The sequence below is a fragment of the Heloderma suspectum genome, chromosome 11 (assembly GCF_057233095.1).
Source record: "Heloderma suspectum isolate Gila_16-S chromosome 11, 16-S_ref, whole genome shotgun sequence".
Lineage (NCBI taxonomy): Eukaryota > Metazoa > Chordata > Lepidosauria > Squamata > Helodermatidae > Heloderma > Heloderma suspectum.
Window position 1 is genome coordinate 32,602,252 of NC_139468.1, and position 510,249 is coordinate 33,112,500.

Below are 510,249 nucleotides of genomic sequence, written 5' to 3' on the forward strand. Positions count from 1 at the left end.
CACATGCTACTTTTTATATGTACAGATGCACATTTTGAAAGAATAATTATTAAAGAAATAAAGATGCCGTACATCTCACCATAGTGTGGAAGACTGTGACCAGGTGACCTCTGTGCCTTGCTCAGTCTGTTGCTGGGCAGCTTCAAGGCCCAGCTCTCCCTTCTGATGGTGTCTCGTTTTGGACCTATGGTTCCTGCCAAGTGGGGTGTTGAACTGACAGTGCACTATATGCTATTTGACACTGTGCCTGTTCAACACCTGGCTCTTCACCATGTCTTCCAGTGGCAAACTCACGGCAGTTGGTTCTTTATCTTTCTACTGGACTTGCACTGGACAGCCCTTCAAACAGAGGACTGTCCTATGTAATAGAGGGCACATGGGCACCTGATAAGGCTTCTGAATTTAATTATCCAAGAAAACCACACACAACAAACCCAGCACTTCTGCTTGCTTTCTTCCTAACTGCAACGTGCACGGCTCATTTAGATATGCAGAACTGACGATGCAGAGAGTTAAGGGGTCTTTGACTGACGTAATAGGAACATCCATGCTTGAAAGAAAACCTCCCTCCCCCAGACGGATTTCAAAATCATGCTTTTAGCATGGTCTTGGATCCAGTGTTAAATTTGGGGCAAGCTCCGCTCATTTGCATCCGGCCTAGGAATCCTCTTATCACTGCTGCTTTGCATCAGGAAACTTTCTGCTGCATCACTGGCTAAAGCTTGTGGCCAGGTGACAACGTTCTTTTGCCAGCCCATCTTCACTTCACACATACCCAAGAACATCCCAGCCTGCAAATGCAGCTGACTGGGCTCCCCAACCTGGCCTACATGTGAAAGCCACAATGAGGACATGGTGCGTGAGCAGGGGCCTAGAGTGTGCTATCATATGCAATAATGGCGGACTCAGGTAGCTTAGTAGTAGTAGTAGTAGTAGTAGTGATTTCTATAAATTTCCATAGCCGAAGCTCTCTGGGCAGTTTACAGAAGTTAAAAACATTAAATGCAATACCAAAAGTTTAAAATCCATTTACATAAAAGCACACAGACAATATACCCAAACAACATATTCCTAAAAACAACTTTGAACTGTCAGTCATAACTAAGGACACATCCAGGACCGTTTAAAACTCATCATGTGCTGCCAAATGCCTGGGGAAAGAGATAGGTCTTAACCTGGTGCAGAAAAGATAATAATGTTGGTGCCAGGCAGACCTCATCAGGGAGCTTGTTCCACAGATGGGGAGCCACCACTGAGAAGGCCCTCTCCCTCATTGCTGCCTTCCAAGCTTTCCTTGGAGAAGGCACTTGGTGGAGGACCTTAGATGCTGAATATAGCTTAGTGAAGGTAGGTAGGAAGGTAGGAAGTAAAACTAGGAAGGTAAAACTACTGAGAAACAAGAGGGAGTTATCAGCACGCTTTTACCTTTACCTGCTAGGAAGGTAAAACTAGAGGGAGTTATCAGCACGCTTTTACCTTTACCTACTAGGAAGGTAAAACTACTGAGAAACAAGAGGGAGTTATCAGCACGCTCTTACCTTTACCTACTAGGAAGGTAAAACTACTGAGAAACAAGAGGGAGTTATCAGCACGCTCTTACCTTTACCTGCTAGGAAGGTAAAACTAGAGGGAGTTATCAGCACGCTTTTACCTTTACCTGCTAGGAAGGTAAAACTAGAGGGAGTTAGCACACTTTTACCTTTACCTACTAGGAAGGTAAAACTACTGAGAAACAAGAGGGAGTTATCAGCACGCTTTTACCTTTACCTGCTAGGAAGGTAAAACTAGAGGGAATTATCAGCACGCTTTTACCTTTACCTGCTAGGAAGGTAAAACTAGAGGGAGTTATCAGCATGCTTTTACCTTTACAAGAGGGAGTTATCAGCACACTTTTACCTTTACCTACTAGGAAGGTAAAACTACTGAGAAACAAGAGGGAGTTATCAGCACGCTTTTACCTTTACCTGCTAGGAAGGTAAAACTAGAGGGAGTTATCAGCACACTTTTACCTTTACCTACTAGGAAGGTAAAACTACTGAGAAACAAGAGGGAGTTATCAGCACGCTTTTACCTTTACCTGCTAGGAAGGTAAAACTAGAGGGAGTTATCAGCATGCTTTTACCTTACAAGAGGGAGTTATCAGCACACTTTTACCTTTACCTACTAGGAAGGTTAAACTACTGAGAAACAAGAGGGAGTTATCAGCAAGCTTGGGGGAAACCCAAGATTTGCAGAAGTAGGGGAAAAGATATTTAGGAAATCAGGCCCTGGGGTCAAATCCAGCTATCCAGAGTTCCCCTTTCCCCTGGCCCCACCCCCTCTCTCCCAGCCACCAATTGTTTGCTGGCTTCTCATTTTTTGTGCTGTTTTTTCTCCATTCTAAACACTTGAAATGCCTCTCCTAAGGCTTAGTTGCTTGCAGTAAGAGCTCTAAAATACAACTCCGTGGGAGTTTTGTAATCTTTGGCTCCACCTCTTTGCCTTTGGCACCGCCCATCACTGGGATGGGGCCCAAGAACTTCTCAAAAATTGAATTTGGCCCTTGGGCAGAAAGAGGTTCAACACCCCTGAGCTAAGGGGACCCCACACACACAACCCCCCCCAGCCCGATGAGGACCGAGCATGCTCAGCAGCCACAGAATACTTCCATGACAGTTGGGTGGGGGAAAGCAGAAGACAGGGTATGGAGGAAGGCAATGAAGTCTCTTGAAAGAGGGTACGGCTGGCACCCTGAACAAGAGCGCTCCACACTGCAGTGTTTTCTTGTAAGTCCCACTTGTAGTATAAGAGTACATTCCACCCATTCTCCACTTCCTGTGCCTAGAAATCCCTCTCAGAATGCCTATGTCTGGGGTCCCCAACACAGTGCCCACAGGCATCTCCACAAAGGGATTCTCAACGTGATGCCCGTGGGGACCTGCAAAATTAGTTATTCATTTATCCCATTTTTAATATATATATATACTTGGATTTGTATGGAATGCATACAACTTTCTAGCAATTATATGCGAGCTTCAACAAAAGCAGACCAGATATCCAAGTAGGTATCCATTTGAAGGTGGCATCTATATGCCAGCTGTTCAAATATCGAAATGTCCTCAATCCACTGCATTAAAGGAGGTGACTGCTTATCCTTCCAATGTTGCAATATCCATCCTTCAGCTGTCAAGAAGGTGCAGAGAATCCATTTACGCAGACCATTTGTTAATTTCCATGAAGCAGCTCAGTAATTTAAAAGAGCATGTACATCAGTGAATATCAAAGACTGTTCCGGTACAAAATTTATCTGTGTAATAACCTCCCCTCAAGAAGAAGCAAATAATGGACAGTGCCAGAACATATGTTTAAGCTGCATTGCACTGCCAGCTATTAGCTGAATTAGACAATGCCTTATTAAAGAGATGTTGTGGTATTCAATAGACATGACACAAGTTTTGCTGAATAAGATACAGCCTACAATCCACAGATGTGACAGGTAGATGTCAAAGCGGTGATCCGCTGATTAGACATTTTGTAGTGGTGCCCACAGCAGTTTCTCAAATTCGCAAATGTTCCCTCAGGTCCAAAAAGGATTCCATCACTTCCTTGAAATCCATCCCCCAAATCCCACCTTGTCCATGAAGCTGATAGCTTAACCTCTCAGTCCTTATCCCTAACCAAAACAAAGCCTAAGTATGCAGAATGGCAATTGCTCACAATTATCTGAAGTTACTCTTCCCCCACCCCATGTCGAAATTTAGATTGTAAGCTCCTTGAGGCAGGGATCTGTCCTTTTATGCTTACCGTCCTCCATTAACAGCAATTCTGTGAAATGATACAGGGACTGCTATGGCTCTAGATCAGGGGTGAGCAGACTTTAGGCTTGTGGGATCTACTCTTTTTTGTTTGTTTGTTTTCTACTAGAACCTAGAGGTCCTCCAACTAGAGATGAGAGCAAAATACTACCTGAGAACCAAGATGCAAAATGGTGACTCATGGGTGGTGCTAATTCCCTACTGCAGGGGGTGGGCAGAAAGCAGATCATGATTTCCTGGTAGCTCTCTGGGTGATTTGCAGTAGATAAGCAAGGATTTCTGACTCCGTTGTTTAACCAGAGCAACAACCATCACCGGTCTAATTATACTGCTGAAATGAAGAAAGCTTGGCAGGTAACCAGAAGTGGACTTTTGTGTAAAAGGTCTTTCAGTTCTGGGACTCAAATTGCTGGGCTCGGGATTCTTTAATTCTATGTCTTTTGCACCAGGCTCAGATCAGTGGATCTTGGGGTTCAAGGAAAAAAACAAAGTAGATGCAGTAAGCATCAGTGGAAGCTGGTGGCTCCGATGTTAGTGGAGCAGTGAATCCATTCCAGGTTTCATTTCGATGGCTTTAAAAGGGGTCTGGACAAATTCCTGGAGGAAAAGGCTATCAATGGCTAGTCCCAATGGCTAGGGATGGGGGAGAATTTCTCCCCGAAACTTCGGGGGGCCGAGCACCAACGCATTCGGTCCTCCGAAGGTTGTTCGGGGAGAAATTCTCCGCCCCCCCGCCCCCCCGGATGGGACTTACCTTTCACGAATGTCCCTCCCGGCAGCGGGTCCCGGCAGCGGTTCGGCAGGTCTTCGTCAGGGGCGGGGGCGGCAGCCGGTCTTTTGACTGGCTGCTGCCGCCGCCATTACAAGCAAAGTAAAAACAAAAACAAAAAACACCCCTGTGATAGGCTACGTAACGATTAACGTAGCCTATCACGGCTAGATTTGCAAAGTCAGCCGTGATAGGCTACATTAATCGTCACGTAGCCTATCACGGGTGACTTAAAAAAAAAAAAAAGCGCGTACAGCTAATGGCGGCCCCCATAGGGAGCCGCCATTCGCGTTCCTTATTTGGTCCCTGTAGTCTACGTAAAGATTTACGTAGACTACGGCGAAAATAAGGGCAACGCAAATAGCGTTTGGGACCAAACAAGGAACCTACAGGGACCAAATAAGGAACGCGAATGGCGGCTCCCTATGGAGGCCACCATTTGCGTACGCGCTTTTTTTTTCTTTTTTCAAAGTCACCCGTGATAGGCATTTTGCAGATCTAGCCGTGATAGGCTACATTAATCGTTATGTAGCCTATCACAGGGGCGTTTTTTTTTTTTTTTTTTTTGAAGTTCGCGGCCGGGGAGACGGGGCGCTTCTCCCCGGCCTGAATTTCGGCCGGGAGAGGCAGGAAGCCTCCCCCTCGGCCTGAACTTCGGGGGGAGCAGCGAAGCGCCTCCCCCCCACCGCGAAGCAAACTGCGAGACCAGGTAAGTGACTTTCGTGCACCCCTACCAATGGCTAGGTGCTACATAGAATCATAGGTAATCATAGAATAGTATGCTTATACATAAGCTAGATCAGCTAGCTAGATCAGCAAATGAGCTAGATCAGCCTCGGAAATCTTGCAAGTGAGCTCAAAATCTAGATCAGCCTTGGAAGTCTTGCAAGTGAGCTCAAAATCTAGATCAGCCTCAGAAATCTTGCAAGTGAGCTCAAAATCTAGATCAGCCTCGGAAATCTTGCAAGTGAGCTCAAAATCTAGATCAGCCTCAGAAATCTAGCCAGTGAGCCCAAAGGACATGGCTGTGTGTGTGTGTATGGTGTGCCACATCTGTGGAGTTCCCTTCCCTTCGAGATCCATCAGGCCTCTCACTTGAAGCGCCTTCAAAAAGAAATTGGAAATGTTATTTATTTTGGCAGACTTTTAACGTTTGGCTGATTAGAAATTGCTGCCTCGGCTCAGTTGTAGTTTCTTTGAAACATGACGTGCTTTTTCCATTGATGCTCTCTCTTGGTCTTTCACAGCGTTGTTTTTAAATGGCATTTTCACACAGTACGCAGTCGCCTTGTCAGGTCTTCGTAGCATTCCAAGCAGCCGTTGAGTCTGCTCAGGCATTCCATCCTGGTTCACACATGCATGTTGGCTCAAGGGCTGCATTATCAAGTGGGGACCTGCATGTGTGAATGGACCAATCACAGATGAACACCACCACACACTGAACTTCAATATCACCTCGGACTCGGGTGTCTTTCAAAGGCGTCTGCCACGTATTCAGGGGATTTCACACATTGCAGAGAGGTACAACCTCAGTGTCCCCCAATGAGATATCTATATGGTATTTAAGAAACTGGAAAACCTCCTTTCAATTTAAAAATATTTCCAAGGCAGCTTTCAGTTGCAAATAAAAATAAAAGCAGTGTTCTATACACCATGGTGGGGAACCTCAGGCCCAGGGCCAAATCTGACCCTCCAGAGCTCTCTCCTTCCTCTAACCCCACCTCCTTTTCCCCAGTCACCAATCATTGGGTAGTTTCCCGACTTTTGTGCAGTGTTTAACCCATTCTAGTCGAAATTAGAGCTGTGTGCCTCTTGAAATTCTCCACCTTACTTGTGGGCAGAGAAATTTGGGAGACAATTTCACTGAATTTCTCCAGGGGGAGGAGAAATTCTCTACAGTTTATCCTAGGTAGGGCTCCCCATTGACAGGGCTTGTAGCACAGCTTTCTTTTTTGGTAAGGAGTTTGGGGGGGTTTCGTGCTGCGGCTGCATCAACTGTCTAGGCAGGCTGACCCCCAGTTTGTCTCCACTGCAATGCAGGTGGGGGCAGTGTTGTGCCGGCTCCAGGGATGAGGTGGAGTCAGTGCTCTGCCAGAATCATAGAATCATAGAATAGTAGGGCTGGAAGGGGCCTACAAGGCCATCGAGTCCAACCCCCTGCTCAATGCAGGAATCCAAGTCAGAGCATCCCTGACAGGTGGCTGTCCAGCCTCGTCTTGAATGCCTCCAGTGTGGGAGAGCCCACCACCTCCCTGGGTCATTGGTTCCTTTGCCCTATTGCTCTAACAGTCAGGAAGTTCTTCCTGATGTTCAGCCGGAATCTGGCTTCCTGTCACTTGAGCCCATTATTCCGTGTCCTGCACTCTGGGCTGATTGAGAAGAGATGCTGGCCTTCCTCTCTGTGGCAACCTTTCGAGCCCTTGAAGAGCGCTATCATATCTCCCCTCAGTCTTCTCTTCTCCAGGCTAAACATGCCCAGTTCTTTCAGTCTCTCTTCATAGGGCTTTGTTTCCAGTCCCCTGATCATCTTTGTTGCCCTCCTCTGAACCCTCTCCAGTTTGTCTGCATCCTTCTTAAAATGTGGTGCCCAGAACTGGACACAATACTCCAAATCTGCCATCCAATCTCCTGGAAGTTTTCTCCCCCCATGAAAGAGGCTTCCCTTGCTCTGCCTCATTCAGGATGTTTTATCACTGATTTTTGTGCTGTTTTTGAGCCTACCTAATCACAGCTAGCCTCCCAAGCAGCCTGCATGTCCTGATCTGAAAACGCTCCATGGGAGGAATTGCCTCATGATGCCTTAAACTGGGCTTTAATTGAAGTGTAGGAAGCTGAGGATATTATTTACAGGTAGCCAAAGCGATGACTGTACAGTGAGAAACAGGACACTTCTGCTCACTCCTCAGCCACCTCCTAAGTAAGGTAAGCCCAAGAAACCCAACCCCAACCCAGGAGAATTTCTCCAAAATTTCTTCACCACTGAATTTCTTTTCGAAAGCAATTTCTCTTCTATGAAATAGAATGAGAATGGTAGAAGAAGAAGAAGAAGAAGAAGAAGAAGAAGAAGAAGAAGAAGAAGAAGAAGGTGGGAGACATTTTTGGCACAGCACTAGTTGAAATGTTTCTCCCAAGGCTTAGTTGCTGCCAGTAAGAGCTTGAAGCTGGGATGTTTCATATTTTGGGTCCCCACTTTTGCCTTCGGTAGTGCCCACTGCTAGAATGGGGCCCTCGAGAACTTCTCAGAAATTGAATTTGGGGCTGAAGGAGGTTCCCCACCTGTGCAATACACAGATGATCACAATAAAACAGTGGAAAAGGGTGAGGAACTCAGAACTGTTGGACATAGGAACATCCTTTTCCTGCTCCTTCCCCTTCCTCTTCCTTCTTCCTCCTTCTCTCTCTGCCTCTGCAGCAAGCATCATGCAGTCTCTCCAGAGAGGATGCAAGAAACCATATCTCATACCTTTGCTTACTCACACTCACACACCCAGCGTTAGGGGGTCCTTGTAGTTAAACAGAGTTAGCCTTCTCTGATTATGTGTATAAAAGCACTAATAAAGTAAGCTGATTTGAACTTCTTTTAAACTGGCTCTACCCTGCATTTATTGCCTCCAGTACGAAATGCTGTGTTGCTATGCTTTCTCTGTATAAAGCAACTCTGCTGTTAGTCACACTAGACTTTCGAACAAGAACCAATTGCAAAATCATAACCAATCATCATTAAAAGTATAGGCCAATTAATGATAATGATAATAATAATGTGGAGCATAAAGCTCAGCAAGTTTGGCACCAGGCAAATGTCTCTGGAGAGAGCATTCCACTGTTGAGGTGCTATCACCAAAAAGGCCTTGTTGTCGGTCACCACTCGCCCAACCTATGAAGCTGGGGCACCTGGAGAAGGGCTCCAGAAGATCTTAACTGCCCGGCATGTCCATCTGGGAGGAGGCAGTCCTTTCGATACCCACGTCTCAAGCCCTAAAGGGCTTTAAAGATTCAAACCAGCACCGCTAATTGGGCCTGAAAACAAAAACACAGGAAGCCAGTGGAGAGGTTTTGACATTGACAAGATGCAACCACGTGGCTGTCCTGGGTCGATCCCAGCTACGGTATTTCGCGCCAACACAGTACGCCTGTTTATTGTATTCAACGTATTTTTTACTCTGCTTTCAATTAAAACAAAACAAAACTCCAAGGTAGCTTCTAATAGAATGAACGTTAATACAGATATAATTTGCAAAATTACTCTCAACTGCAAAAAAAAAAAAAAATAAAGCAGTGAGTAACTGAGCTGTGCCAATCTATGTGCAAACCTGCACCGAGTTCCCCTCGTGGCCCATGGCTGTTAAGGATGCAGGCTTGTGAGTCATTGCTGACCTTGACACTTTCACTTTCCTTGGAATATTATACATTGTCCCTATTTAGCTTGCCTCCCACGTGTTCCTGTAAATCCCTTTGCATCCCTCTACAGGGAGACCCATGGACTCAATCTCATGCACTCCTCTAGACTCAGAGCCTTTGCTGAAATCGTGATGTGGCCACATCCTACCTGTGTTCCAGTGGTGCAATTTCCTTTCAAGCATGCAAAACGATCGAAGAATCAGCTCTTGCTTTCTTTGGGGGGAGTTTTTGCTAAGAACGCAGCGAGAGATTGGAATGCGTTGGCTGGACGAACTCCTGTTCCAGGAAGTGGATGATATCACCGCTTTATCTGTCTGGTTGGACTTGACTTCTGCTCTCCCCTCCTGGCAGATCCATCCGGAGAGATCCCCCTCTTCGCTCCACCAGTTCTTGCTGCAGCCAAGAGGATAAGGGAAGCTCGACAGAGCATCTGCAGTTTTTATTAGGCTTCGGAGAAGACGACTTGTGCAGTTTTACCTTTATGAGGCTTTGGAGGAGAACCGTTGCTGTTCCACCCTGCGATAAACCCTTGCTTCCCCACATCACTGTATCTCATGCCACACCCATGGTTTCACTTTTGGGCATGGTTTGTGGAAGCAGCTGCCTCCAGGAGACCTTGCTGATGGCTGTGTTTGCTGGTTTTATGCACCCCTTTTCGGCGAGGGGGGGGGGATATAGCTTTTTTTTTAGATTCACATCCCCACTTCCAGTTCTAACCATCACTGCACCAAAAAAAGAGAGGGGGCTGCTGATTGCCCCTCGCTGTCCTGCTTGGCTGGGTGAGCAGCAACAGCACTGCCATGGTCTTGCCCTTTCTGTCTCTCAGGGAAGCATCAATTGATTTGTTTCTTTAGGGCAGGGGTGCAGAACTTCAGCCCATGGGCCAAATCCTGCCCTCTGGGGTTTCCCAAGGAGCCACACCCCCTTTACACAGCCTGAGCCAGGAATTGGGCAGAACCCCCCCTGCCTGCACCCCTGAGCCCCACTCACTGAGTCCCTGCCCCCACTTGCCCCCTGCCCATGCTCAGCAAGCAGCCTGCACTCACCCCGGCGGCCTTGGCGATCTCTACAGCCACCATTTTCTGAAAAATAAAACGGCGAATGCAAAAATGCACGTATCTGCATATGCAAAATGAGCATCTCACGCATGTGCAAATATGCACATCAGAAAATGTGCATTTTCGCACATACTCAAATATGCGCATTTTTGAGATCGCCATTTTGTTTTTCAAAAAATCGCTACTGCGGAGCTTGACAAGGCCGCTGGGGTGAGTGCAGGCTGCTTGCCAAGCACGGGAGGGGCTTGAGTGTGGTCCAGGGACTGGTGAGCAGGGGCAAGGGCTGGGCGGGCGCCTGGAGAAGCCGGATGGGGGAGGTCGCACATGCCTAGCCTGAGCCCCTTTCCCCTGACTGCTGAGCCTTGGTTTCCCAGTGTTTGCATGGTCCCCTCTCCTTCTAAAAGGTTGAAATGCCTCTCCTAAGGCTGAGTTGCCGGCAGGAAGAGCTTTGAGCTTCAATATGCTGTTGGGGTTTGTTTGGGGGAGGGATTGGGGCCCTGTTCCCTTTTGCCTCTGGTCTCCCCCACCACTGGGATGTGGCTCCTGAGAGATTCTCTGAAACTGAATTGGCCGTTGGACTGCGAGAGGCTCGACACCCTTGCCGTAGAAGATTTGTATCCCACTTCTCGACAGCTTGCAATATGGACGACTTTGCAATGAAGACTTGCAAAGGCGCCTTCAAAAAGCAGAAGAGCACTGGCCCAGCTGGAGCAAGAGCGCAGTGCTTCTTCATCAGCCTCGCCTTTTCTCCTTGGATTCCTTCCTACAGGGATGGTGGCAGATGGCCTAGTGGTGGTGGTGGTGGTGGTGGTGGTAAAGGACGACAGCCTAGCTCAGGGGTGGGCAATTTGTGGCCCTCCATAAGCTGTTGGACTGGAACTCCCATCGGCTCTATCTAGCATAGCCAGTGGCCAGGGATGATGGGATCTGCAGTCCAATGACATCTGGAGGGCCACCAGTTGCCCACCTGTGGTCTAGCTGGAACAGCAGGAACTGGCACTTCCTGTTGTCTTTCCCTCCCTGCCTCCATCTCTCCACGCCTCTCTTTCTCCCTGCATCTCCGAAAGGAGCCTACCCCTTGTGCTTGGCTGAGCTCAGTCCCCATCACTACCCAGAGAGACAGGGCAGGCAGAGGCAGCTGCTCCTTGATGCATTCACTCATCTGCACCTCCTGCCTGCCTTGGAGCAGGATGCAGAGGAGGTAAGAACAAAGAGGGCTGAGGACAGGGGAGCAGCATTGCTGAGGATCTGGAACTGGCCGTGGAGCAACCACAACCAGTAAACCATTAAGCATGGGATGGACAGGTCTGTTACGCAGTTTTTGCATATACTCAACCCCTGCCCTCAAGTTCCATAATAACTGACACACCACTCTTGCCCACCAAGCCTATTTGCAGGGAGCAGCACTTGGATCCAAGTGACAGGTGCCTGGGACTGGAGAGCAGAAGAGAAGCACACGGTAGCTGCCAGGGGACTGAGAGACACTGGGAGGTGCACACCCCTCCTTCCCAGGAAGAATGTCAAGCCAAGGTGGAGATCAACCTGGCCCATCTCTCAGCCAGAGAAGGCGCAACTGCGGGGAGTTTGCTTTCCCCTCCCTGCCGGAAAGGACATTCGGATCCAACTGACGGCTGGTAGAAATAAACGGCAAAGAACACTCTGGCCCTGACATCAGCCACAGGACCCCCCCCCCCCCGCCAAATGCTATTCAAGCAGGAACACCAGCGAGGGAAGATCAGCCTGGCCTGAAGTGCATTCAAAGGCCAGCTCACAGCCAACCACCTTGTTCTGGCCTTGAAGAACTGATCTCCCTCCTCTTCCTTTTCCCTCTACTTCCAAACAACCCACGGTTCTACTTCCCTTCCTTAATCTTTCTTCCCTTCCCTTCCCTTCCGTTGTCTCTTGCTGCTCAGATGCCCCCAAACTCAGAGGCTTCCAGAATTCCTGTGCGCTGCCCTGATGAAGCTCCCAGGGTGGGAGCAACAGCAGAGGCGATCTTTACCTTCCAATCTTTGAGTTTTTGCTAGATGGGCTTTTTAGCTCGTCTAGCATGGGCGCTTCAGAGGGGGAGGGAAGGAGGCTGGGGGAGGTTCAGGATAGACCAGTGCAGTTCTCTCCATGCTGGCTGCAAGGGGGAGCGGGGTCAGATCCCCGACTCTTCCTTCGGAGTTCAGACTGCGGTCTCTGACCTCGGAAGCCATTTTTCAAGGCATCCTATAGTCCCTGGGACACTTGACTGGGGACCATAGGATTGCTCTCTCTGTTTGTAAGTCTGATGGCACAGTTCCTCTCTTTTTTTATTGAGGTGAGCTACTTTGGGAGACAATAATTGTCTGAAACGTGGGCTTAAAGTGCACTAAATCAATCCATCAATCAAATTTTAAAGTGTCCAAAATACTACAGAGGTATCTAGAGATAGACAATAATAGCTATTGTCGTCGTTATTATTATGTACTATGAGAAATGGATCTCATCTGTGTGGATAAACAACTGGGTCTTCTCTGAGGTGTACAAAATTGTGGAGGTGTACAAGATAATTTACGGTGTGGAGAACATGGATAGGGAGACCTTTTTCTCCCTCTCTCATGATACTAGAACCCGAAGTCATCCCATGAAGTTGATTTGTGGAAGACTCAGGACAGATAAAAGGAAGGACTCCTTCACACAGCACATAGTTAAACTATGGGCTTCACTATCACAAGATGTAGTGATGGCCACCAACTTGGATGGCTTTAAAGGGGGGTTGGACAAATTCCTGGAGGAGTCCGTCAATAGGCTTGATGGCTATGTGCTCCCTCCAGAACCAGAGGCAGTATGCCTATGTACATCGGTTGCTGGGGAACATGGGTGGGAGGGAGCTGTTGCGCTCATGCCCTGCTCATGGTTTCTTGGTCGACAGCTGGTTGTCCCCCATGTAAACAGAATGCTGGACTAGATGGACCCTTGGTCTGATCCAGCATGGCTCTTAGAATCATAGAATTGTAGGGTTGGAAGGGGCCTACGAGGCCATCGAGTCCAACTATCAGGGTTGGATCGGAGCCCAGAGAGCCCCAAAGCAGTTCTGATTCTGAGGAAGAGATAGAAACCACGGGAGAGGAACCTGCGCGCATTTCAGAGGAGCAGCCAGGGGGAGAGCCCCTCCTGGTACATATTCCTGAGAGTGATCGTGACCCTGGCAGGGAGAGGACAGAGCAACAGCAGTTTCTGGATGCTAGGCACCGGCGCACCCTCAAGCGCGAGATGGCGGGCGCTGAGAGACGGCGCTCAGCCCGTTCAGCACGACGGCAACAGCGGCGCCCCGATGCCCCATGGGAAAGGGGTGGACTCTGTCCTCCTAGCTCATAAGTACAGCGGTTTCCCGCCTTCCCTCCAAACGGAGATCAACTGATCCTAAGGTTAGAACCCCCAAGTAGGCAGCTCTCTTAAGTCTCACTCGTAGGATCAAGCAATTAGCATCTGTAAGCATCATTTTGTTGAATGGGAATAAAGCCTTGGAAAAGAGCCCTATTGTCTGCATGTTGATTCTGGCTACCTGAGGATCTCAGAAGGCAGGAGGGGCGACCTCCCAACAGCTTGATCTCCATTCCTTTTTCTTTTCCTCCTACTTCTTCTTAGGGATGGACGAAAGGGACTTACCTTGTCCTGCAGCTTGCTTCGCGGTGGGGGGGAGGTGCTTCGCTTCTCCCCCCGAAGTTCAGGCGAAGGGGGGGAGGCGCCCCGCCTCACCCAGCCAAAATTCAGGCCGGGGGAGAGGCGCCCCATCCCTTGCCGCCGAAATTCAGGCTGGGTAGGAGCGCCCCGTCTACCCGGCCGTGAAAAAAAAAGTAAAACAAAAACAAAAACACACACACCCGTGATAGGCTACGTAACGATTTACGTAGTCTATCACGGCTAGATTTCCAAAGTCAGCCGTGATAGGCTATGTAAATCGTCACGTAGCCTATCACGGGTGACTTTGAAAAAAAAAAAAAAAAGCGCGTACGCAAATGGCAGCGCCCATGGGGCGCCGCCATTTGCCTTCCTTAGTTTGGCACGTCTAGTCTACGTAAAGATTTATGTAGACTACGGCGAAAATAAGGGCAACGCAAATAGCGCTCCCTTATTTTCGCCGTAGTCTACGTAAATGTTTACGTAGACTAGACGTTCCAAAATAAGGAACGCAAATGGCGGCGCCCCATGGGCACTTCCATTTGCGTACGCATTTTTTTTTTTTTCAAAGTCACCCGTGATAGGCTACGTGACGATTTACGTAGCCTATCACGGCTGACTTTGGAAATCTAGCCGTGATAGGCTACGTAAATCGTTACGTAGCCTATCACGGGTGTGTGTGTGTTTTTTTTACTTTACTTTTTTTTTTGCAATGGCGGCAGCGGCAGCGGGTCAGGAGACCGGCCGCCGCCCCCGCCCCCGCCGAACCGCCACTGAACCGCCGCCGGGACCCGCCACCAAGAGGGACATTTGCCGAAGGTAAGTCCCATCCCGGGGGGGGGCGGGGGGCCGGTGGAGAATTTCCCCAACACTTTCGGGGGGCCGAGTGCCTCAGCGGTCGGCCTCCCGAAGATTCGTGGAGAAATTCTCCGCCATCCCTAATGCCATGGAGCAGGTTTTGACCACTCTGATGCAGGAGAACCAGGCACTGAGTGAGCAAGTCATGCAATTGGAGACTGCCGTTCAGGCCTTGCAGGCTGCTGCTCAGCCCATTCCGCCTCCCATTCCCCCCTGACCCAAGTGCCCGGTGGCCTTGCCAGAGAAGTTCTCGGGTGAGAAGGTGTCGTTTTCGCAGCTTCCATGCCCAGTCAGAGTTGTACATATGCCTACGACCTGAGGATTTCCTGACAGAACAGGTTCGTGTGGGCTTCATCATTAACCTACTTTCAGGCGTGGCAGCTAGATGGGCTTCGGGACTTCTTCTCACTAATGACCCCCTGCTCGGGGACTATCAAGGTTTCATGACAGCGATGGCCAGATTTTTCGGTGACCCCCTGCGCACGTAGACGGCTTCTCGGGAGATTCACCGCCTCAGGCAGGGCAAGGACTCAGTTTCCAGCTACGCGACAATTTTTCGCTTGCTGAGTGTTTGACTACACTCAGCAAAAGCTGAGTGTAGTCAAACGCGTACCCTGGATTTTAGGAAAGCTGATTTTAATAAACTCAGAACAATGATCAGTAAGGTCCCATGGCAAGCGACGCTAACGAGAAAAGGAGTCCAAGATGGGTGGGAGCTTTTAAAAAAGGAAATTCTCAAGGCACAATCACAAACAATTCCAACAAGAAGAAAAGGTGGAAGACAACAGAAGAAGCCAAGGTGGCTTCACAAAAAGCTTAGGGATGACCTGAAAACAAAAAAGGACACATATAGGAAGTGGAAAGAAGGCCAAGTAACAAAGGAAGAGTACAGGCAGGTAGCACAGAATTGCAGGGATGGCGTCAGGAAGGCTAAAGCTGAGAATGAGCTGAGGTTAGCAAGGGATGTTAAAAACAACAAAAAGGCTTTCTTCAGCTACGTGCATAGTAAAAGGCAGAGGAAAGAAATGGTGGTTCAGCTATTAAATAAGGATGGCAAAACAATAACAGATGACAAAGAAAAGGCAGAGGTGCTCAATTCCTACTTTGGCTCAGTCTTCTCCCAAAAGAGGGTCTATGACCCCCCTGGCAAAGGCGAAGTACAGGCTGAAGGGGCAGGATTGCAGCTTGAGATCGACAGGCATATGGTCAAGGAACACCTAATTACTTTGAATGAGTTCAAATCTCCAGGGCCAGATGAACTGCATCCTACAGTAATAAAGGAACTGGCAGAAGAACTCTCAGAACCGCTGTCTATTCTCTTTGAGGAATCATGGAGGATGGGGGAAGTGCCCGATGACTGGAGGAGGGCTAATGTTGTCCCTATCTTCAAAAAGGGTAAAAAGGAGGAACCTGGGAACTACAGACCAGTGAGTCTGACATCAATCCCAGGGAAAATTCTGGAGCAGATGATAAAGGGATCCATCTGGAAGCACCTTGACAACAATGCCGTGATTACTCGAAGCCAACATGGATTTGTCAAAAACAAGTCCTGCCAGACAAATCTGATCTCATTTTTTGATCAAGTCACCTCCCTTGTAGACCGTGGGAATGCTGTAGACATCATATACCTCGACTTCAGCAAAGCTTTCGACAAAGTGCCCCATGATATCCTGATGAGCAAACTTGCTCGAAGTGGGCTAGATGAAACAACGATCATGTGGATCCACAGTTGGCTACAGAATCGGACTCAAAGAGTGCTTATCAATGGGACCTTCTCAAGCTGGGGAGAGGTAACGAGTGGGGTACCGCAGGGCTCAGTCCTGGGCCCAGTGCTCTTCAACATTTTTATTAATGACTTGGAGGAGGAGGTGCAGGGAATGCTGATCAAATTTGCAGATGACACAAAATTGGGCAGGATAGCTAATACTTTGGAAGACAGAAACAAAATTCAAAGTGATCTGGATAGACTGGAGCGATGGGCAGAAAACAACAGAATGACATTGAATAGGGATAAATGCCAAGTTCTGCACCTAGGAGAAAGAAACCAAATGCACAGTTACAAGATGGGGGATACTTGGCTCAACCACACTGCAAGCAAGAAGGATCTTGGAATTGTTGTCGATCACAAGCTGAATATGAGCCAACAATGTGATGTGGCTGCAAAAAAGGCCAATGCTCTTTTGGGCTGCATTAATAGAAGCATAGTTTCCAAATCCTGGGAAGTACTAGTTCCCCTCTACTCAGCACTGGTTAGGCCTCATCTGGAGTACTGTGTCCAGTTCTGGGCACCACACTTTAAGAAGGATGCAGACAAATTGGAGAGGGTTCAGAGGAGGGCAACAAAGATGATCTGGGGACTGGAAACAAAGCCCTATGAAGAGAGACTGAAAGAACTGGGCATGTTTAGCCTGGAGAAGAGAAGACTGAGGGGAGATATGATAGCACTCTTCAAGTACTTGAAAGGTTGTCACAGAGAAGAAGGCCAGGATCTCTTCTTGATCATCCCAGAGTGCAGGACACGGAATAATGGGCTGAAGTTACAGGAAGCCAGATTCCAGCTGAACATCAGGAAAAACGTCCTGACTGTAAGAGCAATACGACAATGGAACCAATTACCCAGGGAGGTGGTGGGCTCTCCCACACTGGAGGCCTTCAAGATGAGGCTGGACAGCCATTTGTCAGGGATGCTCTGCCTTGGATTCCTGCATTGAGCAGGGGGTTGGACTCGATGGCCTTGTAGGTCCCTTCCAACCCTACTATTCTATGATTCTATGATGCAGGATCTACGGTGGAATGATGCCGCTCTGCTGGCCCAATTTTTGGATGGTTCGAACGAGATCTTGGATGAGTTGGCACACGTGCCCCTCCCGCCTAATCTGGCGCAGCTCATCCAATCCTGTTTACAGATCGACAGTCGTCTGGAGGAGCTCCAGTGGCCGAGATTTCCCTCCTCTCGTCCCCCCCGCAGCTGCTGGCGCCCCTACCCCCCCTGCAACGGGGGCGGAGGAAACCCCGATGCAACTGGGAGCCGCCCGAGCTGCACTGTCGCCAGAGGAGTTGGACAGGCGGCGCGCTCAGCATTGTTGTTTTCGCTGCGGAAAGCAGGGGCGCTTTGCCAGGTCCTGTCACTCCAGACCGACCGCCCCTCTTCTTCCTCCTCCTCGCCCCCTAGCCTGACTAGACCACCCTCCAAGCCTGTTGGGGGTCTCCAGTGCGGGGGCCTGCTCCGCGCCCGGGGGGCGCCTTCCTCGAACCCCCCCACCCTCCCATCTGCTCCTTCCTGTCCTCCTGGGGGGGGGGAGGTCCTGGCGCTGGTGGACTCTGGGGCTACTACCTGTTTCATGGATTTTATTTATTTATTTATTTATTTATTTATTTCTATGCCGCCCAATAGCCGAAGCTCTCTGGGTTCACAAAAATTAAATCCAAACAACACACAATAAAACAATTTAAAATATACAGAACATTAAAACCACAATATAACAATACAACCACAATAAAACTTAGCAGCAGTTAAGATGAAGATCTTGCTCGGCAGCGCAACATTCCTGCTTTACCCCTCCCTCCCCCATTGAGGGTGGAGACCATCGACGGGCGTCCCCTCTCTTCGGGAGTGGTTACTCAGATTACAGCTCCAGTCACTCTGTGTTCCCAGGGCCACGTTGAGCAGGTTCAATTTCACCTGGCCAGGGTTCCTCAATACCCTATCGTGCTGGGCGTCTCCTGGCTCTCTAAGCACAATCCTCAGATTTTTTGAGAGCTTTGTCAAGTGCAGTTCTCTTCTCCTTACTGCTTGCAGCATTGCTTCCCAGACAGGGCAGCGGCCCCGGCCCAGGCCTTAACCCTTTCCACCCCCTCCCCTTCTCCCCCAAGCGTTTTTTCTGTTCCAGTTGTTCTCCCAGAGAAGTATGCGGAGTTCTGGGATGTTTTCGACAAGAAGGAGGCCAACCAGCTTCCCCCACCCCACCGCTCCTTTGACTGTGCCATTAACCTGATCCCGGGTGCCACCATCCCGGCGGGCCGGCTGTATTCCATTAGAGCCAGAACTTCAAGCTCTGCGGGAGTTTCTGGACACCAACCTCCGCCGGGGGTTCATTCGCCCCTCCACCTCCCCCACCTGCACCCTGAAGATGTTTGTTTGCAAGAAGACGGGACAGCTCAGGCCGGTGCCCTCAACTCAGTCTCTATCCCTGACAAATACCCCCTTCCCCTGATCCCTGAGATGCTTGAGCGGCTGGGGTGAGCCAAGATTTTCACCAAATTGGACCTGTGTGGCACCTACAACCTGATTCGTATCTGGGAGAGGGATGAGTGGAACACCTGTTTCAGAACCCGGTATGGGGCGTACGAATACTTGGTGATGCCTTTTGGACTCACCTGCGCCTCCCCCCCCCATTTTTGCAATTTATGAATGCCATCTTCAGGGACTATTTGGACACTTTCCTCATTGTTTATTTGGATGATTTACTTGTATTTTCTGCTGACCCCCACAACGCCATGTCACAGCCGTTTTGCAGCGCCTCCGTGAAAAATGTCTCTTTGTCAAGCTGGAGAAATGTGCGTTTGACTTGACATCCTTGGACTTTCCCAGCTACGTTATTTCAGCTGACAGCATCAAGATGGATCCTGCAAAGGTCCAGGCCGTCCTTTCCTGGCAGGCTTCATCCACAAAGGACTTGCAGTGTTTCCTGGGCTTTGCCAACTTCAACAGGAAGTTTCTCCCTGACTATGCTAGACTGACATCTCCTCTCACGGACCTCCTTAAGGGCAAGAAATCTCCTTTTCGTTGGACTGCCTCTGCCCACCAGTCTTTTGAGGAGCTTAAGAGGCTTTTTAGTTCTGAGCAAATCCTTTTTCACCCTGACCCGAGGAGGCCTTTTGTAGTGTAAACTGATGCGTCTGACTTTGTGGTAGGGGCTGTGCTTTTCCAGCCAGGTCAGGCAGCGGGGGAGTTGCAACCCTGCGCCTACCACTCCAGGAAGTTAAGCATGTCCGAGCAGAATTATACCATCTGGGAGAAGGAGCTGTTAGCGATTAAGTCAGCCTTGGAGACGTGGCATCATCTTCTGGAGGGGGCGCAACACCCTGTCGAAGTCAGAACTGATCATCGCAACTTGAACACCTCCAAACAGCCCGCACCTTAAATCAGCGGCAGATTAGGTGGTCTTTGTTTTTTTCCTGATTCAATCTGAAGATCCGCCATGTGAAGCCGCCGACAACCAGCAGGCTGACGCCCTCTCTCATAAGCCGGACCTCCAGTCAGGGGGTGAGGAGACTCCCTCCCCCACTCTGATTCTCCCCCCCAAAAAAGAAGTCTGGTGGTGGCGGTGGTGCCTCGCTCTTGAGAGGAGCTCCTTCGCACGGAACAAGCTCAGGATTCTTTTGTCTGCAAGAAGGTGGAGGGTTTGGGGCTAGCCTCTGCCCCCCCCCCGCTCGACCCCCTTTTCCCTTCAAGGTGGGTTGCTTTACCATTCTGGTCGGGTGTATGTGCCTTCTAAAGTCCTCGACGAAAAAGACCTCCGTCAGTGCCACAATTCCCCCACCGCTGGGCATTTTGGCTTTGCCAAGACCCTACATGGGGTGATGCGGGATTTTTGGTGGCCCTGAGTGTGTCGGGACGTCAAGACCTATGTCGCTTCCTGCATGACCTGTCATTGGGCAAAAGCCCCCGCGGGCTTACTTCACCTCCTGCCTACCCTCTCGGGCCCTTGGAAGTTGCTTTCCCACGACTTCATCATCGACTTGCCTTGCTTGCAAGCGAAGACTACCATTCTGGTGGTGGTGGATTTGTTTTCTAAGATGGCTCACTTCATCCCGTGAGCTGGTTTACCCACGGCCAGGGAGACGGCAGAGCTCTTTTTGGCGCATGTTTTCCGTCTCCATGGATGGCTGGAGGGGCTCATTTTGGATAGGGGATCCCAGTTCACAGCCCATTTCTGGAAGGAGCTACTGGGGCTACTCAATGTGTCACTACGCCTTTCCTCTGCCCACCACCCCCAGACGGATGGTCAGACCGAACACACCAATGCAACTCTAGAGCAATACTTACGCTGTTATGTAAACTACCAACAAGATGACTGGTTTTCCCTGCTGCCTTTGGCAGAATTTGCTTATAACAATGCCCGCCATGCATCTACCCGCCAGACTCCCTTTTTTGCCAGTTTTGGGTACCATCCCAAGGCCTTCCCTTGCTCGCTTGGGTCATCCTTGGTGCCCGCAGTCCGTGAGTTTTTAGAGGAGCTGCGCTCGGTGCAGCACCTTTTACAGAACTCCATAGACCAAGCGAAAGCGGCATACAAAGACACTGCAGACCGGTGTCACCAGCCGGGTCCATCCCTGCAGCTGGGGGACTGGGTTTGGTTGTTCACCCGCTACCTCCCCTCTCTCTCTCCCGTGAAAAAGCTCGAGCCACGGCGCACAGGCCCTTTCCAGATTACAGCCCAGAATAACCCTGTCACTTTTCGCCTGGCTCTTCCCCCCTCCATGAAAGTGCATCCTCTTTTTCATTGCTCCTTTCCCCCCTGGTCTCTGGCGACCCCCATCGCTCAGTCTGCTCCCCCCCGCCCCCGGGCTGGGTGGGGGAGGAGTTTGAAGTCTCTGAGATCCTGGACTCGTGCCTTTCCCGCGGGCGCCTGCAATATTTAGTGGACTGGAAAGACTATGGGCCAGACGAACGTTCCTGGGAATCCGCTGGCAATCTGCATGCCCCTTTGCTGTTGCAACGCTTCCACCAATGATACCCCCACAAGCCTGGGGCTCCGGGGGGGGCACGAGGGGGGGGCCTCATGGGAGTGGGGTGATGTCAGGGTTGGATCGGAGCCCAGAGAGCCCCAAAACAGTTCTGATTCTGAGGAACAGTTAGAAACTGCGGAAGAGGAACCCACCCGCTGTTCAGAGGCCCCTCCCGGTACACATTCCTGAGAGTGATAGTGACCCTGGTAGGGAGAGGGAGGCAAAAAAGCAGTTTCTGGACGCTAGGCGCTGGCGCAGCGTCAAGCGGGAGATGGCGGATGCTGAGAGGAGGCGCTCAGCCCGCTTGGCGCGACAGCAACAGCGACGCCCCGAAGCCCCACGGGAAAGGGGTGGACTCACTCCTCCTAGCTCATAAGTACAGTGGTTTCCCGCCTTCCCCTCCAAACGGAGATCAACTGATTCCTAAGGTTAGAACCCCTGAGTAGGCAACTCTCTTAGGTCTCACTCGTAGGATTAAGCAATTAGCATCTGTAAATGTCATTAGGTTGAATGGCAATAAAGCCTTGGAAAAGAGCCCTATCATCTGCGTGTTAATTCTGGCTACCTGAGGATTTCAGAAGGCAGCAGGGGCAACCTCCTGACACCAACCCCCTGCTCAATGCAGGAATCTAAGTCAGAGCATCCCTGACAGATGGCTGTCCAGCCTCATCTTGAATGCCTCCAGTCTTCTTATGTTCTATTGTAAAAAGCAAACCACCACCACCAGGCAACCAACAACAAACCTTACCAACTCTTTAACAGTGCTGCCGCAACAGCTGTTAGGCATTCATGCCAGTGGGCATTCACTGGCAAATTCCACTGTTTGACTGGATGCACAAGAGAGAGATGGTCAACCGCATTATCATGTAACTTTTCTCTACCACCTGGTTTGATTTGGACAACACTGACAGCTCTACACAAAATTCCCAAACTGTAGATCATGAGACAGCTACTAAGTGTGCACGACGAGAAATAGATTACCTAGGAACATAAAATGCTGCCTTATATTGACCAGGTTTGCTCAACACACAGGGGGTGGCTTGTTAACCACCCCAACCCACATGTGCCAGTCAGTCACGTGCTGCCCGATTTCACTACTTGCTCTTGCTGGGCACAGCCTGTTGTGACAACTGAACCCAGCGAGACTGGATGGATAAGGTGGTTAATGAACCATCCAGCTATCCTAGAACAGGCCATGGGTTCTGGGTGGTTTGTGAACCACCCCAGCCACTCACCCTCGCCATGTTCGGATGTCACAACAACTGTGCCCGGCAAGGGTAATTAGGTAAATGAGGTGGCATGCAACTGGCACGCACAGGCATGGTTGACAAGCCACCGTGTCTTATTAACCACCCTCGTGTTGTGCGAACTAGGCCACTGAGTCAGAACTTTGGTCCATCTAGCCCAGTATTATTGACACTGACTGGCAGCAGCTCTCCAAGGTTTCAGGCAGGATTCTTCCCTAGCCCTACCTAGAAAAGCTGGGGATCAAACCTGGCCCCGTCTGCATGCAAAGCATGTGCTCTGCAATTGAGCTATGGACCCTCTTGGGAACTTAAAAGTGTTGAACCGGAGAAGGATCTCCCAGCCATGTCTCTGCATGATTTGCCACTCTGGCATTGCTTCCTTTCAATCAGCTTCCACTGTTCAGGGTGGTGGGGGGTTGGGGGGTGGACTCTGCATTCAGCATGATTGGATCACTAAATCATTCCGAACACAGAAATATAGTAAAAGTACCTACTTCTGAAGGAGGTTGCCTGTTGCATCTGCACACGAGTCACTGCTCTGCTGGGCATGGGTTAATATGCTGCAGCTCTTAAACGGTGTGTATTTGGATCACTTGATCACTCCTGATGCAGAGTCACAGCAGAATATTAACAAGGGTGGCCACTTATGCATCACCCCCAAAAAGAGGACAAAAGAGGACACCAGTCTGCATAACATTTGCATATGCTAATGTATATGTATAAATGAAAATTTAGAAATAATTATAGTTTAAATAGAAATGCAATACATCCCACCATAGTGAAGATGAAGACTAAGGGCGCAATCCTATCTAGATACGTGGCCGCCTCCGAACTCAGAGGCGACCGCCTATCCAAAGCAGAGCAGAAGCATGGGGGGATCATTCCCTTCGTGCCTCTCGTGCCCTGCTTTTTCTGCTAGACAGCCGATTTCGTGGGGGGAGGGGGGAGCGGGAGAGGAGGCTGCACATAGGATGTGTCATACACGCAGTTCCGCTCTCCCCGCCCCAGAGCGCCCCCAGCCACGTCCCTTTTCAGCTGCTCCATGCTCCTCCGAGGCAGTGAGGACATGGGGGGAGGTCAGTTTTCTGGGATGGCACGGGCTCCAAGGTCGGTTCCCAGAAAACAGCATATCCTATGGCCATCCAGCCGCTGTCTAGAGGCCATAGGACTGCTCCCTAAGAAAATCTTTGCAGCTGTAAAAGTAAAGCATACCCTACATAAAAGTATAAGCATGAGGTGACCTAAATGCTTCCTTTCGTCTTTGAGCGTCTGCTTGGTATGCAATATATCACCTGACATCATCAAGGAAAAGGTGGCGTGCAACGCATTTTTTTTCTGGAATTCCATCTTTTGTGAACCAACTGTTTTGCCTTTCACAGCCAAGAGTAACATTCTGAGTCAGATGAAATGACGTTGTGTACTCTGACTTTCAATGGGCTGCCCGGTCAGGGAGGAGGAAGCTCTGCTGAACACACCAACGTGGCTCTCAAAGGCGTCAACGTGATTTCATACATTCGTTATGCAGGTCTGCTGTTTGATCTTCAAACACATTGTTCTCTCAGAAAGCAAGAACAAGACCAAGCTGAATGTTTGGGGTTTTCAATTTAATTAAAAGTTACATGTCGGAAAGGGTAGAAAGTTTTTGTCACATTGACGGCTACATTTTCTGATAAGTCTGCTTTTGTTTTGTAACACTTTGGCACCAAACTTTCTCCCATAAATGTGCCTACCTGCTTCCTGTTGCTGGATCCTCACATCTACGACCGGGTGTGCAGCTAGATAAAATTAGACCCTGGACTTAATGGTCTTATGGGGGTGCTTTCGATAGCTACGTGTATTACTTCTGGTGTGAAGTGTGCAACTGCATTTGTCTTCTCCCCAACCCCCACTTGCTGCTTCTGCACTTCTGATATGTTCATGCAGGGGAGGGCAGCCTGGCTGGGAGACGGGAGAGGCCACAGAGGGGACCCAAACCTCGGGCTGGATTGGGTAACCCCGCAGGCCAGATTAGATCTGTGGGAGGAAACTTGCCCTCTGCGGTGTTAAAGAGGGGGGAGAAAAAATGTTTGCCAACCCTGATTTTAAAAGAAATATTTTGAGCATGTGCAGTGTCACATTCTGAACTCACTTAAATGGTAGCAACCATCTTGACAACAGGAATAAAATGGTGTTTACTGCCCTGATACTAAACACATTTACCTGGTAATAAGCACCATTTTGTTGTAGAAAAGGATAATATATATGTAAAGTAAAAAATCACAGCATAACCATCTGTCACCATGTACATGCCCAGCTGGCCACCTCATGACTATCAAAGGCTTTTAAAAAGAAGAAAGGATGCTATGGTGAGTAGCATCAGTCGAAGCAGAGCTCGCCATGTCCATGCTGGATCTTGACACTGGATCTGTTTGCTGCTGCCCCCGTGATCTGCCCCCTTCTGGGTGGTCATCCTGGGCTGCAGGACCCTGGATTTCGGCCCCACATTCCAGCTCTAGGTGCACCACAGTCTAAGACTTGGGTGTGGAATGCTTCCCTTGGTTGGTCTGGGACTGCACAGCACGGCACAGAACAGGGGATCAGGGCTGCCTGTTTCCACAGCTCCATTTACTTGTTTGGATGTGTGGGAGTGGGGACTGAACCTGCCCCCCTCCCCTCTTAAAAAACAAGCCCCAAACAAAAGCACAGGCGTTCCAACCTAGAGATGCAGCATGTATCCTCTGATTTTCAAATCTGGGGTGCAAATTGCATATTTGCAGCAGTGAATAAGCATCCTGAATGTAGCGGCAAGTTTCCAAACAATTATTGTAGAGCCAGGATGAAGAAAAAGCAAAACGCAGTGCTCCATGATGCGATTTAGCCAATTTCTCAGAATGGGAAAGGAGATGCAGAAGTGTGATACAATGTAACTTAGTAAGCTGGTCAGCATCAAATGGTGAACAATGAAGAACAATAGTCCAGCACAATAAGCAATAGTAATCCAATCAATTTGAATGGGGAATAAGAACTGGAGCTGTTGTACATTAGCTACAATGCAAAATCCCAAAGCTTAAGGCTAGCTTTTAATCTAGTAACCTGCTACTTTTATGGATGTTCTTGAGGAATTTTTAGTTCTGCTGTGTCTTGCTGTTTTTTACTACTGATATTTTACTAACAGACTTTTAATTATCCATTATTTTTATTGTAAGCTGTTTCTTTTTCAAATAGAAATAGTAGAATGAAATAGCAAAGAAACTAAACCAACAAGCAAAATCATCATTTCGTAAATCTGACCCTCATGAAAATTACACATCCACTTTGGCACATAAAAGTGACCCAAGCGTGCAATCTCAGTTCTTTGGCAAGCTGAATATTTTCATAGAAATAATTGGGAGAGCTTTCACACGTCCCTGTTCAGTGCCTTGCCTGCACATATCTGTGAACAGAGAGCAAATATGTTTCAGTATGGAAAAGAGAGCACCTTGTGGAGATAAATGAAGCTAGCAGCACTCAGCAAAATGACTGACACTTCTAACTTTCCAAAATTGTTTTGGTTTCACTGGCACTCTTAAAAATTTATCTTTTCAGTCTTTTGATTTGGAGCTTGGAAAACCCTCTGCCTTCCCTTCCACCCCTTTTCTTTTCCTGGTAACAGGCCTTCTTTAAAAGCGCAGTCGTAACTTCATCCGGGGAAGACAATGAGGCCAAAATGTCACTTAGCCCAATCACAAACCCTTCTTTATCACACTTCCTCCACAAAGGTTGCCCCAGAATTTGGTAGACTAAACAGAAAGGATGCGTAATAGCGAAAACAAAAGGGTGAGAACAGACAGGGCATTGAGACTGGATGACACTTAAAGTGAACAGGCTGCCAACAAGGAGAGTGGGGAGGCTAAATTAAATCTATCTAGCGACTGCAGAGAAGGAGGCATAATGCTTCTCATAGAAGCGCTCCAGATTCTCCAGCAATCATTTGGTTCCAACAATTTAGGGCTGTCTAAATGACAGCTCATGACTTTCCATCACTCTCGAGAGCAGCCTTTTCCAACCTGGTGCCTTCTGGGACTGCAACTCCCATCATCCTTAGCCAGCATAACCAATGGTGAGGGATGGTGAGCATTGCAGTGCTTGGTCCAGAAGCTGCAGCTGGTACGGAACGTGGCAGCCTGGGTGCTGAGCGCAGTGCCGGGCCGTGCATGTATCACACTCGTGTTAAAGCAACTGCACTGGGTACCCATTAGCTACTAAGCCAAGTACACAGTGTTGGTCTTGGCATGGCCCTGGGTAGCTTGGGATCAGGTTACCTGGCAGATCGCCTTCCTCGACACAGACCTGAGCAAACATTAAGGTCATTGCAGAGCCAGTGTGGTGTAGTGGTGAGAGTGTTGGACTGGGAGCCGCGGGTTCTAGTCCCCACTTGGCCCTGGAAGCTCACTGGGTGACCTTGGGCCAGTCACACACTCTCAGTCCAACCTACCTCACAGGGTTGTTGTTGTGAGGATAAAATGGAGAGGAGGAGGAGGATTAGGTACACCACCTTGGGTTCCTTGTAAGAGGGAAAAAAGGTGGGATAGAAATGCAATAACAAATAAAAATAAATAAATAACATAAATCACAGGAGGTCTTGCTGGTTGTACCACAACCAGCAGATTTACATCACCTAGAGTATTTGTATATAGGCAGGTTATAAATTGAATAAATAATAAATAATAATAATCTTGCAGCAATCAGGAAGCAGGTCTTCTCTGTGGTGGCACCCAATTTATGGAATGCAATTTATGCATTCGCAGGCGCCAACTGTAGCATGTTTTAGACGCCAACTAAAGATCCATTTCTTTACCTAGGCCTTTCCTGAGTGAGTGTGCTGCTCAGTCTGTCTGTCTGTCATTCTGCATTGTAGAGGTTTTCATTGGTTTAAATGTTTTTATTGTCTTATACAACTCTTCTGGCAATTTGAATGTATCTTGATAGTATTCTAATGCGTATTATCATGTCTTTTGTGAACCACTCAGAGATATTTTTAAATATGTCCACCAGGATATAAATCGATTTAATAAATAAAATTTTTTAGGATGCAATCCTATGGCCGCTAGTCAGCGGCTAGACAGCCATAAGTCGGTTCCCGGGAACTGACCTTGGAGCCTGTGCTCTGAGATTGGTTCCCTGAGAACCGACCTCTACCCCCTCCTGTGCTGCCTCGTAGGCAGCGCGGAACGGCCCCGCGCTTGGAAGAGAAGCGCAAAGGGGCAAGAACAGGGCGTTCCTGGGGGTGTCTCAGGGCGGGCAGAAGTGCCATTCCGATGCTTCCTATGCATTGTCTGGCATCTGCTACCCCCCACTCTGACTTCCTGTGGCTAGACAACTGAAATCGGCTGTCTAGCCGCGAATGCAGGGTGGTTGAAGCGCGGAGGGGACAATCCTTTCCACACTTCTCCTGCCCTGCATTGGATAGGCGGTCACCTCTGAGTTCACAGGCAGCCACCTATCCTGATAGGATTGTGCCCTTACAGTCTTCTATTTGAAAGCATCGTCTAATTGAAGGACTTTTGACTCCAAGTCTAGTTTAAGATAAAGGAGAACCATAAGAAAGGAGAGAACAGGGGCCTTTAAATTGCACCTCAACACTCAGCAGACTGAACAGGTAGTGTCAGGAGCGCCCTGGCAGCCTCTTTCAGTAGACTCCAATAGCCAACTCAAGACACAGACAAAAGGATTCTTTTCAAAGCTTTAATCCTTTTACAACTTAATGACTCTTTCAGATGCTAATCACCAGCGACTAAAGCAAGGAACAGCAGGGTGGCCTTTGCACCGAGTAGTCAGTTCATCCCCGTTTGAAAGAGAGTCACTTGAAGACCCAGAACTTATGGGCTAGGGAGAGATCCTCCCTCTTTCCCTTGGGTCCATGGGAGGCGGCTGTTGCTTGCGCGCCAAATGGGCGCTATGCCTTCTTTCCGCACCCTTCATCGCTCGTCGCTCTCTGCGTCTGCGTCGAGCATCTAGCAAGCCTCGTTCCCACACTTTCTCACTACTAGGATCACTATCTATCTCAGGAATGCCGGCAGGAGGAATCTCTGTCAGCTGCTGTGCCTGTGAGGGATGAGCTGGCTCTTCTCCCACGGATTGCTGTTCCTCCTCAGAATCAGAACTGCTCTGGGGCTCTATGGGCTCAGTTTCCACCCTGACAGGTAGGCCCACAGGTCACCTGGTCACAGCCTTCCCCACTATAGTGATATATATTGTATTTCTATTTAAATTAGAGCATTTATAAATGTACATCTTTACACAGCGATTAGCACATGAAAATCTGTGTCCCTCTTTGTCCTCTTTTTGGTGATACGTTTTCTCATTTTGGGGTGATGCGTAAGTGGAGAAGAGAAGACTGAGGGGAGATATGATAGCGTTCTTCAAGAAAGTTTGTCACAGAGAAGAAGGCCAGGATCTCTTCTCAATCATCCCAGAGTGCAGGACACGGAATAATGGGCTCAAGTTACAGGAAGCCAGATTCCGGCTGAACACCAGGAAAAACTTCCTGACTGTTAGAGCAATATGACAATGGAACCAATGACCTAGGGAAGCAGTGGGCTCTCCCACACTGGAAGCATTCAAGACAAGGCTGGACAGCCATCTGTCAGGGATGCTCTGACTTGGATTCCTGCATTGAGCAGGGGGTTGGACTCGATGGCCTTGCAGGCCCCTTCCAACCCTGCTCTTCTATGATTCTATTCTATGATCTATCAGGAACATAGTCAGAAGAGGGCTTAAATTTCCTGTTACTCCAGATGCATGGAGGAAACATTCTTAACCCTGCAGACTGCTGATGCGTAACCATTAACTTTCTCCTATAGAACTGAATAATTGCTATTCACTTCATTGGGGAAAGTACAGCGCTGAATATAGGGATGCTGCTGCAGTGAGGGCTAACCTGCTCCCCGCTCCTGTCACCAGATGGTTCACCCCCTGCACCACAAGAAGGATCCTATGGAAGGTGGGGGTGGCAAAATGTCTTGGGAAGAACACACAATGATTTATTACAGGCCCCAAGTGTCTTTTCCAGCCTCCCCCCACATCCACACCCACGCAACGTATCAGAGGGCATTTTGTAAGCTGTCTTATCAACGGGAAATTCCAAGCAGTCATCAGTCGGAAGAAGAGTAATTAAATGAAGAAATGTAGCACATCGCTTCTGGCCGTGGTAGCTGCCTCACACTTTACAAGGCAACTGCAGTTACCATGGCTGCGCTGCGCGTTTCCGATCACAAAACATGCAGAGCCTGGACAACAGGTGCACATCCTTAATCCCCTTTGCAATTGCAGCTGGGAGCCACAGCCAATCGCGTCTATCGCTCACACTATGTGCTTCCTGCAGAAACACTGGCGCTAGACAAGGAGAACATGATTGCTGGACGAACGTACGGATCCACCCTGAGACCTGTTTAAGCTAGCTTGCAGGTGTTACAGTTAAGTTGGCAGTAAGGAAGACACTGTTCATGTTCTTTGAATTCAGTTGTATTTCCCTCCCCCCCCCCGTTGTGATACCTGAAAGACTAACACAGTACAGTGGGATTATGGGAGTTGTAGTCCAACACATCTGGAGAGCACCAAGTTGGGGAACGCTGAACTAACAGGTTGATTAGGGCATCAGCTCTTGCAGAATAGAGCCCACTTCGTGGATCTGAAAAAATGCTATTTATGGTGGGCACATTTGGGAATTTGAGAAACTGCCCGGGGCACCACCACAAAATGGCTCCCACAGAGGATGTGGCTAGTTACATAATGGCTGAAGAGGTGTGTGTGGGGTGGGGGGGAGAAATCCCGAGTCTAAAGGCTGGGAGAGGGAGAAGGAAATAGCAAGGCAAAGGAGTAAAGGTGAGAGAAAGAGCAAAGCTAGAAGCTAGAAAGGGACAGAAAGACTACCCAAACATTTTCCAAGGTTTCTATCTAAAAAATATTCTTTTGAAGGGGGCAGGGAGTGGATAGCTTTGTGGGTGCCATTGGAGGTCCCTGTGGGTGCTGTACTGAAGACCCCTGCACTATATATACATTTTTCTCCCTCTTTCATAACACTAGAACCCATCCCATGAAGCTGATTGATGGGAGCTTCAGGACTCAGGAGAGATAAAAGGTCTTCTTCACAAGGCACACAGTTAAACTATGGAATCCACTATCGCAAGATGAAGTGAAGGTCACCACTTTGGATGGCTTTAAAAGGGGGTTAGACAAATTCATGGAGAAGGCTATCAATAGCTACTAGTCCTGATGCCTCTATGCTACCTCCAGTCTCAGAGGCAGTATGCCTATGTACACCAGTTGATGGGGAACATGGGCAGGAGGGTGCTGTTGCACTCCTGTCCTGCTTGTGGGTTTCCCGTGGGCTGGTTGACCACTGTGTGAACAGAATGATGGACTAGATGGACCTTGGTCTGATCCAGGACGGCTTTTCTTATGTTCTTAATACACACATGTACAAGCAGCCCGATGAGGCCTAATGTCCATGAAATACAAGAGGTCTGTGACATTTCTCAAAAATCTCTTTCAGTTTCATGGCTTTTGGGGGCCAAATATCTAGATTTTTTCCCTCATGGTATCCATATACCAGCTGAGGATAACACTTCACGCAGCTGACAAAGTGAGCTCTAGTCTACAAAAGCTTATGCTGCAGTAAGTTATCTGTTAGCCCAGGGATGGGCAACTTGTAGCCCTCCAGATATTTTGCCCTACCACTCTCAGCAACCCTAGCCAGTGGTGAGGAATCATGGCAGTAGTAGGCCAACACAAGTTGCCCACCTCTGTGTTAGCCTTTAAGGTGCCACAAGTCTGTTGTCTTTGCTAAATCAGGCTAACACTACTGGATTTAGTTTTAGGGGTCTATTTACATCAGGGATGAGGAATGCGTTGCCCTCCAGATGTTGTGGGACTACAACTCTCATCATCCCTCACCACTGGCTATGCTGGTGGGACCTGCCATCCAAGAACATCTGGACAGCCACACATCCCTGAGTTACTCACTCTTTCTTTGGGCTGGGTTGGCCCATGATTCAAAATGAATAAAAACTGGGAGATCTAGCCCACAGGAATTACATTCAGCATCTCTAACTAAAGCGTCAGACTGAGCCAAAACCATCTGATTTGCGATTTCTTTTTGAAACACGGCTCCTGGTGATCACCCAACTGCTCAGCCCCGATAGAAACGGGAGGCTGGCAGAGAATGAGGAAGCTGCTTTATTCAAAACAAGGCAGCGGGCATAAAATTACACAGGCCATTCATGTCTCATTGTTCTCTCTCTCTGTTTGTTAAGAGCATGCCAGCATACCGAGAGCGTCTCATCTCACAAGGCGGATACCGAAGGATTGGGAAAATGGCATGAGGAAACCCCCTGCCAGGATCAACTCAAGGCCGGTTCTTGCTCAACATAGACGTCTGTGAGGATTCCTGATTTGCACAAGCTGTCCCCGACTCACGAACAAGGTGATGGTGGTAAAATAGCCACTTACTCACTGCAAACTCCCACCTCCCGTAAGAGGCCAAAAGAGGACACTGCTCGGCATAACATTTGTATATGAGAATGTATATATAGAGAGATATAGATATAAACTTAGGAATAACTCATTTTCACAGAAATACCTTTCCCCATAACGGGAAAACTATGACCAGGTGAGTCATGTGCCTTTGCAGTCTCCTGGCCAGGTGCTGCCTGTTGACAGGCAAACTCAAGGCCTCCGCTCTCCTTTCGTATGGTTCATCACCGTTAAACCAGACTTGGACTGGAAAACCATTAATTAATTCATCCAGTGAATTTATTCATTTATAGCATTTACACCCCACCCTTTAGCCCAAACATCTCCCACAGTGGCTTACAAAGATAAGCAGCATGACAGGCCCTGCACTCAGGCTTACAGTCTCAATTAAGACATGGCAGACAAGGGAATAAGGCAGAGGTACAAAACCTCAGGGCCTCCTCAGGGCCTCCTCAGGGCCACATCAGGCTCAGCTGGGGTTCTCAGAGGTGGCCACACCCCTTCTGCTGGCACCACCTTTCCACCCCATCCACCAATTGTCTGGTGGTTTCCTAGCTTTTGTGCAGTTTTTGCCCCATGCTAAAAGGTTGAAATGCCTCTCTGAAGACTTTGTGATTGGCAGTCAGAGCTTTAAGCTAAAATACGCTGGGGTGATTTTGGGGGGGGAGTGTAGTTTTTTGGGGGGTGTAGTTTTTTTTGGCCCCACCCCTTTTGCCCTCAGCCACACCCACCACTGGAATGCAGCCCCCAAGAGCTTCTCCAAAATGGAATTCAACACCTCTGGAATAAGGGATATACATAGTTATAAATTAAAAATTGGGCAGAAAGCCTATTGGAAGAGATGGTGACAGTTGACTTCCTCTCCCTCTCCTGCTCACAGAGCAGTTGCTGGAATAGCTTCTGCAAGGGGAGGAATGGCCCAGTCCCTACTTCATGAAGCAGTAGAAGATGGAGAAAGCCCCTTATGTGTCGCTTCCCACTAGGGATGTAGGGATTTTGTAAAATTCGTTCTGCATTTTGTAGATTGTCAGGTGCCTTTCATTCCATTCATCTGCTCATTGACAGAAACCATTTTTTCCAGTTTCCCAAATTCACTCAAATTTGCATTTGTATGAATTTGCACTCGCGAAAATGCACAAATCCTCCTAAATGCACAAATCCCCCTCCCCACATCATGCTTTAGTCTATGGGGGAAGTGCACATTTTCAGCCAGTGTTTTTTTTTTATTTTACATATTTTTCTCTGACTAAATTTGGGTAAAATTCTGGAAAGTAAAAAGAAAACAAAAAAACAGTCCGCAAGTCTGTGGAATCCGTGAAACTCAGGAAAAGCCACTCCATTGCAGAATCTGTAGGTCAAATTCATAGAAATATGAACTCATTTGATTCCATTGCAGATTTCTCCAACATCCCTACTTCCCACAACAGCCCCGTCTTAAAGCAACTTACAGAAAAAGACGAATATGCACAATCAATATAACAAGGAAGACAAAAAACAGAAGATGCCTTCAAAGATAGTGCTGCCCTCTGCATGGGACACATGGTGACCCCAGGAGCTGCTGGCGGTGCAAGATTACACAAATCAAGCCCACTGATGCCAGGACCACATGTGAGTGCTTCACCCACAGAACGTCTTATACACACAGCGGGGAGAGGTGTACTCACATGCCCTGCTCTGCTACAGAATGATTCTTGAACAAGTACGCGATCCAGCTCTGCATTTGACACAGTGTCACGCACATTTCTTTAGAGCAGTTTATTTTTACAAATATTAGGAGTCAGGGCTAGATGTAATTCATGATAAGCACTTCGGAATATTATATGACAAGAAAATCTGGACGCTGTACCCTTTAGTAAGTTATACAAATTGAGAAAATGTTGCTTATTTTTGCTTAATTTGTTTTGACCGTCTTAATGGGAAAATGTTTGAAGGGCTTAATCTAACTGGAGCGTAGAACTGGAAAAATAGGAGTGCTGGGAAGCGGGTCCCCACAGAATTTCAGGGCTTGGGACCCAGTGGAAAGCCTGCTCCCATACCAACTTGCTTGCGGGCCGAGATCATCTGCTAAGGCCCTGGCCTGTGTCAAGGGCTTCTTGGAGGCCTCTCTCCCATCACCGGCTGCCTATTCCTTTTATAACTGGAGATGCCAAAGATTGAACCTGTCAAGGGCTCCTTGGCGGCCTCTTTCAGTCTAATTCAGTAGCCAAGTCCAGACACAGACAAAGGGATTCTTTTCAAAGCTTTATTCCTCTTTTACAGCTTAACAACTCTACTGTTAGCAACTAGCTATGAGCAGCAGAGTATCTATGCCCTAAGTTGGAACAGTTGGTCCCCGTTTGAAGGAGAATCACTGGCAGACCCTGAACTTATGGGCTAGGGAGAGTCCCTCCCCTTTCCCCTTGGATCCTCTGGGTGAAACCGTTGTTTGCGCGCCAACCGGGCACTATGCCTCCTTTCCGCGCCCTCTATTTGGTGCCGCTCCCTGAGTCGGCATCGCGCATCCAGCAAGTCTGCTTCCTGCGCTCTGTCACTCCCAGGACTGCTATCTAAGCTAGGAATGCCGGTGGGAGGAATCTCTGTCAGCTGTTGGCCCTGGGAAAGATGAGCACGCTCCTCTCCCAGGAGCGGCTCCTCTTCCTCAGAATCAGAACTACTCTGGGATTCTATGGGCTCAGTGTCCACCCTGACAGCCTGGATGACTTTGCCATTAGAGGCTATGTAGGTGGCAACCCAAGAGACGGCACCTTCTGCTGTGGTACCCTGTTTGTGGAACTCTCCCCCCGCCCAGGTAAGCTCAGCAGACACCTTTTTCGTCATCATTTTGGCACCAGGTTAAGACTTTTCAGATCACCCTGGATTCTTTAAATACGAGAGCTGATTTGAATCAAACTTTGTTGTGTGCTTTTTCCTCATGGCATTGTTGATTTGATTGAAAACCAACTGATATAGGGCAGTATCATTAAAAAAATTATAATAATCTCTCAGGAAAGAGACAGGGAGTCATGCAAAGATGACCTCTGCTCCATCTGGAATGTCCCCTTCCTTCCCCCATCAGGCCTCCTGCCATCAATTGTCCTGTGGGACGATCCTTATGAGTTGTTTTTTTATATTGTTTAATAATGATCTTGATTAATGTATTGGTGTTTTACTTGCAAGCTGCCTTGGTAGGATTTTATCCTGGAAAGCAGGATATAAATAATTGTAATAAATTAAGTCATGGACAGGCCCTGTCCCCTTGCAGTAGCCTGTAAAGGGTTTTTGAAGATTTTCTTTGTGCACTTCACTCAAGGATCAAGCCCGGCATTTAGGATGCGAGGTGTTGAGCCACATGAGTCGCCTTTCAAGCATCCCCTTTAATTAGGCAAGGATAAAGGGGTTTTAAACAATGTCACCACAGATTCATTCTCCACATTAACCTCTGTCATAAAGCAGAACAGGGCAATCAGTAAGAAATGAAGTAGGAGTTTGGTTTTAAGTTCATTTGTTACACTCACTGCTTCTGAACAAAGTCATCCTTGTGGCCCCTAAACCACCAAAAAGAACAAAAGTCAAGGTCACAATAGCAATGTATCAGGGAGGTAGCAATGTATCAGGGAGGGAGGGAGACCAAAATGTACTGTGATCGCCACTGAAGTTACTGGACATGCATACAGAAGACCACCAACCCTTTTACACTGAACTCCCCACCACTCTCCAGAAACAGACCTATTGATATCCATCCTATAACTACTCAGAAGTCTCACTGAGTTCAGTTGGGCTTACTCACTACTTACAATTGGGCATGTGTGTATAGGATTACAGCCTAAGGTGCTGTAGAAGCGATTAAATAGTTAATACAGATATCCGCTTTGACACAGCTCAAGTATTTTTGTTGTTCAAGTACCTGAAGTGTAGAGTCGTAGGAACCCTTGGTCCTGATTTCATAAGAGCCAACACAAAAGAAGAATCCCTATTTCATCTTTATAAACTTGCTCCATTTGACATTGTGTATCCTGGTCTTCTCTTCCAAGGGTTTGCTCAGGCTCTCCATGCCCTTCCCCCATCCTATATATATTCCTTCCCATGACCTTCACCTTCTCTGGCTCTCAGTTGCTAGAACTCCCTCCCAAATGAGGACCAAACCCCTTTAAAACACCCATATTCTTCATAAGACTTTATCTTAATCCCACAGTCATCATCCCTAAATTGAAACAAGCCAAATACACGTATGTGTATCTCTGCTCAAATTTAGCCCTTCATATTCTTTCTTCCTGTTATCTCCCTCATTGTCAAAATTAAGATCATAAGCTCCTCAAGGCAGGAACCTACCTGTTTGACTTGTGAAACTTGTTTTTGTAAAGTGTATTGATGGTGCTGGTTTTGACCTAGAAATCTCTAAAAAGGCTAGGCTAGAAGTTTGCTTCCTCCATGATGCCCCATTGAAAGCTCTCAAGATTTGCCATTCACCCATGTAGAACCTCATTGTGCAGTGTCCCTTCAAACTGGAGAAGCCTTTGCTACAGGCAATGGGGCTATTCAGACAACACGCTAACCCACAGACAGTGGTTGAGTGTGGGTTGTTGTTGAACTGTGGGTTTGTTGAACTGTGGCTTGGAGTGTTGTCTGAATGTCCACAGGGTGGCTTGTTAACCATGCATTGTGGCTTAACTGCCCTGAACAACCCAACAACAAACCATGGGTTCTCAAGGTGGCTTGTTTGAGAAAATAAGCCACACTGCATGGTTAACAAGTCACCCTGCGGAGGTTCAGACAACACACTAATCCATGTTCAACAAACAACTCACGGTTCAACAAACAACCGATACTCCACCACTGAGTGTGGCTGGCGTGTTGTCTGAACAGCCCCATTAAGTTATCATAGCAAAACTAGGAAAGGATGTTACTTTCTGCTGCTATGAATACCCAATGTGGTATATGCACGTGTGATTTTCATAGGAATGGCAGAGATTGTTGTTCTAGCATTTCATGGACTTTTGGGCCCACGGTTTACAATTTTATCTCCTGTACCCATGTATGTATCTGCCAACTGAGGATTGTTGTTGTTGTTGTTCAGTCGTGTCCGACTCTTCGTGACCCCATGGACCATAGCACACCAGGCCTTCCTGTCCTGCGCTCTCTCCCGGAGCGTGCTCAAGTTCATATTCATTGCATCCGTGATGCTATCTAGCCATCTCATCCTCTGCCGTCCCCTTCTTCTTTTGCCTTCAGTCTTTCCCAGCATCAGGGTCTTTTCCAGGGAGTTTTCTCTTCGCATTAGGTGGCCAAAATATTGGAGCTTCAGCTTCATTATCTGTCCTTCCAATGAGCACTCAGGGTTGATTTCCTTTAGGATGGACTGATTTGACCTCCTTGCAGTCCAGGGCACTCGTAAGAGTCTTCTCCAGCACCACAGTTCGAAAGCATCAATTCTTCGGCGCTCAGCCTTCCTTATAGTCCAGCTCTCACAGCCATACATTACTACTGGGAAAACCATAGCTTTGATTAGACGGACCTTTGTCGGCAAGGTGATGTCTCTGCTTCTTACTATGCTGTCTAGGTTTGCCATAGCTTTCCTCCCAAGGAGCAAGCGTCTTTTAATTTCATGGCTACAGTCACCGTCTGCGGTGATCTTGGAGCCCAAGAAAGTAAAATCTGTCACTGCTTCCATTTCTTCCCCTTCTATATGCCAGGAAGTGATGGGGCCAGATGCCATGATCTTAGTTTTTTTAATGTTGAGTTTCAAACCAGCTTTTAAACTCTCCTCTTTCACCCTCAACAAGAGGCTCTTTAGATCCTCTTCGCTTTCTGCCATTAGGGTGGTATCGTCTGCATATCGGAGGTTATTGATAATTCTCCCAGCAATCTTAATTCCGACCTCTGATTCATCCAACCTGGCGTTTCTCACGATGTACTCTGCATATAAATTAAATAAGCAGGGTGACAATATGCAGCCTTGTCGTACTCCTTTCCCAATTTTGAACCAATCGGTTGTTCCATGTCTGGTTCTTACTGTTGCTTCTTGACCCTCGTACAGGTTTCTCAGGAGACAGGTAAGGTGGTCTGGTACTCCCATCACTTTCAGAATTTGCCACAGTTTGTTGTGATCCACACAATCAAAGGCTTTAGCGTAGTCAATGAAGCAGAAATAAACGTTTTTCTGGAATTCTCTTGCTTTCTCCATGATGCAGCGAATGTTGGCGATTTGATCTCTAGTTCCTCTGCCTCTTCTAAACCCAGCTTGTACTTCCGGTAGTTCTTGGTTCGCATACTGCTGAAGCCTAGCTTGTAGGATTTTGAGCATCACCTTGCTGGCATGTGAAATGAGCGCAATTGTGCGGTAGTTTGAACACTCTTTGGCGTTGCCCTTCTTTGGAATTGGAATGTAAACTGACCTTTTCCAGTCTTGTGGCCACTGTTGAGTGTTCCAGATTTGTTGGCATATTGAATGCAGCACTTTAACAGCATCATCTTTTAGGATTTTAAATAGCTCGGCTGGAATACTGTCATCTCTGCTAGCGTTGTTGTTACTAATGCTTCCTAAGGCCCACTTGACTTCACTCTCTAGGATGTCCGGCTCAAGTTCAGTGACCGCACTATCATGGCTATCAGGGACATTCAGATCTTTCCTGTATAGTTCTTCTGTGTATTCTTGCCACCTCTTCTTAATCTCATCTGCTTCTGTTAGGTCCCTGCCTTCTTTGTCCTTTATCATGCCCGTCTTTGCACAAAACGTTCCCTTGAGATCTCCAATTTTCTTGAAGAGATCTCTAGTCTTTCCCATTCTGTTGTTTTCCTCGATTTCTTTGCATTGTTCATTTAAGAAGGCGTTCTTGTCTCTCCTTGCTATTCTCTGGAACTCTGCATTCAGTTGGGTATATCTTCCCAGACACAGGCTCTACCAGAGGCTTATGCCATAATAAGTGTATTAGTGGCACAAGAATCCTTGTTGTTTTTGCTGTAAACACAACTACACCTTTAAAATGTGTGGATGCTTTAGAAATACAGTACATCAAAGCAAGCAAAGAAGCAACAACAAAAAGAATCCATGCACCCAAACCCAGTTATGATGTGCTGGAAGAATCCATCTGGCAGATAAAATGGGTCATCTTTCACAAGACATCACTTGATTAGTAATGCTCCTGATATGAATTGGCTTTTAATGGTCAGCCATTATACCCAGACAGAACCTAGACGATAGCAGTCATTAAACTGTGTTTCACTGACTCAAGATCAAGCAAGTGAAAAGCTGAGTCACAAAGTTAAAACATCTCTGTAGAACCAGATAAATATCCTCATTGTGTTGTACTGTATACAGACTATTATCTCTCTCTCTTTTTTTTTTTCCTTTTTGGCTTGCTACAAGGATGTTTTGCATAGCAAGCATATTCACCAAACCACTCTCAACAGAAGAGTATAATGTTCTTGCAGCTTGGACTAAAAACCAGTTCTGCCCCCTAAATCCATTTCTGATTTGAAACAGAACAATTTGTGGCATCGAATTCAAATTTAGTCTTTGGAGATGACTAAATTTGAAGATGGCTCCAAATTTTATATGTAGAATGTGATATGGCGCATTTCAAGTATCCAAGTTGCTTTCGAATGTATCTGGGGTCCCAATCCTGCCCCCTCAGAATACCATGCCCCTGTCCCCATTGCTCGGTGGTTTCCTAGTTTTTGCACATTTTCTCCCATTCTAAAAGGTTGAAATGGCTCTCCTGGCAATAAGAGCTTTAAGCTAAAATATGGTGGGGTTTGGGTCCCTGTCCCAGCCCATCACTGGAATGTGGTCCCCAAGAACATCTCTGAAATTTAATTCAGAACTCAGGCTGAAGGAGGTATGACATCCCTGATATATACTATCTCATTAATTCTTATAGCAATCCAGTAAGGCAGGCTAGAACTACCCCATATTGCAGAGGGGGGGGAAGGCAGTTGAAGGACTGCCTAAAAGCTCCCAAGCAAATTTGTGGAGGTGAGATATGAACCAGAGACTTCCAGAGGGTCATACTCCCAGCAACTTGAATACATCAACTCTTATTTGATGGAACCGCATTTGCGGGAAAGTGGTATGACAAAACATGGCATGGAACTCTTCTAGAAACTGGGGGAAGTGTTTTGTCTGCTTCCCATCCATTTTAGCTACAAGCCTGAATTCTGAGCTCAACGTTTATTTAATTTGTACCCCACCTTTCTACCAAAAAACAGCACTCAGTGTTGGATATCGAACGTTTTTAAATGTGAAGTTAACATGTTTTTCATAAAAGCCTTTTCTTGTGAAACTGGCAGGCACTGTGAGTTAGAAGACAAAGGCAAACAGATCAATAGCAAATAATAGTGGAAGTCTTGGTTGATGTAGCCTGTAAGCAAGCCTTGCTACTGCGAAACAAGGCTCACTAAAATAGGAGTAAGTAGACAGTTCTTGTAAAGGAGGGATGTAAACAGAGACGTCCCTGTAGGATCTGTATTGGGACTGGTTTTTTTTAACTTGTTCATAAACCATCTGGAGTTAGGGATAAGTGGTGCAATGGCCAAGTTTGCCAATGACACCAAATTATTTAAGGTGATCAGAACAAAAGGGACAGCAAAGAGGTCGAAAAGGACCTCTCTAAACTGAAGTAATGGGTATTAAAATGGCAAATGCATTCCATGAAAGCAAATGTAAAGTGATGCATATAGGGGGAAAACGTTCTAATTTCACATGCACAACGATGGTTAATCATCGCCAGCTCTGATCCCAAGAAATATCTTGGGGTTATGGCAAATAGTTCGATGAAAAAGGCCAGTGCATGGCTGCTGTGAAAAAGGCAGTCTCCATGTTGGGGATCATTAGAACAGGAATCAAAAATAAAACTGCCAATATTATGTCTTTATACAAATCCATGGTACCACCACATTTGGAATATTCTGTACAGTTCTGGTCACTGCACCTCAAAAAGAATATTGTACAGCTCAAAAAGGTGCAGAAAAGGGCAACCAAAATGATCAAGGAACAGGAGCACCCTATGCGGAAAGGTTACAATGTTGGGGGCTTTTTTATTTAGAAAAGAGACAAGTTAAGGGGGGGGTTGATAGAGGTGTGTCAAATGATGCATGGTGTGGAGAAACTAGATACAAAGAGATCACAAGCTGAATATGAGCCAACAATGTGATGTGGCTGCAAAAAAGGAAAATGCTATTTTGGGCTGCATTAACAGAAGTATAGCTTCTAAATCACGTGAAGTACTAGTTCCCCTCTACTCAGCACTGGTTAGGCCTCATCTGGAGTACTGTGTCCAGTTCTGGGCACCACATCTTAAGAAGGATGCAGACAAACTAGAGAGGGTTCAGAGGAGGGCAATGGAGATGATCAGGGGACTGGAAACAAAGCCCAGTGAGGAGAGACTGAAAGAACTGGGCATATTTAGCCTTGAGAAGACTGAGGGGAGATATGATGGCGCTCTTCAAGTACTTGAAAGGTTGTCACAGAGAAGAAGGCCAGGATCTCTTCTCGATCATCCCAGAGTGCAGGACACAGAATAATGGGCTCAAGTTACAGGAAGCCAGATTCCGGCTAAACATCCGGAAAAATGTCCTGACTATTACAGCAATGCGACAATGGAACCAATGACCTAGGTAGGTCGTGGGCTCTCTCCCACACTGGAGGCATTCAAGACGAGGCTGGACAGCCATCTGTCACGTTTTGATTCCTGCACTGAGCAGGGAGTTGGACTCGATGGTCTTATAGGCCCCTTCCAACCCTACTATTCTATGATTCAAAGTTTTACTCCCTCTCTTAATACTAGAGCCCAGGGTCATCCAGTGAAGCTAAATGGTGGGAGTCAGGACAGACAAAAGGTAGTACTTCTTTACACAGTGCATGACTCTACAATTCGGCCTCTGGTTTCCTGCATCTATTAACTACTGTACTTGAAGGCAGTAGAAAATTTTAAAGAGGGAGGAAAAGGTCCTAGAACATCAGCAGCCACTTTGTGGTTTTGAAAAGCCAACCAAGACTCAGCACTATGTTTCCCCTGGGCAATAAGGCCACTTACTGGCCATCAAATAATGCTGATCAGGCCTGCAATCTTTGGTGCCGGTGTAATGGTGCCAACCTTTGCCTTGCTGTGCGAGTGGCTGTTGCTTTAAAGCAGGGATGTCCAGGTTCTGTATTTGAGGGGTAAAATGAGCCCCAGGTCATAAGGAACATAGGACGATGCCTTATATCAGTCCATCTAGCTAAATATTGTCTATACTGACTGGCAGTGGCTCTCCAGGGTTTTAGACAGGGGTCTTTCCCAGCCCTAACTAGAAATTGAACCTGGGACTTTCTGTGTGCAAAGCATGCGCTCTACCCCTGAGCTCAGGACTGAGCTACATTTTGCCACACAAGTTGGCCCCTCCTCAAGTGCTCATCTTCCACCTGATGCAGAACTCGTGCTTTCTCCCCGCTTTGGCTTCCGGGACATAAAAATCGCTCTAGCTCTGGAGGGGAGCAAAATGTACAGCATCCAGGCAAATGGATTCCCAAAACAGTTTCATATCCCCAAAGAGTTGGTAGCATTTGTCATCAGCCTTTGGTCTTTGGATGCCTCTAGAGCCAAAGCAGCCTTTAGGTAACTGCCAAGGCTGATGCCTAAGGGCAAAACCGTTTGGGGAAGTACAACTATATTTTGGGAACAGCGTTTTGGAACCCAGAGAATAATGGTGAGAGTTTTATTTACTCAGTTACAAAATGATGGAAGAGCAAGAGGGTCTGAGAAGTTCGGGCAGCAGAAACATGCCACCATAGCATGGGCTAAGGTGCTGGGAATGGATGTTGGTGGTGGGTTAGGAAGTTAATGTTTTTTAAGTGTAGTGAATGACTTTTGGCATACCTGATGGCCAAAAAGAAGATTATAAATAAATACATAAAGAATGTGGCAGCCAGACTGTTACCTGGAGCTGGTTATTGTGAGTATATTATTCCCTCACTGCAACAACTTTACTGGGCCCAATTCAAAGTGATGATTATGACCTTAAAAGTCCTAAACCACCAGAGACCAGCAAATGAAGGACAACTTTGTCCTATACAAGCCTGACTGAATCTTAAAATCTTGTGGACTGGCCTTCGTCTGTGCCCTGCCAACAAGGAAGGGGGCCTATACATGGCCTTTAGAACACTTTCCCTAGAGAAGCTCATTTTGCCAACTTGTTGATTTTTCGTCACCCAACTGGTTTGCACGTAACACCAATACATGGGTTTAACAACCCATGAATTGGCAGGGCCATGCGGGAGTGAGCATATGGCCTCCCACCCGCTCACCACTTCTGCTTTGTATCAGCTTGCCAAAACAATCTAGGAACACTGCTCTGTTCCTGGGTTGTTAGTCGTGGCATCTGAACCGGGCACTCTGGATTGTTGAGGATAAAGCACCCAGCAAACCATGGGTTTAAACTCTGGGTTGTTTAATCCTCAACAACTGCTGGATTCAGACATCATTACTAACAACTCAGGGCCCATGGGTTATTGTTATACGTGAACTGGGCCAGTGCGTTAAAGCCTTCCTCTTCAGACAGGCCTTTGGCCTGTAAGGTTGTTGACTCTAGTTGATTTTTAGTCACTCCTACGTTTGTTTTGAGTGTTTTTAGCTGCCACCATCTTTTAATATTGAATTGTTGTTAGGTTTCTATGATTAATCATACTACTGTTAGTTACCTTGGGTCCCTCTGGTGGAAAAGCAGGATAAAAATACTTATATGAATAAATGAAATTAATACAATTAATGCCATAGAAGCAGTGAAGCATTTCTGTGGATTCCTTCTTATTATAAGCATTGTAAGAGCACGTACATTCAGGCAGGGCTGGGACATCACATACAAACCCTAGAGAGATGCAACAGGTACTGAACACCTTTCCTGCACAGCATTTTTCTTAGAAGTGATTAAAATATCACAGGGGTGGGCAGGACAAGCGTTAGTGCTGAGTTCAGTCACTAGGATGCCAGTTGGCCATCCCTGACTTTAAGCAACACAGGATCCTCAGCTGCTGGACAACTTTCTTTGTGAGGGGAAAACATCCAGAATATAAGGATTAGCCAAGCTGTGCACCTAACAGCTTAATGAAACAATGCAGGAAGGCACTTCCGCCTCATTAGAAAGCCCGCTGCCACAAAAGCAAGTCCCATTTGTTCATAACAAAAGCCAAACACATTTATGAAAGGAATCTGCTCTCCAATGGATAAATATCTTGTCAACAGCTTGTAGGGCCATCATTTCTGTAAACAGTAACATCTATCATTTGTCTGCTGACAAATGAACGAACACAGGAAATGAGATACATAAACTAGAGCATAATTTATGGTGAGATGTTGGGTGAATGGCTTTAGGCTTACAAATCCACCCAAACTATTAGGAGGCCACCAGGAACTGCAAAAACACTGCCATGAAAAGAACCAGAAAAGGGTTTCATTCGGACAGCTCACTTCTGCAGAATCCCTGTGTCCCTCCATCTGCCAACTAAAAAAAGTTTTGCTTTATTTTCCAGTTGGATACTGTCCCAAGATATTTAGTGCATGCTTTTCATTCTAGAAAACTCTGGATCATCAATATGGCAATTTCAACTTCTCAGGTCTAGATTTTAATAACTAAATCTAGTGTATTGGCTAAGATGCTGGTTCTCAAGCTTTTTTTCATGGACCTCTTGATAACTGCTAAGTGACTTAGCAGAGCACTGAAAAAAAATTTGTTTTACAATTCAAAGCACATACAGAACTCTTATTCCACTAACTGTAGTCTTGTCTTAGTAATGCAATTGATGTGCCTGCTTTTGTGAGCAAAGTTCTGTGAAATCAGGTGCAATGTTCGTCAGCATTCACCTCAGGTCAGGTTTGGCATCTATACTGCTTCTGTATTTGACATGAGGGCAGCAAGCAATGAAAATCCAGTCATGCACAGGTACGTCCCCTTGTGTAAATGCCCTGGATCTCCGTCAAACAATTAAATGTAGGGCTAAGTACAGATATTCTTGACTGTTCTGCAACCTTTCCACAGTCCACCTAAATGGAGCTCATGGACTACAGTTTGAGAAACTCCAGGCTAGGAGACTAAACAGAACCAGGAAATTCAAATCTTAGCTCAACCATGAGATCACTAAGCAGCTTTCGGCAAACCCACTGTGCTTCAGTCTCAATCCCTCTTCTGCCATACGAGGATAGTTTTCACATACTTTAAAGCAGGGGTGCAAAAAGTGCATCCTGCAGGCCACAAGTGGCCCCCAAGCCCTGTCTAGCAGCCCCCAGCATCTGCTGCCACCAAAAGAAAAATGTGGAAAAATGCTCTAGGAATGGGCTCAATGGTTCCTGCCATAGATGCCTCATTCCTAGAGTGTCCTAGGAAGCTGTTCTCAAAGGTTCTGCCTGCTTCCTAGGACATTCTGACCTTAAAATGGTGGCTTGAGGGATTACTAAAATAGTCAACCAACAAAGCAGCTTGAAGTATGATATATTTTACACAGTTTCCCCCTACCCTCCCAAAACATGTTCAGCTGGTGAACACTTTCCTTTTTTTTTTTTTAGGTACCACGTAAAAGCTGGTTTTGTTTGTTCAAGCCTTTAACAGAATATAATTGCACTGCTTATGACAGGGATAATGTTCTGTAGCTGATTTTAATTGTCTTGTCTAGCATTTTATTTTATTATTAGGTTGTTTTAATTTGCTGTAAGATGCTTTGGAGCTCCTAGAACTGAAACGGCAGGGCATATATCTTTAAAACAAAAAATATGCTAAGTATTATTATTAAATCCTCTACATTCTCCTGTTAACTACATTCTCCTGATAACTAAGAATTAACTTGGCATCAGGGACCAACAACATAACCCTGGGAAGAGAGGTGTGAATGGAATCCATGGAACCACCAATTAGGAGCTCTTAAGGGTATTTAGAGTATGCATGGAAAGAACCCACAAGACCATACCTTTAAAAAGTCAACAAAGATGGAGCAGTTAACTGCAGATCCAAGAGCAACATGGAGAACTAGCTCAGAAGGAAGCCGCCACCGGCTCTGCTGAGCAACCAGCTCCCTTTGGCTCTTCTTCGATTGCCTAGCAGCAGCTTTTCCATCAGACTGCAGATTTTTATTTTTGAAAAAAGAGATGAAGCATATTTAAAAGAATTTGGTAAATTATTTTAATTCAAAATGACCCAACGCAAAACCTTACATTACAAAAGGAAGAACAAAATATGTTACGATATTGCTAACACACAAAGAGCTGTGTGGAAGATAGAATAGCGGGCAAAATGGTGTGTCATCCTTCCCACAGTGAGATTTGCAACATCAACTGACCTTATCAAGTTAGACTTAGATTTCCAATTTCCTTAGTCTACCTTCCACCAAAAACATTACAAGTAGGTGATGAATCCATAGTGAAGGTATCCATCTCAAGCCCTACTGAAATGAATGGAGCTTGCCACAGCACAAGAACCACTAATTTGCTTCATGGGAGTTTTTGTAGGCAAAGTTCGTGGCGGACTGTATTCTCAATCATTTGACCCTGGTGCAAATGAAATGCTAGCACCCTGGAAAACATGATGTGCGAATTGGGACCTAGTCTAGGGAAGTTGGGTTCCCTTCCTCTCTCCCTTCTCCTATTGGGCAGAATTTTTTCCTCCCTTCTGTTAGTAGCTTTAATCATGGTTTAGCATTATACCTGTACTACTGCTAACTGTGGTTAATGCTAAACCAAGATTTCCCTTAACCAGGAATCGAAATGGTTTGTTAATCCTGGTTAACATTGCTGTAGATGTAAAAGTAAGACCGTGTTAAGGCAGGGGGGAAGGAAAACTCATGCTGTGAAAAGGTAGGAAGTATATATTCTTATGGCTGGCTCCTTATTTACAAGCCACCATTTGCAGGGAGACAGAATTACTCCCACACTGGGTCTTATTCCTCTTTGTCCATACAAAGTACCAAATACCAACAAATACGGAATACTGTGTCTTCATGCTGTCCCAAGGATGGCAAAGTTGTTCTTAGCATGAGTAATGAATTAAGCAAGAACAAAAAACAATCCAAACAGAAGCCTTTGGAATTAACAAATATGGTCTCTAATATTGTAAATAGATTAGAAATATGGTAATTAAATAATCTAAAAAAACGCACACTCTGCTGTACATTTATAAACAGAAATATTTACACACTCTGGTTTTGTTTTCAATAGAATGAGGTTTGTGGTTTGCTAATGATCATCATCTTGTCTGTTTCTTTGGTGCATTTGCCAATTTGTGTATGTTTTTCTTTTTAACTTAAAAATATTCAAGAAGTGGTAACAGGGCTGGGATAGATGCTCTTATCTTTCTGGATTAAACCCAAACATTTAATGGAAAATTCCCATCATTTTCTAGCTGTAAAACTAAAATACATCAACATCATTCCCTTCCAATTCTCAGTCCAATAAAGAAGTTATGTTTGCTCAAATAGATGAAAATCTACCACTCTGCTTCATCCTGTTGTACCTGCGTGGAGGTATGCACACAGTACTTTCTGCCCATTGGCCCAATTCAGCGTAATACATAGGCTATGGAATTCCCTCAACGTTACAAAAGAAAAGAGGACAGACTACCCAGTTACATAAAAACTCAAGTGCTTAATTTTCTACAGAACTGGGACTCAAAGTTTCCCCCTTCCCCCATTACCTTAAACTTGGCAATATAGCTTTACTGAAAGGAAGGCTCTCAAAGCGGGTCCAGGGAATTTCAGTTTTATGACCCAATCTGTACTTCATAAAAATGTGTTGATTAAAAATATGGGGAAAACGCAAAAACAAACCTCAAACAAATAAATAAATGGAATTATACATTTCATTAAATAGCACTTTTGTTATCAGCAAGACATTTATATTTTTTTTAAGTCACAGCAGCAAGACAGAATAAAATTCACCTTACAATGGATCCCTGAACCAGTAGACACAACTAGGCTGTTAAGAATGCACTATCACGTCTTCTTTTAACAACGTCAACCAAACTGATTCAGGCCTGCAACTCTATTGTGTCAACTCACCACACTTAAGGACGACTAGCTTCCTCTGGTTTGGGGGCCTTAGATATCAAATAACCTAAAAATCAGAAAAGATTGACCACTGGGGGGCTTTTAACATTTCCTTGAAGATCAAAACTTAATAGTAGCCTTTTAGTTCTGTATCACTAGAAAATAGGGACCTTGTTCTCCATAGATTGCAAAACCCTTGCATTCACTATAGCAACCACATGAAGCACACTTGGCTTGGCTGTGGCTGCAGTTAATGGGGAAAAAATTAACTAGTTGGCCATTCAATTACTATTTTTCAGCAAACATCATACTTTTCTCTGGCTACTACTTAAGTAGAATGGATGCTTGATAAGGGGAAAAAGCCACTAGTCTGTTACCTTATGCTGAGCCATCAATCTGTTGCTTGCATAAAACCAAGGGCTAACAGAGCAAAAAGCCACTCTTGGCTACCACAGTTCCTTGTAAGCCTTTATAGCCACAGGAGTGATGTTTATGAAAATGGGTACTACTACTGCTGTTCTCATGAATTATCAATTAAGAAGCAGAACTGATCTCAAATTACCTGCCTCCTGTCTGCCCTTCAAGAAAGTAGGGGAGGGGCTGTGCTTGAAAACTGGCAACAGTTAAGTGAGAGAGAACAGTATTCCCCTAACATAATCTGTGTTAAATCTGAGATAGAATCAAAAAGCTCCAGGTCTCAAAATCAGAGCAGAACTTGAAAAAGCTACTGAAATATAAGGATGACAACTGCCAGAAACCAGTTTTTGTGATTACCTCAACTCCTATCAAAGAACAGGCTTATCTACAATACCCATAGCAGTCAATGTGATAAATATACCCATGTACCAGTTTCAAGCTAAAAAGCATAAACTGGGTTTTTGCAAGATTTATGCTCAGATGACTATTTCTTTGCTAGTGAGAAAGTCTTATTAGAGTGGGGTCATAATTCTCAGAGACCAAAAGGGGCCAGCACCAATGCTAATTTTGTTATGGGTATGACCAATAATTTATGCTTCAACATAGCTATGGAAGTGAATTGTACACACAGGGTTCACATTCAGATCTGTGAATTCTAGATGACAGTTTTACTCAGATCTCCCTGTAGGCAAGAGGTGTGTGTGCACATGCATGTGCGTGTTCAATTCACATTTGCAGGTATTTTGAGACGCGAGCGATTTTCATATGGTCCATATAGCAAGGTTGAAGCTTGGATCAACCCAAGGTCCTGCTTAATATCAAGCAAGCTGAAAACACAAGAGGAGAGCAAATTATGGAGCTCCTTTTAAAAAGATTAAAAACAAATTGCGAACTCAGAATCTGGTCTTAACAGCACATATTGGCCTCTTGCATGGGAAAAAAGTAAAAAGTGAGCCACAACAGTTCAAATTAGATGTCTTTGAAATTTGGGAGGGGATAACAAAAACAATAAAGCAGCAATTCCAATAGTAACAAACATCACGTTGAGGCCAGAGTAGGAATGTGTGAAAGTCACATGAGTGATGAAGAAAATATAAATTGAAAAAATTATTGTACGTGAAGCACTATATGAAAAACAGGATGTATTTGCTTTGAAATTAGATTTGTTTTTTGTTAATGCTTTTATAGAATTTTTTTTTTCCACAGAGACCACAGAGGCATCTGAGCAGTGTAAAACTTAATTACAAACAGCAATCCATGTACTGGCATCAAAGGAAGGACAAGACATATGGACATCTGAACTACAATAATTATGTTAAAGATCGAACTTGCACTTAAAAAAATAATAATGAAGGTGGCAATGTTTCCAAAGAGTTGCCATGTTTATAGTAAACTCTGAACACCCTAGTTACAAGCCTGAGCCATGATTCTGAGAAAAACTCCATACGGGCAGAAAATTGTGTCCATATGGAATTCAATCAATTGTCAGGACTCCTTATGGGGCATAAGTAGCTGCCCATATTGGTCCTTTGTACGGGAGCAGTGCTAGTGGGTTTAATTCACCAAGCGCTGTTGCTATGCAACCTCTTCATTTCAGAGGGATCTGCCTAGGGTTCTCCACGAATAGAGGAACACAACAGCAGCACCTGGTGGAGTTCTCCCTTGGGTCTCCCGCCTTTATTTTGCTTAGCATTCACTCAGCCATCTCACAGTATTACACATGCTACATGGGGGTGGGGGAAAGGTTCCTTTGAACAAGTGATGTTCCTTCTTCATTCAAATGCTGCAAGTTTAAGTTTTTTAAAATGATGCTTAAAAAACAAAACAAAAACATCCCCTGCAAAAAATTAAACCCAAACCCACAAGTGTAAAGTTGTATAGAAAGCTTGGATTTTGTAAACTTGGACCAAGAAATCAAAAAATTAAGACCTTCTAGCATTTGGTATAAAACACCCCCCCCCCACCGCCCCCACCCAAAGGAATTGTATACCTGCCTTCTGACTTCTCGGAAAAAAGAAAAAATCAGAAATTGCATAGGATATACGTTGTGCAAGGTGACCAGCCTTTGAAAGGTATCTGGAATATAAACTAATCTTGCTTATTGTCCAACTCTTTTGTAAAATGTCAGATGTCATCAAATTTGTGTTTTAAGTAGTCTTTCATGACCTTGGCAATCGGTAGTTCATCAAGTAGTTTGAGGTTTTGAAGGCCTATACACTGGCGGATTTTAATTCGGCATAGATCTTGCAAGTTCCGGGGCTGTCCTAAAAAGGAGACAAAAGAATTAACATATCATTAAAAAGGTCATGAGCAAAAAAGAAGAGAGAGGTGAAACAGACAAGCAGAAGCCCTCTTCCCCTGCACTATGAAATGGAACAAGTAATTGTTTGGACCTAATGGGAAAAATGTTACTTTTCAATCAAGCTGTCTTAAATCAGACTATTAGCAGCAGGTCCCAGGCAGATATTTTACAGCCCTGCAACCTGACAGTCTTTTAAGTGGGGATGGCAAGGAGTGAACCTGGGACCTTTTGCATGCAAACTATGTGCTCTACCACTGAACGTCTGTGCAAAATGTCAAAAAGCAAGTTTAAACTAACCGCACGGTGAGATGAGAGAAGTCAAAGTAGAATTACCAACTCAACCTTAACTATAAACATTTGTTTTTTAGCAGTAATGTATGATAGGATATCCCCTTCATGGATCACTGCCTTGTTGTGGCGAAGGGGCTTGCGTAACTCAGTGAAGCCATAAGCTATGCCGTGCAGGGCCACCCAAGACGGACAGGTCATGGCAGAGAGTTCTGACAAAATGTGGTCCACTGGAGAAGGAAATGGCAACCCACTCCAGTATTCTTGCCAAGAAAACCCCATGGAACGTATCACAAGGCTAAAAGAGATGACGCCGGAAGATGAGCCCCTCAGGTCGGAAGGTGTCCAATATACTACTGGGGAAGAGCAGAGGGTATTTCCAAGTAGCGCCAGAAAGAGTGAAGCGGCTGGGCCAAAGCCGAAAGGACACTCAGCTGTGGATGTGTCTGGTGGTGAAAAGAAAATCCGATGCTGTAAAGAACAATATTGTTTAGGAACCTGGAATGTCAGATCAATGAATCAAGGTAAGCTGGAGGTGGTCAAACATGAGATGGCAAGATTGAACATCGACAGCTTGGGAATCAGCGAACTCAAATGGACAGGCATGGGCGAATTTAATTCAGGTGACCATCATATCTACTATTGTGGGCAAGAATCCCTTAGAAGAAATGGAGTAGCACTCATCGTCAACAAAAGGGTGGGAAAAGCAGTACTGGGGTACAATCTTAAAAATGATAGAATGATCTCAGTACGAATCCAAGGCAAACCATTCAACATCACAGTAATTCAAGTCTATGCCCCAACCACTGAGGCCGAAGAAGCTGAGGTTGATCGGTTCTATGAAGACCTACAACACCTTCTAGAACTAACACCAAAAAAAGATGTCCTCTTCATCATAGGGGATTGGAATGCTAAAGTAGGAAGTCAAGAAATCACCGGGATAACAGGCAGGCATGGCCTTGGTGTACAAAATGAAGCAGGACAAAAGCTAATAGAGTTTTGCCAAGAGAACATGCTGATCATAGCAAACACTCTTTTCCAACAGCACAAGAGGCGACTCTACACATGGACGTCACCAGATGGTCAATATCGAAATCAGATTGATTATGTCCTTTGCAACCAAAGATGGAGAAGCTCCATACAGTCAGTAAAAACAAGACCTGGAGCTGACTGTGGCTCAGATCATGAGCTGCTTGTTGCAAAATTTCGGCTGAAACTGAAGAACGTAGGGAAAGCCACTAAACCATTCAGGTATGACCTCAATCATATCCCTGATGAATATACAGTGGAGGTGAGGAATAGATTTCAGGGATTAGACCTGATAGACAGAGTGCCTGAGGAACTATGGACGGAGGTCCGTAACATTGTTCAGGAGGCAGCAACGAAATCCATCCCAAAGAAAAAGAAATGCAAGAAAGCAAAGTGGCTGTCTGATGAGGCTTTACAAGTAGCTGATGAAAGAAGGGAAGCGAAAAGCAAGGGAGAAAGGGGAAGATATACCCAACTGAATGCAGAGTTCCAGAGAATAGCAAGGAGAGACAAGAAGGCCTTCTTAAATGAACAATGCAAAGAAATCGAGGAAAACAACAGAATGGGAAAGACTAGAGATCTCTTCAAGAAAATTGGAGATCTCAAGGGAACGTTTTGTGCAAAGACGGGCATGATAAAGGACAAAGAAGGCAGGGACCTAACAGAAGCAGATGAGATTAAGAAGAGGTGGCAAGAATACACAGAAGAACTATACAGGAAAGATCTGAATGTCCCTGATAGCCATGATAGTGCAGTCACTGAACTTGAGCCGGACATCCTAGAGAGTGAAGTCAAGTGGGCCTTAGGAAGCATTAGTAACAACAACGCTAGCGGAGATGACAGTATTCCAGCCGAGCTATTTAAAATCCTAAAAGATGATGCTGTTAAAGTGCTGCATTCAATATGCCAACAAATCTGGAACACTCAACAGTGGCCACAAGACTGGAAAAGGTCAGTTTACATTCCAATTCCAAAGAAGGGCAACGCCAAAGAGTGTTCAAACTACCGCACAATTGCGCTCATTTCACATGCCAGCAAGGTGATGCTCAAAATCCTACAAGCTAGGCTTCAGCAGTATGCGAACCGAGAACTACCGGAAGTACAAGCTGGGTTTAGAAGAGGCAGAGGAACTAGAGATCAAATCGCCAACATTCGCTGCATCATGGAGAAAGCAAGAGAATTCCAGAAAAACGTTTATTTCTGCTTCATTGACTACGCTAAAGCCTTTGATTGTGTGGATCACAACAAACTGTGGCAAATTCTGAAAGTGATGGGAGTACCAGACCACCTTACCTGTCTCCTGAGAAACCTGTACGAGGGTCAAGAAGCAACAGTAAGAACCAGACATGGAACAACCGATTGGTTCAAAATTGGGAAAGGAGTACGACAAGGCTGCATATTGTCACCCTGCTTATTTAACTTATATGCAGAGTACATCATGAGAAATGCCGGGTTGGATGAATCAGAGGTCGGAACTAAGATTGCTGGGAGAATTATCAACAACCTCCGATATGCAGACGATACCACCCTAATGGCAGAAAGCGAAGAGGATCTAAAGAGCCTCTTGTTGAGGGTGAAAGAGGAGAGTTTAAAAGCTGGTTTGAAACTCAACATTAAAAAAACTAAGATCATGGCATCTGGCCCCATCACTTCCTGGCATATAGAAGGGGAAGAAATGGAAGCAGTGACAGATTTTACTTTCTTGGGCTCCAAGATCACCGCAGACGGTGACTGTAGCCATGAAATTAAAAGACGCTTGCTCCTTGGGAGGAAAGCTATGGCAAACCTAGACAGCATAGTAAGAAGCAGAGACATCACCTTGCCGACAAAGGTCCGTCTAATCAAAGCTATGGTTTTCCCAGTAGTAATGTATGGCTGTGAGAGCTGGACTATAAGGAAGGCTGAGCGCCGAAGAATTGATGCTTTCGAACTGTGGTGCTGGAGAAGACTCTTACGAGTCCCCTGGACTGCAAGGAGGTCAAATCAGTCCATCCTAAAGGAAATCAACCCTGAGTGCTCATTGGAAGGACAGATAATGAAGCTGAAGCTCCAATATTTTGACCACCTAATGCGAAGAGAAAACTCCCTGGAAAAGACCCTGATGCTGGGAAAGACTGAAGGCAAAAGAAGAAGGGGACGGCAGAGGATGAGATGGCTAGATAGCATCACGGATGCAATGAATATGAACTTGAGCACGCTCCGGGAGAGAGCGCAGGACAGGAAGGCCTGGCGTGCTATGGTCCATGGGGTCACGAAGAGTCGGACACGACTGAACAACAACAACAATGATAGGATATATACTTTACAGGGTATGCCCAAAACTTGGTGCACATTGGCTTTCATATGTGAAGCCTGATTCCCAGGTATATTTTATGAATGTTCAAAAACAGCTGTACATTATCTCATTTTTTGGACATACACCAGTGAATGCTGTCAACCACAATTTAGGTCACTTTCAATAGAGTGCCCTTGCAGTTTTCAGACATTCACAACATTTGCCTGAGATTGTCATGCCAGCATTTACAAAAGATCATCAAAAGATGAATATTCACTGTAATCTATAGAAAACACACAGCCTCCATATCTGCAACAGAACACAACGAAAACTCTTTTAAGAAAATGGAAAGATGGATGGGAAGTCAATCCACACTTAAGACCGAATCCCTCAAGAGCTGATTATTAAGCTTCTTGACATTTTCCCCTGATAAGCTGAAGAGCATTTCCTGGGAATGTGCTAATAATGGGCATTTCCAGTGTTAAGCACTAGTTGCCACAACCATTGGCTCTTGGTGTCTAGAACACTTACTCATTCTTGGTTGCATCTGAATGAAAAAGGGAGGGGGGAAGGATTATAGACCAACACCAGTGAACCTCCATTTGGCACATGTAAAATGTTATTAGTCATCTGGCAAAAACGAGGCAAGTAAAGAAGGTGATGAGTTAAGCTCTGCCTAATGATTATTAAGAGATAGTAAGTGTAGAGTCTTTGCCAAATTTGGAAAGATCTTTGGGTTTGCATTGAAACGGAGATTAGGCAAAACAATTAAAAGGCTTCCAAAGGCAGCATCTTGCTCCCAGAAATATCATGGTATCAAAACAAATTCCATTTGTCATTCTCTGCCTGCTTTTAATGGTGGCTCATTTTTGAAACATCAGATGTAAGGAAGGCTTTCATTAGTAAGTTTTATTCCACGATTAAAAAGTATTAACCAGAAGGTTTTCAGTTGTTTTGGTATAGCCAATGGTTAAAAAGCCTACTGTCAACTTAAACTAATTTAAACAAAAATATAGAAACATATCCAAACGACATATGCTCAGTGATAGCAATGTTACTTCAAAGTTGTTCTTAGTTTTGTACGCCGCCTAGAGTGGCCGGGTAGCCGGCCAGATGGGCGGTTAATAAATCTAATAAATAAAGTGATAGAATATAGGAGATTCTGAGTCAAGTGCCCTAAAGAGCACAGCAGCTGTCAGGTAAGCCAGCAACATTTTCTGGGATAGCAGGTGTGAAGCAGGGCACAACAAGATCTATTTCTTGTGTGGACCACCTGCAGAGACTCACTTTCAAGTACTGCGCTATTTAAGAATTATGTATGGCCGAAGACCACACAACAGGCATGCACCATGGGTGCTGTATAAGGACAATGCTGAAGGGCTCAGCCTTCTAGCCTTGCCACTCGATGAAGACAGCAGCAAGGCCAGGGTATTACAAAAGTTTGGAACTTTAAACAATATTACTTGGCAGTTATTTAGAAGTGTATTTTGAAAAAATTAATTGGAATTTATTGGGCAATTGATTTGTTTGCTGGTTTTGTGACTTAATTTCTCAACAGATAAGGAATTTATTGGAATATCAATGTTCTTTTTATATGGAATTGTAAAATATGAATTATAGTAAATACAGAGTAGTGCCATATAGTATTTAGAGGAGGGAGTTTGTTTACAAATTGTATAAGATTTACTGTAGAACTATGAGCATTTTCTCTTTGTTTTCTAGAATTTACTTGGAATATGGGAGATGCACAATATTTATTTAATTAATTTCTATACTGCCCAATAGCCGAAGCTTTTTGGACAGTTCACAAAAATTTAAAATTAAAAAATTAAATATATATGAGATGTTATTAAAAATAACATGAATACCATTTAAGGAAGAATGAAATAAAAACAAACTAACTTTTGATATTGATTCTATGTTTGAGCTGCACGCAATGGGGAGAATAACTTGAAAATCTATAGTTGAGGTTGTCCTTAATGTATGGGGGAGTGCTTGATTATATGTTGTTTAGATACTTTTGAGGATATGGCTCCCTAAAAACGCAGTAAAAATAATCAGGTGAGGATGAGACCTCCCAAGTTGTCTCCCAGTGGACACAGTTAAAAATATTTTTACAAAGGAATTCAGACTACTAGAAGACTGACAACAAAAAAAGATAAATTGGAAGGATGTGGTAAGAAATGAGAAGAGCTAGACAAAAAAGTTAGGTAAACAGCTTTAATGACTAAAGCAGAAATGTGTTAAAATAACTTTTGAGAGCTTGATAAATTGGATAGCTGGGTTCAAAAAGGGAATGATTTTGAGAGATTAACTGCTGATGGTGAGCGGTACATGGAGGATGCACCTGACTCCTGCCAGCCACATTTCACAGCACTAGCCAAGTCGGTTTGCATGCCACTTGCTGTTCCCAATGGGAAAACAAGCGGCACGCAAACCCAAGGAGGGTTTGCTCCGCCCAGGCCTTCCTCAGCCAGCGAAGTCCAGCCAGCTTGGCTTTACCTGCCCCACACTGACCTAATGGGGGAAGATGGATTGCAGAAGAAGCAGTTGTGGCCGAGGTGCCAGGTGGATTGTCCACCTGGCACCTAAGCTGTGACAGCTTCGCTGTTCATGGGGCTTCCCTGACTGAGAAAGCCTGTACACAGCAAAGCCTGGATGCTGACCAGGATCCTCCATCCAGTGCTTCAGAAAATGTCAGGTGGGCAGAGCCACCAGACATCATATGGCACATGGGATCATTTGACCACCCACCCCAAAGTAGTTCTGAATCTTGCCTTAGAGGTTTTTTATAATTATTAAAATTATTTATTATTAAATTTATTAATCACCCATCTGGCTGGTCACCCAGCCACTCTGGGCGATGTACAACGTACAATAAAACAGTTTAAAACAATAAAATTCTACAATAAAAACATTTTCTAAAATACCCTAACCCACCCCAAATGCCTGCCTGAACAACCACGTTTGTAATGCACGACGGAAGCTCATTAAAGAGAGGGCATGGCGGAGTTCCCTAGGGAGGGAGTTCCACAGAATGGGGGCCACCACAGAAAAGGCCCTCTCCCTCATCCCCACCAGTCTAGCTGTCCTGGCTGATGGGACAGAGAGAAGGCCATCCGAAGCTGATCTTGTTAAGCAGCCTGTCTGGTGCTGCTGGAGGCGTTCCTTAAGATAGGCTGGGCCGGAACCATATAGGGTTTTAAAGGTCAAAACCAACACCTTGAATTTGGCCCAGAAAACAATTGGTAACCAGTTCAGTTTTAAGAAATAATTGTTTTTAATAAATTTAAAAAAAACATTAATTTTGTGACTGAAAATTTTGGAATGGGGAACAAAGATAGTAGCCTTTCCCAAAGTAAGTAAAGATACTTCTATGACATCTTATAAACCAACATCCTTGATTAATTAGGAATTTGAGATATAGACAATCGTGTTAGCAGAAAGACTTAATAGAGTAATAAGAATACATACTGACAAACATCACTTTGGTTTTGTTAGAGGAAAAGCACTTAAGTAGAATTAAAAAATTAATGTGATTGATAATGTTAAGAATTCTGGGGAGACAGGAACATTGCTGTGACTAGACACTGAAAAACGGTTTTGTGATAAGTTCAAATGTCCCTAATGTACAAAGTGTGCTTAAAGAGTTTAATTTTGGTCCATTTCTTATCAATGAATAGATGTAATCTATACTATACTATATTATACTTACTGCAAGAGTTTCTACATTTCCTTTCAGATTTTAATCTTTCAAAGGGCATGAGACAAGGTTGTCCCTTTGTCTCCCTTACTATTTGTGCTTTCATGGAACCGCTGGCAAAAGCATTTAGGAAACACAAACATGTTCAGTTAAAAACAAAAGATTCAAAAGTCCTGTAGTATGCAGACAATATACTTATCTTAAAATCCTCAAAGAAATCAATAATATTTAGTGTCAAAATATTGAAAGATTTTACAAATGTTTCTTGGTTGGATCAAGATTTAGGCACGTGCAACTGGGCTGACAGAAGTTGACTTCTACTGCAATTAAGTATCTTGGTATTTGGATGTCTGGAAATGTGGAGATTATACAGATTAACCTCCAGAAATTATATGATATGGAAATGAAAGCTCTTAAACTGGTGATCTATGTTAAATTTAATATGAATGTGATGGAAGTCTACAGTTAAAATGATTAATATTCCTTCTACAATTTAGATATTAAGATTCCTTTGACAATGGAAAAAACTAGATTAAGGACATGACAAGTATTTGCACTGGTTTTATTGGGGTGGGGATGGGGGAAGAAGCAGGAGTGTATTGGCTCCATTACAAAATCCTTGGAAAGGTCCGTTTACCAGATTTCTTGATGTATTATGATGCGTGCAGGATTGCTAATACATGGGAATAGTTGGATTTGGGCTGGATTAGAAGAGTAACAGCAACTTGGAGGTTATCCAGCTTTACAAGACATTTTACGGTACTACACCAATGAAGATCTTATTATACCCACACCTGTGATGTGTGCAATGTATGCAATACAGGTGAGAGACAGGGTTAAACTTAGACTGGTACTATCTCCATATATGTGTAATGAAAATATAATGAATAAATGAATTAGAAAGAGATATTAATAGATATGACTTAATGGGAGGCCCATGATTTGTATGTACAGAATTCTTTCTTTAAAATACTATGTTGTTCTATTCTTTGAATCAGTACTTACTCATATTCCCAAAAGGTATAATTTCTTTTTTCCAATTTAGAAATTCTATTATTGCTTTAATTAGAAAACATGGTTTGATCGTCGACTTGGAGAAATTGTGTGTATCTGTTAAAAGGGGTTATTTGGTAAAATACATATTCAGTTTCAGTTTAGTAGATCCTTGACATATCAGCTGATATGAGATGAAGAATTCGGTATAGTAATCTAAGGTTGTTGAGAGGATGAAGGGGAAGGGACAAACTATGCACATGATTAAAATCTCCTTGAACATGAATGGGATAAAAATGCAACACTGAGATACAGTGGATTACTGTTTCTAGACATGATATTAGACAAATATACTGGAGAACACATTGGCTTCATAACTTCTTTAGGCATGCACTGGGACCATAATACACACCTGCACAGCTACCCTTACACTAAAGAGGCTTATGTCAATATGAATTTGTGCTAAAAAATGACCCTGCAAGGCAGCCCTCAGCCTGCATATTCTCTCATCATGGATGATAAAACCAAGTAATTCCAGAATACAGAAATCAGCGGTGCTGTTTTCTTAATGGCTGTTTGCCATTAAGTTTGATTTTGAAAAGGTTTTGCAGTTTTAAGAAAAATAAAATGTGGGAGTTACAAGCATAAGATTTATTCACCTTTAGAAGCAAGTTCCCATACTTCGCCTTGACATAAATGCTCCCATAGTAATCATTTTTTAAAATCATGAATAGCAGCCAGCTTTCTACCTTTCAACATTTTTCTGCTTGTGGGCAAGAACAGTGGGAGTAGAAATTCCAGAAACTTAAGAGACACATTTACAGAAATCCTAGTTAGAGGATCTCTTTTAATCACCAATTTCTCATGCTTCATTAACCAAATCTGGCCATCTTCCAGAAAATATAAGCAGATTTCTAGGACTGTAGAGTATTTGTAACAAATATATGAAATCAGGGTTTTCCAGTATATTCAATCTGATATAAGAATAGACATGTTGTCATATTTTGAAGTATCAATTTGGAGCACAATTCTATGCATGTTTAGACAGAAAAAGATACTGTAACTCCCAGCATTCCCCAGCCACCATGGCTGACTGGGGCATACTGGGACTTTTGTAGGACGTTTTCTGTCTAAATATGCATTGGATTGCGCCCGTAATCATTTATGAAGCATGCACAGCAGCGAAAACAGTTTTAACAATCTCAGTGGCAAAAAACTCTCTTTTAAGTTAGGAGGTAAAGCACAAGATTAACAGGGTAGCCCAGTGCGACAGATCTTAAAAGCAGTCTACATGTCAGCCATTCATATGGGCAAAGCATTTGAAAAATCCTGCCAGATTTAGATGCACAGCACCTTCTAAATTATCCTTATAACACCATGCAAATAAAAGTCTACAAAAGTTACTAGCCCACAATTATGTGTAGAAGCATACCTATCTAAAGAATTTACTACCCAAATCCCACATTCCCAATAGACGTTTGTAAAGTTTTTTATTCTGATTGCCTAATTGAAAGTTTTGTTTTCTATATGTGACCAGATGAGGAGCTATGTGCAAGCCTAACAGCTAGATTTTAAAAAACAATTCTCACATCAGGGTGGAGAGGATGGGTGAACAGCAGTGCTACTCTGAAAACACACTCCCACAACAGGGGCATGGGGTACTTTTGCTCCTTTCAGCCTAAAACCTATACCACATAGCATTTTATTTAAAATATTTTAAGCTGCTTTTTCCAAAGGCTCAAATACAGCAAACAAAACTGAAGCACAACAAACCCCAAGCCCCAAAAGACATATTTCAAAGGAAAATAGAAACAGGCTAGGATTCAAGGACAAACTTTAAGTTTGCCCAAGGTCTTCAGAATACCCAGTGGGATTTTTTCCTCTGAAAAGTAGAGCTAAGCCATATCATAAACTACTTTTCTCTCATTCCAAAAGTGGTTTGCCATGCAGTTTGTGAAACACAAGCCCAAATTTTCTTTGGGCATGCAGAACTCACTGTGAAGTTCTTTGGATCCCAGCAAGTTTCAATTCACACAAGCAATGTTTAAAAATCTCTCCATAAAAAAAAATCAATGAAAAAATCACTAAAATAAAAAGTGTGTAGAAACCCAAAAGTAAGGATTTGCTCACCTCTAAAGATAAGGCACTCCAAAAGCTGGGGACAACAGTAATTAAGGCCCTGATTCCAATAGTCACTGTCCTAATTCCATGAAACTTTGGAATATTGAGCAGGGCCAACTGGCATTCAAATGTATTATATAGGGAGAGATGGTCCATTTACCAGCAGCATCACAACCTTGAATCATTCAAACATTTTAGACAGCACAAAACCACTTCTATAAATCAGCTACAGTCTCACTACAGGATAATGGTGTTAAGTAACCTGCAAAGTTAGGCCAGGAGCACACAATCTGTTTTTTGTCTGTGGTAAATAGCATGAAAACCCATCATTGTCAAAAGGTAAACTGGTCTAAAATTGAGATACGGGGATGAATCACAGTACCCAAACCAAAACAATTATGTACTTTTCATTATACTGGTATTTTCCCATCTCCAGTTTTCCTTTAGTTGATTATTGTTTGGTAAAATCGTCATCATTTTAGTTAGACAAAAGTGACCATGTTAAAAAGAAAATTTTTAATTACCCTACTTGCCAGGACAATCTGCCTCTTGCAACCATTTCAGATTTTTGTGGCTTATAATATAACAGATCTCTGTACAAGAAAATGCTCTCTCTCCCAGGCTAGTTACCTTAAATGGGACAAAGCTAGTGTTTTTCCTTCCATTTAAAATACATACCAAAGCCTGGTTTAAAATGATAGCTTGACATCAGAAACAATGAGATCTGCTTTCCAGTATAACATTTGTTATACAAATGAAAATTAGAAAGATAATTTTCCATCATTATAACATTTCTCAAGAGTGGTTATTTGCATGTCCACTAAGGTTCAACATTTCCACTAGAGGCAAAAAGTGTGTTGAAACTTTAAAAAAATCTGCAACACAATATAAACATTCCACATAGTTGAAGAAAAAAACAGGCTTTTCCTCTCTCCCCATTTTCTTTCTTATGTTTATTGTCTTTTAGAACATAAACCTATGGGCAGGGCCTGTTTTACCTGGATTGTGTTGGAACTCTAGTTGAAAATTTTAAAAAGTGGATTTTAGGATAACAATGCACTACATCTGAGTTTGCTTCCTTCTGTGTTAATGACTGAAAACAATAAAATGTTGCTTTCAAATATATATATGAAATTCTAGTACAGTAAAATAACCTAGATCTACTTTAAAAACATATATAAAAATAACTCCAAGTAATTCTTTAAGAAGATGCTCACATGTACCTACAAAGGAGAATGCCACCATACTTGGGTTCTGGCCTCAACAAATGTGTGTCCCGCTAGGGAACAGCTGAAATGGTATCTGGTATATCTCAGGAGTTAGCTTGGGTTTTTTCCTTTGCTTTGTTTTAAAGGAAGGTCAATTGATCTACAAACATTATTTAGATTGTCCATGTGATCATTGCAGAGTGGGGAAGGAGGTAAAAGAGGATGAAGAGGGGCAATTCACACCCCTACCCAATACATCGTTGCCTTGTAGCAAGTATAAACACAATGAATTATTGCATCTCCCCTACTTTTTTAAATGCTCCTAAAGAAGCCCACAAAATACCCCAAGAACCATTTAAAAAGCCTCAGGCACACACATGCAGGGTTCACATAAATGGCCAGCCATTTACATTTATGTTAAAATCAGCTCTTGCAAGAGCAAAAGAGTTAGTACCATTCCCTCTTCCATACTTCTGATGACCTGAAAAGGCAGCTATCCAACACTAGCTCGTTAAAGAGCTACTGTTGCATGTGCATAACATTTACAATTGCATACAGATTGATACTGTTGCTGCCTTACACACGTTACTCATGGAGCCCTACCAAAGCTCTTGTGATGCTCTTCTGATCCTCCCCCCGCCCCGACTTCTTTTTTTTAAATTCCAGCACGGCTGTGAAGGGCAATTCCAGCCAGGCTCCAGTTGCCCCACTATCTTAATTTCCCCCAAACGCTTCTGGGGCCGTATGGGATCCCACATAGCCCCACTTAAGATGGTGGGGCTGCTGGAGTTTAGGCTGTGCTTTGCAGCGCTCCCAGGAACCCTTCAAAAACATTTTTAAAAACAAAAAAAAGAAACAACTTCCCTCCAACACCTGGTAACTACCGGCGGGGGGAGGTAGAGAGGAGCTGTGGAGAAACTGGGGGCAGGGAGAATGGTGCAGAAGGTAGTGGGGGTGGGGTGGGCAGAAGATAGGAACTGGGGTTGAAAAGGCAGATGGGAGCTGTGAGGAGGGATGTTTGCATAGTGCATGTGTGTGATGGATGAATGGGATGCGTGTGTGAGTGAGTGAGTGAGTGAGTGAGAGACAGACAGAATGGATTCGGGGGGTGTCTGCATGTGCAAGGGTGCCTATGTATGAATGGCTGATGGCCCCTGAAGAGAAAGTGCATACATGTTTATTCTCAGACCATCATCAGTTTTCTTTCTGTGAAATGGGTATTTCATTGTGCTATATGGGGTCAAATAAGTGGTTTGGCTTTTAGGATTTAGACCCAACCTCTGCCTTGTACTCAGTTTCATGGGCTAGTTACTTGCTCTTTGTGACTAGCCACATGCGCCATCAGAGCAATTTTGTGGTGGTGCCTTTGACAGTTTCACAAATTTCAAAATGGGTCTAAAAAGGTTGGGGACCTCTGCCTTACATTGGAAGACATCCTAACCCCAGTATCAGCAACCTGTAAAGTTAATAGTGAGACTCAACTCAAAATTTCTGAAATGAATTTTCCCCCCAAATCTATTTTCTTTAAAAAAAAAAAAAAGTTATTATTTCACTTTATAATTCAAACTCAACTCAAGTCCAGCTCAGTCCTGTTCTCTACATGTTCACAATGCTCAAACCTGCTACAATCTACAAATATATAGTGGTATACTTACAACAGAATTATTTAAAACAGCAGGACTTCAGCAAACGTTCTAGTTTAGTTCCACTGACAAATAGTATACCTGATATTTCACTTTTATTATTGTATTGGAATGCCCAAAGGCGGCCAAATTTTACCTCCTTAAAACAGAGCACTTGGGGAGGGGGGCTTGAGTAAAGGATTGTCAGTGGATAAACACACAAGACATTACAGTGATATCAAAGAACCTACCTGAACAAAAAGCCCAGTTATGTTCTTGAGGCAAACATGCATGCTTTGAAAATGTGCTTGGAATATGATAGCCAGGGACTTTGCTTTGCCTAACAGTCACCCACGTAAGATACTACATAACACTTTGAAAGCTTAGCCTCCTATTTTCCATGCCTAAGAGGAGCTGGGGTGTCACTTCTCCAAAGGCGTCTGATCCATCTCCAACATACATAAAAGCCCACCCCCTTTCTCATAAAAAGTTATTTATTTTAAAATTGGGCTTTGAATATCAGCTAACAAGGGAACATTGGTACTGTATGGAGTCTACAATATTCATAGATTCCATGACACTACCTTCATAAAAAAACACTATTATAGATCTATAACTAGAGGCTGACCAACACAATCATCCAAAACCCAAATTGCAAAGCAAAGCAAGTTTACAGGCAGAATTGACTGAAGCAAGGGATTTTAAAATTTCACATTAAGTTACAGAATATTTTCCCACACATGGGAAAGATGCTGAGGATACAGTTTCCTTACGGCTGCAGGTAAATCTAGCAATTGACCACGGAATTACATTTCATGAAGGTCTCCATTTCAAAGGGTTCAAACTGTGCAGCAGTGGAAGCCATAGCAAGGTTTTTTAAAAAAACCAAACACACTTTTTCCTATTTTAGCAAAGAAAACTTAGCTTTCTTTCAGCTGTAGGTGTTTAAAGAAAGGATCTAAAGTGTTGTTAATATTATTTTAAATCCACAAATCTTTTTCAATTATTTAACAAAGGTAGTACTGTAACAGATACAATGCAGCGTAACAGTCTCCTTCTGCAAGGTAGTGGCTCATTTTGTACCCCGTCCAACAGAGTCCTCTCTGGTTATGCTCATTAAGGTAATTATTCAAGCATCCAACTTTAAAACTGGCCCCACTCAATCACTGGAAGCTGATGAGGGCAGGAATTTGCATTTTGCTTAGATAACTATGGGACATATCCAACTGTGCCATTCCGTTAGCGCAAATGATGTTGCACTAGCAGAAACTAGGTTCCCAACTATGTACAAGAGGAGAATCCAACTAAAGTTATGTTTGTGCAAATGAAGTTGCAAAAGCAGTTGCAAAAGCAGTTGCACATTCCACTTGCACAATCTATTGTGCAACCTGTTGCACAACCTCTTTTGCAACCCGTTCCACATTCCGCTTTACACAACTGGTTGTGCAAGCTTAATGGGCAATCACCTGCACAACTGAAAGATTCAGCGGAGCTCCGCTAGCACTATTTGAGTTTGCAGAATGACACCATTGGATACTGCCCTATGTATGCCAATAATGCTACATAATACATTTCATAACTACAAGTAAACGTTTTGGCATCATAAATAGTTAGTGCCACATGCCCAACCTGTCAAAGCTAACCCACAAAGGAATGGGCAAAGGAGCTCAGAAACATCAGCCATCATACAACATCAAACACAGTGCTACTGTTATGACTGTTGATTACAAGACCACCTTTTCATATCAGGGTTTGGTTTGTACAGAGATTAAAGAGGCATCTTTCATGTTGAGAGTTTTTACTTTCAACGTGAAAGTAGGAGTGCTACTACGAGCCACTCCCTTAACAAAAATTGTAATATGAGAAGTAGTTAGCACCTTGGCTTCTCACAACCCTGACATGAGTCTGCCAGAAAGCTGGAAAGCTGGGAGTGGTTCAATACACTTAGTAATGGGCACGTCCTGCATTGCATTTTTGTCAGGCAAGTGATTAATGGAGAACCCCCTCTGCATTGTTAAATTAGTTGGCAAAAGTACAAACTTGTCAAATGGGAAGGAACACTGCAGGGGCTATTGGACTGTGTCTTAGAAATAAGGCCTAAATAATCACAGAAGGCAGAATAACATAATCTTATCAGCAAAAAACCACCAACCAAAAAAACCCCTTAATAATCACTCCCATATTTATAAGGTGGGTACATTGCATGTGAATGCACTGGGCATCAAAAAGAGGAAGGGAAGAGTGAATTTTGGGGCAGGAGGAGAGAAGACTGTAAGGCTGCCCACTCACTGTTCGAGGATTCTGAGGAACATGCAGTGGTAGTTGAAGGCAATGCATGGGTACAAAGAAAGGAAGTATGGCTGGGGGCGGGGGGTGTTATGCCAAGCAGAATGAGCGCAAAGTAAGCCTCAATAAAACTCAAGAGAGAAGGGGTGACTGAACAGCATACAACCAAAGCAAACGTTCAGCTTAGCCATCTCCAGAAATCTTGGTCTGTGAAAGTGTGGTATTACATTTTGATGATTAAGAAAAGATATACGATAAAATCAGGAGTCTGCATGACAACATCTCTGAACATGCGTGCGGGGGTGGGGTGGGGATAAATGATGTTGGCCATTATGTGAACATAGAAGGGAAAGGAAATTAAGAAAACCAGCAAAGCCAAAACAGAAATGCAATGTAGAATATATGAAAGACAGTGAAAAGAACAATGTACAACACAGAATGAAGCAAAGGTGACTGGAAAGTATTAGAAATGAGACACTGATAGTAACAGTGCTACTAAGAATAAATAAAACATCTTACTTTGTGCTGAAAATAATTATTGATCTACAGTGGTGAAATGCAATCATAAATAATTTACTCTAAAGTCACTTCCATTGACTAATAGCACAAAATTCAATTTAGGTATGTTTAGGATTGCAGCCTAAATACTCAAAAATCTGAACATATGCAAATGTAGGCATCAGAAAATCTGCTTCAAATTTATTTTTTAAGGTTTGGGAGTGCAAAAATATGCACTCCCCCTCCTCAAAATACAACACACAGAGAATTGTGCTGAATAGGGATCAGTAAGCCTTGGGGCTGGCGGAAGCCACGTAGGAAGAAAAATCTGCAGGGAAAGGGGTTGAAGAGGATTCCAGTGATTGGACAGAAAGTATGAAGCATACAAGTTTGTTATTTATCACAGAGAAACTAAGTGAAACAGTTCAGAGAGGGGGGAAAGAAATATGAAAAACAACACATTCCCTCCCCAACCTCAAGGTTGTAATTTTTTTTTTTAAAGAATAGTATTACTTTGCCTGTTCAATGAAATAAAAAACCCAGAAAATGCTTCATACTTTTAAGTAAAAATATAATGAATTGCTTCTAAAAACAAGAGAGAACAGAAAAGAAATCAGGGAAAGGATAAGATAGGAAATGCAAACAAAATAGAAAGATGGCAGAGTAAAACAGCAGATAAGTAATTCGCGTACATTTAAGATGCTAAAAACTTTTACATTCCAACATCGATCAGTCTATAAAAAGAGAAATGGGTAAAAACAGCAGAGGGATGGAGAGAAAAAGGATGGAGGGGCATTGCCCCACCCCCAAAGATCTTTCCCCTTATTTTAGGAAACTCTTTGATGAGCTTCCACCAGGTTTTAAAAACCTGGTTGTTCAGGCAGGCATTTGGGGTGGTTAGGGTTTTTTAGAGCAGTATTTATTTTTTTTTTGTTCAGTTGAGTATGTAAATTTGTTATTAGTACTGTACGCCTCCTAGAGTGGCCGGGTAGCTGGCCAGATGGATGGCTAATAAATCAATCAAACAAATATTAGGGCAGTGCATATTATAATCCCTAGCAAGAAGGCAGAGAAGTACTTTGGGTAAGACATTTTAAATTATACGTTCCTAGTATTTTCAAGAAAAAGAACATTTACAAAATGGAGACTGCACTTCTGAAAGGAATGATGTAGAAAGTGGGATCAAGAAAAGTCTAAAGGAAATGGAAAAATTAAACCAGAGAGATGTGTGCTACAGAATGCAGTTTATGCCAAATATCCACACTGAAGGTATGTTATTTGTGTTTATAAACAAATGGAGGAATACATGAACACATACCATAAAAACAATACTGATATTTCTCAAAATGAATTTGAATACATACAAATTACAACTACTGTTCTTAAAGGTTTGAAAATTTAAATAGAAATTAAGATAAAATGACAGGAAATTTTATATGGAGGTAGGCCTGGCGTGCTATGGTCCATGGGGTCACGAAGAGTCGGACACGACTGAACAACAACAACAGTACCTTAGGGTGCAATCCTATGCATGTTTGGACAGAAAAATGTCCTACAACTCCCAACATTCCCTTGGAACTGTATGGAAGCTATGCTGTGAGACGTAGGACTTTTTCCAGTCTAAACATGGATAGGATTGCGCCTTTACTGTCTAAAAAGAAATTAGTTTTCAGAAGTTACTGAAACATTTAATACACAAATGGCTCAGAATGAGTTGTTTCATTGTGAGGAATCAGAAGAAAATGTAGTTTTCATTTTAAAATAAAATCTATTTAAGACATGGGATCTTAAAAGTAAACACAAAACCTGAAGTGTACCAAGATATTTTTTTTCATGAGACCCCATTTACCCTCTGCATTTTTTTACTGTAGGAAACCATGAAAAAGGCCATTTGATTTTCTCACAGCTATCTCAGCCAGCATTGCCCATCATTAAACACCAGTTCAAATACACTAATTGTAAGACAGAAAAATAATGGGCAAGATACTGACACTCAATTCAGATATAGCACCAAATCGTGGTTTAACATTACATGAATGAGATGTGGCTCCCCTACTCCCCATCCCTTACTTCTCTTTCATGGCAAACCATAGCTTGTCCAATTCAGATGTAACAGCAAACTATGGTTTGCTGTGGAAGAGGAAGTCAGGGAATGTTCCATCTTATTTAAAGTATACATGAAACTACTGGGAGAGGTCGTTTGAGTTTCAGGGTTCAGCATCACCAGTATGCACATGACACCCAATTCCCTCTCCTTTCCATCTAAATTCGAAGAAGCTTTTAAAGTTAAATCAGTGTCTAATGTTGGTAACGGACTGGATGAAGGCAAACAAACTGAAGCTTAATCCAGACAAGACCAAGGTGCTTCTTGCTTGTCAAAAAGCAAAAAGCAAAAAGAAAGAGAAAGAAAAGCAAATCAGGGAATACGGGGGTTCAGCCTGTCTTGGATGGGGGTTATACTCTCCGTTAAGACTCTGGTTAGCTGTTTGAGTGTACTCCTGGATTCAGCCCTGAACATGGATGCCCAGGTTTCACTGCTGCCCAGGAATGTGTCTGCATAGCTAAGGAGATGTTAAATCTGGCCACGGAAATGCATGCCTTGGTTACATCCTGTTTCGAGTACTGGAACATGCTCTACATGGGACTGCTTTTGAAAAGTGTTCAGAAACTTCAGATGACCCAATTACCTCAACCAGACTACTGACTGGGAGCCATTATAAGGAGCAGTTTACACCCTTGTTACAACAGCATCACTGGCTACCAGTCCGTTTCCAGATGCAATTCAAAGTGATGGTTATGACTTATACAGCCCTACATGACTTGGGAACAGACTATTTTAAAGACTGCATTCGCCCATGAGTTTGCTTGGACTCCCTCTGTTCCACCATCAGACACATTTGGTGGGAATGCAAGGAGAGGGCTTCCTCAGGGGCTGTTTCCAAACTCTGGAACTCCCTGCCAAGAGAGGCCAGGTTAGCTCCATCTTGTTGTCTGCCAGCAAAGACATTTTTATTCAGACAGGTGTTTGTTTTTTAAGCTTTTCACTGAAGTAGATCCTAATTGGTGGGTGCTGTTTATAATAAATTATGCAATATTCAAAAATATTTTTGAAACTTTCTCAAAGGCAGTATATAAATCTAATTAATAAATAATTTCTTTTTTAGTGATGTGTTTAACTGATTTGCTTTTATGTTTGAATTATAATTTTGTATTTTACCTTATAATTTAAAGGTAATAGCCACCTTGGGTGCTATTTGTAGTGGAAAGGCGAGATATAAACTAAATAAATAAGATGTGCGGGAGAGCACACAAGCTCATTCATATCATACTAAATCATAGTTTAGTGAACTGATAATTTGGATGCCTATGTCATGATCCCTCCAGCCTATTCACAAATTCATTCACAAACTATCCCAGTTCTCTCCAATACTCCCAAACAAATCTAGGAAAACCTACTCTGGGAGTTTAGGTTTTCTTTTGTTTTCTACAGTTACAGCTTCTGTAGCCATACCCACATCTCAGCAATATCTGCAGAGATGGGAAGGGAGCTTGCTGCTTACCAGAAGAGGTACTATGGCTTATTACATTATTTTTACAACAAGCCCCATCTATGGAGATGGCATCATGCAGTGTGTGCAGGATCACAGACTGATTATTATAGTATGGCCTTGTCACAATCTGCTTGATTCTGTGTATCTCACATTTTACCTTACTACTTTTCCTCCAGTCAGATCAATGTCAACATCACATCATAAGCAGAAACAAAGAAGAAACAGGAGTATGTATCAGATAGCAGGCAAAGGAATTGTTTTGATGAAATTTACACCAAATAATATTGTTGAATAATAAGTGGCGTCACAGGAGGATTACAAATTGCTTAGTTTTGCCATTTTAGAAGTAATATACTGGTGTTTGTATCACTGCGAGATCTAAAGAGTGACAGAAAACAACCAGGCTCATCCTGTAGCCATGATGGATAAATAATGAAGACTTTCATCTCTAGTCTGGGTGCTGACAGGAAAAATGAAAAATAGTTTACCAATGTATTGTTCAGTTTTAAAATATGTTCTTTGTACTTCTTTTGCAAATGAGAGAAAGGTCCTGAAAGGTTAAATTTAAGAAAAGTAAGAAACTCAATGGACGGGGACAAAGACATGCCCTTCTGCAAACACGAGGACTCCTTCTGTTTGCAGAAGGGAGTGTGATCCAGTGGAACAGGAAGGGAAAGCAAATTACACAGATTCCGACTGCAGCCCCCTGTGCCCCTAGAAAAGCTGCTCCAGAGGGAGGGGGGACCTTCTGGAAGAGCACTGGAGGTGGTGTTCAGGGAAAGGTGGAATTGGTGAAAATTACCTCCCCTCCTCCATTCTCTGACAGTGTCCTATGAGCTGAACTACTCATGGGAAGTCTGGATTGCACCCAACATTCTATCAATGCCCCCAAAAGACCACTGGAAGATTTTGATTAAAGATTTCCAGTATACATACTTGTTACTTCTTGTAGGAAATCCAAACAAGGTCGGCTACTTCCAGAAATACTTATTGAAACCGCCAGCGGAGTCTGTCCTTCATAGTTCCTTGTATTAGTGTCTGCACCATAGTTGTACAGCATCTGTGCACAGAGTACATCATCCCTAAGAGCAGACAAGTGCAATGGCGTCTGTCCATCTTCTAAGCGCCCCAAGTTTGTATCTGCTCCTCTCTGAAGGAACATTCGGCAATAAGAATGATTGCTTTTGATCACAGCATAGCGTAACAGGAAGCCATTTTGAATGTCAATGTTGGCATTGTGATCGAGGAGTATTTTGACACAGCTGGACCTTTCGCGGATAATGGCCAGCTGAAGTGGTGTAGTACCTTTGTCGCTGAGTGGATCAACCTCAGCCTTGAACTCAAGCAGAAGTCGGACAAACGAGTCTCTGCCATAATGAGCTGCCACATGCAGCGGAGTCCAACCGTCATTGCTCTTTGCATTAATGATATCAACGCGGTAGTCCGACTCCAACATGAGGCGCGCAATCCGGGCTCGGCCATGCATGGCTGCATAATGTAGAGCAGTGAAGCCTCCAATCAAGTCTTTCACTGTGGGATCGGCTAAGGGTTAAAAAAAGGAGTACAAAGAGTTAACTATCATTAAGAGAACACAAAATAGCAGGTTAAAATAGAACAATTTTTCCATACATTGATAAAATCCCCAGAAGGGTATTCTATAAAATGCTCTTATCCAGAAACCTTCCATTTGACAAATTCACTGGTCACTTAATAATACTTAGCTTTTTTATAATGTCATAGATTGTGCATTTTATTTACTTAAAATATTACATAAGAACTGGGAAGTTGGGGGAAGCAATAGCCTTTTTCCTTGTCCACTTTCAGTAGTTGAAAATAAGCTAGATTTTACTTAAGGGATCGCCATCTTCAGCTGATCCAAATAATTCCATATCACAGGCACACCAGTGGTTGTGTATATGTGGCTGTTTTGCATCGCTCTAATTAAGCAGAGCCCTTAGACTGAATGTTGCTTTATAAGCTCAGAGGATTTAAGGTGTGGTTTGTCAGAATGATGGCAAAAGCTGTTGAATTTTTTTAAAAAGCATAAGTGCAGGTGTGGCTCTGGATCATGGACTTATTTTAAAATACAGAACAACAAAATCTAATACATTTGACAGAAATTATGGCTGATTACCCTTTCTTTTGAACTGACTGGACAGTATCATATACTGTTAAAACATTTCTGATATCTCTTGTAAAGTTTCAATGCAATAATGAATTGTTACTTTACTATGCAATGCAAATAAGTTGTTAAAAAAATTAAAAGCAAACATATATTTTTATCTTGATACCAGTACTGTTTTAGGACATTTTCTCACAATGCATAATTTATTGCGAGGAGAAGTCTTACATGTCTTGTATGAATCATTATGTACAAAAGTTTCAAAATGAAAATCAGAACCGAAATGCCATCTACAGGCAACAATTTGTTAACCGCCTAGACAGCTTTGGCTATTGGGCAATATAAAAATGTAATAAATAAATTCAAATTAAAAGTGGATGAATTTGGTTTGTAACAGATGGATTTATTAACTGATGCTTTGAACTCCAGTAGCTAGATATGCTTTCAAGTCAACTCATCCTGTGACTATATTGTGGCTGAAAAGGAAATAAACTCCAATATTCAATACACACAGATTGGAAAACCTCACTGTGTGAGCAATCTCAATCATGCACCCTAAATCCAACTGCTCAAGGTGGATCCAACTACCTACCCCACTCCCTTCAGTTCTAAAATTTCATGCTTTTTTCAGTGTTTTGTTTTCCCTTATGCTTCTTTGTCTTAAAGAGAAGCATGTGTAGCAACATCTGCAGGCCCAAAATGCGGATGTATTGTGGTCTGGCAAGATGAGCTTGTTTTGGGGGGTGTAATACTGTATAAGGTAAAGCAAGTCCTCTGTGGTCTGCAGCATTTCCAAAGCATGTAAGCTATATGTTATTTCAGATCATCTCGATAAAAACTGTTTTCTATAAAATGGAAACAATCTGGGTTTGCCATTTCACAAAATGTTAAGATTTTGCAAGAATGTAAACATCCAATTATGAAGGAAAGAAAAAAGATATGGCAAAATTATCAATTTAAAAAAAAAAAATGATAGTAGATTTCTCTCCTTTGGAAATCTAGATTCATAAATAGTTTAAAAAACAGCCACTAGATGTATAGATTTAGTAACCTTCCAACATACCTCTCACACAATTCTCTTTCCATCAGTAAATTTGCTCATACAAAACTGACATGGTGACTGCCACCCACTCCTAAACATTCCTGGTAGGAAATTTAGAAATCACTGAAATAAGGAAGCCAATGAGTCTAGAAAACCAAGTGGGCAAACTACAAATATTGAGATTAAGTCAAGCTAAAAATGACATGTGGAGAAGCCTGAAGGAAATTAGAAGAAACCTAATTTCTTGGAGAGAGAAAAAATCAACATTAAAAAAATGGCATCATCACCCAAAAAGCACACCAAATATACAATTACCACCCATCAAGTAGGAAAACTTTACAATTATGAACGTGCAACTCATTGTTGGTTTTAGACCATGTGCAACATGTGTTGTTTTCTATAACAATGTATTATTATTATAATAAAAATTTGAATAAAAACATTTAAAAATACTGATATTAAAAATGACTGAGGTGCTTTCCCCAATGTGTGGCAGGCCGGATGTCTATGCTACAGATCCAGACCAAACTATAATCTTGCATTCTTCCTGCAGTGTCCTATGTGTCCATAAAGTTCAGTTCCAGTATAGCCTTTGTAATGGTTGTCTTTCTGTGAAGCTCCCAAAATAGATCTTATTGCTTTACCTGGTCACCTAACAGGGCTACAACATTTTAGGGCAAGACTATCAAGATAAGTAGCCTGCTCTGTTATAATCTAGTGCATGAATTAAAACTAAGTAATTCTCAAACCAGTGAGTCTTAGTTCTTAAACAAAACAAAAACTGCTTCCTCTAATGAGTAATTCCAGAAAGTTCATAAGTATGCAGTTACCACTGGAAGGCGCAGAAGCAACCAATCTCTTTAAATTCTAGCAAATCACATAAATAGCACCTTAAATCAAACACATGCTGATGGACAGCATCATAACTAGTATCACTACAGTGATTCTGTTTAGGATTCTGGGTCTTCACTAGACTGATTTTCAACTTGCATAAAGCCTTTCAAGGACTGCCTACATTAGAGCTGAATGAATATTTGTAAAATTATTAAGATGTAATATTTTAGAATGTAAACTGCTCAGAGGTATTATATCAAGAGGTATACAAATATTATAAATAAATAAAAATCTGAAACTGATGAATTTTCCGATTTTGGCAATTTAAAAATTAGTAGTGAAATTCAACTATGCATCTTGGATGTGAACATAGATATACACATAGAATCGGAATGCTTAGGAAGGTGGGCATCTGTTGAATGAACCCTGCCGAAAGGAAATCTCGTAAATTGTTAGCTGCCAAGTACTTAACAACATTTTATGTTATCAATACTATAAGGTAAAAAGCACCCCACTACATGTCAAGTATCCAATAATATGTATTATTACTACTGCGTGCCAACTATCAAAATACTATTATAGATATCAGTGCTTTTAAAACTATCTTCTGGGGTACCTTACCAGGGTTGCTCAGTGAGAAGAACAGCTTGCCCACCATTACTGATCTTCCTCTGCGACGTGCAGCCACAGTGGAATCTGCGCATGATGAGGCTTAACATTGTTACGTGTGAACTAAATGTCACCTTAAAACCTGCCCCAGAGCTCTTGTACAGTACAGAGGATTCTGACACAGAAATCAAAGTAATCCCTGAAGGTAGAAAGCCTGAAAACCACTTCACCATACTACTGCATTCTCAGCTATCGCCAAGTGCCAAGTACTATCGTGTGCCAACTATCATATATCAAGTACCAACTGCCCAGTATCAAATATTGAAATTAAGTATCATTGGGTGTTAAAGATGGCAAATATTCAGGCACAATTTGAAGAATATTTGCACATGCAGAGAACAGCTGGCGAATATTCGACATCAGAATTCACAAAGGAGAATTTTGGGGAGCAAATTTGTTGCAGCTCTAGATCTGCTCTGCAAGCACTATGCTGCCATCTTCTGGCTAAATACAACACAGGATACATTTTTAAAAAATGCTTATTCACTATTGGATCTTGAAGAATAATGTTACTAATACCACCATGCAGTACAAGGTTCCCTTATTGAAACACAAGCCAAAACTCTGAATACCTGCCAACTCTTCATGCACCTTGATAGTGAATAAGCTTTATTCAAGGTAGGGACAAGGCAATTTCCGTATTCTTCAGGACCACGTTATTTTACCGACAGGCTAGACATATATTTCGCTGCACAAACTGACCCTCTTGTTAAAATGCCCAGTTCCATAATCAAGTTAACTCCTTCTAGCAGTAAGGGCTTCATATTTATGGAGCACATACACTCAAGTTTAATTGGGGCACTCATACAAAATTCAAGGAAGAGATGGAGTATTAAACCACGGATTCTCTGTTTCTTGCTACTTGAAAATGCCATTGTTTTTCTTTTGAACATAGCCACAGGCCAAGCAAGGGGTATCTGCTCCAGTGGAGCACTGTGAAATTATCATTAAGGACTCTAGAAGTGTTGAGTGGCTAGCAGTGAGTACATATGAGGTATGCTACATTTTGTCAGAGTTTGTCAGAAACGTGGTTCACTTGGACCCATTTGTTCTATTAGCTCTCACCCCAGTGCTGATTTCCCCATTAAGAGACCACTTGAGAATTTCCCTCAAAGTTTCTATCTTTTGAGATTCTGATCTGGCATCTTGACCCCAGTTTACTGATTTTACATGCCAGTACATTGGGTCCAATTCACTTTAGACAACACTGTAAGATGAAGAACATTCTCCTGTGTGTTAAGGGTTCAAATAGGAGACACACAAAAATGTCTGCTGCCCAGTCCCCCACAGTAAGGAGTTCTAGAACCAGCCATTTAACCTTTTCTTTGTTTGATTTGTATGTTATTCAAACACTTAACCGAAGAATGCCACCCCGTGGTGGATTTTGCAACTGCATAGCTTGTCTGCTCAGGTTATTGATTTTTGTTGCTCCCTGTTAAGATATACCCAGTTCCCCAGATCATTTTGTGGCGCCAAATGCAAAGACAGACATTGCCATAAAAATGACAAAAGAATTCAAAGAGAAAGTCTGAAGGATAAAAGTCTTTAATGCTTGGTCAATCATAAATTCTCTTTTGTGTCCACCAACCTCCATGTTCGAGGAATACACGAACGCATCTTTCTTTTCCTCTTGCTGCTGAGAAGTGGAGCAAGGTCCAGCCATTGGCGTCTCGACCATTTGGAGAATAACCCTGCTCTAGCATCTTGCGCACAGTGTGAACATCCCCAGCAGCCACCGCAGCCTGAATCTGCAACTCTTCCTGTAGCTCAGGGTTCCTCCGGCAGTGGTGATGTAACATCCTCGCAGAATCTGCCTCCTAAAGCAGGGTCATGAGGTCTCACTGGTCACCTTAAAGGCACATACAAAGAGCACATGCAAATCAGAGGGAGGGAGGAGGGAAAGGAACACCATCCCCTGGTCAAGAACTGAAGCGGTGGGACAGGATACCAAAAGCTGCACAAGTGACCAATACATCAGGGTTTTCCATACCCCACTGCACCCCCAAAAAGCCATTTCTCCTCTGGAGCAGCCACAACATAACATGAAAGGCTTCTTGGATCCCAACCATGACTTCTTAAAGTAAAATATACGTCAGCTGAGACACTTACAAAATACAGAATTTAAAGTGGCATCATATTTGCTGTTATCTTCTATTCTGGATAAGGCTCAAGGCAGGCAGATTATGGCACAGTGGGAGCAAGGCCATATCGTACCAACACTAGAACATTTCAAATAGTTGTCTCTAAGTTTTATTCCATTATAAAACTTGAGTTTTGAATCAAACAAAAGAGTGAAACAGAAATATGCCACATTTTAAGAATTCAAAGCTCAAGTCAAATGCCTAGCAGATATGCTTTTTTAAGCAGAAAGTTGTGTAGAGAAAAAAGATGAGGGAAGTGGTCCGTAGTAAAATACCCACACAGACTCAATTATCCTATGCAAAATGGCAGACTGAGTAATCTAACAAAGATCTTTATCTTACTTCCCATGTATAAGTGATCAAAAGTATTTGTAATGTAATGCAACACTATCTACATGCTACTTGCAAACAGTGAGATTAGCCACATCGATTTACAGAAAGAAACTATTCAACCAAATTGTCTCATGGTTCCCATATGATTTGTTATTTGCAATGCATGCGTTTGAATTATATAAATGTAGTACCAGATTTTCTTCTCCTGCCTTGCAAATGTATGTAAAGAGGGAGGAATGTGGAGGCTGGTTCCTTCCATTTCAATCCAACAAGTGGTAGAGAAACTTAAATTCTGCAAAAAGTATCTATGCCACAAAGATTGCAAGCATCATAAGGATTTTAAAAAATTGGAGGTTCCAGAAAGGCCTATATGTACATACACAGAAAACCATAACTGAAATTAAAATGGCTTTGCAAGTTCAAGGCTCTGTTTGAATGTCCATATTTGGAATAGTAATAGCTAGAGTGGGCTGCTAGTAAGATTCAGCATTTAAATATTGAATACTAATATCTAAAACAGTTTTCATTATTTCATTAAAGCTATTTTTGTGGATGGCTAACTAGGACGTGTGTTTTGTCATGTAAATGGAGACAGAAGAAAAGGTGAGCAATGAAAATGCACATTTCTTGTGATTTGCCTCAAACACTGGGACATTTCCTCTGATCAATGTCTCTGGAGGAGCAGTGGAGGGATAGGTCCTCATGTACTGCAGTGCCCTCCACTGTTACAACCCTGATTAAGAGGCAGACATTTTCCATGAATAATACAGGATAAAGCATTTAATTTTTAAAAAAGTTACCTTATAGGTAGAGGTTACTTTTTGTTTCCCATCTTCACTATACATAACTTTGTTTGCAGGTATAACACATCAAGCAAATTGCTTCTCCTTGAAATGAAGAATGCAGTCTTGTTAGATCAAAGCAAACAAAATACAAGAAAAATAGTTCATCCATTCTCAAATGTCACATAGATTGCAAGCATCATAATGCCCAAAATGGATGGAATCATGGAGGCAGTTCTATCAAAGGTATTTATTTTAGTCATTTAAGTTGCTGGAAAAGCAAGCTCAAGGAAGAGTGCTGGGTAGTCAAAGAGAAGAAGAGAAAAGAAACACCGAGAGATTTGCATCTCATCTTTTTTTCTAGTAGGCACCTAGATGTACAAGCACCAAACCCCCAAATATTTCCTTTGTCTGCAAAGGAGAGAGCAGCTGAATAATGGCCCTTGCACTATGGTCTACAGAAACACATACACAACTTATCCCAAAAGTTATATGGGAAAGAAATATTCTCCCTCTTGAAAATCTGTAATATACGTAAAACAAGTAAATAAAAACAATGCAATGGGAACGTCACTGTTGAGTTCTAAATAGAAGGCCTGTACATCCAGATGGCCTTATTTGTGCGCTGGTCACAGGATCAGAGACCCAGTTCCCTCATCGGGATAATAATTGATGAGCTGTGTAGGAAACCTATGTATGTATCTGGCCATTTAACAGAGCTCCCAACAGCACTGCTGTCTTTCTTTGCATTATTTCCTCCTTGAAGGCACACTCCTTCTATGATACTTGTAGGGAATTAGTCAACCAACTGTGGAGATTTTTTATAGCAGTTTAGTGTGGTTGACACTTATTCAGAACAAGAATATTTTACTGTCTCAATATTCTGCATATGAATTACTTTGTTTTACCCACCCCTGCATAGGAGGTATTTGATTAAAACAGGGAATGTCTATTGCTTCTAGACGTCAGTTTTTGCAAATGAAATACAACAATCTTCTACTGTGTTTATAATTTCTGCACACAGAATGCTCCCCTGGTCATCCTTCACCACATCTTTGCTCTCTGCATTTCCTCACAGATCTTTCTGCCAGAACTGTCAGTGTACTGGTGCTGGGCCAGCACTGAAGATAGTTCTAACACACAGGAAACTCCTTTGTACCAAGTCAGACCACTGGTGCATCTAACTCAGTATTGTGTAACTGGCAACAGGTCTCTAGAGTTTCCCAATACTACCTGGAGATACTAAGGATTGTCCCCCAGACTTTCAGCATACAAAGCATATATTTTACTGAGCTACAACCTTCCTGACTGCTCATTGGAAGGACAGATACTGAAGCTCAAATATTTTGGCCACCTAATGCGAAGAGAAAACTCACTGGAAAAGACCCTGATGCTGGGAAAGACTGAAGGCAAAAGAAGAAGGGGACGGCAGAGGATGAGATGGCTAGATAGCATCACCGATGCAATGAATATGAACTTGAGCACGCTCCGGGAGAGAGCGGAGGACAGGAAGGCCTGGCGTGCTATGGTCCATGGGGTCACGAAGAGTCAGACACGACTGAATGACTGAACAACACAACCTTCCTAAAGGTTTTGCTGCCATTTGCACAACTATGCTCCTGTTTCACCTTATTCACATAAGGCACAGAATTAGACTGGCAATTAGGATACAGCCTACCAAGAAACACTGAGATGCTATGTTATGCCGGGGAGGGGGGGGATCAATATTTTTGTGTTCTTTTGTGGGCAAAAACAGGCCTCACAATATGAAGTTACAATGTTAGGAAAAATCAAAACAAACCAAGGCCTATTTCTAGTTATTAAAAGGCCTTAGAGCCTTTACTTATAAATGCAAGATTACTGCATCCTCCATCCTAGACAAAAAGCATTTTTCAGAAACAATCTTCAGATTCCTCCCCTAGCAATTTCAGCTAAAAACAGGATGGGAAGTGAAAAATAGTAAAACACTGAGCTTAGCGTTGCTATGCAATACTGAATGGCAGTTATGCCATTACATTCATGAAGTGGCTGCATTTCAACAATGAACAAAATGTTAGCGAACAGGATTTGACTTGGGTCTGGGAAAAAGGTATTCAATACTGCCTCGCTGACATTTCATTCCTGATGGTCCTGTAGAAGTCACTCTCTTTCAACCTCAATTAGCCAACTGTAAAATGAGGATAAATGCTGCATATCAGTGGAGCATTAAAAGGGTGAATGAGTTAAGGATTTTAAAGTACTATGGATGTTATTGGTATGCATACAAATTAAGATTTCTGTTCTAATTTAGTTTGTTAATCCCAGAGATGTGCAAAAGATCTGGGTGCCCTGTGACCTATTTTCTGCAAGAGAACACTTCTGCCCTGCTTCATAAGCTACTTTGAAATCTGGGGAAATCCTACAGCACGAGTGCCGCCCTTTTAACATTAATAAGCAGGGCCTTTGGAGTGTGGCATAATGTCCCAATTTAACTATCTGAACTTGGTGCTATTTGTATGCAAAGTGTCATCTTTAGTTTTAAAAGCATAACATTTGACAAAAATATTGAAATTTGAACAAGTACAAACATTTATCTAAAAGTCATAAAGATTTCACAGAAGTATTGCAACACAAATAGTGCAGCACTCAATTAAAACATAAATATTGACAGTAAAATTAAAAAGTATCAAGTTTTTAACGCAAGACTAATTTCAACCGAACTAAGAGTAACACTAAAGCCAATATAATCATGTTGTGAATCTTTTGCCAGTGAGATATTTTCAAATTCCTGCAACACCAAAGAGCCCCCTGAAACCATGCTGAGCCTCACTGAACAAAAAAAAATCTGACTCTTTCACTATGACAGCATCAACACAGCCTAATACACATCCAAAACATTTATGATTGCAAACACACATCACAGTGGAAATTACATTTTCAGAGATCCACACACAGTGGCCCAGTTCAAACAGACATATCTCAGCTTAATAAGCAAAAATATGCTGAGCTCTGAGCCTGTCCTCATGCACCCTTTTTTCTCAGTACACTGTGGTTAATCCAGGAAGTCTTCAATAAACTAGTTTCCTGTTGGGTCATATCCTGGAAACTTTGATCACCAGAATAAGAAGCCAGGATCTCAAACCAATGTCAAACCATGGTTTAGGATTCTAGTTTGTTCCAACCCACAGTAACCACAGTTTCCTGGTTCAGACATAATAGGAAATTGGTTAAGTGAAGACCTCCTGGGTTAATTGTGGTGCTCTGAAAAAGTAAATTAAGATATGTACAAGCTTTGTGTCTGCCCCATCCTTGTACTGTCCTTTTCCTCCAAGCCAAGATGTGTACATCCTAACTGAGCTGCTATAAATAGCACACAGAAATTGATGCTCAAAAATTACAGATTTATCTAGAAGTTAATACAATCCTTACCCAGGTCTCAATCCTATGCACACTTACTTGGAGTGAATCTCACTGAATTCAGCAGAGTTTACTTCCAAGTAAACATGTATAAGATTGGGCTGCAAAAACTGCTTCTTGAGCACAGACATATGTAAAATTTATGCTAGCTAATCCAAGAAGGTCATCCAAATTCTCTAGTGCAACCTGCCAATATGAAAAGAGAAAACATCATCCCACTTGCACTCCCAAGGGCTATCATAATGGAAGCTATGCAAGACATCAACCAACAGCTACAGTCCATCATAAGCAAGCCCCAGAATCTGGGTAACAAAGCTCACAAACCAGTGTGACAGCATAAAAAATATGATTGCAGATTTTCACCTGGATGTTGGGTTCTTTCATTACATCTTCGTCTCTTGACTTTTGTTTTGCATTCAAAATTTGCAAATTTCTTCTGCAGAGGCATGAGCCTGGAATGACAAACAGAAGAACGAGGTTTGCAGTTGGTACAAGTTGATTTCTTTACAACTCACTTGATTTATTACATTTTGTCCCACCCTTCCATCGAGGAGCTCAGGGCAGCTTACATGTTTTTTCCCCAGTTTATCCAGACAAGAACCCTGTGAGGAAGGTTAGGCTGAGATGGGGTGGCTGGCCCAAGGTCACCCATAAAATTCCATGAACCCAGTTCTCCTCACATCTAGTCTGGCACCCTTAACAGCGATGTCATCCTGGCCAACTAACAGCACCAAAGCCCACAATAGTGTGTTGCAATTGTGTAGGGGAGAAGTAGGCAACTTGTGGCCCTCCAGATGTTTTGGCCTACAATTCTCATCAGCCCTAGCCAGCATAGCCAATGGTGAAGGCTGACGGGAGCTGTAGGCTAAAACATCTGGAGTACCACAAGTTTCCCACCCCTGGTGTAGAGCATTAATCCTGCATGATTAAAAGGCAGGGAAAGCCATGATTCTCAGCCTTCTGGATTTAAGACTCATGTGTCAAGCTTGCTACTCCATTGGCTTCTATAGTTCTATTATAAGAAAATGTTACACACCCCTTTTCAGACAACTGGGTAATCAGAGGAAGAACAAGAAATGGAAGGTGCAGATCAGGAAATACCTCTTACCTGTGAAATAGCTAGGCAGTAGAAGACTTTCCCAGGATGCAATACTATTTTCACTTACATGGAAGTAAGCTCCATTGAACTCAATGGTACTTACTTCTAAGTAACTATCAATGGATGGTTCTGCAATTTGGGCTTTAGGAGCATGTCAGAAGTGTCAAACGAGACAGCTAAAATATGCGTGTCATGTTTGAGAGATGTTAAACTACAACATGTTGTGCTTGTACTACAGGAGCTTTTGAGCCACTTTTCACATTACAAGGGACCAGAAACAGAGGACAAACAAGTAACTTCATACATCACATAGAAGGGTGAAAAGAGTATGCAAAAGTTACTTACGCATTTACTCACTACCTTCTCATAAACTTTATTTATTATATTTAGATCCCACCTTTCTGTCAAAAAACAGTGCTTAATTAATAAAATACAATTAAAAACAAAATCTTAATTAAAACATAACATAAAAACAAAAAATTAAAAACACAATTAAAAACACACAATAAAACAAACAAACAGCACTCAACCAATTTAAAAACCCTTCAGCAACAAACCAGCTTATATGCCAAAGGCCTGCCTGAATAAAAACATATTTGCCTTGCCATCAGAAGGACCACAGAGAGGGAGCCAACCTAGCCTCACTTGGCAGGGAGTTCCAGAGCCTGGGTGCAGCCACTGAAAGGGCCCACTCTCGCATCCCCACCAAACGTGCCTCTCACGGCAGCACGGTCGAGTGAAGGGCCTCCCCCAAAGATCTTATAATCCTGGCAGGCTTGTACAATATATCCCCAACTCTGAGGTTTTTATGAAATGTAACAAACCTGAATCAGTCTTCACACATAAATTCTATAAATTCTTATATCTGAAATTGGCAAACAAGTCACAAAACAATGAATCTGGACTTCTTTTACCTTCTTTTTCTGTTACATTTCAAACTCAGTATCTGAAACCGGTCAAGCTAGATATTTATTCAAAAATTAAAGCACTCTCTTTGGAATCTAACAGTTCATAGGCCATATAAAAGGACTGGAGGTGGTATGAGATCTGCCAGCTGGCTGTATGCTGTGTTCCACAGACCCGTGAAACTCCTGGCAATGAAAAGGACTGGCTAAGATGGCTTGACACACCAATTTCCAATTCTGATTTTGGGAACTCCCAGTGTCCTAATGGATGCTGTTAAAACCATAAAAAGAGATAGGAAAAGAGGTGATCTACTAGTATACTTAAGTCCAAGTCTCTGGAGACCTAAGTAGAAAACAATTATGCTTAAAATTAAGATGAAGACTGAGTAGACCAAACTCTAGAAGAAAGTCTAGCATCTTAAAGCAGTGTTTCTCAGAGTTTTTGAACTTCAGCTCACATTCTGAATTTACTCTACTATGTGCCCCTCCCACAATAATCTGTTCTATAGGTAAGCGTGCAGAGATTTCTCATGCATATGTCACATCCTTTTGCATGCAAGGATCTGTGGATTGCACTTCTAATCAGACACTGACCTTAACAAGAGAAATAAGAGAGGACACTTCCTCAACACACATATCCCAAGAACTATCTTTACAACAAAACAGCATTGAGTAATTGGTACTCACACATTCAAAAGTTTAAAAATCTCATGTTCTTTTCATTCCATATCTAAGGAAATCTGAAAATGCTGGTAAATTCTTACAAAGAACAAACCAAAATGAAATTCTCACTCATTCACATCAGCCAAACTCAACAGGTTCAGCTATTCCCAGCCTGGAGAGGACCATGTTGTCCCTGCCTGCCATATAGCTGTTAGATAAAGATTTTGAGCCTGTCAGAAAAAGAGGTGGCAACCCCAATTCGGCACCACAAACGTGGCTGAATACACAGGAATTCAAACCCAGAATTTAAAGAACAGTCAAAAGCCCTAGGTCGCGTGTACAAATCTGTCAGTTTTGGTTTCTCCCACATTTCCTTTTTTTTTTTTTTTAAGTCTCAGGTTCTTTCGATCCCATTTATGAAGAAATTTGCAAATTTTGATAAGTTGTTATAAAAAAAATGAAATTCTCACCGATCCCTACTGGGGATAGTAACCTCCCCCCGCCCTACTAAAACCAATGTAAACCAGTGAGGATGCTTTTCCAGGGGGCATTTAACCTGCACAAGTCTTGGTGGGTAGGAGAAAAAAAAATTCTACCTCCTTCAAGGTACTATCACTTCCTGGAGCACCTCTAGACTCCTTCCAGGTATCCTGCACCCCTCCCCCAAAGCAGCCTACCCCCACAACTTCAGAATCACAACTTTAAAGACTAGCTGAGAGTTGTAGGAGTTTTTCCTGTCTAAAACATCCATAGGACTGCACCCTTAGTATGACCTTTCACTCCTTGTGAGATAGGGAATCTTTCACATGGAAGTTCATTGCTGTCATACTGACCTTTTTATACTGAATTATTTTTAAGTAAGTTTCTATGACCTCCTATGTGAGTGGAACATGTTTATTTAAAGGGTCAGGTCCAGAAGATTAGAAGAGTTTACCTCTTCCTCCCTCTGTTGTCCTCCACACATTCAAATTTAGATTATAAGCTCCTTGGAGAATAGACCCATCTTCTCACATCACTCTGTAAACTGCCATGCATTTGGGTGTGGGTATATAAATAACAGACAAAAGTCACAGTGGTTTACTCAACCTCTAAATATATGGGGGCCTTGAAAACTGCCAGAAAAAAATGGGAGGGAGGACCAGAAAAACATTTAAAAAAACATTTTTCCTAGAGATTTTTGGAAAAGTTCAGTTTATATACCACTTACTAGATCTAAAAAACATATCTAAGTGGTTTATAAAATAAAGAATTAAAATACATCAGGCTTGGATAAACAGATGGGTCTTCAACAGGCACACCAATATACCAGGGGGAGGGTATTCTGTAAGGTGGGCTCCGCCACAGAGAAAGCCACCTTCCAGGTGACAATCTGCAGGTTGTGGTACAATCAGCAAGGCCTCCTCCAATGATTTTAGCAATTACACAGGTCTTTGTCAAAGACAAAGGTGACCCGCCAGGTAACCAGGTCCCAAGTTCTTCAGGACTTTATATACCAGGAGCAAGACCTTGAATTTGGTTCAGTTACTAACAGGTAGCTAGTGAAGTTGCTTCAATACCAGTGTAATATGTGCTGCTCAGCCACAGTGCCTCAATCAGCATACATGCCACCACATTCTGCACCAGTTGCAGCTTCCAGACGAAGCACAAGGGTAGCCCAGCATAAGGTGCATGACAGTAATCTAAATGCGAGGTTACCAATATATGGACTACAGCAGCCAGACTATCCCTGTCCATGAAAGGGCGCAGGCAATATACTAACTGAAGCTGGTAATAGGCACTGCTCACCACAGAAGTCAGTTGGGCTTCTAATGACAATGATGAAACTAGGAGCGCTCCCAGGATATTTACCTGTTCTTTCTGAAGGCGTGCAACCCCATCTATTGTATCCAACACTCAAATCTAAGGGATGAAATAAGCAATGTCTGAGGGGAATAGAGCATCTGGGATGATATACACCATCCTTCCCCAGCCTGGTGCCTCCAGATGATTTTGACTTCAACTCCCATCAGCCTCAGCCAGAATAGCCAATACTTGGGTATGCTGGGAGTTGGAGTGTACCAGGTTGGGGAAGGCTGCTAACACAGGGAGCAGCATGATATGGGCAGAAAAGACTGAAATTTGAGAGTTCCACAATGCTCAGATACTAAACTCTCCAGCTGAGACTACAGGTAAAGAGAAGTAATAATCACTTTAGAAGATGCAAGATAAAAATATGATGCACAGAAGAGAAAAATATAATGGTTATCTGGACAGGGGCTTTTGAGGAGGTGGAAAGAACTTAAGAGCAGAGCATACAGTAGAAGGTGGGTATCCTTTCATGCCTACGGTAGAACATAATAGAATGGATCAGGAAAACTCAGTCCCTAGTGGGACAATGGGACAGCGGTACATTTACAGCTACACACATTGTCCCTTTTCAGTTAGACACCCATTGCCATAGTATCTTCGGGTTGTTTTTTGCTGGAACTCTTGAACTTAATAATGAGAACAAACGGGGGCGGGGGCTGCTCAAGTGAGAACTCCCCCTTTGTAACCCTCACAGACTCCCATCTAAGAATGGGTTTCCCTCACTACCCACTCTAGGGACAAGTGCTGTGAAAGGATACACATCCTCTCTAAACGAGGAGAAAGCGGAGGCAGTGAACTTCATCTTCCTGCTTCTCTGTACTGCAGAATCAACCCCACTAGCATTCTTCGGAGTTAATCAGGGAAGGCCTCCCCATTCTAACTCATAGATTTCTCTTCATCTAAAAATAATAAAAAGTGATCCTTACTTTTAACTTCCTTCTTCCCAGGTATAGGGTTGAACAATAAGGCAGTGGGTCATCCTAACCCCCTCCCCTCAAAATTGAGCCTTTGGAGGTGGTTCAATATAATTTCCCTTTCTATCTCCTCATTTTCCTCCTTCTCAAGATGAGTCACCCTCACTTTTTGCTTTCTTCCTCTTCAGGAGAGGGAGATACCTTTCCTTCTCCCTCTTTCCCAAAAGGCTTAACTGTAAGTCTCCCCTCCCTCAGCCCAAGCATTTGGGACACACACACAAAATAAGCTTCCCCATTCCTCACCACATAATCTTTCCCTTCTCCCAGATCAAATCACCCTCACCTTTGCAGGGGGAAGGGAAGTTAACAGTAAGGAAGAGGCTCGCCTTGACTTACCTGCACCTTTTCCCCAGCTTCTTGAGTACTGAAGGGGGGGATGTCTCAATAGCACTCTACTCACACCATTAATCCATCCCATCACCTTCCCAATTCCCCACGGTGCATCACACCCTTCCCCGTCTCTCCATCATTTTCTCCCCTGCCTTTTTAAAAAAGCAAGCCATCTCTGTCTGCCCCCTCCTCAAGCACTACAAATAAGTAGCCGCACTTCATACCTGCCCCTCTCCGCCACCCCCCCCAACCCCATATTAAGGAAAACAAACAAACCTGCCACTGCAGTCCTAACCACACTAACTAGAGAGTAAACTCAACAGAACTTACTTCACACACACACATAAATACTCCGGATGAGGACTAAATTGCTCTTGCTTTGGGGTGAGGTGGAGGGAGGGGAGAAGGGTAAGAAGTGCTTATTGCTTGTATAAGACCTTGGAAGTTAAGTTATTTAGGGCACAATCCTGTGCATGTTTAGACAGAAAAAAAAAGTCCTACAACTCCCAGCGTTCCCCAGCCAGCTTTGCTGGCTGGGGAACGCTGGGAGTTGTAGGACTTTTTCTTTCTTTCTATATAAACATGCACAGGATCGCGCCCTTACGCTAGTAAGAAAACAGGTACTTAGCATAAAGTACCCAGGCAAAAATCAGAGCAGCAAAAGGCTAATGAATTATGGATGTCGATAAATAAGAAGTACCTCCCCCCGCCCCACACACACACACACACATACATTCCGTAAGCACTGGAAAAACTGAGATACCACTGACAAGATAAGGAAACGGGGGGAAGCAGCCCCCCCCCGCCCACAAGCCCTTCCCTTCCCGCGCCCCCCCGCGAGCGTAACGGGGGGCCGGGCGACCCCAGCCGCCTCTGCCCGAGGAGACCCTCCCCGCTGAGGCTCGCCCGGCGGCCGCAGCGTCCTCCCGCCCCGCTTTTCCACACTGCTATTGGGGGAGGGGGCGGCTAAGCCCCTCCCCCCTCGCCGGCCGTTACCTGTCCGTCTTTCCGTCTCTCTCTCTCCCCTCAGGGCCCGGCCCAGGCGCCGCGCCTCATCCGCTTCCCCCGCGGCTGCCGAGGCGAGGTGGAAAGGGCGGGGCCGCGGGGCGGGGGCCGCGGGCACGGCGGGGCGGGCGAGGAGGGGAGGCTGCCGAGGGGGGCGAGTGGACGGGAGACACTTTGCACCGACTGCCTGCCTGCCTGAAGAGGAGCCACCTCCTCTCCTCACTCCGGGGTCACCGGGCAGGGGCTGACCCCGACGCCCAGCCAATCGGCGGCCGCGCTCGGCTCCCCTCCGCCTCGCGCCGCGGCCCGCCGCCTCTCCCGATTGGGCGGCGTGAAGGTTCCGAAAGCCCCGCCCACCCGCAAGCTTGGTGTCTCCTCCTCTTCGTGTGTGTGTCTGTCTCTCTCTCTCTCGCCCACCCCCGCCCCTCTCTCGCCCAAGGGGAGACGGTGCCGCTGCCGTCCCTATAGGCACTTCCGGTGTTAAATCGGTAACTTTCGGCTTCTTTGCCAAAGCCCGGCGTAAGGGAAAGGGGCTTTCGACCAGAGAGGCGTTGCGGATAGAGCGGCATGGAGCAGAGGGGCCAATCGCGGCTTTCCGTTGTATAACGGACGTCCAGAATGCGGGGTTATTCTGCCCTTTTATATATATATGTATTATATATATGTATGTATGTATGTAATATGTAGAATATATATATGTAATATGTATAATATATATATATATATATATACACAATATGTAGAATATATATATGTATAATACATGCATAATATATATATGTATAATACATGCATAATATATATATGTATAATACATGCATAATATATATATGTATAATACATGCATAATATATATATATATGTATAATACATGCATAATATATATATATGTATAATACATGCATAATATATATATGTATAATACATGCATATATATATATATGTATAATATAAGCATAATATATGTAATCTGTATAATATATATATATATATATATATATGTAATATGTATAATAAATATATATAATATGTATAATATATGGACTTGAGCACACTCCGGGAGAGAGCGCAGGACAGGAAGGCCTGGCGTGCTATGGTCCATGGGGTCACGAAGAGTCGGATACGACTGAACGACTGAACAACAACAACAACAACAAATAATATATATATATATATATAATTTGTATTATATATATATATTATATGTATAATATATATATGTATAATACATGCATAATATATATATGTAATATGTATAATATATATTAATATATAATGTATGTAATATATATATATATATGTGTGTGTGTATATAATATGTGTATGTATGTATACATATATATATATATATATATATGTATATATGGTCCCCAGCGGAAGTTGAGGCTGCGTGTGCGTGCCACTCTGAACTTTTTAGTCTCTCTACGGCCCACATGTCTCCTAAAGAGAAGGGGCGGGGCGTTTCCTGCGTCAGGTGCTGCCGCAAAGCTTGAGCTGGGGCTTTGCGACGGAGGTGGGCGGGGCTCCGCTCGGCTCTCGGAGGTGGGGCGCGCGCGCTCTTCGGATGGCGAGGCCTAGAAGCTGGGGCCGGTTGCCTAGCAACGCTCGGGGTTCGTGGCGCTGATGCTGTTGGCGGGAAGTGTGTGGGGCTGGGGCTGGGGCTGGGGCTGGGGCTGGGGCTGGGGCGGGCGCGTCGAGGCTCAGGCCGGGTCAAGTCCGGCCGCAGAGTGCCGTGGTAGAGTCCTGAAGGGGCAGAATGGACTGCACCGCTGTAGTCTCCGGGTAAAGCCCTCATAAGCCCCACTTGGAGCAGACCTACTGAAATGAATGGGATGTAACTTAGACATGAATAGCGTGAGCCCCATCCATTTCCGTGGGTCTCCTTTAAGTAGGTGTTGCGTTAGAGTTTGCCCTTCAAGCGTAGGGATCGCACTTTTTGGAATAGTTCCATACACCCTGGAAATACACACGCACACCGTGCAAATCACGCAGAGAGGTGTAGCTCTTCCTGTGCTAATTTTCTTCTTGCGGGGATTTCTTCAATGTAGGGCAGCATGCAAGAACGTGAGCCTCCCTGACATGCAGGTCGAACTGGTACAGTCCGCACTAGTCCCTCAAGACTCCGCCATCTCTTTCTGTGGCATGGATACGTAAGGCTCCAAGGGAGGAGGAGTGAGAGGAGATGGGTGAAATAGGTAGAGATTCCAAGTTGACAGGTGTTAACATTGGGGGGGCGAGTATGTGAGAGCGGGACTGATGACCAGGTGCGAAAGAGACCAGGGTTGTTGTGCCTTTCAATGTGTATTTCTTTCTAGAGTTCAAAATGCTTTCCATTACAACAGCCTGCTCCAGTGCTGGCTCCGGGTTTTTGAGGGCCCATGGAAAAGACTGTCAATAGGCCCCCTCCTTCATTGGGGTAAGGGAAAGGACTCTCCAGCTGCATGTATGTGAAGTGGTTCTTGCAGAGGAGGAAATTGTCCCCTCCCCACCACTAACAAAGCTTTGGCAGTGCCAGCTCCATATTTTTGAGGGCCCTTGGGCAAGACACCCTCAACGGGTCCCCTCCCTCAGTGATTTTACCTTCTCACTGCCATTGTCACTAGCTGCTGCTCCTCCTCCTCGCTGTTGCTACTGCTTCCCTGACAGGCAGAGACAGCCAGTGAGCAAGTAGGCCATGGCATCTACTGCTCCTCCTCCCCCCCGCCTCCATTGTCCGGGCCAGAGCAAGAGACAGGTTGCAGTGGTGAGGAGGAGGAGCAAGTCCAGGGAGCCCTTGTTGGTGGGTTTCTGCTGGGCTGTGGGCTCTCAGCAGAAGCCCAACCATGCCTACCCTTGACTCTGGCCCCGGTCTCCTTCCAGGCATAATGATAATTTGCCAAAGAACACCCAACATATCCTTATTTCTTTTTATAGTTTGAAAAGGAGGTGAGTTTTTGACAACATGGCTTCAGAAGTTGTTTATTTTCTTTTGCAAAGTAATTTAGTTCCTTGCCAAAATGTTGCATGGACCTAGGACCAGATTTAGGCTGCAATCCTATGCACACTTACATGGGAGTATGCCTTATATTGAACTCAGAGGAGCTTGCTTTGGAGAAGACATGCATAGGATTACACTCTTAGGCCGCAATCTTGTACAATCACATGCACACTTAGCTAGGAGCCCCTGGGACTTGCATCTGAGAAGATATGCATAGGACAGCACTGTTGTGCTGTCAAAAGTGAAGCTTTGTATTAATTTCCAGTCAAATAACTCATCTGATTTGTTTGGACTTTTCAGAGCTCATGTTACAAATCTTATGCACGGTTATCTTTTATTCTAGATACACCGAGGGAAAACTCCATATAACGTGAATGCATAAAGAAATATTGAAGGTATCAAATTTGCCCACAATGGGGTCTCTTTTTCTACACCTTCAGCAGATGTATGATGACATGCTGGTAGATGCCCCATTAGCAAAAGATGGTCATGGCTGTGCAGCTGTCCTAAATTTTCCTGTTTCTTTGCAACACTTGTCGGCAAAAAACAGCAAATCTTGTGCAAGATGCCTGTATCCTACTCTTGACGCTCAGAACTCTTCTGCTCTAGACTCGATAGCATTCGAGATAGATAATAAATTTCCTGATACTTCGGAAAAGGTGAGCCATTCAAAATGCCAGGTACGGGAAACTATGCTGCTTCAGTTAACTTTGATCAAGATGATGCTTGCCAAAGTGAAATCCCAAGTGGTGACAGTTGGAATAAAACAGAACTATCTTGAGATCATTAGAATTCTCTTGAAAGAAGGCAACATTGACTCAAAATTAGTGAGTATTGTAAGTGAATTTTTTTTCAAAGCTTTATTGTTAAGGCATCTCTTACCTACAATTTCCCCCCTTTTTCTACTTCTTGCAGATTCATCTGTTATGTAGTTCTGATAAACAGCTCTCTCACATGGCTTCCAAAAGTTTGGTCTCCCTCGTGCACTTTCAGTTAATGGAAGAGGTGAGTCGCAAGCTGCGTTCCTACTTGAGCAAATATACCTGCTTTGTGCTGCAGGTTTTTTAAGTAGGTATGTAATTGATTCACTATAGTTGATTACTCAGTTAAATCTGCTAACATGATCAGTCAGAAGATCTTAAAAGTTTGATTTTTTTTAAGTAAGTACATACAACCCTACAGATGGCAGGTACATCTTAGAGGCATTTCTCCTTTTGTTTCACACCTGAGGGAATACCTGTTAAGAGATGGTGCCTGCTGTGGTGAATGCATGCATCATTTAAAAACCAAGGGAGAATGATTTTTTTTTCTTCAGAACTATTGTTTTATGCACATTTAATTGATTGATCTGCTAAGTTTTCATTAATTGGGGAACAGGCCTATTTTTGAGGCAACTTGCCCTAGAAATGAATACTTCATCTCCATGTTGGCACCTAGATCGACCCAAGGAGGACCGTCTGCAATCTGCAGTCTGCAATGCAATCTCCTTGCATTTAGGCAGGTGGTTACTGCCTTTCTGTTCCAGTATGGTTTTAATTTATGATGCTGCTTTGCTGTACTGATGCTGCTCTTTATGGTATGATGCTTTTTTGTTATTTTAGTGCTACCTTTGATGTTTGTGTGTGTTTGATTAGCTAGTGTAAGCCAGTTTGAATATAATACATAGAAAACTTTGATACAATGTCAGGAAATAAATAATTCTGGTTGTTACTATTTTCTGGTTGTAGGATTTTCTTAAAAGCATTCCAGCGAGCCCAGCCTCGCAAATAAGACTCTCGAACCTTCAAAATGGTGGCAGGGAAATTTGCTCACAGTTGCTTGTCGTTACATGCAAACCAGGTTGATGTTATGTGTGTGTAACTTGTTATTGTTTGTGGCATATTGATGACATGAAAGGGGGAGAAATTCATTCTCTCTCTCTCCCCTTTCCACTTCACAAATGTTTTCTTGCCTGGTCCCCTGGAGGCAATTCTTACTTGCAAGAGGCAACTAGACAAGTGGCTCTTTATAAGCCTACGGTAATTTAATTAATGCAAGCAACAGGTAGGGTGGATTATGTTGATTAAAAGATTTTAATTTGCCTTTTGGAATGCACCACTCTCAACAGTTAAAACTGTTCCTGGACTATACCATTTCAGACTGTTGGTGGGGGAGTTTATGATTGAACGCTCCCTGTCTACTCTGCAAAAAGAAAAGCTGCAAATGGAAAACTATTTCCCAGGAAAACAGTTTCTCTGGCCTGTTAGCTTTCTATACGTAAGGAGTGGGAGAGGGTTATGGGTATGGATGTGCGAACCCACTCCCATCTGAGTTCTCTGGGCACCTGCCCAGCCCCTGCTCACCGGTCCCTGGACCTCGCTCAAGCCCCTCCTGCGCTCGACAAGCAGCCCACATTTATCATAGTGGCCTCTATGGTCGCCATTTTTAAAAAAATAAAATGGTGATTGCAAAAACGCACATGCGCAAAATGTGCATCTTCGCATATGCAAATATGTCCATGTGCAAAAATGCACATTTTGTGCACATGCAAATATGTGCATTTTGCAATCATGGTTTTATTTTTCAAAAAATGGCGACCACGGAGCTCGACAAGGCCGTCGGGGTGAGTGCAGGCCGCTCACCAAGTGTGGGCAGGGGGCAAGCGGGGGCAGGGGCTCTGCAGGTGGAGCGGTTCCGCTGGACTCCCAGATGGAATCAGGCTCTAGCGCCATCCCTAGTTATGGGTGATTAGTGCTGACAGTGTTGATTCTCTGGTGGTTGCACAGATAGCCCCAATCAAGCACTGCCATTGTGTATGCATGCCTGGTTTCTGATGCAAATTCTTTCCCATGTGCAGTAACATTTTGCATGCTCAAGATCTCATCCAGAGGGTGATCTGCTTATAGCAGCCTGTTCCCATGTGCACCGGGCCCCATTAGGTTCCTTTCGATAGCCAGTTCCTCAGTGCAGTACCAGAATAATCAGACAGAGGGCTTCATAACACAATTGAAACTGCATTTCGGTCGGTTATCCTATCTTCTGAATATTTAACAAGCTGATCAAGGCATGTGTGTATGGGACATGAGTGTATGTAATATTTCATGAGCCACTCTCCAAATCTGAGACCTCCAGCTCAAACCTCAATAGCTGCCAGTGATGGCTTCTCACCAGAATCTGTGTTGTCTTTCCATATTTCTAATTACAGCTGTGCTCTTCCAGAACAACAGAACTATTCCCCTTTGCTTCAGTCATCAAGAATTACTTTGAAAACCCTATATTTATAGCAGTCTAGTTATGGGGGGTTAGTGCTTTGTGAGATTATTTCAGCTCTAGAGGGTCCATCAGATAGAAAAATTAAAAGATGCTTTGACATGCAATTTTCAACCCCATTTCAGGTGCAGTATGTATTGAGAAATTCTGCTCTGTGGGTTCTGAATTTATAAGGGAATTGTAAGGTCATTTGTGTGCTCCCAAATGCTCAGGTGCAGGAGGAAGTGTAAGTCAATGTTGGTTGAGAGTGAGGAAGCCGTTGGACAGAGAACCCTCTCCCACAGTGCTTAGAAACCTCAGTGTATATTGTTATCTATATATTTTTAAGCTTTCTGGCTTTGCTAAAGCCTCATTCTCAGGAGGGAAACCTGTGCTATGTCACTTCAGGCTGCAGGTGAGAGTTTATGATCAAATGACCCTCAAAACAAAAAGAATTCCCTGAGCATAGAAAACAGACATGTCAGGGAGATGGCTAGGCTATGTATTTATTTATATAAGCTGCTTCTAGACTGTTTGACCTTCCAGGGTTTCCAAGTAGTTTACAGAAAAGCACATACAATACTATACAACTGAGTCTTTCTCCCTGACATTTATTATCCCTGTGCAGGGATTATGTTTTTCTGAATGGAGGGACAGTTAATCTCATGGTGCCTCACCTGCAGTCCAAAATGGTACAGTCCAGAAACAGGTTTACCACCTTGGTGAGATCTAAATTACCTACTATTCAAGTAAAACAATAGGGCTGAGGGAAGGAGCCCTAAGAGTGAAAGTGTAGGTGAAGTATATAGATCCCTAGTCAGAGCTTGCTTTGGCCAGATGGCCTTTTTGAGAGTGGGCAAGCTGGTGGGGAAGCGTATCCTTCCCAGTGCTTGGAAGTTCTATGCCCAGAGCTTCTGCCTCTTCCATCCTTTGCCTTCACTTCAGGGAGCCGTATTTGGACCAGGAGGTTCAATCATAACATAGGTAAACGCTCTCTCCTTTTGTTTTTCCAGAGTTCACTGAATAGCGCCTGGCTTGGTTTTTATTTAGAGGCTTTGTTGGGATTTCCCAGTAGCAGCTGGATAGCAGAATGCCTGTGGATGCTTACATACATGATAAGAGAGATTCTGAAAGATGAAGGCTTGTGCAAAGGAGGTACTGTTTGAATTGGGATTAAGTTGTAAATTACCAGTAGGGGGCAGACGACAGTATGTATCAGAACAGTTTATGTGCCCGGAAATATTGACATCTTACCTGAATTGGAAAAATAAATATTGGAAAGTACAGCATGTTCATGAAGGAAACTGGGGGTATTTGTCTCTATGCCAAAACTCTTTTATTTACCAGATTAGCTAAACTGTGCCTGGGTGGTACTCCAACACTGCTTGATACTGGTGATGCTGTTGTTACAGGTAACCTGAAGAAACTTCTAACTCCACTCGACAGTGTACTTGAAGGCTTTTGCAAGTGCATCATGACTTATTATTCTGATATTTCCCAAGATGTTCCAATATCTGCAAAAGCCACAAGTGACTTGAGTGGTTTTCTAGACCTCCTTGAAATACTTGTGGCCTCCAGAATTCAAGCACCCCTAAACTTTACCTGCCAAAGAACTGTGTTTTTGAATGCTTCTTGGGTCTTGAGTCTTGCCACCTCGCCTGTTCATGAATTAATCAAGAAGAAATCTATCATGCTTCTTAAAAAATGCATTCTTCACAAAGCTGGCGAAGACCTAATAGAGGGAAAGGTGCCTCCTTCCTCCCACCAGGACCCTCATTTCGACAAAGACAGATTAGTGCTTGCTGGTGCTGTTCTGCAGTTTGTGAATTCTGGGTGGTTGAATAGATTGTCTGTTAGTGAAAAGGCCAGCCACTTTGGAGGCAATCATGTTATGCCTGAAGTGGATATCTGTAGCAGTCCTGATCAAGTCACCCTGAGAGCCTTAAGCTTACTTCTGCTTAAAGCGTTAGAGATTAAGATCCAGGATTCTGCCTCTGAAGTTGAAGCCCAAGGTAATTTTTTTTAAGTTACTTAAAGCTCTTATCAGCAACTAGTTTCATAAGAGGGGTACCTTGAGAAGTCGGGTGGGGAGGGAGATGGACTAATCTCTCTGACTTTTCCCCACAGGTTGCCATTTCTTGCTCTGTGTCTTCTTGTCTCTGGACTGACATTTTAGGGGAGAGGGCAATTATACTTTGGGGGGTGTGGGGGAGACCCGTGATCTATTAAATAAAATCTGCATATTACAAATCTACCTCCTGTAATTGGTGAACTCCACAGACCCACAGTTCTAGCAGCATGCTACAGAGGGGCTGTCGCTACTTGTCAGTTGCAAGAGATATTGGGAGTAACTTTCTAGAAAGACATTGCCTGTCAGGCTCTCAAAATACACAAAGGCTTCTTTAGTACATATCTTCCAGGAGCTTTTGTCCCATGACTTGAGCTGCAAGCTTTAATCAGTAGATCAGTCAATTAAAACTTTAGTTGATTAACGAGGGTTAATTTTAATTGGTGAGGACAGAGCGAAGGGCACACTTCTTCTACTTTCTGACATTATTTTGATTCTTATACACATATTGCTATAATAATGAAAAGGAAAGTATTAAAGGTGGCCTTTTCTTCTCACGATATGTGATAGATTTTGTATATGAAGTAGTAAGGTTACTAAAAGGCGTGTCTTGGAAATGTATGCAGATTTAGGTTTTCCAATTACTGGAGAGGTAAATTGCTTCTGCTTAAGGATTCAAATTCTGAAAACATTTCTGCCATAGCTCTGGGGTGCATGAGGCACAGCAGCTACAGTGCAGGTGGGGTGAGAGGGTAATATGTAAAATGAACTGATGTAGCAATTAATACTAGAACAAAGCCTCTCTAGAGAATTCACCTTTTCTGAATAGTATAATTTATGGCATGATTTGGCAAGTCTCCCCTTACTAATTAAGAAGCTCCACCCATGGAGATCCTGCTGCATAGACAATAAAAGACTGGGCTCAGCTAAAGTTGAAGTGTTTTATGGGGGGCAGAGCATCATAGAACCAGTTTTGCACATCCTGGAAAACCTACATCTTAGGCTTTCAATCTGTCACGTGAGCAAGCAGCCTATTCCAGTCACTCAGTTTTAAACTGGGTTCATCTTTTCCTCAATAAAGCATCAAGTTGCATTTTCCTGTATCTCTGACCCTCACTTATCTCATACTGCCTTTAGCCTGTCATCCTATTATAATCACCAGGGATAGTGATAAGTTGTGTTCTTGGCACTAAATATAACTGATGAATCCAAATAATACAGTAGGGGAAACTGCCATTGTATGAAGCAGTCCCCACCCCCTTTCCATTCGAATTCCTTGTTACCAGCCTGTTTGAACCAAGAGGAGGCTAAAAGTCGTCATCGTCGTCCCCCCCAGCCTGCCCTACATTCAAACTGTTGTAGTGACTATTAGTGGAGTGGGAGGCACAAAGGGAGAAAGTAGCATGCACAAAGTGGGGCTGTTTGCGTGACACAACATTTATTTAACCCATGGTGAGGCTGTGGCATGCGGGGTGCATGTGGCCACCATTTTGAATATGGAGCCCCTGCCCGAGGCGTTGTTGTGTCATGCAAACCCAGCAAGTGTGGGTTATGTGAAGGTTGTTTAACTCTCGCATAACCCACGCTCACAATGTTCACATGACACAGCAACCCCCAAGTGGGGGTTGCATATGCAGCCTGGTGCCCATGGGCATTGCGGCTTGTCATGAGTTACGCAGGTTGTCATCTGAACCCAGTCAGTATGTAGAGGGCAAAGTGGTTATGTTTTTGTCAATTTCTCCCCACTTCTTTGGCCAACCATGGCAAGTTTAGTTGAGGTCTGAAATACTTTTTTAGCCTTTAGCTGGGCACTGGCAAACAAGGTGTCAACAGGCAATCCTTGATATGCTGGATTTGATCCCTAAGCTGCTGGTTACCTGCTATTGCTAGTTTTTTTTGAGGAAATTTCCCTGCATAACGCACAAATCTATGGAGCTTTCCCCTTTACATTCCTTTTAAAATGTTTATTACAGCAGGTAGTGATAAAACAATCATTCTGTTCCATTTGCAAAATGCATGTTTGGGGCCCTTACATTTTTTTCAGTGCTGCCCAAAAGTGAATAACATCAAAATGATTTTGGATTTTAAGAGTATTTTTCTTTTCTTTTTCTTTAGCTCATTTGGAGAGTGTTATGTGTCAACTGCTGACATACTTAAAAAACTATCTGAGGTCTTCTCCCTGTATTTGTCCATTTGAACATCCTTGCATGTGGCTTTCTGTGCTGTTCATAGAACAAGATGATGACATGTTGGAAGCTGCGAAAGCATTACTAACAATTCATTTGAAGTTTGAGAGGTTAGTGTCCATTTTCCCTGAGCTTGTCAGGTTGTATTTCCTAAAAACCATTGGTCATCACAAACATGAGGGAAATGAAAAGTGATTTTATACACAATTCAGGCAAAAGGGTACAACTTGAAATAAACTTGGTATTTCATTGTATTGCAGATTATTCTCAGCCAAATATATGCCTAATTCTTTTAACCCCTAGGGCAAACCTAGGAAAGTTATATGCTAAATACTTAACCCTATTAGATTTCATATAAATAGTTTTTCATGGTTGTTCTGGATAGGATGTTGTCAAAACTTTCCATTAGAAGTTGTTAGAATAGGAATATAAAGAGCAATCAGTACATCATGTATTATATCCTCTACATCTTCCATGCCACAGATATATAAGCAATTCACAAGGACCTTAGCATATCTCCCCTCTAAATATGCTGAAGGCATTGTTTAAAATTGCAAAGAAGTAAAAGCTTTCATCAGAGCATTAGCAGAAAGCTCAAAAAAATAAATTGGTGTCCCATGATTTCTCCTAATAAACAGAGAGAACTGCATATCCTGAATGTGAGACTTCAGGTTCAATCCTATGCATGTTTAGAAAGAAAGAAAAAATCCTACAACTCCTAGCATTCCCCGGCCAGCCATAGCTGACTGGGGAATGCTGAGAATTATAGGACTTTTTTCTGTCTAAACATGCACAGGATTGCACCCTTAATTACTCTGAAATCCAGTTCTTCAACCTTGTTTTAAATTCGTTGCCTTTACCGATGAGAGGGTAGCAGCTTCAAAGACATTTGCATCTAACCCATAGTTTGAAATGAGGGCAAGCAAATTTGCACGAACTTTAATGTTTTATATGGTTATATGGTAAAGTGAGGCACGTTAGGGCAAAAAATCTCAACTTCAAATATAAGCTGATGGGATCTGAGCTAGTGGTGACTGACCAAGAAAAAGATCTTGGGGTTGTGTTGGATAGCTCAATGAAAATATTGACCCAGTGTGCAGCTGCTGTGAAAAAGGCAAATCCCATATTAGGCACAATTAGGAAAGGAATTGAGAATGAAACTGCCAATATCATACTGCCTTTATACAAATCTATGATGTGACTACATTTGCAATACTGTGTACAGTTCTGGTTACCACACTAAAAAAAGATATTGTAGAGTTGGAGAAAGTGCAGAAAAGGGCAACTAGGGGCTGGAGGAACTCCCTGATGAGTAAAGGTTACATAATCTGGGATCGTTTAACTTAGAAAAAAGCGTGAGTAAGGGGAGACATGACAGAGGTATACAAAATTATGCATGATGTGGAGAAAGTGGATAGGGACACATTTTTCTCCCGCTCTCATACCAGTAGAGTCTGGGGTCATCCCATGAAACTTATTGGTGGGAGATTCAGGACAGATAAAAGGAAGGACTTCTTCACGCAGTGGATAGTTAAAACTATGGAATTTGCTACCACAAGACATAGTGATGGCTACCAATTTGGATGGTTTTAAAAGGGGGTTAGACAAATTCCTGGAAGAGAAGGCTATCGATGGTTCTGAGTCCTAATGGCTATATACTACCTCCAGCATCAGAGGCAGTATGCCTGTATACTCCAGTTACTAGGAACATGGCCAGGAGGGTGCTGTTGCACTCATCTCCTGCGTGTGGGTTTACCATGGGCAGCTGGTTGGCCACAGTGTGAACAGAATGCTGGACTAGATGGACCCTTAGTCTGATCCAGCATGGCTCTTTTTATGTTCTTGTGGTTTATTTTCTCCTGCTTTGTGGGAAGGCTTTGGGGTGTCTTGCATAGAATACAGGGAGCTGTCATATCCTGAATCCTGCTACCAAAGGTCCTTTAACTGGAGATTGCACTTGGAATTTTGAGCATTCAGAGCACATGCACATTCTTTCCATTTGCCTTATATGTCAGATGCACCAGAAAAACATTATGCTTCCTTCATCCATTTTTTATATGAGCATTTATATATTTATACTTTCCAGCTTAATGTCAGCCCCCCCGCCCCCCCAGCGGCTCACAAACACAACAAAGCAATAACAATTAGTGTCAAAACTAATGAAACTTAATAAAAAAAATTGGGCTTGATCTGAGGGCAGATGATGCAGCCACCTTGCTGAAGCAAAACAGGTCTGAGTCCAGGGACGTCGGAGAAATCCACAATGGAATCAAATGAGTTCAGATTTCTCTGAATCTGACCCACGGATTCCCCAGTGAACCAGCTTTTCCTGAGTCGCAAAGATTCCAAGGACTTGCGGACCAGTTTTTTTGTTTGCTTTTTTACTTCTCGGAATTTTACACAAATATAGTTCTAGAAAAATATGTAAAATTTTTAAAAAACACCTGCTGAAAATGCATATTTTCCCCCATAGCCTGAAGCATGAAAGTGTGCATTTGAAGAGATTTGTGCATTTTTGCAAGTGCAAATTTGCGCAAATGTGAATTTGCACATATTTCAGAAACTGGGAAAAATCTGATTCTGTCAATGAGCAGACAACAGAACAAAAGGCACCTGACAATCTGTGAAACGCAGACAGAACGGATTTTACAAAATTCATACATCCATATTTGGGTCTAGTCAATTTTTGAATGGGAGACCACTTGAGAACCCTATGTGTACACCATCTTGGATTCCATGATAGAAGAAAGATACAAGCATATCAAATAAATATACAAAATGCTGGACAGTATAGACAGCAGTATCGGACAGTATAGAAAGCATGTCTAAACAGGCCCATCTTGATGAGGACAGGATAGTGGAGAAAGTGAAACAAGCTTCCTCAGGGATGGAATTCCAAAACCTAGGCCTCCCAAGAAGGCCCTGTCCTGTAAACTCACCAAGAATTCCTCCAACAGCAAAGCTGCCTCAGAAGATCTTAATAGGTGGACAGAGGCATGCAGGAGCAGACAGTCCTTTTGATATCCTGGACCCAGGCCACATAGGGCTTTAAAGGTAACAACCAGCAACATGAATTGGGCTTGGAAACACACCGGGAGGTCATGCATGCTCTAACAATAGAGTCGCATCCTCCAAACAACGAGCGCCCATCAACAGACTTGCAGCAGCATTCTGAACCTTCAGTGATTTCTAAACAGGATTCAAAGTCAGCCTTATGTTTAATGCCTAGTAGAACAGCACACTCTATATACAGCGCCCCCATGAAACAACTTTTGCCCCATGAAACCAAACACAAATGGTCAACCATGGATGGTGACCCACCAGGGACTTGATTAAAGCCTCCTGGCTTTGCTCCCTGGGTAGAATTCCCAAACTAGGGCAGCTGTCAAGTACATGATAGGCAAGCATATATGGTCAAAGGGCTGCGTTCAGTTTAGTAGATCATGGGTTTTGGAGGCCTGATGTATACTGCCAGCTTAGTGTACAGTAGCTTAATCTGACTGAAACACAGCACAGTTAGGATGCTTGTGACACCTTAGGTGAAATAGCTCTTGATAAAAATAGTATTTTGTTTTGCAAGCCTTTTGAGGGTGTGAGTCTTCTCAATTAAGAAATGTCACCTGCTTGTAGTGCTGGTTGTTTGGCTTGCCAAGTAGCAGGGCGAAGCATTCTTGCAAACTGTTGAGGCGTTTGGTTACATTGTTCATGCAGTCTGAACTGGAGAGTGCCTTATCTTGGAAAAACAAAGCACTAAGTAGGGGTGTATGAAATCAGTTGGACTTCAGCAAGGGTAATTTTCTCTGGATTGTTCCCACGGAATACAAAAACTGATTGCTCCATCTCCTCCATCTGGGGAAGCTCTGGGAGCAAAACTTGCAGAGAGTGTTTGGAATTAGACTTGCCAGATAAGTGGAGGAAACTTTACCCTGACAGTGTTCATAAAGTTTGTGACACCTGAGATGGTTTCAATGGCTGATATTTCAGAGCTCTTAATTTCTGAATCAGTAACCTTTGTTTCTATGAACACAGTTCCTTGGCCATATCCTTTTTGGACCAGTTGTGAGTATGTCGGCTTAATAAACTATGAAGCTGAGAACACACATCAGGCTTGTGCATGCTCCCCACACTTGTGGGGCGGTTGGGGGGGCACTCAGATGACACCACCCTCACACACATGCATTGAAAGAATGCATCAGACCATGCAGGCTGACCCCCCTCCTGCTGACATGACTTGGCCATGCCCCCTATACATTTAGCCAGTGTGTGAAGAAGCTCAACGCACATAGTGCTCCTCCATGTAAGGTGGGGGGGGGGAACCCTGGACCAATCACGTGGAGGGGCTTTATACACATACATCCTCTTCACACATTGGTTGAGCATGTGGATGGGGGAGAGTCGTCATTGTCAAGCACATTGATAGCAGGGGGTAAAGATAACCCATGCGGGCCTGCAAATCTCCCCCCCCACACACACACACACATTCTGTGCATGTGTGAGAGTGTGATCTGAACCACCTAATGGCTTTGGTGCTCAATTGTGTTTGTTTAAACTACAGTTTTCTGTTGCATCCAAACTGAGAAACTGTGACTTGATCTCGGCCTACTAACCAGGATCTGATCCTGGTTTCATATCCTGGACAGTATGCCAAGATTATACCATGGTTTCCTGATTCAGATGTAAAGGGAAACTGGTTTAAATGAATAGAAGTGGTAAAGCTGGCATGCAAGGGGAGAGAGGGCATGAATGGAGCTCGCAGACAAATGCTTGCCCTCCATGTAATAACACATGGGTTATTTTGGTGAGATCCTTGCTTGTGAATTGTCCCTTTATCTCAGTCCTAGTCTACACATTCTGGAAAATGAGGTGGGACTGAGGTAGGTCCCCCTATCACAGTAGAGATTAGCCAAGCTAGAACCTCTTCCCCTAATGTGTTAGGCTTGGGGGGTTGTGAAGGGTTTTTTTATATATATATTTGTACAGGTGTGGCATTCAGACTGTGGGAGGCAAAGCATTTTTAAAGAGATACAGATCATTCTACCATCTTGGGATTCTCATTCTCACTTCGTTCTTTTGCATGAATAGACCAGACCTCAGATTATTCCCAGTCATTGTTTAGTTTCCGGAATTCTGGATTTTACTAGCTTCTGCATAGCTGAAAATCATAATCAATAATATTAATAACATTTATATAAATAAGATTTTAAAGGCAACTAACACAACCAAAACCCACAATAGAATATATGCATACAAGGACAAAAGGTTCTTAAAAGTTTATGACATGTTTCATACATAGTCACTTTCTGGAAAGGGCATAGAAGTGCATCAATAGCCTTAATTACCTGAGCTCTTCTTATCTAGCTTTCAGCTGTCTGTGGCCTGAAATATAGCTCTCGATCATACTAGCAAATGAAACAGTAACTCTTGTCATGGACGCAAGTCCTAATGTTAGTGCCGTTGTTGCTGTGCAGACTAGCCTGTTATAAAGCATTACATAAAACCATTAGATAACCAAACCAACATTTACAAATATAAATAGTATTCCTAAAACTATGGTGCGTTTTGGGCCAATTTGAATAATCAGGTGAGGGTATGATCCTATGGTCCATTCTAGGGCATCCCAGGAGCCATAGGATACCGTACACCTCCCCCTTCATCGGTAGACAGGGAGGTCCACTTGCACAGAAGGAGATCTTCCCTTGACCAGGAGCAGAAAGCTTCAATGACTTGGCTGCTTTGCTGTCTCTCTGGCAGTAAGGGCACAACAGAGGCATTCTGGGTGTATGACAAGGGCAGATCATGAGAGGCTTTAGATCCTCTGGTTCCAAGCCCCTGCCCCCCATTCCCTGGATATGCCCCTGGAATATTGGGAGGTGTAACAGAACTACACCAACCCTGGAGCAAACATTGTTTCCCCTTCCATTGGAACCAGTATGATGTTTTTTCTTTATAATTACTGCTTTTATTTATGCATGCTAATTTAAAACACATGCAGTTAATCAGCTTTCTTTAATCAGGCGACAGCCCTACTTTTAAGAATTTCATATTTTGGTACCTGATTTTTTAGGAGCTGACATTTGAAAACTTTGCCTAAGTATTTCATGACATTCAGGTCTTTTATGTATGCTGCTTTCACATTCAGATTTCTTGAATATTCAAATTATTTAAAAGTTCTTCTTGTATTTAAAACATAAGCATTGCTTTGCTGGATGAGGCCAAGGGTTCGTCTAGGCCAGAATTTTATCTCCAACAGTGTCTACCCCTCAGACCTTTTGGGAAGTTCACATGCAGAGCATGAAGAGGATGGTCTCTCCCTGTTTGTTGCTGCCATCAGGAATTAGAGGTTTACTGGCTCTGACCTTGAACTTTCCATGGATCTGTTACGACTAACAGATTAAACAACAGTTTGCAGTTAGAGATTAAACCACAGTTTTCTGACTCAGATTTAATGTGAAACTGGTTTAACTAACCCTGGATATATGGATATATTGAATTATGGCAAGCAGGACAAGAGAGTGCATGAACACAGCATTCATGGTAATAAACTATGCTTTATTAGACCAGGTTCATAGTATGTCGGAATTTGGCTATAGTCGTTGATGGAACATGAATAAAATTATCACGGATTCAAAAGCTATCCACTACTTACTCTGTGTGCAACTGTTAACTTTCTAGGTTTTGGCGTGAAGTTGGCTTTACTTTGTGCCATTCAGATGATGGGACCCGAGACACTTTAACGCATCGGACTGGCTGCAATCCTCATTGTATCTTTTTGTTTCTCCTAAGAAGTATCGCATTTGATACCACAGTTCTTCTTGATTTCTTGATTTCATCTGAAACCTGTTTCCTGGAGTATTTTGTAAGATACTTAAAACTTCTAGTAGAAGACTGGCACCATTTTGTCAGAATTTCTAAATGTTTCAGGCCTGCATCCAGCAGAGATTGCAGCTTTTCTGTGGAGTTGTCCTGCCGAGAAAAAAGTGCCTACCAGTCAGACTTGAATTTGCAGAGTGCCTTATATGAGCCACAATCCTGTAATGTGGTGCTTTTGACCCATTCTCAGAACATTTCTTCACCATGGCAAGTTGACAATCTATCTATAAAATCCAACAGGTCCAACATTTTGCAAGAGTTTGATAACATGTCTTCACTGGGTTCCCTTCAAAGGCTGGTTGATTATGAAAGCTCAGAAGATTCTGAGGTAGAATGGGTAGGGGAGGAGTGCTTGACGGACATGCAACAGACATCTTTACCTAATCAAACCTGTACAGATGAAACCGTCCTTATGGATGTGGCTTGCCAAACAGAAACCTCAGAGCAAAACACGTTGCCTCTGGATCTGAATACTTCATCACGCTCTTGCTGCAAGATATCTCCAGATAACCCTGGATCAGCAGCAGGAATGCTTCAGAAATCCATGGAGTGTTTCCTACAACTGCAAGAATCAATTTCAAGGCTACATGGAAGAAACCTCTTTCCATACAACCCGGGGGCACTCCTGAAGCTCTTGACTCGAGTTCACACAATTAGTAAAGAGCACAGATCTGCTTCAAAGCAGTCAAAGCATGTCAGTAATGACATGCAGTACTCATCCCCCAATCCATCTCCACCCACTTGTTAGCATTTGAAAGACTGTTTCCAGAAGTTTTAAGTTGTACTGAAAACTATGGTCAGAAGCAAGTTCTTTGGGATTTGACGGTATATTGCATAAAAGCTGGTCCAACTGGCTTCAAGAGACTTCTTACAACTACAGATCTGTAGATGTGTTTAAATGGAAAGAGTTTGCCCAAAGAATACAGTTTTGCTTGTGATATGTATAGCTAGGGCCTTCTGGGATGATTTTTTGGTTTTCTTAAACTAAAAACCTGAATTTTATTCTTGGCTGTTTTGCTGCTTTTAAAAAAGAAAGATCAGGGTAGATACATGCTCCAGGACTGGAGAGGAGAAATACAGTCTCTAAAGAAATTGGGAGAAATCGTTACTAAAGTTTTAATTGAGAATGGTTTATGCAATGGGAAGGCATGGATGAAGGAGCTGATGACTAAAGTTATTTGTGACTGCCACTTTTTCAAAAGGTCTGTAGCATGGGAGCATTCAGCCCCTCACATAGCTTGTGGCCCCAGCAAGCCAAACATGCATGGTTGATGCACTATGACCTTCCAGGGGATCAGTTAACTTCTTTTTGCACTAGGAAGGCCACAGACAGTGTCATGCACTGGGAAAGCCACAAGACATGGCTAGGGGGCTGTGTTGTGCTTGGTTGGTCACAAGTATCATTACACAGGCCTGCATATTTCATTATTTGTTTACCCAGCCTGTTTAATGCTTAGTACAGGGGTCCCCAACCTTTTTGGGTTGGTGGGCTCATTTGGAATTTTGGGAGAGTGTTGAGAGGCTGCCATGGGGCTCTTGCCCATTCACAAAATGGCTCCCATGGTATGTGAGGCCAGTCACAAAACATCCATTTCCCGGAAGGCTAAAAGAAAAGTAACTTGCCCAAGAACCTAAGTACAAGGCAGGAGTGGGGTCTGAGCTCCAAAATACAAAGCCGCTCCTTTGAAACCAGTTTTCTGCCACAATGCTTATTTCACAGAAGACAAACCGATGAGGCTCAGAGACAAGTAATTTGGCCAAGAATACCTTGTGAGGCCCCAAGGCATCCTTAGAAATAAAGATGGCTCAGGAGGCTGGCGTGTTACCTTTGCAGCATGTTAGCCTCCCAGTCTTTAAAAAAAAAAAAATCTAAAAAACTAATGTGAAAAACAAGAAGGGCAAATCAAGAGAGGTGTTTACAAGCACCTCACTGGAGACCTCAAGCTTGGAACAGCACACTTCACGTGTATGGGGTCTGCAGAAACAGTGGCCCACAAAGCCACGTGCAGCCCATCTGTCATGGATGGTGGCCTGCCAGGGGCTTGGTTGTGCTTCCTGCAGGGAGATTGTCAAGCACTTTGCAAAAAATGCTCAACTAGTGGGTTGCATTCAGCTCTGTGGGTCACAAGCTCGTTGGGCCTGTACTGCTCTAAATTAGTAAAAATGCAAATACAAAATAAAACTTCTAAAGCTCACAAAATGGTACAAGCATACGGTAGTGAAGTTGGATGGGGGTACAAACTGCGTTGATCATAAGTGATATCAGAATAAGCACTCATGATGCCCATGAAACTACATTCCGTGCCATACTTGCATGTCATTATTTATTTATTTACAATATTTACATACTGCTCCACATCAGAAGATTTTGGAGAATTGAACAACAAAGATAAAAGAATAGAACATGAGGTTAAAACAGTTAAAACATTTTTTTTTAAAGGACAAATTCCAATAAGGTCAAATTTAATAAACCGTGGCTGATCACGCAAGGAAGGCCTCTTGAAATAACGTCTTCAGGTGGTGCCAGAAGCAACACAACTTTGGCACCTGCCTGACCTCCAAAGGCAGGGAGTTCCACAGAAAGGGGGCCACCACACTGAAGGCTCTTTTCCTGGTGAACTCTAGCTGGGCTGTGGGTCCATGTGGAACCACCAGGAACATGCCCTCTGATGACCTCAGTGTAGGGATGTACGAAAGGCACTTACCTTTCGCAGATTATGTTGATGGGGGGGGGGGAGGTGCTCCGTTCCTCCCCCCCCCCGGAATCCTGGCTGGCCGGCCGTGCTCCACAGGGATTCTGCGGAGCCGCTGGCCGGCTCCACCAGCAGCCGGACATCCGGCCGCTGGCTAGCAGGGACACAAATGGCGGCGGCCGTAGCCACCGCCGTTTGCGTCCCTGCAGTCGGCTGTGATAGGCTACGTAAACATTTACGTAGCCTATCACGTTTTTTTTAAAAACAGCCGTGACAGGCTACGTAAATCTTTACATAGCCTATCACGTTTTGTTTTGTTTTTTAACTGGAAATGGCGGTGGCGGCCAGTCAGAAGACCGGCCGCCGCTGCCGCCAGGAAGATCCGCCCCAGGTAAGTCTCGTCCCAGTGGGGGGGGCGGGGGGGGGCAGACCGTTCCACCACAGATTTCGGGGGGCCAAATGTGCTGGCATTTGGCCTCCCCGAGATCTGTGGCGGAATTCTCTGACATCCCTACCTCAGTGACTGGGTAGGTTGGTAAAGAAGAAAGTGCTCTCCCAGGTATCCTGGTCCCAACTTGTTTAGGGCTTTGTACGCTAGTACTAATACCTTAAACCTGGCCTGGTAGCAAATAGGCAGGCAGTGCAGTTCCCTCAGCAGTTCCATAATACATATGGAAGGCGGAGAACTGCATGTTCCATGGAGCAAGATATTGTGGCTTGGTTCTTAAGAGAATGCTTCCCTGCTGAAGTGCTTCCTGGAGAGAAGATATTGGAGGTGGGGTATTCCTGCCCAACAAACCATCATGGTGCCTTTATTGCTGATTTGAAGGTGTATTGCCACTTTGCACAACAATTATTTTCTTTTGCAACATAATTGTAATCCTCCCAGCCCCCCTCTGCAAGCTGCCTGTAAGGCAGGATAGGCAGCCTGATGCCTTCTAGATGGGTTGGACCTGGTGAAAAGGAACAAGTGTTTATGATATATTTTTTACACTTCAACCCCAGTAATTATAGTATTGTTATCTTTAACGTCTTTTTTTGGCACCAGTTGTGCAACCCAACTGCCTTGTTTATGCATAAAATGTGACTTTTAGATAGTCAGAATTGAGCAATGCTTTTCTCATATCAGTGATGTAAGCAGGGAGTGTGCGGGCCATAACTCCACATGTATATCTTGTTTTTCAAGTGAGTTAGTGCTGAAGGTGCCTTCCGAGTTTGAGATGACAGGATGTTTAATCCCAGTAGATGAGGACTGTTGCTGTTCTCAAAGAGACGCAAATTGATATTGTTGCAAGAGAGGCAAATTGATATTGTTGCAAGTATTTGCAATATGCAGGGAGAACAGTCCTATGGTCCCTGGAGAGTGTCCCAGGGACCTTAGGATTCTTTGGAGTTTCCCTTTCCAAGGCTGTAGACACTGGTACTCCCTCAGAAGGGGGGCTCTGGAATCCGATCTCTCCCCCACCCCTTGTAGCTACCGTGGAAAGAAACATGCCTGCGCTATGAGGTCGCAAAAGCAGCCTCAGAGAGGCCTGAATGGGGGCGTTCTGGGGGGAGGGAAGGAGAGGAGAGGCCAGATTGTGAGGATTCCTATGGCCTCTGTAGCTGTTAAGAGACAAAATTGCCATGGGAATTTTGCCCATCTTCACTTTATGTATAAGATCTATGGTTTGTTGCACATTATCTGACAAATGCCTGCGTGGGATGAATCCTGTTTGTTGTGGACGAATATATTGCGTGGGATGAATACTTTTTGTTGTGGATGACTATATTGACTAATTAATGCATTCAGCCTTAGAGAACCACAGTAAAAACACAGTAAGGCATTCAGCCTTAGAGAACCACAAAGAACCACAGTAAAAATCTTTGAATCCTGATTAATTAAAGATATAGGTCTATAAAATGTTAAAGCAGCTGGAACCTTGTCTGGCTTTGGTATGTCTATGATGCTTGCATCACACATGTACTTGTAGTTATTCCTCCTATCATAACATGACTGAACAGATCTGTAAGAGGTGTAAGCAACTGACTTGGGAAAGATTTATACAACTCTGCTTGAAACCTATCAAGACCAGGAGATCTGCATATTTTAAGGTTTTTAATAACTTGGTCTACTTCTTATTCTGAGATTAACCTTTCCAAAGCTGCCCTATGCACTGATGTAATTTTTGGAATAGGCTAAGAATCCAGGAAGTCCTTTATTTGGTTGAGATGTGGCTGTTGCAGTGCGTATTAAGTTCTGATAATATTCTGAGAATGCAGAACAGATCTCATCTTTCTTAGTAAGGGTGTTCAATGAGGTCCTGATGGCCAGCATTTCTCTTTTAGTTTGAACACCTCTCATTTTCCATGCCAGATTGCTCTGCTTGTTACCCCTCTCAAAGTATGCCTGTTAAGTATACAGAAGTGCTTTCTAGATGTGATGGGTTTCCAATAAATCCAATTTGTGTCACACTGCTGTCAATTTTGCATATATTTTATTTGAACTGGTTCTCTTATGCTTTTGTTCCAAGCCTTGCAATTCAGCTTAAACTTCTGAGTACATATGAACCCTCATTTGTTTCATTCGCGAGGCAGCTGATAAGAACCACCCTCTAGCCACAGCCTTAAATACACCCCAAACTACCAGTGGAGATGTTTCAGGATGAGAATTCTCAGAAAGGTATTGGGGAATTTCTTTACTCAACAGATCTATTAAAAATTGATTCTGAAGGAGCAGCGTATTCAGTCTCCATGTGCAAGTATGATCTACTGGGTGTGGAGAGTGCAAGGTTGCTGAGATCTGTGCATAGTCAAAAGGTAATTGTACTAATATGGGCATCTTGGAGTTCCTTGCCAATTCATGAGACAGGCAGATCATATCTATGTGAAGGTAAGACTTTTTACATTGGAGTAGAATGTATAATCTCTTGCACTGGAATAAACTGTGCCATGAATCCACTAGGCCCACATAAGCTATAAGATCTCATATTCTAATGTGTGAATGAGTGCCCAGTGATGTTCTGTCTTTAGCATTATCTAGGACAGCATTAAAGTCACCACCAAGTATTAGATCTCCCCCTCCAAATGCAGCCAATTTGAGAAATACTCTCTTGAAGAACTGGGTTTGACCTATATTGGGAGCATAAAGGGTAGTGACAGTGTACTTTTGGGAATGCAATAAGCCCTTAAGAAAAACAAAGCACCCCTCATCATCCAATAGAAATTTTTGAAGTTGAAAATGAAGTGAGGCTGCAAGTATTATAGCCGCTCCTCATTTCTTTGATGTTCCCGAGGAAATAAATGGATCTTAAAACGAAGGATTCTTAAGACGTTTGGCCGCCATGTTTAGCTTGTGAATCTCTTGCAACATCAGAATTTTTGTGATTTCATGAAGCGATGCTCTGTGTCTTAGGGTATCTGGAGACAAGTCTTGATACACCTGAATTATGTTATCTTCATATTTAAGCACTTGTTTTCATAATCAGAGCTATCACATTATCGGTTTGGTAACTCGTTGACATGGCCTATTGATAATTGAATTACATTACAAAGCTAATTTATTGTCTCATCTCTTATGCCAGTGAAGCCTGGGTGAAAGTGGTTTGAGGAAAGCATAGTCTATACATTTCTACCATAGAAAGAATTTGATTTCTGGCTGAGGCTTTCTTTACACGGAGCTTTTATCCTGCAATTGAGATTGCTCCTTCACGGATGTTTGCGGGCTCTTTACATGACGCTGTGACGCTCCAAGGCATCTCCTGCACTAAATGCCATTTGTTCCATTTTTAAATAGATTGCAGATAAGGAGCTATCAAACAACCCTGTTGTGTGCCACTTGAATTCCCTCCATGAAAAGAGGAAAAGCGGCAAGAGGAGGAGTGAGATCAATTAAAGATAATGGAAGACTCAGATACGGGGAGAAGGAGGGGGAAAGGAAGCGGGTGAAAAGGGGAGTCATTGTGATCCTGCATTTAAAATGGAAGCAGAAAGCCCTGTTTTAAATGCAGGATTTTAGGCTGGTGTAGAGATGCCCTTAATTAGCCTAACTTTCTACTTTTTCCATGTGCATCCTGTATGGGATGGGCTGAGAGACTGTGGGATGCTGAGCAAGGCTTGATGTGGGGTGCGGGTGGCTGGAACTGGAGACATCTAACACCGGGCAAGAGATACTGAGTTTCAGGGAGACAGATCCAGAGAACAGGGAATGGTCAGTTTCTGTAGTACCTGTGAATGATCCCCGGCAAGGCAGATGTTGCTCTGATAGTGGTCTAAGCTTCAGTGAGAACTGCAATACCACCACAGCATTTGGATAGTGCATGGAGAGCCAACTTCCATATCCTCAGGGATCACTCTATTCTTCAGATATTTGTCTGGGGCTAGTAGTCCCTGCCCCATCCCCATGGATGAGACTCTAGAATAAGTTTCACATCTTGAGGCCTGTGACTTATCACCCTTTCCCCACCTGTGATTCTTATAACATCACCACTCCTCACCAAGTACTGATTCTAGCTCCAGAATTTCAGTACCTCTATATTCTCTCAACCTCTTCTTTGAGGTAATACTTTAGAGCAAGTACATGCGAAAGGAATACATGAACTATAACCTAAGCAACCACTTTATTTATTTATTTATTACATTTATATCCTGCCTTCCCCCCCCCCTTGCAAAGAAACCAAGGTGGCTTACATCCTCCTCCTCTTCTCCATTTTATCCTCATAACAACAACCCTGTGAGGTACACTGGGCTGAAGGCTGTGACTGGCCCAAAGTCACCCAGTGAGCTTCCATGGCCAAGCAGGGACTAGAACCCGGATCTCCCAGTCCAACACTATTAGGACACAGCCACCACCCTCCTCCTCAAGAGGAGAGAACCTTCGATTTCTCTCTGTGTGTGTGTAGATTCATAGACTTTGGCTAATTTCTTTCCTAGTTATGCTTAACCCAATTCTGGTAACAAACAAGACCAAGTAGGGCATGGTTTGGAAGAACAAATCAAACATAAAACTTTATTTATGAAGTATAAGATGTTTCAATGCAGTTTGAGTATGTGGTAAAATTCTTCAAGTTTTTATTAATTCCTTACCTACTCTACTGTTTCTAATAATAAGACCTCAAAGCAATAAATATACCTCCCTCCATCTCCCAGGGGAATCTAACCACCCCCAAAGCTAGAGCCCAGTGCTCTAATCCTACCCCTGAGAAAACCAGTCCCCATCTCCCCCTCGAAAGAAAACTAGGTGCCTCTTATTCCTTCTCTCTCCCAGCTGAAAAAGCAACAACCAGCCACTGAAATCTGAACATTCTAACTCCCACCTACTTCCCATAGCCTTAAAGAGAAAGGATTAGAATACATCCATCATGCAAACTTTCAAATATGCAATGAAACAACAAAACAAAATACCATTTGGTCACAAGGCCCTATTCTGAATTACATGCTTTTTTGTGCATATGTACCTCGGTCAGTCTCTGGACATCCTTCCTTGCTACTGACAGTGTTTCGGGGAGAAATCCTCTGAACCCGCCCCCCGCACCCCCCCCCCGGGACGGGACTTACCTTCGCCGAATGTCCCTCCCGGCGGCGGGTCCGGCCAGCGGTTCGGCGGGTGTTCGAGTGGGGCGGGAGCGGCAGCCAGTCTTTCTACCAGCTGCCGCCGCCGCCATTGCAATAAAAGAAAAAGAAAACAAACGCCCCCTGATAGGCTACGTGACGATTTACGTAGCCTATCACGGCTGACTTTGCAAATCTAGCCGTGATAGGCTACGTTAATCGTCACGTAGCCTATCAGGGGGCGTTTTGTTTTTTTAAACTTTTGCGTTCGCGGCCGGGCAAGGCGGGAAGCCTCCTCCCTGGCCTGAATTTCGGCCGGGGCGAGGCGGGAAGCCTCCCCCCCCCGGCCTGAACTTCGCGGGGGGATCGGCGAAGCGCCTCCCCCCCACCGCGAACGTCCTTCGACAACAGGTAAGGGACTTTCGTCCACCCCTAGGTTTCCCCACAGAGTCAATTTAGCATGAGAAAATGGATCAAAATTTAATTGTTGTGACATTATATGCTACATGTCTCTAACAGCTGTAACCGTGGGAGGAACCCTATCCTTTTTAATGTGCTGAGAACCTAATGCCATCCATTTAGAAAGAGGATGAAGACAAGAAGATTCCAAAGGTGACCAAGGTGGAAAATCTGATCTAAGTGGAAAAGCCCAAAATTTAGTACAGGTCAATGAATAAGCCCAATGATATAAAGCAATATCTAGAAAGCCAAACTCACCTGCTTTAATTGGAAGTTGCATCCTCTTCAACGATATTCGTGGCGGGGATACACACACCCATTTACAAAACAAACAGTTGCATTTTTGAAACTATTTCCCAAGTATAAATAAAGGAATCCCACATATAACATAAACAATCTGAGTTAATGTATTCATCCTGAGTGTATTTACTTACCCCAGAAACTCTGCTTTTAAAGATGCCTGTCTATCTATATTCTGTGAGATCTCATTAATGAACTTATTCAAATTGAGCTTGATTATTCGAGATACGTCTCTGGGAATAAGTATTCCAAATAGACATCTGGGCACCATTGAAATTGCCAGTTAGCTAATATACTAATTATTTATTTTATTTTATTTATTACATTTATATCCCACCTTTTTTCCATTGTGGGACTCAAGATGGCTACATGTGGTTCCCAGGTGGTCTCACCTCCAAGCACTAGCCAGTTCCAGACCTGTTTAGCTTCCGCAAGGTGGCTGCCTCATATGCCTTCAGACCATGTCTTGGGACTAATTATAATTAGAATTAGTACTATAATTGGCTAATATAGTATCTCCATCAATTTTATTTATTTATTTATTATTAATTTATTAATCGCCCATCTGGCTGGTCACCCAGCCACTCTGGGCGATGTACAGCATATAATAAAACAGTTTAAAACAATAAAATTCTACAATAAAAACGTTTTCTAAAATAACCCTAACCCACCCCCAAATGCCTGCCTGAACAACCACGTTTTTAATGCATGGCGGAAGCTCATTAAAGAGAGGGCATGGCGGAGCTCCCTAGGGAGGGAGTTCCACAGATTGGGGGCCACCACAGAAAAGGCCCTCTCCCTCATCCCCACCAGTCTAGCTGTCCTGGCTGATGAGACAGAGAGAAGGCCATCCGAGGCTGATCTTGTTAAGCGGCCTGTCTGGTGCTGCTGGAGGCGCTCCTTAAGATAGGCTGGGCCGGAACCATATAGGGTTTTAAAGGTCAAAACCAACACCTTGAATTTGGCCTGGAAAACAACTGGTAACCAGTGCAACTCCTTCAGCACTGGAGTGATGTGATCTCGCTGACGGCTCCCTGTAATCAGGCGAGCCGCTGCGTTCTTTACCAGCTGCAGCTTCCGAACCATCTTCAAGGGTAACCCCACGAAGAGCGCATTACAGTAGTCTAAATGAGAGGAGACCAGGGCATGTACTACCGATGGGAGCAGATGGTCGGGAAGGAAGGGGCGCAGCCACCGTATCAGATGGAGTTGATACAGCACTGTCCGGCTCACAGCTGACACCTGAGCCTCCATGGACAGCTGGGAGTCCAAAATGATCCCCAGGCTGCGGATCTGGTCTTTCAAGGTTAGCTGTACCCCATTCAACACCAGGTCAACATCCCCCAGCCTCCTCTTGTCTCCCACCAAAAGTACCTCAGTCTTGTCAGGTTCAGCTTCAGCTTATTCCTCCCCATCCAGCCACTCACCGTCTCCAGACATTTGGACAGGATTCTACGGCCAACCTTGGTGAAGATTTGAACAAGAGATAGAGCTGCGTGTCATCCACATATTGATGACTCACACCCCAAACCTCCTGATGATAGCCCCCAGCGACTTCACATAGATGTTAAATAGCATCGGGGAGAGGATGGAACCCTGTGGCACCCCACAAGTGAGTGGCCACGGGTCCAAAACCTCCTCTCCCAGTGTTACCCTCTGGTACCTGCCGGAGAGGAAGGACTGGAACCACTGCAATACGGTGTCCCCAATGCCCAACCCCTCCAGGCAGTCCAGGAGGATACCATGGTCAACAGTATCAAAAGCTGCTGAGAGGTCAAGGAGAAATTCAGATTTTGACCAGTTAACTGAATATCCAGACAAGTTGCCAAAAGTATTAATCAACCAGGCACTAGGGTGGGTGGTAGAATAACAGAACATCCTGTCTCAGGCATGCAGTACCAAATGGGTACACTCGAAACTAGCTGTCTGTTGAACAGGTTAGGGAAATACAAGAATTTCATTTTGATTCCATTTGGAGCAGAACACAGAAAGGGAGGTGAAGTCATGATGGACCACAGTAACCCACCTACCAGACTTTTGCTGCTGCCTATGTAACATTGAGAGGTACGGGATGGCATTTCCTGGACCCTAATGCCTGTGATAACTTGCTAATCCTTGGATTGAGTAGGCACCCCACAACTAGAATTGCAATTAATTATTTATTCCATTTTAAAAACATAAAGCTTACATTAGAATTGCTTATAATGCAATCCTATAAATGTCTATTCAGAAGCAAGTCCCAGTGAGTTCAACAGGGCTTACATCCTGGTAAGAGGGTACAGAGTTGCAGGTTTTAGAGCAGAATCATATACAGGTTTACTCAGAAGTAAATCCCACTGATTTCAATGAGACTTACCCCAAGTAAGTGTGCATAGGATTGCAGCTTAAGTCTTCAAAGTCTGATATTTTCCCTATAGCTCTTATATGGAAAAGCACCCTTTAATGAAGGGTGTGATCCTGTACACACTTACCTGGGGGCAAGTCTCATTGAACACAGTGGGACTTCTGAGTTGACACTGATAGAATTGTGCTGTAAGGTCTTTGACAGATTCTCATGATCACTGTTAAAAGATTACAAGTAGAGGCCTTAATATGTTTGTATTCTATTCAGATTTCCTTTTATATTATTTTTTAAAGAGACAAAAGTATACTTTTTAACAACAAAAAACTGTTTTAAATAAATAAGGCCTGTTTTCAAATTTAGAAATTTTACTTTTAAAAAATAATGTTTATCCATCCTGCTCCCATGTCTCTGTAACAGGGAATGAAATATATATATAGATATAGATACACACACACACACACAGTATGTATGTGTATGTGTGTGTGTGTGTGTGTGTGTGTGTATCTATATATCTATATATCTTTTAAGAATCAATGGTAGGATTTGTTTATTAAGGCTACAATCTTATAAACACTTACCTCAGGGTAAGCCTCATTGAACTCAATGGGGCTTACTTCTGAGTTGTCATACATAGGATTGCCCTGTACATCAAATGTAATCTTCCCATCAATATTTCAGAAAGGTGCTTAATTTGAGGCTTTGGTACTGGCAGATATAACTGGCTAAAAGGCAGGTGATTAACTTACAATTATGGACTCTTGCTTTTCAACAGGTATTCTATTGAATTAACTTTCACTGCAGCTGAACATTAGTCTGTTTCATGTACTAAACAAACACAAAATATTTTCAGCATTAAACCTATTTCAATACTGCTACTTGGTGTGCTTCGTGTTTTTCCTCAAAGAGCAACCGGAGGCCTGAAAGACTGGCTTGCTGGTGGACCCAGAGGATGGTTGCTTAATCTTATCCTGAGATTAAACAATGTTTGTATAACATGGGATTCAAGAAGAGTCTTATGCATGCCCTGTTGAAACTAATTGAAGTTGTATAAAAACAGTGCTTGATGGATTCTTCCATTCAAGGCTAACTCCTGCTTCATTTAAAATTTGACATGCAGGAATTAGGTGTCTCCAACACTTTGCTTTATTTCATTCCAAGATACACAACAACCTTAAAGTCCCTCCATTCATGTAAATTCCTTGTAAGAGCTATATTTATTTGGTAGATGCACAATAGTGAGTGGGTAATGAAAGAGAATATCGCGACTGGTTGCTAATGCTGTTGATCTTGATACATAGACTGAGGCTTTCTTCACACAGAGCTTTTATCCTGTGATTGAGATGGCTCCTTTATAGAAGTTTGTGGGCTCTTTACATGATGTCTTGACCCTCCAGGGCGTCTCCTGCACTAAGTGCCCTTTGTTCCGTTTTTAAATAGATCGCAGATAATGAGCTATCAAATTACCCACCCCCTTGTGTTCCGCTTGAGTTCCCTCCGTGAAAAGAGGAAGAGGAGCAAGATCAGTGAAAGATAATGGAAGACTCAGATATGGGGAGAAGGAAAGGGAGGGGGCAAAGGAAGCGGGTGAAAAAGGGAGTCGTGATCCTGCATTTAAAACGGAAGCAGAAAACCCCTTTTTAAATGCAGGATTTTAGCCTGGTGTAGGGATGCCCTGAGTCTGGCACCTTATTCCAGAGGTGTGTGACAGTGTAGTTTAGTGTTTAGAGTGCTGGACTGGGATTTGGGAGATCTGAGTTCTAGTCCTCACTCTGCCATGAAGCTCACTAGATGACCGTGTATTCCTCCTATTGTAATTGGAATTGTTTTTAATACTGCATTTAGATGTGATTTTAATATTTATATGTAAACCACTTAAGGATTTTACTTTATTTAGCAGTATATAAATATCACAAATAAATATTATGGTACGGGCTATCATGGATCAGCAGGTAATGTATCCCATGCCATATTCCAGAAGCAAAGTGTCACCAAGGAATTGTAAGTTTACAAAATTCCTGGTATTAACACACATAATTTTAAGAGAGAAGACTGACCTGAAGTTACCCGAGCAGAGCCAGCCGGGGAGAATTTCGAGGGGAGGGACGGAGTGCCTCCCCCCCACCACGAATGTCACCCTTTGAAAAGGTAAGTTACTTTTGCACATCCCTAACCAGCCCTCACTAGCCCAAAGCCCTCAAGTCACTGAAAGCCTGTGGCTAGGGCAGGTACATTAGCCAAGTGGCAGGATAAGAAGGGACTGGCTCAGGTAACTTCAGTTGGAGACAAGTCAGAAAAACCGGAGTGGTAAGGAAGCGAGGGTTTTGTCTCCTACTTTACGGCCTTACTTCCTGAAATGGTTTCCATCTTTCCATTTATTGTGTTCATTGTGTTGTAATATCTGATACCAGAGCCAATTGACAAGATCCAGTTGATGTGCTCAGACTGTGGATGAAACAGCTCCCTGTGGAGAATTTGGCATGTACTGAATAAATGCTTGATAAATTATTGTTTTGCTATATCCGTACTTACAGCTTCATCCATATTTGCTGAGCCGCAACCAAAACTGGGGTTTGGTGATGGGCCTGGCAAATGTGAGTTGATTTTTGAACTAGATGTGAAGGGAAGCAATCATGTTCCTGGAGGTGGAGGTATATAGAACAACTGCAAATGATAATTTCTGCTTTTGTTGCTGTAGTCCACACTTCCCATTAATAATGGGTTGAAAATATTTGACCAACAGGACTGTTCAAATCCCCAAGATTGATTGGTGCTTAGTTGCAAAGGGTTCTATCCATTGTTATTCTAAGTCCCATTCATTTCAGTGGGTCTACTCTAAGTGGGACTAACATTGGGTACAATTCAAAATGTGTTATCCACAAAAGACAACTAATAACAAGTTTATTATAGCTGTAGGCTTGTACAAACTCTCTTGCCTACTCATTTATTTTAGATGCATAGCCCACCCTACTCCGAAGGCTCAAGGTGGGTAACAAAAGCAAGAACAAAAACCTAGCAGAACAGAATAACATTGAATAAAGTTCAATGAAACTATCCCACTCTTTCCCAATGTAACCTGACAGTTGGCTCAAACAAGTACATCTTACAGTGTTTCCGAAGGAGGTTGAGCGGGCTGGACTTTAGCAAGTCTGTAATGGGGAAGTTTCCATCATCGCGGGGGTGGGGGGTGGGGCGGCCCAATGAGAACCACGCTTAAATCCCAAATTAGAGCTACAACACTGTATGTTACATTGTTTCTTTCTAGGTTTTTTTTGTACAGGAAGTGAAAGCAAAGGGAGAGGGGGGAACTCACACTGTTCTTTCCTCAGCACACTTTAGTGGAGCTTCCGCCTCCAAAAAGTTAGCAACCATAGATGCTTGATAATGAGTTTGAGGCCAATGATAGTTAGACTGATCAGGATGACATAGGTTGCTTTGCAGAGCCTGAGAACCTGGGATGCTTCACATGTTACACACCTTTGTTATATACCTATTAACTGCAATATGCGATGGGCATACGTGCCTTAAATTAAAAACAACGCACTTCACATGCACCATAGAAACATGTCCCACAAAACTGTGGCTCCTTTAGGGAATTACTCCGGTTAAAGTGGAGTTTCTTACAAACTTTACCATCTTACGCCTGACTTAATATGGCAAAGAAACTCCACTTTAACCTGAAGAAACTCCTCCAACCATCGCTGTATTTACCTCCCAGATTAAAGTAGCGTAACACATTGAATCTTTCTCGTTTTACGATGTTGGAACAAGTAGCAATGAAGACTGTCAGGATTATTCACCAAAGTTGTATCCCAAGGATTTGCACAACACGAGAATTGCCCTTAGACAAAAATCCTGAATTGCAAGTTTCATGGGTGGGTCTCTGAGGAATTTGGAAGGATGTACCGATGGGGCGTGCACTGCTCAGAAAGTAGAAAGTAGCTGGCACGTGGGATCTTTCTTCGCTAGCAGTTGTAACATCTTCTTTGGGGTGGAACATCCAGGTAGGATCTTTGTCTCTCTCTTTTTTCTCATTCCTTAGCTTTGTAATTTGAGTTGTTAAGTATACAGTAGTTGAAAGTGGTTTTTAAGGAATTCAGACCATTCTTCTAACTGTTCTATGCTGTGAGTCACATTCACTGAAGAAGTTAATGAGCGTATGTATGCCGAAAAACCAAACAAACCTTAACTACTGTTGAATGACAGATGTATTCTCTGACCTGAAGTGCTTTAATAACATCAAAAGGCGTATATCAAGATAATTCCTTTCTCCTCCCTGTTATCTCTTGGGTCACTGCTGAAATGTTTTAATGCAGCAGTTAGAGGGATCTTTAAAAAAAATGTTGAGTTTTAACAGTGGGCAGATCTATATTCTTGGGGAAAAGAAAAGACCCTAAGACTTGGATAGAATGCTCAAGAGTACATTAAAGCTTTTAGATGGATAAAGTACATAGAAGACTGCACAGAGGCTAAGCTATAACCCTTCTCCCAGAAATCTATGTCCCAGGGCACAGTCTGAAGGCACATGAGGCAGCTTGCTGAAGCGAAGCAAGTTTGGGTCTGGCCAGTGCTTGGAGGGGAGACCACTTGAGAACCACATGTAGCCACCTTGAGTTCCATGATGGAAGAAAGGTGGGGTATAAATAAATAAATTTCTAAATGCAGGGAATTTTTTTGTATGGAGGAACCATTGGGTACCACTTGCAGTCTGAAGTGGTACAGCCCAGACACAGCTTAGTGAGAACTAGGCCTTAGATGAAGGATAGCCCAGTTAATTTCAACAGAACGGACTTCCAAGTGAGCGTGCTGAGGAACACAGTACTTAATTAGCAGCCGGAGTATGCATTACTGCTGTAACTCTTATAATGGGTTATCATGTGGATGGCTGCCCTTATGTGGAGACTCTCCAGACCCCTACCACTAGAAGCAGCATGGATCAGGGCAGTGTCAGCTCCAGATTTTGAAGAGACCCTGAGTGCGATGCCCTCGGCGGGGGTGGGAGTTGCTTCCTGAATGTCAGTCCTTGCTGCTGTCATCGCCACCTCGTCGCTTCCCTCTGTGACCCAATCTGCCCCACTGTCCAGAAGGAGAGGGCAACGGAAGAGGAGGCTACTATTACTTCCTTCTCCTTGCTCTTGTTTGAACATATGTTTGAACAGAAGAAGGCAGGTGGGCAGGCAGCAACAGCAAGAAGAAGGAGCAGGGCCAGGAGGCTCTGGAAGTCAGAAATGGGCCCCTGCTTGTGGCATGGGCCCTGGCAGGTGCCTGACAAAGCCAACCCTTGGAACAAGGACCCCATGTGGTGGCACCCATCCAGGCATTAAGGCGTCCTAGTCATTAAAGCTCGGGAGAGTTGTGCACAGCTCACCAAGCAGTTCACTGTATGGGGTGATATCCCTTTGGAGGATGTAACATTTACATCAGCTCCAAGCAGAAGTGTGCTGTTCTTTTAAAAGGGAGAGTGCATTTAATGTCAATATTACATTAAAATTGTTTCATCCAGAGCTATAGAACAGGTATTTTTGCCTGAATAAGGTAGCAGAACTGGGGTTTTCCTAGTTTCTGACTGCAGCTTCATAATACAGAGGAGCTCCTAAAGTGGAGAATTCCATCATAGCCTTTCTCCCAGTTCCACTCACCCACCTGTAATATCTGTTGTCCAAACAGGTTTTGTCACGTACTTGCCTACGTATCTGTGCATACTGTTACAAGTATGGGTCTGCCAAGTTTCCCATCCAAAGCCTTTTACCTGTCATCTGCTCCTGGGCATACAGACATGCATTTTTATTTCTATTACTCCCTACCCCACCTCCAATCAGAAATAGTGCTCTTTCCCCTGTTCTTTGGCATCCAACCTGCTAAAGCTTCATTTCAACTCGCGCCTTCATTTCTAGTGCCATTTCTCCATCTGTAGGAAACAAAAATAAAAAATAACCACACCTATGAAGAGAGGTTACAACATCTGGGGCTGTTCTGTTGAGAGAAAATGCGAGTGGGGGAGACATGACAGAGGTGTACCCAGAAGTGGGCCTTCTCCGTGAAGGCACCCAATGCATGGAATGCCCTCCACCCTGGTATTCAGAAGGCACACACTGTGGTATGTTTTAGGCATTGGTTAATAACCCATCTCTTTAGCCAAGCCTTCCCCCAAATGATTGTGTTGCCCAGTTAATTTATTAATTATTGTGCTTTTAGCTTTGGTTTTAAAATATTTTAAGCATTTGAACTGATGAGTTTTTGTATTTATTATGATGTATTTTAATCTGATTCTGTAAACCACTTAGAGATATCTTTAGATATTGTAAGTGCTATATATGTTGTTAATGCTGTTGTTTTTATCATTATTTCTGAGCCAGGTATGATTGTTCAAAAGATTCTGAGAGCATATCTGCACTACAAACATACGTAGTTTTATATGTTTTAGTTTATATCAGCTTAACTGTCATGACTCCCTTCTCCAAACTACAGTTCCCAGAATTCTTTGGTGAGGGTGTTCAGCCTTCACTGTTAGAAATCCCTAACCACCTCAGTGAACAACAGTTCCTAGGGCAAAAGAAATGACACTTAACTGCAGAGTTAGAAGTGCTGATTTATGTTCTTTCTGTCATGTTATACTTTGCTATGTTAATGCTTATTTTCAAGACCCTCCATTTCAGTGGTCCTCAGGAACTTCTCCACTTAGCAGCTGTGTGTAAGCCAGGGCTTTTCTGCATGAGGCTTTTAACCCGCCACTTTACTGTAGGCTTCTGCTTCTAGATTCTTTGTGAGATTAAGACCTTTACACATTTTTTTTCCAGGGTGTTACCTTTCTCTGCCTTTCTATATGTTCCCTTACATAACCACTAGGTGGCACTGTGGTATAGTGGAATTGCACAAATACCTGAGGGTTTCATGCCACCATTCACAGAAATACCAGACTTTCCTGGTTAGAAAAAAAACATAACGGTTGCCAAGCATGGGAGAGGCCTTGGACATCATGTAAAGCACCCACAGACTACCATGAGTGAGGAATCGTGAGCACACAGTAAATGCCTCATGTAGAAAGGCTCCCACACTCTGTCTATGGGGAGTTCTGAAACATCACCTCCCCGGAGAAAGGTAGACAGACCTGGAAGTGCTCTTAGGCAAGCTGACCACCTTGATTGTTTATATTTGCTTATCGTACCTCTTGTTTAGTGCCTAACTGCACTTACTCCAGCCCCACCAAGCCCTAAGGAAAATCGGCTCCTAAAAAGAGATAAGAGAAGCAGAAATAAGTAACAGATGAAGAAAAGGGGCTAGTGGGTCCTGCTTCCCTTTGTGTTTGCCTATGAGTCCCTCTCACTCTCTCTGTCTCAGGGTGGGGTGGAGGCTTCAGAATTCTCAACATTAGAGCCTGTCTTTTCATATGAGGAGTATAACATGTAGGTAGACTTAAAATAAGCTTGCTTATTTGGAGGTAGGGTCTTTTGAACATGGTGAGACTTATTTCTGAGTAAGCTTATGTACAGGATCAGTCCTGTAACTTGCTGTAAGTCCTGCAAGTCATCCTTTGATTATCTCCCCTCACCCACGCAGCAGGGCTGGAAGCATTCCCCTTGTTGTGAACATTTCCTGCTTGATCTATTAGTAGAAAAGTAGAAATATACAAGAGAAGGAAACTCAGGAGCGAAGTTCCAACTAAATTCCCTGAATAATCAGACTGGTGTACATTTGTTTAGGGTATCCTAGACTACTGCTTTCCCTATCGATGCAAGATGCTGGTTTAAGCCAAAATCCCAACTAAATTCCCTGAATAATCAGACTGGTGTACATTTGTTTAGGGTATCCTAGACTACTGTTGTCCCTATCGATGCAAGATGCTGGTTTAAGCCAAAATCCCAACTAAATTCCCTGAATAATTGGACTGGTGTACATTTGTTTAGGGTATCCTAGACTACTGTTGTCCCTGTTGATGCAAGATGCTGGTTTAAGCCAAAATCCCAACTAAATTCCCTGAATAATCGGACTGGTGTACATTTGTTTAGGGTATCCTAGACCACTGTTGTCCCTATCGATGCAAGATGCTGGTTTAAGCCTTTAATTGTGTACATTAGGGGTGCAGAACCAAATCTGGCTTTCTGTGGGTCCTTAGAAGGCCTCTACCCTGCAAGTCTATGGGCAAAGGGCAGAAGAGAAATTGAAATAAATTAATCTGGTCACCATGAGAAAGACTTATACATGCGTATATTTTTTTCCAAAGCCATCTACGGAGCCTAGCTTTTTGTTGAATGGCCACTAAATGACTAGGGGTGCACTCCTACGTACCCTCCACTTGCAGTGAGAAGAATAGGATATAGTAAGATTTATTTCTAAGTATACAAGCATCAGATTGTACTTTAAGCCTGCAGTCCTGTACACACTTGCGGGGGAGCAAACTCCACTGGACATGGTAGGACGTGCTTCTGAGTAAACATGCATAGGATTGTGCTGTTAGGTTATAACAGTCAATCAAAGACATACTGTGGTCACAAAACAGCATCAGTAGAACTAAAGCCATATCTTAAAACAGAACCGTTTATAATAGTAAGAATATAAGAACAGCCTTACTGAATCAGCCCCTCTAGCCATGGACCTGTAGATAATTGCAAGCAAGGCATGAACATTGATGGCCTTTCCCTGTTTGTTTTCAGCAGCAGTATGCAGAGGTATACTGCTTCTGGACATGGCGATACAAGCTATTATAGCTGTTAGTAATGTCATAATGTATTGCTTCTAAGACATCAGAAGATGCGGATGTTCTGATAGACCTAGGATGCAATCCTATGCATGTTTAGACAGAAAAAGTCCTACAACTGGCTGGGGAATGCTGGGAGTTGCAGGACTTTTTCTGTCTAAACATGCATAGGATTGCACCCTAAGTACTCTTTGGTCAGGAGTATGCTACCTGTGATGTATATTTACCGATCAAAGCAGAGCTCTCACACCCAACACATTTTTTGTTTGCAGATGATGTACTTTCAAAAGCCTTGATAGTATAGCTGCAGGAGCATCTGTATAGTTACAGTTGGCTTTCAGCATTCTGTCATTATAAAGCCTGAGAAGTTTATTTAGTGGGGGGGGGGGAAGAGACGACTCTTCCTACCAGTATGAAATTTGACAGACAGTATTTACCTGGCAAAATGCCGAAGAAGTCTGATGTACAATGGCTGAGTTGTAGCAGCATATACATTTTCCATTGGAGAATAAGCATCCTGTATTTGCAACCAGTTTTGTACCCACCCCAAATCATATGTATCTCAATTTATATTCTCCTGTTTTTGCAGCTTAGGTTATGCCAGAAATTCAAGGATATTGCAAAGGCATTCCTTTCTGCAGGTTTGGTGAAAATCTGTTGTGTTTTCCTAAAACTAAGAGGTTTCAGAGTTCCCATTTTAACCAGCCATTAGGCAAGGAAAGCTGCACATGTCTGCTTGGTGGATTGAAACTTTCCTCCATCAGCCCCAGCCAACATGGTCAGGGATGCTGGGACTTGTAGTCCAAAACAACTCCAGCATGGAGTCTGGATGGCTCTGTATGCTTAATGCACTTTGAGAAGCATTGAAATAGAATAGATAATGAAGATAATAACAATACGATAGGGATGATCATAATAAAAATGCCCTATCTTACAGGGTGGATGGTAAAGATTACAGAGTTCATATATGTGAAGTGTTTTCACTATCTATAAATATTAAGTATAGGAGAGCCACAGTGAAGTTCAATTTTAACTACCACCACCCATCTCCGTTAGAGGTCAGGTAATTCTATGATTGTCTTTTTCAAGGCATTCTAGTAATAAACGCACACACACACACACGCACACACCCTGGCCAAGTGGTAACCATGTGGATCTTCAAAGTGAGCAGTGATTTATTATGGGCGCATTTCATCATATACATTTTAACCTCTGAGAAATATATATCTGTAAAAGTTAAGGTGTTTAAACATTCACTTGTGCAACAAAAAAGAAAGAACATTTAAGTTAAAGTATCTGCCTTAAATTCCACCCCTCCATTTGCCCTGATCACAAAATAAATTCAGCATTATTTCACCACTGTTGTAACCAGCTTACGTTAATGATGACTCAATAGCAATGCTAATTTCATGGATGCCTGATGGAAAATTTCCTTGTGAATAAGAAACGGAAAAGAAGACTCCCTTTTGAGCACTTTACTTGACCGACTGTTGTGTAACTTTCACACCTGTCAACAAGATGTGACACTCAGGCTGAGCTAGATGTTGCACACACCATAGGGATGTCACTGGAAACTGTGTCACTATGGGATTACTTACTCCATGACGTGACAACACTGGGATGTGAGTTCTCTCGGGTGGCTGCTCACACGTCACCGAAAGAGGTCACAGATTTGCATCCAGTTTGCATCCTGTGTTAGAAATAATTACTATAAGTTAAATAAAAATTCAACACATCTGAGGAAAATGGGGAAGATTGTAACAGGTGGTTTGTGTTGCCTACTCAGCCTGCTGTCCAGGTGCTACCAGCTGATGGGTAACTTCAAGGCTCCTGTTCTCTCCCTTCTAATCATTCTTTATCTTTAAACCAGACCTGGGCAGGACATTTCTTCATATACTGCAGGGCTGGGGAACATGTGGCTCTCAAGATGCTGTTGGACTGCAACTCCTATCAGCCCTAGCCAGCATAGCCAGTGGTGACGAGAGATGATGGAAGCTGCAGTCCAGCAAGATCTGGAGGGCTGCATGTTCCTCATTCCTGACATGGAGGAAGTCTTCAAAGAGAGGACTGCCCTCTTTAAAGAAGGACACATGGCCATCTTAGTTTCCACACCCCACCCCACCCCATCTTTGGATGCTGCTGTTGGGTGTGTGGAAACCAGCACTATGACAAGATGCATATGGTAAGTGTTCTTAATTAATGGGGAAGAGGGAAATAACTCAGGGGTACCATTTTGGGTGGCATCAACCTAGCAATATACAGGCGATGTGATGTACATGGTACAGTATTCCAAATACTAAACAAACGGCCACCAGTAATGTACCCAGTTTATAATTTTATTTATATATTTATATGTATATATATTTAAAAAATTCAAATTCAATTTTTTAGAATTTTATAGCTTTACATTTTACACGCACACACACACACACACAGAGTTTTAAGTGTGAAACATTTCAAGTATGGATTGTTTATTAATGCAGCTTGATTGGCTGTTGAATACAAGTGTTAATCCATGTTCCCTCCTTGAGGTTTGTCCTGTTCCTGATTGGTTCTAGCTCAGTTTATAAGTGGTATTGCAGCATACTCTTATTTGTGACTGAAGCTGGTGTTTTATACCAAAATGTTTTTCATTTTCACACACACACACACACACACACACACCCCATATAGGTTTTTTTTTTTAAAAAATGGAAGCTATAAAATCATAGTGCTTGTTACATATAGCTTGGCCCTTAGTGGTAGTGTTGGCGTGGGTTCCATCTTTATGGTGGCAAAGTGTTCATTAACAATTAAGTCTGATTTTGATTTTGAGCCAGTGTACTGTAGTGGTGAGAGTGTTGGACTGGGAGCCGGGAGATCCGGGCTCTAGTCCCCACTCGGCCATGGAAGCTCACTGGGTGACATTGGGCCAGTCACAGCCTTTCAGCCCAACCTACCTCACAGGATTGTTGTTGTGAGGATAAAACAGAGAGGAGGAGGATAATGTAAGCTGCCTTGGGTTCCTTGCAAGAGGGAAAAAAGGCGGGATATAAATGCAATAAATAAATAAATAATAAATTTTGGACCACCCATACATTACTAAGGGCTTGAGGAAGGTACTGAAAACTGTGTAATATTTAAGTGAGAAAATCCTGACAATTTAACAAAGAAATGAAAGGAATGTTGCATGCTTCATGTGCTAGCAGTTTGCTCGCTTGCTTGTTATTTTATGATATTTATATGCCTCCTTATAGCAAAACATTCGCAGGGTGACTGATTGTAAAAACAACAAAGGCAATTAAAATGTAAAAGGCCTTAGAACATCAAATCCCAATCATTTTAATCTAATATGTCTGGGAGAAGAAAAATGCTGCCAAAAGCGAACAGTGTGGGCAGCAGACAAACCTTGGGTATGATATATTCCATGAACAGGATGCCAAAACTAAAAAGGCCTGCCTCTCGTAGCCACCTACCTAACTTAATTCAGCAGGGCACCTGCAGTAAGACATCCAAAGACAACCCAAGGATCTGGGTGGGTACATATGGGAGGAGGTGTTCCTTTATATCAGCAGGCCACACTTATGCAAGCACATGTTCATCTCACACACCTCTCACTCTTACACATGCCACTCGCTCGCACAAATCCAACTCCTCCCAAGGGGTTTTCAGAGGCCTGGCTCTGTCTTAACAGATTAACCAACACTCCTCCCAGAAACCTAATTTCTCAAACCACTCAGCCATCCAGGAATCCTGGCCTCTAGCCCTTCTTCCTTTAAGCTGCTCCCTTGCTAAAGAGTCCTGACATCCCACACTGGAACATTGGGGAGGGGGGGAGGGAAGAGAGGAAAAGCTCTCTAGGAACAGGCCCTGCCATGGAAGCTCCATTCCTAGAGCATCCTAGGAAACAGACAGGACTCTTCAAGCATTTCTTTCTGGGAGGCTCCAGGGAGGCTCTAGCAACAAGACTTCTATGGCAGGAACCATAGAGCCTGTTTCTAGAGATTTTTCCTCCCCCCCCCCCCCGGGTCAGCTTTTGTCTGGGAGGCTGCCAGACAAGGTTTAGGGGCCTGCCTGTGGCCCATGACCTGCACGTTTCACACCCCCACTTTGGATACGCTGGCCATAAGCTATTTAGGGTTTGAAAAGGTCCACGCAGGCACTTGGGATCAGAAATGGACTTTTAAAAAAAGATCTAGGAGCAATCCAGGACATTACAGGCTAATTAGCGTAAAGTCTGTTCCAGTCAAATTGCTGGAACACATTATGTAAAGATAAATATCAAGCATATAGAAGGACAAGTCTTGCTGAAGAAGAATCAATATGACTTCTGCAAAGGTGCACCCTGTCTCACTAACCTTTTAGAGTTCTTTGAGAGCGTCACCAAGCATATTGTTAGATATTGTATACCTGGACTTTTAGAAGGCTTTTGGCAACATTCTCACCAAAGACTGCTGAGCAAACTTAGCCGTTACGGGATAAGGTCCTACTGTGGATAAGTAGCTGGTTAAACAACAAGAGCCGTTGTTCAACTGGTTAAACAAGAAGCAGAGAGTAGAAATACCAGTTGCTGGGGAACTGTTTAAGCATTTTTGTGTTGCCTTTCATCCTTTTTGGATTTCAGGGCAGTGTGAAATAAATCATCTGAACACAAATATGTAAGTTGCCCTGAGAACAATTTGATATTGGGCAACTAATAAATTGAACCGAGAGAGAGTTACAGTAATAATATCCATACAAATTGACTCCCAGTCCCAGCAGACTAAAATGCCTGGGTAAGCAAACCAGCGTACTCCCAAACTTGGGAGTGCTGTAATTACATTCAGGTGGGGTGAGGAGGCTAGCCAAGTGTTCATCCCAACATGGCTTCTCACAGCCATGTTACCACTGGGTGACTCTTGGGAGCAGCACGGCAAAAGTACAAATCAAAAGATCCATTTAAAAAAAAATCAGTACTGATTAGGTCAGGGACAGGGAACCTGGAGGCTTCTAAATGTTGCTGGACTACAACTCCTGTCCGTGCATGACTGATAGTCAGAGATGGCATGGCGTGAGTTGTAATCCAAGAACATCTAGGTTCCCCACTTCTGTGTTAATAATAGTAGAGAACTGCAATGACAGAACTGCATGGCAATAGGTTCTCATGACCAATTATGTCACTGTACAGTCAGAACCGTGCATCTTACAAAAGAGATGAAGAGGAGCGCTAAGGTGATCCACGCCTCTGTAGATTCTGTTACTCTTCTGTTCCCTGTCCCCCCACCACACACACCACAAGGCACCCTAATCTACCTCATAGGTTGTTATAAGGATAAAAGGAGAGGGAGAATCATGAACACTTTTCTGAGCTCCACGGAGGAAGGATGATGGGATAGAAATGTAATAGACAACACACATATATACTGCAAAAACAAGAAAGAGATGCATATGATGAAAGAGACAGTGGGAAGAATCCAACGGGGCGCTTTCTGATTTCACCAACTCTGTTTCACAAGTGGTGGGTTCCTTTGCGCAAGCAGGACCCAACGCCTGCACAGCACAGATTTAGGACTTCCCAGAGGAAGCCCTGAAACGAGCGGAAACCCTCATTTCTCTATTGGGACGAGTTGGTGGAGGTCCATTGTGCGAGCTCTGCTGATCTGCCCCATTGCAGAAACGAGCATTTTCACTTGTTTCCAGTTGCTCCCCAAGAAGCAGTAAACCTTTGTTCCACAAGCAGTGGGTGCTGCTTGCAGACAGGAATTGGCAGGGTACAAGACAATCAGTGGGGGCGTAAGCTTCCCGTTGGATTCTTCCCAATGTTCTCGAAAGCTTATGCTAGAATACATAAATGTGTTAGTCTTTAAGGTGCCGCAAGACTCTTTGTTGTTTCTGCTGCAACAGACTAAGGGCATCTCTATACCAGCCTAAAATCCTGCATTTAAAACCGGGCTTTCTGTTTCCGTTTTAAATGCAGGATCACAACAACTCCCTTTTTCACATGCTTCCTTTCCCCCCTCCTTCTCCCCATATCTGAGTCTTCCATTCTCTTCCATTGATCTCACTTCTCTTCTTATTTATTTATGTATTCATTCATTGAATGAATATGAATATGAATGAATATTCATTCATTCATTCCATTTCTATACTGCCCAATAGCCAAAGCTCTCTGGGCGGTTCACAAAAATCAAAACCAAACAGCACACAATATTTAAAATATATAGAACATTAAAACCACAATGCTTTTCCTCTTTTCACGGAGGGAGCTCAAGTGGAACACAAGGGGGTAATTTGACAGCTCATTATCTGCGATCTATTTAAAAACGGAATAAAGGGCATTTAGTGCGGGAGGCACCCTGGAGGGTCACGGCGTCATGTAAAGACCCCTCAAACTTCCATGAAGGAGCAATCTCAGTCGCAGGATAAAAGCTCCATGTGAAGAAAGCCTAACACAGCTGCCCCTCTGGAAAGATATAATACGGGCATTATTGTAATGGTCCTTTGTAATGGTAGACATATGCGATGCCCATTGTAACGGTAAACATACCTCAGAACCTTTCATTAGAAGCAGTTCCAGTCACATTGGAGCACTTCACCAAGGCATGGAACCCAGGTGAAGGGATGATGCTATGTAGAGAGGGCTTGGCTCAATACTCTCTGGTCCCCATTGAGGACGATAAGGCAAAGAAAATATTCAAGATGCTGTTGGCAAATGGGGTGAGGCATCTTGCCTCAGGCCATGGGTGGCCCAGCCTCCACACACATCTTGCTGCCACAATGACTGGCATTTTGTTAGTTTCCAGTGTGCTCACAGATTTAACTACATTACACCCCCAAGGCCTCCTTTCCATATTGTGTTCTCACTTATGTCAGACCTACTTTTGTTTTCCGTGTGCATTTGCTATTACTGTTTTTCAGTTCAGTCACATACAACTGCGAGTGGCGTGCTCTAAGCCTTTAAACTTAAAACCTTAATGGCCTGTTTTAGAGGCCTCCTTCATTATCATGGCGTCTGCCAGCTGTGAATGACAGTCTTTACAAAATTCACATTATAAAGTTCTTCCTGCTCTGTTTTATAGGTTAGCAGTTAAAAAATTTGCTCTAGGCTGCAAGTTGCGGGTACAAAGCCTTTTTTCATTAAACAACTGTGATTTTTTAAAAGAAGTATCGATACATTGTATTCACTCTTACACACGTCATTCAGTGTGTTTTCATTATTACTTCTTAGAACTTTTTTTTTTTTAATGGTGCAGTGGTGTAATCTTGAAATGTAGGTTATTGTATCTGGCTGGAAGGCAAGGTTCTCCTTTGCTGGGTCTGCTCACACAAGCACTGTGAACAGTCTTGTGTTGATGCCCTGCTGTTTCTAGCATGTGCTGAAATGGCAATTTGTGTGCTGTGAAAATGAGAAGCAAACCTCAAATAATCATAATCAGTTATACGCCCAATGTATTCCAACCACGAAGTTCCTCAGGAGCAAAAGAATGATGTTCTTGGAAGTAAAGCCTCATTATCTCCTTTGTGGTCTTGCTGCTGCTCTTTTATTTAATAGAAAGTATCTCTATCTCGCTTTTCTATTAAAATAACCAAAGCAGTTTACAGCAACTTTAGTGTAAAACAGCATGTGTGCTCTATGTGCTGTGCACAGGATTTGGATCTTGGCTTCAAACGGATGAATTAAATATGCAAATTGTTCCTGACAGAATGGGAGCAAAGCAGAAGTGTGACCCATTCACACAATTATCCCAATTTAGAGATTCCTCGTGTGCACATGAAAGTGAAAATATTTCATAAAGACACACGGTCATACAGTCAGGGTGCCGGTCCCACATTGCAGTGACCCTGAGGAAGCATGCGCTGTAATTTAAAAACAGTTGCAAGCTGCTCTGTTTATTCTACATGTGCATGCATAGCAGAGGAAATACAGCTGAAATTGGCAAAGTTTTACTCTTCCTGAACAAATCCTAAAAAAAACCCCAAACCCAGAATTTTAATGTTGTGGGAGGATCATTAAAATCCTCTAATATTTGATAAACGTGATTGACAAAGGACTTACTTTTCCCCAAAGTTTTTTGTTGTTCCCACACTTCGGGCAGGCATTGAATGAGCTTTTCCCATGGTCAGCTCTGCAAGGAACCAGTGTCGTACAGCCCCATAGAAGGAGTTGCCTTGGGAGAGGGCACAGTCCATCGGCCTGATCTGTTTGTTTATTATTTTTATTAATGTATTTATTTAAAGTATTTTTATCCCACTCCTCAGCCAAAAAGGTCCCCAAAATGGCTTTCATATAAAATAAGATAGTCCCTGCCGGCAAGCTTACGATTTAAAAAGACACAACACACAAGGGAAAAGAGATGGGAAGAGGGGGGAAATTAAGACTTTCATCAGCAGGACTGCTGGGGTGGCTTTCTCTCCCCCTCTCATCTTCCTCCTCTTTTTGTTGAGAAGGAAATTCTGTTGTAACCTGCTCTGGGTTCCTGAGATAAAGGAGTGAGGGTCTCAAATAAGCAATGACTGCTTCCCGCACTACAAAATTCCTGCATGGAAAGCATGCTTTGCCATGTGGGCACTGGTGCTAAAACTGGATGCACGCTTCTCTCAACACTCAAGAGGATGCATATTTTTTTTTTTTCCCCTGGTCAGCTCCCTGAAAAACGGGCAAGTATCTTCCTTGCTATTACGGGGTAGTCTGGTTAATATGGCTGTCTGGCATCCAACCTCCTTTAGCCAGGGTTCAGGGATGCATGCCATGCTTTCTGGGCAATGGAGACATTCCAGAAGTCCCCTGTGGTTAACTGCTGCTATCCAGGCAGCACCTCAGCATCAAGATGCATCCTTCATCTGGTATGGCCCAATGAATTGTCCTTGAAGTGGACCAATAGAAGTATACTTCGGTGGATTAGTTTATTTCTATTGACATGCATTGTAGAGGATCTTTTTCATATTTAGATGTGGCAAAGTGGGGCAGGCTTATTTTGGTTCAATCCAGACTAAGCTAGTTGGACTGGGTTCCCACCGATTGGGATGGGAACTCTACCTTCTGGCCTCCAGCTGTCTTGGACCAAGACATCTGGCATTCTAGTCCAACCTATCTGGAGCGCAACAGGTTGGGAAAGGCTTGGTTACCGCAACAGGTTCTATGTGAGGCTGCTGCCCCTGAAAACCACTTGGAAATTTCCACTAGCGCAGGATACTTCTGCTAGAATTCTGCACTCTGGGGCAAAGTGGTGGGATTATGTGACCCCCCTCTATTGTGTCAGCTTCACTGGCTGCCAGTTCATTTCCAAATGCAATTCAAGGTGGGAAAAGTGCAGAAAAGGACAACTAAAATTATGAAGGGGCTGGAGCATCTCCCCTATGAGAGACGGTTACAACAGCTGGAATGGTTTAGCCTGGAAAAAAAGGAGGGTAGGGATACTGGTGTACAACATTATGCATGGCATCGAGAATGTGGTTCGGAGATGTTTTTCTCCCTCTCTCAAAATACTAGAACCCAATGGGGTCATCCCATGTTGCTGATTGGTGGGAGGTTCAAGACAGGTAAAAGGAAGGACTTCTTCACACAGCGCATAGTTAAACTGTGGAATTTGCTACCACATGATGCAGTGATGGCCACCAATTTGGATGGCTTTAAAAAGAGGTTGGACTAATTCCCGGAGGAAAAGGCTATCAATGGCTATTAGTCTTGACAGCTACATGCTTCCTCCAGTACCAGAGACAGTGAGCCTATGTGCACCAGATGCTGAGGCACATGGGCGGGAGGGTGCTGTTGCACTCATGTCCTACTTGGGGGTCCCTGGTCGACAGCTGGTAGGCCGCTGTGTGAACAGAATGCTGGACTAGATGGACCCTTGGTCTGATCCAGCAGGGCTCTTCTTATGTTCTTAAGGTGATGATTATTTCCTTTGAAGCCCTATATAGCTTGGGAGTTGGGACCTAGCCATTTGAAGGGCTGTCTCTTTCCATGTGGCCACATACAGTACCAAGAAAGCCTTCTCACATGTTACTACCAACTGTGCCTCTGAAGGCAATGGCATGCATAAATCAGTGGCTGCACCCTTCTTACTTGTGCCATTGCTTTCAGAGGCACAGTTGGTGGCAACGCGTGGGAAGGCTTTCTTGGCTCTGTGTGTGGAACTCCTGGCCCCAAGAAATTAGGCCATCTTCCTCCATTGGAGGTTCTGCAGCAGAATTCCTTTCATGTGGCACCGCTATACCAGTGTTCTTTCAAAGCACAACTGTTGCTCTGGGGGCACACCCTAATGAATAGAGTTTGTAACACAATCGAGTGCCACGCACAAATGCATACTGTTCTAATTGCAGGAGAAGTTGGAAAGGTCACATGTGTTCTATCGTTTTTGTTAGTAGCATGAGCGCATAACACAAGCTTCAGTATAGTGCTGCAATTGTGGGAGAAATGGGAGGGCAGCCATTTCAGTTTTTCTTTTCCTCTTTTTCTTTTCTTCAGTCTGCTGACTGTATGTGCGCCACTGATGCTACACAGCGATGGAGGTTCACAAATAAATGGTGTGGTCATTCTCAGCTGGGCACCTCCGTGCACTTGCAATCAAAAATAGCCACACACATATTTATTTATTTCATTTCTATGCCGCCCAATAGCTGAAGCTCTTGGGGGCGGTTCACAAACACACACACACACACACACACACACACACACACCATGGAGGAGCAGGAGAAAGAAATGGTGTGCGGGGGGTGGGGAGAAGAAGGGGGGACGTTGTGGTGCTGTTTTTGCTGTGTGTTTTTCTGGCTGCAAATCCCATAAAAATCAGGGTGGGGAAAGAACAGGGAATGAAAGGAGCAGGAGAAATGCATGGGGTGGAGGAGGGGAAGAAGAGGTGGAAAGAACAGAACAGGTTCTACAGTTTTGAAGCTGCTCCTGCTGGTAAGAGTTAAAACGCCACTAGGTTGGAACACACATGACTTTGCAATGCGTGGAAACTGCAAGCCCCAGAAAAAAGTCATAAAAGTGCTTTGGGAAAGAACGGAATATTGTGTGAAAATAGAGTCAGCACAACAATTCGGGCAGTGCGCTGTGGATCCCATGCATGAGCCAGACGTTCGGTACTGGGAGAAAATACTTGTACAGATTAGCCCTATATTTATGTTCCACCAGCAACTGAAGACATTTCTCTCTTTTATTATTAACACTTTATTAGACCCCTCCCCTTTTCCAATACAATAAAAACAGTAAACCCTCTCCCCTCTACTGCTTCCCTGCCCCCATCTCCCCCCCCCACTTTAGGTTTTATCCTCCCTTCTTCCTGTCATCTTGTATTTAAAGAGTAAATGCATCATGTCTGTCAGTAAAACCATTAAGCTAAAATTTGATAAAGGTATGGTTGCATAAAACATTTTTTAATAAATTGACAGTTATGCAGAATAAATAAATAAATACATAAATAAATAAATAGGGTTGTGTCAAGCATGTCTCTTTGCTGGCCTGCACTGGTTTTGCAGTGAATCACATTAGACTGCATATAATTCAAGAAAACTTCCCCATATTAATTGTAATTTATTTTCTTTTAGTAATTTGATGTAATTACTGCCCCTTTTCATGGGCAGTTAGATCCCAAATCCAAATGTGTATATTGGAGGTTTCATTTGCTTTCCAGTGTTGTAGAATAATACACTTAGCTGTTAGCGTGGCCTTACTAAACCCTGCATTATACCCCTCTGGCAAGTCCCTTTTGCCTGGAATGTATCCCACCAAGGCATGGGCATCTTTTCTGTTGAGTGACATTTCCAGGCCCATGTTGATCTTGCTTGTGGGAATGGGACCTCAAGCCAGAAAGGCATCTCAGTTTGGGCCACTCTGTAACACAGGCAGTAGATTACCTGCTGACCGTTGCATCTCAAAAACTTACCATCCTTTGATATGCTCAGGTTTTTGAATTGTTCTGTGTCCAATGCAATATTTGAATTGTTCTGGTGTCGAATATAATATTTCTGTATTTCTCTTTAAAGATGTATTTCACCCTGTTGTTGCTTAATTTTATTTACTGATTGCTGCGTTCGTGGTTTTTTTTTCTGTTTTTGTCTTTGCTGCTGCTTTTAGCTTGTTGTAAATGTGTTTTAGGGCACAATCCTATGCATGTTTAGACAGAAAAAAATCCTACAACTCCCAGGATTCCCCTGCCATCCATGCTGGCGAGGGAATGCTGGGAGTTGTAGGACTTCTTTCTGTTTAAACATGCATAGGATTGCACCCTTAATGATTGGTATGCTTTTTATATTTTGTAAGCTGATTTGAGCAACTGTTTTAGGGGAGGGGAAAAGAATAGTATTAGCAGTTGCTTAAGTCAATGGGACTTAATTTATGACTAACTTCTCCCATAGATTTCGAAGGGACCTAAATTCATTTAGGTTTATCTGGATTACAGCTGTGCACAAATGGCCTCTCAAAATTCTCCAGCCTATCTGTGGACAGAGAAATTGGGGAACAATTTCACTGAAATTTGCCTAGAGGAGGAGAAATTCTCAAACAGTTTCTCACAGATAGGGCCCACTATTGGCAGGGGTTGTAGCACAGCTTCTTTCTTTTTTCCTCAGGGTTGGTTTATTGCACTGCTTCTGTAGGTGGCAACAGCATCAACTGCGTTGAGACTTCCACTCTTCTGAGGCAGAATTTTGAATTGCTTTTGGTGGTATTTTTGAGCTTACCTAATCACTGTGAGGGGGCCGAGGGGACTGTGTGTGTTTTGTCTCTCTATCACACGTCTTTCCATTGCTCTGCAGCCTCCCAGGCCCCCTGCACTTCCTGAACTGAAAAAGCCCCATGGGAGGAATTGCCTCAAGACGTCTTCCTCATGAGGGCTTTAACTGAAGTGCGGGAAGCTGGGGAGGCTACAGGCTGCCACAGAGATTACTGTACAATGCCAAATAGGTCACTCATATGCACTCCTCAGCCACCTCGCAAATAAGGTAAGCACAAGAACCCTGAACCCAGCCCATGAGAATTTCTCTGAAATTTTTCCTCCTTTGAATTTCTTTTCGGAAGCCATTTCTTTTCTATCCAATGGAATGAGAATGGTAGAAAAAAATTGTGGGAGACATTTTCTGCACAGCATGAGTCTGGATCCAACCCAATGTGTAGTTTTTATTCATTGATACGTATGACTCATTTGCCTCTTCTCTTTTCTCTCAAGCCCCCCAGAATGGAACGCCTACTAAAAGATTTGAACGGATGGTTTTGGTCAGAGAACCACTGGATCCCCAGTAATTGTTCATGGGCAAACTTCGAAGATCGTAATGGATATGTCTTTCCAAAACCACAGCAGTTACTAGTCACAATTCCATATGGCTTTGTGTTGTTGGTTGTCAGGTTCTTTATTGAAAGGTGAGGCATCCCCCCCCCCCAAAAAAAAGCATTTCCAGGAAGACAAGGAAGATAGAAAGATTATTTTGCTTTGCCTGCACATACAGTGAGAGTATCAGTGTTATAAAGCTGAGTAGTTCCATCAGAAATTGTTCACACTGGTTTTGTATCCTCTGAGGTGTATTACTGCTTTCCAGCCCAATAGATTTTTGCAGCCTTGTGTTGCGAAACTTATCTTTTAGACCACTTCAACTAGCGGGTTAGGAGTAGGGATGTTGGAGAAACCACCTTCCCTTATATATACCCAGGTGACTTTTAAGATTGTCAGAGGAGGCCTTGCCCGTCATTCTGAAATTAACGGAATGTTGCCATGCAGCATCCTGATACTGAGCCTTCTTGGTGGTGGCACCCACCCTTTGGAAAAACCTCTCTCATGCAGTTTGGGTGGCAGAAAATGTGGTGTCTTTCAATCCTGAAAGATCCTATCCTGAAAACCTACTTGTTCACCCAGGCTTTCCCTAGGCTGTAAGTAAATTAATCATGCTGCTCTGCCTTACTGCTCCTTATACTGCTTTTATTATAATTGGAATTGTTCATAATGTTGTGTTTTTAATATTGTATTTTAAATGTGATTTTAATATTTATATGTGAACTGCGTAGGGATTTTATTATATTTGTTGTTGTTGTTGTTCAGTCGTTAAGCCGTGTTCAACTCTTCGTGACCCCATGGACCATAGCACGCCAGGCCTTCCTGACCTCCGCTCTCTCCCGGAGTGTGCTCAAATTCATATTCATTGCATCGGTGATGCTATCTAGCCAGCTCATCCTCTGCTGTCCCCTTCTCCTTTTGCCTTCAGTCTTTCCAGCATCAGGGTCTTTTCCAGGGAGTTTTCTCTTCGCATTAGGTGGCCAAAATATTTGAGCTTCAGCTTCAGTATCTGTCCTTCCAATGAGCAGTCAGGGTTGATTTCCTTTAGGATTGACTGATTTGACCTCCTTGCAGGCCAGGGGACTCGTAAGAGTCTTCCCCAGCACCACAGTTCGAAGGCATCAATTCTTCGGCACTCAGCCTTCCTTATAGTCCAGCTCTCACAGCCATATGTTGCTACTGGGAAAACCATAGCTTTGATTATACGAATCTTTGTCGGCAAGGTGATGTCTCTGCTTCTTACTATGCTGTCTAGGTTTGCCATAGATTTCCTCCCAAGGAGCAAGCGTCTTTTAATTTCATGGCTACAGTCACCGTCTGCAGTGATCTTGGAGCCCAAGAAAATAAAATCTGTCACTGCTTCCATTTCTTCCCCTTCCATATGCCAGGAAGTGATGGGGCCAGATGCCATGATTTTAGTTTTTTTAATGTTGAGTTTCAAACCAGCTTTTGCACTCTCCACTTTCACCCTCAACAAGAGGCTCTTTAGATCCTCTTTGCTTTCTGCCATTAGGGTGGTATCGTCTGCGTATCTGAGGTTGTTGATAATTCTCCCAGCAATCTTAATTCCGACCTGTGATTCATCCAACCTGGCGTTTCTCACGATGTACTCTGCATATAAATTAAATAAGCAGGGCGACAATATACAGCCTTGTCGTACTCCTTTCCCAATTTTGAACCAATCGGTTGTTCCATGTCCGGTTCTTACTGTTGCTTCTTGACCCTCGTACAGGTTTCTCAGGAGACAGGTAAAGTGGTCTGGTACTCCCATCTCTTTAAGAATTTGCCACAGTTTGTTGTGATCCACACAATCAAAGGCTTTAGCGTAGTCAATGAAGCAGAAATAGACATTTTTCTGGAATTCTCTTGCTTTCTCCATAATCCAGCGAATGTTGGCGATTTGATCTCTAGTTCCTCTGCCTCTTCGGAACCCAGCTTGTACTTCCGGTAGTTCTCGGTTCACATACTGCAGAAGCCTAGCTTGTAGGATTTTGAGCATAACCTTGCTGGCATGTGAAATGAGCACAATTATACGGTAGTGAGAACACTCTTTGGCATTGCCCTTCTTTGGAACTGGAATGTAAACTGGCCTTTTCCAGTCTTGTGGCCACTGCTGAGTGTTCCAAATTTGTTGGCATATTGAGTGCAGCACTTTAACAGCATCATCTTTTACGATGTTAAATAGCTCCGCTGGAATACTGTTATCTCTGCTAGCTTTGTTGTTAGTAACGCTTCCTAAGGCCCACTTGACTTCACTCTCTAGGATGCCTGGCTCAAGTTTAGGGACCGTACTATCATGGCTATCAGGGACATTAAGATCCTTCCTGTATAGTTCTTCTGTGTATTCTTTCCACCTCTTCTTAATCTCATCTGCTTCTGTTAGGTCCCTGCCTTCTTTGTCCTTTGTCATGCCCGTCTTTGCACAAAACGTTCCCTTGAGATCTCCAATTTTCTTGAAAAGATCTCTAGTCTTTCCCATTCTGTTGTTTTCCTCAATTTCTTTGCATTGTTCATTTAAGAAGTCCTTCTTGTCTCTCCTTGCTATTCTCTGGAACTCTGCATTCAGTTGGGTATATCTTCCCCTTTCTCCTTTGCTTTTCGCTTCCCTTCTTTCGTGAGCTACTTGTAAAGCCTCATCAGACAGCCACTTGGCTTTCTTGCATTTCTTTTTCTTTGGGATGGATTTCGTTGCTGCCTCCTGAACAATGTTACGGACCTCCGTCCATAGTTCCTCAGGCACTGTGTGTATCAGGTCTAATCCCTGAAAACTATTCCTCACCTCCACTGTATATTCATAAGGGATATGATTTAGGTCATACCTGAACGGTTTAGTGGTTTTCCCTGTGTTCTTCAATTTAAACCGAAATTTTGCAAGAAGCAGCTCATGATCTGAGCCACAGTCAGCTCCAGGTCTTGTTTTTACTGACTGTATGGAGCTTCTCCCATCTTTGGCTGCAAAGTACATAATCAATCTGATTTCGATATTGACCATCTGGTGATGTCCATGTGTAGAGTCGCCTCTTGTGCTGTTGGAAAAGAGTGTTTGCTATGATCAGTGTGTTCTCTTGGCAAAACTCTATTAGCCTTTGTCTTGCTTCATTTTGTACACCAAGGCCATGCTTGCCTGTTATCCCGGTGACTTCTTGACTTCCTGCTTTGGTATTCCAATCCCCTATGATGAAAAGGACATTTTTTTTGGTGTTAGTTCTAGAAGGTGTTGTAGGTCTTCATAGAACCGATCAACCTCAGCTTCTTCGGCCTCAGTGGTTGGGGCATAGACTTGAATTACTGTGATGTTGAATGGTTTGCCTTGGATTCGTACGGAGATCATTCTATCGTTTTTGAGATTGTACCCCAGTACTGCTTTTCCCACCCTTTTATTGACTATGAGTGCTACTCCATTTCTTCTAAGGGATTCTTGCCCACAGTAGTAGATACGATGGTCACCTGAATTAAATTCGCCCATGCTTGTCCATTTTAGTTCGCTGATTCCCAAGATGTCGATGCTCAATCTTGCCATTCCATGTTTGACCTTGATTCATTGATCTGACATTCCAGGTTCCTAAACAATATTGTTCTTTACAGCATCGGACTTTCTTTTCACCACCAGACACATCCACAGCTGAGTGTCCTTTCGGCTTTGGCCCAGCCGCTTCACTCTTTGTGGCGCTACTTGGAAATACCCTCTGCTCTTCCCCAGTAGTATATTGGACACCTTCCGACCTGAGGGGCTCATCTTCCGGCGTCATATCTTTTAGCCTTGTGATACGTTCCATGGGGTTTTCTTGGCAAGAATACTGGAGTGGGTTGCCATTTCCTTCTCCAGTGGATCACATTTTGTCAGAACTCTCCACCATGACCTGTCCATCTTGGGTGGCCCTGCACGGCATAGCTTATGGCTTCACTGAGTTACACAAGCCCCTTCACCACAACAAGGCAGTGATCCATGAAGGGGTTATTATATTTAGTGGTATATAAATATCACAAATACATAAAATAAAATAAATCAATTTGGGGGGGGTGGAGCTCAACGAGCTTCCCTTGGCTCGCCCCCTGGACTTCGTTCAGTGTTCCCCGAACTGGTCCAACTCAATCTGCATTGAGTTGAGCCACTTCCTGAATTTTCCGTATTTTTTAATTTGTGCAAATAGAGATTTGTGCACATTGTAGCTGCAATTTGCATAATTTGCACACATTTCAGTCACAACTTGCACACATTATGCAAATTGTGCCTACAGTTTGCACAAACTTCTATTAAAAGTAAAAAAAGAAAAGTGGAAAAAGTTCCCAAAGTTCAGTAAAAACCTGTGGCTTGGCCCGCAAATTCGAACCAAATCAGGTGGGCCGCGGGAGTCCATCAAGCCCCCAAAGGGCCAGATTTCAAAGTTACAGATGTGGGCCAACTGAAGGTGGGTCATAATAGAGGCACAACCACCATTTTCTTTTCCTAATGATATTTTTAAGCGAAGGGAAAGAGAGGGCCAAGTAGAAAAACGGGCATGGAGAGAGAGCGAGATAGAATAGAAGATTAATATTAAAAGTGGATCTGATGTAGCAGGTTCAGATTAAAGGTGGGCACCATGTCTGAAAAGACTGAAGGCTAATTTTTTAGAATTTTTTAGAATTGAATGGAGTATGATCTGTGTTTAAAGTATGGTTTAATATACTAGTTGTCAGGAAATGGATTGTCCTTCCCTTTCGCAATCAGCACCACAAAGAGACAAAGCTTCAAGCTAACACGACTTTGTTTTGCTAGAGACTAGCCCTTCTACAAATGCAGATTCAGGAAGCTCTCAGACTGCCCCAGGCCCTAAACAACTAATCTACAATCTCTAATCAGGAAAGACGAACCGGAGGGTAGTGAAGTTGCTGACAGTTTGCCCATGAACCTCATAGCCAAACTTGCTTTGCAGTGATGCCCCTCCCTTAGGGTGGCTCCCTCCTATGTTGGCTTCTAAGAGCCGCTACCCCTGGTCTGAGCCATGCCCCTAACTTTTCCCGCTTTGCTTTGCGATGCACCCTAGCGTCTCTTGAGTCATGCTCCCCTTCCGCTTCTTCCTCCTCCTCCTTGGAAACTTGAGTTCTCACTGTGGAGGGAGGGGGCAGCGACTCAGCCTGGGCCATCTGTTTGTCAAGGTGTATTGCCCCTGCAGTAGGCTTCAAACTCTTAATTTAGAGGTGCCAAGATAGTGATAAATCGGATCCAGGTTTACTTACAAGGAGTACTTTATTGAGTACAATCAGCACACAGGCATACCCAATGGTTGGATCAGACAGCTTCTCTGATCCAGAGCCATGGGGTACAATGGGTTTTATACCATACATGTCAGCAGTGAGGCAGCATGACAGCAGCAAGCATTAATTAGCGTTCATTCCCAGCATAGGCTAACTGTGCTTGGTCAGAAGGGAACTTTCCCAGCACAGACACCTACAGCTTTAAGGCAAACAAGCCTCACTTCCCAGGCACATCTTGATAAGACACTCCAGCTTGTTAGTATGGAATGTGCTGAGGCTGCTCTATTGACCTTTGACTCATCCTGGTAAATCAAGAGGCCTTTTAGAGAAAACAGCAGCCAACTGACCAAAGTCAGAGAGCATTATGGATCATCTCAGCCCCTTTAAAACTACTAATAGCTTGGTTCAGGCCTGGGGCCTTACACAAGGCCTTCAGAGGAATGAGGAATCTCTGTCAGCGTCTTGGGGCTCTAGGGAAGTTCTGTCCCGCAGGCTCTGATCTAGCTGTTCCAACACTGATTCAGAATTGGAGCTGTCAGACATCTCAAGGGGCTTGGACTCATTCCTGACACTAGTCAGGGTAGAGCTCCAGATGCAATTTTCACCTTTAAGGAATAGCTTCAGTGCACAAAGAATATCAGACCAGTTCCCAGTGTTCCATCATGATCTAGTGCAGCCTTCCTCAACCTGGTGTCCTCCAGATGAGTTGGACTGAAACTCCCATAATTCCCAGCCCACATGGGAATGGCCACCAGGTTAGGGAAGGCTGATCTAGTGTCATGGAACCCAGGGGGCAGGGATATGCAGATAAAGGGTTGAGCTTTATCAGCAGGGGCTGGGTGAGTTCTCAGTGGGTCCCTATGGGGCAAAGTAAATGGGTTGCAATCTGGGACACAGCAAACCTGACTCTTGGTACAGATATTAGGATCATCAGAGTCTGGGAGCCATTATATCCAGATATATCCTCTATTCCAACAGTGTTCAGAAGTGTAACACGTCCCACCCCCCGCCCCCCACTATAGGAGAGTGGATACTCTTTCATATTCAAGTGTTGCCATAGACACCATTTTATTTGTTGATGTTATCACAGGGAGAAAAACCTACCCACTGCCTCAACAATGCATGGCCCAATTTACACCAAGTCTAATCAAACGTATTGAAAATATGGAGTCTCACCTTTTGTGTCTTTCCAGATGTATTGCTATTCCTCTAGCAGACGCTTTGGGCATAAAGAGTATGAGGCGTATCAAGCCCCAGCCAAATCCCACACTGGAGAGATTTTTCAAGGCGCACACAGAAAAGCCATCACCAGTGAGTACTTCTAAGAAATAGACTTCTTTGGGAGATGCCCATTTCCAAAGCCACATTCTGTGTCTCTTTCTTTGTCCCCTTGCTCTGCAAAACTTATATATCCCCCTTGCTAGCCCAGTACTGATCTTTCCAAGTGGCTCTCATTAAAATTACAATCTGGGCTTATTATATTTTTATCCCACCCACCCCCCAATATTCAATTAATAACTAAAATCCAATTCAATGTACCATTAAAATACTATACAAATATGGTAAAACAAACCAACACAAAAATGGAAAAGGATATGTCCACATAGCCAGTTCCAGCAAAACATCCCTAGCAGTGCCAGTGTAAGCCTTTCTGAAGAGGAAGCTCAAAATGGTGGGTGCTTCCAGCGAGTCTTTTGTAGCACCATCGCTATGCCTCATTCATGGCATTTTAAAGGAGGGTCCAGACTTGCCTGAGTAACTCTCCCCCTGCCTTGCCACCATTTCTTCCATCTTTTTTCTTACTGTGGAAAACTTTGTTAAGGCAGATGTGAAAGTTTGAGGCCTACATAGGTAAAGAGCGGGGGGAAAGGTCAAGCTTAAAGGCCTGGGTTTTTCTGTTGGGAGGGGTGAGTTTCATTTTCCCAGTTAAGTTTCAGTTTCATTTCCCTAGTTAAGTCTCATTTCTTCCAGTTTGAAGCAGTACTTTCAGTTTTAAGGGAGGAGGGTATAAAAAGCAAGTGAGAAAGCCAGTAAGAGTCAGAGTCGGGGATATCATAGCCTGAAGAGGAAGCAGGAAGAAGCAGCCTGGAGAAGTCGAAGAACAGCTTGGGTAAAGGAACTTGCATTTTGCAACTTTCATTTTCCCTTAATGCCTTTTGTATCACTCAGATCTATTGTGTAAATACTTTTAGTTGTGATTTGCTTGCTTTAATTTACTAGTAAATTGTTGTGGTTATACCCTGTGTCTAGAGCGTCAGTCACCTAGGTGACATGGAAGTCACCAGCCTCCACTGTTTGGGTGGTTCTCTCACCAGCAGCCTGGCTCCCACAATGTGAGGAGCTTCTGCTTTGTCCCAGAGGCTTTGGAGCTGGGAGAGGGAATTACAGCTACCTGTGACCCACATCTTCCTGCTTGTTCACTTTCTCTCTCACTTGCATATCCTACGCCCTTGAGGAAGGGCTGGTTACCCATCTAAATACAATTCTCAATACAAGGACTCTAACAATTTATACAAATGTTAAACAATTATATCAAAAGGAGTGTGGGGGTGAGGGAAGCAAAACCTTGTCTACTCCCTGCTTTGACTCCTCCATCTCTGGTTTCTTCAGAGACTTTCCCCCCCAGCCTGACTCGAGTCTGTGGAGACAGGCTGCTGGTGAGAAAAGTGCCCAAAGCAACAGAGTGCAGACTGGCAAGGCAGATGGGAGAAAAATTCAGCTTCCCCTGATCTTAATAGAACTTTTCAACAGAAATACAACGAAACTCGGAACAACAAAAAATGAGATATGAACTTAAATCCAGTAGCTCAGTGATAAGTCCATACCATGAAGTATGGGAGAATGGACAGCTGGTGGGCCACTGTGTGAGCAGAATGCTGGACTAGATGGATTCTTGGTCTGATCCAGCATGGCTCCAGAATTAACTCTAAGCATAAACAAGTACTGCTGACTCAAGGAAATTTTCTCACTTCAGGTGAAGTAAAATTTTGCCCCTTCCTTCCTGTAACCTGGACAACACAACAGCCAGAACATTGTGGGTGGAATGGAGTTATCTGCACTCCAGGTCTTTTCAGCCTACATGAAGTTTCAGTGGGCTTTAGCTCTCTGCTGAGACAACATCCACCTATAGTTTTCCTAGTTGGAGAGAGCATCAGTCAGTAGGGCTCACTTGGAGCTCTCCAAGGGTCCATTTTCTTCTGGCCTTTGCATAAGAGGGTTTCTGTTTTGACTTTTCCTGCAGTGACTTGACTTTATCTTCCTTGTCTGGACTTGAACTGACTCCACCAGATGCTACTGACTTCCTCTGTGAGCCTCAAGTATCTGCAGAACCTGACAACCTCATTTCTTTCCTACATCCTCAGATTTCTCCATTGGATCATGAGGATACATTTAGATAAAACCTCCATTAATTAAATGAAGAAGTTAACTAATATTTAACTGTGATGCCTCATTCCCCAGCTTTTTAAAAATCCAGAATGCCAGTTGGCCACATTTGGAAATGGAGGGCTTGGAAAACAGACAGAAATTGAAATATTGTCATGATCAAATCACACCATCCAGTGAACCATAGAGAATCTTTCTTTTCTTTCCTTTTCCTTTTTTTTTGGATTGTGCGTGAATTTAGCCGTGCTGCACTCCTAAGCTTTTGCTACTACAACAAAATGAAGTACTGTGCAACAGAAGAGTGGTGGAGCTGAAGCAACACACCCTTTAGCATATAATAATTTCTTCTCAGTATCATTCATCACACCCTCTTGCTCAAAATGAATTAATTCAGCATTAGGTAATCGTTCGTATCAAAACTTCATCATCCCTCGGCATACCGTTGCCTGATTCTGTACTTACTATTGCTAAAGTCTACCTGGGATTAGAAGTTACATTCCTGTATGATTAAATATGTTGGGAAACGTTGATCCATTGACTCTGCGTGTTTGTCATAACCTCAGGGTCAGGCTCCCCATTTGCGGGCGATAAGGCAATAGACTTTGAAGAGGTGGCAGAGTGGGGGAGGGAATTATCCCCAGATGTTCCCACTTATGCAGAAGCTCAAGCACATGAGGAACTCATCTTGGCATCACCTCCCCAGACAGAGGAGATCACACTGCATTCCTTGGGATCTGAGGACTCCAGCCTGAAAACCAAAGCAGAACTGCAGGCTCCTCAACACCATCACAGTCAACAGCTGCTAAACACACTCAGCCCCTTTCCATACAAGAGACTTCTCTTAGCTGAGCCAGAGATTCCCATTTAGGTCAGCTTTCTGCAACCTGGCACCCTCCTGATGTGTTGGACTGCAACTCCCATAATTCCCAGCAAGCATGGTCAATGACTACTAGTCCTGATGGCCATATGCTACTTCCAGTATGAGAGGCAGTATGTACACCAGTTGCTGGGGATCTTGGGCAGGAGGGTGCTGTGGCACTCATGTCCTGCTTGTGGGTTTCCTATGGGCAGCTGGTTGGCCACTGTGTGAACAGGATGCAGGACTAGATGGACCCTTGGTCTGATCCAGCAGGGCTCTTCTTATGTTCTTAGGTACTTCTACAGGGCACCAGGTTGAGGAAGGCTGACCTAGATTGAGCTGCAGCCTTATTTAAGTTGCAGTCTAGGGCCATCTACTGCTGAAGCAACATTGGAGTCCGCTTGTATGTCTTCTGCCTGAGTGCTGTTTGGAGCTGTCCAAGGTGCTGCCTTAATCTAGGGTTCTCTGCTGCTGAAGCAACATGGGAGCCTGCTTGTGTGTGTCTCCTGCTTGAGTGCTACTTGGAGCTGTCCAGGGTGCTGCCTTGGCCCTGACCTCTTGCCTTGAACCAGGACTTCTGCTGCAACCTATTTTTCCAAACTAAAACTTTCCCTTTAGGGGGCAAGCACCACATAGCTGGACCTGCATTGGAGTGATGGGAGAGAGTGGACAAAATTGGCTGGCAGGATAGTAAGCAGAGGAGTGTGTGTGTATGTGTGTGTGGCAGTGGTGGTGCACTTCTACGAAAAGCACGTGTCCTGTATTTTTCAGCCAACCCTGTAAAGAAGGGTGCCCTCTGGCTCTCAGCCATAGTAATCAAAATGTGTATGCACCAATTAATCAACGGAAGCTTCAGCTGATCAGCGTACAGATGGATGTACCAATTAAAGCCATTCAACCAGGGAGATTTGTTTCTGATCGACCCATTCACATGAGGAATGATTACAGAGGATTGGAAACAAAGAAGGAAATGAAGAAAGAAACCCGTCAAGCCACATTTTGTGGGATCAATGTCAGTTAATGCGGCCTGATGTGGACGAATCATTCCCCGTCACATTTTCAAACATATTTCTGAAATAATGAGGGCAAGAAGCCTGCTGTTTAATAATAACAAAGAGCCTTGTGGCATCTTAAAGGCATCGGATGAAGTAGACTGTAGACCACAAAAGCTTATGAGCATAATAAATGTGTTAGCCACTGAGGTGCCACAGGACTCTTTATTGTTTTTGCTAACTGGCTATCCCTCTTGAAAACACTGAGTAGTTTTCAGAAACAAACTACACCAGGGATCATAGCATCATAGAATCATAGAATAGTAGGGTTGGAAGGGGCCTATGAGACCATAGAGTCCAACCCTCTGCTCAATGCAGGAGTCCAAGTCAAAGCTGCCCTGGCAGATGGCTGTCCAGCTTCATCTTGAATGCCTCCAGTATGGGAGAACCCACCACCTCCCTAGGTAATTGGTTCCACTGTTGTGTTGCTCTAATAGTCAGGAGGTTTTTCCTGACGTTCAGCCAGAATCTGGCTTCCCATAACTTGAGCCCATAATTCTGTCTCCTGCATTCTGGGATGATGGAGAAGAGATCCTGGCCTTCCTCACTGTGACAGCCTTTCAAGTACTTGAACAGCACTATCCTATCTCCCCTCAGTCTTGTATTCTCAAGGCTAAGCATGCCTAGTTCTTTCAGTCTCTCCTCATAGGGCTTTGTTTCCAGTCTCCTGATCATCTTTGTTGCCCTCCTCTGAACCCTCTCCAGCTTGTCTGCATCCTTCTTAAAGTGCGGTGCCCAGAACTGGACACAGTACTCTAGATGAGGCCTAACCAGTGCTGAGTAGAGGGGAACTAGTACTTCCCGGGATTTGGAAACTATGCTTCTATTAATGCAGCCCAAAATAGCATTTGCCATTTTTGCAGCCACATCATATTGTTGGCTGATATTCAGCTTGTGATCTACAACAATTCCAAGATCCTTCTCGCGTGTAGTGTTGTTGAGCCATGTATCCCCCACCTTGTAACTGTGCATTTGGTTTTTTTTTCCTAGGTGCAGAACTTGGCATTTATCCCTATTAAATGTCATTATGTTATTATTTTCTGCCCAGTGCTCCAGTCTATCAAAATCACTTTGAATTTGTTTCTGTCTTCCAAGTATTAGCTATCCTGCCTGATTTTGTGTCATCTGTAAATTTGATCAGCATTCCCTGCACCTCCTCCTCCAAGTCATTAATAAAAATGTTGAAGAGCACTGGGCCCAGGATTGAGCCCTGCGATACCCCACTCATCACCTCTCCCCAGTTTGAGAAGATCCCATTGATAAGCCCTCTTTGAGCCCAATCCTGTAGCCAACTGTGGATCCACCTTATTGTTGTTTCATCTAGCCCACTTTGAGCTAGTTTGCTCATCAGGATATCATGGGGCACTTTGTCAAAAGCTTTGCTGAAGTTGAGGTATATTATGTCCACAGCATTCCCATAGTCCACAAGGGAGGTTATCTGATCAAAAAAATGAGATCAGATTCGTCTGGCAGGATTTGTTCTTGACAAGTCCATGTTGGCTTCGAGTCATACTGCATTGTTTTCAAGGTGCTTACAAGAATTTTCCCAGGGATTGATGTCAGACTGACTGGTCTGTAATTCCCAGGTTCCTCCTTTTTGCCCTTTTTGAAGATAAGGACAACATTAGCCCTCCTCCAATCATCTGGCACTTCCCCCATCCTCCATGATTTCTCAAAGATAATAGACAGTGGTTCTGAGAGTTCTTCTGCCAGTTGCTTTATTACTCTAGGATGCAGTTCATGTGGTCCTGGAGAGCTGAACTTATTCAAAGTAATTAAGTGTTCCTTGACCATATGCCTATCGATCCCAAGCTGCAATCCTGCTCCTTCAGCCTGTACTTGGCCTTTGCCAGGGTCATAGACCCTCTTTTGGGAGAAGACTGAGCCAAAGTAGGAACTGAGCACTTCTGCCTTTTCTTTGTCATCTGTTATCATTTTGCCATCCTTATTTAATAGCTGAACCACCATTTCTTTCCTCTGTTTTTTACTATGCACATATCTGAAGAAAGCCTTTTCGTTGCTTTTAACATCCCTCGCTAACCTCAGCTCGTTCTCACCTTAGTCTTCCTGACACCATCCCTGCAATTCTGTGCTACTTGCCTGTACTCTTCCTTTGTAGCTTGTCCTTCCTTCCACTTCCTATATGCGTCCTTCTTTGTTTTCAGGTCATCTCTAAGCTTTTTGTGAAGCCACCTTGGCTTCTTCTGTTGTCTTCCACCTTTTCTTGTTGGAATTGTTTGTAATTGTGCCTTTAGAATTTCCTTTTTAAAAAACTCCCACCCATCTTGGACTCCTATGTTGATGGCATATAGGGAGTGTAGCCACACCCATTGAAATGAAGGGCATGGTCATGTCTCCTGACATCATCCGATCCCTGAAGGCGGGGGGATCATTCACCCACCCCACCCCAAACATGTTCCCTACCCCTGAACTACTGTTTTAGTTTCCTAGTGGAAAAAGCCATAGCCTTAAAATGGAGATGACTGTTTCTTTATTCTTTACTCTGCCACTAACCAGGGTAAAAGTTGTTACATTTTTTTGCCTCCCAAACTGCACGGGGGAGAGTTTTCCAGAGGGTGGCCTTCTCTGTAGCGGCACCTGCCCTCTGGAAAACCCTCCCCCATGCAGTTCTGGAGGCAGAAAATGTAATGTCTTTTAAATGCCTCCTGAAATTGCACATTTTCACACAGGCTTTCCCTGGGCCGTGACCACTGCTGGATTTTATCTTGGTTTTACCTGGTATTTTTAAACTTTTACAAGTTTTATATTATGTTTTGTCAAGTTGTATTTTATGGTTTTATTTGTGAGCTGCCCAGAAAGCCTCAGCTACTGGGCAATATAACAATGTTATAAAACAAATAAATATAACCTGTGTGTCACTGACTTGCCCCATCTTTCTTCCTCCCCTCTTTTTACAGGCTGAGATACATGGATTAGCCAGAAAGTGTAATTGGACTGTGCACCTGGTGGAAAAATGGTTCAGGCGACGACGAAATATAGAAATCCCAACTTTACATAAGAAATTCCAAGAAGCTTGGTAAGAAGCAGCAGCAACGCCATCTGTTTTGGGGTCTTCGTTTTTGTTTTTTTATTTTAATCCTCCTTGTAGAAAACTAGCATGTCAGAGAAGGTTAGGCTACAACCGTTCTCCCTGACATCTACTTTTCTCTGTGGAGAATTGTTTGTTGCATGGAAGAAAATTTCATTTTAGCACACACACACATCCCCCACCTGCAACCTGAAATGGTATGTCCCAATTAGGGATGGAGGAGAGATTTGTTCAGTTCACATTTTACTGTGAACTTACCTATTTTCGTATTTCAAACCACGATGTGAAACTGGGAACTCAAGCGCTCCCCGCCATAAATGTCTTATGGGGTCCCCCTTGAGATGGCCATGTGTATTAGACAACTACTGTTTCTCTTCTCCACTCACCTGCCCACCCACCATTCCATGTTTTACAACTGCTTCTACATCCCTATTATGTTAAAACAGCAACGAAACAGCCTACCAGCCTTGATTAAAATATATATACTCCGAGCATGTCCAATTTCGCATGTTAAGCTCACTTAAATTGTACAACTATCATGGCTACAGGAATAAAATGGAGTTCGCTTCTGTTCCTTTCATCACCTTCTGCTCTCCGAGTGGTTTTGGGGGGGGGGGGCACCTGAGCTACAGGGTCCCGAGGTAGCACCATTGGCTGCACATGAATAAACAAGTCAGTATGGAGGCACCATTTTTCTTCATTCTGATTATTAGCAATATGAACTCCCTAACCCTCTGCTCCACCCAGTCCCACACCCCAAACTTCCCATTGTGAGTGTCAGGATTGATTCTGAGCACAGGGAGATAGTTAGCAGCTCAGATTCAGAAGAGGAATAGCCAGAACCGGGGGAAGCCTTTTCCCAAGCCAGTTCAGATATGGGTAGGCGTGCTTCTCAGGTTACTATCAGATGGCAGGGCCTGAAGCCCCCCCCCTTGCCCCCCTCTGTGAGAAGCCGGGACGAGGAGGAGGAGGAGGAGAGTGGGGGTTGTGACCTAAGAGATGCTAGACTATGGTGCAGAGCTAAGAGGGAAACGTCAGGGGCAGAGCTCAGACGGTTGACCTGGTTAGTGATGCGTGAGAGGCGATGTAGGGAAGCATCACTGGAAGGGCGGGACATCCCTCCCTTAGTTAGTCTAGCCAGCACCTCTCTTCAAACTGCAGGCAACGTCAGTGTTGGAATTGTTTGTAATTGTGCCTTTAGAATTTCCTTTTTAAAAAACTCCCACCCATCTTGGACTCCTATGTTGATGGCATATAGGGAGTGTAGCCACACCCATTGAAATGAAGGGCATGGTCATGTCTCCTGACATCATCCGATCCCTGAAGGCAGGGGGATCATTCACCCACCCCACCCCAAACATGTTCCCTACCCCTGAACTACTGTTTTAGTTTCCTAGTGGAAAAAGCCATAGCCTTAAAATGGAGATGACTGTTTCTTTATTCTTTACTCTGCCACTAACCAGGGTAAAAGTTACATTTTTTTGCCTCCCAAACTGCACGGGGGAGAGTTTTCCAGAGGGTGGCCTTCTCTGTAGCGGCACCTGCCCTCTGGAAAACCCTCCCCCATGCAGTTCTGGAGGCAGAAAATATAATGTCTTTTAAATGCCTCCTGAAATTGCACATTTTCACACAGGCAACGAAACAGTCTACCAGCCTTGATTAAAATATATATACTCCGAGCATGTCCAATTTCGCATGTTAAGCTCACTTAAATTGTACAACTATCATGGCTACAGGAATAAAATGGAGTTTGCTTCTGTTCCTCTCATCACCTTCTGCTCTCCAAGTGGTCTTGGGGGGGGGGGCACCTGAGCTACAGGATCCCGAGGTAGCACCATTGGCTGCACATGAATAAACAAGTCAGTATGGAGGCACCATTTTTCTTCATTCTGATTATTAGCAATATGAACTCCCTAACCCTCTGCTCCACCCAGTCCCACACCCCAAACTTCCCATTGTGAGTGTCAGGATTGATTCTGAGCGCAGGGAGATAGTTAGCAGCTCAGATTCAGAAGAGGAACAGCCAGAACCGGGGGAAGCCTTTTCCCAAGCCAGTTCAGATATGGGTAGGTGTGCTTCTCAGGTTACTATCAGATGGCAGGGCCTGAAGCCCCCCCCCTTGCCCCCCTCTGTGAGAAGCTGGGATGAGGAGGAGGAGGAGGAGGAGAGTGGAGGTTGTGACCTAAGAGATGCTAGACTATGGTGCAGAGCTAAGAGGGAAACGTCAGGGGCAGAGCTCAGACGGTTGACCTGGTTAGTGATGCGTGAGAGGCGATGTAGGGAAGCATCACTGGAAGGGCGGGACATCCCTCCCTTAGTTAGTCTAGCCAGCGCCTCTCTTCAAACTGCAGGCAACGTCAGTGTTCCCATTTGAATCCCCTGAAGGCATCCCTTTGTAGCCTGAGAGTCTTCGAGGATTTGCAGCTGTAATGAAACTGTCAATAATTAAAGGGCTGAGACTGAAGCCTCTCTATTTGTGTGTGTGCGTATATCAGGAAAGAGCGGGCCCAAGAGAAACGTGACAGTAAGTGTTCATGATATCATTTTAATCCCACAGTGGCAGGGTGATGGTAATTTAAACCTCACCTTGTTGGTCTTTTGAAGATTATTACAGGCTCTAACTTGCAGATGATGCTGGGTGCCATTTTGTTTCCCATCTCATCGGTTTAGTTTCCTTCTGAGCTCTCAGAATAGCTACGCTCGAGTGAGCTCTTGGTTTTAAAAGCTGAACCTTACAATTCCTTGGAAGTAAGTTCTATTGAATAAAGTGAAACTGAGTTTCAGGTAAATATGCACAGTCAGTCTGCGCATGTATGCATAGCCCAGTAAGAGCTGGTGGTTGTGATTTCAGTGGGGCTGTGAATCCATTTTGGGTTTTAATCAGAACCAGCTGGAACTCTAAAGAATCTATCCAAGGTGCTGAACTTATTTGGGGGATAGGGTTCAGCACCTTGGATGGCTCCTTTAGAGTTCTGGCTGGTTCTGACTGAATCCCAGAATGGATTCACAAGCTTGCTGAAATCAGAGCCCCCAGCCCCCACTGGCATTGCCTTCTCTTCTCTGAAGCTGGCTACGGTGTATGCAGCCCAGTCTGCAATCTTCTAATCATGGTTATAAGATCAGGAGCATCCCACAGGCTCCTTCCTCCTTCCTTCTCATATGCAAATTTCCTAGCCTCTTTCATTTTTGGAGCTAACTAAAATTAGCATCATATCAGCCCCGGAGTTTGCACTAACCATGGTTAGCTCAAAACCTTAGTTTTCAATCAGGATTAGAAGTGCGATTGCAAACTTGTTTGAGCTAACCATGGTTAACAGAAACACTGAAAATGCAAGGAAGTGGGGGGTCCTACTCCCCTAACTATAATTAGGAGACTGGATTACAGTATGTTTGCACTAGATGCCTCTGTGTGTATGTGTGTGTGAAGGAACTCTTTGTTCTTATATCAGTTTGTTTTTGCAGTTGGCAATTGATATTCAATTGATATTCGATTGATATTTGATTGATTTTCTTTTTGCAGTTGGCGATTCATATTCTACTTTATATCATTTACTGCTGGAATAGTATTTCTCTATGATGTAAGTTAAACAGGATGTTAGTCAAACATTAATAAAGCCTTCGGCAAAATGGAGGCCTAATCCTGCACTCCCTAATCTAAAAGCTTTTTCATCAAGGCTTGCCACATGCTCTGAATTTGGTTTTTGTTTTTGTTTGCAAAATAAGAGGTTTTGCAACCAACTTCCTAAATTTGTTGAGCAGCCATATAGTCATTATTACTCCCAACTGGGTCGTCATTTTTCCTGGGATTTTTGTGTTTCCGGGTTAAGAGGAGGGGCCAGGACTGGAGAATAACAATACAGAGAAATGTACATATTGTGACGTAGCTTTAAAAAAAACTGACATAGGAACTTGGGGCCAAACTAGGCATTACACACACGATCTGTGTACAGAATCCCCCATGGTACCCATACATTTTGCACCATGGGGAAAATAGGAGCTCCGTGGGGAAGTTTTAACTTCCCCATGGAGGAAAATGGCATGAGAGTAAAGGGGTTCAAACCTTGGTGCCATGGTTCCATTAGCGGGGACCTATTCACTTTTGAAGTCCGAAACAGCTTGGGACCAGGCTGCACAAAAGGTCGCCTCCTCCCACATATACCTGCCCAGAGATCATCTTCTGAGGCCCTCCTCTAGATGCCGCCACCAAATGAGCTGTGGTAGGTGGCTACGGCAGAGAGGGCCTTTTCAGTGGTGGCACTCCACTTGTGGACTCTCAAAAGAGGCTTGAGGTCCTTTTGGTGCCCACTTTGCAGCCATTTTAGGCATTAGGTGTAGACTGCTTTATTTTCTCAGGCTTTTCAACCTTAAACCTTTTTGGCGTCCAATCCTATGCATGTTTAGACAGAAAAATGGTATCCTACAACTCTGAGCATTCCCCAGCCAGCATGGGTATTCTTGTAGTGCCAAGATCTATGACATTTTGGTGCTGCTAAGAGTTTTGTTGTGCTAATTTTATTTCTGATGCTGGTTTTATGCTGTATTAGATTTTATGCCGAATTAGTTTTTATGGATGGATGATCTTGTTTTGTATTTATCTGTTTTAAATTTTACTGGAAACTTTCCAGAGAACTTATGTTATTGGGCTGCATAGGAATATTGTGAATATATCAATCACAACAAGAGGGCCTGTGGCTGCTATTAACATGGGTTTTTTTTTAATGGAAGATCCTGTTTATGGATCACTCACTTCACATCCAGTGTGTCCTCAGTAGACTTCTTGACAGTGCATGCCTATAGATGTCTACTCAGATGTAAGCCACATTGTGTTCAATGGGGCCTTCGCCCAGGTAAGCTGGTATAGGCTTGCAGCCTTAATTTATCAGCTAACAAATGCATCTCTTTTAATAATATTTGGCATCTATGTGTCGCTTTAAAGTAGCCTTCCCCAACCTGATGCCCTCCAGATGTTTTGGACGACAACTCCCAGCATTCCTGACCAATGGCTGTGCTGGCTGGGGGTGATAGGAGCTGAAATCCAAAACATCTGGAGGGCATCAGGTTGGAGAAAGCTGCTTCAGAGCTTTGCATATGATTGTTTCAATAATCCGTAAAAAATCCTCTAAGGTTACTTTCCCTATATTGCAGATGGGGGCGTGTTGAGGGCAAGAGAGAGAGTGACTTTCAAAGGTCACTTAGGGTGCAGTCCTACGCGTGTTTAGACAGAAAAAAGTCTAAACATGCTGGCTGGGGAATGCTGGGAGCTGTAGCATTTTTTTCTATCTAAAAATGCATAGGATTGTGCCCTAGGTCTGTCAGAACATCTGCATCTTTTGATGTCCCATGCTGGCTGGGGAATGCTGGGAGTTGTAGGACTTTTTCCTGTCTACACATACATAGGATTGTGCCCTTAGTGAATTTGTGGAAGATGTGAGATTTGCACCAGCTCAGTCATGTAGCCACTATGCTTCAGTAGGCTTGGAATGTGGAAAATGTCAGTTCCCTGTCCAATTCTGTGTTCCTTTCAGAAACCCTGGTTTCATGACATCTGGTACGTGTGGGTAGACTATCCGTTCCAAGTGAGTGTTGCTGCTGCAGATTCTGGAGTTCTCATTGTCTCATTATTTCCTCTTTGTGAAGAAGTATCCATACCACCCTCTTGCATGGGGCCCGAGTAGTTTCCTTGCCCATATTCAGTGTCACAGGTCCAGTGGACAAAATGAGCGAGTGGTGGTGGGAGATAGTTCTGCACATGGCAGGAAGGAGCATGACCACAGGCTGCTGTGGGAATGTTCCTTCTAAGAAGTATTGTTTCAAAATGATCTCCAAAGCCCCAACTGCCAAATTTAATTCCCATTTTAGCATTAGAAGCCCTATTGGCTCTGACAGTTCAGTTCCATAGCTCTGAAGTGACATTTAGACAAAACCAGTGAGTAGATGGGGAGGAACCAAGGCCCAGTGGTAGAGCACATGTTTTGCAGAAGGTCCCAGGTTCTGTCAGGGTGGACACTGAGCCCATAGAATCCCAGAGTAGTTCTGATTCTGAGGCAGAGCAGCCGCTCCTGGGAGAGGAGCGTGTTCATCCTTCCCAGGGCTAACAGCTGGCAGAGATTCCTCCCACCAGCATTCCTGGCATAGATAGCAGTCCCGGGAGTGAGAGAGCGCGGGAAGAAGACTTGCAGGACGCGTGACGCCGATGCAGGGAGTGGCGCCAAATGGAGGGTGTGGAAAGGAGGCGTAGTGCCTGGTTGGCGCGCAAACAACAGTTGCGCCCAGAGGATCCAAGGGAAAAGGGGAGGGACTCTCCCTAGCCCATAAGTTCAGGGTCTGCCAGTGATTCTCCTTCAAACGGGGACCAACTGTTCCAACTTAGGGCATAGATACTCTGCTGCTCATAGCTAGTTGCTAACAGTAGAGTTGTTAAGTTGTAAAAGAGGAATAAAGCTTTGAAAAGAATCCCTTTGTCTGTGTCTGGACTTGGCTACTGAATTAGACTGAAAGAGGCCGCCAAGGAGCCCTTGACAGGTTCAATCTTTGGCATCTCCAGTTATAAAAGGAATAGGCAGCCAGTGATGGGAAAAAACCTCTGCTGGAGACCCCGAAGAGACACTGCCAGTCAGAGTAGAGATGGGCAGAAGGGAGGGCTGTCAGAGAAATCTGCAATGGATTCAAGTGAGTTTTGATTTCTATGAATCCAACCTGCAGATCCAGCAGCGGTCAGACCAGCTTTTTCCAAATCACACGGATTCCATGTACTTGTGGACCGGCTTTTCCCTTCGGGGAGGGGAGATTTGTGCATTAGCACTAATGTGCATTAGTGCATGTGCACATTAGTGCTAATGCACACTTGCAGTAATGCTAATTGGTGAAGCCACATTAGTGCTACTTCGCATCAACTAATGTGAATTAGTGCATTTGCACAAATGTGCATTAGTGCTAATTTACAGTAGCGCAAGTAGAATGAGATTCTGGTTAAAAAAGTCAGTTTCCATCAATGAGCAGATGACAGAGCGAAAGACACCTGACAATCCGCAAAGCACAGATGGAACATATCTAACAAAATCTTTACATTCCTGGCAAAAAGTCGATCTGGATCTATTGGTAGATCTTTGACTGATTTTTAGTAGATCAGCAAGGATTTCCAACTCCCAGTTGTTTAACAATAGGAGCAACAAAATTACCAGCACCCAGCCTGAGATTATACTGCTGAAATGAAGAACGGTCCCAGTAACCAGGAAAATATTTAAATAAAAAATAAACAAGGCTAGAGAGTTTAAACCAAAAGCTTATATAAAAAGTGGGGTTTGAGGAAGGATTTAAAAGAAGAGAGGTTCTGTCACACACACCGTATAGGGGTAATGGTCTCCTATTTCATAATGGTTATCCCCAGTGACTTACTTCTTTCTTGCCTACTCCCTGCCACTGCCTTTTTGATATCCTTTTGTTATTCACTGCCATAGTCCCAGCACCAATATAAACACCTTTGTCACCGCCCCAGAACATGCTGTTGTCATATTGATCAGAGAAGTAATGGGCTTCTTTCTCTCTGCAGCCATTGCTAACATCCCAGTATTGGTACTACATGCTCCAGATGAGTTTCTATTGGTCGCTGCTGTTTACCCTTGGAATCGACACCAAAAGGAAGGCATGTCCTGCTGACAATTCATAATTTATATTTCACTGATCTTTCACGATTTGCTACCTTTTGCTGGGAGAAAATGTTGCATTGCACACAGCACATAGTTGAACTATGGAATTCAATACCACGAGATGTAGTGATGGCCACCAATTTGGATGGCTTTAAAAGGAGATTAGACAAATTCATGGAGGAGAGGGCTACTGATGGCTACTAGGCTTGATGGCTATGTGCTACCTCCAGTACCAGAGGCAGTATGCCTGTGTTCATCAGTTGCTGTTGCACTCATGTCCTGCTTGTAGGTCTCCTGTAGACAGCTGGTTGACCACTGTGTGAACAGAATGCTGGACTGGGTGGAGCCTTGGTCTGATCCAGGCTTTCTTCACATGGAGCTTTTATCGTGCGATTGAGATTGCTCCTTCACAGAAGTTTGCGGGCTCTTTACGTGATGCCATGAACTTCCAAGGTGTCTCCTGCACTAAATGCCCTTTGTTCCATTTTTAAATAGATCGCAGATAACGAGCTATCAAATTACCCCATTGAGTTCTTCTTCAGTTTCCTCCATGAAAAGAGGAAAAGCGGCAAGAAGAGGAGTGAGATCACTGAAAGATAATGGAAGACTCTGATACAGGGAGAAGGAGAGGGAAAGGGGAGGGGGAGGGGGAAAAGGAAGCACATGAAAAATGGAAGCAGAAAGCCCTTTTTTAAATGCAGGATTTTAGGCTGGTGTAGACATGCCCTTGGAGGATAAGTCTATCAAGAGCTTAGAGATGTGATAGAGATGTACAAAATTATGCATCATGAGAATGTGGAGACATTTTTCTACCTCTCTCATACTAGTAGAATATGGGGTCATCCCATGAAGCTGAGTGGTGGGAGATTCAGGACAGATAAAAAGAGGGACTTCACAGTGCGTAGTTAAACTGTGGAATTTCCTACCACAAGTTGTTGTGTTGGCCACCAGTTTGGATGGCTTTAAAAGGGGTTAGACAAATTCCTGGAGGAGAAAGTATCAATGGGTACTCACCCTGATGGCTCTATGCTACCTCCAGTATCAGAGGCAGTATGCCTATATACATCAGTTGCTGGGGAATATGGGCGGTGGGGTGCTGTTGCACTCATGTCCTGCTTGTGGGTCTCCTGTAGACAGCTGGTTGACCACTGTGTGAACAGAATGCTGGACTAGGTGGAGCCTTGGGCTGATCCAGCAGGGCTCTTCTTATGCTCTTATCTTTCCACTTATAACTAGTTCAAGTTTAGTACTAGAAAGGTAGGATCTCCATGTCAGTGGAGGCTGGTGGCTCCAATGTCAGTGGGGCTGAGTATGTGCTCTGAACGGATTCACCGCCCCACTGACATCAGAGCCACCAGCTTCCACTGCTCCATATACACCCGCTTTCCCGGTGCCTTCCAGATGTGTTGGACTGCAATTCCCATCATTCCTAGCCAGCACGGCTACTGGGAACAATGCTGTTTTTTCCCAGAGCTGTTGCAAATTGATTTGGCAGCGGCCCACCCATGGGACTTCCGAGCCTGTCCATTGGATCACAGCATCTGGGCAGCACGCTAGTGCAGAAGCGTCGCGCCAGGAGGGAGCAAAATCTTTTAGTCCTAGTTACTAACTGCGAATTGCAAGTGGAAGCTTTATGCATGTGGAAACATGCAAGTTTTTTAGGAAAGACACTCTCACATAGCCCAGATGGACTAGGTAAGTGCTACTGAGCAAATTTGCACAGTTGTATCATTATGAAGAAAGGCCCCTCAACTTCCAACAGCAACCTACAGCTGGTGACTGGAAGTGAATGTTTTTGGACTGCACCAATGTGCTTTCTTATTGACCTGAACCATTGCCATGTGCGCTGGCCACAGAAAGGCCATGTTAGGAATGTGCTACAATGTGACACCATTCTTTTTCAGCATGCTACTAATACAGTCAGGGCCAGACATATTGGAACAAGGATAACTGTTTTGGCAGTTGGCCTCTGTACACCACCACATTGAAGTTGAAAGGAAACACACCCAGATGGGAGCGAAGTCAGGACTTTCAGCTCTAATTCAAGGGGGTTGACAAAAGCGGGGCACTAACCATTCAGGAAGTACAGCCAGTGGCATACACCCTCCCCATCGTTGGTGGCTCATAAGCAATGGAACGAATGGCTGACAAGCAGCTGCATGGCCAAGTGTGGCCTGTTTCCTGGGTACCCCATGACCAATCAAGCAGATAAAAGGCCTGGAGGTGGTTCTGAGTGTTACATTTGCATTTGGTAGCTGTTCACTGGAACTCCCAACATGAGGTCCAAAGAGCTGGCCATCAGAGTGAAGGAGGCCATCATTAGGCTGAGGAAACAACATAAACCCATCAGAGAGGTAGCAAAAACAGTGGGAGTGGCCAATACAACAGTCTGGAACATCCTGAAAAAGAAGGAATCAACTGGCAAGCTCAGCAACAGCAAAAGGCCTGGAAGACCATGGAAGACAACTAAGTGGATGACCGCAGAATTCTGCTGATGGTGAAGAGGAACCCTTTCACAACATCTAGCCAGGTCAAGAACACTCTTGCGGAGGTAGGCATGTCATTGTCAACATCTACAGTCAAGAGATGGCTTTATGAATGGAAATACAGAGGCTTCACGGCAAGGTGCAAACCACTGGTAACGCTCAAGAACAGAAAGGCCAGATTAGCCTTTGCCAGCAAACACCTAAAAAAGCCTGCCCAGTTCTGGAATAAGATCCTTTGGACTGATGGAACCAAGATGAACTTGTACCAGAATGATGGGAAGAGAAAAGTATGGAGAAGGAAAGGAATAGCTCATCCAAAGCATACCACATCATCTGTCACACATGGTGGAGGCAGTGTTATGGCATGGGCATGTATGGCCACCAATGGAACTGGGTCACTGGTGTTTATTGATGACCTGACTGCTGATAAAAACAGCAGGATGAATTCTGAAGTGTATAGGGCTATACTTTCTGCTCAGATTCAGTCGAATGCTGCCAAACTGATAGGACGCCACTTCATGTTGCAGATGACCCAAAACATACAGCAAAAGCTACCCAAGAGTTTCTCAATGCAAAGAAGTGGGATGTTCTTCAATGGCCAAGTCAGTCACCTGATCTCAACTCAATAGAGCATGCTTTTCACTTACTGAAGACAAGACTGAAGGCAGAAAGACCCACAAACAAGCAGCAGCTGAAGGCAGCTGCAGTAAAGGCCTGGCAAAGTATCTCGAGGGAGGACACCCAGCATGTGGTCATGTCCATGGGTTCCAGACTTCAGGCAGTCATTGACTGCAAAGGATTTTCATCCAGGTATTAAAGGCGATCCTTAAGTTTGAAATGATGTTGGTTTGTTCCATTACTTATGAGCCACCAATGATGGGTGTGTGTGTATGCCACTGGCTGTCCTTCCTGAATGGTTAGTGCCCTGCTTTTGTCACACCCCTTGAATTACAGCTGGAAGTCCTGACTTCGCTCCCATCTGGTTGTTTCCTTTCAACTTCAATGTGGTGGTGTACAGAGGCCAACTGCCAAAACAGTTATCCTTGTTCTGATATTTCTGGCCCTGACTGTAGGTCCTATAATTATGTAGCTTGGCCAATATTGGCCAATAGGGGGCGGGCTTCCTTTCATTCATACGGCCAATGCCCTCATGGAGCGCATTGTCTTCAATGCGTCCACCCCGGCTTTCTTGAGTTTAGATGTAGCCATCTTTTTAAGAAGAGAGTTTGATGATTGATTCCTCCCCTTCCACCCTGCAGGACTTTACAGCCCATGTGGTTCACCACTTAGCAGCACTTTGCTTGATGTTCACCTCCTGGAGTGCCAATTACGTCCGCCTGGGAACATTGGTCATAGTCATCCATGATGCTGCAGATTTTTGGCTGGAGGTAAAAGTTGTTGGGGTTTTCGTGCTCATGTTTGTTGACATGATTGTCTTGGGCTTGTTTGTTTGTTTTAATCGTTCAGATATCTGGAGTGGCTGTACATACGGACCCTGCTCAACAGAGATCTGACTAAGGCCTCGCACAGAGTCCATACAGTGGAAGTGGGGAGTGGCAGGCCTAGGAAAAACCTGCAGGGTGATGCGTTTGGGTCTTGCAGCCTTTACATGTGTGCTCTCCCACCCTTGCCCATATGTGATTGGCTTGCGATTGCAGCAGTGTGGAGAGGGCAGTCACTCCATCATCAATCCCTCTGTATTGGCACGGAGCGTGGGCTATCGGAAATGCAGGGGGCTGGTGGTGTGAGTCCCTGCAGGATGGGACTGGAGCTCTGTGGGATATGCTGTAGCAGTAGACTAGGAAGGGAGGCAAGCAATAGGACTGGGGAATAGTTCAGAAAGCTGGAAAGAAGCTACACCAGCCTTCCCCCAAGCCATTGCCTTCCTGTTATGTTGGACTGCAACTCCCATCATTCTCAGCCAGTGAGGCCAACAGCTAAAATGGGCAATGGCAAAGTAAGCCGCATCCAGCAACCACATGCTCTCTGCAGATATGATGTGTCAACCTTTGAGAATTTTTTTTTTTTTAAATTGCTGTCTGTCCCATGGAACCTCCTTGAGTCTGCAAACCAAGCCAAATAATTTGCACAATGACTTCAGATTGAACATGTGATTCCTCTCTTCTGGGATACAGTACACTCTGTAAATGGGACATGACATTGATTCTCTCTTGAACAAATCACATTTCTTCACAATCATATTTTCTTCTTTTAAAAATATAAATATCAACTACATATCTTCTTTTGAAAATAATTCAAATTAGCAAGAACAAAGAATAAGGGCAGACGTTTTCCCCAAATTTATCATTCCCAAATGCACCAAGAACACTCCATCTCTCAATAAACCTAGAGCTTTTCTACACGAGGCATTTATTGTTCACCCATCATTCCATACTCACAATTGTTTATGGGTTCTTTAGATGATGTCATGATCCTCCAGTTTCACTTCTGTTTTTAAACAGCACTTTTTAAGATTTTTTTTTTAGATAAAGGAAAATGTGGTATAATTTGCGAAAGTGAAAAAAATGCTTTTTCCATTTGTGTATTTGCACTATTCCACTGTAACACAGTGCCACCTACAGGTTATGTAGTGGAAAAGCAAGAAAGGAAACACTCCTTCTGTAGCACTCAGATCTCAATTCTGTGATGAAACCGAAAGTAAATAAAAAGGATTAACAGCTTTAACCCTTTAATGTAAAAAAAAAAAAAAGTTCCTATTGTCAAACATTTCATCATGTCTTGAACCAGCTTAGGAAGGGCTGACTTTGAGAGCCATACAGACCAGGCCAGCATCTGACTCTTGGCCAGACAAAGGCCCAGGTAGGATTTATAGCCAGGGCAGGCCAAGACAAAACAATGGGCAGCTTGAATTGCTGGAGCCATGTTAGAACCTGAGAGGATAGTGCAATTGTCTGGCTCTAAAAGGGCATTAGACAAACTCATGGAGGAGAAGACTACCAATGGGTACTTGTTCTGATGGCTCTGTGCTACCTCCAGTAGCAGAGGCAGGGAGCCTATGTGCATCAGATGCTGGGGAACATGGGCGGGAGGGTGCTGTTGCACTCATGTTTTGCTTGTGGGTTTCCCATGAGCAATTGTTTGGCCACTGTGTGAACAGGATGCTGGACTAGGTGGAGCCTTGGTCTGATCCAGCTTCAGGGCTCTCCTGATGTTCTGCTCTGGGCTATTGCTTCTCATGGTTGCTGCTTTTTTCTTTTTCTTTTTTTGCACCCATTCCCCTCTCCCTGTGGCTGCTGCTTAGGGCAGTCATCGAGGGTGGGCATGGATGGGCACCTGCCGAGGGCCCACACCCCAACAGGGGCCCACTGACAAGAGTCGCTCCTCCTCTTCACCACTGCAAACTGCTTGTTCAGCTGCATCTTGCTCTGGCCCGGACAACGGTGGTGGTGAGGAGGAGGAGCAGGAGATGCCTCCGCCTGCTGGCTCCCTGGCTCTCTGCCTGTCAAGCAAGCAAGAGGTAGCAATGATGAGAAAGAGGAGGAGGAGCAAAAGCAGCGGGTGTCAGTGGTGGTGCGAAGGCAGGCTCATCGAGGGAGGGGCCCCACTGAGGATGTCGTGGCCAAGGGCCCCTAAAAACCCGGAGCTGCCAGCGGTACTGCTTTTTCCGTCTTCCTGAATTAGTCACACAGGTGATCCCGTTGAATCACAGTTGGCACCGTGAACAGGATGATTCACACAGCTATGTAGGTCGTCCAATTTGGCTGCATGATAACAACATCACTGAGGATAACTGAAAGCATGGAGGTTTTAAATGAAAGCACAGGTGATGCATTCTTGGTTAGGCTGTATGACTTTGAACAGCACGTGTGGCATCTCCTGCTCCCTGCCCTGTATAAAAATAAACGCTATTCCTGGCACATATGAAAATGGTCATTTCACCCGGAAGGTTTTTTGTAGCCTTCTCCTGGGCTTTCTTCACACAGAGCTTGTATCCTGTGATTGAGATGGCTCCTTCACAGAAGTTCGCAGGCTCTTTACATGACGCCATGTCCCTCCAGGGCACCTCCTGCACTAAATGCCCTTTGTTCCATTTTTAAATACATCACAGATAATGAGCTATCACATTACCCTGTTGTGTTCCGCCTGAGTTCCCTCCGTGAAAAGAGGAAAAGTGGAAAGAGGAGGAGTGATCAACAAAAGAGAATGGAAGACTCAGATACGGGGAGAAGGAGGGGGAAAGGGGAGGGGGAAAGGAAGTGGGTGAAAAAGAGAGTTGTTGTGAAGCAGAAAGCCCCTTTTTAAATGCAGGATTTTAGGCTGGTGTAGACATGCCCTTGGAGGATAAGTCTATCAAGACCTTAGAGACGTGATAGAGGTGTACAAAATTATGCATCGTGAGAATGTGGAGACATTTTTCTGCCTCTCTCATCCTAGTAGAACATAGGGATGTCAGAGAATTCCGCCACGGATCTCGGTGAGGCCGAATACCAGCGCATTCGGCCCCCCGAACTCCGTGGCAGAATGGCCTGCCACCCCCCACCCCCCCACGGATCCCTCCCGGGACGAGACTCACCTGGGGCGGATCTTCCGGGCGGCAGCGGCTGCGGCGGCGGCCAGTCTTCCGACCGGCTGCCGCCGCCGCCATTTCCAGGCTTCCTTGTGTTAAAAAAAAACAAAACAAAACAGACATGATAGGCTCTGTAAAGATTTACGTAGCCTATCATGGCTAGGTTTAAAAAAAAAAAAAGATGTGATAGGCTACGTAAATGTTTACGTAGCCTATCATGGCTGGGTGGGTAAAAATAAACAAAAAAACCTGCGTACGCAAATGGCGCCGGTTATGGCCGCCGCCATTTGCATTCCTTCTTTTTACCGTCTTAATCTATGTAAATATTTACATAGACTATGACGGCGAAAATAAAGGGGAACACAAATACCGTAGTGGGCGCTATTTGCGTCCCCTTTTGATTCACCGTTTTAGCCTATGTAAAGATTTACGTAGGCTAAAACGGTGAATCAAAAAGGGACGCAAATAGCGCCCGCCACGCTATTTGCATTCCCCTTTATTTTCGCCGTCATAGTCTACGTAAATATTTACGTAGATTAAGACGGGCAAAAAGAAGGAACGCAAATGGCGGTGGCTGTAGCCGCCTCCATTTGCATACACGGTTTTGTTTGTTTTTTTACCCAGAGCCCTCCGTGGCCGGAAATCCGGCTGCGGATGGCTCTGGCCTGGCCGGGCTGGGCCTGGCCGGCTGCTCCGCAGAGCTGCCACAGAGCGCAGCCGGCCGTTCGAGGATTCCGGGGGGAGGAACGGAGAGCCTCCCCCCCCGGCCAGGATTCCAGGGGGAGGGACGGAACGCCTCCCCCCCACCATCAACATAATCCACGAAAGGTAAGTCACTTTCGTACATCCCTAGTAGAACATGGGGTCATCCCACGAAGCTGAGTGGTGGGAGATTCAGGACAGATAAAAAGAAGGACTTTGCACGGTGCGTAGTTAAACTGTGGAATTTACTACCACAAGATGTTGTGATGGACACCAATTTGGATGGCCTTAAAAGGGGGTTAGACAAATTCCTGGAGGAGAAGGTATCAATGAGTACTCGCCCTGATGGCTCTATGCTACCTCCAGTATCAGAGGCAGTATGCCTATGTACACCAGTTGCTGGGGAACATGGGTGGGAGGGTGCTGTTGCACTCATGTCCTGCTTGTGGGTTTCCCATGGGCAGCTGGTTGGCCACTGTGTGAACAGAATGCTGGACTAGAGGGACCCTGGGTCTGATCCAGCAGGGCTCTTCCGATGTTCTTATGAGATGCTGGGGATCAAACCTGGGACCTTCTGCAAGCAAAGCAAGTACTCTGCCACTGAGCTCTGTTCTGATGCTTCCTAATATATTTGCTTGACATTTCAGGCTGCGAAGATATTCAACTACGCTCAGTGGGAGAAGACATGCAATGTCTTCTTTGTCCTCTTCGCAATCGCCTTCTTTATCACACGGATTGTTCTCTTCCCCTGCTGGTAAATTGCATTATTTTATTTATTTATTTGTACCCCACCTTTCTACCAAATTATAGCATTCAAGGTGGCTTCAAAGCACAATTAAAAGTGATTAAAATGATTAAAACAATAGAAGAAGACATTAAAATACAATAAAAACATAACAGTTACAGAATTAAGAAAATAAAGAACAAAAAACAGGACCCAACCCAACAGATCCACTTATAGACCAAAGGCCTTCTTGAATAAAGTGGTCTTTGCCTGCTGGCGGAGGGTCAACAGAGAGGGAGCGAGCCTAGCCTCCCTCAGGAGGGAGTTCCACAGCCTGGGAGCAGCCACCGAAAAGGCCTTCTCAGGGTTCGCCTCCAAACATGTCTCTCAAGGTAGCAGTCTCGAAAAAAGAGCCTCTCCAGAAGAATGGGCCAACCATTCATGCGGTTTGACTCACTTTACTTTGAACATGCTGAAGTGGAATATATTATTATTATTATTATTATTCCCAATCTATTGGCATTGTTCAAGGGTGAGTACCGATTGTTATGTAGCCAAAACAGCACCGCCCTATGAAGAGGAGGAAGGTCTCTCTGTGTTTGAAGTGTTCCTGAGGTATCAAGATGTAGCAAAAGAAGCTGGAGCAATCTTGATATCTGCACTTGAAAATCACAATAACTGAAAAATTTGGCAAGTTCCAGAGAGGTAACCATATTAGGCTGTTGGCCGCATTAACTGAAACTGATCCCACAAAATGTGGCTAGATGGGCTTCCTTCTTTGCTTCCTTCCTTGTTCCTGATCCTCTTTAATCATTCCCCACCCTGTCACATTTTCAAACATATTTCTAAAATAATGAGGGCGAGAAGCCTGCTGTTTAATAATAAGAGTCTTGTTGCACTTTAAAGGGGTAGGATGAAGTTGACTGTAGAGCACAAATGCTTATGGCCAAAATAAATGTGTTAGCCATTGAGGTGCCACAAGGCTCTTTACTGTTTTTGCTACACCAGACTAACATGGCTGCCCCTCTGGAAATCGTTTTAATAATGAGAGCATGGAGCGCAAGTGTGCCTTTGGTTCTACCTGGGTTTTTTGGTGGGCGGGGGGAGGGTAGTAAAGCTTCCCTGGTTGCACTTGATTTGATCTCTTATTTGCATCTGAGCTCTGTCAGCATTCGATTTGTGACTGTTCTTAATTCTTGCTTTTTAGCTTTTGACCGTTTTTTTTTAAAAAACTGGATTTGATTCTTTTGTTTTGTAATTTTGTTTTTAGTTGCTGTATGCCACCTTGGGTCCCTTAAAGGTGGCATTAAAGTAAAATATAATAGCAACAACAAATAAAGGTATACATTGATTAGAAATTCAGCAGGAGTGTTTCTCACTTTGTCACAATACATTTGGTGTTTCAGGATTCTACGAGCCACACTATATTATCCTAAATATTATTCCGATATACTTATCTCAGCATATTTCATGTTCAACGGGCAGCTATTGATCCTGCAAGGTCTACATATCTACTGGGGCTACTATGTTTTCAACATTCTGAGGAAATTCATTTTCATAAAGGTAAGGAAAGTCATGCTTCAGCCAAAATATCAGGGACAATTTTGACCGAAGTCTATTTCTTTATGATATTATCTCATTCATTTCCTCTTTTAGCACAATCAGCTACATGGCCCTTTTACAGAGATAAGAGAGCCAGCGATGCAGGTCTCTGCCCTAAGCAGCTTACAGTGGGGCTGTTCACACAGCATGCTAACCAACACTCAGTGGTTGAGTGTGGGTTGTTGTTGAACCAATTAATTGAAGCAGCAGATAATATGCTGTCAGTCAAGAATGTTACAGATGAATTTAAGAACAGATTAACACCTTAATGGAATGTAGCTCTAAAATGGCTAGTAAGCATGAGAGCTAAGAATGGAATCTTCACATTCAGAGGAGAGAGGTATGCCTCTCTGATTACTTGAAGATGGCTATAAACAAGAGATGACGGTCATCACCTGGTTGGAGATTTGGAATTGACAGTCCAGTACATAAGCCACCAAAGTCAATAGTATTTGGACTGAAGTTAATTTAGTCCTGGTAAAGCCAGCAGGGCTGTATTGCCTTGGAGGGAGCAATCCTATGTGGAGAGGTGTGCGCCTCCAAATTTGGATTCGCGTGTTGTCTGAATCCAGGACATTTATCTGCAGGGTGGCTTGTTAACCACCCTGAACTATCCAAAAACAAAGCATGGGTTCTCAAGGTGGCTTGTTTGAGAAAAATAAGCCACACTGCATGGATAACAAGCCACCTTGTGGAAAATGTCCTGGGTTCAGACAACATACGAATCCACAGTTTAACAGACAACCCACGGTTCAACAACAACCCACACTCAACCATGGAGTGTGGGTTAGTGTGTCGTGTGAACGGCCCCACTATAAATTTAGACAGTGCAGGAGGCAAGAACAAGGGATGGAAAAGACAAAAGGAATGAATGGAAGGGATGAATGTGCTGCAGAGAGCTGTGCAGTGCATCGAGAACCACAGAGTTGGAAGGGGCCATGTAGGCCTTTGAGTCAACCTTCCTGCTCATTGCAGGAATCGAGTTTAAAGCATCCCTGACAGATGGCTGTCCAGTTTCTGCCTGGATACCTCCAGTGACGGAGAGCCCACCACCTCCCTTGGCAGTTGGTTCCATTGTCTAACCATTAGGACATTCTTCCTGATGTTCAAAATCTGCCTTCCTGTAATTTAAGCCTGTTATTTTGTGTCCTATGCTCCTGGATGATAGAGAATAGGTTGCGGCCCTCTTCTGTGTGACATCCCTTTGGGTACTTGTACCCCCATCCCTCGGTCTTGATTTCTCAAGGCTAAACATACCAGTTTCTTCAACCTTTCCTCGAAGGACTTCGCTTCTCATCCCCTGATCATCTTTGTTGCCCCTTCTCTAAACTCGTTCCAATTTATCTGAATCCTTCTTCAAGCGTGGTGTCTAGAACTGGGCACAATATGCGAGGTGAGGTCTGACCAGCGCAGAATAGAGTGGAACTATTACTTCCCTTGATTCCGAAACTATGCTTCTATTGATGAAACCTAAAATTGCATTTGCCTTTTTTGCAGCCACATCACACTGCTAGCTCATATTCAGCTTGTGATCAACTACAAATCCAAGATCCTTTTCACACGTACTATTGCCAAGCTATCTCTGTGTATTTAATGAATAGGGACACCTTGGGCACACAAAGGCATCCGGGGGGGCGGAGGGTGGATTCTGCCAGTGCAGGTCAAGCCAGCCAGTGGAATGGGTGGAGGATAAGTTTTGTTCATGCTACAACAGTGCCTGCAAATGTGATGCTTTCCTTTTCCTCATAGAAACAACAACCACTCCCTTGGATGGGAGAAAATAAAGGGTTGCACTTAGGAACACCAACAGGGGAGGCCTAAAATCTAGTGACCCCACCCATTGCAAATCAAGCCTGATCGTATCTGCATAGCCTGACCTCTTTGCATGGATCACACCATCCTGGGTTTTGTTTCTTGGTCACCCAAGGGGGTGATGGAATCTTAAGAACTAGTTTTTAAAATATAGGTAGATGGGGGTATACGTACACATACATACACACGCACACACACGCGCGCACACACACACACTTTGGAAATGGAGCATTTGACTGGCAATTATTTATATAGTGGCGGCGGCTGCCGCCATGCTCGGGCTGCTCGTTTGCGGTCTGGGATGACTTCAGCTGGCTCTCGTTCTCCATCTGTTTTGCATAGTGGTGGCAAACTTGGCCGAGAAAGCCGCTTTGCGTCTCCAAAGCTCTAAAGCTGGTGTCAAAAGGAACCTGTTTGACAGGCTGTGTCATGAAAGAGTAGCTGTTTATTGAAGACCTCAGCAATACACTAGATAGTTATATGCAATTCTCTCCCTCTCCCTGCTCTGCCCCTCCCTTCCTCCCCTCTTCGAAACATCTGTTGCTGTTTAGTAGAACACAAATTAGCAAGATTTGGGGGATCTCTACACCTCAAGTTTATTGCGCATTCATGGTTGCTCACTCACTGAATTGTGTGGGTACATTACATGACATCATTGTTGTCCAGTCATTATTCCACTATTTCCTCCCACTATCCCGTGTTTTCCTCGAACTGAAAAAATGGGGTATTTTTCCACATGTGCGCAAATGGAGTGCCATGTCCTCCCAATGTATTTCTCCCCTAGCGTGAATGAAGCGCTGAGTGTGGTTGTTGGGGGCGTGGTCATGATGTCGAAGGTGGTGATGAAGGTCTGATGGGCGTTCAGCCTTCCCGCTCCTGTGCCATTTTGGCTCCTTGCCATTTTCAGCCTGCCTGTTCAAAACAGAGCAGCAGAACAGCAGAATGGCAGAGCGGCAGAGGGGGGAGCAGTAGAGGGGCTGAGTGGCAGGGACTGGCCAAAAGCATGGAAAAGGGAGGCGGGGCCCAGGGAGATCGGGGAGGGGCTGTCCGCGTGTCAGTCCCCATCCACCAGTAATGTGCAAGGGGAGGGAAAGGGGCAGGGAGCAAGTATTGCCAAACCTGGAGTGCATGTAATGACTCTTCACAGAAACAATGCTATGGGAACGGCCATCTACTGAGAAGGAAGCACATGTAAAGGGAATCAGTTGTGGCAGCGGAAAGCCCCATTTTAAATGTAGGATTTTAGGCTGGTGTAGAAATCCCCTTTGTGTCTGTGCCCAAGACAAAAGGAATTCGCTCTGAAAATATGTTACGTTTAATCCCTTGCAAGACAGAAAGCAAGAAGAAGAAGCAACTGCTAGAGCAATTAAGTCAATTTCAAATTGTAATCTCAAGGCAGAGCTTAGATGCTGTAGGAGGCGTCTGATTGTTGCCGAAAAGCTTGCATTTCTGCAACAGGCACCTGCATGACAGAATCCCGGCTCTGCTTTATGGGCTGCTGCTTATGTGTAGCATGATGACATCACATCATGGATTTTGTAGTACTTGGCAAAACAGCATGGGGAAGAGGCTTTGCATGCAAAAGGCCCCAGGTTCAATCCCTGGCATCTCCACATAGGACTAGAAAAGCTCTTGTCCGAAACCCTAAAGAGGACTTCGGAGGCTGCCAGTCAGTGTTGACAGTACTGAGCTAGATGAACCAATGGTCCGACTTGGTATAAAGCAGCTTCCTATGTACTGGAGGAGAGAAGAGGATAAGATGCCGGGATGCTCTTTTCCATGGTTGGCACACCTGCTCCATAGCCTCTCTTTCTTGGCTTAAATATCAGTTCCACAAGAAGTAATACTTTTATGGCTTTAAAAGAACTATATATCTGCAAAAGGCCAGCTCACAAGTTGAACTTCAGGGTTGGATTTGAACCTACAAGGCTGAACTTTTAATGCAGGGATGGGCAATTTATAGGTGAAAACATCTGGAGGGCCACAATTCCCACCAGCCTTAGCCAGCATAGGTAATGGTGAGGGAAGTTGGGAGTTCTAGCCAAAATATCTAGAGGGCCACAAAATTGCCCACCCCTGTTTTAACCAGTTGTTTGAATTCATGTTTTTGAAGAGGAGTTTTTGTTTGCTTTGCAATGCTTTCCAGGTTGGTCCAGGGAATTGTAATGCAGATCTTCCTTCCTTCCTTCCTTCCTTCCTTCCTTCCTTCCTTCCTTCCTTCCGGTTTTGGCTGCCTTCATGTTGTCTAAGGATTTCCGTTGCTAAGAAACACATTTTGTTTCTGTAATATGACTCAGTTCTGTGGTTGCACTGCTCTCTTGATTCAGCACCACTGTCTCATGTCTAAACATAGGGTGGATATTTTAGGGAAGTAGCTTAAAACGAATGGAAAAGTGAGGATTTGAAAAGATGTACTGACAGAAAATATCTTGCCAGAGGGAATCCATTGAGATTAGACGTTTCATTTCCAGAGCTGAATGAACAAGTAAAGTGTTATGCATCTGTACTCCAAGTCAGATTAAGGCAGAAAACTTCAAGGATACTGTTTTTGTAAAGATGTACAAAATGCCCATAGCCAGAAAAAGAAAAAGCTTGGCTCAAAATAACAACTGTGGGACTGACACCTCTTCCCCATTTATAATCAGCAGAATTTCTTTTGGAAGATGGCATCACTTTGTAATGAGGCCAGGGATGAGAAGCAAGGGTACAGATGCTGAATATATGGGTCCTAAACTCTGAATCCAGTATAAGTTGAGTCCAGACCCTTCTGAAGTCTCAGCCAACTTGAAATGGGTTTGTTTAGTCCCCTGACCCTCTGTGAGCCTTCCCAACTACTTCACTCACCTACCTGTCCAAAGTGGGGAGGGGGAGCAAAGAAGACTCATTTACATGCACTCACAAACATGTGCAGCAGCATCCATTGGCACCTAGGAAGCATAGGGAATGAAGTTTCCCATGTCCCCTGGCTTCAGTAGATGGTGCAGCTACCTATCCCAGGCTCATATCTTTGGTGGATATGTGGAAATCTCCTATGACCAAAAGCCCTGGGGTCCTCAACACCACCTCTGAGACCACCTTAGCTAGGCTGTGCTGGGACAATGTTAGGTGGTGGAGTGCATGGCGTGCTAACACAATCCCAACCCTGTCTCAAGACAGTAACACTAGGTCAGACACTTGAAACTGGTAGAGTGCTGGATGAGGTATCTGGGCTGATGTAACATGGAAGTTGTAAAATGTCCATTAGGATGTCTCCACCTCTTCCTTCACCCAGATATCTTTGCTTCCTATTTTTGCCTGGCTTGTAAAACCTATAGGGCTCAGTCAGCAGTTTATTCTGAGCCAATTAACAATGATTCATTCTGAGCCAAGCAATTAGCTTGGTGCCGCTTCAACACTTCAAGTTGGCTCTTTGGCCAAGAGGTGTTTTCTTCTATTGTAATACTGCTTTGAATCATTAAAGCATTCCTAACACACAGTGAGAAAGTTTGCAAAGAGATTATAATGCAAAACTGAAAGTCCCACAGCATCCAGTTAATTGCATTAATTTATTGCTGTTGGTTCTGACTGTCACTTCTGCCTATGCTTCCACTTCCTTTGACTCAATATTTTGTTCCCTACTTTTTCCTCGACAGTACATCCAGGGCACTGCTGCATGACACTTAATCCATTTTTGGACTTGTTTCAGACACATTATTGTAATGGCTTCCAACTAAAGGAATGTGGGAACTTGCCATCTCTTTTGAAGAAGCCTCAGCACCCTCGCAGGAGTACGATTCCCAGAGTTCCTTGCAGGGAGGCTGTGGCTGTTAAAATGATGTCAGGATGGTTTAAATTCGTAGCATAGACCAGTGATGGCTAGAAAGTAGATCACTAGGTGTTTTGGATGGCAACTCCCAGCATTCCTCACACCATTGGCCATGCTGGCAGCAGCTTATGGGAGTTGAAGTCCAAAACATCTGGAGATCTACCTTTGGCACATCCCAACTGTATACAGGTGAGCCTCGTAATAATTTTCCATCCACAAGGATTTTCTGGTGTGCTTGCTGCAATGCTCTACCAGTATCAGGCCAGGCCAAGGGATGCATTACTTTTCTCTCAAAATGGGTAAATCCCAAAGTAGCGCATACAAGAATGTTAGGCATAGTTGTGCTTGATAGGTGGGTATAACGAGCACATCTGCTTGATCTTTCTGCACATCCCTGAGAGTGTTGGCCCCAGAAAGGAATGATTCATAGGGATGTCAGAGAATTCCGCCCGAATTTTAAATGGGATTGAATTCTGACAAATCTGGTTTGTGGCATAGGCCCATCTAGTCCAGTATTATTTACTCTGGCTGATGGTGGCTTTCCCAGATCTAAGCCAGGGATTGAGAATCTCAGGGCCAGGAGCTGAATCTAGCCCTCTGGACTTCCCCAGATGGCCACGTCCCTTCCCCCCACCTGCCAATCATTTGGTAGTTTCCCCACTTTTGTGCAATTCCTCCACCACCACCCCCGTTGTAAAAGGTTGAAATGCTTCTCCTAAGGCTGAGCAAGTGGCATTAAGAGCGTCGAGTGAAAATATGCTGGTATTATCAGCCCTGCTCCGTCTGCCTTTGGCCCTGCCCACCACTGAAACGGGCACACCCCGAGAGCTTCTCCAAGATGGAATCTGGCCTTCAGGCCAAAAGAGGTTCTGCAGCCCGACTCTGAGCTGAGGGTGTTTCTCAGCCCTGTTGTTTGAGCTCCTTAAAAAAAACACAAAAAACTACCGAAGATGCCAGGGTCCTTCTTCATGCAAAGCTTGGGCTGTGCTCATGACCAATGGGCCTTTTCTCCAAACTTTTTAAAAATATAATAAAATAGGGTCTAATTCTTCATGTTCTGCTTTTGGAACCAGGTTTGCCACCACAACCACGAGGACCGCAGTCTGTTTTTCAGGGGTGGGTGGGTGGGAATGGAAGTCTTCTCTTGCGGTCTTCTCTTGGTTTGCGCAAACAATGCAGGGAGCAGGGGGAAGCCCGGCTCCATCCCTGCTTTAAACAACCCGTTGTCATGGCCATTATTGGCCTCTTTTCCTGTCGTACGGTTTTTGCACCAGTGAAGGAAGAGGGGGTTGTAGAAAAGCTCTGAGAACGTGGTAACAATGGTGCCTTATTAAAGCATTGCTCTCCAAATAGCTGAAGTATTCATGCTGTCAAGGGCTTGAACTCCCATCGTGATAGAAGAGTTCTCTTTCTACGTTTGTGGCATTTCTGCACTGTCTCAATCACCAAAGTGAGAAGCAGCAGCCGGGGAGTACCATGTCTGATTGGTTGATTGATTGCATTTATATCCCACCCTTTTTCTTCTTGCAAGAAACCCAAGGCAGCTTACATTATCCTCCTCCTCTCCATTTTCACAACAACAACTCTGTGAGGTAGGTTGGGCTGAGATGACCCGTTTCACCTGGCATCTTCTTGGCTACTGTTCCCATGTTGGTTGTCAGTCATTCTATAGCTGATTACACTTTCCAGGTGCTCAGGATTCCTATCCCAGCTTGGGCTAAAAGAGACAATGATAAGGTAAGCTGCATCCATCATCTGCATGGTCTCCGCAGACGGGGTGTGTTGACCTTTAAGAGGGGTTTGTTTGTTTGTTTGTTTGTTTTTGCCCGCTGTCCTGTGGAATCTAGCTGAATCTGCAAATCAAGCCAAATTATTTGCAAAATGGCGACTTCAAAATTGAACTCTTGATTCCTCTCCTCTGGGGTATGGTTCATTCTGTAAATGGGAAATGCCATTGATTCTCTTGAGCTCTGTACAAATCACATTTCTTCACCATCACCTTTTCTTCTAAGCCTCTTGTCCCAGTGGATGGACACCACCCCACCAGCCTCTCTAATGGCACACACTTGTCTGTTCTGGCCAGCACCGTGGTTAAATTTGCCATCTCAGCTTTGACCAAGGGGAGTTGGCTTACTCCAGAAGTGTGTGAAAGGGGCTAATTTTCCCCACTGGGACAGTTGATTGACTAGAGTTCTCCTTTCTCCCTCTACTGATTTGGGGCAGGACCGTTACTGCATGGTGGTCCGAGAGATCCTTCACATTACTTCTGCCATATAGAGCGCTCTTTTGTGAGCCAGGTTTGTTTGGCTCAAGTTTTCATTTTTAAAAATGGTGTGGCCTTACCAAGAGGAAGACCAGTGTTCTATCTTCATCGTACCAAGCCAGATCGCTGCACGTGGACCATTCTTTCTTCAAATGTGGCAAGTTCTGGCTCAGTTTAATAGCAGAGAAAGTCATGAATGTTTCCATTGTTCAATGTTCCACGACATCAACGGAGAGAAAGTGGGTGGTCGTCAACACCATCTTTACCAAGAACTGCCGGGTTTGAGTACTTTATAAAAATCTGATTATACTCTGAAGTATCAGCACACTTGTGCAGGCGAAGGGCGCACTTTCCTCTTCTTTTAACATGGCTGTATTTTAACTTTGTGGAGCATGGCTCCACAGTGCCATTCACTTTTTCCAAATGCTTCATTCATTCATTCATTCATTCATTCATTCATTCATTCATTCACATATGTGTTACCAATTCCCCTGAGACATTTCTGTTCCAGACCTAAAGAGCTGTAGCCTTTCCAGCCTCCTTCTGCTAAGAACCTCAGAGCCCTGCTGGATCAGACCAAGGATCCATCTGCCCGGCATCCTGTTTCCAGCAATGGTCAGCCAGATTCCTCCAGGAAGCCCACAAGGAAGCTAAAGAGCTGTGGAGTCTTCAATGTGGTGCCTGTAGGCACCAATATGCCCATCAGATACCTCTCCTGGAGCCCATCAGCTTCCCTACCCCTCCTGATTTTAATTTTATTTCTTAACATTTTTTTAATTATTAAATTTTAACCAGGAGGCTGGCATGCTGCCAAGTGCTACCCTCCAGCACCATCTTAATTTGGCTTCAAAAGAGTGGTTTTGTGTTTTGGAGTTCAGAGCCCCACCTCTGCCTTGTTCTTAGGTCCTTGGACAAATTACTTTCCTTTTGGTGTCACCAGTTTCCTTTCTGGGAAATGAGTGTTTTGTGACTGGTCATGGCCACCATAGCAGCCATTTTATGAATGGGCAAGCCTGCCCCCCTGTGGCAACCATTTTGTGACAGCACCCACAACACACTCAACATTCCAAACGTGCCTACCGAACCAAAAAGGTTGGGGACCCTGTTGGCCTTTGTGAATTTGTCCAGTTCCCCCTTTAAAGCCATCTAAGCCACTGGTCATCATCAATTCTTGTAGTAGTGAATTCCATTACTTTACTTGGGCATATAGATGATACCCATCTGCCTAATTTTAGTTGCCCTTCTCCAGAGTTTTTGCCCTCTCCATTCTCCACACACACACACACACACACACACACACACAATTCTGCTATTTGAGGGCCAGTATATACAGTTAATGGGGGGGGGGCTGTTTCCTCATATGTGAATGTTCCCACAAGAAAAAAACCCTCCCTATGTGTACCTATATAGCATGTCACGGGGAAGCTAGGCCGGAGAAACAAGTTTTTTGGGCCAGTGGGCACATATGAAATTTTGAGAGTGGGGGGGGGAAGGCTCTTGCAGAATGGCTGTGATGGGTAGGGTGCTTTCCCATTCATGAAATGGCTGCCATGGACGGCATGGCCTGTCACTGAACACCCATTTCACAGAAGGCAAAGTGGTCAGAGAAGAATACAAATGCACAGGCAAGATATCCACTCACGCACACAAAGAGAAACCCAGGCAAAGCATGTGCACGTGCATACAGAGAGAAAACCAAGGCAAAACATAACACTTTGCTTTGTTGCATGCCTGCCTCCCAGTTTAAAATTGTTTTTAAAAATCTTACAAAATAAAATTTAAAAAATCAGGAGGGACAGAGAGCCTGGAGGGCACCAAGGGAGGTGTCTGTGGGCACGTTGATGCCCACAGGCACCATGCTGGGGATCCCAGAGCTAGGCTGACACTTTCTCCCTGACATGCTAGTTTTCTTTGTGCAAGGAATTCCTGCAGCACTCCCACCTGTAGCCTGAAAAGGTACAGACCAGGATAAGCCTTACTACTTATACTTCTGGTGGTATGAATTGATCCTGATTCTGGAGAGACCAGATGGCACTCAGCATTCGTGTTGGCACCAACTCATCATTTTTATGCATGTATTTATTCATTTACAGGATTTTCTGATAAGATTCCCAAGCAGAGAAGAATCAAAAGAAAGAAAAAGAATTTTAAAAAAGAATTAAAATATTTAAAATCATATTATGCCCAAAAACCATAGCTGGTCAGTCAGGAACTGCTTGTTTAAATGAAAATCTCTTCAGCAGGCACTAAAAACAAAACTACGTTGGTGCCAGCCTGACATCAACAGGCAAAGAGTTCCACAGAGAGGGAGCCAATACACTGAAGGCTCGACTCTGAGTGGACTCCAACTGGACCAAAATTCCATGCAGAACCACCAGGAGTACCTCATCGGATCACCTCAGCGACTGGGCAGGCTGGCAAGAGATACCATAATACGATATCTTGTAACTTTCCCCTGCTCTGTCCTCTGATGCAAATGTCCTCCACTCCACTACATGAACTCTTAGAAAAAGGTGCCCAAGGAAGTCAGTTCCCAAGCTAGTCCTGGAACGATCTTAAACTGGCTGCAACTATTCTTGCAAAAGGATGACATTTTGACGCCCCTTTGCCACTCTTATTCCATCCAACTTCCGAGTGACTTTGTTAATTTGGGGGATGATGCTGTTTTCTCTTGGCCCACCAAGGATTCCAGCAGATTGGACATTTATATGTGGAGAAGAGCTTTCCTCCTTTTCCTTGACTTTCTTTTCAGGCAAAAACCTTGGCTTTTGTACAATGTCCCAGCTCTGGAATGTGTTTCGTGGATTGGCCGTGGTTAGAGCCAAAGTCAGGATCTGATGCAGTAGTTAGGAGTGTAAAGTGTTATTATGGCAGGGGCAGAAATCTTACTGGAACATGACGTTCCCCACCAATGAGTTCACTTCAGATTATGGAAGGCAAAAAGCTAAACACTATGCTTTCCTATGGGCTCACAAACCTGTCATTTAAGAAAGTTAAACAGGATATCTGGTGAAAGGGGATGTCCCAAAAATACTGCAAGAAAGTAGATGAGGTGAAGCGTTCCTCACTCTTCCTTTACACAGTCAGGCACCACATTCCTAAAAGCTTGGCTGACAGTTCATTCTGAAATTAACATTTATCACTAACGCATTATGCAGTGGCATGTGCTGATCATTCCTGTGGCAAGGGCAACACCACTTTCAATGAATTTAGTCTTCAGTCTTCTTTGCAGTTTGCATTTGCTTGGTGATGAACATTACTTCTCCTAGAATACTCGTGAAAAATCATCAGCGGAAGATGTATTGACTTCTACAGGTTTCTCTTAAGGACATCAGGGTGAAATCCTATCCATCTCTAGACAGAAAAAAAAGTCCTACAGTTCCCAGCATTCCCCAGCCAGCCACACAGACTGGGGGATGCTGGGAGTTGTAGGACTTTTTTTTTTTCTGTCGAAACATGCATAGGAACGTACCCTAGGAGTGTTTGGCTGAAAAACGTCCTAGAACTCCCAGCATTCCTCAGCCAGCATGGCTGGTTGGGGAATGCTGGGAATTGTAGGGCTTTTTCCCGTATAAACATGCATAGGATTGCGCCCTTATGGATATCTGTAGCAACTATATGCAGTAGTAAGGAATTTGGGATTGCCTTGTGGGTGCAAAGGATCACTGAGGGATGAGTTCATCTTCTACGCAGAGGACATCCCCCGTGATTTGGTCAGAAAATGTTGCTCAGGAAATCCACATTGACCAGAGTGTCAGATTCGGGGGTTTGACTGCTGCATGTACCTGTTTTGAAAAGCAAAAAGAGCAGTAATTTCCCCTTTCTGCCTTATCGACAGGGACATGCATGCCGCCTTAATTTCTAATGTGGACCTTTGGTTCGCAAGTGGTTCTCCCTTGGCACAAGCGAGAAGCCCAAGAACCCACCTCTCTTTGGGGGGGGGGTTTCAAGCTCACTGCACCGTTCTTTGAATCTTGGCTTTTGCCCAGAAGTGGTGACACTCCAGTATTTTATACAGCACAATCAGTGTGCATGGCTCTATATCAGGGGTGCAGAAGCTCAGACCCAGGGGCTAAACCCAGCCCACCTGGGGCCTCAATCTGGCCTTCCAGAGTTTCCCAGATGGCCATGTCCCCACCAAATGGCCACGCCCCCTGCCACCCCCTGCCACCCCTACCAATTCCCCAGATGGCCATGCCCCCTACCCCTGTCCCCATCCCCTTTTCCCCGACCACCAATCGTTTGGTGTTTTCCCAGGTTTTGTGTAGATTTTCCACCATTCTGAAAGGTTGAAATGTCTCTGCTAAGGCTGACTTCTTGGCAGTAAGAACTTTAAGCTACCATATACTGGTAGCTTGGCCCCACCCCTTTTGCTTGGCCCTGCCTACTTTTCTTTCGGCCCCACTCATCAATGGAATGTAGCCCCCAAAAGCTTCTCTGAAAAGGAATTCAGCCCTTGTGCTGAAAGGCTCCACACCCCTGCTCTATACAGAATAGGAGATAAGACTTATCATCCCCAAGGAAGTTACGATTGATACTGGGAAGCCAAGGGAGGGGGAATGTGTCCCCATATTTGCATAGATGTTCATCTTAATTAGAATTCCCTGTTCCCTCTGAGCTTAGCTGCAATCTTCTCAGTAGCTAGGGGGAACTGGATTTTCCCAGCAATACTATTTTGTTCCCCGTTGTCATGCCAAGTCTTTGGGAGTCACTTGGTCTTGACTGGGCAACTGAGGCCAATTCGCTTTACAAAAGACCACCAGCTCCTGTTGGAGATGAAGGCCAGATCTACACCTCGTGTCATAGCGATATGATCCCAGCATGGTGACGTTATATCCCTCTTGTGCATTTATACCTCCTAGCACACACGATGACATCAGTTGCGGTATTTTGGATAATACAGGATAAAAAGTGGGAAATAATTCTAGAAAAGTGGAATGTGGAATGTTCCCCAACAGTTATCAGTGCACTTTGATACTGATAAAAAGCGACAGTGTCGATCTACTGAAGACTGGTAGAGCTGATTTGTTGATGCAAATGGACACAATTTTGGCCTCTGCTTGGGGGCATGGCTATGGGGACTGTCATGATGAATGCCTGCACGTCAAAATTTACTGCTACACCACTGAAGGTAAGAATATAGAGGGAGGATGGTTTCAGATCCAAAATCATTCATGGAAAAGCAAGTACTCTCTAGCTCTTCTTTGGACTCCAGGCAACTTGTTTCTCCTAATGGTTCCTCCAAGGGCCAAATCTAAATGGCCCTTCTCTGCAGATGGGCAACGATGGCATAAAAAAATGGCTGAGTGCAGATCATATGGGCAAAGCAGGCAAGTCTCTTCCAAACCGACCTGTCCTCCCCGCCCTGAAGTGACAAACCTGCTAGGCTATTACAAGTGCCCAGACCAGCCTTCCCCAATCTTGTGCTTGACAGATGCTGGGGATGATGTGAGTTGTAGTCCATCCCGTCTGGATGACACCAGATTGGGGAAGGCTGATCCAGACAATTTGCAATTACAACACTCAGTGAAATACACCAGACCTAACAGTCTGTTTTTCAACTAAGCAAGCATTCGTAATGCGAACAAAAGTCTCATAACAGGGAACCCTTTAGCTCAACTCTAAGCTTTGTCTTAGGGTCAACAAAGACATTTCAAAACAGCACCAAAATGCTTATTATATTGTCCTTTGTTTCATTGCCAGCAGTGGATTTATAATTGGACTCACTCGGTAAGCCATGGGACATTATGACTCATGCACTACCGCCTGGGCTGTTGACATTCTCCCAAAGCCACATACCCTGGAGTAGTGAGTGAATTTCAATAAACACAACCAGCAGAATTTATGGAAACAGTGGAGTACAGGATTAATAGCAAACCATGTATTTCTTCAGGATAGTCATGGCCATTATATCTCCACTGGGTTAAGCTGTGCAGTAATGAACTTGGTTATTTGTTTGATCTTAGTTATTTGTTTGATCTTGTTGCTTTGTTGGACCCAGGAAAATGAGAGACATATAGATGACTGGTAACTTTTTTTTTTATTGGGCAACTTGATTTGCTAAGAAAGTACAAGCTTGCAAAGGTCTACACTTCAGGCAGAAAACAGAAACGATAGTTAGGGCATAATCCTGTGCACGTTTAGACAGAAAAAAGCCCTGTAACTCCCAGCATTTGGGAATGCTGGAAGTTGTAGGATGTTTTTCTGTCTAAACACGCATTGCACTTTTAATTGCACCTTTACATTGCACCTTTAATTCCATTAACTAGCCCTTTTTTGTTCATACAGTTAATGCTAGGGTCTCCAAAATGGTGCCCATGGACACCATTCGGCAACCACCAGGCTCCCTGCCCCTCCCAACTTTGTTTTTATTTCTTAAGATTTTTTAAAAATGAACTGGGAGGTTGCCATGCTGCAGAGCAAAGTCCTGCCCTCCAGCACCATTTTTATTTGGGTTCAAAAGAGTGGTTTTGTGTTTGGAACTCAGACCCCCATCTCTGAAGTTCTTGGCCAAGTTACTTTCCTTTTAGTCACATCAGTTTCCCTTTTGGGAAATGAGTGTTTTGTGACTGGCCATACCCACCATGGTAGTAATTATGTGAGAGCACCCACAACACTCAAAATTTCAAATCTGCTCACGAGCTCAAAAGGGTTGGGGACCCCTGGGTTAATTTATGTATTTATTTGATTTGATTTGTACCCTACCTTTCCACAAAAAATGGCACTCAAGGTGGCTAACATATGATTGAAACAAGGCTAGTTAACAGATGTCCGCTGGGGGAAAAATGAACCCCAGTCTGTTCATCTCTCAAGATCTGCTCACAATCAAAGGATTGTCCTTTACATTCCTTGTGGAGGCTTTTGTTGTAAGATATAATTTATTAGAAAAATCACCTCTCCCATAGATTTGCATTAACTTTTTTTGATTGGCTGACAATTCTTTGAAGGCTGTGATTTTTGAGCTGATTAACAACTAGCATCTCTGTGTTTGTGGTATATCCCAATGCTTTCTCACTTGAAAAAGCCAAGGGTTACTAAAGTATGAAGCCCTTTTACTTAAGGGACAAGTTTCCTAAACATTCGTGTTCTGTTCATTGTGGAAATTCTTCCTAATTTAGTATAGAGAAGACTTCCAATGATAAAAGTGTGCCGAAAAGACAAACATACAGAAATTTCTATTAGAAAATTGATAGTTGCATATCAGCTGAGTGAAACCAATTGAGTGGCAGATGGAAGAGTTAAACAAAGGGGAAAAATTATAAAAATGTAAAGTTCTCACCTCACTAACAATTGGATCCCTTTTACACTTCGTAGCATTTGTCTAGCTCCCCATAAACTTTGAAACCATTTACTCATTGACCAGGATTGAAAAGATGTCATCCAGAAAGAATACAACACGTTTGCTTCCTCCACCTTCTTTGCCCAGTTTCCTATAGCAGAGCCTGTCAAAACTAAGAAACTGAAAGAGAGGAACTGATGGCTTTGCCCTCTTTGAACTGATTATTCTGCTGTGACCCTAATTAATGGGGTTGAAGGGGAAGTCAAAGCTGAAAGACTTTCTTCAAACTCGGAAAGTTCTTTCTGCCACCCCCTTCTCTCTCTCTCTCTCTCTCTCTCTGTCTTCCTCCCCCTCTTTCTGCCACCCCTTCTCTCTCTCTCTCTCTCTCTCTCTCTTCCTCCCCCTCTTTCTGCCACTCCTTTCTCTCTTTCTGCCAGCCTCTTTTCTTTCCCTTTCTCTCTGCCACCTCCTTCTCTCTCTGCCACTCTCCCCTCTTTCTGCCACCCCTTCTCTCTCTCTCTCTCTCTCTCTCTGCCACCTCCTTCTCTCTCTGCCACTCCCCCCTCTTTCTGCAACCCCTTATCTCTCTCTCTCTTTCTCTGCCACTCCTCTCTTTCTCTTTCTGCCACCCCTTCTCTTTCTCTCTCTCTCTGCCACCCCTTTTCTCTCTCTCTCTCTCTCTCTCTCTTTCTGCCACTGCCTTCTCTCTCTCTCTCTCTCTCTCTGCCACCTCCTTCTCTCTGTGCCACTCCCCACTCTTTCTGCCACCCGTTCTCTCTCTCTCTGCCACTCCTTTCTCTCTCTCTTTCTGCCACCCCTTCTCTCTCTCTGTCTCTCTCTGCCACCCCTTTTCTCTCTCTCTCTTTTTGCCACCCTTTCTGTCTCTCTTTCTGCCACTGTCTTCTCTCTCTTTCTGCCACTGCCTTGTCTCCCTCCCTCCCTCCCTGGGCAGTGGACTACCTGGAGATGGACAGATTGCTGCTGTCAGAGATCGGAGCAGATTGCTTACAGTAGGTTTCTGAAAGTAGACTAAGGTGTCCCTAGGGCAAGAGTGCACTGCCTTTTTGGCCCTGCAGGCCACATTGGGCTTTCACAGAGGACCTGTGGGCTGCATCTGTGTGCATGTGTGCACACCACACATTTGCTGGGACAGGAGAGAGGCTGCTTCAGGGTTGCCAGGGAGAGGAGGAGGCAAAAGCTTCCACTTCCCAGTGCCCCAGCAGGCAATACTACTGTCATGCCACCCTTAGCTTCCTCCTCCGTCCCAGGGACCCCAGTCAGTGTCCAAAGAGAGAGAAGACCACAGGTTGTGCAACCCAGGGGCACAGATTCTTTACCCCTGGTGCATAGGATTGCAGTCTTAATTCCTAGATTTCAGTTTATGGACTGCTTCTACCATCCCAGGATCTGCAGAGTTTTGCCAAAAGCAATCCCACACCATTCCTGTTTCCAGGAGTTCAGCATACTATACTTCATGGGTTCACCTTCTTTTCCCTGATACTGTAGATACAGAAGCAGAGGCAAGGTGCAAGTGTGACCTAAGTTGTCTTACATCAAAAAAAAGCTAGGAATGATGGTTGCAATTATCACATGATAGTCTGGGTCATCATATGGCAGCTATGTCCATCATTGGTGCTAATATTAATTAAAAGGGCAGGTTGTCTAACCACGAAACAAACAGATTATTAATGGGTCAACTCAAGTTCATCTTCAAGGCCGGTCCACACAGTTTTTTTAAAGCATGTTGAGTGCTTCAGTGGAATTGCATACATCGAATTATGCATCTAACCATTCAACAGGGCTTCAGATTGTAACACAACACAGTCTAGTTTGAACCAGGGTGTTGTTGTTTTTAATGTTTTGAGTCACAATCTGGTCAGATTTCACATAATTCTCAAGAACGGATTCAGCAATCCTCTTTTTAAAAACTTGCATAGACTTGAAAACTGGCTGAGATACCCTTCCTTGTGGCCCTCATCTTCAGCTTCCACCACACAAAAGCAACAGCCTCCACAGGTTCAATTAAGAAAGTCACATTAATATTGGAAGTCCTAGATAATACATTGATGGGGACAAGAATGCATGTACTCATAAACACATCCTCGTGTCCTTCCCTTGATCAAAAGCAATTCCAGCATGTGCTGCCCTGAGATTGGAAGGCAAGCCAAGTTTCCATCAAGCCCCTCTCCTTCCTCTGTGCTCAGCACGTATTTTCTTTTTGATTTGCAGCGGGTTTTCTCCCTGTACGTTCCTGGTGGTCATCATCATGAACTCCCAGAAAATGCCGTTGCCTTTGTTAAGTGCAAAGTGGAACTCTACTCAGGAAGTACCAGTGGGCGATTTGAACAAAATGATACCTCATCAATTGTCTGTGTGGGGAAGGTTGCTTTTCCTTCCTTCTATCTGATGATCTGCCAAGTTTATCATACAGTATTTACAGTACGGTTTGTTTGGCTATCCTTCTGTGCATTGCTCTGGAAAAGACAAAAGAGAGAACCCCAGGAAGTTTATGTTGTGTGGTCAAGCTGGTAGAGTTTATGCTTGAATTTTCCTTTCTAACCTTACTCTGTTTTCATGGAAACTTAATATACAAATGGCGGGGGCGGGGGCGGGGGGGGGAATGCAAGTTTGCAATCAGACTAGCTACTATCGTAGTTGTCTTTTATTTGTATGTATACATTATTTGTATGTATACATTATTTGTATGTATACCATTAGTGCTAATGGTGGCGACAGATGTGAGAGCCCAGCAAATGATGCTCTGTGCTTATTTGGTAGAGCAGGGACAATGTAGATGCCAAAGTAAGATTCTTCCCAGAAGGCTGAAGTGCAATGCACATTTCTGTGTGAGGAAGCTTTAGTGAACTTACTTTTTGTTACATATGAAGAGGGTTATGCTGTTGATCTCTGATGTTGGGTGGGATAGATAGGTAATAGATAGATGATAGGTAGATACTGAAATGTCATGAATATTTTCTGCTGCAAGAGCTTAGTGGATGGATTTTTTGTTGTTGTTCAGTCGTTCAGTCGTGCCCGACTCTTCGTGACCCCATGGACCACAGCACGCCAGGCCTTCCTGTCCTGCGCTCTCTCCTGGAGCGTGCTCAAATTCATATTCATTGCATCGGTGATGCTATCTAGCCATCTCATCCTCTGCCGTCCCCTTCTCCTTTTGCCTTCAGTCTTTCCCAGCATCAGGGTCTTTTCCAGAGAGTTTTCTCTTCGCATTAGGTGACCAAAATATTGGAGCTTCAGCTTCAGTATTTGTCCTTACAATGAGCACTCAGGGTTGATTTCCATTAGGATTGACTGATTGGACCTCCTTGCAGTCCAGGGGACTCGTAAAAGTCTTCTCCAGCACCACAGTTCGAAAGCATCAATTCTTCGGCGCTCAGCCTTCCTTATAGTCCAGCTCTCACAGCCATACATTACTACTGGGAAAACCATAGCTTTGATTCGACGGACCTTTGTCGGCAAGGTGATGTCTCTGCTTCTTACTAAGCTGTCTAGGTTTGCCATAGCTTTCCTCCCAAGGAGCAAGCGTCTTTTAATTTCATGGCTACAGTCACCATCTGCGGTGATCTTGGAGCCCAAGAAAATAAAATCTGTCACAGCTTCCATTTCTTCCCCTTCTATATGCCAGGAAGTGATGGGGCCAGATGCCATGATCTTAGTTTTTTTAATGTTGAGTTTCAAACCAGCTTTTGCACTCTCCTCTTTCACCCTCAACAAGAGGCTCTTTAGATCCTCTTTGCTTTATGCCATTAGGGTGGTATCGTCTGCATATCAGAGGTTGTTGATAATTCTCCTGGCAATCTTAATTCCGACCTGTGATTCATCCAACATGGTGTTTCTCATGATGTACTCTGCTTAAATAAGCAGGGTGACAATATGCAGCCTTGTCGTACTCCTTTCCCAATTTTGAACCAATCGGTTGTTCCATGTCCAGTTCTTACTGTTGCTTCTTGACCCTCATACAGGTTTCTTAGGAGACAGGTAAGGTGGTCTGGTACTCCCATCTCTTTAAGAATTTGCCAGAGTTTGTTGTGATCCACACAATCAAAGGCTTTAGCGTAGTCAATGAAGCAGAAATAGACGCTTTTCTGGAATTCTCTTGCTTTCTCCATGATCCAGCGAAAGTGGGCGACTTGATCTCTAGTTCCTCTGCCTCTTCGAAACCCAGCTTGTACTTCCAGTAGTTCTTGGTTCGCATACTGCTGAAGCCTAGCTTGTAGGATTTTGAGCATCACCTTGCTGGCATGTGAAATGAGCACAATTGTGCAGTAGTTTGAACACTCTTTGGCGTTGCCCTTCTTTGGAATTGGAATGTAAACTGACCTTTTCCAGTCTTGTGGCCACTGTTGAGTGTTCCAAATTTGTTGGCATATTGAGTGCAGCACTTTAACAGCATCATCTTTTAGGATTTTAAATAGCTCCACTGGAATACTGTCATCTGCGCTAGCTTTGTTGTTACTAATGCCTCCTAAGGCCCACTTGACTTCACTCTCGAGGATGTCCGGCCCAAGTTCAGTGACCGCACTATCATGGCTATCAGGGACATTAAGATCCTTCCTGTATAGTTCTTCTGTGTATTCTTGCCACCTCTTCTTAATCTCATCTGCTTGTGTTAGGTCCCTGCCTTCTTTGTCCTTTGTCATGCCCGTCTTTGCACAAAACGTTCCCTTGAGATCTCCAATTTTCTTGAAGAGATCTCTAGTCTTTCCCATTCTGTTGTTTTCCTCGATTTCTTTGCATTGTTCATTTAAGAAGGCCTTCTTGTCTCTCCTTGCTATTCTCTGGAACTCTGCATTCAGTTGGATATATCTTCCCCTTTCTCCCTTGCTTTTCGCTTCCCTTCTTTCCTCAGCTACTTGTAAAGCCTCATCAGACAGCCACTTGGCTTTCTTGCATTTCTTTTTCTTTGGGATGGATTGAGTTGCTGCCTCCTGAACAATGTTACGGACCTCCATCCATAGTTCCTCAGGCACTCTGTCTATCAGGTCTAATCCCTTAAATCTATTCCTCATCTCCACTGTATATTCATAAGGGATATGATTTAGGTCATACCTGAATGGTTTAGTGGTTTTCCCTACGTTCTTCAACTTCAGCCGAAATTTTGCAAGAAGCAGCTCATGATCTGAGCCACAGTCAGCTCCAGGTCTTGTTTTCACTGTCTGTATAGAGCTTCTCCATCTTTGGCTGCAAAGGACATAATCAATCTGATTTCGATATTGACCATCTGGTGATGTCCATGTGTAGAGTCGTCTCTTGTGCTGTTGGAAAAGAGTGTTTGCTATGATCAGCGTGTTCTCTTGGCAAAACTCTATTAGCTTTTGTCCTGCTTCATTTTGTACACCAAGGCCATGCCTGCCTGTTATCCCGGTGATTTCTTGACTTCCTACTTTAGCATTCCAATCCCCTATGATGAAGAGGACATCTTTTTTTTGGTGTTAGTTCTAGAAGGTGTTGTAGGTCTTCATAGAACCGATCAACCTCAGCTTCTTCGGCCTCAGTGGTTGGGGCATAGACTTGAATTACTGTGATGTTGAATGGTTTGCCTTGGATTTGTACTGAGATCATTCTATCGTTTTTAAGATTGTACCCCGGTACTGCTTTTCCCACCCTTTTGTTGACTATGAGTGCTACTCCATTTCTTCTAAGGGATTCTTGCCCACAGTAGTAGATACGATGGTCACCTGAATTAAATTCGCCCATGCCTGTCCATTTTAGTTCGCTGATTCCCAAGATGTCGATGTTCAATCTTGCCATCTCATGTTTGACCACCTCCAGCTTACCTTGATTCATTGATCTGACATTCCAGGTTCGTAAACAATTTTGTTCTTTACAGCATCGGATTTTCTTTTCACCACCAGACACATCCACAGCTGAGTGTCCTTTCGGCTTTGTCCCAGTATTTCTTGGCAAGAATACTGGAGCGGGTTGCCATTTCTTTCTCCAGTGGACCACATTTTGTCAGAACTCTCTGCCATGACCTGTCCATCTTGGGTGGCCCTGCATGGCATAGGTTATGGCTTCACTGAGTTACGCAAGCCCCTTCACCACAACAAGGTAGTGATCCATGAAGGATCATGAAGCTTTTACTTCATGTTTATGGCGCAATGAAAGATTTGCGCAGCCACTTTTCATATACTTGGAGGTATTTTTTCTCTAAATCATATTTGGGGCCTTTATGAATGGGATTTTATTTAACTAACTAACTAACTAACTAACTACTCAGATTTATATGCTGCTTTCCACAGAGGTATCAAAGTGGTGAACATGAAATGCAACAGCATCAGAACAGTAATAACATACGACAATAAAGCAGCACAATGCAAAATTAATCAGCAGTAAAACTGTATACTCTGCTGTGTGCTATAAACCATAGCTGGCTGAGTCACACTTCAGGGAAAGCCTGTGTGAAGAGCTGAGTTTTAAGAAGATGTCTAAACGTCAATACGGTGGGGTCTGTCTAACGACAATTCATAAAGCATTCCGGAACGTGGGTGTTGCAACACTAAATACTCTCCTCAAGTGCTCCTGAGGCAAACCTCTGGAGCATAGGGCAGCCTCAGAAGTTCTCGCTCTGATAATTGGAGAGATCAGACTGGGACATAAAGGATGAGACGTCCCTAAGGTAATGTGGTCCCAAGTTGTTTAGGGCTTTATATGTTCACCACAACACCTTAAACTTGGTCTGGTAGTTTATTGGCAGCCAGTGCAGTTCTTTTAGCAAGGGTGTAATTTGCTATCGGAAAGAGGTGCCAGTTAGAAGCCTTGCCACTGCATTCTGCGCCAGCTGCAGCTTTTGGACCAAGCCCGAGGGTAACTCCTTTTAGAGCACATTACAATAATCCAGGTTACCAATGCCTGTGTCACGATGGCTAAGCGATCAGGGATGGCTGTAGTTGGTGGACTAGCCAAAGCTGGTAAAAGGCACTCTTGGCCACTGAGGCCACCTGAGCCTCAAGTGACAAATATGAATCCAGGAGTACCACCAAACTGCACACCTGTTCCACTGGGGGAGCCGAACCCCATTCAGAACTGGAGGCATCAAGACGAAGCTGGACAGCCATCTGTCAGGGATGCTTTGACTTGGATTCCTGCAAGGGGTTGGCCTCGATGGTCTTATAGGCCCCTTTCAACCCTACTATTTTATGATTCTATGACTTTGAAGCCATTGCTTTCCCTTGTAATGCATGGCTTGGGTTCTTTTTTGACTGTCTGGATTATTCTACTAAACTGGATAATCTACTGGATATAATCTATAATCTACTCCACAAACTCCTTCTCAAGCAGCCTCTGGCTTCCTTAAATACCTGGTTGGGCAGGGACAGAAGCAAGCTCAACCTTAGGGTCCAGTTGGTGCAGCTGGTCCTCTTCCCCACAAACCCTTTCCCAAGCATATAATCTACTCAGTAAACTATAGTCCAGTAGATTATCCAGGCTGGTAGAATAATCCAGGTAGTTAAAGAAGAATGGATTGTTCTACCTTGTTCTTAAGTATCTCTGATGCACTGTGCCCAGCAGCATAAATTGGAATGATGTGGATTAACGTGTATATGAAGTTACTAATGTGAGAATTCTGATGTAAGTAGAGAATTGGCTAGACTATTTCCTGGTTCATTAGAGCATTTGATTGTATCACAAAGTGCTTGTCTACCATCCAGCTACAGCATCTCTTTCAGCAGTCAAGAATCTCCTGTTTTGCATCCCTTTGAAACATCACCCCATTTCCTTTCCACTGATCTGTTTTGCTGTTACCACAAGGCAGCATGTTGGCTTCTGTTAACACTAGCTAATCTTTTTTCCTAGGATGTCAGTGTGAAAGACGACAGAAGTGATGAGGAAGAGGAAGATTCCTTCAGCGACGTTGAAGACAAGTGCATGAGAAATGGAAGCAAGAACGGCTGTGGATGGAGCAAGCCTCTCCTGAAGAGCTATCATTAGTGTGTAGTCAGCAAGATCTGCCTGTCACTCGCGGCTCCCGTAACTCTGCCTACAGTAGAGAGCTTAGCATCAGCATCTTCACTGGAGTCCATGACTGATTTTATTGCCAGTCACTAGAACTGGAAGAGAGCCCAGTTTTTAGAAGGAGCTAAAATAATTTGCTTAATTCAACAAAATATGTTTAATGGCCCACTTTTTAATTTTCTGTATAGGGGCATATGGCAAACATGACCTTTTCAACTCTTTGAAGGCTCAAGGAGCACCAGACCATCTTGAAACATCATAGTTTCAAACTGAGTTGCTCAGACATTTAGAATTTGATAAGAGCTTAAAACAGCATGGTGAAGTCTCTAATAATGTTTTAACCAGATTTGAGAAGTGTGGAGTTAGTACAGATTCCATCAAGGAGCCAAACAGTTTTATGCAAGGGGAAATCCATACTACTGGAATGCCTACCATAAAACATTAACCATCCTTGTTGGACTTCAAGCTTTTATCAGTGGGCTACTTATCTGAGAATTGGCTCTCATTCCCTCTTGGGAGAGACATGACCTTAGGGCAGTGTAAACAAGAATCTACCAAGGTTCGCCATCCCATTCTCCTGTAGAATGACAAGCCTGCTAGTCTGTTACTTTATGGTAGCAGTATACAACTGTGTGGACTAGAGGTAACATTTTGGTAGACTGGATAGAGCCCCATGGACCTTTTGATGCCTAGGGATGTCAGAGAATTCCGCCATGGACTCCAGTGAGGCCGGATTCTTTAGAATTCTTTAATTCTTTAGAATTCTAAATTAAATTAAAATTTAATTTAATTTATTAAATTAAAGAATTTAATTTATTAAATTAAAGAATTTAATTCTTTAGAATTCTGCGCCCCGGAATCCATGACGGAACGGCCTCCCCCCACCGCCACCCCGTGGAATCCCCCCAGGACGGAGCGTACCTGGCGGCGGCTCCGGCAGCTCCAGCGGATGCAGTGGCTTCGGCTCTGGCTGGTCTCCTGGCCGCTGCCAGGCTGCTGTGGCCGCAAATGGCTGCCTTTCTTCTATATAGGCTACATAAATACTTACGTAGCCTATCACGGCAAAGAGCAGGGGTGCAAATGGCGGCCACTACGCCATTTGTGCCCCTGCTCTTTGCCGTAATAGGCTACGTAAGTATTTACGTAGCCTATCACGGCTTGGCAGCCACGCAAATGGTGGCCGGCATAGTGGCCGCCATTTGTGGCCGCAGCAGCCTGGCAGTGGCCAGAATTTTGGCTGTGGCCAGCCCCGGCCAGTGGCTCCGCAGAGTCACCATGGAGCGGAGCTGGCCGGGGAGGATTCTGGGGGGAGGGACGGAGCGCCTCCCCACCACCGCCGATGCCCCAGAACGGAGCAAAGTAAGCATTTCGTACATCCCTATTGATGCCTTCCTCTGGAATAAGAGGTTGCCAACCATGTCATAGCTAACAGGGCCCTGGGTCCCAGATCCTTGGGGATGGAATAGTGATTGGCTCAGCAACAGCCAACTCCTTCAGAAGAAGTGATGCCATTGAGCAAGCACTGTCCATGAAATTTTGGAGGGATGGACATTTTTAGGTTTGTCTAGAGCTCTGGGAAACCCGGAACTGCCCTTGCTTGTTGGCTCATGAAAGTCGCTACAACAGCAACGCTGACATGGCATCAGTGACGGTTTAATGCGTCTTTTTGTTTAGAAAGTGGAACTTTCTGCAAACATCAGGGCCAAGTCAGAGGCAGCAGTTAAAGGGGAGCCAGGGAATCAGAGGCGAAGGACCAAGCTAGGGGTCAGAGCCAAAGAACACAGTGCAACACACCAAAGCCCAGGAAGACCTTGACGCTCAGGCCACATTCCACCCCAAACAGGAAGGTGTTTGTGTCGAGGAGGGCCCAGCAGATGGGCCCATCTGGAAACTGTGAATAATTCACTGCCATAGAAGATGTTCCAAATGGCAGCTCCAGTCCACCGCCACCTGGGACGGCTGCATACAGAGCTGAGGGCTCACAGTTCAATAGCTAGGCATGCCCACTCTTTGGAACAAGCCACATCCCTCCTATCTCTTGCAATAAGAGAAAATGAGTAGGGATGTCACAGGGATCCATCGGGGGGCGGGGTGGAGCTCACCAAGCTTTCATCAGCTCAGCCCCCTGGAATTTGGCTTGCGTCCCCACGAGCTGGCCCAACTCGATCTGTAGCAAATCCAGCCAGCTCGTAGATTTTCCGGGCTTTTTTTCATAAATAGAAAGTTTCACATATTGCAGGCACAAATTGCAGCTGCAATATTGCAAAATTGCAGCTGCAAAATTCCTTAATTTACACAAATTGCGGCCGGAATTTGTGCAAATTGCGCAAATTGCAGCTGCAGTTTGCTCAACTTTCCATTTATGAAAAAAAGCAACATTCCCAATGTGGGGGAAGACTGCAGCTCAGCTCAGCTCATGAATGCAAGCTAAGCTGGCAGGAAGTTGTGAACAGTGGACATCCCTAAAAATGACTAAGATCCTTCTTGAGCTTGTGCTGATACCCAGTGATAATGAACCCATTGGTCAAGGGCATGGAATCTCTTTCAGCCCAAGGGGTGAATTCCATTTCAGAGGACCTCTTGGAGGTGGAGGCTAAAGGCAAAGAGGCAGGGCCCCAAATACCAGCATATTTTAGCTTGGAGGCTCTCACTGCTATCAGCTAAGCTGCCGGAGGGGCATTTCCACCTTTTAGAATGGCGAAAAAACTGCACATGGTGGAACTCACCAAGCTTTCATCAGCTTAGCCCCCTGGAATTTGGCTCGCATCCCCACGAGCTGGCCCAACTTGATTTGTATCAAGTCCAGCCAGCTCATGGATTTTCCAGGCTTTTCTTTCGTAAATAGAAAGTTTCACATAATGCAGGCACAAATTGCAGCTGCAAATTGCAGTTGCAATTTACTTAATTTACGCAAATTGAGGCCAGAATTTGTGCAAATTGCAGCTGCAGTTTGCTCAACTTTCTATTTACGAAAAAAACCCGCAAAGTTCCCAGTGAAACCAGTGGCCAGTGCAAAGGGGGTTGGGGCCAGGAGAAGGGAGCATGGTCATCTGGGGAAACCCTGAGGGGTACCACTTGTGGGCTGAGGTTCATCATTCTTGCTGTAGATAGTTCATTCTGGAGAGCCTTGGTGGATTGTGGACTGCATTGCCTCTTTCTCAGGTCACGGGGGAATTACATGCAATTGTCAGATAAACAGATGAAATAATTGTCAGCTAAGAAGCTCACTGATGAAGCCCAACGGTAAATTTAAGTTTCTTGTCGCTTTTCCAGTGTTTTGTAGTAATTGTCCTTTGGAGCCTCCCTCTTTCCCCTAGCTATCCCCTATCCTCTAAGGAAATCAAGGAGCAACTCTGGAATCCATGGGTGCCTGAGTTCCAGGTTTGCCTATAGAATTCCTGCTAGCATATCTTTCCATTGTCCAGAAAGGCAGGGGCATGTTTAACTTCTCCCCCTGTAAAAGTTCACTGGAGGGGGGGGGGATCTTTTTCTACCCATCTCCTGCCCACATCTCTCCTATTGTCTGGGCTGGGCTGATGGGCCAAATTTGATCTGCATGCCAGCGATTTCCCAAAGGCCATCACCTAGGGATACTTCAGATCATTAGAGTAACACAAGGTAGCTGGCAACAGCCTGCCTGAGCAGGAGCTAAATTCAGATACATTGGAGCTAGCAAGACAGGACTTACGGCAGCCCAAGCTGTTTTCTCACTTCCTGGTGGGAATTAGGGGGATGACTGGCCCTCCAGAAGTTATTGGACTGCAACTCCCATCAGCCCCAGACACAATGGCCAATGGTGAGGCACGATGGGAGTTGTAGGCCAACGACATCTGGAAGCCTGGGCAATATCCATCCCTGCCTTACTAACTCCCTTCTCAGAATTGCCTTTCTTCCTCGAACTTTCACCCCCTCTGCTCAAAAGAGTTTTTTTTTTAATCCTTTGCCAATCAGAAACAATGATGCTCAGGTCAGAGAGGTCTCCTCTAAAGAGGTTCCACAGGTGTATTTCTCCCCTGCCCCACCTCCACCTAGGGATGCCGGAGAACTTCAAGACGGACTAAAATGAGCTTGGATTTCTAAGAATTCGACCTGCAGAATCCGCTGTGGAGCGACCTCCTCAGGCTGCGCGGAGTCCATGGACTTCTGGAATTTTTTTTTACTTTCCTGAAATTTTACGCATATTTATTCATAGGAAAATAGGCACGTTTCCCCTGAGGAAAAGTTGAATGGAATGTGTATGTGTGGGGGGGACAATATGCTAAATGTAACGTACGATAGCAAATTATGTAAATTCTTACGAAACCTCTTAGGTAAGTATTTGCGCATTTTTCCGCATGACGAAAAAAATCTGCATTGGTCTGTGAGTGGAGGATGGAACAAAAGGCGCCTGACAATCCGTGCAGCCCCAGACGGAGCAGATGTCACACAGTCCATACATTGTACTGCTTGCGTGGCAGATAGATGGGTCAGCAGCAAGACTAACGTGCCTGGGACTGTACTGGTGCCATTATACACACAACTGTTGTCAAACCTCACTTCTCTGGGATCCTTGTATTCTGAATCCCACTTTGTATGGGTCTTATACCTCTAAATAAATATATGCCTGATTTATATTCTTTTTGTATTCTGGACAATTTTGTTAGAAATAATTCCATAGTTGCACAATAGCCAAATGTTGTTTGGGATGGACATGGCGAGGAATACTGTATATTCAGACTGTGTGTATGTGTTAAGATGCCCAGTATGCTGCTTCTTTGCTATGTTTAGGCAAAGATCCAGGGCTGCTATTATTGCTGGTGGCTACCTAGGACAGTGGCTACCTAGGACAGCAGACAGAAGGGACTTTCCCCTCCCAGCAGTGACTTGCCCCTCCCAGCAGTGACTTGGCCCATGTGTATAGCTGCTGTATGCCCATGAAGAAAAGGCAGAGATGAAAGGGCCAGGACACAGCTTAAGAGCTCCAGTTTCAACAGCAGCAGGTACGTGAGGAGCCTAGGTGAATCTGAGAGCAGGTGAACAGCAGCCCTCATGAGGATGTAGAGCAGGGTTGGGCCACTTGTAGCCCTCTAAATGTTTTTGCCTACAACTCCCATGATCCCTCACCATTGGCTATGCTAGTTAGGGTTGCCTGACCTAGGGCAAGTGGAAGAGATGGGTGGACCAGAGATAGAGGGCGGCCGCCTTGGGCTGATGTAGACATGGGTGGGTGTGAAAGAGGGTCCCACCAGGGCCTGACAAAACCATTTTTCCAAATCCGGGAGTGGTGAGCAGAACAGGGAGGCCAAATAAATCCAGGATCCAGTATAGGTGTGGGAAGAAAGCACAATTGTTATTATTTATTTACAGAGCAAGAAGATCTGCATTTAGGCCATTATACTTATTTCTAGTAAAGAAACCAGTTTTTCAATAACCATATTTAAAACTTGTACACATCATCTAATCTTCTCAGTGTTAATCAATTTAATTATAATGGTAATATCCCATTTTATCTGATGCCCCTTTTCATCTTCAGAATAATTGTAACAGCATGAGTTACAATTCAAGAAGTTATGAATTCAAGTTGCACCAGGCTTTTCCAGTACTGTCAACTGCAGGATCAAGCAAAGGCTGTTTCTACATGAGGCTTTTCACCCACACCTTTACTGATGCTTCTGCTTCCAGATTCTTTGCAGGATTAAGATCAGATCCTCTACATGTGTTTTTTCCCCAGAGTTTTTCTTTCTCTGCATTTCTATATGTTCTATTAGTCAACCACTAGGTGGCACTGTGGTATAGCAGAATTGCACAACTACGTCTACACAAGGGTTCTATTCAGAAAAATACCAAATACCAGACTCCTCATTAGGGAAAAACAAACAAACATGAAAATGGTTGCAAAGCACAGGGCAGGCTCTGGAGGATGACAACATCATGCAAAGGTCCCACAAGCTACCATGAGTGAAGAATCACGAGAGCACAATAAAATCCCTGTGTAAAAAGCTCACAATTTCCAAATACACTGCATTCTAACGTCAAGTACTTTTTCTTTCCAACATTTCTCTGTTCATAGGTTTCATAGGTATTATCGTTTGCCACTATTTATGAAAAAAATAAATCACAGGATCTTCTGTTACTGCTTGCACTGTGACATAACAAAGGAAGCAAGCTTTGGGGTTTAATGGTGTAGCAAGCTGGTTTAACCATAGGGATGAGGTCGCTGCAGTGGGTCAGTGCTTCCAACACCTTGAAGCCTCCAGAAACAGCACGTGGTCCCTCTAATGAACTTCGACCCTACAAAATAAAGAACCAAATCTTGCCCTGCAGGCCAGTTAATGACCTGAGGCAGAGAATTCACAGAGCTATCATCTTGTGTCCGTATGTATATATATATATATATGCATGTGCTCGAAACCAAAATAAATACGTGGGTTTTGGCTGCAGGCACATTGCAAACTGTGAAGAAGGGCGCGGGAAAGAACCCTGCATTTCGCTGATTTTGAAAGAGAAACATTGTCTCCACAGGCACTGCTGCACAGTTCCTTCAGCTGCAGATGCTCAGCACACTTGATGATCCACTGTCAGAATTTTTTAAAAACCATACAGAGGAGTGTAGGAACAGAAAACCACCATGGATGCATGAACCAATGGAAACCCAATCTGCATGAAAAAGCCACAGGGGGTGACCAGCTGTGACTGTAAGTTTATCCTAGGATTTTAGAATAGCCTTCATTCTGACCAGAATTTAGGGATGTCAGAGAATTCCGCCACGGATCTCAGTGAGGCAGAATGCCAGTGCATTCGGCCCCCCAAAATCCGTGGTGGAACGAAGCCCCCCTCCACCCCCCCTGCAAAATGGGCCCGAAACGGAGTACCTACCTGCTGCCGTCTGCGCTGACTTGAGAATGGCGGCCACTGTAGTGCTGACTTGCGAATATTTACGTAACCTATCACAGCAAAAAAAAAAGGGGGAACGCAAATGGCAGCCGCCATAGCCACCGCCATTTGCTTTCCCTGTTTTGTTTTGGGGTTTTTTTGCCGTGATAGGCTATGTAAATATTTAGGTAGCCTATCACGGCAAAATACAGGGACGCAAATGGCAGCGGCTACGGCAGCCGCCATTTGCGTCCCTGCAGGCTGCCCAGTGGCCGGATGTCTGGCTGCGGGTGGCCCCGGCTGGTGACTCTGTGGAATCGCCACAGAGCGGAGCCGGCCAGAGAGAATTTCAGGGGGAGGGATGGCGCGCCTCCCCCCCACCGCGAATGTCGCCCTTCGAAAAGGTAAGTGACTTTTGTACATCCCTACCAGAATTAAGGCACTTAATTCAGTGCGCTCATGCACTGAAAAAGTATGGAAATTGTTCATTAAGAGGCCCACCTTAACTTCCACATGATATAAAAGTTAAATATGTTGTACAGTCTCAGATAAGCCAGGTGAAGTGGGACGTTCTGCTAATACACCAGACTGTGCCTCGATCTTTCAACCCCATCTTTGTCTTCCTCAATTCAAACCATGGCTTCTATTCAATACCAGTGACCAATACTTTTACACTTCTACAGTGGCCAGATCTGCACCTTGTGTCATATCATTACGATCCCATCATGCTAACACTATATCCCTCTTGCACATTTATACCTCGTAGGACACACAATGACATTTGTTGCAGTAATTTGGATAATGTGGAATAAAAAGCAGGACATAACACTACAATAGCGGTATATCAAATGTGTAATGTGCCCCGACAGTTATCAGTGCACTTCAATACCGCTATAACATGGTAGTGTAGACCTAGCCCTTAGCTATGTAACACAAGCCTTCCCAGTAGAACAAAAATGAGGAGGGGGACGGGGGAGACACACCATTCAAAACTTCTGATTTGGATTGCAGGGATGAGACTGGGGTGGGGGTGGGGATTTGGCCAGGACACCTGCAAAGAGTGGTGGTGGTGGAATAAACCTACCGACCTTTCTGCTTTCCACCCGGTCACCTAAGCCAATCTAGATTTTAAGCAGCAGAGAGGAAGTGAAGACCTCAACATTAATCCCTTGTCAAAGAATGAGATTCCCAGTCAAAGTGGTGGGGAGATCAAAGGCACCTAATCTCCCTCCTTGATGACCATAAAGGGCTCCAGTAGGGTTCTGAGAGCTGATTGAACTAACAGTCCCCCTTGGCAGGCGGTTGCGGGCTTATTAGAAAGTAAAGCCAAACAAACCAGCCTGAGCTTCGACGTATGATTTCTTTCCTCCTCCACCCCCACCCGATCCTTCCACCCATAAGATCGTAACAGGCCGCGTTAGGTCCTATGTTCAGCTGCTCTTGACGTGTGGCAGGGGGGCGGCAGTGAGAGGAAGCTGGAATCCTCCATGCTTTCTGTGACTTTTTGTGGCCCATTAGTTGTTTGCAGGGTTTTCTCCCTTTTTCCTCCGTGTTCATTCATTTCGAACTCAAAAGGCATCCCACAGAATAACAGGGCTCAAACTCAGCAAGGTCAGCTTTGATGTCCAGGAGGCATATTTCATTGGGAATGTGCCAGTGTTTTTAGGGGCTGATGGATTAAACTCACCTCACCTTCTGGGTCATTATTTCAGAAGGAATGGTGAGTAGGGGTGTCACAGGAGTCCAAGAACAGGGTAAAGTCTGATGGACTCCCCCCCACACTTGGCCTCCTGGACCCCTCTTGCTGAGCTGCTGTGCCTACCAGACCCACCGGCTGAGCCACCACATGATCCATGAGTGCCTAGCAGTCTCCCATTCCCTTAGTAGGCTGCCATTTTGTGAAAAAATTAGGGATGTACGAAAGTCACTTACCTTTCCATGGATTATGTTGAGGGGGGGAGGCGTTCCATCCCTCCCCCCGGAATCCTCGATGGGGGGGAGGCGATCCGTTCCTCCCCCCCGGAATCCTCCACGGCCGGCTATGCTCCATGGCAGCTCCACAGAGCAGCTGGCCAGGCCCAGCCAGGCCAGAGCCATCCGCAGCCGGATTTCTGGCCACGGAGGGTTCTGGGTGGGGGAAAAAAACACCCGTGTATGCAAATGGCGGTGGCTATGGCCGCCGCCATTTGCGTTCCTTCTTTTTGCCCATCTTAATCTACGTAAATATTTACGTAGACTATGACGGCAAAAATAAAGGGGAACGCAAATAGCGTAGTGGGCACTATTTGCGTCCCTTTTTGATTCACTGTTTTAGCCTACATAAATATTTACGTAGGCTAAAACGGCAAATCAAAAAGGGATGCAAATAGCGCCCGCTACGCTATTTGCGTTCCACTTTATTTTCGCCGTCATAGTCTACGTAAATATTTACGTAGACTAAGATGGCCAAAAATAAGGAACGCAAATGGCGGCGGCTGTAGCCGCCTTTTTTTTTTTTAAACCCAGCCATGATAGGCTACGTAAATCTTTACGTAGCCTATCACGTGGTATTTTTGTTTTTGTTTTAGACAAGACTGCAAATGGCGGTGGCGGTAACCAGTCAGAAGACCAGCTGCTGCCGCCGCCGAAGCCACCGCCGGAGCCACCGCCGCCCGGAAGATCCGCCCCAGGTAAGTCTCGTCCTGGGGGGGATCCGCAGGGTGGTTGGGGGATGGCAGGCCGTTCCACCACGGAGTTCGGGGGGGCCGAATGCACTGGCATTCGGCCTCACCGAGATCCGTGGTGGAATTCTCTGCCATCTCTAGAAAAAATGGCTCCAGTTTTTCTGTAAATGTAATGTTATGTAAATGGCGGCCATAAAGGGGCCATTTATGCCTGTAATGTTGTCTGAATGGCCCCTCTATGGAAAAGCCCGAGCCACCATTTTGTGAAAAAATGCTGGCTTGCTGAGGGAATGGGCGGCTGCTGGGCGCTTGCCAGGTGCCCGTGGCCTGTGCAGTGCCAGCGCAAAGCAGGGCCAGCTGGCGGGGGTTCAGTGGGTGGGCAGGGGTGCAGAAGGAGGTGAGTCTGTCCATCCTTAATGGTGAGGAACACAGTGTTATGACTCTGTGCACATTTTGTCTTGGGCCGGGAGCCCTCCGTAATTGAGGGCCTTTATTATCAGTCATTGCTTAGATTTGCAAAGCCCATTTGTAAAGCCCCGCTGTACCTAGATGGGAAGGGCAGAGGAGGAAGCATCTACTGCTAGTAAAAACCTCCTAGCCTTGCAGGAAAATAGTGGAGGATTTGAATACCCCACCAAGACCCTCGATTGGATGGCCATGTTTCCTACTTTACAGAGGACAGCCATCTATTGAAAGAGCTGTCAGAGAACAGTCCTCTGTTTGAAGGCATTCCCTGTTTGAAAGGCTGTCCAGTTTAAAGACCCCTTTAAAGACAAAGAAGCAGTTGCATAATCTGAAAAAAATACCTCTTCTTATATGAGCCTGCCCAACCCTAACTAGCATAGCCAGCTAAAATCCAGCTTCCTCTTTAAATGGTAACTCTGTCTGCATTACTAAAAAGGTAGCTGAATTATTTTTATCCTCAGGACAAATTCGGAAGAAGTCCCTTTCGGCTCCTCGGAAAACAGTTTTGTATCCTTATTATGTATTTTCTCCTCTTGGTGTAAACCTTTATTGGTCTGTGACAACAGAAAACTATCCTTCCCCTTCATACATTACACTTTGAAATTAACGTTCCAGCACCACAGAAATGAATGTCCACATTGCAATTTGTTCCAACCTTTTCCGGGAACCAGTGTTGCAGAATGTTACCCTTCCGCTGGGCTCGGCCAGAGAACAGACACCGACTTTTTGCTTGAGCGGAGGTTTATTACCAGAACAACAAGAGGTGATTCAGTCAAGATTTGTGAACGTGGCCCCCCGGGAATGAACCCAGAATGATAGGTGATTTGGGTATTTATGCAAACAAGTAAACAAGTCACATGACGTCAGCTTTGGTCAGTATTTGGTGCAGCGCTGGGTCAAAGGGCTACAAACTCCCTTCAGAGGAAGTTTTCCGGTTTCCAGAGACAAGGGCCCTGGTAGGCATTGTGACTCATGCGCAGTACATTAATCAGCCACCGTCCTCCAGCACTAATGCAATCACTATGTCCTATGTGACTCTTGGCACCTCCGCAACATGTTCCCATGCTAACAATGCAAATGTTATTTTTCCACTTCACCAGCAAGTCCAATCTTTGGCTGCCAAGTTCAAATCAGTATGTGCAATTTTTCCTCCCACCTCCACCTCCCTTATTAGACTGCATCACCTCTGCCTTTTGTTTCCTCTCTCATGCTATCTTCTCCATCTTCACCTTCACCTACCCGTTTCTCAATATGATCCTACTCTGAACTTTTCCTTAAGCCACTTCCTGTCTGGGCTCCATGACTGCAGCTTCCTTACCTCCTAGGAATTCTTTCCAATCCTCTGCCTACCCCACAGAGTTCCTCCTGCCCCTCAAGCCAATGTGAATTGTCAATCCCAGCCAAGCCAACAACAGTTTCTTCCCTCACAGATACTGGACTGCTGAGATTGTCAGCTTTGTTCCCTGAACACTTAGAACAGGGAGGGGGAGACCTTTTTATCATCAAGGACCACATTCCCAGGCCTCGGGGTAATCTGTTTCAGGCTACGTATCAATGATGGATGGGGACAGAGCCAAAAGTGGGTGGGGTCATCTCTCTTTCTGACACTCCTCCTTCTCTCTCTTTGATGTCCCCTTCTCTTTTTCTCCTTCCTCCAGGGCTTTTGAAATTAGTCAGAGGGCCGCGTGAGATTAGGCTGAGGGCTGGGTATAACCATAGGCTTGTATGCCCACCCTTAATTTCGACGTCCTGTCTGTGAACACTGTGTCATCACAGAAGCTCAGCCAATCAGTATAAGAGGCTGCACTGCTAATATTAGGGATGTACGAAAATCACTTACCTTTCGCGGATTATGCTGATGGTGGGGGGGGGAGGCACTCCGTCCCTCCCCCCGGAATCCTGGATGGGGGGGAGGCGCTCCATTCCTCCCCCCTGGAATCCTGGCCGTGTGCTCCGCAGGGATTCTGCGGAGCCGCCAGCTGGCTCCGCCAGCAGCCGGACATCCGGCTGCTGGCTAGCAGGGATGCAAATGGCAGCGGCTGTAGCCGCCGCCGTTTGCGTCCCTGCAGTCAGCCGTGATAGGCTATGTAAATGTTTACGTAGCCTATGACAGCTGACTTTTTTTAAAAAACAAAAACACGCGCTTACGCAAATGGCGGTGGCGGTGGCCGCTGCCATTTGCGTACACGCGTTGTTGTTTTTTTTAAAAAAAGTCAGCCGTCATAGGCTACGTAAACATTTACGTAGCCTATCACGGTTTTTTTAAAAAACCTAGCCGTGATAGGCTACGTAAATCTTTACGTAGCCTATCACGGGGTTGTTGTTGTTTTTTAACTGGAAATGGCGGCGGCGGCAGCCGGTCGGAAGACCAGCCGCCGCAGCAGCTGCCATCGAACCGCCACCGAACCGCCGCCGGAGCCGCCGCCGCCAGAAGATCCACCCAAGGTAAGTCTCGTCCTGGTGGGGGCGGGCCGTTCCGCCACCGATTTCGGGGGGCCGATTGCGCTGGCATTCGGCCTCCCCGAGATCTGTGGCGGAATTTTCGTACATCCCTAGCTAATATAGATTGTGCTTTTGGTACCTGGCTGTATGGGAATTTTAGCTGTGTTCAGAATATCTCATATGAATTACACTTGTTAAATCACCCATCCTTAGTAACTGTTTTGGTATTGCTAAAAAGGACCACCAGGTGGTGGTACAATTACACTTCTCTGCATAGGGGGAAGGTCCTGAACATACTGAAGACTGTATAGAAGAAAGAAAGTCTCCTTTACTTCATAGCAAATAAAATAACAAGCGGGGGGGGGGGACACGTGGAGGGAATTTACCACGTGATCCTGAACACCCTGAAGCCCTTTCCTAGAGGAGTAACAGCACATAGACTGTATTTGATTGTATATCATACGATCACCACAGCTTCTGGATTTCTCTTTTAGACGTACTGTGATCCAGATAAGCACGCACATATTTACAAAGATGACAAATTATGCAAACTCATCTAAGAGGTGCAATGTTCTTATTTTATATGGTTTTCCTCGATTTTGCACAGCTTATTTTGAACCAAAGAATGTGAGATTTTGCGGAATTATGATCGTGGGGGACAGAAGGGTGTTGCCAACCAATGAGCAGGGCGGTGTGTGTGTGTGTGGAAGAGAGATACAAGTTAACATATAGCATTTAAACAGTGTTGACATGCAAATGGGTGAGTGGAGACCAGGAGGGTCAAACAGACTTTGCCAGGCACAAAAATGCCAACTTCACTGGAGAATTGTATAAACTCCCCTGTGGGCTTTCAAACTTACTTGTATATCCATAAGGACTAGAAACTACCTAGGTGAAATAAAATAAGAACTGTAATGCTCAGGTCTTCAACATTTGCAGCAGCTCCCCAAATCCAGGGGAGGCTGGTAGCTCTGAAGTCAATGGGGCGGTGAATCTGCTCTGGGTTTCAGTCAGAACCAGTCAGAATTCTAAAGGAGCTATCTGAGGTGCTTTGCACCTTGGATAGCTCCTTAAGAGTTCTGATTGAAACCTGGAGCAGATTCACTGCCCCACTGACATTGGAGCCACCAGCCTCCACTGCCCAAATCTCCTTAGATTCCTGTGCATGCAGAAGATTATAGAATAGAACTGATTATAGGACTGATTATAGGACTGATTATAGGACTGATTATAGGACTGATTCTTCCATTATAATGGGCAAATCTGTCATGACTGCTTTATAGGTAGATATTAGCAGCACTCCGTGTACAGTTGATTATACTTTGAGTTAATTTTTTAAAATTTTATTATATTTTTATCCACCCAATAACCAATGTTCTCTAATTGGAGCATTAGCGATTCTTCCATTTTATTTAATTAATGATTCAGACTGGCCCTTAAAGGCATGGGTAGTAGAAGAGCTACTGAAATGTGGATATAATTTTTTTTTTTAAATGACTGTATACTAATAAACCTTAAGGATGCCAAGCACATTTTTGTAAAAAAGAACAAAAATAATCATAGCAGAGAATGTAAAAAATTTAGATAGATAGATAGATAGATAGATAGATAGATAGATAGATAGATAGACAGACAGACAGACAGACAGACAGACAGACGCTCAGTCTTTTCTGGAATACCCCAATGCTCACTCCAGTTAACCATGGCACCAATTTCTGGCATGGCATTCTAAGTTCTGGCTAAACATTTCCTCCTTGTCGTCAACAAATGTAACCGCAGTCACTCATCTAACGTCAGACGGAAAAGGGAATCATTGACTGTAAACACTTCTTTAATCTCACACTTAATAACTGTTCTGCATCCCACAGCTGAATTACATCTCTGTGTAGACAGTCAGGAACTCAAATGCTTTGATGTCAAAAAGAGACGAGACCATTCCTTGTTTATGCACACATACAAGCAGACGAAAGATACCTGCCTACTAGGTAGACCAGATGCTGGTCTCAGAGCATGACATGTTTCTGAAAGGAATTTAAAAAACACAACCTGATACAGAGGTTGATGTTCATTTCAGGGTGGAGAGCACGCTTTTTGTATCATATGAAAAGGTGATGTGTGGTTTTCTGCTATAGGTACATGGATTGGTGTTTGAATCTAGGGATACGACGCCTGTGTAATCTTGTTGGGTACTTAGATGTAGCATTCACACAAACTTCTGATCAGGCATTCTAGGCAAAGAAGGTCAAAACAGACACCCATGAAGTAAGAAATCGAGTCATAACTATGTTGCTGTGTTTTTAACAAAGATGAACCAGGTAACATTGGAAGACATCTGTGATGCTGAAGTATTGGTTAATGGGAAACATTGGGTTACCCAGTTTGTTTGGGATTATTATTATTATTATTGAAAAACACAGACTGGCCCCCAACGACAACAACAACAACAACAGTATTAATGCAACTGTGAGGCTGAGGGCCAGTCTTTTTCAAAGCCATTTTGGTGCCTGGTTGAAATGACCAGAATATCCAAAATGGATTTGTGTCTTGCCCCACTGCCTCCATGGAATTTGGTGGGGCAGAGCAAGAAAAGCCCAGTCCATGCTGGGGTAGGCACAGGAAATGTGGAGGCCTCTAGACCCCATCGCACACCTGATGGTGTTGTCCGATGCACACACTCCCTGCAGCCTTCTCCCACTTTTCACTATTTACTAGAAGTGAGGATGTGTCAGAAGAGCCCCAATTTGTTCTGGGATAATCAAAGGGCACATTCACATGACCACCTGATCAGTTATTTACTCCTATGCATGTGTGGTGTATTGACTGGGCACAGGGCCAGAGTCAAGGGTAAGCATGGTTGGGCACCTGCCGAGGGCCCACAACCCAACAGGGGCCCACTAACAAGAGCGCCCTGGAGTTCCTCCTCCTCTTCTCTATTGAAACCTGCTTGTTTCCCTGCCTCTCGCTCGGGCCCAGACGACATTGGTGGAGAGAAGGAGGAGCAGCAGATGCCACGGCCTGCTGGCTCCCTGGCTCTCTGCCTGCCAAGCAAGCAAGGGGTCACAAGGAGGAGGAAGAGGAGGAGGAGCAAGAGCGGCTGGTGACCATGGCAGTGGGAAGGTGGGCTCACTGAAGGAGGAGGCCCATGAAGGGTGTGTTGCTCCCCAAAACCTGGAGCCAGCACCGGCATCATGGGAATATTCAGGGTGATTGTTCTAGGCCAAACCCACAGTTTTATCACCATTAAAAGCTAAGGCAAACATAGCTGGTTAGAGAACAAAATGGTTTGGTTAGTGAAAGTTGAGGCCCATGAAGTTGTACACTCCCTATATGTCTGGTGTCCTGAATATCATACTGGGAAACCAAAGCTACACAGCTAAACAATTGGCTGTTCTGTTCAAATCAATACATGAAACTGAGCATCTCTGCCCTTTTCCACAAGACTCTTTCCACTTCACCTACTCTTCCCTGGGGTCATTGTTTCTCAGTCCATTGCACACTTCCTTCAGTCCTCATGTCTCTGCCTCCTTGCCCTTTTGTTTTCTGAGCTCCTGGGATCCCTTTCTAAGCTTCCGCTCCTTACTGCTGTTCCTTTGGTCTGTGTGAGATTTTAATCTCAGTCGAACTGACAACTTTCTCTTCCCTCACAGAAAGCGGACAGCAACTCAACCAGTCAGTTTCGGAAGCTTTACTGTCATAAGTACACTACAAATATAGGGCCGATCTACACTTACAGGTTTTTTCGCTTCCAATGAGGTTTCACCACCCGTCTTTCACACTATGCAGTACCCGCCTTGAATTGGAACCAGAATTTCCTGCTTCCGTGCTCCCACTTTCAATACCCTGATATCCCAATATTTCCCCTTAATGTGCTCTGATTTTCTGCCTTCACTACCATATCTGGTCGTAGTCCCTTCCCCTGCCTGTCCATATATAGCAGTGTTTGTATTTCCCTCCTGTCCATAGCTCTTGATGGCCCCATGTCATCTTCCAGCTACGTTGGCATAGGTTCCTCAGCACTCCCCATTTCTTCAGCAACCAGCAAAGGGCTGGATGTGCACACGCTTGTCTGATCTCAGAAGCTGAGCAGGGTCAGCCCCGGTCAGTAGTTGAATGGGCGACTGCCTGGGAATCAGGCTTCCTGCATTGAGCAGGGGGTTGTCCTATCCCTTCAAATGAGGCTAGGTTTTACCCCCTCCTATCCCGTGCTTTGGATTTGTTTTTTTTTAATTAAGGCATTATCTTCGAAGAATCGTGGCTTCTCCGTGATTTTTTTTTCTAATTCAGGCATGATCTTCGAAGATTTGAAAATTTGACCTGGGGAGGGGGTTGTCCTATCCTTTCAAATGAGACTAAGTTTTACCCCCTCCTATCCTCCACTTCAGAGGTTTTTTTTAAAAAATTAAGGCGTTATCTTCGAAGAATCGTGGCTTCTCCGCCATTTTTTCCCCTCCTAATTCAGGCATGATCTTCGAAGATTTGAAAATTTGAAGATTTGAAGCTTCAAATCATCAGATTTTCAAATCTTCGAAGATCATGCCTGAACTAGAAAAAAAAAATCACGGAGAAGCCACGATTCTTCGAAGATAACGCCTTAATTAAAAAAAAAACTGAAGCGGGGGATAGGAGGGGGTAAAACTTAGTCTCATTTGAAGGGATAGGACAACCCCCTGCTCAGTGCAGGAAGCCTGATTCCCAGGCGGTCGCCCATCCAACTACTGATCGGGGCCGACCCTGCTCAGCTTCCGAGATCAGACAAGCGCGTGCACATTCAGCCCTTTGCTTGTTGCTGAGGAAACATTGAGAGCTAAGGAAGCTATGCAATCAGTAGCCGGAAGATGACATGGGGCCGTCGAGAGCTGTGAGCATGGTGGGCGTGGAATCAGCAGAAACAGGAAGAGTTTCTGATCCTCCAATGAGAGCTTCTGTCTTTAAGAGCAGGAAAACAGCACAGCGCTCGAGTGTGAACCGAGCTTGCGCATTCGATGAAGCACCGCAACAGGGAAAATGGGTGAGTGTGGATAATCACATTTTAATGCGAGAGCGTCTAACCCGACAGGACACCGAATTCATTGCGATGGTGGGTGCAATATAGATCGGCCCAAAGTTATCCCCTTGAAAGGAAGCCAAAGATGCTATCTGGAAGAGGGGAAGGGATGTAGAGAAAATGTACTTTGATTCGCATCCAAGTTAACCCTTAGTTTCCAGGCCAACGGCCAAAAGGCTTCTTCTTGCAAAGATGTCTCTAACATATGTCTGGTGTCTCTGAAGGCTTATTAACTTTGCAATAATGGTTGCAAAACTTGGCTTCTCTAGTGAGTATTTAAAATGGCAAAAAAAGAGAAAATAATTAAAAATGGCACATGGAGCAGAGGAAGCGCTTGTTTCCTATAAAGTAGCTTGCAGTAATCAAGTGGCAAAAAAAAAGGCACACAGATGAGGCTCAAGGCTGGTAACTGAGGCCTTGGCACTCATTGCAAGAGTGAGAAAATGCCTTTAATGTTGTACCTGGATGTCTATGGTGCAAGAAGAGCCCTACAATTAGGTTGAAAAGGTCCACGTCCAGAGGTGGGTAGAAGGTAGATCTGGATCTCCTGGTAGATTGTGAGGTGATTTGCAGTAGATCAGCAAGGATTTCCGACTCCCAATGGTTGAGCAATAAATTGACTCCCGAACCTTCTCCCCGCTCTAAGTTATGCTGCTGAAATGAAGAATGCTTGGGGGTAATTGGGAGTGGATTTTTGTTTGGAAGGCCTGTGACCTTCTCTGTTTAGTTCTGGTGCCCCATAGAAAATCCTGGGGGTCAGAATCCTTTAATTCTAAGTGTACGTCTTTTGCATCAGGCTAGGGATGTCAGAGAATTCCGCCTTGGATCTCAGTGAGGCCGAATGCCAGTGCATTCGGCCCCCTGAAATCCATGGTGGAACGAAGCCCCCTGCCCCCCCACCCCGCGAAAGGCGCGCGAAATGGAGCACTTACCTGCTGCCGTTCGCGCTGCTTTGCAAATGGTGTCTGCGTCTGCCATTAGCCGCGTCTTGGCTAACGCAAGGACGCCATTTGCGTCCCTGCAGAGGCCGTGATAGGCTACATAAGTATTTACATAGCCTATCACGGCAAAAAAAAAAAAAGGGGGAACGCAAATGGCGGCAGCTACGGCGGCCACCATTTGCATTCCCTTTTTTTTTTTTTGCCGTGATAGGCTACGTAAATATTTACGTAGCCTATCATGGCAAAATACAGGGATGCAAATGGTGGCAGCTACGGCGGCAGCCATTTGCGTCCCTGTGCAGGCTGCCCAGCGGCCGGATGTCTGGCTGCGGGCAGTCCTGGCCGGTGGCTCTGCGGAGTCATCGCAGAGCGGAGCTGGCCAGGGAGAATTTTGGGGGGAGGGACGGAGCGCCTCCCCCCCACCGTGAATGTCACCCTTCGAAAAGGTAAGTGACTTTCGTACATCAGGCTCCCGTTGGTGGACCAGGTGGTTTGGGAGAGAAGCAGATCCCACGTGTCTGAGGTCTGTCCACCGTGGACCTAGGTAACCAGGAGAATAGCACAAAGCTCTTCCAGGCAAGAAACACTTACTAGGACATCCAGGTGTGAGAATTCTGCACAGAGGGAAAGATTCTGTCGGGTTCCCTGGTCAATGACATGGCTGGATCCAGAGCCGATCCAGTGCCTCTAAAGCTTGGGATCATGGAGGTCAATCCCATGCTGGCATCTGATTGAGAAGTCAAGTAAGCCTATGCAGTCGATGGGGATTACTCTCAAGCCTGCACAGGCCTGGAGCTTTACTGGGCGGCCTTAGGAATATTCTACTAGTTCCCCCACCCTGGAGCTGTGTGAATTGAATTCTGCAATCCTATTACAGGGAGGGAGATTGCTGTTTTTAGAAAGCAATTGAAGGGGGCATACTTTGCCTACAGTTGTGGGGCGCTAAGGGGCTTGTGGATTTCATTAAGGGCCCTCCTACCTTTCCCTCCATCATCTGAGTGATGAATAACCCTCCATGGACATAGCAAGTTGTGTTTCTTAATAAACGTGTGTAGGATCAGGCTGTAAACCTCCGATTCTAATGCATATGTCCCTGGAAGTAAATCCCATTTGATTCAATAAGGGTTACTTCAACTGGGCATTGCATAGGATCAGGATGCAATGTACACTTTGAAAGGAAGAGTGGAATGTCCAAATAAGTAACAAATAAATGAATTATTATTACTACTATTATTACTATTATTAACACTTAGCATCTTTTATAAACTGCCTTGTCTTTAACAACAGCATGAAAAAACAGAAATTGAACAGTTAATGCTCCTGGCTGGAGAAAAATGACACCGAGAGTGTTTCACTTGCTAAATTTGTATGTCAAGCTGATGTTAGAAGTAGCGCAATGCCAAAAATTTCTCCCATACTTTTTTTGATGATTCTCATTCAATTTGATAGAAAAGAAATTGCTTTCGAAAAGAAATTCAAAGGAGGAGAAATTCTGGAGAAATTCTCATGGGCTGGGCTCAGGGTTCTTGTGCTTACCTTACTTAGGAGGTGGCCAAAGAGTGCGCACAAGCCTCCTGTCATTGCACAATCGCCTCTGTGGCAGCCTGTAGCCTCCTCAGCTTCCCACACTTCAATTAAAGCCTAGGGGAAGACATCATAAAATCATTCCTCCCGTAGGGCTTTTTCAGATCAGGAAGCGCAGGCAGCCTGGGAGGCTGCAGAGCAATTGGGAGATGTGTAATAGGAAGAAAATACACACACACACACACACACACACACACTGCAGCGATTAGGCAAGCTCAAAAACACCACCAAAATAAATTATAAAATGCCCTGAGAATGATGCAGAAAAGTGGAAGCCTCAACACTTGTAATGGCAGCAGGAAAAACTAAAACCCTTGGGGGGAAAAGAAAAAAAGCTGTGCTGCAACCCTGCCCATTGTGAGTCCTGTCTATGAGAAACATCTGGAGAATTTCTCCTCCCCTTGGAGAAATTTGGTGAAGTTGTCCCCCCAATTTCTCTGCCCCCAAATACGCCGGAGAATTTTGAGATGCCATTTGCGCACAGCTCTAGTTAGAAGCCCAGAAGCAGGGAAAACATGCTCAGCCCTAGCAGGAGACGCTAAGCAGGGCTCCGCATATCCCCCCTCCACGCCTGCAGCAAGCAGGGCTGTCACCTTTTCTTCCTAACATGGCATCAGTGCCTTCAACCAGAACTCAGTGGCAGAGCACTTGCTTTGTGTCCACAAGTTCTCGGGTTCGATCCCCACATCTCCGGGTAGGGCTGAGAGAGTCCCCTGTCTGAAAACCTGGAGGACCGCTGCTGCCAGTCAACGTAGAGTCTACACTGTCATCAGTGCTAAGCTAGATGGACCAATGATCCTAGTCGGTACATGGCAACTTCATGTGTGCCTACTGCAGAACAGGTCGAAGTTCCACAGGGAAAGCTCGGTCTCTTCTATCACCACTTCTCCACACCACAGAAAGCTGTGCAGATTTAATTTCAGCCTGCTACGCCACCTGCTAAAAGATACAGGAGTTACGTCAGGAAGAAGAGAAGAAGGGGGGGGGGAAGAGGTGGCAGCCTTAAGCAAGTTTCACTTGCAGACCACGCCATCTAATCCCCCAACCTCAGCTTCTTTCTCCGGGGAATCTTCGTCATCCCCCCCCCCCCAATGGCTTCACTTCCCCTGCTTTTGAAACGGAACTTCGACCACTCTGGTGATCAGAAGCAGAGGACGAGAGCGGGGCTGCTGTGTCTTCATCCGTTGTGTACAGGAGGGGATTTTTCGCAATTTTGCATTGCCCCAGAAGCAGTGGAGGCTGGTGGCTCCGATTTCGGTGGGGCTGTGAATCCATTCTGGGTTTCAGTCAGAACCAGCCAGAATTCTAAAGGAGCTATCCAAGGTGCTAAAACTATTTGGGGGATAGGGTCCAACACCCTGGATAGTTCCCTTAGAGTTCTGGCTGGTTCTGACAGAAAGCCAGAAAGGATTTACAGCCCCACCGGAATTGGAGCCCTCAGCCTCAGTGTAGTGGAGTCAGGACTTGCAGAGACAGAGCACCAGCACTTCTTCATTAGCAGGGACTCTGATGTCATCTGCCACCCCCCTCAGACTTCCCTGTTCCCTCTGAGCTTAGCTGCTATCCTCACAGTAGCTGGGGATGGGTGTAGGGGTTGAATGATCTCAGCAACAATAGATATAAAAGTAGTTGGGAGTGATTCCTGTGGTAACGCAAAGCATTTGGGGGTGGCATGGTTTTGAATAGGGACGTGTGAACCCACCCCTGTCTGGGTGCTCTGGGAGCCCGCCCAACCCCTGCCCTGGCTCACTGGTCCCTGGACCGTGCTCGAGCCCCTCCCACGCTCGGCGAGCAGCCCGCACTCACCCAGCAGCCTTGTTGAGCTCCACTATCACCAATTTTTGAAAAATAAAATGGCAATTGCAAAATGCGCGTATGTGCGTGTGCACAAAATGCGCATTTTTTCACATATGCACATCTGCGCATGTGCAAAATGCAAATTTTTGCGCATGCACAAATATGAAGACCCAGTAGCTGTATGAAAGAAGACCTGCTCATGATAGAGATGAACACTGCTAGAACTGGTTTGATGGTATGGATCATCACAGCTGCCAGCATTTTGGGACTCTCCTTGGGGGCACTGCAATGCGGACTGTCATGAAAAGCACCTGCATTTCAAGACTGACCACTACACAACTGCTCTGTCCTGTGTGACAAAGCTGCACAGGGCCGGCCCAACCATTAGGCAGAGTGAAGCAGTTGCCTCCGGCAGCAGATGCTGGGAGGTGGCAGCATGGTGTTAGAAGAGAGGGCTGTATGCCAAGCAGCCTGCCCAGTGCCCCCTAAGCTAGCTAGCTTGACTTCAGGTGCAGTGGAGGAGACTTTCTACAAGAGGCTTTTATTGTGTGCCCACAATTGCTCACTCATGGTAGTTTGTGGGTCTGTTACACAACAGTGTCATCCTCCAGGGCTTCTCCTATGCTTTGCAACTATTATTGCAGTTGTTGTTTTTTTTCCAGAGGAGGAAAGTCTGGTATTATTTAAAAAGGGCGGGATGAGAGTTTCATGTAATTGTGCAATTCAGCTATACCACAGTGCCATCTAGTGGTTGCATAATGAAACATATAGAAAGACAGAGAAAGAAAAAACCCAGAAAAAAGCACGTGTGAAGGAGCTGATCCCGCAAAGCATCCAGAAGCAGAAGCCTCGGCAAAGCTGTGGGATAAAAGCCTCATGTAGAAATGCCTGAGGGTTGTGTTCCATGGCCAGTACTGAAGAAACAGTGCAGTTGGCTGATGTACATGGAATGGGAGATGGTGCCGTCTTGTTCTTCGCCTCAGACAGCAGAATGTCTTGGACCAGCCTTGAAGCTGTACAGCTGACCACATTCCCTACAGTCTACCATTCAAAAATGAACAACAGGACGCCTGTCCCGTGGGGCTGTTGAACCCCCATAGACATCCCTCACCTCCTCGTGGAGGTAGGGATGGCGGAGAATTCCGCCACGGACTCCAATGAGGCTGGATTCTAAAGAATCCGCCCCCCCCCCCCGAGTCCGTGGCAGAATGGAAGGCTTCCCCCGCCTCCATGCGGAATCCTCTTCAGCTGGATCCTCCAGCTCTGGATTGCCAGCGATACGGCCACCATGCCATGTGTTAATGCAAAGCACGGATGTAAATGGCGTCCGGGACGCCATTTGCGGCTGTAAAGGCCTTAGTTTAAGGTAAATGCAGCCATTTGCGGCTGCATTTACCTTAAACTAAGGCCGGCCGCAGTCAGTAGTCCCCTTAGCCAGCGACGCGGCATGGCGGCCTTATCGCTGGCACGTCAGAGCCGGCCGGCAGCTCCGTGGAATCACTGCGGAGCCGGCTGAAGAGGATTCCGGAGGGAGGAACGGATCGCCTCCCCCCCCCCCCGTGGACCCCCCCCTCCCCAGACTGGCAGGTAGGGGATTCGTACGTCCCTACATCGAGGCAGACATGCAGATATTAAGCAGGTGGGTTCCTTGGCATGGAGAGTGTCCACCTTATAGACAGAAATGCAGGAAGTCAAATCAAAGGCTCATTAGTGGAGGCTGGTGGCTCCAATGTCAGTGGGGCAATGAATCCGCTCAGGGTTTCCATCAGAACCAGTCAGAACTCTAAAGGAGCTATCCAAGGTGTGGAGCCACCGGTGCGGAGCTCCTTTAGAGTTATGACTGAAACTCGGAGCAGATTCGCCACCCCACGGACTTCAGAGCCACCAGCCTCTACTGGTCCTAGACATCGAAAGCATGCAGTACTGCAGGGCAAACTTTATTTTATTACTACATTTATACCCCACTTTTTCCCCCCTCTTGCAAGGAACCCAAGGCAGCTTACGTGGTCCCCCTCCTCTCCATCTTATCCTCACAACAACCCTGTGAGGTAGGCTAGGCTGAGAGTCAGTGAGTAGCCCACAGTCACCCAGTGAGCTTCATGGCCGAGCGGGGGCTAGAACCCAGGTCTCTGGGCTCCCAGTCCAACACTCTGACCACCACACCACCCTGGCTCTCAAACTTTGCCCATCGCTTGATCCCCATGCCAATGAAACCTTCACCTGCGGAAGGTCTGCAGGTCAAGCAGGTTGCTTAAAGCCAACCCAGCCCGGGGAAGGGGGGGGACGGGGGGGGCTCCCTCGCCCCCTCCCTCCCACCTGAACCCACCAGGTTCCACCAGCAGCCAGCATCTGTCTCTCTAGCGCCACCTGGTGCCCGCACTCTCCCTTTCGCCCGCAACCCACGTGTACCGCTTCTCATTTTACAACCTCGCTATTTACCCGAGTGTGTTAATTCCGACGACCAATCAGCGGGCAGGAGGCGTAGCTCTGCGAGGTTAAGCTCCAATCAGCACCTGCGGTTGAAGAAGGGAGGAGATGCTCTTCCCCCCCCCCTCTTCTCTCCCCCGTTTCTTTCCTCCCTTTCTGTAAACCACGTTGAGTTTGTCTGTAGCGCTAATTAATTTTTCCAAGGTCTGGGAGGGCTTCTCTGCAAGTCGGGATCCTGTTGCTGCCGCTGCCGCTGCCGCTACCGCTACCATCGACGGCTCTTCGCCCTCCTCCTCCTCTCCTCCTCCTCCCTCTCCTCCCTCTCCTCCTCTTCTTCTTCTCCTCCTTGCATTGCACAGCCCAGTTGCTGGGGCCCCTCGACTGCAATAAAATGTTTGACGGCTCCTTCCTGTCTCTTATATCGCCCATTCTGTTACTGCTGCTGCTGCTTTGCGGACCGGGCATCAATACAGGTAGGGCGGCTCTCGGTTTCCCCTCCCCCCGATCTCCAGCCTTTTCGCCACATTGGAGTGGATTTGACATTTAGGGGGAACTGCAGAACTGACAGACTACAAAATTGCATTTAAAAACACGCCCACCCAACAACCCCGAGGAAAAAGAAAAGAAAAACAGGACATCAGAATTTCTGGAGAGCTTCCTTGCACGCACCTCTCTCTTTTCCCTGTTAACAAGATGCAAGAGTTTGCAAAGCCAAATTGCATGTTGCTTCCTTCTCTCTCCTCCACCTCCTCCTTCTGCTCCCCCACCTTCTCTTGTATGGCCAGGATCCCAGTTTTTCTTATCCAAAAAGGATGTATCTGTTTCCAGACTTGTATATTCTTCATTCCAGGCTGGTCATGTTGTAAAGTTACAGGACAAAAGCTGTTTGCGTTAACTCTGCAACCACCACCAGCAGCAGCACCCCGCCTCCTGTACCCTTCTTTTTATGGCAATGATGGGTTTGGTGAAATGTGATGCTTGGGGAAATCTGCTCTTCCTCCCTCTGGCCCTGTGTGTATAGATGTGCATAATATAACATATTTTCTCCAACCATGCAAGAAACTCTAGCATTGTGTTCAGATCTTTCCATCTTTGCTGCACAACTTCTGGCTTTCCAAAAAGACTAGGAAAAAGTGGTGGTAACGGAGAGCCGGAGGGAAAAAGAATTTCTCTTCTCTGCATCTGCAGCCTGCTCAAAACTTCCAGGGTATTTGAGCTCACTTAGGGGGCTAGCATGGGGAAACAGGAGCAGGTAGTGTGCAGTTTGGCTTTGCAAACACCGGGGCCTCACAACTTGGGAATGACTCTCATTATTCTTAAAAAAAACAACACCAAAAACTGTTAATTCGGCAATGCTCTGGATGGAAGTGTGGGATTTGTGATCAGCTTGTGAAAGATAAGTCTGTCTGCTCATCAGGATAGCTAAGTCGAACCTCCATGTTCGATGACAGCATACCTCCTGAGTGCCAAGAGGCTGAAGTCAAAATAACAGGGTAGGGCTGTTCCCTTCGAACCTTGCTGGTGAGTGCCCAGAGGCACCTGGCTGGACAAACGCTGCTGGGCAAAATGGCCTTTCACCTGAACAAGAAAAGCACCTGAACGGGGGCGCGCGGGGGGGGGTCAATCCTGAGATCTTCATACATTCAATTGCTTTCCTAGGCTTTGCAAATCAACACATCGAGACTGAATGAGCGTCCCAAATTACAGCCGGATGTGTACAGACTGTTGGCCTTAAGAATATAAGATCCAGCCCTGCTGTTTCAGGCCAAGGTCCTCCTAGTTGAGCACCCTGCTTCCAGCGGTGGTCAGCCACGTGCCTCTCAGGAAGTTCGCAAACAACTGAGGCATAGAGCAGCTGTCCCTTCCTGTTTTCCTGGTACTCAGCTCCTGTTCTGCCTGAGCAGACTTTAGCTGTTCCACATTCGGGACTGAGCACCATGCCAACGGGGTCCTTAGTGATCTGGAATACTTCTGTCCTGATCTGTGGGGAGCCGTGAGGCCCCAATCGACACTAAAGACCAGGACTTAAAATACAGAATGTCTTATGAAGTAAATGGCATCAACGTACATACCAGCGATTGGTACTCAGAGGTTGTCTTTGTACAAGTGGGTGGGTGGATAGGGCTGAGATGGCTGGAGGATGCTGGGAATTGTAGTCCAATGTATCTGGGTGGCACCACGTTGGGGAACGCTGCCCTAACCTAATGTAACAGTAAGGGGGGAACATAGCTCAGTGTTGGAGCACATGCTTTGCACGCAAAAGGTCCCAGGTTCAAAATCCGGCATCCGCACCAGCTTAAGGAAAGGGAGATAGTGTAACCGGTGATGGGGAGGAGCATCTACCTGAGACCCAGGAATACAGAAAGCTGCTGATCTCCAGTTCTGCATTGCTTTGTTTAGTTAGGCTGTCTATCCCAGAGCCACCCAGGTTATGAGTCTTTCTACGCGAGGCTTTTATTGTGCGCTCATGATTGCTCACTCACGGTAGTTTTCAGGTCCTTTACATGACATCGTCATCCTCCAGGGCCTCTCCCATGCTTTCAAACCATTATCACTTTTTTTTTTCTAACAAGGAAAGTCTGGTAGTATTAGAAATGGTGGAATGAGAGTCTTGTGTAGTTGTGCAATTTTGCTGTAGTCTAGCGCCATCTAGTGGTTGTATAATGAAATGTATAGAAAGGCAGAGAAAGAAAAACCCTGGAAAAAAGCACATGTAAAGGAACTGAGCTTAATCTTGCAAAGAATCTGGAAGCAGAAACCTCAGTCAAGGTGCGGGATAAAAGCCTCGTGTAGAAATGTCCTTTGTCCCCAGGTGGGCTCTCTCTATGACCAGCTGCCTGACTCCCCCACTCCCTGTCCCCAAGGCCCTCCTTTGGTCAGTTACTTTCTCCAGTCAACCAGAGGCTTTAAGGCCCACAGGCCAAGTGCCTTACTCTACCCACCTCCAACCTGTCGATCTCCAGGAGTTTTGGACTACAACTCGCACGATTCCTGACCATTGACCATGCTGGCTGGGTCTGATGGGAGTTGACATTCAAAACACCGGGAGTGCCCCTGATTGGGGGAGGTTGCCTTAGGCGGCACTCCAATACCCACATACCTGGAAGTACACCCCAGTGAGGCTTACTTCTGAGTAGACCTGTGTAAGATTGCACTGTCTGAGTCTCTGTTAACTGGCTGAGGGAATTTTCCAGCCAGAACAGCCTCACTAAGTACATTGAAACCCTCCTTAGGAACATTGGAAGCTGCCTTATATGCAGAGGGCATTTCTACATGAGGCTTTTATCCTGCACCTTTACCGAGGCTTCTGCTTCCAGATTCTTTGCGGGATTAAAATCGGCTCCTTTACATGTTTTTTTTTTCCCCTGGGGTCTTTCTTTCTCTGCCTTTCTATAGATTTCATTACACACCCACTAGATGGTGCTGCGGTATAGTGGAATTGCTCAAATACACAAGTATCTTTTCCCACCATTTCTAAATAATACCACATTTTCCTCAATCTAAAAAGAGCTGGGGAAATGGTTGCAAAGAGCTGGACAGGCTCTGCAGGATGACGATGTCATGTAAAGCACCTGCAAACTACCATGAGTGAGCAATCACAAGCGCACAATAATGTGCGCTCATGTAGAAAGGCTCCCAGTCGGACCCTTGGTCCATCTAGCCCAGTGTTGTCAGCTCTGACTGGCAGTGGCTCTCCAGGGTTTCAGGCAGGATTCTTTCCTTGCCCTATCTGGAGAAGCCAGGGATCCAACCTGGGCCCTCCTGCATGCAAAGCAGATGTTCAACCTCTGAGCTACCATCCTCTCATCTGGGCTGTATGTGATCCAAAGAACCCTGGGTCCCAGGTGGGCACATTCTTGATCTCCAGCAGGAGAATGAGCAGGAGAGGGTTGGAGAAGACATCCAACTCATATGGCCGTCAGGAACTCCACAGGAAAGGGCTGGATTCTCTGTCACTGGGCTGGAGGCCCTGCTGCGCTGCTCAAACCACAGGGGGCTCAGGCAGGGTTTTTTTCCCAGCCACCTTAGCTGCAGATGCTGAGGATCGAACTGGGGACCTTCCACATGCAAAGCAGAGCCTCTGCCACTGAGCCACAGCCTCTCCCTGAGGCAACGCTGCAGTCAAAGTAGACAATTCTGAACTGGATGGACAAATACTTGGGCTTGCTATGTTTCTCCCTGTGGGCCTTTGAACATGTGCAGAGTGCTTTTCCTGGCTGCTGCGTAACCGCTGTTGGCCCCCACATATCTAGCATCAGGGAAAAGGGTGTCAGGTAGGAAGGGTGTGACTTGTGAGCAGATTTGGATCCCACACCTCTTGTTTTAGTAATTGCACGGAGTCGGCCCTGTAGCGCAAAAGGAGCTGCTCTAATTCTGGGAGAGGCTGTGGAGGCTGGAGGCTGCCATATCAGTGGGGCAGTGAATCTGCTCCGGGTTTCAGTCAGAAACCAGTCAGAACTCTTAAGGAGCTCTCCAAGGTACAGAAGCACTTTGGATAGCTCCTTTGCAGTTCTGACTGAAACCCAAAGCGGATTCACCGCCCCACTGACCGCAGCGCCACCAGCCTCCGTTGGATAAAGTAGCACCTCTACATCAAGCCGATAAAAGGAGCCCCCTTTTGAAAGTTACCGGAGCGGATTCTTGTCTTGTATTTGCATCCGCTGACTACAGAACTCTGCCTTCTGTGGATGTACCAAAGGTGCGCTGTGGTTACATATTGCTGGAGTGAGTTCACTCTGCATGTTTTCAGGGGCGCCCCCTCCTTACACACTCTAGTCCTGAGCACTGGCACCGAAACTAGGTTCTGGGGCTTGGTTCAAATTAAGATTTGAATATTAACAAGGTGGAGCAGTCAGGGAGGGGCCATAGCCCAGTTGTAAAGCCCATGGTTTGCATGCAGAAGGTCCCGGGTTCAATCCCCAGCATCTCCAGCTAAGGGGGCTAGAAAAGGATCCTGCCTGAAACCCTGGCGAGCTGCTTCCAGTCATTGTTGACAATGGATGGACCAGTGGTCTGAGTCAGTGGATCTGTTCTCACGATCACAGAAGGGGCAATAAACCACCGTGGCTTATTTCTCCCAGCGAGCAAGCCGGTTGGATTTGCATAATTACCCTCGCCACCATGGCTTGCCATGTTGAGCGAACCTGGTGAGGGTAGCTTGTTGCCATGGTTAACAATCCGCCCCAGAAACGTGGCATTGTGTTAACCATGGCAACAAGCCAGCCTCATCAGGTTCACATGACGTGGCAAGCCGTGCTGGCGAGGGTAATTATGCAAATCCGACGGCTCGTGCGCTGGGGGAAATAAGCCACTGTGGTTTATTGCCCCCTCCGCGATCGTACAAACCCAGTCAGTGACTGGGTTTGCACAACACACCAACACACCCTCATTGGTTGAGCGTTGGTTGTCTGTTGAATGTGGGTTAGCATGTTGTCTCAACCCAGGACATTTTCCGCAGGCTGGCTTGTTAACCATGCAGTGTGGCTTGTTAACCGCCCTGAACAGCCCAACAACAAACCATGGAGTCTCAAGGTGGCTTGAGAAAAAAAAGCCACCCTGCAGGGTTAACAAGACACTCTGCAGAAAATGGCCTGGGTTCAGACAATACGCTAACCCCCGGTTCAACAACAACAAAAACCCAGTTCAGCAAACAACCCCTGGTTCAACCACAATCCACACTCAGCCGCTGAGCGTTGGTTAGCGTGTTGTGCAAATGCAGTCAGTATAAGGCAGCTTCTTATGTTCCTAAGTTTCGGTTGTTTGTTTAATCTAGGGAGCTGGGATATCGAGATGGTATTGCTGATCTCCCCCTTTCTTTTCTCTGTCTGGTTCCCCTTTGCAGCCAGTGCAGAGCTGGCCGTGGTGATCCCGGAGCAGGTGCCCTTTGACCGGATCCGTTTCCTGCAGGGCAAAGGGAGCGGCACCGAGGAAGGCCGGAGGCGGCGCTCTGCACTTCTGCCGCCAGAAGCGGTCTCTGCAGCCGACGCAGAGGCACTGGTCATCCGCCTTCCTGCAGGCGTTGGCCCTGATCCAGGCTCCGACATCTACTTGGACCTTCACCGGAATGTGCAGTTTTTGGCACCGGGTTTCTCCGTGGAGGAGATCGGCAAGGACCAGAGCAGCCGTCGAGTGGACCTGGGTCGGCTCTGCTTCTACACGGGCCACGTGCTGAACCACAGCCTCGACTCCTTTGCTGCGCTGAGCGCCTGCGGCGGGCTGGTACTTGTCTGCTCTTCTTGGGAGCGGGGTGGGCGGGATGTGGGCGGGTTGTGTTTAGGGCAGATGGAGGTGCAGCCTGAGGAAGAGCACAGCTGGTTGGAGCAGGGCCTTAAGGGAGCCAAGGGTTGGGAATCATTCATTCGTTCACTCATTATTACATTTGTAGCCTGGCTTCTTTCCCCCCCTTGCGAGGAACTCAGACCAGCTTACATGGTCGTCCTCCTCCTCTCTGTTCTGTCCTCACAACAACCCAGTGAGGTAGGGTAGCCTGACAATCAGTGACTGGCTTAAAGTCACCCAGCGGCCTTCATGGCCAAGTGGGGCTAGAACCCGAGTCTTCCCAGTCCAACGCTCTTACCACTGCACCGCACTGGATCTTGGTGTGAGAACACGTGGAGGAATGGGAATCCTCTCACTGCCTGGAAAGCGGAGAGCCCACGGAGGAACAGGTGCAAACCTGTGTCAGTTTTATGCCAGTGCAAGTGAGATGTGCAACAAAAAGTTGCGGTGTGGAGCACTCCTGTTCAGGATGCCAGCCAAGCCCTTTTTCGGGGTTCTCCATTCCATCCCCCCCCCCCCGAGTTTTCTGTTTCTCGACCTTCAGCGGTCAGCCAGTTCTTATGGGCTGCTTTCCCCGCCCCCTCCCCCCCTCCCCTCACTCCTTAGGACTTCTGGAAACGTTAGGATTCCTCTGAGCCTGTTGATACCTCTTTCTTGAAGATGGTGGCATTTTAGCTACATGAGGGTCCATACTTGGAGAATGACTTTGCCATTCAGGATACAGGATAATTCCCAAGGTTTCTCTTCTCCACACCCCAGGGAGTTGTAGTTCAGTGAGTGTGCTGAGAAGTCAAGGTTAGCGGATTCTCTTAGCGGAACGCTCTTCCCGCAGCTACAGTCCCTAGGGCTTCCTGGAGACAAGGGATGACTATTTAAAGCAGCCTTTAAAGCAGTCTAGATATGGGAAATGTTAGAATACAGGGTGGGGACAAGGAGATTCAGGGCGTGGTTTTCAAAATGTCTATGCTCTATGAGGCTCTGTCCGTATTTATTTATTTATTATATTTATATACTGCCTTTTTTTCCTTGTGCAAGGAAGCCAAGGCAGCTTACACGGCCCTCCTCCATTTTATCCTCACAACACCCCTGTGAGGTAGGTTAGGCTGAGAGTCAGTGACTGGCCCAAAGTCACCCAGTGAGCTTCATGCCAGAGTGGGAACTAGAACCCAGGTCTCCCTGGTCGCACTCTAACCACTACACCATATTGGCTCTCGTATAGATGTGTCTGCTGTCAAAACCATGTATATTGCAGAAGATACTGGGATTCATTCTTCTAGGGTGTGTTCTTGGTTCGTTCTGGTGTTGGCAAGGTCTTTTGGGTCTCACCATCCCTCTCCTGAATGGAGTGTGCACCCTAGAGGGCCCCCTACCCTTCCACTGCTGGCAAGATGGCAGACAAGTTGCATTTCACCCAGCTCGTGTGCCGTCACGGAACTTATTGCTGAGGAATCCCCGGTAAGCTTCTGAGGAACACCAGGGTCCTCCTCAGATACGTCTGGAAAACCACCGGTGTAAGAGGCAGTAGTCTATACAGTAGACTTAAAACTCTCCAGTGCACGGGAGCCCTGGTCTCCTTTGCCTCTTGTAGACTTGAAACTCTCCAGCGCCTCTGCATCGTGTCACCCTGCTCGTCCATAGTGAGGGACCCCGCTCTGCTTTGCACCCCTTCCTTCCACTGGTCTTGTTGCAATGTAGGTCTAACCTGTTTACTATGTTTGTTGTGAGTCCATGGGAAAGCTGATGTAACTGAAATTCCCCCTGCCTCCCCGCTTACCGCAGACTCCGTACCCACCCCTCAGGATAGGAGCAGAGGGGAATTTAGTTAGGGAAGCTGTGGTGTAGACAGTCCTTAAGGAAGGGAGGGGTACACGCTGTGCCTCAGGTGAGCACCTGCATGCAGGTAATGGAATCCCAGCAGTGCACCCTGCGTGATTGATGTTAGAAGCCGAGCCGAATACCACCAAAGGTTTCTCGGAGTTGGAAATGGATCGTGCTGCTTCCCCTTCTGGAACGCTGACAGCCGCAAAGCACGTTTTGTTAATCTCATTCATGAATTGCTGAGCTCTGAAAGCTGCCTCTTCTAGGCCCGCTGAAAAGTGAGTATCAACAGCCAGAGAGAAAGAACTCTCATCTGAAGAAACAAAACAAAAGAGGACTTTGTTGGCAGTGACAACATTTATTGCTTGAGACATGATGATGGCGGAGCAGGGAGTAACACTCTGCTGGCGATAACAGTGGGAAAAGTTAGATGGGCTTAGCTGATTTCTTCTAATCATCATCATCATTGTTATTATTAATTATGGCTACAATATTTTGGGAGGGGTGGCAGGCGGTTGGCTTGTGGATTTCATTTTGGGCCCCTCCAACTTTCCTCTCTTAATGCAAGCACTGATCTCACTCCTCCTAAGAAAGCCATAGGACTAGACAGCATGGGTTGAAGGAAGGCAATAATAGCAATAATAATAATAAAAATAATAACAACAACAACAATAATATTTCATAGAATCATGGAATAGTAGGGTTGGAAGGGGCCTACAAGGCCATCGAGTCCAACCCCCAATTTTCACCCATTGTTTTATAAACATGAGATTCTTCTGTTACTCTGTGTGGATTTTAGGCATAATTGCCAAAGGACTCCATCAGAGATCATAAGAACTGGTGTAGCGCACGAACAAAAAGTGTAAGCAGGCTGGACCAAGCTGGCGGACCGGATGACGTCAGGGGGGGACCCCCCGAAGCCTTGCCACCTCTTGTGACGTAATCCGGCCCCATCCACGTTTTTCTTTTCTCGGTGCAGAGAGACGCACGGAGCTCCGCAGTCTGGAGGTTGTCCCCCCACCTGCTCTGGGGTCTCGGGCAGAGGTCTCCCCCAGCACTGCTTCCTGTGGTCGTGTTAACTGCCGATGCCAGGGGCATGCAAAGCATATGCCCTACCACTGAATGGTCACCCCTACTTACTTTCCCCTCCAGAAAACTGGAGAGGGAATGGGTATTTCCTAATCCCTGCAAAGACACTGGTGCTTGCTCTGTCCTTGTTCTCTGACTTTGAAATAGCGCTGCTGTGATTGCTTGGCGGTCCTCTATCTCCTAAGAGTCGCTGTAATTTTAATGTGAATCCCATCTGTGGGAGAACAAAACCAAGGGTTGTTTGTGAACAGCAAGTTACATTTATGACATCTGTATGCTATACAGAAGTAAAATACCATGGACTACGCAGTGAACTAACCACAATAGATAGGAACACAGACCTATCATTGGCCTCTCTCTAGCCTCGCTGCTGGCAGAGAGCAGATTGCGGGAGGAACTACATATCCTGCAAAAGCACTACCAGACGCATGAGATGGGGGAGCAGAGAACATGATCTTCTAACTATGCCCAGCTGCTGGCGCTGGGGAAGACCAGTCCAGATGTTCGACAGGGAGCATTAAGTACTGTTGCCTGAATAATAGGGGAACCAGGAAGTACTGAGGCACCAGAAATTGAGGCGCATTCCAGTAGCCATGTTATGACCTAGGGCTGCCATTATGGGCTTTTTTTTCTGGACCAATTGTTTGCATGTAAAAATGTGCTGAGAAAAAGCATTGCTTTTTGTGAACGTGCTTTTGCACCATCAAAACCCTCTTTCGGCAATGGTTTTATTTGGGGGGCGAGGGGGGAGGTTGTTTCAAAAGTGGTGGCCTATTCAGTGATCACTGACCTTACTTTGAATGGACTTAGTTTGCTTCAGTGATGTCATCATGCAGATACGCCTAATTGGCTATGTAGCATTGTGATGTCATCTAGTTCACTATGTAATTGTCCACCACTGGCTGAGATCACTCAATGGGACTAAGAAGCTGATACAGTATTGAGAAGGAAAAGAGTGCAGCCAACCAATGAGGCTATGTTCTGTGAACATGTGGGCAGGAGCAGGGGCTGGAGGGATCTCTGTCCCTCTCCCTCTTTGCCAAAAACACTACTTCTGACCTGAAAGTTGAAATGGGAAAAAATCAGTGGCGTTGCTAGATGCTTAAAAGATTCAGGGCCCAGTCTTTCCATTGACATCAGTGGAAGGGTCTTTATCTCAGCTGAATTGACATGCAGAAGGGGAATTCGGGGGGCCACCGTGCACAAGAAAGGGAAAGTTAGCCTCTCCTTGCCCAACTATGATCGCCCCCGGAACACGCCCCCCCGCCTTACCACCACCAGAAGAATTATGCCAAAGCCTGCATCTTTTCCTAGACATTTAATGGTTGTAGAGCTACAGGACAGGTGTTCCATGCAGCATACTTGTGCAACTAAACCCTATACTTGCATCTTACACTCATGATAGCCCTTCAACAAAGGCATTTCTTACAGCTGAGTTAGTGATGCAGTAACACCATCTGCTGACAGTGGAGAGAAACACCCGCCCAATGTACTGCAATGCATTAGGGGGTAGTACAGTTAATTCTAATTCATTGAGAAGGAGCTCACAGAGACTGGTTCTCTTCTGATTTCCTAGAGCAGCTTTGAACAATTTGCTGTCTCCTTCTTGGTTTTGCATTCCCAATAGGGATGGCGGAGAATTCCGCCACGGATTTCAGTGAGGCCGAATGCACTGGCATTCGGCCCCCCGAAATCCGTGGCGGAACGGCCCCCCACCCCCCCATGGAATCCCCCCAGAATGAAATTTGCCTGGGGCTCCGGCGGCGGTTGGTCTTTCGACCGTAGCCGCCGCCATTTGCGTACGCGGTTGTTGTTTTTTTCCCGGAAGGCTGCCCAGCGGCCGGATTTCCGGCTGCGGGCAGCCCCGGCCGGTGGAGCGGAGCTGGCCGGGTCAGGATTTTGGCGGGAGGTGCGGAGCGCCTCCCCCCACCGCAAATCGCCCCGTCAAAGAGGTAAGTGAGTTTCATACATCCCTAATTCCCAATCGGGAAGCAGAAAGAGGAGGTTCATGGAGGCCATGGTGGGCTGTATTTTGGCTTGCTGTGTCACAGCTGTTCAGGTCTGCCATATGAAGTACCTGTCTGGGCTCGTCTGATCAAACACCATCCAAAAATACCTCATTCAGACAGGTCTCTGTAATATTCCCTAGAACGCCTCCCTGTGTCACAGATTGAGAGAAAAGAGGACTTGAGATTTCCTAGCAAATGCGAAACATAAGGCATTCCTCATTTTAAATTTATTTTTGTACCTTTGATGCCAGTTCTGCCCCAAAATGCATTGTGGTACATTGAGGGGATGCTGAAACTGCCACCGGCCGCCCGCCATGACATATATTTGCCCCTCCCAAAATGGCTGCCACTCTTTCAGCAGTAGCATCTATATGACTTTTTCATACCAGATTTACAGATCTTCTGCTAAATTATTAAAACCAATCTCTTAAAGGAAAAGGAACAGTGGAAGGATCAAGGGGTTGCTCACCATCTTAGAAGCTGGAAGAAAGAAAAGACGACATGGGGTGGAGAAGGCAGGATTTTTAAAAACGTCACCAGGAGTGTTTCTGCTCTGTGCTGTGGAGAAACAGCCTGGACAGTCGGGTTATTGAGAGAAGCGTGAGGGAGTTCTGAAATTGCCCCGCAGTATTGGGCACTGTGGGGTTCATTCTGTTTTAAACTATAATTATTTATTCCATGTTTATCCTGCCCCATTCTTCAAGGAGCTCAGACTAGTATATGTGGTTCTTCCATATATTTTATCCTCACAACAACCCTGTGAGGTAGGTTAGGCAGAGAGAGAGAGAGAGAGAGAGAGAGAATGAGTGAATGAATGATTGGCCCAAGGCTTTACCCAGTAAGCTTCATGGCTGAGTGGCGATTTGAGCCTGAACCTTTCTGGCTATAGTCCAGCATTCCAACCACTGGTTGGCAACTGGAGGATTCAGGCTCTTTTCTCGGAAACTACAGGGGTAAAACTTCTAATCAGCTGATCAGAAGGAACCAATCACCTCCTCCTTCCACCTATATAAGCTTTCGTGCCTGCAGCTCTTCAGTCTAAGACTAGGGGTGGACGAAAGTCACTTACCTTTTCTCGCAGCTTGTTCGCGGTGGGGGGGAGCGCTTCGCTGCTCCCCCCGCGAAGTTCAGGCCGGGGGGGGGGAGGCTTCCTGCCTCGCCCGGCCGAAATTCAGGCCGGGGAGGAGGCTTGCCGCCTCGCCCGGCCGCGAACACGAAAGTAAAAAAAAAACACGTCCCCTGATAGGCTACGTGACGATTCACGTAGCCTATCATGGCTAGATCTGCAAAGTCAGCCGTGATAGGCTACGTGAATCGTCACGTAGCCTATCACGGGTGACTTAAAAAAAAAAAAAGCACGTACGCGAATGGCGGCCCCCATAGGGAGACGCCATTCGCGTTCCTTATTTAGTTGCTGTAGTCTACGTAAATGTTTACGTAGACTACGGCGAAAATAAGGGCAACGCAAATAGCGTTGCCCTTATTTTCGCCGTAGTCTACGTAAACATTTACGTAGACTACAGCGACCAAATAAGGAACGGGAATGGTGGCTCCCTATGGGGGCCGCCATTATCCGTACACACTTTTTTTTTTTAAAGTCACCCGTGATAGGCTACGTGACGATTCACGTAGCCTATCACGGCTGACTTTGCAGATCTAGCCATGATAGGCTACGTGAATCGTCACGTAGCCTATCAGGGGACTTTTTTTTTTTTCTTTTATTGCAATGGCGGCGGCGGCAGCCGGTCGAAAGACCGGCTGCCGCTCCCGCCCTGCTCGAACACCCGACGAACCGCCAGCCAGACCCGCCACCGGGAGGGACATTCAGGGAAGGTAAGTCCCGTCCCGGGGGGGGTGCGGGGTGTGGGGGGGTGCGGAGGATTTCTCCCCGAAACTTGTTCGGGGGGCCGAACACGTTGGCGCTCGGCCCCCCGAAGTTTCGGGGAGAAATTCTCCGCCATCCCTATCTAAGACAACCTTCTCCAACCTGGTACCTTCCAGATGGTTTGGACTACAGGTCCCAGGATTCCTGACCATTGGCCGAAATCTGGAGAGGGGAAGGTTGGCATAAGAGATCGCCTGGGAAGCTGTTTCCGTCTCTTCAGGGCCTGGCAGGTTGGATTCCCCCAACTCACTACCCCATTCTGGCCAGATGCTTCTGCTTCCTCTCTGTTGCCCTCCTTGGCCCTGCTGTGGTGGATCCTGCAAGCCCACAGCTCTGAGCACCTGATAGGCAGCTACTGAGAATATGCCTCCTTGGCATAGCTTTGTTTTATAGACTTTAAGGCACTCCCATCACTCTGCTTGCGGCAGATTTGCAGAATCAGGAGGTTGCCTGAGGCGAACCCCTCTCTCTCAGCCTCAGCGCCCCACTTGCAATATGATGGTAATACTGACCTACCTTGCAAGGTTGTCATATGGATTACGGCAGATATTGTATGCAAAGTTCTTTAGACTGCTTAAAGTGTGCCAAGGATTTTATTTTTTGTGGCAAACCAGTGTCCCCAAAGATAGTGTTATTCTTCAGCAACTTCCAAATTTGAGATTGGGCCTGGAACAGATGGGTGCTTCTATTGCTGGAGTATCAAAGCATCCTAGAATGTAAATTAGAGAGCAGAGAGACCAATCGGATCTACAAAGAGTATCCCCAGCAGTAAAATTTAGAAATCCTTGTTGTTTCTTCCTGAAAAGTCGAATGAAATAGAAATGAGAGACGGGCTCTTAATTTTTGTCTGTGCAGATCAGTTATGTCACTGAGACTGCCCTGTAAGTGAAGACAAAGACTGGCGTGTTGTATGTGGGGGGCCTGTGTAATTTATAACACATATGTAATGTAGATTGTAAATCACGTGAATGCAGTCAGCTGTTCCACATCCCAGCATTCATATGTACGTGCGGAGAACTTATTTGGGTGGCTGCCTGGCTGGTATAGAACTCTGTAAAAAAAAAACACCAAAAAACCCTGTCTTGAAATTTCTGGCTTTGCTCTCTGTCTCTGCCCATCTGGTGGGTTTGCATAAGTTGTACAGGGGAAAAAAGAGGGTGGGAGGAATGGACCCCTGTTGAAACGTTGATATGTGCCTCAATGTGTATCAAAGGCCCACCAAAGCCCCCAAGCGTGACAGTGGTTCGAGCAGGAGTAGCAGGGCCAGCATCAAGGGTCGGCCTGTTTGGGCACCTGCCAAGGGCCCACACCTCAGCAGGGGCCCAACTGCTGAAAGGCCAAAGTTGTTCCTCCTCCTCACCATTGCAACCTCCTTGTTCACGGCCTCTCACTCGGGCCCAGACGACAGAAGTGGGAGAAGGAGGAGGAGGAGGAGATTGCTCGCTGGTCTACTTGGCCACTCACTCTCCGCCTGTCAATCGAGCCAGTGGTAGCAATGATAAGGGAGGCGAGGAGGAGCAAAAGCAGCTGGTGACAATGGCAGTGAGAAGGGAGACTCTCTAAGGGAGGGGGCATTGGGGGTGTCTGTCAAGGGCTCCTTGGAGGCCTCTGTCAGTCAAATCCAGTAGCCAAGTCCAGACACAGACAAAGGGATTCTTTTCAAAGCTTTATTCCTCTTTTACAACTTAACAACTCTACTGTTAGCAACTAGCTATTGAGCAGCAGAGTACCTATGCCCTAAGTTGGAACAGTTGGTCCCTGTTTGAAGGAGAATCACTGGCAGACCCTGAACTTAAGGGCTAGGGAGAGTCCCTCCCCTTTTCCCTTGGATCCTCTGGGCGCAACCGTTGTTTGCATGCCAACCGGGCACTACGCCTCCTTTCCGCACCCTCCATTTGGCACCGCTCTCTGCGTCAGCGTCGTGCGTCCAGCAAGTCTGCTTCCCGCGCTCTGTCACTCCCAGGACTGCTATCTAAGCTAGGAATGCTGGTGGGAGGGGTCTCTGTCAGCTGTTGGCCCTGGGGAAGATGAGTGCGCTCCTCTCCCAGGAGTGGCTCCTCTTCCTCAGAATCAGAACTACTCTGGGATTCTATGGGCTCAGTGTCCACCCTGACAGTGTCTTGCCCAAGGACCCTCAGAAACCTGGTGCCGGCGTGAAAAATTAGACAACCTGCTGCTCTCTGAATGTTTTGAACTACAGCTCCCATGATCTCTGAGCATGGGCCATGCCGGTTGAGGCTTATAGGAGTTGTAGACCAAAATATCTGGGAGGCACCAGGTTGCCTATCACTGGGCTAAAGTGTGTTTATTTTGTTACATTTATATCCCTCCTTTTCCTCCAAGGAGCCCAAGGTGGCGCAGATGAGCCTCCTCTCCATTTTACCCTTGCAACAACCCTGTTAGGTAGGATTGTTAGGCTGGGATTCAGCGACTGGGCCAAAGTGAGTTTCATGGCCATGTGGGGACTTGAACCCCGGTCTCCCCAGCCCCACACTCTAACTAGTACACCACACTGGCTCTCAACCATCTGTTATGTTTGGATTAGTCCAGCAAGAGTCAAAATGTTTAATCATGTTGTTGCTCAGTCGTTCAGTCGTGCCCGACTCTTCGTGACCCCATGGACCACAGCACGCCAGGCCTTCCTGTCCTGCGCTCTCTCCCGGAGCGTGCTCAAGTTCATATTCATTGCATCGGTGATGCTATCCAGCCATCTCATCCTCTGCCGTCCCCTTCTCCTTTTGCCTTCAGTCTTTCCCAGCATCAGGGTCTTTTCCAGGGAGTTTCCTCTTCGCATTAGGTGGCCAAAATATTGGAGCTTCAGCTTCAGCATCTGTCCTTCCAATGAGCAGTCAGGGTTGATTTCCTTTAGGATGGACTGATTTGACCTCCTTGCAGTCCAGGGGACTCGTAAGAGTCTTCTCCAGCACCGCAGTTCGAAGGCATCACCTCTAATGGGTGGGATTTTGTTTTCCTGGCTGCTGGAGTGATATAATTCTCTTGGTAGATGAAATCCAAAGTGATTTTAAGGACATTTTCTGTTGTGGTGAACAGGTTGGATATATCCAGATTGGATTGGAACAGGTGCAAATCCAGCCAGTGAACACTTCTGAGACCTCGTTCAGTGGGAAGGAGCACTTCATCAGGCGCAAACGGTCCGCCGGATCGGCCCGTCCTTCCAAGTCGGAGGAGATCCCAGTTGAACGCTGCAGAGTGGTAGCAGGTGGGTACGTGGGAATCGGGGTGTGGACAAGTGGCCTCCTTGGGCCAACAGTGGTCGCAGCGATTGGAGTTGGCTTTGGCTACTATGGTATTATAGACAGAGTATTCACATTGCATTATTTGTTTACAGAATTTTTAACATGCTCTTCAGCCATAAAAAGGCTCCCAGAGTGGCTTACAAAGATTAATAATGAGACAGCTGCTGCCCTCAGGCTTACAATCTAAAAGACACGACACAAAAGGAAAAGGGATTTGAGGGAGGAGGAAAAAGCAAAACTCAGGCACCAGTTCCTAGTTTCAAAGTCTGTACAGGTGTTCTTTCAGGCACAGAAGGGTGAAAAGAAACTCCCTGCAGCTGTTCCTTCTCTGGCCGATGTATGGGGCTAGGTTACCCTCCCACTTGCTGTGATGTTCTTCCCCATGGCCCTTGGTTCTCCGGCCGATGAATAAGGCCAGAGTTTGCAGTCCTGGGAAGTGTCATAGAATCATAGAAGAGCAGGGTTGGAAGGGGCCTACAAGGCCATCGAGTCCAACCCCCTGCTCAATGCAGGAATCCAAGTCAGAGCATCAGCAATGTCAGCAATGTGCTCCTTCTGGCAGGGAGGGTGAAGCGACCTGCCTCGCATTTTGGCCTGCCAAGCAAGGGGAATGCAGTTTACTCCTTTCACGTCCCAAACCTAAGCAGATTTATGTCAGATGTCCCTGGCCTGAGCGCTGGCAAGGTCCAGCCCACCAAGGGCTGGAGAGGTGACAGGCAGACACCTGGAGCAGAGGAGGCAGCAGGCAAGGAAACAAGTCTGGAAGTGCAGAGGTGTAGCCAAGTTGCCCAAACGGAGGGAATGCTGCAGTCATTGGAGCCATATAGTGGGCAGTGACGTGGGATTGGCTGTCCAAGATCACCTGATATCCAGGACCAAGGGGATTCTGGTCTGTCATGCGTATATCCTGACACAAACTCCCTGCTCTGATGCAGGAAGAAGGGGAGTGATGCCTGACCTGTAGGGTTCCAGGTTTTTGTGCCTCACAGTGTATTCTGAAGAGGGTAGGAAGTGATGGGATTATTTAGTAATGATGCCTCTTGTAAGAAAGGCAATTAGCAGAGAGAGAGAAAAAACAAAAAGGAAAACCAGAATGAGCGTTTACCAGTCCCACATGCGCGCAGGCAATCTTAGCACAATAAAGGGGATCGCCACACCTTTCTTCAATGAAGGAAAGAAAAACAGCTTTACTCACAAATCTTCTTGCATATACAATGCAGGTACAGCATAGCATTTCAAAAGGGTCTTTTCAGTCCATTTTGTGTCCCGTTACACAGGCAGGAAGAAGAGAGCAAACACATGTATTCCCAGCAATGGTGGAAGCCAGAGAGAGGGGGGGGGGAAAGGAAGGGGAGGCGCAAAATGAAGACATCACAGGAAATAATACTGTAGGTTATAAAGATCCTAAGGCTAGTTGTGATCTAAATTAGAGCTGTGCTCAGATGGCCTCTCAAAATTCTCCAGAGTATTTGTGGGTGGAGAAATTGGGGGGACAATTTCACCAAATTTCTCCAAGGGGAGAAGAAATTCTCTAACCGTTTCTCACAGATAGGGCTCGCTGTTGGCAGGGGTTGTAGCACAGCTTCTTTCTTTTTTCCTCAGGGTTTTTGGTTTTTTCTGCTGCCACTGCAAGTGTAGAAGTTTCCACTTTTCCGCATCATTCTCAGGGCATTTTATAATTTATTTTGGTGGTGTTTTTGAGCTTGCCTAATCGCTGCAGTGTGTGTGTGTGTGTGTGTGTGTATTTTCTTCCTATTACACATCTCCCAATTGCTCTGCAGCCTCCCAGGCTGCCTGCGCTTCCTGATCTGAAAAAGCCGTATGGGAGGAATGATTTTATGATGTCTTCCCCTGGGCTTTAATTGAAGTGTGGGAAGCTGTGGAGGCTACGGGGTGCCACAGAGGTGACTGTGCAATGAAAGGCCGCTTGTGCGCACTCCTTGGCCACCTCCTAAGTAAGGTAAGCACAAGAACCCTGAGCCCAGCCCATGAGAATTTCTCTGGATTTTCTCCTCCTTTGAATTTCTTTTCGAAAGCAATTTCTTTTCTATCAAATTGAATGAGAATGGTCGAAAAAAATATGGGAGAAACTTTTGGGACAGCGCTAGTCTAAATTCCCATGAACTAACTACAACCCTGCCCTCTTCCAGTAGCTTTAGGGGTGTACGAAACCCCACTTACCTGGCTCCGCTGGGGTCCGCAGGTGGGGGGAGGTGATCCGTTCCTCCTCCCAGAATCCTTGATGGGGGGGGAGGCGATCCGTTCCTCCCCCCACCCGGAATCCTGCCTGGCCAGCTCCGCTCCGCGGCCAGTCCGCAGAGCCGCCGGCTGGGCCAACCCACAGTGGGGCCTCTACCTGCTGCCGGGCTGCTGCGGACGCAAATGGCGTCCTGCATAGGGGGCGCCATTTGCGTCCCTGCTTTAGCCATGATAGGCTACGTAAATATATACATAGCCTATCACGGGCTAGCGTAGGGACACAAATGGCGGCCGCTACGACAGCCGCCATTTGCAGCCTCAGCAGCCCGGCAGCAGCCAGAGCCACCACCACTTCATTCACTGCTGGAGCCACCGCCACTGCCGCCGCTGCATCCACCACCAGATAGATCCGTCCTGGGGGGATTCCGTGGGGTGGCAGGGGGGAGGGAGGCCATTCCACCACGGACCCCGGGGGATTCTTTAGAATCCAGCCTCACTGGAGTCCGTGGCGGAATTCTCCACCATCCCTAAGCAGCTTGCAATGTTCCCAACAGAAAGAAGCTGCTTTCTACCTGGTCAGGACTGGTTATTTGTCCATCTACCCAGTACTGTGTCTTCTGGCTGGCATTGGTCTCTAGAACATCAAGTGAAGGTCTGTCTCAACACCTGCTTTTTTAACTGAAGTTGCCAGGGACCGAACCTGGGACTTCTTACCTGCAAAGCCTGTGTGCTACTAGGGAGCGCTGTTCCATGCCTCAAAGTCCTGCCAATTTCAGTACAGTTTCCTTCTGAGCAAGTAAATTCATTTGCAGCCATCTGAACAATGGGTGCCAGGCAACCGCTGCAGAAGTGCTAGACAGAGCTGTGCCCCTGGTTCCACCCACACTAAATAGGTATTACTTAATGGGTACCAACTCCGTAGTTACTGAGAGAAAAGAGAAGGGTCTCTCCAAACCGGGAGAATGGGCATCAAAATGGCAAATGTGGTTTAATAAAAGCATCCGTAAAGTGATTCACATTGGGGCAAAAAAAAAAAAAAATCCCAACTTCAAATACTCACTAATAGGATCTGAGCAAGTGGTGACTGACCAAGAAAGAGATCTTGGGGTTATGGTGGACAGCTTGATGAAAATGTCAACCCAATGTGCAGCTGCTGTGAAGAAGGCAAATCCCATGTTAGGCATAATCGGAAAAGGAAACAAAAATAAAACTGCCAATATCATACTGCCCTTATGCAAATCTATGGTGTAACCATACTTGGAATACCGTCTGGTCACTGCACCTCAAAAAGGATATTGTAGAGTTGGGAAAAGTGCAGGAAAGGGCAACTAAAATAGTCAAGAGGCTGGAGCAACTCCCCTGTGAGGAAAGGTTACAATGTCTGGGATTGTTCAGCTTAGAAAAAAAGACAAGTAAGGGGAGACAAAAATAGAGGTGTACAAAGTAATCCATGGTGTGGAGAAAGTGGATTGGAAGACATTTTTCTCCCTCTCTTATAATACTAGAACCCAATGGGATCATCTCATGAAGCTGATTGGTGGGAGATTCAGGACAGATCAAAGGAAGGACTTCTTTGCACAGCCCATAGTTAAACTATGCAACCCAGTACTGCAAGTTGTAGTGATGGCCACCAATTTGGATAGCTTTAAAAGGGAATTGGACAAATCCATGGAGGTTAAGGCTATCGATGGCTACTAGTCTTGATGGCTATATATTCTATCCAGTTTGGGAAGCAGTATATACACCAGTTGCTGGGGAACGTGGATGGGAGGGTGCTATTGCATTCATGTCCTACTTGTGGGTTTCCCACATGCAGCTGGTTGGCCACTGGGCGAACAGAATGCTGGACTAGATGGATCTTGCTCTGATCCAGCATGCTCTTATTTTCTTAAGAAGTGTGGTTCAAAAACTGGAGCAAGACATCTGAGGAATGTTGAGGCAAGCAAACACATCAATGGGACTAAACACATCTCTTGGGGAGGTTCCACTCACCCCTTCCTGAGACCCACAGAAGAACATGAATGCAGATTTATCCATCTTGCTGAGTTTAGGGGCGCCATTTGCCTCTCGCCATCACGGCGGGCAGATCCTGTTGGCAATCCAAGGCTGGTGAAGAAACTCTGCACCAGCCTTCCCAAACATGCTTCTCTCCAGATGTCTTGGACTTCTGCTCCCATCAGCCCTAGCTAGCATGGCCAGTGATCAGGAATGCTGGGAGTTGTAGTCCAAAACATTTGGTGGGCAGCACTTCGGAGGAAGGCTGCTCTACACTGAGAGTAAACATCATCAAGGCCCAAAAGTAGAATTGCCATCCAGTCTGTCTGAAAGAGAAATTTCAGGGTGAAATTGGGAAGTTCCTACTTTGGACAAACAACTGAAGGATGATGAATGATGAACAACATTTCGGTGGGGTTGGATGTTCCAGACATCTCTATCACAGACATTGAACGGGTGCAACAGTTGCCATATCCCCTTATTAAGTACTTCTTAGCCAGCCTAGTGAGCCTGGAGATCGCTCATGAATTGCCTTTACCTAATGTGTTAAATGACAAAAAAAAATGGGGGGGGGGAATCATGATTGCTTTTTCTTCCCTTTGCTTCATGTGAAGTCGTGGCTTCTAATCAGGGTTGGCCCGAGACATTGTGCTGCTAAGGCAGAGCAGGAACCCCGTACCCACCCAAGTCAAGGCACATAGTATCCAAAATCCCATAAGCACCTCTCCCTATCCCTGGCAGTAGAAACACAAAGTAAATAACTTTCAATTTGCTGTGCTTTTATGACACCCAAAATCTGCTGTCTGAGGCGACTGACTCACTCTGCCTCGTGGTAGGGCCAGCCCTGCTTCTAATAGGCTTAAGGCGCAATTCTATGTGTGTTTAGAAAGAAAAAAGTCCTAAAACTCCCACTGGCTGGGGAAGGCTGGGAGTTTTAGGACTTTTCTTCTGTTTAAAGATGCATAGGGTTGCACTTTTGGGGCACACTCCTATGCATGTTTAGACAGAAAAAAAGTCCTACAATTCCCAGCATTCCCCAGCCAGCATGGGAGTTGAAGGACTTTTCTCTGTCTAAACATGCATGGGATTACACCCTTAGGGCGCAATCCTATGGGGATAGGCAGCTGCCTCCGAACTCGGAGGTGACCACCTATCCAATGTAGGGCAGGGGAAGCACGGAGGGGATCGTTCCCTCCATGCTTCTCCTGCCCTGCATTTGCGGATAGACAGCTGATTTCGGCTATCTAGCTGCAGGAAGATGGAGAGGGGAGGAGGCTGCTGGACAACACATAGGATGTGTCGTACCGGTATTTCCACCTTCCCCACCCCAGAATGCCCCCCTGGAATGCCCTGTTTTGGCTGCTCTGTGCTCTTCTTCGGAGCACGGCGTTGTTCCACACTGCGTGCGAGGCAGTGTGGAAGGTGGGGCGGGAGGTTGGTTCTCCAGGAACTGACCTTGGAGCATAGGCTCCGAGGTTGGTTTCTGGAAAACCACATATCCTATGGCTGTCTAGCGGCCATAGGATTGCTCCCTCTGTGTGTTAATGACCTGACTCCTTTTTTGTTTGGATTAGCTTTTTTTTGTTCAAAATAGGGATGGACGAAAGTCCCTTACCTGATCCCGACGCTTGCTTTGCGGCGGGGGGGAGGCGCTCTGTCCCTCCCCCCGAAATTCTGGCCGGGGAGGGAGGCGCCCCGTCCCTCCCCACTGAAATTCTGGCCGGGGGAAGGCACCCCATCCCTCCCCGCCGAAATTCTGGCCGGGGCGGAGGCGCCCCGTCCCTCCAGCCACGAAACCTCGTCTCCTGCTGGGACGCAAATGGCGGCGGCCGTAGCCGTTGCTATTTGCGTCCCTTTAGTCAGCCGTGATAGGCTATGTAAATGTTTACGTAGCCTATCACGGCTGACTTAAAAAAAAAAAAAGCGCGTACGCAAATGGCGGCGCCCATGGGCGCCACCATTTGCGTTCCTTATTTTGGCACGTGTAGTCTACGTAAACATTTATGTAGACTATGGCGAAAATAAGGGCAACACTATTTGCGTTGCCCTTATTTTCGCCATAGTCTACGTAAAGATTTGCGTAGACTACAGCGACCGAATAAGGAACGCGAATGGCGGCTCCCTATGGGGGCCGCCATTTGCGTACGCGCTTTTGTTTTTTTTTTTTAAGTCACCCGTGATAGGCTACGTGACGATTAACGTAGCCTATCACGGCTGACTTTGCAGATCTAGCCATGATAGGCTACGTAAATCGTCACGTAGCCTATCACGGGGGCGTTGTTTTTTTTTTTACTTTTTATTTCGCGACCGGGCGAGGCGAGGCGCCTCCTCCCCGGCCTGAATTTCGGCCGGGTGAGGCGAGGCGCCTCCCCCCCGGCCTGAATTTTGGCCGGGCGAGGCGAGGCGCCTCCCCCCCTCGGCCTGAATTTCGGGGGGAGAAGCGAAGCGCCTCCCCCCCACCGCGAAGCAAGCTGCGAGACGAGGTAAGTGACTTTCGAGCACTCCTACGGGTGTGCTTTTACCATTGCTTTTACTATGCGGACCTTTGTTGTCAGTATGATGTCTCTGCTCTTCACTATTTTATCAAGATTTGTCATTGCTGTCCTCCCAAGAAGTAAATGTCTTCTGATTTCCTGGCTGCAGTCAGCGTCTGCAGTAATCTTTGCGCCTAGAAAGACAAAGTCTGTCACTGCCTCCACGTTTTCTCCCTCTATTTGCCAGTTATCAATCAAGCTGGTTGCCATAATCTTGGTTTTTTTGAGGTTTAACTGCAACCCAGCTTTTGCACTTTCTTCTTTCACCTTCGTCATGAGGTTCCTCAGCTCCTCCTCACTTTCAGCCATCAAAGTGGTATCATCTGCATCTCTGAGATTGTTAATGTTTCTTCCAGCGATTTTAACTCCAGCCTTGGCTTCATCAAGCCCAGCACGTCGCATGATGTGTTCTGCATACAGGTTGAATAGGTATACAACCCTGCCATACTCCTTTCCCAATCTTAAACCAGTCCGTTGATCCATGGTCTGTTCTTACCGTTGCTACTTGGTCGTTATACAGATTCCTCAGGAGGCAGACAAGATGACTTGGTATCCCCATCCCACCAAGAACTTGCCACAATTTGTTATGATCCACGCAGTCAAAGGCTTTAGAATAGTCAATAAAACAGAAATAGATGTTTTTCTGAAACTCCCTGGCTTTCTCCATTATCCAGCGAATATTGGCAATTTGGTCTCTAGTTCCTCTGCCTTTTCTAAACCCAGCTTGTACATCTGGCAATTCTTGTTCCATGAATTGCTGAAGCCTACCTTGCAAGATCTTGAGCATTACTTTACTGGCATGTGAAATAAGTGCCACTGTTCGATAGTTTGAACATTCTTTGGTGCTTCCCTTTTTTGGTATGGGGATATAAGTTGATTTTTTCCAGTCTGTTGGCCATTCTTGTGTTTTCCAAATTTGCTGGCATATGGCATGCATCACCTTGACAGCATCATCTTGCAAGATTTTAAACAGTTCAGCTGGGATACCGTCATCTCCTGCTGCCCTGTTATTAGCAATGCTTCTTAAGGCCCATTCAACCTCACTCTTCAGGATGTCTGGCTCTAGCTCACTGACCACACTGTCAGATCTATCCCTGATATTATTATCCTTCCTGTACAGATCTTCCATATATTCTTGCCACCTTTTCTTGATCTCTTCTGCTTCTGTTAGGTCCTTGCCATCTTTGTTTTGGATCATACCCATTTTTGCCTGGAATTTACCTCCAGTGTTTCTAATTTTCTGGAAGAGGTCTCTTGTCCTTCCTATTCTATTATCTTCTTCCGCTTCTGCACATGGCTTGTTTAAAGATAATTCCTTATCTCTTCTGGCTAACCTCTGGAATCTTGCATTTAATTGGGCATATCCCCCCCTATCACTGTTGCCTTTTGCTTTCCTTCTTTCTTGGGCTGCTTCCAGTGTCTCAGCAGACAGCCATCTTGCTTTCTTGGTTTTCTTTTTCTTTGGGACGTTTTTTGTTGCCGCCTCCTGAACAATGTTGCGAACTTCTGTCCATAGTTCTTCCGGGACCCTATCTACTAAATCTAGTCCCTTAAATCTATTCTTCACCTCCACTGCATATTCATTAGGAATACTAGTGAGCTCATATCTAACTGATCTGTGGATCTTCCCTATTCTCTTTAGTCTGATTCTAAATTGTGCAATAAGAAGTTCGTGATCTGAACTACAATCAGCTCCAGGTCTTGTTTTTACCAACTGCATAGATGTCCGCCACCTTTGGCTACAAAGGATGTAGTCAATCTGATTTTGGTGTCGACTGTCTGGTGAAGTCCGTGTATAAAGTCATCTCTTAGGTTGTTGGAAGAGAGTGTTTGTTATGCACAGTGAGTTGTCTTTAGGGGTGGACGAAAGTCACTTACCTGTCCTCGAAGCTTTTCGCGGTGGGGGGGAGGCACTTCGCTGCTCCCCCCGCGAAGTTCAGGCCGGGGGGGGAGGCTTCCCGCCTCGCCCGGCCGAAATTCAGGCCGGGGGGGGAGGCTTCCCGCCTTGCCCGGCCGAAATTCAGGCCGGGGAGGAGGCGCCTCGCCTCGCCCGGCCGCGAACTCAAAAGTTTTAAAAAAAACAAAACACGCCCCCGTGATAGGCTACGTGACGATTAACGTAGCCTATCACGGCTAGATCTGCAAAGTCAGCCGTGATAGGCTACGTTAATCGTCACGTAGCCTATCACGGGTGACTTTAAAAAAAAAAAGCGCGTACGCAAATGGCGGCCCCCATAGGAAGCCGCCATTTGCGTTCCTTATTTGGTCGCTGTAGTCTACGTAAATCTTTACGTAGACTACAGCGACCAAATAAGGAATGGGAATGGCGGCTCCTTATGGGGGCCACCATTATCCGTACGTGCTTTTTTTTTTTTTTTTAAAGTCACCCGTGATAGGCTACGTGACGATTTACGTAGCCTATCACGGCTGACTTTGCAAATCTAGCCATGATAGGCTACGTTAATCATCACGTAGCCTATCACGGGGGCGTTTTTTTTTTCTTTTTTTGGAATGGCGGCGGCGGCAGCCGGTCAAAAGACCGGCTGCCGCTCCCGCCCCGGACGAACACCCGCCGAACCACCGGCCGGACCCGCCGCCAGGAGGGACATTCGCCAAAGGTAAGTCCCGTCCCGGGGGGGTGCGGGGGGCAGGGGGGCGGAGAATTTCTCCCCGAAACTTGTTCGGGGAGCCGAACACGTTGGCGCTCGGCCCCCCGAAGTTTCGGGGAGAAATTCTCCGCCATCCCTAGTTGTCTTGGCAAAATTCTATCAGCCTATGGCCTGCTTCATTTTTTTCTCCCAGACCATGCTTGCCTGTAATTCCAGGTGTCGTTTGACTACCCACCTTAGCATTCCAGTCTCCTGTAATGAAAATAACATCTTTTTTTGGCATACTATCCAGTAGGTGCTGCAGATCCTCATAGAACTGATCTACTTCTGCTTCTTCAGCATCTGTGGTTGTGGCATATATTTGGATCACTGTGATGTTAAATGGCTTACCCTGAATTCGAATTGAGATCATTCTGTCATTTTTTGGATTGTATCCAAGCACTGCTTTAGCCACTTTATTATTAATTATGAAGGCTACTCCATTTCTTCTGTGGTCCTCTTGTCCACAGTAGTAGATCTGGTGGTCATTTGATGTGAAGTGGCCCATTCCAGTCCATTTCAGTTCACTGACACCCAAAATGTCTATATTTAATCTTGACATCTCCCCAATAACCACATCCAATTTGCCCTGGCTCATAGATCTTACATTCCAGGTTCCTATGGTGTGTTGATCTTTAGAACATTGGATTCGTCATTCACCACCAGCACCATCAGCTGCTAGCCGTCCTTTCGGCTTTGAGCTAGCTGAGTCATCACATCTGGGGCTAGTTGAACTTATCCTCTGTTCTTCCCCAGTAGCATTTTGACCATCTTCCGACCTGGGAGGAAAACTAGGGAAACCTCAAATATGGTGGGGTGGGGAAGCCTCCAGGTGCACAGAAATATATCGATTGACCCCAAGGGATTTTGAATATCTTCTTCTGGAGAACTCTTAGCCACAACCAAAGTGACCCTTTGGCCTCCAACTCTGCTAGGGGTGTAGTTTATAGTGTTGAAACTTTGGGGTACGAACCGTAGTCATGTGTGCATGTATATGGGGTGGGAGGGAGAGCTATGAATTGACTGCACATTTCTGGACAACAGAAATTATTAAACTCTTGCAATCTTTTAATGGACAGAGAAGCCCTTAAATTATTTTATTTTATTTATTATAATAGTTATATCCCACCTCTTTTCCTCTTGCAAGGAACCCAAGGCAGCTTACATGATCCTCTTCCTCTCCATTTTATCCTCACAACAACCCTGAGAGGTAGGATAGGCTGAGAGACAGTGACTGGCCCAAAGTCTCTCAGTGAGCTTCATGGCTTAGTGGGGATTAGAACCCGGGTCTCCCGAGTCTCAGTCCAACACTCTAACCACTACATCACACTGAGTGCACTTTAACCACTACACCCTACTGGCTCTTATAACATGCAAAGTGGCCCTGGCATAATCCGATTTACTTTTTCAGATATACACTAATTGGTCATGTGACAAGTGCCCTTCCCATAGTTTATGAAACACGTTCTCTGTGTTAAGTTAAATGTTTGGGGTATCTCCGTTTCTTGTTGTTGGAGCCAATGATGAAAAACAAGGTATGCCTTCTTAAACTGGCTGAAAATGTGATGGTTTTTCTTTTCTGGGAAATGTGATGTTCCTTTCTTGATCAGTTTTCCAAAGGTCTCATGTGGTGGTTTAAACTCCTATTACATCTAGAAAGGCCTTGATATAAAATACAGCTCAAGAGCGCAAAACGAGCAGATTGTCTTCCGAGGAAAGATGATTGTTTATTGCTTATGACACCAAGCTCATAAATTACTCCAAAATGTGTAACTGCCTTAAATTTGGCTCGACTGAACTGCATTCTTCATTTCAAGCCTAGAGTCATACTCCACAGAGATAGGAATGTATTACAATGAAGCAATCTATTTTTTCAAAACTGGATTTAACACACCCTTCCCCCCTACATATGCAAATATAAATGCAATCAATGTCTATCTGTCCTAGGGAACCTTGTGCTTTTGGGGGGGAAGTTTATAACAGGGTCCTCTTTGGAACAGGCTTCTTTGGACGTTTACAACAGGCCATCATAGAATCATAGAACTGTAGGGTTGGAAGGGGCCTGTAAGACCATCGCGTCCAACCCCCTGCTCAGTGCAGGAATCCAAGTCAGAGCGTCCCTGACAGATGGCTGTCCAGCCTCGTCTTGAACACCTCCAGTGTGGGAGAGCCCACCACCTCCCTAGGGAATTGGTTCCATTGTCGTATTGCTCTAACAGTCAGGACATTTTTCCTGATGTCCAGCCGGAATCTGGCTTCCTGTCACTTGAGCCCATTATTCCATGTTCTGCACTCTGGGATGATCGAGAAGAGATCCTGGCCTTCCTCTCTGTGACAGCCTTTCAAGTACTTGAAGAGTACTTGAAAGTCAAATATATGGTTTAATTTAATCCAAAGATGATTTTTTAAAGAGCTGCTGTTTTCCAGCTAGATCTTTAGTTCTTCCCTTTCTCTCTTTTGCAGCTGCTGCTGGTAAAAAGCCTTCCATAGATTTTACAGAATTGAGCCAGCCCTAAAAACTATACAGGCCGTAGAATCATAGAATAGTAGGGTTGCGAGGGGCCTATAAGACCATCGAGTCCAACCCCCTGCTTAATGCAGGAATCCAAGTCAAAGCATCCCTGACAGGTGGCTGTCCAGCCTCGTCTTGAATGCCTCCACTGTGGGAGAGCTCAGCACCTCCCTAGGTAATCAGAGCATCAGCAGAGGAGTAGCAAAGGCCGTGGAAGCTTCCATGCCTGCAATAGGGAGGCTGCGAGGACAGAGCTCCTTCTCTGCGCACAGACTGCTTTCCCTACGGATAGAGAGCTGCTGTGTCCTCTGGCCCCAAGGACAACAGCATTGCACCCGTAATCAGCTGGGGTAACCAAGCAAATTGATATTTGCATGCCTGGTTTAACAGTTCTGTAGATGATTCTGTAGTAATTAAAATGGTTGAGGAATTGATTATAAACTGTACAAAGGACTTTTACAGGGCCATCCTATGGGCGTCCAGGGAGCCGACATCAGCGTGCTCCAAAATCCTGTGCTCTGCCGGCAGATGCCCAGCAGAGCAGGAGGAGTAAGGGAAGACATGGTTGCCTCTCCATTCTCCCTTCTGATGATATTCCACTGGATGCTCCTTTGAGTGCATCTAGTGGAGTTGCAGGAACAATAGCTGGGAGGCTTTAGGATCCAGTGGATCCTTGGCACCTTCCTGCTGTAATGACAGAGTTTATACTTTAGTGACACTCCTTTAGTATTAAGGAGTTGGTAATTTGAGGACTTACCCCAGAGTCCTATGACCTAGGCAGTTCCAGAGGCCTAAAGGCTGTTGTACAAGAGTTCCTTAAATGCTCCTTAAAATAAAGTTATATTTTGAGTAATTCCTCATTACTCTTGCCTGTTATGGACCCAGAAACATTATACCCACCACACACCCCTTCCTCCTCATTTGCATCCTCACCTGAGGTCAGAGCTGCAATATCAGGCGAGGAAGCCGCTGTGGCGCTTTCTGTGGCAGCTGTGAAAGGCTTGGGGTGGGATCCCCATTTGGGTTTTCCCTACTGAGTTCGTAGCAGTGTCTACAGCAGGGATCCCCAACGTGGTGCCCACGGACACCATGGCAGCCATGGACATCTCCAAAGGCACCCATGAATGGTTCCTCAACATGGTGCCCATGGGCCCGTGAAACAATAATAATTTTTGTTGTGTTTCCATTTTTTCCCATTTTTTAATATGCATTCATGGATTTGTATGAAATACACGGGTTTCAACAAAAGTGGACCAAGTATCCAAATAAGCATCCATCTGAAGGTGGCATCTATATGCCACCCGTTCAAATATTGAAATATCCTCAATCCATTGCATTATTGGAGGTGACTGTTTATCCTTCCAATGTTGTGATATCAAACTTTTAGCTGTCAAAAGGGTGCAGAGAATCCATTTACGTTGACCATTTGTTAATTTCCATGAAGCAGGTAAATAATTTAAAAGAGTGTGTATATCAGTGAATATTAAAAACTGTTCCAGTACAAAATTTGTGTAATAACCTCCTCCTCAAAAGAAGCAACAACTAGACATTGCCAAAATATATGTTTAAAAGAAACATTTGCTGTATTGCACTACCAGCAATTAGGCAAATTAGACAATCCCTTATTAAAGAGACATCGTGGTGTCCAGTTGACACAAAACAAAAGTTTTTTGCTGAATAAGATACAGCCTGAGTACCAAAGACATGACAGGTGGACACTGAAGTGGTGATCCACTGATTAGGCCTTTTGTGGTGATGCCCACAGCATGGACTCAAATTCCCAAATGTGCCTATGGATGGGTCAAAAACCGGTTGGGGACTCCTGGTCTACAGGCTCAGAGGGGGAACTCCACCATATCGTATGGTCCCTTGGATGCTCTCCCAGGTACCATAGGACTGCTGTCTTAATATATAAGCCTGTAAGTCCATTTCCACAGGAATGCCATGTTCTGAAACCAGAAAACCAGGATTTAAAATTCCCAATTTTAAAAGAAGTTTTAGTATTTACTTGGGTTTTTACCTGAGGGCCAGGTATACATATTCAGGTATCCACTGCGGGCCATTTCTCCCATGAGTTATAAATTCTAACTACATGTTATTCTAGCTTTAGATTTTTCTCCTCTGTATCTTTAACGCTCGTCACTCCACCCTGTTATTTTTTGTGTGTGTACGTTTAGCTTGGCTTGAAAACCCCATTGTTATAGCCAAAGACTGCGCATGCTAAAAATAGTGAGCAATGTAATGAAACTTCTATTATCCCATATTAGGAAGTATCTGTTGAAATATTAACGAGTGCGTTTTTTGATGGCAGCCTGTGTTAGATAAATTGTGAACTCAAAAAGTTATAGGCTGCGGAACCGTCAACCATCCCGTATGTCCACCTGACGTTTCTTTACCCTATGCTACTTCATTTTAAATCTAATAAAAAGGCAGGTAGCTTAAAAAACAACAACCCTCCATCCTCCCCAAATCCCATTTGGTCTTTTATTATGGGACACTCTGAATATTATAATTTAGGGATGAACAATATTTTGTATTATTTGGGCCATTCTACAGAGAGCGGCCCAGCAGGGGCTAAACATGTAATTTGCCAAACAACACAAGTCCTGTGGGGGCAACTAGAAGAAAAAGTGTGGTGTAGTGGTTAGAGTGCCGGCTCACATACCCACTTGGCATGATGGTCACTGGATGACCTTAGACAAGTCACCATCTCTCAGCCTAACCTACTTCACGAGGTTGTTATGAAGATAAAATTGGAGGGGGAGGAAAAGCCAATCCAGGAGATGCCTGGCATGACTCATATTTCTACCAAGAACTTTTTAGGTAGTCTTGGACAACACACCCTCAAGAAGCCCCCTCCCACAGTGAGTCTCCCTTCTCACCACCGTCATCACCAGCTGTTCTTGCTCCTCATCCTCTTTCTCATCATCGCTACCACTTGCTTGCTTGACTGGCAGAGAGAGCCAGGGAGCAAGGAGGCCGTGGCATCCACTCCTCCTCCTTCTCACCACCCCTGTTGTCTAGTCCAGAGCGAGAGGCAGGTGAACACGCAGGTTGCAATGGAGAAGAGGAGGAGCAACACGCAGGGGCTTTGTCATTGGGTCCCTGCTGAGGTGTGGGCCTTTGGCAGGTGCCCAACCATGCCTACCCTTCATGCCGGCCCTGGTTGTAGGCAGCCTGCCCCGTGAGAGGCACATGAACAAGCAGTTGCAATGGGGAAGAGGAGGAGCAGCTCCAGGCAGCTCTTGTCAATGGGCCCCTACTGAGGTGTGGGCCCTCAGCAGGTGCCTGGCCATGCCTACCCTTGGTGCTGGCCCTGCATCCTCATCGTGGAGTTCTGACAAGTTCCATAGCGGCAGTCATCTCTTTCTCCACACCCGTCTCTGAGTTGCGTGTGTGGTGTAGGTAGGTAGATTTGGCAACTCAGGTCACCAGTTATTCACCCCTACCGTAGCCCTTCCGATTGCTAGATGTGCTTAAGCGATGTGATAGCATGTCCTGATTCATCCCCAGTGGAGACGCCCCCTCCCCTCTCTCTCCACGGTGGAAGGATGCTGAACTTGCAGGACCGACGGGCGCGTAATATGACGGCTTGGCTGTGTAAACTGGAAGCTCCTTACTCAGCAAATCTGCTGGGTAGTCCAAGGTATTTGCTTATGTTACTAGAGATGACACTGGAGACTGCTTGCTAGAATGCACCGGGGGCAACATGGCGAAATCTGGCCATCCCCAGAAGCTGCAGCTGGGTTTCTTCCAGGTAGTGGAGGCAGGTAGGGGCTCAGCTGTCAGTGGGGCGGGGAATCCGCTCTGGGTTTCAGTCAGAACCAGGCAGAACCCTAAAGGAGCTATCCAAGGTGCTGAACTCTCACCCCTGAAAATAGGTTCAGCACCTTGGATAGGTCTTTTAGAGTTCTGACTGAAACCCGAGGCAGATTCACCGCTCCACTGACATTGCAGCCACCAGACTCCACTGCTTTCAGGATTGCCTGCTGCTGGCAGAATGAGGAAGCAGCAATATATATGTGACAGGAGAGGAGGAGGAAGCAGAGAGGCTACTTTTTATGCCCCTGCGCTAACAAGTGCCTTACATATCATCACCAGTGGAGTTAATTGCTTTTTTAAAAAAAAAATGAAATGGGCCCAGGTTACTATGTTCTAGGATGTGTTTCTGGTTGGCTAACACCCCTTACCTCCAGTCTGCATAGGGCAGGGTGCAGAACATAAGGCCCCGGAGGCCAAATCCAGCCCTCTGGAGTTCTCCACATGGCCATGCCCCTTCCCCTTTCCCCACCCTCTTCCCCCAACTACCAATCGTTTAGTTGTTTCTTGGCTTCTCTGTGGTTTTTTCCCCATTCTAAAGAGTTGAAATGCCTCTCCTAGGGCTTAGTGACTGGCAGTAACTGCTGGTCATTTGGGTCTTTTGGTCCTGCCCCTTTTTGCCTTTGGTGGCCCCCAAGAGCTTCTTCAAAATGGAATTTGGCCCATGACCGGAATGAGGTTCAACGCACCTGGCAAAAGGAAAGGCCTGTGGCTCACCAATGCGAGACGTGTTGCATACGTAAGGTTATAGGTTCAGTCCCTGGTATTTTCCCACTCTCCGCCCATTGCAACATTTGAAGAGCCCCCTTCTTCACACAGCACATAGTGAAACTATGGAACTCGCTACCACAGGATGGCCACCCATTTGGATGGCTTTAAAAGGGGGTTGGACAAATTCCTGGAGGAAAAGGCTATCAATGGCTACTAGGCTTGATGGCTATGTGCTACCTCCAGTACCAGAGGCAGTGAGCCTGTGTACACCGGTTGCTGGGGAACATGAGTGGGAGGGTGCTGTTATGCTCATATCCTGCTTGTGGGTTCCTAGTCGATAGCTGGTTGGCCACTGTGTGAGCAGAATGTGGACTAGATGGACCCTTGGTCTGATTCCACAGGGCTGTTCTTATGTTCTTATTTCACTACTTATGTCCCCATCAGTGTGAGCTCCATGGTTGGCCCTCCTGCTTGCATTTTATTGCCTTCCTGCTAACCCATAACAGCTGAGCTGTGCAGCATAGGACATCAGCTGGTTCAACAGGAGCCTGTGCTGTGTTGTTCACTTAATCCTTTCTTTAAGGCTGTTGCTTTTTGTAGTCTGGGGTTCCTTTGACTCACGGAGGAGTACCACTGCAAGGTTCCTAAATCAGATACAGCAGAAGAATAAGGAGATGGGCTGCTGTGGTCTTTGCCTGCTTCAGAGGTGTAGGCTTTCAGAACCCTCCAATAGGTTTGCTGTGTTGCAAGACTGCCTTCAACAATCTCTAATGACCGTGGTCCAGGCCTGTACAATATAAAGCCTGCTGGCTGGCTGATTTCAGCCCTACTGGAGGAATTCCAAGTACCTATTGTTTGTGGCCCTTTCCCATCTCTTCGTAAGAATATCTGAGGCCCATCAAAGTACATCAAAAGTAAGGTGGGGTCAGAGACTGCCTGTGTCACTACATCAAAAATATTCCCGTGCCAGCTCCAGGCTTTTGAGGGCCCTTGGCCAAGACACTCCGGATGGGCCCCCTCTCAGTGAGCTTGCCTTATTACCACCATTGTGTCCTGCTCTAGACCGAGTCTTGGCTCTTTGCAAGCAAATACAGGGAACAATGCAATAGAAGTCGAGTTGGCACGCAAACGGGCAAGCGCACAGGTTTCAGTCCAGAGAGGTTTAGGCGAAGGCAAGAGCGGTCAAAATCCAGGCAGAGGGCAGAACACAGGCCGGCTGGCCATGGGGATCAGGCAGCAGCAGGAGTAGTCAAGGTAACAAGCAAGAGGTCAGGAAACAGAGCATCAGTCACAGGGCACGGCTCAGGAGGCAAGGGGCATGGCAGAAGCTGGATGGATCAAGTCTTTCCGGGCTGGGTTTCCAGGGAAGGCTTTTAAGCCCAAAGGTAGCTGCACCCCGCCGAGAGCTCAGCTGCACCAATCAGAGCTCCCTTTCCAGAGCCTTACTCATAAGGAGTCCCTTTCTCCTGAGAAATCCTTTTCTGGAGGCGAGCACGCCTTCACACAGGAGCCCGGCTAGCCTGTCGCTCGAAGCGCCGACGCTCCCAGGGATCAGGGGTTGCTCGGCCCCTGCCTCAGAGGCAGAGTCCCTTTCTCTTGACAGAGGTGGCCCTCCACCCACCTCCCCCAAGGGCTCAGGCTCCTGTGGGTCTGGTGGCAGTCCCTGGTCTGGGGTACCCTGGGCTTCTGGGGCCTCTTGCTCTTGGGGGTTGGACTCGATGGCCTTGTAGGCCCCTTCCAACCCTACTGTTCTATGATTCCTCCCCTGAGGAGGACTCCTCCAGCCGGGGCATCATCACCAGCCAGCAATTTCTTCTCCTCCTCTTTCTCCTCCTTACTACCCTTTCCTTGACAGGCAGAGAGCCAGTGAGTAAGTAGGCCATGGCATATAATCCTCCTCCTCCTCACCACCACCATTGTCTGGGCCAGAACAAGAAGCAGGTGAACAAGCAAGTTGTGATGGTGACGAGGAGGAGCAATTCCAGGGAGGCTCTTGTCAGTGGGCCCCTGTAGGGCTGTGGTGCCTCATCAGATGCCCAGCCATGCCTACCCTTGACGCCAGCCCTCACAGTTGCTCTTTCTCTCTCGTGATTCACAGGGCACGAAGGAGCTGGAATTGCTCTTTCCTAGCCTGTTGCAGCCAGCCATGCCGCGCAACCCTTCTCCCTCGCTGAGCCGGTTCACACGATCACGGCAACCCACCGTGGCTTATAAGCCACAGTGGGCTATGGTGATCGTGTGAACCGGGTCACTGTGGGTTCACTTACAATGGGATTATTTTGTATAGATGCCTTCTGTTAGAAAGGCACTTAGCAGAGAAAAAACAAAACAAAAGGGAGAACAGAATGAGCGTTTACCAGTTCCACCTATACACAAGGCTAAAAAGGAGGCCACGCCCTTCTTCTGTGAAGGAAAGAAAAAAGCTTCACTCACATTATAATCTTGAATATAATATGCAGGTACAGCATACAGTTTCAAAGGAGAGTTTGTTAGTCCATTTTGTGTTCCATTACACAGGCAGGACTGAGAGAGCAAATACATGTGCTCCAAGCGGTGGTGGAGGTCAGGGGGAGGGGAGGAGGAAGGGGAGGAGCAAAAGGAAGAAATCGCAGGAAACCACACTGTAGGCTATAGAGATCCTAGGGCTAGCTGTGGCTTAAATTCCTATGAACTAACTGCAGCACTGCCCCCTTCCAGTAACTTGCATACGAGGTTGCAATATTCTAAACAACTTCTCGGTCTCTGCCACCTACCCCACCCCCTTTTTTTTGGTAATGGGGCAGACTAATGAATAAATTCAATCAGCAAAAAACCTGCCGGTTTAACAAACCAGACGATAAGGCTATCTCACATTGGTCCAAACTCCACAAAGCCAAGAAATTGGAAGCTAAGGCTGATGCCTTATCTGACGTGCCCCGGAATCAGTCATGATGTTGTGCGATGTCACAGATTGTGCTTGCTTGCAACTTCCCCTCCATGCACCCACACTTTTCCTGGGTCTTTCAGTCCCAAATCCAGATTGAGAGCAAAGATGCTCCATGTTGTCCTGGTCCTGTATTGCCTTATGAAGCATATTATGCCCCCAATAATAAGCGTGTCTGCCCCCCTCAGGTCTCATTTGGCCCAAAGATAATACAGCATTTTTGCAGAGGAGGGACAAAGGTGAGAGTGAGGGACCTCAGGCGACTAGTGAGCTTGTAACCAAACTGACAATTGAACCAGCTCCAGGTGCCACTGCTGAGGCCACTTGGGGGCTTTTCCTGGGCTGTGAGGGCCTCTGCTCTCCCTCCATAGTCAAGCAGTGATGCTGCGCACCAGGCACAGCTGGGGGCCTTTTTGTAGCGCAGGCTGGTGGCTCTGATTTCAGTGGGGCCATGAATCCATTCTGGGTATTAGTCAGAACCAGCCAGAACTCTAAAGGAGCTATCCAAGGTGCTGAACCTAATTTGCGGATAGGGTTTAGCACCTTAGATAGCTCCTTTAGAGTTCTGGCCGGTTCTGACTAAAACCCAGAATGGATTCATGGCCCCACTGAAATTAGAGCCACCAGCCTCTGCTGCCTTTTTGGTCATCTCCTCTCCTCCGCATTCCCTTCCACGTCGTCCAAGCGGGGCCTTCATCAGTCAGTCACCACACAGGCTCCAAACTCCTAAAAGTCTCACTTGGTCCTTGGATTGGGATGGATCTTTTCTCATCACTGAGAGAATGCTCTGATCCACATTGCGCTCTCTGTCTCTCGCCTGTGCATTCCATTTTCCCTCCATCTCCAGTGCCTGCACAGTGTACCACCTTAGCTAGTTAACCACATTGCCCTTTGACTCTCGGGCTCCTCCCTCACCACAGCTAATTGCCTGATTGCTCCTGCGTTCTCCTCTCCCCGCCCCACCTTACAGCTGATGGACGGTAGGTCTCCTGACTCCCCACCCCCGAAGCTTTCTCCAGTAGCCCAGAGCACAGCAGCCCGCCTGCCACTAAAGCAAGCAAGGCAAGCTGGAGAGGCCCTGCTGCGAGAAAGAAAGAATGAGAGAGGCAGAGGGAGCCGCTCAGCCACCATTGGCCCTCAGGCCTTGCAGTGAAGAACACTGTGCTAAACTCAGCTGTGACTCTTAGGGAGCAATCCTGTGGCCGCTAGACAGCAGCTAGATGGCCATAGGATATGTTGTATTCCAGGAACCGACTTCCCCCCACTTCTGCGCTGCCTTGGAGGCAGCACGGAACAGCCCCATCCCCTGTGCTCGCAAAAGCTTTGGCTATTGGGCGGTATAGAAATGAAATAAATAAATAAATAAATAAATAAATAATAAAAAAAGAGTGCGGAGCGGCCAAAGGGGGGCATGTTTGGGGGGCGTTCCAGAGCGGGGACGGCAGAAATGCCTGTATGACACATCCATACAGCTGTCATACAGCAGCCTCCTTCTCCCCCCCCCCCCCGCCCCCGCGGCTAGACAGCCAAAATCGGCTGTCTATCAGAAAATGCAGGGCGGCTGAAGTGCGGAGGGAACGATCCCCTCCGTGCTTCTCCTGCCCTGCATTGGATAGGTGGTCGCCTCCGAGTTCGGAGGCGGCCGCCTATCTGAATAGGATTGCACCCTTAGGAATGGTTTTGGCTGAAAATCCAAGCCAACACCGGTGGGGTGAGCCAGAACGCTTACCGGAACCTCTCCTCCACTCCCTGCCCCACTTTGTCCGGTACTGGACCCCCTGTGATTTGCACCACGGTAGTTTCATAGTACTATATGAGCAGGTGCAAAGTAATTGCTACTAGCTCTGGGCAATGTGTGAACTCAGATCCTTGAAAGGGCAGCTACACAGACCAGCTGCTTAGCAATGAAGACACTAGAGCTCTGAGCCCCCAGCACCACCACCCCCTTGGAGCCCAGTGCACTGGGATTATTATTTCTCTCCCTCCTTGACCCCCCCACTAGCTTCCTTTTCTAACAGATGTGAGGAAACAAAGGTAAAGCCTTGAGTTTCCAGGCTTTCTTCTTTCTTTTACTTTGGCGTTTTCAAGTAAAGGCTCAGATTATAATTTGTTTTTACTTGTGTCCAGCTCTACTTAACTGCAGTTATTTTGGGTTATGAGGCAGGGATGACCATCCTCCCTTTTCCTTTTTTTAATAAAGGAAAAGAAAGTAGAAGGTTTTAGCCATGGAGAATAGGGCTGGAGGGAGAGGGAGGGAGGGAGGAGAAGACAAGTGCTTGAAGGAATGTTTTGAAACATTCCACAGAACTCGCTTCACACTTGCATCATCTGGTGAGGAACAAGTGGGCACTGGATGCGAAGGCGTTCCAAGTGCCAGCTGTCATGGTTCCCAACTCCCAGCATGCTGCTGTTCCAGTCAACATCAAGTTTGCTTCAGGTGGTTGCCAGCCGGTAACCTTTCCCCACCTCGTAATGAAAATCTTTGGACAGCCAGCTTCCTTGACAGCTCTGTGCTTCCCTCAGGCTGGCTGCTGCGAAATATTTTGTAGTTACTAGGTCAGCCTAGATTGTGAGTGTTGTTGAGATGATGCAAGCAGTGGAGAGGTGTACCTGTGAACATCTCATGCCAATGTGTATCTCCTTACCATACGTGTGAATCTTCAGCCTCTCTTGGACAGCCTGTTCTGCTACTGAGGCAGGAAGCCATCTTGCTGGTTGCTAGGGGAGAGAAGAGGCAGGGCTGTCAGGTTATCTGTTTGGAATCCTGATTCCAGAACCTCAAAAATCCTTCTTTTTGCCCAGGACCATTATATGGCAGAGCAGAAGAGATTCCAGATGCATCTTCATCCTGTATCCCTCAGATTGGACAATAACAGTGAGACACTATTTTCCAGCCAATTTGCACATCCTTACTTAAGACTTGCTGGACCCAAGAGCTCCAGTTATAGCCCCCACCAGCCCCTGTGCCTTTTGCTCCTGAGGCAGGGGCCACGTTTTGGCCCCATACCTTCCCCCATAGCCCCCTTGCCTGGATCTCTCCACCATGTCTCTCTGTGCTTGACTAGGAGGGCAGTCTGGTCTCCAGCTCTGCATTGCTTTTTATTTTATTTTATTTTACTTTGGCTGTTTATCCAGATCCCCCATGTTCAGTAGGGCGGGGGAGGCATAGAAGAGCTGGCTGCCCCCATACCTTCTGTAACAGCCCCCGCTCCCGGACCAAACTACACATTACAGTAATTGCACAGCGTGCAGCTGTGCTTCATAGTTTTATTTACTCTTTTGTAAGCATGCACAGCCCCAATTTGGACCACCATGCTCAGGAAGGGGAGGTTTAAACCTTCCAAGCCCATTTCCCCCCCCACAAATTCCACTCCCCCCCCTTCGTGGGGGAGTTTAAATAAAGGAAGAAAAGCCTCCACTTGTCTTTTTTACCACCACCTCCGCCTACCCCTCAAGGTGTGTGTGCATGAAATTTCAGGGGCAAACAGGTGGTGGGTAGGTTAATTCTCCCCTCCCAGAGTGCAGTGGTCCTGATCTGACCCCACCCCAATAATTCAAGCACTGCTGGACACAATGGGAACTGCTGAGCAATCTTGCATTTTCATATATTGAAGTACAAGAGAGCAAACTCTTTCAGAAACTTAATTCTCGGGGCTGCATGAAAAGTCTTGCACGTCTAGCAATGCTGAAGAGAAGTCAAAAGTGCTGCTGCTGTTCATACCTACTAGACACGATGCTCTCTTGAACAATTTCCGGTAGATCCTATAATGTTTAGCCAACCCTAGCCATCTATTCCCCTCAATTCTTGGCCCCCATCCCTTGAAACTAGCAAAATTGATTGCCAAGAACGGAAATGCATCAATACCCATCTTCTAAAGTGTTGAGGCCAACCCAAGTTTCCCTAAGGGGTAACCAGACTGGCCTTGTTTGAATTCTTACAAAATTTTGTAGAAATAAATTTACTTAGATTACCTGTATAAATCATTAGAACTTTTGCCAGTCCTTTATAGTAGCTGTAGGAACCAGGAGTGGTTAAAAAGAAAGGAATATCTCCTTTCTGAAGACTAAAGAATTTGAACAGAGCAAATTTTTCCTCTTTGTTCAGGCATAAGTTGTAACACACACCCCCCCAGCTGTGTCTTGTAGTCTTGGGGGGTCAAGGGACATCCAGTGCCGTATTTGTCAAAACCTTTCTTCTGACTATGGAGAAGAGACCAAGGGCACAATCCTATGGATGATTAGACAGGGAAAAAGTCCCACAACTCCCAGCATGCTCCATGCTGGCTGGGGAATGCTGGGAGTTGTAGGACTTTTTTCTGTCTAAACATCCATAGGATTGCGCCTTAAATTTAATGTGTTATGGTGAAAAATTATAAAGAAAAACTCCAAGAAACCTATGGATTCCACCTATATCTTGGTTTGTAAGATAGAGGGAGAAATATAAATATGTTAAATGTACTACTCTCTGTCACGAAGTAGATTTAAATCCAACGTCTTTCTATTTAATCATTCATTCATTCATTCATTCCTGCTGTTGTTTTGTTTAATCTTGCTTTGCAAAAGTAGTAAAATCTTTTTTTTAAACCTAGAAATATTTTAAATAATAATAAAAAATTAAATAAACATACCCCGCCTTGGACACTGGCATTTCTCTGTTATATTTTCAGACCCTCCTGCATACTTACACGTTGCCAAAAAAGAGGACACAAGAGGAGCCCGATTTGCATGATATTTGCATCCACTAATGTATATGTGAATTTATTATTATTATCATTATCATCATCATCATTTATATACTGCCCTGTAGCCGAAGCTGTCTGGGCGGTTTACAAAAGTTAAAACTTTAAAATACGGTATACAAAGTTTAAAAACCATTTACATAAGAGCACAGAACAATATATACGGTCAACATATTTCTAAAAACAAGTTTGAACTAAACCAAAAATCCAACAATAAAACAACACAGCTCAAAACAGCACAGCTTAGAAAACAGTGTACAAAAGTCAGCGAAAGGAACAAGAGTCCTCAAAAGGGACGGCCTGCCGGAATAACAGCGTCTTTGATTCCTGCTTAAAGACCTTCAGCGAGGTCAGCGGGCGCATTTCAACCGGCAGGTCATTCCACAATGGAGGGGTGACAAAGGAAAAGGTCCTCTTGCACATGGCTGCCGATCTCGCATGAGGCAGCCGCAGCAGAGAGCCCTCAGAGGACTGGGTGGACTGGGACGTAGGGGAGAAACCATGTAAGGCTTTAAAGGTAAGAACCAGCACTTTATATTTTGCTCAGAAACAAATTGGCAGCCAGTGCAAAGATTCCAAAAATTTCTAAATTCTAAATTTAAAAGTTTAGAAATAATTATAATCCAGATAGAAATACAGTACATCTCACCATAGTGGGGGAGACTACCAGGTGACTTCTGCTGTCCAGGTGCCACCGTTGGTGGGCAACTTCGAGGCCGCCCCCTGCTCTCCCTCCTGTCAGGTAGAGCACTCCTATGGAAGTTGGGTGTGGGGAGAGTTCATGGCTGAGGAACCACCACTTCCTAAGGGCTTGTGCCGGCCAGAGCAGAAGGGGGTGGGGGCTTTTTTCCTTCCTTCCTTCCTTCCTTCCTTCCTTCCTTCCTTCCCCCCTTCCTTCCTTCCCCCCTTCCTTCCTTCCTCACCCCAAGGTGAGGACAAAGAAAAAAAACTTTTGTCCTCACCTTCCTTCTTCTTTCCCCTCACTATTAGTTTCAGTGGGAGAGAAAATAACTATGCTAGCTCCAGGGGTGACCTTTTTTCCCCATTTGGAGAATGTGTTCGGGGAATGGGAGGGATCTAAGAATGGGAATGGGATCCGATGTGTTGGAATGGGAGGGATCCAATGGAATGGAATGGAATCCAGTCTGTTGGAATGGAATAGGATCCGATGGGATGGGATGGGATCCAATGTGTTCGAATGGGAGGGATCCAATGTGTTGGGGGAATGGGAGGGATCCACCAGATCCAAGACTAGCCCCAGTCTGTCCCCAACATCCACCTTTTCTGCCTCTGTTGCCGTTGAAGCAGCAACCTGAGGTGAAGGATAAGATGGCAGTCCCTCTCATTCTGTGTAGAGAAGCTGACCAAGTTGATTCTTACTTCCACGCTGGTGACGGAAGCATCCTCCCAATGTACCTTAGGGCAGCAGGCTAGATTAGATGGTGAAGGGTAGGCCATGTGGAACACCTAGCTCTGTCCTCCTCGCCACTTCTCACCACCAGCCCCAGCATCCATTGCCTGAGGCAGCCCTCTCACTCTGCCTAATGGTAGGGCCGGCCCTGGGACATTGTAGAAGCCTGGCCTTGATTGTGCCTTAGAAGCTCAGACACCTCATGTTTTTCCTAAGAACAGTCTGAGTCTGCAATCTTTCAATTTATTAGTAATACTTTTCCCATCCAAACCACGATCAGACCTGGATTCTGCAAACCTGAGTGTGAGGCAGAGGGGGAAGTGAGGCCGCAAGCAAGAGCAAGTCTGAACAGGAAGGTCTTATAAAGGTTAGGGAGCATCACCTGATCTGCTGTGGCCTATGGGATGCAAGGGTTTTCTTGTCTGGATCTATGGTGACAGGAAAGCGTGCGTGTGATCAGTCAAAACCAGAGCCTGTAGTCTAGGGGTAGGCAACTATGGGAGGTCTGGGGGCCATTTTTGCTGCCTGGACTCTCCCCCCATGGGTTGCACCCTTCCTGTGGGTGCAGGAAAATAAACAAACAAACAAACAAACATTTTTTAATGGCATCCACAGCGGCTACAGAGTGTCCAAGGGTCAAAATTACCTTATTTTCAAGCTAAATAAATGGCAGAGCCAGTGTGGTATAATGGCTAGATTGTTGGACTGGGAGTTGGGAGACCCGGGTTCTAGTCCTCACTCAGCCATGAAGCTCACTGGGCGACTTTAGGCCAGTCACAGACTCTCAGCCCAACCTACCTCACAGGGTTGTTGTTGTGAGGATAAAATGGTGAGGATGAAGATTATGTATGCCGCCTTGGGTTCGTTAAGGAGGGGGGAAAGGCGGGATATAATTGTAATAAATAAATAATAAATAAATAAATTTGACTCTTTTGAAGCTCCATAGTGGTTACAGAGTGCTAAAAGGGTCAAATGTAGCTTGCAAGCAAGCTCATTTAACCCTTTTGGCACTCCATAGCCACTGCAGATGCCTTTTTTTCTTTTTAATTTCCCTGATTTCGCAGGATAGTGGTGGTGGTGGGGGGCTGCATGTGGCCCACGGGTCATGAATTACACCCATGCTTGCTGTAGTCTGTCTTGAGCTGCTGACCAGAAGGATATTTGGTGGGAATCCAGCAAGTGTGTCACTACCCAGCTGTGTCCAAAGGAGTGAACTGCAGAGAGACCAGCTTAAAAAAAACACCCTCATGCACTTGATAGGCCGAAGCAAGTTGAATGATACTCAATAATCCCAATAAAATCTTACAGGTTTGGCTGACTGGAAAATTGCCTTGGACAAACTGGATCTGACAATGATTTATGTGGGGAAACGTTTGCTAATAAGTTGTGATGGAACTGGATTGCAAGCCGTTTGTGGATAGAATCCCTCCAACTTTATAGAAAATTGCTGATACCAACCCTAAGCCTTTGGGAATGGGGTGGGCTGAATGTATGGCTTAATAATAATCTATATCCTGTCTTCGAACACAGACACACAGATCGTGCAGATGGATGGGGGGTTTGCCCAGGCAAGCCCAGTGGGATTTTAGCCACCGTTGCATAAATTGCTATTATTCATTATTATCTCAAAATTAAGACTATCTTCTTATTTTTTGTGCATATATGGCTGATCTTTATCTCAGTAGGGTATTTCCATCACGTGTATTATTTCTCTTTGTTCCTGGGTTTGTTTGTTTGTTTGTTTGTAGTTTTCTTTTTCTGGAGGAAAGTGTGGGTGGGGGCTTCCATTTCTCATCTGTTGTTTCAGTTTAGAAAGGGGGTGGGGAGAAGAAAGCAATACAGAGTGATGATAGTTGGTGCCTCAGGCAGAAAGGCAGTGTAGCAGAACGGCTGCCAGACAACTTGACAGAGAACGGGCTGGACGTGAATAAATGCACATACTGGCGAGATGGAATGGAATGGATGTATGAATGAGCAAAGGGATAAGTATCAATTTCAGGAGGCTGTGGCTGTGTTTTAATTGCATTTTAATACATGGATTTATGATTGTTTTAATCAAGTTTTATTTATGATTGTAAGCTGCTTTGAGTGCCACTTTTCTTGGTAGAAAGGTAAAAAAGTACAAACCAAATGAATCAAATCAATACAAATGAATACAAATCAAATCAATCAATATAATCACATACTTTACAAAAACGAGTATACTTTACTGGGGCCCAGAGACCTAGGGGACCCGGGCCACTCTGCAACCCTGTTACCATGAGGAGGAAAAAAAAACCTGAAGCTAAGATTACACCCGGGGGTATTTATGGAAACTTACTCCCCTGTCTCTATGTTCCTACTGTCCAGATCTTGTGAGATTTGCTGGAGCCAATTAGAAGCAGTGTTCGAGCAGAACAAGCAAGGTGGCTGCTTATGAATGGTCAAAAAAGAGGAAATGCATCAACCCCACCCCCAGAGGACATACATTTGCATAAAATTTGCATATCCTAATTTATATGTATAGATGCAAATTTAGAAATTACTTATCATTTAAATAGAAATACAGCGCATCTCACCATAGTGTGGAAGATGGTGACCAGGTGAGCTGTGTGCCTGCCTGCTCAGTCTGCTGTCCAGGTGCTAACGGCTGATGGGCAACAGTTCTTATGGTTCTGTCTCTTCAAACTGGAATGGGACAGGACAGCCCTTCAAACAGAAGACAGTCTTCTGGCAGCCCTTCAAATAGAGGACTGTCTTTTGTAAAAGAGGACGCATGGCCACTGTTGTATAGGTGGAAGGCATGACTGCAGTATCAGCAGGCCTCAAACACAACTGTCCTTTATTTATCGCACACAGAAGTGACCACGTAGCAGAAGCTCCAGCCACTGTTGCTACTCCCAGCTCTACAGGAGCTGCCAAGGTTCGAAACAATAACTAGGCCACAGTACCCTCCCCGCCCCTCCCCCCCGGGTACATAACAGCCACCCTAAATTCTGAACGGTGAACAGTTGCTGGCCCAGGGCCTTCTCTAGAATGGAGAGGGTGTGCTTGTGCAGTTAAACTAGGAGTTGACATGCTCTCTCAGGAACTACTAGTCCCAGAGTTCGTTGTGCATAGGCAGGAGAGAGGGGCAGCAGGTGAAGAGGACAAAGCACCATAATAATTAGATCCAATACTGGGGAGCACACCCAATATTGCCATCTTTAGGACATGGTAGAAAAACCCCAGCATGGGCCATGATTGAGAACATATGCAAATTTCATTTTTGCTTGCAAAGCATGAGCGTGCTGTGCTTGTTGCCGCGAATGCAAGCACAAGCAGGTGTCCGGCAAAAATATTCACGAATTGTGGAACATGTGCTCTTGTTCATCTCATTCCCATTCTCAGTTTGACTTGTGCAAATCCCCCCAGTAGACTGAATCAGCCCCACTTTGGTCTATGGAAGGAATTCATGCAAATTAGCAGAGATTTGCGCAAATTTCAGGAGATTTGCGCAAATCTCCCGTTCAATTGCTGTTCGATTTCCGCAAGTGTCCCGTTTGTGCAAAGTGAGCATTGAATCACGCATGAGACGAGCAGCACGATGATGTTTGGAAAAACCTAGCAATCTCGAACATCGCTCGTTCACCCATCCCTAGCCATGATGTACTTTCAGGAATGTGAAAATTATACTTTCAGAATTAAAATGCAAATATTTCTTTCATGATTCATGAGATTTTATGTATGGGCGGGGATTGTGGTATGTGTGAGGCAGGGGGCCCATGTTACAACTTTGTACTGGCCCCTCCAAAACTATGCTTAGATCCTGATAGTATGAGCGAAGACTGCCATATCATTTAAAAGAGACTTATTCAAGAGAAATGGACAGCTTGTTTCGAGGCAAAGAATGCTTTGCTAGTCTGGTTAGGAAGGGGAAATTCAGGCCATCTTATGTAAGAGAACTAGTAAACAGGCTGTGGAAAAACAGGGATCATCACAGTATAAACTCTGCAAATCAAGATCTGGAAACTGCAGAAGGTTTATTTCCGAAGCTTACACTCTGGGGATTTTTAACTTTTGTGCAGCTAAACATAAACTGCCTGTTTTGCAAAGTGAGACACTATGACATTGACGATTTGTCCTCTTGGTCCAGAAAAATTAAATCTCAGGGACTAATGAAAACCAACTGAAGAATCACATTGCATGCAGGACTTACTCTGAGCCAGGTTTAGCACCTGAACCAGTTTTTAATTATGGGGTGAAGTCCTATCAAGTGCAATTCAATGCATTTTATTGCTGCCTTTTCCTACTGAAAGAATTCCAAACTCTTAAAAAGAAGATTTAGAAAATATCACATGTCCATAGATGGGGCAAACCATCATTTGCCCCATCTATGGACATGTCATATTTTCTAAATTCATTTGTCCAGATACATACACATGAATGTAAAGTATATACGTATGTATGTATGTATGTACGTATTTGATTTATATCCCACCTTTCCATCAAAAAATGGCCCTCATGTCCAAGATTAAAACAAAAAAATTAAAACAATAATAAAAATAAATTAAAAACACAATTAAAAACATAACCATAAAATAAATAAACAGTATCAACCATTTAAAACCCTCTCCAGAAATGACCAGCTGACATGCCAAAGGACTGCCAGAATAAAAACATCTTTGCAACAGAGAGGGAGCCAACCTAGCAGGGAGTTCCAGAGCTGGGAGCATCCAACAAGAAGGCCCTCTCTCATGTCCCCACCAAAGAGGCCTCTGAAGGTGGCAGGACTGACAAAAGGCCTTCCTTGGAAGATCTTAAAACCCAAGCAGGCTTGTATGAGAGAATATGGTCTTTCAGATATCCTAGTCATATAGAGCTTTAAAGGTCATAACCCGACCTTTGAATTGTGCCCAGAAACAGACAGGTAGCCAGTGAAGCTGTTATAACATGGGAGTCACATGCTCCCTGTAACTAGCCCCAGTCAACAGTCTGGCTACAGCATTCTGGACCAGCTGGAGTTATATGTATATCTATGTGGCCTAATTCTTATTGAGGCGGTTAACATGTGTTTGGACTGTACCACTTCAGACTACAGGTGGAGATTCACATGACTGAATGCTCCTTCACACAAAATCATTCCCTGCACATAGAAAGCCAGCATGTTAGATTAAGAATACTAGCCTTGCCTTCTCCCTGCCGTGTCACTTTCATCTGTGGAACGGATTGGTTTTTGCGGAGGAGCGTTCAGTCACATGAGCCCCTGCCTGCAGTCTGAAGTGGTAGAGTCCACTTCAGTGGTAGGCCTATGCCAATATTATAAAACAGCATTGGTGCTTTATTATAGAACCCCTGGCCAGCAAATAGTTTTCCTGATGGGACGCTTGGTTTTGTATCAGCCCCTTTCTCCATGAGAAAGAAATTCCGGTATTTCTAAGAACACTTTATTCATTATTTCCAGCTCCATTTACAGCCATAACTCAGCACTCTTTTTCTTCCACTGTGCTTCCTTTTTTCCTCTCCTTTCTGGGTCCTACCAAGGACAAACGTCTCTGAAATCAAACGAATATTTAACAGGATACAACAGGTGGTGGGCCAGCTCCTATGCATCCTGAAGTGGGCTACCAGCAAGTTCTGTTGCCGCTTTTCCCACACCTCAGAAGATTCCTTCCCTAAGCTATATTGGGAAGATTTAACAAACTTTCTCAACAGAATAGTTGTGGGGGCAGGGAGAGATGCTGTTGCTGTTATTGCTGCTGTTGCTGGTTTTATTGTAGGTTTTATTGTTGTTTTTATTGCTATTTTATTGTGTCTGTGGTTTTATCGTTTTAATATTTTAACTGTTCTTATGTGTTTTATTGCTGTGAGCCACCTTGGGAGGGCTTCTGCCCTAAAAGGCAGCCAAGAATTTTAAAAAAATAAAATAAAAAACACTCTGTCTGATCTCCAGTTTGGAAACCACAAGGGCCTGAGATACATGGTTGGAAGCAGTGCCAATGCTGTGGCAGCATCTATGTGACTAGCCCTCAGTAAAGTCCATGGTTATGCAGAGTGATCTAGGTTACCACTGGGGAGACCTACCTACTTCCGCTAAAGTAGGTGTGGGAAACCTCAGGCCCAGGGGCCAAAGCCAGCCCTCCGGGGTTCTCCAGATGTGGACCCCATCTCCTTTCCCCAACGACCAATCATTTGGTGGTTTACAGCTTTTGTGTAGTCCCCCCCAGCCCATTCTAAAAGGTTGAAATGCCTCCCCTAAGGCATAGTTTTTGGCTGTAAGAGCTTTAAGCTACAGTATTCTGGTATCTTTTGTGGTTTTGGCCCCACCCTTTTTGCCTCTGGTCCTGCCCATCACTGCAGTGCGGCCCCCAAGAGCTTCTCTGATACTGAATTCAGCCTGAGGGTCGAAGGAGGTCCCCCACTCCTGAGCTCAAGGATCAAAGGGAAAAATGATAGTGCTGCTGGAAGGAGCTTTTGAACATGTTCTTTGCTTTCTAGAAAAGAAGAGGCCAAAAAAGACAAAGCTTACCAATGACTGGAGAGAACGAAGGAACGCTATTCGGCTCACAAATGAATACACCGTGGAAACGCTCGTGGTGGCGGATGCTGATATGGTCCAGTACCATGGGGCTGATGCGGCCCAAAGATTCATCCTCACTGTGATGAACATGGTAGGTGCTCACTTTGTTCCCAGAGTTGTGTCTGGATTCAAAACTAGCCTGATGTTGATGTTTGTCTTTTGCCTGTGAGGCCAACCTCTGTCTTCATTTTGATGTGTAATGGTGGAAGGATTTTTAAGAGCTTCCAACTTTCTCAGGCTGCAGCTTAAACTAGCATATGCCACAGGACCCTTTCTACACTGCAGGCAGTAGTTCCGCGAGAGCTCAGTCCTCCAGGGGAGCAGTCGAGTTCGGATTGACAGAATGGAGCTCTTGAAATACAGAGTACATCCTTGAGCTAACAATCCCACTGTGGTCCTAACAGGATGCAGTTATTAAGATGTTCTCCTATACTTGTCTAACCAAAACCCACTCCGACCAATTCATTTCTGTGCTCTTTCGCACGATACAGTTCTTTTTCAAAGAGATTAATCTTGATTTCCCCTGGGTCAGCCTTGTCTAACCCAGTGCCCTCCAGAAGTGCTGGACTACAATGCCAGCTTCAATGCTAGGAGTTGTACTGGGTTGTACCTTGGGTTAACTCTGGGTTGTTTAACACCCGAACAACCCAGAGTTTCCGGGTTTGGATTTCATGATAACAACCCAGGAATGGGGTTGTTAATTGAAAGCAGAAGTGACAGGCATGTAGGAGACAGTACACTTGTTCATTTGCTGCTGCTGGGCCCCAACAAGCCATGGTTTAAGAAATCCATGGGTTGTCATTATGTGCGAACTGAGCCAGTGTCTTCTCCTTCAGCTACCATGGCAGGATGAACAGCTGCCTCTAAAAGAAACCAGAATGTTAACTTTGGCACATGTGCCAGGATTTAAGCACATTGCTGTTGGGGAGGGGGTAGGATTTATTAATTTAGCTCCTTGCTGTAAGGCATTACATTTACTGTCAAACCGCAAAGTAAGACTTAAAATGGCTTATTAGCACACACATTGTCTTTATAGTTGTTTTAAAGTTGGGATCTGCTTAAAGCAATTTAATATCTGTTTGTCAAGAGAGAAAGCCAGCATTACAAAATATGGTAATATTTTTGCAGCTGCTGAATGAGGATATGCATTTTTTTAAAAGATGCAACTCAAAATAAAATAAAATCCCTTTCAAACAGCACAGATTGGATGATGGAGCCCCAAAGCCAAATCTCTGCTTTTAATGTATTTGTCAAGCTTTGATCCTGTGCCCTACATTATGAATGTATTATTGCATTTCTTAAATTATGCTCCAGAAGATCTTTTATGGAGAACTGTGGGTGTTTGTGCAAGACTTAGGGGTCAAGTGGGGATGGTGAGTGTTAGCTATGAAAGAATCAGGAGTTCTAAGGAATGTGATCTATATGTTTTGGAAGAATTAGATGGTGTTTCCCTCCTGGGACTGTACTACTTCAGCATGAAGACAGAGATTATAATTATTGTAAACATGCCTTGTCTCTGAAAAACAAACATGTGGGGAGGAGAGCTTTAATTTAGCTTTCTCCCTGACTTGCTAATTTTCTATATGTAGGGAGTGTTCTTTTTGCTTTTTAACATAGGTTAGCATTCCGGCTGAAATCCTACATTCATTTATCTTAATGGGTCTTACATGTAATTGGACTTACTCTTGAGTAGATATGCATAGGATTGCACTATCGAGTAGCGCTTCATCTGTATTATGAAGTGGCGCAGTCCCAGGAAGACTGTACCATATGATTTTTGGCTGTACCAAATGCATTGCTTGGCTTTGAATTGCCTGCCTGTGGGTCTTGGTAGAGCTCGGGATGTCTGTTCTGTGAGTCATGATTTTGGAAAGAGAAAATTGGGGGTTGGGGAGACGTCCTATCTTGTGCAGTCTGAGGCATTTGAAGGTGTTCTCCTGTAAAATTTGTAGGCAACCGTTGCAGGCCAGTCGAGGACAGAAATATGGGATAAGAATTACTGACTTTGCAAAGGGTAATGAGGAACAGAGTGATTGCTTTACAAAACAAACAAAAGGAAGGGTATCCTTCATTCAAACCTGATAGACAGGGGCACTTGAGAGGTAGGTGTGGGAAAAGACATTCTCAAATTATATTTGTTTGTTTGTTGTTTGATTTATATCCTGCCCCTCCCCACAAAGAGCCCAGGGCAGTGAACAACCTTTATAAAACACACCACACCGCATAAACAACATTAAAATCATGATGCTAAAATCACACATATATAATAAAAACACAATAAAACCATACAATATAATAAAACACAAAACCATCAACACCGTCAATCCAGCTTTGTAAATAATTGGTAAGAGCTCATCCACTTTCCAGTCCCCCTGCTCACCTGTCTTGTCTCCTGGAATGGCGTCAAGGGTAGGCATGGTTGGGCACCTGCCAATGGTCCACATCTTAGCAGGGGCCCACTGACAAGAGCCCCCCCCCAGTGAAGAGCTCCTCCTCTTCATCATTGCAGCCTACTTGTTTACTTGCCACTTGCTCAGGCCCAGACAATGGTGGTGGTGAGAAGGAGGAGCAGTAGATGCCATGGCCTACATGCTCACCGGCTCTCTGCCTGTCAAGCAAGCAAGTGGTCACAATGATGAGAAAGAGGATAAAGAGCAAGGGCAGCTGGTGACAATGGTAACAAAAATGTAGACTCAAAAATGTAGACTCAAATGTCTTGCCCTCAAAGACTTGGAGCTGGCACAGCAACACCAGACAGGCCGCTTAACAAGATCAGCCTCAGATGACCTTCCCTCTGTCCCATCAGCCAGGACAGCTAGACTGGTGAGGATGAGGGAGAGGGCCTTCTCTGTGGTGGCCCCCACTCTGTGGAACTCCCTCCCAAGGGCACTCAGCCATGCCCCCTCTTTAATGAGCTTCCGCCATGCATTAAAAACATGGTTGTTCAGGCAGGCATTTGCAGTGGGTTAGGGTATTTTTAGAAAGATGATGTTTTTAATGTAGAATTTTATTGTTTTAAACTGTTCTATTGTTGTACATTGCCCAGAGTGGCTGGGTGACCACCCAGATGGGAGATTAATAAATTTAATAAATAAATGAAAAATAAATAAATTTTGTCCTCTCACTCCCCTATTTTCTTTCTGACTGACTGCAACCCACCACTGCGGTCATTCACTCCTATTCCCTGCTCCCTATCACCCCATCTAGAAAGAATTCTGCAAGGCTATAGCAGCTCCTTCTCCTTTCCCTCTGAAGCTGGGAGCGGCTCTGGGGGCAATTTCCCTGGTCTGAGGAAAAATGCTACACTCAAAAGATCATAACAAAATAATCCTGGCTGGTTGTCCTGGCTTGAAAGGTTTGAGAGAGGCAGCAGGGAGAATCAGCCTATGACATTTTGCTGCCTGAGACAGGATAGCAAATGCTCTCCCAAGTCCCCGAAGTCAGGTTCAGAGTATCCAAGGGTGGGCAAGTTATTTTGACATCTGAGGCAGAAAATCCCACAAGTGCTTCTCCCTGGGATTAAAAATACAATCGTAAATCAAGTAACTAACAACTCGTTGGCCTTTCCCGTTTAACCCCTTGGTCTGTTGTCTCTTCACTGTCTAAATTAGATTGTAAACTCCTTGGGGCAGGGTTGTGCCTTTTTTGCTTACATTAATCTGTCATGCCCCATGGGCATTGATGATACATAAAATGATACATGCGTAAAAAATAAATGAACACATGAAAATAATGGATACATTATCATCATCATGATCCCATATCATATTATTTTAGCTGTCTAGGAATACAGGATTATTCGTGGTGGACAATGTTCAAAATCTTTATCCATCGTAGTTGTTGTTGTTCAGTCGTTAAGTTGTGTCCAACTCTTCGTGACCCCATGGACCATAGCATGCCAGGCCTTCCTGTCCTGCGCTCTCTCCCAGAGTGCGCTCAAGTTCATATTCATTGCATCGGTGATGCTATCTAGCCATCTCATCCTCTGCCGTCCCCTTCTCCTCTTGCCTTCAATCTTTCCCAGAATCAGGGTCTTTTCCAGTGAGACTCCATTGTAGACCAACCTATAAATGCTAGCCTGGATGTACACTGGATATGCAAGAAAAGGGACTGAATCTCTCTCAGATTTCCAAATGGTGCCCTCAGGAATAAAAATCCAACCCCCAAAATGGAGAACGGTGTATTTGAAAGAAAATTGCAATTATTTTCCCATATGATTTTGCCTCTCAGAAGCACCTGCAAGTGTAAAGACTGGGCTTAACAGGGTGATTCAGAATCCAAAAGGAAACTGCAAAGGGAAACCTAGGGATGTGCGAATTAGCAAAACTTGAGCTTGCTGAACTTCTCCAAATTCCATCTTGAAGCTCATATTGTGAGCTTTGTTTTTTTTTACTTTTTGCATGCAAATCCATCTGTATTTTTTGCATGCATTTGCAAATGCATGTATTTGCATGCAAATCCATCTGTACATTTGTATTTTTCCAAATGTATTGTACACATCAATTGTGCATATCTTTGAAAGCTACACATTCGTCTCCCATGGATTAAAGCGTATTTGTGCGGATTTTTCAAAAGTCTGCATTTTTTATGCACTTTTTTCAAATGTTCACAAGCTCTCAAACACATTGGGGGAGGTGTCTATGAATCACATTGCAAGCTCAGAAACGTACAGATTTTGACTGCAGATTGTGTCCGAATCCGTATTCGGTCCGAAAGGTAAATCCTGATCAAAAACGAACTGCAACAAATTTCTCATGCATCCCTAGGGAAACCAAACTTTATTCCAAAAGGTTAATATATAAAATTCCTTTTTAATAACATTCAAGAGATCACTGATTTCAGGTTACGGCTTGCTGCTTGAGGAGGCTTTTAAATTAATCACGTGGTTTAGCAACAGCTGCAGCAGAACTAAGAACATACATTTACAGTTACTTGTCAGCCTGTGGTCTTTCCTGAAATAGAGACAAGTCCATTTCAAAACCAAGAAGAACATATACATCTGTTTTAAAAAGTAATTATTTAGGTCAACCGAACATCAGATTATAGAGGAGAAATTCTTTTTAACATCACTGTTCCATGGTTTCGGGTAGCTGAACCTCCTGTTTCTGCAAAGGCATAGGGATTGTAAAGCCACTCTTAAATTCAAGATCGGATCTTCTATTCGGTCCCTTTCAACAGTTAAAGACGATTGAAATTTCATATGACTGAGTATTACTAATTACTAGTTGGGTTGTTGTCTTGCAAACTAAGATTCTCGGTCACTGTTTGGGGAAAATCAGGGTTTTGCTTCTGGTTGCTCGAACAAGTTACAAGCTACAGAGCAGGAATCTCAAGAGCTGAGTAGTTCCATGTAGGATTGTCCACTCTTGATTTCAAAAGCATTGGCTCTCTGAGTAGGGCTAAAGTGAATGCAGTCTGGATAGTACAAGGTGCTGAGCAATCTGACAACTTGGAAGTGGAACCAAGGCAGAAGCTGTCTTATACTGAGTTAGACCATCTAGCCCAGTATTGTCAACACTGACTGGCAGCATCTCTCCAGGGTTTCAGGCAGGTTTTTTTCCACCCCTACCTGGAGTTGCCAGGGATTGAACCAGGGACCCTCTGCATGCCTAGGAGGTGCTCTGTCACTGAGCTACGGGCTATGGGCATTTCTGTAGTCTAATGGCCTTTCATACTACCCAACAGAACAACTTTTTACTAGGCAGACCAGTAAAATCCTGGCTGCTTGGCAAACTTCCATGCAATCATCCTTTTAACCTCATCGTCCCAGGGCACGAACGCACATGATGCAGGAACTTTGTTGAAGTTCCTTGGCAAGTCTGGGTCTGCTCAGTGCAGGGCCAGCGCAAGACCTCCTTCCCAGTGGGGGCTGGTGGCTCCAGTGAAAGTGGTGCGGTGAATCTGCTCTAGGTTTCAGTCAGAACTCTAAAGGAGCTTCTTCAGAGTTCTGGCTGGTTTTGACTGAAACCCAGAGTGGATTCACTGCCCCCACTGACACTGGAGCCACCGGCCTCCACTGCTCCTGCCACCTGAGGTCTTGTCTCTCCTCACTCCCAGCCACGATGATGGCAGTAGAATGCACCCACCCCCTCCTCCTCCTCCTGTCCACCCCTTCTGCCCTTCCCCACTGCCACTACCTGTCAGGATTGCTCCTGTTGCCTTCTGAATCCTCCAATAGCCAGAATCAACACTCAGACAAAAGGGCTGCTTTCCAAGGCTTTAATCCCATTCAACCTAATGAAGCTTACAGATGCTAATTGCCTGAGACTCAGAGGAAATACAAAGGAACAGCCTACCAGGGGTTTCTAAGAGTTAGGACGTCAGTTGGTCTCTGTTTGGGGAAAAGCGGGGCAAGTCTCTGAACTTAAGGAGTAGGAGGGGAAGGTCTCCCCCTCTCTCATGGGGCCTCGGGGTGCAGCTGTTGACATTGAGCCCATCAGGTTGAGTGACTGAGCTCGGCTCCCGCAACCTCTCACTTGTGCCTACACCTGTGCCTTGCGTCTAAAAGCTCAAGTTGTCCCTCCTTTTCCATGCCAGGGTCACTGTTGCTCCCACAAATGTGAGTGGGGGGGGGCTCCCCCTCCAGTTGCGCCTCTGAAACCTGAGAGAGTTCCTCTCCCATGGATTGTGTCTCCTCAGAATCAGAGCTGCTTTGGGACTCTATGGGCTCAGAGCCAACCCTGACACTACCCTCTCTTCCCTCTACCCCCTGGCCACAACATCGTGACAGCAGCCCAGCCCTGCACTCCTCCTACCTTTCCTGGTACATAGTTCCAGTTCTCTACCCTTCAGGATCTGCTGCTTGAGATGGGGGTTTCACCCTATGTCATGGAAGGGCCAGCCCTGGCTCAGTGCCTAAATGGGGGGGGGGGCTTTGGAACTAGATGTATGCTGGTTTCAGTTGCCTCGTTGAAAGGCAGGATAGAAATGTGATAAACAATATCCCTACATGGAATGTATTGCAACACTTGTGATGACATGATCGTAAGCAAGAAAGCTTGACTTACTCCCTACTTCTGGAATTTATTCAGACCTTTCCTCAGTTAACCCTGGACAAAATAGTTCAAAATGGTTTAAAAGATAAGTGGTTGTCCCAGCTTCTTAACAGCAGGGCAGAGGATGCGGCATTACCACTGTAAATAATTTCACAGCTATTTCAGAAGCAGTCTGTGATTTTGTAAGGGGCAGGGCAAGATCTCCTGTTCCATCGGTGCATGGCAATCGCAAAGCTTCACTCCTTGAGTGCATACAAATGTTTGTGTGCATCTCAAATAGCTGATCCCAGTTCAGATGTCTCTGAGTCCAGCCTGACATGTGGTAAGAAGTCCTGCTCTTACTTTGTGAATACAAGACACCGTGGTTAGGTAATGAGGCACTGGAGGAATTGCTTTGTTTGTCTGGGCCAGGTCAAGCCATACAGTTTCGCGTGTGGCTTCCTGCTTCCCCAAGCAATAGGAAATTCCATGAGCAGATTCTGCAGCTGTTTCTTTGTGAGGAGAGACTTATATCATAAGGAATCTCTGTTTGCGAACATATATTTTGAGCATGGTGAAGCAAGCCAGCATCCAGAGAGACAGTGGTAGTCTTGACAGGAGCATCAGTCCCCCAGAAGCAAACCGTATGTCCTTGGAGTCACTTCCTCCTTCTTTCTAGCCAGCTGCAAAACATAGACTGCTGCCCTCATTGCTGGCTACATTCCAGATGCCGAACTGTTTCTCTCCAGTCTCCACACCAGCAGGTGCGGTGTATCTAGTAACTGGTAGCCATTGCCTAACAAAAGCCATCAACACTCATATATTCTTCTAGACATCAATGCCTGATAAAGAAATATCTTCAGAGATTAGCTGCCTCTGAGATGGCTCAACTTCTGTATCCTCAGGAGCTGCTCTCTTCTCCTAACAGTTGTTCAGGAGTCAAAAATTTATTTTGCTCCCCAAAGCTAGCTATTAGGCATCTATGCTCATGGGGGGGGGGGATCTTCTAGCCATCCAAAGCCATTGAGCAACCATTAGTAGCTAGCTCTATAAACATCGCTGTCCACTTGCATGCAACGAAGTTATGGAAAACATGAGCGTCATTTGACGCCATGCGATAACATTTGCATTATACTGTTTGTGCTTTGAATTTACATATAACTTGCAAAGAGCCAGCTCTTACACCCCTGAGTCACCTTTGTTGTTGGGAAAGAGCATTGACCCAAACATACAGAAGAACTTGAAGCTTTAAAAAACATTTCTTCCTCATCCACCTTTAAAAAAAAGATACAGCCTGGTGCAAGTCAGCTGTGCAACCAAGGAATGAGAAAGACAATTCTGGGCTGTATTAAATATTTGTAACTATCTAGGCTGGAATGCACAATCTGGAGATAAACTAGTTTCCTGCGGTGCTTTTGTGCTTCCTAACATAAGATTTGTGCCATTCTATACTTGGTCATATTTCTATTCTGTTATATAGCACACGAATAACACAAGGAAATTGCTTTTCCATTCTATTTCCTGAAGTCCAAAATACGCCATTATTTCGTTTCGCTCTCTCACAGCAGTGATGTTCTCAATGTCCTCTGACCTGGATAAGCCACAGTCTTTTATATTATCTCAGTGAGTCTAAAACTGTACTTTGACTTCAGTGTTCCCTTTGATTATAAGTTCCCAACCATCCATTTTCTCCAGAAGATGGATATTTTCCTTTAGCAGCCTTTTTAATGTCTGGGTTTTTTAAACCATAGATTTTATTTTAAGTCCTTAGAGACTGTCTTTAAAAATATCTTTTTGCTAAAGTTTAGAAGGATCTGCTCAAGGATATGAGCAAGGCTGAATTCAAAGTGCTGTTATTAACCTACAAACCCCTAAACAGCTTCGGGCCCGGTCACCTGAAGATCATTTCCTTCCATATAAATCTGCCCAGACCCTAAGATCACCCTTAGAGGCCCTTCTCTGGGGAGGCCTGCTGAATGAGGTGAGGCAGGCTAACAAGGAAGACGGCCTTTTCAGTGATGTCGTCCCATTTGTGGAATGCCCTCCCCAGACAGGTTCACCGGGCATCTACATTGTGGTTTTTTCAACACCAGATGAATGCTATTTTATTTTCCCAGAGTTTTTAGTCTGAAGCAATTGAAGGATACTGGGAAGTTCTGGGTTCAAATCTCACCTTAGCCATGAATTTACTAGGTGACCTTAGGCAAGTCACACCTAGGGATGTCTGTTGCTGGGAAATCTGGTTCTTTTTTGGGTTGACAGATTTCCACAGTGTGTATGACTTGATTTGTATTTGTGAACTGAGCTGCAGGCTTTCCACCAAACTCTGGGAACTTGTTTTGAACATTTCTCCCACAGGTTCCACAAGTTATGCAAATTTCTGAGCAATTTGCACAAATTTGACCGTAATTTGGCTGCATTTCACACAGATTGCTCAGAAATTTGCACAAATTGCAGAACCTGCAGGGGGGGAGATTGTGCAAAATCCGCAAACTGACCCGACTCTCTGCAGACCAAGTTGGGCGCTGCAGCAGGAACCAGAACAAATTCCAAGGGGCTGAACCTAGGAAAACCCATGGAATTCCACCCCCAAAATGGATTTCCCTGACATCCCTAATCACACTTCTACCCTATTTGTAACAATATCAACCTACTTTACAAGGCTGTTGTCACCGTTACTGAGATAATGTGCAACTACTTGAAAAATACTATATAAATGATCAAATATTGTTGACAGTGTTTCTTACCTTGTATTTGTGACTAGTGGTTCAGTATATTTGTTGAATACTATGCAGGGAGGGAAAGAAGAAGCTGTGTGCACGCGCATGTGTGTGTTTAATCGCAAGTTCTCTTTTTACTTAACATTCAGTGGTATGGTATTCTGAGCTTATTGTCTGTTACTGCCTTCGTTCAGGTGTACAACATGTTTCAGCACCAGAGTCTTGGAGTTAAAGTCAACATTCGAGTGACTAAGCTTGTCCTGCTTCGAAGACGTCCTGTAAGTTGCCCACAAGCTTTGACTCAACTGTGGTTTTGGTGGTGATGGCTTTATTTTGCTCAGAACAACTGATTGAAATAGCTACTTAATGCATGGGTTAGATAAAACAGGAGCGGACAGACTGCAGAGTCCCAGAGTCCAGTTGGTGCCGATGCTGCTTGTGCATGGGTATTGTCTTTGCTGAAGGATTTTCCAGAAAGTGTGTGTGGCCGGGGGGGGGAATCAGCATATGGGGTAGTGGCGGCCCTCCTAAAATTGAGCTTAGTCCACATGTGGGGTGAAATTAATGTCCTGCCTCAACTACAGTAGCCCACATCCTCATATTGTGACCTCACCCCAGTGGAGGTGGGTGGCTCCGATTTTGGTGCAGCTGTGGATCCATTCTGGGTTCTAGTCAGAACCAGCCAGAACTCTAAAGCTGCTATCCAAGGTATTGAACCTATGTTGGGGACAGGGCTCAGGACCTTGGATAGCTCCTTTAGAGTTCTGTCTGGTTCTGATTAAAACCCCGAATGGATTCACAGCCCCACTGAAATTGGAGCCATCAGCCTTCACCACCTCATGCCTGGACCAAACTTGCCCCACCCGCTTAATAGACTTGCCTTCCTGTCATGCCTAGGATAGCCAATGCTGACCCCCCCCCCCCCGGAACAGCCTGGAAGAATCTTGTGCGCACGGGTTCAAGCTTGGAGGAATCTATCCCTGGGCAGGGGCGGAGCCATAAGGGAATATGGGTGGACCCTTACAGAATCTAATTGGGCCATGGGTGGAGCTTGGCAGAGTGTGATTGTACTGGCTTTCCAGATCCCAGTCCAGGTTATTTGACAGAACATGGCTTCGTTGGTTGGGCTGGTAAAATAGACAGGTTGGCAACCCAATCCCTTTCTTCTCTGCACAAGGGAAGACACATCCCATGCGCCACAGCAGCAGAATTTCTTTCTTCTGCAAAGGGTTCCTCTAGGCAGCCACATTGGCCAAAGCCAGGCCTGGCAGAGCTAGTTTTTCCATTCAAGGTGTAAAAGCATGCTGGTTCGACATGAAAGATCCTTGGTTCATATTCTATTGATAGCCCGAGGTGTGCTCCATTTCCTGCAGATTTCCAACCTGGGTTGATCCCACCTCTGTCTCTCTTCAATTCCTGTTTGTTTCCTGAAGGCCAAGCTATCCATTGGTCACCACGGAGAGAGGTCTTTGGAGAGTTTTTGCCACTGGCAAAATGAAGAGTTTGGTGGCGCAAAGTACCTTGGAAATAATCAGGTCCCTGGAGCACGAGACGACACGCCTGCAGTGGATGCTGCTGTCTTTGTCACCAGGTAGTGAACTTATTCCGACTTATCATCTGTCAGCTCTTTTCCCCTGTTACTTTCTCTGGGTAGCACCACCAGCTGTACGTTTCTGGTCTCCCGCCACCCTCCTCCCCCAATGTGGAATTTAAAGCACACCTTTTTTATGAGGAGAGGGATGCTGCAAAGGCACTTTTATCCATTCTCCCTCCCCACCCCGGGCTGATTTTTCAAATCAAGATTCACCTGAGATGCTTAAAGCAGTTGGAGCCAGTCACTTGGGGGAAGCTGTTGGGGCACTCACCGCATTAAATGGATTGGGAGAGGTTTATAGTAGAAATAATTCAAGGGGAGCTCCAGTTTCCACTGGTTTGGATAATAGACTTGAAGATTAGCTCGTTTTGTGAGAGAATTGGGCATTGTACCAATGCTGGGCTTCAGCAAAACCACATCCACCCTGCAAAATAAGCCGGCACTGTGTTGCCACAGCCCTTCCCTTCCTGTATATCCTTTTTTTCCCTGTCCTGTTTGAACTTTCCTCTGTATAGGGAAGGACAATGCGTTGGCTGGAAGACCTCCTGGCTTGGCTCTTTTGGTTCCTATGGCACCAAAATCAGTGGTTTTGGCTGTGTGTGTGTTTTTTTCTCCGTAAATACTGTTCAAAGTCCGTGTGTGGGTCCCTGGATGCTCCCCAGACTGTACAGATGGACCAGTGGCAGAGGATGCGGAAGCAACAGTGTGTTTAGCTCGGAACGGTTAAGCCAAGAAAAAGCAGGAGCTGAGTTTTCAACAGCTGCAGTGTTTTTGTTTTGTTTTGTTTTTGGTTTTTTTGTAACCAGCTCTTTAGGGTGAACCTTTAAAAAAGAACTGCTCTGGATTTCCTCATGGTGGGTTGTGTTTAGGCAAAGGAAGAGGCAAGCACGGTTCACCTCTAGGAAGTTCATGGTTTCCCATGGCTTTCTGCTTACACAGGCTGTTGCAGGAGTTAGAGAATACCAGTGCAATTAAGGGTGCAATCCTATCCATGTTTAGATGGAAAAAAGTCCTACAGCTTCCAGCATTCCCCAGTCAGTCAACTTTTTCCCATCTAAACATGCATAGCATTACACCCAAAGATTATTTTCTGGGATGCTGCTTTCCTTTTGACAAGATCTACCAGGTTTGTGGACGGACCAAGGGAGGGTTTTCATAGGGGTGTGCAGACACTCCCCTGAGCAACTTTATTAGTCTTGCGCTCATGTTGTTGTGCTCAAGTCCTGCTTGTTGATTTCCTGTGGCCAGCTGCTTGGCCACTGTGTGAACAGAATGCTGGAACAGGTGGACTCTTCTTATGTTCTTCTTTTGGTTTCCTTAAAATCCCACTGATTTTTTCCCCATGCAAGACCTGTGGCTGAGCTGAGATCCCAACCTCACTGGCACCTTTGCTGGACCATTCGTCCCCTTGCGAAGGTTGTGGAGGGGGAGTATATTGAGGCCTGGGGGTGTATGTGTGAAAATCATAGGACTTTGGGGTGGGTGGCTTACTCATTAGTCAACAAGGTGTTTTCTTTCTTTAAATGGCAAAAAAGGAAGAACCAAATTCACTCAAAATTTCATTTCTGGTGAAACGTGGTGGCAATTCTTATCAGTTTTGACCACTGCATGGAATTTTGCCACTAGCCCCAGTCTCTCCACAAGATGACCAATGCTATGGTGAGACACTACCCACTCAGAAAACAGGCTGATTGACAACTCACATTCATACTTCTGTGGGTCCCCTCTGAGAAATTTTACTTGTGCTATCATAGCACTTCTTGCTTTCCTCTAAATTCCCTACATAGTTATCTCAAGCAGAAACCTCTGGATTTCTGCTTGAGATCTCACGGTGCATGAAATGTGGGGCAATACTAATGAATTGCCCCACATTATTGAGGGTATGTGTGTGTGTTTTGACATTGGAGTGAGTGTTGGGGTCTGGCCATTAGAAATGCTTTTGATTAACAGACCAAATCCAGATGTTCGCATTCAAGAATGAGGTGGTAGAGCTCTGAAATGATAGGATGGACAGAACCACTTTAGAATATACTCATGCAGATGTGGGATTGTATTTTTAATGCTCTCCGAAAGCAACAAAAAATACCTTGTATGTAGAAAGCTAGCACGCTGGGGAGAAAGATTTAGGATAGTCCTGTACAGGGTAGGCATGGTTGGACTCCTGCCGAGGGCCTACATGCCATCAGGGGGCCCACTGACAAGAGCCCCCTGGAGTTGCCCCTCCTCTTCTCCATTGCAACCTGCTGGTTCACCTGCCTCTTGCTCTGGCCCAGACAAGGGTGGTGGTGAGAAGGAGAAGCAGCATATGCCTCTGCCTGCTGGCTCCCTGTCTCTTTGCTGTCAAGCAAGCAGGCGGTAGTGATGATGAGAAAGAGGAGGAGGAGCAAAAGCAGCTGGTGACAATGGCAGTGAGAAAGTAGACTCAGGGCACAATCTTGTGCATGTTTAGACAGAAAAACATCTGGCTAGTGAATGCTGGGAGTTGTAGGCCTTTTTTTCTGCCTAACTATGCATAGGATTGCACTCTTACTGAGTGAAGGGCCCACCAGGGGTGTCTTGGCCAAGGGCCCTCAAACACCTGGAGCCAGCCCTGATCCTGTAGTTCAGAAGTGAGTAGACTTCAGGTTTTAGGATCTATTTTGTTTTTACTAGACCCCCAAGAGCCACAACTGGCAGACTGGTGCAAAAGGGATACACTTGGAATTAAAGGATTGTGAGCACAGGATTTTGTTTTGATTATCGAACTGAGTTTATTTTATTTATTTATTCATTCATTTATTTATTTTACTTACAGCATTTATATACCACTCCACATCTAAACAGATTCTGGAACAGTGAACAATAAAAGATAAAAAGATAAAAGACATACAACACCATATTAAAATGTATTGTTTTTTTAGAACTGAGTACCAATAAAAACCGTGGCTGTCAGTCAGAGAAGGCTTCCTGGAAAGAAGCTGTTTTCAGGAGGCACAGGAACAACACAGTGTTTGTGCCTGCCTGACCTCCAGAGGCAGGGACTTCCACAGAAAGGGGGCCACCACGCTGAAGGCTCTTCTCCAGGTGGACTCCAATCGGGCCGTAGGTCCATGTGGAACCACCAGGAGCATGCCCTCTGATGCCCTCAGTGACTGTGCAGGTTGATAGGGGAGAAGGCGTTCTCACAGGTATCCTGGTCCCAAGTTGTTTAGGGGTTGTTTACTTGTTTAGGAGTTCACAATCCTTGTACACAAATAATCCACTTGGTTATCTGCCTGTGCCCCCCCGCCATAAATGTTGTTCATTTCAGCAGGTGGGGGGAGTCATTTTATTGTTGCTATTGTTAAACAATTGAGAGTCAGAAATCCTTGCCAATTTTTCTGCACATTACCCTGAGATATTCTAGTAGAGTCTGTTTTGCCTTTTGCTCAACCTAGCAGGAGTTTACTGCAACTAGCTTTCTACATGCAGGGAGATTTGCATGAGTTTAGACCAGAATTCTGTCACTTCAGTCAACCACCATATTCTGTGTATGTAAAGGATGGTTTTCAGATGCCAGCATTTTCTTCTTATGTTTCCCTCTCCACTGCCATTTTAAGAGCTCCCAGATGGACCCTTGGCGTTGAGGGATGAGATGATTTCGCACTCTTGGCAATCAATCAAAGATGGCTAATTGTGCTCCAATCTCTGACATCTTGGAGCGGCAGCATTGCAGGGGCGGGGGGTTGGGGGTGGTCCAGGGAATTGCTTGGAACCACCAGCCCCCTTGTCATCATTGTGGTACCTCCAGAGCGCAAGAGGCAGAAAAGCTGTGTTTTTATTTGCTAAGCTAGCGAGCCCCTTAGGGGAAGAGGCTTTTCCAACCATGGCCTCCCGCCACTTACTCAAAGTTCACAATAAAAGCATCTGTTTGATTTACCAGTTTATATAACATAATAAATCCTTAAATAAACTTCTGTCGAGCTGGCTCTGGGAACTCCTGTGAGGGTGCTCGTGCCAGCTGGGTCAAGAGCTGAATGTCATCAGCTGCCTTGTGGAAAGGCTTGTATTTCAAGCATTGAGACACGATAAAGCAGCCCTGGATTCCTTTGGTTCACTGGTAGGGGCTTAGAGTTTGTCTTGCTTCTGCCTGAATTAAATCCTGTTTGATGGCTGTCCTGAAAGAGAAGCTTGGAGATGATTGAGCTTTTGGAGGGGGGTGGGGGAAATGGAAGAAATGAACAGACAGGGTTCACTTAGTAATTTTTAGTTATTGTGCATTGAAGACAGACATAACATTTTTGGAGCAGGAGGGGCAGATTTGGAAATGCGTTCACCGTGTTTTAATGTGTACTCTTTTCCTCTCCATGATCAAGCTCTGAAAAAAAAAATAGTGCTCAAAGATGAAGGAAAAATGGATAGCAAATGCACACACTGCAGTTATTAAATAAGCAGGAACAAGGTGGGTAGGCCGCCTAGAGCCCAGGTGGCCAACCCACAGCCCTCTGAGTCCTTGGCTGTGGCCTGCTACAGACGCCTAAACAATGGTGCAGTGGAATCTGGGCTCACAGGGATGCAGTGCTGGCGCTTCTTTATTAACAGGGATGCTGATGTCATCTGCTACCCACCTCAGAATTCCTTGTTCCCTTTCAGCTTAGCTTCAGTCCTCTCAGCAGCTGTGGGGTGGAGTAGGGGATGGATTTTCCCAACAACTATGTATTGTTGTGAGCTATCCGTGTTGTAACGCAAAGTATTTTGAAGTTGCCTGGTCTTGAATGGGCAATCAAGACCCAATAGCTTTATAAAAGACCTGCTCCTGGTGGAGATAAAAACTGCTAGAATTGGTTTGTTGATTTGGATCAATACAGCTGCCTGCCGTTTTGGACTTTCCTTGGGGATGTGACTGTGGGGAGACTGTCGTGATGAGCGCCTGCACTTCAAAATTTACTACTGAGCCCAAGCCCCCACATTCCCCTCACAAGCCACTGCTCAGCTGTTCTGTGGGCAGAGGGGGGAGTGGGATTGTGATGTGGGGGAGGCACATGGGAAGGGTGATTCCCACATGCTTCCTCCCCATCACAATCCCACATCCCCCCAGTGGGATTATTTGGTAATGATGCCTCCTGTTAGAAAGGCAATTAGATGTCAGGGTGGATACTGAGCCCATAGAGCCCCAGAGTAGTTCTGATTCTGAGGAGGACCAACCACCCGCGGGAGAGGAGCTCGCTCATCTCTCACAGGCACAGCGGCAGGGAGAGATTCCTCCTGCCTGCATTCCTGAGAGAGATAGTGACCCTGGCAGTGAGAGAGATCTTGCTGGACGCTCGGGAGCAGTGCCTGATGGAGGGCGCCGAGAGGCAGCGCTCTGCCCGCTTGGCGCTAAAACAACGGTCACGTCCCGAGGATCCCTGGGTAAGAGGGAGGACCTCTCTATAGCCTGTAAGTTCAGAGTTTTCCCACTCTTCCCCTTCCAACAGGGACCAACTGCCTTACCCAGAGCTTAGGCTACTCTGCTAACTACCCCAGTGCATTTCCTTGCTTAGTCGCTGGTGATTAGCATCTGAAAGAGTCATTAAGTTGTAAAGGAATAAAGCCTTGGAAGGAATCCCTTTCGTCTGTGTCGTGAGTTGGCTATTGTAGGGGACTTAAAGAGGCAGCTAGGGCGCTCCTGACATTAGCAGAGAGAGAAAATGGCAAAACAGAATGAGCGTTTACCAGTCCCACATGCACACAAAGCTATCTTAGAAGAAAAGGAGGCTACACCCTTCTTTAGTGGAGAAAAGGTAAAATGGTTTTACTCACAGATGTTCTATTATACAGGCAGAGAGCAAACACAAGTGTTTGCAATGGAGGAAGTCAGAGAGAGAGAGAAAGAGAGAGAGAGAGAGAGAGAGAGAAGGAAGGGGAGGAGCAAAAGGAAGAAATCACAGGAAACCACTTCGTAGGCTATAGAGATCCAGAGGCTAGCTGCGGTCAAAATTCCCATGGACTAACTAACTGCAGCACTGCCCCCAAATTAGGGATGGCGGAGAATTTCTCCCCGAAACTTCGGGGGGCTGAGCGCCAACGTGTTCGGCTCCCCGAACAAGTTTCGGGGAGAAATTCTCCGCACCCCCCCGCACCCCCCCCCCCGGGACGGGACTTACCTTTCCCGAATGTCCCTCCCGGCGGCGGGTCCAGCCGGCGGTTCGGCGGGTGTTCATCCGGGGTGGGAGCGGCAGCCGGTCTTTTGACCGGCTGCCGCCACCACCATTCCAATCAAAGAAAAAAAAACAAAAACGCCCCCGTGATAGGCTACGTGACGATTCACGTAGCCTATCACGGCTAGATTTGCAAAGTCAGCCGTGATAGGCTACGTTAATTGTCACGTAGCCTATCACGGGTGACTTTAAAAAAAAAAAAAAGCGTGTACGGATAATGGCGGCCCCCATAGGGAGCCGCCATTCACGTTCCTTATTTGGTCCCTGTAGTCTATGTAAAGATTTACGTAGACTACGGCGAAAATAAGGGGAACGCTATGTAAATCTTTACGTAGACTACAGGGACCAAATAAGGAACGCGAATGGCGGCTCCCTATGGGGGCCACCATTTGCGTACGCGCTTTTTTTTTAAGTCACCCGTGATAGGCTACGTGACAATTAACGTAGCCTATCACGGCTGACTTTGCAGATCTAGCCGTGATAGGCTACGTTAATCGTCACATAGCTTTTCACGGGGGCGTTTATTTTTTTTAAAAAAAACTTTTGAGTTCGCGGCCGGGCGAGGCGAGGCGCCTCCTCCCTGGCCTGAATTTTGGCCAGGCGAGGCGGGAAGCCTCCCCCCCGGCCTGAATTTCGGCCAGGCGAGGCGGGAAGCTTCCCCCCCGGCCTGAACTTCGTGGGGGGAGCAGCGAAGCGCCTCCCCCCCACCGCGAAAAACTTCGAGGACAGGTAAGTGAGTTTCGTCCACCCCTACCCCAAATCTCCTGGGTTACTCATATTTAGAATTTTTCAGTTTGAAAAAAACAAAATAACTCTCACTCCTGGATGGGCTCACGGCATAAAGGTTATGAAAAGTGGAGAATGATAAACTCACTGAAAAAAGCAAGAGCAGTATGCTAAAGGGTCCTACCTATGTCTCCAGAGGTGCTGACTCCGAGTTGTTAATAATCACATTGGAATCTTGTCCTTCCTCAAGGAAGTTAGGAGAGCAAATGAAGGCTTTTCCTATATCCACACAACAACCCTGTGAGGGAGGTTGAGAGACTGTGGTTGAGTACATCACACTGGCTCTCTGGAAATGAGATCTCATCCAAAGGCTTTGCATTCTCTTCCTGTTGATAATCATGTCCAAAAACTAAATATCTCTTGGTGCCCATGGCTGCTATCCCTCCGTCTAGCTCTACATGATGGATATGAAACATGGCAAAGAAAAGGTCACGTCCCCTTTCTCCTACGCTTGCCTGCTTGCGGGAGATAAACAAAAGTGAACACACGAGTACATATATACATTTGCAGGACCAAATCCCATCGTTCTATGATTTGTCCAAGCTGGTTTTATAAAATGCTAAGGCAATGTATGTTAAGCATTCATAGAGTGTTTTTCCTAATTATTATGATTATTTATTACTTTTAGGACAGATTTTTGTGTCCACAAAGATGAGCCCTGTGACACTGTGGGTAAGTAAACCATTCCATTTACATTGCCCTTGTTCTCTGTAAAGGTTTTTTCCTGAAACTGTCACTAACTCCAGCAAACATAAAACATTATGTAATATACGCAAATGTTAATGTGTCTATTCTCATTTTTTCCTGCACAACTGGCTGGACCACTCAACTAAGTCTTTCGTCCCCTCTCTGCATTGGTTTGATTGGCTGTCATTAGCCCTATTTGAGCGTACAGCCTCAACACGTGAGGGCACAAAGTGTATACAGGGCCCAGTCCTGACTTCCCTGTGTGTGCTGCCCCTGCTACACATTCAGCCTGAAGGTCTGAAAATGCTTAGAAACCTGAAAACCTTCCCACAACTGAGAACCCTGCAGGGAGTTCTAAGCACATCCAGCTGTATCTGTCTTCATACTAATCTGCTCATGGACATTTCACTTGGAGCCTGCAAGGCTGTCTGCCTCTCTTGATTTTTATTTTATTTCCTAAGATTTTTTTTTTTAACTAGGAGACTTTTTTAACTAGGAGACTGGCATGCTTCAAAATGAAGAGCTGCTGTCCAGCACCATCTTTATTTGGTTTCAAAGGAGTGTTTTTGAGCTCAGAGCCCACCTCTGCCTTGCACTTATATTCTTGGGCAAATTACTTTTCTTTGAGTCTCACCAGTTTGCCTTACTGGAAATGAGTGTTTGGCGACCAGCCATGCCCACCATGGTAGGCTTTTTTATGAATGGCATGCCATCCCCACCCCATGGCAGCCATTTTGTGAGAGTCCCCACGACACTCTCTCAGAATTCCCGCTGACCCAATAAGGTTGGGGACACCTGCTTCAGACCATGCTGAATGAATGGAGGTTGGGAGTGGCAGGGATCGGCATGTACAGGGAAGTTGAGTGTGTGGTGGACACCCCACCCCTTACATATTTCGTACCTTCACATTTGCAGGCTGAATGCCTGAATAAGGCTATTGTGACACTGCACAGCCCCTAAGACCCTGGGTGACTGGAGAGGTACGGAGTTATATTGTTAAGGCAGCTGGTATTCTGGGTTAACTCTTCCTACCTTGAAAAACTGAGCATTGTAAATAAACAGTAAATGTCGTAAGACTGATGCTTATAAGAAACAAAACAGAATTCTTTAAAGAGAATTATAAAGTAATTGATTGGAGAGGAGAAGTAGGGGAGGGGGGCATATTTAAGATTATCATGTCCCTACTACATCCAAGCCTGAACATAGTAAACATAGCCTGAATGTTGAAGAACTAAACATGCTCCCTGAATCAGTTTCTTCTTTACCACTTCCACAAACCATTACATGCCAAAATGCCCTTCCATGATCCATCCAAAGTTGAGTAACTCCAGCCTTGATTATTTCAGTGGAGAAACGTTATGTGTGTACTTAACTCTTCTATTTAAATCAATGGGACTTTGGCTGGATCATGCTGTTCGGGTAAATCTACATTACAAATGTACATCCATCTTTTACCAGTTTGGATACCAACTAGGGATGTCAGAGAGTTTCGCCACGAATCTCGGGGAGGCCGAATGCCAGTGCATTTGGCCCCCCGAAATTGGTGGCGAAACGGTCTGCCCCCCCGGGACGGGACTTACCTTGAGCGAATCCCCCTGGCGGTGGCAGCGGCGGTGTGGCGGTGGCGGCGGTGCGGCGGCCGGTCTTCCGACCGGCTGCCACCACCGCCATTTCCAGTAAAAAAAACACAACAACAACAAAACGTGATAGGCTACATAAAGATTTACATAGCCTATCACGGCTAGATTTTTAAGAAATACCGTGATAGGTTACGTAAATGTTTACATAGCCTATCATGGCTGAGTAAAAAAAAAACCCCAAAAAACGCGTGTACGCAAATGGCGGCTCCCATGGGCGCCGCAATTTGCGTTCCTTATTTTGGCATGTCTAGTCTATGTAAACATTTACGTAGACTACAGCAAAAATAAGGGGAACGCAAATAGCGTAGCGTCTACGCTATTTACGTTCCCCTTATTTTCGCCGTAGTCTATGTAAATGTTTACGTAGACTAGACGTGCCAAAATAAGGAATGCAAATGGCGGTGCCCATGGACGCCGCCATTTGCGTACGCGCGGTTGTTTTTTTTTTACTCAGCCGTGATAGGCTACGTAAACATTTACGTAGCCTATCACAGCTGACTGCAGGGATGCAAACGGTGGCGGCTATGGCCGCCGCCATTTGCAGCCCAGCCGGCCAGGATTCGGGGGTGGAGGGACGGAGCGCCTCCCCCCCCGGCCAGAATTTCGAGGGGGAGGGATGGAGCGCCTCCCCCCCACTGTGAATCAAATTTCGTTACAGGTAAGTGACTTTCGTACATCCCTAATACCAACCATAGCTTCCCTCAAGGAATGCCGAGAATTCTGTTAAACATCTATTGCCTCCTTCACAGAATTGTACTTCCCAGGATTTTGTGGGGAAAGGAAATGATAATGGTTCAACTAGTTTGTGTGTAAGGTAGAGGTGCTCTTTGTATAGTTTTTCCATCATTCCTGCTCATCCCAATACACCTGCAAACATGGGAAATAGGTTATATGAACAGCCCAAACTTGTTTACAGGCTAAGGAAAGTTAATTAACCTATATCTACTTGGGTTAATTTTCACCTTTTGCGCAATGTTTGTTGTTTGGGGAATTTTAATTGACTGTATTTATTCTTGGTAGCAAGCTACCTTGGGGACTCAAAGGTGGGGTTGAAATGTTTTTTATAAATATAATGTAATAGTTGAGTACTTCCACATAGCAGGAGCCCTTATAAACATGCGTATGTGTGTCTGCAGAGTTAATCTGATGCCAGTTTTGGCAAAGCAGGGATTTTTCCAGCCTGTCTAATTTTCCCTTCTTATCTCTACCTCCTGTCCTGGTTAACATTACAATCTTAAGCAAGTTTACTTTGAAGTAAGTCTCACTGAATTGAGAATTAGCCTTTCAAATACTAGGCTGGTGTTTGCACATTTTCAGCACAGTCAGATTTCTCAAACTGAGGCTATAATTATAAGCATATCTACTTGGGAGTAAATGCCTAAGTAGGACTTATTTCTGAGTGAATATACTTTCCTGGGAAAGAGAATTGTGTCTGTTGAATTTCAGTTCGTGGGTCTTTGCAGCTGCTTTGCAACGTTTGGGTGACCTAACGGCGCACTTTTGTAAAAGGTGTTGCATTCATAGCAACCCAGTCATCTTTAGCAGCCTTCCCCCAACCTGGCTGGGGATGATGGGAATTGTAGTCCAACGCACCTGGAGGTACCAGGTTGGTTAAAGTCTGATCTATAGGAATTGTTCTCATAGCACAGCATGGCATTGGCATGTTCACTAATATGTTTTCAGCACCCAGAATTAGGCATGTATGGATTTTATTAAATCCATTCCATCTGTGTTTCACGGATTGTCCGGCATCTTTCATTCTGTAATCCACTCGTTGACGGAATTGGATTTTTTGTATGAGAATGTTATTCGTTTGCAAACACACATTTGCGCTAATGCGCACTTGTACAAGTGTGCCCACGTGCCGTTCCCCCCCAGCCAGAGTAAAACGCTGGACTGAGCGACTCAGAAAAAAACAGGTTACTTGGAATCCGCAGGTCAGATTTGTGGAACTGCAAACTCATCTGAATCCATTGCGGATTTCTCTGACATCCCTACCCAAAATAGCCCTATGCAGGCATTTGTCTGCTCATCTGTAGGGCAAAACTCTGGAGAGGGATGTTCCTGTGCATGTAAGCAAAGGTCTGTAAAGGGCTCTGTAAGCACATTCAGCTGAATGCGCTTAGAGAGCCCTTTATAGACCTTAGTGCTCAGTGCATGAAGGTCTAACTGGTAGCTGGCTGCACAGGAATATTGGGGCTTACATGCACGCCCACATCCCCTCCACGCTTTTGCCCTACTTGCAAACAGGTGAATGCCTGCATAGGGCTTCTGTGTCTCCTGTATTATGTGGACCAGTGCATAAGGAGAGTACTGTGCAAAGTACTGTGCTGCTCTCAGTGGGGAGTAGGGATGTCGGCGAAATCTGAAACAGAACCAAATGAGTTTGGATTTTTATGAATCTGACCCGTGGATTCCCCAGTGGACCAGCTTTTCCCCAGCTGGGTGGATTCTGTTGACTTGTGGACTGTTTTTCTAACTTTCCGGAATTTTGCACAAATTTAGTAAAAGAAAAACATGTAAAAAAAAATTTTTAATGGCTGAAAATGCACATTTCCCCCATAGGCTAAAGAGTGAAAATGTGCATTTGGCGGGGATTTGCATATTTTGGGGGAGGGATGTGCATTTTCACAAGCCCAAATTTGCACGAAAGTGAATTTGTGGAAGTGTGAATTTGCACAAATTTGGAAACTAAAAAAAATCCGATTCCATCTAGCGGAAGGCAGAATGAAAGGTCCCTGACACGCTGTGAAATGACAGAACAGAGTTTACACAATCCATACATCCCTTCAAGGGAGCAGAAGTGCTAAAGAGCCTTTTGCCTGTATCTCTGTTCACATAGAGTTGATGATCATTCAATCCTTGCTCAATGGAAAATATGACCCCTGTTAAAATTAGTTTGTCATAATTTATTATTATTGTAGCTGGAATGTGGAGGATAATCGGAGGAGATAGAGGACATGACATAGTTACATGAGACATACATTCTCCATGTTCATTGTTAATCAGATTTACACTGAATCTTCACTCTTTTCATGGAGGCTAATGTCTCACAACACCTTTATTGTCTCCAAGTCCAATGGAAATCATATTTCAATGGAGGAAGCATTTTAAGCTGTGTACATGGGACCAGATGTGGCTACATAACAGCACACGGCCAGGCAATCTGTGCAAAATAAACCTGACGGAAGACACACGCTACCCCTTAGGAAGTGCTGTCTCTGTTCATAACTCTTCCAGCCCATTTTATTTTTTTAAAAGCCTAACTTGTGATGGATCTTCTACTGTTGTTATCTCTATGTACAATCTGGTTGATGAAAACAGAAGGGGAGGAATCATGAGTGATCCTTTTTTCCTGCATGGTGACATAACTAGAAAATTCTGCCTGGAAATCTGCCCCCAACTTTCTAATTTGTTAACATTGCCTTTGTTAGGCACCTAAGGCATGCTAGGAGAGGCAATACAAAACACATCTGGAGATCAATGTGGAAGACTAGATTCATTGCGTTAGGAGGCAGCTTTTGAACTATAATTCAGCAAGCAAGTGCCTAATCTGAGAGGGGGCGTGGGAGGGGGCGTGGGAGGGGGCGTGGGAGGGGGCATGGTAGAGCACGCACTTTGCATGCAGAAGGTCCCAGGTTCAACTGACTGCTTCTCCAGTAGGGCTAGGAAAAAATCCCGCCTGAAACTCTGGAGAGCTGCTGCTAGTCAGCATCAATAATACTGGGCTAGTGGGAAAAATCCATTTGGGGGGTGGAGTTTGATGGGTTTTCCTAGGTTTGCCCCTCCAGACTTCATTCCAGTTCCTGCTGTGGTGCCTGACTTGATCTGCAGTGAGTCGGGTCAGTTCCTGGTTTTTCCAGTCATTTTGCGCATGTTTTCCCTGCAGGTTCTAGAATTGGTGCAAATTTCTGAGCAATTTGCACAAATTTCTGAGCAATTTGCGCGAGTTACGGCCAAATTTGTGCAAATTTGGCCATAATTTGTGCAAATTGCTCAGAAATGTGCACACAAAGTGCAGAATCTGTGGGAAAAAATGTACAAAGAAAAGGTCCCAGGGCTCAGGGAAAAGAAAAGCCCATGGCTTGGCTCCAAACACAAATTGAGTCATACACACTGCAGAACTCTGTCAAGTCAAAAAAGAACTGGATTTCCCAGTGACGGACATCCCTAAGATGGACCAACGGAATGCCAGCACATTCGGCCCCCCGAAATTGGTGGAGAAACGGTCTGCCCCCCGCCCCCCCCAGGACGAGACTTACCTTTGGTGAATGTCCCTGGTGGTAGCGGCTCCGGCGGTGGCGCAGCAGCGGCCAGTTGTCCGACCGGCTGCCGCCGCCGCCATTTCCAAGTAAAACAAAAAACAAAAAAAACACAAACGTGATAGGCTACGTAAAGATTTACGTAGCCTATCACGGCTAGATTTAAAAAAAAAACACCATGATAGGCTACGTAAATGTTTACGTAGCCTATCAAGGCTAACTTTAAAAAAAAAAAAAAGCGCGTACGCAAATGGCGGCGCCCATGGGCTCCGCCATTTGCATTCCTTATTTTGGCACATGTAGTCTACGTAAACCTTTACGTATACCCATGGGCGCCACCATTTGCGTACGCGTTTCCCCCCCCCCAAAGTCAGCCGCGATAGGCTATGTAAACATTTACGTAGCCTATCACGGCTAACTGCAGGAACGCAAATGGCGGCGGCTACAGCCGCCACCATTTGCATCCTGGCAGGAGACGAGATTCGCAGCCGGAGGGACGGGGCGCCTCCCCCTCGGCCAGAATTTCGGTGGGGAGGAACGGGGCGCCTCCCCCCTGCCAGAATTTCGGGGGGAGGGACGGAGCGCCTCCCCCCCACCGCAAAGCAAGCTTTGGGCTCAGGTAAATGACTTTCGTCCATCCCATCCAACAGTCTGACTCAGTATAAGGCAGCTTCCTCTGTTCTTCTAATCTGTCCATTTAGTAGAGCTGGATCTGGATAGACCAGAATCTTGATGCCCGTGTTGCTTCTGAATGGTACTTGCTACAGAAATAAATCCTACAATCCAGTTTTGTGTGTAAATTGAAAATTGCATACTTTTTATGTAAGCCTACTTGAGTTACGTTGTTTATTCCAATAACAAAGAATGTGGGCTTGAACTGAACTTTTTGAAAACTCTTTGAAGCACATCCATTCGTTATTGCCTGCAGTTTTATGTTTGCTACTGTAAACAGGATTGTTAAGGAGTGTAGCCAAGTAGTTCAGAGAATTGGGGAGTTCCCACCCAGATCAGAAGACACCCCAGCCATGACATAGGTAAGTGGCCCTCGGCAAGCCATGGTCTCTCTATCTCAGCCCCCTTACCCTGTAATATGAGGTACTGCCCTACTGTGCACTGTTGCAAGGAATACTGGGAAAGTGTATGTGAAGTGTTTTGAGCATTCTGAAGAACTATATGCATGGTACAATTATTAAAGAGGGTTACTCAGTTTACATTTTTTCAATTCATTAGCAAATGCTGTTTTGCTGGGGTTTAAGACACACACACACACACACACACCAGATAGGTCTGAAAGCAAAGTCATGACATATTCAGTGAAGGCTGGTGGCTCCGATTTCAGTGGAGCTGTGCATCCATTCTGGGTTTCAGTCAGAACCAGCCAGAACTCTAAAGGAGCTATCCAATGTGCTGAACCTATTTGAGGGATAGGGTTTAGCACCTTAGATAGCTCCTTTAGAGTTCTGGCTGGTTCTGACTGAAACCCAGAATGGATGCACAGCCCCACTGAAATTGGAGCCCCCAGCCTGCACTGGGTATATTATGTGTGTTGGGAGAAAGGGCCACTTCTTTGTTATCTGTCAGGGTTACTGTAAGTTGACTGGAGACTGTGCGTAAAAAGCTGACCTCTGAGTATATTCACCCAGCCTCATGAGAATTGGACACAGACCTGAAGAACGAATTGTGCGCTTTCTCTGGTCAATGTGCATAGTGTCCAAGATATATTTGGAGAATGTGCATGCATTTACAGCTTAAGTAGTGAATGTTGAACATTGCCTACATAGTATGCATAGTCTCCAGGTGATGTCAGAGAATTTCAAGGAAATTCGAGGAAATCCAAGGAATTTCATACACTGCCCAGTCAATATGGAAAATAAAATCTAAAAAGCCACAATTCAGTCTTGGAGCCTTGAAAACGCTACAGTGACTGGAGATGCAAACTCAGGGGAGAAGAGGATCGCTGGCCATCACCTCCCATTGAAGAGACTTCATAAGATTTGAGCAAGGGTATTTTTTGCCTTCTTCGACCTGTGTTTGTTTCTGAGTTGATTTCTGAGTGGCACTGAGTGGCCAGCTTCCAATCCTACTTGCAGTGAATGGAGAAATAAACTAAAGGCAGAAGAGGGCAAGACTAATGAACCTTCCCCCCCCCCCCGGCATGTATGTACACACTTGAAAGAGCCCTGTTTGAGCTGTTGTTTTTCCATAACCCCAGAGCTCAGTGTTATTTTCCATCTGTGGCTGTTTAGTACCAAACTGTAGAATTATATTGTGCTACTGTTATGTTTTTCAGATTAATCTGAGCAATTACTAGTTTTATATGCCCATTCTCAGACACTAGACGATCCTCATGAACTGGAGATGGACAAAATTTACTGTTGAGACAGTCCTTTTAATTCACGAATTAATTCCTTTCCTCTGACACCACATGGAGACTGTGTATGTATTCCCCAGGCAAGGTACAAAATTACCTACTTATGCTACGCAGATTATCTCATACCTTTTGGGGACGATGATGCATATTGCCAGGCAGTATAAAACATTCCCTGCTTTTCTGTCTATCTCGCACATTCCCCAGTATGAGAGGCTATGCATATTGACCAGAGACTATGCATGATGTGCCCAATTCCCTCTTCAGAATGCTGCTATGGGCACATTTCTCATGATATCTGGTGAATATGCAGAGCGAGCAGCGTTTCTGCACATTCTTCATTCAGCATTTATTAACCCAGACATACCTATTGATCCAGATTCTGCACAAACCAACATACCTTCTTGGAAATGTTGCTTGCTAGAGAAAAACGGCACCAGGCGGCTTGCATTTGTATTTTGGCAGGGCGTCCTTGCTGGAATGGACTGCTTGGGGAATGGAATTCAGCTGCCAAGGTAGCTTTGAAGGTTACATAATGACTGAACTGAGCTCAAAAATGGGGGAAAATATGTAGGTATGTATTTGTGGGATGAGACTGTGCCGGCCACTCCAAGAAGCAGAACAACCACATATGTATTGAAAACAGTCTGCTGGCTCTTAACATACTTGCTCAATTGGTTACCTGGCCCTAAAAGACAGCTGGATTCTTTCTTTCATTCTTTTTACTAAAGGGAGATTTAAGGGGAAAGACAGGCCTGCACGCAAATGTTTAGCAACAATATTCTAGGCAGCCTAAATGCAAAGGACTTGCTTTTATCCAGTTCGGCGTTTGCTGTTGACAGAAGCTAGTTAAACAGTCTGCCGGCTGCAGCCGTCAGCCTTTGGCCATATCTCTCATGTTGTGACTTGAATACGTTCTCCTGCTTCCTGCTGAAATCGCTGTTCCAGCCACGCTGCCTTTAAGCAAGCCAAACAGGGAGAGTTCAGCGTCTAGCTCTTCTGTATCCTGTAGAACAAGACTCTATCTATCTATCTATCTATCTATCTATCTATCTATCTATCTATCTATCTACCTATCTACCTATCTATCTATCCATCTATCCATCTATCCATCTATCCATCCATCCTGCATTTTTGTCCTGCTTTGGGGGCAATTGTCTCCCATAGTGGCTCTCATCAATAAAAACACACACACACACACACATACACACAGAGACAGAGACCCCACCATCAGGCTTACAAACTAAAAAACAAAAGCACACAAGGGAAGGAGAGCGGCGAGAAAAGGTAGAGGAAAGGAGACAAGTTTGTCAAGGCCAGGACGAAGTGGTGAAGCTGGCTTTATTATCCAATTCAGGCCAGGCTGAATTTGCCTTGCTGGTGTTCTTTCATTGAAAAGCAATGGGTGCCTCTTTTTCCTTTGGCTGGTGGTTCCCCTCACTTCTTCAGTGGACAACAAGGCAGTTGGAGGAACTGAGTATTCTTTTTTGGCAGGGAATGGGGAAGCAAATTCCCTGCAGTTGCTCCTTCTCTGGCTGATGGATTTATTCATTTCATTCATGCATTAGATTTGTATGCCGCACAACTGGAAAATGCCCGTGGGGTGGTTTACAATCATAAAGCCAAGCAACAATAAAATAGAAATCAATCAATCAATAAAACAATACACGTTTCAAAATAATAATTAAGCATTAAAAACATTTTTTAAAATATTAAAATAGTGAGCAGCCAGCAGTTAAAATAATAAAGCAACAGATTAATGAGGAAGGCCTTAACTTGGTGTCTAAATGCATACAGTAAAGATGTCAGGCAGATCTTCCTGGGAAGGGCATTCCATAGATGGGGGCCACCACAGAGAAGGCTCTTCCCCTGGTGGCCATCTGTTGCACCATTGTGGGTGGCAACACTCAGAGAAGACCCTCCGAAGGCGATCTAAGCAATTGGGCAGGAACATATGGAGAAGACTGGTCCTAAGCTGTTTAGGGCTTCAAATGTCAACATCAACACATTGTTGGTTGCCCAGGTTGGTCTCTTCTTTGCCTTGATGTTATTCCTGGGACGTAGGGGGTGCAGCCTTTCCAGTGGCCTTAGGTCTCCTGACTGATAGCAGAAGCCAGAGTTGATGAGGCTTGCCATAGCTTCTTTGTCTATTTACATTTATATTATTTTATTTACTGCATTTATTTGTTGTTATTTATTTTACTGTATTTATTGCATTTTTGTCCCATTTTTGTCTCCCAGAGCAGCTCACATCAATAAAAAAGAGAGGGACAGAGAGAAAGACCAGCCCTGCCATCAGACTTATAAACTAAACAGACAAGACACACAAGGGAAAGGGAGTGGAGGGAAAAAGGAATCTAGTTTCATTTTGCAGGCCACTTTGCATGTAAAACTTGGTGGGTTTCAGGGCAATCTCCGCATGGCATCATGCTAAGATTGGGCATTCATCCTTTCTCTGTTCTCTTCCCCAGCGTTGGTCTCTGCTGCTTTAAGGCTTTCCTGTGAAAAGGGTTATATTACAGAGGCCATGGAGGAAGAGCTTCTTTCACGATTGATACTGTGTTAATCTGGGGTAAATCTCTTCTCTTTCACTTTAGCATCAAGAGAAGAGATTCAGAACTCCAGATTAACATAGATACCTTGGGTTTTGATGCAAGTGTCATTAACCACCTATGTTCGCCTGCCTTAGGAGTTGGTCCCAGGCATGGTCTGAAGGCACATGAGACAGCTACCTTGCTGAAGCTAAGCAGGTCTGGGTCTGGACAGTGCTTGGAGGGGAGACCAGCTGGGAACCATATGTAGCCACCTTGAGTTCCATGATGGAAGAAAGGTGGGATATAAATGAAATGAATGAATGAATAGATTGGCTGCCTCTCCTTTGCTGGAGGTATTTAGGCAGATGCTGGGCAGGGACAAACATCTGTCAGGGATGATGTGGTTGCCTCCTCCATTACAGATCCTGCATTCAGCAGGGGTTTAGACTAGAATGACCTCCAAGTCCCTTCCAATTCTATGATGCAGGCACAATGCTCCCAATCTCTAACTATGGTTTGGGATTATAATGCTCTCCCAGAATGTGAATTCCTCCACTCCTCTTCCATTTTACCCATGCTGATGAATTATGTCTATACCAACATTAACCATGGTTACTGCTAACCAAGTTCCCTCTTAACCAGGGTGTGCAATCAGCTTAAAGCCTTGGTCATATTAGAAGCCCTGGTTATCAATAGCAGCAGTTCAGCCCTAGTTTTAATCTATGTCATGTATGTTTCATATCCTGCCCTGGGAGCCAGTGTCCCATGCCAGCTGTAATTAAAGATGTCCTCCATTTCCACCTAGCTATTCAAAACTGCCCTAAGGTATTTTTTTTCCATGGATGTATATTTATACAGTAAATCTAATACTAATCTTCTCTTAGAGAGGTAGTTGAGGAGATTTTGGCTTTTCCCCACCCTGGGATATATGTTCACTTTGGTAGAATCTTTGAAATAAACATTTTTAGCCATTATGAGGCTCTCCCAATGAGTGTTGGCTTGAAGAACATTGTCTATACAGAAAGCAATGTAATTCCAACTCCATCATAACTTAAAGCAAACCCTTTGCGTATCTCAGAAAGCAGGCAATCATATATGCAGTTGAACTGGCTGAAGGCACAAACCTAACTGATGTCCAGCTCAGGACTTTGAGCCAAACAAATGTCAACAAAGACTTTTGGAATCCTTCCTTGCTACTGGGTGTGCGAAGCATGAAGTCTGTTTGGAGGCAGATGTGGACAGAACAGCTTAAGCATGTTAGAACTGGAGGCGGGATGTTCCATGGAGAGAATAGCAACTCCTGGAGTTTATCACTTTTGGATGTTGCCAAAGCTTTAAAAAGAGAGGTCCACTGAGAACTGGAATATAATGCAGGAAAAATCTAGCAGAATTAAAAGATTGCTTGGGTAACCTAAGGTCTGGTAAACACTTCTTGGAGACCTTGAGCCTGAAGAGCACTTGCAGGGCCAAGACATAAATAATTCCCTTTTGATGGTTAGCATTTTAAAGTTTCAGGCCTAAGAACATAGAAAGAGCTGTGCTGGGTCAGACCAAAGGTCTATCCAACATGCAGTTCCCACAGTGGCCAACCAGATACCTATGGGAAGCCCACAAGCAGGTTATGAGCACAATAGCAGCCTCCCACTCATGATTCTCAGCAAGTAGGTACTCAGAGGCATATGTCTCTGATACTGGATGTAATATATAGCTATTATGATAGCCTTTTCCTCCATGAATTTGTCTCATCCCATTTTAAAGCCATCCAAGTTGTTGGCCATCACTATGTCTTGTGGTAGTGAATTCCATAGTTTAACTATGCGCTGTGTGAAGAAGTCCTTCCTTTTGTCTGTCCTGAATCTCCCACTATCAATCAATCAATGTTATTACGGTCATAGACCAGCAAGAATCTCCCACTATTTACCTTTATGGGATGACCCCAGGTTCTAGTATTATGAGAAAGGGAGAAAAACTTCTCCCTATCCACTTTCTCCACACCATGCATAATGTTATATTCTTCTATCTATACTCCTTACTTGTCTTTTTTTTCCTAAGCTAATAAGCCCCAAACCTTTCCTCACAGGGGAGTTGCTCTAACCCCTTTTCTGCATCTAAAATGATTCTATGCACATTTACTTGTAAGTGAAGCCCATTGAGTATAGAGGGATTTACTTCTCTGTGAACATCCATAGAATAAGGCTGCACAGCTGCAGTCCTCACACTTACCCCAAACCAGTGGGACCGCTAGACCATGCCCAAGGTGAGAGACATGCCACATGGATGGGGGTCCAGTTCTGGCATAGGCAGACTAAGATGAAAAGGACCAGATGCAGATGATATGATCCAAGAAAGGCTGATGGTCAGGTTTTGGATCAGGCAGAGAAGAAATAGGGGAAGGCAGAGCAAGATGAGGTGAGCCTGTACACCAGTTTCTCCCAAGGATGAGTTACTCAGACTTAGAATTGCTCATACAGATGACAGACTTTATAGGACTAGATGTGTTCTGATTCACTTGTAGAGCCAACTGATAGTATCCAGGCTGGTACTGAAGCCTAGATGTAAGGATGGGGTGAAATGCATTTGGCTCACATTTGAATACGAATTGACCTAATTAACATTTCCAGAACAAATACATTTACCAGAATGCAAGTACCTTTTGGTTTTCACACTTCTCTGAATTTTGCAATGCAGTTCTCTGATGAAAAAGTGCATAGAAAAGTGTGTACAGTGTGGGAAAATCCATACAAAAATGCATGCAAATTTTCATGCAGATTTGTTAAACATTTGCAAACTGATGAGGAAACAGGGCAGAATAAACGTGTGCTTGAAAAAATGAGAATGTTATATAAAGCAAAATGGACAGATTCATCCATCCAGACCTAAAGGGCACCACTGAACCACACTGCTTATTATGCCTGGTTTGCTGTAGGGATGTATGAGAATTTCATTTCTGTTCGTTCAAGATCAGAACTTGGCCTGTTTGGAGCCACAGTCAGCTCCAGGTCTTGTTTTGACTGACTGTATGGAGCTTCTCCATCTTTGGCTGCAAAGGACATAATCAATCTGATTTCGATATTGACCATCTGGTGATGTCCATGTGTAGAGTCGCCTCTTGTGCTGTTGGAAAAGAGTGTTTGCTATGATCAGCATTCCCAAACATGGACACAAGTGCATTTTGAGGTGAAGCTCATGCACTCCCGAATTTACAATCCTCATTTACAAAATGCATACTTTAGACAAAAATGCACACTTAAAAATGTGAGTTTGGATTTCCATGCCTTAGTTAAAGGGGGAAAAGTATTCAGTTGGGTTTGCACTTTTAAAAACTGCACACCCAAATGCATACCTTTTCCATTTGAATGGCAGGGTGGGGAGGAGAAGCTCACAATTGGGAACAGAAACGAGGCGGTGGAATTCAAAGAACCTCTACAAGTATTGGCCTCATTGATTCTTCCAGCCCTAGTTTGCTGAGGAACCAGAACACTGGTGGCACCACAGGTAAGGTACCAGACTGGCTGCTGAAGGCTCTAGTTTGAAACACACACACACACACACACATACACAAACATCGCAGTGTAAATACACATAGGATTGTGCTGCATAGCTTGAATCCTATGCACACATCTGGAAACAAGCACCATTAAATAGAGTGGGATGTACCTCTAAGTGAACAAGTATAGGATCATGGATAAATTAGCTTATACATATATTTTGAAAATCATATACATAGCAGAAGATGGGATTTATTAAACTACATAGAAAACGAACACTCTTGCCTAGTAGTCTGCATTTTCCAGATGTTGATAAGTAAAATAGAGTACACTCCAGTGTTAAACATTAAAAACTCATCACCTTTGCTGTTGGGGAAATACAAATGCCAGTAATCACAACGTCACGTTACATCTGTATTCAGATGCCTCTTGAGTATGGGCCTTTTGCCCCTTTCTTAGGGTATCTCCAGGATCCTTTCCAGATGTGTTCATCTGCCAAATACAGAATATCGGACTTTGACTGGCACTCAGCTTCTTCTGACTGTGTTCTTGGAGTTTAGTTTTTGTTTGTTTTTCTGCAAACAACCCATAAAACAGTGTGAACCAGTACTAAAATTGTAGACACAGGACTTTTCTCTCCCATGTCATTTCAGCATTCAGTGACAACCTTTTTGCATTTGCATAGTCTGGAATTAGGTCGAGTGTTTGTACTTTTATTCTGTGGTCAGCCGGTTGAAAGTGTTGACTTTGTACAGCTATATTGCTGGCGTCATAGAGCTCTGAGCAGTTACTTTGTTCTGATGTGCCTGCTTTGGGACTCCCCATGCCTTTAGCAAGTGTGTGTGTGTGTGTGTGTGTGTGTGTCTACCTCAATCACTTTTTAGGGCATGGCCTTCACAAGGTGGTTTGCAAATAATAAAATATAGTCAAATGCATGATAGCAAACCAAAAATGTAAGCAGTTTCAAACAATATAAGCTTAGAACTTTGGAATCCATGGGGAAATGTACAACTGGTCTTAATAATGCAGCTCATTAACCCCTTTGTGGATGCCACAGGAGTGGTAATTTAATGAAATATTAAGTTCCAGTTACTTGTGTGAAAACAATGTTGGAATTGTTGCATTTATTTCTTACTGTGGCAATAGAGTGTGATGGTGCTGAAGTCTCTTCCAAGATGATCCATCAGTTGTGTTTTTACTTGGCTTCAGGCTTTAGTTGACTGATTGTTAGTGGCTGATTTTATTTTGCAAAAGCACATTCTAATCAGCAGAGCTGTGAGTTAAGGGCACGTCTGCGTATATTTGAGTCTGTTTTGGTCTCGGCGTGTTACTGTAATAGGGAATGCAGATCTCACCATGATTTGGACAGGTGTAAAGCGATTGTGACAGCTGGAACAATTGGATCAAGAGTCATATACATTCAGCATAATTTTGTGCATGTGTGTGTACGTACTCCTCGGAGCTGTTTATGTTGCTTTTAATCCTGAGGATTTGTTGGGAAATGTTAGGCATTCAATCAGATGGCATTCCATGCGCAAGTCCCCAGCAGTGGGGACGGTTAAGCAAAACTTAAAATTGTTGCTATTTAAACTAGGGTTGTGGCAAATGTTCTCCAGTTTTGATATTCAGGTTGAAAGCAGCACACTCTCTCCAGTACTGAAAAGAGTATTTGTTTTGCCAAACATCGCATTGTTTCGCTGTTAATGTGACCCGTTTGTTTCCCAGCCGCTGTTCCTTTTGTCACCTCTTCCTTTTTGTTGTCTTCACAGTCCTTCGCTTTACTCACACTGCTCTTTTAATCTAACTGTGGCGACCCACATTATTTTGGGGGGTGACATCGTGATGCTATTGTCACGCTCCCTCTGGAGTACCACGGAGGAGCTGCCTATGCCGGGGGATCTTGATGCAGATCAGAGGGACCTTGGGCCCTCAGGAAGACAGCTGTTGACCCTTCTCCTCAAGACAGTTACCCCTCCACACACACTTGGAGGCTGTCAGGGTGGAAACTGAGCTGATAGAACCCCAGAGCAGTTCTGATTCTGAGGAGGATCAGCAATCCGTGGGAGAGGAGCCAGCTCATCCCTCACAGGCACAGCAGCTGGCAGAGATTCCTCCTGCTGGCATTCCTGAGAGAGATAGTGACCCTGGCAGTGAGAGAGTGCTGGAGGGGGGCTTGCTGGACACTCGGCACAAACGCAGGGAGAGGCGACAAATGGAGGGCGCAGAAAGGAGGCACTCCACTCGTTTGGCGCTCAAACAACAGTCACGTCCCGAGGACACAAGGGAAAGAGGGAGAATCTCTCCCTAGCCTATAAGTTCAGGGTCTTCCCATGGTTCCCCTTCAAACGGGGACCAACTGCCTTACCTGGAGCTTAGGCTACTCTGCTGTCTTTCCCCAGTGCTGTTCCTTGCTTAGTCGCTAGTGATTAGTATCTGAAAGAGTCATAAAGTAATAACGGAATAAAGCCTCGGAAAGAATCCTCGTCGTCTGTGTCCTGAGTTGGCAATTGGAGGGGACTGCAAGAGGCCACTAGGGCGCTCCTGACAGATGCAGATGCTGAGCACCCACCTAGATCCAGGGAGCATAGGCACCTGAAGGTTCAGGCTTGGCCAGCTGCCAGATGCAGAAGTGCCCACCTGAGGGATAAGGACTCCTCATGAGTAAAGGTATACTTGTGAGCAAGGCTTTGCTCAAGACTAGACCATTCCTCAGATAACACTGATGGCTAGCAGCCACACTCTGGGTGGGGCTCTGCAGGCTCAGGCTTAAAAGCCTTCAGTTCGAGGCACAGAGTGCTGGAACAAGGTCTGTGCACTAGTCTACAGTCTCCTGACTTGTATTTTCCTAGCTCCCTGTGTTTAGATTGCCTACTGACCTTGCGAAAATCACATGGGGCACCACAGCCATTGGATTAAAAGGCAGAGTTGGCACACTGGGCCGAGGACCATCTTTGATTTATTTGATTTGTGCCCCACCTTTCTACCAAGAAAAATGGCACCCAAGGCGGCTATGAGGGCAAAGAGGAGGGGGAAACGAACTCGACACATGTTAGCCTCATGAAGGGCTGATGTGTGAATAAAGTAGCGAGAGACCACACTGCTGGCCCCACCCTCAATGTAAGGCAGGCATGCCCAGCACTGTGCACTCAGCGTTGGGCTGAAGGGGGAGCCTGCCGAAATTGCCCCCCTCAGTCAGTTAGGAGCTCTGTGTAATTGGGGCTCCCGATCGAATGGAGGAATTTATACGAGTACAGCTGGCTCCTCCTTCAGACTGGCTGGGGGTGGCAATATGGGGGGGGGCTTTTTAAAAATACAGATCTTATTTATTTATTTGATTGATTGATTTGTGCCCAACTTTTCTACCAAAAATGGCACTCAAGGTGGCTTACAATCACTAATAAAAGGAACAGAAAGGAAATACATTAAAACACAATTAAAAACACATTTGCCTGTAGATGTTTTCTTTCTCTTATAGTTGTAACTTATATTTTGATTTCCTTTTACTGTGCTACACTATTTTTTGTAAGTGCCTTGAGCAGTTTTCTTTTTAATGGAAAGGCCAATAAATGCATCTTAATAAATAAGTGTAAATGTGCTTGTAACAAGTGTAGAAAAATGGGAGGTCCTTTTCAACACAAAAGAGAATATGAAATAGGGTAAGTAATTTAAGCGTTAGGTTAGATGGCAAGTATATTCACCAGTCTGTTTTTGATGTAGAGGTTTGAAATGGAGAATTGTGGAGGTTCAAAACCCCAGTGCAAGATACTGATTTCTAGGGTGGCCAGGTGTCCTCTTTTACAGAGGATAGTCCTGTATTTGAGGGGCTGTCTTACCTAGTTCTGGTTTAAAGGTAACAGAACCATAAGGACTATTAACAGCTGAACAGCAGATCAAACAGGCACGTACATGTAGGTCACCTGGTAACAGTCTACTGCAGTATAGTAAGATGTACTGCATTTCTGCTTAAATCATAATAATTGTTTTTAAATTTTCATCTGTACATATAAATTAGCATATGCCAATTTCATACAAACCTCTGTCCTCCTTTTTTCAGTGATGCATTTCCTCTTTTTTTGGCAATTCCTATGTGTCTACCCTAATTTGTACCAGGGTTCTGCACCTGATCTACAACAGGATGCGTTGACAATTCCATTGGCTGCACTTGGAACCCCTTAAGCTTCCTCAGAAAGGCTCTTATGAGTGCGGAGTTCGAAATTGCCTCGTTCCTTTTGTTTTTTTTCTGCACAAGCAATCATGCAACACATCGGGGGAAGGAAAAAACCACAACTAGGCCCCCAAACCCCACAACCCTTAAATGAAGCTCTAAAACCAGTGTGGTGTAGTGGCTAGAGTGTTAGGACTGGGAGCCGGGAGATCCGGGTTCTAGTCCCCACTCAGCCATGGAAGCTCACTGGGTGACTTTGGGCCAGTCACAGACTCTCAGCCCAACCTACCTCACAGGGTTGTTGTTGCGAGGATAAAATGGAGAGGAGGAGGATCATTTAAGCTGCCTTGGGTTCCTTGCAAGAGGGGAAAAGGTGGGATATAAATGCAATAAATAAATAAATCTGCTTTCCCCAACATCGTGCCCTCCAGATGTGTTGGACTGCAACTCCCATAATTCCCAGCCAGTGTGGCCAATGGTCCAACACATCTGGAAGGTGCCAGGATGGGCAAGGTCTAAAGGACCCGTTGGAGTCTGTGTGAATGAAGGGGGGAAAAGTGTTACCGCATAGAATGTTGACATGACAGTGATTTTTCTTTGGCAGTAATTGCACGCAGCACCTCAGTGAATGCGACGGAAGCTTCACTTCTTGTGTGGGGGTGGTGAGGGGGAGTGTATGTCTGAATTTAGATGAAACGCTTCAGGGCCCGAATGTGCTCAGGCTTGCTTCTAGGAAGCTTGGTGGCTCCTGTGTTTTCTAAATATTAGCAGTCCTGTTCCTACATTTCCCTCCCCAAATCTCTAGTTTCTTCTAGTGTCGGAATTGTATTTTTCAGAGGGTTTAATAACTTGGTTTTGTTTGTTTTAAAAGACATCTCCACCTCGTTCTCTAAAGCAGAAAGGATGTGTGAACAAAAGATGGGCACGGTTCTGTGAATTTTCACAAAATAAAATTCCACATCCTCAACCAGTAGCTTTTCGAACATTCTACGTTGAGGGCATCGCTACCACAAGATGTAGTGATGGCCACCGATTTGGATGGCTTTAAAAGGAGATTGGACAAATTCCTGCAGGGGAAGGCTATCAATGGCTACTTGTCCTGGTGGCTATACGCTACCTCCAGTAACAGATGCAGTATGCCTATGTACACCAGTTGCTGGGGAACATGGGCAGATAGGTGCTGTTTCACTCACATCTTGCTTGTGGGTTTCCCATGAGCAGCTGGTTGGCCACTGTGTGAACAGAATGCTGCACTACTAGATTGACCTTGGCCTGATCCTGCATGGCTCGTCTTATGTTCTTATATTCTTAATCTTTCCCATTGTAATATATTATTTTATTTATTTATTTGGACAGTTTTAGACCTTGCCTTTCTATGAAAACTCAAGGCAGCGAACAAATTTTTTAAAAATATAAATTGCAACCAAAATTTGAAAACAATCCTAACAATTAAAAAAAGTTACAGTAAAAACAGCATAGTAAAATATCATCAAATAAACAGCAGCATAGAAACCATATCAACCAACAATAGACTACAAACGTATATTCGAAGGCTCTAAGTAAAAAATGCCCATTGAAATGGAATGGTCTTAAGAGCCTGTTTTAGCTATCGGCATTGTGGAGGGGTAGATGAACCCTCCTTTGGGAGAGGTCCAACAGTTAAGGCACCACAACTGAAAATGCCCACGCTCTTGTCCCCACCAACTGTACTTCTGTTGGTGAAGAGATGTGGAGCCCCCCCCCCGCAATGGACCGTAGACCTCAAGCAGGTTCATGCAACGATGAGATGATTTGCAAGAATGCAAGTGGTTATACCATGCCTACTTGGCAGAGATGGAGCCATATGCATTGTAAAGGATTGTGGGGTGTATTCTTTGGTGCACACACTGACGACAGAGGTCAGTGGCCAGGCCTCTTGTCTAGGGATGTTAAAGAATTCCGCCACGGATCCCAGAGGGGACGAATTCCAGTGAACAGAGCAACCTGCCCCACCACCCCGCGAAAGCCCCACGAAATGGAGCCTACCTGGCTGCGGCTCCGACTGCGGCTTCAGCTCCAGTGGTGGTGGCGGCAGCTCCGGCTGCTGCTGGGCTGCTGCAGACACAAATGGCGTCCTGAGTAGGGGACGCCATTTGCATCCCTATGGTAGCCCGTGATAGGTTACATAAATATTTACGTAGCCTATGACGGCTAAAGCAGGGACGCAAATGTATCCCCTACATAGGGGAAGCCATTTGCGTTCCCGTTTTAGCCGTCATAGGCTATGTAAATATTTAGGTAGCCTATCACGGATAAAATGGGAATGCAAATGGCATAGGGGACGCCATTTGTGTCCCTGCTTTAGGCGTGATAGGCTACGTAAATATTTACATAGCCTATCATGGGCTACCATAGGGACGCAAATGGCGTCCCCTACTCAGGACGCAATTTGCGTCCGCAGCAGTCCGGCAGCGGCTGGAGGCCCCGCTGTGGGTTGATCCGGCTGGCGGCTCCGCGGCCTGGCCACAGAGCAGAGCCGGCCGGGCAGGATTCCAGGGGGGAGGAACAGATCTCCTCCCCCCCATCGAGGATTTTGGGGGGAGGGACGGAGCGCCTCCCCCCCACCACGGATGTCCCTGGACAAAACCAGGTAAGTGTTTCATACATCCCTACTCTTGTCCCTTAGTGTTGCCTGCCTCAACTGAGAATTGGCCCTAGAACACATCCAGCAAATGTGGGAGTTTTGGAACATGGTGGCTGATTACTGTCAAGAATTGCTTCGTGTTAGACCACTGGAAGATAGGGATGGGGAGAATTCCACCACGGACTCCAGTGAGGCCGGATTCTTTAGAATCTGGCTCCCCGGAGTCCGTGGCAGAACGGAGAATTACCCCCCGCCGCCCCGTGAAGTCCCCGCGGACCGGATCCTACCTGCCTCCGGTGGTCCGGATCCAGCCACTGCTGGCCGCTGCTCCGATGTGCAGCCGTGAATGGCGTCCTGCGTAGAGGATGCCAGTTGCGTCGCTGCTTTAGCCGTGATAGGCTATGTAAATATTTACGTAGCCTATCACGGCTAGAGCAGCGACGCAAATGGCATCCCCTATGCAGGACGCCATTTGCATCCACAGCAGCCTGACTGTGGATCGGCCTGGCCGGTGGCTCCGCGGACATGCCGTGGAGTGGAGCCGGCTGGGGAGGATTCCGGGGGGAAGGTCCCCTACGTCCTGTGTAGGGGACACCATTTGCGTCGCTGCTGTAGCCGTGATAGCGTCCTCTATGCAGGACATCATTTGCGTCCGCAGCAGCCCGGCCGGGGAGAATTCCGGCGAGCTGCGGAGTGGAGCTGGCCAGGGAGAATTCCAGGGGGGAGGAACGGATCGCCTCCCACCCGTCAAGGATTCCGGGGGGAGGAACAGATTGCCTCCCCCCCCACGGACCCCAGCGGAGCAAGGTAGGTGGGGTTTCGTACACCCCTACTGGAAACTCCTGAAGCAAGGCTGCTTCATCTTTTTGAACCCAGTGATCCTGGGTTCCTGCATAAAGACCTTCTTGAGCAATTGTATACAGTTGTGAAGTTACGTATAGCATAGAACTGGAAGTCCCCAAAAGCAACCAACTAAAGAGCACTGGATCAATACAATTTGGGAGACTATCAGTATGTATAAACTTACTCAGCAAGTGGAGCAAGCAAGGAAGCCTAACTTGAAGAATGATATTATGGCACCATGGTTTCCATTCATTTCCTGTGCTGAGGCACTTCAAACATTTGATAAAGGTCCAGCGAAGTACAGTTGCTGTATTTTTCCTGATTAATACGCATAAACACACAAAATGACATACACTTGCGCACGCTCCTTTTATATGTTGTAGAACTTATTTTTTACTTTCATTTGATACTGAGCTCCTACTGCATTTTATTGCAGATGTTCCATAAGCATATATGTTATAGACTAAGATTTATAATTAGGGAATTCCTTTGTTTCCTCACTGATTTGGATTTATTATTAGAATCATAGAATAGTAGGGTTGGAAGGGCCATACAAGGCCATCGAGTCCAACCCCTTGCTCAGTGCAGGAATCCAAGTCAGAGCGTCCCTGACAGATGGCTGTCCAGCCTCATCTTGAATGCCTCCAGTGTGGGAGAGCCCACCACCTCCCCAGGTAATTGGTTCCATTGTCGTATTGCTCTAACAGTCAGGAAGTTTCTCCTGATGTTCAGCCGGAATCTGGCTTCCTGTCACTTGAGCCCATTATTCCGTGTCCTACACTCTGGGATGATCGAGAAGAGATCCTGGCCTTCCTCTCTATGACAGCTTTTCATGTACTTGAAGAGTGCTATCCTATCTCCCCTCAGTCTTCTCAAGGCTAAAAATGACTAGTTCTTTCAGTCTCTCTTCATAGGGCTTTGTTTCCAGTCCCCTGACCATCTTTGTTGCCTTCCTCTGAACCCTCTCCAGTTTGTCTGCATCTTTCTTGAAGTGCGGTGCCCAGAACTGGACACAGTACTCCAGATGAGGCCTAACCAGTGCTGAGTAGAGGAGAACTAGTACTTCCTGGGATTTGGAAGCTATGCTTCTATTAATGCAGCCCAAAAGAGCATTTGCCTTTTTTGCAGCCACATCACACTGTTGGCTCATATTCAGCTTGTGATCTACATAGGGATGTCAGAGAATTCCGCCCGGATCTCGGTGAGGCCGAATGCCAGTGCATTCGCCCCCCCCGAAATCCGTGGCAGAACAAAGCCACCTGCCCCCCCCCCTGCGAAATGGGCCCGGAATGGAGCACCTACCTGTGGCTGCCATTCGCTTCTTTCATATAGCCGTGATAGGCTACGTAAATACTTACGCAGCCTATCACGGCAAAAAAAAAGGGAATGCACATGGCGGTGGCTACGGCAGCCGCCATTTGCGTTCCCTTTTTTTTTGTTTTTTGCTGTAATAGGCTACAGAAATATTTATGTAACCTATCAGGGCAAAAAAAGGGGGGGAATGCAAATGGCGGCCGCCGTAGCCACTGCCATTTGCGTTTACTGATTTTTTTGGGGGGTTGCCATGATAGGCTACGTAAATATTTACATAGCCTATCACGGCAAAATACAGGGGCGCAAATGGCGGTGGCTATGGCAGCGGCCATTTGCATCCCTGCAGGCTGCCCAGCGGCCAGATGTCCAGCTGCGGGCGGCCGCGGGCGGCGGCTCCGTGGAATCTCAGCAGAGCGGAGCCAGCCGGAGAGAATTTCAGGGGGAGGGACAAAGCGCCTCCCCCCCACCGTGAATGTCACCATGAATGTCACCCTCCCCCCCACCATGAATGTCACCCTTCGAAAAGGACTTTCGTACATCCCTAGATCTACAACAATTCCAAGATCCTTCTCGCTTGTAGTGTTGTTGAGGCAAGTATCCCCCATCTTGTAACTGTGCATTTTGTTTCTTTTTCCTAGGTGCAGAACTTGGCATTGATCCCTATTAAGTTTAATTCTGTTGTTTTCTGCCCAGTGCTCCAGTCTATCAAGATCACTTTGAATTTTGTTTCTGTCTTCCAGAGTATTAGCTATCCCGCCCAATTTTGTGTCATCTGCAAATTTTAGCAGCATTCCCATTATGTACGTTCTTTTTATTGCCTTTATTTTGTTAACCTTATTTCAAAATAAAATAAAATTTCATGGAAGGAAGGGTGGTAGTGCTGGACAGTCTGTCTTTAGGGGAGGTTGATCCACACTATGGATCTCATTGAAGAATCCTTGACATGTTTCTAAGGAAACCTGGGAAATGCCGTTTGGAAAGCATTCTTCCATACCAAGGAACTGCAGATTCTCCGATCAGTGTGCATCGCTCAAAATGATGATATGTGCACAACTTATGTTACCTTGAGGGAATATAGCTGTTATGTCCTACAGGAACTGGGACAATGTCATTGGGGCAGTGGAAGTAGAAATAAATAGCAATTCAGGAGCTACTGGGGATGGTGTGGTTGAAAGATGGACCAAACATTTTGAGACGGTTGAGAAAATTGCTTGTGTCCTTTTCAGTACATAGCTATTGGGTTTTCTGATTGTTCTGACTAGCACCAGGATGTTATACCCCCCTTTTTTTAATGCTTTGTGGCCATCAACCATGTTAAGCCATAGGAAGCGAGGAGAGACAGCTGCTTTAGTGCCTCAGTGCTCCGTCTAGCCCTAGGAAATGAAGTTTCTTACATTTGTTGATACTCCCAATCAATATGTTAATGTACCAGAAGGAGAACCATGGTGTGCGCTCTCACTCCCTCTCTTTCTCTCCAGCCTTGGAAATATTTCAAGGACCCCATAGGCAAGTAGATTAGTGCCCCCAGTATATCTCTATCTTAGCCCGAAATAATCAATGAGCAGAGTCAGTATGTCTCTGGATACCAATCGCTTGTGACAAGCAACAGTGGGAGAACATTCCCATCACTAGGGATGTACGAAAGTCACTTACCTTTCGCGGATTACGTTGAGGGGCGCTCCGTCCCTCCCCCTGGAATCCTGGACGGGGGGCGAGGCGCTCCGTTCCTCCCCCCCCGGAATCCTGGCCGGCCGGCCGTGGATAGCAGGGACGCAAATGGCGGCAGCCGTAGCCGCCACCGTTTGCATCCCTGCAGTCAGCCGTGATAGGCTACGTAAATGTTTACATAGCCTATCATGTCTGACTTAAAAAAAAAACAACAACGCGCGTACGCAAACCGCCGCCACCGCCACCGCCACCAGGAAGATCCACCCCAGCTAAGTCTCGTCCCGGGGGGGGCGGGGGGGCAGACCGTTCCACCACCGATTTCGGGAGGCCGAATGCGCTGGCATTCGGCCTCCCCAAGATCCGTGGCGGAATTCTCTGACATCCCTACCCATCACACTGTGCTGGTGAGCTGGCAAATGTTGAGAGCAAAATGCCAGACTAGGTAGATCTTCATATGATCCAGCAAGGCAATTCCTGTGATATTATAACTGAAAGGAGCAGTTAGAGGTGCTACTAAAACCTTTAAACATCTCTTATTCCAGGCATCAGTCACCAGACCTGTAATAATGTCAGTGTAACCATAACATATCGGACTGTTCAACCCAACCAGGGTTTTCCCAACCCTTCTGGGAAAAATGGATCAGACATGCTTTGCAAATAGAAGACAAGCTGGCTTGTGACACAATACAACTCATTTGTCTCTAAAGCCTATTAAGATTGTTGAGTTGCAGATTCACAAGATAAGGAAGCTAACATTGCTCTCCTACTCATTCTTATGTGGGCTCAACACTGGAGCCAAAATGTAGTTTAGAGCTTTTATTAACATCGTTGTTTTTGTACCGCCGTTTCTTTTTAAAAGCTGTCAAATGTATTTTTACTGACTCATATTAGGAACTTTTTGAAAGGGAGTGTTAGCAAGGTTGAGGCCTTAGCCAGCCGTTTCTTTCCAGATCAGATAGGGCTGCAGAGATATGTCAGCGCTCAGCGTAAAATAAAATTAAAATCCCCATGCATCCAGCAACCTCCCTTCCCACTCACCAAGAACTGATAATTGAGATTATTGGCATGCAGGAGTGTCAACTGACCACTTGAGGAGGTGAAGCCAGATGAACAGCCGGCCCTGGGAGCTAAGCGGCAAGGTGTCTAAATTGGGAACCATCCCTAACCCATGCACAGCAGCATCAGTTCAGAGTTCAGGCCTTCTGAATCATTCCACTGAGACAGTCCAACTTGGCCTTGACCCAACTAGTACAGAAACTAGTCATGTTTTGCCAACATGGTGTCTCAATGCGTGCAGCCTTTCTAAAAATAACGCACTGCCTCTGAGAGGTGCACAGCTCCTCCATTTTACTTAGAACTGTAGGATTCTAAAACTACATGGGAAGTCGATGAATGCCTGTTTAAGTTGAAGCATTCCTGAACATCACTGCAGTTTATTCTGGGCATTTATTTATTCATTCATTCATTTCATTTCTATGCTGCTCAATAGCTGAAGCTCTCTGGGCAGTTCACAAAAACGGCATGTCCAAACTACAGGTTTAAACTGGCTTAGTATTTGTTCTCTCTTCCTGGGAAATTGAGTACTGTAGTTCCGTGAGGGGACTATAGGAATCTCAAACAGAGAGTTCTCAGCACCCCTACAATTCCAAGGATTCTTTGTTAGGGGAGCCAGGACAGCAGTGGAAATTGCAGCTTGTGCAAAAAGTGGTGGCCAGTGGAGACCAGAAAGTCTGAGCATAGAACATCATTTCTGGCCTGATTGCATTGGCTGCCTATACATTTCCAAGCCTGGTTCGAGGTGCCGGTTTTGACCTATAAAACTTTACACAGCTCAGGACTTCAATATCAGATGGAGTGCCTCTCCCGGTATGAACATATTTCTACATTACAATCAACATCTGAGGCCCTCCTCTTAGTGACTCCTCTGAGGGTGTTTTGGAGGATGACAACAAGGGAGAGGGCCTTTTCAGTAGTGGCCCCTGATTATGGAATGCTCTCCCCAATGAGGTCTGCCTGGTGCCAACATTGTCATCTTTTTGGCACTGAGTTAAGACTTCCCTCTACTTCCAGACATTGACAACACATGATAGGGCTTCTCAATTTAGCTGTTTTATCAGGTCCTAGGGATGTACGAAGCGGATGTGATTCGCGGGGGGGGGGGAAGGCACTCTGTCCCTCCCCCCGGAATCCTCAACGGGGGGGAGGCGATCCAGTCCTCCGCGGAGCAGCCGGCCAGGACCATCCGCAGCCGGATTTCCGGCTGCGGACGGGCTGGTGCGGACGCAAATGGCGGCCGCCGTAGCGGCCGCCATTTGCATCCAGCCAGGCTGCCATGATAGGCTACATAAGAATTTACGTAACCTATCATGGCTAACACCCCCCACCAAAAACCAGCGTACGCAAATGGCGGCAGCTACGGCGGCCACCATTTGCATTCCCTATTTTTCGCCGTTCTAGCCTACGTAAACATGTACGTAGGCTATTACGGCAAAAGAAAGGGGAACACAAATAGCGTAGTGGACGCTATTTGCGTTCCTTTTTTTTTGCCGTAATAGCCTACATAAATATTTACATAGGCTAGAACGGCAAAAAATAGGGAATGCAAATGGTGGCTGCTGTAGCCACCCCATTTGCGTATGCTGGTTTTGTTTTTTCGGGGGGGGGGGGTTAGCAGTGATAGGCTACGTAAAGTCTTACATAGCCTATCACAGCTGCAAGGACGGCAATGGCGGCTGCAGCAGCCCGGCCACAGCCGGCCAGGAGACCAGCCGCTGGAGCCGCCGCCGGAGCTGCTGTCGCCGCTGCCGGAACCGCTGCCGGAACCGCCGCCGCTGCGAATCCGCTGCATCCGCCCCAGGTAAGTTCCGTCCTGGGGGATTCCGTGGGGAGGGGCGGGGGGGCAGGAGGCTGTTCCGCCATGGATTCCGGGGGGCCAGATTCTAAAGAATCCGACCTCATTGGAATCCGTGGCGGAATTCTCTGCCATCCCTATCAGGTCCTGGTATATTATTCTTAACTGTTCTTCGCTGTTTTAAATTGTTTAAAAATTTTCTGTGTTTTAATCCTTGTTGTTAAGATGCCTTGAGTCTTTTTTCTGAGAAAGGTGGCTAATAAATTTAGATGATTATCATGATCATCATCATCTGTTAAACTAGTATATAGCTAGTATGTATTTGTAGTGTAGACAGGACCCATCTCTTCCCGTTTTTCCCTCCCTATTACTATTTCTTGTTTTCCATTACATTTTTAATTGGCAAGGAGCTATTCAATCTCAGAGTTTCATCCTCTTAACAACCTAGTGAGGTTGGTTACAAATAGGGAATTAAGGCTGAGAGTGACTTGCCAAAGGCTGCACACAGAGGCTCTGGCTAAAAAACATGAAGACTTACACCCAGGTCTCTCAAATAGTTACCCTGCTGGACAATACCAGGCCTCTCCCATTCCTTCTCACAATGAGGGAATACGGATGATCATTATTTAACAAGTATTAACTTACCCTGGCAGTCATACAACCATGTGGAGAGCCAGTTGTCTGTAACATCCTTTCATGTGAGGGACATTTCACCACAGATCTGTACCCAATGAGAAATTTGAGGAAGCAGAGATGTGGGAATATTCTCTGTACGTGAGGCTTTACATGTACCTCCATTTTATCCCCACAACAACCCTGTGGAATAGTTTAGGTGTGAGAGATGGTGACTTGCTCAATGCTCCCCTCCCAAGAGACTCCATGATGGAATATCTATATTTGTCAGCCAGTGATATTTACTGCTTTTAGCCAAATGCCTTTGCAAGAGTAGATATATGATACCATGTCTCTCCTGTCCAACATTTTGTACATTGTTCACCACAGTAATTCAGGTCTGTTAGCATTTCTGTAGACATTGGCCTGTTTCGCACCTCATAACACCCAATGATTTGTTAAACCGTGGGTTGTTGACAATAAAGTGGGAGTGAGCATGCGTGCTGGCTAGGCCTGTCTGTCGCTGGGAAATCCAGTCCTTTTTGGACTCGATGAAGTTCGGCGGTGTGCCCGGCTTGGTTTTCATTTGTGGGCCGACCTGTGGATTTCCTCAAAGTCCAGGAACTTTTCTGTATTTTTTGTGTGTCGAGCCAAATAGAGATTTGTGCAAATGGTGGCTGAAAAATTGCACAAATTTGCGTAATTTGTGGCTGTACTTTGTGCAATTTGCACAAATTGCAAAAGGTTGCCCAAAAGTCAGACATAAGCTGTGCAAATTAAAAAACACGGAAAATCCACTAACGAGCCCAGCTTGCTGCAGACTGAGTTGGGCTCTGCAGTGGAAAATGGACCAAAGTCTGGGGGGCTGAACCAGTGAAGTTCCACTCTCATTGAGCTCCGCTCTCCTCTGACATCCCTAGTGCTGGCTCCTGGAAGCTGAGCTAAACAACCCAGGGATGCTACATCTTTGGGTTGTTTAGCATGACATCCAATCTGGAATTGTAGGTAGGGATGTCCATTGTTTCAAAATCCAGCCCTGTGGGGGACCGGTGGATTTGCGAGCCAAGCTGCATGGTTTTCCCGAAATCTGGGAGTGCTTTTTTTGTTTTTGTTTTCTCTTGTAAATAGAAAGTTGCACAGTATGGTGTAGTGGCTAGAGTGCTGGACTGGGAGTCAGGAGATCCAGGTTCTAGTCCCCACTCGGCCATGGAAGCTCACTGGGTGACTTTGGGCCAGTCACAGACTCTCAGCCCAACCTACCTCACAGGGCTGTTGTTGTGAGGATAAAATGGAGAGGAGAAGGATGATGTACACAGCCTTGGATATCTTACGGAGGAAAAAGGTGGGATATGTAATTAATTAATTAATTAATTAATTGCAGCCTCAATTTGCATGATTTGCATGATTTAATTTTTGTGAACCACCCAGAGAGCTTTGGCTATTGGGCGGTACAGAAATGAAATAAATAAATAAATAAATAAATAAATAAAATTGTGCGATTTCCTGCTGTAATTAGCTTACTTTGAGCAAATTGCAGCCTAATATGCATAACTAAAAGAAATTACAGCCAGAATTTGTGCAAATTATGGCTGCAATTTGCACGACTTTCTATCTACAAGAAAAACAAACTGGAAAATCCGTGTGCTGGCCCGACTCGATGCAGATTGAGTTGTGCCAGTTCACAGGGAAGCAAGCCTGGGTCCAGGGGAGCAAGCTGATGAAAGCTTGGTGAACTCCAACTCCTGGATGGATTCCTCCAACATCCCTAATTGTAGGTTGTTAGGGGAGGAAAAAACCAGACTTGTAACCCAAGAACAAACCATGGGTTATAAGTCTGGCTTGCCTTCCCCCAACAACCTCCTGTTCCATGTTCGGACATCACAGTACACAACCCAAGGAGAGAGGAGCTAGCAGCAAGCACACTGACATGCTCCTGTTCATTCACCGCTACCCATGGTTTGTTTAAACCTTGGGTAACAGTGATATGCGAACCAGGTCATAGTATGGCCTTAAGGTTGGAAGTTTTTCTCTCAGATTTATTGCCATATCTGCCTATACATTAGATGTTGTGGGCTTTGACACACCTATGATCCTTAGTAGTGAATTCTATGATACTCTTTTTGTTCGGAAATCCTACTTTAAGTCTCCCCTTTGACCCCTTCATCCTCCCCCACTCCTATTCCTGTCTCTGTTTTCCTTGACCCCATTCAAAATACTTTATTGATACAGATGGCAAATTAGCTGGGAAAGCTGAGGAAGTCTCTGAGCAAATCTTACAGTGTCAATTGAAAAACTCACTTTGGAACCCTGAGCAGTTGCAGAGTGGCAGCTCTTGTGATTTTTAAGCGGCGGGTGGTTTTTCTGTCCTCCAAAGAGTTGCAGCACTTAGGTGCCATTTCTGCTCCATTCCAACATAACGTGATGTATTAACTTCCTTGGAGAGAGTGGTGTTCACTGGTGGATTTCAGAAACCTGAATTTTACAACAGGACCTTCTAACAGTTTTTATATGGGTTTTATTACAAATGGTGACATTTTAGTTTTGTTTTGAAGTGTCCCAATGCTTGGAGATATATGAATCCACATGATTTATTTCCAAATAAGTCATTGCAAGGAGGACTAGGGGTGGACGAAAGTCACTTACCTTTTCTCGCAGCTTGTTCACGGTGGGGGGGAGCGCTTCGCTGCTCCCCCCGCGAAGTTCAGGCCGGGGGGGAGGCTTCCCGCCTCGCCCGGCCGCGAACGCGAAAGTTAAAAAAAAAAAAAAAACTTCCCCTGATAGGCTACGTGACGATTCATGTAGCCTATCACGGCTAGATCTGCAAAGTCAGCCGTGATAGGCTACGTGAATCGTCACGTAGCCTATCACGGGTGACTTTAAAAAAAAAAAAAGCGCGTACGCAAATGGCGGCCCCCATAGGGAGCCGCCATTCGCGTTCCTTATTTAGTTGCTGTAGTCTACGTAAATGTTTACGTAGACTACGGCGAAAATAAGGGCAACGCAAATAGCGTTGCCCTTATTTTCGCCGTAGTCTACGTAAACATTTACGTAGACTACAGTGACCAAATAAGGAACGGGAATGGCAGCTCCCTATGGGGGCCGCCATTATCCGTACACACTTTTTTTTTTTAAGTCACCTGTGATAGGCTACGTGACGATTCACGTAGCCTATCACGGCTGACTTTGCAAATCTAGCCGTGATAGGCTACGTGAATCGTCACGTAGCCTATCAGGGGACTTTTTTGTTGTTGTTGTTTTATTGCAATGGCGGCGGCGGCAGCCGGTCAAAAGACCGGCTGCCGCTCCCGCCCCACTCGAACACCCAACGAACCGCCAGCCGGACCCCCTGCCGGGAGGGACATTCAGGGAAGGTAAGTCCCGTCCTGGGGGGGGGTGCGGGGGGTGGGGGGGGTGCGGAGGATTTCTCCCCGAAACTTGTTTGGGGGGCCGAACACGTTGGCGCTCGGCCCCCCGAAGTTTCGGGGAGAAATTCTCCGCCATCCCTAAGGAGGACAACATTCATAAACCGTATTGAACTTTGTCCACGTTTTGGTAATGATCAGTAGTTTGGAATACAGAAGCTCAGGGTTAATCTTACCCAGGCAGGGAATGAGGCCAGTGTGCTGACAACCAAACAAAACAAATAAGAATTGCCTTGCTGGATCAGTCCAAATGCCCATATAATCCAGCATTCTGTTTCCAAAACTGGTCAACTAGATGTTGAGCATGCACAAGCAAGGTACGAGGAAGATAGCCAACCCTTGTTCTTTGTCTGTAGTATCTGGTACTCAAAGGTACACTGCCTCTGAACATGGAGGTTCCATTTAGATGTCACGGCAAATGATCACTGGTAGAGCTATCCTCCATAACTTTGTCTAATCCTTGGGCATTATCCATTATGACATTGCACTAGCGGAGTCTAGGTTCTGAACTATGCGCAAGAGAAGAATCCCACTAACGTTATGCTTGTGCAAGCATGTTTGCTCAAGAGGTTGTGCATTATGCTTGTGAAGCCCATTGTGCAACCTGTTCTGCATTATGTTGCACATAACTCTTGTGCAACCTGTTGTGCATGACTCTTGTGCAGCCTGTTGCGCATGACTCTAGTGCAACCCCTTGTGCATTACTCTTGTGCAAACCCTTGTGCAAGCAGTTACGCAAGGATAATGTGCAACCACTTACACAATGGAAAGATTCAGCGGAGCTCCGCTAGCGCTATTTGAGTTTGCAGAATGACACCATTGGATACTGCCCCTTTTGTTTAAAGCCATCCAAACTGGTGGACCTTCCCACACCATGTAACAGTGACTTCTAGAAGTAAACTAAGTTTTGTGCAAAGACATACTTTCTTTTGTCTGCTCACTCTGTCCATAAGCACACATTGAAATAATGGGAAAAGTAATTACCACCCTGCTCCTGTGTATGCAAGAGTGGTTAAAGTGTGTTCATGGGTAAGTAATTTGAACTGTGACCTCAGTTTTCCGTGTCGTTATTAGCATCTTGGCTCTGGCTGATCAAATCCTCAAAATGTAGCTTGATTCAAAACTAAAATGTTATGCAGGGAACTGTGTTTTCATTCCCACTTAAATTCTATGCAGCAGAAGCAGCAGCCTTCAGCTACCATTCTCCCCAGGGATGTATGAGGGTGAGATTGTTTTGGAATGTGGACATCAGCACATCAAAGCTGAGTAAACATTAAGATGATGCTCAACTTCCTGTGCTTTGGCTAATCCCATAATTGAAGGGCCACCGCATCATGCCAGATTCGTGGCGTTTATTAACTTGCTGCGAGGTCTGGAGAGGGAATGGGAGGGATCGTTTTAATGGGATAATGAACGCCCTGTTGTACAAAGAGCAGATGTCAAAATGGATGAGGCGTTTTCTGCTTATCTTTCTTTCGCTTTGCCTTTGTCCTGTATTATGTCCTTGGGAAGCTGGCTTGCTGAGGTTAAGCCCATTCACATGCACGCAGGCTTCCTTTAAAACATGATGGAAGGGGGCTTGCTTTATTTATTTATTTTATTTATTTATTTCATTTCTATACCGCCCAATAGCTGAAGCTCTCTTGCTTCCACCCTCTTTCTGTTAACTTGCATCCAACCACATCTGCATGACTGGGAAATCACAGGTTCAGCACAGCACGAGGAAGGGTTGAGCGCCTCTTAAATCGGAAGTGGAGTGGAACAGGATGACCTTGTGTCAGTACTGCTCCCGATACCCTGTATACGCTGACACGATGACCCCATGGATGTGCTGATACAAGGATCAGCCTCCAGTATCAGAGGCAGTACGCCTATGTACACCATTTGCTGGAGATTATGGGAGGGAGGATGCTGCTCATGTCTTCCTTTTGGGCTTTCCGCAGGCAGCCGGTTGGCCGCTGTGTGAACAGAATGCTGAACTAGATGGACCCCTGGCCTGATCCAGCATGGTTCTTCTTATGTTCTTAAGGATCCCACTAGTGATGTTGCCAAAATCACTAGATCCTACACCATGTCCTTGTCCCACGTAGACCTCTCTGGTCTCTACTTTCTGAGGGGGAGGCCTTGCTCACTGTACCACAGCCTATTGATGTTCATTTGGCCATAGTGCAGAGCAGAGACTTCTCTGTTGTGGCACCCACCATGTGGAATGATCCCCTAGCGTGGAGTGTTTCCATTGACAACTTAGGACACATTTGTTTGCCCAGGCATTTCCTGCCTGCTAGCATTGCCAGCTACCCCTGCTTATTTTAACGAGATGTTAATGTTTCATCACTGGTTTAATTGTATTTTATCACGGTTTTCATCTTATGAACCTCTGTGGGATTTTTTTTTTAAAAAAGTGGTATAGAAATTATCTGAAAAAGATACATAAATAATACAACTTCTAGGATACAGGTAGAGTTGGTCACAGCGAACAGTAGAAACTGGAGGCTAGTTCACACATGCATAGGGATGGCGGAGAGTTCCGCCATGGATCTCAGTGAGGCCGAATGCCAGTTCATTCAGCCCCCCGAAATCCGTGGTGGAACGAAGCCCCCCTGCCCCACCACCCCGCGAAAGGCGTGTGAAACAGAGCACCTACCTGGTGCCATCCGCGCTGCTTTGCGAATGGCAGCCGCGTCTGCGGCCACCATTCGCTTCACGGTTTTTCCCATGACAGGCTGTGTAAATACTTACGTAGCCTATCACGGCTAATGCAGGGATGCCATTTGCATCCCTGCAGAGGCCATGATAGGCTAGATAAATATTTACATAGCCTATCACAGTGAAAAAGGGAACGCAAATGGTGGCCGCTATTTGCGTCGCTGCGCAGCCCAGCAGCGGAGCGGAGCCAGCCAGCGAGGATTTTGGGGGAAGGGACGGAACGCCTCCCCCCCACCGCGGATGTCACGAAATGAAACAGGTAAGTCATTCCGTACATCCCTACACATGCATGTTCATTACTGACATGACCCAGACTTGGACCCTCTGCTATTAGAGAAGGGATCTAATAATACATAGGGTGGGAAATACTGAGTTTGTTTATTACATTTCTATATTGCCAAATAGCTGAAACCCTCTGGGCAGTTCACAAAAATTAAACTACACAATACAGCATAAAATACAATATAAAATTTAAAAGTTTAAAACTACAGTATAAAAGTAAAACCAGAATAAAACCTAGCAGCAATGCAGGGATTTCAAATACAGCAACTGATTTAAAACAACAGAGCTAAAAGACTAAAATGCCTCTGAAAATAAAAAGGCATCAGAAAGATCACAATGTAGGTGCCAGATGAACCTCTCTGGGAAGCTCATTCCAAAACCAGGGTGCCACACCAGAAAAGGCCCTCTTCTTGGTAGCCAGCTGCCTCACTTCCTTTTGCAGGGGCTCCTGGAGAAGGACCATTGAAGATGTTCTTAGGGTCTGGGCAGGTACATATGGAAGGAGACAATCCTTCAGGTAACCTTCAAGTTTAGGAACCATCCCAGAAGAAAGAGAGGGCCTGTTCAGATGGCATGCTAAGCCACCATAGTTCGCATTTTTGAGCAAACCACAGTGGCTCAGTGTGTGATGTGTGGGGTCAATATCCCAACCATGATGGCTAGGAAACCACCCCAGCTAACCATCCCTCTGCAGTGGGGTTAAGGGGGCCCAGCGTGGCTTACCATGTCATGTGGTGCAATCTCCATTGTTAAAAAATGGCTGCTCTGCACAAAAATGCAGCGACCATAGACATGGCAGCCTAGAGCATCCGCCATGTCTGCTGATGTTCTAAGCAGTGCAGCCAGACTCTATCATGGCCATCGCATAGTGACGAATAGAGTGGCGGCGTGTACTATTTCCCAGGGTGACGGCCGCTGGGATAACCTGTGGCACCAGTGGGAAGAGATGATGCGGTAACAACGGAGCAGGGATGGGTAAGTAAACCATGGCACGCCATGCAGCTCCCAGTTGTGTGACCAGTGCATGCATCGTGGTTAGCCTAACCCTCCTCGCTCCGTAGTTACCTTAACCCCCCTTCCCCTTTTGCATGTGAATCGGGCAACTGTTCCAGCTGAAGCAACTGTTCCACCAGAGACCCCAGAAGGGAAGATCCAGGGACCGGAGGAGGCTTTCTAGCCTCACTGAAGCAGGTTTGACCTTTTAACCAGAACCTACAGTAAGATCTCCATGGCCCTAACCGCTTGTAGCCTGTCTTGTGCTGCCTGCAGACAAACAGCATCTAGTGCTACTCATCGAAAGCTACTGTGCAGCTATTTTGTTTTTTCCTCCTTAACAGACATTTTGAAGAAATCTGGGTCTCCCTGGTCAAAGTCGGGTGCATTATCCAGTATACCACATGGTCTTTCAGTGAAATGTTTTACATACAAACGCTAAGTACTACTGCCATTCTGTGCAAGTACATTCAGATGTGTGTGAGCTATATCCACCCACCTCCTCCCTCTTCTTAACTGCTTCACTGGTCTTGGTAGGAGAGGGATGTTCAGAAAGGTGAGAGGAAATGGAAGGGAGAGAGCTCCCACTCCTGCATGCTACGACTTCCTGGGAACAGCAGTAAGGAAAAGGAACTCTCAATACACAGTTAAGGGTTACTGAGACCGCAGCCATTCCTCGCCTTCTGCTCTCCTCTTCTGTTTGACAGATCCAAGCTCTAAATGGCAAGCTGGAGCATGCAGCAGGTAACAAACACCACTTGGTAGGAATCCCACTACCAGCTATGCAAAATGCTAGACTGTGGTGGTAGAAACTGGTAGCAAAACCTGTTGACCACTCACCTGGTTAGGCATTCCAAAAATTATGTTAGATCCTGGTTTGCATTTGAAAAGGTTCCCCTTATGACCTCGACCCCCTGAGCAACTCTTTAAGGACCTCTTGCCTCCTTAAGAGTCCCACCTTCCTTCTTTTAATGTTTTCATGGGGGTTAGGCTGTAGATGTGGGGTGACTGACACTCTAGACACAGGGTTTAACCATACCAGTGTACTAGTCAACTTAAAGCAATGAAATTTCAACTGAAGGTATTTACACAATAGAGCTGAGTGATACAAAAGGCCTTAAAAGAAAATAAAAGTTGCAAAACGCAAGTTCCTTTACCTAGCTGTCCTTAGACTTTTCTAGGCTGCTTCTTCCAGCTCACTTTTCAGACTCTGCTCTCACGTCAGTCTCTGGCTGTCTCTCTGACTCTCTCTTGCTCTGGTTGCAGCCTGGTCTTTCTGTCCCTTACTGCCTCTCTCCCTCTCTTTATATAACCTCCTCCCTCCATACCGAAAGTACTGCTTCAAACCTGAAGAAATAAAACTTAAGTGGAGAAATGAAACTGACACCTAACCGGAGAAATGAAACTACTCTTCTCTGGGTTACCCCCTCCCAACAGAAAACTCCAGGCCTCTAAGCCTGACCTGTTTCCCCCATTGCTTCTGTAGACCTCAAACCTACAGCATGGCTTTCTTTGTTTTGTACTGCAGTACCCTAAATTGTAACTACTAAGAAGGCAAAGCTTCTGGATGTTCTAATTGCAAATTAATTGATTAATAAGAGTATTTTTATCCTGCTCCTCAGCCAAAAAAGGTCCCAGAAACTTACAAACAATCAGTAAAAGAAGGCAGTCCCTGTCTTACGATCTAAACAGATGACACAAGAAAAAGGGAATAGGGCGGGAAGAGGAAAGTCTCTTCTCCAGCTTCAAAAGATTTGCCACACCTTGGGAATGCCTCTTCTGTGCTTGTCTCATGTCACAATTTGGTGAATCTGGCACAGAGAAGGGCATGTGGCATCCAAGCATTTCTTTGCAGGCAGAACAGGTGTGAGAGTTGGAGAACTGGGCACCGTCAACACTGTAAAAACATTCCGTCAATGCAGAACCTTCTCCCCATTTTTCAACCTTGTAATAGAAGCTCGGTCGTGTATGTAGTTTAGAGTTTGCAATGCTTTTATTTGTTTCCAGTGTGGTTTTCATTAACAATAGTGACAAAGACAATTGTTGCTAAGGACACCAGTTTCCTTGCATGGATGTGAAATCATAATACAAACCAGAAAGAAACTGGAATCTTAACGTCTAAGTAAAGCTAGGCCAAACTGATCTGTGTCAGCAGATGTTATCCCTCTTGCTCTTGCCGAGGATGGATTCTGTGAACAGGGTTTCAATTTATGGAGCCAAATAACACTCCACGAAAATTCCAGACTTGTGAAGAAGCATAGAGCCAGTTCACATGGGTTTATGAGCAAGCTTCTCCATGGCCAGAAGCCTCTGGGTGACTGTTGTGGCTTTCTACTCGAGCATCTGCAAAAGTGCCTATGTTAGAGCCTCCTTCTGGCCTTCTCTCTAGACAATCCACCCTTCACTTGCTTGCCTTTCAGCAGCACTTGGCTACTTCTTGCAGTAGCGGACAGGACTGAAGAAGTTTCAGCGAAACTGAAGTTGCTGTGACTTCCTTGTCCCTGTCTGCTGCGACAAAAAGCCAGATACTACTGCCAGGAGACGAGTAAATGGTCAAGTAGCAGCAGTGAGAGAGGGGATTGAAATGGAACTTTCTGTGGTTAACGGTTGGGAAGGATACTTGCTACAGTCACCTGGAGTCTCTTTCACAGAATCCAGTGTGCACTGGCCCATGGAGATCTTGAATAAGAACCTTGTCCGTGACCGAATTTTCTAAGGTTGCACAAATTCGTAAATCATATGCTGGCCCAGTTTATGACTTCTCTACCTATTTGTGTCTCTCACTGCCCACCCACCCCCCTCCCTCCTCTGATGAATTAGAACCCTCCTTGCCAAATTAAAAACAGCAGCAGTTAATGCCTCCTGAATTAGCTTGCTAACAGAGCTGATTACACATTTCTTACCTGTCAACGAGAGCTCCTACTTATGCTGTTAGAGGATTAATTGAGGGGAAACAGCATTAGCATTTACATCCTTCAGCTTTTGATAGATCACCTCTGCAATTAGGTAATGTCCTTATGGGTTGGCTGAGCTGCTTTGTGAAATTGAAAATTGCTCCTTCTAGAGACCTTGCTAGCAGAGTCCCTATTAGCTGGCAGCAGATCCAGCAGCTGCAGACTGTTTACATGCAACAACTGGGATAAACCCAGTTTTTTAATAGTTGCATGCAGTTTTTCAGCTGAAGTCTAGATAGCATCATACATTCAAACCCAGGCTCAGAAGTTACACATTGCAGTTACGCAATCCCCCTGAGGGAATAATTTTTAGAGGAACCTTGCCAATACTTGAATATACAGCACTGATGTTACTTTGGCTGGGCATCTGATGCTCCTGTGTCGAGGTTGTTTTTAACATTAAAGTATGCTGTCTTTGGGGATGAATGAATTGTCTCATCCATAAGGCAAGAACTCAAACAAGTTTCTCCCGTTAAATAAATTAAAATAGTTGGGGCTTTCCCGTATAGTAACCCTTATACAACGGTGGCCGTATTTGGAACTGATCAAGCACCAAAGGGCTCAGCAACTCCAGCTTCTCCCACTGATTCACTCCCATACAAAGCTGATTAAAAATATGGTCCTAGTTAACTTACTCATGTAGACATGGGGGGGGGCGGCGGGGGGGGGGGCATTGCTTAGCCCAAATGTATGAGCTGATTAATTGGAGTCATTTATTCAGCTCCATTTAAAAGTGGATTTCAACGGCATAAGACCTCACCAAACCACAAAGAGGCTGGATCAGATGTTAGCCTTACTTGCCAAGTGCGTGGTTCCATGAGTTTTGGAAAGCCCACAATCCTCCAAGTGTCCGAACATGGAAGAGTCAAACTAGATATGGCATTAAACATGTCACTATCTCTCTTTTATTTGACCTTGTCTTTTTAAGTAGCAGCCTGTAGATCACTGATGATACGTTTGAGTAGTTTTAGCTGGGGACTGTACATGCTGACAAGGAGAGTTCAATTCTTTTCTCTTCTGGGTCTATCCTATAGTAGACTAATATCCTTGGGGGGTTTCACTTCATTGGGAGGGTACTATGGTCTAAGAAATGCCTGATTTAAATCCTTGAGTTGTGAGACTGTTTGATTAGTCTGAACAGATACTGCTGTACTGTAGGGCTTGGCTATAGGCAGTGGATTCTGTGCTGTGTTCTGGTGGGAGTTGGAAGCATGTAAGCATATTTAGCGGTCACTGGATTTCTGATAGGAGGTGGTGCCTATATGTCCATTATGTAGTTGTACAATAGTGTCTAAAATGTAAATCTGTTGCATGGACTGATCTAAGTTCAGGCTGATGGTGGGGTGAAAGTTACTGCAGTCCTTGTGGAACTGCACCAGGGAAGAGTCTAGTGATGAATAGCCAAGGAGGGAGGTTAGCAACCATGAAAGCCCATATTGGAGCTATGGGGTGACCGTCCTCCCCCATCATTATCCAACCCTGGTCCTGGAGCCCTGAGTATGCCTTCTTCCAACACTATGTTCAATAGTCCAACACTATTTTCTAACAGCTACCATATGATTCCCCTCCTCACACTCTGAAGAGGTCTGCAGGGATTTTTCTGTAGGGATTGGAGGAAAAAATGGGGCCAAAGCAACAACTGATCGAGTAACAAAAGCAGCAAACAGAATAGAAGAAGGTGAACATGCTCATAATTAGTGCTTTTTCCAGAAAATATTTCAACTCCCCCATCTGTAACAGCAACTACATTTGACTCAAAATCAAAATGAGAGAACATTTGGATCGCCTGTTGAGGGATACTTTGCTATAATGATGGGATGACTGAATCTATACTTATGTGCGTCTTTTGATTCAGCCAATATATTTTAAGATGATGTCCTCTCAACAAATATATCATCCAGCTGACAGGAACTGTTCTTTTCCATGTGGAAGCTCTGCTGTTTACTTTTTCCCTCCGAAAGCTGTCAAGAAACACTTGATAGTGCAGTGAATTAACTATACCAGATCTACCTATAAAAGCTCTCATGTAAGCTTGAATTTCTACACCAGCCCTTTAATCACTGGCAATTCACTCATCCCCTTTTAGCACATAACAGTATGAAAGCCAAACCTTTCCCACTGTGGATTTGCAAAACAGCCTTCCTATGTTAATTAAAGTTGCCACATAGAGGCCTCTGCATTGTATTTGGTTGCTAATTAAGAGTTAGTTGATTGCCAAAAGCTAGAGGATTTTCTACCAAATTGCATCTTCCAAAAAAAGAGAGTAAAACATCTGCCACTGCCCCCCACACACACCTCCCTTTTTACCTTGCCAATTAAAATGGGCTCAGAATTGCTTCTTTATTATGAAGTTATCCAAAAGACTCTGAAGCCTGAACCACTAAAACAAAAGGACACTGCTATGCTGTGTGTTGGCTCGTTCCATTCTGGTGCGGCATGGCTTTCATTACAGGACAAGGCTGATCTAGGATCCAGCATGGTGTGTTAGGCAACTGGTGTAGCTGGGTTTAGACTATGGGTGGAGAACCCACTGAATTCACCCGAGAATTCTGTCTGTTTTTACCTGGCTGGGAATCAGTGGAAGCTGGTGGCTCCAGTGTCAGTGGGGCGGTGAATCCTCTCTGGGTTTCAGTCAGAACCAGTCAGAACTCTAAAGGAGCAATCCCGCCCCACTGACATTGGAGCTACCAGCCTCCACTGCTGGGAATGATGGGGGGTTTCAGTCCAAAATGTCTGGAGGCCACCAGGTTGGGGAAGGTTGCATTAGATGAATATGTGGAAGACAAATTTACCAACTGCATTGGTATGGTCAATATGACCCAAGAAAAGTAAGGATGATCAAGAATGCAAAATATAATTTCATTTCTGCTTCTGCTATGCATCTAAACATACAGGCACCACATTTTGTATAAACAGCCATGAACATTGAAAGTTGTCCCCAGTAAAGTGTGCTCGCTCGCTCTCTCTCTCAACCGAGTTGCCTCCCCTCCTATTTCTTCCTGCAAATTAAAATCCACATTTTGTCAAAACTCATAAAAATGAACACTGGATGCATTCCAAACCCAATCAAAATGGTCTCCGTCTTTTATGTCCTGATAAACAAAGATATTGCCTGCTTTGAAAAACTAAGAACGGGAAGGGCGAAGTGAATGGCCCTTCTATTGTGCAGCTGAATCCATTGTCTCACTGTAATTCTTAAAGGCAACTGAACCCCAGGCTGCCTCTGTGTGGGAGCAACATTTCTTGCAAGTAATTAGATCCCTTGTCTGTTAGTTAGGAAAAATCTAAGCTTGAAATAATTAGAACACTGTTATTGAGGGACTGTGGGCTTTACTTGTTCCCCTTAAGAATTAAATAAGGTCCTAATTAAAGCAGAAATTCAGCCTTCAGCCATTAGTCTGGTGCATGTTTTGTATGGGATGTCCATACATGCCTCAAGAAATGTTGACCTAGCATTTTGAAAGAGGTTGTTCTTTTGACAGAGGGTCACCTAGGAAACCTTTTGAAGTAAGCACCCAAAAGAGGCAATGAAAGTAGAGGGCAGAAGAGAAGCTTCCTTTTCAAAAATTGGAATTGATGGAAGAGACCATGTCATCATGTACTTGATTGGCCTTCCCCAATCTGGTGCCCTCCAGATGTGGTAGATTGCAGCTCCCATAATCCTCGTGGCCATGCTGGCTGGGAATGATGGGGGTTGCAGTCAAATACATCTGGAGGGCACCAGGTTGGGGAGGGCCAATCAAGATGAATATGTGGAAGATAGGTTCACCAACTAGGGATGCTGGATAAATTCGAGATGAACCAAAATGAGCTCAGATTTCTAAGAATCTGACCTGCAGAATTTGCTGCAGAACAACCCCCTCAGGCCGTGCGGATTCTGTGGGCTTTCGGATGATTTTTTTACTTTCCCGAAATTTACGCATATAAATTCGTAGGAAAATAATATGTAAGTTTCTGCTGAGGAAACATTGAATGGAATGGGGGAGAATACACTAAATAAATGTTACGTACTAGTGTAAATTATGTAAATACTTATGTAAATACTTACGTAATTATTTACGTATTTTTCTGCATGAGGAAAAAAAATCGCATCCATCTCTGAGCGGACGACAGAACAAAAGGTGCCTGACAATCCGCAAAACACAAGACAGAGCGGATTTTACATAGTCTGTACATCCCTATTACCAACTGCCATGATATGGCCAATACCAAAAGCTGATATGCAACCCCCAGGTGCGAGGGATAATCAACACAAGGTAACTAGTGTAGTCTTTCTGGACATCCATCAGAAATTGGATTGGCCACTGTTGGACAACAGAATAGCAGGCTATTGTCAGTTATATGGACAGTCTGTGTCTAATGTAGGCCTATGTGCAGTTTGATCAGCTGTCCATATGTTGAAACAGTGTTTTGGGTGCCTGTACAAAATATGGACACAGGTGAGAATGTCAAAACATTATTGGTGATGGATCTTCCTTACCTTACCTTGCAGCAATTGCAGCCTGTGAAGGTTTGAGGCCTACAGAAGCAAGGAAAAGAAAAGGGTCAGGCCTAGAGGCCTGGAGTTTTGTTGGGAGGGGGGAATCCCTGGTTTCATTTCCCTGGTTAAGTTTCAGTTTCATTTTCCCAGTTAAGTTTTATTTCTTCAGGTTTGAACCTGTACTTTTAGTTTTGAGGGAGGAGGGTATATAAAAAGAGTGATAGAGCCAGCAAGTGCAGAGTCAGGGAGGCCAGAGCCTGAAGAGGGAGGAGGAAGAAGCAGCCTGGAAAAGTCTTAAGTGCAGCTAGGGTAAAGGAACTTGTGTTTTGCAACTTTTGTTTTCTTTTAATGACTTTTGTATCACTCAGCTCTGTTGTGTAAATACCTTTAGGGTGCAATCCTATGCGCCCTAAAGAAAAACCCATAGGATTTTTCATTTTCTGGGAACTGAGCTTGCAGCCTATGCTCCGAGGTCAGTTCCCAGAAAATGAACTCCCCTCCCCCTCTCTGCTGCTTCATAGGTGGTGTGGCTTGTCCCCAACTCCACACTCGTAAGGGCAGTGCAGAGCGGCTGAAAAGGGGGCATTCCTGGGGGCGGGGAGGGGAGGGGATGTTATGACGCTTCCTATGCGTGGTCCGGCCTCCCCTCCCCCAGCTCTGACCCGCTCTGGCTAGACAGCCGAAATCGGCCATCTAGCCAGAAATGCAGGGCAGCTGGAGCGCGGAGGAGAAGATCCAAGTTTGGAGGCAGCCGACTATCCCCATAGGATTGTGCCCTTAGTTGTTATTTGCTTGCTTGGATTCACTATAAACTGTTGTGGTTAAAATCCCCAGTGTCTGGAGTGTCAGTCATCCCATGTCTACAGCCCAAATCCCACGTTATTGGGAAGAGGAAGTTTAAAAGAAGGTAGATGGGACTCTTAAGGAGCCAGGAGATCCTTAAGGACTTGCTCAGGGGGTCCAGGTCATAAGGGGAACCCTGACACAGCCTTTAAGAATGTTTCAGTGGAGGCAATATCACATCTAGTACCCAAGTTAGACTGCACCTGAACACACAAGTTCCATTCCTGGCATGGATAATAACTGCTGAGAAGCCTATCCTTTGTGAATTTACTTCTTTTTAAAAAGCCACTTAGGACACAATCCTCTGTGTGTATAGACAGAAAAAAAGTCCCCAGCATGGCTGGCTGGGGAATGCTGGGTGCTGTAGGACTTTTTTTCTGTCTAAACAGGCATAGGATTGCACCCTTAGTCTAGTAAGCATCACAATGTCCTGTGGCAATGGATTTAATAGGTTACTGATACATTGGGCCAAGAAGGTACATCCTTTTTGTTTCCCTTGAACCTGCCACCGATCAATCTGTTTGAATAATTCTCAAGTCCTACCTTTCTTCAAATAATATCTCTCTGTTTACTGTTTTGATGCTTGCTCATGATTTTATAAACCTCTGTTTTTCACGTGCTTGTTTGGCATTGAACTCAGGTGCACAAGATCCTTAGAGCAATCTGTAAGCAAATTGTTCAGTATTCTCCCTTAATGACACCTTAAGCACCTTTAGTGGTTCTGACAAACTGCTTCAAAGTGTTTTTGAAAGGTATGAGCTGTTTTTGCCAGCAATTATGAAAAAAAACTTGTTATCATTTGCAGGAATTGCCTATCTTGGGGGTATCTGCAGTGCGAAGAGGAAGTGTGTTCTTGCAGAAGACAATGGGTTAAACCTGGCATTTACTATTGCACATGAACTGGGACACAAGTAAGAACTCACCATTATATTTTCAATATTGTTGTAGGGTACTGTAACTAGCACTGGAACTTGTTCATAATTGTTACAGATTTTGCCTGTTGCTGCAGTTAACATTCCGAGTAGCATTTTGTCTAAAGCGATCTTTGACATGATAAAAGTGAAATTCCAGTGAAACGTTAGTGAAATTTCAAACAAAACCACAGGTATTGATAAAGTCAGCAATATCCCCAAGGGTGTTCAGCACATCCCTAGTTTGTCTGTCTCTGGATTTCACCGAAGTTAAATTTGAGGTCATTTTGAGGGTTCCTCTCTAGGTGAAATGCGCAAGGGATTTTGGGAGAAGCCAAAAACCTTGCTGTACCATCAGCAACATTTCTTAAGGATGTTTTGTGCATCCCTAATGAACAGTTTGTCAATAAATAGCAGAGATCAGTTAGTTATTTGTTGGTTTGTTTATTTTTATTTCTATACCGCCTAATAGCTGAAGCTCTCTGGGCAGCTCACAAAATTAAAACCAAAAGCACAGAATAAGACAATATGAAAGCATTAAAACCACAATATAACAATACAGCCAAAATAAAACCTAGCAGCAATGCAGAGATTTAAAATTTTTAAATGCTAATCTTTTCTGTATCATTCCAATTTTAGTATATGTGTCACCGAAGTGATCAGTTCTGTATGGATGGAGTGTGTTTTAACCCGAAGGCAGTATTATGTGCCCATAAAAACTTCAGTCACTCCTTTAAGTATCCACAATTTGTATTTGGGGAAAAAACCTTGCTTCTGGAGGCAGCAAACAATTTGTTGTTGTTCAGTCGTTAAGTTGTGTCCGACTCTTCATGACCCCATGGACCATAGCATGCCAGGCCTTCCTGTCCCCCGCTCTCTCCCGGAGTGTGCTCAAGTCCATATTCATTGCATCGGTGATGCTATCTAGCCATCTCATCCTTTGCCGTCCCCTTCTCCTTTTGCCTTCAATCTTTCCCAGCATCAGGGTCTTTTCCAGTGGCTTTTCTCTTTGCATCAGGTGGCCAAAATATTTGAGCTTCAGCTTCAGTATCTGTCCTTCCAATGAGCACTCAGGGTTGATTTCTTTTAGGATTGACTGATGTGACCTCCTTGCAGTCCAGGGGGCTCGTAAGAGTCTTCTCCAGCACCACAGTTTGAAGGCATCAATTCTTCGGCGCTCAGCCTTCCTTATAGTCCAGCTCTCACAGCCATATGTTGCTACTGGGAAAACCATAGCTTTGATTATACGAATCTTTGTTGGCAAGGTGATGTCTCAGCTTCTTACTATGCTGTCTAGGTTTGCCATAGCTTTCCTCCCAAGGAGCAAGCGTCTTTTAATGTCATGGCTACAGTCACCGTCTGCGGTGATCTTGGAGCCCAAGAAAATAAAATCTGTCACAGCTTCCATTTCTTCCCCTTCCATATGCCAGGAAGTGATGGGGCCAGATGCCATGATCTTCATTTTTTTAATGTTGAGTTTCAAACCAGCTTTTGCACTCTCCACTTTCACCCTCAACAAGAGGCTCTTTAGATCCTCTTTGCTTTCTGCCATTAGGGTGGTATCGTCTGCGTATCTGAGGTTGTTGATAATTCTCCCGGGAATCTTAATTCCGACCTGTGATTCATCCAACCTGGCGTTTCTCACGATGTACTCTGCACATAAATAAGCAGGGCGACAATATACAGCCTTGTCATACTGCTTTCCCAATGTTGAACCAATTGGTTGTTCCATGTCTGGTTCTTACTGTTGCTTCTTGTCCCTCGTACAGGTTTCTCAGGAGACAGGTAAGGTGGTCTGGTACTCCCATCTCTTTAAGAATTTGCCAGAGTTTGTTGTGATCCACACAATCAAAGGCTTTAGTGTAGTCAATAAAGCAGAAATAGATGTTTTTCTGGAATTCTCTTGCTTTCTCCATGATCCAGTGAATGTTGGCGATTTGATCTCTAGTTCCTCTGCCTCTTCGAAACCCAGCTTGTACTTCCGGTAGTTCTTGGTTCACATGCTGCTGAAGCCTAGCTTGTAGGATTTTGAGCATAGCCTTGCTGGCATGTGAAATGAGTGCAATTGTACGGTAGTTTGAACACTCTTTGGCGTTGCCCTTCTTTGGAATTGGAATGTAAACTGACCTTTTCCAGTCTTGTGGCCACTGCTGAGTGTTCCAAATGTGTTGGCATATTGAGTGCAGCACTTTAACATCTTTTAGGATTTTAAATAGCTCAGCTGGAATACTGTCAACTCTGCTAGCTTTGTTGTTAGTAATGCTTCCTAAGGCCCACTTGATTTCACTCTCTAGGATGTCCGGCTCAAGTTCAGTAACCGCACTATCATGGCTATCAGGGACATTAAGATCTTTCCTGTATAGTTCTTCGGGGTATTCTTTTCACCTCTTCTTAATCTCATCTGCTTGTGTTAGGTCCCTGCCTTCTTTGTCCTTTATCATGCCCGTCTTTGCACAAAACGTTCCCTTGAGACCTCCGATTTTCTTGAAAAGATCTCTAGTCTTTCCCATTCTATTGTTTTCCTTGATGTCTTTGCATTGTTCCCGATAGTAAATTTAGTTTTAAAAAAACAATTACCCCCCAAACAAATAACAACACAATATCTTTTTGAAATGTAGAAATCTAAAAATGCTGAGGACAAAGCTAAAATGGCTATTAGAAATTGGCAATTTGTTTCGCAACCCTGCATTTAATAATTTAAGAGAGCAATCCTATGGTCAGTGTCCCAGGGCAATAGGATTGCTCAGAAAAACCCTTCTGAGGTCAGAGACAATGCACCAACCTCAGAAGGGGGTCGGAAACCTGACCCTCCCCACCCCCTCATAGCCAGCATGGAAAGAACCATGCCAACTACTCTCCAAGGCTGGAAAAGCGACATGGGAGAAGGAGAAAAGGGGGTGTTCTGGTGGGTAAAGAGGAGAGGAGATATCCTGAGCCTTTTCCAGCCTCCTTCCCACCCCCTCCAAAGTGTCCTTGCTAGACAGGCTGAAAAACCTGTCTAGCAAAAATTGCCAAGGACATTGGACAGGGAGACAAAGATCACCTCTGCTGCTCCTCCCGCCCTGCTAGCTTCAGCCCGGCAGGGCACAGGAATCTTGAAAGCCAGTTCAGAGGCTGCCATGCAGGAAGAGAGTGGTCCATAGGATTGCGCCCTAAAATAATTTAAAATATGCAAGGAAATACTTGTGATTCAACTCAACTGTGGTTGCAGTCAGTGGTTTGATATCGTGTTCGTGTTTGCCATAGGGACATGGTGATGCGATGGGCTGTCCTTGATCTGCCAACTGAAAAGGCGGCAATGCTGGTCATACAGAATGCATCACTTTTGTGTTTGTGGGCATACTTACTAGGGATGGACGAAAGAGACTTACCTTGTCCCGCAGCTTGCTTCGCGGTGGGGGGGAGGCGCTTCGCTTCTCCCCCCGAAGTTCAGGCGAGGGGGGGGAGGCGCCCTGCCTCGCCCAGCCAAAATTCAGGCCAGTGGGGAGGCGCCCCATCCCTCGCTGGTGAAATTCAGGCCGGGTAGGAGCACCCCGTCTACCTGGCTGCGAAAAAAAAAGTAAAAAATACACACACACCCGTGATAGGCTACGTAACTATTTACATAGCCTATCACGGCTAGATTTCCAAAGTCAGCCATGACAGGCTATGTAAATCATCACGTAGCCTATCACGGGTGCTTTGAAAAAAAAAAGCGCGTACGCAAATGGCGGCTCCCATGGGGACCGCCATTTGCATTCCTTATTTTGGCACGTCTAGTCTACGTAAATCTTTACATAGACTAGACGTGCCAAAATAAGGAACGCAAATGGCGGTCCCCATGGGAGCCGCCATTTGCGTACGCGCTTTTTCCCCTTTTTTTTTCAAAGTCACCCATGATAGGCTACGTGACGATTTACGTAGCCTATCACGGCTGACTTTGGAAATCTAGCTGTGATAGGCTACGTAAATCGTTATGTAGCCTATCACGGGTGTGTGGTTTTTTTTTTCACTTTACTTTTTTTTTTTGCAATGGCGGTGGCGGCAGCCGGTCGGGAGACCGGCCGCCGCCCCCACCCCCGACGAAACGCCACCGAAACGCCGCCGGGACCCGCCACCGAGAGGGACATTTGCCAAAGGTAAGTCCCATCCCGGGGGGGGGGCGGCGGAGAATTTCCCCAACACTTTCGGGGGGTCGAATGCGTCAGCGCTCAGCCTCCCGAAGATTCGTGGAGAAATTCTCTGCCAACCCTAGTACTTACCCAGTGGTGGAGGCAGAACTGCAATGGACTAGGGAGGTATGCAGAGGTTTGGCTCCTGGCCCATTACAGTGCCTTTGGGTGAGCATGCTCACAAGTGAGCACAAGGGGAATGCCAGCAGGTTCAGCACCAGTATGGCCACCACGGGGCCCAAGTAGCAGCAGAGCTAGGGGAAGGCAGGCAAAGCAGCAGCCTTCTGGGCCCTGCTAGGGCATGTGGTCCTTGGCAAATGCCCCAGTATGCCAGGTACTGATGCTGGCGTTGGACAAAAGGGTGGCTAACAAAACAGCACAGAGAGGGAAGCAGTTGAAGAGGTCTTCATAGCAAGGGTCTTCATAGATAGGTCTTCATAGCAAGGGTCTTCATCGGTCTTCATAGCAAGGGTCTTCATAGATAGGTCTTCATAGCAAGGGTCTTCATAGGTCTTCATAGCAAGGGTCTTCATAGATAGGTCTTCATAGCAAGGGTCTTCATAGATAGGTCTTCATAGCAAGGGTCTTCATAGATAGGTCTTCATAGCAAGGGTCTTCATAGATAGGTCTTCATAGCAAGGGTCTTCATAGGTCTTCATAGCAAGGGTCTTCATAGGTCTTCATAGCAAGGGTCTTCATAGATAGGTCTTCATAGCAAGGGTCTTCATAGATAGGTCTTCATAGCAAGGGTCTTCATAGGTCTTCATAGCAAGGGTCTTCATAGATAGGTCTTCATAGCAAGGGTCTTCATAGGTCTTCATAGCAAGGGTCTTCATAGATAGGTCCTCATAGCAAGGGTCTTCATAGGTCTTCATAGCAAGGGTCTTCACAGCAAGAGGTCTTCAAAGCAAGCGATTGGTAAGCAAAGGTAGGTACAACTACATGGATTCCAACCCTGTGTATGTCTACTCAGAAGCAAGTCTCTCTGTGTTCAATGAGGCTTGCTCTCAAGTAACTGCGCATATAATTGCAGCCTTTGGCTAGGGACAAAGACTGATGTACCTAAGATAATAGACTCAGAGAAGAAGTGGTTCTGGAAGAGATATTTTCCCATTCCTTCCTCCTAGCCCGATTTTCCATGAATCTTCTTTGGAAACTGTATGCCTTATTTTTGAACCCCAGCTACAGGTCATCAAAAAGAGGCCATGAATGGAAGTTCTGCTTTGAACTTGTAGTAAACCATCCTACAAAGACAAAAATAAAATAAAAGGATTTTTAAAAAAATGCAACTTGATGAAATCACATTTTTATACTTTTTTCAAAGACATTCTTGGCCACAAATCTGCATCACCTTTTACTATTTGCATGGCCATTGTGATACATTACCTTTTAGCAACAAGAACTTGCTTTTTAAAGTGAATCCTATAAATCTGTTACTATTTTTGAGACTGGCCATGCATGCCCCATAGTGCTCGGTACAAGAGACATACGTGGCTTTCCTGTTTCTTGACGGAGTGCTTGGGGGCATGCACAGGAAATATTTCACCTCCCACCAAAACCTGACAAGATGAAAACGAATGTCCTGTTCCCTTTCCCTTGAAACTGAAAGGCAGCTGAGCCAGACTGGGAATGGTTTCAAAAGAAGTGAATGATGGGAAGCCTTGCTTTTATTTGAACCATATGCCAGGCTGTTATATCAATTCTCAGCCTTAACAACACACTAATCTGTGGGTTGCAGGGTGAGGAAACCATTGTTCCATGTTGAAAAGATGTTACGCTTTCTCAGTAGTTCCCAGCTTCTGAGGCCTTATCTACATTACAACTATACCAGGTTAACTGTCATGGCTTCCCCTAAATAATTCTGAGAATGGAAGTTTGGTGAAAATGATGCAAATTCTATGTTAGAGATTGTTAGCCCCACACACACACATCACTGAACCACAGGACAGGAGCTTTGTGGGAAGGTTGTTTGTTTGGTTTTTTTGTTTTTACGGATTAGGCCCAGAGAAAGCCTAATCCGTGATTATGCAGCAGAGAAAGGAGGAGATGGACTCACTTCGGGAGGGGCCCACTGAGGGCATCATGCCCCAGGGCCCCCCAAAACCTAGGGCCAGCACTGTAGGTGTGTGCAAGCAGAGATAACATTCTGTGGCTTTGGTGTAGGGATGTAGAAGAATGTCATGATTGCTCGCAAAACATACAAGGATGCCCCCATTCGAAGCTCTGAATGCAAGCACGAGCACATGTCCACTGAAAATATTCACAAATTGTTGAACACGTGCTCGTGTTCATCTCATTCCTGATTCCTAATTCGATTTGTGCCGATTTCCTAACTTGTGCAAATTTCCTCAGTATACTGAATCAGCTCCACTTTAGTCCATGGAGGAAATTTGTGCAAATTTGGGGGGATTTGTGCAGATTTCCTGTTCAATCACTGCTCAGTTTGCATAAGTTTCCCATTCACTTGCATCATCTGTTTTCTTATGCAGCTTTTATGTTCACAGATCCTTTGATAGCTCTTGTCATCATTCCCACGTATACTTTTTTACAAGGGCATATGATAGCATATATAACTCCTTTGGCATTACAGTTAAAAAAGCCTTGATATAAATACTGTGTATTATCTATAGGATTACCAAACCCCTGAGCTCTATAGCAATTAGTTCATACACTGCAATGGCAATAGGAAAAGTTGCCTTTTACTTCTTCCCCTAAAAGGGTTCTGTCAGCCAGTTTGGGCTTAGGTCTGCAAGCACTGTGCACCAATATATTTCTAAGGTTCTGCTTTTGTTCATATGCAAAACATGGGACCATCCAGGTATATCTTTCAAAAGGAGCCTAGCCACGTTGGAGGCAGTGTGTGCGGTCTCTGATGTGGTTGAACCCCATGCCAACAGAGAGCCAAAATGGCAGTGTTGGCTCTTGATTATTGGTTCTTAACTTTGAGCATCTGTTATGGGAGAGCCATTGCTACCAGAGGACGTAGTGATGGCCACCAATTTTGATGGCTCAAAAATAGGGTTAATGGAGGAGAAGGAGGAGAAGGAGGAGAAGGAGGAGAAGGCTAATGGAGGAGAAGGCTATCCATGGGTTAATGGAGGAGAAGGCTATCCATGGCTACTAGTCCTTATGGATATATGCTACCTCCCAGTATCAGAGGCTATATGCACCATTTGCTGGGGAACACGAGTGGGAGGGTGCAGTTGCATTCTTGTCCTACGTGGGGGCTTCCCACAGGCAGCTGGTTACTGTGTGAACAGAATGCTGGACTAGATGGACCCATAGTCTGATCCAGCAGGGCAATTCTTATGTAATGACGACCAAACCTGTTTATGTCTGTCATATGGATATGGCCAGAGAATCAAAGGGTTATTTATTTATTTATTTATTTATTTATATTTAAAACATTTGTATCCCGCCCTATATCATTAAGATCTCAGGACAGCATACAGATAAAATAAATTTAAGCAGTATAAAGCAATAAATAATTTAAACAGCTAAAAGCATATCAAACCATTAAACAAGCTAATACCAATTAAAAAATCTGAAACAATAAAACTGTTAAAACAGTGTGCAACTTCAGAGACTTCATTTAGCCCTCAGGGGCTTTGGTGAAAAGGCATGTTTTAACTTGGCACCAAAACGAGACCAACATCTGCGCCAATCTGCATCAAGGGAGGACATTCCACAACCAGGGTGCCACAGCAGAGAAGGCCCTCTCCCATGTCCCACCATAGTGTATCCCTCACACTGGTGGGATGCAGAGGGGGGGGGCCCTCCAACAGATCTCAGTCCTTAGGCAGGCATATATAGGGGAAGGCGTTCCCTCAAATATCGCGGTCCCGAGCCACTTAGGGCTTTAAACGACATCCCCAGCACCTTGAATTCCGACCAGAAGCATATTGGCAGTCAGTGCAATTCCTTTAAATCTGGCATTACATGATCTTTATGAGATGTTCCAGTCAACAGTCTAGCTGCTGCATTATGCACTAGCTGCAACTTCCAAATCATATGGTGCTGTGCATGTAGTAAGTCTGGCAACAAGGGTGCATCTTCTCTCCAAAACCAACTCTGGGTTCTTCAGGTTGTATCCAATGGCCCTAGTTAGAATAGACCCATTCCAATGAATGGGAGTTAAGTTAGACTAACATTGGATACAACCTACTGGATACAACCCTTTGCCAGATCCCATATTTGAGCTTCTGACAAAATCTCCTGGTAGAGTTTCCTGGTGTGTGTTAAAAGGGCAAGACATATTGCTCTTTGATACAAGGAAAAACAAGTGATGTCTGTTCAGATCAAAGTTCCAGTTTTGCCATTTACAAACAACTTTGGGTGTTATGTAGTGGAAAAAGTGAATGAGCTTACTAATTGATGTGCCACATTCTGAAATCGTCCACTCTTGTTGCTTGGATTTACTGCAAAAACCTTGCTTTATGACAGCGGCTTTATAGAAATTTTCAGGCAGAGTTTATTCTAATGAATGAATCCATTAGAGAGTGGATTAGTGTACACATGAAACATCTTTTCATGTAGTGTAATGAAAGGATCTTTTTTTAGTTTTAATTTCTGTTCTTAAAAAAACAACACCCAAACAATAACAACCCTATGGCAGTTGGATTTTTGTAGGGCCATATATTTTGTAATGTATGATATCAGTCTTCGTTTATCCAGGTAACAGGAGGGTCATTGCCCATTCTTTCTGCAATGGAGAGTGCTAGAGAAACTTAAGAAATGGCTTTGTTATTTTGAACCAAGGTACAATATCCATTGTGTTTCCCAACACTGACCAGCCTGATGCCTCTGGAAAGGGGATAAGCAGGGCTTCAAGATGATGGCTATCTCCTGTTGTCTCCCCATTCCAACCCCCAGCGCCTGGTAGACTGCCTCTGATCACAGAGGCTCCATTTAGCTGAGTTAGTTAATACTTAAATAACTCATTAATTAATCTAATCAGTATCTAATCTAATTAGTTAGATACTGAATTTAGAAGGCCAGGCTTTTTAGATTATTAGATGCACTTGAATACGGTTTTGGGCAAGTCATCTTTGTACAGAGACATATAACAAAAATGTTACAGAAAGTTTTTATTAGTCAAAAGAGAGAAGGCAAAAGCCTGTTCAGCTTCTAGGGACCCCTTTCTTTGCACAGGTCTACGCACAAAGTTCTTTATGGAGAACTTGAACCAGGAACATCATGGTCTGAAGCAGTAGTGGGCAAACTCCCCCCCGCCTCTTTGGAGGCTGCATTCCCTTGGAGGTAATTTTGTGGGGGCCAAATGCCAGCAGTGGGTGGGACTAGAACCACCCTGTCTCTCTCTCTTTCCCTTAAGTTCATCACTACCCCACACCGCTTCTCTCTCAAGAGAGAAAGAGAAAGAAACAGTGAAGGATAGTGCTGATCAGTGACAGAGACTGGCATGGAAATGTATGGGAAAGAACATGCAAGGACGTAACCTATTTAAGGGAGTGCACAGGCCCAGAGGCCCAGAGTCCTCTTCAGGCACAGAAGAGGGCACCACAGAGACATATGTGGCATCTGCCCTTGCAATTGGCCAGCAGTATGAAGCCTTTGGATTGGCGAGGGTTAGTGTTCAGTGCTAGGAGCCTGTCCTTCTGTCCTCCTGCCAGTTGCACTGGATCCAGGCTCCAGCACACGTCCTTAGCTCCCATCAGGGATGATTTGATTTAGGGCATACACATTCCTAGCTTGGCTCCTCCTGGCTCAGCCACTTTTTGAACACATCAAATTGGACAGACTATTCTGGCATCTCTTTCTTACCTTCCTCCTTTCCATCAGCATGTTATCAAGAATGAATGACTTCCTAGTCCTGGGGTGTTCAGCAGATGTGGCCTGTGGTGCCCCCCCCTTTTTTTTAGTTTGCCATTTCTAGCACAGGATCTTTACTTGTCGAGCAGAAGGTTTTGATGAGAGTTGGGGATTTGTGTCTGAAGACCTTTGTCATGGAGACGTCTATAAGGGAGCAAAGAGAGATGTCGGAACAGAACTGCAAGCTTGGGAGAAACTTGTCTCCAGCAGTTACAAGGCCTGTACCAAATTACATCCCACAACACAACCTGGATGTGCAAGCTGGAGAGGATAGAACGTGGGCATTCAAGCTCGTTTGCTCAATTCCCAGGGCAGGAAGTTTGAAAATAGCAGTTATCCAGATGTGTGAAGTACAGAGATTTGCCTGTAATACATATTAAAAACTGAAATACTTCACAAGGGACCCCTGGAACAGCCCAGAATAAAGGGGAGGGAGATTCCGGTATCCCGGCCACAACAAACAACAAACTGGCTGGAGGCCATCTCTTTTCTTTAGGTTTCATGGTTGCTGGCTTTGCTCAGTGCTGTACAGGCTATGTTGCAGACATGAAGCCAAATAATGAAGCAGGCCAGAGAGAGGATTTCTGGAATGTCATAATGACGACTTAGGGATGTTGGTTAAAAAAAAAAAAAAAACCCTCATGTTTTCCCCAGAGGTCTGTTATGGATTTTTGTTTGCACTTGCAGATGGTCATCCTTGCGTTAAAAACAAAAATAAAAATCCCCTTCTCATAGATGCAACTCTGGTCACTGCACCCACAAAAAAATATATTGTAGAGTTGGAGATGGTGTAGAAAATGATCAAGGGGCTGGAGCAACTTCCCTATGAGGAAAGGTTACAGTGTCTGGGACTGTTTAGCTGAGGGGAAAGGTGAATAAAGGGGGACATGTTAGAGGTGTACAAAGTTATGCATGGTGAGGAGAAAGTGGATAGGGAGACATTTTTCACCCTCTCTCATAATATTAGAACATGGGATCATCCCATGACGCTGAGTGGTGGGAGATTCAGGAAGGACGTCTTCACACAGCGCATAGTTGAACTATGGAATTTGCTACCACAAGACATAGTGATAGCTTTAAAAGGAAATTAGACCAGTTCATGGAGGAGAAGGCTGTCAATGGCTTCTAGTCATGTTGGCTATATATTACCTACACTATTGGAGACAGTAGGCCTATATATACCAGTTGCTGGGGAATATGAACGGGAAGGTGCTATTGTACTTATGTTCTACTTGTGTGCTTCCTACAGGCAGCTGGTTGGCCACTGTAGGAACAGAATGCTGGACAAGATGGACCCTCAGTCTGATCCAGCACAACTCTTCTTATGTTCTTAACTCCCTTTCTTTATTGTGATGGCCAATCACACACATATACTCACGAGACATTTTTCATAGTCTCAGAGATGGCCCAGAATACTTTGTCCCATGGCACTACTACTGGGACAGACAATCCTTGTGGCAGTAAAAAAAATATAATAATTGATCTTTTGTTGACCTTTAAGAGCACCCCACAACCTGACCCATGGAGGGGGTACCTCACCCTCCCTAGTGGAAAAGGCCAGTCCTGGCTAGTCTTGGAATTGTTGTAGATCACAAGCTGAATATGAGCCAACAATGTGATGTGACTGCAAAAAAGGCAAATGCTATTTGGGGCTGCACTAATGGAAGCATAGCTTCCAAATCACGTGAAGTACTAGTTCCCCTCTACTCAGCACAGGTTAGGCCTCATCTGGAGTACTGTGTTCAATTCTGGGCACCACACTTTAAGAAGGATGCAGACAAACTGGAGAGGGTTCGGAGGAGGGCAACAAAGATGATCAGGGGACTGGAAACAAAGCCCTATGAAGAGAGACTGAAAGAACTGGGCATGTTTAGCCTTGAGAAGAGAAGACTGAGGGGAGACATGATAACACTCTTCAAGTCCTTGAAAGGTTGTCACAGAGAGGAAGGCCAGGATCTCTTCTCGATCATCCCAGAGTGCAGGACACGGAATAATGGGCTCAAGTTACAGGAAGCCAGATCCCGGCTGAACATCAGGAAAAATTTCCTGACTGTTAGAGCAACATGAGAATGTAACCAATTAGCTAGGGAGGTGGTGGGCTCTCCCACGCCAGAGGCATTCAAGACGAAGCTGGACAGCCACCTGTCATTCGAATTCGACAACGAATTCGCATTATTAAATTTGACAACCTAAGAATGCATGAAACACTCCCCCCACCCTGCATCCCAATGGGAAATGCATTAGCTTTATCAAAACTCTTGCTAGTTTCCTTCAAATTTCCCTTGATATTTTGCCAGAGGAGGAATCTTAAATTTCATCTCAAATTGCACTTTAGTCTTTGTCCCATGGCACTATTTTCTAGGTGGAACGAAGTTTTCTGTTCCAAGGCTCGAAGCTATCAAGACTCTTTTTTCTTTTGGACCCTCCCTTCTTTGTGTAGGGTGTCTCATCCTATGGATGACCCTTCTTTGCAGGCAGCCCTGGCCCTGCAGGGCCAGCCCTACCATAATTAATTAGAGAGCTGGTGTGGTGTAGTGGCAAGAGTGTTGGACTAGGAGCCGGGAGACTGGGTTCTAGAGTGTTGGACTAGGAGCTGGGAGACTGGGTTCTAGGATGTTGGACTAGGAGCCGGGAGACTGGGTTCTAGAGTGTTGGACTAGGAGCCGGGAGACTGGGTTCTAGGATGTTGGACTAGGAGCCGGGAGACTGGGTTCTAGAGTGTTGGACTAGGAGCCGGGAGATTGGGTTCTAGTCCCCACTCAGCCATGAAGCTCACTGGATGACTTTGGGCCAGTCACAGATTCTCAGCCCAACCTACCTCACAGGGTTGTTGCTGTGAGGGTAAATTGGAGAGGAGGGTAATATAAGCTGCCTTGGGTTCCTTAAGGAGGAAAAAAGGTGGGATACAAATGTAATAATCAAACAACAGCAATTAATTAATTAATTAATTACGTTCTATACTGCTCAACAGCCCAAGCTCTCTGCCATTAGGCAGAGTGAGGCAGCTGTGTGTGTAAGCATGTTGTATGTTGGGGAACAGGGAATGGCAGAAATGTGCTGGGGGACAGAGCTGTGTGTGCCTCACAACTTGCTCTCTGCCCCCTAAGCTAGCCAGCTGCCCTTAGGTGCAGTGGAAGACATTGTCCCATCACAATTATTGAATTAAAATGGAACTTCCAGATCAGTTGGTTTTGTATGTGAATGAGTTCCAGCAGGATGCCATCTTGTCCTGTGTCTCGGGCAGCAAAATGTCTTGGGTCGGTGCTGTGGCCCAGTTTGGACATAATGATAAACCAGGGTTCCCCTGGAACTCTGGCTTATTGTGCCAGTCACTCCCACTCGGTTCCTTCTTCAAGCAGGAGTGGCTAAACAAACCACAGGCCTCCTTTCCATGGTCTGTTTATTTGCTGGGTGCAAACCAGGAACTCTGTCTGGACAAGCCAGAGTCATAAGCCATGGTTTGTTCTTGCCTTAATCTGGGAATCAGAAAGAAGTGGGGGTGTATTAATCCTTTAGGGCAGCAACAAGGCATCTGGTTAGTTCTCTGAGCAGAGCATATCCCTCTTTTCTTGGCCCCATGGTCACATCTCTCTGTGCTTAAACTCGATTCTGCGGGAAGGAAGCCTGGCGAAGTTCCATTCCAAAGGAGCTTACCAAGGTGCTTGTTTTGGCATTTTAGCTATATTAGAAGCCCTCCCTACACACCCCGGGAGCAGGAATGGTGGAAAGATCCTGAGCTGATCTCGCTCACTGAGTAATGTGGGAGGTGTTTTCCTCTACAGAAGTGCAACTGGGATAGATATTTCTGATGCTCCTGTTATGAGCATTGAGCAACGAATGTGTAGACTATCCCAACATGTCAATTTATAGATAAATGTTAGTCTTTATGTGAGATGGGGAGTCGTGTTTGGAGGGAACAAACCCATGCCATTCGGAATTTTCTGTTCTGTGGGGAAACCAGGGGCCAAACCCTGCCTCCTAGGGCCCAGTCTGGCCTTCCAGATCTCCCCAGATGGCCATGCCCTCTTCCCTAGTTCCGCTCCCTCTCCTCCGACCACCAATCATTTGGTAATTTCCTGGCTTTGGTGCAGTTTTCCCCCCCATTCTCAGAGGATGAGATGCCTCTCCTAAAGCTTAGTTGCGGGCAGTAAGACATGTAAGCTGAAATATGCTGCTTCTTGGCCACACCCCCTTTGCCTTTGGCCCTACCCACCTTGCCTTTGGCTCCGCCCACCACTAGAATGTGGCACCTGAGAGCTTTTCCTAAATTGAATTGGGCCCTTGGGCTGAAAGAAGTTCCCTGCCCCTGGCATATACATTGGAATTACGTATGATGGACCACTCACATGCAAACTCATCATGCCAGTGTCAGCAAATTAATTAATTAATTAATTAATTTTACAATATTTATATATCGCTCCACATCAAAGATTTCAGAGCAGTGAACAACAAGATAAAAGAATAAAACCCCATAATTAAAACAATTTAAACATTTTAAAAGAACAGATTCTGAATTTAATAAACTGCAGCTGGTCATTCCGGGAAGGCCTCTTGAAATAGCAACGTCTTCAGGAGGTGCTGAAAACAACACAACGTTGGCGCCTGCCTGACCTCGAAGGGCAGGGAGTTCCACAGGAAGGGGGCCACCACGCTGAAGGCTCTTTTCCTGGTGGACCCCAACCGGGCCACGGTTCCATGTGAAACCACCAGGAGTAAGCCCTCTGATTACCTCAGTGACTGGGCAGGTTGGTCAGGAGGAGGCACTCTCAGGTATCCTGATCCCAAGTTGTTTAGGGCCTTGTACACTAGTACTAAAACCTTAAACTTGGCCCGGTAGTGAATAGGCAGCCAGTGCAGGTCCCTCAGCAAAGGAGTTACATGCTGAAAACGGGCAGCTCCTGACCACAGCTAAGCTGCTGCATTCTGCACTAGCTCCAGCTTCCGGACCAGCCTCAAGGGCAGCCCCACACAGAGCGTGTTGCAGTAATCCAGTCTTGAGGTTACTAATGCCTGTACCACTGTGGCCAAGCTATCCCGTGGAAATGGGAAAGGGGGCATCAGATTGGCCATTAGAGATGTCTGTTCTTCAATTGTGTACTTAAGCAAGGGTCATTTCCTGGCAACAGTACATTCCCTTAAAATGATGAGGTAACTTGACGTCTATCCACTGCACCTCACTACCCATCTTTGGGAAGTCTCTTTAGTACCCCACCTCCATTCTCCTGCTACTCTGATTTTTCTGGCGTTGCTGTTGTACATCGAGGGTGGAATGTTTTTTGTTCTTTTAATTATTCATTATTTTACCCATAGATAATTGAAAGCACATGATTTTCAGAGCTCATTTGTACTCTTTGCTCAGCTTGACAACAGTCAAAATGAAAATATTTGGTTCTTTTTTTACAATGGAGCTTCATACCTCAGGGCGGTGTTAGCAAAACCCATAGATAGAATCATTCTGGTGATGGGAGCAAGGATGGGCTTAATGTAAGATTGCCACCTGGAAGCTTTGCACCATCATCTATCTGTTTTCTAAATATTTATTTAGACTATTATCTGACTTGTTCTTAATGAGTCAGTTCTGAATTTTCATACTGTGCATTTCTTTATTTGATAAAGATCTTGTGAATGGATGAACAGGTTTCCAGATAACTGACTCAATGTTCCCTTGTTGAACTGGGGGGGGGGGGGTCACCACAAGCAATTTACTCTGAGCTGGCTACATTTGGAGGCCATTAGAGATACATGACATTGTGGCCATCCCACAGCCACCCCTCAGCTTATCGTGGAAAACCCAGATTTCCTGCGACTGCTTATAATCTGATAATTTTCCTCTGTGGTATAGGTTGCTGTGTGCCCCAACCCCCGCATTGACCTCGGGTATGCTAGCCCTGCCCAGGGGTGTGCCTTTCACCATGACCCCCGCCAAGGGGTGTTTCCTGTACCGGTGTTTCCCAGCACAAACCAATTAGTGTCTACTCAGAAGTAACTCCCATTGTGATCAGTGAATGCACACTTCAGAATTTACAGAGATCCCCTTCAATCGAAATAGCACATTTTAAAGCACTAATTTCCTAAAGGCTGTAAAGCACGATCTCAGTGCTGCGATTCTCCATTGTTTGGTTTATTGCCATTCAAAAGTAACTACTTCACACCTTCAACCCCGCGCTGCATCAGGTTAGAAAGGGGGCTGGTTTCCCATCCCTTTGTTTCCCGTCCCTGTCTTTCCTAGCACAAACATATGTGTGTCTACTCAGAAGTAACTCCCGTTGTGGTCATTGAGGCTTGTTCCAGAAATGCGCACTCCTGAAGTTACTGAGATGACCATAAATCAAAATAACGCATTTAGGAGCCTTAATGTCAAAGTTTCAAAGCTTCGACTGATCACAACAGGGCAGGGAGAACACTGTGTTCCTTTAATGATCGTTGCTTGAAGGAAGGAAGGAAGGAAGGAAGGAAGGAAGGAAGGAAGCCTGGGGCAGGGGGAGAAGGAGATTGTTCGCAGCTTCAACAGCTTCAAGGCAAGGAGAACACTGTGTTCCTGTAATGATTGTTGCTTTAAGGAAATACTTAATGTGGAGGGGGGGAGGGGGAGAGAGAAAGAGAGCAAGAAGGGGAGTGATTTATGTCAAAACACAGGAGGAAACCTCCCAGGATTTTATCGAAGGAGAAGGTGGGGACAGCCTGGATGGGAGGAAGCCTCTCTTATCGGTTGAGCATCCCCCGCTAGTCAGATGATGTTCACTCCAACCCCCCCACCCCCACCTCACCTGGAAGTATGTACTGTGAAATGACTTATACTGGTGCGGTGCACTCGCTTGTGGAGCCCTGCACAGACCAAAGCGGACCAAAGCTGATCCCTTGAAAACATCTGGGTAATCCTCCATTCACTTCTCCTTCCATTGTCATGGAGAACACATACACCCTGGTCTTCTGAATGGATAAACAAGGCATCCGGGCAACACATCCTGGTTAGAGTTGTCACCTTCCCTTCAATTTCATGGCAGTCCCAGCTCAGGCAAAACCTCAAGGTGGTTTTTGAGGGAAGCAAATAGAGCTGATGTGTCCAATGCAGGAATTCTGACTTGGGATTCCTGCACTGAGCAGGGGGTTGGACTCGATGGCCTCGTAGGTCCCTTCCAACCCTACTATTCTATGATTCTATGATGTAAGACAAGCAAACTTTCTCATGATTCCACACATCTGTCCCTGGGAAAACATTAATGCAGTTGCCCTGGGACTGGAGAGCAGAAGGGAGACACGCTCTGGCTTCTCCTACTGTCCAGGAGACCAAGGGCTCTTGGGAGGCTGTACCCCCTGCCTCCCAGCAGAGCCAGCCCAAGGCATTTTTCTGCCTGAGGTGAAGAACAAGATGGTGCCCCTCCCATTCCAAGTACAAAAAGCCGACTGGACTGCCAGTTGAATCTTTCTTCAATGCTGGCAATGGGGCGGGCTCCTCCACCACACCTGAAGGCAGCAGGATTGCTTAGGGGCACAGGGCAGGCCACTCCACGCACAGCACTCTCCTCCAATAGCTTGCTGTCACCTCCCAGCTTCTGCCACCTGAGGCAACTGCCTCACTCTGCATAACAGTAGGGCCTGCTCTCCCAGCAAAAGCATGGTGGCAAGGGGGAGACCAGGCTGGCTGCATCCATCAGTTAGTGAAGGAGCAGCAGCTCCAAGGCTTGGTTCCCCCTCCCTCTCCATTCCCTTGGTTCCCCCTCCCTCTCCATTCCCTTGGTTCCCCCTCCCTCTCCATTCCCTTGGTTCCCCCTCCCTCTCCATTCCCTTGGTTCCCCCTCCCTCTCCATTCCCTTGGTTCCCCCTCCCTCTCCATTCCCTTGGTTCCCCCTCCCTCTCCATTCCCTTGGTTCCCCCTCCCTCTCCATTCCCTTGGTTCCCCCTCCCTCTCCATTCCCTTGGTTCCCCCTCCCTCTCCATTCCCTTGGTTCCCCCTCCCTCTCCATTCCCTTGGTTCCCCCTCCCTCTCCATTCCCTTGGTTCCCCCTCCCTCTCCATTCCCTTGGTTCCCCCTCCCTCTCCATTCCCTTGGTTCCCCCTCCCTCTCCATTCCCTTGGTTCCTCCTCCCTCTCCATTCCCTTGGTTCCCCCTCCCTCTCCATTCCCTTGGTTCCCCCTCCCTCTCCATTCCCTTGGTTCCCCCTCCCTCTCCATTCCCTTGGTTCCTCCTCCCTCTCCATTCCCTTGGTTCCCCCTCCCTCTCCATTCCCTTGGTTCCCCCTCCTCTCCATTCTCTTTTCCTTTTGTATCAAGTCATTAGAACCAGGAGAACCTACTAAGCCCCTGGGACTGCAGAAGATCCCAGTGTGGATACTTAATTAAACAGAACAAATATATCCATGAGATATATTATCTTTCTCAAACCGGGAAGGCTTCTTTACAGTGGGCACAATGCAGATCTAATATGCCTTGTATCTCTAGCACACCCACTCGGCGAAGGTTGCACAGCAAGCATTCTTTCACTCCTTGGGTTTGCGTCATTGGGCAAAGGAGATTACTGCCAACAAAGGCCATGATGGATTGAATCAGAATCATCCTGGCACAGAACAACAGCAACCTTTGCCAGCTCATTATGGGCTGGCTATTTAATGTGTCTTTGGCTTACTCAGCAGAATGAGCCCAAGTGGGGGCAGAGAGCTGAGCCACAATGCTGTTGATTAAACTAAGATTATTTTGGCTGGGTTTCTCCAAATGTCTCAGCAGTGTTAGCATTTTCCATGAAGTTCCAGTGTGTTGAAATAAAACTCTGCAAGATGCTTATAAACAATGCCGCTTTTCTGGCACTGGGACAGGCTATCATTTCACTGGGAATGTTGGACAAAAGCTTAAGGAAACCATTGAGGGGGGAGGGGAGACTCAGGGAAACATGTTCCTCTGGGATCTAGAAGACACCACAGGAGAGACTCTCTTTTCCACCTGCAACTGGGTAAGATGCTAGGGGTCAGCAGTTGCTGTAAACAGCAGCAAAAAGGAAGACAGATCTCTACAAGGATGCAATGCAGAGTCCTACACAACTCCCATCCATGGTCCATTTTCTATCTCCTGCCTGCCAACACTAGCGAACATTTGCCATAGAAGGCAATAATTAAGGGCGTATCCAAATAGTGGACTTGAAGGACAGATGTGCTCCTAACAGCGATACAATCTTAGTGTAAGTGAGCAACCACATTTATTCTGGGACTGTATGGATGCCAGGCACACATCTGCCCTCCAAATCCACTATTTGGACACACCCTTCGTAATTGCCTTCTGTGGCAAAGGGTTGCAAGTGCTGGCAGACAGAAAATGGAAAATGGAGAATGTTTGGGGTCCAAAGAGCTGTGCAAATAGGCCCATGTACCTGAGGATGCTTTGGACTTGTGTTTCTTGAACAGCAACACGGCAAACTGCTTTTAGCATGAAGGGTACTTTTAGAAACAGTTTGTGATATGGCACATTGGTTTGCTGTTTAAAGGGAAATGAAGTCAAAAATTCCACTGGGTATGGCCAAGCTGTTGGGTGTGCCTAAAGTAGCCCTTAGCTTATTCTTCTTTTCCCCGCCCCCGCCCCCTTTTTGTGCTTACAGAGCACATATCTATGCAGGATATGTAAACTACAGGAATGAAAATGCATGCATTGATTGAAAAACATATGATGTACCCTGAAAAGCTGGCCTCACTTAGAAGATATGCGGGTCTTCGTTCCTTTGCAACTTAATGCCCTCTGAAACGTATCTGTTTTTGAAGATAAGGTGGCTTCCACCTCTACCCCACCCACCTCCATCATAATTTATCTTTTATTTTATTAGACTATTTTTATTTTATTTTATTTTATTTATTTACAATATTTATATGCCACTCCACATCAGAAGATTTCAGAGCGGTCAACAACAAGATAAAAGAATAAAACACCCAGTTAAAAGAGTTAAAACGTTTTTTAAAAAGACAAATCCCAAGAAGGTGGAATTTAATAAACCATGGCTGGTCACGCAAGGAAGGCCTCTCAAAATAACATATTGAGGAGGCACTAGAAGGAACACAATGTTGGCACCTGCCTGACCTCTAAAGGCAGGGAATTCCACAGGAAGGGGGCCACCACACTGAAGGCTCTTTTCCTGGTGGACTCCAACTGGGCCATGGGTCCACCAGGAGCAAGTCCTCTGATGACCTCAGTGACCAGGCAGGTCGGTAAGGGAGAAGGCGCTCTCTCAGGTATCCTGGTCCCAAGTTGTTTAGGGCTTTGTATGCTAGTACTAATACCTTAAACCTGGCCTGATAGCAAATAGGCAGCCAGTGCAGTTCCCTCAGCAGAGGAGTTACACACTGAAAAGGAGCAGCTCCCCAAAACAGCTGCTGCATTCTGCACTAGCTCCAGTTTCCGGGCAGCCCCACATTGAGCGCATTGCAGTAATCCAGTCTTGAGGTTACGAATGCCTGTACCACCATGGTGAAGCTATCCCTGTCCAGGAGAGGCCATAACTGGCAAACCAGCCAAAGCTGGTAAAAGGCACTCCAAGCTGCCATGACCACTTGGGCCTCCAGCGACAATGATGGATCTAGGAGTACCCCCAGACTATGAATCTGATCTTTTTATTATTACTACTACTACTACTACTACTATTATTATTATTATTATTAAAAAGAAAAGAAAAACAAAACACAACAACAACAGAAACAGAAACAGAAACACAACAACAATACACATGCAGTGAAATATCTCTTAAGATTGTAAAATATCTACCTTTGGCTCCCCTTACACAACAAATGCTTATTATTATTCTCTAGTTCTTGTCTTAGTTGTATATCATACACTGAGTTCACAGACATTATCTCCTTTCTCCTAATTTTAACAACAACAACAAAAAGAGAATCAACCATCTCAAAGTTCAAAATCCACATACATAGATATCATTTTTCTCTATTTCTTGTACAAATTCTATAAAAGGTTTCCAATCTAACATAAATCTAGTTGTTGACCCTTCTTTAATTATAATAGACAGTTTTGCCCTCTCTGCCGGCTCCATCATTTTCATGATCCACTCGCTCACAGTTGGTATTGTTTCATTCTTCCACTTTTGTGCGACCTTGCAGCCATTGTACTACGAACCTGATCTTTCAGAGGGAGTGCAACCCCATCCAGAACAGGCAATGCGCCTATCTCCTGGACCTGGGAACCACTCACCCACAGGGCTTCCATCTTGCCAGGATTCAGCTTCAGTTTATTGGCCCTCATCCAGCCCATTACTGAGTCCAGTCACTGCTTCAGGACTTGCACAGCCTTTCCTGATTCAGATATCACAGGGACATAGAGATGCGTGTCATCAGCATACTGATGGCATTTAGCTCCAAATCCCCTAATGACCGTTCCCAGTGGCTTCATATAGATGTTAAACAACATTGGGGACAAGCTGGTACCCTGCGGGACCCCATAGCTCAATTGCCAAGGGGCCGAGGAAAAGTCGCCCAATGCTGCTGTCTGAAGTCGGCCCCATGAGTAGGACTGGAACCACTGTAGCACAGTGCCCATACCCACCCCACAGAGTCGATCCAGGAGGATACCGTGGTCAATGGTATCAATTCAAAAGGCAATGAGAGATGGAGCAGAATTAACAGGGTTGAACTCCACCTGTCCCTCTCTCGATAAAGGTCGACCAAGGCTCATTCAGTCCCGTAACCAGGACGAAACCCAGATTGAAATGGGTCTAGATAATCAGCATCCTCCAAGAGAGCCTGCAGTTGCTCTGCCACAACCCTCTAAAATACCTTCCCTAGAAAAGGGAATTCGAATAATTTGAATTCATTAACGGTGGAGTTTATAGGCAAACAGACATCCCTATGCACCCCCCCAATTCCACTTTAGAATTTGTTTGTAGTTTCTTTGATACCAGGCCATTGTCTGCAAAAATAAATTCCCTGTCGTCTTCTCCCTGTGGAGAAACCAGAGGAGACAGTGCGCCATACTTCCAAAATAGTTTCTGGAGCAGCCAAGTCCAATGATTTTGGGATTATGAACTATCTTTCCCAGCTGCTCCAATCTGAGTAATAGTGAAGAAATGGACATTAGAGGAGCTGCCAAAAGGAATGTGGACTTCCTCACTTCAGGAGAAAGTAGAAAGACCAATGATGGTCAAGCAAAAGTGGTTGATTGATTGACTGATTGATTTCATTTCAATACCATCCAATAGCCGAAGCTCTCTGGGCAGTTCGCAAAAATTAAAACCAAAAAGCACACAGTAAAACAATATAAAATATAAAAACATTAAAACCACAATATAACAATACAACCAGAATAAAACCAGCGTAAAACCTTGCAGCAATGCAGAGATTTAAAATGCAGATTTTAAACAGCAAAGCTAGAAGTCTAGAAAGCTAAAAGTCATGGTTGGGACATGAACGCAACTGAAATTTCACACACTGTGGTTTTAGACTTCTTTATTCCTTCATTTCATTTCTAGATTGCCCAATAGCCAAAACTCTTTGGGTGGTTCACAAAAATTAAAACCCCAAATACCACATGATAAAAAGATAATATAAAATCTTTAGCATACGTGTTTTTTGAAACAAGCTAAAACAGCTAAAAACAATAAACAACAAAATAATAGGACAAATGACATTAACGCTCCCCCCCCCATCATATGTCATCAAATGTCTTAACCTGGAGGTGAAAAGAAGATGATGTTGGTGTCAAGTGGACCGCATTGGGGAGAGCATTCCATAATCGAGGGGGCCACCCTAAGAAAGCTCTCTCCCTTTTTGCTGTCCTCCGAAACTCCCTCGAAGGAGGCACTTAGAGGAGAGCAGCCTCAGATGTTGATCGTAGTGTACCAGTAGGTTCTTGAGTTGAAAGATCTTATTTTCAGTGAATGGGCACGCAATATGCATGTTTCGATAACATCGGAGCTTGGCAGATGGCACCTGTTGAGGAAGCACTTCAATGACAAAATATCCATGCTGCATGTTTACAGGCAGCAAAGACAGCTTTATAAAATAGCGTGTGGCTGACTTCCTTGAGTCTTGCTATGCAAAATGTGTCAAAATCACCAGTCTGACTCTTCATGATGTATTGGGAGATGTTGATGATCAACAGCAAAGCTCTGTCAATGCTTCAGAATATATAAAATGGTTTTCCTCATCCATGACCAGTGCAGGGCTGGCCCTGGGCAGAGTGAAGCAACTGCCTCAGGTGGCAGATGTGTGTGTGTGTGGGGGGGGAACAGAAGTGGTGGTGGCATCCCATTGGCCATTCCTCCTCAGCTCTCCCCAGCCAGTCCCTGGTCTTGGAGGACAAAGCTGTGTGTCTTGCACCCCCTAAACTAGCTAGCTGCCTTTGCTGGTATTGAAGCAAGATTTAACTGCAACTCTTGTCGGCTTCTGTACATGGAATGAAAGGGAGGGCATCTTCTTCTTTGCCTCAAGCAGCACAATATTAGGGGCCGGCCAGTGCCATCATCTGGCAAGACTGGGCAGCTGCCGGAGCCCAAAGATGGGAGAAGGGCCCACCAAGCAGAGTCTTAGAACAGGTACTAAGCCCTGATCCTAAAAACACCTGGCCATAGCTATTCATGATGTAGTAAATTCCAGATTGGACTTGGGGATGGATGGATGCCCCCGTCCAGGTGCCTGTCGAGCCACTGCCCCCTTGCATGCACTCCCCATAAAGACCCCATCTAAATGGCCCGTCGATGCCTGCAATATTGCGTAGATGAGGCCTTTATGGCTGTGATGTGCGCAGTATTAAATTTATGAAAGTTCCTGAGTTGCCTTTTTTTTTTTTTTGCAAAATGGCGGCCATGGGAAAGATGGGTGCTTGTGAATGTCTCAGGATAGGTGAGGGCGGCTCGGCGAGCGTGGGGGGGTGTGAGCAGTTGTAGCAGCTCAGTGGGCGCAGCCTGGCAGTATGAGAGGGGGGGGAGTCCGATGGACTCCCTAACTGAGCCAAGTGCCCACGCCATCCTTAATTGGACTACTGTCATGCCATCTATTTGGGGCTGCCCTTGAAAAGTGTCCAGAAACTTCAACTGGTTCCAGACGCTACTTTCCAACACAGACTGGCCAGATAGCACATTAGTCCAGCATTATTTCATCTGAATCCATTCATTTCTAGGCTCAATTCAAAGCGCTGCTGCTTTCCTTTAAAGTCCTTCGGGATACCTGAAGGACAGCCTCTTCCGGTACACACCTCCAGCACACTCAGACAGCCGTCCTCCATGCTCAGTAGATGGGAACAAGAGATGTGGTGCTCCCGATACAGAAAGTTCTCCTTTGCGAGGATTATCTCCGGCCAAATCACAGTTTAGGTTCTGTCGTACGGTGAAAGCATGGCTTTCTTTCTAAGAGGCATGGTGAATGGCTCTGTGGCTGATTTTCTCTGCTGCTGTTGAAGGGTTTGGTTTTCTGTGATCTGCGTCGTGTTGCAGTCTCTTTTATCAGCTTTAGTATATTTTCCGATGTTGTGTACTTGTTTTTGGTTTGATGGCTGTTAGCTGCTATGGGTTTAAAAAAGAAAAGGAAGGAAGGAAGGAAGGAAGGAAGGAAGGAAGGAAGGAAGGAGAGATATACATTTTAATAATAAATATAAATCCATTCATGCTTAGGGGTGGACGGACTCGTTGGAGCCTCTGCTCAGCGGGTGCTCGAGCAGACACCGCTGCTACTCACCTGTGCAGGCCAGGCTGCGCGAGCCCTTGGAGGGTTCGGAGAGCTGTTTGGGAGCCCATCGCAGCTTTCTTCTGCTCCATATGAGCCGCCAACTTTTACGCAAGATGGGGCTCTATATTTTTGTATATTTAGTGTTGCACACAACGGTGACCGTAAAGGGCCATTTCCACAACATTAGAGGCCTCTAACGTTGTGGAAATGGCCCTTTATGGCCACCATTGTGCACAACACTAAATATACGAAAATATAGAGCCCCATCTTGTGTAAAAGATGGCAGCTGGAAAGGAGGACGGGCAGCTGCTGGGCCTGAGTGGATGGGTCCAGTAAGTCCTAGCCGCTCGCACAGCTCGGCAGGCAGGGGTGGCAGCTCGCTGAGCTGGATTCAGGGTGGGTGAGCGGGGAGGGGGGAGTCTGACGGATTCCCACACCCAGTCAGGTGCCAGCACCATCTGAGTGCATGCTTCCCTCTGTCCTCTGGTGCTTGGGAAGATCATGGTTGTGATGTGAGTTGCATGCTGTTACTGAGATGGGGTATGTCACACCCAAGGGCTTCTAACCTTCCAGTCATTTTTACTAGCTTTTTTCCCATTGCAGTTTTGTGTGTTTTGCATGTTTACAGGGATTGATGACATCTGAAAGCATCGCTGTTCATCTCATATTGTGAGAAAGTCATAGCATGAAATGTGTAAATTAGAGGATGACACACGATCCATGAGAATGAATCATTTGCGTGACTGGCTCCCTAACAGATCTACAGCTGAAACACTGGGAAATGTACTTATCCATACAAAACCATCTCATATGTATGTAGGCTTGGCAATGTGGATCTTGAACCCAGTGCCTCTTGACTCTGCTTCCATGGCCCACCCAGGTGCTCAGTGAATCCAGCCCCTTTTATGGATTCATGTTTAGAGGTGGGAGTAGCAATATTTCCTGCCCCAATTGGTCTGCCTTCATTCTAGCCAAGACTGGATGCTCCAAGTATAAATACTGCAGGTACATCAGTGCAACCTTCCCCATGTTGTCTCTTTTCTCCGATCCACAGACGCAGGTCAAGCTCTCTTGCCACCTGAAATGGGAGGACACATGCTGCTGCCACCTCATGACCTTCCCCCCTCTGCCCCCTCCACCAGTGTATTGCAGCCTCCGCTCTGTCCCCCTTCTTGCAATCCCTCCAGCTCTATGGAGAGCTGTGTGACCAGAAGAAGCAGTCTCCCAGGAGCTCTTGCAAGAGCCCTACAGCTGCTTCTTCCAGCCATGGGGCTCTTGAAGGGGAGAGGGAAAGTGGCCGATCCAGAGAGCCCTGCTGGCCACTCCCTCATTACAGCAAATGCCACAGCGGAAGAGTAGCTGGCAGGGCTCTCTAGAGCACCCGCTGGAGGCAGTGATGGGAGGATTCAATTCGCCACTCCTCCAGCTCTGCCACCTGATGCAGGTGCCTCATCCTGCTGCATTGGTGGCCGAGCCCTGCCAATCCATACTCCACAGACTTCCTGTGTTTCCTAAACTTCGGTTTCCTGCTGCCCTTGTCTTTCTGGTGTTCTTGCCTAGCTGGATTTCAGCCTCACATAACCGTCTGTCCTTTGCTGTTCCTGCTCCTTGGGCAGTTCCTCTGTGCCTGCCCTCACCACCTTGGACTGGATTCCTAGAATTTGATCCTGACTTTTCCATTGGTGTTGCACTTTGAATGTGACACTGAATGGATGATTCTTTGGTGCAGACCTGTGTTATGGAAACTCTACTCAGCTTAGGGCTGCAGATATACCCAGTGCAGCAAGATGGATTGTAACACCTTCAAGTCCTTTTCAAGTTCTTAATTCTATCTGACAAGAAGTCACCTCTTGTCCAGAGTTCAGGACCTGGGCAAGGTTATAGGCAGAAAAAAAATCTAGAACCAAACCTGGAGTGGGCATTCCAACACAGGACCCCAGCTGAGGTTGGTGTTTGAAACATATCAGGTCAGAGATACTGTCCTGTTGACCAGGTGAGGACAGAAGGCCAGACTTTTAAAATATTTATATACAGGCCTGGCCAATCCAGAGGCCTCATACTGCCTGCCAATCACAAAGGCCAATGTTGCATATCCCTTTTCTCTTCTGTGCTTGAAGAGAGTTCTGGGGCTGAGCATACACAATCCTAGATAGGGTAGGTCTCAGCATGCCTACCATGAGGGTCCCAGTTCAAACTCTCAAGTTCCCGAAATCAAGGCCTTGCTTTTGTTCCCCATTTTCTCATATGTGGGTGCTTGAAGATTTATTATGCTACGCATTTCAGTGCTGAAACACTTTTAACATATTGAATCAGTTCAGTAACTGGCATTCTTCCAGTGATGCAGCTTCAGTATGAAACACCAATAAAAATTCCTAACATTCAACTCCACTGAGGACTGAAGAGTGAGGCAAAAAAGTGTGATAAGAGCATGAAGGACTTTCTGCTTTGAAAAGGCGGCTTCTAATTTGCCTCATACTTGGCTCCTGCACTGACAGCAGCGTATGTTGTAGGTGGAGGCACTTTGTCCCTCTTTCTTTAGGAAACGATAGCTTTATTTTAAGGTCAACGCTTCACATTTTCTTGACACATTGGCCAACAAAGGAGATGCTTCAACACAGCTCACCATAAAACATTTATTGGGGTGGGGAAATGGCCTGTGGTATTGGATGGAAATCTGTGATGACCCTAGGGGAAAAATACTGCTTTAACAGGACAAGGAAGGATTTATCTAACTGCATGTGAATTTTCATCCGGAAAAATGTTCTTCTGCACCATAATTACTGGGAAGACTCCGATTGATTTTTAACAGGATTTTGGTTAAACCATTAGGACAGCAGCTAGAGACCTCTGTGTGTACTGTACTAACCAGTTTCCAAAATCTGTGCTAAGAAAAGCTGAATTCTGTGACTGGAACACATTATGTTAATTAAGCAAAATCTGAGCACATGCTTAGTTTGCATAGGAGAAAAAAATGGACTTCTGTATAGAAGGAACAGTAAGGAAGATAGGAAGGACACCAAAGAACAATCTCTTGACCAGTAGAAGCCCTGCTCAACCCCTTTCTCTACTTTCACCAGAGAATTGCATGCACATTTTAAAGCTTTGCTGCACTGCCATAAGGGCTAGAAGCTTGATTCCCCGCCCCCCCCGGCCCCCTCCCCAAGACATGTGTGAACTGACTCAGTTAAAAAATATAATGAAGGTTCCATCCGTGGTGCTTGATGTGTGATAGCTCACGTGCCCCGACTAATTCAGGGGTCTTAAACATGGTGCCCATGGGTCACCTCTCTGCCTGCCAGGCTGCCTGCCCCTCCTGATTTTAATTTGATTTCTTAAGGGGTTTTAAAGCATGTTTTTTTTTTAACTGGATGGCTGGCATGCTACAAAGCAAAGTGCTGCCCTCCAGCACCAGCTATATTTGGGCTCAAAAGCGTGATTTTGTGTTTCGGAGCTCAGGCACTATCTCTGCCTTGTACTTTGGTTCTTGTGAAGATACTTTTCTTATGAGTGTTTTGTGACTGGCCATGCCTGCCATGGCAGCCATTTTGTGAGAGCACCTACCACACTCTCTCAAAATTCCGAGTTTGCCCACTGACTCAAAGAGTTTGGGGACCCCTGAACTAATTGTGCTTCATCAAGCGATGAACATGCATATCTGCTGCACAACATTCCTTTTAATTTGTTGGGTGCATGTTGCATTATCCTGCATCTGTAACTTTGAATGTAATACCTACATGAACTAAAAATGTACATCCGATTTTAAGGATATTTCTCGACTGCTTTTGATCCCGCGGTAACAACATTGATCGCCTACACAAAATGCAAGATGGGAGTCTATATACTGTCAAGAATGAATTTTCCCAGTGTCTCTATTCTTTCTTGCAGCCGGATGTGCCTGACTTTCGAGCAGTCTGGCTACCCTCCTGTTCAGATTAACTACAAAGGGGCTTGTGCAAGAAGAGGAATAGCCAGCAACGGAAAGCAGGAATTTGTTACGATATTCCTGTCCTAAGCATTTGCTTAACAACCCCTATATATGTTCTATTTTAGGAAATTCTCTATGGGAATAACTCAGACTAGAAGACATTAAATCTATGCTGAGTTTCTCCACTGGGGGAGTGGGATGAGTGTATATCATACCAAAAGGTTCAGACCTGGGATCTCTGGAAAGCTATTCATGTGTGTTATTTCTGGAATCATTCCAATAAGGGATGAGTGGGAAACTTGTTCTATTTAGGGAGAAATCCTTGTTGGGGGGGGAATTGTAAAAGCGGCATGTGCCAGCGACCAGCATCAATTAGCTTCGTTTTAATGAAATACACAGCCGTGAGAATATTATATGCTCATTGAATGGCGCTACCTCAACCCAAAGCTCAAAGGAAATTGCTAGGAACCCTTCTTTTTTCCCTCTCTTGCTTTAGCCTTTTGGGCATGAACAGAAGTGAGGGAAAGAGAGAGACCATTGTAAGGGGCTCAGAGGAGCTGCCCTCCCAGAATTCCCTTTAAAATGTGGCTCATTTGAGGAAAGGATTACATGACCTCATGCGCAAGGGCACTGCACACACAGAGCTGATGCATTGTTAGGTGAGGTTTGTGGGTTCTTCGTCTCATCAAAAGGAATGGTTCTTTCTCAACGCACAACACCGATTGGGTCACGATGCTTCCCAGCCATTAAGAAGCAGCATTGCTTTTCAGTAGAAATAAACATTGTGCCTTTCCCTACTATGGGACCATGGACTCCCGTTACACCTACTCCAGACTAGGGATGTGTGGACTGTGTAAAATCCATTCCGTCCATGTTTTGTGACTTGTCAGGTGCCTTTTGTTCTGTTGTCCACGCATAGACGGATGCAATTTTTTTCGTCATGCAGAAAAATATGTATTTACATAAGTATTGCATCATTTACTTTAGAATGTAATATTTAGCGTATTGTCCCCCACTCCATTCAACGTTTTCTCAGCAGAAACGTACGTATTTTCCTACGAATTGATATGTGGAAATTTCAGGAAAGTAAAAAAATCATCCAGAAGTCCATGGACTCCACACAGCCTGAGGGGGTCCCTCCGCAGTGGATTCCGCATGTCAGAATTTTAGAAATCCAAGCTCATTTTAGTCCATCTCGAATTTCTCCCTACTCCAGACCCGCCAAACCAAATGCAGCCCACCAACTGGCCACTTATGAATTTCATAGCACTCTTAGGGCACAATCCTATGCATGTTGAGACAGAAAAAAAGCCCTACAACTCCCAGCATACCCCAGCGAGCCATGGGAATTATATGGCTTTTGTCTGTCTAAACATGCATGAGATTGCAGCCTTATTCTATTATTGGCCATAATTGTGGTCTCATATTTACTTATTTATTAAATGTATATACCACCCAACTGGCAGATGCCCTCAGGGTAGTTTACAATTATGAGAAACCAAAAACAATAAATACAACAATAAAAGTATAAAAACATTGAAAATATTAAAGTTGTAGAGAGCCAGAAGTTAGGGATGTCAGAGAATTCCGCCACAGACTCCAGTGGCAGAACGGCCTCCCCACCCCACCCCACGGAATCCCCTCGGGACAGAGCTTACCTGGTGGTGGATGCGGCGGCTCCGGCAGCGGCGGCTGTGGCAGCGGCTGTGGCAGCGGCGGCTCCAGCTGGTCTCCTGGCCACTGCCAGGCTGCTGCGGCTGCAAATGGCGGCCATTATAGCGGCCGCCATTTGTGTGGCTGCCTTTTGCTGTGATAGGCTACATAAATACTTACGTAGCCTATCATGGCTTGGCAGCCACGCAAATGGTGGCCGGCATAGCGGCCGCCATTTGCGGCCGCAGCAGCCCGGCAGCGGCCGGAATTCCGGGAAGAACCAGCCGGGGAGGATCCTGGGGGGAGGGTCGGAGCGCCTCCTCCCCACCACAGATGCCCTGGAACGGACGGGTGAGTAGGATTCATACGTCCCCACCAGAAGTAAAGTTAACTGGTTAAAGATTGAATGCCTGCTGGAAGAGGAAGGTCTTAATATGGCATCTAAACATATTTAGTTGAGCTGTGTGCAAACAGCCTCTCAAAATTCTCCAGAGTATTTGTGGGCAGAGAAATTGAGGTGGGGGGGGGACAATTTCACCGAATTTCTCTAAGGAGAGGAGAAATTATCCAACACTTTCTCATAGATAGGATTCACAATTGGCAGGGGTTGTAGCACAGATTCTATCTTTTTTCCTCAGGGTTTTTTTTTTTTTTCTGCTGCCACTACAAGTGTTGAGGCTTCCACTTTTCTGCATCATTCTCAGGGCACTTTATAATTTATTTTGGTGGTGTTTTTGAGCTTGCCTAATCACTGCGATGTGGTGAAGGGTGCGGCGTTTTCTTTCTGTTACACATCTCCCAATTGCTCAGCAGCCTCCAGGGCTGCCTGGGAGGTGAAAAAACGCTGAAAAAGCCGTATGGAAGGAATGAAGTTATTGTTTATTTATTTATTCATTCATTCATTCATTCATTCATTTATTTTACGATATTTATATACTGCTCCACATCAAAGATTTCAGAGTGGTGAACAACAAGATAAAAGAATAAAACTCCATAATTAAAACAATTAAAATATTTTAAAAGAAGAATTATGTCTTCCCCTGGGCTTTAATTGAAGTGTGGAAAGCTGAGGAGGCTACAGATTACCACAGAGATGATTGTGCAATGAAAGACAGGACACTTGTGCACACTCTTTGACCACCTCCTAAGTAAGGTAAGCACAAGAACCTTGAACCGAACCCATGAGAATTTCTCCAAAATTTCTTCTCCTTTAAATTTCTTTTTGAAAGCAATTTCTTTTCTATCCAATTGAGTGAGAATGGTTGAAAAAATATGGGAGAAATTTCAGCACAGCACTAATATATAGTAAATGCATGAGGCAGATATCCCTGGGAAGGAAATTCCACAGGCAGGGAGCCACTACAGAGAAGGCTCTTTGCCTGGAAGCCACCCGTCGCACCATTGCAGGCGGCAACACCTTAGCGATTGGGCAGGAAATATGGTAGTAGCGAGAGTGTTGGATTTGAACCAGAGAGACCTGGGTTCAAATCACTGCTCAGCTTGGGAAGCTCCTTGGATGATCTTAAGGCAGACATTCTTGCTCCGTCCGACTTTACCCATACTCTTGTTGTGAGGCTACGATTGGACAATGCTATTTGCACTACCTTGAAGTCCTTGGAGGAAGTGATGGGCTGCAAATTGTAATAAATAAAATGATGGTTCTTAGCTTCCCTGCCTGGATTTGTTGTTGGTTGTTGTCATGAAGTTTCCTTTTCCATTTAGGTAATTGTGTTTTAATATGAGTGTCCGATCAATTTTTTGAAGGTGGTTTTACAGCTAATTGTTGCATTTCAATCCAGCGCTCTTATAAGCACAGAGGCTGACGTTATGTCCAGGTCTTTACACAAAGGCACCATTTGAAGCTGCTGGCGTCTCTGTTTGCTCCCCCATCACTTCTTGTGATTGCCTCGTATTAGCCTTGTACCCTGTGTAGAGTTACTTACCTGGCCAAAGCTGAGAGATTTCTTTCCATTAAGCTGGCAATGACAGACAGCAATCATCAGTTCTGTGTCTTGGTTCACTGACTTGGGCAGCATTTGTGTGAGCATGGAGCCCTGAAACAGCTAGTTCTCATGGAAGGCATTCCTTATCTTTGGGATGGCCTGCCCCTCTAGAGCATGTAGGCAGAGCCAAAAGTTGTTTCTTCTGGTAGGAGCCGCCCTGCCCTCCCAGACTGAGCTAAGAGGTTGAGCCAAATTGCTTTCTGTTGACTTTTTTAGTTTTTTCACTGCCCTACCCTGCCCGGCATGTCCTAGAAGGGACTGCTGGGTTTGCATTTAGTGGGGGGGGGATCACTTTCGCTCTCAGAGGAGGCCACTTTGCCGTCCATGCAGTGGCCCCTCCAATTCTCCCTCCAACTCCAGTGTACCAGCAGAGACCAGGAGGGAAAGGCTGTAGCAGCCAAGAATCAGGCTGTGCCATGCCCAGATTCACTGCAGAGGCCTCTCGTCTCCGTGTTCGCCAGGCTTAGTGTACCGGCTGAGGCCCAGGCAGGGCGACTGCCTGGTGACCGCGAGTAGACCATGAGGCCTTGCTACTCCGCTGCCCCCACCTCACAGACAGACGGAGGATGCTCCAAATCTCTCCTCCCCCAGCGCAAACATGACGGGAAAGAGAGATGAGGTTCTCCATGACTCGGAAGCCCAGGAGTATGCCACCAAACAGAGGAGCATGCCAAATGTCCGGAGGCATGAGTACTGTTCCACGTTCACTGCCTAGCAGTCAGCAGGGCCTTGCTGGACCTGGGGGAGGGGAGAAAGACCTGGGGGCATTCTAGATCCTCTCCCCTTCCTACTTACAAGAAGAAGAGTAAGGGGAGCAAAAGGGAAGGAAGTTCCAAGGGCAGAAACATAAAAAACGACTACAAAGCCCATGAAAACTCCCCTTCTTTGTCTTCATGTTCCTCAGAGAGATGCCAGCATTCGGAGTCTTCATCTCGACACTCTTCAGAGCTCTGTACCTTCACCCAGTTCCTCCATATCGGGGAACGCAGCGGGCAAAGGAAAAAAGAGACACCACAGTGCTCATGCTTTAGCACCTGGGGCCAGTGGGACAAAGCCCAAGAAAAATCCCTTGGGGCTTGAGTCCCCCTAGGAAGACAGTGAGAGGGAAATTGGAGGGCTTTCGGAGGAGGAGGACTTTTTTAACCTGGCCTTTGCCCCTTTCCCCAACTCCTTTCTTGAAGTATGGACATCGGAGTGTGCTAATCTGGCCAAGACAAAACCTATTTCCAAGCTGGTCAACAAATTATATACTCCGCTTAGCAAAACAGTGGAGCTCTTCAGAGTTCAAATCGCAGATGCTGTAGTGGCTGCCCTTTCTTCCTCAGCAGTTATCCTAGCAGAGGGGGATACCGGTTCCAGGAATCAGTGCAATATGAGGGTGCAGATTTAGGCAAACACTTTGAGGCATCAGCTGCGGCCTTCAGGGTGTCCACCACCAACTCCAGAGCCATCTTAAAGTGGGCAGAAGACCTAGCAGATGCAGATTTCACTCCTAAGCCACTAAAGGACAGTTCCAAGAAAATTGCCCTCACAGTGTCACTTCTAGCAGACTCGGCACTAGATGCACTACAACTTAATGCCAGGGCAATAGCTACCAACACTCTTGCTATGAGAAACATCTGGATGCTCACCTGAGAGTCCATAGGCACTAGATGCACTACAACTTAATGCCAGGGCAATAGCTACCAACACTCTTGCTATGAGAAACATCTGGCAACCTCACCTGTGGGTCCAGGGTCTCAATCCCACCTGGTGATCTCCATTTTTTAAGGAGCCAACCTGTTTGGTTGGACCCCTGGAGAACATTTTGGTCAAAACCAAAGACAAAAAGAGCCCTTCCTACAGCTAAGAAGGAAGACAGACAGAATGAACAGATATTTTCCTTTCAGACCAGCAAATATTCTCCTAGGGCCCATCTGTCAGGGGCAGGGAATCCAAGTCCAGGTGGAATCACCCTGCCAGGACATCTACCAACCCTGGATTCACTGCCAGGTCATCCAGCAAACATTCAAAGAAACGCCAGTCTTCCTGATGCCATCAGGGCCTCGAATTGCCTTCAGATTGGGGGATACCTACTTCACCTCGCCCAGATCTGGAAACATGCTACTGTGGGCCTCTGGGTGAGATATGCACTGGAGATTCCTTTCCTGCCCAGGGACACGTTTGTAGCATCTCGATCGTAGGACCCATCTAAACTTCAGAATATCCTGAGAGCTATAGAGCACCTTTTATTGATTGAGGCCATAGAACCTGTTCTGGACAAAGACATTCGTTGTGGGGTTTATTCCATTTTTTCCTTTGTGATTATGAGTCTCCTCATGTCTCTGGTGGTGCACCTTCACACAAAAGGCATATGCCTGCATCCATATTTAGATGACATGCTCATTTGGTCACCCACAGAGAACAAATGCTGGCAGGACATTCAGATGACTTAGATTGTCTACAGGAACATGGGTTCATGGTCAACTGGGAGAAGAGCTATCTGACCCCTCCCAGCGATTGATCCACCTGGTGGTGATTCTGGACACAGCAGCTCTAAACATCTCATGGAGGAAAGACACCACAAGACTTAGCAGTTAGTCTCTGTTGTTTTCAGGTTAAAGACAGCAGCCGTGAGGCTCCTAGCACAGCTTCTAGGTATGTTGGTGCCTTGTCAGGACTTAGTTCTCTGGGATCGCCTTTATACTCAGCCCCTCCAGTACCTTCTTCTTCCTTTTCAGGACCAAAATAGCCACTCAAACGCACACCAAAGTGATGATTCCAGGCAAGCTCAGTAAAGAACTTTGCTGGTAGCTGGAGCCAATGAGACTCAAGCAGGGACAGGCCATGATGATACCTATGAGGAAATCTTCATGATGGATGCCAGCTTCTTCAGATGGGGAACCAATCTGGGGCAAAAGGCGACACAAGGGACCTTGTCGGAAGGAGAGAAGTCAGAGAGCACCAACTGGCTGGAACTGAAAGCTGACTTCTTGGCCTTTTGAGTGTTTACTGAAGATTTAAGCAACACCTATGTATTGATCAAGTCAGACAATACTATGGCCAGAACTTACATGAACAAGCAAGGTGGATCTCGGTCATCATCCTTGAATCACCTAGTGAAGGAGAAGCTGTCCTGGACAGAAACTCTTCTACACTCTGTCCAAATGGAGCATCTGGCATAAGAACATAAGAAGAGTCATGCTGGATCAGACCAAGGGTCCATCTAGTCGAGCATTTTGTTCACACAGTGCCAACCAGCTATCGGCCAGGAACGCTCAAGCAGGGCATGAGTGCAACAGCACCCTCCCACCCATGTTCCCCAGCAACTGGCAGGGGTGACCAATTTCATAGCAGATTGGCTCAGCTGTGCATCCATCTAGGAGTCAGAGAGGCAGCTCAATCCCCACGTTATTTCTTCAGCTGACACATCAGTTTGGGAGACCAGTGATGTTTTCCACTCGGGAGAACACTCAGCAACCTCATTTCCTATCCAGATTTTCATGCCTAGTGCCGAAGGAACAAACTCATTTGAATTTCCATGTCTGAGCAGGCTCCTGTATGTGTTTCCACCTTTTCCTCTGTTGCCCAAGGTGATCCACAAATCAGAAGATTGTCGGCAGAAGTCATCCTCATTGCGCCACACTGGCTGAGATATAACCCTGATTTCTGGAGCTCGTCGACCTGTTTCAACAGAATCCGTGGAGTATCCAAACACAGCAGGACCTGCTGCTATAGGGACCAATAGTTCATCCTCATCTGGACCTCTTCTGGCTGACAGCCTGGAAGTTGAGAGGCAATGGTTAGAGCAATGGGTATATTCACTTGCTAATGCTTCTCTCCTCTAGACAGGCCTCAACAAATAGGGTCTACAACACAACTTGGAAAGCATTGTTGAGTTGCCGTCAGAACAAATGGCGGGTGCCTTCCACTGATGGGATTACAGAAATACTAGAATTCCTTCAGGCAGGTTTAGATAAGGGATTGAGGACCAGCACCCTTAAGCAGCTCTCAGTCATGTGCTGAGATGTGAGGGCAAGGCATCTATTTCATCACATCTTATGTATACAGATACATTTTATCTGTATGTGGTTCCAAGCTGGAAGTTCTGGGTATTGTTTACCTTTCATGTTTTTTAAATGTTTTTTATACATTTGTTCTGGGCATAGTTCTGTTTATTCTCTTTTACATTGCAGGATTGAAGGATTGCTTGCTCTGCCAGTCCAGTTTGGGAGGGCAGGCCAGCTTCTCCCCTTGCCTACATGCTCCAGAGGGCGGGACCATCCTGAGGTTAAGGACTGCCCCAGTGAAGGCTGGTGGCTTTCATGTTAATGGGGCAGTGAATCCACTCTGGGTTTCAGTCAGAACTTTTCAGAACTTCAGAAAAGCTATCCAAGGTGCGAACATGTCCTTTCTACCAGCACCTAGAGATCTTGTTATTCTTGAAATGGCTGATAAGCTGCAACCAGGTGGGAATGTCCCATCCATGTAGGGATGTCAGAGAAATCTGCAGCAGCATCAAATGAGTTCTGATCTATATGAATCTGACCTGCATATTCTGCAGCAGACCAGCTTTTCCTGAGTTGCACAGATTCTGTGGACTTGCAGACCGTTGTTTTTTGTTTTTTTTTTGCTTTCCAGAATTTTACACAAATTTAGTCGTAGAAAAATATGTAAAACTAGAAAAAAAAAACTGGCCAAAAAAGTTTGTGCATTTCCTCCATAGGCTAAAACATGAAAATGCACATTTGGGGGGGATTAGCACATTTGGGAGGTGGATTTGCACATTTTTGCAAGCGCAGATCTGCACAAATCTGAATTTGCCCAAGTGGGAATTTGCACAACTTTGGGAAATCGGGAAAACTCTGATTCTGTCAATGAATGAAAGGCACCTGACAATCCACAAAATGCAGATGGAACGGATTCCACAAAATCTGTACATCCCTACATTCATGGCATTTATTTACCTTTTTGTTTGGTTTTGTCTGATAGCATGGGGATGAGCCATGACGATGACCACTTGTCCTGTGCCGGGAGATCTCACATCATGTCCGGAGAATGGGTGAAGGGCAGAAACCCGAGTGACCTATCCTGGTCTTCCTGCAGTCGTGACGACCTTGAAAAGTTTCTCAAGTAAGAAGGTTGCAGGCTGAAAAGCCTTTGAATCGCAAGACATCAGCCTCTTGTCTTCTGAGTTGAAATGATGAGCAGTTTTCAGTGGTGGGTGTTGGAAGGAATCTACACCCTAGGCTTTGCAAAAATTACTGGCAGGAGAACAGAACATTTATGATACCCACATTTCAGCACCTTGACAGCTTCTTGAAAAGAATCCCAGTTTTGATGTCCTTTTCAAATCAAACCCTGCTTGTGTTTTGTGACAATGTCTGGATGCTTTTAAATACCTCTTTCAGTTGAAAGAAAGCATCCAGATCTCTGCCTTTGGACTAACAGAGAAACCTGACCTTCACAGGTGATGTCTCTTCATCTTTGGGCCAAACTGGACATGAGATATGGTATAGGTCTGTTTTTTCCCTTCCCATGCACAATGGATAATTGATTGAGCTTATTTTATGTTATGTTGTCACAACAGTCTGCATTTTCCCACCTTCTGCTATTGGCAGCCAAGGATGTGGAGTGGAGTGAGGTAATGAAAAACTTTGTGATGACCTGACCTGAAATAAGCTTTCTACTAGACATTATAGAGGGAGAGGGCAGAGCTAAACACATGTTTGTCACTTTTGGTAGTAGCCATGTGTTTACCATCAAACCTAGTTTGGTCTTAGGCTTGTTGCCAATTTCTACCCAAATTCAAGACTGATTTGAAGTTTTGTCTCAGTGGAACTGGAGCCAGATTTTACCAGTATTTGTTGTTAAGCTGATAAACAATTTTACCCTTCTAGCAACTCCATTAAAATCCTGTTTCTGAGAACATAATCCAACAAAAAGTTAATCTAAGGGTTAACTCTCTTGATTATAGCCAGTGGCTCTGGTAGGAATGTTGGAGGAATCCATCTGTGGGGGTGAAGCTCGCCAAGCTTCCATTGGCTCAGCCCCCAGACTTCGGCTTGCTTACCCACAAGCTGGCCCTATTCGATTTGCGTTGAGTCAGGCTAGTTTGCGGATTTTCCAGTCTTTTGGGGAGGAGCTGTCAATAGAAATTTGCACAAATTATAGGCATAATTTGCACAAATTGCAGCCGTAATTTGCTTAATTTGCAGCCGCAATTTGCACAAATTTCTATTGACAACCCTCACCCCAAAAAAGTTCCCAGATTTCGGGAAAGGCTCACGGCTTGGCTCGTAAATCCAAGTCAAACCGGGCGAGCAGTGGGGATCTGGTAGGCCCCCAAAGGGCTGGATTTTCAAATGACAGGCATCCCTAGACTCTGGTATTTTGATATTTTGAAATCGTATTTTGTTTATTGCGGTGTTGATACTTATTGGTTTTTAATGTAATCCACCCTTAGCACCCTGTTTAGCCAGAGCTGTGTTGTATAAATATGTAACATAGTTTAATAACAGGCTTTAAGTTAAAAGGAGGTAGCAAGTATACATGGTGGTACATTGTCGGGAGGCATTTTTTGAAGGGGTTGCCAAATTGGAGGTCCATTAGACTTTGGGAATGTTGTCAGCTGATGAAATAGAGTACCTCTTAATTCCCTTAAAAAAGATATTCTGTCTCTCCAGGTCCAAGGTCAGCATGTGTTTGCTGATAACGGATCCACGGAGCTGGTACGCTGTGCGGCTTCCATACAAACTTCCAGGAATGCACTATAGTGCGGATGAGCAGTGCCAGATCCTCTTTGGAACCAATGCAACTTTCTGCAAGAATATGGAGGTAAGTGTCCCATGGGGACATAAAAGAACAGGGAGCAAACCGTTGGTGGAACTGCAACATTCTTTACAGCAGAAATAGCTGACCACTGGTCTGCAGGTCAGATTCAGCCCCCAAGGCAGTTTTTTTAAAGCCCCAGGCAAGGTTACCACATCTTAATTAAGTTTGCCCATAGTTTTGCTTGGAAGGGAAAAGGAAAAAAATGGGTTTGAGTTGTAAGAAGCAACTCATTCATTCTTGAATGCTACACGTCTCCTTTTTTAAATTTTGTATGTATCATGTCAATATACATCTTTCATGTCATCCTGTAGCTGAGCTCATTAACTCCTTAACTGCAAAGCCCTTGCTGTTAGATGGTGGCAGCTTTTTTATGGGGCGTCATTACTCCTGAATGGGGCACTTTGTACTGCAAAATAGATCCTGGCCCCCAGACCACCGCCTGGGTAATAGAGTGGCCCCTGAGAATACAGAAGTTGACCGTTCCTCCTCTAGAGGGCACACTTAGAATAAGCAGAGTAACGCTATGCTCTTTCTTTAGCAAGGTAATTGTTTCGGTAAATCTCCATGCCCCACCTTTCCCGTAATAAAATTTTCAGGAACTTAAGATCTGATATAAAATAAAACTGAAAATAAGAACCATTTATATTTTTCACTGCTGTGTAAACGAGATGTGCCAAATTAATAAAACCTTTGTGTGCTATGGCAGAGGAAGCGAGCTTCAAGCCTTAACTGTTCTGTTTTATTTGTTTTGGATCTGGAAGGCAGCTAATGTCACAGGAAAACAATGAACAATTTAAAAAGAAAAAAAATATAGTTAAATCTAGTGTTTTCAGGGAATGTGGACCACCAAGCTCGCTGGTATTGAGAGAAGCTCTGAATGTGTACATCTTTAAAGACCATCCCAGGAAGAGCTGTTAAAATGAAGCACATTCTCAATAATTTTCCCTTTGAGAAGCTAGTTGGCTTTCTCCAGCTTAAGGCCATGATATTTTTTCCCAACTTAAGGCCACGATGTTTTTCCCCAACTTAAAGTCATGATATTTTTTAATGATTTTTAATGCATTGGTTTTCTAATCTTCTACCTTCAGGGAAACCTCTCCATAGTGCCTTCTCTGCCGAGGAATCCTATAGGTCAGCCTAGGGATGTCAGAGAAATCCACAATGGAATCAAATGAGTTTTGATTTCTATGAATCCAACCCATGGATTCTGGAGCAGACCAACCTTTCCCGAGTTGTGTGGATTCCATAGACTTGTGGAACAGTTTTTTTACTTTCCAGAATTTAACACATATTTACCCATAGAAAAAGATGTAAAATAAAAAGACATCAGCTGAAAATGCCTATCCCCCCATAGGCTAAGTATGAAAATGCAGATAGGGGAGGGATTTGCGCCTGGGGAGTGGGCAGATTGGCCTATTTTTTGCAAGTGTGAATTTACGAAAAATCCGCCAATAAGCAGGTGGTGGAAAGAAAGGCACCTAACAATCCACGAAACACAGACGGAATGGATTTTACAAAATCCGTACTTTCCTAGGTCAGCCACAGAACTCTTGAGCATGGCAGAGGATTCTCTATTGAGTCGTATCCTGGAGTGCACGCTCAGTTCACATGGGGCCCGTTGAGCCTCACTGACACTCTACTTGGGGAGTATGGAACCTCAGGCCCGCAGCCATACCCCCTTTTCCCTGCCGATCATTTGTTGTTTTCTTGGCTTTTGTGCAGTTCTGTCCCCATTCTGAAAGGTTGAAATGCCTCCCCTAAGGCTTAGTTACTGGCAGCTAAACTTTAAACTTTAAGCTAAAATATGCTGGTATTTTTGGTATGGACCCTACCTCCTTTGGCTTTGGCCGTGCCCACCACTGGAACGTGGCCCTTGAGAGTAGGGATGTACGAATCCTACTTACCCGTCCGTTCTGGGGCATCGGTGGGTGGGGGGAGGCACTCCATCCCTCCCCCCGGAATCCTCTCTGGCTGGCTCCGCTCCACGGCGACTCCACGGAGCCACCTGCTGGGTCCGGCCACAGCCGGAATTCTGGCCACGGCCGGGCTGCTGTGGCCGCAAATGGCGGCTGCTATGCCAGCCGCCATTTGCATGGCTGTCAAGCCATGATAGGCTACGTAAGTAGCCTTACATAGTAGCCTATCCTATAGTAGCCTATCCTATAGGATAATATATATCCTATATATATTATCCTATAGGATAATATCCTATAGGATATTATATCCTATATATTATATCCTATATTATATCCTATATATCTGTGGCCTTAAGTAGCCTATCCTATAGGCTACGTAAGTATTTATGTAGTCTATCATGGCAAAAGGAAGCCACGCAAATGGTGGCCACTATAATGGCCGCCATTTGCAGCCGCAGCGGCCAGGAGACCCGCCACTGCTGCATCCTCCGCCAAAGCTGCCGCTGCTGCATCCGCCGCTGGGTAAGCTCTGTCCCGGGGGATTCCGTGGGCTGGCAGGGGGGCGGAGGCCGTTCCGCCATGGATTCTGGGGGGGCTGATTCTCAGGAATCCAGCCTCACTGGAGTCCGTGGCGGAATTCTCTGACATCCCTACTCGAGAGCTTCTGAAAAATTGAATTTGGCCCTCAAGCTGAAAGAGGCTCCTCACGCCTGCTCTATACGTACACTCTAGAGCAGGCATGGGGAGATTTCAGGCCAGTGAGCATTTCAGTTCCTATGTTCTCATAGGAACACAGGAAGCTGCCTTATACTGAGTCAGACCAAGGGTGAGACCATGGGTCCATCTTAGCCCAGTACTGTCTTTAAAAAAAAAAGAAAAAAATTATTAATATATATATAGATGGTACAAATTCATCCAGATCTTTAAAACAACAAATATACAACTGGTTAAGCAAACAAGTGAACACATAGCATATAAACACGTAGACCAAATATGCCGAGAGAAAAATCCATTTCCAAAAAGAAAAGATCTGAAGGCAGGGGAAGTCTTACTGTCCAGATCTTACAGAGCTGAGTTGACCTGTCCATACATTGCCATGAGTTGCTAGAGCAGACCAAAATCCATTGCCTTCTCGATCAATGAAATTAATGAGCAACGACCATGCATGTTCAAATGTGTCGATGTCTGATTGATCTCTTGAACACCTAACTTGTTGACTAGCCCAGTATTGTCAACACTGACTAGCAGCAGCTTGCTAGGGTTTCAGCAGGAATATTTCTAGCTTTGCCTGGAGATCCCAGGAATTGAACCTTCTTCATGCAAAGCATATGCTGTACTACTGAGCCACAGCCCCTCCCCTCTCCTTTGTTTTTTTAACTATTTATTTATGTATTTAAAATATTTCTTGGCTGCCTTTCAGGGAAGGAGCCCTTCCTTGTACTCGCTGTTCTATAACTCTAAGATCCACCAACTGGAAAAGGATATAAAATAGTAGGTTGGGATAGGGTTTGTGGAGCCAGCTACAAAATGGTGGCTAAGGACATGGAGCTAATTACTTGCTGTATCCTGAGCCATGCTCTAGGATGATTGGCACATACAAGTACAAATCTACATCTGAGCTATTAAAGATCAGGAATTTGAACAACCTAAGGTTAGAGGACAGAGAAAAGAAGAAGATGGTGATTGCTGCTGTTAAACATCTGGGAGTCAGAATCGCTTGTTGATCTACTGCACATCATCCAGTGATCTACCAGTAGACCTTGCTTTTCCTTCTGCCCAGCTCTACCCTGAAACACCCTCTGTCAGGAATGAATCTGAGCATGTGGAGATGTCTGGCAGTTCAGATTCGGAATGGGAACAGCCAGAACAGGGGGAGGGAACCTCCCCAGTGAGCCCAAATACAGCAAGACTTTCTTCCCAAGACCTTGACACGCAGATGGCATAGGCTGAATGGCTCTGCCTTTCCTCCACCATGAGAACGCAAGTTGAGGAGGAGGAGGACCAAGGGCATGACTTGATGGATGCGAGAGTCCGTTGCAAAGTGAAGCGGGAAAAGTTAGGGTCAGAGACCTAAGACGCTCTGCAAGGTTGGCGACTCGTGATAGCCAAAGTAGGAGGGAGCCACCCTAAGGGAGGGGCATCCCTGCGAAGCAAGTCTGACTGCGACGTTCATGCCCAGACTGCTGGCAACGTTCCTAACTTCCACTTTGTATCCTCTATTGATATTCATGGATGTGTGGATTAGCTGGTTCATTGCAGTCTGAGGGTTTCCTAGAGTTCGCATTTGTAATGAAGCTAGTCAATAACCAAAAAAGTGGTGTTAGCCTGGGGCCTTGCTTCCTGGAGGGTGTTGATTGCGAAGGAAAAGGACAGAGGAACGTGACACCCCCCTGCAGTTGTGCACTGCATTCAACTGGTAATGGTGGGCAAGCTGTTTTTCATGGAAGCTTACTGATCTTCTTGCTGAGGATTTTCTAGAGCTGTCTGTTGATATCCTTCCATGCCAGTCCTAGCCCTGTTTGCTTGGAAGGAAATTCTCAGTGACTTATTCCAGATAAATATCTAAGCTTGTTGTTGTTTAGAATGCATATATTTCTTTATTCACAGTGGAATATTATGCATATCTACTGAAAGGTAAGCCCCATTAAGTTCGGTGGAGCTTACTCTCAAGTAAGTGTGTATAGGATTGCTGTGTTACAGGCCATGGTCTGAAGAAACATAATACAGCAGCTTGGCTGAAGCTAAGCAGGTGTTCATCTGATCAGTGTCTGGATAGGAAACTGCTTCGGAACTGCTCTGTATGCTGCATTGACTTCTGTCATGGAAGAAAGGCAGGATAGGAGTAATATTAAATAAATATAATTATTATTTATTTACAGAATTGAAGAACTACCTTTCAGTAGTTGTTTCCAAAGTGATTCACACGACAAATCAGAAGGATACCAAACTGGTCCTCACTGGTAGATCTTAACATTTGTTGTGGATAGGGCTGTACGGATTTTGTTAAATCCGTTCTGTCTGTGTTTTGCGGATTGTCAGGCATCTTATGTTCCATCATCTGTTCATTGATGGAACTGGATTTTTTTAAGAAGAATTTCATTCTACTTGTGCTAATTCCTACTAACGCTCATGCACACTTGAGCGAATGCACTAATCCTCATTAGCTGATGCAAATTAGCACAAATGCACATTAACTAGTGTGGATTAGCGCATTTGTGCAAGAGTTCATTAGCACAAATGTGCCCTTCTGCTAATGCACTAGTGCACATGAGCGCTAATGAGAATTAGTGCAAATCCCCCCTCCCCAACTGAAAAGCCATTCTGCAAGTCCACAGAATCTGCATGACTCGGAAAAAGCCTGTTCCGATCTGGAATCTGCAAATCAGATTCCTAGAAATCCAAACTCATTTGAAAACACTGTGGATTTCTCCAACATCCCTAGTTGTGGATCATGGGGGGGAGATGCTCCCTTAGACACTAGGAACCCAGGGTTTTATGGATCAAAACCAATGCCTTGAATTGGGCCCAGAAGCACACTGTGTAATTGTTGCAAAATAGTTGTAATATGATCTCTGTTACCTATGCCTGTCAAAAGCTAGATGGCCACATTCTGGACTAGTTAAAGATTCCAGTCCATCTTCAAGGGCAAGTCCGCATGATGCGTACTACATTAGTCTAATCTGAAAGTCACTGAAGTATGAATAGTAGTGGCCAAGTCTTTGTAAGTTTTCCTGAATGTTCGAAGAACTTTATCTGCATTAACTCAACAATTCTTATAACATCCCTGAAAGATAACACCATGTTATTATCCCCATATAGTGGGGAAGAGGTGGTTGAGGCTGAGAGGGCCAACCCTGATGTGATGTTAAACACGTCACTTTAAGTGTTGTGATTATTTTGGTGTTGTTAATTGTCGCTAGTGGGGTGGGGGTGATTTTTGTTAGGGCCGCAGTACATGGGGAGTGGGGGCTAACTCTTCCACACTACCATGATCCCCCAAAATATTCATAGAATCATAGAATAGTAGGGTTGGAAGGGGCCTTTAAGATCATCAAGTCCAACCCCCTGCTCAATGCAGGAATCCAAGTCAGAACATCCCTTACAGATGGCTGTCCAGCCTCATCTTGAATGCCTCCAGTGTGGGAGAGCCCACCACCTCCCTAGGTCATTGGTTCCATTTTCGTAGTGCTCTAACAGCCCGGACGTTTTTCCTGATGTTCAGCTGGAATCTGGGTTCCTGTAACTTGAGCCCATTATTCCGTGTCCTGCACTCTGGGATGATCGAGGAGAGATCCTGGCCTTCTGCTCTGTGACAGCCTTTCAAGTACTTGAAGAGCATTATCATATCTCCCCTCAGTCTTCTCTTCTCAAGGCTAAACATGCCCAGTTCTTTCAGTCTCTCTTCTTAGGGCTTTGTTTCCAGTTCCCTGATCATCTTCGTTGCCCTCCTCTGAACCCTCTCCAGTTTGTCTGCATCCTTCTTGAAGTGCAGTGCCCAGAACTGGACACAGTACTCCAGATGAGGCCTAACCAGTGCTGAGTAGAGGGGAACTAGTACTTCCCAGGTTTTGGAAGCTATGCTTCTATTAATGCAGCCCAAAAGAGCATTTGCCTTTTTTGCAGCCACATCACATTGTTGGCTCATATTCAGCTTGTGATCTACAATAATTCCAAGATCCTTCTCGCTTGTAGTGTTGTTGAGCCAAGTATTCCCCATCTTGTAACTGTGCAGGGGATCTCTAACAGATAACTCTGGGAGCTTGCTTTCCACTGCTCATAGGTGGGGGGATTTTTGTTGGCACTGCAATGGGAGATAAGGGTTAACTCTCTACTCCAATGGGTCATGGTCCCAACAAAATTGGTCTCCCCCCTACGCTATTTGCATTCCCCTTATTTTCGCCGTCTTAGTCTACGTAAATGTTTACGTAGACTAAGACGTGCCAAAATAAGGAATGCAAATGGCGGCACCCATGGGCGCCGCCATTTGTGTACGCGCGTGTTTTGTTTTGTTTTTTAATCAGCCATGATAGGCTACATAAACATTTACGTAGCCTATCACGGTGTTTTTTTTAAATCTAGCCGTGACAGGCTACGTAAATCTTTATGTAGCCAATCACGTTTTTTTGTTTTTGTTTTTGTTTTACCTGGAAATGGCGGCGGCGGCAGCCGGTCGGAAGACCGGCCGCCGCAGCCGCCGCCACCGAACCGCAGCCGCCGCCGCTGCCGCCAGGAAGGTCCGCCTAAGGTAAGTCCCTTCCTGTGGGGGGCGGGGGGCCGTTCTGCCACCGATTTCAGGGGTCCGAATGCACTGGCATTCGGCCTCCCCAAGATCCGTGGCGGAACTTTCGTACATCCCTACTTGTTCACAACTCATTCAGCCATGTCTTGTAAAGCTGCAATCCTTAGCTGAGTTCTGTTGAAATCTATCTCCTTTCCAAGTAGATATGTTTAGGGTTAGAGTTCTAACCTCTAAAATATCTCTGAGAAATAAGCAAGAGTAGGGGAAGAGGAAGCAGTAGTTGCAGTAAATTGTAGAAGATATTAGGGATGGCGGAGAATTTCTCCCCGAAACTTCGGGGGGCCGAGCACCAATGTGTTCGGCCCCCCGAACAAGTTTCGGGGAGAAATCCTCCGAACCCCCTCCGCCCCCCGCACACACCCCCAGGACGGGACTTACCTTCGCCGAATGTCCCTCCCAGCGGCGGGTCCGGCCGGCGGTTCGGCGGGTGTTTGAGTGGGGCGGGAGCAGCAGCCGGTCTTTCGACCGGCTGCCGCCGCCGCCATTGCAATAAAAGAAAAAAAACGCCCCCTGATAAGCTACGTGACGATTAATGTAGCCTATCACGGCTAGGTTTGCAAAGTCAGCCGTGATAGGCTACGTCAATCGTCACGTAGCCTATTACGGGTGACTTAAAAAAAAAAAAACGCGTACGGAGAATGGCAGGCCCCATAGGGAGCCGCCATTCCCGTTCCTTATTTGGTCGCTGTAGTCTACGTAAAGATTTACGTAGACTACGGCGAAAATAAGGGCAACACTATTTGCGTTGCCCTTATTTTCGCCGTAGTCTACGTAAACATTTACGTAGACTACAGCGACCAAATAAGGAACGCGAATGGCGGCTCCCTATGGGGGCCGCCATTAGCGTACGCGCTTTTTTTTTCTTTTTTTTTAAGTCACCCGTAATAGGCTACGTGACGATTGACGTAGCCTGTCACGGCTGACTTTGCAGATCTAGCCGTGATAGGCTACGTTAATCGTCACGTAGCCTATCAGGGGGCGTTTTTGTTTTTTTAAAAAAACTTTCGCGTTCGCGGCCGGGCGAGGCGGGAAGCCTCCTCCCCGGCCTGAATTTCAGCCAGGGCGAGGCGGAAAGCCTCCCCACCGGCCTGAATTTCGGCCGGGGCGGGAGGCGGGAAGCCTCCCCCCCCCGGCCTGAACTTCGCGGGGGGAGCAGCGAAGCACCTCCCCCCCACTGCGAACGTCCTTCGAGGACAGGTAAGGGACTTTCGTCCACCCCTAGAAGATATTGGCAACTGTAGCTGACTGTTCTTTCAGCCAAAAGTAATGCAATATTTTATCCATTAAATTTGGCTTTTTTTTAAAGGAATGAACATTTGACAGTACAAAGTGAAACAACCTTGAATGAATCAGTGCTGCTCATTTTTGTTGTGACTTGATATTTAAAAAATTGAGTTAAGATCACATTCAATAAATAACCTTGATTCATAGTTCTGTGGATGATTGCGCGCGCGTGTGCGCGTGCGCGCACACACACACACACACATATATCACCTATATGGATGTCTGCTCATGTTGGCCATGAGCCAGAAGAGTGATAGTACAGATGCTTTGCATGCATAATGTCCTAAATTCAGCCCTAGGCATCTCCAGGTAAAAAGGTCTCCGGTAGAAAACCTAGGTTTCACTCTCCTCTGCTCTCCAGTTCTCCAGAATTCCAGTTTAACTGGGAGAATTTCTAAGATTAATTCGGAAATCAGAGCAAATTCAATTTGCTACAGCTTTCAGCTCTTTCAGTTCATTTGCATCTTTTATCCCTTCTCTGTTACTGGTGTCTGTGAGTGTGTGCATGTCTGTGTGCATGTTGATAAAACACTGCAAAAAAGCAATCTCTTTGCTTATTTATTTATATATAACATAAGTTCCCTGGGCATTTTTCAAGTAAATCTTGATGTGTACATACGATAATATGGCTACATCAAGATTCTTCTTGTGCTGTGCATGACTGATACAGTAGTATAAAAATACACAGAAAGAATATTGGTGCAAGTACATCGAGACTGATTTTTTGGAGTGGTGTGGTTATCTGTACATGAAAGTGTATCAGTAATGTGGGGTAGCGGGGGAAAGACACAAATGAACTGAAAGCTCAGCCAGAGTATATATGAGTAGCATTAGGTTCACAGTTCTGAAATAAAAACAAAACAATGGAGGATTCCTAAGTATCAGTTTGACTTTGAAATAGGGATGGGCAGATTTCCTACCTGTCGTTCCAGCTGGGAATCCGTCCTTGAGGGGAGGCGATCCGTTCCTCCCCCCAGAATCCTCTTCGGCTGGCTCCGCTCCACAGCAATTCTGCGGAGCTGCCGGCCAGCTCTGAAGCACCAGCAATACAGCCACCGTATGGCGTGGAAAAAAAGCAGGGATGCAAATGGCGTCTAGTACGCCATTTGTGGCCCTGTTTTTTCACACGATAGGCTACTCAATATTTGCGTAGCCTATCACGTAAAAAAAAACCGGGAAGTAAGTGGCGTCCAGTATGCCATTTGCGGCCGTAAAGGTCTTGGTTTAAGCTAAATGCAGCCATTTACGGCTGCATTTACCTTAATCTAAGACCTTTACAGCTGCAAATGGCATACTAGGGATGTACGAATCCCTTACCTGGGTCCGCACAGGGGCATCCACGGTGGGGGGGGAGGCGCTCTGTCCCTTCGCCCGGAATCCTTCCTGGCTGGCTCCACTCCACGGTGGCTCCATGGAGCCACCGGCCGGGGCCGTCCACAGCCAGAGTTCCAGCCACAGCCGGGCTACTGTGGCTGCAAATGGCGGCCGTCGTAGCAGCTGCCATTTGAGTCCTTGCAAGCAGCTGTGATAGGCTACGTAAATATTTACGTAGCCTATCACGGCAAAGAGCAGGGACGCAAATGGCGGCCGCTACGCCATTTGTGCCCCTGCTCTTTGCCATGATAGGCTATGTAAATACTTACGTAGCCCATCACGGCTGCAAGGACACAAATGGCGGTCACAGTAGCCCAGCCGCAGCCGGCCGGGAGACCAGCTGCCACTGCTGGAGCTGCCGCCGCCGGAGCTGCCGCCGCTGGAGCCACCACAGCCGCCGCCGCCGCATCTGCCCCAGGTAAGTTCCATCGCGGGGGGATTTCGCGGGGGGCGGGGGGCAGGAGGCCGTTCCGCCACAGATTCCGGGGGGCTGAATTCTAATGAATCCAGCCTCACTGGAATCTGTGGCGGAATTCTCTGACATCCCTATGGCATACTGGACGCCATTTGTGTCCAGAGACAGTCCCCCTCAGCCAGCGATACGGCAATGGCGGCTGTATTGCTGGTGCTCTGGACCCGGCTGGCGGCTCCACAGGATCGCCGCATGCAGGATCCAGCTGAAGAGGATTCTGGAGGGAGGCGGAGGTCAGTGTTCCATTCCACCACAGATTCCAGCGGGCCAGATTCTTTAGAATCCAGCCTCATTGGCGTCCGTGGCAGAATTCTCCACCATCCCTACTTTGAAACAAGACCTGGTAATTGGGTACTCCAAAATCTAGGGAGACATTTGGATGAGGAGAATTTCAGAAGCATTCCTACCTGAGACTATGGAGAGTCACTGCCTGTTGGATGGTGTGACTTGGTACATAAGACCTTCATATGTACATACGTTTCTACCTAGGCAACCTGTTCACCAAACAGCTTTGAGTTTTCTAAAACATGCACTTAAGAGAAGAGGGAAGGTATTTATTTATATTTCGCCTATGGGAAACTGATAATGAACCAGGACAACTAAGGTAGGGTTACTTCTCCTTAACTGTAGTTAACGTATTGGAAGTGAGCTATGAGATAGAAACCTAGGAGGCTGCATTATACCAGGTCAGACCATTGGTGTCCATCTAGCTCAGTACTGTCTACAGGGCTGACCCAAGACACTTTGCTATCTGAGGTGAAGGGCAAGATGGCACCCCCTCCCATGTACAAAAGCTTACTGGATTGGCAGTTGAGTCTTACTTCAATGCTGTGGATGGGACAGTGTCCTCCACTGCACCTGCATTGAAGGCTAGCTTTCAATGGCTACTGGTCCTGATGGCTATGTGCTGCCTCCAGCACATATGTACACCAGGTGCTGGGTGTGAGGGTGCTGTTGCGCTCATGCCCTGCTTCTGGGTTCCCGGTTGACAGCTGGTTGGCCACTGTGTGAACAGAATGCTGGACTAGATGGACCCTTTGTCTGATCCAGCAGGGCTCTTCTTATGTAAGGCAGGCTGCATGGCACACGATTCACCTTTCTGCCACCTCCCAGCATCTGCCGCCTGAGGCAACTGCCTCACTCTGCCTAATGGTAGGGCCGCTCCTGATTGTCTATGCTGATTGGCAATAGCTCTGGAGGATTTCAAGACAGGGTTCTTTCCCAGTCCTACTTGGAGATGCCAGGGATTGAACCTGGGACATTCTGCATGGTAAAGCGGGTGCTCTACTGCTGAGCTACAGCCCTTCCCTAATCGAGGCTTCCTCACTCCAGCCTCTACTCTCCTGCCTCATCTGTAGTTAAGAGATATGCTGTCAAGGACATTTACTGTGGTTAACGGTAAATGAGCTTAACTACAACCATAGCTAACATCTCTGCCAATGTAATAATACTGAACCATGGTTAATACTGGGGGGCAGATTTTGGTTCAGGGAGGCAAGGGAACATCAGATCCTGCAATCTGTTCCCAACCTCTTAACAGCATTAAAATAGATTGCTCTTTTACATTACTGTCTGCATGTGAGGATTTCCACTGTTGCAACTGGGGTTAACAATTGCTTTAAACAGCGTTTGAGGATTTGTTTGTATGGCCCATCCAGTGATGGATTTGAGCCCAGAATTCCACTTTCGACATTGGGGTTCTCTGCCTTTTAAAGTTGGAACTTGTCCAATGATATTTCTATGTGACTCCAGGGAAGGGAGATGCTAGCGAGAGTGCCCTGATGTCTTAAAAGGAGAATTCTGGGATATCAGCTCAGGAGGACTGAACAAGAGACAAAACCAGTCCTACTGAAGGGAATAATGTCATCCTATTCCACAGGTGGCAATATCAGCTTTGGGATTTACAAGGCCAAACTTTAAAAAATAGGTATTGTTGGGGAAAATAACAAAATGGATTTGTGCCCTGTCTCATGCCAAGGCAATTGTTTGAAAGGAAAATAGCAGCTCATAGGTCTTATATGTGCTCCAAATTACTCGCCTCTGTTCTGTATCCAGTGTAAACCAGATGATTGGAGCAGAATGTTTTATATCTATGTAGATTTTATACATACATACATACACACACACACACACACACACATATATATATATATATATATATATATATATGCTACATTTCTTTTTCTCTCATGTTCAGATTTCAGTGTAATGGCAAAAATAGCCTCCTAGCTCCAGCTGTTTTTTTCAAGATTTATAGCATCTCGTTAAATAGCTTGATGCGATGCACTTTGACCTTGTCATTCTTCCAAACTGTAACTTAAGTGGGGCGCATGTGGACACATGCTTGCTAAATGGTTTGCAGAAAATTCTAGTTTTCAAACTGTAGTTCCAGCAAACCCTGGGGTTTCCTAGTAGGTTATCAGGGATTCCTCTGTGAGAAGATGAGTAATGGTGGAAAAAAGCTTCTCTTAACACCACAGTCTTATGCATGTCTACTTGGAAGTAAACCCTCCTTAGTTCAATGGGATTTATTCCCAGGTAAATGTGCCTAGGATTGCAGGCTAAATGGATGACACTTGCCATCCATCTACCCAGGTTATCTGAAGGCCAGGTTATCTGCAGGATAATCTCCTCCTGGGTACACCTACCTAGATCCTAAGTTCATCTTCAAAGGCCCTCTTCCAGGTGGCCTGCCAAATGTCTTCTCTTGTCCTATGAGTTATAGGAATTGGTGTCAGACTTCAAGATGTAGCTCCTTCCCCAGGTCTCAGTACAATAAATTTCCAAGTACACAGATGGCCATTTTACATGCTAGAGGGGCTTATTTCCATCCTCAGCATCTCCAGGTAGGGCTGGAAAAATTCCTGCCTGAAACCCTGGAGAGCCATTGCTGCCAGTCAATGTCTACAGTACTGAGCTAGATGGACCCTGTATGGGCTAGATGAAATCAGTATAAGGCAGATTCCTATGTTCCTATCACATCCCTTCAGACAGGGGGTTTGGAAGAGGGGGGGAGAGGGGGCTAGATTGGCCAGGGACATTATCAGCCAAAAAAAGACTGCGGCTGTCAATGACTTGATAAATAAGAGGGAGAGGTGTAGTCCATTTTACAGCAACTGCTTTGCTGTGGGGTGAGGTGCTGAGCTGAGACCCAGTGTGTGGAAAGAGGGTGAGACAGACAGAGTTGAGGAGGTTGAGTATGAAGAGGCCAGACTCTGAACACTGAGCTTCTAAATTCCTCTCCCATTCTGTAATATCCATGAACTGCATCTTTTCAGTACAGTTAGGATCCCTTTTAAATTTAAAAGGGATTTAAGTGAACCACCTTGAGCTCCACTCCACCTTAAAAACACTTCCAGGGTCCCATCTTTGTAAGATGGCCAGACGCAAAAAGAGGACAGAGCTCCTCCATTTTTAATAGTTGTGTAGATGAGAGGATTTCACCAGGCATAGCTCATTATGAAGTTACCTCTTCCATGTGGCTATTAAATATCCAGGAGGCCTGGTCTTCTTTTGCATCAGGCTACCCACCTTCAGACCCTGAAGGGCCCCCTCTTTTCTTTGGCCCCACATGCTGCTAGGGATGTATAAGAATTTTGCTTCAGTTCGCAAATAACTCAAAAACCTCCCGTTTGCAATCCCAAACGCGAGCGCATTTTCTCGGAAAATTTCGCAAATTTCCGAACTTGCCTTCACAGTCGCAAAATGTGTACTTGAAAAATGCACAACTTCCGCAGAATGCATGCATTTTAAATCACCCATGCCTTAGTCTATGCGGGAAATGTGCAGAATTTTGGAAATGTGCACAAATTTGGGAACAACTTGCAAAATTTCATGTTAGGAAGCTGCTCGTTTTGTGTCATTTTCCCGTTCGCGCAAAACAAACAGCGACACACATGCGAATGCAAATTGAGAAGAGCAGTGGGCTGTTGTTCAGAGAATCCTGGCAAGTTCGGACATCCGTCATTTGCCACCCCTAGAGGCTTCTTTCTCCTTACTTGGACCTGTCTGTCTGCCTTGCAGGATCTGTAGGATCTGAGCAGTTCAACAAGTGACCCTTCTGCCTTCTCTCTCCTCTGTAGCATTAAAGTAGCTCAACCAGACACTCACCACCAACATTAAGGCTGCAATCCCATGTCCAGTTACCTGGAAGTAAGCCCCATTGAATGCAATGGGACCTATTTCTGAGTAGACACGTATATGATTGCACTTTAGATCCCTTATCACAGTGCAGATTTTCACTAATTTTAATGAAGTTTTAACTATAGCTGTACATGTCACATCACAAAGCATTGTTTTCCCCATCCCTGTTATCCTATGTAAAATGTGGGGGACCTGCAGCCCTCCAGATGCTGTTGGACTACAACTCCTATAATCCAGTGCAATCAGAGGGGCCATGGTTCAGTGGTAGAGCACATCCTTTACATGCAGAAAGTCCCACGTTCAATCCCCAGGTTCTCCAGGTATGTCAACAATACCGCTGCCAGATACTGTCAACAATACTGGGCTAGATGGACCAGTGGTGCTAAATGGATGGGCTAGATGGACGAGTGGTGCTATGCTCCCACTTAGCACCCCCTGCCAGCAGGAGCAACTACAACAACCAGGAACTTAAGAGCAATTGAAAGCTCTTACATCCGAACTCAGATTCCTGGTTTCTCTGTCCTTTAACAAGACTAGCCAGTGTGGCGTAGTGGCTAGACTGTTGGACTGGGAGTGGGGAGATCTGGGTTCTAGTCCCCACTTGGCCACAGAAGCTCACTGGGTGACTTTGGGCACAAACTCTCAGCCCAACCCACCTCACAGGGTTGTTGTTGTGAGGATAAAATGGAGAGGAGGAGGAGGAGGAGAATGTAAGCCGCCTTGGGTTCCTTGCAAGAGGAAAAAAGGCAGGGTATAAATGCAATAAATAAATAAATAAAATAAGACTAAGGGCGCGATCCTATGCAAGGCTGGATGGGGATTGCTGGGAGTTGTCGGCCTTTTCTCTGTCTAAACATGCATAGGATTATGCCTTAAGTTTTGAAGCCAGGGTTTGTAGCTGGCTTCCTAACCCCGGCTTGTTTGAAGAGCTTCCAAGAAGCCATGAACAGGGAATAATGACCATCCCCTGTTGTTTGTCCTCCACCTGGTATTAAGAGAGATACTGACTGGTTTCACAGCACAGGCTAATCCATCCCCAGTGGTTGAACATGGGTTGTTGTTGAACTGTGAGTTGTTTGTTGAACTGTGGGTTCGCATGGTGTCTGAACCCAGGACATTTTCCACAGGGTAGCTTGTTAACTGTGCAACGTGGCTTATTTTTCTCCATCAAGCCACCTTGAGAACCCATGGTTTGTTGTTGGGTTGTTCAGGGAGGTTAAAGAAGCCACACTGTGTGGTTAAGAAGCCATCCTGAGGAAAATGCCCTGGGTTCAGGCAACAGCAAACCCACGGTTCAACAAACAACCCACACTCAGTCACTATGCGGGTTTGTTCGTTGTGTGAGCAACCCCATTTGCTCTGTACATGGACATTCCATTCCGTTATCATGACTAATAGGTATTGATAGACCTCAACAGGGGAAGGGCTGGGCACAAGGCCTATGTTTCAGGAAGGGCCATAGCTCAGTGGTAGAGCACCTGCTTTGCGTGCAGAGGGTCCCAGGTTCAATCCCCAGCTTCTGGAAAGCTGCTGCCAGTCAGTACTGACAGCACTGGGCTAAATGGACCAAGGGTCCGACTCAGTATAGGCTTCCTGTGTTCCTGGATCCCTATCCATTTGCCATCTTGACTGGGACAAATCATGAAAGTTGGAGTTCAACATCTGAAGAGCCAGAGATTCCTGACCCCTGTCTTAAGTTCATTCAAACCTCCTTCATAACTCTCTCTCTCTCTCTCTCTCTCTCTCTCTCTTTTTTTTTTTTTTAAGGAGGTTTTTATATTGAAATTCTTAGATTCCTGCATTATATCTTACCATCATTTTTGAGATTGGTTCCTTTCCCCCTCCTACTTTTTTAAGCCGCTGTACCAGATTGCTTTTTGACCATCAGCCAAACTGAAACTCATGCAAAGGTTTCTGAGACATTCCAGTAAGTGTAAAATGAGTTGCAATACACAGAAATTCTGCCTTACTTCTTTAAAACACACACACACAACATAAAGAAAGATATTCCCTATCAAAATAGGGGGAAAGTCTTGTAATATACAGAAGCAATGAAACCAAACACTTACGCATCATATAAAACAAGCAAAGTGAAAGCAGGCATACTTTCTTTAATACCCCAGCTTATGAAAACCGTAAAACACAAGGACAGCAATTAGACACATTGTGAACCTGAAAACACTTAAAAAAAAACTTTACAGGGTTGTGTTTTTTATGTCTGCACGCTTTCACAAAAACAGAATTTCTTTGCTGGTGCAATATCGTCTATGCAGGAAGACAGTTGTGTCGGTGCTTTGGGTCGGTTCCGGAAAATTTTCCCTGTCAATTTCAAGGGAGGGTGCCTCAAACAAGGGCTCCCAGCCATCAGGCTTTGGTGCCCTACCACTTATGCTGCCAGTGTGCTCTGTTTCTTCTTCCCCAGCCATTTGCTGAAAATGCCTTCAGCTGGGAGGAAAACATAGTTGGGCTGTTGACTTCCTCAAAATTACATCCTTTCAAGCAGGGTCAGCACCAAGAGTAGGCATGGTTGGGCACCTGCCGAGGGCCCACACTGCAAGAGTCCAGCCACTGAGGTCATCGGAGGGCATGCTCCCGGTGGTTCCACATGGACCTATGGCCCGATTGGAGTCCACCTGGAGAAGAGCCTTCAGTGTGGTGGCCCCCTACCTGTGGAATTCCCTGCCTTTGGAGGTCAGGCAGGCATCAACACTGTGTTGTTTCCGGCGCCTTCTGAAAACAACACTGCTCCAGGAGGCATTCCTTGAGTGACCAGCCACAGTTTATATTGGCATTCTGGTTTTAAAAAGCATAATTTTAATATGGGGTTCTAATCTTTTTATTCTTTCACTATTTTACCTTTTATGTTCACCACTCTCAAATCTGTTTTAGATATGGGGCGGTAGACAAATATTGTAAATAAATCAATACAATAAGAGTCCCCTGGAGCTGCTGTTCCTTGTCTTTGCCATTGCAACCTGCCTGATAATCTGCCTCTTGGTCTGGCCCTTTGAACAGTGGTGGAGGAGGAGGAGAAGATGCCTTGGTCTGCTTGCTCCCTGGCTCTCTGCCTGCCAAGCAAGCAAGTGGTAGCAGTGATGAGAAAGGGGAGGGAGCAACAGCTGCTGGCAACAATGGCAGTGAGGAAGTAGACTCACGGAGGGAGGGGGCCTCTGAGAATGTCTTGCCCAAGGGCCCTCATAAACCTAGAGCTGGCACTGCTTTCAGGACTAACCTATGCTTGAGGCCCAGATTTGGTAGTGACGCAGAGAACCCTCCTACTAGACCTGTACAGATTTGCCAATGGTGCTCTAAACTTAAACAGGTGCAAAGCAGCAGAAAAGCTTGGGGGAGAAAGGGGCAGAGTAGAAGTGGAGTTGAGGAACGGCGGCAGTGGGGCCAAGGAGGCGGATTGTGATGGGCGAAGGTGAAAGGAGAAGGGCTAGGAAGGGAGGGCTGTGAACAGGAGTGAAGCAAAGGAGAAGGTGAGTGTCTTACTCCGTTCACGATGCTGATTTGCTTGTAACCCATCCTGGGAAGCATTTCAACTGAAGAGCAGAGTAGAAATGTTCCAAGTAAATACGGCCAAAGAGGGAGGAAACCTGGGAGAGAGAAGCAGCAGAGAGGGGCAATGCATAAGAGATGAGGAAGGCTGAAGTTCCCATATTGGTTTGACATAGCCAACTCAGTCATTAGCCGCAAGCCTCTATTTTATTTCTATTGGTGGAGAGAGGGGTGAAGAGAGGAGGGGAAGTTGGTATAAATGAAATGTGTAATTCCCCCCGCCCCATCAAGAGTACACACTGATCTTCTGCACATGCATTTCCATCCCAGTTGTTCAACGTTGATTTCTTCTGCAAAACATAACTGTAGAAAAAGAAACCAACCAGATGTTGCTGGATCCACATGAGAGAGATTCGACAAAGGTTTGCCCCTATCAATAGCTGATTTTGCCAGAAACAAGAAATGTACTCCTTTTCCCTTTATGTTGGCAGCATTTGATGTGTGCCGGTCTCTGGTGCCTTGTGGAAGGAGATGCATCTTGCAAAACCAAACTGGACCCTCCTTTGGATGGCACAGAATGCGGGGCAGACAAGGTAATCCCAAAACAGTGAGCCATCAGGCCTTGCTTCCTAAGAGTTGCCCATGCGATTGCTGTTGCCGCAGGCTGTTTTTTATTTGGATAACTTTTGCTCACTTTGTGCAGGTAATAAAAATAGAGACTTTCTTAGTAGTTTTCATCTGTGGTGTTAGTTGCTTATATCATGGCAAGAATTATTAAGTTTGATGTGTGCACACACACACACCATTTCTAGAGTTTAAATTTTGTGCAAATGCAATATGAAAAAATAGGCCTGCTACAAGAGGAGCTTCCGAAATGCACAGTGTTGATCTTTAGGAAGCAAATGAAGGCTATCCTGGTCTCCTAAACAAACCCTGGTCAGGATTGTTAGCTCAGGGTGGATGTAAACACACTCATACACACACACACACACACACACACACACACAAGGGATGGGGGAGAAATTCATTCATTTCTAATGTGAACTTACCTAATTTCAGCCTTTCAAGCCACTATGCCAATGGGAACTCAGTTACCCTTCAAAATTTGCACGTCTCTGAATTTGCAATTGAGTTCGCCAATAAAAAAAATGTGTACGAAGTGTGTATATTAGGGAAAATAACATTACAAATGCATTATATTGGCAAAATGGATTGCAAAAAATGTGTACATTAGGCAAAAATGCATCCAAAAATGCATGTATTAGGAGAAATGTGCACAAAAATGCTTATGAATTTTCATGTGAACTTAAAAAGAAAAAACTCCCAGTGTTCAAAGCAAACTAAACTTAAGACTGGAGAAATGAGCAACTGAGAGAAACCAAAATTAACAGATTTGTCTATCCCTAACAATCTCTCTCTCTCTCTCTCTCTCTCTCTCTCTCTCTCTCATACACACACACACACACACACACCATGCAAGAATAGACGTTTGCAGGTGTCGGGAATCAAACAGAACTATACTCTCTGAAAGAGTCCAGAGATCCCTTGACTCTGTAGTGACCATGTGTGGATGAGCTAGTGTTTCACAGTTCATCAGAATTTCTGTGGGTGAAGCTTTCTCCATCACTGCATTGCCTGTGGAAAAGCAGCGCTTGTTAGATGTCTGCCTGTTAAAGGCACAAGAACAGCACTTGAAAAGAAAGTGGCGACCAGCTTGTCTTCAAAAGAACCTATTGGCTTTTTTTCCCCCTGAACTTCTTGATTTAGTATCTCTGTGCTGAGCTTTGTTCCCTCTGGGTTGGACGTTACTCATCACTTGTGTGTGTAACTATAGTAAAGCTCCTGATGCAGGAACAAAACACAGGGCGCAAAATGGGCGTCAAAGCAATGTATGGACAATGATTAGAACAAGACTGCATGATGTAATGTCAGCTTTTCCGTTTGAATTTCTTTCTCAAATCAGATACCAGTTTGCGGAAAGCAGTAGAGGAGGCTGGCGACTGATTTCGGTGGGGCTGTGAATCCATTCTGAGTTTCAGTCAGAGGCAGCCAGAATGCCAAAGGTGGTATCCAAGGTGCTGAATCCTATCCCCAAAATAGGTTCAGCACCTTGGACAGCTCCTTTAGAGTTCTGGCTGGTTCTGCTTGAAACCCAGCGTGCATTCACAGCCCTGCTGACAGCGGAGAGACCAGCTGTCAGCTCCTGCCTGCTGACTGCAGCTGGCGGCGATAAATCAACAGCTGATAATGGCCAAAAACCTGTCCAAGGCTGTGAGAGGGGAAAGGCGGCTGAAGCAAGGAATTTTTACCAGGGCAGTCAATTCCAAAGTGATGTGGCAAAGAGAAGACCGTTCTTGAGTCCGAAGTCCAAAACTCATGCTGGAACACAAGGGTCCAGGGTCGAGGCTGAGGTCCGGCATGAAAGATGTGACGTTGTCCTCCAGCAGCCTTGCCCCAGCCTGTTTCCTGCCTGCTTTCAACAGCAGCTGCATCCAATCAGGCCTTCTGCCTCTGAGAGCCTCTCTGTCTTAAACAGACAGAGGTTTGCCCACATTGTTCCCTTACATGCAGCTGCCTTGGCAGGGGTTGGTGGCATTTTGTCCTCTGAATCCTCTGGGGGGGCTGCAGCCAGGCATGGAACATCCACAGGGGGTGTCAGGGTTGGATCAGAGCCCAGAGTCCCAAAGCAGTTCTGATTCTGAGGAAGAGATAGAAATCGTGGGAGAGGAAACCGCTCGCTTTTCAGAGGCGCAGAGCCCCTCTCTGCTCACATTCCTGAGAGTGACAGTGACCCCAGCAGGGAAAGGGAGGTACAACTGGAGCTTCTAGACACGAGGCGCAGGCGCAGAGACAAGCAAGAGGTTGCGGGTGCCGAGAGGAGGCGCTCAGCCTGCTTGGCGCAACAACAACAGCTGCGCCGCAATGCCCCACAGGAAAGGGGTGGACTCTCTCCTCCTAGCACTTAAGTTCAGAGGCTTCCCGCCCTTTCCCTCCAAATGGAGACCAACTGACTGTCTAAAGCTAGAATCCCCTGGTATGCTGCTCCCTTAAGTTTTTTCTCTTAGTCTCAGGCAATTAGCATCTGTAAGCGTCATTAGGTTGAATGGAAATAAAGCCTTGAAGAAGAGACCTTTTGTCTTCATGTTGATTCTGGCTACTTGAGGATTTCAGAAGGCAGCAAAGGTGCTTGACAGGGGGTGAGAGGGTGAGGGCTCCTTCTGTGCTGGTCCTTTCCTCTGGGTCTGGAGCCTGCCATTCCCCTTCATCCTCAGAGGAGTCAGAGGGAGGCATGCCACCAACCCCCTGTACCGTTGCGGCTTCTCATTCACCTCCCCTCTCTGCCTCAGGAACACCCCCTTTCCCTTCCCTCTGAGGTCACTTTTCCAAGCTCGGAAAAGCAGCTGGTGCGGTTCTCTCCATGCCAGCTGCGAAGGGGCGGGGGCAAGGAGCACAGACTCCTAGGATCCAGGAATCCAAACTATCTTATGGCCCCCCAGATGCTCTCTAGGGGCCATATCATCGCTCTCTATTCTTTAATAAAATTCACTCATGGATTGGCATCCTTATTGTCCAGTCTTTTCCCTTGCAGAAAGGATTCTCTGTTCATCATAGGCTTCAGGAAATTCTGTCAGCAGTTTCCAATGGGTGCTATAACAATATTCCTCTCAATCTCTATTTGTTCATATATGTGGAGATGGTGGTGTTGAGGGCATTCCATAATATTTGTTGCACTGCTCCATTACAGAGGAGGAGGAGGATTTAATACATTTCTATACCGCCCAATAGCCAAAGCTCTCTGGATGGTTTACAAAGATTAGGTATAGAGTAGCCTTTTATATCTATTACGGAAGGTCGCATTGGCTCTAATCAGCAAAACCGGAGTATTTACTTGCAAATAGTGGAAAAACAAATGAAAAAATGTAACTGAGAATAGCCAGTTTTGCCCTGTTGGCTGCAAAATGCTACCAAAATTGTTTTGCCGCATCCTGGATTATTGATGCTTTTTAGTGTCGTTTGCATGCCCGGTAAATTTGTGTACCTTTTCTATTTTTTATTTAATTTTTGTCACGATTAACGCACATCAAAGTTGGAAAGAAATTTAGTGACGGGGTAGCACTGGTAGAGGAGGAGAAAGCCAGTGACATGAGATGCTGTCCAGCAGCTACTAAGTAAACTAACAGTGTGTCTGTATGTGTCTCTGTGATGTTCTTTTTCTGCACAATAGTTTCTGAGCTGACTCCTTGTAGATCTGCAGGAGCCATTGACCTGAGCCACGAGAGCACCACCCTTGGATATCCGAATCCTGCATTGAGCAGGGGGTTGGACTGAAGGTGTTATGGGCCCCTTCCAACCCTACTATTCCATGATTCTATTCTTAATTCACCCCCCAATTTTACCAATCTCTGTAGGGGTCACTCCAGGCATCCAATTTCCACGCTCCTTGCAAGCCACAGATTTAATCTCGTTTGTTGCTTAGCCGTAACTGGCCAGTTACTTTCTCTGTATTCTGACATGGCAAGTGATTCTGTACTTAAGTACTTAACAGCATCCTTGTAGTTGTTCCCCTGTTGTTTTCATCTGCCTCGAGTGCCTGTGTGTCAAGGCCATTGTTCACGCAGTTCTCCTTGCTCCCTTGTGTTCCAGTGGTGTCGAACTGGGGAGTGCGTCAGCAAAACTCCCATCCCTGAACACGTCGACGGAGACTGGAGCACGTGGAGTCACTGGAGCATGTGCAGCAGGACTTGCGGGACTGGTGCCAGATTCAGACAACGCAAATGTGACAACCCACCGTAAGTTGACTCATTCCAATGAGACCTTGAAGGATGAAGACACCTGTTGGAACATGGGAAGCTGTCTCATACCAAGTCAGCCTGCTGGTCCATCTAGCGCAGTATTGTCTGTGCTTATTGGCAGTGGCTCTCCAGGGTTTCAGACAGAGGTCTTTCTTTCCCAGTCTGACCTGGAGTAGGGATGTTGGAGAAATCCATCCAGGGGGTGGAATTCGCCAAGCTTTCAGCAGCTTGGCCCCCCAGAGTTCAGCTCGCCTCCTCACAAGCTGGTCCGACTTGATCGTAGTGAGTCGGTCCAGCGTGCGGGTTTCTTGTTTTTCATAAATAAATAGCAACTTGCGCACATTGCAGCAGCAATTTGCGTAATTTGTACAAATTCCAGTCATAATTTGCACAAATTGCACCTGCAATTTGCACAAAATTTCAGGTGCAGTTATGCAAATTACGGCCAAAACGTGTGTCAATTACGCAAATTGCACCTGCAATTTGCATGAGTTGCTATATATGGGGTGGGGGGAACCTGAGAAAAGTTCCCGGATTTGGGGGAAAGGCTATGGCTTGGCTCGTCGCAAATGCAAGCTGAGCCAGGGATGCCGGGGAAATCTAGCGAGCCCCAAAAGGACTGGATTTCCTCGCAACGGACATGCCTAACCTGGAGGTGCCAGGGATTGAAGCTGGGACCTTTTGCATTGGAAGTACGTGCTCTATCACTACTGCTAAGCCCTTCCTTTACTGATGTAGTAACCTTGCTGAACCTAAGCACATCTGAGTCTGGACACTGTCTAGATAGGAGACATCCTGGGAACTCTATGCTGCAGGAAAAAGGTAGGATATAAATACAATAAATAAATACAGTAGTGCATAAAGCAAGACAAAATATGCTTTCATTGCTTTGGGAGGCTTCCTTGTGGCTCTTGTGGTTTTCTTGCAGTTTCCTCCTTTGGTGGTTGTTTGGTGTGCCAGTTAAATCCTCAGCTCACATCCCTCAGGTCCTGGGTTCAAAACCCAGTGCAGGGGCCCAGGCCTGACATTATGGAAGAATCCCAGAAATAATCATACCCACTTGGAGAAAAGGGGATCAGTCAGATCACTGCCTCTTTAATTTCAGACTTCTGCAACTTTCAAGCGCTATACAAAATGGACTCAGAAGACTGTAGTGTGAAAGAGACAGCTAAGCGTGTTATTTGTTCATTAATTCATTTAAGTAAATTTAAAGGGGGGAAAAGCATGCAGAAACAACTAAAAACATGCGGTCTCCTCCCATTCCTTCCAGGTTGTAACCAAAAACAGTGGGGGTGGGGTTTCGGGTGGTTGGCCAGTAGCCACACACATGATTAGCCCATACTTCCATTTCATGTTAATGTTTGGTGAGGCTAGCTAGCAAACAGCGTAATAGAGAAAAGAGCTGCTGCTGCCCAACACAGCACCAGCAAACTGGGATCGGCACGGGAGGGGGTACCTGTCAGAAGCTGGCTGGAGCTATGCTCAGACCAGTTTTGGCTCAGGGGCTTTCAGTTGCAAACCAATAAGCTGGAAGAATATCTAGAACTCTCCAAAACAAAGAAGCAAAATAAAGATTATAAGCATGAGAACTTTTCTGATGGCGTTTTCCTTTTTCATCTCACCTGTGCCATGAACTCACTAGGTGACCTTGGGCAAACCACAGTCTCCACAGTAGGGAGATAATGATACTGACCTACTTACAGGGTTGTTGTAAGGATTACCGAGATAATGTATGTGAAGTAAGGATGTCGGAGAAATCTGTAACGGAACCAAATGAGTTTGGATTTTCATAAATCCGACCCATGGATTCTGCAGCGGTCTTTTCCTCTGTCGGGAGGATTCCACAAACTCGCAGACCAGTTTTCTAACTTTCCCGAATAAAAAAAAAGCCAGCTAAAAATGTGCCTTTCCCCTGTAGGCTAAAATGTGAAAATGTACATTTGGGGGAATTTGCACAAAGTCAAACTGGGAAAGTTGCGCAAATTGACTGCGAGCACATGTCCGGCAATCTGAGGATATTTTTGGCATTCGCGCTTGCGATTGTGTTTGGGGCATGCAGTTTGGGAGGCGGAAAATGTGACATCTTTTCAATGCCTCCTAAAAACACACCTTTTCACCCAGGCTTTCCCTGGGCTGTAACTTCTACTGGGTTTTACTTTGGTTTTATGTAGTACTTTTAAACTTTTAAAACTTTTATATTGTGTTTAGTCATGTAGTGTTTTATGGTTTAAATGGCTGTGAACGCTTCAGAGAGCCTCAGCTATTGGGCAGTATAGAAATGTAATAAATGAATAAATAAGAATATTTTGCAAGCAAAAGTGAAATTTTCATATATCTTTAGCTAGTGGTGCAGCTCAATCATTTTAGACTCTGGACTTACTGGACTTATGGGGAACTCCATTAGACAGGCATTTTGTAATATGTCAGTTGTAAAGCACGCATTTCTCTTCCCGCCCCAACCATTCCATGCTTTACAACTGCTTCAATATTGCTGATATGTGGGAGGGTTGGAAAAGCCCTGTTTGCCAACCCATATTAAAAAAAAATACTCCGAGCATGTGCCCTCTGGCCAGCTAGGCGGCTAATAAATCTAATAAATAAATAAAACGTGCAGTTTCACAGTTTCAATACACATCATAGCACCATCGTGACTGCAGGAATAAAGTGGTGTCTTCTTCTGGCTGCTCTCCTGATACTAAACACATTGACTTGGCAATGAGAGCCACCTTTGCTGTAGAAAAGGATAATATATTTTTAAAGTAAAAATAATAAAATGAACATCTGTAACCATATACACGCCTGGCTGGCCAGCCCCTAACTATAAAATGTCTTTAAAAATAAGAAGGAAGGATGCTGCAGTGAGCAGTGTCAGCCCACATGTCTGTGCTGACCCAGGTACTGATGTCCGGTCTCCGCTCCCATCAGCTACTGCTGGAGGGGGGTTGTGGGACCCCAGACCTTGGCCCTCATCTCCAACCCTGGCTGCACCACTGCACTGAGTTATGGTCCCTCCCCAAACTCATTGATTAGCACTTTTTTTGTAGCAGGACAGTGCGTCACAAGGGGTACTCTGGCCCCGGCATGGAGGGGTTTATCGAAGGAGATATACTGATGAGTTGGTTGCTGCTGCACATTGGAATCCATGATGGAAATTCGGTCTGGCTGAGGAGGATTAACTGGATGTTTTAGGCCTCGCTTCGATATCAAGGATTAGATCCTGTGAGCTTTAGCACGATCTTCTCTCGTATGTAGATTCTGAGACAAGAAGGAGCTGGGTTTGGATCTTATCCAGTTGCGTCTATTAACAAGGTTGCTTATGTCTACTGGGATCACGTTTCCCACCAGTGTCGTGCAGCTTCCTACGGTGGAACTCGTCGGCTGTTTCAACTGGGCATCGAAACATCAAGAAATCAGTGTGGGTGCTAAATGGATGTTACAAACTACAGTCTGCTCAGACATGTTGGACAAGGAAGAGCCCTGGGGCTCAGTAGCAGAGCTAAAAAAAGAATCTTTAAAGAAAAAATCTCAGGTCACAGGGGCCGAGAAGGACCCCTGTCTCAAACGCAGGTGCTCTCGTGCTAGTTGCGGTAGATAGTCCTGGGCTGGGTAATCCCTTGCTCTGACACCCCATTGGCACAGAACGGTAAGACAGAATTGCTGGGAATTCTGGGGTATCGGTCATGAGCAGGAGCGTTGGTGCATGCAGGAGCAGCTACAGTAGCCAAGAACTTAAGAGCGATAGAGGAAGCTTACCATTACATCCGAACTCAGACTCCTGGCTCCCCTGTCCTTTAACAAGACTAAATCTGGAAGCCTGGGTTTTGAAGCCAGGCTTCCAGGTCCTGGGTTTTTTGAGGAGCCTCCAGGAAGCCACAAGCAGGGAATAAAAGTAAGGACCTGCTGTTTGTCCTCCACCTGGTATTAAGAGAGATACTTGCTCTGTACATGGACGTTCCATTTATTTATCATGGCTAAGAGGTATTGATAGACCTCAGCTGGGAAAGGGTTGGGTAGAAGGCCTATGTTTCGGGAGTGCAGTGGTGGAACACCTGCTTTGCATGGAGAAGGTCCCAGGTGCATTCCCCGACTTCTCCTAGTATGGCTGGGAAAACCCCTGCCTGGAAGTCTGGAAAGCCGCTGCCAGACACTGTCAACAATACTGGGTCTGACTCAGTATAAGGCAGCTTCCTGTGTTCTCAGGATGGCAACCCCTGCCTTTGATAGCTCCCTTCCTGGCCATAGAGCATCACTACATTCTGCTCAGGCAGTCATGTGCACTCCTGAGGACCTACTATAGTAAGTGTGGAAAGAGGGTATCGGGACTTGTTGATCACTGTCCCATGGGCAAGACACATCACTGCAGCATCACAGTAAAGTGTCAGGAACTGCTGCTCACTATTACGTGGAGGTGTTAACTTCATCTATCTCAGCCTGCCCACATTTTAAGATCAACAACCAAGGCCTGTCTCACAGGCCCACCACTGAGAACAGCTGGATTGGTGGGCACAAGAGAGGGGGCTTCCTTGGCAGTTGCCCCACGTCTGTGGAGCACATGGGGTTTGTCAGGTCCAAGCATTACAGGCTTTTAGAAAAAGCTTGGAAGATCCTCAAGTTTTCTGTAGCTTTTGTATAAGATGGGTTTTATTGGGCTGCTATTGGTTTTAGCTATACTTAATTATTGGTTTTTAGCATCTTTCTGAGCTAGATGGTTTTAAATGTTGCTGTTATCACTGGTTCTTACTAATGTTTTTTAAGCTGACTGCTATTTGTATTTTGCTTTGGAAACCACCATTAGAGTTGGCCTATTGACATAATCCCCAGCTCTCAGACCTTCCAGTGTGCAGCAGAGGATTTCGATGAGGCACAGGGTACTTCTTGGGTAGGACAGTCAGTATCTTATTCAGGGCCCTCCTGACCAGAGAACACAGCCCTGCCATCATCCTCTGGTTCAGAAGATGAGCCCCCAGAAGAAAATCCATCTTCCCAGCCTTGCAGAAGCCTTGGGCTATGACACCAGGCAAGGGCCCTTTAACAGTCCAGTCAGCTCCTCCAAGAGGGTCAGAGCTGACCACACTGCATAGCTTTTCAGCCTACATAAGGCTTCACTTGCCTTTAGCTCCCTGCTGAGACAATATCTTCCTGTTGTAGAAGATGAGTTCCACCAGCAAGACTCACTTGGAGCTCTTTAAGGTCCTATTTTCTTCCTGCCTTGATCTGACTTCCAGATAGAGGTCTACAAAATTATGCATGATGTGGAGAATGTGGATAGGGAGACATTTTTCTCCTTCTCTCAAAATATTAGAACCCAGGGTCATCCTATGAAGCTGACTGGTGGGAGATTCAGGGCAGATAAAAGGAAGTACTTCTTCACACAGTGCATAGTTAGACTATGGAATTCACTACCACGGGATGTAGTGATGGCTGCCAATTTGGATGGCTTTAAAAGGGGGTTGGACAAATTTATGGAGGAGAAGGCTAATAATGGCTACTAGTCCTGATGGCTATGAGGTACCTCCACTACCAGAGGCAGTGAGCCTATGTACACCAGTTGGTGGGGAACATGGGCGGGAGGGTGCTGTTGCACTCATGCCCTGCTTGTGGGTTCCCTTTGACCGCTGGTTGGCCACTATGTGAACAGAACGCTGGACTAGATGGAACCTTGGTTTGAAGAATGGTTTGAAGAGCATGGCCCTTATGTTCTTTTGTTCTTCGATGCTACCAGCTTCCCTTGCGAGCCTCAAGGAACCACAGAATAGGGCATCTACAAGTATTCTATGTTAAATAAATAACAGTGGTCCATGTTTTTGTTCATTAACAGGCCTGGACCTGGGGGCAAAAACTGTCGTGGAGCAAGCGTTGAACACACAGTTTGTGAAAACTTACCCTGCCCCAAAGGGGTGCCCACATTCCGGGACCAACAGTGCCAGTCTCACGACGGATACACCAACAAGAAGAAAAGCCTCTGGACTGCTGTTATCATGGATGGTAAGTTTCTGTACGCTTGTGAATCGCTCCCCAACCCCTGCCACTCTCAATCAGTCCAAGGTCCTACCAGAGTAGGGGCCACTGCACATGCTATATGGCAGAAAATGGGAGTTTGTCACTGTGGCTACGCATAGCAGAGAACAATTTGCCATCAACCATTCCTGTGCAGCATGCACACATACAAGTTTTATGGCTAATATTATTTGTGCCTTCTACAGCGGGGCTGGGGAGAGGCTCCAGAGACACAATGGGTCCGGCTCCAGAGACACAAGTCTGGGTCACATGTGAATGTCCATCCCATCATGATGCAACAGCAAGTGACAACTTATATTTATTTTAATTTTAAAATACATTTCTGTCCTGCCCTTAAAAAAAAAGACCCCCGGCTGCTTACAAACACATAATCACAAACTACGATCAATAAAGTTCAAATAATAAATAAAAAGCAGCAAATGAAGTGGCTTGTTGTTGTGATGGTTTATTGAAATTCTTAGTTGTTAAGTTATGTTTTGTAAATGACTCTGGAACTGTTGTGGGGTTTGTTCATTTGTTTTAGATTAGGGGCAGTATATAAACATTTTAAATAAGTAAAACCAGTTGTACCAGGGCTTAAAGTTACTGAATTGCCTGGAGAAATAGAAAGAGTTTCACCCAATGCCAAAAAGATAGCAAAGAGGCAATTGAGCCTCCCTAGAGAAAACATTCTGTAGTCCAGGGGCCACCACCCCGAAGGTCTCCTCATCTCAGTTGTTGTGGGCACGCGGAGAAAAGGCCCTGAGGACAATCTCAGTATTAGGCAGACTGCTGTGGAGTGGAGACAGATGATTCTTCAACTTAAATCTCAGGTAGCCAAGATACAATATTTCTTTCTTTTCTTTCTTTAATTGAATGTTTCAAAGTAACAATGAACAGTAACAAATTTAAGTACATAACATGAGAGTCCATTTCTTTACAGTCCTCCTGATCACTCAGGATCTCTATTTGGTACAAGCAGGATTATCTGATAAAATTATCACACATCCTAATAGACCATGCCATAGAATTCCATGTGTCGTAGGATGTGGGCATGTGTTCTTCTCAATATTAGCGAATACTGTACCTGAAGATGTTTGCTGAGTTTCTCCATTAGTGCAAGCTCCCAAATTTTCTGTTTCCATATGATAAGAGAAAGCTCATTTGCTGATTTCCAGTTAGCAGCTATGACCAACCTGGCTGCCGTACAGAAAAAAGCCAGGAACTCTTTATATCTTTTTTGTGTATTGGAGTCCATATAAAGAGACAGTAGTCCCGGTTTTGCAGATAGCGTTATATCTTGTTGTGCGACCTCACTGGTGAAGGCAAAGACCAGGACCCAAAATCTTTCCACCATTGGGCATTTCCACCACATGAACGGGTAGGTGCGGTATTTTTCAAAGTTAACACATTCAGTGCCAGTCACTGAGTGCGTGGCAAAAGCAAGCAAGCAAGCAAGCAAGCAAGCAAGCAAGCAAGCTAGATAGATAGATAGATAGATAGATAGATAGATAGATAGATAGATAGATAGATGTGTGTGTGGGAGAGACAGAGAGAGAGAGACAGACAGACAGACAGACAGACTCTGTACTCTGCTGACTTTTAGATCACCAAATTGGTCACCACTGCTGTTTTGCTGACGATAGGTTATAGAACATAGTTTGCAGCAGGAGATCCTGAACAACCATCATGCAACCCCTTTGCTGAGGGTACTGCACTGGCTGCCTACTTGCTACTGGGCCAGGTTTAAGGTTTTAGTACTAGTGTACAAAGCCCTAAACAACTTGGAACCAGAATACCCGAGAGAGCGCCTTCTGCCTTAGCAACCTGCCCGGTCACTGAGGTCATCAGAGGGCATGTTTTTGGTAGTTCCACATGGACCCATGGCCCAGCTGGAGTCCACCAGGAAGAGAGCCTTCAGTGTGGTGGCCCCCTTCCTGTGGAATTCCCTGCCTTTGGAGGTCAGGCAGGCGCCAACGTTGTGTTGCTTTCGGCGCCTCCTGAAAACATTGTTATTTTGGGAAGGCTTCCTTGAGTGACCAGCTGCAGTTTAGCAAAACTTGGTTTGTCAGAACTCTGTTTCTTTACAAACAACATTATTTTAACATGGTATTTTTATTCTTTTATAATCTTTTATCCTGTCTGCTGTTCACTGCTTTGAGATCTTTGGATATGGAGCGGTATACAAATATTGTCAATACATAAATAAATAAATTACCAAGATGTATCCCAATTGGCTGCTGTAGGACTTGGTTCAATCCGTCATGCAATCAGTGCTTTGTGAGCTCATTTCTGCCTCCCCTTCAGTTGCTGGCAAATTCAACAAAGCTGTAGTAGGCCTCGGGGGGTGGGGGCAGGCAGGGGAGGGAGGGATAGGAGAAGGAGGCACAACTATTGCTGGGTATTAAGGGACCAAGTACTTGGAGCTTATTTAAAATGTTTATATACTGCCCCTAATCTAAAACAAACGAACAAACCATCCTTTAACCAACGTCAACGCTGTTGCAATATTATTTTTTTTCCAGATAAGCCCTGTGAACTTTACTGCTCCCCATTCGGGAAGGAGTCCCCTGTGTTGGTATCAGACAGGGTGGTCGATGGTACCCCATGTGGCCCTTACGAGACTGACCTCTGCGTTCATGGCAAGTGCCAGGTGGAGTAGCTTTTTTGTTACTTTCTCTAAGTCAACATGTCACATCTGTTACGTTGCGCTTTGGCAAAGGCATGTTTGTTGCAGGCTAATAGATCAGAGGTTGCTTGGCTGTGACAGTGGGGGTGTGTGACAAAGCAACTGTTCCCCCTACCCTTAGGTAGATGCAGATGCAGATGAAAACTGATGCAATTCACTGATGGAGGTGGTGTGGATTTATTTATTTATTTATTTATTAACATTCATATACCACCTTATTTGCTAAAAAGCCATCCAGATGGTGTACGACAACGTCAGACAATAAAACCTTAACCCAATTTTGAAAAAAAAAAACTATCAAGAACATTAAAAACAGTAAAACAGCGACATCATTTAAAAGGCTAAATTAAATAGATGCATCTTCACACCCTTTCTAAAAGGCAGGAGAGTGGGAGCCCATTGTAGGTCTTGATTCTTGATCGCATTCTACAGTTTGGGAGCATCACAGGAGAAAGCCCTTTCACACGTGCCCGACAAATGGGCCTCTGTGGGTGATGGTGTCCTCAAGAGGTCCTCTCCTGCAGATCTTAATACCTGGGCAGGTTCATAACAAGACAGGCAGTCCTTTCAATGGCCAGGTCCTAAGCTGTTTAGGGCTTTAAAGGTTAAAACAAACACCTTGAAATGACTCCAGAAAGCAATTGGCAACCAGTCCAGATCTTTCAAGACAAGTGTAATCTGGTCCTGAAACTGTGCACCAGTTAGCAGCCTAACTGCCGCATTTTGCACCAGTGGAAAACCTCTGGACACTCTTCAGGGGTAGCCCCACATAGAGCACATTGCAGTATTCTAAGTGTGATGTAACCCTATTCTGGCAGGACTGTGCTACCTCAGTTTTCAGGTAGAGAATTGTTTGTTTAGCAATGCCCCAGTATGAAAATCATGCCCCAGGTCAAATCTTTCTGCCACTGAATTCTTAAAGGCTAGGAAGAAATGTTGTTGACTTTCATAGATGGATCAGTCTTTCTAATTACGGAATTGGAAAACATTTTAATGTAGAACCAGAGTTTGCCTGACCATGCTCTTGACTTCTATAATAAGCCTGATGATACACGCTTAGTATATAAGTCTTGAACAGCTGGAGGTGAATAAACAGTGCTCTTCGGGAGACTTTCCCAATAGTGCAAGCTTGGGGGGACCTCTGGTGGGTCCTCTGCTCTCTTTGAATTCCTGTGATTTGTAGGGACGTCTGTCACCTGGAAATCCAGCCCTTTTCGAGCTAGCTGGACTTCCAAAGTGTACCCGACTCAGCTTGCAGTTGTGAGCTGAGCCACACATTGCCCCTGAATTCTGGGGACTTTTCTATGTTTTTTTAATGTGTGGAAATAGACAGTTGCACAAATTGCATCTGCAATTTGCATAATTTGCGTAAATTGCAGCAACAATTTGCTCAAATTGCGGCTGCAATTTGCTCAAATTATGCAAATCGCAGCTGCAATTCGCACAAATTACGCAAATTGCAGGTGCAATTTGTGGACATGTCTATTTCCTCAAATAAAAAATATACAGAAAATCCACTAGGTGGCCTGACTTGCTGCAGACCGAGGCGGGCCAGCGAGCAGAAGACAAGGCAAAGTCTGGGGGCTGAGCTCCACCCCCCGACCAGATCTCTAGTGATTTGCTACTGATTTAAGGTCCCTTAGCACATCCAGTGGAATTGAAATGACCCATCACCTTGGAGGAAACATCTTGATGTCCTTTCTCTGGGGATTCCAGAATCAGACATATTGGTATGGCAGCTGCTGTGCTTCTGATTCAGCCGTGTTGGATGAGCTGCCGATAAAGGGAGCAACATTCCCAGATAAGGCACATACTTTTCCAATGTGCACCGCCATGACATTTCCGCACCAATTGCAGGAATTCTGCCATGAATGGCTCCTGGCCCGGACTGGCCCCACATAAGTCTCTTTCAGCCACATAGAGGCCCGAGAAAGTATCCAGGCCATAGAACATGGGAAATTGCCTTATCCTAGGTCAGTCTAGCCCAGTATTACCTGTTCTGACTGGCAAGGTCTCAGGAGAGGTCTTTCACATCACCTACTTGCTAACTAACCTTTTACCTGGAGATGCCAGGGATTGAACCTGGGACTTCCTGCGTGCAAGGCATGTGCTTGAACACTGAGCTGTGGTCCCGCCCATCATAAGCTGAATGTCCTGTTGACTGAAGGGACTAGATACTCGCTAATTATAGGTATGTAGGAAGCTGCCTTATTCCGAGTCTGGCATAGGTCCATCTAGCCCACTACTGTTGACACTGACTGACAGTGGTTCTCCAGGGATTCAGGCAGGAACGTCTCGAGCCTTGCCTGGAGATGCCGGGACCTTCTGCATTGAAAGCATATGCGTTACCACGAAGCCACGGCTCCTTCCTAAGAATCCAAACTAAGTATGCAATCTCTTGTATCCAAACTAAGTATCAAGCCCCTTTGACAAAAGCCACACAGAGGTGCCCGTGACATTAGAAGGTCCAGAGATTAGTGTCAATTTGTTCTACTTTGAGGCAGAGGTTCTTTTAGGATTCAGAGGCAATAAGCACACAAGTGGATAGAAGTCAAAGATTTTATTTACTAGCAGGCAAGAAGATACAGAGAAATATTAGAGACTGAGCAAGATAGCTTACTTCTGTTGTTGGGGACCCCAGGAGTGACAACAGATACCCTAGTCAAATGGCTGGCATACAGCACTTCCTGCATTTCAGGTCTGTGTCAAAGTCCACTATAGGCAAGTTTCTGGGAACTGATATACTTGAGGGCTGCTGGACTACGTGCTGGCTGGCCATGCCAGCGACCTTCAGCATGCCTGGTGTGCTGGTCAACTCCCCTGTGCGTACTTATCCCTCCAAGGCTGAGGTAGTGGCCGTCAGCCAATACAGATAACCCTGGTGGCCATTCTTCACTCCCTAATTAATATCACCTGATGCAGACAGCTGACAGAAAATACAGAGAAATAATATGAAGCCATTTTAAAGGAGCTGGGCTCTCAAATGGAAATTCAGGCATAGAAGGACAATGGCTGTATACCAACTATGCTTCTCAGTATACAAAGGTCTGCCCGTTTGATTTTCCCATACACAAATGGGTGACGTTAACCTGCCTCTGGCCTGCTCTGTTTATGGGTCTTACCAATGCGCCATTTGGTAACATAATTCCTGGGCTCAATTTAAGTTGCTGGTTTTAATCCATAAAGTCCTCGATGGCCTGAGTCCAGACTACTTGGAAAGCTATGTGAGAGTATAAAATTGGGAAGTCCCTCCTCCCCAAGCCAACCCCTGCTTCAGTTCCAAAAACCACCCGCAATTTTCACTAGCTGAGGATCTGACCTGATTGTAAAAGCTGAACCATAAATTAATAAATAAAATTCCATTACCGTGTCCCCCCTCCCCCACCCACTCCATTTTCTTTTAATAGGTAGGAACACATTTTTTTCTTGATTCATCTGGTTCTGCTGAGGATCATTATTCTCGGCTTTATATAATAATTCTCTCTTTGTGACATCCCAGCTGGTTGCTGAATTCAATCGTAGTGTCTTTAAAGAATCCAAACTTGTATGTGAATGTTGGAAGATATCCAAAGATGAAAGTGATTTGAGAATATGACTAGAATATCTGTCTTTATTAAGAATACCTCTAAACCAAAGAGTTTTTCCCCATTTTCTTTTTTCGCATTTTGGTAGTTTGCCCCCAGTAGGATTTTTTTTTTTCTCACTCGCAAAATGTAAGCCCTTTGCCAGCATGATTTAAAAGTTTCTGAAAATAAGGGATTTGACAACAGCTAAATGTTCATAACGGTCATCAGATGTTTTGCAAAAGTCATCCAGTGAATAACAGGGCAGCAGCAAAGTGACCCTGACTTACAGAGTACCCAAAAAACACTTATTTGATTCTTCCACTTCTATGATTCTTCCTTGAGGCAGAGCAAAGTGTTTTAGGGCGCAATCCTGTCTGGATGCCTGTCAGCCTCTGAACTCAGAGGCTGATGGGCATCCCATGCAGAGTGGGAGGATCTTTGCCTCCACACTTCGCCTGCTCTGCATTTTTGCTAGATGGTCATTTTTGCCCCTCCAGCTAGGGCTCTGTGGAGGGGGACAGAAGGAGGCTGGGGAGGACTGGGGAGAACTCATATCCCCGCTTCCCCAGTCACTCCCTTCCCCACCCACAGAACCGCCCCTTTCCCTCCTCTCCGAGGTCGCCTTTGCGACCTCGGAGGGGCAGCTGGCGCGGTTCTCTCTGTGTCGGCGGGGAGAAGGCAGGGAGTTCGGACTCCAGGGTCCAAGGTTGGAGCACTGTACCTAGCCTCAGATGCAGGCATCCAAACTATCCTATCCCCCACCCCCAATGCTGTCTAGGAGCCGTAGGATTGTTCTCTTAGGGTCTTTCCGCAGATTTCACGCCAACAAGGCTAGTTTTACCACTGTGCCTACACTCAAGACGGAGTCAGAGCCAATCTTGGCTCTCTGATGAGTGTGCCTGTAGGGATGGCAGAGAATTCCGCCACGGATCTCGGTGAGGCCGAATGCCAGTGCATTTGGCCCACGAACTCCGTGGCAGAACGGCCTGCCACCCCCCCGCCACCCCCGCAGATCCCCCCCGGGACGAGACTCACCTGGGGCGGATCTTCTGGGCGGCGGTGGCAGCTCCAGCGGTGGCTTCGGCGGCAGTGGCTGCAGCGGCTGGTTTTCTGACCGGCTGCCGCTGCCGCCATTTCCACTCTTGTAAAAAAAAAAAAAAAAGACGTGATAGGCTACATAAAGATTTACGTAGCCTATCATGGCTAGGTATTAAAAAAAAACAACGACGTGATAGGCTATGTAAATCTTTACGTAGCCTATCATGGCTGGGTGCGTTTAAAAAAAAACAAAAACGCGTATGCAAATGGTGGCGGCTATAGCCGCCGCCATTTGCGTTCCTTTTTTTTGCCCGTCTTAGTCTACGTAAATATTTACGTAGACTATGACGGCGAAAATCAAGGGGAACGCAGATAGCGTAGCTAAAGATTTACGTAGGCTAAAACAGTGAATCAAAAAGGGACGCAAATAGCGCCCGCTCCGCTATTTGCGTTCCCCTTTGTTTTTGCCGTCATAGTCTACATAAATATTTACGTAGATTAAGAGGGCAAAAATAAGGAACGCAAATGGTGGCGGCCGTAGCCGCCACCATTTACGTACATGGTTTTTGTGTTTGTTTTTTACCCAGAGCCCTCCGCGGCCGGAAATCCGGCTGCGAACGGCTCTGGCCTGGCTGGGCCTGGCCAGCTGCTCCACGGAGCTGTCGCAGAGCACAGCCATCCACGGAGGATTCCGGGGGGAGGAACGGAGCGCCTCCCCCCCACCATCAACATAATCCGCAGAAAGGTAAGTCACTTTCGTACATCCCTATGTGCCTGTATTATAACATCTGAAGGACCAGCTTCTCTGCCCCTTGACAGTTATGCTTTGGGGTCCAGCAAGGTTCTATTCTGTCCCCTTTCCTGCTCAACATTTACATGAAAGTGCTGGGAGAGGTCACCCAGAGATGTGGTATGACATCTCGCCCTGCTCTCTCGCTCTCTCTTTCATCAAATTCAGATGAAGCTGTGGATGTCCTAGACCAGTGCCTGGGCATGGTAATGGATAGAATGAGGGCTAACAGAGTAACACTCAATCTAGATAAGAAATAACTCATTGGTGGAATGTCGGTGGGTAGTTTGTTCATCCAGTTGAGTGTTGTTCATTTCGTTCATTTCTGCCCTCCCTGCTCCCGGGAACACCCTTTTTGTGCCACTCTGTGCTGCTCTTATGAGCGTGGAGCGCAGAGCCATTCCATGCTGCCTATGAGGCAGCATGGGGGGTAGGCATGGCAGAGAATTCTGCCACGGATCTCAGTGAGGCAGAATGCCAGTGCATTTGGCCCCCCGAAATCCGTGGCAGAACAAAGCCCCCCCACCCCCCTGCCCCGCAAAATGGGCCTGGAACAGAGCACCTACCTGCTGCTGTCCGTGTTGCATTGCGAATGGCGGCCGCGTCTGCGGCCGCCATTCGCTTCTTCCATATAGCCGTGATAAGCTACGTAAATACTTACGTAGCCTATAATGGCTAACGCAGGGACGCCATTTGCCTCCGCCATTTGCGTTCCCTTAGTTTTGCTGTGATAGGCTACGTAAATACTTATGTAGCCTATCACGGCTTCTGCAGGGACGCAAATGGCGTCCCTGTGTTAGCCTTTATAGGCTACGTAAGTATTTACATAGCCTATCACGGCTATATGGAAGAAGCGAATGGCGGCTGCAGACGCGGCTGCCATTCGCAATGCAGCACAGATGGCAGCAGGTAGGTGCTCCATTCCAGGCCCATTTCACGGGGTGGGGGGGGTGGGGGGGCTTCATTCTGCCACTGATTAATTAAAAAATAATAAGTGGAAAAATTAAGCACTGGAAAATGTTCTGCCCCACATCACTAATTGATTTACACGTCCAAGAGCTTCAGTTCAACTTACCATGAGGTTGGTTCCCACTCAGGCAAAATCTCCAAGGAGTTTCAAGGGAAGCAGAAAAGAGGAGTGAAATTTCTCAAAGTTGTTGTTGGTGGTGGTTCTGTGTATCCTGCCTACAGAAAATACTAATACAGGCTGTTAGTCAAGTTGTGCTATAGGGTGCCGTCCTGTGCTTCTCACCAGCACTTTGTATCCTGTTGAGAATCTGGAGCTGCTTGGTGAATAAATGGCAAAACTGACAAATTCTGAGATCAGAGTTGCCACCGAATTTTGCCCAAAGCAAGTCCCTGCTTAGGAGAAATATCAGAGTCATTTTGAGGATGCTACATTTGGAAGTCGACTTATAAGTTGCACATGAATTTTGATGCATATCAGAACAGTGGAGGGTTTGGGGTGTGTGTGGGTTCCTTTCATTCCGCAAAGAGGGAGCTGCCATAGGCAAAAGGGAAAATAACTGTTGCTGTAAGCCGTGTGTGTGCGTGTATGAATTGGCCTTCCATGACTACTGGATAGTAGGAGCGAATGTTGGCACTACAGAGAAATATGCTATACTGACATAACCTTATGATTAATTTTCAGAATGATACTTAACGACATCAATATTTACATGCTATGGCAGCTTGTTTGGGTCAGCATATGGGAAGCATTACACAGTCCCATGAACGTGCGTGGTCATTTCTGATGTGTGAGGCAGTAATCATACTCGTGCTGGCGAAGCAACACCCAAACACATGTGCAGGATGTGTCAATGAGTATTTTGCAGAGAGATTCAAAAGCCACATGAAAAACCTCCTTTAAGAATACCCCATCGGTACAGAATACAGGTTGCACTCCAAAAGATTGGAGTCCTCTGGCAAATCCAGAGGACTCATTAAAAAGATTGGTGTCCGTATTCAAGGCCCACCAAGATGAATGTTCTAATACCGACCTTGTAATCCACCAAGCACACCAAGGCCAGCAGTAGCCTTGGTGGGACCCCTCAACGGGCCTCTCTGGGTAATGTAGCCATCCCTCCCCATGAAGAAGATAAGCACATCAGAAGAGCCCTGCTGGATCAGACCAAGGGTCCATCTAGTTGAGCATTCTGTTCACACAGTGGCCAACCAGCTGCCCATGGGACACCCACAAGTGGGACATGAGTGCCACAGCATCCTCCCTTACATATCCATTCACACAGATATGTAATTTCCATGTAGAAATGTGTAATGACCAATGCCAGTCTAAAGGGGCTTTTGCCCTGAGCCTGTAACTGGAGCCGCAGAGCTCTATGGAAGCTGGAGCAGAAGCACTGGAGATCTCTGTGGGAGCTGTTAATCTAGCAAAGGGCTGGGGAAGGGCTGAGAGCTTATAAGCTGGCTGGCCCTGGTTCAGCAGTTGCAGCTGAGTCTGCCTCATTCGTAGTCACAACAGGGTCTTCCTCCTCACAAGTAGATTCTTGTTCCAGGGTGAAAAGGTCTTCTGGCGGCCAGGTGGGCCCTCTGACAGCTCTGAGCATCTCACCTAGTGTGGTCCTGGTGAGCCGTGGGCAGTGGGAAGAGAGTCTGGAATCATGGCTGGGCTTGGGACACATGAATCGGGAACACAGGAAGCTGCCGTATACTGAATCAGACGCTTGGTCCGTCTAGCCCAGTATTGTCGACACTGACTGGCAGTGGCTCTCCATCATTTCAGGCAGGGGGGTTTCCAGCCCTACCTGGAGATGCTGGGGATTGAACCTGCAACCTTCTGCAGGCAAAGCAGGTGCTCTGGCCCACAGAGCCACAGCCCTTCCCAAGCCGCAGGACAAGGTTGAAGGGGTTCTTGGGAGCCCCTCAGATTGCCCCAGGTCTACTGTAGGACGGCGTTATGCTGGGGGTTTGGACTTCCCATCCTCTGAAGAGGTCTCTGTTCTTGGACTGTGGGCCTCAGCACAGCCCTGATCATGCCAGTCTTTGATGCTGGCCCCGGTTCCTAGATGTCCAAAATGAACCTAAGCATCATTTAACATTCTATGCATAGCTCAATATTTTGAAGCCGGGACATCAACGTGCCTTGCTTTAGTTGGAAATTATGATGATTCTTAAAAGGACTGATGCAAAACAGCTCAGTTTTTTTTCCTCAGATATTTTTGGCAACGCCTCCCCTTTTCAAAAATATTTCGCACTGCTTTAGAAAATGATCAGGTCTTGGTTTATGTTGCTCTTTCACTCATTCTTGCATGACTTCATTTACTCTGAGCAATGGCACTGTGTAGCCAAACCTGTGGCCACCTAGTCCTGTCACCCCATTCACTGCATGATCTCTGATTGCCTGAGATCACCCATGTCACTAATCCGGGAAGCAGAAAAATGCAGCAACCAAGGGAAAATGGTTACAGAAGCAGCAGCTTGCAGAAACCGTGGCACGAAATGGGACTGGAAAAAGTGAATTGCCCCTTCCCCTTCACCCCAAATCAATATTTTCTGCCCCAAAACCAAAACTAGATAATACTCAGCTCAGCTAAATAATTCTCATTACATTCCATCTCCCTACCCAGTGTGCTTTATGATGGGATTATTTAGTAATGCCTCCTGTTAGAAAGGCAATTAGCAGAGAAAAAACAAAAGGCAAAACAGAATGAGTGTTTACCAATCCCCCATGCACACAGGCTATTTTAGCACAATAAAGGAGACCACAGCCTTTTTTGGTGGAGGCAAAATGGTTTTAATCACAAATGTTCTTGCATTTAAAATGCAGGTACAGCATACAGTTTTGAGTTTGTTCAGTCCCTATTACATAGGCAGGAGTGAGAAAGGAAACACAAGTGCTCCCAGCAATGGTGGAGTGCAGAGTGATGGGGGGGGCAGCAGAGGAAGGGGAGGAACGAAAGGAAGAAATCACAGGAAACCACACTGTAGGCTATACAGATCCTGAGGCTAGCTGTGGTCTAAATTCCCATGAACTAACTGTGACACTGCCCCCTTCCAGTAACTTGCAGGTGAGGTTGCAGTATTCCCAATGATGTATTCCTTTGCTTCTTCTCTCCCATCATGTGAGGTGCCAGACAGGTGCCAGACTGTAGCTGCCAGCAGCCATTCTCTGGTCCATTACCTTCTGCGCAACCAGCATTCTGCTTTTGCCTGAAGCCTTGAAGACTGAGTTATGTTGCTCAAGGACCCCCACTATGCTTCATCATCAGCCCTGCCACTGACTGTGTCAGCTGACTCCAACGACCAATTGTTCTCCTCTGGGCCCTATAAAATCCCAATTCAGATCCTGAAACTTGACTGTTTGGGGCCTGAGTCCCACTGGACCTTGCCACACTGGCAAGATTCTCATTGATGTTTATTTTATATTACAGTAATTTATTTAAATTATTTTTAGGCCCTCTTCAAGGGCAGCGTAAGTATAAAGGCAGCATAAGTATAAAAGAAACAATATAGTAAAACAGTTTAAAAAATCAATAAAAACAGCAATTACAACTAAACCAGCAGCCCAATAATACAATTCAAGAAAAAGCCAATGAGAATGAGTGGATCTTCAGAACTTCCTTGACAGCCTGCAAAGATGGGGCTTGATGAACCCCCAATGGAACCTCATTCCAGAGGTGCAGGGCCACTGCTGAAAAGATCCTCTCCCTTGTTCTTACCAACCTAACCTCTCCTGGTGGTGGGCAAGTGAGAAGGGTCTCTGTTGATAACCTCAGAATGCAGACAAGCTGTTACAGGTGATGGTGGTCATTCAGGTAACTTGGACCCAAACTGTTTAGAGCTTTAATGGTTAAAACCAGCACTTTAAACTGGGTTTCAAGATGCACTAGCAACTAATGCAGCTGAGCAACATCGATGTCCCTTGGGGTAGTCGTCACAGGGAAATCTAGGCCTTTTGGGGCTCACCAGATTTCCCCAGAGCTCCTGGCTTGGCTGGCATTTGCAAGCCAAGCCACAGGCTTTTCCCCAGAATCTGGGAAATTTCTCAGAGCCCCTCCCCAATTGGTGTTTACACAAATTGCAGCAGTAATTTGCTTAATTTGCTCAAATTCAGGCCACAATATGCTTAATTTGCGCAAATTGCAGGCGCAGTTTGCACAGATTAATCATATTATGGATATAATTTGTGCAAATTAAGCGAATTATGACCACATTTTGTGTAAATGCTGATTTTAGAACATGAAAAAAACCTCAGAAATCCATGAGCTCACCTGACTCATACAGATTGTGTCGGTCCATCTCGCAGGCTGGTGAGGCGGAGTCCAGGGGGCCAAGCCTCTGAAAGCTTGGCGAACCTCACCTCCCATATGGATTCCTCTTGTCGGGGTAGAAACTGAGCTGATAGAACCCCAGAGCAGTTCTGATTCTGAGGAAGATCAGCAATCCATGGGAGAGGAGCCAGCTCATCCCTCACAGGCACAGCAGCTGGCAGAGATTCCTCCTGCCAGCATTCCTGAGATAGATAGTGATCCTAGCAGTGAGAAAGTGCAGGAACGAGGCTTGCTAGATGCTCGACACAGACGCAGGGAGCGACGAGCGATGGAAGGCGCGGAAAGGAGGCGTAGCATCCATTTGACGCACAAGCAATGGCCACCTCCCCTGGACCCAAGGGAAAGAGGGAGGATCTCTCCCTAGCCCATAAGTTCAGGGTCTTCAAGTGACTCTCCTTCAAACAGGGATCAACTGCCTACTCGGCGCATAGGCCACTCTGCTGTCACTGGTGATTAGCATCTGAAAGAGTCATTAAGTTGCAAAAGGATTAAAGCCTTGAAAAGAATTCTTTTGTCTGTGTCTTGAGTTGGCTATTGGAGTCTACTGAAAGAGGCCGCTAGTGCGCTCCTGACACCTCTGACATCCCTAGTGTCACATGAGCCAGCCGTCACCCCTCACCAATATCCGAGTAGCTATATTCTGCACCGGGTAAAGTTTCCAAACCATCTTCAAAGTCAGCTTGTCTTCAAAGGCAGTGGATGGACCAGCTTTGTAGTTTCCCTTTCTGATTACAACAATTTTAGCATAATAGTTTGGGTTTTGCCCTACCCAACACCCCTTCTGCCTTCCAGTGCTCTCTTCACATTGTGGTGTTCGATTAAAGGAGAATTCTCTGCCCATCCTCCTGTAGAAAACATTTCCATCGAAATAACAAAAGATCTCTTTTTACCAATAGAAAATCGGCTGTGATGGGATCATTGGCTCAGCTGCCAAAGAGGACCGTTGTGGTGTCTGTAATGGAGATGGCAAAACCTGCAAAGTAGTGAAAGGAGATTTCAACCATACCAAAGGGATGGGTGAGTAACCACTGGGTAGTCTTAGCTCCCTGATACTTGAGAACTGAAATGCAAAAGAGTCTGTGTTTGCAGAGGGCAAGGCACGTGCTGTATTTTGAATGCAAAGTAAAGACGTTCAACTTGTTAACAATGGTGTGGTGCTCAATTTGATATAGGTGTGGTCTGAAGCTGCTCAAAGTCTCATTCTTGATTCACATTCTGTGGTTTCAGAACACTCATGTGCCCCAAGGATTTCCCTTACCTTTTTCAGATTTCAGTAAGGACCTCAAGGTCTTAGGCATCTTGACTGGGGATGACCTTGAAACTATTGATCGTGATTGTTCCTTGTGTTCTACCATCCTGTTTCACAGTATGCAAGTGCATAGTCCAAAGCTCATGCACATCAAGACTGAAGATGTGTGTTGGACAAGTCATTCTGTGGGCTACCATTTTGAATAAATGTGTGAGCCTGCCTTACCACTCTCATACAAACCCCACGGTATTTGTTCTGATTTGCAGCTTTCTGTTTCTCATGGGCTCAGTCAAGTACCAGTCATTTTACTTGGTGGTACACATGAAACAATCTTGGTGAGGATTTAAATCCAGCATCATGCTAGTGGAAGTCTGCTAGCGTAACGGGACTTTCTCCCTCCTGCAGCCTTCTACACTGCTTGAAAATCTGTTCCGTTGGGTTTCTCAACCTGCCAAAGCAGATGTTGAGGGTGTGCAGGGGACTGAAGAGTGGAGGGGGAACTGCCCCCTCCTGATTCTACTGATGGAACTGCTTCCGTCAGTTGAACAGCACAAATTGAGTCAACCCTAGAAGTTTCAAGATTTCAAAGATTCATTTTCTTGCCCAATTCTCATTGATTTTAAAAGAGCTCATCCAGGGTTAACTTCAAGAGTTATGATGTTTGCTCATCCTGTGTTAGCATAAGTCACCTGTCACAACTCCTAGTAACCCCTACTATCTCCAAGCTGGGCTATGGAGGGGCTATGAAGTAGCAATTTGATGCATGTTCAGATGGAAAAATGTCTGCATTCTTTTTTCGTGTCAACATGCGTAGCACTTGACTGAAAAATGTCCTACAGTCCCCAGCATTCTTCAGCCAGCCTTGCTACTGGGGAATACTGGGAAGTGTAGGGCTTTTTTCCATCTTAACATGCTTAAGATTAGAGTTTTAATTGGACTTGAAAAGTGGGATATTTATATTTTATAAATACATATGTTATTTTTTTTAAATCAACAGGTGAAGAGTTCTGCCACATTGCAAGGTTCTACTGAAATCTGGTGATGTGTGTGTTTAGAGTCAGACTTGCAGGCTGTGTTAAGTTCACAGCTCCAGAAAAGAATGACCTTGTGTTAGGAAACTCATTGCAGTGGATATTGTGTAATATCTGCACGTTTTGCTCCACAGAATATAGAACCTGACCTCATCTTCTGTCAGTGGAGGCTGGTGGTTCCAATGTCAGTGGGGTGGTGAACCCGCTCTGGGTTTCAGTGAGAACTCTAAAGGTGTGAAATACCTTGGAGAGTTCCTTTAGAGTTCTGACTGGTTCTGAATGAAACCTGGTAACCCCCACTGACATCAGAGCCACCAGCCTCCACTGTCTTTTGTGATTTCTGATTTGTAAAAACAAACCCCATTGCTTTAACTAAACCCATACCAATTCCTTTTTTTTTCCTCAGTATCCAATAGTCAATGTAAGAAGGTTTCCACATGTGTGATGGCAAAGGCAAAGGCAGTTCCCAAGTGTTTCTCGTGTAAGACACCGGGTTGCTCTGTGTGGTGCTCTGGGTAGATGATATCTGGTGTTGGGTCTCTCTCCGTCTCCTCTTGTTGGATCAAAATATGAAAACAGCATCATGCTCAAAAGAAAAATCTGTGGATAAATTTGAAATCCCTTTGCATAGATACCGTACAACTTGCTGGGGTTACAAATAGACTACACAAGTCGTTTCTTTATAAGGATCTGTTAGCTCTCCTCTGAGAAAATCACATCTTGGAAAGTCAATTATCCGAGCTCTCTGCTTCGGTTCTCCTAATGCAGCTCCGACTTTTAGAGTCAGATGTTTTCTGCTATTCTGGCTTTCCACCCTAAAAATAGATAAAGGTAAAGGTAAAGGTGTCCCCGGCCAGTGGTGTCGGACTCTAGGGGGTGGTGCTCATCTCCATTTCTAAGCCGAAGAGCCAGCGCTGTCCGAAGACGCTTCCGTGGTCATGTGGCTGGCATGACTGAACACCGAGGTAACGGAACGCTGTTACCTTTCCCGCCGAGGCGGTACCTATTTATCGACTTGCAATTTCTTGCTTTCGAGCTGCTAGGTTGGCAGGAGCTGGAACTGAAGATGGGAGCTCACTCCGTCACGCGGCAGTCGGGTCTCGAACTGCTGTCCTGCCGACCTTCCGGTCTGCAGTTCAGCGTCTTAACCACTAAGCCACCGCGGTCCCTTTAAAAATAGATAGGGTAGGCTGTTGGCTTATGGCTTTCTCCCGAGCAGCCAGGCCGCTATGTATTCCTGACCAAAAGTGTGAGTGCGCCCAATGCTGACTTCAGGTTTTTGAGGGCCCTTGGGCAAGAAACCCTCAAGGGACACCCTCCTGTGGTGAGCCTGCCTTCGCACCACCACTGTCCCCAGCTCCTGTTGCTCCTCCTTCTCTTTCTCATCATTGCACCCCCTTGCTTGCTTGACAGGCAAAGAGAGCCAATGAGCAAGTAGGCAGTGACATCTACTGCTCCTCCTTCTAACCACCAGAGAGCCAGTGTGGTGTAGTGGCTAGAGTGTTGGACTGGGAGCCGGGAGCCTGGGTTCTAGAGTGTTGGGCTAGGAGTCAGGAGACTGGGTTCTAGAGTGTTGGACTGGGAGCCAGGAGACTGGGTTCTAGAGTGTTGGGCTAGGAGTCGGGAGACTGGGTTCTAGAGTGTAGGACTGTGAGCCGGGAGACTGGGTTCTAGAGTGTTGGGCTAGGAGTTGGAGACTGGGTTCTAGAGTGTTGGACTGGGAGCCGGGAGACTGGGTTCTAGAGTGTTGGACTGGGAGTCGGGAGACTGGGTTCTAGAGTGTTGGGCTAGGAGTCGGGAGACTGGGTTCTAGAGTGTTGGACTGGGAGCCGGGAGACTGGGTTCTAGAGTGTTGGGCTAGGAGTTGGGAGACTGGGTTCTAGAGTGTTGGACTGGGAGCCGGGAGACTGGGTTCTAGAGTGTTGGGCTAGGAGTCGGGAGACTGGGTTCTAGAGTGTTGGACTGGGAGCCGGGAGACTGGGTTCTAGAGTGTTGGTCTAGGAGTTGGGAGACTGGGTTCTAGAGTGTTGGACTGGGAGCTGGGAGACTGGGTTCTAGAGTGTTGGACTGGGAGTCGGGAGACTGGGTTCTAGAGTGTTGGACTGGGAGCCGGGAGACTGGGTTCTAGAGTGTTGGGCTAGGAGTTGGGAGACTGGGTTCTAGAGTGTTGGACTAGGAGCCGGGAGACTGGGTTCTAGAGTGTTGGACTGGGAGTCAGGAGATCCGGGTTCTAGTCCTCACTCATCCATGGAAGCTCACTGGGTGACTTTGGGCCAGTCACAGACTCTCAGCCCAACCCACCTCACAGGGTTGTTGTTGTGAGGGTAAAATGGAGGAAGAGGAGGAGGATTACGTATGCCGCCTTGGGTTCCTTGAGGAGGAAAAAAGGCGGGATACAAATGTAATAAATAAATATATAATAAATGAATAAATCAGCCACCACCACTGTCTGGGCCAGAGCGAAATGCAGGTGAACAAGCAGGTTGCAATGATGAAGAGGAGGAGCAACTCCAGGGGCCTCTTGTCAGTGGGCCTCTGCTGGGATATACGTCCTCAACAGATCCCCAACTATGCCCACCCTTGACACCAGTCCTGAGTGCACCCATTCAGGGCAACTGGCGTATAAATCCTTAGCTGATTATACTGAGGGCATGTGATTTTCAAATTTGGGCACAGGAAAACTGCATTGTTGAGAGGAACAGCCATATAATCTGGAGAATTTCACGTGCAGATGGCTTCATTAAGTGAAATCTAACTGGTCAACAGTGAACACCGTTCAGCTCCTGGCTGCTCCTTTTGTTATGTCTCGGACCTGTTCTGAGCAGCTACATTTCCATAGTGGATCAGCGCCACAATTGGCGCTGACTGGTGATCTCCAGCAGAAACAGCGAAAATGGAATGTGCCATGGAGAAGACAACCTACCTTTAGCCCAAGGTATTCCAAGGGTGGTGTACATTATGATATTAGAAGTTTAGCTGTAGGTGAATCTCCATTTTCATTTAAAAACAAAAAAAGCACATTTCTAGCTCTTATGCATATAGGCACACGATAGCATGGGCAGTGCCTAGTGAAGCCAGAGGGATTCCCACTGAAAGCTTCTAGTCCATGTGGAGGTGCCCTACACATCTCTTGGTCCATAACTTGTGTAGCCAACAAGCTTAATTGATTCCATCCACCCCGCCCAGCTCAGTGCCCTTCCTCGTGTTCTGCATTCACAGCCACAACAACTAGAGTTAGGACATAGGAAGAGCCGTGCTGGATCAGACCAAGAGTCCATCTCATCCAGCATTCTGTTTGCACAGCTGACTACCGGCTGCCCATGGGAAACCCACAAGTAGGACATGAATGCAACAGAACCCTTCCGCTCATGATCCCAAGCAACTGATGTACATAGGCATACTGCCTCTGATACTGGAGGTATCATATAGTCATCATTAGTAGCCATTCATAGCCTTCTCCTCCATGCATTTATCTAACCCCCTTTTAAAGCCATCCATATTGGTGGAGGTAGCACATAGCCATCAGGACTAGTAGCCATTGATAGCCTTTTCATCCAGGAATTTGTCCACCACCACTCCTTTTAAAGCCATCCATATTGGTGGCCATCACTACATCTTGTGGTAGCAAATTCCCTAGTTTAGCTATGCACTGGGTCAAGAAGCCCTTCCTTTTATCTGCCCTGAATCTCCCACCAATCAGCTTCATGGGATGTCCCCTGGTTCTAGTATTATGAGACAGGGAGTTCTCCTGGCAATCTACTAAGCGAGCGCTGGATGCGGTTGCAGGACTGCAGCAGCTGACATCCGCAGGCCTCGTCTGATCTCATAAGCTAAGCAGGGACAGCCCTGGTTAGTACTTGGATGGGGGACTGCCAGGGAATCAGGCTTCCTGCACTGAGCAGGGGTTGGACTCGATGGCCTTGTAGGCCCCTTCCAACCTTATGATTCTATGAGATCTATGATGCCCAGTAACCTTGGCCTATGCTGCCTCTATGTTACCTGCCCCCTGCCCCAACCACTTCGGGTGGGATTGTAGGCAGTCCCACATGCGCAAAGGCACTGTGGATTGGTTGCTCTAAAGGACGTTTTGCTCTCTGTTGCAACGGATCTTCAAATCCTACATCAGTAGAGTAAGGCTTACTTCTCCATAGCTTTCAGTTTGGAAGCTGACGTTTATTTGGTTCCACCCAACTTGCAACATGCAGTAGAAGAAAATGGAAGGTTCTGTGCACATTCACTAGCACTTATAGCCACAGTATAGCATCTACTTCACTCAAGAGGTCATCTTCCCAAAAGATCCATACTAGCTATTTGGTAGTCTAGTCACAATACTGAAAAGGATGCTAACATCTGTTTTCACCGTCTGGGGAAAATAACTTTTCCTAGTAATAGGAACCCCTCAATGAGTTTGCTTTTTTCTTCTGCTGGTTCTTTCCACACTTTTCAGTGAAAATGCATCAGCGGTTATCCTCCCCATATTAATGTTCCTAGTGACAAAGGCGCTTGTATTCTTTCCCTCCCTCCCTCCCTCCCTCCCTTTCAGTTCAGGTGTCTCCTCTAAATTGAGATCTACCATATAATTTATATGCAGGATTCTCTTCAATCACAGATATTCATTCCTGGGGCATTACTGTAACCCAGACTATCCAAAAAGATCGTTGCATGCCAAAGAGAGAGGGTAATTCCCACAGTGGAGCGCACCTGTGCACAGCGCTATGAATGACCAAATAATGACATGCTCCTAGAAGTCATCCTTAGAACAAAAGTTATCTTGAGTTAATGGGTGAAAGAATGGAAGATTATCCTGATCTGGCACAATTGCCTTACATTGGATACTGCCCACCTTAACTTAAAAACAGAACAAAGGGCATTTAGTGAGGAGACGCCCTGGAGGGTCATGGCGTCGTGTAAAGAGCCAGCAAACTTCTGTGAAGGAGTAATCTCCATCGCAGGATAAAAGCTCCATGTGAAGAAAGCCTTGGTGATACCTGCACCCCACTGCCAGAATAACACTGGAGATCAAGAAAGCCTTGCTGATCGTTCTGGTGGGGAAACTGCAGTTACAAGCTGTTAAAAGAATTGCGGCTTGTGCATAACGGAGAAGGTATCAGTGCAGCATTTCTCCAAAGCTGGAAAGCTTATTTCGATCAATGTATTAGACCCTTGAGAAGCAACGTATTAAATGAATTCTAAAGTCCAGGAGGGTGATGGCGGAAATGTTATCTTAACATTTGTCACAAGTCTGCATGCATATGTAGTGCATTTGTTGAATTTGCAACAGGATTAGGTTTCTGTAATCTGCTATTCCTGAAAAGCTGGCCTAAAAAGGCCAGCCACTTTTTCCTCTGGAGGAACATGCCCATGAGAACCCTGCAAAAAGCACAGGTCCTATAGTGGTGGCAAGCTGTTTCACGCATTACACTGTAACAAACATTCACCTAGGAGGTGCAGTCAACCCCGACCCTCTGGCGAGTTCACCGATGGGACATGGGTGGTGTCAAACCCCCATTTGCCAGAGTGACACTTCACATTTTCAGCTGTGCACTGAAGCTGGACTCAAATGATAGGTTTTTGTTTAAAGAGATTTGGGTGAGGTTTCACTTCCTATGGTGTGCACTGTTATCCTCAAATTGTCAACTGGCGGCTGAGGATGTGAAGAGTAGCTGCCTTCAAGGTCAATTAAGGCACAATCCTATGCATGTTTAGACAGAAAAAAGCCCTACAATTCCCAGCATCTCCCAGCCAGCCATGCTGGCTGGGGAATGCTGGGAGTTGTAGGACTTTTATCTGTCTGACATGCACGGGACTGCACACTTAGGAGTTCACCCCTGAAGTGAGACTTGAACCAGGAATGTTGTTCTAACCACTAAACTTTGAAAACATTAAAAATATCATAATTCCATAATAGCCTATAGACATGCTTATATTCTGGGAGAACCAGCTAGCAGTTGTCCAAGACAGTAATGAAATTGTACAAGTGTCTTGTACTGGCAGATGCATCCTGGTTAATTAATGTTGACTGTACCTGAGATTCTCTAAAGAAAGCATTTGAGGGCCAACCAAGTCAGGACAGTAACCATGTCACTGGCAGCCACGTCATTTGGGAAAATAATTAGTTGCAGCCGTGGGGTGATTTTTATCGGGACCCCAGCACATGAGAAGGGGAGCTTTAACCCTTTCCCCCACCCACCCATGACCCAAGGAAAATCCCTCCCACCATGTGTACTATTAGCCCCAGAGGCTTTCCTCCATCCTGGAACTAATAGCAGGCACAGGTGGGAGGTTTTCATTGGGACCGTGGTGGGGGAGGAAAGGGTTAAACCTCCCCTCCCTGCATGCTGCAGCCTTAACAAAAACTGATGGCTGCTATTTAGTTTTCTTTATCCACTGACATGGTTTGCATAGGTTTGGCCCTAAGACCATAGATGCACATTTTTTTTTTTCCAGAGATAAAATCTGAATTTTCCCCAAGTCCCATCTGAATGAACATACCATGAAACAGAAGACACTGCAGAGGAAAAGTAATCCTCATTTGTGTAACTGTGAGCTAATACAGCAATTGGAATTAGATTTGAATAAAATTGAATACAACATTGATTGGACGTCTGAATCAACAGCTTGGCTTTCCTGTGTAAACGTTTTTTTAATGGCAAAGAAGAAAGAGGTTTACATTTCAAATATGGCGAGTTACCTGTATTTGGGAAATGTTTCTATTTTGATTGATTTCCCAGTTTCTTCTGAACACTGATAATGTTTGAGTATGTCCAGCAGGATGAATCATTCCATGCCATAAACTTAGGTGGAGCTGGATTGCTCCAAGATCTTAAAGGGCGTTCTAGCCTGGAAGCCACAGAAGCCTCAGCAAAACATTGTATGGGTTAATTCTATTGGGTTTTTTAAAAACATGAGATAATGCCCTGTACGTTTGGGGTATGTTCCAAAATGTCATCCTAACCTTGGTGACAGGGTGTGATTGTGGGGTGTGTAGTGCCTTGTTATTAATCACTTGTCTCCTGTGTGTTCATGTCTCGGTGGTTGGGTCTTGATGTCAATGCATGAGTTTTCGCCAAGTTATTTTTGCTCTTATATAGAGCATGGTGATTGCAAAGCAATTTTAGTATCTTGAGTCAGACAGCAACAAAATCCCCAACGCCAAGCTGTGTGTCAGACATGTGTTTGTTTTAACGAATAGGGATTACATAACTGTGGTTAAGAAAACAAAACAGCGCTGCCACCACAGGCAGGACAATTATCATTGCAACGTGCTTTGTAATCACTGAATGCCGAATCCATCCAGCTGGCTTCCACGGGAATCTCTATCCAGAGACTCCTGCTGCCACTGTGTTTTCAGCTTTCCCTCGGGGGGTGTCTGTTTCTCTTGGTAACCTGAGAAGAGGAGGAGAAAATGAAAAACGCTCTACACGGTCAGGTGGGAAGATCCAGTAACATGGAACTGTTAATGGGTTAGGAGAGTAAGGGGAGAATAAAAAGGGAAAACTAAGAATGCACATTGAAATCTGTGCCTTTGGGTCATATCACTTTCCTACACGTTGCCTCTGGCAGAAGCCATATGAACAGTTCTACAAGGGCTGGGAACGAAGATTTGCAAGACATCATCCAATGGGTTGACCCCACAGGAGATGCTGCAGTTTTAAGTCCATGGCCTCTAACAACAGCTCTAGGCTCTGTGCAAGCCAAAGTGAATGATCAGAATCAGAGATCACTGATACAGGGTTGTTCTTTGAAATCAACAACTCTTTATTTACCAGGGCTGGAACAACCATACAGTCTCTCTGGTTAAGTGTTCAGCTCACGAACCTCTTAATTTCTTTAGCATTTTTAAAGACCTTCACCATGATTGCTGTTCCTTTGAAGCAGTCTTTACTTATATACTTTTTATTTTATTACATTTTTATTCCACCCTTCCTCCAAGGAGCACAAGGTGTGGCATACATGGTTCTCTTCCCCCTCACATACACACACATGTTATCCTCGCAACAATCCTGTGAAGTAGTTTAGGATGAGAAATAGAGACTGGCCCATCATCACCCAGGGAGCTTCATGACTGAGTGAGGATTTGAACCCAGGTCTCCTCAATCCAAGTCTGACACTCTAACCACTACACCACACTGGCTGTTTGCACAAGCAGACCTTTGCTTTGCACTTTGTGTCAGTGTTAAGTTACAGACAAAATAAACACAAATCACTTTCACATTCATTTTAATTGTTGCTTCCAACCAAGGGACCCTGGGAATTGTAGTACAGTGAAAGCTCCTAGGGACATCCAAATAATTCCCAGCAGCCTCATGATATTGCATCTCCAAGATTCTTCTGGGGGAAGTGAAGATAGTTAAACAAGTTTTTTCCCAATTTGAATTTGTGGTGTACATATGCCCTTTAGCAACCTCTTTAACACTTTTTAACCTCTGATTTGTTTGCATGTTCAGAGAGTGATTTGGAAAACAACACAAGTTAAAATGGGGAGGGAGGGAAATCTAGTAATTTCAATCTCGACTCACTTCCTTTTCATCCAGAATATCGGATGATTTAAAGAATAATAACCAAAATGTGGAATAATAATAAAATAGTGGAGAGTGGGTGTCCTTATGTCTATAAGGTCCCAGGTTTGATCCCTTGCATCTCCAGTGGAAAAGATCTCGGGTAGTGAGGCTGGGAAGGACTGCTGCCTGGAACCTTAAAAAGGTCCTTCCAGTCAAAAGGGTTGATGCAGGGCGAGATGGGCTGTTGATGCAACTCTGTATGAGAGACCTAGAGCACAACACTGCACCAGTAGGTTACTAAGGGCGCGATCCTATGCAGATAGGTGGCTGCCTCTGAACTTGGAGGTGACCGCCTATCCAATGCAGGGCAGGAGAAGCATGGAGGGGATCATTCCCTCCATGCTCCTCCTGTCCTGCATTTTCAGCTAGACAGCCGATTTCGGCTGTCTGGGTGCGGGAGGGCCGAGCAGGGGAGGAGGCTGCTGGACGACACATTGGATGTGTAGTGCCAGCATTTCCGCCCTCCCCACCCCAGAACGCCCCCTGGCACACCCTGTTTCAGCCGCTCCACACTCCTCTTGTGAGTGTGGAGGATGGGGCTTCTCCATGCTGCCCGCGAGGCAGCGTGGAAGGGGGGAAAGGCCGGTTCCTGGAAAACAAGATATCCTATGGCCATCTAGCCGCTGACTAGCGGCCATAGGATTGCTCCCTCCAGTTCGGCACAGCAATTAGTGCTGTGCCAAAAATTTCAACTCTTCCATTTCTGGTATTTCATGGGGCAAAACAAAAGCCCTGGAGAAAGACCCTGGGAGGGGTGAGAATTTTGTAGTATTTTCTCCTTGGGGAGGGAGACAGGGTTTCACATACCTTTTTAAGTGCAGGCAATTCTTGAGGGGTCTTCTATTTTTTATTTTTTTAAAAACACCCCCTGCACTTGCAAGAGCCCAGGACTCTTCTCCAGTGCAGCAGTTCTTTCTGAACTCCCAGGAGACAATGTGACCTTGCCCTCTCCAATAGGCATTCAGGAAGAACTCCCGGCTGAAGGCGAGTCCTGGGCACCTGCAAGTGAAGGGGGTGTTTTTAAAAAAATAAAAAATAGAAAGAAGGAAGGCCCCTCAAGAACCACCTACTCTTAAAAAAAGGTATGTGGAAAACCTGTCCCAGCCCCCAAGGAGAAAATTCTCCAAAATTCTCCCCCTCACTGTGAAAGAGGCAGAAAAACAATGCCTGTTTCTCAGGGAGAGAAAAGGTTCCTGAAAATAGGGGGCAGGATTTGACTAATAATAATAATAATAACAACAACAACAACAACAAGTGCAGTGGTGCCAGTTGGTTTAGAATTATACACTATCGGTCAGAATTTCAAAGCAACTATATCAGTTATGCTGCCCTATTTAACAACAACTTTAACAGTTACGTGTATAGTTATGTCTCCGTATCCCCGGTGTCTCTCCATTTTGACTAAATGAGGTCTTCATTAGGCATTCCTGTAGATCTAACAAGTACAGTAACAATTTACAATAATAGATCACGTAACAAAAAAAATTACACTTCCTGAATAAACAATTTCTAACAATGGCATACTGGTCTTGATAAAGCCAAAATAGCCTTCTTTATTAATTGGTTGAAGGTGAGGTACTCCCTGATTTTTGCAGCTCACCCTTCCCAAAATGTGTGAATACTCCCCAGACCAGTCACCAAACAACCGACGCTGCCACAGTGTTCTTGTACCTCATGTGTGTACGCGCATGTGATATATGGAGCAGAGTTTCTTGCAAACAAAAATGACCGGTGAATAACGTGAGCAAGGAGGTGTGGTAGCTGAAACACACAGGGGTTCCTTGCCTGTGTCAACAAGAGTTGTTGATTCAGGATAACAAGCCCATGTCTACAAGTACTGAAGCAACTTTATGTGGCTCTGATCATGTAAGCAAGCACAAAGCACATAAACAAGCTGGAATTTGGTCTGTCATAGTTTCAGTCATGTAGAGGCCTATTTATAGTGCGTGTACACAGATTTTCTTCCTCCTCTTCAGGTTCATGGCACTGAGACTTGCATGCCATCACATGTCATCAAATGTCAACTGGAGTTTTAAACATGATTATAATTATCAATTCCATATGCTAAATTATGAGGATCCATTGCCTATTTTCTTATTGATTTACCTTTTGAGTTACTACGATCCATATGTTCCTTTTATTTGCCCTAGGTTATATCGAAGCAGCAGTGATCCCTGCGGGGGCACGACGGATTCGTGTGATGGAGGATAAACCGGCCCACAGTTTTCTGGGTAAAAAAAAAAAAAAGAGAGAGAGAGAGAGAGAGCGCATGGGGGCGGAGGAGAGCAAGAGACTGGTGGCTTGATTTTACTCTTAAACGTGTGCTCTCATCTTGCTATTCTTTAAGACAGTGATGGGGGATATGTGGCCCTCCAACTGTTGTTTGACTGCAACTACCAAGAGCCCCAGCTAGCATGTCCAATGGCAAGGCATGAAAGCAGCTGTAGTAAACTCTAGGGCCAAGCATCCCACATCCCTCCTTTAAGGCAATGTCAATGATTTGGGGAAGATGAAACATTGGCTGCCATAACTGACTGTCAATGGCCATTTCTACTGGAACTCTCATCATTCCAAGGCCTTCTTTTAGAGTTGATAAATGTGGGATGATTTTGGAAGAAAGAGTCTTGGATATACATACAGTAATAGCTACAGCTATAACAGCTTTGGCATTTACTACTATTATTGTTGTTGATTGATGATTCATTCATTTCATTTATTATACTCCTATACCGCCCCATAGCTGTCCTAAGGTAGATCGAGTCTTGGCTGTTTGTAAGCAAATACAGGGAGCAATGCAGTAGAAGAGTCAAGTTGGCAAGCAAATAGTCAAGCGCACAGGTTTCAGTCCAAGGAGGTTTAGGCAAAGGCAGGAGTGGTCAAAATGCAGGCAGAGGTCAAAACGCAGGCAGGCCAGCTGGCCGGCCATGGGGATTAGGGTGTACAAAACCCCGCTTACCTGGCTCCGTAGGTGGGGGGAGGCGCTCCGTCCCTCCCCCCGGAATCCTCACTGGGGGGGGAAGGCGCTCTGTGCCTCCCCCCCCCCGGAATCCTGGCCGGCCGGCTCCGGCTGCCCGCAGCCAGACATCCGGCCTCTGGGCAGCCCTGCAGGGACGCAAATGGCGGCTGTCGTAGCCACCGTCATTTGCATCCCTGCAGTGAGCCGTGATAGGCTATGTAAGGATTTATGTAGCCTATCACGGCTGAAGAAGGAGGAAGCGAATGGCGGCCGCAGGACGGCCGCCATTCGCACAGCAGTGCGGGCAGGAGCAGGTAAGTGCTCCGTTTCACATGCCTTTCATGGGGTGGGGGGCAGGGGCTTCATTCCACAACGGGTTTCGGGCGGCCGAATGCACTGGCATTCGGCCTCACCGAGATCCATCACGGAATTCTCTGACATCCCTAATGGGGATCAGGCAGCAGCAGGAGTAGACAAGGTAACAAGCAAGAGGTCAATCACAGTAAATCAGTCAGGTATGTTCCACAGTCCAGAAGCAGGGTCTCTGAGCAGTCCAAAAGGTCAGGAAACAGCACATCCATCACAGGACACGGTTCAGGGGGCAAGGCACATGGCAGAGGCTGGATGGACCAAGTTATTCCAGCATTGACTAGGTTTCTAGTGAAGGCTTTTACGCCCAAAGCCAGCAGGACCCCACCCAGAGTGCAGCTGCAGCAATCAGCACTCCCTTTCCAGAGCCTACTCCTGAGGAGTCCCTTTCTCCTGAGAAGACCTTTTCTGGAGGTGAGCGCGCCTTCGCACAGGAGTCCTGCTAGCCTGTCACTTGAGGCATGAGCACAACGCTCCCGGGGATCGGGGTGGCTCAGCCTCTGCCTCAGAGGCAGAGTCCCTCTCTCCTGAACAGGATGGCCCTGCAGCCACCTCCCCAGAGGGTTCAGGCTCCTGTGGGTCTGGTGGCAGTCCCTGGTCTGGGGCACCCTGGGCTTCTGGGGCCTCTAGCTCCTCCTCTGAGGAGGACTCCTCCAGTTGGGGTATGACAATAGCCAAAGCTCTCTGGGCAGTTCACAAAGATTAAAAACCATTTAACAATACATTACGAAGTGCAAAACCATTTACATAAAAGCATATAAACAGGTAGCACACACAGAGACAACATATATCTAAAAACAAATGTTTAGCAATCATAGAACCATAGGGTTGGAAGGGGCCTACGAGACCGTCGAGTCCAACCCCCTGCTCAGTGCAGGAAGCCTGATTCCCAGACGGTTTCCCATCCAAGTACTGACCAAGGCTGACCCTGCTTAGCTTCCAAGATTAGATGAGATCAGGCGCATCCAGCCCTTTCCTCTCAACCAAAGACAATTCCCAACCTGATTCAAAACTCATTATATGCTGCCAAATGCCTGAAAGCAGTTTTAACCTGGTGCCGAAAATATAACAATGTTGGTGCCAAGCATCATCGATAATGATGGTACTGAGGAGGAGGAGGAAAAGGAGGTTATTATCAGTATTGATGCTGATAATAATACAAGTGGGACCTGCCCCAAACTGTTATAGTATATTCCTACCTTCCGTTCAGTGGTCATGTTCAGGGATCCAGCTGGCCAGCCATGCCATCCTACAGGATATTGTATAAATTGTAAGGTGCTCAAGCTGACCACTCCACTCCCCCACATCCGCATGTTTTCTGTTTTTCTTTTCTGAGATTACTCAGTCCTCATTTTAGAGGGTTGCCGCCTGAGGTGCTTGGTTTTTAAAATATTTTTTCTACTTCTGCAAACATCAGGGTTTCCCAGGTCGTACTGTTTCCTCGCTCTTGTCTGCCAGTGGTAGGGGTGGATGAAAGTCACTTACCTGTCCTCGAAGGACATTCGCGGTGGGGGGGAGGCGCTTCGCTGGTCCCCCCGCGAAGTTCAGGCCGGGGGGAGGCTTCCCGCCTCGGCCCGGCCGAAATTCAGGCCGGGGGGGAGGCTTCCCGCCTCGCCCGGCCGCGAACGCGAAAGTTAAAAAAAAAAACAAAACGCCCCCTGATAGGCTACGTGACGATTCACGTAGCCTATCACGGCTAGATCTGCAAAGTCAGCCGTGATAGGCTACGTCAATCGTCACGTAGCCTATCACGGCTGACTTTAAAAAAAAAAAAAAAGCGTGTACGCTAATGGCGGCCCCCATAGGGAGCCGCCATTCGCGTTCCTTATTTAGTCGCTGTAGTCTACGTAAATGTTTACGTAGACTACGGCGAAAATAAGGGCAACGCAAATAGCTTAAAAAATGTTTACGTAGACTACAGCGACCAAATAAGGAACGGGAATGGCGGCTCCCTATGGGGGCCGCCATTATCCGTACACACTTTTTTTTTTTTTAAAGTCACCCGTGATAGGCTACGTGACGATTGACGTAGCCTATCACGGCTGACTTTGCAAATCTAGCCGTGATAGGCTACGTGAATCGTCACGTAGCCTATCAGGGGGCATGTTTTTTTTTTTCTTTCATTGCAATGGCGGCGGCGGCAGCCAGTCGAAAGACCGGCTGCCGCTCCCGCCCCGCTCGAACACCCGCCGAACCACCGGCCAGACCCGCTGCCGGGAGGGACATTGGGCGAAGGTAAGTCCCGTCCCGGGGGGGGTGCGGGGTGCGGGGGGGTGCGGAGGATTTCTCCCCGAAACTTGTTCGGGGGGCCGAACACGTTGGCGCTCGGCCCCCCGAAGTTTCGGGGAGAAATTCTCCGCCAACCCTAGCCAGTGGCCCTGTTATGGCTCCATTTCTGTCAGCACGTACCACCTGAGTTCGCTGTTAGGAGGAGTGATTGTGCCATCCATGTGTTTATCAGTGGGGTAGTGGGAAATGTTGAAGTGCTGGTGCTCGTCATGACAATCCCCATAGCCACGGTAGCCAAAAATTCAGGCTGCCGTGTTGATTCATATCAACAACTGTGTTGATTCATATCAACTGCTTCCTCTAGCAGTTTTCATCTCTACCAGGAGCAAGTCTTTTGTAAAGCTTAATTGCCCCTTCAAGACCTAGCCATCGCAGAATACTTTACATTACAAGAGGGAATAATATACTGGTGCTGGGACAATTCATTTCCCATTTCTACTGTGAGGATTGCAGCTAAGCTTGGAGGGAACAAGGAAGTCTGAGGGTGTGGCGGACGATGTCACCATCCTTGCTCATCAAAAAGTGCCAGCATTGTATCCTTACGAGCCCTGGCTTAGCCCTGGCTAGACCATAGGGATCTATCAGAAATTTGTTTCAGTTTGATTTACCCAGTTCTCACCTTCCGGACTGAACACGGACTTGGACGAAACGTGCAAAGTCTGTACATTTCCAAGTTTGTAATGTGATTCCCAGGACATACCCTGGACCTGTTTTTTGCTGTTGGGTGGATGAGGGATAATCTGGTTTTGAGGGGTGTTTCAACAACCCCATTGTCATGGTCAGATCATTTCCTTGTGAAGTTTGGATTGGCAGTAGCAGATCCTCCCTGCAGGGGTTGGGGACCAATTAAGATGGTCTGCCCCCAGAGACTTATGGAATCTGATGAATTCCTGAATGCTGTGGGGGATTTCCAGCTGATAGGGCTGGTGATTCGGTCAAGGCGCTGGTCTCACTATGGAATGGTGAGATGGGAAGGGCCATCGATACAGTCGTGAGATGGGAAGGGCCATCGATACAATCCCAAGCGCCCATTCTGATGCTGTAGAGCCCGTAATTCACCTTGGTTTACAGAAGATCTACGGGCAATGAAACAGGCTGGATGCCAGCTAGAGTGCAGGTAGCGCAGGTCTCGGAGCGAGTATGATCGCCGATTAGCAAAGACTCTTTGTTGTACCTATTATACGGCAGTGAGGATGGCAAAAAAAATCTTACTATAATCTATTATTTCATCCTCGAAATGTCACCCAGCAGAATTGTTCCGAGTGGTGAAGGGCCTGTTGGGATCTTGCTCAGGCTCAGAGAAACTGGGATTGGAACCCTCGGTCATCTGCTGTGATATGTTTGCTAGGCACTTCAAGGAGAAAGTTGCTCATATTCGCTCAGAACTTGACGCCACAGTTATTGCGGAGTCTGGGGAGGTGTCCAGTGTTCTGTCTGGTTGTGTTTCCTGGGATCAGTTTCAGTTGTTGCAGCCTGATGATGTGGACAAGACGCTTGAATCGGTCCGGCCCACCACATGTAAGCTTGACCCTCGCCCATCTTGGCTAATACGATCTAGCAGGGGTGGAGTGGCTGGATGGGTCCAGGTCGTGGTAAATGCTTCACTCTGTCGGGGGGGGGGAGGTTCCTGCTGCCTTGAAAGAGGCTGTAGTGCACCCTCTCCTGAAGAGGCCCCCCTGGACCCAGAGGTGTGTGAGAACTATCGCCCCATTGCCAATATCCCCTTTTTGGGCAAGGTGCTTGAGCGTGTTGTGGCTGGGCAGCTTCAGGTGTTCTTGGAGGACACTGATTATCTGGACCCATTTCAGTCTGGTTTCAGGCCAGGGTACGGCACTGAAACAGCCTTGGTTGCTCTGACTGACAACCTACTCCGGGTGAAAGACAGGGGGAGTGCCACCCTGTTGATCTTCCTGGATCTCTCAGCAGCTTTTGACACCATTGATCATGGTGTCTTACTGGACTGGCTCTGCGGGATGGGACTTGGGGGACACTGTGCTACAGCGGTTCTGCTCCTACCTGCAGGGCCGATTCCAGAGAGTGGTATTAGGGGATTCCTGTTCTACCCCATGGCTTTTAAGCTGTGGGGTACCACAGGGTTCTATTCTATACCCCATGCTGTTCAACATCTATATGAAGCCATTGGGAGAGGTCACTAGGAGTTTTGGGGTGGGGTGTCACCAGAATGCTAATGATACTGAGCTCTATTTCTTCTTGTCGTTGGAGTCAGCTGGGGCGGTGAAGGTGCTGGACCAGTGCCTGAAGGCTGTAATGGGTTGGATGAGGGCCAATAAACTGAAGCTAAATCCTGACATGATGGAAGCTCTGTGGATTGGTGGTTCCTGAGTCCAGGAATTGGGTAAGCGACCTGTCCTGGATGGGGTTGCACTCCCCCTGAAGGAGCAGGTGCGTAGCTTGGGAGTACTTGAGATCCATCCCTGTCACTGGAGCCCCAGGTGGACTCCGTGGCCCGGAGCACTTGGGGCCAGCTTCGGCTGATCCGCCAGCTACGGCCTTCCCTGGACAGGGATAACCTAGCCACAGTAGCACATGCGCTGGTAACTTCCCGATTAGACTACTGCAATGCACTTTATGTGGGGCTGCCCTTCAAGATGACTGGGAAGTTGCTGCTAGTGCAAAATGCAGCAGCTAGACTGCTGGTTGGAACACTCCATAAAAACCATATAACACTGGTTTTAAAGGAATTGCACTGGCTGCCAATACACTTCTGGTCGGAATTCAAGGTTTTGGTGATGACATTTAAAGCCCTAAGCGGCTTGGGACCTCGATATTCAAGGGAGCGCGTCTCCCTATATATGCTTGCCTGAGAACTGAGCTCTGTTGGAGGGGCCCTCCTCTGTGTCCCACCAGTGTGAGACACACACTATGGTGGGACGTGAGAGAGGGCCTTCTCTGCTGTGGCACCATGGTTGTGGAATGCCCTCCACTTGGAGGCCCGATTGGCACAGACATTGGTCTCATTTTGGCGCCAAGTAAGCACGTGGCTTTTTACCAAAGACTTTGAGGGCTAAATGCATTCCCTAGCACATTGTTTAACTGTTTTAGATTTTAACTGGTTTTAGCTTGTTTAATAGTTTAATAGGTTTTTAGGTGTTTACATTATTTATTGTTTTATACTGTTTACATTGATTTTATCTGTATGCCGCCCTGAGATCTTAATGATATAGGGCAGGATAGAAATGTTTGAAGTACATAAATGAAATTTAAAGAAATGCGTATATTTGAAAGATGCATGTGAAAAAAATGTGTACGTTTGAAAAATGCACACAAACATGCTTTAAGCAATGGGAGAAGAATGTGTACATTTCAAAGATGCGCACAATTGATGCTACATTTGGAAAATACACACAAAATATGCATGGATTTTCATACAAAAAGAAAAAAACGCAGTTCGCAATCTCATACAGACTTGAGTAGGAACAAGCTTTAAGATGCAATTCGGAGAACTTCAGAGAGCTGGGGGTTTGCTGATTTACACATCCCTACTATGCCACTGGATTTACTTTGCAGAGTAAGAACAAGATCTCAGGTCCCTGCCCCAAGGAGTTCACACATTTGACACAACAGAGACAACAGAGGGAGGGAAAGGTAAACACAGAAAAAATATACTTTCATTCCATTTGCACCTAGAGATGTCTACTGCCGGGAAATCTGGCCTTTTTAGGGCTCGCCAGATTTCCACACCACCCCCAACTCAGCTTGCATTTGCAAGCTGAGCCACGGGTTTTTCCTGCAATCCAGGAGCTTTTTCCATTTTAAAAGAAAATGTGTAAATAGAAATGTGCGCAAATTATAGTTGCAAGTTGCATAAATTGTGGCCATAACTTGCGTAATTTGCACGAATTGCAGCTATAATTTGCGCAATTACACAAATTGCAGTCAAAATTTGTGCAACTTACCGTCAAAATTTGCACAAATTTGTATTTGCGCACATTTTTAAAAGCCAGAAAATCTGCCAACTGGTCCACCTCGATGCAGTTTGAGTCAGGCCAGCTCATGGGGAAATGAGGTGAAGTCCGGACAGCTGAGCTTCTGAAAGCTCAGCAAGCTCCACCCCCCAGATGGATTTCTCCAACATCCCTATTTGCACTTACTTAGGCTCAGTTTCAGCGGGAGAGGAGGACAAAGGAGTTGGACTGGAAGCATGTAGCTCCCTAGCAATAGTGAAGCTAAGGGAGTCTGGGCCTAATCCATACCTAGATGGTAGCCCCTCGTAAGCCACTCTGAGCTTTCTCAAGGGGGATCAAGATATGTGTAAGAAATGAACGAATACAGGGGCAGCAGTCTGCAGATCAGAACGCACATCTTATGTTTGATCTGCTGTAGTACAACGCTCCTGCAGCTTGGTTCAACTGCATTTTGCAACTGTGAGTGAACCTTAAGCAGAGAGAGAGATGTACTTTGTGCTTAGAAAAAAATCAGCACCAAGGAAAACCTGAGTTCTGGAACCTGTATAAATTTTGCAAGTCAAGTAAATATACATATATACGTTCGTTTTGACTAATTGATTTAGCTTCTGTTTCTCAACGGGAGAGGCAAGGAACCTCCAGCTACTGGAAATAGTCAGCCACCACTCACGACTTTTGTGATTTCACTATGCATTGCCTTTCAGGTTGATTTTCACACCCATAAGGGCTAGAAACTTGCTTTTAAAAAAAAATGAAAGCAGAGATTCTTAAAAAGCTGCATCCTCTGCCTAATACCACTTTTAAAGGATTTCCTCCTCTAAAAGGCTGAGTAGCATCCAGGATTACAGTGTGCCATTCTTCGATCTCTTGCCTGCTCCTGCCTTCATTTCTGCTTACACGGCAGCCAGGTTCTTTCTCCTTTTTTTTTTGGACTAAAATTACGCCTACTCGGAAGACTTTGAAATAGCAAAGCTTTGGAGAACAATAAGTGCCAGTGTTCTGGAGTATTGCTTTTGGAAGCCAGCTTTTTTATTTGTCTTGGTTGGGTTAATTTGGACGCTTACTGTCAGCAAAGTGTTGTCAGCGAAGACAGACATAATATAAAAAGAGCATTCGCATCACATCCGCAGGGCAAGCCCAGCTTCCTCCTGGTTCAGCAGCTGAAAAGATAAATGGGCATACCAGTGAATCAAATACTGGTTTAGCTGGCAGCCTTGTCTCCTACCCACCCCACCCCCTCCCTGCTCTTTGCCTTTAAAAAAAGAAAATTCTGCATGAACATTCATTCATGCGTCTGTTCATTTCTTGTCTCGTTATCTCTTTTTTTAATCTCTTTTTTTTAAGGCCAAAACCCCTCCAGGGACGGGAGGGAGATGGGGGGGTGACATCACAGCAGGCTAGCCAGTTACCATTACGCACAGCTAGTTTTTGCTTCAGACTTGCAGAACTGATTCCCTCACACCAAACCCCAAAGAGCTTGCCTTTGGAGAGGCACAGGTTTGTTTGAAGTGGACACAGCGAATGTCTTCCAGAGCAGCCTCACCGCATCAAAAGTGTTTCATCTGTTTACCCTTAGTGTGAAAAATATCACAGTGGTTTTGCATGCTACTGTTATAAACAATTTAAATGGGGCTGTATATTAAGTGTGCCTACTGAAACCCCAAACCCCTTTATATGTGTCCTCACACGTGTGTGTGTGTGTTGATAAAATTTCTATAGCGTTCTGAAATGTTTTAAAAGTAACCATAGCAAATTCTCTTAAAATACACTCTCCGCTTCCCCCCACCCCAGCTTACTCACAGATGTATCCCAAAAGCAGACTTTGGAACTGTGCTGAGAATCTTGCCCCTTTCAACCCCCCCCCCCCTATTGTAGAACCATTGTAGAAACCTCCCACTGGGTCAAGTGGAAATCACTGGGGAGCATGGCTTCTGTTTTGCCTGGCAACTGCACAGTGTTTTTCTCTGCTTCTCCGTCTTTTCCCCAACTAGAAGTTAGCTACCCATGGCTACTACTGTAGGAGGGGGGTTGGGCATGGGAGGAAAAGGGGAGATGCTTGTCAACAAAATACTCTTTAAGAGTTTTGCTTCACTATATTGCATGGACAGCAGTTCACAGATAAGCAGGGACCATTGTCTTCTAAAGAGACTTTACTATGCCTTCTAGCGCTTACTACTTCCTGAAGTGTAAAGATCTAATGCTTTTGTTATCAAAGCCTTGCAGCAAAACACGGGCTTGGATCCAACAGGGTAAGCAGGATAATTGGGAAATCAAAGTACTACAATTTCCTGCCACTGTAACTTTAATAAGGCCTGAGGTCTGTGCAAACATAGCTGTGTTTAACCTCGGAGGGATGGAGCTAATTACACAGTCTACGTTTAGGCCAAGCAGGCCTCGTTTCCACTATGAACTGGGTAGAGCGCTTTGGAAATGAACCCAGCTTCATGTTGAATTGAGTTTCCATTTGCTGGGAGCAGTTCCTTTCCACCTACGTTCATCCCACGCTGCCCGGCTTGATTGCCTTTTGCAAACCACCTTGAACAGGAAATGCCTTGCAAATATTCATTGTATCCAATAAGCCCGGAAGTGAACTGGAAGAAGTCTGAGTGGAGAGAAAGACCAGAGTTGGTGCAAAGCTTGGTGAGAACAGGCTGAACAGTGGTTGGTTCCCACCCAAGAGGAAAGGAGGTCTGAAGAAGAGTTTGGTATGAAAAAGAGTTAGGTGTGGAGAAAGATAGTGGTTGTGTTAGGGAGGTGACCTTTCTTGGGCAGTGGGGTCAGGAAGCAGGAGTAGCCTTCTGGGGAAGCCGGAGGGCTGGACTGGAGCCCAGGCAGGCCAAATCTGGCCTGCTGACCTGACATTCAACAGCCCTGACGCAGAGTGAAACTATGTATATTCCAAAGAACAGCGAAAATCAGAAAAGCATCCCATAAATGAAGCCATCTTTCAGTAGCTTTTAAGGAGTCTTTGCAGCACAGAATACTCTTCTGTGAAAGGAAATAGGTGAAATTCCGATAACTTTCCTTCTAAATAATACATAGTTTTAAATAGTCTGGTGCTTTCTTGCTTTTAAAGCTATCATTTAATTGCTCAAATAGGCTTTTCTTACCAGCAGCAGTTCCTGTATGATTGCTTTAGACAATCTTGGCATTGATTTCAATGCAAGAACATCTGACCTGGGGAAAAACCCAGTTATTCTGATCTTTATTGCTGATTCACACATTACAACGAACACCAAGGATCTAACTATAACACGGTTGGGCAACTTGTGACCCCCCCAGAGGTTTTGGTCTTGGACTAGAACTCCTATTACCCATAGTCAGCATAGCCAGTGGTGGGGGACAATAGGAGTTGTAGGCCAAAACACCTGGAGGGCCAGGCATTCCCCACCCCTGAAGTATAAGTTACACAAAAAGAGACTAAGGTGGTAGAATTCTACGTTTCAACATGCAGCTGAAAGGGAGGGACTATTTTTGAATGCTCCCCCATGTTGAAAAAACAATGCCCTTCCCTGTGTGTAGTCAACTAGCACATCAAATAGAAAGGTCTAGTGTATCGAAATGGATGGGAGGGATAACATCTCAGTAGCTTACTATGGGCGATAGTGGGCTACGGTGCTGTAAGAGCATAGGTAGCCTTCAGAATGGGATGTGCATTACAGAAGAGGGACGTCTGCCAACTTTGATTAAACTGGACCAGGGCATTCTCTCTCTGATGATTGATTTGCTACCCATTTCATTCCATGCTGTTTGATTCTTCCCAGCTTTGAAAGATTCCAGTAAGAAATCCATCAATAGCGACTGGAAAATTGAACTTCCTGGCGAGTTTCAGATCGCAGGGACAACTGTCCGGTATGTCCGAAGAGGTCTGTGGGAGAAAATCTCAGCCAAAGGACCAACTAAAATACCGCTTCATTTGATGGTAATTCGATATCTTGTCATTGCCTTTCACCAGTGTGTGCGCCATGGGGCGGGTCAGTTTTGTTGTTCTGCATTAACAGCTTCCTTCCCTCCTCAGTTACAGGGGTGATGGGCGCGTTGGTCCCAAACACAAGTAGAGCCCTCCCCCACCCCAAACCAGTGTGGTGTAGTGGTAGAGTATTGGTCTTGGACTAAGGAGACTGGGGTTCAAATGTGCTGATTGGCCATGTACCTCACTGGGTAATCTTAGGCTAATAGACTTGTCCAGCTTGTTACAAGATTAAAAATGGGATAAATCCATGTATACCACCTTGAGCTCCTTGGAAGTAGGGTGGGATACAGATATGATAGCTAAGATCAGCCCCCAAACTGCATTATATGCTTTTATAATATGAAATTTTATTATAACGTGGATTTTATAGTTGGCCACTTTGAGGGCTTGGCTAAAAAAGCAGCTTAAATTAAAAAAAAAACCAATCGTACTTATAATAAAAAGGGAAAACAGTCAACCTTGTCTAAGCACCGATTTTCAAACTTTCCACCTTCAGGGAAACTTTCCACATTGATCTGACTACTGAGGAACCTCCTGAATATCTGCCACAGAAACCCAGTGTGTTGCCCATTATTCAGGAGCATATTCTGGGATGCACACTCGGTTCATGCAGGATGCTCACCAGGCCTGTTGAGCCCCACCTCTGTCTCAGAAGGCACAGAGATGGTCGTTGGAACAGAAGTAGGCAGAAGGTAGATCTGGATCTACTGGGTGATTTGCAGTACATCAGCGAAGACTACTGTTTCCCATTGGTTTAACAATAGTAGCAACAAAATGTCCCTGTTCACATGTAACGCAAATCCATGATGGTTAGGGAATTTGCACCAACCACGGTGGCTTAGTGTGTTGTATGGGGGGAGAAAAACCCACTAAGTACAGTTCCAAAACCACCCTGGCTACCACTCCCTTCAGCAGGGTTAAGCGGCCCCGGGGTGGCTTACCGTTACATATGGCAGGCTTCCCGGTGGTTAAAACAGGCTTTGGGTACTTTCTAGGCCACGACCATAGAGATGGCCGCGTAGAGCATCCCACACTTCCAGTGATGCTCTAGACAACGTGGACTTTTTCTATGGTCACTGGTGCATCGTGACAGATAGTACAGGTGGCACGTGCGTTTTTGTGGCACAAGGGGTGCTGAGATCACTGGCAGCAGCGGCAGGAAGATGGTTACGGTAACGATGGAGAGGGTGGTTACAGGAACCTGGCAGTGCCACATTGTTCCCAGCTATGTGAGGGGTGCATGCATGGTTTTGCTAACCCCGTAGTTATCCTAACCACCCTCCTTGCCCCCATGAGCACCTGAACCTGCCCAGTGACTCCCAGCCCTAAATTATACTGCTAAGGAAGTTTGGGGTAACTAGGAGTGGATTTTTGTATGGAAGGACTGGGAGCCCCATTCAGTTCTGGTACTCAAAACAGATCCCTGGGCTCAGAATTCTTTAGTTCTGTGTGTGTGTGTGATTTGCACCTGACTCCTATTGGTGAATCTTGAGGTTTTAGTTAAAAAACAGACAAATAAGATGCGATAAACACAAAGTCTACCAGGGCTAGCATGGAGAGTAGGGATGGTTGGGCACCTGCCGAGGGCCCACACCCCAGCAGGGGCCTACTGCCAAGAGCCCCTTTCAGTTGCTCCTCTTCACCATTGCAACCTGCTTGTTCACCTCGCTCTGGCCCTGCTTGCTCCCTGGCTGTCTGCCTGCCAAGCAAGCAAGTGGGAGCAATGATGAGGAAGAGGAGGAAAAGCAAGATCAGCTGGAGACAATGGTGATGGGAAGGTAGACTCACTAAGACAGGGGAGCATCGAGGGTGTCTTGCCCCAGGGCCCTCCAAAACCTGGGCCCTACCTGAAAACATGCCCAGCACCTCCCTGCAGCTACACATTGCAGGGAAAGATCATGCAGCTGGGCAGGTTGTCTTTCAGAGAAGCCTGCCTATCATTAGTGATCTTTTCCCTGAGAAATCCTTCATAAGCTTCCAAGAAACCCCAGCGTTCCCAAGAATGCTGTTTGGAAACCACTGTTCTAGACAATATCAGAATGCAGTTGACTAACAAAGCACAAACCACCTGAATGAAGACATCATGGCCTCCATTTGAAACCTCTCTCTCTCTCTCTATCACACACACACACACACACAATATATGGCTGCAGAATTTCATATGAGCCCCTAAGATTCTTCAGCCTTGTTCTCAGATTGAGATAATAAGGATCTCTCTCAATCTCTCTCTCTCTCTCTCTCTCTCTTTTTTTTTTTTTAAGGAGCTTGCCTTTTCGTTTCTTTTTTTCCAAATACCCGAGGCATTTCTCCAAATGCGTTACTGTAAGTATGTTTCTTGGATAAATGAGTGTTTGTGTAGCTAGGTCTGATTCAGACCTCCACTTGGCAACTGAAGGCCATCCCAGCCCCCGAGATGCTTCCAAATAGGACGGCTTCCTTCGAGCCATACAGCGAAGTCGTTAGCATCTCGCTTGCTTAAGGGCAGGGTGGGGCTTCACATCTTGTGCTGGCGAGGGCCGGAACGTTTTGGATCCTGCAAAAAGCTTTAAAACTATAGCTGATTGTCTGGTTTGTCTTAGCTTTGGCTTCCAGCTCAGACTAATAAAGCTCCCTCTGTAGCTACAGATGTGTCTTTTATTTCCCCCCATCTTGCAAAAGATATTTGTCTGTTTTCGTACAGATCAGCAAAAAAACAAAAAAACAGTGAAGAATGTCTGCATTCATAGAATTAGAGAACTGGAAGGGCCTCCAGGGTTATCTGGCCTACATCTTCACAGAGGCTGGATCTATCCGACCAAATAGTCCACAGCACATGTTTGCTAAAGCAATCTCCACTTTCCCCACTTTCACTTTAAGCCCCAGCCTTAAACAAAACCATTAAGCAGTGGTAGATTCCCATACTATTTTAGGACCAGCCATGGGCAGCTGTCCCTCAACCCAGACTTGGAGTGTACATTTGCCAACCCACAGCCCCCGTGACATCATTGGCTGGAATGCCGGGCTGGAGTCTGACATGCAGCAAACAGAAGGTCCTGCTCTAGTGACCAAGTGAGGGCAAAAGGCCAGGCATCCTAATATTGACACCTCCTGTCATGCCCCTGCTAGAAGACTGAGGAGGAGGAGGAGCTAGATGGATGATGCCATGGAACTATCTCTGTCAGGAGACTTGAGGGAGCCTGGGCCCTCAGGGGAGAGGACCAGGGATTCATCCCCACAGAAGTGGGGAGCTCTGCTTCAGAAACAGAGGCTGAGTGACCACCACCCCCTCCTCAGTCCCAGACAGCGTTGTCTCCTTAATAGGCAAATCAGCAGAGCTCCTGTAAGAAGAAGTGCCCGACTGCAAGGAAGGACTCCTCAGGAGAAAGCAGCTCTTCATGAGTAGGGCTCTGACCTGAGAGGTCTAATGTACTGCAGCTGAACTCTGGGTGGGGCTCAGCAGGCTTTGGGGTTAAAGGCCTTCAGTGTCTGTCTAGCCAGTGTTGGAAACAACACTGTTCTTCCAGCTCCTGTGCTATCTACCTTGCCTCCTGGACCTTGCCCTGTGATTGATGCTCCATTTTCCTGACCCTTGGACTCTGTCTTGACTCTGCTTCTGACTGTGTAATGTATCTGACTGCCTACCTGTGTTTTGACCTCTGCCTGCTAACAACCACTCCTGTCTTAGCATGACCCCACATATCTGACTCCTTGCCTGCACTTTGACCTCCACCTGTTTCATTACCTTGCTTCTTGGTGAGTTCTTTCGCTCAGAGTCTGTTGCAGTCAACGCATGACAACTCCAGACCATGCAAATCCGGAGGTTGTAGGAGAGGCTGATCCCATATGTCTCTATTCTCCTCTGTGCCTGAAGAGGGCTCTGAACCCTAAACAATATGTTTTAAGCAGATTACCAGGTTAGGTCTCTCTCGGATCAAGGGGGTGTTTCCACCAACGATTTACTCTGAGCTGGCTGCGTGTTGAGGTCGTTGGGGATAGATGACGTCGTGACCATCCAGCAGCCACCCTGGAGCTTATCGGGGGAAAACCAGATTTCTTGAGGCTGCTTAAATTCTAGTTCTTTTCCTTAACTCGGGTTCTCCATGGTATAGTTGCTGTGTGCCTCAACCTCCGCATTTACCTCGGGTATGCTAGCCCTGCCCAGGGGTGTGCCTTTCACTGTGACCCCGGTCAACGGGTGTTTCCTGTGTGTTTCCTGTCCCTGCACAAACCCACTAGTGTCTCCTCAGAAGTAACTCCCCTTGTGGTCAATGAGGCTTGCCCTCTGAATGCCCACATCAGGACTTACAGAGATCCCCTTCAACTGACATGGCACAGTTTAAAGCCCAGTTCCCTAAGTGCGGCAAAGCACGATCTCGAGGCTCCGATTTTCTTTGTTTGGTTTATTGCCTTAGGAAGTAAATACTTCGACCCTTCATTATAGAGATCCTGCAGGTTAAAACAGGGGCTGGTTTCTCGTCTTTGTGTTCTCCCCCCCCCATCCTTTCCCAGCACAAGAATATGTACGTCTACCCAGAAGTAACTCCCACTGTGCTCAGTGAGGCTTGCTCCTGAAATGCAGGCGCTTCTGGACTTTCAGGGGAAAGTGGGGGGGGAGCCTCTCTTATCGGTTGAGCAGCCCCTGCCAGTCAGATGACATTCACTCCAACCCCCACCCCCACCAGCATGTCTGTTCTGTGAAGCAATTTTTACTGGTGTGGAGAACCTGCTCATGGAGCCCTGCATGGACCAAAGCACAGCAAAGTTGATTCCTTTTTAAAAAATCCAGTACTCCTCCATTCACTTCTCCTTCTGTTGTTGTGGAAACACAGCTCAGGAGGTTACTATGTCAGGTTTATTAACTGATAACTCAGCTTTCCCCCAAGGAGTTCAAGGTGGTGTGCATGGTTCCCCCCCCCCCGCAATTTTATCCACACAACAACCCCGTGAGGTAGGTTGAGCTGAGAGAGTGCAACTGGCCCATAGTCACCCAGTGAGCTTCATAGCTGGATGGGGATTTGAACCTTTGTCTCTTCTATCTTAATCTAACGTTAGTTATCAATTCAAGGTTGGAACCTCTGATCCAGAGCTGGTTTCTCGTTGTGATGGATGGCCTTTTGAGCAGTATATGTCTGGCTCCTTTAGCACTCTGTGACTTGGAAATCTCAAATATCAGGCTTGCCAGGCATGTGGGCACAATTTGGTCTGCTAACATGTTGGCAGAAAGAGAAAACTGTTGGTTTGATTTCTTAGTTATTTATTTGATTTATGCACTGCCTTTCGACCAAGAAAATAGCTCTCAAGGCCGCTAACAATTATAAAAGCTTTTTTAAAAAAAACACCTTAGGCAGCAATCCTGTGGCCATTAGACACTGTCAAGAAGGCCATAGGATTTTTCTGTTTCTGGGAACTGAAACTGAAACCACGCTCCCCGACCCCTCATAGCCGGTGTGGTTCTCTCCACACTGGCTATGTCTCTGTGCTCGGAAACAGAGCATGGAGACAGCAAAAAGGAATCAGTCCTGGGGGCAGGGAGGGGAGGAGACCTCAGAGGCTAAGTTACACAACTTTCTAAGTGCCATGTGGCCTCCCCCCCACACACACGCTGAAGCTCCCTAGCTAGACAGGCAAAATCACCTGTTTAGCCAAAAATGCAGGATGACCGGAGCACGGAGGCAGGGTTCGCCTCTGTACTCTGGCTACCCTGCATTGGATAATCATCAGCCTCCAAGTTCAGAGGCTGATAATTATCTCTGCAGGCTTATGCCCTTCGTTAAAAACATCAATAAAACAAATACATTAAAAACACAGATAAAAACACAAAGATTACAGAATAACAACAGCACACCATCATGCAGACCATTTTACAAGCCCAAGCCCTGCTTGAACAGAAATGTCTTTGCCTGCCAGCAGAAGGACAGCAGAAAGGGAGCTGTGGCAGGGAGTTCCATAGCCTGGGAGCAGCCACTGAGAAGGCCCTCTTTCACATCACCACCAAATACGCCTCTGAATGTGGCAGGCCCAGAAGGGCCTGGTTCTACATTTTGATTTATTTGGTGGGGAAGCACACAGGACTGGCCCAAAACATTTTGGGTACTTCCAGATGATGCTTTTATAGCATCATAGTCCTGCCTCATTCACAGGATTTTTATTTGGGGGCAGGGGTGTCCAAATGACAACATCTTCCACTTCCATATTTTCCCACTTTTCCATCTTTTTGGATGGAAAAATCTTCCATCTTTTTCCTTACTACACAAATCTGTTAGGGGGGGGGGAGAGAGAGGATTGCAGCACAATGCCTTCTGATTTTTAGCACTAGGAGCCCTGCATTTAGATGTACCCCTTGCTATGCAAAACTGCTGCACTGTGTGATCCAAAGTGTGTACCCCCAGGATTTCTTGCAAGGCCACTGTCAGGATTTCCCTTATGACCTGGACCCCCTGTGCAACTTGCCCACTTAGGAGTCCCACCTTCCTTCTTTTACCTTCCCCTTTCCAGTAATGTGGGGTTTAGGCTGTAGGCATGGGGTGACTGACACTCTAGACACAGGGTTTAACCACCGCTGGTAAATTAAAGCAATCACAACTAAAGGTATTTGCTCAATAGAGCTGAGTGATACAAAAGGCATTAAGAGAAAATAAAAGTTGCAAAATGCAAGTTCCTTTACCCTAGCTGTACTTCGACTTCTCCAGGCTGCTTCTTCCTGCTCCCGCTTCAGGCTCTGGCCTCCCCAACTCTGCTCTTACTGCTCTGGTCTTTCTGACTCTCTCTCTCTCTTTTTATACACTCCTCCCTCAAAACCAAAAATACTGTTTCAAACCTGAAGAAATGAAACTTAACTGGGGAAATGAAATTGAAACTACCCCTCTCAGGAATACCCCCTCCCAACAACAAAAACAACACCCAGGCCTCTAAGCTTGACCTTTTCCCCTTTGCCTCTGTAGGCCTCAGACCTTCACAGTCACCAAGGATACCCTTCAGGTACCACTTTCAAATTGTGCATGATCCAAGGCTTGTACCCTGATATTCAAAGATTGGGTGATGCTCACTGGCTTAATTTTTTTTTTTTTTTAAAGTTAGACAATATCAACTCATTGTGTAATTTGCTGAAAATTGAATGCCACAAAATGTAGTGCAACACTTTCATTAATTGACCTACCTTCCGTAAATGTGTATCAACAAGTGTTGCACATTGCTTTTGTTGTTTTGTTATTATTATGGCATTCAGTTTTCAGCACCAAAGTCCCCGTTTGGCAAAGCCGCTTGCTGAAATACAAACTATCCCTGGCCAAAAATGGATTTTCAAACCCCAAAATCTACACTGTGACCCCCTCCTCCTCTCTCGCTAAGCACTTTGCCAAGGCAGGGGAAGGACTGGACTGTGAATCATGTTGTTGTGCATTGTCATCTCTGTTTACCTATTTATTTTATGATTACATTTATATCCAGCCTTTTTTCCTCATGCAAGGAACCCAGGGAAGCTCCTCTCTACTTTATCCTCACAACAACCTATGAGGTAGGTTATGCTGAGAGTCAGTGACTGACCTAAAGTCACCCAGTGAGCTTCATGGCCAAGTGGAGACTAGAACCTGGATCTCCTGAGACCCAGTCCAACACTCTCGCCGCTACACCTCACAGGCTCCCTTTCCCCTGATATTGTCACCAATGGGTGGGAAAATAAGTACACTAACAGTAGGCTGGGAACTAGAACCCAGATATCCGAGTCACAGTCCAGTTCTCGGACGGTTACTTCAAATTTGCAACTGCCCTGAACTGCACTCCCACTCACTAAGTGAAGTGCTTTGCCACTTTAAAGATAAATATTTTCACCTCTGTTCATGCAAGCAGTCAAGTTCACTGAAACGTGTGTGTGTGTGTGTGTGTGTGTGTGTGTTCACAGACAGTGGAAGATTTCGCAAACTGCCTTCCCCTCTGTTTTGGCCTGGCTCCGCACAGCTAATGGTTATCAACTATGATTGCTAAATGTCACCTCTGTGTTTACACATGGCATACTTCTGAGAAGCCAGATGCTGGGAACAACAGGAGGTAGCTATGCTCTTTCAGAGACATATGACTGCCCACTGCTGGAAACAGTATGTTAGACCCAGGTCCGATCCAGCAAAGCAGTTCTTAAGTACTTATCACCAGAGACTCTGCAATACAAAAGTTAAATGGGATTTGTGCAAAAGCATAAGTGAGCGCTCCTACAGTTGTCCACAGGGATGAGCAATTTCCCAGGGCCCTAGGTCTATTCCTCAGGGCTCTGAGTATCTATTCATGCCAATGGGAGTTCCTCTCCCGACATGCTGTGGACCCCCAAACCCCACCTCCCACGTGGCGATGAAACTTAGAAAAGTACTTCTGTTGGTGCTAATGGAAGCTTTCTTCTGAGCTTAACTACATGGGGTGTGGGCAATTTTCCTCCAGGAGGGAAAGAGAACTGGCAGGGGAGTGAATTAGAGAAAGGGAGAGCAAGAGAGAGCAAATTAATTGCAGTTCTACTGATATGGGATGATCTGGGGCAGGGTGCAAAAGAATTAAATAATTTATTTGAGGTGGTTTGGATGAGAAATTGTTTGGCTGGCTTTGCCTTCTGTGAAATTTAAATCAATCCTAGTAATTATTGCTAAATTAGCATAGATGGCTATAGATTAGCATATGGAAATTTTATGCAGATTTGTGTCCTATGGGCCTGGGCCCCAAATCCTTTGGATTTCCAGCAGTCATCTTGCACTACAAATGTTCAGGGCTTGAACTGAATCAGCAAGACCCAAACCTGAATTCTGATCCTGTAGGAGACCTAGCGGGAAAAAACGTTCCTTTCTCCATTTTCAGCTGTGTCTAGCATGTGAATCTCATCTAGAGTGGGTGTATCAGTAGGGATGTATGAGAATTTTGTTTTTGCTTGCAAAAGATGCAAGCATGCCCTGTTCATGTGTCTGTCAACAACGTTTGTAAATTCAATTGTGTTCGATTTGTGCTCGTGTTCAATTACCACAAATTTCCCAGTTTCACACAAATGTCCTACATTTACATAAACTTTGTAATTTGCGCAAATTTCCCCATAGACTGAATCAGGCCTGCTTTAGGAAATCACGCAAATCAAACAGGGGGAGGTTGCACAAATTTCACGTTCAATCTGTGCAATTTTCCAATTAGTGCAGAGTAAGCAGCGATCACAAATGCGAACAGGGATCAAGCAGGAGATGAGCAGCAAGCCAGAGGTCAGATTGGTGGAGGCTGGTGGCTCCAGGGTCAGTGGGGTGGTGGATGTGCTCCACGTTTCAGTCAGAACTGTAAATGAGTTCTGACAAGTTTTGACTGAAACCCAGAGTTGATTCTCTACCCCATTGACATCGGAGCCACCGGCTTCCACTGGTTCGAATAGTGCTGGCGATCTCCAACACTGCGCGTTTGCCCATCCCGATCTATGCCAGGGTGTGTTTATAGGCTTCTTCATGTACTGCTATGAGTGGCAACATTTCATTTCACCGATTCTGTCTCGTTCCATGAGGTCTAAGCAGTTGCACATGCCTCGAGCTGTCAGAGGGTGAGATCAGTTCTAGTTGGCACTGTTCCCTACCGCACATTAGACAACGCATTACTGTGTTTGTTTATGGTTCAGTTTGTTCAGTGGGCTTCTCTCTGCCTCCAGCTATTTCGATAAGCCCACGTACCATTTCACTGAAATGAGATACAGTGTCACCTGCCGGCCCACCCCTGCCCCGGCACTCCCGTCTTCGTTCCAACCTGCTCTGATCACTAGCATGCCTTCCAGCACACCTGAATTCCCCCCAACAAATTTAAACGTGTGTAATCAATCGCATCTAAATTCAACACAATCATTAACTTTAATGAGTTGCTTTAAAAGTAAGGTTGGTTGACTTCATGTTTCCTGCAGTCATAATTACTTCTGGTTGTGTAGCCAGAGGTGAACTGCTTGGGCAGCGGGGAGTTGAGACCATAAGTTTCATAGTGAAATTCCTGTTTGTGTATTTGTTTATAGGCATTTATAAGCTGCATTTTCTGCCAGATTGGCGCTGGGAGTGCAATATAATGAGTACAGTGAACCAGCATGAAACAACAATACACATAACATTAAACCCTCAAATCTCTTCTAAAACAGCCAAAAGAGCCTGCTAGATCTGTCCCGATCGTTGGCCATGATAGTTAACTGGCAACTCCGGGTTCAAAAGCAGTGTGTGCCGATGAATAGAACACCAGTTGTTGTGAGGACAAGACCAGCAGAGAGAGCGCCTAGCTCAGCATGCTCTGCAGAATAACAAGAGATTCTGGCAAGCATCTCTTTCATTGCATGCTGGACTCCCTTTCCTTAGCCGTTTAAAATTATAGTGCCTCCACTTCTCGGCAGCATCCAACAGTGGCATTCCACAAACTCAAATGGCGCTAGCAGAGCACCATCGAATCTTTCCGTTCTGCAAGCAGTTGTACATTATGCTTGCGCAATCCATTGCACAACCACTTGCACGACCAGTTGCACAAGCGTAATGCGTAACGGCTTGTGCAATGGATTGCGCAAGCATTATGCACAACCTGCTGCCAAGCAGTTGTGCAAGTTAATGTGAAATCGCTTAACAAGTTGCGCAGCTTATGCAAATGTAACTTCAGTTGGATTCTGCTCTTGCGCATAGTTCGGAACCTAATTTCTGCTAGCGCAACGTCATTTGAGCTAGCAAAATAACACAACTGGATACTGCCCTACTCCCCACCCCGCCCCCAAAAATGTCTCCAAGCAACGTGAGATGCTTTTGTAGTTGAGCTGGCTATTGCCTTGCCTCAAAGATGTGACCATTGGCTTTAACTATTGTCTTAGCCTGAAGGTAGGGGTGTGTGTGTGTGTGTGTGTGTGTGTGTGCGCGTGCACGCACACATGCACTCACTCAAATTCTGACTTCATTTTTGTATTTCTGTGGATACTTTGATCCAGTCAGAGGGATCAGCTCTGTTTACTCTGTGTAAGGATCAACTCCCATGGCTAGAATTTTCTGACACTGTTCTTTCAGTGCCTCAGCCCCGCCGGCTACTTGCTTACCAGTTGCAACCAGATTGGATACTAGCAATATTTTGTAAGCCTCCTGAAAAATTTCAGCAGTTTCTGTACCACCGCTCTGCATTTCAGATGATGAAGTTGTTGACTTCAGTCTCAAGGGGAGCTCGGTATTTGGCTGGCTTGGAGAAGCCACCTGTCTTGGAGAACCAGAACCATGCTTTGCTTCTGGTCTTGGCTTGGCTGTTTGGAGTCTCTGGACTTGATTGGGGACTCCAGTGTATGTGAACTTGCCTAGAGCTCAGGTCTTAGCTCTAGCTTTGACTCATGGCCCTGAGGCTGAGTCGATAGTGGAGGGGTGGGGAACCTCTTTCAGCCCAAGGGCCAGATTCCATTTTAGAGAAAGTCTCGGGGGCCACATTCCAGTGGTGGGTGAAGCCAAAGGCAAAGTGGGTGGGCCAAAAGCAAAGGGTCTGAGGCCAAAATATTATTATTATCATTATCATTATCATCATCATTATTTACATTTCTCTAGCACCCAATAGCCAAAGCTCTCTGGGCTGTTTACAAAGTTTAAAAACATTAAAAATACAGTATACAGAGATCAAAAGCCATTTACATTAAAAAAAAAATACATGAACAGACACTATGCACACAAAAACATATATCTAAAACAACTTCAAACAAGCAATCTCAAGCAAACAACCATAACAAGACAATCCGATTAAAACTCATATGCTGCCAAATACATGGGAGAAGAGAAAGGTCTTAACCTGGTGCTGAAAAGATAACAATGGTGGCGCCAGGAGGGCTTCATCAGGAGATCATTTCACAATTGGGGGGCCACGACCAAGAAGGCCCTCCCCTTTGTTGCTGTCTTCCGAGCTTCCCTTGGAGTAGGCAGCCAGGAGGACCTTAGATGTTGAGCACAGTATACTTGGCATATTGAAGCTTAAAGCTTTTACTGCCAGTAACTAAGCCTTACTAATCCAACTAATGCTGGAGGAAAATTCTGAGAGTGCCTTGGACTGCAAGAAGATCAAACCAGTCCATACTCCAGGAAATAAAGCCAGACTGCTCACTTGAGGGAAGGATATTAAAGGCAAAACTGATGTACTTTGGCCACATCATGAGAAGACAGGACACCCTGGAGAAGATGCTGATGCTAGGGAAAGTGGAAGGCAAAAGGAAGAGGGGCCGACCAAGGGCAAGATGGATGGATTATATTCTGGAGGTGACGGACTCAACCTTGGGGGAGCTGGGGGTGGCGACGGCTGACAGGAAGCTCTGGCGTGGGCTGGTCCATGAAGTCACGAAGAGTCGGAAGCGACTGAACGAATAAACAACAAAAGAACAAAAAACTAAGCCTTAGGAGAGGCAATTCCGTCTTTTAAAATGGGGGGAAATTGCACAACACCTGGGAAAGTACCCAATGAGTGTTTGGTGAAAGGGAGTAGGGCCAGAGCCATCTAGGGAACCCCAGAGAGCCCGATTTGGATCCCAGGAGGGCCAGATTTGGACCCTGAGCCTGTGATAGTACATCCCAGTGCCTTGTACTTGGCAGAAGAACCAACATGCTATGTCTTGAACTTAAATCCAGATTTCAATAGGGATGTCAGAGAATTCCGCCACGGACTCCAGTGAGGCCAGATTCTAAAGAATCTGCCATTTGCATGGCTGCCTTTACCATGATAGGCTATGTAAATACTTACGTAGCCTATCATGGCAAACAGCAGGGGTGCAAATAGCGTAGCGGCCACCATTTGTGTCCCTGCTCTTTGCCGTGATAGGCTATGTAAATACTTACGTAGCCTATCACGGCTGTCTGCAAGGACGCAAATGGCAGCCGCTACTACGGCCGCCATTTGCAGCCGCAGCAGCCCGGCCATGGCCGGAACTCCAGCTTCGGCCGGCCCCAGCCGGTGCTCCATGGAGCCGCCGCAGAGCGGAGCCAGCCAGGGAGGATTCCGGGGGGAGGGATGGAGCGCCTCCCCCCACCGCAGATGCCCCAGCACGGAATAAGGTAAGTGTTTCGTACAACCCTAGATTTCAAGGTTTATGTGGACAGGTTGTCTTTTGCAGGTAGCACAAGCATCCTCATCTTCCAGTTGATTTCCTCCGAATGGATGGATTTGTGACTACAGAGCCTCAGATCCCCAGAAACAGAGTGCCATTGTTGGTCTTTCACTTAAAGCCCATGATCTAAAACGTCCTTAATTTGTTGGTTTGCCATTTCAACCATGTTTGTTTCTTTATTTTGGTGTGTTTTCCCTCTGCCCGATCCCAGTAACAATCTTTCTCCTGCTGCCTCAACCAGGTGCTGTTATTCCATGACCAGAACTATGGGATCCACTATGAATACACCATCCCTGTAAACTACTCTGCTGAAAACAGAAGTGAGCCAGAACATCAGCAGGACTCCTTGTACATATGGACACACAGTGGATGGGAAGGGTGCAGTGTCCAGTGCGGAGGAGGTGACGCTTATTTATCTGGAGTATTTGTTTGTACCACACCTAGTACTAACTGAACTAACTGAAGCAACTGATGGGCAAAATCGCCCATCTAGCAAAAACGCAGAGTGGGGGAAGCATGGAGGTGACAGTCACTGCCACACTCCTCCCACTCTGCATAGAATGCCCATCAGCCTGAGTTTCGAGGCTGACAGGCATCCAGATGGATTGTGCCCTAACCATGCCCTGTACCCCAGAGCTATAGCCCCTGTATTGAAGCATTCCAGAACCAAAGGCCAAAACTGTCCCTAACAAACCACCCTAGCAGAGAGAAACGGGTTTATGATGGAGTGGGAAATCCAGACCCAAAGACAGGAGACCCACCATTCCAAATTAGTAGGATCCAAATTCTTGTTGTGGTGGTTGTTGTTAACTTCATTTCTATACTGCCCAACAGCCGTAGCTCTTTGGGCACTTCACAAAACTTAGAAACCACAAATACAAAATAATACTTAGTATAAAATTTTTAACATACAGAATTTAAAACAATTTAGGATGCAATCCTATGGGGATGGCCATAAGCCCCTGAATTTGGAGGCTTGTGGCCATCCAATGCAGAGCAAGAGGTGTGACGGAGGCAATCTTCAAACTCTGCAGTTTGGCTAGACAGGCTTTTTCGCCCATCTAGCTGGGGCTCTGAGGAGTGGGAGGAAAGAAGCCTGTGGAGGCCTGGAGATACAGGGTAACCTGGCCTGCCCAGTCCCCTCCCCTCTCACCCACTGGCATGCCCCCTTTCCCTCCTCTCTGAGGTTGCCTTTGCGACCTTGGAGAGGGAGCTGCTGGCACAGTTCTTCCCATGCTGGCTGCAAGGGGGAGGAAGAGGGGCAAAGGCAGAGAGCTCGGAGACTGGCATGCTCTGAGATTGGAGTGCGACCTTGGATCCAGGAATCTGAACTATCCTATGGCCCGCCAGACTCTGTCAAGGGGCCATAGAATTGCTCTCCCCAACAGCTAAACATAATTTCAGTAAGATGCTAGACCTCATAAAGACAGCTGACATAAATGCCCCATCGTATGCCATGAAATGCCTGGGAGCAGAGGGCAGTCTTAACCTGGCGCCGAAAAGACGACATCCCAGAGTGATGGCTGTCCCTGCAGTTCCCAAATAACAGGAGAAATGGCATTAGACTCACCTGCTGAAAAGCGTTCTCCGTGGGTCTTGTAATGCCATTTAGCTCAGAGCCCCAAATCCACAGGACGCTACTACGATAAGGAGCAATGTCTGAAAACAGCAGGGACTTGCTCATAGCCAAGTGGAATTCAGCCAACGTGAAATCTCTCTTCCTGCTATTTTTGAAATCAGGTTTTCTTTTAAAACAGGATAGAAACATTTTAATAAATAGACATCCCCACCCCCCACAGGAATGACTCCTCCCGGTCCTTTGTTTCACTTTCAGGAGAACGCAAAACCATTGTGTCCTGTACACGGATTGTTAACAAGACCATGATGTTGGTAAACAACAGCGCTTGTCAGCGGGTGACCCATCCGGAGCCCCAGGTCAGGAGATGTAACGTCCACCCCTGCCAGTCCAGGTAAGGCGCTCTCTGCAGCCAAGGAGCTCACTACAACCCAGGGCACAGCCTGAAGGCACAGGAGGCAGCTGCCTTGCTGAAGCTAAGCAGGTTTGGGTCTGGTGAGTGCTTGGAGGGGAGACCACCTGGGAAGCACATGTAGCCACCTTGAATTCCATGATGGAAGAAAGGTGGGATATAAATGTAATAAATAAATAAATAACAAATAATACATTAATTAAACGTGCCCATCTAGGAGAAGATTTCATATGCAAAGTTTAAAATTGCTGAGGTTGGAGCCTTTCGTGTACTATTTAACCCACCCACCCCGGCCTTTAGCGTGGCCCCATTGCCGCCCACTGAAATTCAGTGGCATGACAGCGGCAGGAAAACAGTTGCTGCCGAATTTTGGCAGCGCAACAAACAGAGGTTTGAAACGGCCACAAATTCACCGGTAAAACCAGCTCAGTTTGGCCCTTTTCAGGCTCTGTCATGTCACGCTCTCAAAATTTGGCCGCAAACCATTGATTGTGTTATCGCCACCATGCCACGGAATTTCAACAGCACACCAGCAGGGGTGTGGCCCCTGGTTCAGTTCAGGGGGTGGAAATTGGCCCCCAGGGCACCTTACCCACCCTTGATTTCTGTGCATATCTGATCATTGTTAACGTGGAAGAGAAAGCACAAGCAAGGCATTTGTAATGCAGATGAGCGCTCTGGCCAATGCAGGGTTTCTACGTTTGCATTAAAAACCAGTTGACTCATGAACTGTTTTAAGCCTCGTGTGTGTGTGTGTGTGTGTGTGTGTGTGAGTGTGTGTGTGTGAGAGAGAGAGAGAGAGAACAGCACTGAAGCTATATGTGTCTTCATCCAGAATGTTGCTCTGGCAAGCATACTGAAAGTACGTGGAAGAATTTGTGCACCTCATCCTTGTTCAGCCTTTCTGGCTTGCTAAACAGCCTACCTAAGGGCCCCTTCTGAGTCTTAACTATGGAATTTGCCACCACAAGACGTAGCGATGGCCACCCCTTTGGATGGCTTTAAAAAGGGGTTGGACAAATTCCTGGAGGAGAAGGCTGTCAATGGCTACTCATCCTGATGGCAATGTGCTACCTTCAGTATCAGAGGCAGTCAGCCTATGTACACCATTTGCTGGGGAACATGGGCGGGAGGCTGCTGTTGTCCTGCGTGTGGGTTTCCTGTGGCTGGCTGGCTGGCCACGGTGTGAACAGAATGCTGGACTAGATGGACCCTTGGTCTGATCCAGCAGGGCTCTTCTTAATGTTTTTAGCCAAACTAAATGTGATATTGAGAGACCCATGAACCAATCTTCTGTATTGCTTTTAAAAATGGGGAGGGAGGTTGCTGTTATTTCGATCAGGACCAAGGCACTGGATGAGAGAAGCTTAGCTTTGTATTATGTGTCCAGTCGCAGTTGCCTTCCTTCTGTTGGAGCTGCGATGTGTCCTGCAGCCAAAGATATACAAGCACCACACAGATGCCTGTACGTTTCGCCCAGTGGAGCACCTACTAATTCAGGGGAAGGGGAAACACACAAGTGGGTGGGGAAAGGGGCCTCACTGCTGCCTTTGCCCTTTAAAAAAAACTATGGGAGACTGAGCCACTGATCTCCCATCAGCTCAGCTCCCCTCACATTAGCTCCGTGAGGTGGGAACCACTGCAATGGTCTGACAGGGACCTGGCTGGCTGGGGCATGCTGGGAGTTGTAGTCTTACTTAGAGGGCAATCCTCTGCATGCTGGGAGTAGTAGAACTTTTTCTGGCTGAGGAATGCTGGGAGTTGTAAGACTTATTTCTTGCTGGGGAATGCTGGGAGCAGGACTTCTTTTCTGGCTGGGGAATGCTGGATGTTGTAGGACTTCTTTCTAGCTGGGGAATGCTGGGTGTTGTAGGACTTCTTTCTGGCTGGGGAATGCTGGGTGTTGCAGGACTTCTTTTTTGTCTAAGCATGCATAGATTGCTCCCTTACTTACTTATTTACTTAAGTAAGTGGCCAGTGCCCTTGGGGCAGTTTACAATCATGAAACAAACAAAACAACAAAATAGCAACAGCAGCAACAAAGTGCGGTATTTTGATACTTTGGGCATCATGAAGGCACATGAGGCAGCTGCCTTGCTGAAGCTAAGCAGGTCTGGGTCTGGTCAGTGCTTGGAGGGGGAACCACCTTGAGTTCCATGATGGAAGAAAGTTGGGATATATATGTAATAAATAAAAAATAATAAAACATTAAATATTAGTCCATAACATCTGGAGGGCACCAGGTTGGGATGGGCTGCTCTCGACTTTCCCATGTCAGTCTCAGAATCCTAAGAACAGTTGCAGGGGAAGGAGCCATGTTATGGTCTACTCCCACTCGAATGTGGGCTTCTGATGTTCCCAGAGAAGCACATATAGCAGACATTGTAGCTGCCCCCACTGAGTGGAGATAATTCCAGAACACACCCTAATCGACCACTGCCAGGGCAGTTAGGGCACATCAGCATAGCTCTTTTCACTGAAGTCGTCATCAAATGTCTGGACTCGACCACTTCAGTTTGCCAGCATAGGCTCCCATCAGCCAGTGCTCTGCCTTTCAGAACAATCTCCCTGACATGCTAGTTGTCTGCATTTAGGGAATGTTTTTGTATGGAGATGCATTCACATATGTGAGCCCTTACCTGCAGATCCAAGTGGAGCAGCTGAGACATGAGTTTAGCACCTCAGTGAGAAAAAGGTCAGAGAGAGGATATTCACGATTGATGTCTTCCAGCTGTGCAACATCTATCACCTGGAGCTCACCAAAACTGGGTATCTTAGACTTCAGTTCCCATCATTCCAGGCCAAGACTACAGTTCCCATCATTCCAGGCCAGTGGCCATACTGGCTGGGAATTATGTGAGTTGCAGTCTAAGACATCTGCAGGGGACCAGGTTGGGCCAGGATGGTGAAAAAACTGTTCCTATTTGATAGAGACTGCGTTGGGGGAGCGGTGTGCACTTGTATTAAGATACTACTGTGTCAGGGTCTTGGTGTTTTAATTTACTTTAACTCCTTGTACTTTCTGTGTGTTGGGGGAGGGAGGTTTTTTCACCTGCCTCCCTCTCAGGCTTTCATGGTTTGTCACTGCAGTTTGTCACTATTTTTTCTAGGCAAAAATAAGTGGGAAATACCAAGGGATCCCTTGGTAGAGTTAGAAGAGACATGATAAAAGGTAGGAAAGGTTCCTCCTGTGCAAGCACCGGGTCATTACTGATCCCTAGAGGGACGCTGCTTTCACTGGCATTTTCCTGGCAGACTGTAGCAGGGTGGTTGGCCATTGCCTTCCCCAGTCGTGACTACCTTTCCCCCAGCAAGCTGGGCACTCATTTTACCGACCTCGGAAGGATGGAAGGCTGAGTCGACCTGAGCCGGCTACCTGAGACCCGGCTTCCGCTGGGATCGAACTCAGGTCGTGGGGAGAGTTTGGGTTGCAATACTGCCGCCTACCACTCTGTGCCACACAAGGCTCTAGAGACATGATAGAGGTGTATAAAATCATGCAAGGTATGGCGAAAGCACTTTCTCCCTCTCACCTAATATCAGAATGCGGAGTCACGGAATTCGCTGCCACAGGATGTAGTGATGGCCACCAATTTGGATGACTTCAAACCCTTGGTCTGATCCAGCATGGCTCTTCTTCAGTTCTGCTCAGTCAAATGAAGAACGTGAACGTGGTCCCTCTGGAAAGAGTTGCAAAAGGGAAAATACCCTTGAAAAAGAACTGCAATGCTTGAAACTTGTCAGGCCGTTTTCTGAAACTAAAGCCTGCTGTCTACAGCACCTTTTGGATCTCTTGCTGTGGAGTGGTGCAGCTCTGTTGTCTTTGGTTTGTGTGAACTTCTAAGCCATCTGTAAATATTACACCTTGAAAACTTTTGAAACTGCCTGTCTGTGAAGTTTTTGACCCTTGACACTCCATGCTGTTAAAAATTTTGGTAGATCACAAGCAATAACTCCAGGGTTGAGCTGAGGCTGGTGCCACTGCCAACCCGATCCAATTCAGTCGAGAAATTGCTTTGCTCCTTGGACTTAATCCTTTCCCTTCATATTGTTCCAGAATTATTGCTTTCGGTGTGGAATTTCCAAGCAACTGTACAGTCACAACAAAGGGCCATTATCCTCAGTCGGATAACCCAAAGGTGTGCTCTCATTGGTTCGTTTTGCCTCCAGCACCATGGCAACAAACAACGACACAGTGCTTCGCATCCAAGAAGGCCACGCCTCCCTCTCTCCTAACATTCTCTTGTTCCCTCCAGGTCGACCACACATTCACACTTCAGATGCTGCCAAATGGAAACATTTTTGAAGCACATTCTCTGCCTCTCTGTAGAATTTAAATTTCCATTTGTGTTTGCCCACCAGATATTAGAAATGCATGCTTGGCATATTCTCTGACCAAGAACATCTTAAAGAGACCATTCTCTTTCACCATGACTATAGTTTATTTTAGGGGGTTTTTAAGAAGCTCTGAGTTTGCTTTCGGAGTTCAAGTGGAATTATTATAGAGTTACAATAACTTCTCCTGTTTTCTTCATCAAGCTTTGCCCTCCTGTCCGTGATGTGTAAGATACCAGAACAAGGATTATCCTTTTGGTTTTTCCATCGTTTTCATCATTTTGGTTTTCCCATTAGTTCCTGCTGTTTGACATTATCGCTAGTCAAAGTCGCATAGTAATTCTTGGTTGCTGAATTCAAAGCCAGTGTGTGGTGTGAGGGCCAGTGTGGTGTAGTGGTGAGACTGCTGGACTGGGAGCCGGGAGATCCAGGTCCTAGTCCCCATTCAGCCATGGAAGCTGACTAGGTGACTTTGGGCCAGTTACAGAATCTCAGCCCAGCCTACCTCACAGGGTTGTTGTTGTGAGGATAAAATGGAGAGGAAGATAATGTAAGCTGCCTTGGGTTCCTTGCAAGAGGAAATAAGGTGGGATATAAATGCAATCAATCAATCAATCAATCAATCAATAGAACATGACATTTATCAACAGGAAAGTTAGGTCAGTGATGAAGCCCAGTGGCCAAGGTTTCAGAAGATCTGGTTTCAACTCCCTGAGGAACGTCTCTATGATTTATTTAAATAGTTTTATTTAAAATTAAATAAAGCATTAATAGCTTCAGCTATTGGCCAGTATAGAAATGAAATAAATAAATAAAATGGCAAGAGGAAAGACAGAAGAAGTGCTGCGAAAACACGGGAGGGCTGCGAGTTGAAGATGATGTCATCTGGACCCACCATAACATACTGTGAATGAGGTAGGGAAATGGCATCAAAAAGCCTCACCGGGAAGCACCCATCTGGCAGCACATAGGAACATAGGAACCTGCCTTATACTGGCTCAGACCCTTGGTCCGTAGCGACTCTCCAGGCAGGATTCCTTCCAAGTCCTACCTGGAGATGCCGGGGATCAAACCTGGGACCTTCTACATGCAAAGCAAGTGCTTTACCACTGCGCTATGCCCCTCCCCTTCGCATTTCCCCCTCTTCGCTGTCAGGATGGGCACAGCCCATAATGGAGGAGTCTCCCCTGCTCCCAGGGCAGTGATATATGCAGAGACAAAATGGGCAGGCTCCCCCGAGAGCAGGTAGCTCTGTTGCATCTCTATCTCAGGAGTGGCTGGATCATTCCGTTCAGTGTAGAAAGACCTAATGGAATTACCTGCACCCATCCGAGGCTGACTGGAAGGAGGAAAGGTCAGAGCAGCAGATCATGCAGACAGGCAACAGGGCATCTCCTCTGTGGGTGTGTCTTTTGGGCTCACCGAAGCCTTTACTTTATTTCATTCTCCTGGCACAGTACCGTGTGGCTGCAACACTGTTTGGAAATTACTGCTTTGACAGGGGCGTAACAGCCAGGTAAGCAACAGGGCTGCACGTAAGCAAGTGCCTAATAACCAAATGAGCAATCCTGTCCAGAGCATCAAAGGCCCAGATATGACAGCATCTTCCCTATATTATTTAACTGCCTAATGCATGTTATGTAGCAGCCCCAAAAGACGGATTGAGAGCTGATCAAAAGCCCTCAGTCCCATTTAGACAAAAGCCCAGCGATCCACCGTTTGGTTATCCAAATCACTTTATCAGATTTCATTGCTTCTGTATTCCTTTTCTTTGTCATTCTTCCTGTTTTATCTAGAATCAAGGCTTTGTTGTAATATCACGGGGGGGGGGGGGAGCCAGCAGACTGACAGCGGAAACCGATCAGAGCCCCTTAATCATGGTGCACAAAAACTATTTACCTCTTGCTACTTCCCAAAGGTTTCATATTAGCCAGTTTACTGTCATGGTTGATTATATTCTCCAAAACCCAATATGTCGTATCAAGAATGGGCATTTAGGCAACAGAGAGAATCACAGAGAAAAGTGTATGGGCTGGATCCAGACTTAGTCATACTTCGAGTTAACCCATTGAAATCAATGGGACTAAGTTAATCATGACAAATATAAGTCCTATTGATTTTAGTGGGTCTAAAATGGTATGTTTAAATCTGGATCTAACCCAATCAATATATGGGCGTGTCTGCAATTGTGTGTGTATACTTTTAACATAATCAGGCATTTCTGTATTCCTGTTATTTTGGCTTCTCCTCTCCTCCCTACCCCCTAGCATCTTTTAGTTCCCATCTTGTGCTAACATGTGTATGCACACCTGAAGCGTACCTCAAACTATGTACCTTCCCCCCCACACACTCACACTTATTTTACCTGCTTCACTCATTAGATGAAGTAATAAATGATAAGACTTAGAATTTGAATATTTCCACTGTTCAGAGTACTTCATATACATGAGCTTAGTCATCTTTACAACAGCCCTACAAAGGAGGCCATTATTGCCATTGGAAGGGTGGGTGCTCAGGCTGAGAGAACAGTGGCTTAACTAAGGGCATAATCCTATGCATGTTTAGACAGAAAAAAAGCCCTACAACTCCATGCTGGGAGTTGTAGGACTTATTTTCTGTCTAAACATGCATAGGAGTGGGCGCTAACCCTCTTTACAGCATTCATATCTGAGGTAAAATTAGAACAAGCAATTGATTCTTGATTCTGCCATTGTTCCACACCATTGGTGGTGCCAAGAAGCCACCTATATGTGAGCAACTAACACCATTGTAACTGAACGCCACCAGAACTGATGGTGCATATAATTTCATTACAGTTTTCCTGGAAGCATACCAGTGATGATGAAATAAGGGAAACTAATTGCTCTTTTGGTATAGCTTTGGCTTAGCTATTGCCTTTGGGACCATGTTGAGTATTGGCTTATTCAATACAGCAGTGCGACACCCTTTCCCCCCCCCCCCCCAAAGTCTTATTTTAAGGCTTCAGCAGATGCCTTTGGGGAGATGTTGTGAAGCAGAGTGTATCTTTACCATTCTCTCACCCCTGTTTTCAACTGCTTAGATTAGATCAGCCTTCTCTACCCTGGTGCCCTCCGTTGGCCATGCTGGCTGGGAATTATGGGAGTTGCATCTGGATGGATTAGATGAAATTAGATGAGGAATTTAAACCGTATAACAGACACCAAGGAGTCGAAGGTGATGAAAACAAGCAAGGGTTTTTCTGCCCTCCACACTTTAACTTCCCCAGACCTCCTCTATATCCTCCCACCACTGAAATTAGGTGATGGGAAACAGAGCATCTTTATTTTCTTTTTGTGAGGCAACCCCCGTTTTTTTTTAAAAATTGACCCAGCATTTTTAAGTTGGTGTATTTTATTATTTATTTATACTGGACTTTGAACTGCTGCTGCAATTTGTTGTTGTATTGTTTTTTATTGCATTTTCTCTCCGATGCTGAATGCTGCTCTGGGAGCCAAGGGTGAAGAGTAGTTAATACAGTTAAATGAATGAATGAATGAATGAATGCAACCATTTTACACAGACTTTCAGGTTAGCTATCTCTCACAGAGAGATCTCAGCCCACCACCAACGACTACGTGTAGTTCCTAGGATTCTTTGGGGGCCTAATAGAAGCAATATAAGTGTGCAGTGTACATATACCCAAAGAAGCAGAGTTTTAAAGATTTCCTGGGGGCAATATTGCAAGTTACAGGAAGGGGGCAGTGTTGCAGTTAGTTAATGCATGGGCATAGCTATCCTTAGGATCTCTATAGCCTACAGCGGTTTCCTGTTCCTCCCCTTCCTCCCCTCCCTGCTTTCCCTCTCTTCCTTCCTCCATTGCTGGAAGCAGGTGGCTTGTGTTCTCACTCCTGCCTGTGTAAAGGAACACAACATGGACTGAACAAACTGTTCTCTGAAGCTATACACTGTACTTACATTTTAATGCAAGAAACTGAGTGAACCATTTTACCTTTTCTTCATCGAAAGAAGGGTGTGGTCTCCCTTTTTAGTCTTTTGTGTGCGTGTGGGACTTGTAAACACTCATTCCGTTCTGCCTCTCCCCCCCCACCGCACCTCCGGCTGCCTTTCTAACAGGAGGCAGCAATACCACAAATAATTCCCATCAGTTCCAAGCTGATCACTTATTCTCCATGTTTGAAGCTGATCACTTGTTTTGTCACCAGTTTTGAGTAAAAATTACTATTATTTTAACCACAAGCAATTCTGAAGTCTTGCTGTCATAAGCAACTGACTTCCTTGGCTCTCCTTTCTTCTGGCTTTTTAAAATCAGTTTTATAAAGACATTTTAACTGCTAGCTAAGAATGCACTAAAAAAAAAGTGGTGCTTGAAAAGATTCTCGGTTAAACTCGAGTCCTCGTGTGTGTTTTCAGCGCTGGTCATGACTTTGCACTGAGGCTGCTGCTTCCAGACAGAGGGCTCCTAGCACTACTCATCAAAAGACAATGTGCAGCTATTCCACCTTTTCCTTCTTACTGGATATTTTGTGGAAATAAAAAAACACAGAAGAAGTAGTGGGAAAACATGGGAGGGTTACAAAATGAAGACAGTGTTGTCCGGAACCCATGTAAACATCATGAACAGGGCAGGATAAAAGCCTCTTTGGGAAGCACCCTGTGTTTGTGAAAGGACCCTTATCCTCAAGCTGGATAAGGGGTAGGGGTAGTCTGTTCTGTCCATTTTCCCATCCATCGTTGTACAGAATTTCTGGCTTTTCCCATGTCCATCTTCCTATTTCCTTACAGACCACTGAACTGGAAAAGAAAGTGTGAGGCTGTCTCTTTTCCACTCCCTCCAGTTGCTTTTCCCTTTAACCAAGGTCACAACCTACTTTTTCTCCAGAGGGTTTGGTGGTGTTGCTGAACTGGCGATTCTGAAGGCAAACAACCCGTGTGGCTTCTACTAAGATTTTCACGCCTTTCATCTCTGCTGTTCTCTCCTTTACTCTCAATCCTTTTCTCTCTTTCCTTTGCCAGTAGCTATAGATCACCATGACATTACAATACTGTTGCTAGACTTAATTCAGCAAGGCCTGGGCAGCAGCCAGACCTGCTTCTGTAATGCCTGGAGCTTCCTCTCACCAATCCAGGCCTGATCTGAACTTTCAGTCTGTAACATCTTTACTGATATATCTGTAATTTTTGCTCTGGTGTCCAAACAGGGTGGGGTTTAAAAAACAACGGTCAAAACAACCGTCTTTTAGAAGGGCTTGCTTGAAAGGCCCTTCTGTCTGTCTTCGGTCCGTTCCCTCTTTCTTAGTTCCTGCCCTACTCAGTTCCTTAGCATCAGGTTGCAAGGCAAAGATTAGTTTGGACTGGAAGGCTAATCAAGCTGACAGGCCTAAAATGACAGGTTAGAATTCCAGCTTCCTGAAAGGCTGAGATGAATGCCATGGCCGCTGCCTCCTCCTCAGTCGCTTTTCACACAGCACTATTGTTCCAACTCTGACTCGGAATTCCTGTAATTAGAGAGGGGATCTTCCTTTGTGACAGGTCATAGGAAGCACTTAACTGAGATTCCATCAGTTCCATGTATTTATCGAATACATTCCTCTTTACCTGATTCTTCCCATGACTTCCAACCAAAGGTTGCTCTCAGGATGTTCTACTTCTGCTGCTCAGGTCCTACCAAATTAGTAATTATATGGGGTGACTGGAAGGGCAGATCAACAAAAGGTCCTATAGAGTCCAGAATCCAAACCTGTCCAGGAACAACCAGTTACATTTAATAGCACAATGTCAAGCTCCTGGAGTTTTGTTTGCGAGGTGACAATTTTACAAATCTTATTTGCAATGTGATATATGTTGCTTTGTGCTATTTATGTCTTTCCTTTTTACAAAGCAAACCACATAATGGGCTTTCGGTATTGTCTGACTTCTCCTGATGCTCCTGATCCTGATCCTCATGACTTTGACCTCTTCAGTCCTCCAATCTCCTCCTTGGCCTATTTACCTATCTCCTGGCCATGCCTCTCTTGATGGCACTGGTTGATCTGCTCAAATGTCATGCTGTGTCTTTGGAGTCAGTAGGGTCTTGGTGCTATAGCTGCTTTTGGGTTAGCTGCACTGATGTCACGGAAAGGCTGGGCTTAAGCCACAGAGCAGCAAAAGGGCCTTTTGAACTGGTTGTCCAGAGTCCATGAGCAACTCTGTTTATATTAAACAGTAACAATGATCTGCATGCCACAGGCTCCCGAATGACCCTTATTGGTGTAGATCACTTGACAGTTTTTGTAATTTTTGTTTAATAAAAAGAGACAGGTAACGTTTGTTGTTCATGTGTAAAGACAGGTGATGCTTGTTGTTTCTGAATATGATCTTGGGCAGCAAAGATGAACAGGGGACTGGAAACAAGGCCCTATGAGGAGAGACTGAAAGAACTGGGCATGTTTAGCCTTGAGAAGAGAAGACTGAGGGGAGATAGGATAGCGCTCTTCAAGTACGTGAAAGGTTGCCACAGAGAGGATGGCCAGGATCTCTTCCCGATCATCCTAGAGTGCAGGACATGGAATAATGGGCTCATGTTACAGGAAGCCAGATTCCAGCTGAACATCAGGAAAAACTTCCTGACTGTTAGGGATGGGGGAGAATTTCTCCCCGAAACTTCGGGGGGCTGAGCGCCAATGCATTCAGTCCTCCAAAGGTTGTTCGGGGAGAAATTCTCCGCCTGCCCCCCGCCCCCCCCGGGATGGGACTTACCGTTCACGAATGTCCCTCCCGGCGGCGGGTCCTGGCAGCGGTTCGGCAGGTCTTTGTCAGGGGCGGGGGCGGCAGCCGGTCTTTCGACCGGCTGCCGCCACCGCCATTACAAGCAAAGTAAAAAAAAAAAAAAACGCCCCTGTGATAGGCTACGTAACGATTAACATAGCCTATCACGGCTAGATTTGCAAAGTCAGCCGTGATAGGCTACGTTAATCGTCACGTAGCCTATCACGGGTGACTTAAAAAAAAAAAAAAAGTGCGTACGGCTAATGGCGGCCCCCATAGGGAGCCGCCATTCGCGTTCCTTATTTGGTCCCTGTAGTCTACGTAAAGATTTACGTAGACTACGGCGAAAATAAGGACAACGCAAATAGCGTTGCCCTTATTTTCGCCATAGTCTACATAAATCTTTACGTAGACTACAGGGACCAAATAAGGAACGCGAATGGTGGCTCCCTATGGGGGCCGCCATTTGCGTACGCGTGTTTTTTTTTTCAAAGTCACCCGTGATAGACTACGTGACGATTAACGTAGCCTATCACGGCTGACTTTGCAGATCTAGCCGTGATAGGCTACGTTAATAGTTACGTAGCCTATCACAGGGGCTTTTTTTTTTTCTTTTGAAGTTCGCGGCCGGGGAGACGGGGCGCTTCTCCCCGGCCTGAATTTCGGCCGGGCGAGGCGGGAAGCCTCCCCCCCGGCCTGAATTTCGGGGGGAGCAGCGAAGCGCCTCCCCCCCACCGCGAAGCAAGCTGCGAGACCAGGTAAGTGACTTTCGTGCACCCCTACTGTTAGAGCAATACGACAGTGGAACCAATGACCTAGGGAGGCGGTGGGCTCTCCCACACTGGAGGCATTCACAATGAGGCTGGACACGGATGTGTCAGGGATGCTCTGACTTGGATTCCTGCACTGAGCAGGGGGTTGGACTCGATGGTCTTATAGGCCCCTTCTAACCCTACTCTTCTATAATTCTGTGATCTCATTGAGGTGTTTGAAATGTAAGTAGTTCCCATCACTGAATGTGTAGGGTGCCGTAGGTGAAGGGAAGCAAAGGCAAGGCTTGAGTTGAGAGGACATGCTATGCAGCTTTGGTCTGGGGTTGCACTTTCTGTTCTTAAGGGGAACTGGCCATGCCAAAAGTACTGTGAGAACCTGGACTTTGAACCCAACTTGCACGTGCTTTGGTACCAATTCATTTGGGCACAAGGCAGAAAGAGCTGCTGCTGCTGCTAACAACAACAACAACAACAACATACCCCAGCAGCACTTCTGTAACCTTGACCTGGAAGGAACACAGAGGTTGTATAGCTACCCACAACCATTTTTTTCCTGAGGGAATTCTAGTAATTGGAACCCTGGAACTCCCTACAACTACAAATTAGGCAGGCCCCAAGCCTTCTGGGTTTTTGGTGCCTGCTGAAAACCAGAATCCAACGGTCACTTCCACCCCTGCCGATTCTCTTCCACCCTTCCAATGGCATTGCACAAGCAGCCTCCCCCCCCCACTGCTTGTGCAATGGCACTTTAGTGCTTCCGCAGCAACCTGAAATAAGTGGAAACGCTCATTTCTGGAAGGAAGCAGGTCATTGGAGCTCTCATAAGGGAGTTTCCGCTTGTTTGGGGGGCTCCCCCTAGGAAGCACTAAATCTCCCATGCATAAGCGGTGGATCTGGCTTGCGCAAGACAGTCAGTGAGACCCACCACTTGCACAACAGAATCAGCAGGGCAGAAAAGAATCGGCGGGGGCATAAGCATCCCACTGGATACTGCCCATCTTTTCCAACAGGCACTCCCAGAATGCCTTGTTCTCTGTGTGAAGAGTCTGTACATTGCTTAGAAATGTCTTTAATATAAGTGATTCATAAATGTTGTTAGATAAATAAATAAATTTGCCTGTATTTATGATACCTATTTCTGTGCTTAAGAAAAAAATGCAATTTCAAAAAATTACAAGATTTGGGCATAAATTGGCTGGACATGACAACACATGTCTACCCCAGGGTGCGCATGAGGGCCAGTGATTCATGGTTGGTCATGTGTGAATATCTTGTGATTTCCTGTATTGAATCCTTTTTTCTCTGTTTCCTTAACAGGTGGGTGGCAGGGCAGTGGAGCCCTTGCTCTGCAACCTGCGCCAAAGGCATCCAGCATCGAGAAGTGGCATGCGTCTATCAGCTTCAGAATGGCACCTATGTCAACACCAGGGATCTATACTGCCTTGGCCCCAAGCCGACGCCAGTACAAAGCTGTGAAGGCCGAGATTGCCTCTCTATCTGGGAAGCATCGGAATGGTCCAAGGTAAGGCCGGCACGGTGGTAAGAAGAGGTCAGTTGGTATGACAGGAATTAACCAATAAAAAACCCAAAATGGAGACAAGTACAGACCAGCAAATCCTCCCTCATCTGATTCATTATTCATTAACCTCTTAAAAAAAAAAAGACCCAAGGGAACATCCCCTGGAAGTCTTAAAAGTAATAACTTTTCCAGACTAATTGAGAAGCACTGCACTTTTGGGGCACATTTGCTGGCCCAAAATAGGCCCTCAAAAAAAAGGTCCCCAAAGCCGAGCTCCAAATCCCAGGGATGGGGCAAGTCCATTGGTATTTCTAGAGCCAGCCCAAGTTGCTTTTCTGCCCTAGATATGCTCACCATATGATCCAAGACATATAATCCCAGGATTTCCTTCAGGCTATCCAGGGGCACATAGCTAGCACCATCCAGTTAATTTTTAAAAAGTCACTCCACAACAGGGAAAAATACTCTGGGTGTTCTGACTTGATTCACACTGCTGTTTTTCCAACACACAGTGACTTTCTGCATGTTGGAAAAACAACCAGAGGTATATGAGAGAACATTTCTTGTAAAGTGGCTCCAATGCATCCCCCAGTAATATGCTACCACAAATTGACCAAACCTTGCTTTTTAGCCTTGCTCTTCTCAAGGCTGTAGGCAATGGGATCCATGTTCCCTTTCACAAGAATAGATTTGAAGCAAAGCTCTGCCAACAAGTAGTTTCCTCAAAAGTCACCTCATGGAGAAATAGTTCTCTCAGTGGTCCCTTTTAACCACAGTGATCCCCACCATTATATCTGTATAATTTTTACAGTGTCGTTCATCTTTTTCAACTGATATGTTTAACAGGCATGGTTGGGAACCTGTCAAGAGTAGGGATGTCAGTCAGAGAATTCCGCCATGGATCTCAGTGAGGTCGAATGCCAGTGCATTCGGCCCCCCAAAATCCGTGGCGGAATGAAGCCCCCCACCCACCCCACCCCGCAAAATGGGCCCGGAACGGAGCACCTACCTGCTGCTGTCCGCGTTGCATTGTGAATGGCAGACACGGCCGCCATTCGCTTCTTCCATATAGCCGTGATAGGCTATGTAAATACCTACGTAGCCTATCACGGCTAACCCAGGGACGCCATTTGCGTCCCTGCGGAAGCCGTGATAGGCTACGTAACTATTTATGTAGCCTATGACGGCAAAAAAACAACAACAACAGCGAACGCAAATGGTGGCAGCTACGGCGGCCGCCATTTGCATTCCCTTTTTTTTGCCGTGTGATAGGCTACGTAAATATTTACGTAACCTATCACGGCAAAAAAAAAAGGGGAACGCAAATGGCAGCTGCCGTATCCGCCTCCATTTGTGTTCGCTGCTGTTGTTGTTTTTTGCCGTGATAGGCTACGTAAATATTTATGTAACCTATCACAGCAAAATACAGGGACGCAAATGGCGGCAGCTACGGCAGCCGCCATTTGCGTCCGTGCAGGCTGCCCAGCGGCCGGATGCCCGGCTGCGGGTGGCCCTGGCCGGCGGCTCCGTGGAATCTCCGCAGAGCGGAGCCGGCCAGAGAGAATTTCGGGGGGAGGGATGGAGCGCCTCCCCCGCACTGCGAATGTCACCCTTCGAAAAGGTAAGTGACTTTCGTACATCCCTAGTCAAGAGCCCACACCCCAGTAAAGGCCCACTGACAAGAGTCCCCTGGAGTTGCTCTTCCTTTTCACTGGCCTCTTGCTCTGACCCAGACAATGGTGGTGGTTGTGAGAAGGAGCAGGAGATGTCACGGTCTACTTGCTCACCGGCTCTCTGCCTGTCAAGCAAGCAAGTGGTAGCAATGATGAGAAAAAAGGATGAGGAGCAAAAGCAGCTGGTGACAATGGTGGTGATGAGGTATCGAGGGAGATTGCCCATCGAGAGTGTCTTGCCCAAGGGCCCTCAAAAAATTGTATCCCAGGTTTCAGGTGTTTTCTAGATCTTTTCACAACTCCATCCTTTGTGTGGAGAAGTGTCTGTGAATGGTTAGTACTCAAATTTATGGTTCTATTGTATGTATTCTGGCTCCTGACTAGATTTAATGGGCTTAGGCCTTGAGGGTTAGCCAATCCTTAACTTCTAATTTGAAGAGCATTCGCATCTTGTATTTGTTACATGAATATAAATCAAGTTACATATGGGATTCATCAGATGAAGGATCAGCTACACCATTTCTTCACAATATGTGACTTTTACATTATGTGAAAGTGAGAGATTGGTAATTGTCAACTGGTTGTTGGTTAATCATTCATTTTCTCAGATGACTTTTGTTAACCTCATTGTACATTGTTACTGAGAGGGAGGATAGTTTATTGTGCCATTTTAAATCTATTTTACACCATGAAGTTTACTTGATTGAAAAATAATTTTAAAAAATTATTAATAAAGAATTTAATAAAGAATTTCAACAGTGCCAGAAGAAATACCATATTATCATACTATCAGGAATTATTTTTTTTTGGGGGGGGGGTCTGGCTGCAAAGAAAAAAAAAGTTGAATGAAGTGTAAAATGAAATCTGGTTCCTGGTCAAAATATTGCATTCTTAAAGCTTAAGCCAAAGACTAAGTTTTAGTGTGGAGAAAAATAATACATTATTGTTTTAATGGAAAACTAAGGTGTGTGTTTTTTTAGATGATGCATTTAGGTGATACTTTTGATTTCCATAAATAAGCTTTCCCCAACCCGGTGCCTTCCAGATGGACTACAACTTATAGCATTCCTGACCTTGTTAGCCTTGTTAGCTGGGGCTGCTGGAAGTTGAAGTCGAAAACATCTGGTGGGCACCAGGTTGGGGAAGACTGCTATAAACAGGGAGCCATTGTAGGAAGAAAAATATCTGTGGATCAGTTACTGAATTGACATATGAAGAGGAATGCATGGATTGGGTTGAGCTTTAGGAACATAGGAAGCTGCCTTATACCGAGTCAGATGCTTGGTCCTTCTAGCCCAGAGGGTTAGTGTGTCAGGGTCGACACTGACTGGCAGCGGCTCTCCAGGTTTTCAGGCAGGAGTCTTTCCTCACCCCACCTGGAGAAGCTGAGGATTGAACTGGGACCCTTCTGCATGCAAGCTGTGTGCCTCTACCGCTGAGCTACAGCCCTCCCTTTACACAGTCATCACCCATGATTCCCTTTGTCTGCTTTTCAGAGCCTTTTCACTTCTGGTTGTGTTTCAGGGGAAGGGCCACAGTTCGGCCATAGAGCACATGCCCTTGCATTCTGGCAGTCCAGGTTGAATCCTTGGCCTCTCCCAGTAAAAGACTCCCATGTAGTAGCACTGAGAAAGACCTTGTCCTGGGACCTTCAGGAACTGTTGCCAATCAGAGTAGACAGTGCTGGACAAGAAGAAAAAATGGTCTGACTCAGCAAGGCAGCTAGGTGTGTTCAGGAACCAAATACTTTGGCCCAGCTGGTGCAATCTGTACAAATACTGGGAATTCACTAACATCTACTGCGTAAGCTTTTCCAAAGTTGGCTGGTTTTCCTGCAGAGCTGACTTGCTTGCTGGGGTACAACTCTGAGCTTGCACAGAGCTGCACATCCCTCAGGATCTCATCTCGGAAGATACCAGAGTTGGCTTCAGAGAGTGACGCGTTCAGGCATTTGCCCAGACTCGAAGGCCCAGCAAAGGGCCTGCTGTTCTAACAGTGCTACGATTCTTCCTTTGCACAGAGTACTCAAGAAGACCAAATGCAGTGCAAAAAAATCCCTGGTTTTCACGTCTCTTCCAAATTAAGGGGGTACACTGTGGGTGCTGTGCCCCAGGGCCCCCGAAATCCTGCAGCTAGCATTGCAGCATTACAAGTCACAAGCTTTCACAATCTGAAACTCGCGCCCCAGCATTGTCTGCCACATTGCAAGGCATCCCAGGGTACATCTCTTTGTGCACATGCAGCTTCCCCCCCAAAAGTTGAGTGTTGCTCCCAGCAGTTGCTGGGATTATTTGTGCAGTCTGGCTGGCTCTGATCTCCTGCTTCAGGGGAGGAGGCTGAAGCAGCCAGCAAGCCCTGCGAATCCTTTCCAGACCAGCATTTTTCCGCTCCTGCACAGCACCAAGTTACCCAGCTTCTCTTGTTTTGAAGATGGAGTCAGCCAGCCACTGATTTCAAGAAGCAGCTGTCGAGTTTCAGATCCTGACAACTAAAAGAATCCCTCCCAGTAGCCAGCAGAATTCCATTCTTGCTTTCGCTCTATAAAGATATTACTTTCCATAAGGGGTCATGCAATGAGCAGCAGTAAATTGAGTGGAAGGCTTCCGATATTATTTTTTTTAAGAAGTCATTTTGCAGTTGCTGTGAAGTATTTCAAAGCATGTCTGTTTGCTTGCCAGCTCATAAACACTTGTCATTCATGTCCTTAAGAGGGTCGGCAGGTCATGACTGCCTGGATTGTTTTTTGGGTTGTGTGTGTTTTTTTTAAGACCGTTAGACAAGCATGCTGAGATCTGCCCATTCATTGTAACATACATCAAGCTGAGGCTTGTTTCCATCCTGGACCCCCTAAATGGAGAAGCTTCTTGGAGCACATTCAAAAGATCTCGCAGAGTATCTCATATCTCCAACTATTTATTTGGTGTCAAGTCTCATCTGCACTGATCCCTTGAGGCGGTGCTCCAGAAGACGGTAGTGTTGAGCTGGTCGGTGGGGGTGGAGGCAGCACTTTCATAAGCATTTCCCTGAGTGTCAAAAGTCACCACAAGCCCTTGCCATTTTTCAGGGACAGATAAGAAAAGGGATGGAAGTGTTCACTTCTTCAAGAAGCACTGTCCTGAACAGGCTACATTTGCCCTCAGTGACCACATCACATTTCTGATGAGTTAAACATTACTCATGTCACCAGAAGCATTGTCCAAGAAGCATTGCTCAAGAATGTCCAAGAAGCATTGCCTTCACTCTAAATGAGCTTTATTTGTCATCAGTGATATCAGTATGTAAGTCAATCTGATTGGCTACCCAATGTTGTGACTCCAATGCATTCACAGCATGATCCCTGATAGGCTAGGAACACTGCATGAAGGAGAATTCCTAAGCAAGAAAAAAACTACACCAAGGTAACAGCAACAGATATGGGAGCAATTGCAGTGAAGAAGTTCAGAAATGAGTTAACATTCTCAATAGTCATGGGTTGGGGGGTATTTTAGTGTCCCCACCCATAGCTGTATTTTCAGCCTGAAAATCAAAACAAGAGAGTGTTTAGCACAGTCCTGTAAAAAAAAAATAACCTTGATGGATACATAGATGGATTTTTCTCCCACCTACAAATTGCTCCATAAAAGCATCAAACTTTTACAGTTGAAGTGGCAGATGAAGGAGGGATAGGAATGATTTGGGCTTCTGGTTTCACCTCACAATACTGCAAAAAGTGAGTGAAGGTTGTCACAGAGATGAGACTGATAAAGAGCCAGAGTCAATATACGTACATATATTCATCTCAGAGTCTATGGCTAAAGCCTTTTAGACATAGACTCTAAGATGTGAAGACAGAGGCAATATTGTTTCCCCGGCCGCATTTTACATTGTCTTGCACTAGGGGAGGTAAGGCACATTTACCAAGATCACCTCCCTTGCGTGGCCTTATAGTTAGAATTTGTTGTGCAGATTGTTTGTGTAAGAGGGCACCTTCACTTGAGCTTGCGCATGGATCACCAACAGGAGGAAGAATTTAACAGCATTTTTAGGGTGAAATCCTATCTGGATGCCCATCAGCCTCCAAGCTCTGAGGCTGACAGGCAACCTATGCAGAGCAGGAGGAGCGGAGGTGATCTTTGCCTCCCTACTCTGCGTTTTAGCTAGTCCGGCAAGTTTTCCTGGCTAGCTAGGGCTCTGCAGAAGGGGAGGGAAGGAGGCTGGGGAGAGCTGTGGATGGCTCGTATCCCCGCATCCCCAGTCCCCTCCCCGCCCACTGGCACACCCTCATTCCGTCCTCTCCGAGGGTGTTTTTGTGAGCACAGAGAGGCAGTCAGCACATTTCTCTCCATGCTGGCAGGGAGGGGGCAGGGACCTTGGACTCCTGGGTCTGAGGTTGGAGTGCTGTCTCTGACCTCAGATCCTGGAATCCTAACTAACTGTCTAGGAGCCATAGGGCTGCTCTCCCCAAAACTCAGTTTTTATTAATTTCAATGTATAATAGGTTCTTACAAGATAAATTAACAAAATAAAACTTAAAGTTCACATCATAGTATTTTAAACATTTATCTCCATTCTTCTTCCAATATCATACCCTATGCAACTAATTTAGAGTCCGCTCTGATGCCATAAGCATCTTCTATTGTACATTTAAAATGCAGGTTCAGTCTGAAAGGAATGTGTTGATAACAATGTATATTTCTTGCCTGTTAAGCCTCACTTCTTTTGAACTGAGCAGCATTGCACAGAATCCAAAGTCCATCTTATATCACACATCAATATGCGTTTCAATTTTCCAAAGATCATGCAGGACCCTTGCAAGGAACGTTTTGAAAAAGTTTTTACTGCTGAAACAGCTTCAAAAATCTCAAACATGTTGGCAGCAATCCATTTTTGTTCCGCTTTCTTCCAAGTCGCAGTCAACAACCGATAATCATGCCTGTTTAGGCTGACCATATTTCCTTGAGACAAAAACGGGATATTGGGATGACAAAAACGGGACAGAATTATGTAATGTCCCACCGGAGAGTTCCACTGTAATAAAAAAATAGCTAACAGCCTGTTGAACCGAAATATGAGTCTGAAAAGTCCGAATCAAACTGAACGTACGGCAGAAAGAATCTCTATGGTCGGAATGATGGTAGAAATAACAGTAAGACTCACTCTCCTGGCTCCCACACGCTGAATGGGGCTCGGCGACTGCCTCTTGAATTCCTCGCCACTGCAGACAAGCAAGGGGGCGGCGCCTGATCGTCGCTAGCTCAAGAAGCCTGGCCCTGACTGGATAAAGTAAACGGAACTTCCTCTTCCGTCACACTAGTAGTTTTACTGCACGCATTGATTAGCATAGAGCCTTATGATAAATGCGTTCAGTTTTTTACAAAAAATTAAAAACGGGACAAAATTGACATTTATATTAAAACGACGGGATGGTCGGGAAATATGAAAAAAAAACGGTACTGTCCCGTTTAAAACGGTGTGTGTGGTCAGCCTATGCCTGTTGTTTTGCAGTGCTCATCTGACTGCGGACGGGGAAAACAGAAGAGAACAGTCACATGCACCAACTCGCAAGGGAAGTGCGATGCAGCCACCAGGCCGAGAGATGAGGATGAGTGTGAGGATCACACAGGCTGTTACGAGTGGAAGACGGGGGACTGGTCCAAGGTAAGGCCGTGCTTTCCACACTGTTACCTCCCACGGTACTACATTTCCCAGAATTCCTTGAGAAGGAAAAAGCCTGTTGAAGGCAGTAGCGTGGATGGAAATGTGTTTTGATTGTGTCTTAGTGCTTTTTAAGTGTGTTTACATTGTTCGCTCCCTTTTTGGCAGGAGGACGAGACATTTCCAAGGAATATTCCATTCAAACTTGGTTTGCATCTTATCTTTCCATGCCTAATGGTCCAGAGAAACCGCATTCTCCTTAAAAAAAAAATACACATAATGCAATAAAAGCCACTGGGGTCCAGCAGCTTCACTTTGCTTTCCAGGAGCTAGAGTTGTGTTGTTACTGATCAACATCAAGGAAAAACTAAAGTCCAGCCAGGGTCAAATGTCTGATTTTGATCAGTGGACAGCAAAACTGTTGTGTTCTTAGGTAGCCAACAAAGGTGATCTTGAGTCAAAGTGAAAGGCCTTCCCTTCTCTCTCTCTCTCTCTCTCTCTCTCTCTCTCTCTCTCTCTCTCTCTACTAAGCCTATATTTAGGTCACGCCAAGAATTTCTATCACCAAATGTTTGGAGTATCAAACATTATATTATTCATAAACTGGAACATAGAACCAAGAAGGCCAGCCAATATAAACAGCCTCTGTGTATTAACAGGTGAAATAACATTTTTTGAGACTTACCAAAAAAAATCCCTCCCCTTTAGAGTATGAATTGACCATAGAGGCAATTTTTCAGAGTGGAGCATATGAAATAATTGCAATACTCCCCGGTTTTATCCCTGCAAATCATCATAATGCAGGGATTCAGAAAAGGAACATGAATGACAGCTACAGAACTGGAGCAAATAATGCTGGTGCAGCTGCTTCCATCTCTATGATACCAATTCACTGATTTATGGAGGGGGTAGTCTCTCTCTCTCTCTCTCTCTCTCTCTCACACACACACACGCACACACACACACGCAATACTTATCCAAAAGGCTTTGATCTCTCTCTTGTTGCTGAAGCCTTTGTCTTACCAAGTAAAGTACCAGAATGCTTTATCAGAGTCCACTGAGATACCTTCTCATGGCTTTCCTCCACCTCACTTTACCACAGAGGCATAAGTGACCATTGCTAGAGCTGAGTCTGAAAGAAAGGACTGCAATCCTCTTGCGAGGTGGACCTGCTAGAAAAAACGCTCCTGGCCAAAAAAGAAAAATGGTCCTGGCCACCATCTGCAAGGTACAAGATCCAGTGATGGATCTAGGACAGGGGCATTGAACATTTTTCAGCCCAAGGACCCAGTGCCATTTCGGAGAAGCTCTTGGGGCCTGCCTTCCAGTGATGGGTGGGGCCAAAGGCAAAAGAGGTGGGGCCAAAAATACAAAAAATAAACCCAATCCACCCTGGCATATTTTAGCTTAAAGCTCTCATTGTCAGTAACCAAGTCTTTGGAGAGGAGTTTCAACCTTTAAAATGGGGGGGGGGATGAACAAGAGGTGGGGAAATGATTGGTGGTTAGGGGAAAGGGAGTGGGACCAGGGGAGGGAGGGGTGGCCACCTGGAGAATCCTAGAGGGCCAGATTCCCATCCCATACTTACACTCTGAGCAAATCTATGCTGCAAGCTTCTTTCTGTTTAAGTACAGTTTACTGTCATGGCTTCCCTCAAAGAACGCTGGGAATTTTCACTTTGATGAGGATGCTGAGAATTCTGTTGGAGATACACCACCCTACCCCACCCCCCGGCAGAACTGCAGAATTCCCTGGGGAGAAGAAAAATGACAACTCAACCAGTTTAAATATGCCACGTAGATCCTCCTTCTGTTGCGCGTCTGTCAGCTATTACTACTTCCCTCTTATTAGGATTCAACTTCAATTAATTCACCTGGACTTCAGCATCTGCATCAAATGAAGGGGAAGGAAAGTACCAGGTGGTCAGCAGTATCCCTAGAAAAAGATTATCATGCAAAGCTGCAAACACAGCCTCAGTGCTAGATTTGGGTTCAAAACAACATTGACATGTATCCAGGAAACGCCAGGGTGGCTAATATTAATTCAGATAGATAGATAGATAGATAGATAGATAGATAGATAGATAGATAGATAGATTCAGCATCATTCACCTTGACAGTGTTCAAAGTGATTCATACTTAACAGCCACCCCATAAATTAAGTCAATATTATTATCATTCCCATTTTATAAAAAGAAAGAAAATGAAAAGCAGTATAGAAATCTTCTGAAATAAGTAATATTGCAGATGGGTGCTAAAGCTTAAAGATAGGGGCTTGCCTAAGGCCCACGTAGTGGGTTCATGGGAAAGACAAGATTTGAACCTGGGACTTGCATGTTGATAGCTCTGTCTCTTAGCAGCCCACTCTGCAACACTGCAACTACTTCGGGAAAACGTTCTTTTCTAGAAAATTGGAGAGCGGGGCGGAATCAGGATTTGAAAAACAGCATCAAGATATGAACTTAATTACTAAAGTAGGAGATATGCTAATTACATATCGAAGGCTGGCCTTTGGTGAGCAAGCTGCCCCCTTCCTCTTCCCCCTCCCTGGGTGCAGGCCTGGGAATCTGGCGGAATGCCCAAGTTCCATGCCCCTCCAGTCTTGATTCTTATTTTCCATGTCATGTCATGCACCTGACTGGCAGTGCCTCTCACTGTGGCACCCAGGGGACCCATCTCCGACTGGAATGCATTTTGAAGCATCAGCAAGAACTTGGCAAAAGAGAGAGCATTCAGCAGGCTCTTGCAGCTGCCAAGCCGTGTCATTTGTGATAAAGTACGTTTGAAAAATCGCCTCTAGCCACCTGCCCTCCCCTGACGTGGGGAGTTGCCAGTTTGCTTCTGTGTCCTTGTCTTAGCCTCCGAAATCCTGGCAGCAGGTACTTATCCCAGCAGGACGTGTGAAACATGGGGAAAGTCTCATTTCCTGTTAGAATAACCCTGCTTTTGTGCTGTCCCTCGAGATGTCTTGTATTTGGGATCAGCAGTCATCCATCATTGTTGGAGTAATGAGAGCCTTCTAATTGCAACTGAATTATTTTGGCAAGATCAGCACAAGCTGTATTGTATAAAATGAGGGACAGGAAAGAGAGACACATAAAGAAAAGCCAAGGTATGCAAGGTGGGCTATGTTAGAAACCATATTTCTATTAGTATATAATTTGCACTTCAGTTTAGTTAGCTTACTATTTCCACAGAGGACAAGTATGAGAGCTAACATAGCAATAGACTATGAAACAGGAAGATCCCATTAAAATTTCACCTGTTCCCCAAACTTGCTGTAGTCTTAAACAAGTCACTGTCCCTCAGTTTCAGCTTCACACATCTCCAATCTGGGAATTACAAGACAGTTTAGGGGAAGAGGAGATGACCAGGAAAAGGGAAGGAACACTTGGAAAGTTTTCGAGCACAGAAAGGGAGAGCTGCTTGGGTACAGGAATTGCTGGGCTGGCGAGCTTCATCCTGATTTGAAAAAAAGCCGCTGAATCCTCTGAGGCAGCTGCAGGCTTTCAGTACGAATGGAAAGCGTCAAGGGGGCACCTTCAGGGAAACCAAAGTGCTCCAGTTCAAGATGAGCCATTTTTTGTGCAAAAGACTTCTTCCAGCCCCCTGTCAACAAAATACAGGCAATTTTGTGATGTTGAATCCTTCCCATCTTACATATTGGTTTGTGTTTGGACAAACTCTAAAAGACTCTGCAAAAAGAATTTGGGGACATTTTCTATACTAGATGCAGCCACATAGACGGACGTTTAGAACATGTGATTTCTCTGCCCATGCCAGAGAGGTTGTGCAGATTGAATCCTCTCAGATGCACAAGTTCTCTTCATTCTTCTCCACACACAGATGTTGCACGTACAGATGTCACCTGTAGAAGCATCTGGTGATTCAACACATGGGTTTGCATTCCTTCCTGCAGCTCTTTTCAAGATTTATGTTTGCCCCAAGGAAGGAAGGAAGGAAGGAAGGAAGGAGATAAGTTTTCCAGAGCACCTTAAGGGATTAGCGAGCATCAGCCCGTCTTCACACATTTGCTGATGCCTGGTTAGTACAGGAATCACATCAGCATCACTTCTGGGGGATGTTGTTCTGCACAGAGTGGTTCCATGGGTACATGTTACTAGTCAGCTGCAGTTTTTCTGTAACTTTTGAAGGGTGTTGGTCTGTCAGCAGTGCTTAAAAGTATGACTGTGTCATGACCTATCGTTTTTGTAAGACAGTGTGGTGTAGTGGTTAGAGTGTTGGACTGGGACTTAGGAGACCTGGATTGTATTCTCCACTTGGCCATGAACGTCACTGGGTGACTTTGGCCCAGTCACTGAGTCTCAGCCTAACCTATCTCACAGGGTTGTTACGAAGATAAAATGCAGAGGAGGAGCATCATATAAGCTGCCTGAGGTTCCTTGCAAGAAAAAAAAAAGTGGGATATAAAAATTGTTGTTGTGAATATTAATATGATGATGAAGACCTTTTCCTTTGTCGCCCATCAGTTGTGGAATGACCTGCTGGTTGAAATGCGCCTGCTGACCTCTTTGAAGGTTTAAGCAGGAATTAAAGACTCTGTGATTCCAGCAGGCCGTCCCTTTTGAGGACTCTTGGGGTTTTTGTGTTTTTTTTGCAGACTCTTGTATACTGTTTTTAGGCTAGATTGTTTTTATTGTTGGTTTTTTGTTAAATTGTTTCTAACTTTGTATGCTGCCTAGAGTATTTTGTATATAGGTGGCTTATAAATTGAAATAATAATAATAACAACAACAACAACAACAGTAATACAGTCCACCAATTTCAACAGGGAAGTTAAGTATCTCCAGTTGATTGGGTTCTTAAGATTTGTCTTTGTGGTCTCTGTGCAATGGGTCCTGCGGCTGCACAGAGCACTATGCAGAACCCATATGTGTGAACGCACAGAGGATTGCTCAAAGAACCTCCTTTTACAGGTAAGCAACCTGTTCATTGTTGACTTTGGCTTGAAAGCACACATATTAAATGTACCCCAGAAAGCTGCTGGGTAGCTTTCCATCACTACAGTAAAGACCCATTCAGACCACAGGCCTCTCCACAAATTTGCAAATGGCAAATGTTTTCTAAAGACGAATATTTTCAATTGACTTGCCATTTAACTTTGCAAAGAGTGCATATGCTTTCAAAATTAGCAAAATTATTATTGTAAGTATTAATTACAGTAATAATAGTAGTCGTAAGTGATGGTGTTTTATTGTTCAACTAGTTTGCAAAATTATTGTCTGATGACATGGGATAGAAATAAATAAATAAATAAATAAATAAATAGCAAACACTTTATATCACTTTTGTCCACAGAATTCTAGTCCCTCCTCCCCCTTCCCTCTCTTCCTGTTTTGGCATGTACTGTATTTCCATGAAGCTCATGAATTTTATGTACTCTGTGAAAATGATGAAGTCACATTTAATTACATGCAGAGATGCATTTGAAATGCTCCATCTTGTTCCCAATATCATCCAGACTTAAAGTACAGCTAGGAGGCAGTTGGAAAAGTTTGGTAGGTACGCCACTGCAAGCACCCTGCAATACTTGTTAGATCAGTCAACAGGGGGGGAAAAAATCCCTGTAATTTATTTCTTTTCCTAATGTTGAGCTAGGCTCCTTGAATTGAGAAGGCCTTTTTTCTCCTGATTGGAATTAAATCATCTGCTTGACATAAAAACTCCACATGAAAGATGGTTTCTAACAAGACTAGATATGTTCTCACTATAGCCTTGGTGTTTGTTTTTAATTCTTGGTTCTTTCCTCTTTTTTCTGTCTTTTTTTAGTTGTAAAAAAATGTGAAATAGCTTAAAATGTGCTGTGGGCTAATTAGATCTTATCAGTTGAAGGCAAAGCTCTCATTCCAGTACTTCTAAATTAATGATGCTAGAAGTGGCAGTTTGACCTGAAGTTTATTAAAATGTGTATCATGTACTGCTTAATGCTGGAAACTTTAGCCCTTGTTAATTGCTTGGGAATGCAGGGCATTGATTTTGCAATTCATCCTCACAAAATCAAATAAATCCAAAATTTTACGTGGTACAGCACCATTCTGGTGGCACAGCTAAGGGCATCTCTACACAGCCTAAAATCCTGCATTTAAAACAGGGCTTTCTGCTTCCGTTTTAAATGCAGGATCACAACTGACTCCCTTTACACGCGCTTCCTTTCCCCCCTTCTTCTCCCTATATCTGAGTCTTCCATTCTCTTTCATTGATCTCGCTCCCCTTCTTGCCGCTTTTCCTCTTTTCACGGAGGAAACTAAAGCGGAACTCAACAGGGTAATTTAATAGCTCATTTTCTGCAATCTATTTAAAAACGGAACAAAGGGCATCTAGTTCAGGAGGCCCTGGAGGGTCACGGCATCATGTAAAGAGCACACAAACTTCCCTGAGGGAGCAATTTCAGTCGCAAGATAAAAGCTCCGTGTGAAGGAGCCCTAAATGGTACAGTGACATTCTGTAAGAGAGTGCTTTATTTGAAATGTACCTATTGTTACTTTACTTTTCTTTCAGTTTGTACATAAAGTGGAAACCAGGGCTAAAATACTGTCCGCCATCTTTTATTAGCTCTTAATATAAGAACAGTAGTTCTTATACTGGCTAATGTATAAACTAATGCTTCTACGGACCAATGCTCAATATACCTGGTGGTGATGATCAGAAGGTGGTGCAGAGGAGCAGGGTGATGGGATAGTTAGCTGAGAACGGACAGAGGAGGAGCAGCCACACAGCTGCATGCTAACATACTAGCTTTCTATGTGCAGGGAGTTTCTGAGGAGGAGCATTCGAGCATGCACTCCTGCACTTGCAGGCTCAAGGTACATCCCAGGAACAAGTTTAGCATATAATGAGCTGAATACCTAGACCAGGATATCAACATTATCTTCCACTGAAATCAGCAAGATTTGGGCTGCCTTTACACTAAAGAAAAAACATGCAGTCCTCCCATCCTGAAGCCTTTCCACATTTACTGCGGGCTCCCAGACAGCACCCATGTGATTGCTGAGAGGGGACGCATTTAATTTTCAAGGTTCTATAGGACTCAGTGAAACAGCACCGTCTAGTGGCTGTTTTAACCATATAACATTCCAAGTTTAAAAGATAGTTCATTAGTTCCGGATCTTTTTGAGATGAAATAACCAGGAAATACCCCTGGATGTGCCCTGGAGATTGGCGACATCATGAAAAGGACCCGCAAACTTCCATGAGTGAGCAATCTCAATAACAGGATAAAAGCTCTGTGTGAAGGAGCCCTTGCCTCCCAGTGAATGCATTTTTTAACATTTCTGGTGCAAAATGCAGCATTATCCACTAGGGAGGGCGGAGAATTTCTCCCCGAAACTTCGGGGGGCCGAGCGCCAACGTGTTCGGCCCCCTGAACAAGTTTCGGGGAGAAATCCTCCGCACCGCCCCCTGCCCCCCCCCCCCGGGACGGGACTTACCTTCCCTGAATGTCCCTCCCGGCGGCGGGTCCGGCTGGCGGTTCGTCCGGTGTTCGAGCGGGGCGGGAGCGGCAGCCGGCCTTTCGACCGGCTGCCGCCCCCGCCATTGCAATGAAAGAAAAAAAAAACACGTCCCCTGATAGGCTACGTGACGATTCACGTAGCCTATCACGGCAAGATTTGCAAAGTCAGCCGTGATAGGCTACGTGAATCGTCACGTAGCCTATCACGGGTGACTTTAAAAAAAAAAAAAAAAAAAGCGCGTACGCGAATGGCGGCCCCCATAGGGAGCCGCCATTCCCCTTCCTTATTTGGTCGCTGTAGTCTATGTCAATGTTTACGTAGACTACGGCGAAAATAAGGGCAACGCAAATAGCGTTGCCCTTATTTTCGCCGTAGTCTACGTAAACATTTACGTAGACTACAGCAACTAAATAAGGAACGCAAATGGTGGCTCCCTATGGGGGCCGCCATTCGCGTACGCGCTTTTTTTTTGTTTTTTTTTTAAGTTACCCATGATAGGCTACGTGACGATTCACGTAGCCTATCACAGCTGACTTTCCAGATCTAGCCGTGATAGGCTACGTGAATCGTCACGTAGCCTATCAGGGGACGTTGTTGTTGTTGTTGTTTTACTTTCGTGTTCGCGGCCGGGCGAGGCGGGAAGCCTCCCCCCCGGCCTGAATTTCGGCCGGGCGAGGCGGGAAGCCTCCCCCCCCGGCCTGAACTTCGCGGGGGGAGCAGCGAAGCGCTCCCCCCCACCGCGAACAAGCTGCGAGAAAAGGTAAGTGACTTTCGTCCACCCCTAATTATCCACATTTAAATTTCCCCAATTCTCTTAGCACCCTTGTTGTTCTAAAGTACCATGCCATCTGTGCAACAATCCCCTATTTGTACACTTTTCTGTATCTATTCCTATTTCCTGGAGAGGTGATTTTTTTCCTTCTCTCCCTAAAATAAGCCAGATGTCCCTCTAGTTGCCAAACCCAGGCAATTCAAGATAGATGTTAAAGTCTGTCTTCCTGGCATTGAAAAGACTAATTGCATAGCCTAGGTGATGATCTTGGTTTCCCAGGAGAAGCAATCAAACTAAGCTCAAGGACAGGAAAGAAAGAAAAAAACACTTGGTGGTTCTTTGTGTGTTAAGAAGCGGAGCTGGCAAAAGCTGTGGAAATAAAACACTTGATGCTTTGCCCTCTTTATGGGTTAACAGATGCAGAAACACAAATGTACAGGCACATGCAAAGGCAGGTAAGCACGGACAACTCAGAGGCCCAAAATACTTATTTATTTGATTTATATCCCACCCCTCCTCACAAGGAGCTCAGTTATCCAAGCAAGCAAACATCAGTTTTGTTTCTACAGCATATCTGTAAGTGTGGCAAAGTTTTGCCAGCAGGGAAAGAGAAGTACTAGCCAAGAACCAAAGAAGTTCGTATCCTACATTTGACATAGTTGTCTGGTGTTGGGCATAACTGTGCATGACTGTTTCACTGACTGCAAACTGGGATACGTTTTATTTTGGGGGGGGTTGCGTACTTCGTGGCAGGATTGCATGAATGTGCGTTAATGTTTGTCAAGGCCTTTTGAAACTGGAAATTGTTACGAGAAGGTTGAGCGTTGTTGAGCACCGAGTTTCTCTGCTTATGTTGAAAGGACCACCCAGAAAGTTTTCTATGCATCTTGCCCCAAGTGTGAGGATATGGTTATATTTCGTAATGTTAAGCTTCTAACCTGCAGATCAGGAAATGGAGTATACAGACTATGGAGAGATTAAAAAAACAGCAACAGTGGGGTGCATACACATATCATGGACTTGGAACAAAACTGGGGAAGAGAAATCCCACAACAGTGGATATGTAAAGCCACAAGTCAACGTAGCAAAATAGAGAGTTAACAGCCCAACTGTATGCAACTGCACTGGGTGGGCTGAAGCCAACGTGATAGCAGCCTTGTAGGGGGCTTCACACTTCTCTGGTGGTGACAAGGAGACAACAGAGCCCCTTTTCCAGTTTGTGGAAAGAAACATAGCAGGTTGGATCCAGTTTTAAGTGTAAGCAACTGGCTGGTGGGAGTGAACTTCCCTGCCCCCTTCTTCCCACAGCAGCGCCTCTAGCCCCCTGACAACACTACAGAGTCAGGAGACCCTGCTGAAAGGCATCAACTGTGGGAGGGATTCAGTGGTGTAGTGGAGGCAGGGCTCGCAGAGACACAGCCCCAGCACTTTTCCATTAGCAAGGACTCTGATGTCACCTGCCACCCCCCTCGGAATTCCCTGTTCCCTCTGAGCTTAGCTGCAATCCTCACTGTAGCTGTAGGGGGAATGGATTTTCCAAGCAACAGTATATTGTTGGAATGCAAAGTATTTGGGGTGAGTTGGTCTGGAATGGGCAATTAAGACCTACTCACTTACCAAAGATGTGCTCCTGGTGGAGATGAAAACTCCTAGAAGTGGTTTGTTGATATGGATCGACACAGCGGCCTGAAATTTTTGGACTGCCCTTGGAGACTGTCACAATGAGCTCCTGCATTTCCAAATTTACCACTACACCAGTGTGTGTTTGTGTGTGTGTGTGTGTGTGTGTGTAGTTCAATCCAGCTGGTGTGTGTGTGGATGTTTCTGTTGGAGGGGGAGGGGGGAGACATAATGAAGGAGCTTAGGGAAGGCTAATGGGTAATGTTAGGGCACTAAGGGAATGTGCAAAGGGGCTGTTTAAATGAGAGGGGATCTGTCCATGAGGGCTGAGTTGAGAGGGTGAAGCTTCTATAGAGTGTCATATTTTGAAAACCTAAAATGTTTGTGTTTGAGTGAGTGGGTCGGTGGGTGGGTGAGTGGGTGGGTGAAAAAGATTTCAACACCCCTGCATTTTTTCCTCGGGTATCCAGTTGGAATACCCCTGCCTTACTCTCAGCTGCACTGTTTTTGGATCCAAGTTGGGTTGTATAATCTTAGAAGGGGCGTGGCTGTGACTGTCACGAAGAGACCCTGCACCTCTGAATTTGCCACTACGCTACTGGAAGGATTCCCCAAAATCAGGCGGGAGATCTTCCGCGAGCAGAGCCCCTCGCCTCGTGGAAGGCAGATCCTGGATTTAACCCAACAGGGGGAGGAGGCATTATAAGATTAGAAAGAACATGGAAGAGAGAAAACCTTTCCCATGTTTCTAGGGGTGGACGAAAGTCACTTACCTGTCCTCGAAGGACGTTCGCAGTGGGGGGGAGGTGCTTCGCTGGTCCCCCTGCGAAGTTCAGGCCGGGGGGGGGAGGCTTCCCGCCTCGCCCCGGCCAAAATTCAGGCCGGGGGGGAGGCTTCCCGCCTCGCCCGGCCGAAATTCAGGCCGGGGAGGAGGCTTCCCGCCTCGCCCGGCCACGAACGCGAAAGTTAAAAAAAAAAAAAAAAAGCCCCCTGATAGGCTACGTGACGATTCACGTAGCCTATCACGGCTAGATCTGCAAAGTCAGCCGTGATAGGCTACGTCAATCGTCACGTAGCCTATCACGGGTGACTTTAAAAAAAAAAAGCGCGTACGCGAATGGCGGCCCCCATAGGGAGCCGCCATTCGCGTTCCTTATTTAGTCGCTGTAGTCTACGTAAATGTTAACGTAGACTACGGCGAAAATAAGGGCAACGCAAATGGTCTTCCCAGTCCATTCCCCCCACCCCCGCCGCCACCCAAAGCTGGACTGGGACCTCTTTCTGTTGTCATCTTCTTCTGTCTGTGGTGTGTGTGAGCCCTGGCCCTGCTGTTATTGGGAATGGAAGACTTCCTAATGGTTAGGGTCAGCCTGCAGAAACCCTTTTCAAGGGAAACGCTGAGAACGTTATGATTTGAGCATCAATTGCATCTTTAGGAAAATGGGTCCATCGAGCCCAGTATTGTCGACACAGACTGGCAGCGCCTCTCCAGGGTTTCAGGCAGGAATTTTTCCAGCCCTACCTGGAGATGCCAGGAATTGAACCTGGGACCTTTGGCAGGCAAAGCATTTGCTCTGCCACTAAGGCCAGCTGCTCATTCCATCAGGAATTTTCCAAGATGAAAAGGGGACCTAAATATATATGGTATCTTCCCCAAAGTTATCTCCAATGTCTTCATTTAAAAAAAAAAAAATCAACCTTTTTTGTGTGTGGCATGAGCTAAAGTTGGAATCATGCCAAGGTCTCACAAATCCGTAATCTCTTCATTTGAAGATACAAATCTCTTTTAGCAACTCCAGCTGGAACTAGGGGTGGACGAAAGTCACTTACCTTTTCTCGCAGCTTGTTCGCGGTGGGGGGGAGCGCTTCGCTGCTCCTCCCGCGAAGTTCAGGCCGGGGGGGGGAGGCTTCCCGCCTCGCCCGGCCGAAATTCAGGCCGGGGAGGAGGCTTCCCGCCTCGCCCGGCCGCGAACACGAAAGTAAAAAAAAAAAAAACGTCCCCTGATAGGCTACGTGACGATTCACGTAGCCTATCACGGCTAGATCTGGAAAGTCAGCCGTGATAGGCTACGTGAATCGTCACGTAGCCTATCACGGGTAACTTTAAAAAAAAAAACGCGTACGTGAATGGCGGCCCCCATAGGGAGCCGCCATTTGCGTTCCTTATTTAGTTGCTGTAGTCTACGTAAATGTTTACGTAGACTATGGCGAAAATAAGGGCAACGCTATTTGCGTTGCCCCTATTTTCGCCGTAGTCTACGTAAACATTGACATAGACTACAGCGACCAAATAAGGAAGGGGAATGGCGGCTCCCTATGGGGGCCGCCATTCGCATACGCGCTTTTTTTTTTTTAAAGTCACCCGTGATAGGCTACGTGACGATTCACGTAGCCTATCACGGCTGACTTTGCAAATCTTGCCGTGATAGGCTACGTGAATCATCACGTAGCCTATCAGGGGACGTGTTTTTTTTTTTCTTTCATTGCAATGGCGGGGGCGGCAGCCGGTCGAAAGACCGGCTGCCGCTCCCGCCCCGCTCGAACACCGGACGAACCGCCAGCCGGACCCGCCGCCGGGAGGGACATTCAGGGAAGGTAAGTCCCGTCCCGGGGGGGGGCGGGGTGCGGGGGGGGTGCGGAGGATTTCTCCCCGAAACTTGTTCGGGGGGCCAAACACGTTGGCGCTCGGCCCCCCGAAGTTTCGGGGAGAAATTCTCCGCCATCCCTAGCTGGAACACTGCACTCCACTGGTTGGACTTGTGTCATTAAAAGTGAGACGCCTGCTAGCTGAAAAATGTTGATCAGACAAACAAGACAGGAAACCATCCAGTTTGTTTTTACGGCAACAAGGGAAATGCATACGCAGGTCTAGCTTCCTTGAAAGTGAAAGCAAAACCAACTACTCCTATACATTCTGAGGTGTCTCCAAAAATAGTTTGTACTCAGAACTGTGAGCATCCTGTTATTTATTAAAAACAAAAATAAATCAAAATTCTGCATCCAGAATTTCCGAATTTGGGGACCCATAGAAATCATATGCAAATTTTTAAACATTGCAAATGTCTGCTGGTTTTGCATAACTTACTCTGTTTCTGCTACTTACGCGGAAGAGCGAGGGCACTTAAGAGTGGTAACACTGCGACCATTGGAAATGCTAGTAAGCTGAGTTGGGCTGAGCCCCTCCTTCCCTCTCACAGAGGCCAGCGGCACCAACTGGCTTGTGAGGAAGAGAAGGGATGCAAGGATATTTCTTGGAGGCCCACCTGTGCCGGTGGGGGGCGGGAGGGTTCATCTTGTAACTAAGAAGTAGGGCCTCCATAGTTGGCTTTTTTCCTCCTCCCTCCCAAACCCTTTTCCTTTTGTGCCATGTTGTTTAGATGGTAAGCCAGAGGGCAGGGCTGGGCAGGGACTGTCTCATTCCTAATCTTTCTAAGCTGCTCTTGGAGCCCTTTTCAGCTGCAAAAGGAAAGCCCAGGCAGAGCAAAGCTGAGCCAGCTCAGTCCCCTTCGCTTCCCCATTGGAGCAGCGAAGGGCTTGGCTTCACCCACCTGGCCTGCATCCTCCCCAGTGGGGGAAGGAGCAGGGCAGTCGAAGCTGCCTCGGCTGGGGTAGCTTCACCGCCCACCGGCCTTCCCTGACCAGGAAAGCCAGTGTGTAGCGAAGTCTGGTTGGGCCAAAGTGACAGAGGCGGTATAGGACCAAATGGCAGTGGCAGTATGGCCACACCCACCGGTATAATTCAGCCGGTGGAGGGCTTGGTGGCCACCCCAATTAAGTTTCCCACCACTGACTTATGTGCAGTGGCAGCTCCAGGTTTTTGAGGTCTCTTGGCCAAGTCGTCCTCAGTGGCCCCCCTCCCTCAACAAGTCTCCCTTCTCGCCACCACTGACGCCAGCTGCTTTTGCTCCTCCTCCTCTTTCCCACCATGGCTACCACTTGCTTGCTTGACAGGCAGAGAGCCAGGGGGCCAGTAGGCCAGGGCCTCTCCTGCTCCTCCTCCTCACCACCACCGTTGTCTGGGCCAGAGTGAGAGGCAGGGGAGCATGCAGGTTGCCATGGTGAAGAAGAGGAGCAACTCCAGAGGGCTCTTGTCAGTGGGCCCCTGCTGAGGTGTGGGCCCTCGGCAGGCGCCCAGCCACACCTGCCCTTGACGCAGGCCCTGCTTATGTGGAAGCTGGCACCCCGTATATTTTTCTTCTCTACTGGAAAAAAACAGATTGCATGAGCTGATGTGTATGTGAAAGAGAAACAATCCTTATAATCATATCCTTCTTGGGATCCCTTGCCAAGGCACAAGTACACACGGTAGAAGGTGTGATAAAATGGCCGTGTGTATGAGCTCTCTTTGCTGTATCACCAAGTCATCATTGATTGGTGAGACATTTTGTCACACACACACACACACACACACACACACACCGCCCTGCCCAGGGCCTCAGCACCTACTACGGATGATTCACCGAGGTATCTTCTCTTCTCCAGTGCTCCTCAACGTGTGGCAAAGGCCTTCAGTCTCGAGTGGTACAGTGCATGCATAAGGTCACGGGCCGCCATGGCAACGAGTGTCCGGTCCTCTCCAAGCCTGCAGCCTACCGACAGTGTCACCAGGAGGCCTGTAACGAGAAGATCAATGTCAACACCATTACCTCTCCAAGGCTCGGTGAGTATGGCTTTGCTGGGCTTTGAACTCTGAGGGCTTATTTGTCAGCCCTAAGAAGCAAACTCTGAAGCCACGCGACCTTACTCTGGTGGATTTAGTGCAGGGGTGGGCAATCTTTTTTTCTGTTGAGGGTCATGTACCCTCATGGGTAACCTGTCAGGGGCCAAAGCCAGCCGTGGCTAGGGCCAAAAATCAGTGGGTCACACCTTTTCTTTTTCTGCCACCCCCTTTTCGCTCTCCCCCGCTTCCTTGTCATGCAGCAGGCTGCCAGGGAAGGCACGGATCGCTCTTACTAGAGGTCTGAACTGATTGCATGCAGAGTGCTTTTGAAATTAGTCTGAGGCCCACATGATATTATTCTGAGGGCTGCAGGATGCCCACCCTTGCTTTTCTGTGTACGCACAGAGAGTCAAAACAGATGTGACATAGCAGATCTGTATATTTTTTTTACCCAGGAGGGCTAATAGTGGCTTTGGGGTAGTTGCAATTTTGACTGGGAAAACTGCATGGGGAAAGGGGTTCAACACCCTCCATCCTCCCCGCACTGCTCTGATCAAAATTGGGGCCCTACCCACCCGGACTTTAAATTAAAAGAGCAGGCAACACCATCCTGGCCTCTTACGTGATGTCACATTTGGCCCAGAGACTTGTTTAAATTCACAAATGCGCTTAACATGTCCAGGTGAGTTTATTTCTTCTAAAAAACAGCTGGGGGGTGGAATCAGGATTGGGACTACGCACCCAGGGAGAGGGCAATGAACCCTTTCCTCCCACCCACTGCAGGATTACTGAGATAATGTGTGTGAAGCGGTTTGAACACTCGGGAAAAGCACTGCTCTGGGAGAGCCTATACCAGGGGTGCAGAACCTCAGGTTTGGGAGCCAACTCTGGTCCTCCAGGGGTTTCAGTCTGGCCCTTGGGCGGTCGCCAGAAAGCCATGAGCCTCCCCCCCCCCCCCAGCCACCAATAGTTTCCTGGCTTTTGTGCAGTTTTTCCCCCATTCTAAAAGGTTGACATGACTAGCAGAAGGCTTTGTGACTGGCAGGAAGAGCTTTAAGCTAAAATACGATGGCATGTCTGGTCCTGCCCTCTTTTGCCTTTGGCCACGCCCACCGCTGGAATGTGCCCGCCCGCAAGAGCTTCTCTGGAATTTCAGCCCTTGGGATGAAAGAGGTGCTGCACCCCTGGCCGACGCCCTCACTGGCAAAGCACATCGCTTGTACGCAGGTCTCGGGTTCCACCCCCAGCGTTTCCAGTTTGGTAGGAGAACTGGGGAAAGACCGGAGCACTGCTGACAGTCGAATGTCGACAGCATCAGGCTGGTCTTGCTCTGCGCAAGGCAGCTTTCTGGACTCACAACTGAAACGCCGCGGAGGGTGGTGGCGGCAACGTCAGCAGGGCGGTGGATCCACTCTGGGTTTCAGTCAGAACTCTAAAGGAGCTCTCCAAAGTGCTGACATGGGCGCCACCAGCCTGCACTCTGCTGCAAAGCGTTATGCACAGTTTCCCCTGCAATCATGGTGCTACTTCCTAAGAAAAGCTTTTCTAACTCCTTTTCCCAATATGCTTCCCTCCTCTTCCTTTTCAATATACCTTAACAGCTGCTCTGACATACAAGTGTACTGGAGACCAGTGGACAGTGTACTGCCGGGTGATTCGGGAGAAAAACCTCTGTCAGGACATGAGGTGGTACCAGCGCTGTTGCCAGACCTGCAGAGACTTCTACGCAAGCAAGATGCAGCAGAAGAGTTAATGAAACCTGCCTTGGCTCCCTGGGGTATTACAGCTCATATGTACTTCCCCATACCGTGTATCGTTAACTTATGGAACTCGCTGCCACGAGACGGGGCCATAGCCACTTAGCTTAGACTAGACAAGTTCATGGGGGATAGGGTCTATCAGTGGCTAATAGCCATGACAGCAAAATAGAACCTCCACAGGCAGAGGCAGTCTACTTCTGAATGGCAGTTGCTGGTGACTAACAACGGGGTGGCCATGACCCCGGGCACCAGGGGCACCTGGCCGGCCACTATTAGAAACACAGTGCTTGACTAGATGGACCTTGGCCTGCTCTAGCCAACTCAGTTATGGTTTGTACGCTGCAAACGCAAGGGTCTGCTTACCAGATCTCCAGCAAGTTGCTTGAACGTGGTGGGTTCCAACGCTTACCTAATAAGACTTGAAACTCCTTTTGCAGACTGGATGAACCAAAGCAATCCACCAGAGGAAAAGAAAAGAAGAATTCATCTTGAAGCCAATCATGTAGAATTTTATGATGTTTTGACATTGCTACATTTTTTCAGTAATATATAGATTATTTCCAGCCACTGGATGGCTTGCTACCATTTTTTTTTCTATTTTTTTTTTAAAGGAAAAGATTTGAAAAGCGATTAAATTGACTAAAGTTACGTGTACCTCAGCAGGGTAAGCCTCTGGCAAATAACTCAGTGTAGATAGAGACATTACTTAATGCTTCAGCCTTGGCTTCTAGGTTCTATTCCCAGCCCTAAAGCATGGGTGGAGCTTGAAAGGGAGAGCCATTAATGAAATGCTTAATTTAAAAAAGAGGCTTTGCTAGAAAAGCTCCTGAAAGCCAAACAGCAGTGGATGAACACTTCTGAAATCTCTGTAGAAAGTCCACTCTGGCTGCTGCCAACATTCCACTGAGTATAATTTTAAAGGAACAAAAAGAAGAAAAACCTAATTAAGAACCAACTTTCCTCTTCCTTTCTGGTAATATATATTCTCTTTTGCCTTTTTTTTAAGATGCCCTATTTATCCAATGTTGCAATAAATGGGAGACCCATTCAGTGATCTCATAAGCCCAAATTGAACTTGAAATGCTGTTTATTATACAGCAATGCTAATTAGAATATGGGCCAAATTGACACGTTATGTTTTCTGCCTGTCCAGATTTGACAACCCTTCAGGGTTGCAGAAAACCGTTCTTAGCCCAATCTTTACACATGCACCAGCTTGGCCCTGTAAAAATCCTGTTCGTGTGGCACAAGAATTTTAGTGGAAGGGCAGCTCTGAGCATAGAAGACGATGCCTATGTGATGTTGCCTCTTACTTTGAGATTAATGATCAGAGTTTCTGTGCCCATCACAGAGCTATTGCAGCTTACTGGAATTAATATTTTGCAGATTATTGGAATTAATATTTTGCAGTTTACTGGAACTAATATGTTGAATTATTGGGAGGGGGTTTATCAGAAATAGGTTTACATCTAGGGATGTACAAGAATTTCATTCCTGTTCTCAGATCATGCAAACCTGCAACCCCGAAGGCGAAGGCAAGGACGAGTGCCAGTCTTGGGAAATGTTCACAATTTCTCGAACTTGCATTCGCATTCAAAAGGGACACTTCTGAAAATGCACATTTGTGCAAGTGTGCATTCCCTCACCTCCCAAATCCACATGTTTATGCTTTGACCTATAGAGGGAAAGAGCACATTTTAGGTGCACACTTTTTAAAATGTGCATTTTTCCCAATCAAAAATCTGCATGTTCGGGACTGCTAATAAGGTGTAACAAGCTTCGAGGAGGACTTTGAAAAACCTCAATGAGCTCAAACATCACATGTTCGCCCATCCCTAGTTCCCTTTGCCTTCTTAGCTCTCATCACTTTCTGGGTAGGAGCCTTGTCACTGTTTCTTCTTCCTTTCCAATTTTCCTCGACCACCCCATGCTGCAATTTGGGCATCATTTCTGATTTGGTGATAGGAATTTCTTGAAACAAAGAGAAGAAAAGAAAATGGAACCAGTGAAACAAACTGACATTTCTGAGAGTTGCTGTGAAATACAGGTGCAGTTCAAACATTGCTTTTCCCAGCATGGAAAGTGATGCTGTGAGCAGACGGAGGCATTTCCATTCTCCCTGGGTGTCCTCACCAGAGCATGCTCTGTTAAACCATCCTGGCAAAATGGTTGCATCAACATCTCCTCCCATCACGCACAAGGCATTATGTAATGAAGCTGTGAAGCACCATGTGACGTCCCTCACCAGCCACCTAAGATGGCAAATATGTGACAATAACCTCTGTTCCAAGGAGCTATTCTGTCCACCACAACTCAACTGCCCTAGAAGACAACATTCCTATTGGGACATTCTGAAATCCATAACACAGAAACCAGGCAGCCATGTTGACCTGATTATACTTGGAACTTGCAAAGATGCATGGATATGCAATCAGACCTGTATATCACAAAAGATCACCTGTATGATGGTATATTGGAATTTATCCATACTACAAATGGGAGGTATTGAAAAACCCTTCTGGAGGGACAACTGTCATACAATGAATGAGGTTTTCCAGGGTATGGATCTGGGATCTTATCAATTGTTCCAAGACAGAGAAAAGCTAATGGTGCTCAAAATTCAGGGCAAGCTTCTAGCCCTTCTCAAGGTAATAGGAATGTTTGCAATGACTATTAAGTAGAGCAAGAGGAGTTGGTTCACTCTCTGAGTTCCATTGGTGCTAACCTCCTGCTCCTTAATTATCAGGTTGTCAGAGACAAAATGGCATTCTGTGGTTTTGTCATACCCTAATAAATGTTTTGCCTGTTCAGGCAGGGCTGTAGTGGTGACTTTGCAGCCATATTCAAACAGTCCAGTGTTAGATCACACATTTTGCTTCTTGCAAGCATATTGTGACATGATCCAGAGAGAGCTTGTGTGAGTCAAATCAGATCGAAACCAATGGATTTGGATGCTCAATGGCGGGCACGATCCTCTTAACCTCAGTTCAACACCTGATGAGCCACTGCCGTGCAGTCACTTGAAGCTGCAGTGATAGGAGCCAGTGTGGTGTAGTGGTGAGAGTGTTGGACTGGGAGCCGGGAGATCCGGGTTCTAGTCCCCACTCAGCCATGGAAGCTCACTGGGTGACTTTGAGCCAGTCACGGACGCTCAGCCTGACCTACCTCACAGGGTTGTTGTTGTGAGGATAAAATGAGGAGGAGGAGGATTATGTACGCAGCCTTGGGTTCCTTGCAAGAGGAAAAAGGCGGGATATAAATGCAATAAATAAATAAATAATAGGCGTGTATATTTAGGAGTCAGCATCACCGAGCTCACTAGGACTTACTCCTGCACAAACATGCCTAGGATTGCACGGCAAGAGCCAGCGTGTACGGGGAGACTTGAGATCAAACCCTCCCTTAACCACGAAGCTCACTTGGTGGTTTTGGGCAAGTCACTATCTCTCAACCTAATCTACCTCATTGTGAGGTTAAAATGGACTAACCCCATCTACACTATTCTGTGAGCTCCTGGCATGAAGGATAGGTTATAAATGTAATAATAATAATACAACCCCCCACCACCTAAACGCGTCTTGATTGTGCCCAGTTTCTGAACAGTGTAGTACCTATTTATCCAACCAGTCCTTATTGTTGAAATCACTTGGTGTTTATAGTGCTGCCTTTTGCCCCATGGTAAGTTTTCACAGTGTTTCATATTTCTTCTTCTCAAAAGACATCATGGGAAGACATGCAGGCTTGTCAGAATTAGTTTCTTGTCTATTGTCTGTAATCTCCTAGATTCTGCAACCACACCTTGGTGACAGGATGAAACCAACACATTGAGATGATCCTTGGATCGATACCCCTAGTAAAATTATTGTAGCATCTGCATTCCTGCCCCTGTCAGCTGCTGCTCTGAGACATCAGCACCGTCCCAAGGTGATGGCTGGTACTTGTTTGCCAACGTTCTTTTCAGGATCCTGCACAGGCATTCTTCTGTGCCATGAAAAGGGGTTGTGTGGGATGGGGTAGCAGGCAGACCAGAAACAGGCCCTCAGGGTGGGTCCAGAGAACTGTTGGGTCTCCACTCCTTCCTGTTGCTTCGGCTCTGGGCCCATCAGTCCAACTCACCAGCTGGCTCACAGGGTCGTGGCTTAAGCTGCAATCCAAAGAATTCTGGAACTGTGTGCCCAAGGGAGCTGTGCTCTGCGTTCCTCACACTCCCGTCCCTCTTTTCTTGCACATACCGATTTGGCTTATGAAGCCCGCTTAGATGGCTTCTCAGAAGGAATCAGACAAATTCACGGAGCATATAGTCTCCAGTCAGCCACAGTCACTAATTGGAGCCTCCAGAAACAGAGGCAGCATGCCTCTGAATAGTAGCTGCTAGGAGCGGAGAGCAGGAACTGATTGTGAGCTTCCCAGAGGAAGCATTGGAAGTGGAGCACTAGGCCATAGGCCTTTGGCTTGACCCAACAGGCTCTTTTTACCTCCATGCTGTATAAAAAAAAAATCTCTACTGAGTGAAGTGGGGGGGTGCTACCAAACCAATTTTGAGATGGCTCAAGCACCTGCTGTTCAAAGAAAAATTGGCTTTTAAAAAATCCCTTCCGGGTAGCCCAAGCTCTTTGACACACAGTTCTTTGGATCCAGGCGTAAGCTAGAAACCCTCTTTGGCTGGTTGAAAGTGAATGAAGAACGAAGGCCAAGACTTCAGGGACGTTTCCCCACCTTTGTCTCCTACACCAGTCCTACTACACGAGTCTCCCCATAACACCCGCAGCTCTCTCAAGATAATGTACTATGTTTTGCATCATTCTGCAGAAGGTTCCACATAATGCAGTGCTATGAACTTTACTGTAACCCAGGGGTTTTCGAACTTTGGGCAACATTTTTTCACAGCAATTTGGCTGGGGCCTTGGCTCCGTAGCCACTGAGGCCCAGCATGTTGCCAAGGATCATGGGGCACGTTTTACCGTGCACTTTCTGTTCACATGGGGCACTGGCCAGGTCTGTTTCCCTGCAGCCTTAAAGTCCTCTGCTATCTGGAGGGTTGAATAAGACTAAGAGTCATACTAGCAAGCAAGCTGTCTTTTCAGGGATGTTTCTCCACCACTATTAATTTTCTCATTGGGGAATTCCTGATAAGCTTCAGAAGAAGCCTTGGTTCCTGGAACACCAATTATAGCGGTGAATTTCCATCGGTGCTGATCGCATATCAATGGAGGGAGCACACACCGGTCGCTACAGCAATCACTTTGCTTTGGTCACCCTGGGCTCAACACTCCTGGATTACAATTGTGGTATTTCCATTGTGTAAAATCATATTCTACATACTGTTCTTAAAAGTACTGTACATTTGTAATTGCACAATTTGTCACATACAGAGTGTAAATCCTCACTATCTTATGGTGCTCTTTTTCCTTTGTGGTTTTAAAATAAATCCCTTTGCAGCTGAATATTGATATTTTATTCTAATACAAGGTAATAATACGATTTTATGTATTTCAATACAGAGTGGAAAAATTGTATTTTTTTCAGTACTTTGATATGAACTGTAGCCATGGTAATATATCTTTTTTTTTTCTCCTGCTGCTGGTTAAAACATGTCAAAGAAATCCAGTCAAGCATAACGGAACCAACTGTAAATTAAAAGAGTTCATTCCATTTTGAAAATTGAAGAAGGTTCAATATGTTTAAAATAGTTATAATAATAATAATAAATGTATTTTTTTCCATAATGATTTTAACAAGACTTGCTTTTACCTGTCATGTGCAGCTGGAGTTGTTTCAGCGTGATTTGTTCTGTTGACTCGATTGCACCGCACGCCCACTTTCCCTAATGGCCCTCTGCTTGGAGCGAGTCAGTTGATCGACGGTGGACTGACTGCAAAGACAGCTGTACTGATAGTCCCATCTTACCAGGTAGTGTTGGTAGGAACTATCAGTGTGGGCAAAGAAGTCCACAGTGAATTCAAATGAGTCCGGAGTTCTATGAATCCAACCTGCGGATTCTTCAGCGGACCTCCTTTCTCCGAGTCACATGGATTACATGGACTTGCGGCCAGGTTTTTCACGGGGGGGGGGGGGGAATTGCACAAATCCGCATTAGCGTTAATCCACGTTAGCACATTAGGGCACAATCCTATCAGGATGCCCGTCAGCCTCTGAACCCGGAGGCTGGCGGGCATCATATGGAGTGCGGAGGCGATCATCTCCTCTGTGCTTCTCCCGCTCTGCATTTTTGCTAGCTGGGCATTTTTGCCCATCCAGCTATGGCTTTATGGAGGGAGAGAGAAAGAGGCTGGGGATAGCTTGCATCCCCACTTCCCCAGTCCCCTCCCCTCTCTGCCCACAGAACTGCCTCCTTTGTGTCCTCTCCAAGGTCACTTTTGCAAGCTCAGAGGGGCAGCTGGCTGCGATGGGGGAGGGGAGCTTGGACTCATGGGTCCATGGTCAGAGCGCCATCTCCACCTTCGGATCCAGGAATCCAAACTATCCTGTGCCCCCTGCAGATGCTGTCTAGGGGGCAAAGGATGGCTCTCCCCGTGCATTAGCACTAGTGTACACTTGCACAAAGGTACTAAACCACATCAGTTAATGTGCAGTAACAGTCTGCATTAACTAACATGAAATAGTACAAGTAGAATTAAATTCTGATTTTAAAAAATCCAGTTCCATCCATGAGCAGATAACAGAATGAAAGATGTCTGACTATCCCTGAAACTGAGATGGAATGGATTTAACAAAATCTGTACATGCCTCGGTGTTGGTTATCACAGGTCCAGTACAGACACAAAGCTGGCTCCCTGCAAACTAAAGACAACCAAGGTCACCTCATAACTATGGCATGCAAACAAGCCCACTTCAGACCATGGTTATGGCCTATTTTAGGAAGGAATCACGGTTAGTATCCATGACCATATCACACAATGCCATGGTGACACCAATGGGAGAAAATGGCTACTTACTATGCTGGCTAGGACTGATGGGAGTTGAAGGCCAAAACAGCTGGAGGGCTACAAGTTGCCCACCCCTGGGCCTTTGACAGCTTACAGGTCTCCAGTTATACGTACTGCCATAGCACAACTAGATGGTCACGAATGGCTGCAGCTTGTTCTGGGTCCTAGGCGCCCTCCAGTAGCTCTATGGGGCTCAGTTTGGCCGGTAGCCAATTGCTATCTCCCCACAGTCTCAAGCCAGTGTGCTGCGAGGGCACTAGCAACATAGCCTGGCGCTTTCAGGGTGCCAGTAGAATGCCATGGAAGCACCATGGGGCCAGCAGAGCTCTCAGCTTTGCAGAAGTCTGACGCGCACAGAGGATTGCTGTGGTGGCACTGTGAATACACCTCATGCCAAGAGAGACCAAGGGTGCCTCTTCTTGCACCAACTCAATGTTGCAACCAAATCATGCTTGCTCAAGTCAACTCAGGTTACCAAATGAGAGCCCAGCGCCAAGGCCAGAAACCACAAAAGGCCACTGGAGGCCAATAGGAAATTGGATGCTGGTGCTGAATCAAATCTCTTGAAGGCAGCCCGAGAACAGGCCATAAAGTCCACCGCAAAACTTGCTGCGCATGGACAGCTTAGCCACCCCCTCTGTACGATGCTGCCCCCACCCCAACATGAGGCTGCCTGTTCTCGGAGGTAGATGAGCTAGTAACCAAGGCAGCCTCCCGGCGCGGCTGTAAAACAGCAGCAAACTACAACAGACCTCGTCCAAAGGTCACTCTCTATTAACACATCTTCGGGCTTGGAAGAGTCTATCGCATACACGAGCCAGCTGAGATTGTAATTGTTGAGCTCCCTAAACAATAGAAAGCCTGCTGGGGTTCCCTAGGAAGCCAAGAGGCGTCGCATTAAGTTGGAGGATGAGAATTAATGCTGTAATAGGTTTGGCTGGAGGTCTCCAAAACGTCTGCCAATAAATTCCCTCCTATCGTTTAGTGTGTGTGTGTGTGTGTGTGTTTTAAGCTGCATCTGCTGTGGTTCTGGCAGGATGGCTGATGCAAAGGAAGGACCTGGAGAATTCCAAGGGATGGACGTCCCTTGCACTCTCATGGTTGCCTCCATTTCCCTTTGGAACAGTCCTACATTGAGCTCCGCAGGAACAGGCAAAACCAAGCCCATTACAGAGTGCTTTGAAAACTAGTGCCAGAGTAATACAGAATCCTTCATCAGCTGTTTTGAGAGCACAGCAATCCCTCCCCAGCCGTTGGAGTGCACTTGCTTCCTCCACTGATTCTCGAGTCTTCAGACAAGCTGACAGTTTTACGGGTCTCTCGAGAGGTTACCAGCAAGCTGACCTGGCTGTTGTTACATTAAGAGATTTCTCTGGATGGGAATTCCTCTCAAGCAAGCCAGATAATGGAACACCTTCTCTGCATTTCAGTCCCCAGGGATCCAGTTGAGCATTACCAGCCTTTAAAAAAAAAAAATCCCAAATAAGTTTAAAGCTAGAATCTTTAGAACTTTTTTTCACAGGGACTGCAGTCTTCTCTAGCTCCATCAGTCAAGGTTTTACTTGCAGACAAAAATTTACATTACACACACAGTTAATCAGCGAGGCTCAAATCATGCAAAGAAAATGCTTCCATTTGGAATGCACTGAGGTGACGTTCAAATCTGCTAGTTCCCCTTGTAGCCAACAAGTCATAGAGGGAACTAGCTACAAGACAGCTGCTGCGTGGAGCCATCGATGGCAGAACAAGGAAAAATTATTGGGCGGGGGAGAGAGAGAGAGAGCGCTACCACAAGCAGGTCCAAAGTGTCTTCTAAATACCTACATTTGTGCCTATACAATCTGCAGTTGCAGCTTCCTCTCTGGCTGGATTGCTCCTTGCCTGTCCACAGATCAGTATTAGTAGATATCAGACATCTTGGCATGGATGCCATGACAGACACCATGTAAACACCAGCAAAGCGGATCAACACAATAATTGCATGACATCTATGGGGCCCCTGTTCACAGCTAGTAGACAACTGACCCATGGAAAAGTTATGTTGGCATAAAGGCCCAGGTGGCATGATAGCCCATGATGTCCTAGAACATGCACCAAAAGGCGCCCCAAATGGTCACTCTATCTCTGGTATCAGAGGTGGGATGCTTGTGTACTGGGAAACATGGGCAGGAGGGTGCTGTTGCATTCATGTCCCGCTTGTGGGTTTCCCGTGGGCAGCTGGTTGGCCACTGTGTGAACAGAATGCTGGACTAGATGGGCCGTTGGTCTGATCCCGCACAGCTCTTCTTATGTTTTCTGACCTGCCAACAGAAGCACTGGCTTCCTCACATCCTTGCCACGTTTGGGGGTGTGGGAGGTAATGTGAACAAAGCAGTTACATGCAGAGTAAGTCTGGTGCCTTTGCTTTCTCTCAACTTAAGGCAGAGAGATCGACTCCACTGGTTAGTGCACCATGCGCTCCAACTGTGAGCCCTAGAATACATCCCAGAATTCTCTGCAGTGCACAGGGAGACATGCAGGAGTTGAGGGAAAATGTTGAGAAAAGGGTTCCCTCCCAGTAGAAAAAAAAGTGAAAACCAATGATGTTGGGAGAGAAATTGTGAGAGACTGTTACCCATATTCTAGACAGCTGAGTTAGAAACAAGAAAACTAGTAGCTAGAGGCAGCCTATATTAATATTGGGTCCTATCCTTTGCCAGATAAATCTTCTTGGAAGAGACTTCCCAGTTTACTTTAGAAAGCATTAGTTATGCCAATGCAAGCGCGGACAGGCACACGAGCCTTGGCGAGCTGCGCCTGCATTTTCTTTAGCCGCGCACATATATATATATATCATGGGACTCCAGGAATTTCCTCCAGCTTGAGGGTGGATAGCGCAAGCTGTTGGCGGGACAGAATCACTCTGTCCAACAGACTTGCTCCATGACCTAAGAAAATGTACAGGTGGTTAACAAAACTCCAGCCATCTCTCTCGCTCGCTCTTTTTTGTGCGTTCTCTCTCTCTCTCTCTCTCTGAGACAGAGCGAAAGAGTGAGTGTGTGAGAGGGGCACAGTGAGAGACTGAGTGTGTCTCTGTGTATGAGAGAGTGCTTGTGTGTGTGTTTTACAGCCTGCATATTCATTTACTTCCCCACACATTTCTCCTTTCCAAATGCACATACAGTGCATCCAAGTTTACCTTCATTTTTCCTCAATTATTCCGGCAGGGAGTTCTCCTACTTAGAGGACGTTACTGACAATGCTGCTTTTTATTCAGGCTGCCTCGTTCACCAAATATTATACTCATCGTCTCCCACTCCCATGTTTCCCACTGCTGCTTCCATCTTTTTCCTTACCACAGAAAATCTGGGGGTGGGGATGGAATAGCTGCACAATGGCTTCTAAACAGTAGTGCTAGGAGCCCCCCCACCCCCATCTCAAAGCATCCCATGTCAGACGATTGGGCCACCTATGCTGTCTACTCTGATGGGCAGGTTTGTCTCAGCCCAGCTGGTAGAGATCCTTGAACTGGGATGCCAGAACCCCCTCCCCATTCTCATTATCTAGAAGCAACACAAAAATATCACTAAATGCTCTTTAACCTACTATGTCCCGTGTAGTCTGATTGCGAACACACCCACTGTAGTCTTCAAGAACTTTGGCTGTGGGCCCACACTTTTTTTCTAAAAAGGCTGGGGGGGGGATAAATCAAGTCAGTTCAGTCTTAAAAAGCATGGCTACGTTACTTTACTATTCACTGGTTTTACTGTGTGCAATGCATCGTTACCCATTTGCTAACCTTATCCAAAACGTGGCAAACGTATCTCTGGAATACCCCATGTTCGGTCAAATGGCAACGATGCCTACCTCCCATTTGGAGAAGTACGGCCCCAAACAATAACAGTATCTTTTAAATTAAAGGTGCCAGCAAATAGAACTGAAGCAGACTAGTGTTGCAACTGGGGAGGGAGCTCTTTTTCCATATCTCTGCCGCCTTCCCCCTGCGCTTAGAATGTTGCTGCAGGAGCGTTCCTGGTGACAGGGATGACAGAAAACATCACTTTCCCAGAGCACCTGCTAGGCATCGTGCCTGGTTCCAGGAATGCTGCTGTAACAGTCTTCCAAGCGCCATGGATGGAGTATGGGAGGAAGACGTCCCTCCTTCCCCCCTGCCACCAGTTTACAATCTGAGCCAGAGAAGAACTGAGGGTACAAGGCAGCCCAGGTCAGAACACTGACACACATTTTTCATCTTTCCAATCAAGACATCACAAGGTTCAGTAACATCACTAAAATGGACCTATCTTATTACTGAATTATATTGTTTTCTATTTATGACCGACCAATTGTTTTCCATATATTTCTCACTAGAGACATTTCAGGTTGACATCATGTTGAGAACTGAAGTTTATCTAGCATTTATTCATTCATTCATTCATTCACGTTTGACCTCATCCTTCTACCCAAGGATGCCCAAGGTGGATAACAATATAAATACAAAACATTAAGGGAGCAAGCCTTTGGCCCCTAGACAGAGTTGGGGTGGTGGTGGTGGCATAGGATAGTTCAGATACCTGGATCCAAGGCTGGAGGCAGCACTCCAACCTCAGAGCCAGGAATCTGACCGCCCCTGCCCCGCCCCCACCCCACTGGTGTAGAGAGAACCATGCCGGCTGCCTCTCCAAGCTCGCAAAGGCAACCTCAGAGAGGAGGGAAAGGGGGTGGTTCTGTGGGTGGGGAGGGGAGGGGACTGGGGAAGCCAACTTATGAAGAACCCTCTGGTCTCCCCAGCCTCCTACCCTCCTATTCTGCAGAGCCCCAGCTAGATGGGCTAAAAAGCCCATCAAGCAAAAAAGCAGAGTGTTAGAAGGGTGGAGGCAAGGATCGCCTCTGCACTCCTCCCGTTCTGCGCAGGATACTAGTCAGCCTCTGAGTTTGGAGGCTGATGGACATCCTGATAGGCTTGTGCCCTAATGTGCCAATACAGATTAACGCTAATGCAAGTTTATGCACATCCCGCCCAGCCTCCTTCCTTCCCACTCCACAGAGCCCCAGCTAGCTGGGCAAAAAAGCCCATCTAGCCAAACTGCAGAGTGGGAGGACTGTGGAGGCGAAGATCACCTCCGCTGCTGCTCCTCCCACTCCACATGGGATGGCCGTAAGCCTCCAAGTTCGGAGTCTTATGGCCATCCCAATAGGACTGCGCCCTAAAAGTGAACACACAAATCACACAACAGATTAGAACAGACAGAATAACAGATCAAAACAATGCAGCCAGGGATTTAAAGAGTATCCAAAACTCATCAAGGAGGATGCCAACCAGACCTTCCAGGGCAGAGAGTTCCACAGCCCGGCTGCAATCCCAGAGAAGGCTGTCTCCTGTTTTCACACCCGTGTGACTCCAGTATTGGCAGGACATGCAGGAGAAGCACCTCAACCAGCCTCAGAGGATGGACTGCTTCAAGGCGGCAGAGACTACCCTTTGGATATCCAGGCCCTAAACCATTTAGGGCTTTAAAATGCAATTTGTTGTTTATTCGGTCAGTCGCTTCCGACTCTTCGTGACTTCGTGGACCAGCTCACGCCAGAGCTTCCTGTTGGCCGTCGCCACCCGCAGCTCCCCCAAGGTCGAGTCCGTCACCTCCAGAATATCATCCATTAAAATGCAATAGCCAGCACCTTTTAGTATTATTTCTTTTTAGAGAGACATTTCTCATGTCTCTCTAAAACAGCCTTCCACAATCTGGTACCTGCTTTATGTGATGGACTACAACTCCCAACACATCTGGAGGGCACCAGGTTAGGGAAGGCTTCCCTAAAACTTTAATTGAAGGCAGGTGACAAAGTAATAAAGCAAAACCTATAACACTAAAATGGTAATAAAATGCTGTTCTGGAGGGGTAATCATGTTAGTCTCTAACCGCCTTCTCCAAACGGTGCCTTTCAGATGTTTAGGACTTCAACTTCCATCAGTCCCAGCTGGGGATGTGCAGAATGTGTTAAGTCCATTCCGTCTGTATATTTCAGATTGTCAGGCATTTTTTGTTCTGTCATCTGCTCATTGACAGAATCGGATTTTTTTTAGGGTTGTACGAGAAACTCAGTCTGCTTGCGCAAGTGCGCATTAGTGCAAGAGCGCATTAGCGCAAGCACCAATTAGCACAATTGCAAATTTGCGCAAATCCCCCCAAAAGTTAAAAAAACACATGTCCACAAGTCTGCTCAACTTAGGAAAAAACCAGTCTGCTGTAGAATCCACACGTCAGATTCATCCGAACTCATCTGAATCCATTGCAGATTTCTCCAACACCTCTAGTACCAGCTAGCAAGTTGGAGGTTATAGTCTAAAACATCTGACGGGCACCAGCCTGGAAAAGACTGGTCAACAACATCATCCACAAAACTATTGCTTTTGCTGAGATAAATAAACACGTTTAATGAGGCATAAGCTTTTGAAGGGCACAGTCTGCCTCATCAGATTCCTCACAAATACATAAATTATTATAAGTATTATTACAACTAGCAACGTCTACAGAATATCCGGGTTCTAGTCCCCACTCGGCCTTGGAAGCTCACTGGGTGACTTTGGGCCCGTCACAGACTCTCAGGCAGTTCGACCTACCTCACAGGGTTGTTGTTGTGAGGATAAAATGGAGAGGAGGAGGATTACGTATGCCGCCTTGGGTTCCTTGCAAGAGGGGAAAAGGTGGGATATAAATGCAATAAATAAATAAATAAATTTGTCTGTAGCATAAGTCAGTATAAGCATCTGTCAATATAACCTCCCTCACAAGACCTATATATATTTGTAACTTGTTCTAGGTTTGGATGTTTCCTAATGGGATTAGAATATCTCTGATCTCAACCACATAGCTGCTAACAGGGCTGCTAACATTTCTTCTCAGTGCACCACCAACGTAAGTAATTCAGCAAATAGAACAATGTAGAGAACAGGGGGTGCTTCCGGATGAGGCCTTTATTGTGCAATTGCCCTGCTCCATTCATGGGATTTTACGGGGGGTCCAGATGTCATCATCTTCAGTTTGTAGCCCTTCCTTGTTCTCCCACCGCCTCTTCCGTCTTTTTTCTTACCAGGAAAAAAAACAACAACCTGTGATGGAAGAAAAGATGGAATAGCTGCACAATGCCTGTTGATGGTTAAGGATAGGAGCCCTCCATCCAGAAGCACCCGAAGTCTTCTTATGAAATCCACAAACGGCTTGTAAAGTTTCAACTGACTGACCTTCCTTTATAGTGTATGGTAACAGCATCACCTGCTGGCTTAGCTTTAACATTGCTCCTCCCGTGATTTCTTTCAGAGGGAAGATTCCGGCTTTGTAACTTGAAAGGGAACCTTTCCTTTAAGGCAGAGGATATCCGTGGAGTTATACCCACACATCACTAATCATGGCAACTAAGTAGAATCATGACCCCTACTTTGCCAGCTCTTCTGCCTTGACTGGGTCCAAGGCTGCTACCAATAAGGCAAGCCAAAATTGCCCCCAGACAACGTTAACAAAGAGCGGGACAGTTCCTCAGAGCAAAAGCGCCTGACAGACCCTAAAGAGAGGTGCACAGGATACTATAGATAAATAAGGATAAACAATGAATTCAAAGTATTTTTTATCACACTCCTTGGTCAAAAAGGCCCGGTTGAATTAGTAAAACAAGACAGTCCCTGCCTGCAGGATTACAATCTAAAACGACACGACACACAAGGAAAAAGGATTGGGGAAGGGAGAGGGGGGAAATTGCTGGAATGGCCCCGTTCTCCGTCTCATCTCCCTCAGGACAGCCTGCTGGAATGGCTGCTGGTGGTGACAGCTGTGGGACAAGGAGCATTCATGGTTTTCAGAAGAGCTGGAGGCATGCTCTGCTATCACCCCCTTATTTGACTAATTACAGCTGATATGTGGTGGTGGCTGGAAGCCAGGAAAGTCCCAATTCAAACCTCACCTCAGCTATCAAGCTCACTAGAAGGGGCATAGGGAAGCTACTGTCCGCTCAGCCTCTCGGACATACGCCCACCATACTTTGCAGGGTAGCTGTAAGGACTGCAACAATCTTGTAAGGTTTCTTGTGTTGAAAAGTCTGGTGTGACTTGCAGCAGAGTTGCTTTATGCAAAGAAAGTGTGGTAACACAGCCTTTAGTATTATAGGCAATGAACGCCGGCTGGAACCAGTTTAGAATTAGTTCAAATCAACTTACTTCATTAGTGCTTTTCTACACATCGCCGAAGAAGGCTGACATCATTCAACTGCCAGCACCTCCTAAAGCTGGGTGCGTGAGTGTAAATAAGCGAAGGCATGAGGTGTGGTTACTTGCTTCCCTCAGGGAGAGAGCGCATGTTGCCTGTTGCAGAGGCGAAGAGGAAGAGGAGGGAATAGGAGAAAGGAACTGATCAAGTTATAGGACAACAAGTGGGATTAACAAGACAAGCATTTGTTGATACGACATATTCTCTATCCCCCCGCCACTGCCACCGCCGCGTGTCTGGAAGCATGCAGAGTTGTTCCTATTATCCAACATCTCAATCATAAGCAATCTCTCTTCTGCCTCTCACAATATTTATTTATTTATTGCACTTACATCCCGTCTTTTTCCCTCTTGCAAGGAACCCAAAGCAGCTTACATTATCCTCCTCCTCTCCATTTTATCCTAACAACAACCCTGTGAGGTAGGTTGGGCTGAGAGTCTGTGACTGGCCCAGAGTCACCCAGTGAGCTTCCATGGCCAAGTGGGGACTTGAACCCGGATCTCCCAGCTCCCAGTTCAACACTCTCGCCACTACACCACACTGGCTCAGCAGCACTTCGTTGGGACGCGGGAGGGGGACTTTAGAACTCCCCGCCAAAGGCTACCTAACTCGCTCCTCCCTGATGGCCTCTTTCCACTGCCCCAAGGTATTTATTTTACAGCAAATGCCAAGCTATTGCATCTTAATCTCCGTGATGTCTTCATTGAGGTGCTTTATCTGCCCCCTCTTCTCTTGTTTTAAATTGTTGGTTATTTTGCATTTTATTGTAGGTTCTAGAATATTGTTTTGATTGTAAGATGCCTGAAGTATTTCTCTTAATGGAAATAAAAATACTTCTAAATAAGTATCAAGAAAATGGGTCTGATATGCTTTGAACCCTCTAAAGTGGTAGTGATATTCACCGTCCTTTCAGAGAGGGTCACAGAACATCTCACTACACATGTGGGAGGAAAAACACAAGGAGAAGAGACATGGCTCAATGGTAGAGCCCCTGCCTTGCATGCAGAAGGTTCCAGGTTCGATCCCTGGCATCTCCAGGTAGGGCTGGGAATGAATCCTGCCTGAAACCCCGGAGAGCCACTGCCAGCCAGTGTAGACCAGGAGAAGGCAGCATGGCACCTGTGTGCATTAACCTTTCTCGGTGTCTGCCAAGGTGCCCTCCCACTTAAAAAACAAACAAACACATTTTCTTACTGACGGCTGGGATTGGTGCGTACAAAACAAGTTTCTGTTGGTGCTGAAACTGTGGGTTCAAAGGAGTTGTTTAGTCTGTTGATGTTTCTTGTCCTTTGCCACACATCCAATGAAACTGCCATTCTCCTACTGCCCTTATATAGATCTATGGTGTGAGCACACTTGGAATACTGTGTCCAGTTCTGGTCACCGCACCTCAAAAAGGGTATGGCAGAGTTGGGAAAAGTGCAGAAAAGGGCAACTAAAATGTTCAAGGGGCTGAAGGAACTCCCCTATGGGGAAAGGTCACAATGTCGGGGACTGTATAGCTTGGAAAAAAGACAAGTAAGGTGAGACATGACGGAAGTGTACAAAATCATGCATGGGATAGAGGAAGTGGATGAGGAGACATGTTTTTCCCTCTCAAAATACTACAACCCAAAGGGGTCATCCAATGAAGCTGATTAGTGGGAGATTCAGGACAGATGAAAGGGAGGATTTCACACAGCACAGAGTTAAGCTATGGAATTCGCTGCCAGAAGATGTAGTGATGGCCACCAATTTGGATGGCTTTAAAAGGGGGGGGGTAGACAAATTCATGGAGGAGAAGGCACAATCCTATGCATGTTTAGACAGGAAAAAAGGCCTACAACTCCCAGCATGCCCCAGCCAGCACACTTCCTATGTTCTACCTGACAGGGCTGGACAATTTGTGGCCCTCCAGATGTTCTGGCTTACAACTCCCATGATCCCTCGCCATTGGCTATGCTGGCAAAGGCTGATGGGAAATATAGGCCAAAACATCTGGAGGGCCACAAATTGTCCAAAAGGTGTGCATCCCCTTACCATAGACAAATGCTATGCATAGACAATTCGTCATGAAATGGACACCACCATTAATGCAGTTCCATTGGTAGAGGCGTTCAGAGCACCGTCTGGTCCAGTTTTATTGGATGAGTTTCAGTTACTGAGGCCTGAGGATGCGGACAAGGTGCTTGGCCAAGTCCGATCGACCACTTGTGTGCTTGACCCTTGCCCTTCATGGCTTATTAAATCAAACAAGGAGGGGTTGTCCGGCTGGGTCCAGGAGGTTGTAAATTCCTCCTTGAGAGGGGGAGTGGTGCCTGCCGCTTTAAAAGAGGCAGTAATTAGACCACTCCTGAAAAAGCCTAACCTGGACCCAGAGGATGTTAACAATTATAGGCCAGTGGCCAACGTCCCCTTCCTGGGCAAGGTGCTTGAGCGGGTGGTTGTAGGACAGCTCCAGGCACTCTTGAATGAAACGGATTATCTAGATCCATTTCAATCGGGCTTCAGGCCTGGTTTTGGAACGGAAACTGCCTTGGTCGCCCTGTGGGATGACCTCTGCTGGGAGAGGGACAGGGGGAGTGTGACCCTGTTGATTCTCCTGGACCTCTCAGCGGCTTTCGATACCATAGACCATGGTATCCTTCTGGATAGGTTGTCTGGGTTGGGAGTAGGAGGCACTGCACTACAGTGGTTCCGCTCCTACTTGGATGGCCGATTCCAGAAGGTGGTGCTGGGGGATTACTGCTCTGTGCCATGGCAATTGTGCCATGGGGTTCCACAGGGCTCTATTTTATCCCCCATGCTGTTTAACATCTACATGAAACCGCTGGGGGAGGTTATCCAGAGGTTTGGGCTGAGGTGCCATCAATATGCAGATGACACCCAGCTCTACCTCTCTTTCTCATCAAAACCAGGTGAAGCAGTGGCTGTTCTGAATCAGTGCCTGGGCACGGTAATGGACTGGATGAGGGCCAATAAACTGAAACTCAATCCAGACAAGACGGAGGTACTGTTAGTGGGTGGTTCGTCTGCCTGGCTAGGTGATATTCAACCTGTTCTGGAGGGGGTTGCACTCCCCCTAAAGGATCAGGTTCGTAGTTTGGGGGTGCTCTTGGATCCAGAACTGCCACTTGAGGCACAGGTGAACTCAGTGGCATGGAGCACTTTTTATCAGCTTAGGCTGGTATACCAACTACGCCCTTATCTGGACAGAGAGAGCCTAGCTACAGTTATCCATGCTCTGATAACTTCTCGTCTGGATTACTGCAATGCGTTATACGTGGGGCTGCCTTTGAAAACGGTCCGGAAACATCAGCTGGTCCAAAATAGGGCAGCAAGATTGTTAACAGGGACTGGCCTGCGAGCTCATATTACGCCAGTACTTTTCCAGCTGCACTGGCTGCCAGTCCATTTCCGGGCCCGATTCAAAGTGCTGGTGTTAACATTCAAAGCCCTTAACGGCTTGGGCCAGGTTACCTGAAGGCTCGCCTCCTCCCATATGTGCCTGCCCGGACCTTAAGATCATCGTCAGCGGCCCTTCTCCGTGAGCCCCTGCCAAAGGAAGTGAGGCGGGTGGCTACTAGGAGGAGGGCTTTTTCTGCTGTGGCACCCAGGTTCTGGAATGAGCTCCCTAGTGAGGTTCGCCTGGCACCTACACTGTATTCTTTCTGGCGCCAGGTGAAGACCTTTTTATTTTCCCAGGCATTTTAGCATTTTAGCTTTCTAAATTTTTATCTTTGTTGTTTTAAATCTGTATTTTAAACTCCTGCACTGCTGCTAGGTTTTATTGTGGTTGTATTGTTATATTGTGGTTTTAATGTTCTATATATTTTAAATTGTTTTATTGTATGTTGTTTGGTTTTAATTTTTGTGAACCGCCCAGAGAGCTTCAGCTATTGGGCGGTATAGAAATTAAATAAATAAATGCCCTGAACTCCTTGGAAGAAGGGTGAGATAAAAATGTAAATAGACAAATACAGTTAAGTGCCACAGGTTACCTTTTCTTTCTCTAAAACCCCCCCGCAAAACAAAACAAAACCATAATAACAAAGGTTATAAAAAGCCTTCCATCGCAATAACCTGGCTTTATCTTTTAAAATGTATTGACCCTTTGCCATTCTCCTCATTAAGACTGTGTCCCACAGGGTCAAATAAGATGAAAAAGGAGACCAGCAATCTCACTAGGCTCAGTTTTTTATTAATCCCAAATTACGGATTACAACAAAAGTAATAATGGCTGAAACGATTTATGGGTTGCAATATCTAATTGTACAAGTACTGGACAATCCTCTCAAGTTGCATGCCAGTTTGAACAGCTGCAGCTTAGGTTTTGGCTCAAAACACCAAGCAGATATGGATTTAGATGTATGAAAGGCAAATTCAGTATTAAAACGATGAAGAATTATTATTATGACATTCGTATTCCACTCTTCAAGCAGCTGTATGCTCATTTGATCCTCACAACTTCCCTGTGAGGTAGATTAACAGTGAAATCCTATACATGTTTACTCAGAAGTAAGCCCCACTGTGGTCAATGGAGCTTACTCTTGGGTAAGTGGGCACAGGATTGCAGCCTAAGATGAGAACATATCTGGTCTAAGGTTATTTCAACTGGTTCAGAACATGGGAGCCAGGGCTTGAGATAGGTCAGTGGTGGAGCACGTGGTGAGCATGCAGAAGGCCTCAGGTACAATTCGTGGCATCTTTTTTAACAAAAGACCTGGAACCCACACCGCGTAAAATGTTTTTGGGGGAAAGCGAGAGAAAATCACAGCTTATGCTTTTGGAGGAAGTATTCAGCAGAGGCAGTTTAGAACTTGCCAGCTAGTTGCAATCACCTGCATTCCAAGGACAACCACTGCAAGTCTGATCGCCATCCGCTGACCAGGGCATGGGCATGGTAACTACAGGAAGAAAGCAGAAATGGAAAGCATTCAAAATGTAAAATGTTTACACCCCTTCCAGTTTAGGGGTGCTTCCAGATGAGACTTTGATTGTGCAATGGGCCTGCCTCGTTCACTGAATTTTATGGGGGAACGAGACAGCATCTTCCATTTGTAACCCTCCTGTGTTTTCCCAGGCCTTCTTCCATCTTTTTTTCTTTCCACAAGGGGTGCTTCCAGACAGAGGGGGTCCTAGCACTCCATGTCAGAAGGCACTCTGCAGCTGCCCCATTTTTTAATTCTCAATGTATTTTCCACAGTAAGAAAAAGATGGAAGAAGTGTGGTGAGGAAAAAAAGGAGGATTACAAGTGGATGATGGCGACACCTGGCCGCCCTGTAATATTCTGTGAATGAGGCAGGGCGATTGCACATTACAAGCCTCATCTGGAAACACCCAGAAAATCCACTGAGGAAAAATTGGAATAGCTGCTCAATGACTTTTAACTGGAAACGCTAGGAGCCCTCTGCCCCTGGAAGCATCCTGGATTGTTTAGGCTGCAATGTTATACACTTACATGGCAGTAAGTCTCACTGAAATCAAGGGGACATACTTCCAAGTAGAGAGTCCTAGAATTATATTACATTTAAGGTGCAATCCTATGCGTGTTTAGACAGAGAAAAGTCCTACAACTCCCAGCATGCCGCAGCCAGCCATGCTGGCTGGGGTATGCTGGGAGTTGTAGGACTTTTCTGTCAAAACACGCATTAGGGATGTATGAAAGTCACTTACCTTTCCGCAGATTATGTTGATGGTGGGGGAGGAGGCGTTCCGTCCCTCCCACTGGAATCCTCGATGGGGGGGGAGGAGATCCATTCCTCCCCCCCGGAATCCTCCACGGCCGGCTGTGCTCCATGGCAGCAGCCGGCCAGGCCCAGCCAGGCCAGAGCTGTCCGCAGCCGGATTTCCGGCCATGGAGGGCTCGGGGGGGGGGGGATCGCGTACGCAAATGGCGGCGGTTACGGCCGCCGCCATTTGTGTTCCTTATTTTTGGCCGTCTTAATCTACGTAAATATTTACGTAGACTATGACGGCGAAAATAAAGGGGAACGCAAATAGCGTAGCGGGCGCTATTTGCATCCCTTTTTGATTAACCGCAAATAGCGCCCACTACACTATTTGCGTTCCCCTTTATTTTCGCCGTCATAGTCTATGTAAATATTTACGTAGATTAAGACGGCCAAAAATAAGGAACGCAAATGGCGGTGGCCGTAGCCGCTGCCATTTGCGTACGCGGTTTTGGGTTTTTTTTTAACCCAGCCATGATAGGCTACGTAAATCTTTACGTAGCCTATCACGTTGTTTTTGTTTTGTTTTTGTTTTTTTACAACACTGCAAATGGCAGCGGCAGCTGGTTGGAAGACCAGGCGCCGCAGCTGCCAGAGTTGCTGCCGCCCAGAAGATCCGCCCCAGGTAAGTCTCGTCCCAGGGGGGATCCGCGGGGGGTGGCAGGCCGTTCCACCACGGAGTTCGGGGGGCCGAATGCATGGGCATTCGGCCTCACCGAGATCCGTGGCAGAATTCTCTGCCATCCCTACATAGGATTGTTCCCTTCATGTGCTATTGTCATATTGTTCAGCACAGGATAAGCTACTCCCACATGGATGGCCCACCTGTGGCCCTCTAGATGCTGCTGAAATACAACTCCAATCACCTCTCAGCATTAGCTATTCTGGCTAGGGCTGATGGGAGCTGTAGTCCAGCAATGGCCAGAGGCCACACATTCCCCAGCTACAAGGGGCAATTCACCCAGGGCAGCAAACAAACGAAGAAGAAAAAAGTGAGCTGTTGCTGGCTGAAACTCCATCTGGCAAGAGGCAAGATTCCAAGTCATACATCAGCGCAGAGAAGGTCTCAGACAGCGGTACAGCTAGGAAATTTTAGACCCTGGATTTAAAGATCAGGGTGGGATGGGGGGCTTGACACAGCCATGTGTATTAGACAACTAACATTTCTCTTCTCTACCCCCCCCACCGCATTCCACGCTTTACAACTACTTCTACATTCCTGTTATGTTAGAACAATAAAACAGTTTGTCAACCCTGATATTTATATATTCTGAGCATGCAGAGTTTTGCATTTTAGGACACAACCCTATGCATGTTTAGACAGAAGAAATAAACATGCGCAGAACTGTACCCTGAAACTCAGGTTAAATTGTAGCACTGACTATTATGATTATTATTGTTGTTGTCATCATTATTATCACATTTTTATCCTGACTTTTTTCCTCTTGCAAGGAACCCAAGGCAGCTTACATGGTTCTCCTCCTGTCAATGCTATCCTCACAACAACCCCGTGAGGTAGGTTAGGCTGAGAGCCAGCAACTGGTCCAATGTCACGAGGTGAGCTTCATGGACTAGAAACCGGATCTCAAAATGGAGTTTGCTTCTGATGCCCACATCACCTGCGGCTCTCTGGGTGGTCATTTGGGGGCCCCTCTAGGCTGCGGGGCCTTGTGCTTTGGCCCCAACGTCCAGCCCGAGCAGCTCAACTGCTCTCAGCCACCATAATGCAGTAGTCCTCAAGAAATTAAAACTACACAACTTGCACGTCGAAAATGCTGGAGAAAATTATGCCCACCTAATACTAGCCAACGTCCCCCAGTCACCACCTGTCGCATCCTCTTCCTTGTTTTTGCTCCAAAAGGCTAGCAAGGCGGCTAGTCCTCAGCAAGGCGCAACGATTGATTAGTGCTGTTGGCATTAAGGAAGCAGCTCTGAAAAGGGGACACAGGAATGCAACTCCCCCTAGTACTGCTGGATAATTGCTCTTGGCCCTC

At 45.7% G+C, this 510,249-nt stretch overlaps 4 protein-coding genes across 21 annotated transcripts; 3 read left to right on the forward strand and 1 right to left on the reverse strand.

The window, feature by feature from the left end:
- Window positions 1–45,465: 45,465 nt before the first annotated feature.
- Window positions 45,466–88,632, reverse strand: ASB7 (ankyrin repeat and SOCS box containing 7). Of its 6 annotated transcripts, none has more exons than XM_084817364.1 (8): window positions 88,403–88,632; window positions 86,861–87,001; window positions 83,601–83,632; window positions 81,951–82,039; window positions 78,210–78,296; window positions 76,524–76,784; window positions 71,205–71,810; window positions 45,466–50,656 (listed from the first exon to the last, which is right to left on the reverse strand). In XM_084817364.1, exons 6-8 carry the CDS (start codon window positions 76,732–76,734, stop codon window positions 50,517–50,519), a joined length of 957 nt encoding a protein of 318 aa, XP_084673490.1. In that variant the 5' UTR covers window positions 76,735–76,784; window positions 78,210–78,296; window positions 81,951–82,039; window positions 83,601–83,632; window positions 86,861–87,001; window positions 88,403–88,632; the 3' UTR covers window positions 45,466–50,516. The 6 variants fall into 6 exon arrangements, with proteins under 6 accessions (XP_084673490.1, XP_084673491.1, XP_084673489.1 ...); XM_084817365.1 differs by lacking the exon at window positions 83,601–83,632 and adding an exon at window positions 84,279–84,331; XM_084817363.1 differs by lacking the exon at window positions 83,601–83,632 and adding an exon at window positions 83,032–83,087 and having other exon boundaries at window positions 84,279–87,001.
- A 386-nt stretch (window positions 88,633–89,018) lies between these two features.
- Window positions 89,019–111,033, forward strand: LINS1 (lines homolog 1). 13 transcript variants are annotated; one of them, XM_084817368.1, is made up of 8 exons: window positions 89,019–89,036; window positions 90,460–90,827; window positions 91,732–92,215; window positions 92,304–92,393; window positions 95,630–95,771; window positions 96,029–96,628; window positions 98,800–98,980; window positions 105,543–111,033. In XM_084817368.1, exons 3-8 carry the CDS (start codon window positions 91,763–91,765, stop codon window positions 106,486–106,488), a joined length of 2,412 nt encoding a protein of 803 aa, XP_084673494.1. In that variant the 5' UTR covers window positions 89,019–89,036; window positions 90,460–90,827; window positions 91,732–91,762; the 3' UTR covers window positions 106,489–111,033. The 13 variants fall into 13 exon arrangements, with proteins under 13 accessions (XP_084673494.1, XP_084673493.1, XP_084673500.1 ...); XM_084817367.1 differs by lacking the exon at window positions 89,019–89,036 and adding an exon at window positions 89,903–90,021; XM_084817374.1 differs by lacking the exon at window positions 89,019–89,036 and adding an exon at window positions 89,903–90,021 and having other exon boundaries at window positions 90,460–90,606.
- A 22-nt stretch (window positions 111,034–111,055) lies between these two features.
- On the forward strand, window positions 111,056–193,413 carry CERS3 (ceramide synthase 3). The gene is made up of 11 exons (XM_084817381.1): window positions 111,056–111,232; window positions 138,885–139,075; window positions 145,412–145,529; window positions 152,432–152,550; window positions 156,083–156,140; window positions 158,088–158,138; window positions 160,112–160,204; window positions 163,954–164,082; window positions 168,572–168,678; window positions 170,055–170,211; window positions 193,225–193,413. The coding sequence occupies exons 1-11, from the start codon at window positions 111,068–111,070 to the stop codon at window positions 193,357–193,359; spliced, it is 1,323 nt and encodes a 440-aa protein (XP_084673507.1). The 5' UTR covers window positions 111,056–111,067; the 3' UTR covers window positions 193,360–193,413.
- A 24,576-nt stretch (window positions 193,414–217,989) lies between these two features.
- On the forward strand, window positions 217,990–487,352 carry ADAMTS17 (ADAM metallopeptidase with thrombospondin type 1 motif 17). Its single transcript, XM_084816449.1, has 24 exons — window positions 217,990–218,071; window positions 223,441–223,817; window positions 233,730–233,898; window positions 265,883–266,055; window positions 275,853–275,936; window positions 277,092–277,249; window positions 284,825–284,868; window positions 329,737–329,842; window positions 367,020–367,160; window positions 368,714–368,864; window positions 387,342–387,443; window positions 391,495–391,640; window positions 397,462–397,628; window positions 400,166–400,293; window positions 411,911–412,031; window positions 413,701–413,775; window positions 424,006–424,086; window positions 435,160–435,317; window positions 448,670–448,829; window positions 450,263–450,398; window positions 463,568–463,772; window positions 470,927–471,079; window positions 485,422–485,599; window positions 487,201–487,352. Exons 1-24 carry the CDS (start codon window positions 217,990–217,992, stop codon window positions 487,350–487,352), a joined length of 3,447 nt encoding a protein of 1,148 aa, XP_084672575.1.
- Window positions 487,353–510,249: the final 22,897 nt, after the last annotated feature.

Excerpts from the sequence above, each read along its gene's own strand:
- LINS1 (XM_084817368.1), top strand. The coding sequence starts at position 91,763 with ATGCATAAAGAAATATTGAAGGTATCAAATTTGCCCACAATGGGGTCT. Across the intron at positions 92,394-95,629 it reads ACTTTCAGTTAATGGAAGAG|AGTTCACTGAATAGCGCCTG; the intron begins GTGAGTCGCAAG and ends TTGTTTTTCCAG. Across the intron at positions 96,629-98,799 it reads CTCTGAAGTTGAAGCCCAAG|CTCATTTGGAGAGTGTTATG; the intron begins GTAATTTTTTTT and ends CTTTTTCTTTAG.
- ASB7 (XM_084817360.1), bottom strand. The coding sequence starts at position 76,734 with ATGTTACATCACCACTGCCGGAGGAACCCTGAGCTACAGGAAGAGTTG. Across the intron at positions 71,811-76,523 it reads TGTATTCCTCGAACATGGAG|CCGATCCCACAGTGAAAGAC; the intron begins GTTGGTGGACAC and ends TTTAACCCTTAG. Across the intron at positions 50,657-71,204 it reads TTTCCTACAAGAAGTAACAA|GACAGCCCCGGAACTTGCAA; the intron begins GTATGTATACTG and ends TCTCCTTTTTAG.
- CERS3 (XM_084817381.1), top strand. The coding sequence starts at position 111,068 with ATGTTTCAGGATGAGAATTCTCAGAAAGGTATTGGGGAATTTCTTTAC. Across the intron at positions 152,551-156,082 it reads AAGAAATTCCAAGAAGCTTG|TTGGCGATTCATATTCTACT; the intron begins GTAAGAAGCAGC and ends TTCTTTTTGCAG. Across the intron at positions 156,141-158,087 it reads GAATAGTATTTCTCTATGAT|AAACCCTGGTTTCATGACAT; the intron begins GTAAGTTAAACA and ends TGTTCCTTTCAG.
- ADAMTS17 (XM_084816449.1), top strand. The coding sequence starts at position 217,990 with ATGTTTGACGGCTCCTTCCTGTCTCTTATATCGCCCATTCTGTTACTG. Across the intron at positions 368,865-387,341 it reads CTTTCTGCAAGAATATGGAG|CATTTGATGTGTGCCGGTCT; the intron begins GTAAGTGTCCCA and ends TTATGTTGGCAG. Across the intron at positions 397,629-400,165 it reads GACTGCTGTTATCATGGATG|ATAAGCCCTGTGAACTTTAC; the intron begins GTAAGTTTCTGT and ends TTTTTTTTCCAG.